This window comes from Plutella xylostella, chromosome 7 (assembly GCF_932276165.1).
Source record: "Plutella xylostella chromosome 7, ilPluXylo3.1, whole genome shotgun sequence".
Classification (NCBI taxonomy): domain Eukaryota; kingdom Metazoa; phylum Arthropoda; class Insecta; order Lepidoptera; family Plutellidae; genus Plutella; species Plutella xylostella.
This window is the reverse complement of record NC_063987.1, coordinates 3,417,906-3,994,621: the sequence shown is the minus strand read 5'-3', so window position 1 is coordinate 3,994,621 and position 576,716 is coordinate 3,417,906. Positions and strand designations below refer to the sequence as shown.

At 38.6% G+C, this 576,716-nt stretch overlaps 31 protein-coding genes, 6 long non-coding RNA genes and 1 other non-coding gene across 69 annotated transcripts; 16 read left to right on the top strand and 22 right to left on the bottom strand.

The window, feature by feature from the left end:
* Window positions 1–35,546: 35,546 nt before the first annotated feature.
* Window positions 35,547–45,226, bottom strand: LOC105389571 (vesicle-associated membrane protein 2). 4 transcript variants are annotated; one of them, XR_005253763.2, is made up of 7 exons: window positions 43,450–43,560; window positions 42,527–42,665; window positions 42,030–42,108; window positions 41,527–41,606; window positions 41,090–41,141; window positions 39,279–39,403; window positions 35,547–38,461 (listed from the first exon to the last, which is right to left on the bottom strand). XR_005253763.2 is itself a non-coding variant. In XM_038107106.2 (7 exons), coding segments are annotated over exons 1-7 (474 nt in total). In that variant the 5' UTR covers window positions 45,085–45,226; the 3' UTR covers window positions 35,547–38,459. The 4 variants fall into 4 exon arrangements, 3 of the variants coding, with proteins under 3 accessions (XP_037963034.1, XP_037963033.2, XP_037963035.2); XM_038107106.2 differs by lacking the exon at window positions 43,450–43,560 and adding an exon at window positions 45,059–45,226 and having other exon boundaries at window positions 39,279–39,374; XM_038107105.2 differs by having other exon boundaries at window positions 39,279–39,374; window positions 43,450–43,562.
* A 9,651-nt stretch (window positions 45,227–54,877) lies between these two features.
* Window positions 54,878–57,661, bottom strand: LOC125488780 (the record flags this gene model as incomplete). Its single annotated transcript, XM_048622257.1, has 3 exons — window positions 54,878–55,391; window positions 56,656–56,791; window positions 57,560–57,661. Coding segments are annotated over 3 exons (306 nt in total), but the record flags the coding sequence as incomplete, so codon positions are not given.
* An 842-nt stretch (window positions 57,662–58,503) lies between these two features.
* Window positions 58,504–59,886, top strand: LOC125488822. The gene is made up of 3 exons (XR_007266517.1): window positions 58,504–58,576; window positions 59,219–59,357; window positions 59,774–59,886. It is a non-coding gene; the product is annotated as an uncharacterized LOC125488822 (long non-coding RNA).
* A 648-nt stretch (window positions 59,887–60,534) lies between these two features.
* On the bottom strand, window positions 60,535–81,336 carry LOC125488743. Its single transcript, XR_007266457.1, has 3 exons — window positions 81,130–81,336; window positions 72,965–72,969; window positions 60,535–60,545 (listed from the first exon to the last, which is right to left on the bottom strand). It is a non-coding gene; the product is annotated as an uncharacterized LOC125488743 (long non-coding RNA).
* Window positions 67,383–90,074, top strand: LOC105387518 (neuronal PAS domain-containing protein 4). The gene is made up of 11 exons (XM_048622104.1): window positions 67,383–67,866; window positions 83,002–83,183; window positions 83,946–84,019; window positions 84,103–84,192; window positions 84,297–84,485; window positions 84,737–84,921; window positions 85,141–85,247; window positions 87,031–87,181; window positions 87,542–87,856; window positions 89,410–89,555; window positions 89,886–90,074. Exons 1-11 carry the CDS (start codon window positions 67,856–67,858, stop codon window positions 90,041–90,043), a joined length of 1,608 nt encoding a protein of 535 aa, XP_048478061.1. The 5' UTR covers window positions 67,383–67,855; the 3' UTR covers window positions 90,044–90,074.
* Window positions 90,075–93,422: 3,348 nt separating this feature from the next.
* Window positions 93,423–94,120, top strand: LOC105389572. Its single transcript, XM_011560706.3, has 2 exons — window positions 93,423–93,593; window positions 93,781–94,120. Exons 1-2 carry the CDS (start codon window positions 93,440–93,442, stop codon window positions 93,969–93,971), a joined length of 345 nt encoding a protein of 114 aa, XP_011559008.2. The 5' UTR covers window positions 93,423–93,439; the 3' UTR covers window positions 93,972–94,120.
* A 4,112-nt stretch (window positions 94,121–98,232) lies between these two features.
* On the bottom strand, window positions 98,233–106,562 carry LOC105389574 (septin-interacting protein 1). 3 transcript variants are annotated; one of them, XM_048622164.1, is made up of 14 exons: window positions 106,404–106,562; window positions 106,109–106,241; window positions 105,597–105,740; window positions 105,094–105,305; window positions 104,646–104,765; window positions 104,311–104,492; window positions 103,566–103,749; window positions 102,985–103,188; window positions 102,224–102,441; window positions 101,582–101,778; window positions 100,678–100,896; window positions 99,930–99,953; window positions 99,314–99,477; window positions 98,233–98,666 (listed from the first exon to the last, which is right to left on the bottom strand). In XM_048622164.1, the coding sequence occupies exons 2-14, from the start codon at window positions 106,215–106,217 to the stop codon at window positions 98,265–98,267; spliced, it is 2,379 nt and encodes a 792-aa protein (XP_048478121.1). In that variant the 5' UTR covers window positions 106,218–106,241; window positions 106,404–106,562; the 3' UTR covers window positions 98,233–98,264. The 3 variants fall into 3 exon arrangements, with proteins under 3 accessions (XP_048478121.1, XP_048478122.1, XP_048478123.1); XM_048622165.1 differs by having other exon boundaries at window positions 106,501–106,523; XM_048622166.1 differs by lacking the exon at window positions 99,930–99,953.
* A 281-nt stretch (window positions 106,563–106,843) lies between these two features.
* On the top strand, window positions 106,844–109,015 carry LOC105389575 (transmembrane protein 169). The gene is made up of 2 exons (XM_011560710.3): window positions 106,844–107,074; window positions 107,239–109,015. The coding sequence occupies exons 1-2, from the start codon at window positions 106,973–106,975 to the stop codon at window positions 108,364–108,366; spliced, it is 1,230 nt and encodes a 409-aa protein (XP_011559012.3). The 5' UTR covers window positions 106,844–106,972; the 3' UTR covers window positions 108,367–109,015.
* Window positions 108,817–109,539, bottom strand: LOC105389577 (mitochondrial import inner membrane translocase subunit Tim16). Its single transcript, XM_011560711.3, has one exon. The coding sequence runs from the start codon at window positions 109,462–109,464 to the stop codon at window positions 109,084–109,086; it is 381 nt and encodes a 126-aa protein (XP_011559013.1). The 5' UTR covers window positions 109,465–109,539; the 3' UTR covers window positions 108,817–109,083.
* Window positions 109,540–109,712: 173 nt separating this feature from the next.
* LOC105389578 (DNA replication licensing factor Mcm2) lies at window positions 109,713–118,624 on the top strand. Its single transcript, XM_048622088.1, has 15 exons — window positions 109,713–109,873; window positions 109,978–110,144; window positions 110,458–110,621; window positions 110,892–111,081; window positions 111,336–111,828; window positions 112,104–112,307; window positions 112,960–113,191; window positions 113,484–113,575; window positions 114,041–114,126; window positions 114,660–114,827; window positions 115,248–115,409; window positions 115,958–116,111; window positions 116,435–116,534; window positions 117,080–117,219; window positions 117,659–118,624. The coding sequence occupies exons 1-15, from the start codon at window positions 109,871–109,873 to the stop codon at window positions 117,944–117,946; spliced, it is 2,643 nt and encodes an 880-aa protein (XP_048478045.1). The 5' UTR covers window positions 109,713–109,870; the 3' UTR covers window positions 117,947–118,624.
* A 683-nt stretch (window positions 118,625–119,307) lies between these two features.
* On the bottom strand, window positions 119,308–120,816 carry LOC105389579 (zinc finger CCHC domain-containing protein 10). Its single transcript, XM_011560713.3, has 3 exons — window positions 120,583–120,816; window positions 120,334–120,501; window positions 119,308–120,135 (listed from the first exon to the last, which is right to left on the bottom strand). The coding sequence occupies exons 1-3, from the start codon at window positions 120,624–120,626 to the stop codon at window positions 119,943–119,945; spliced, it is 405 nt and encodes a 134-aa protein (XP_011559015.1). The 5' UTR covers window positions 120,627–120,816; the 3' UTR covers window positions 119,308–119,942.
* A 157-nt stretch (window positions 120,817–120,973) lies between these two features.
* Window positions 120,974–154,931, top strand: LOC105389580 (eukaryotic translation initiation factor 2-alpha kinase). The gene is given in 17 exon segments (XM_048621985.1): window positions 120,974–121,269; window positions 129,933–130,050; window positions 130,556–130,706; window positions 133,456–133,627; window positions 135,309–135,468; window positions 135,883–136,032; window positions 142,098–142,293; window positions 143,875–144,054; window positions 144,494–144,776; window positions 149,669–149,809; window positions 150,431–150,586; window positions 151,025–151,349; window positions 151,738–151,908; window positions 152,266–152,376; window positions 152,864–152,972; window positions 153,541–153,734; window positions 154,017–154,931. Coding segments are annotated over 17 exon segments (2,901 nt in total). The 5' UTR covers window positions 120,974–121,123; the 3' UTR covers window positions 154,155–154,931.
* LOC125488717 lies at window positions 137,497–138,173 on the top strand. The gene is made up of 2 exons (XR_007266435.1): window positions 137,497–137,697; window positions 138,107–138,173. It is a non-coding gene; the product is annotated as an uncharacterized LOC125488717 (long non-coding RNA).
* Window positions 154,932–156,706: 1,775 nt separating the features above from the next.
* LOC105389581 (nischarin) lies at window positions 156,707–172,462 on the bottom strand. The gene is made up of 4 exons (XM_011560722.3): window positions 171,839–172,462; window positions 171,467–171,713; window positions 171,002–171,120; window positions 156,707–158,265 (listed from the first exon to the last, which is right to left on the bottom strand). Exons 1-4 carry the CDS (start codon window positions 172,277–172,279, stop codon window positions 157,669–157,671), a joined length of 1,404 nt encoding a protein of 467 aa, XP_011559024.3. The 5' UTR covers window positions 172,280–172,462; the 3' UTR covers window positions 156,707–157,668.
* Window positions 172,463–174,436: 1,974 nt separating this feature from the next.
* Window positions 174,437–196,232, bottom strand: LOC105389590 (FHIP family protein GJ17503). 2 transcript variants are annotated; one of them, XM_048622040.1, is made up of 16 exons: window positions 195,953–196,232; window positions 193,577–193,758; window positions 192,370–192,581; window positions 191,701–191,770; window positions 191,223–191,307; window positions 186,564–186,672; window positions 185,861–186,021; window positions 185,327–185,463; window positions 184,833–184,919; window positions 178,315–178,482; window positions 177,755–178,111; window positions 176,973–177,507; window positions 176,491–176,663; window positions 175,959–176,097; window positions 175,241–175,366; window positions 174,437–174,856 (listed from the first exon to the last, which is right to left on the bottom strand). In XM_048622040.1, exons 2-16 carry the CDS (start codon window positions 193,721–193,723, stop codon window positions 174,615–174,617), a joined length of 2,748 nt encoding a protein of 915 aa, XP_048477997.1. In that variant the 5' UTR covers window positions 193,724–193,758; window positions 195,953–196,232; the 3' UTR covers window positions 174,437–174,614. The 2 variants fall into 2 exon arrangements, with proteins under 2 accessions (XP_048477997.1, XP_048477996.1); XM_048622039.1 differs by having other exon boundaries at window positions 178,315–178,503; window positions 195,953–196,231.
* On the top strand, window positions 187,512–188,374 carry LOC125488728. Its single transcript, XR_007266445.1, has 3 exons — window positions 187,512–187,743; window positions 187,855–188,020; window positions 188,200–188,374. It is a non-coding gene; the product is annotated as an uncharacterized LOC125488728 (long non-coding RNA).
* Window positions 196,233–198,189: 1,957 nt separating the features above from the next.
* On the top strand, window positions 198,190–199,176 carry LOC125488798. The gene has a single exon (XM_048622279.1). The coding sequence runs from the start codon at window positions 198,190–198,192 to the stop codon at window positions 199,174–199,176; it is 987 nt and encodes a 328-aa protein (XP_048478236.1).
* Window positions 199,177–204,624: 5,448 nt separating this feature from the next.
* Window positions 204,625–223,482, bottom strand: LOC119690877 (spidroin-2). Its single transcript, XM_038107033.2, has 3 exons — window positions 223,100–223,482; window positions 218,894–218,953; window positions 204,625–206,735 (listed from the first exon to the last, which is right to left on the bottom strand). The coding sequence occupies exons 2-3, from the start codon at window positions 218,916–218,918 to the stop codon at window positions 205,174–205,176; spliced, it is 1,587 nt and encodes a 528-aa protein (XP_037962961.2). The 5' UTR covers window positions 218,919–218,953; window positions 223,100–223,482; the 3' UTR covers window positions 204,625–205,173.
* Window positions 223,483–243,428: 19,946 nt separating this feature from the next.
* LOC105382663 lies at window positions 243,429–245,175 on the top strand. Of its 2 annotated transcripts, none has more exons than XM_011552584.3 (4): window positions 243,429–243,573; window positions 243,774–243,846; window positions 244,133–244,333; window positions 244,902–245,175. In XM_011552584.3, exons 2-4 carry the CDS (start codon window positions 243,801–243,803, stop codon window positions 245,153–245,155), a joined length of 501 nt encoding a protein of 166 aa, XP_011550886.3. In that variant the 5' UTR covers window positions 243,429–243,573; window positions 243,774–243,800; the 3' UTR covers window positions 245,156–245,175. The 2 variants fall into 2 exon arrangements, with proteins under 2 accessions (XP_011550886.3, XP_048478092.1); XM_048622135.1 differs by having other exon boundaries at window positions 243,438–243,630.
* Window positions 245,176–245,317: 142 nt separating this feature from the next.
* Window positions 245,318–327,363, bottom strand: LOC105382662 (tight junction protein ZO-1). Of its 13 annotated transcripts, none has more exons than XM_048622223.1 (29): window positions 327,020–327,359; window positions 315,471–315,525; window positions 292,980–293,115; window positions 273,499–273,674; window positions 272,708–272,895; window positions 272,206–272,475; window positions 271,791–271,946; window positions 271,075–271,147; window positions 270,560–270,710; window positions 269,965–270,097; window positions 269,262–269,405; window positions 268,572–268,747; window positions 267,468–267,636; window positions 266,364–266,580; window positions 265,756–265,936; window positions 263,433–263,657; window positions 262,884–263,034; window positions 262,217–262,329; window positions 257,902–258,036; window positions 256,742–256,833; window positions 256,285–256,395; window positions 255,651–255,773; window positions 254,680–254,812; window positions 254,032–254,133; window positions 252,860–252,977; window positions 252,057–252,132; window positions 250,204–251,025; window positions 248,453–250,167; window positions 245,318–246,858 (listed from the first exon to the last, which is right to left on the bottom strand). In XM_048622223.1, the coding sequence occupies exons 1-29, from the start codon at window positions 327,309–327,311 to the stop codon at window positions 246,635–246,637; spliced, it is 6,657 nt and encodes a 2,218-aa protein (XP_048478180.1). In that variant the 5' UTR covers window positions 327,312–327,359; the 3' UTR covers window positions 245,318–246,634. The 13 variants fall into 13 exon arrangements, 11 of the variants coding, with proteins under 11 accessions (XP_048478180.1, XP_048478179.1, XP_048478178.1 ...); XR_007266490.1 differs by adding an exon at window positions 247,851–247,937 and having other exon boundaries at window positions 246,720–246,858; window positions 248,453–251,025; window positions 327,020–327,363; XR_007266491.1 differs by adding an exon at window positions 247,847–247,937 and having other exon boundaries at window positions 246,722–246,858; window positions 248,453–251,025; window positions 327,020–327,363.
* LOC125488772 lies at window positions 276,574–277,620 on the bottom strand. The gene has a single exon (XM_048622232.1). It carries the CDS (start codon window positions 277,455–277,457, stop codon window positions 276,678–276,680), a length of 780 nt encoding a protein of 259 aa, XP_048478189.1. The 5' UTR covers window positions 277,458–277,620; the 3' UTR covers window positions 276,574–276,677.
* LOC105382640 (PIN2/TERF1-interacting telomerase inhibitor 1) lies at window positions 278,272–279,822 on the bottom strand. The gene is made up of 2 exons (XM_011552557.3): window positions 279,436–279,822; window positions 278,272–279,097 (listed from the first exon to the last, which is right to left on the bottom strand). Exons 1-2 carry the CDS (start codon window positions 279,713–279,715, stop codon window positions 278,301–278,303), a joined length of 1,077 nt encoding a protein of 358 aa, XP_011550859.3. The 5' UTR covers window positions 279,716–279,822; the 3' UTR covers window positions 278,272–278,300.
* On the top strand, window positions 291,244–292,329 carry LOC105382641 (thioredoxin domain-containing protein 12). The gene is made up of 3 exons (XM_038106877.2): window positions 291,244–291,789; window positions 292,001–292,151; window positions 292,241–292,329. The coding sequence occupies exons 1-3, from the start codon at window positions 291,449–291,451 to the stop codon at window positions 292,253–292,255; spliced, it is 507 nt and encodes a 168-aa protein (XP_037962805.1). The 5' UTR covers window positions 291,244–291,448; the 3' UTR covers window positions 292,256–292,329.
* A 2,230-nt stretch (window positions 327,364–329,593) lies between the features above and the next one.
* On the top strand, window positions 329,594–335,455 carry LOC105386788 (another transcription unit protein). The gene is made up of 12 exons (XM_048622190.1): window positions 329,594–329,785; window positions 329,990–330,086; window positions 330,334–330,960; window positions 331,099–331,184; window positions 331,508–331,681; window positions 332,034–332,209; window positions 332,507–332,721; window positions 333,163–333,232; window positions 333,412–333,504; window positions 333,856–334,071; window positions 334,413–334,572; window positions 335,166–335,455. The coding sequence occupies exons 1-12, from the start codon at window positions 329,755–329,757 to the stop codon at window positions 335,351–335,353; spliced, it is 2,133 nt and encodes a 710-aa protein (XP_048478147.1). The 5' UTR covers window positions 329,594–329,754; the 3' UTR covers window positions 335,354–335,455.
* Window positions 335,456–336,205: 750 nt separating this feature from the next.
* Window positions 336,206–339,123, bottom strand: LOC105386779. The gene is made up of 3 exons (XM_038106811.2): window positions 338,471–339,123; window positions 337,059–337,493; window positions 336,206–336,783 (listed from the first exon to the last, which is right to left on the bottom strand). Exons 1-3 carry the CDS (start codon window positions 338,550–338,552, stop codon window positions 336,518–336,520), a joined length of 783 nt encoding a protein of 260 aa, XP_037962739.2. The 5' UTR covers window positions 338,553–339,123; the 3' UTR covers window positions 336,206–336,517.
* Window positions 339,124–339,247: 124 nt separating this feature from the next.
* Window positions 339,248–345,460, bottom strand: LOC105386768 (trypsin, alkaline C). The gene is made up of 5 exons (XM_048622087.1): window positions 345,273–345,460; window positions 344,792–344,978; window positions 344,208–344,466; window positions 339,849–340,004; window positions 339,248–339,443 (listed from the first exon to the last, which is right to left on the bottom strand). The coding sequence occupies exons 1-5, from the start codon at window positions 345,316–345,318 to the stop codon at window positions 339,288–339,290; spliced, it is 804 nt and encodes a 267-aa protein (XP_048478044.1). The 5' UTR covers window positions 345,319–345,460; the 3' UTR covers window positions 339,248–339,287.
* Window positions 345,461–346,340: 880 nt separating this feature from the next.
* LOC105386750 lies at window positions 346,341–354,850 on the bottom strand. The gene is made up of 12 exons (XM_048622142.1): window positions 354,694–354,850; window positions 353,314–353,703; window positions 352,140–352,267; window positions 351,274–351,400; window positions 350,904–351,161; window positions 350,410–350,590; window positions 349,542–349,714; window positions 348,952–349,092; window positions 348,304–348,450; window positions 347,779–347,889; window positions 347,221–347,403; window positions 346,341–346,777 (listed from the first exon to the last, which is right to left on the bottom strand). The coding sequence occupies exons 1-12, from the start codon at window positions 354,737–354,739 to the stop codon at window positions 346,560–346,562; spliced, it is 2,103 nt and encodes a 700-aa protein (XP_048478099.1). The 5' UTR covers window positions 354,740–354,850; the 3' UTR covers window positions 346,341–346,559.
* Window positions 354,851–357,410: 2,560 nt separating this feature from the next.
* On the top strand, window positions 357,411–401,875 carry LOC105386799 (CDC42 small effector protein homolog). The gene is made up of 4 exons (XM_048621983.1): window positions 357,411–357,627; window positions 391,628–392,074; window positions 397,415–397,509; window positions 401,723–401,875. The coding sequence occupies exons 2-4, from the start codon at window positions 391,933–391,935 to the stop codon at window positions 401,729–401,731; spliced, it is 246 nt and encodes an 81-aa protein (XP_048477940.1). The 5' UTR covers window positions 357,411–357,627; window positions 391,628–391,932; the 3' UTR covers window positions 401,732–401,875.
* A 6,903-nt stretch (window positions 401,876–408,778) lies between these two features.
* LOC125488774 lies at window positions 408,779–409,021 on the bottom strand. Its single transcript, XR_007266493.1, has 2 exons — window positions 408,957–409,021; window positions 408,779–408,842 (listed from the first exon to the last, which is right to left on the bottom strand). It is a non-coding gene; the product is annotated as an uncharacterized LOC125488774 (long non-coding RNA).
* A 624-nt stretch (window positions 409,022–409,645) lies between these two features.
* On the top strand, window positions 409,646–410,976 carry LOC105382636 (retinol dehydrogenase 11). Its single transcript, XM_038106914.2, has one exon. It carries the CDS (start codon window positions 409,765–409,767, stop codon window positions 410,698–410,700), a length of 936 nt encoding a protein of 311 aa, XP_037962842.2. The 5' UTR covers window positions 409,646–409,764; the 3' UTR covers window positions 410,701–410,976.
* On the bottom strand, window positions 410,888–426,933 carry LOC105397840 (serine/threonine-protein kinase PRP4 homolog). Of its 2 annotated transcripts, none has more exons than XM_038106912.2 (13): window positions 426,644–426,933; window positions 426,165–426,274; window positions 425,773–425,854; window positions 425,325–425,416; window positions 424,830–424,937; window positions 424,356–424,467; window positions 423,462–424,172; window positions 423,189–423,305; window positions 422,700–422,816; window positions 420,832–420,954; window positions 411,968–412,069; window positions 411,426–411,630; window positions 410,888–411,172 (listed from the first exon to the last, which is right to left on the bottom strand). In XM_038106912.2, the coding sequence occupies exons 1-13, from the start codon at window positions 426,764–426,766 to the stop codon at window positions 411,099–411,101; spliced, it is 2,076 nt and encodes a 691-aa protein (XP_037962840.2). In that variant the 5' UTR covers window positions 426,767–426,933; the 3' UTR covers window positions 410,888–411,098. The 2 variants fall into 2 exon arrangements, with proteins under 2 accessions (XP_037962840.2, XP_037962841.2); XM_038106913.2 differs by having other exon boundaries at window positions 420,844–420,954.
* Window positions 413,317–416,191, top strand: LOC119694801. Of its 2 annotated transcripts, XM_038122031.2 has the most exons (4): window positions 413,333–413,661; window positions 414,002–414,198; window positions 414,425–414,735; window positions 415,863–416,191. In XM_038122031.2, exons 1-4 carry the CDS (start codon window positions 413,531–413,533, stop codon window positions 415,863–415,865), a joined length of 642 nt encoding a protein of 213 aa, XP_037977959.2. In that variant the 5' UTR covers window positions 413,333–413,530; the 3' UTR covers window positions 415,866–416,191. The 2 variants fall into 2 exon arrangements, with proteins under 2 accessions (XP_037977958.2, XP_037977959.2); XM_038122030.2 differs by lacking the exon at window positions 415,863–416,191 and having other exon boundaries at window positions 413,317–413,661; window positions 414,425–415,763.
* Window positions 416,223–418,995, bottom strand: LOC119691085. Its single transcript, XM_038107611.2, has 2 exons — window positions 418,324–418,995; window positions 416,223–417,695 (listed from the first exon to the last, which is right to left on the bottom strand). The coding sequence occupies exons 1-2, from the start codon at window positions 418,534–418,536 to the stop codon at window positions 416,235–416,237; spliced, it is 1,674 nt and encodes a 557-aa protein (XP_037963539.2). The 5' UTR covers window positions 418,537–418,995; the 3' UTR covers window positions 416,223–416,234.
* Window positions 426,934–427,338: 405 nt separating the features above from the next.
* LOC105382660 (trithorax group protein osa) lies at window positions 427,339–496,615 on the bottom strand. 11 transcript variants are annotated; one of them, XM_048622234.1, is made up of 19 exons: window positions 495,420–496,615; window positions 484,369–484,536; window positions 476,608–476,775; window positions 468,930–468,992; window positions 449,210–449,339; window positions 441,291–441,556; window positions 440,733–440,919; window positions 440,181–440,332; window positions 438,981–439,022; window positions 437,704–437,898; window positions 436,021–436,237; window positions 435,403–435,516; window positions 434,529–434,597; window positions 434,121–434,217; window positions 433,529–433,727; window positions 431,939–432,028; window positions 430,434–430,655; window positions 429,775–429,852; window positions 427,339–429,594 (listed from the first exon to the last, which is right to left on the bottom strand). In XM_048622234.1, the coding sequence occupies exons 1-19, from the start codon at window positions 495,966–495,968 to the stop codon at window positions 427,726–427,728; spliced, it is 4,875 nt and encodes a 1,624-aa protein (XP_048478191.1). In that variant the 5' UTR covers window positions 495,969–496,615; the 3' UTR covers window positions 427,339–427,725. The 11 variants fall into 11 exon arrangements, with proteins under 11 accessions (XP_048478191.1, XP_048478193.1, XP_048478192.1 ...); XM_048622236.1 differs by having other exon boundaries at window positions 437,704–437,892; XM_048622235.1 differs by having other exon boundaries at window positions 440,733–440,916.
* Window positions 496,616–498,061: 1,446 nt separating this feature from the next.
* On the bottom strand, window positions 498,062–523,606 carry LOC105382634 (katanin p60 ATPase-containing subunit A-like 1). Its single transcript, XM_048622077.1, has 11 exons — window positions 523,130–523,606; window positions 514,446–514,551; window positions 508,009–508,141; window positions 505,534–505,682; window positions 504,658–504,763; window positions 504,215–504,261; window positions 503,396–503,517; window positions 502,395–502,574; window positions 501,656–501,814; window positions 500,496–500,719; window positions 498,062–500,137 (listed from the first exon to the last, which is right to left on the bottom strand). Exons 1-11 carry the CDS (start codon window positions 523,319–523,321, stop codon window positions 499,939–499,941), a joined length of 1,617 nt encoding a protein of 538 aa, XP_048478034.1. The 5' UTR covers window positions 523,322–523,606; the 3' UTR covers window positions 498,062–499,938.
* A 516-nt stretch (window positions 523,607–524,122) lies between these two features.
* LOC105382633 (39S ribosomal protein L19, mitochondrial) lies at window positions 524,123–528,724 on the top strand. The gene is made up of 6 exons (XM_038106702.2): window positions 524,123–524,317; window positions 524,449–524,700; window positions 525,154–525,296; window positions 525,738–525,917; window positions 527,705–527,859; window positions 528,529–528,724. Exons 1-6 carry the CDS (start codon window positions 524,251–524,253, stop codon window positions 528,659–528,661), a joined length of 930 nt encoding a protein of 309 aa, XP_037962630.1. The 5' UTR covers window positions 524,123–524,250; the 3' UTR covers window positions 528,662–528,724.
* Window positions 528,725–536,115: 7,391 nt separating this feature from the next.
* On the bottom strand, window positions 536,116–536,188 carry Trnav-cac. Its single transcript has one exon. It is a non-coding gene; the product is annotated as a tRNA-Val (tRNA).
* Window positions 536,189–554,080: 17,892 nt separating this feature from the next.
* Window positions 554,081–556,209, bottom strand: LOC125488771. The gene is made up of 2 exons (XR_007266489.1): window positions 555,290–556,209; window positions 554,081–555,040 (listed from the first exon to the last, which is right to left on the bottom strand). It is a non-coding gene; the product is annotated as an uncharacterized LOC125488771 (long non-coding RNA).
* Window positions 556,210–576,716: the final 20,507 nt, after the last annotated feature.

Sequence of the window (576,716 nt, the reverse complement as noted above, 5' to 3'; positions counted from 1 at the left end):
TATGACGTATTCATTAGAGCTATTGTAATTTCGGTTGTCACGAGATTGAGATCTAGTTGCTAAGGGCCGACCGTGTTTGATTTGGTATTTAGATAAATTAGTTTGACAGTGACAAAATGTAAAAACTATTTTTTACAGTTATGGTTATATAGTATGGTAAAGTAATTCTCAATTTCAGAAAACAACCCTCGGTAAAGTTAATCCAGTTAAAAATGCTGAAAAGTTTACAGTATCCAAGGGTAGTGGTTAACATAACTCTGATACAATAAATATTTAGGTTTTATAAGAATATACTATGCCTGTGTTATCATACCATTTGTTTACCGCCTCAAATAATGTTTTAATAAACTTATAACATCCTTCTTTCTGGTTGGTGTTATAAAGATTACTGTAAACTATTCAGACTTCTCAAATGAAACTGCAAAACATGAAATATTGTTTGGGTGAAGCTTTTCTCACTACATGTCTGTACTATGATCTATTTACTATAACATTAGATACATGCTGGTGCCAAAATATTGTGACGTATATGCTGTTAATCATTTCGATAAACAGTCTAGTGTACCTATAGGTTTCTATGTATATGTATATACATATACAGTGAAAAAAAGTATATAGAGTGTTTAAAAAAGTGTATTGGTAGTAAGCCGATAGGGGTGACTCAGAAGGTTACACAGCCTTTGCTCTACGATATTAGTAAATTCGCTAAAAAATATTTGCATTTCCATAAAAAACTTTGTTAATCTTAATCTTTGCTAATGTTAAGTGACTTTGCCTGCTCTAAAGATTGTGATGTTGATGTCTTCGATGCAAGAGTATATAAATTTAAAACGCTAGTTCGAAGCTTAAAACTTGAATAAATACTTGTATAATATAGATTTACTATTATTTAATTTTGTATAAGCATTGCTGCTGTATACTTATAAGCTTGTGTTAGCTTAAGATTTTCATGATATGTAGGTACATACCTAGGTAGTTAATGTAGTTCTTAGTTATATAAATGAATACCTCTTCTCATGTTACGATTAATTGCTGTTTTGTGTACCATATTGTTCAATAAAATAAAATAAAATAAATCACGTGACTTTTTTACTATGACGATTCAATTCGTCTTCTGAAACCGTCGTCGGTAAAAGTAATTATGAGTTCATAAAAAAAAAAACTAAGATTTTAATTTACTAAAGAGGGAGAGAATTACAACCAAACCGAATCTTGACCCTTGAAGCTTATTTATATAGCATTGGAACAAAAAGGGGGTTAAAGGTAGGGTACAAAATGAAGTTTTCACATCAACAGAATTCGAACATCAACTGACCTGGTAAACATGTTGGCGTGTGTGAGTGTGTGACGTCACTGGCGCACTAGTGTCGGCGTGCCCCCGCGCGCCCCGCGCTCTCATCATTGGCGGAACACGCGCCGTCACCGAGCTACGCCTGGAAAAGAAGAAAGTTTGAAAATGGAATCGAATGGTATTGCTGGCTGGTATTGGGGTGTCACTCTTTATGACGAAAAACAAAGTTTGGAGCATTGCTGCACGAGCCACGACTCTATCTCGTTGTATTAAAAACACCGATTGCACGACAGCTCTCGTTCGTTCGTTTTTCGTCAGTACAGAGTAACCCTCGTGGTACTATATTTTTACTCTTAAGGTAAGCGTCCACCTATCTGTATCGTACGCAACGGATGCATCGCATTCGGTATTCTTTGTATAGAAATTCACACAAGTGCGTCCATTTCATCGGCATTGCCGACGCCGTTTCTTCAACCGATATGTACGATATTGATAGGTGGAACTGGTGAGGTTACCTTTATTATGAATTTGTAGCTAGCTGGTTAATCCCGCCACTGATCCAAATGGACATCGTCCAAATGGAGTCAAGGTACATGATGAAAATGGACGAAGTTTCTAACAAGTGAGTATGTATCAATTGACCACTGCAGCCCACTTCATATCAACAGAAAATGTAGAGCGTTTGCCTATATGTATGCAATTCTTTTTATAGTCATAATATATACTTACCTGTAATGTTTTGGTTATTAAGTACCTCTATAACATTCTGTAACATTAATGAATTAATTCCGTACGTCAAATCGAATGATCTTTATAACATCGTAAAAAAACAAGATCCAATGGTTATAAAACGAGCTATTTACATTAACATAGGAATGACATGTTTGTAGATCGAATCACGCATCAGCAGCCAATGGCAACTCGGGACCTTCCTACCGGCAACTGAACGCGATATGGTATGCTAAATATGGCTTGATTATCAGTTAACATTTATGGAATCCGGTAATTCTTGCTATGTATTCGAAAAAACACGTAAAACTCCAATGGGAGGAGTTGAAAAGCTATAAAACAACCGTCTTATCAGACGATAATAAACTCTATAGCATTTGTAATTACGGAAAAGTTCGAAATAGTTTCCATAAGGAAAGTATAATATGTGTACGGTTGTGTTTGTTAGTAACGTGTGGCCTTAAGGTTTAATTTTGCATGGCTAATGCGTTATGTCCAGTTACCATGTTTGGTATGAATTATTGTATGCGCTATGTGAAATCAAGGTTTTTACGATATAGCTCCGGTATGTTAACAAAGTGATACCATTTTTGTACCAACGAATGGTATCGTTTATGCTTGGATTGGTTGCTTGCTTGGTAAAATAACTGTAACTTAGTAGGTACCGGTACCTACTAGGTATTTAACATAAATGCCTAAGTAAGATATTTAAATAAGTATTTATTTATTTATTTATTAATGAAGCATGGAAAACCAACAGCATGGAATTATAAAACTAGGAATAGTTAAATTAATAGTAACAAACATGCCAGTTAAAGGTTTCAAATAATAAGTATTCAAAATAATTATAAATATAATTTGTATAATATTTCAAGGAGTAATTGACTCAATTGATACTTTTCTATACTCATAAATGGATGAAAATGTGAAACCTACTATCTTTTCCCGCAAGATTAACCTCGCCAAAGCCAATGTCTTTTGTGTAAAAATATTTTTCGGAAATGACTTGGCCGTAATTTGCACCATTATAACAGGTAGGGTTTAGTACAAGACTCCTTTATCCAAAGCAGTATAGCACGTAAGTTCGACACTTAATTTCCATTCTTACAAATTCTCACAATGGTGGTATTATCTAAGTCATCGAGTTAGAGAGAACATCTTAGTGTGTCCCCGTCTACGCATTACGTTTATAATACTAGCTACCAGGTTGCTGCCACTACGAAGCAATTATTTTTAATATTTTATTAAATGAAATTGGGAAAAAAACCTATGATAACGCGAATATATATGCATCCGTTTACAAAATTATAACCCTTCCTCGTCATCATCCCGACCCATCACGTCCCCACTGCTGGGGCTCGGGTCTCCTTCCAGGGAAGGGTTTTAGGCCTAGTCCACCACGCTGGCCTAATGCGGCTTGGTGGACCCCGACACAAGCAAGCCCTTATAGCCCTTGCAGTAACCAAACTTTTTCGTTAAGTGTGTAGTCAAGTGACCCATGCGAGTTAGCATCGTCTTCGAAATCGATTCAGTCGTTTATTTTTGGTTCCAACTTCAGTTAGATTATAGTCCAGAGCAACCAATGTGGAAGCGTCCTTACACTATTGTTCAAATACGCGACTTGCCTATAAAAGTCAGACCAGCTTCCATATTGGCATATTGCAGGCCGTACATGGGAAGGACCTAATGACCTACGACATTTCAACCAGTGCGTCTGTCCCCCTCTGACTCGCCAAGTGAGATAAGGACGACGTATTCCTTTAATAGAATATTGGTTGGGCTGTTTTTGTTCGATTTGCTTGAGGTTACGTACTGCCAAGTCCCATAATGTTCCATGGTACTGCGAGTATGGTGCTCTGTATATAGAAGGTATAAGTTCCCATGGCATGTTTTTTGTAGAATGAAGGCATATGGCATATACCAGGCACCCCCAGTGAAACTGTTTGATCCTAAGAGTCGCAGTGTAAGGTAGATAAGCTGAAGAATAATTAATCAAAGTATCTTTTATCGATTCATATTCTTAGCTCACCTATGATTCACCAGCGACTCTGAGGTTCAAAATGTTTTACTGGTGATTATAATAAGTATAGGCAAATACTTATAACCAATGTACAATCGACTGTTTTATGTACAATTATATAGTCATACATAATACAGTCAACCATTATGCCATTATGTATAGCTAATTTCAGAGTACCAATAGCTCTTGATAGGACATCAAGGCCTTTGTATACATTTACAATACGGTGTATGAATTTATGGGGAAACATAGTTTCATTTTATTCCACAAAAATAGCAATGAGTACATATTTTCTTAACCATAAGTAGTACAATTTACCAAAGCAGATCCACTATCATTCATCAAGAGTGTACAGTAAAAATTAATAACCGTATACGAAGACGGTGATTTTGTCATCCGAGTTCATTTTGTATGTCGATTCAAATTATGATAAGGTGTACAGCATTAGTTCTGGCACAGCTTAATGCCTGGTGATTAGGAGGAACCGAGGTCGGAAACACAGTTTGGAGATGGATAAGGTGAATCGTTGTTACTACATTTGATTATTTTATTGTCAGACGTCTAGGTAAGATGACAATAATATGACAGCTTCCGAAAGATGTTAGTTTTATGGAAGACGATAAGTTCCGATCAGTTAAGTTTTTGTACGGCAGGTTTTACGTAGGTGTGATAATTGTATTTAGTTCAGGTTCAACGCTAGCAGAACTAGCGCCGCCACTTGAAAAAAAAAATAACTTCCAAGCGTTTTTCCAAAAGTGCAAAAAGCTTTTTTAGACCTTAGACCCTTTCTCCAAATTCTCAGTACCCAGATTGTGAAGATTAAGTCACAATCGCTAAAAATTACAGTTTTAGGCGGAAACACATGCTGATCCAAGTTTTGCAAAATATTATACAAAAATATGTAAGTTACTAGCTGTTCCCACGAGCGTCGCTTCGCCTTAAAAAGTTTTCCCGTGGGAATTCCGGGATAAAAAGTAGCCTATGTTCTTTCTCAGGGTCTAGACTACTCTAGACCATATGTATACCAAATTTCATTCAAATCCGTTCAGTATTTTTGGCGTAAAAGAGTAACGGACAGACAGACACAGTTACTTTCGCATTTATAGTATTGGTTAGGATTAGGATATAATTTTTTTTAATAACTAAGTATATTACATACAATATACATCCCTATTTCCAAATATTACACCTGCCCCGTGCTACAAAATGATAACGCATCCAATGTAATTCAACCTTTTGTACATCATGGTTGGGATCTATTGTAGTGAGTGATAGTCTCAGAGACATTTGAGGGACATCACCATATGGCCGGATAACGATGACAATTTCCTAATGATTTTAATTTCGTTCCGCATTCATTGTCTAAAAGAGTTCATCCGCTTATTGTATACGGGGTGTTGCAAAATTGGGGTAGTAAGCCGAAAGAGGATGACACAAAGACATTTTGAACAAGTTTTGTTCTGCGAATTTTGTAATTTCGAGAGAAAAAATAATATTTTTCATACTAAGAAGTCCGTTACAAACTAAAGTTTTTATGGAGAATTAAATATTTATTTCTCGATTTTTACCACCTTGTAGAACAAAATTTGATCAAATTCACCCCCTGAGTCACCCCCTTTCGGCTCAATATACCATTTTTACAACACTCTCTATAAATATCCTATACTAACTGAAAACATTAAATCACTAGCTGTTTCCGCGAGTTTCGCTTAGCCTTAAAAAGTTACTTTCACATTTATAATATTAGTAAGGATCAAACCACTCTTTACAAAATTAAAAAACAGGCTAAAATAACAGCCTTTTTCGATATTTACCCCAAACTTTTAACACACAAGTTAGCATCGAGGCGAGACATTATTTATTTTTGTTCGGAGGGTGCTGTTTGGTAAGTAGCGGTCGAATTAACACCACCAATTAGCAGTTACTTACCTAAAGGGCGCAGGTGGTCCGGTATATCAGACCTTTACCTCCTTAAACAATGTTGCATTAAATAGTATTAAGTACAGAACAAAAAATATTCACTGCTTAACTACAAAAAAAAAACAACAACGTATACCTAGTGTTAGTCGGTGAAACGGTCTCTATGTGTTACTAATCCACACCTATAAAGTATATACTATACGAGTAGATAATAAATAAGTCCTGGTAAGTTACTTTACCATTCATTTATATTTTTTTCTATAAACATCAATATTATTATTTATTCAGTGATGATCACATCAGCTGGTAAGACCAGCTAGCAACGAGGTTTCTAATAAGTAATTAAAAAGTATTGATGTCTGAAGAGGCCACTTCTAATTAAAATAATAATGTATTTATCTCGACTTATTACGCAGAAGGAAAAGTCAAAAATGACCTTGGTAACTTTAAATTTTATGTAGGTAGTTTTCTAAACTTTAGATTTAAGTTGAGGAAAGAATACAGTTGTGCTAACATCTTTACCATTTCTTGATCTAAATGTTGAAGTACCTACATTAAAATAAAGTATAGCACATTAAATAGAAATAACAGATAGTCGTGATCATTTCAATTACAGAGAATAGCTTCTGTTGTCGATAGCAGCGTCTCATTGTGATGCATCGGAGAACAGAAATCACATGGATGGAACGTTAAAAGCAAAATAATAAAAAACTATCGGCCGCGTACCTACAGACCGAGATCTCGGTCAAGCGGGAGCAAAATCCTTTTGTTCAACGTCGAATCAGCCATTGCCTCGAATCTAGATTCTGTTTTCGAATTCATTTCTTCCTTTTTCTCTTATCCCTTTTTCTTTATTGTCTCAGTGGCCAGTGAGCCTAAAAAAAAACTCCGGTGGCTTATGGCTCTTCATTGATATGCGTTGTTCGACTTCGAAATTTAAATATTTGCTTCCCTCGCTCTCAACGGGATCCGTCTTGAGTGTTTTGTTTTTAAAAGATCTCTGTGTTGCCATCTTAATATTTATATTTTATGCCAATCCTGTAAAGGGTTATTCAGAAACAAAACGCGGAAAAAAGTATGACTAAGATTTCTGTTGCAGCGCTGGATTCTTTTCGTATTCGCATTTTTTTACTCATAATATTTACTCATGTGATACTTAATATCTATTTTTGTTTCAACTTCAATTAATTACAAACATATTTTTATGTTTCGAAGCTCAATACCAGTTGGCTAGTTACCTCTATTTTGACCTATGCGGAAGAAATCCAATCAATCGAATAAAGAACCGGTTTTCAAAAAAGTTTAGAAAGAAGTGCGAGAGTATTTGGACCGACGAGACTTTAATTTCATTTCACGCAACTGAGGTCAGAGGTTGATAGCCAATATAAAAAAATGGGCAATGAAATAAGCCAAATATTTCCGTTATATCATAATTGAACAGGCGTAGAGAGAATAAGGGTTCATGATTTCCATGTATACTTTCAATGGTTTTGTTTTTTTTTCTCTATGTTATCAACTACTTTCTCGACCAAAACCTAAGAAAAGTTGATTGAGTTTTTTGGCCTGGCCGGGAACTTCACTGATAATTAAACATTCTGTATAAATTATACTCTGATGAACAAAGGAACGAATTCAATACTTGAGTGTAAGATTTAAGAACTTATTTCAAGGCAGCATACGATTAAGTATTACCAATTACATAAAAAAACATGATCTAACTTATTCATAAAAACGCCAAGTTTATCTTAAATCATCTCTATTAATTAAGCTATCATTAAGTTCAATAAAATATAACGTTAATATAGCTACGATTTTTTATCGACTTCGGCATTTAATCGATGTTTATCTAACAAAAATAAAACGAATTCGATTCACACATAAAATCATCGTTTGTACGTAATATTTAATGTTATGTTGCAATGTTAAATCCAAATATTAGTCTGTAATCTGTTATGTTTAATAGTTTTATAGGCAGATGTTGGCAGTGTTGGCACAAGTAGCTAAATATAGAAAAATATAGTGGTATTAGAAAAAGATTTCGAACTAGAAATATCACTAAAACCTAGGGTAACATTATTGTATAGTACCAACATTATACAGTTACATATGTATAAGATGGTGTAAAGGTATGGTGACCAGCCGTAGTATTTGTCAGTTGGTACCTGAAGTTTAACGAATTCTATTAATGTGGTGGGATTGCGACACAAACAAGTATTTAATCATAAATCAGTATTTTTGTACAGTTGATGACCTCCTTCCGGAACCATTGATTTGACATCCGGTCCAAGGCAAATATTTTGTGATAAATTTTATTACTGTACTGTTTGTTCAGTTTGATCAGCTGCTGTCCAACACTCATCGTACTGTAAATTGGGGTTGGATGGTATGGTAGTGGAGACCTCGCCACATATTAGGTAACATCATTAACCATTATCATCATCCTCAGCCCCTTATTGTGACAGCCGAACATACTACTATGCTCTTATTTAATTAGAGTTAACTATAATAGTGGAATATAATATGTAAATTCCGAAGAACCTATGAGCAGACAAGCCTAGGGCTGGGCGCCCTCCGGCCCGCTGGACCGACGAGCTTAGACAGGTAGCCGGCAGTGACAGGATGAGGATGGCAGAGGGCAGAGTGCTGAGTGGCATTGGGTGAGGTCTATGTCTAGCAATGAACGATTATGGTCTGATCATGATGAAATTAGAAATATGAACCAATACTGACCACACCATCGCACAGTCATCGCTGAATTTAGCAAACTAATAGAATCATAAAATACTTCTACATTGATAGAGAGATATTTCAAAGTTTCTAAACCTTTAAATAGTTAATTATCACTGTTTATGTTTGTTAGTATCATAATCATCATCACATAATGAAAAAAACAATTGAATCTATAGTTATTCTATGAATAAACAGTTTATTAATCCATCATTTTAAACGATGGTTCAAGCTGGGACCTTCGATTATAAACGCCAAATAGTGATTATTTATTGTGCACCGGACCAAGGCTAGCAAAAGTCAAATTTATGAAATGGCTAAGCAATAAAATTGGTGCCATTACTATTGTTCAAATTGTCCATAAATGTATAATGTACCTCTGACCATTATATACAAGTATAATTCAGAGTTTACTTATGTGGCATAAATAATGGGATGGGATGTACCTAAACAGTTTAAGTAAGCTCCTATTTATCCATAATCCATCAATTAAATATTCTATATCATTAGGTACGAAGGACGACATTAGAATCGAACACATTTGCTGGGGTATATATATGTAATGTAATATGTAATATGTGAGGACATCTCACACACGGCCATCCGACCCCAAGCTAGGCGGAGCCTGTGTTATAGGTATCGGACATGTAAGCGAGATGATTTGTGTGTTTGTTTCTCTAGCTACGATTCTACATTATTATTTTATGTTTTTGGCGTAGGTTACAAAAGCTTTTATAAAGAAGAGCAACACATATTTCTTGATGACCGTTTAGACCTCATTGTTCGGTTTTAGACTTCTAACAATGGATGATAAATTTTATGAATATTTATATAATATTGCTGATACTTACCACTGTTGTGTAACTATCCAAAATGTGCAAGAACGACTGGTACTTGAAATAAACAATTTACTACCACACTAATGTTAAGGTAAATTCCTTCAGTTCACACCTTTTCAGTAGGTCGGATCACACATGCAAACAGCAGTCAAATTTAACGCTCTTGGAGGTACTCACTAAACGAAATTAAACAGACCTAGAAATTATTTAGCACTTCAGAATATGGGTCATTACAAAACAAAACACTGAACATGTTAATAAAAAACAACCGAAAAATGTCACAACACTGAAAAATGCTGGCTGGCAGCAACTGTCATTCGGAATTCAAAAAAACGTTTACGTCAGATCGACTACGAAGAAGAAGAGCATAAGTTCCATTTTTGATTTCGTCGTGTCGGGGGTCGTGCGCGTGCGTCGCTCGTGCGCGAACAGAGCGTGCTGTGCGCGCGGACAGCGCCGGAACACTGCCTTCGCGCGCTTTTCGCCCGTAGAAGCCTTCGCTAGCTACACGAGGCATTAGAATAAGAGATGTGTGCTCCAGTCGCTGTTCTCACGGTACATCCTTGTGGAAGAGAGGCTCGATAATGGAGGCTTGCGCCGCGTGATCTCATGTGTAGCAGATTCCCAGAATGTGCATTGATTGGCGCTCCTTATTTTTATTACGCAAATTACGCGCTGTTTTGCGTGCGAAAGGTCGGAAGGTGACTATTATTGCGATTTGATGGCTTTATTGATTTCAATACTTTTATGTCGATATTATTGAAAAGTCATATGAAAGTGACAGGGAAACCAAACCAAACATTAAAGTAACCATACCTACAGTTAATAAGTGTTAGGTAAAATAATGTAGTACTAAAATCTGCACAATACATGCTAAACTGTGCCAAAAGTTGTAAGACCTGTACCATAAATAAACTAACTGCTATAATAAATAATTTAACGTATCATGAACATACTCTGCATATTTTTTCTCACGATCAACACTCAATAGGAAACGTTAGTTCGATGACAGAGCTCCTAATAGCTCATCTATGATTGACTGATTCTATGACTCGACTTAAGTTACTTAAACAACTCCAACGTAAACTTAACCTCTCATCTGTCAGACGGTTGAGAAGAGAATGCTTATTTTTATTTTATAATAGGCTTAAAAGGAGAACGCACGGATTAAAATTTGATCCCATTGTTTTTCTTGTTGCTTTAATTAGTGATGGCAGAGTGCTTGAAATTGTATGGAGGTTTTTGATGATTTATTGAATGATTGCGTGTATTTTTGCAATGTTAATTGAAATTAACTTTAGAAAAATGTTAACACCAATCAAATCTTCCAGCGGTACCGATGGCAGTGCACATTATTTAATAAGGCATTCAGTATGACCTACTTAATTATCTAATGAATGTATTAAAAGATGTAGGTATTAGTTCATTCAATAAAAGAATGGAACTCTAATATTGTATTTTGATAAATAAATAAATAAAAATTGTAAAGTTCTCATAGGCAATTCTTTAGTTTATTAAAAATAAGCAATTATAAAAGTAATTTTTTTTAATCAATTTAGGTATATTTAACTCTATTAGAAGACTCATAAAAAGGCAGTAGTAACAAAACAAAATCTTAACTATCACACAATCATGGCTAACAAGAAAAAACGCAGCCATTGTCTGTACCTACAACGTCCTCTGGGAGCAAAAGACATCAACGCGCGTCCTCCAAAAGAAAGTTCCGACAATAACACAACCCCAATACAATAACGTCATCAAACACACAATAACACATTACTCACAACCAGCATGCGAAGAATGCAGCAAATTATACGCGTATATAAGCGTGAAAACAATTACCTTCCTATCGAGAAGGTGAAAATTACTGCCCGATAAAGCCTTGATAATTTTATAGCATTTAGCATTGCATCACTGGCTGTCAACATCACTGACGCTGTGAAAAAAAAACAAAAGCGTAAGTGAGACGACACTATGTACGTTTGTCATTGCGTCTTCAAACTGAATGGTCGTCATGGATCAGCGTGTGCGCCTGCCCACATCGCGGCGGACGGACAAACTATGTCTATCTCCGTCACTCGTATAGAATGCAGAGTGTAAGTGAGGGAGAGATTGTGTTTATAGTTTTTTGGCGGTATTGTTTATTTTTTGTTAAATATAGATCAACGTTGGAATTAATGTGTCAATGAACCCTATAGTTCCGGTAGGCTATTTTTTTTTAATTAGCTTGAACGGAAACGTATTTTGGAACCATTTTTTATTATTTTAAATAACATAGAATACAATTTAAAATTGCCTTGACAAATAATTAGTTGTGTTACATAATGTACCGACCCCAATTTTTATTTATTTATTCATGGTATATGTCACTAAATTTAATTTTTATTTTAAAATAAAATATAAATTAAAATTATTATATTCAGTAACCGGAACAAAAATGTTAATGTTCTTAAATTAATCTTTATTACTCATAATACTATAATTTGTATTATCCATAGTTCTAATGTAAGTACAAACAAACTTTTCGTTCAAACTAAAAAACTTAGTCCAAATAACTAACCATAAAAAGGCTACAAACAGCAAACGGAGCGAGCCAGCTCCACTTCCCCAGTATCAGATCTTAAACGCAGTAAATCTGCGCGCGCGCAGCGGGCTAACAAATTATGCTCAATATCGCGCGATACCGTGATGCGATACATCAACAGCGGCCGTATCGTGAGAATTGCTCCATAGAATTAGTTGCCGTGGAATTTTGTAGGAATCACTAGGTAAGGGCGATCTTGAAGTGAATTTTTGACTTTTTATAGAGTGTAGGTGGTATGTGTTTTGGTTGAAAGTTCAAAATTTTATTGGATGATGAAGAATGTCCATGTGATTAGGTACCTATGAAAAATATACGGGCCTGAAGTCATGGTTTTTACCGTTTTCGTAACAGATTTTTTTTAACTACAATAATATTAAGTACGATCTAGACGACCGAATCGCGTAGTTGTTAGTGACCGCCGACTACTGAGCCGAAGGTCCCGGGTTCGATTCCCGGCTGGGGCAGATATTTGTTTAAACACAGATATTTGTTCCCGGGTCTTGGATGTGCCCGTAAAATGGCAATAGCATCACCCCCTATTACATTGGGACTAACATAACACACTGGCGAAAAGTGGGTGCAGCAATGCATCTCTGCCTACCCCGCAAGGGAGTACATTAGTACAAGGTGTGAGTGTGTGTGTGTGTAATATTAAGTACCTACCATTAAATGAAAATTTACGTTTAAGAAAAAAAAATATAAAGTGTACTTATATGTATAGCACACACACTCACGCCTTGTACTAATGTACTCCCTTGCGGGGTAGGCAGAGGTGCATTGCTGCACCCACTTTTCGCCAGTGTGTTATGTTATACTACATTGTAAAATCCAAAAAAGATTATTCTATATTTCCGTCTCACTAAGAAATAAATTTATATGAAACGTCTTTAACGACATTTAAATAGTTACATGTCTTACGGCCTATGTAAAAGGTGAAAACAAAAAAAACTCTTTAAACTTAAAACTCTGCTTGTCAATGGGAGAAACTGATGAAAAACTTACTATGTGTGTAAACCTAATGTTAGTTTATAAGTATGATAATGTTGGCTGTATGTTTTTTCCCAATAAAGAAAATTAAATACTAATAATAATATTTTATTCTTTTGAATGTCAATATTACGTTCCATTTCTTCATTCACGCCACTCTTTGCCCTGCTTTGCCCTTAATTCCATTCAAAATTCTATCGAAAATACTTCACATAACTTTACGTACCGATTCTTAATCGATACGATCTAAACCAACTGGGCATACAACTGACCACATTAACTGGACCTCTCCTACTCCCTTAAATTATATACTCACCAAGACCTTTGGAGGTTTCCTCAAATTGGTTTGTAGACTACCTTTTAGGTAACAAAAAGGTTGGTCAATTGTGACCAAGTAAAATGGTTAATCAAACTCCCAGAGAACAAAAAACGTAGGAATAAAATTCTTCCGATTCATGTTTCTTAAGCGTAAAAATGTTTAGAATTACACGCCAGTTTTTGTATCGGTGAGTCATTATTATGTCCTTAAATTAAGAGATAAAGCTTAGAAAACAATAACATCGTTGTTCTTTTTTGCTACATTATTGCGTTTGTAAGTTACATTAAGTACAATCGGGAAAATCCATCATTGCCCGATTTCAACACAATATCCCGAGATAACACGCAGGCTGACCACCGGATGATTCCCCGATAATACATACACTCACGGGCAATGAAGAGGTTCCAGTGAGAAAAGCACCTACTTAATTCCTCCTAAACAGAAAACATAACCTTAATTATGGCTTTTGCAATATTGAAATGTAAAATCGAGTAGATCTCATGATGAAAGTTGATCAGTATCTGATGACCTGCATTGACCTGCTTTCTTGAAGTCCACTGATAAAACTCCACCCCGTGTGCCGCCGGGAGCACGTGCACACATCGCCGGCTGTATCTCACTGAGCGCGCACAAAAACGCACAAATAAACGATATTAGGAAACCGATATGCTAGTGATGTCCTCGACAGCTTATCGATGACTCGCTACCTGACTTGCGATGTCTGTTTGACCTGGTTGCGGCAGACAGTAAAACATATGACGCTATATAGGAGCCCGTGCACTAGGCAGCCACTTATTCCCATATATTTAAGTGGCTGTCGCAACCTGATGCGCAGTATGGCTGCCTATTGCGCGAGGGTCTTTAATCTACACAGTTAAATGACCACTACAATACAATACAATGCAATACAATACAATCCTCTTTATTTGCACCAAAAAAACAGACAAACAAATACCAACAGTACAAAAAGATGGCCTTATTGCTTATAGCAATCTCTACCAGACAACCTTTGGATGGAAGAGAGTTATATAAATTAAAAAATAGGATTAGAGGTAGTTGTGGTGCAAGAGTATTATACACTACTTAAACAAAGCAACAAAATAAATACAATATATACAGGGTTATTGGTAAGTAGACCGGATCTTTTCAAGAGGTGATAGAGGAAGGCATTTCCAGTCGATTGAACCCAATAATGCATTATCCTAAACTTAACCATTTTTGAGATATTTAATATTTAAGATTTTTTTATTTTTTGCCAAAATTGTATGCTTAAAAGCGAAAATAAAAAAAACTAGCCACATTTCAATAATTTTTTTGGTTGTTTTGCATAAGTAACACCTTAATAACCTAATTAAAATAATCAAATGTGCACTATTCGACTTAAATAAGACATAATACCTCAAAATAGTTAAACATTTTGAAAAAATATTAAAAACGCAAAAACAAATAAATTAAATTAAAAAAGATTTTCATATGACATTTTTTTGTGCACTTCAGCTTAAAAACATGGTGAACTAATAAGCTTTCAAACAAAATAATTCAATACCAAATCGATTAAGGTATCACCAAGATATGGCCAAAACAACCAGCACAGTCGGACGAAATTCAACAGGAAAACTAACAAAATTAGCCCAATTTAAAGGTAAAAAGTGTAATTGTTTTCAGTCCTGTTAACTTTAGTATGGAAACCCCTGCTCAGTTTTCTCCGCTTTCTCTGGTTGTTTTGGCCATATCTTGGTGATACCTTTATCGATTTGGTAATGAATCATCTTGTTTGAAAGCTTATTAGTTGACCATGTTTTTAAGCTGAAGTGCACAAAAAAATGTCATATGAAAATCTTTTTCAATTTAATTTATTTGTTTTTGCGTTTTGAATATTTTTTCAAAATGTTTAACTATTTTGAGGTAGGTATTATGTCTAATTTAAGTCGAATAATGCAGATTTGATTATTTTAATTAGGTTATTAAGGTGTTACTTATGCAAAACAACCAAAAAAATTATTGAAATGTGGCTAGTTTTTTTTATTTACGGTTTTAAGCATAAAATTTTGGCAAAAAATTAAAAAAACCTTAAATATTAAATATCTTAGAAATGGTTAAGTTTAGGATAATGCATTATTGGGTTCAATCGACTGGAAATGCCTTCCTCTATCACCTCCTGAAAGGATCCGGTCTACTTACCAATAACCCTGTATATATACCCATATAATACTATATACATATACCTACACAGAATCCATAAAAACACCTTAAGTACCAAAGGTCGTCTGAAAACTTTATAAACTCAAGTTGTTAAATTTTACCAATAGTTTTTTATAAATATCGATGATAACCCTGTTTCGGGCACATCACTAGCGGGTCGAATGGCGGTGCATTGCGGCGCGTAGGGGAATCTCGCGTTACGCAAAGGATCCCACTTTCGGTTTCCTGCCTACATTACAATGGATTTCTTAAATCGACGGAAAACAAGTTTCTTCTTAACTCGCACACTGTCATGGGGTTTTTATACTCATAAAAAATACCCTTTGGTTGTAAGATTGTTGATAGTAAACAGCAATGTCATTAAAAGTATGATTCATGATTAGAATCTTAGTTTATGGTCATCGTTGATATCTTAGTTTATAATAGCATCCAGACATAATTATTTATTGATCGTTGGTTAGCTTGAATCTGGTTTTGCACATACATGTAATTATGTATCTTCATAGTCGCAAATCACATAATATGTAGGTAGGTATAAATAAAATAAAATAAATAAATGTTATGAAAATCAGCGATAGCCGCGCCCGCCGCAATCCATACAGTATTGTACGCCGCATATGAATCTGCGCACACGGAATATCTCTCGAGATTCCTGAGATCCTGGTACAATGGGTACGCGCTACACGGTGCATTGTATTGATTCTTTATCGACTGTCAGCGTAGCGGCGAATAAATTATATTACATTATTCTTGTTGTGGCAAAGTTTACCGCAAAATGCGGTTATGTTATTTGTACAATGTTGAAAGGTTGATTAATTGGTTTCTACACCTCTTTTGGATGATATTTTATTGTGATTTTTGATAAATAGTTGTGTAAGCTTTTGGGTTTGGAATTACTCAATTATGTATCTGCCAAGATAACAAGCGTCGTCATTAGTTTTGCCATAAGTTTCAAGTGAAACTCTACCAAGTATTCGAGTGAGAATACTAATAAAGACAACGTAACATCTAATTAAATATAATTTATTCATAGTGATTGTGCCTTGTTGAGGTAAATCAGTTTTAATTAAAGACCAGCAATAGGAAGCATATGAACAATAGACACTTTGATTTATTGAATTGATTAAAAGATAATGATATAAAACGTCGCAACTTATTAGGAATTAATATATCTGTTAATTGTAAGAATTCGCATAAATCTGTTTTAAGACTTGTAATAATGTAGGTCGAGGTTATAGGAATAAGTATACTGACGAGCTATTATAAAGCTCCACCTACCATTGCCGTTCCATATCATGTTACTGGAGCTATTTCATTACTCTCGAGTGTAGCTATATTTATTGATAAGCACTAAAATAATGACTAAATACAGATTCACCCGATGTATGTAAGCACTGTGGTTATAATTACGAATAAGTCGAAAGTAAAAATCAAAAGCACGTAAATATCATCAGACGATTGGTTTAATAAGGTTTAAATTTTGAAATTATGTACCTAAATAGGTAATAATATTATTTTCTAAAGAAAAAATAATGCATTTTTCCATATGAATGAAAAATGCTATTTTTATTTCTCATTTCAGCCCATTCTCAGTAGTAGGTGAGACACACGTTTTTCACCCTGGCCTCAGCTATGCATGTCATTGTTAACATTCTCACCAATAGGTCTTACCTACTTAAGAACATACCTTAAAAATCCTGAAGATCATGTAGACCCCGCGATGTGCGAACCAACATAATTCCATACATTGACGCAGAGCTGATCAGATAAAATTACTGATATTACATCGACGAACCACCTACAAGCTGGGCCCAGGCTAAAGAGAGGGGACATACGAAAACACGATGTAATGGGAGCGATTGTGAAAACACTAATATTTTGTTACAGTCTGTAAAAACTTATGTTTCGAATATGGATATTTACGTAGCCAAGAATGAAGTCGTATTTTAAAAAATAAATAATTTTACGTTTTGACAGTGTGTAATTTAATATGGTGCCTTCAAATCAAAATACCTTGTATGTATTCAATAAAGATTAAAAAGTTACGAACTAACATCTTTCAAAGACCTGTATGTCCCCATCTACTCTAAGCTGAGTTAGAATTAGCGCCAACATGATAGTACGTATTATGGGCCCGCCAACACCACATTTTACCCACAGGGACCTGGCATCACCTTTCTAAGTGATTCCCTCACACTGAGGGAGGTACCACACTCGTATGAACCGAATGCTCTACTACACCTTTCGGCATCGTAGAAATTCACACGTGTGCGTCCACTTCATATACATTGCTGTTTCTCCATACATTTATTATAATCCCATTGGGCCGAACCGTGCGATACCGATAGATGGACCCTTACCATATTGTGCTGATGGGTGCAACTGTGCAATACAATATTGAGTCACTGCCTGTGCTATGAACACAAACCCTTCTAATTTGGACGTTGGTAGGGTGATTTCCTTGACGGTTTTTTTACGCAGTTTCTCTATACTCTTCTAAGTCTAGGTAAATAAGCACTACATTATCTGATTACTTTTTCACTACCTATCTCTTTCACTCAAATGCAAGACAATTCGCACGAGTTGTGCAAGTCCAATAGTAAGTGATTTTGCACTCCTAAAGACAGAGTTTAAATAATATGAAACTGTGATTTTCATAAGATTACATCATTGCATTATATTATTGTGTCTATGACCGTACTTTACATGATTAGGTATACTCGTAGATTATTTTATCCGTCGCTCTTAGGTTTTTTAATACCGTTCAATTTACCGTGTATTTTTTTTATCATTTTACATTTAAGTATACAAAAAAGCTAGTACTACTTACATAAGTTAAAATAAGTTAATCAAAGTATCACTTTCATTCTCTTAATAAAAAAACCCAAGATTTAACCACACTGTCACTCCGTCTTCAGGTCTCAAAAGTGTGCAAAAACGGGCATAAACAACAAATTGTGGGTCCGTCCCGGGCGGGAGTCGAACCCGCTCGTTACCCGCGTAATGAGCAACACTTCATTAGCCACCACACAGTCGCCGGCGCATGCATCTTGTATGAGTTGCTGAGGGCTAGGGCTATTCCATACTGGAGTTATTTTTAATATTTAGTTTTTCTTCCAAAAATACAACTGTTAGTAGTAAATTGGTAGTCTGAAACTGTCAGAAGAAAACTTATTTCTAACCTAAAACACCGGACCTACTTTGCGAAAGGTAACTAAACAGACATTTATTTTTGCGGACATCCTTTTGTTACTTATTGTCAGTTCCTTTTATAGTAATCGCATATATTGAATCTTTCTTTAAAATATGTAAGTTATATGTAATCATAATAAAGAGATTACAAATAATTCCGTAATACTTAACAAAAACTCTCGTGATCTCACCGTTTCTCTGACAGTGATGTCGATTCTGAATCCTAATTTAACTATAACAGTCATACAGTGGAACTATTATAGGTAAGTAATTAGGTTTCGACAGCACTAAAATTAGAATTTGTGCCTTCGGATTCGACATCAGTATCTGAGAATGGCCCGCGCTGCAGTGTGAGCCAGTTAGCCCACACTCGCACTATGTACTGCGCCTGCGCATTGTCCACAACAAATTGATCGAAGCCGCCACAAAGCCGCCGCCGCCTGTCACTTCGTCACCCCGTGCGAAAATGCGTAACTAAACAGCCTACTCCAATCCCACTGCACAACCAACCTTAAACAACCTCCACATAAGCTCCAATTTCATTCACTGACGACTCCAGAGTAGACGGCGGGTGGTTTTACGTCTGCAAGCGGATTTCAGTTGTAATGCACATAGGTAAGGTAGCAATTGCAATGGGGAACTGTGACGGGACCCTGTCACTTGAAATGCTGAAGTTAATTGTAGAGAAAAAGTATGGCTTGGTGAGAGACAGGGCCTGTTGCTTTGGAGTGTCAAGGTTGTTTCTATAGTACATATTATACACATACTTATACCAACCATTCCACCAATATTTTCCTGTTTTGTCTGGTCAGAGCAGTATCGGCTGGATAAAAATGAAAATTTCATAATCCACCTGGGAAAAGGAAATATTGGCGTGTTTTAACTTAAGTTTTACATTTTATCCAAATATGTACTTCAGGAATATATAAAATGGTACCTGTGTTTAAAGTGAATTCACGACCTCCGTATTACTCAGTACTAAAAATACAAGAAAACTTACTAAATAATATCAAAGAAATGATTTACCGCACCTCCGTCCACGGATGCTGGATGCCATTGCAAAACAATAGTAGCAAGACTTACCAATAAAATAAATATACATGGGTACATCCTCCCGATTCACTTTGTTCCAGTATCTTGGAATTCCCCGCATTTTCTATCCCCCTCGATAAAAACAGGAAAGAGAAGGACAGAAAACACGTAAGGTCAAAACTAGAGTGGAGAATCAAGTAGTTTTCAGATTAGTGAAGCTTTATTGTACTGGATAACAAGTTTATGTGGGACCGGCCAGTATTCGAACGCGTGACCTCTGCTGCCGTGCCGGGCTGGTATTGCACAGTAGAGAAGAATATTATTCTTGTGCCATATTTTTTATTTGCGGGCGAAAAATAAGTTTGTTATGCGTGATGTCACAAGGCCCTTATCTAGGGCCTTTACCCTACCTCTGGCAGAATTGAAATACAGTAATGGAGGTCATGCAGTTATTCTGTCTCCAAAAAAGGAGGGGCTATCGTTTTAAACCCGTACCTACATATATTTAATGCACATTAAACATATTATATTATTTATTGTCTTCAGATAAATACATCAAAGCATATCATGTATAAAGATTATTTATACGAGATGTATCCAGCGCGCAACCGCTAGTAATGAATAATACGGGGCTAGATTTACGAAGTGCTAGGCTAAATGCCTAGTCTCGGTATCCAGACCCCTTGTAGGGCTATCTCCAGATACCGCACCGCTCCGCAGACTCAATCTTATCATCTAGTGCTTACTGTTACGGAATGCTAAATAAATAGCCTAGATTTGTATGGAAATATAACTTGCCTATTGGCTATCTGGTACACTAAAATTAAATTCAATTGGAAGCAGGTATTTGCTTTCCCTGTTATATTGTTTTGAATTTATATTTTATAGTTATGTTACCACCCAATGTTTCGATATACTTATAAGTATAGGATAAAACATTACAATAAATAGCCTAGATTTGTATGGACAACCACATATTACCTCTATATCAAGAGCTGCAGCACCCTTTCGGGCACTCCCATTATATGGAGAAAATTGCCAAAAATCCAGGAAAACATTAATACGAGTACTTATGTATTACTAGTACTTGTAGCTGTTGCGGTATTTGTAAATTTTTTCAAGAGATTATTTCCGGATGTTAAACAGAAAGAAAACATGGTATAGCTTTACCGATGTTACAGTGGGTTTATTTGTACGGGTACACAGGTTTTTCCTTCTGCATCAGTTCACGTTTTCTAGTTAAGATTTATATCTTTCATTTAAGCTTAATACACTATGGGATTATCACTTCTTATACTCAGATATCTTACGAATAAGGAAGAAATACATTAATTCTTTAAATTCAATGATATCATTTATTTGTGCGGTTTTCCTTCGATTAAAAATATTTTAATTTATGATCTCTTAAAAGCCGTTAACAACGTTTGCACTTATGCAGGTATTGTTGAGTTAGGTACAGTTTTATATCGTATCAGAAATAGAATCAGTTATTATACGCGTATAGCAGACTAGCTATATATAGGTATATGTGACTAGCTTAATTACCTATATGAAATTCTAACTCGGTAGATGACATTGTGTAGATGCTTTAATTCTGTATAGCTTCTGATTTCCGAAGTACTATACATATAATATATTTTATGTATGTACAACAAAGTTGCAATCGATCGATTAAGTAGACACAAGGACTCAAATAAATAAGAACAACTGAAGAACATTAGCATAAAGGTCAAAAAATCAATTCATAATTTACAATTTTTAATCACGTTTCTTTACTACATTGATCCGTTATTCCATCACGAAGTATCCTTGATAGTCCGCAGTAATGGGTCTAATAGGTCTCCGCGGCTTGTGTTGCATTAATTATTCAAATACGTAGATATCCATCGCAGCATTTAGGCGACCGAATGGCGTAGTGGTTAGTGACCTGACTACTGAGCCGATGGTCCCGGGTTCGATTCCCGGCTGGGGCAGATATTTGTATAAAGACAGATATTTGTACTCGGGTCTTGGGTGTTGATATTTATATTTAGTATCTATCTATCTATGTATTTGTGTAGATATATCAGCTGTCCGACACCCATAACACAGGTTCTGCCTAGCTTGGGGTCGGATGGCCGTGTGTGAGATGTCCCCACATATTTATTATTTATTTATTTATTTAGCTTGTATCGGGGCAGGCATCTATTGTTTGTCGTATTAACGGTCCTTGTGCTATTGGTACGACTTTTCACGTTACAGTGGAAAATTACGTGATTAAAATTAAAAGCTACTTGAGGAAACAGTTTGCATTCAACAACCAACCTACAAAACAGAAATCTGTATAAAATATTGTCAAAGGCTGATAACTACTCAATATCAATCTCTCAATCAAATCACTTTTTAACAGCAGCATTTATTAAATATATTTGATCCTTCAAAATATTTAAGTCGTATTTAAAAAAAAGCTCATCTAAGTACCTATTAAAATTGTAAATTCTAATTCCCACACAGCCTACTAAGGCCCACAAACATGAGTTGAGTTCCACCAGTTATTTGTATTGAACGTTTACAAATTATGACATTGCGCTGAACAAAAGGCAAAGAAATTAACCGACTGTTTAAGCTCAACGTTTTCGGTATCCAACATTAATTATAACACCTCCTTAAGTTTAAATTTATCGCTGTGTTTTGTTGTTCATTACCTGGTTTAAGAGTTGTTCGCTAGTTTTTTTTTGTTGTCCGCTTCGGAGTGGGTTTGAGCCGATCTGTCTAAATTGTTTAGGCTTTTCTAGGGACCTTTTAAAAATATATACTTAAATAGAGTAATATCATTGATCGACCCCAACAGAGGTTGCCCGAGGTGCAACTGTCATCTAAGTAGTTCATTGTTTTCATCTGTGTGGTAACCCTATTTCATCTATGCCTGATTATCGAAACTTGATAGGAGAGTATGTTTACATAGTTACCATCTCATCAGAAATCTAAAAACTGTTAATAAAATGTAAAATAAACTAGTGATTAACTCTACCTCTTCTTCATGCATTTTTTATTCTTATCATGTTTGTGGCAGCCACAAGTGACACAAGTCGAGGGTTTGTGTCCGTGGTAAAAAGGTTGGCCACTGAGCATAGACAAAATAATACTATGTTTACCACTCATATAAGTATAAGCAAATAGTTAGTTCAGATTACGACGGTAAATGATAAAAACTGCTCTACCTTACCCAAGTTGGGTCCAACCCTGCCCTCCAGCGGACCATGGCCCGGGGCCGATACAGGGTGTTTATGTGCATTTAATTTATAGCCCGCGGCGGTGTTTTTATGTTCGCGATCTGCAAAGGCACGGCCTGGATTTATGGACAGACGTTTCAATCTGTGCGATCTCGGCCCGTACTAATATTTTTATAAGCTATAATTTCGGAGATCTACCCGCTAGTCTATGGTTCAAATTTATGGTGGTCGGCGGGTCATCTTTTGTGATTTTCTCTCGCTCGGTTTAGTTTAGTTTGGTGTGCAGTGGATTGTCAGTTTTACCACTTTTACCCAGTTCTTTACGCAAGGCGTTTGTGGGCATTCAGACAAACGGTAACCTAATTGATTCACCCCGGTGACAAACATTAGTTTTTGTGTTTGTCACCCACACAAAGATAATGCCGTGAATAATGTTGTTGTTACGAGTGTTAATAATACATATTTTATTTAAAATAATAATTTGGCCATAATATTTTTCATTAAATTCTGGTGATCCAGCGGCAATGTCGCCAGCATATTGGAAACCCTCCCACGGGGATCAGACCTAAATAGAAGGGCTATTTTATTTATAGTTTGTATAATATATATGTAGTTTAGGTTGTAACATAGTGTATTATTTATTATTAGGCTTAAGTTATTAAATATAGTATTTCATTAAAAAAAATATTCCTTATGAACATATTTTAAAAGATAGGTATCTACATAAATACCTCTAACGAAATTAACCGATACTTATTTATATTCAACCGATGCTTTTTACGCTAAACTCATTTTCTTCAGTAAAGTCAACCAATAAATAGTGAACCGGAACAGTGTACCATAAAGCAACTAGTGGCAGAACCATAAAGTCTACTGTCGCTATGCTTTAGTTACGGGCTTAGTGTGAAAATCTCACCTATTGGATTTACAAACGACATCCAATTTCCATTCTTACGACATAGCAATCCTTACTATTTTTGTCTCAAGTTTGTGAGGGATGCTCTAGTAAATAACTGAGATATAGCACTGTCTGCTTCATAAGCTGCATACTTTTGTACCTTGTCAAACTTACAAACCTATCTATTCATTCAAACATTGATACGGCTTGTAAAGTGTGTTGTTGTTTGAAAAGGTATAGAAGTGAATAGCTACCATAGAACAACGCGGACTCGGGTGTACCCATAGCTAACTTATGGCATATCCTTGTTTAAATCTGAGTCCGTAGGTACTCTAAAATCTGTCTCCATCGTATCGATTACTATCTCTAGCGATTACTAATCGACAATAATTCAGGTGAACAATCTAATCAACTGTTATCGCCGATATAATTGGTGTTCAGTAGAGATGTTAATTAAGCCTTACACCTGGTTACTGTATTGTATTATTAGTCAGGTGATATACAGGGTGACCCCTAAAGAGTAGCCCTACGGAAAGGGGGTGGTCGGTTTATTTTTCGCGATTTTCAAAATTTGTACAACAAAAGTTGTTTAGATTGACCCCCTGAGTTTCCGTTAGTCCACTATTTACACATCCTGTATAGTCCAGATCCAAGAGATTGTGTAAAAGTAAATAAATTTTATTGAAACCTTGTATAGGTACTGATGTACCTATTTTGCCATCAATACAGCCACGATACGGACCTCTGGGCATCAGCATTCTAAATGTAATGTCACTAAACAAAATATTCCCAACTGCATTGGAACTAGACTAATAAAATCAAATTAAGACCAACAAATTAAACCTACTAATACTTAAATTCGCTACGGTGGTATTAATAGACCAGGATTTAGCGAGCTGATACAAATTATTGCAATAACACTACGAAATTGATGTCGACTATCGAATATTATTTGCTTTCAACACTCGTTGATTATTTACTTAAAGACACAACTATACTCTGTCCATTATATTATTGGTTTCTTGACAGTCGAAATCCCATACATATTTGATGACTGCAAAGGAAAACCAGCTTTACTTATCAGACATAAGGAAACGTCTAAAATACAATAACATAGTGGAAGCTCTATAGTAACGGTTTTAAAAAAAAAACGGTATTTTACTATAAGAGTTTACACACATACGTTATGCTCTGTGTATTTAAAAAAAATTTAAGTGAAAACCGACTAGAGTTAGGTGCATAGGTTGGTTATTAGTTATTTTATTAGCTAGGTACGCTAGGTACCTACCACGGAAACCTTTTTTTACCATAATTAAATATTAAAATGCCTTCCACGGAAACCTTTTTTTACCATAATTAAATATTAAAATGCCTTCCAAAAATGTTCCTTATCACGTTTATATAACAACGGTAGGCAATCTAAATGATTGTGTTTAGCGATTGCCTCACTATACCGTGTTCAGTACGAAGCTACCTGTGATTCTGCTGGGAATAACACAGGAATACCTTCTGTTACATCACGGGGGCCTATTCCAACATGAGAGGAAACCTAGTATAGGCGGTATTCTGGTAACAGATAAAGTGTGTGTTAGAAAGCGTATGACACGATATTAAAGTTAAATATAGTGCCACAAACTTATCTGTTCCGGTGACAGCGAACTTAATTGATCCATATCTCATTACTTACTAATGAATTGTATATTTTAAAACATTAGATGTGTTTATTAACACCGCAAGAGCGAAATAACAATACGAGCAAACTTAAAATCTTATAGAATTAAAAAATATTAGAGATTTATTTGAGCTGTCACCGGAACAGATAAGTTTGTGGCACTATAGTTATTGATTCTGAAACTTAAGTTAATCATTTTGACAGCTCAGTATCAATAACAAATGCAAAAAATTAAGATAAAAATAAAATCAAATCGGCAAAGTACGTACACAGAGTATAGAAGTACGAATTCTTACAAAAAGCATGAATTATATGCAAACGTAGAGTATTTAAATGTTGTGCCTAGTAAATTTTAAACATACCGATTCCCAATCCTACAGATTTCCAGTTTAACATATTCCCAGTCATACCAAATTCGTCATGACTATCGCGTTAGGAAAGCATAATTCACCAGAATACGGACTAAGAACATAGGGTAGGCTGTAAAATTTTATTATATTGGGCACTTACGAGGTGATGTACTTAGAGCTGAAACAGGGCACTTAGGCCTAATAGAGAAACCGTTCTTATAAACACTGAATTGATTTTATTACGCGTGTTACGAAATATACTGCTGTTATGCTTTTAAACTGGAATGTTACAGCTTTCTCGGTGTTAGGTATGTGAAAGTGTAAAATTAATTAAATAAATTTAATATGTTTTGGGTACCTTTTGCATAAAAAAAAAACAATTAGATGTCGAGTGAAGAAAGAACAAGGACTCAACAAAATACATATTTTCACCAAGCAGTTCACTTTGTTATACAACACTTCACAAAACAGTGATGCAGGAATATAGTGCGATTATCGATAGCAAGTATTTCCTTGAAAAAGTTGATAAATGCAATACTTACCTAGACATACGTAGTATGTTTTGGAAAATAAATAGGCTAGATTTTTTTTATTGCTAGCTTTTTTATGCATCACACTTTTTGTTTTAAGCAATACCTTTATAAATATATCGGAGACTTACTGGCAAAAAAATAAATAAATTGCCAGTAAGTGACTATATTTAACCCCCTCCTAAAAAGAGGGGTGTTATAAGTTTGACGTTTCTATATTTGTGTATCTGTCTGTGTTTACGTAGCTCCCAAATGGCTGAACTGATTTTCAATTTGTTTTTTTTTGTTCATAGGTAATGAATATTCCCCTGATTGTTTTTAGCGATATTTTATCTAAATCGGTTACGTCGTTAAAAAGTTATCTGACTTTTAGTGTTGAATGTCGAGGGTTTTTTTTTTCTAAAAATACACTATATTAATAATGCACATGCAGATCTAAACACCCGAATCATTGAATCGTAAGAGCCTTAAAAAAACACTTGCATTTTGCACCTTGTTCGAAAGAAATAGGAGTCAATATCATGTGTCACATAATCGAAAACAACCGATCTGTCAATGATTTCTATGCGCATTATCAATTTTGGAGCACTGTAAGGTTATTCAAAGACAAAACTATCGAGATTTGCAGGTGCAAGGTACAACAGAACTGTAGTCGGCAGTAAGTGGGGACACCTACGCACGCGCTGAGCTGTCAGCCATACTAAATTGAAATAGCAAGGATTGTTACGAGAAATAATGTGCTTCATGTTTCAAATTCAAATTCAAATTCAAATGGTTTAATCGACGTAAAATTTTACAATTATTTGTCGATAGTCATCTACCACCATTTCACAAAGGCCCCGTCATTGAGAAGGAAAGAAATGGCGAAAGAAACTCCTCGAGCATCTTTTCAACTTTTTCCTTATAATCTATTACAATTTTTACTTATATCTAGTACCTACAATGTTTGCTTTTTACTTTCTACAAAGAAAAGGAACAAGAAGAATTATTGATACTTACTGCAATAGAAAACACACACAAGACCCGTGAAGCATACCTCTAAGGAAGCATCTACTGTTTATATTTACTCAGTTTTTTATATGTTTAAGTTAAGAATATATCTCTATACTACATCACCCTCCACACTCAAACTCTCTTTCCATTTCCCCACCTTCTCTACACTTCACACCGTTTCAAATTCAATCGAACTTAATTGGGGCTAGTTACACCTGAAACCATAATACTTAGGGCATAGTTTCCTCAAGCTATTAATCTGCGTTCGACAACCTGCCCATTTTAGCTGTCGGCGTCGAACCTGAGACCGGCGCGGCGCAGGACCGTATTACAGGGAAAGTCCGGACACCTTGTTATGCTACAACATAATCTTAGCAATTTGATATTGGCTGGGGGCCACACAAATAACGGGAGGGTTACTCCGGGTTTGCGGATTCGATTTGACGCAACTGCAGTAACAGACGCTCTAAGTCTGTCTATACCGATGGCCTTGTAGTGTCAGAACGACCACTACGATGCCTGACTGTCGACTGCCGACTACGCCCAGTGGACTACTCTGGATTCACGAATGCCAGAAGGGCTAGCACGAGGCGCAATTAAGACGTGACAAAATTTCTCGTTCTCGCTCTTGAGGCTGCGCGATGTGAGTGAGTGCGATGCAAAACTTTTGTCATGTCTTGCACCCCGTGCTAGCCCCTCTGGTATTCGTGAATCCAGAGTCGTCCACTGGGCGTAGTCGGTTGTGTCGTTTGGTCGGGGACAGTGTTGTTGGTGCGGAATGCGTTGTTGATTTTTGAGAGGTCAAAGTTCGTGATGAAGGCTCGGCTAGTTCACGGAATTTCTGGTTTAATTTAAAGGGGAGATTTTGAAGGTAAAACGTATGGTTCTAATAAATGTTACAAGAACACTGTTCGGGATTCGGAATCATTATATTTTTTTAGAAGCACGGATTTTCGTTTATTTCATTTCAATACTTAGCTACTCATTTTCTATGTACATTTTGCGAAATATCCATACCAATAAAATAACATCTGTACCTTTATGATAGGAATTTCTGGCAGCAAATAATTGTACATACGTATACATATCAATATCTATATCTGCCGAATGGTTCATAAATAATGTACAGCAGCTCATTGGTAGAATTAATCCTAATAACAGATGGAACGTGTTGGAGTACTGAATAACGTAGAAATAAAATGTATGTTGTATTTTTCATACAAAAGTGGCTACTCTAACCAATCTGGCTAACTTATAGGCAGGTAATGGAACAATCACGCAGCAGCGTGTTTTGAAAGTATACAAGGCCAGAACGCAGAGGTTGGGACTGCTCGCGTATATTTTCAGATTAAAATGGTACCATGATTTACTTGAAAGTATACAAGGCCATTACGCACTAATCGCGTATATTTTCAAGTAAGTTGGGCCAAAATTATGGCTTGAAAATATACTGCAGCAGTTACCACTGCGTACTAATCGTGTATATTTTCAAGTGCCAAGCGGCAATGCGAGCACTTGAAACTATACGTGATTAGTTACCAGGTAGCCCTTTTGAATTGTTGCTCTCTCTTTCTTTCATGCGAAATAGTAATAAGTCCATTGCTTTCTAAACATTGTATCATCATTCCGCACTTGGCATTGTTTTCGTAACGTGTTTTTTGTTTACATCGTACAGTTACAAAGTAAATTGATTTATATTAAACTGTAGCACTGTTGTAAATAGTAAAAATTATGTCAGAAAAGGGTGTAGAACAATTCATAAAAGACAATTACGGTGAATTCAAAACTTGATGAAAAATATGTCTGTAATAGGTCTATCTATACTTGTATAGTGTAATACCTACCTACTACACTCACAAGCAATGAATAAGTCCAAATAGCAAAAAGTCAACACCAAATGATCCCAATTTTTTAAAACATTTCATTTAGAAGTTTTTGAAATTTACGTTTTTAGTTGGTTATAATATTTTGATGCATTAAGCTAGTCTTTTTCGTTCAGGAGCTATCGTCACTGGAACTTTTTCATTGCTCGTGAGGGTAGTAGGTATTACTCTTAATTCATATAAATAATAAGATATTACTATTCTTACTTGCAACTATGATTGCTATAAATATCAATTTATCAATCAAATGAGAGCTTGTTCATCTTTATTTATTAACGTTCTATAGGTATGACAGGCAGAACAAGTAAATTGTAGTCATGCACATTACCGAAATAGTTAAATAAATCAGAATCAGCATGTAGGTATAAATTATATGCGACAAGTACGCCAATCAAGCAATGTGCGTAATAGCAATGTATATTTTCAAGAACGATTCAGTAAATCCCAACTTGAAAGTATACGCGATTAGTACGCACAAATCGTGTATATTTTCAAGTAAAATAATATATTTTTTCTCTTGAAACTATACAGTGCTAGTACACTATGGGTGCGTTCTGGCCTTGTATAATTTCAAAACACGCCACGCAGCAATCACATAACAATCACAAAACATAGTGATTTCAGACCGGCGATATCTGGTAATAACATTCAGAACAATCGTACGAAATTATTTTAATGTATTTTATATTGTGCGCAATGGAGCTACGAATCTGGGCAGTGGAAGTTTATGTTTGGATGTGGCGTTATATTAACTTTTTTTAACTCTTCTCAGACCTAAGTACTTACTGTTACTCCACGTTTCGCATTTTAAGCAAAACGGCAAAGCAGCATTTATCTTATTTATATCACTAATGGTATGGAATACATCTCTTCCCAAAATATGTACTTATTCCAAACTTTGGTCTGCTTGTTATAATAACACAAAAGAAAAAAGTAAAGTAGAGAGAGACACTTACCTTAAAAGTAAAGATGATAAAATATAAAAATGGTAGAATGAACGCCACAACATTCGATACCAATTCCCACATGGCGGTGCAGTAAGTAATGTAGCGCTGCTACCGAGCCCCCTACGTGCGAGGCTATACTGGGGGGATCACTCTATATTGACGAAAAACTAACAAACGAGAGCTGTCGTGCAATCGGCACGTTTAATACAACGAGATAGAGTTGTGGCTCGCGCAGCAGCGCAGTAGTTTTTCGTCGTATAGAGTGACCCGTCTGGGCCTGCAGCAGCTACGAGGAATGCCAGTAACTGCCAGCAAGGAGGTTCTCATGGCGACGGTAATGCGACCTTATTCTACGGATTGGTACTGGCTAGTTGGAAATAGTGATTAGCAACACGTTTAGAAAAAAAGCACGGTGATTGAATTTGAAAATTATTAATTTACACGGGGACAGAGGGATAAAAATTATAAAATACATCAAGGTGAGTACATAGGTACTACTCCTTAATAATCATAGGTACATAAAATATGGTATACTTACCTATAGATACGTATATGTAATATTACAAGTGCAGTCATTTGTGGGAAGTCTCAGACAAAGAACAGAGAATTCTATAACGAGAAGGTTACAGATGTAACATAACTGAAACTATTCATTTACTATTTATTTTAACTACGTTATTTTTGTGGCTGCCATTTGCATAGCAGTAAATGCCGTACAGGCGTACACTTATCAGATTTTGTTGCACAAAACACTGTCCTACAAAATGGACATTCGATGTACCGAGAAATTGAAAGTTACTCCAGACTTCAGTTCAGTAGGCCCTTAACACCAACATGTAACACGCAATCTATTCACTTTAAATTATCCTATACACCATTTTGTCACCGAGAACTTGCCAGCCAAAAACTGTCCTTCTGCTTTTTGTATAAGAAAGGTAATCCGGTTAGACTAGTCTAGAAGTCAGGGGTCAAAATATAGTGCGAGGTATTATAGTAGTACTGTGAAAACATAACACACCCATATCGTGTAGGAGTTAATTGTGAACATGTCTTTAGAGATAACCTTAAAACTTATCGTTTGTAGGGTAAAGTTGTAGATAAAAGTCAACTTGCGGTTAGCTATCTGTTCAACTTTACTGGTTAATTTAACTCCTCATAATTATTAGAAAATACTTACGAGACTTAAACTTACCTCTTTTTTATTCATTTGTTTCAATGATTCGCTCGACGTTTCAGTTGTGTATTGGGAACTTGTTAGGACCTCTTCTTTCATGCTGCGTTTGTTAGATCTTCAGTCTTATCTGGTCATGGTGTCGCCATCGCTCATCGCGAACAATGAAAAAGTTTCAGTGACATAGCACCAATCAACTCCTAAACTAGTTTATTTTGAAAATAATGCTGTTTGTTTCGCTAATAAATAAAATAATAATAAATAATAAACGGAAAAGGCTACATTAATGACAATTAGTACCTAATACATTCAACAGCGAATAAGAGTATTACCAACTAAAAACTAAAATATAAGTACTTAGGGCGTCTTGCACAACAAAGTTAAATAAAATTAAATAGTTTGTCTCTTGCTCTGACAGTATAATGCCAGAGCAAGAGGTCATAGATTTAATTTTATTTAACTTTGTTGTGCAAGACGCCCTTAGAGTTAAAATTTTAAATGAAATGTTTTTTTTATTGGTATTGGCATTTTGTGGATGGAACTTTTGCATTGCTTACGAGTGTATCAGGTATTTTGCATTCGCAAAAGAAATGAAACATAAAACCTACTTAGGTAAATAAATACTTACCTACAATATTTTTAATCATTACATTTTTCGTAAGCTGATTCGCCATTAAATATTTCCAATCAATCCATCAAATTATCAGCTTGAACTTATGATCTTGAAGCTTCACGCTTGATCCAAGCCCCGAGCTATTAGCAGGAACAGAAATGGCCGTGGCATGAATGAAATGTACTCGGCCAGTAAAAATAAACATACTTATGTGTTCTCAAATACTTGACAGGCCTATTACCGCGGACTGTCAGCGCACAGTGGTGCGGATTGCTGGACTTAGAGAGGTGCACGCAGGTTTCAAATTTATATTTGTAACGCTATGAATGGATTTGTGGCCATTTGGCTATATGATTAACAGTTTATGAATTGTTTTTTTTTATATGAACTTCTTATATCATTTATACACAGGCTAGGTATACATGTATGTCAAACCGCAATTTGGTTTAAACAATACAATGTACCTAATAATAGAAAATCAGTTCTTCTTCATTGCTTATGATAAATAATCTTCTCTAGTATTTGTCAAGCTATTTATACGCTAAAAAAGAACGTCATTATCATGGTATGTCTGATATTGATGTGTTTCACATAAGACAAGTATGTAGTTTAACTAAAATAGTTTTGGTAATTAATCACAGTAAATATGCCTTCACGTCTTCGAGTTGAAACCAGTGTGCGCATCACCTCTCACCTCGCCCCACTGTGCGCCGCGACTCGGCTCAGCTTGACACGCAATTAAATAATGCTCGGAGTGCGAACGCTAAATTCAATATCTCAGGGCGAACTGTTTGGGATCTACGAGTCTTGGATTGGAGGACACACGGGGGTTCGTTATGTCGAAATATACATTTGTTTTTTAGTTAGGACATATCGGTAAGTAAAAGTAATAAAATATACATAATTATATGATCATGACTGTAAGCTCCGAAGGGGTAGTCAGAGGTCACTAGCTTTTCGCTGTACATTACATTACAAGTATTCACATAATAGGTGCATATGCAGGTTTTCTCACGATGTTTTCCTACACTGTAAGAATAATGTTATACTTACATTCCAAAGTACTCATTGGTACATGTCAGCGCCGGGATTCGAACCCGCATCTCTGGCGTGAGAAGCAGGAGATTACCCGACTGAACTACGACCGCTCTCACTGAGCTACCACAACTCTCTACCCCCCGACCCCTAACACTAGCCATCCAGTCATGGTAAAGAATATAATATAAAAAATTGTAAATTGTTCTTCTTCCTCAAGTGCCGTCTACATGCAATTGGCACATGGACTGTTTTTTTTTAAATATTTTTATGCTATTGTAAATATACAGCAAACGCGAGCCCGTGTGTCCCAGCAGTTATTATGATAGGGCGCGCGCGCGGGTCACTCGATCAGCTGAAACCAAACACCTTTTGTATTCTTAGACAGTTCCCACAGGGAACCTAATTGACTGTCTACAGGTCGAAATATCGCATTCGCACTTCGTAGTTTTTGTTTTATTTCCGTTTAATCGGCTCAAGTTTGTTTACTTTTTGTACTGTTTGCACCTAAGTTGTCACAAAGTGTTTTGTTAACCTTTCTCTAGGAAAATTGCACATTAGTGGCCTTATGGATTTATTGGAAAGCCATCACTAATATCTTTAAGTAAACTGCTGAAAATTCAATTTTCATATCCACTAAAGTTGGCCACATTAGGAGGTTCTGAAACCCACGAGTATGTATGATGTACAGTTTATGTGAATGTAGAGAAAGCGGAAGAAGTATGTCAGGATCCTATAAATTTTATGTTAATTAGATTTTATTTTTGTATCGTGTTCAACTCCCAATCACGGTTCGACTTCGGCAGAAGATACGTTTAAGGAGAATGCTCTACAAAGGGTTAATTTAGCATTAAAGCCAAAGCAACAACCAACATTACTTAGCCCAAGTGACATGGCCACATAATTCAAGTCTTTCAAACCATTACTGTAACTCAAAATGGCGGGAAGCTATCAAAGGGAAAGCCAGCGCTCTCACATCATTCTCTATGGCTCGAACTCTATGGCGTGTTATAGGCTATGGTTCATAGCTTATTCTGTGCTGCTAAAATTTGAACTTTCATCCTCTAGCTTTAAACACCAGTATTGCTGGGCCACGCTGTTAATTTCTAGGACGAAAATCAATTTACGAAGATTGTAAGCGTCTTGCAATATTAACACGTTAGCAGTGAGATCGTTGCTAAACATTAAATTATGGCAGTTTGGAGTGCTTAGGTAAGGAAGATAACATATGCGCGAGGCCCTAAGAACGTCTTAATGGGTGCGCCCTATATTCTTACAACTCTTTTTGAAGGTGTTATAAGTAGTTGTGAAAAGTTTATAGTGGTTTTAAGTGAGCTTTTATATTAAGAGGTTAAATGGTGGTCAGGGCAATATGCAAACGGATTATACGTAACGAGTCCAGTTTTTAATATACAATATCAATATGACAAATCGTCTGGGCATGATTCGTGACACTCATATATTTTTAAGGGCTGTAGGTCAAACACGAATTTTCAAAGTTTAGCAGATTAGGTGGTTAGACGATTGTTCATTCACTATGCAAAGAATCACTGGATACGTAAAATGAATAGGTATGTTATGAAACAAAATTCCATTTTAAACATATATTTTTATATCATTTAACACAGTTTTTGATCAGATAGTTAAATATCTACATAATACATAAAGTTTTTAATGAAATTGACATCAAGAGAACAAAGATTTGTGACAACAAATTTATTACATACATATTATTAATTTGAATGAATATTTTTTCATATTTTTTATTTACATTTAAATTTAAAATGTGCCTACCTACAAATATTGTATCTATTTACTAATACGCTAGTATTCTATTCGTTGAATTAATCATAGATATTTATATTTTAATAATTATTGCCAATTTAACCCTTAGGTAATTACAGGTAGGTTTAATGTGGCTACCGCCTTCTAGGCCGAATACTATACAGTATACAGTATACACCTCCTTCCAGTATAACATAGTAGTAATAAAGCAGAAGTACCTATACAGGGTGATGCAAAAAGGGTATACTAAGCAGCATGTGCAGCATAGTATATCTAAGCCCGAAATTGAAATCAGAATTTCAAAATTCGCGAAAAAAAAACATTCTCCATAAGGAAAGGAAAATGTTTTTTTTTAAGAATTTCGAAATTCTAATTTCAGATTCGGGCTTAGATATGCTATGCTGCACATGCTGGTTTTGGCTGTATATCTATACCATACATATCATTATAATATAACCTGTAATATTTACTAGATTTTGGTTTGCTTTAATATATTCCCCGGGAAATTCCAGGATAAAAAGTAACCGATGTCCATTCTATAGTTATAGCAAAATTTTACTGTATAAATCGGTTCAGGGACCCAAGTAATATGAGTCCTAAATAAAATCTCGGGTGTTAAGATTTTAAAATATATACTTTTAATTGATAAGATTGTATGCATCCAATTGAAATACAGAAATAACAATAGGCATTATTCACAACGGGATGATTCAAATTTGTATTTTTACTCTATTTTGATGATTTTATATAGTCAACCAAAAAGTATCTAATATCCACCCCCAGCGTAATAAGATTGATACTAAGAACAAAGACTACTATAGAGACTAAGAATCGACACAAGTTAATGATCATATTACATACAGGTTTACTGACTTTGAATAAATATTCGACAATTTTTTCGGCAATTAAGCAAAATTTACATAAATATAAAATACTTTTTACTAAGTATTATTATATTATATACTGTTTTAAAAGTGGTATAGCAAGCCAATATTAAGCACGAGCACGACTCATGTCGTCGTTTTTTTTCACGAATTACCAATTGTTGTAGAATCCACAGTTGTTCAGAATAGACCCAATCCTTTCAGGTTTACTATACCCTCTTTTACAACCTTTACAGGCTAGTATAATACTTCCATTACTGAAGTAAATAAAATGCGATGTATTGTCAAAGGCACCATATTCATAACTTAACCATAATTTATAGTGAACTAAGGTTGTATACTTGCAACCACCAGTGCAACATCCTGTATATTTACAGAGGTCTCTTGTTAGGTATATATACTTACTGGCAAAATTTTACTTTATTTTGGGGCACATTTTTTGTTATGATGTAAGTAGTAATACAGATTAAAATTATTTTAAATGAAATACTTCATTAATTGGTTTAACACCTAGATAGCGGATTTTATCACTGCTAAATTTGATTTTCTATTCTTTTATCTCGGATATAAATTGACAATTGACTTGAAAATTTAGCACCTGTCTAAGATAAAAGAATATAATTACTTTAATATAATATTATAAAGTGGAAAGTAAATCATATAGTTATTAAGTGCAAATACAGTTAGCTAGTATACAATATATTAGTTATATTTATTTTGATTAAATACACAAAGAAATTAAAGTAAAAAAGACGTAGCGATTTGTCAGTAAGGTACCTACTTATCCTCAAGAAAAATAATGTGCACCGCCTAGTAATATCTACTTCTTCTTATTTTAACAAATCTGTGAAACCTAAATGAAAGTGCTATAAATTTTTAACGTTAGTGCGAAAAAAGTGGTTTATAATGTTTAAAATTATTGTATAACTATCTGTCAATCTGTGGGTTTATATCTAGCATCCAACATCATCGTCATCTACTTTAGATTCAACTAATTTTCTGTCAAAGAAATGTACGTAGGTTTTATTAGTTATCGTATTGCAATTAAAATTAAAAATATATTAAACTTAACCTTTTTATCAATTTTACTATGACTTAACTTATACTTTTACAGCCTGTTTGGTGTCAGATATTATTAAGTAATTATAATATTATATTACCTAAGATTATTGTTCTAGCTGAAAACATGAAATGAAACATAATATAAAGTATTTCTAACCTTATACCATATTTAATTCCCATGTGGAAGTTAAAACGCTATAATAATGTCGAAAATACAATAAATACTACAGGAATATCTCACTCTCAAATATCAATTTTTGAAATACCACACAAGATTACTTTTATAGGCCAAATTTCATGAAAATTTCAGTTAAATTAGAGACATATTTGTGTTAATTTATATATTACTTTCACGCTTATTTAATTAAATAATCCAGATACAATTTAATTTAAAATAGGCAAATTTATCATTATAATATTTCAACAAAAAAAATACTGACACTCAATATTTTATAATTGGCTTAGTAATTTTCCACCGCTTGTCAACACATTAAATATACTTGCGTCAACGACATTGGAAAGGCTAAAACGACTAGTGTATTTTTTTAAAAGTGACTTTATATTAATCCATTAATGTCGGTTAGTCATTTTTGCATTTCCAGTGTCGGTCTCTACCGTTGATACGTACCTACCTACTATGTTATAGCAGGTTAATCTTGCCCATTCCCGGTAGGTCCTTCTACAACCTCATAAAAATCTTACATAGATTTTCCTTAACAGGCGTGAAAAATTACTAGTAAAGTTAATTTTATATAGATACAATAACAATTCAAGGCACGCAAAATAAGAGCAGTTTAGATAATGTTGCTGTTGTTTTAAGAATCTCTCCATACTAGTTATACTGTACAGGTACTCTTTACATTTGAGTCTGACCAGCAAATTATGTGCCCGTTCCCAAAAAATCTTGAGCCTTACACTAGGTACTAGAATACTAAAAGTAACCATTTTGGTTTGTTCCCGAAGGTTTATTTTTTCCTTTAAATAAAATAATCCCTAAATTTCTTCGGCCTATAATTAATTAGAATCCTTTTCCAATCTACCTTTTTTTTCGAATTTGGTGTGTTGCGATCTTACAATATTTGACTTATATGTGGCCTTAAGATTTTAATAACTCCTCTTACAATCGTTATTATTATAGCATTTGATGCTGTTTTGACAGGTTTTATCACAATCTTCCATGCACAACTACAATTCACAATTAATTATCACCTTCACCGCTAATTTGGCATTAATTTATTCATCTTAATCTGCAAAATCTACATTATTTATACCAAAAGCTCGAATAGGTTTTTGGCTATTTTATTGTGCCATGTTACTTCAGACTTAGATTTCCTTGATCTAGACTTACTAGGGCTCACAATCTTCTACTCAGACTTGAAGGAAATATTCACCACTAACTGAATTTCATAAAAAAAAATATAGGTACTTATTCCTATTAACAGCAGCTCACGAAATTTATACATATATAGTATTTTAGTTGAATACAAGTTTTTCTATATTTATAGTCATTTATATTATGCTTATGTTTCTTACTTGAAGTAGAACCCAATAGACGCATCGTATGGAACTTTTACATGTATTTTCCTGTAAAAAATATGTAAATAATTATTTTTATAAAAAAATACGTACTCAGTTATAAATTGTGTAGGGACAGTTCAGAGTAGATTCAGTTCAGTCTTACATTGCAATTTTCTATAGGTATTCGAATAATTTATTTCAAAGGATGTGTACTTGTGTAGGGATGCAACTTTGTAGGTATAGATGTATGTAGTACTTACATGTTTCTTTTGTGTTGTAGTCAACATTATGTAAGAAGGCATTTTGTTTAGAATTTATCATTAAATACTCCTTTAGATATACTGCAAATTGTTTATACGAACCAAGATTTATAGCAAAAATGGAAAGTAATTCACACACTAGGAAAATTTACTATTTTTGTGTGGAAAATTCATGAGTATAATATTTATTTATACGGAAAAAATACTGAATTTTCCCAGGTTAGATATGTATTTATGCAATTTACTTTTAAATACATTGATGTACGTATACTTACCAGTGAAAATATTGTGAAAGTGTAGATGATTGTATATATATAGAAATTATAAGGTTCAATCATAAAATATGCTTTAAACAATTTTAATAAGCATCAATACGAGTTATAATTACCTAAGTGAGTGAAAACTTGTGTACATGTATTAATAGTCTGCCTACAGTAAACCCGCATGTCTCAAAATACTGAAATGTACCTACATGTATGATACTGTAAATGTGTGAATGTAAGTTAAAATCAACTCACCATAACTCCATGAAACAACTACATACATTACCACACCTCATGCGAAGCGACACAAAAGTACGAAGGAAGAAGTATGAAAAACTCTCGCTAGATGGCGTTACTCACAATTAGTTTTAGGAATAATTGCCGCAGTGCTATTGGTGGACACGCCAGCGACACTGCCCGTGACGTCGCCGACAGATGGCGCCCCACGGTAGCGAACTAATTAAACATTGCTTTAATGTTATCACCTGGAAAGGAGCGATAAGCGAGTCTGATGCTGGGAAGCGAGTCAGGGATAAGTTTTAGGGGAAATACCTTTTTTTTTTATTGATTTCCAAGGCATGTTTTGCCTCGGTTAATACTGCAATATTGCTTAGGTACTTGGTACACTATACAGGGTGTTACAAAAGTAGTAAGTATAGTAAATAGAAAGGGGCTGTGTAAAATGAGTTTTGGACAGTTAAGTTTATGCGACATAAGAGGAACCAAACACTATGTAGAACCTAATAAGTAGTATTCTATTCGCGAATGTTCTAGTGTCGAAAAATATAAATGTTTTAGAAGACACCCCCTTTTCCATCAACCTGTATGATAGGTTTTTTTGCAACAACCTGTATGATAGGTTTTTTATTTTTTTTTACAAACACAAAGTCCTTGTGAAAAACTCTATCATTTTTGATGGAAAAACTTATCCGCAACATGAAAACCCAACGCTACGAAAATGATACAGAACTGAAAACAAAGTCATGAATATATTGGCTCTCAGCCAACTTTTCTTTTCCAATACTTCATATTGATATTTACTTTAATACATACCTACATTTTATACATATCTCTTGGTATTCATATCACAGAAGTTAATTAATCATTTACTTAGGATTGTACCTACTAAATATATATGAAATGGTTTCGTAAATCTGCATTAAATCATTTACAATATTATAAGTTTTAGAGATTTCAGTTCTGTTCCATTTTATCACACATAGACAACACAATACAGACAAAAAGTATATTTTACTCCACTAATACAGGATATATATTTTTTCGATTGAAATTAAAGACAGGAAGGATAGATTTTATCTAAAAGCCAATTTACTTTAGAAAGTAACGAACGGTCTCAAACCAAAATTTAAATACCAGATTCGAATTTAAAGCTGGGTTTCTAAATATGGATCGAGACACGTTATTAACTTTGAGCCATACACTACTCTTAAGAAGGTCATGCAGTCTGCAACCTGTAGTGTTTTTGGAAAAGGTTGTTGAGGTCTATTGTGTTTAGTTTTAGTTCGTCATTCAGTTTTTGACCCATAATTAAAGTGGTTTTAGTTTGTCTGGAAAATAATAATGAGCTGACTTGTTTATTTAGTATTAAGTTTTGGACATTGTTAGTTTTGGTTTAGGTAATGGAGTAGTCGTGTCATTAATTGCTCTAAACACATACTTATAACGTTCTATAATGTTTTATAAATGTTCAAACACAATAAGACTGAAATAAAGTATATAGATAGATAGATAGATATTTTCTATTTGTACACAAAAACATGGACAAATATTACAAAAAAAAAACTTAATCTAACACATATGTACAAATGGCGGCCTTATCGCTTAAAGCGATTACTTCCAGGCAACCTTTGGGTGGTGGATATTTTAAAGAAACATAAAAATTCAATTCTTATAGACCTCTTATGGCTTGTTACTTCAAAAAAATCAGTAGGAGTTGGCAAATTGACTCATTTTAATGAATTGACCACAATTTCGACTGGTTGTAAAATAAATGAAACAATTTCTACTACGAAAAAGGATTTGGTACTTTAGTTTAGTCTTAAATAGCTTGAACAAAGAGGTTACAGACACCGATAACACCCTAGATAATAATATAATATATCTAACAGTTAGCTCTAAACTAGGCCAAGCGATTGCTGATTCAAACTTACCGAACAGGAGCCCTATGATGACTATCCCGATCACCCCCATTATTATCATCATCTGAAATATAAAAAATATACTTTTATAGCATCTGACGTCATTGCTCATGCCTCTGCTACTATAAGAAGTCATCATCATCATTCTAGAAGCATCAACTATGATCTTTACGATATAATATATCTGATCTTTATCTTTATTTATGATCTTTACGATATAATATTATTATCAATTAATCGTTTAATAATTATCATTACCATTTACTGCCAGTTTTTATAACTCTATAGCTGTTCACTATCGATGAGCTGACAACCACTTTCATACGATTTCGAATATAATCGAACTTTGTATGAGTCAAAATCGTATGAAAATATCCGATTAGGGTTGAAGGGTACGATTAGGGTATTTCGGCTAGCCAAAAAGTTTTCATGTATATGTTTATGATTACCTTTAAATTCTGCAGCCAGAACTTGTTCTTCAAGCTCTTTGCCTGCTGCTCGAACTGCGAGGCGCCCTGCTGCAGCGCATCTGAAATGCAAAATCATTGGATTGTAGACAACTAAGTCTGTAAGTGATTGTGTATTGTGAATTGTAGACAACCAAGTCAGTAAGTGAGATATTTGGCTGGTAACACACAAACTTTTGTTTTTTCTTGATTGGCTCAACATGTTTTTTCTCGGCGTTACCACTATTTTTTTCTAATTCTGAGATGTGAAGAATGATTGTGGGAGAGAGAAGCGAAGTTCCTTTATGATACGAGGCTCTCTCGAGTGAAACATTTGTACATAATATGACCTTAATTTCAGCTCAGCCATCCTAGTTGCATCTCCACTATTCCCTAAGTATATATTTATGATAAAACATACACTGTGAAAGTAATAAGTAGCTACTTGCAAGTACTTATTCCACATGCAGATTGCTAGAAGAAGGAAATAGTTTAAATAACTGTACCTGCTCTATCGTCTAGTTCTGACAGCTTTTGATCCCTCTCCAACACCTTTTCAACGTTCGTTTTCATTATATCAACCACCTGAAAAATTAAGGCCTTTTAGCTTCTGTTTCAGTGCAATGAGAAGGCTCGGTGACAAAGTTTAGTCTAGCTCTGGTGTTTGTCACCGACAGAAGAAGATTGGGTGATAGATAATCGTTGATCGTAGAGGCTGTAACCATGTCACAGCCTACTGATTCTATCATCTAAACGAAGACCCACCAATCATACGTTTCACATATTAACATGAGATTTCTCACACACGGCCATACGAGCCCAAGCTAGGCAGAGCCTATTTTGGGTATCGGACAGCTCACATATCTACACAGATAGATACATAAACGATACTTATGCATATTAACACCCAAAACCCGAGTACAAATATCTGTCACTAATATCTGCCCCAGCCAGGAACCCGGGACCTTCGACTGTCACTAACCACTACACCACTACAACATACCTCATCGACCTGCGCCTGCGTCTGCTGCAGGCGTCTCTGCGCGGCGATCTGCTGCGGCGTGCGCGGGCCGCCGATGGGCTCCCCGTCTGGCCCAAGCTGCGGCTCCGGCGCCAGCCCGCCCGGCGCGCCCTCTGGTGGTCTGCGGGGGGCGAATAGTCAACTATAAGGGCCTTACTCACACACCTCCAGCAGCTCCTGACAAACTGACTGAGAAATTGTATCGTGCTACACACGCACCGATGGCAGGGACGACTAAGGGGTCAAGGATAGTCTCGCGCCCCTTTTGCCTTGCCGCAGGGCCAGCATGCCTACACAGTACACACATCACAATTAAGGATGCAATTAAGAGTCATCCCCACTCATAAAGCCTAGATTTTCTCGGCTGCAGATGTGTGAGTAGAGCTTTTAAGGCTAACCGTCAAATTTCCGTAAATTTACAACTAGGTTAAAATTTACTTTGAAACACACGAGTTTCGAGTCATCTCGTATTTCAAACGTGAAAGTCGGACATCACAACATACATTTTTAACCAATTTTTTAAAAAGCTCTATCAATGTGGGGTTAGGGTACACATCTAGAGTCGCTTCGATAGTACACAAACATATGGTAAAAGAACAGCGCCAACGTTGTCCCTTTTGGAACTAACAAATTTGCCTTACATTTTGACATTTGACTGATTTGACGACACGCAACGTAAACGGAGGTTCGAAAATCTTGGAATCGCTGCATAGATGCGTGCACGACACGACTCCAATCGGATTTAAATACGAAGAAATGTCATATTTTCCTTTAAAAAAACTTACAGATGTGAAATTTCATACAGTGATGCAATGAGGAGTTTAATTCAAACGATAATAATAAGAGGAAGCCATTTATAGAGCCTCCTTTGCCATTAAAACTAAGAGAGTAACTTAAATAATTACTTTATATCGTCCAAAACAAAGAACTCCGTCGTAAACATATTTGAAACCACTTTTAAACAGATGTACTTATAAAACACGCTATAAGTGAAATCCACTCTAGACACAACTGTGAAATGAGTAAAACACTGAATATTATGTTGAAGCTAATTACTGAAATCGATAATCCTTCAGTGCAGGTGACATTTCACTCTTCTACGTTCTCATATAATTATGCATTATGTATTGAAATTCAACTATGTTTTAATTTAAATCAATATAAACTAGGGATATGGAACCATATATATAGAACAAATTATTCTTTGACAGAGAGGGACAAACGTCCTATAACTTTTCTATGAATAATGGAGAGAACTAGAGACGCTGACTACATCTAGGTCTGTACCCTCCAAGCTCGGCCTGCCTCATAACCAGCTTCCTGCTATTACAAAACCTTTGTATTCTCACCAATCTCATCAGTTTCGAGATATAGTGACGTTCATCAAGGTTGATAAAAGTGCCATACAGTCGGTACAGGAGAGGTAGCATAGCTGTGACAAAAGTTTTGGTCGTTCTCGATCTATGTATACATATATGTATGTATAGGCTGCATGACATGACATTGCCTGATGTAGGCTCCCTATCGTGAACTTTTTTTCGCAACAATTTTTGGATTCAAATTTAATTTAATTTGACACTAATTAAGTACTTCGTAAATGTTACTTCGTGTTGACTTCGCGATAGGCCTCCAGGGAAGGAGAGATCAATTTATTTATCATTTAGATTTAGTCAGATGTTTTTGTAGGTTAAGAGACCCTCCATGGATCGATGTGGGAGCTGGCAGGACGCCAGTTTAGGTTGACCTAACACCATGTGTACCTAAGTGGTGTATTGAGTTCTTCATCAAGCAATGGTTGCCAACTCTTCTCTATGATAGGTAAGTAGGTATGTAATGTAATATGGTCGTATATTTCATAAATAATCGATTTATAAAGAAATACTTATAAATAATTAAAACAAAACCACTATCGCGAAATAAATTCAATTTTAATGATAGCAATTTCTTAAGAAAAAATCAACCTATCTATTTACAAAGCTCTTTCAACTCAAAAAAGACCACTTATAAAAAGAGGTAAAGTGATACTCCCAAAATACATACGTAATGTACTATAATCGCAACCAAACCAAAAACCTGAACCATTTTTCCCAAAGAAACATATTTTTTTCGCAAGTGAACTATTTTTTCGAACTCCCATACCAAGTAGAATTTTGTATGTAAGAGGATAAAAAAGTTCATTTCCGGTTACCTGTGTCCTGAGGAAAGTTTATTAATTTTATATTAGGTCAGAAAGAGGTTTAATTTTACATAAGCATAAAATTTACACCCGGTATAGCATACCGGGTGTAAATACATTTTTAATATGCAGTTACCTGCATTGGAGTGACATGCGCTAAGGAGTGAATCAACAGCCACCCTTTATATTGCTTAAAAATCTGATTAAAACATCAAAACTAACTTATTCCATAATTTAATTATGTTAAAATCCTTTAAAACTACTTTCCTAGCTATTTACCGGCAAGCTGTATTAAATTATACATAAAGAGGAAGAGTAAAGTATAAAAAAATACTTACGCTGGTTCTTCTTTTCCTTTTCCCATTTTCGTAATCTGTTTTGTTACTAAATATCACAGAAATTAATAATAATTTTCAGTACTTCCGCGCGATTTTCAGGTTTTTCAGCTACAGTTCAGGCTGTAAGCGCGCTGCCGCAAAGCTAACTGAGTCGGCCGCAGTAAGCTCGAGAAGAAAAGGCGGTGAGCTTTCAAAAGCTCGCAGTGGTGTGTGACCTGATTATGAAAGATAATAAAATAAGCTTCCAGCGAATATTGCTTTTACAGTGTTTTTTTTTTAATTTTGGAACATAATACTCAGTTCAAAGTTCAGAATATAAAATAATAGATAAGTTATTCATACTGTCTGTGCATAAAATATACACTAAGTACTCGTAATTGAAACTAAAATATACTTTTTTAACGGTAAAAAGTAGCTTAGCTCTATAACTCTCCACTATCCAAACTTTGTTCCTAAATAACATTAAATTTATGCTCAAGAAGTTTTTTTCTCTCTATATTTAGGTAATAATAATATGTAGGGACATCTCACACACGGCCATCCGACCCCAAGCTAGGCAGAACCTGTGTTATGGGTGTCGGACAGCTGATATATCTACACAAATAGGTACATAGATCTATCTATACTATACTAATTATAAATATGAACACCCAAGACCCGAGTACAAATATCTGTCTTTTAACAAATATCTGCCCCAGCCGGGAATCGAACCCGGGACCTTCGGCATAGCAATCAGGGCCACTAACCACTTATTTAGCATATACTTCTCCTAAACATAATATAGAAGGTGGCCTATGCCTGTAATGAAACATCGACTTAAATATTATGCAAAGTATAACCTATTTATACTATTCTAAATATTCCGCAGTATTTTTTCCGCCAGTCACTTTTGCAGTCGCCAGTCCGTAGATTCAGCGCATGCGTATTGGAGGTTGAATATCCTCAATCGATGTCCGTGCGTCAGTAGGAAAGCAGGCCTCGCAGGGTCACGTGGCACTGGAGCCAGGACCTGAAGCCTTCAGGGCATATCCTGGAAGAGGCTGACCAGAGAGGCAACCCTATATTGCTTACAATGCGATATGGGAGCGAATTAAGAGCAAATAGGTGGATGACTGTGGTCATTACTCGCTAGGGTTGCTATTAATTAATGTAATTCATGTATTTATGGAGGAATGGAGGATTAAAAAGCAAAACTCTAAAATATTTTCCTAATCTAGACCAGCCTTACACTAAATTTTATTCATATTATGTACAAAGTGACACCGCACACTATGATGAGAGCTTTCCAGTTACAATTTCACTTTGAATCTCATTAGGAGAAGTTCCCGTCCGTCCACACAGTTCTACTCAGCTAATTTGTCCAAGTGTCTTCAAGTTATGTTTACAAATGTTTCGTAACCGCCTCCCCGGCCGGCCCATAATGCTCTCATGCGTACTGCACTGCAATAAAACAATGCTTAGAGTTATGCTGCGGGTAGGTTAGGTTAGAGACGGATAATACACAGTCCAAAAAATAGATTTCTTTTCTTTTCTTTATTTAGCCAAAAAAGTATTCACAAAAGACAATACACAGTGGGACCTGCACTAGGAAAAACCTGTAACGCGAGCTCCCGTAGATTTTGATTGTACATGGTGTTGCAAAAATACAATAGGTATACCCTATTACTAAGCTGAAAGGGCGCGGGCGTGACCCTGTGTCACCCGTTTTGCAACACCCTGTATTGTTCATTTCACGTAAAATATTCTTCTAAACAAAGAAAACACTAGGGCTAGACTAGGGTTTGTAACCGTACGTATTGAAATGGCGATAGTACGCCGCACGTATTCAAGAAGATACTTACGTAACTTGGGAAGACTTACCCCCTTATTCATAAAAAAGTTACTGGACGGATTAGCTATTGAACTGTTTTGTCACTCTCTGTCAAAGAACAAATTGTTCTCTGTCAGAGAGGGACAGAACAGTTCAATAGTTAATCTGTTCAGTAACTTTTTTATGAATAAGGGGGTTACTTTATTTAAGTATTCTAAAATTTTTCATATTTATTTTTTTACTGCAGGGGTGGCTGTTTACAGTTTTCATACATAAAGTGTCTGCCGCACTAGCCAAGCCTGTGACAAATACATTAAATATAAATTTTATAAGGCCATTAAAATTAGGGCGGTGGTGGGCCCAGAGCAAATCGTTGTGAGCGTCGGCGCTGGAACAAAGAGTACCGCCTAATCAATTGCCCCGAGATCGCCGTATGGATCACGAGCAATGATGGCCTATCTGAGAAAAGGTATTTTTTGATATTGTAATTTGTAATGTTTTTTTTCAGTTTTAACGAATTTATACTGAGTTAATTAATAGTATTATACATGTACTAAGTAATACCCATAAAACATAAAATTCACTATAAATACAAAATATTGTAAATCCGGATAATTCAAATCCTTCAAAGAAGATATTTCGTGAAAAAAATGTTAAATCGAGAGGGTGATAACATTAACTTATTTTTAGTACCAGTCACCTAGCCTTTAGTCATTGGTTCATATAACGTCTTTTTTTTTTAAATCTTTATTAATTTATAAGGGCTTGGTACACAAGTGACCATGTCACCCTCATTATTACACACACTTAATTAAGCTTATCTATTTGAATTAAATCTAGCACTTAAACCAAAGTTGACAATTTTATACAGTATTTTAGCCTTATCAGAGTTTGGTCGTGCTAAAATGCTATTACAGCCACCAGTTACTTGTAAACTATTATCAATATACAATTGTTCTCTTACACTACAATTACGTACACATTCTACAATAATATGGTAAACGTCTTCAATCACACCGCACTCTGTGCAATTAGGAGAGTCAACTTTTTTCATCAGGAATGCGAACTTATTTAACGGTATATGCCCAGATCTTAATCGCAAAGCTGTAACAATATCTCTTCTTGTTAACTCTGATGTATCAAACCATGGTGAGTGAGTAGGGTGTGATTGAATAGTTCGGTACCAAATGCCCAAAGTTTGCGACCGTTCATCGAAATATTCCTTCCACATATCATAACATTTTAATTTAATTTTGGGTAGCAGGTCCGTGTAAATTCATATAACGTCTTATAATTGTAAGTTATTACTCTTCATTTCTCTCGAAAATACAAATGAAAATTACGATTAATAAAAATGCAATATTTCCGCTTACACCTTTATAGCACAGGCGCCCATGCCCAACGCACAGAGATGCCCAATGCGGCATTCATTTATTTTATTAGCAGGATCCTCCGGGCGTCGTAAGTCAATCGGCTAATGCATTTATTTATTTGTACCATATCTTTAATTACGCAATCTTAGATATACAACCTTTAGCTCAGTCAAACGGCCGACTCTGAAGAGATTGATTAAACTTATGCCTGCGACTAGTTAGATTTAGGGAAGGTCTTTAGATTGTAGTAGAAAGTTAAAACTGTTAGATTTGCAAATAATTAAGCAATCGCATTTAGTTTATAAAATATCTTTCAGGGATTAGCCACTCCATAATTTCAATTGAGAAAATTAATACTCTACGTTAAAATTGGTATTATAATGAACATTTTTCATTCTCGATCGGGGGTGCTCGAAAGGAGTCACCTAGGTATACAATACGCCTGACTATTGTTGTTGTCACCGAAATGCTAAGAAAAATAAGAAAAATTCAGGTATAATAATAATAATAAATACGAGTATATGTACTTACCTATAGCACGTGCCACAGCCCCCGAAATCAGTGCTCAGAACAACCACAAACAGAAGTCAGGTGCACATTCCTGGCTGGCCACAATTAGTCCACTTAACCCGGCAACTAGGCGGCGCAAACACAACCCAACTTTGTCCACAACGTTAGCACACCGTTGCTAAGTGCTGGACGATCCTTGTTAACTATTTAGGTTAACAAGGTATGTATGTTGAGGCGGTTGTTGGAATACGGAGCGCGTTAGGTCAACAAGTCAACACCTTCGCTTGTAAGAGCTCCGGGAATAGCGTTTGAAAATTCAAATCTGGAACGCAAAGCTGGTTGGCAGAATTGAGGTGAAAAAATTAAATTCGCGAACCGAAAATACATAATACTACAGGCTTATTTGGACTACTTGATTTACTTAACGTAAACTTTCCTTATACATATGGGTAGGTAGGTAAGAAGTTTATATGGATATTTTTGGGGGTATTTTAAGAAAACTTAAAGTTATAGACTTAAAAACATTTTTTTTGTACAAAAACCTAGTGAATTCGGTATACCTAAGTAAGCATTAAGATACTCAAAAATAGAGAACATAATAAATTCCTCTAATTATTATTATTATTATTATTTAATCCTTTATTGCACAAATATATAAATAAGTGTACAAAGGGTGGACTTAATGCTAAAAGCATTTTCTACCAGTCAACCCACAGGAAGTACAGGAGAAATTATATGACTGGGCACACTTCTCAGGGCACATTGCAAACATAAACAAAATATTTTTATGCTTTCCAAGAAATGCCAGAAGTGAGAAACTATTGTGACAGTTTATGACAAATATTGACAGATTGACAAAATCTGAGCTTAAACGCGGCACCTGTCTGTATCTTTTCTGTCAACATCTAGCTACTGTCACCTGTCGGCTTTCTGTCAAATAATGTCTGAGACAGTTTCGGAGATCAGAAAGACATAACCCGATAATTCGGCTCCATTTTTTCAGATCATATTAACGCTCCACTGATAATGGACGAGTTGGTTGCGCGCGCGACGACGGCAAACACACACACACACACACATGAACACACCTTTTTCTACACTGAAACTATGTATAACCTTCATGCATCATCAGCCCGTAATAGTGTACTGCTTTCCTCGTGCCCCAATGAATGAGTCGCAAATCTTCTAACCGAACTAATACAAAATAGCAGCTACGGGGTAGAAGTGGGAAGTTGTTTGTCGAGACGTCGTGTCGACGCAGTGTCTTTTCATCTACATAGTTCAGGGGGTCTAGTACAGGTTTAATAGTTTGGCAAAAACTATAAAAGTTTACGTTTTCTCGCATACTAAGTGGCGCCTCTTGCGTAAACTATCATGAAACTTTTGACAGATAATGTATGCAGATGACAGGAGAAAACGTAAACTTTTTTTGAGTTTTAAAAATAGCAAATCCTGTACTAGAGCCCCATATTAAATTATTGTTGTATGCCGTCGTAAAATCCACATCGACAATGCGATAATCCTTAAACAAAACACGACGGCCGATATCGAACAAATACACCGTAAAGTGGGGTCCAATCTGACGCACAAATTGACTGCTCGAGATACAAACTGCCTATTGAGATATTGTGCGATGCAAAACGGAATTATGTTACGAGATACTATAATTATGCACACAGTACGGGGTACCTTGGGCAAAGTTACAAATAAAATTGAGCATAGAAACTTTGTTGGTCACGTGACTTTTTTACTATGGAGAATGTTTTTTTCGCAAATGTTAACATTCTGATTTCATTTCTGGGCTTAGATATAACATGCTGCACACGTAGGTTTCGGCTTATTATACCCTTTTTGCAACACTCTCATTCTTAGGTCACACATAAAATACTTAATAATAACAACAAACTATTTCTGCTCTAGCTGTGCTCTATCTAGATCTTCTCTTATGGAGGTATCCTTATATCGTAGTGTTGACACTTAATTTTCTTTACATTTTTCAAAATTGTAAATAGCATAAAGTCTACAGCTACACTCTCATCATCAAGCTCACAAATACTTTACATGCTAACCATACCCAATAGCTTCCAAGCAAGTTAATCATGCTATTAACAAAATAATTAGCTGATGCATCTCCTAGCACCGCATAGTAGTATATCCGCGGCTATCGGCCCGTGGTATTAATTGACTATTGTGTTACGTACTTGAGAAAGGGTTATCTTTATGAAGACGCATACAAGCCGCTGCGGTACTGTGGTTGCATGTATACGATCGAGAAAAAGCTAAGATTTTGCACATATTTGTTGTTTTTTGATAAAGATAAAGATACATTTATTCGATACATAGACAGCACCAACAACAAAAAGAAAAATACAGAGTTAAAGAAAAGATAAACATATACAAAACAACAAGGCCAAAAAAAATTGAACATGAGACAAAGACAAAAATACAGGCAAAATACAATATGATATGTTGTGTTATGATATGATAGATTATTTCAGTTGTTAATTGTTCTACTGTGTTTGGTGATAACCGTCAAAATACACATTTAAATAAAGTCTGACAATCTGAATTCATTTTGATCTATTCAAATTATAGTATGGAATTTAGTTTTGATAAAATATGAACACGGTACATGTACTGTATTTTCAGTAATTAAGTAATGTCCCATTATTTATATGTAGATAAGGCGTTTCTTAGCTACTAAAAGGGCGGAAGTGACTTAAGATATTTCAGTTAGTATGTCAGTAATATATTCAAAATAAAGAACACCTACGGCGCCTAGCCATAGTTTCCCTCCAAGTCTATATCTAGAAAATTTGTTAACTTAGCCACCCATTTAAGATAGAGTCTGTCAAAGTGCCTCAAATAAGCTATAACAAAGCTCGCACTTATCTAATAATGACGGCCAGACTTGAAAATACTGTAAGTATTTCATTTTATTATGAAAGCCAAGTTTGCTTTTTTTGTTTTTATTCAGTTTAACTGGATACGGAATGGCATATTTTCAGAAAAATAAACATATAGGTACACATAATATTTAATCAAATGGGCATTGACAACATTATACAGTACAAGCAAACTTATAAAGGATGTTAGAAGAATACATACGTTTTCATTTATTTAAAGTTTGTTTTCTTGTGAAACCATGTATAGGACGAGAAATATAAATATGTGTTTGTTTAACTACACTGTAAATTATTACACGGATTATGAAGCGTTTACATGCGTCGACTGTTCGCCAGCGACAAATTGATCGCTTTAGCCGTGTGGCGGAAATCCTATGACTTTATTCACCCGTGTAAACGCACCATTACGCACTATTTCAGCAGCGATATCTATTGTCAATGACGTCTAGTCCTAACACGAAGTGCTAAGTTTACACAATCCATACTCGAGTGTGTTCAGTTTAGACAAACTGTACAACGTTTACCTTCACACTGGCTGACGGTCAGGCGGACAATACTTGAAGATTTATACAGGGTGTTAACTTAATTGCGTTGGAGCGGGAAATGGTAGATACAGCTGATGATACTGAACACGATAAGACATTAAAAAACGTATTTTATTTGCTTTAAGCTGACCAACATAAAACAGTTTTATTTAGTACATTTTAAAATTTCATAGTCACCCTATTCAGGTTTAGGTACGTTTGACAGAATGACCATGAACTTGAAAGCCAAGATCAAGGCCAAACAATTCAAAGCCAAGGTCAATAAAAAAGTATGCGTGCATCTGCACCACACTCGTGGAGCCACATCGTCAAGGTACCTACCGAGATTTTGGGTACTCAAAGTACCCAATCATTGTAGACATTTCATTTTACTCCATAAGTATCACTTTATTGATACACAATTATCTTTTATGAATACAGAACATTTTCATTTTATGCTTCATAACATAGGTCACACGTATTCACAGCACAGCACAACATAAAACGAAATGAGGAACAAGGCTTGGTAATCAAAAGATAGAATTAGGTACCTTTTCCCTTTTAGGTAATAATTGTAAAAAATGATTGTAAACAAGTAAACAACCATAGAGAAAAGAACACTACGTTTTAAGAGATGGGAGTACAAGGGAAAAAAAAGAAAAAAAATACTTGTATTACACGCGTACTCACACAAGGTACCAACAAAACAAAAATTATACAAAACTGCCAACATAGCCCCGCTGAAATAGTGATGTGCTTCTTATGGATATTTTTTATCGATACCTAGTAAAAAAAAAGTGCGAGTGTATGTATTACTTTAATTTCAGTCTTAAACAATAAGATTTCAGTGTTACACATTGACACCAACGCAACGTTAAGTCTCGGTTCAACGTTATGTTATGTTCCTATTTGAGCACAAAAATATAATCCATAAAATAAACTCGAGATTTTCCGTTGACGTAAGTGCTATGATATAATGTTGAAATAAAATAAAAGTGGAAAAACATAATTATATTAATTTATTATAAAATAAAGTGTCTGCAGTAAGTCCCACACATGCAATTTTTATTTCAATCATCTAAAAAAAATGCAGTGCTGTTGAGTATGAACTTATCTATAATCGATGGTTGTTTATCTATGGTTCAAAACCTCCCATTGTGTTCTTAAAATGTTGTGGTAGAAAATGATTGCCACAAATTCGTTTAAGTTGATGTAACTTTTCAATAGGCACATAAACCATCATCTTAACCCACTGTTTACATCTGCAAACAACATTTTTATCATTATTATTAAACAATTAAATATTATTTAAGTAACCTGTAATAAAAGTCACTGGTAATTTTTGTATGGAGATCCGAATTTATATTTTCGCTAAATTCTAAAACTAGTAGACCAAAGTTGTTCTGATTAATGAGTTGTGCGAACTAATGATATTTAAATAAAAATATCGATATCGATAAAAAAAACATTCATGCACTATTGTTGGTTGTGCTGACCCTATTTTATTAGACTTTACCTTTATCAATAATATCAAGCAACACTAATAGTTAGGTACCTCCACACAAACACTGCACTTATCCACAGTAATAATAATATATAAATAACTTTTAAATCCTAATTTATTTATGATTTAAAATTATATTTCAAACTAAACGATTGACTTACTGACACTGACAAATGACAAAAGCCAAAGATGTCTAGGATAGCGTACAAAGTACTCTGTGAGCGGTGCTCGCCATTATTTTTCGTACGCGTTCCATACTTTATTTTTTCCAGACTGTCTTTCGCCAGACTGTAAACAACAATGACTGACTGACAGACTAGATCCACAGAGAAGGTAATGACTATCATAAATACTCGATGGTTATGATACGCGAGATTGTTATTATTCTACTGGTATTTAAAGTGAGGCCATACTTATTATGAGGATTTCCGTACTATTCGTCATCAAAGACGTCTCAATCGCAAGTACACAACACAAATCGAGATGAGCGAGTGTAAGTAAACCAATTCGTCATTGAAGTAGACCCTGTTATCATCCTGTTATGCATTGTGGGCTTTTATCTTTAGCTGCATACAGACCGGCCAAACGAACGCCATCGAACGGGTTTTGTTGACCTTCGTTGCTCAATCTGCCCCTGTATTACCTATGTGATAAATGTCCATCGGTGGGCGTTCGTTGGGCGTTCGTTGGGCCGGTCTGTACGCATCTTTAGGTAATACAAGAAAAATAAAACGTTATTCTGAGTAAAAAGGTTTAATTATTGTTCTGAGCTCCTAGAAAGTCATAAATTGTATTCTGTACGATCTATGAAACTTTATGCACATCAGCTGTTTAATTGTTGATTAGTATGTCATTAATCACCATGAATAATTTCAATTTTATTTAATAATTGTTATTACCTACTGTGTAATTAATTACAATCATAGTTACATCAAATAAATTATGAAAAGTGAAGTTGATAACAAATTTACAGTGTGTGTTCTTTTGCAATCGAATGTCTCATTGGTTATGTGTTTGTGTAGGGTGACCATGTTTTTGATTAAGGTAAAACTTTCCACTTTACTTTAGACTTTAAACATAAATATTCGAGATTCTGATGTTTTTTTTTTAGAAACGTGCTTGGTTTGACTAATACTAACCCCCATTTCCCGCTCAAACGCATTCTAGTTAACACCCTGTATATTTACTTTCGCTTACCTACTGAAAAGTTACAAGTATCCTTGTTAACAAGTCTGCCAATTGTTGGGAAATACATTTACGATTAGCTAGGTGATTTTTTTTTCATCTTGCTTCGAAAAGTGCTAAAAATATAGGAGACATAAGTACTTATTATGGCTTAGAAAAATGTGTGCGCTACCAATTGCACGGTGCGTTTTCATTTTAATATGGATTTTTGGCTTGTATTCACTATACTTATTAACAATGTTGCAATGATCCTGAATAATTTCCCTTCGAATTTTATTGATAAGTATAGTTCCTACCTATATCCCAAGTGTGGATTTATGATTATGCATAATCAATCATTTTAGCTATGTTTCAACAAACATCGTGTTAAGCACCTCCCGAATAATTATCAAGTTCTTGCTGTTTTTAACTTATGTCTACATGGATAGTTTTGTTGGTGTTTCAGTACAACTACTAGGGCTTCTTGTCCGGGGACCCCACCGCCTCGTACTGGCACACACGCAGCAACACGTGCCGGTACTCTGAAAGTATTAACAGGTTGAATCCAGTGAAATCAGACACAATAAAAAAAAATAATCGCGCTCTCAGTAGCTTACAGGCCCTGTAGCACGGGGCGCTATTGAGACGTGATAAAAGTTCTCCGTCGCGCTTGCTTTTGAAGTTGCGCGATGTGAGTGAGCGCGATGCAAAACTACTTTTGTCACGTCTTAAGTGCACCCCGTACTAGGCCCTTCAGGTTAAATCAATCTCATTGTCAACCCAATGCAGGTATAAGCATTAGCATTAGCCATTTTCGCGATTTCTTCTCCTCAGTGACTGTTCCTTTGTGAAATGGTGGTAGAGTATCGACAAATAATTGTAAAATTTTATATTTTAGCCTATGTCAACCCACTGCATGTATTGTATACTCTCCTTCTGACATGTCTCCTCCGAAAGTATTGAATACAGACAAAAGTCGAAGGACAAAGTTGTGACTGCCTGAGTGACGCCTTTTTGGCTTACTATCCATACATATTTTGCAATATCCTGTATATTTGTATGACTTCGACATAATTTATAATCTTGAACTATAGCTAGTTCTGCAGCGGAGTCCATGTGCAAACGTACGAGACGGCTTCCTGTTTCCTAGACCGACGACCTTAGATTGGTTGGGCTAGATGAGGAAGGCGTCAAACCAAAAGTAGCAAGGACAGGCTTCATGACAGGAACTCACTGATGGCCCAGGGTGCCCCGGACATATTATAAGGTCCGCTCGCAGCTTCGAGTCAACTATGCACTAGGAACCAGGGGTACCCGAAATCCGGAAGTTAACTTGCCCAGTTAAAGTCTGTTTTTTAATCTCAGATACCAAATTGTCAGATTCTGAACGGTTCATCAACAGTCGATGGTCCCGCCAATAGAACGATACGTCACTTAATCGTGGGACAATCAACTGTTGGTGAACCGTTTAGAATCTGACAATTCAGTATCTGAGATTAAAAAACAGACTTTAGTTGTCAACTGGTCGCGAAGAAGTTAACTCGCCCAGTTAGTTGTCAACTCACGCTTTTTCTCGTCTCGCTAGCTTGCAGAAGTTAACTCGCCCAATTAGTTGTCAACTCACGTTTCTTCTCGTCCCGCTAGCTTGCAGAAGTTAACTCGCCCAGTTAGTTCTCAACTCACGTTTCGTTTCTTCTCGTCCCGCTAGCTTGCAGAAGTTAACTCGCCCAGTTAGTTGTCAACTCACGTTTCTTCTCATCTCGCTAGTTTGCAGAAGTTAACTCGCCCAGTTAGTTGTCAACTCACGTTTCTTCTCGTCGCAGTTGTACTCGTAGAGGTCGCAGTTGTCGATGAACATGCGTGTGATGCCGAGCGAGTCCTGCCCGCACACCGGCACGAAGTCGTGCTGGCACTGCTCCGCTAGCTTGCAGAAGTTTATCGCCTGTTGACGGGAGGAAAATGTTATTTTTAGTAAGCCTAAATTCTTAACCCCAAACCCAGTAACTTTTACCCCTGTGACACCTACCGAGTAGAGTGGCGAGACAGTATCATTGGCCGATCCTCGACCATAGCCAATGGCCGAGTGCTCGGCTGATGATACTGCCTCGGCCACTCCCGGAACTCTGCTCGGTAGGTGTAATCATGGTTTTACTGCCGCTCCAAATGGATGAATCTACTAAAAATGTCTAATAAAAATCTAATAAAAGTGTAAATTTGAAGGGTTTGTCGTTTGATAAATTAGCGTAGGCTCATCGGTGAATGTGACTATTCTATTACAAATTCTCTGTGGGGGTGTACGTACCTGCACCTGGCTCTGGCTCTCTCGAGTGGAACCTTTGTGCATATCCCCAAGGTCTAAACTGCCTTCATAAACTCGGACCATTTCCCACCACGCTGGTCCACTGCGGGTTGGTGTGTTCACATATCTAGATGTGCTTAATCTAGATATGCAGGATTCCTCACGATGTTTTCCTTCACCGTAAGAGCGATGGTATACATTGTACTTAAATTCAAAGAACTCATTGATATGGCAGCGCCGAGATTCGAAACCGCACCTCTGGCGTGCTACCCGACTGAGCTACCACCGCTCGAATGTGACTATGTTATGACAAGGTATTCCGATACCTATTTTACGAGATTCAGCAAATATTGGCCACTTGGTTTTTTTTACTAAGTATATCAACAAAAAAACATTTATATAAGAACTCACCGGTTCTAAAGGAAAGAAATAATCTTCAGATTCCATTTCTATATGAGTTTCAACAGAAGATAACATTACTAAAACTATACCTGCAATAAATATTATTTTTAATATTACAAAATTTTAATCAATTCAAAATACCAATTTATAATTTTTGTTCATGTTACTTACATACTTTCGTTACAATTACTTGTGTAAAATGCGTCATAATTACAGAAGTTGTTACATAAAAATAGCACCTATACGTTAACCATTACTTTTTTATTTAATATTGTAAAAAGATACCTTTGATGTAAACCAACTGATTTTGATGTAACACATAAGGGAGTGAGTGTTACTAGGACAAATATTTGAAATTTGTAAACTCTGCTATGTTTAGGTCTACGCTCACTGACATAGTTTACCTAAACTATGCTTTGCAAGGAAACTACAGTGTAAACAATTATCTATTTAGGTAAAATAACACCAGAGGTTTTCAACCTAAATATAATCCAAAGTGAGAAATAATTCCTCGCATCATATTGCATAATACACTCGCGCAATGATAAAGTAGCACCTATAAAATGCCCACACCAAATAGACCTAATTTTTAGAACATTTTTTGAAAAAAATGTACTCAATATTTATGTTTTATGTTTGGTAATATACTGATGCGGCGTTATATATATGTTCTTAAATATTGCAGATTTTCTCTATTTACTAGTAAAATCCCAAACTTTGGTGGCCACTGGCTTCATAAATCTGTACCAAAATTCTTGGAATTATAGCACTATTATTTCATCTTCCAGAGTCAGTACAGCTCGGTATGCTGTTATTTGCGTTGTGTAAGTCTATCTACTTTAATTATTATTACCAATATTCAGTTTTAAGTTTTTTTGTCTTCTCCATAACGGAAAATCCTTTCAACTTCTACCTTTTGCACACCCTGAAATTAGTATCATCCATTTATTATATCTTGTTCCAGATATTGGGCTTCTAGTGAGTCCTATTACAAGCCATATTCCTGATTTTATAACTACACCATCGGTGAGTACATAACACGTGTATTTTGATATTTCTTGTTGCAAAGCTTTGTAATCGTACATAATAACAGGAGTAAGGGTCTAGACAGACGGAACGCATTCCAACTGCACTCCAACTGCAAATGACAGTTCAGGTGCAGTTTGAATGCAGTTGACACGACTGCAATAGTACTGCAAACCAACTACTAAGTACTAGTTCACACGACTGCACGCCGACTGCAATCGGACTTCGCGTTTGGTTTGCAGTTCTATTGCAGTCGTGTCAACTGCATTCAAACTGCACCTGAACTGCCATTTGCAGTTGGATTGCAGTTAAAATGCGGTCCGTCTGTATAGACCCTAAAGCTACTCCGTTCTGAAAATTTTACGTTTTTCGTGGAAATGAAATGAAATCTCGTATATATTCAACGTAAAATTTTACAATTATCTGTCGATAGTCATAATATAACTCTACCACCATTTCACAAAGGCCCAGGACATGATAATGAGAGTACAGTCAGCCAAAGAGACATGTATCCACTTGCGCTAACACATTTTTTTAGCTCCACTGTCTATTGACATATCCATGGTAGGGTTTGGACACTTTTGGCCGGCGAGACTCGCTCGTTCCTGCTTCTTGCTATGACAGGCATGTTTGTGTCCACAGAGCCGCGTGGAGCAGATGTGCGCGCGCGCCGACACCTGTTTCCACGACACAATCGCCGTGTGCGGCACGATGGCCGGCGAGACGCGGTCGTTCCTCGACGAGTGCGACATGTTCGAGTATTCGTGTGATAACAACTTGTGTATGTGACTGTTATTGAGTAGCAGAAAGGAACTTTAAACTAATGACGACATTAAATCTAATACTGTCCCTTCCCTATACTGTCCAGGCAAGGTTGCAATATATTAGCTTAAAGTTCCTTTGTGCAACTAGTATTAATATGTAGTATTATTTGCTCAATTTTGGCACCCAATCTACGAAAGACAGTTGAAGACTTAGAACCGTGTCCTGAATTTTAAAATTTTAATGGCATTCAACTATTATGAGTTCAACCTACGTACAAAAATAGGATCTAGGAAACTAGGTTATCCAGGTCGTGTTCATGCTAAAGTTTTATTACGTTGAGTTGAGACAACTGACCAATGATCACCTGCCAAATTAAACTGAATCATTTTCTTTCGTTTACCTACTAAGTTGATGTGTGTATTTCTTTTTCAGTTTACACCCACATAGATGATACTGACGACTGTCCGGCACCCAAACCTGGATAAAGAAGTATGATGCAGTTGAATAATGAAGGAATTATTGTGTTTTGGGCAGTTCTTTAATAAATGGCTCATTTTTTCAAAAATTGACCATACCATTCACAAACAATTATTAATTTAATAATACTTGTAAATAGAAGAAAATATTGATTTTGAGGTTTCATGGTATAAAATTAACCAGATTAAATTTTATTATTATACGATATTGTATTTCATTTCAGATTTAAGGTAGATATAATCACGATGGCCCTCAAACAATAAACAAAAAATATACCGAAACCCGCACTGTCGTCGTATCAAGAAAATTTTGTATGAAAATATGCGAAACAATTTCAAAAACGATGCAGACGCAAACTTTTTACGCAAAAAGAATCTTTACTTAAATATGTATTTAAGTATCATTACACTGATGTGCTTCGACTTGACCTGGGTGCGAGGAAGAGGGACAGAAGTACGGAGGTGTGGTAGGAGTGAGCAGGAGGCAAGAGTCGAAGGTTGACCGGTTAACAGGTTGAGCAGACAGAATAAGTATAGCGAATGCGGTAACGTACGCAGAGGATCTGCCGTATCTGGGGCCGACTCTACCGTTGTTTAAAGCTGAGTTAAGTGGCTCTGATTACTGCCGCTTGTAGCTACACTCGCGAGCAATGAAAAAGTTCCAGTGACATAGCACCAAATTACTCCTAAACGGAAAAGGAAGACTAACTTAATAAGTATATTATTATCTGCAATATTATTGTACATTTAATAGCGAAACAGAATTTTCAGAATATTCCCAAAAAATTGGAACCTTTTGGTGTCAGCATTTTGTGTGTGGAAGTTTTTTATTGGTCGCGAGTAGTCGCGACTGTCGCTAGTGTATTTGCAGCTTGAAATTTGTTTTATTATGAATGATAGGTTTCGAATAACATATAACTTTGCAGACTACATTGAATGATTAGCACGATAAGGTGAGTGTGCATGTGCACAGAAAACGGAGTTTCTTCGAATTCTGTTCTATAGTTCTGCAAATTTCAGGCATGAATTTACACAATTATCTTCTCTCAAAATCTCTGTATTTTTACCTTAAATCCCCAATACGCTAAACCACGGTTAGCAGAACTTGCGTCGGTGCAACCGGCCGAGGCACCGGGCCGTGAGAAAGCTACAATTTGAACAAGCCGTAATTAGCGCACGGGGCATTAAATCACGGGCACTGACCGCCGCCCCCGCCCCCGCCCGGCTAGCATCTGCGGCGGCCTCCAAATTTAACTCCTTACGATTCCAGCGTGCCTGGTACTTTTGGTTAAAATTGGGTTAGAATATTTATTTATTCTTTGGTAATACTGAAACATGAACCTATAATTTACTAGTAGATTATGGTGGTCAACAATTTCAACAGAATGGCATTTCCATTGCAGCATCCAAGATCTGTGAATACTTACTTATATTTAAAATCACTAGAGCTGGATTGGATTAGCGTTTGTCATCATGGTGATAGGATTAGCCAGTCAGATTACTTAAATGTGTTGCTGGCTGGGTAGGTTGCATCGGACGTATAGTATAAGGTACACTGGTACAGCTGATACGCTACTCGGGGACGCTTTCCAACCACCCCATGCTTTGTTTATCAAAGACTTGTGTTTAAAAATGGAGATTAATGGTTGGACCGTCGACCGGTATAAAATTAATCTATTTTCTGTGTGTGCAATTGTGATAGATTTTAGACAAATTAATAGCCGATAGAGGTTTCATGCGGATGGACGAGGATAGAGTATTGTCCTTGCGAGAACCCCAAGTCCAACAGAAGACGATTATAAGCTGAAACTAATAAAAATGTAAATATCCATGTACCTACTTGTACTGTATTAAAAAACCTCTCTGAAACTCTTGGATCCATAGCGCACAACCTGCCGGGATGTCAGATGCGATAGCGTCCGGCGAGCAGGTAAACAACGCCATCTGCCGGACACGCCCCGCAACTACACGGGACAGGGCCACCAGAGGAATATTACATTTATTGTAAATTTTCAGTATAAGGGTTTTATGTGTTATGCTTTTACGGATTACGGTATGAAAGTGACAGAATAGTCTTAAATCTATCTCGATTTAATTTGAGGGTTGGTGAAAGTTTTTTCAAATACATAATATGGTTTTGGAACATTTACTTATATATTTTTTCATATGAATTTAAATTGCCTCTAGATTCCAAATGTAAAAACATATTTCTAAAAATTTTGCTTTTAGGTACAGTTATACCTAATTCCGCTAGACTAGACATTAGCATAAATTAATCGGTAAAGTTCAACCTTACCATTAATCCCACTGGTGGAATTATACACTAGAAAAGCAGAAGTCATTAATTTGGATATTTCATCGATAGCTTTTACACCATTCAGATTCGATTTCCGAGGAAACCCCGACCCTTGCATGACTCACCAAATCTCCGCTTTTGAATAAATTACAAATTATTCCCAATCTAATCCCGGTAAACACCCGTAATCTTTCAATTTTCGTCTACGAAAACAAATTGCATGTTTAAAATTACTGAAGTTTCAACCCTATGTTTAAAAACGCATCCTAAGTGATGCCTGCCTTACTTTCCTCGCAACTAACGGCGCCGTTTTAAATTAAACTACAGTTTTTTGTGGGAAACAGTAAAGTATTGGCAGAAAGGAACGCCGCGTCGAACTTACATAGTCTGGCAAGAAATTATACATACAAAATATTGGTAAAAGCTCGGGACAGCTGTCTTATTCTAGATAGTACTGTGGTAAACTGTAAGTAGTACTTGGCATAGAGAGGTTTTATTATTTCTAACTGTGTGGAGCCTAAACGCCGTGATCGATACCTTACGGGTACAAATTAATCACAAGACGACTGACATAATACACCATTGTCATTGTGTATATTAGTATAACAATAAATAAAATTTATAAAATGTACTAATATCGGAAATTCAGGGCCCTAACACAACACCCGAGTCCGCGTTGTTTTATACCTAAGCACACAAAAAATGAAATAGTGAATTTACTGGCAGTCAGTGCACTGTGTTAATCGGTATAAAAATATCTCCGGTTAAAAAGTAAAAGGTTGTGGGGGTGTGTCCGGAGAGATTAAATAATAACTCGGATGACCTCCGCAGAGGGAGAACTTGATCTTTCAACTTTGGTTAACATTGTTATTTTTGTGTCCAGACCCTGAACTCATTTTAACACATTTTGTTCAGGTACCTGAGTCTGGAAAGATGTTTTAGATTTCAATTTAAAAGGAATAACTTCGGTGTATTATTTAGTTAGTAACTGTAAAGTATTTGTTGAATACAATAAAATGAGGCTGGCAATTCAATGGTTAGGGTAATTTTGGATAGAGAAACACATAGCAGTGTATATATAGTTTATACACTTTATTTAGCCAATGTAGCAGGCTATCGGCAGGATCACCGGACATCTCTCACTATTCCCTGAAGATTTTTAAAGCGTAAATTATATTTAAATGATGTGATAATACTCAGCAGAGCACAAAACTACCTGTACCTCCTGAGGGCTGACTGAAAGGGATTTTTTTTTACAGTTTATGTATAATTAAATAGGTAGTTACTTCAGTACAAATAAACACAATAACAGATCAAGAAACCTCAGATCAACAACGAACCGCCAACTTTCCCATCGGGTCCCATCCGGAATCGAACCGGCGACTAATGCCGGGGTTCTCTCTGTCGATTGCCGTCATTTCTCACTTGGTCTGTGGAGCGCTGTCAGCCTGTTCACAGACCACCTGTGCGCCACAATGCGTCGTAAAGATATATTTCCGAAAGCTCAAATGTATTGTGCCGCTAGGCGGAAGTGGGATGTCCTGTGTGAGCTATAATATTGGGCTGTGACAAGCTATGTTAAATATAAATAAGTTTGGACCATTTTCATACTATTTGTAAGTAAGTGTAATTCATGATTTTCATGAGGTATACGTGCAAATTAGGTGAGACTATTTGCTATTAGTAATTCGTAAATATTAAAATATCCATACACCTGTATCCTATTATGCTAATTGAACTAAAGCCTCCTGATAGGAATGATAGAATAACAGACATCGAAGGCTTAGTTGCTTGTGAGTACGGAATCCTAATTAACACAAGTAAATAAATGTTGGTTGGTCTGTTGGTTTCAGCGCATGGTACTGTGTATAATAGTATGTAATGATGTATATATATTAAATAAACAAAGTTAAAAAAATACTTTAAATAATAAGAATTGAATTTGTTAAATTTTTTAAAGAGTACGATACCTAGACATACAGAAAATAGTATTAAACTTATAAGACCCCTCAACTCATAGTTCCCAGTGGAGGTTGCGCCTAAAGCTTTGTGTATTCGGCGGAGCGTGCCACTCATTAGTCGGCTATTGTTTCTTCTTCAAAGCTCAAAGCTCCGGTCTCAATGAGCTTTATTTTACTCGCTCATAATTTAATGTAAGTACTTATTGATTTTATTGAATTGTTCCTGCCTTCGGGTTTTCATTTAAGCTTGCAGTTCGGATGTAGGTACAGTGTAATGCGTGCAAAATAAATTAAAAGGTTATGGTTAATTATTACTAACTAGAAGTTTCATTTCGCCTCATGTAGTAGTTCTGTAGTTGATTGATCGTCTTCGGTAAAAAGCAAATTTAAACTCACAGCATAATCCTCCACCCACCAAGACTGTATCTTGGATGTTATTGCCAAAATCTCCACACCTGGCAGGTGGATTGGAGAAATCTGACAATACAAACAAATAGCAGCCCATGTCGGGCATCGAACCCGGCATCTTCGGCATAGGTAAGTAAATATCCTATGTACCATTTCTTCTTTGTAACAATAGAATCAAAACCATGTCCGAAAACAACAAGATGCTACCAAGAATAGCTTAGATGCAATCTAAACAGCTCTTTAGGGCTAAATTGTCAAAAATCTGTGCTCCCAGAGATGATAACAGCATCTCTGTATCATTCCGACTAGACCTGCCGCAGTGATGGGAGGTTTGATAACAATCGGTACACTCTTAACTCGACAAGAACTTGTTTATTCCGATTAACACAGGAAAGAAATGGCTTTAACTATGCATACATGTTTAAATGTCGAATCTTGAATATTTTGTTATTTTTCTGGGCTATTTGCTTGAAGGTTTAACAAAAACTTAGAATCAATTAAAGTGGGACTTTAAAAACGCTTGATAGTGTCTGGGTGAGGCAGGCCAAGAACAAAGTGATATGTGGGGAGAAGCCTAATGCCAGCAGTGTATGATTACGGACTGCAGATGGTCATTACTATTTGGGTTATACGATCATACGCTCGCTAGTAATAAATAAATGAAGTTACGGCAATTTCAAGGCGTTCTTCCCCGAATCAGAAAAATAATATTTTGTATAAAAAGCCTGTATTTTTATATCTCTATCCATTAAAAAAATCTCTACTTCAGAAACACGTCGAAAGCGTCCAACTTAAAAAAGCGGCAGTGGTAATAATCTGTCGGCTCTTTTGTCTATTGTTTACATTAGGGCGGCGGTGCACGTGAGTGCGGACTCATGCCGGCGCCCTTTGCTGCTGGACCTCCCTGGACTGCCACTCACTGGAACCTGCTGTGTACAGGGTGCTCTAGTACCTGGCAAGTAAGTAAGCTACTGAAAAAAACCTTCCTGAAAGTTATGGATGACAACATGACAGAATGTGGCAAAGGTGGTGTAGTAACCCGAAAGTGGGGTCTGTCTTGCTATTTCTGATCTAATTAATGCTGTTAATAATTTTTGCATCATGTTGTAAAGTAGCTGGGGGGTTCTATGGATATTCATTACCCTGCAGCTGCTTGCAAAAGTATGTGTGTATTTCTATAAATGGTCTTACAGCCATGGCACATAGCTCCACTGAATATCCCAAATACTTACTAAATCACACTAATATTATAAAAGCGAAAGATTATCAGAATGTACCAACCAAATGCGCATTTTTAAATCTTCCCACTTATCACTTTGAAAAGTGTTTCATACAGTGAAATATGTATCACCCTGTATACAGAGGTCAGGGCGCATGCGCGGCGCGTGGCGCAGTTTAGGGCCGCCGCACACGTGACCTGCGCGCTAATGATGACGATACGACGTTATACACTTTTTGGAATTCGTAGTATCGAAGTTAGTCTATTAAAAGAATCATTATACTTATGGACATCATTTCGGATTGTTAAATGAAACCACTGAAAAATTATGAAGCATCATCATTATTACTTATAGCTTATATGTTAAAGTTTATGATTGCCGAGTCTGCTACGTTGCCTAAAGTAATTCTGATTGAAAAGGAACCAAAATAATATTCAATTTTATCAAATTTGCTTTCGTTATTTTGGAACTAAAAACTTGTGGTGTAACCTATGGATGATTGTTTTTTTATAAAATATTACCTATTGAGGTATTTTTCTAAATTATGTAAAACTCACTTAAACATTTCTCCTATTTATTTAATATTAAACTTACTTTAAAATGAAGTTTTTGAAACACATAACTATACTATACATAGTTTTATAAAACAGTATCTTCACATTTTAAACATTTTGCTTGCTCGCGTTGAACTCTTTTGTATGAAAAATAAGAAATGCGATTCAATAATACTTTAGAACCCAAAGTGGTTGGATATGTTGAGGGAATAACCTAGTGTCCACTCTTTTAAAATTATTTTTAAACTAATGATATAGAGAAAAGTGAAAACTTAAATTAGAAAAACTAACGGGATCTTTGCTTCGAGTATAAACTTTCATAAATTTATTCTGATATCATAAAAAATCCTCGTAAAGCACCTCAAAATTGCCAGAAATAAAAATAAGGCAACACGATGTGTACATGTATAATTATCAGCGATCGTGTTCCACGTCCCGCTGATGCTCAGATGGTCAGATTAAGGCTTCGCGTATCCCGGGAGCCCGCTGCAGGCGAAATAAACACCCTTTTTTGAAATATTTATCACAGTCATGCTCAAAAAAATCTATATTTCGCTTTTTATTATGCACTTTTTGGGGTAAAGATAAGGACTGTTAGAGCTAATTGATTACTTTCTTGTGGTATGTTGACAAAGTTACGTTTGCAAGGTTAATTCAGTTAACCATAATAACACCATAGTTAATTATTATGTTGTTTTGAAACATAAATGTAAGCACGCCGTGTGCTTACCTCACATTAAATACTAATTAACATTATCGGAGCTCGGTACACGGCAAAACGTGCGCAAATCGCACACATCCACACTTTATGTGACCGTATCAATAACTGTCATTCCATCCAATCATTTCTAGCAAGCCTCGTTTACGCAAAACCACCATAATTACAATCCCAGCCATTACCTACATCTCTTTCGGACTCATTAATCTCAAGCTACGTCCATTGCAACAAACTCAGTCCGTTTCGTTCCCACACAGAAGCGGAGCACACACAAATCTAGCCGTCTCCCTCCCGCCCACTGCAAACGTCAATCCAAATGAAGCCGTACTGACATTCTTTTTTCATTTCAAATTAAAAGATGGTTCCTTTTTTGAAATGACAAGCCAGAAGTGTTTTAAACGGTTCTGAAATTGGAAGTGTCCCCACCACGGAATGGGACTCGTTAGGGCGCGGGCGCATGTTTTTCGAACAAAAAAAGAAAATAAGGCTGGCGGGAAAGAGAGGCTCGGTGGAAGGCTTTTTATAGTCGTTCCCTCGATGCGCGCGCGCGAGCAAGTGTAGCGCTCCAGGACGAGGTGTCATTTAGCTTCTAAATTCAAATTAGTTTTTTCTTTTCAAGTGCTCGTTCGGAATCGTGTGAGGTTGTATATGTGTTTGTTAATGGCCAGCACGCGCGTTTTACGGTTATTTTTATGGCGGTATTTATGACATTTAGTGTCGGTTCTACGGAAGGGTTGTTTTTCGTATTGAGACATCATTAACGATATTGTCTTCCAGTTGTGTGGTCGTGTTAAAAATATGACTCTACTTTAACCAGATATAATTCAGTGTTGTGATGATTTTTTCTCGTTTGTGATTAGCGATCCCATATTATTGCGAAAATGTTTCTAAGGTAAGTTAACGGAAATATTGTTTGTAGTTTAAAATATCATGAATTACCTACGATATACCTAACGTAAAATAAAATAACGGAGTGTATACTAACAACATTAACGTATTTTCTCTATATTATGAGATAAGATTAACGTATTTTCTGTATATTTTAGATGAACATAGAGAATTTAATTTAGCGGACCACTGGAGGATCCCTATCATAACTTATGCAAATCTACACAATACTTAAAATTTTCCTGTTTTTCTGTAAAGGGTTAAAACATGACATTCTGGTGTCTGTTTATAAGTTTATTCTATTGTTTCACTGAAATAATTAAGTATATCAATATTATAAACCAAAAGAAGGGAACTTGGGATTGACGTTTTGCAAATGCACAAAGAGAACAGGTATAACTTACCATCATCATCTCATGATCAATCATTTTCACATGTTTCTACGAAAAATTCTTAAACAAATTGTGCCAGTAACAGCATTACATTTAAAATAATATTCTAAACTAGCCGCCTCAATATAAATATAAAAAAATCAAATCTTTAGCAGACAAAGTGCAGGCATATTTTCCGTATAAAATAAACCGCGCGACGTCGATAATATATTATTTCCATACTGAATAGGAGTACACACATATTAAGTATTAATTTTCTACGCGCACAAACACGTAGGTACCGAAGGAGGTTATTTATTACCATCAGACGTTTTATTATGCTAGGTCGAGGCGATAATCATATTATAAACAGATATATTTATTAGATAACTAAAGTACTTCTAACCTTGTAGAAGTATACTTACGTCCTTACAGCCAGCTATATATTACGTACATAATCATATATACATATTTTTCATATCTACATTAAGCTTATTTTGCTCACTGAAAACTACAAAAAAAATTAGGAATTATTTAAGAAAAATCATGTAACTAAATAACTTTTGATTTGTTTCTCTTCAATGTAGGCAAAACGGCTCTACATCATTTTTATTAAGTATTTACGAGTATGTAGATTCTACATACTATACAGACTATCGGCGTATTGTATGAGTTTCAATATTTATTATTTATTTATTTATTATTTTTCATGGAGAATCAACAGCATGTTCTTATTTATAATAACTTAAAATAGCTATTTAATGTAATATTAGACAGGCCATTAACAGATTCCCACATATAGAAACAAACTTAAAGTATACAGATAAAAAACTACGCTAGTTACAAACTAACAGCGGCAAGCGCCACTACGCCTAGTTAGAATTAAGTGCCTACTGACTTATTATTATTGGCAACATAATATTAGAAGAAAATAATAAAACAGAAAGCTACAATATTTGTGGCATTTGAATATTAAATACCAAATGCAAGTGTGCCCCCAGATAATTGAATTAAAAATAAATGAAAATATTTTATAAAGTTATTCACTTAACTAACTACCTAAATACTTATATTAGTAGTGTACTATTTTAGTTCAACCGACTCATCAATGAAAAAGTTTTTAATTTTAGAGAGACTACTGCAGAATAGGTCAATTTCCGATTCGGTGAAAATTCTGTTGTACGTGTTGCATGCCCTTACCAAGAAACTATTTTGCCGGTAGTTACAGTTAGCGGAGGGTACATGTAACAGTGGCCTTTTACGAGTCAAGTGATAAGGAACCCTTAATGCTATCTTGGATAATATTTCCGGATTATCAATGATTCCCCTTAGAATTTTTGCAAGAAAGAGTACATCGGAGATATCCCGTCTCACATACAGAGGCAGTAAATGCAGCTTTGTGCATCTCTGCTCGTAAGGTAGACGAGGTAATTTAAATTTAAAACCTAGGAACCGAGTAAATCTCCGCTGTACTCTTTCGAGCCGATCAATATACATATTGTATCTAGGGTTCCAAATTTCGCTCGCATATTCGAGATGACTCCGGACATATGCACAGTAAAGAATTTTGATAGTCTTCATTGATCTGAACGGCTTTGATACCCTAATTAAGAAACCCATGGCCTTGCATGCTTTACCAATAATGTTGTTTATATGGATATCAAATAGTAACTTACTGTCATGCGTTACTCCTAGGTCTTTGGTGTGCAAAACTTGGTTCAATGCCTTATCTTTTAAACTTAGACTAATGTGAAAGTGATGGCGTTTGCGTGTAAAATTAATAAAAAAACATTTATCCACATTTAGGTCTAGTTTGTTAGCACTGCAGTAATCATCCAGCCTATGGAGATCATCTTGAAGGAGCATCGCATCAGGTGCGTCATTCACGACTCTAAACACCTTCATATCATCCGCAAATAAGAGATATTCTGAATTTAGAAAACAGGATTCGATGTCATTGATAAAAATTATGAAGAGTATAGGTCCCAACAGGGAACCTTGCGGCACACCTGATGGGATGCTCATCCAAGATGAAGAGAACCCATTCAGTACGACTGCTTGACTACGGTTCTGAACATAGGAGACAAACCACTTCAATAAGTTACCTCTCACACCTACGTTCCGCAGCTTTTTAATAAGCAATTTGTGATCAATCCTATCAAAGGCCTTGCTGTAGTCAGTGTAGCATGTGACGTAGTACAATGCATTCCATAAATATTTGTAATACTATATCTAAACAACATACGTCACAAGTCACATACCTTCTATTTAATAGATAGCCAAACTAGACCTTATTGACATGTCTACGTCATAGCGCATTCCAGAATCTTCATATAAATATGTTACTATTTTACTGAATAAAGGGAGAGTTTACTACCGTTAGACACGACGCGTTATTCATTTCACTACTCCAAGCGCCCAACATCTCATGGCGACCGCGACAGCCGGCCTGCCTCTTCGCGGCAGTGCCGGTTGCACTCGAACGTAAAAGTACACGCGTTATGTGTCGGAATAAATAAATGAAAATAAAATCCTTTAAAAAAATAATAATTTTGGAGTGCGTGAAAAATAAAAATAAAAGTTAATATAAATAAATAGCATAATTGGATGGCGCCTGGAGTCTGGAGCAGTACAATAAAATGGAGCTGACGGCTGGTGATGGAGCTGGAGACAGACGGAGCAGGGAGACTGGTCTGATGGCTGATGTGAATCAGCGTGATGCATTGACAACGTATGCGAGCAGTGCAGTGATGTCATCGTCAAAGTGTAACGTGATGAGTGCAGTGCGTAAAGTAAAAAAGTGAAGTGAAAACTTGCCATGGGTCATCCTTAATATGACGAAAGTTAAGTAAATAGTTCGTTAATGTAATGTAGGTTTTAGTTTTTTTTTATTCTACTTAAAAGATTTATTAATTGTTTTTTTTTGTAGTCTCACTTATGTTTTTTTTAAAGAAATTTATTGGATCTTTAAAGTATTAATTTTAATAATTAGATATATTTTAGAAACGATTGTTGACGACAACGACGGCAAAAAAATATATTAACAAAAATATTTAATAGCATTTAATAATCACGAGGGGCTTACAAAACCGTAAAAACAGTTTACATTTACACTAATATAGACAAGAAAATATATGTATATTGACTATTTATCAATATTTAAAGAATTATAAATACAAGGATGAAGGCATAACTCAATAAAGAGTGGTGGACTCTCTTTCTGATCATGGTGTGATCGAGCATCCACTGTGTAGAAATGCAGAAATTTTCCACAAAAGTAAAGAAATATTAAATAATAGTGCAAAGGTGCACAACGCGCAATGGACGCGATAAATATAAGCGTAGTATAGTATAGACGTACACGCATAATAAGCATGGTGTATATGATACATGCAAATATAGAAATAAAAAAATACTTAAATAATTACCGCGCCTAGAAATTTCTAGTGATAACAAAAAAATGCAAATATGCTTATTTGCTATCGATTATGACAAAAGCTCAACTCAAGAGAAAAATCTCATAGAGCCAAGGAAAAATACTACTATTGATTCAAGGGTATCTAAATTGTGATTTTAATAATATAGATACCTACTTAAAAATCGAACAATTTACCGGAATTGACATTTATTTTCATGATTAATTATGAAAAATAACATTTTTAAGAGAAAATACGCCATTATTCGCCTTTACCGCAGATTTTTTGTGTGTCAATCTTAATTCCAGATCATGTCTGAAACGAGCTTTCTTCGTGAGGGAATCAGATATATTTTGTTTCACTAAATAAAGGAATAGTGTAGGTATATAACGCAATAAAGAAAATGATGATAAAATAAAGCATGCTTGCAATATGTTTATGTGAAGAGAGGAAAGTACCTCGATAATATAAGTTAAAAGACGTTACAATGAATTATAATAATATAAAAACACAATTACTGACTATAAGTTCAATGATGAAAGATATACGTGGCCGTAGTATATCTACGTGTAGTCATCATAAAAATATAAAATACCTGAGTGAATCATAAATACTGAAGAATATCAATATAACGAAAAAGTTATGACAACCTTTAATGTAATACTGTATTTTTTTTTAATAAGTCGTCAACAATGTGGTTCTAATATTTAATAATAATGTACTTTATTTGGCATAAATACTAGATATCTATCTATCTATGTTTAATTTAAATTATCTGTTTAACTTGGAATTAATTTAATTGTATTCAAAATCATTGTTACAATAAAAACATTTGTTCGCATCATCAATAAATTCCAGCGTATCATATTTCATCTTGCATAGTTGCATCTTGCCTGTTGTAAGTTAAATCAAATCATAATCCATATTTGGAGACGGGAATCTATTCAAAGGTCAAGTGCAGTAGGTACTCTATTATGTGATTAGATAAATGTTACGTTTACCAAAATTAAAAAAAAAATAATTTGTTAATTATAAAAAAATTAACATGTAATCATTTGAAATGACTGTACTTACTAAGTGAACTTACTTTTATTTAACCGAAATGTATCTTTAGAATATTTTATTATGTAATCCAAACCCATGTAATCCTTAACTATTAAATAATTATGTAACCTTTAGTAGTAGTAAGTATGTTGTAATTGCATTTTTTATTGTCTGTGTAATTTTAAAAAATATTTGCAATATTTTTCTCAAAATTAGGGGGGTGGTGTAGCATGTGACGTAGTACAATGCATTCCATAAATATTTGTAATACTATATCTAAACAACATACGTCACAAGTCACATACCTTCTATTTAATAGATAGCCAAACTAGACCTTATTGACATGTCTACGTCATAGCGCATTCCAGAATCTTCATATAAATATGTTACTATTTTACTGAATAAAGGAAAGAAAGAAAGAAAGAAAGAAACATTTATTTGACGCACTGAACAATAAAAACAGAAACAAAAAGAACAAAAGAATACAACAAAAAATATATAAGAAAAAACACAAAATAATACAATATAAACAAACAAGGTTGCTGTCCAGAGCGTCAAAAAGGCACCAGCTCAGCGTGTGCTATGGCCAGAGAGGCCACAGCGCTGGTTTTCAGCTGGCCCTTAGTGTTGTGACCTCAGTCACGAACGCGATGTATATTAACTAGGATGGGTTGTGTTGTGTTGTGTGTATGTGTGTATGTGTGTATGTGTGGAATGTGTGTATATTTGAGTAAGCTAGGTAGGTGTATGTATAAGTAGATATAAGTAAGTAGGTACATTAGGTAAAATATATATATTTATAAATTATAAGTCGCATAATACTAAGTTTATTAATAAACGATAAATAATACAATAGGTACAATATAAATGCATAAAGTTTAAATATAAGTACGTCAGTATAGTAAGTAGGTAGCCGGTCCGGATATCGCGAATACATTATATACCTATATTATGTAGGTGGGTATAGGCCATTATGAAACGGCACCCACAGCCTGCAGCGGCGTAAAATATTTTTTTCAGTATCCGGGCGCGACCCGTTCAGTGCGCCCGCGTCATCCCGCCAGCCGTGCGTAGATAACGGGACGAGGCGGCGCCCGCGCACCCGCGCCCGGATACCGAGCACCCTACGAACAGCTAGCAACAACCAACATTTAACACCAGTGGATACTAGTGATACATGTATATGTATAGTGTTCGTTTCATTTTGTAATGAAGGCAGCGTTGACTAAAAAAGAGAGGTAAGAAAATATGAATTGTTATTTATTACTGTTGCGAAGTCAAAACACAGAAATTGGAAGTAGGTAGATGTATTGACGCCGATGGGTAGAATATAGATGTAATGATAATAGATGGAATGTAGTAGGTGTATACAATAAAAAATAGGTGTAAACAGTATGAACCATAATAATTATAATAAGTAGTACAAATTTATTACATTATATAACAATATTATTTATTAATATAAAAAAAAATAGAATAAATATTTAATGTTATTTCAGGGGAAACTTAAGCAGTAGACCAACCGGAAAAGAAAAAACAGCAAAAGTTATGATGTTGACGTGATGATCTACTGCCTGCAGCCAAGCAGTCTGGAACATCGAGCCTTTGCTATGCGTGAATACCTAAGAAGTAGGTAAAACTTCCTATGGCCCTTTTCGTTGTTCTTCAAGTAGGATCATTCTGTACCGATATTTAAAAGTGGTAATTGATTTCAGGTCACGAAGGGGTGGTCTCAGCGTGTTCCATATGAAGCTGGCTGCATAACGGAACGAGTGGCGAAACAAAGCGGTTTTGTGCTTCGGTGTGACCATAAGATAAGTGGACGCTCTAGTATTAATTGTGTGATAGTCGCGTGACCATGCAAGTTTGTTGAATAGGTACTGGGGTGATTTGTACTTAATTACACCAAACAGAAGCGCAGCTAGGTGCAGCCGCTGTCTGGCGGCTACCTTCAGTAGCCCGCAAGAGTTGAGATAAGGGGTAACATGGGAGCGGGGGGGGATATCCACACAAAATCTAATACAGGCATTTTGTACCCTTTGTAGTAGTTTTTCAGTTTTTCTTAACAGGCATGGGCCATATACAGTGTCAGCGTAATTTAATTTAGAAAGAACAAGCGACTCACATAACTGTATTCGCAGATTAACATTAATGTAACTTCTAATTTTATAAAGTGTCTTGAGTCTGAAGAAGCAGTTTTTGACCATTTCAGTTACATGTTTTTCAAACCGTAAATAATTGTCGAATGTTAGACCTAGGTTACGAGCTTCGGTTACCTGTTCAATATCTACTCCTGCTAGTTTTATATTAGGGTTATTGATATTAGTAATTTGAACTTGTTTCCTTGAGCCAATTACAATATATTTTGACTTGTCAGGATTAAGTTTCAAAAAATTTTTGTTAGACCAAGTTGCAATACGGTCTAAGTCCTGGTTTATAAGATCACAAGTATTGTTAACGTTAGATGGGGATCCCGATAGATATAATTGTAGGTCATCAGCATAGATATGGTATTTGCAATTTACAATTTCGTTGGTGATATCGCTAGCGTAAAGGATAAATAGCAGTGGTCCTAAAGTAGATCCTTGTGGGACTCCTCTGGATACTGGATACTCAGCAGACGCAACTGTATTGCCATCACATTTCCTAAGCTTAACTATTTGTGAGCGTTTATCTAGGTAGCTGTAAAACCATTTGACCGTATTAGCATCAAAACCATAGTATGTCAACTTTGCGATCAGCAGCGGAACATTGATAGTGTCAAAAGCGCGGGAAAAATCCAACAAAGTGAGAATGGTGGACATACCCTTGTCCGCGGAAGCCAGTATATTATCTACCACGTCAATTAGGGCAGAAGAGGTGCTGCGGCCTCGACGAAAACCGGACTGTACATCAGGCAGAATACCATTAACCTCCAGGTAGTGGGACATTTGGTTATACACAGCTTTTTCTAGAATCTTTGACATGCATGATAGCAAACTTATCGGACGTAGGTCTTTGTAATGACTCGGAGTAGGTATTTTGGGTATAGGACTAACCAGTGCAATTTTCCACGGATCCGGAAATGTTGAAGTTTTAATAGAGTAATTAATTATGATATTATTAAAGGGAGAGTTTACTACCGTTAGACACGACGCGTTATTCATTTCACTACTCCAAGCGCCCAACATCTCAACAGCAACTACCTGATTGCCGGAATCCATTTGCTCAGTAATAAAGTTATTAAAAAGTATAAGATTGGAAACTGTAGACCGACCCCGAAGAAAACCATGCTGCGCCGGACTGAAAGAGGTTTTTAGTTGATTGTATAGTTGCCTATATACTATATATATTATTAATAATTCTATAAATATATTTTGATACGTTTATTACAACTTTTAACTAGCTAACGGATTAAATACTGTAATTATGATATTTAAGGACCTCTCCCCACCGCCATAAATTAAAGCTGAATGGATGATCTCACAATTAATAAATGTTCAATGATATCATCATCGAAATGTACCTTTTTACGAAATTACGATGAGATAAAGTATATCTTAAACCAATGATAAATAAAACCTAAATCAAACAAATTTTAGATATAAGTTTAATACATACATACATACATAAGAATACAATATTGGACACGAATTTTTGAAATTAGTAAGTTCCCAAGCGTGAACTTTTTGATTAAGCTTATGATCATCATCATATCAACAATAAATAAATATAAACAGTTCGTGACCGCCACGGTGCAGTATCGGTTGCCCAATTATGATTATTTCAAAACAGCCACAAGTTAAACTAAGAAAAGCGTTCCTATACAATTTTTATCACATCACACAATGTGTATATTTGTTCGCAAAATAATTATAGAAACTTACTTAAAATCAGTTTTTTATAAAATTTGCTATTAATCTCTAAGTGCCCACGGGATAATATTGTAATTAATGTAAAGCGAAGCGAGGCAAGCAAAAAAACTAGTTAAATATAACTATACTAATAGGTACTAATTGGTACTACCCAGTTACATGAGGTACCTACAAAGGTAGGTAATATAAGTACCTAGGTAAAATATTGTTAATTCTGAAAATAAACAATTTTAACCACCATAACAAAGTCATTGTTTCAATAATATTGACGTGGAATGTGATAATTTATACCGCAAATAAATACGTGAAACGTCACAACACAACACAGTGTTGCAAGTAGAAACTTCTGAAAACGTATACTTTTATTTTCATTTCCACGCCTTCTTTGACAAATATGGGACAAAACAACTTACTCACTTTTGGTATTAATAAGATACACGTATACAACAATCACGCTAATCGTATCTTTTAATTAATGTTTTTGTTAATACTTAGTTAAATTTATTTTGAGAACTAGACAAAACCTGGGACGTATACACATACAACAATCACGCTAAACGTATCTTTTAATTAATGTTTTTGTTAATACTTAGTTAAATTTATTTTGAGAACTAGACAAAACCTGGGACGTATACACATACAACAATCACGCTAAACGTATCTTTTTAATTAATGTTTTTGTTAATACTTAGTTAAATTTATTTTGAGAACTAGACAAAACCTGGGACGTATACACATACAACAATCACGCTAAACGTATCTTTTTAATTAATGTTTTTGTTAATACTTAGTTAAATTTATTTTGAGAACTAGACAAAACCTGGGACGTTATCACAATGTCAAAACTAAGTAACTTTTACGAGTGATTAGTGTCGAATTCAATTCATTTTTAATCCGAAAATCGTTGTCAAAATAAGTTGGCTATACGGGGGTATGTTCAGTAGAGTACCTAACATTTTGGTATCTAAAATCTTAACCGACCATTTTATACATACTTTGGTCATTCGATTCCTAGCGCATACTAATCCAAGTCTACACTTTTCTCAAATCGTAGTTCACGTTTATAAGATGAAAAACACGGAATTTCAAATATTTTGTCCCTTACAGTGGAGGCGTGGAACTATTGTCACGGCGAGTTTAGTCAATGGAGCGACTCATTCATCCGAGAGCTATTAGGGAGTTATTTCAGACATTTTCGGTATTTTAATTCGAGTTTAAAGGGAATCAAATCGTAGAGTCGTTTTTTACTTGTAGAGTTGAGTCATTTATAAATGTATTTTTTCTTATGCTAAAAATAATTTATTATTATCAACTAGCTGTCCCGTGAGTTTTTCAGTGGAAATTCCGCGATAAAAAGTAGCCTATGTGTTAATTCAGGGTGTCAGCTAAATCCATGCCATTTTGACGTGAAGAAGTAACAAACATATACACTGACAAAGTTTCGCCTTTACATATATGTAATATTAGTAGGATGGGATAAAAAAAGCTCAAGTACCTACATACTTACGGCGCGCGGCGTGGGCAAAATACTGTATTATTGAATTGTACTAAGTCACCCAATTATAGGCGATTCGGTTCTCTGCCGATCACAAAATTAGTGACAATTTATCTTTGACTATTGAGAATACTCATATTACTTACACTTACAAGATGAAATTTTGTAACGTTAACGTTAACGAAAGATTTAGTACATTGAACTGCTAACGGGAAGCTAACTGATAAAAAATCATCCCACATAATCTAAATATACATGCAGTGGCGTGGGATAGAACTTCAATGTATTAATTTATTGATCTTCGGTAACCCAATAAAACAACAATAACATAAATACACAAGAACAGCGTGATATAACAAATTAATGACGAATGTTGAGCCACCTCATCATCAGTCACTCTTCATTCCCACAATCATAATAAGTAGGTCCGAATAGAAACAAAAAAAAACTTAATCACTTGAAACAAACAAACTGGGTTGCGTCGGGTTCGCCCTGTAAGTTTCACCCATGGTATTTTAATGTAGACTGATTTGTCTATGGGTGCACTGGTGCATTCGTCGATTGCTGTGTAGCCATGATTTGTCAAAAAACAGCTACTTAAGCCCAAGTTTGGTCATACTCGGTTAGATCATAACAAGGGATTAGTTGTTGACTTTTGAAACATCAGTCAAGAATTTAATATGAAGATGACGTATAATTGATATTATAACTAATCCCTTGTCATGGTCTAACCAAGTATCGCGAAATCAGGCCAAAACCGTTTAAAATTATGGTTATTTTAATTGATGTCATTTCATACAGCAGTAATTAATAGTTACAGCCGTAACAAATAAAAATCTAAAAATACTTTTTCCTAAAAAACAAAACACTCCTATGATTTATTTTTATAACTTAGGTCAAAAATCACGATCCACACGGGTTTAACACCGTAGAAAAAATCGGAATGATACAAAAAGGACTCCCAGGTGAGATCAAAGAGGCCGCGCACGCGCAGGCAGGCGAGTATCTACTGCGCAGGGGTAGTTCCGCATTACTCGTACTATTTATATTTGGAGGTAAAGGGTTACTATGTACCTTGTGTGCAATAAAGAATTATCTATCTATCTACGAAGAAATTCTGTTTTGGTTTTAAACTACATGTTTTGAAATGTATTATTAGTTTACACAATATTCTAATCTACACAGTCATTTAGTTGCACTTAGTATTTTCAAGTCGCAGCCAGAGCAGAAAGTTCTAGAGTTAAAAAAGCTAATTCACAGGTGATAACAAATTCTAATTCACTTACCAACCTATCATCACAGATTCAAATTAGTTTTAGTTAAATTTAATATCCACATAATAGACATACGGGGAAACAAATGCAATTTATCTATTCCTGATTTGTCCGGCGACTATGCACTGCGTATGTCATACAAAATCAATATTTCTCATCGGATCTTTCTCACAGCATTAACAATATGCATTCCGCGTAAATACGCGCAACAAAATAAGGTGATAAATAAATCGATGCTTCCGCTGTAAGTGCGCGCGCGTCGTTCTAATACGATCCTGCACCCGCGCAGCCTTTCAGCACCTTTTAAATACTCTACCACTAGATACTAAAGTTGTTAAAAACATACAAACTAATCCTAACTAATATTATAAATGCGAAAGTAACTGTGTCTGTCTGTCTGTCTGTTACTCTTTTACGCCAAAACTACTGAACGAATTTAAATGAAATTTGGTATACATATAGTCTACACCCTAAGAAAGAACATATGCTACTTTTTATCCCGGAATTCCCACGGGAAAACTTTTTAAGGCGAAGCGAAGCTCGCGGGAACTGCTAGAATAGTATACAGAACTTACAAAAAATCGCTGTGATTGACTGAATTGGTGTACCGGCATTTTGTATTCTAACATAGATTTACTCAATGGCCTAAGCGATTTAAGTTAAAGTTATACATATGCTTAAACTTCAATTATTATCATTATTATGATATTAATATCATATATTATGATTTATTAATCATCTATTTATTATTCAATGACTTTGTCACCGAGAAAATGGATGGTGGTAGTCAGGTAGATGTTATTTACACTGACTATAGTAAAGCATTTGATCGTATAGAGTATAGACCATAGTTTATTATTAAAAAAGTTGAGTAGAATAGGTGTTACCGGTGCATTGCTCTCCTGGTTCCAATCTTATGTCACGGGAAGATCTCAAGCAGTTGTTTTAAATGGCTTTACATCCTCGTGGATACACATTCCATCTGGTGTTCCGCAAGGATCTCTTCTGGGGCCCCTTCTATTTATTATATTTATAAATGACATCAATGATTGCTTTCGTAATTCCGAATATCTAATGTTTGCTGATGACATGAAAATTTTCAAAGCTGTAAATAACTCAATTGATGAGGAACTCCTGCAGGATGATCTAGATCGACTTAGTGTGTACTGCCTCAATAATAAACTCGACATCAATGTAGATAAATGTTTTCACATCTCATTCACTCGAAAAGGCAACAAACATATGAGTACGTACATGCTTCAGAATCAGAGCCTTACAAACGTATCAGAAATTAGAGACCTTGGCGTAGTGCATGATAGTAAGCTTCTTTTTGATTCACATATCGATAGCATAATCACAAAAGCTTCTAAGGCCCTCGGTTTCTTAATACGTTCTTCTCGCCCGTTCAATCATTTGTTAGTCGTATATCAAAAAATACTTGTAGCTTTTCACCTATTCGCATTTCGCCGCGATAGCGTTTCTTGTTGTAGCGTATAATATCGGTAGTATATTTTGTTACTAGCATATATTTTGAACAGATTTTTACAGCAGTAGCAAATTTTGATGTAGCATGTATTATCAATAGCTTATTTATTAAGCTGCATATATTTTCAATAGCAACTAATTATTTTTTGTCGCATCTTATTTGGGTCGCATATTGTTGTAGTGTAGTGTATTGGTTATACCACTGGAGTGTAATTTATAGGTAACAAAATAAAGATAATAACGTTCGCCCTGTGACCTCGTTGTTACAGCCGTATACTAGCGGTTATAGTGCTTAAAAGAAATATCACGATATGTAATAACGCATTACAAACAAATATCTATCAAGGTGAAAAGCGACTACAGTGAAGACAGGCAGGAAAGTAAATCTACGATGAATTTTTCAGACAATTGTGAGTAGCGATCAAAAATTATACTACAAGAATAAAAATCTATTCAGAAATTTTGACATCACAGCGAAATGCGAATAGGTGAAAAGCTATAAGGATTTTTTGATTTCGAGGTATACGACTAACAAACGGTTCAAATGCATGAAGACAGTTAAAATATTATACTGCGCCTATGTCCGAAGCCACCTTGAGTATGCTTCCCAGATCTGGAATCACAGTATGATAATTATATCGACAGACTTGAACGTATCCAAAAAAGGTTTATTAGGTATCTCGGCTTTAAATTCAAACTTATTGATTCAAGTTACGAATGTAAATGTATCAAACTTCACTTGCTTCCTCTTAAATTAAGAAGGGATATCAGCGATATAATTTATTTAATTAAAATATTTCGAGGTTACGTTGACTGTCCGGATCTGCTAGGTAAACTTGGTTTAAGAGTTCCGTGGCGAAGAACGCGTAACAGACCGCTTCTTAGTATTCCTCAATGTAACGGCAACTACAGACAAAATTCATTCTTAGTAAGAGCTAGTAATACTTTTAACCAGATGTGTAATAGTAATAGTGTGGACCTCTTTAGCGGCAGCTTATGTTCTATTAGAAAACATATTATAACTAACTTTAGTACGTAATAGATACCAAATAAATAAGTAGCATAAGTATAATCTAAGTAGAATTTATTATTAGGTGAGTATGTGTTGTTATTGTTATATCGTCTCCATATGCGAAAACCTATAATTAGCTTTTCGTCTATTTATGTTTAAATAAGATTAACTTGTTATTAGTATAAAGCTGTTGGTTTTCCATGCAATAAATTAAAATAAATAAATAGAATAAATCTATATAACAATTGTTTAATTTATGCATGACACGTATTCATGGGTATTTCGGAGTCTGCCAATATGCTTCTGCTACTACTTGTCACATACACTAATTAAATTAATTGAGTACTTAAGTATACGATAGGAGCCATTTTCTTCATAAAACTCATATCATATTCACGTTTCCAATACCTACAAAGCTTTCTTACATATCACAGCTCACTTCAGCATATCAAAGAGAAAGCGGCTGTTTAATACAAAATAAAACAACAAAGCCCCCGCCGGCACCTGTCCGGAACCCTATATCCGCGTATTGTCTATGAATAGAAGAATATTCACCACTACTTAATACATTATGGACATTTCTCGGAGGACGGAAAATTGTTTTATAATAGGTCTCCGCGATTAAAAAGGATGTGCTCATATGTATTCATGCGGTGTCCTTTTTATCGGTGCTGCAGAAAGTATCAGTTTGTAATATCTGCATGTAATGTTGGTGTTAGAATTATTTATATATGTACGTTCTTGTTAATAGTAAGTAGTTATCTATTCAGTTCCTACATTTATGTACTTACTTAGATGTATCTTTATTATGAAAATTTATATTGTAACCCCCTTATTCATAAAAAGTTAGTGAACGCTTTAGCTATTGAACTGTTTTGTCCCTTTCCTAAAGAACAAATTGTTCTCTGTTAGAGATTAACAGAACAGTTAAAAAGTTAAAGCGTCCACTAACTTTTTTATGAATAAGGGGGTAAATTTTTAATGGACCCCCTAAAACCTAAGTTTATAGAATACTTCAGTTTTTAACTCTAAATCGAATGTCTTTTAAGGACGAGAGTGAGCCTAATGGATATAAAATAACAGAATGATGAGTATGAAAAGAATACCTTACAAAAGTACTTCAACAACTTATGCAACACATACATGCAACTGTCAAATTAAACATGTTAATTCCCAACTCCCGCGCAGGTTCGAGCCGACAAAGTCGACGAAGGGCGCCAGCAAGATGCGCCGGGACCTCATCAACGCGGAAATCTCCAACCTGCGCGACCTGCTGCCGCTGCCGCCGTCCACCAGACAGAGGCTCTCACAGCTGCAGCTGATGGCACTAGTGTGTGTGTATGTGAGGAAGATGAACTACTTCCAACAGTGTAAGTATTCTTCTTCTTCTTATCGTGTCATTGGCAAAATTAGAGATAGGGTTTGCTACCGTGGTGAGAGTGTCAGTCACCGACTGCCGTGGATGCGCCGGGATCTCATCAACGCAGAGATCTCCAAACTGCGCGACCTGCTGCCACTGCCGCCGTCCACCAGACAGAGGCTGTCGCAGCTGCAGCTGATGGCGCTGGTGTGTGTCTACGTGAGGAAGATGAACTACTTTCAGCAGTGTGAGTATTATATATCTAGTTGGTGATAAAAGTAACAGCTAGAGGAGGTTTGTCACCGTTGAGAGAGGGTACATATTATATTTTATAGGTACCGTAAGTATCGTGCCAGTAGACTTCTCAAAAATGAAGTCTAAGTTGTAAATGTTGCAAAACATAAAAGTGTACCTAAATAAAATGCAAATCCAACATTTCATATCACAAACGACATAAACTTTCAAACTAATTAGTGGACGTTAAAGTAACAACATTCGTGACAGTACCATTCAGACAATCAGCGTCAAATCAACCTTAAACTTTGCTTCCCATGAGGGGACTTTTCACCCGCTCCCATGCTCTAAATGTTTAGCAAAAACGTCACGTAACTCATTATCAGACCACACATCTCCCTTAGGTCGTCTCCCAAACTTCAGCATCACCCCCAGTCACGAAAGGTCTCGTATTAAGACGTTTAAAATGCATTTAGTCCACTATCTTATCTGCTCCAGCTATTATTTCACTCATAACTCTGTCTTTCTTTTGTTTTAGTGTTCAAAAGTCACGATTTGACTTATCAGTATCAAGAACAAGCACCGGCTACACCAAATATCGGATTTTCTAAGGTATTTTTCTTCTATTCTTTTACGAGTGTCTTTTAGTTGCGCTATAAAAGGTAGATAAGTAACGTTACAATGTTTTGTTTCAGGCTATGAACGGATTTATGATGATGATGACGCAGAACGGAAAACTGTTGTATATTTCTGAAAATGCTGCCGAATACTTAGGACATTCAATGGTTTGTAGAAATATATTATATACTTAATACTGACTGAAATAATGTAGTATCAAAATAACTCAACAATAGAAGGATTTCTAAAATAAACTTCGTGTAACTTTCAGGAAGATCTTCTAATTCACGGAGACAGTGTATACGACATAATAGATAGACAAGACCACCAAACAGTTCAACAAGAGCTGAACAGAGGCGCCGACGGCGAAACCGAAAATGTACCAAAGACTAGACACTTCTTCTGTAGAATGAACGTCTCAAGAAATGCTAGAAGACAAATGCGATTTGGAGACCAAAAGGTAATATCAGCTAACAATGATTGTGCACTGCTAGACATACTTAGACATAGTCCCCTGCCAATGAGCACCACAACACTAGTCATTCCATCAGGCTGCGACTCCAGTAGGCATCTTCACAGATTCCTCCATTGGTCCTCTACAGCGTCACCCTGTGGATATGCCTGTTTATGTGTAGTGTGTGTGTGTCTGTATGTAGAGTGTGTGTGTGTTTGTGTGTGTGTGTGTGTGTCTGTATGTAGTGTGTGTTGCAGGTGGTGCTAGTGAGGGGCCACTTCGTGTCGTACCTGCCGCTGTGCTCGCGCAATGAGCCGGTGTTCGTGTGCGCGTGCTGTCCGCTGGCGATGCCGGAGACGCGCGAGTGCGTCGTGCTCGGCGCCACCAACGTCTTCACCACCGTGCACGCCATGGACATGAAGATACTGCACATCGACTCCAAGTAAGACCTTCATTCTTCCGCCCCTTTATCAATTCAGACTTTTATGTCACTCGTATTTTACCAGTAAAAGTAAACTGATGATGCTTGATGGTTTTGTAAACTGATGACGCTTCTTGTTGTGGCAGACATTTTAGAACTTACAGAAAAAATGCCACATCGGTATCCTGTAAATCTTAGAGATGATCTATTTTCATTGTCTAATGCTCTCCCTTCCCCCAGTGGCGAGTGGTACCTCGGCTGGAAGCGGTCCGAGCTGACGGACGTGTCGTGGTACCAGCTGCTGCACTGCGACAGTCTGCGGGAGGCGCAGGCCAAACATAGACTTAGTAAGTTACTTTAAATTTTGAATAAAGAAGCAATAACAAATAATATGGGATAAAACGATTGTGATGGAGTCGAGAGTGTCAGTCATTTAATGCTGGTATAGATTGGCAAGTTGCTTGGCGACCCTCCTTGCGGGGTGACAGACGCGGAGGGGACGAGGTACCCAAGACGACAGCGGGTAGCGGGAGGGGTAGCGGTAAAGGGCAACGCGTGCACTGCATGTCATTGTTACGGCAGTATCGGCCGCGCAGCCGAGGCGGCCACATGTCTTATATAGTCTGTCATAATTTGAGTGCGACCCACATGAGATCATTGATCCTGAGACCATTAGTCTTAGGATGAGTGTTGAGGCCTTTTTAATATTATTATTAGGTATCTATAATTCGTCAACAAAATAACGTTAAAAACAACAAATCGTATAATGTCTCAATATAGGGGCTTCTTGTAGAACAGCGTACCGGATCAGTCATGCTACGCGGCTAAAGGTTGGTACTGCGCAGTCAGATACGAAAAAGTAAACAACAAAGACGAAGAGTCCATATGACAGTGCGTCAGTTGTCAGTTCTTGTAACTAGGAAAGCAACCAAAATTTATGTGATTTAATGAAAGTAATTAATGAGCAAAACACAGAGAAAAATTACAAAATTGATGAAATTTTGAAAGAAAATGGTCATATCGTGCTTCGCCTACCCCCATACCACCTGGAATTAAATCCTGTTGAACTTGTGTGGCGGTACGTGAAGGGCGAGCTCGCAAGAACGTCGATGGACTCTAACTTATATAAAGAGATAAAAGACTTTGAGTTGCTTTTCTCTAATTATTCGCCTGAAAAGTGGAGAAATTGTGACGACCATGTCATAAAAAATTAAGACGAATATTATAAATCTGATAGAGTATTTGACGATGTATTGGACAGGCATGGAAGTAGAAAAAAAGATTTCTTTTTTTCTACTTCCATGTGGACAGGTATGTTATTGTTTATTTATAATTTAATGTAAATTAAACATAAAATATTATAGGTGTACACTGAACTAATATGACTGGCGTAAGTACTCTAGTACATTATACTTCAAAGTAGGTATAATGTTTTTTGGTTTTTGTCTTAGATTTATAATTGAAGTTAATGAAAACGATGATGAAGATGAGGATGACGACGACGATGAACAAGTTCAAACAGAGAGTGAACATGAAAGTGACATGAAAATTGATTTATAAAATAAAACACTTTTACATAAATAAATTCAAATTGGTAGATATTCTGAAGGTAAACATCCAAATTTCAATGCTGTCAAACTATAAATTTTAAGCTAAAGACATTTACGGGAACACTCATAGAATAAAATTTTACTTACGTCAGAAATAGTTACAAGCTATCGCGAGATTAATCCGGGCACACTTTTCTACGTGTGTAGCATGTCGTGCTACCTCGCCCCCGCCACTTCTTTCACCCCGCAAGGAGGGTCGCCAAGTAACTTGCCACATTATAGCCGATTATATTTAAGACGATTTACCTCTTTTCTGATGCGATCCTATAGGTAAAGTCCGACTGTATAATGTCAAATGGGGAGGATAATTATTTGCATCATGATGATTAAATTAGCTACTATAGTAGCAATATTTCTAAAATCGATCCTGTAGATTCATCTATCCTTCGAAATCACACATACTGACAACTATATTTTTTTAAAACCTCACATATACCTACTGACATGACAACTATGAATCTTTAAAACTGAGATACAGCCTATCTTGATCAGCTTTTTAACCCCAACAATCTTCTTCCAGTAACCCAATCAGAGCAGGACAAGTGCTGCATCCTGTTGGCGCGGCTGCAGCGGCGCGGCGGCGGGTTCCTGTGGGCACACATCGTGCTACAAGTGAAGGAGGCCACAGACACGCCACGGCAACTTATTGTTGCTACTAATCAGGTGTTGAGGTAATTGGAAGCGAGAACCTTCAAATATTTCTTCTTCACGGTAGTTTTTGCCCCTCTCTGACAAACAACAAATTGTTCTTTCACAGACTGGGACTAAACAGTTCTACAGCTAAAACGTTTTGTAATTTTTCTATGAATAAGGGGGTAAATCTTCCACGCCTAGTTGCTGTCTATAGGTAGGAATCTCCAGTCAGTCTGTTAGGTCTATTTTCCTGAAAACCCATGCAATATTTGCTTGATACATTAAGTTACATTTTGGATTCTACAGCTACTATAGCCATCTACTTAAACAAACGAATCGTCATCATCGGTAGACAATAAGCAACGTACCATAGCTAACCATTAAAATTTTCCTTACAGTGAAGAAGAAGCCACAATAATGATGTCCAACTCTTGGCTGTACCAATTCTACGGTTACCAGAACCAGCCGTGTGGCATGCTGGACCCCCGCTGCCAGAAGTTCTTCAGAAGAGAACCATGTTACCAAGACCCCTACCAGGAGTCGTATCCCTACGTCGAGAGCGTCCCGGAGGAATACCCTGGCTACATGCAGGGGCCAAGCTATACTGGGCAGAAGGTCGATGAAGGATACATGAATTGTGAAAAGGTGTACTCGGATCGAGGACCAGTGGACTACTCTACGCATTCGCCGCAGTCTACTATTAGTGAAGAAAGGTTAGTTTTCATTTTTCAACCAAATATTTTTGTTTTTTTTTATTGAGGTTCAGCTTAGCTTAGCTAGGTCATAACTAAACAAAGTCACTCGTATTAATACTTTAAATACGTGGAATACTAACTTTAAAATTCAAAGTTCTTATTTTTTTAAATTTAAGTAGGAGGTACTGTTTGGAGTATTCATGGCCTTAGCATTTATAATTAATGCCGCACGCCGAAAATGATTAATCTTTCAAACACCATCTATAGCAAGTAGGTACTTACCAAAATATTGCGACACCATAGTTACCTACCATATTTAAATATTAATAGTAAATGAGTTAAAATTTTGGTAAGTCGCCCGATATATTTATATAAGTACTATGGAAATAAATACGCTATTTATCACATAAATCTTGCACTAAAGATCCAACCTGCAAGCAAAGATCCAAGCAACAAAGTGTAACGTATAGGTACGTGAACGTAAAAAAAGTTTTTATGTTTTCCTTTTGTCTTTCTAATATCGACACCTATTTATCCATCTAACTCTATTTTCTTTAAAATGGACTGAGAAACTATTTATCCATAGGTATCTTAGCCTATACCTACTAAACCTCGGAAGGAAAATACTAAACAACCGAACAACGAATTAAACAAACATAATTATCTCCAGTTTAACCATGGTGAAACTTAAACAAACACGTGTTCACAAGGCCACTTTAGGCCACTCGGGTAATCTGTCAATCTGTCAACGTCACAGGTCGGCAGGCGTCTGCCTGGGGGGTCACTCTATATGACGAAAAACTAAGTTCCGGACACGACTCTATCTCGTTGTATTAAACGTGCCGATTGCACGAAAGCTCACGTTCGTTCGTTTTTGTCAGTATAGAGTAACCCTCCTGCGCCGCAGTCTCATTTGACACCTTTCATTACCATATTTATTAAGTGTTTGGAGCTGGAACCCACCTACTTACAATTAACAATACTTGTACGTTCATCTCGTCACTATAACGAGCTTTTTATGCATCAACTAGCTTTTCTCGCAATATTTTCTTAGAAAAAAGGCTTTTTCCCATGGAAATTCCGGGATCAAAAGAAGCTTATGTTTTAATCTAGGATTTCAGCTTCACGCCATAAACATCAGGTGTGTCGTTTTCCCTTGAAAGAGTATCTAATAACCAACATCCATTATTCTCTCCATCCATACTTACAAAATTTTCACCTTTATAATGTTAGAAAGATTAATTTAATGTATCCAAACTGGTGGCAAATCTATTAAACTCTCCAATCACTGTTAGTTTTGAGCTTTACAGAATACTAACTATTTCCGCAAGCTTCGCTTCGCCTTAAAAATAAAACTGTGGGAATTTTGCAATAAAAAGTAGCCTTTGTTCTTTCTCAGGGTCTACACTATCTGTATACCAAATTTCGTTCAAATCCGTTCAGTAGTTTGGGCGTGAAAGAGTAACAGACAGACATACAGAGTTACTTTCGAATTTATAATATTAGTTTGATATTAGTTAGAATATACATGTATGTAGAGAAGGTACAGTAATCCACCCCGTTGTCCCCAGATCCCCGCACCACTACGAGCCGGCGCCGGAGCTGGTGGTCCACGGCAACATGTTCCTGTACCCGCCACACGCCGCCAAGCGAGACTACTACGACTACCAGCGGTACAACTACGCGACTACCGAGTGCGCGACTACTAGTGTTGACGGTACGGGAATGTTGGCAACTTGAATGTTTTTCAGGATAATTTAGGGAAATTGTGCTACACGCACATTTTCTGAAATTAAAATAACTAAAAAACCGAAAGTGGATTTTATCGCTTCCATGTTAAGTGTCTTATAGTGCCTCCCTATCGACCATCAATCTATATTCTATATACCCTCGTACCTAGTGGATGTCGATGATTTCCCAATTGAAATGAAAACATATTCATGTCCTTTTTCTACCTATTGTTAATTATCAAAACCCTGTAGTATCTGTCGTCTAGCTTTACTACTTTTTACCAATTTAATAACACATAAACTTCTCCGCCCCCCAGGTATGGAATACCCGAGTCCAAAGCGCTCCCGCCCAGCGCTGGAAGGTCCTGAATCCATGGACCGATGGAACCCCAGCCCGCCCTGGTCAGAATCCGCCCAACGGTACTACTACCACATGGCACCCGCGCCGCCTGCTGAAAGAGCTATGGTCACTTAAATATTGGTCTTACGAGTATGATCCAAAAACCAACCCTCAAATTCATAGACCGAATTGCAAAATTACAGGGGGGTTAAAATTTACTTTGAAACACATGATTTTCGAGTCTTTACATCAGTGAAAAAGTTGAAATTCGCATATCACAACGTCTATTTTAAAGTGTAAAAAAGCTCTATGAATTCGGGGTAAAAGTTGTTTGCAATGAAAGCTTAGCTGTCTGAACTAAAGATTTTATGTATAAAGACCATTACTTATGTAATTATGTTAGTCTAGAGTAAATTCATGTACGAGAGTATATAATATAGTAAAGCAATAACTAATAAGTAGAATTTGTAATTAGGTTGTGTTTTCACTACCAGAGTTTCGTAACAATAAGATTATTAGTATTTATAAACTAAACCTATAATTTCATGGTTAATCGATTACTTTCAATAGATGGGCATACAAATTAAAAACATGTTACTACTTGGCTTAACCCAGTATTTTCTAGGTTAAATCCTGTAAACTGTAAAATACCTACCGTAAAATGTTCCTCAAACACTAGCTTAGGTAATTGTTGTTAAACCAGAAATGCATTTAAATTTTGGCACCGACAACGCTCAAATGTATTTGTTCCTTTGTTAATAGGTAGAATCGTACAATTATTTTAATTTTGATAAGTATATGGAACGTATCCTTCCCAAAAAGCATGGCATTCCAAAGGAATAGTTATATAAGAATTTTATTTGTAAGTATTCTTCCATAGTATATTTTTGTATATAGCGTAAAATATCATAAATACTTTAGACATTATGTAAATACTTACACAAGTGTACTTAATTTGTATAAACATTATCCTGAATTAATTAATAAAATATATAAGAAACTTTAATCATGCTTATTATTTATTTAGACGTTAATGAAATAAAACTTCACTACGAGTATACCAAAACACTCAACAACGTTTGTAATTCCATCGCAAGATTGTAGGGAGGCGCTCAACAGATCTGATGATCACTCCAAAACACAAAAACTTAAATCAAATATCTATGATGATTTTTATTACAGTAGAACCTCTAACTCTAAGTACAAAGCAAGAGTCAAACTTGCATATAAACACGAAACAAAGCTTTTCCATTCTTTTGAAGCTCTAAACATGCATTAACCCTAATTAGCAAACCTCTAGATATACTTCATCATCACGACCCATCACGTCCCCACTGCTGGGGCACGGGTCTCCTTCCAAGGAAGGGTTTTTAGGCCTAGTCCATGATATATATACTTAGAGGCAGAAATGATCAGAGCTTTGTTCTTCTTCCAGTAAACATAGCAAGTTGACGATGTGCGTTTTAAAATAGTTTGCCTGTAGATTCTCCTAAGCCCGAAGTCTGCTAAATTTAATTGATGTGAATAGATTTAACACGACGAATTAACCAACTAGCAATAACTGCCAAATATGATATTTTGGTGTTCACATCTATAAAATTTTCCAGACTTCGGGCCCTGGTTCATCTAGGCCACTAAGAACCTTTCAGTATATATATTTTGAGATACATTCTAAATATCCAGTGAATGATAAATGGCGCTAGAACTGTCAATCAAGATGCTTAGGGGCTAGATAAAGTGGTAATCAATTATTTACTATTTCAGTCCAGTCCTAGTGTTCAACTGTTCAGTATGAATTATTGATGTCTAGGATATACGTGATCGCAAAGTCCTGTAGGATTACAATGGGATACACAATGTCGAAACCCCTCTTGCATAAGGATTAAGACTGTAAGCACTAAGTAAGTAAGTGGTCTATGGATGGTTACTACATGTAGGTACCTACTCCTCTAGGAACATAGATAAACAACACACAACCCCGTGAGATAAATACTGAAATCTGTTGGTTCAGCAAAATATTCATCCGAGAAAAGATTGTCTTAAAAGCCTTTGAGGACATCCGTAGTTACGTCAATATGAATAGATAGGGAGGTATGCTCTGAAGTCATAAATTGACAGGAAAAACTGGTAGGACCTATCAAAATAGATATTAATTATTATCATATTTTTTAAAGGTAGATAGATGGTTACAACAAAGCTTAAAACTTAGCTTAGAGCTTAGTTAGTAGAAACACAATAATCGGAATCGAAATCTAATTTCCAAACTTTGCATACACAAGCAGACTTTAAACAAGCAGTCTTAGCTATCCCGTTAATTCCTCGTAAGACCTCTAAGTACAAATTAGTAAACATTAGCGAGTGACTCCTGCATAAACCCATCCATCGCCTCGTTTGAACGCAGCTGACTGATTCGCATTAGAGCTCGTTAGTAGAAAACAAATTAATAAATCAATCCTATTGTAATGGTTTCTGAACGCATCGCCCGTGGGAATATCATCTAGCAAACTGATTCGACCGATATTTTATTTGATAGGTAAGTACTAATAATTAGAAGAGAAATGAAAATTTATTGAGAATTCGTGTAAGTAGCTTTATAATAGGAAAAGTTAAGATGGACTTGGAAAATCCGGCTACTCAGATTTAAACCTCTAACCTGAAACGAAGGTCAGTTCTAATTATAATTAATAAGTTGGACTTCATGTGAGTGTACCGACGACGTATACCTACTATGGTAACTATGATTATGATTATGGTATTCAATAGCATTGTGTCTTTACGTTGCGTCGTCGGTAGGCATATATCATACAAAGTGAATAAAACTTTGAAGAGTTATAGACATATCGATTTCATTCAAAATATAACAAACACATTAAGTACCTAAGTTGTATAAGTAGATGAATGAATCTCTAAATAACAATAGACCGGAATTCGAGTAGAAATATTATATTAAAATGCGGTTAACGACAAAATTGTCGGTGTTCGCGATAAATATTCATACAAAATGCGATACATCCTGGATTCTTACTACAGAGGAACACTGCGGTATCCGCGACCTGTGCGTTTATTATTATATAAGTATACATAATAAAATAATAGTACTCGTAGCTACTTTTTATCTATTTAAATTGGTAAAATATTCGCACTCCTTATAATCTTTCATACAGTTTTATATTTTTTGGGGTTGCCAATCGGGCCTATAAGATTAAAGACGTTAAGAAGCATTGCACATGAGTCTCATATATTTCTTAATTTATTATAAATCTAAAGTACACACATAAGTTTACTACTAAGTACTTTCTCAGTTTACTTAAGCATGGCTTACTAGTCCCTAGCAAATTTATTTTAATCTACTTGGCTTCATAATATTATTGTTAGAGTATCACTATGTAAAACATAAAACACAAAATTAAAATTATTCAAAATTAAAAGTTTAATACTCCATTTAGGTAGGTATATTAAACATTTTAGAAACAGTTTACAGTTTAGCACCTACCTACATAAGTACCTAATCATATTTTTTATAACAACACAATGGAAAGCACATTAAACAGCATTATTACCGCTGCATTCGAGAAACTGAAAGCTGAAGGAAAGAACACAGTGGAAGGACTGCTACAGTGGCTGAAGAGTAAGAAGCTCCTTGCTACAGAGGCCGCTGAAAACCACGCCAGGGAACTACTTTCAGGTAAATAAAACTTATGTTATAGCTAGCTGTTCGAAAAAAGGAAAAGTACACGACATGTATTAGAATTGACCAATACATGAACAATATATGAAATTACCTAGAAAACCCAACGTACCTGAGCGTATCATACCTAACTCCGTCGAAGTGTTAAAATACCTTCTTCTCATAGTTTATTGGCGTTTTTTAGCGGGAGCCACTGAAGGAAAAGTGCAACTAGACCAGTTTAAGCAAGTGGTCCAGAAAACAGCTGAAGAAAGCAAGGTAGGGGCGGAACAGGTCTTGGACATGGTGCGTGACCACGGCAACTCGTTTGTGGGTACCGTCGCTGGAAGCGCCAAGAAGTTGGGTAATCTACTGCTTAAAGATAAAAAAGAATAGCAGTTACAAGTTTTAATTTTGATATGGAGTATGGCATAATAAAGTGAAAATAGTAACCCTACATGCTCAGTCTATATTTCATACTGTTAAATATTATTTTAATTACACAAAATGTACCTACTTAATTCAATTGAAATGCTGAAAAACTTGTACTTGTTTTCATAATCTTTAGTTTCAGATTGTTTAGATAGGTACCTACACAGTAGTCTTACTATTATCAACTTATTTCGTACTTTACGACGATCAAGTTTTGACTGTATTTAGGTAGCACTATCGAAGCAAGTCATCATGCTAAATCGCCAAAAAAGCGTACCTAAACAAACTAAATTATTATAATGAATACGATATCAGTATCAGAAGCAACACCACTGCGTCGGGCCAGGCATACTAATGTTGCTTTAGCGGCAAAAACCTTTAAACGTGTTAATCGAAATGATTTGATATTGAAGACAATCGACAGGGTAGTGCACGATTTCATAGGGATGGGAAAAAATAACTTTTTTGTGGCAAAGATCGAACTAAATTAAAAGTAGGCAGGTCATAAACTAAATCTTATCTCAGTACTGTAACCATGCATGGATTAATAAATATTACTTACTTTCCTCTATCAATCCTAATGTAGCCTCTCATAGCAGATTGTGATGGCAGCTATACAAGGAACATTACCAACCACCTACTCTATCGACATCTACATTTAGGTAGGTAGTCCAAAATGACTTAAGGTCACATTTATACTTTTCCGGAAATGACTTCAACTAGAAAATATGGAGCCATGCCTGTGTAACGCCATGGAAGGATAGACTCACTGGGACCATTTGTTCAGAATTATTTTATTCCGGAATTCTCACGAGAAAACCTTTTAGACAAACTGAACTCACTCGTGAAAGCTAGTCCTAGTTAGGCACCTATCTAACAAACAACAAATATGTATAATAAATTCATCGACATCATGAACCCCTACACATCTCTACCTCACCTCACGATATCCATGTAGCCACGTGTTTACCGCACAAACACGACTCTTCCTTACACCGCGCATTTCATATCGAATTAATTATATGTTTTCTTTGTTTTCCCCTTTTCTAATTCTAATAGTTGGGCGCACGCGCAGGGGGCACGTGGGGACGACGCCGCCCGCATGCCCAATCTTGTTACCGTTTAAAACAAACGAGTGGTCATGACCGATGTTAATAATGACTTCGAAATTATGGAGATTTTAATATCTACTATTTATGCTAAATGACGAAATATATAGTTACTGTAGGTAAGCAGGCCTTCTCAGTCTGAAATCCAGGGAATGGCAATGGGAATGGAAAAGGGAATAGAGACTAGAGACCTAGGTGCTTATATCTATATTATCTAGACTTTTCAACAACGCAGGTCAATAGCGGGTCAGTAGAGAAAAGGAACAAATTGGTCATACAGGAACGATTGAGATACTTACAGTTAAATAATTATCATCTGTTATCATTAAGTAAGTATTTAATTCGTAACATAAATTATTATTTTATGGATACACGTAAGGACTCCTAGTTACTACGGGATGCGCAGGAGTTATCAAACTCAAAATCTTTGAATTTTCCCAAGGCCTGAACTTTTCCACCAACATAGCACCACCTTGCTCTAAAACACCCTGGAATCTATCGTTTGACTTCAGTTTATCTTGAAAAGACTTTTCATTGATATCGGTAATTATATTCTTGTGTGTTTTCTTCTTTGGTTTCTCGTCGCTATCTGAATCGAACTCGTATGACTCTGGTGACCTCAATGATTTCAACATGGGTGCTGCAATATTGTGCTGATTTAGATTGCTATTATGTTGTCTATTTGAAATTTCTGAAAGGAACAAAACTAATAGCAGGTAAGTATACTGAAAGCCATAAAACGACACGTATACAGGAACAAAACTAATAACACGTAACTATACTGAAAGCCATAAAAAGCGAATCTTTTAATTTACCTTCAGGTTCCGCAGCTTGTGGCTGACTAGCCCTTGTCATTTGTACTAATATTATCACTAAAATTGAGTTGAAATTAATGTTTAGCATAGGTACCTACCTACTTATAATTATAACAAATTCTAATAACCTAAGTGCCTACCTAAGCTATGTGAGGCTGCATTCGGAATGCTACGTCACATAGGTATTGTTCTCGGTCATTCCTCAAAGTTTGAAGACAATGCCGAATTGCTGGTGTCATAATTATGGTACAGCCATATGGACACTGGCGGTAGGACTAATACACCTATGTATAGAGTGCTATGGAATCTCTTTCCATATGCTTGGAGTTTCTATAAAAGATAAGTAGTCAAGGCTATTTGCCGGAGAACTAGGGATACCGATAAGTACCTAGGTAGTTTTCTAAATCTGTTGAAGAACCGATCACTATCCGTGGTCAGGTGGCCGGTAGTTGGATGAGGACGGACGAACGATTTTAAGCTGGCAATGAGTGCTTTAACGTAAGACATAAGTATCAAACTTTTTACCGAGGCAAAGCAATCGATGCAACATATTGGAGAATAAAATAGTAAAAAACTATAAACAGTTAAACATGCTTATACGTAGGCAGATATAAATACCTACTATAAATATTATATTTCAATAAATAGCGTAGTGGAAAGAATAAAATATTTAACTAGTTAAATCGATAACATAGAACTGCCGGTAGGTACTATAAAAGTAGCTAAATATATAAGTATTGAATAAAACTTCAGCCCTCCATAGGAATACAAATAATATTGTACATTATAGGTGGGAAAACTTATTGGTATCGATGACATCGGTGACTTTAGTTGTAAGAAAAAAGTTTTTAGGTTTCCCTTTTAGGACGATGTCTGCATCCCCTTATTCTATCAATCGATCCAGGGACTGAGATCTCATTAAGTTCATCCGGGTCATTCTCTAATCCAATGCATTCCTTCATATCACGGATTTGGTAGTCTAAAACCAAAAATAGGATTATTTACTCACTTACATACTGGTACTAGTTATCATTCTGTGCATATAGGCAGTGGTATAATACGTAGGTACATAATCTAGACCTTCATTGAGGTAAGAGGGTAGATAGCCTCTTCCAAGAAGCGCTACAAAATTATTTTCGGTCTTTTACTTAACCAATACGTACCTAACTACTAGCATTCGTCTATGGTATAAAATTATGTCTCTGGAGGATCATAAACAAATCAAACATCCGACACTACGAGGCTTGACGTGGTCTCCAGTACAGATCTCGTCCAATCGGTATTCGGTTCATCGGTAGATATGACCGATCCACGTTACTTCAATATTTTAACGGCTAGGTAGCGTGATAGGATTATGTCCTCTAACAAATGAACAAATTTCTGATGGCCTATGACCTACCTTTATTGTATACACAGTTGAATTCCAGCATATCGCAGGAGTCTAAGAATCGTCGTTTTTTCCCGTCCAAAATGTTGAGGCCGCATACCGCCCTTCCACTATGGTGGCATGCCTTTGATAAATAGCAAACCTGTGAAATCATATTACTTACTTGAATGTGTCTAGTAATCAACTAAAATTCAAGAGATTTGATTATAAGCCGGGTTATTTGAAAATACGTAGGTGCCTAACTATATGGCGATGCAAATTAGTAAACGAACGCATATCTAAGTCTTAGATAAGTCGTTTTACTTACCTGATTAGGATTGAATGGAATGCGTGGAATGACGAAAGACCCAAAGACGTTCTGAAAATTAATTTATGCATAGCTGATTTTTTATTTCATCATATTATTTTACGTCAGTGATAAATTAGCAACTTATATAATTTACGACTTATTATCTTTATTGTTATTCCCTTTATAAGCTACTAGAAGAAAACTATTCGTAATTATGGTATTACCTACACTTACTACAATACATACTTGAGATATTAAAATCAGCGTCGCTACTGAAACACATAATTATTATGTGAATATCACTTCTCATTCTCAGTAAACCACTTCAAGTTCAACAAGCATAAAAGGCCTACATTTACAAATCTTACCAGTGCACACATATTGCGTTAACATATCGACAGAATACAACAAACAAAGAAACACTTTAAAACTATTTTATTGCGCTGTGTTTTACGATACGAATCGTTAAACTAGGTTTAAGGCTTGACTTATCTTGTTACTTGTACATTTATATCGCACTCAAATTCTTCCTATGTATTATGTTGCTTGGAGCTTGAGTAAATAATACACCTAATAATATCTACGATAGTATCTCGATTGATCAGAAACAAATGAAACTACCAAATAATTCATATTCCACCATAACTTATATTCACATCAATCCTCAGCCAACTTCAACAGCCTATCGAGAGAAATAGGCGCAAAAACGCGCCCAGAATCACTCGAATACATGATCACGTTCCGTATGACGTAGCACTGCATCGACGCTCCTATCCTATAGATCGGCCTTCCTTCCCTCAGTTTCCCGGGTAACGGAACGAACGTGATTCCATTTTCAACGCATCGTGTTTCCAGAAGTTCGGAGAAGCTCTTCGTTTGATTGGTGCTGCCAAGAACATCGGCGATTCTAGAAACTTCTTTTGGTTCTGGCATTGTGAAGCGGGGCGGGGGCGGCGCTTCTACCGAGTCGATGTCGGCGCTTCGGTTCATCATGTCCAGGGCTTTCCTAAACGCGTCCCGCACAGCTGGCTCTTTTAGCACCTCTTCCGGGAACATTTTCTGTAAAGAAATATTTTAGTTAGTGTTAGTGCCATTTCCACAGAAATAATTTATAATTATATGACACTAGATGCCCTACTGCGCGTGGCAAAGGACACGCCATATCGGCATCCTGGATAGGTGGAACTAGACCCAACGAACTGCTTTCAACATTATGACAGCTGCCATCGTGATATCCACTTATATGAAACATTCGGCTAGCCGAATACTCCAGAAAGGTACAGGCGTGTTTTCATAACTGACTTAAAGGTGAATATTAGCAGTGGGGTAGGTAGTATGTTCCAGCAAAATACTGCGTCATGCTTGAAACTGTCCTGGCTCTCAACCTAAAACAATCACCTTATGATCGCAGTAGCTTTGCAGTAACCTTAAAATACGAATAGCGCTTCAGCAAGGTCGCGTGCGGCGGGTTGGCAGCTCAGTCTTAAATACCTATAGCTTCTTATGCGGCTTACCGTATACTGCCTAGGGAGGATTTAACCAAAATATGCCATAAAACAATCACCTTAAAATCCGAGTAGCTCTGCAGCAAGGTCACATGCAGCAGGTTGGCATTTAGCTCAGTCTCAAATACCTATAGCTTCTTATGCAGCGTACCGTATACTGCCTAGGGAGGAGTTAACCAAAATATACCCTAAAACAATCACCTTAAAATCCGAGTAGCTCTGCAGCAAGGTCGCATGAGGCGGGTTGGCGTTGAGCCAGGCGGCGAGGGCTGCGAGCCAGCGCGGGAGCAGCGCGCGCGCCGCCACCGCCGCCAGCGTGGGCGCGCCGAGCAGGCTGAGCCATTCCACGCACCAGAGCCAGGCCGCTGGGGGAGGGAAAAATTTGGGTTTATGACATGGTATAATATTTTCTACTATTAGGTGATACTACTTAATTAAGACTAATTGCAACTCACCCAACATTATATTTAACCGTATCAAAATCAAGAGGTTTGATTTGTACCTAATAAATTAAATGAATGATAACATAAAAAGTATCCACTAGTGCTCTACTTCACTACCTACATCTACAGTTTAATAATAACTTGAAGATACCAAAACGAAAATACTTAGTAACAAAATCTATCTAGGTATATATATAAGGTTGCCTGGAAGAAATCGCTTTAAGCGATAAGGCCGCCATTTGTACATATGTGTTAGATTATGTTTTTGTAATTTTGTCCATGTTTTTTAGTACAAATAAAGAATATCTATTCTATTCTATTGTATCTACTCATAAAATGTTTATAATCGTTAATCGAATTTATGGCCAACTTACTTTTGCTGTTATATTTCTTCTTACCTAAGGACATTAGCAGAGAAAGCATGCATTAAAAGCAAAATAACTTTGTAAAATCAGTGAGTATTACATACATTTGCTCCTGAACTATTGCAAATACAGGCCACTTTTGAATGATTCGCTGTCGTATATCATTGTTCCTACATTGCCCAACGACTACTTGACGACCGAATGGCGTAGTGGTTAGTGACCCTGACTACTGAGCCGAAGGTCCCGGGTTCGATTCCCGGCTGGGGCAGATATTTGTTTAAACACAGATATTTGTTCTCGGGTCTTGGGTGTTGATATTTATATTTAGTATCTATCTATCTATGTATTTGTGTAGATATATCAGCTGTCCGACACCCATAACACAGGTTCTACCTAGCTTGGGGTCGGATGGCCGTGTGTGAGATGTCCCCACATATTATTATATTATACCTACTTACAGGTTAGAAAGATACATGGGGTAGAAAAATCGAGCCAGAAATAATACATTAGTATAATAAATATAAATACCCTATAGTCTATTTTCGCACATTTCCGATATTGACAGATTGAGATGGGTCATTATTATGACGCAGTAATAAATTACGTAGACCAAATAGCAACGCAGTAAAAGCAGTTCGGTACTCGTCTGTTAAAAAAAATCTATAGTAGGTACAGGATATCGTGGTTTATTTTCTCTATGGGTACAGGTAGTCAACACAAGGATTGCCGTATTTCAACATTCAACAACAACACTCACTATTCTCCCTCCCGACGAGCTCAACCGGCGCATGTTGCAGGCAATGCTCCAGTTTCGGCACAATATGCTGGTGTAACAGCGCCGTCAGCGCGGGGCCCCAGGCGTCCTTCCACACGGCTAGCAGCGGCTTGGCCGAGGAGTCTGCCGGGTGCCACGCGTTGAGGGCTGTCGCTAGGCGGGACCGGATGAGCGGGTAGACTGCTGTTGATAGGGCTTCGCCTGGAAGATAAAGTGTGTTTTAGAATTATTAGCGCTGTTTAGGCGTTTGAGTTGTAGGTGTTTAGTAGACGTAGATTGCTGGGTTTGCATAACTTTGGAATCCTTTAACGCTGCAGTATCGTATTCTCGTATGTCGTACTTTGAATGACCGAAAAATGGGACACATCCTTCGATCCAGCACAATTAGAGCCATAAAAAAACAAATTGGTTAATAATCTGACTGCTATGCCGAAGGTCCCGGGTTCGATTCCCGGCTGGGGCAGATATTTGTTTAAAGACAAATATTTGTACTCGGGTCTTGGGTGTTGATATTTATATTTAATATGTATCTATCTATGTATTTGTGTAGATATATCAGCTGTCCGATACCCGTAACACAGGCTCTGCCTAGCTTGGGGTCGGATGGCCGTGTGTGAAGATGTCCCCACATATTATTATTATAATCATAAAAGGGCCAGCTAAAACCAGTGCATGGCCTTATCGTCCACAGCACATGCTGATCTGGTGCCTTTTTGACGCTGTGGACAGCAACCTTTTGTACTTATTACTGTCTGTAATTTTGCTGTTGTTTTCTGTATTTTTGTTGTTGCTGTCTGTATCTCACATAAATCTTTATCATTACCAGCGAGGTCGTTTTTCACTGTGCTTAGCGACCGTGCTCTAGTTCGTATAAAGTAACAATTACCGGCCAGGTCGTGCCACGGCAGCACCCAGGCGTGCAGCGGCTGCGTGTCGCGCGTGGGGTCCCACGCCTGCGCGGCGCACAGCACGCGGGGCACGGCCGCGCGCGCCGCCGTCATGCAGAGCAGCCAGGCCGGCGCGGCGGCTGACCAGGCGTCGAGGAGGCGCAGCATGGGTTGCGGGATTCGGGGGTTCCAGATCCTGGAAGGTGGTAAGTTTTTTATTAAAGGTTGCCTGACAGAGATCGGACTTTATCTGATCTTTTAGTACTGACTTGTTAAGTTTATTATTCTTTTTTGGTGTAGGTATAAATAAAGAGGCCCGCTGGCTCGATGACTTTAAGACAGGCAGCCGGGGCTGAATAACTCTCTCGCAGGCTGAAGATGAAGTCAAAGTCAAATGTTTTTATTCATCGTATAAATATAAAATTTTCTGATGAACGTAAATTTTTACTAACTACTCTCCGTTCGGATAAGGGGGGGGCTCTTTCTGTCTTAGGACAAGAACAGAGGCAAGAACCTCCTGATGATAATTTATATGTCTACACTACATGCATACCTACTTATTGATATTAATTATTCTCTATACTTTTGTACACCATGCATTTACACCCACATTCAACATAATTAATTAAAAATGAACTTACTCAGCCGCCCTCTCCACATTGGGCACAAAGTGTTGCCACAGCAGGCTGTTGTACGCGTCAACTGTCAGCAACGACCGCCATTTTAGAAACGTCTCTATGGGCTCTTCCGGTTCCGCTAATGCGTCCCATTTGGCCAATAGGGCGCTGAGTAGGGGTGACACGATGGACCCGGCTATAGTGCCGAGGCCAAACATCTCGTATTCGAGAGGGTAGGTTTCCTGTTGGGAGAGAATATTGGTTATTTTATTACTTATTGGCGATTGCTTATATAAAAAAAGGTTAATATTTTACCAATTAATCTTCAGGTTACAATTATTATTTTTTATCAACCTACGTCCATTTTATTCCTTCTAAACAGCTGGAAGGATCGGTTGCAAATATATCTGACCAACCCTTCCCTTTTTATTACTTCCATTTTTTTTTTTATATAAACATACCTTCAGCTTCTTCAACACAGTCTGCGCGCTCTCCAAACTGACATCACCCCTGTTCAGCCTCTGGGCCCGGTCCAGTATCGCTTGCACAGTATAAGTGACATACCTAATACGGACAGAAAGAAACAGACTGAGCCTAACATACATACCTTCAGCTCCTTCAACACAGTCTGCGCGGTCTCCAAGCTAACATCATCCCTATTCAGCCTCTCCGCCCGGTCCAGTATAGCTTCCACACTGTATACTACATACCTTCAACTCCTTCAACACAGTCTTAGCAGTCTCCAAGCTAAGTCAAGTATCGCTTGCACAGTGCCATTAACATACCTTGAGCTCCTTCAACACAGTCTGCGCGGTCTCCAAGCTAACATCATCCCTATTCAGCCTCTCCGCTCTATCTAAGATCGCCTGCACGGTGTCGACCACGCGGTCATGTTCGCGTATCTTCTTGTCGCACTCGTCGAGGTCTCGCTGTAGCACCACGATCTCGTCTTCTGCCGCGTGCAACTCGCGCGCGTTTTGGATAATGTCCTGTTGGAAATAGGGTGTAAATTTTAGTTTAAGTACCAAATTTATAAGCGATATTATAAGTTTAGAGGAGGTTTACAAATGACTTTGAAACACCTAAGTTTTAACCTACTTCAAAAATTGAAAAGGGTTTCAATTCATCTGTATGTTTTTTTTTTCTTTTGGTCTGCAACCGGGAACTCTGTCGCAATGGTTCTACTCATGTTGTGATCGCATATATTTAGAAAGTACACATAACCACAAAATAACCATAAGATCTTAAAATGGCCCTAAGTGTAACGTAGCTGTTTTGTCATCCTAAAAAAAAAAGTGTTACCAGTAATTCGGCAGATTTTTTATCAGCATCATGTCAAATCATCAGCAGCATCATCACCACAAACCTGTTCACAGCACTGCAGCTGCTGCTCCAGGTTGTGGGTCAGCTCGGGCGCGGCGAAGTGGCGACAGTCCTTCCTCGGCTCGTGCTCGTACAGCGGCACGTTGGCCCGAAGCGCGTGGTAGCCGCTCAGCACTCGCCGTTCTCGCCCTGTCATGTCTATGACTGGGACGCGGCTTAACTCGTTACTGGAATTTTTAGATAGATAGATAGAGTCATCATCACGACCCAAATTGATAGATAGATAGAGTTATCATCACGACCCATTGCGTCCCCACTGCTGGGGTACGGGTCTCCTTCCAATGAAAGAAGGGGTTTGTAGGTCTAGTCTACCACACTGGCCTAGTATGGGTTGGTGGACTGGATAGATAGAGTACTTTATTTGTACACCAAGAAAAAAATAACAATTGCACTCACAAAATGCAAAGGCAAATTGGTATGTTAGAAGTAGGTTAAAAGGGTATATTTAAACAGACAAAAATCTAGTGGAATATAAATAAATAGAATGGTATAAATATCCCTTAAATTCTTTTAGGTTGCAACAAACTGCAAGTACTATACACATAATGGTAAGATATAATTTTTTTTAAATCGATTACTTTTCATGCCGGATTTTCGACGTTCTTTGTGATAATCAAGTAAAACACATGGCAAGACACGCCACTCTCATCTTTTCAACTTTAAGCTTAAAAATAATTATTATCTAACACATTATTACCAGAAGCATAACCGAAATATGACGTTAATACCTTGATATAGAATGCATGGTGGGTTTACCCTCTTGAATGACGTCAGCCGCATCCTTGTAGAAGTATCTGCCTTTATGTGATTTCTTCCAGTTGTGTGATTTCTTTGCATCCTTGTCTTGTTCATCCTTTTCTTGATCTTCTTTCTCTTTCAGTCTCTTCTCTTGTTCCTTTTTCGCTTTTAGCTGTTGGAAATCGAGTGTGATCTTAGTAGGTATAATTTTTTAGAAGTGAGGGATAGATTCCCTGTGTTACTAAACTAAAATTTATGTTTTCACACTTTACACTTCAAGCTTTGCAATTTGATCGAATGGCTGGTACAAATGGCTGGTACTTACAGCTGCTTTTTCAGGTCCATACGCTCCAATGGCTCCTCTTCCTTTCCTCAAAGTGGCCTCGACGGGTGCCGAGATACCTTGCAGGTCTTTGCCAAGACCTTTGCCTGGTTGGTATCCCATCTGGAACAAGTTTAGTTTATAAATTTTCAGGGAAAACAAGGTTCTTCACTTATAAAATCTTCCATAAGATTGGAGGTATTAGATAGATAGAATATTCTTTAACAAAGCTTATACTAACACATAGGTACAAAAATGGCGGTCTTATCGCTAAAAGCTATTTTTGTAGTACCTAATCATGGCATAGCATGAATTAATTAAAAAATATTTTTTCAATAACATATTATTTTTACATTGGCCAACAATACAAATCCACTGGAAAAATCACTGTCCCAAAGAGTTAACTGTAGTTTTAGATTATAAGTAAGAAGTAACTTGAACTAAAACAAACCTGCAACAGCAACTTAGCCCCAATACCCTTGGTATGTTTCTCCCAGTGGCCCACATTGCCGCCAAGGTTGACTTGCCGCATGCCCTGTCCCGCTCTCCTGATGCCTGCCGTCTCCCTCTCCTCAGGCACCAATGGCTGCTCGTCCTCATCTGAACTGTCGGCATACGCTGGCCTTGAGGTTGTGGCTTCTGATGACTCAACGGCCTTTGACTCTGGAATTATTTAACTCTTTGAGTTACAATAGTACTTCATATCACTGGTATGCACCTATGCAATATTGCATTGTTGGCATTCAATATGTTAATGGAAATAAGATTTTTATATGCACAAAGAGCTACCATGTGGCTTAATGGAATTGCAGTTTATATTTTTTCATATGCATGATAACAATTATAAGATACAATGAAACATAATATTCTTTTTGGTCAAATGTGTTTTACTCATACAACACTTGAATTTTTACTACAATGTACTACACTGTAAATGTTATTCAATATAATTACCTTTATTTTCAGCCTTCTTCTTCCCTGCCTGTTGTACCCCACCAGCCACAAAGCCAATAGGGGCCGAGAAGTCTTTGGGTTTACGAGTTCTCTGTCTGATGTTGTCTTCATTGTCTTCCTCATCGCTATCTTTAGCCCACACACCTAGATACAAAATTGTAAATATTATGCATTTGTAAGGCTTGGAGTACTTTTTTTTTACATTTGTACTTTTTTTCATAGTTATAAAGTGGAGTAAGTAACTAGAGAAGTAGAAGGTGTGTTCCTAAGTTTGAGTCATCAGTACCTATAGCCTTCAATATGGTTGACAGTTGGTGGACAATGAACCAGTGCATCCATAAGATAAAGACGATTGTAGTTGTAACTAAGTATTTATATAATAATATGTGGATATCTATTTACACATACATACATTGAGAGACAAACTTGTAAGGCCTATGTCCAGAAGCAGTTAATTATTAGTTGGTGACAATCCTGCTAAGAGCTGCATATTTTTACAGTAAGGTACATACCATAAATTTGATGTTCTTTTTTGTTTTTTCTTCCCCCTCTATGAGTGAAGAATTCATTATCCAGGTCATAATCAGTGATCTCAAACTTCAGTACTTCATCATCAGACATTTTTGAGGCTGGTATCTGTTAGAACTGAAATGGGTATGAAATGGTAGATTAGAAGTATGAAGGAATGCGTAAATAGTAAATAAATACTAACCTATCAATGGAATACATCATAAATATTTTATTAAAAACGAAATCCTTATTTGTTTGGGTTATGTTAGTTATATTTTAGAAATACAAAAAACTTACCTGTATACAGTGAGAAACTAAATATATAATATTAAGTGAATATAATGATAATACAAGATAAGTTAGTCAAAGGATAATTTGGTGATTATTAGCTTACATATAATTTAAATTAAACTAAAAATCTACACACAACAACACAACTCCTCACTCTAATTTATTTGACAGTTATTTTTTAACACCACAGACCAGATATATCAGTGAACCGAGACTGTTATTGTTCTGAGATTAGAGGTAGGTTGTACGGTTGTATGTTCCTTGAAGTTTTGATAAAATTTGTACAGTCTTCTCCGGTACAATACAAGGTCAAAGTTCCCCGTACAGTAGAAATACAAGACCTACAACCACTGACCTCCATACAGCGCTGACGCGCACAACTCAAACAAGTACAGTCTGATAAAATCTGATCTGTGATGTTCGAAAAAAAAACTGTCAAACGAAAAACCAATAAAAATGGTTGTGTTGTTTGTTTTTTGATGTGTTTGTATTTATCTTTTACATTTTACAACAAAATCTCAATAAAAACTTAAGCGAAACATACATTAATTAATTAACTACCATTTCATAGCACCATGGCGAAGGTCGAGCAGCCGTTGTTTGTGTTACCAAAGAAGAGAAATGGAAAAAAGCTAATTAATGTACCAACTCATGTTGATCACATTATTAGCGTTCAGGTCAGAGTCTATCTATTTTATGTACTGAACACTATACTTTACATTCATTGAGTGCAATTGTCTCGCTCATAAAGTTTATATGCTGCATAAGTTCAAGTGGGTTAAGTTCCTAAGTACACATAGATGGACTTACATACTTTATTATAAACTTATTCCTATTTCAGGGAGCTGATACAGATCTCCCTTCAAAATACAAGAATGGTTACTCATCTCCAGTCACCGAACATGTTGTCAATGGCATCATACACTCTACAATGGAAGGACTCAAGTCCAACATGAAAATAAATCTCCCCATCATCACAGATGTCCATGAGGAAGAAACTAATGAGTCCAACATTGATTCAGAGCCAGAAAAGCCACAAAACATCTCTAAAGGTGGATATATACCTTTATCAACTCTCACAAGCAGTCGTGAAATTATTGATCTGTCTCCAATTTATGAGAACTCTTCTGATGCATGCTCCAGCCATGATGACCTCAGGGAACACCATGACTATGACATTCAGAAGAGCTGCAAAGCCCTCAACTCTGACCATGAGTCATCAGCAACTCCAAACAGCATGTCACAAACACAGTCTGAAAACAGCTTTGAAATGGGTAACCTTACTGACAGCCTAAAGGGCAGTGCTAAAAGGAAGAAGAGAGTCAACATTGTCTCTGAGATAACAGAAATGGATAATGCTGATAGCGAAATCACAGCTCTGAGAGTAGCATCTGAAGGTTCTCTTTCCACTGACTGCTCTCTGTCAGATAACAAAGGCTACCTGACCATGACGGGGACCATCAAAAGAGGCAAGAAGAAGGGACAGAATGTTGATGTGAAACTCAACATTTCACGTGAAGAGCTTGAAATGATTGAAGCTGCCATTGTAGCTGAAGAGTACAATAAGATGGATATTTCCAAATGCTCTGCTCATAATGGACCTCATGTGTTTTTGTTCAGTCTGCTGTGCATACCGGTGGTGGCTAGTATGTCTGCTCTATACTCTTTCTACATGGGAACTATGACCTGGTACAACATATTCACTCATGTTACTGAGAATCTCCACTGGATGAAAAAAGCTTTGCTATCACCAATAGTGATTTTGTCATATCCATTTTTGATAACAATATTTACACTTGGAGTAGGTCTGTATGCAGGTGTTGTACAGCTTACCTTCAGTAGCACTAATTGGTGGAAAGAAGTCTGTGATTTTGAAAAGGGTTTTTACGGATGGCTTTGTAATGTGTTGGGAGTTTCTGAATGCAGCCCTTATGAGGTTGTGATTCTGATGGATGTCAAGCCAACTTAATTTGTCAAGTAACTATTTCTAGTATTGATCATCTGGATTCGTCTAAATAATGGCAAAGTAGCTTAAGTTGACTGATTTATTTACGAAACTGTGTGGATTAAGGTTTTTGTGTGTGTGATTGTCTATTTAATCTATTACTATACATTCCAGAATAGCTTGTATTGACCCTTTAGTTAGGCAACTTGCTGAGCCTAAAAATATTTTCTTCCATTTGCTCAATAGCTTCCATTCTTATAAGAAATGTATAGATTTAAGTAATTTGCACTAAACCTAAGCATGACCATGTAATGATGTTAACTTGGAAGTATTGCCCAATGCTTATGTTCAGTGCAAATAGCCATGAGTTGCCATACATAATACTCTTAATATTAAATCTCATTATTTTGATATTTTTACATATCCATAAGACATAAGAAATTATTTTAGGATTAAAATGAAAGAAGTTGCATAAACAATTGATTACATCTCAAGTTTATTGCTATACATTTTTGTAAATCTATAAATTAGCAGCTAAAGTGTTTTTATAGTGTTTTTGCAATGTACGACTATTCATAATCAATATTTATGTACTAAAGACTGATGTATTCTAGTCACTATTGTGGTATGCAATTTATATGCAATGTAATAAAAATATTTTACAAACTCAAAATTGTTTTCTAGCACTATTGGAATAAAACACAACAATTGATAAATTCACCTATAACAAGCCAGATAGTCTCATGGACCTTCCGTCGGAGGGGGTTTCGTCGTTTGTTGACTATTCTTGAGTTCTACTTCTATTCGTTCTTTGGCTCTAACTATTTTAGACTGTAAATAAAAGGAACCACCTTTTGACTTATCATTGGCATTAAATAAATGGTCGTAGTTTGATTTGAGCTTCTCCGGGTCGACTTTGTCTAGGTTCAGTATCTGTAGAGCTTCTTCTAAGGTGAGTCCAGTGGAGGCATTGGCTGCAGCTCTCTTGGTTCCTTGCTGGCCACCTCCAGCGCGCTTGGCTGCCTCCTGGGACGCGGCTATCTCCTGTCTCAAGGCGCGTGCAAAAGCTTTACCCACAACCTGAACGCCCGTCACAATAATTTGTGCTATGTACTTTGCCATTTCAGTTTTTTTACAGTAACTACGAAATAAACAGCAATCATTACGACATATTCGGAGACTAAATGTCAAAAAAGTAGGGTTATGTTGCTCTCATCGATGAGAATAAAAACATAGGCTTTGATAATGTTTTTTCAGCCACGTACCACTTGCCATATTACTTACCTAGTGTAGGTCAGATTTCCTCCAGAATAATAACGTCTGCGAGCTTTTGTTCGAACTTCAGCAGCAGAAACAAAACGCAGAACGCCGAACCAACAAATTTCGCGCGAATTTTGACAGTTGACTAAATAACCTGTTGTTTTTGTAACGGCGTGTTTCTGTTTTGTTTTATTTGTTATTTACCGTGTTATTACAGTATTATAAGTGTTAAGTTTATTGTTAAGCTTTGCCACTATCATAATCAACCATGGTAAGTCGTATTTTCATCTCCCTAACGACTGCAATTCATAATATTTAGACGGCAATTTGAGGCCCTTTGTTTCAAACAAATTCTTGAATGTATGATGTCTTCAGAGCTCGCCAGTGCCGGACACGCCGTCAGACCGCGATGGGGCTCGCTCCCGGATGACTTCCCCTGCGCGTGACTACGAGATGTTTGAGGATGAGGGCGCGATCCTGGGAGACGCGCCCAACGAAGAGGAGGAGGATGGAGAGGAACTGTTCGGTGATAACATGGAAGCGTAAGTACATATGAGTCACATAGTTAAGTATAGGAAGCCCTCTGGCTAGCTGGGGTGACTTGTGAAAGGTGGCTGGTGGAAAGCTATAGATTGCATCCAGTGGCGTGCTTTGAAGGACGCCTTAGCACTTGCCCTTGCGAAGGCCCTCTGTACCAATGGGGTACCGTAGAGGAACAAATATGGCTTGCCATTACATTGGAGTGATTAATAATCTTTAACTTATGTTATGTTAAGTTAATTAAGCCCATGTGAATATAAATTGTTGTGACAAGGTGGAGTATCTTGTGTTCCTACAATTTAATTAATATTCCAGAGACTACCGGCCCATGCCAGCGCTGGACCGGTACGATGCAGAAGACTTGGACGATGGGGACTACGACGCCATGTCCGTCGGTGACCGAGTGGCTGCTGAGCAGGAGCTGCGGAGACGAGACCGCGAGGAGGGACGCAGGAGGGATGACCGCGGGCTGTTGTATGGTGAGAATATATTTTTATTTGTGTTATAGTATGGATGGATCCATACTTACACAGACACAATATATCAAAAATAGTGCATAGGTATTTACAATAGTACAAACACTTGTAACCTAGGCAGTAACAGTAGAACACTTTTTTTCCTGTAATAAAAAAATCAACACCTACTTTATGCTTTTGTAGTTTCCCCTCTTTAGCATTAAGCCTACCTGTACATTATAACTCCTATAAATTGTGTAATAAATAAAAAAATACTCCTTATTTCTCCTGTAGATGACTCCGACGAAGAGAACGCAGACGCGCCGCGCGCCAAGCGCCGCCGCGCCGCGGAGAAGGCCGCAATGGGCACCGACGAACAGGTGGAGGAGGGCATCGAGAGCATCGAGAACCTGGAGGACACCAAGGGGTACTCCACCAAGGAGTGGGTGTCTATGCTGGGGCCGCGGACTGAGATTGCTAACAGGTGGGAAAAGATTAATTGATTAGCCAATTTGCCCTTTGCTATGTTTGTAAATAGAGTTAAGGTTAATGGGTTATTGCAAGAGACTAAAGCCTTTTTTCACTTTATGAGGTGTTTCTGTGATAATGGACCCATGTAAAATCTTTATAATACCACTGAAACTCCTAAGATGTACCTAAGCAAAAACGTTGTGCGTTTTTACGACCTCCAACGGGCGTCATGACCGAAATAACAAACACTCTTTTCCTTTTTTTCAGATTCAAGAACTTCCTCCGAACCTACACCAACAGTAAAGGCCAATATGTCTACAAAGAGCGCATCCGTCGCATGTGCGAGATGAACCAGGCATCCTTCCACGTAGAGTTTGACGTTCTCGCCCGCAGGGAGCAAGTGCTGGCCTACTTCCTCCCCGAAGCACCCTTCCAGATGCTTCAGATCTTCGACGAGGTGGCCAAAGAAATCGTCCTGCAAATATTCCCGAGCTACGAGCGCGTCACAGCCGAAATCCACGTCAGAATCTCAGACCTACCGCTGATTGAAGAGCTGAGAACGTTCAGGAAGCTCCATTTGAATCAGTTGGTGCGAACTGTGGGGGTTATTACGTCGACGACGGGGGTGCTGCCGCAGTTGTCTGTGGTCAAGTATGACTGTAATAGATGCGGGTATATTCTGGGGCCGTTTGTGCAGTCGCAGAACGCTGAGGTCAAGCCAGGCTCGTGTCCCGAGTGTCAGAGCTCTGGGCCGTTTATGGTGAGTGTTTGTTTATTTAAATCACATATTAGAACTATTTCTACATATAAGACACGACAGATAATAATCTGACTGGCTAATCCTTTCACCATAATGACTAACTTTAACCTAGGTCTTCATTTAATGCAAACAAATAACATTACATACATGTGTCCCAATGACTAATCATCCACTATTGAACTTTTGCCAAAACAATTTTTCCTCAACCTTCAACCAACCCTTACCCGTTACCACTCTATATAAACTACACCTATACATTTTATAATCTCCCACAGGTAAACATGGAACAAACAGTATACCGTAACTACCAGAAGGTGACGATCCAGGAGTCCCCGGGGCGCATCCCGGCCGGCCGGATTCCTCGCAGCAAGGACTGCATCCTGCTGGCGGATCTGTGCGACCGCTGCAAGCCTGGGGACGAGGTGGATCTGACGGGGGTGTACACGAATAATTATGATGGCTCGCTTAACACTGAACAGGTAAAATTAAATATCCAGCTAAAGTTTTTACTTTTGCTATATATTTAAAAAGAGGAAGATCATATCATATATACTTCATACCTATCGATCTTGACCCAGTTTTACTAATAAATGATGATGCGGTCACCTCTGCAAGTTGTACATATTTACAATTATTCCGCAAACAATTTTATTTCTACTTTGCACATTCCTTTTGCATTTGCCTTGTTTAAACTTATTCATAAGATGTTTACTTATTTACTAAGATTATTTAATTAGATACTTAAGTTTCTCTATGTAACTTTTTAATCTGAAACACAGGAAAAACTCTGTTATTTCCTAGTTCAGAGCAGTATTTCATTTCTACCTTTAGCATTAAGAGTTGTCCTATTGTTAAAATACTACCTACCTATAGTTATCTGAAAAATATTATTCTATTATTCTATTCTAAATATACATAGTTTTGTCATTTAACTTTACATGTATTTAAAATGTCTAAGGGCAGCCCCTACTGATAAAAGAAGGATTTATAAACAATCAAAATATAATATTACAATACTAGTAGGTACAACAATAGTATACTTATGCTTTGTTATATCTGCACTCACATGTGTGGTACTCACTCGCAAGGTGACATTTTATAACTTACCTTGAAATAATCGATGAATTCCAGGGTTTCCCAGTGTTCGCAACAGTGATCATAGCCAACTACATCGTGGTGAAAGACTGCAAGCACATCGTTGAATCTCTGACCGACGAAGACATCTCGAATATCCTGAAGCTGTCGAAAGACCCTCGCATCGGCGAACGCATCGTTCAGAGCATCGCGCCTTCCATCTTCGGACACGACTATATCAAGAGAGGTTTAGCTCTGGCGTTGTTTGGTGGTGAATCTAAGAATCCAGGTAAATAATCAACATCATTTAAATTCATCAAAACATCATCATCTCCTGAATAGGCCTCTCTCAACACCACAACAATACATAAATTATTAAATTATGGTAAAAAGGAAGCTTGTTATATCATGGGAATATACATTCTGCTGAAAGTGGCTCAGCATGAACTTACCTATTGCTGATTATACCCTTTTTCAAACGACCTATAGGTACAGATTTATAAATAATCCAATACAGATATTTTATACCCAGCACAGTAGATTGTGGTGTTCGACTACATAATTGCTTATGTGTGTTTCAGGTGAGAAGCACAAAGTGAGAGGAGACATCAATGTGCTGATCTGCGGGGACCCCGGAACTGCCAAGTCACAGTTCTTAAAGTACACAGAAAAGGTAATATTAACCATATAAAATGTAAATATTTTAAAAAATATCCTACACTCTTCTTCTTCTTAGCCATTTTCAACCTCAAGGGTAGGCCTCATTCAGTCTATGCCACTCATCTCGATCTTGGGCTATCTCTATCCATTTGCTACCAGATGTTTTCCTTATAAGGTCGGTCAATCGCATTTGTGGTCGTCCACGACGGCGTGTCTCGCCATCCTACACTGCAATCGTTAATTGATTTATATCGTCGTCACTTGCAATAATCTGCTGTCATTACTACCCCAGCTATGTTGTATAGTTAGTTATTGCCTCTTTTCTATTCTGTGAGGGGGCGAAGTTCCTGTACGTGGTCCGAAGCTCCCTCGAGTGGAACTTTTGTACATATCCCCTTAACTTCAGCTCAGCCAGCCTAGCTAGCCTAGCCTACCGCTCTAGTTATTTCCTAGTGTTAAAGTGTTATTTCGCTTGCAGATCGCGCCCCGCGCGGTGTTCACGACGGGGCAGGGCGCTAGCGCCGTCGGTCTCACGGCCTACGTCCGGAAGAACCCCACTACACGGTAAATTATTTATGGTTAACATGCATAAATCCAGCTATGCGGGGTGAAGACTTGCGAATGGTAGCTGGTAATGCTTGGATGCGGAAAGCTAAAATAAAAATAGCATCCTCAGCTTTGGGATAGGCCTACGTCCAGCAGTGAACTGCTATATAGGCTGATCATAACGATACATAAAGAGACAAGAGTTAGACTAGGAGCTTTGAACTCTTGTGTCTCTAAACATTAGGCGCGGTATTCATTGCCAAAAGCCAAATTTTTAAATTTTGTTAAATTAATTAAGTGCCGATAAATCTACCACCATTAGTTATCTAAATAATCCTACGCGAAAGTTAATTGTGGTTGGATAAACTAATTTTGATCGAAGTCTGTATGTAAGGAGCTGACACCCTGGATTAACACATTCATATTTTAATTAATCCACCAACCCGCACTAGGCCAGTGTGTTTATTGGAAGGAGACCCGAGCCCCACCAGTGGCCAGAAGTAATGGGTTGTGATGATGATTTTAATTAACAAATTACGTCTACATTCCAGCGACTGGACCCTCGAAGCGGGTGCGCTAGTCTTAGCCGACCGCGGCGTGTGCCTCATCGACGAGTTCGACAAGATGAACGACCAGGACCGCACGTCCATACACGAGGCCATGGAACAGCAGTCCATCTCTATATCGAAGGCGGGGATTGTGACTTCTTTGCATGCCAGGTTAGTTTCACCGACAGTGGTTATTCAAAGTATACCTTGTCAAACCCACAAACCTTCAATGTTTGAATGAAGAAGCAATCACTTTGTAATACAACCTATGGAAATAACAAGACACATGAGACCATAAAATTGGCTAAAACCGATCTATAGAAGGCGTTATGTAGGATGAAAGCTTGGTCAAATTACACCACGCGCGTTGATCGCTATTCCGCCCTGTCGCTATATTCGCATAGAACAACGCGGACTCGGGTGTTATATTCGCTTCATACCGCCATCTCATTCCATTCGTACTAGTTGTACGCACGGCCGCCATTTTGATCAACCTTCATAAATTCATCACGACCTATCATGTCCCCACTGGTCTTTAGTCTTCCATTGACTGAAGGGCTCATTAAATTAAACGGTAATTAATCATTCCAGATGCTCAGTAATAGCAGCAGCCAACCCCATCGGCGGTCGCTACGACGCCAGCCTCACGTTCTCTGAGAACGTGAACCTGTCCGAGCCCATCCTGTCTCGTTTCGACGTGCTCTGTGTCGTGCGCGACGAGGCTGACCCCATGATGGACGCGCATTTGGCCAAGTATGTATTATTTATTTATTTGCTTCTTTATTGCACGAATATCGAAAATAAATGCACAGATGTGCTAATGTAAATGTATATGCTACAATAGAGATAAGTGTCCATCTCACATAGACGGTCACAGCTCATATAGAAAAGAAAGGTGATCCGTTTTCGCAAGCCCGCGACACAAGAAAAGAAAGGCGAACCGTTTACATTATTACGTTTATATGAGCTGTGACCTTTACATAGATCTTAGTGTGATAAAAAGCTAAATTATTTTATTATTGTTTGTATGTCCTACAAATCGTGTATACATTTGTAATAAACTCCTCTCTGTTACTAGCTATCCAGGATAAAATTAAGGTATTTGTAGATGTAAAATTTATTATAACGTTTCCATTCGTTAAGTTATAACTAGTACAATTACGAATAGTGCCATCTAGCGGCCGAAAAATTAACTACTACCCATCAACATCAGGTTACAAATATTACTAGTACAATAACGAATAGTGCCATCTACCGGCCAATAACCGAACCACTTCACCAACACCCCCAACCACCCGCAGGTTCGTAGTGTCGTCCCACATCCGGCACCACCCCACGCAGACGGGCACGCAGCTGGAAGCACCAACAACACAGGACCCCGAGTTCGTGCTCAGCCAGGACGTGCTGAAGAAGTATATAGTATATTCGCGGGAGAACGTGCGGCCTAAACTGCAGGTATGTAATGAAATCATTATCTACATTCGTAGTAAAAAGGGGAAAAATAATTAAAGATTTGATTGTACAAAATTAATATTATTAAAAAAAAAAAAAGAACCCGACGAATTGAGAACCTCTTCCTTTTTTTGAAGTCGGTTAATAATAATACTACGCTTACAGTAATTATGTAACGCAAGATGAATTAAGAAGATCTACACACACAATGTTTCCAAAAGTAGCACTACTTTTAAATGTAAAATAAAAAAAGAACAGCTTGTACCAAAAAGAACCTTTGCATCCACTGATATAAAAATATCTAAACGAACATTATTTGTTTTCAGAACATGGATCAAGACAAAGTGGCCAAGATGTACAGTCAGCTGCGGCAGGAGTCGCTGGCCACCGGCAGCCTGCCCATCACCGTCAGACATATTGAGTCTGGTGAGTTCACAGATATACCATAATATACCGAAGAACCGATGACCGGTAGGGTTAACAAGTTTTGCACAAAGGCGTCCACGAATAGGCAAGCATAGCGTGGGACGCTCTCCGGTTTGCTGGACCGACTACCTTAGACAAGTAGTGGGTAGTGGCTGGATGATGAAGGCCGAAGACGAAGTGTTGTAACTTATGATGGCTTGACGATGATATGTTTAGTATCGTAGTACTTACACCTTACACTCTATCCACAATAAAGATAACGAGGTTAACCTATAAACTAGTGTAGATATCGCTGCGTAGCTAGGCTGGCTGAATTTAGGAGATATAATACAAAGGTTCCACTCGAGAGCAATACAATACACTTCATTTGCACCAAAAGAGAGAAAATAATACAGAAAACCACTTTACAGTACAAAAATGCGGCTTTATCTCTTAAAGCAATCTTTACCAGACAACCTTTGTATAGAAAAGATAAAATGAACACATTTTTTGAACCACTTAATTTTATCACATATTGCTAACATATTTTCTCCTCTCTCCCCCAGTGATCCGCATGTCCGAAGCCCACGCGCGCATGCACCTGCGTCCCCAAGTGGCCGAGGAGGACGTGAACATGGCCATCCGCACCATGCTCGAGAGCTTCGTCGACACGCAGAAGTACAGCGTCATGCGGGCCATGAGACAGGTCAGTCAATCGCTGTGATAATACCGCCTTTTGCACCCTTATTAACTTGCAACTTGTTAATTTTGTTATTCTGTTTGGTGTACAAATAAAGGGTATTCTATCTATCTATTAATCGAGATCATTGCACGGCACGATTGTGTGGTAATGCCTTAAAATAAGCTGTTGGCCGCCACCATCGTACACTGCCGGATTACAGCAGCCAGCCGGCCGGGTGACAAATAAAAACTATAGTTAGACATAAATATTATAGTAAGAATTTGCATTTGTATGAATTTGGCAAAAAATATACGATAGTACGGGTTTTATTTTAATTTTAATGTTGTTTCCCCACAAAAAGAACATATTTTAATATCAATTCTCTATAACTTCCATCCGCCGACCAATCTAACGCTAAATACCTACTAACTAAAAACTAACATTTACCATTCTCTCTCCCCAGACATTCCAGAAATACCTATCCTACAAGAAGGACCACAGCGAGCTACTATACTACATCCTGCGCCAACTGACCATGGACCAGCTCGCCTACATGCGAGGTATCCACAACCACTCGCAGTCCACCATCGAGGTGTCAGAGCGAGACCTCGTCGAGAGAGCGAGACAGATCAACATCAACGACCTCAAGCCCTTCTACGACAGCCAAATATTCAAGATTAACAACTTTGTCTATGACCAGAAGCGTAAGGTGATCGTTCATACGTTGCCTGATGCGCCCGCTGTCAATTAATTAAATAATTAGTTTAATTATACCGGTCTAGAATCTCGAGGCTATCTACCTATCTATCAATTTTATTGGTGGATTCTCGACTCACGCCCCGCTCATTTTCTCCAGTTATTCATAGTTGTATGACTTTGACACTGTGGGAGCTCTATCATCTTCGTGTACTAAACTGGTAAATAAACGCCATGTGTTTGTGATTTATTTGGTACAAATGTCAGCTCGATGCAAGAGTACCATCAATTTTAATCATGCCAATAATATTTTATACGAAATTGTTATCTTTATCATCACCACAGGAATCCTCAACCCACCTTTTTATATAAATAGGATAAAATACTTACATGTTAAGTTAGCTGTGCCTAGGTTTAAGTTTTAAAAGTACAATCATTGTAATATTTCACTGTTGTGTTTTTTGATATACAATTTACTTGTAGTCGATAATGATTTCAATATTATGTTTTTATTTGCCATTAATTGTAGCTGATTCTGGAAGCAAAAAATAATAATTTAGCACTGGTAAACCATAAAATCCCTTATCACATAAGCGCCTCTCTGATTCTCTGAGTTAAACCAAATTTTCCAGTAAGCTAATGTTAGTTCTGACAGTGCTAAAATTAAATAGTTTGCCTTTGGAATTCTCCCCCCATTATATTTTTATTGTCAATAAACATTTTAACTTTCATAGTTTAGATTTTCATTTAAATTGCTCTCCTTATTTGTTATTCGCTAGCGTCGTCTCTGACTGACTTACACCACGGTGACGAAAACCCTAGACTTGACTAAATACTAATTGAGTTCATTAACAGTTGTAGTCGATTGTCCCACGAATAATCCGCCAATAGAACGATTCATGGCTCAATCGACTGTTGATGAACCGTTCTGAATCTGTCAATTTAGTATCTGAGATTTTAAAAAAGTAGACTTTACCTAGTGTTCGATACGATGAAGCCGGCGTTGTGTGGTTAAGTGATTAATAAAAAAATGACGGTCCTTTTAAGGTAAACAATCTTGGGTCAAAACCTAGACATTTACTACATGTCTTTCTCATCATACCTTGGATACCCCGTGGCGGTGGAGCTCGACAAAACTGAGCGAGCGAGCCTCTTACTTTCTCTCGACCGCCTTCCGTCGCATTCCTTCCGTTGCAGTTTCGAACGCATTATCATTCTAATTACAATTTTTTATGGGTAGGGTGTTAAAACAGTGTTTAGTAGGTAAGCCGAAAGGCGGTTGACTCAGGGGGTCATTCAGAATTAGTTTTGTTCTACGACTTTGAAAATTAGAGAATTCTTTCGGCTTACAATATTCTTGCAACAGCCTGTGTAAAAATGTATGGGTATATTACCATTAAAATGCAAACAAAAGTATAGTTTCATTACGATATTTATTCCACGAAATCATTCAAGTATCATAGTTAAATAACATTTAATTCTACCTTGTTTTATCTGGTTTAAATCTCTTGTTTCCTAGATCATCTACATTACAGGTCTACAATTTTATTTAACTTATTATAATAATAAAATGTACAAGAAACAGGTCAGCTCTACTCCTACAGTTACTAAAATAAAATTATCAATTTACCCTCAAGTTTTTATTCTTTAAAACAACATTTAGGGGGCACATATTTCAATCATTTGTTGGTGAAAAACATAAAGACTAGACCACATCAATCAAATCATAGGTTTCTAAACCCTAAGTACTGCCTATAGGTCCTAAATGTTTTCAAATATTATGTACTATACATTAAAATGACCAGCATTATAAAAACAAACCTATGGACATTACTTTGTACAAGTTCATAAATTAAAAAATCCAAATAGAAAAATACACAAATTAAAATTGAGAACATTTATCTTAGGTGATGCCAAAAACACTATCTACAACTTAAATCCAACTCTACAAAATTTTGTGATACAGGTTTTGAACCGTTAACTTCCATAACTTCCATTTGCCGATTTATAGATAGTGTTGTTAGCACAATACTTACCGTTGTAATTAAAACTTAACAGTCGCTACACGATTCAGACCCACTGTCGGAGCAACTGCTGCTGTCTTCACTGTCGCTGTCGGAGGAGCTGTCACTGCCGGACGATGACTCTGAAGATGATGAACTGGAGCTCGAGGAACAGTCGGAGCAGTCATCTGATTTACGTGGCTTCTTCTTAGCTGACAACTTACACTTCTTGTCGCCTTTGCTGTAAAAATGATAGAACAGTTATAGGATTGGTTTTAGTTTCGCCATGTGGGGTAGAAGTAAAAAGTGTGCAACTGCCAAATTATTTGAAAATATTTGTTTTGAGGGTAGCGAAAAATATTGGAAAATGCTATGAATGATTTGTACTCCTACAGCCTCATGGTTAAATGAGAAAAATTATTGAACTGCTCAAGCTTACCTGCACTGGCCTTGTTCCTTAGCCTTTAGGTTTTTCTTCATGACCTGTGTGCGAGACGGCCTCACAAGAATCTTGCGCTTATTCTTGCACTCATAGCTCCAATGGCCGTACTCCAAGCATTTCTGGCATCGAATACCTTGAGGAAACGCGGCTGCCAACGCTGCCTCCCTGCAAAAAACACACGGTTTGAGAATAAAAGAATAGAATATCATTACAAAAATGCCAATAAAGCACACAAAATAGGCTTACTTCTTCCTCTGAGCTTGATGTCTGTTGTAGGTTCCCAGCGTCATCTTTATTTAGCTAATAAATCTAGAAATGTTTAACGGATTCCGGAATATCTATGTGCTGGGGGTAGTATTAAAATTGGAGGCCCGTTTACAAGAACTCGACTTCTTCAGAATCTCTCGCGAAAGCAAATGATTTCGAAAAATATGCGATGAAAACACAACACGAGCGCGGTGGAGGTACATCTGTCAAATTTAGTGATGTGGCTCTAACATTATCGTAAAAACCGATTTTTCTAACTGTCCATACTTTTCATCTACTTTGCCAGTGTAGGTAGGGCAATTTGTAATAAAAAAAAAACATTTTTGCGTGTAATGAAACGCAAAGACGTATGTTTTTGACATTTGCTACAAAAGTTTTGACAGTTCACAGAAACGTCATTAGAAAGCGCGTCAGAACGAGTTTCTTTTCGGGCTTAGAAATTGTTTTTCTGAGTTTCGTAATACAAATAATTAACTGTATTTCTCTCTGAAATGTCCGGCGATAGTTTACTAATAGTAAAATGTCGGATTGGTATTGGCGGGTCATCGCTTTAAAGGCAGCTTTTCTTCTTACGTTCATAACTTCATATATCAGGGCCGATGATACTGTACAGAAGTTACCTTTTTGTAATCCTCACACCACGAATGATCAGTCGGCCACTAACGAGTAAGTATTTATTTACTTTTGAAAACTACTTTATCAAATCATTGAATTATTGTTTATTATAATTAGTGTGTGTAACTCTTCTTTCTTGGTTAAGTAAAGTTTTAATAGTGTTTTTCCTGAATGATCTTTTTAATCTTTCATGTCTTTTTGAATGTTTACCATCACAATGTGCCTATGAGGAACATAATTGGTTATTGATGTTACTTTATTTATAAATTACTATTACTAAACCATGTATGTAAGATTTGTAAATACATAATAAATAAGCATGGACCTATGTAAACACAAGTTATTTTTAAGTTTGCACTATTGTCAGTGGTGACAATTCGCCTAGTGATTGGTCGGTTGAACTGGGGTGACAGGAAGCTATCCAATCAGATTGCAGCATGTCATTGTGTTTTTTTCTGGGTACATGTTGGATTTAGCTAAATCTAATTATGTATTTGTATGTAATGTAACCTTGAATAATGGTTCAAAATATACATGCTCTAGCTATGCTCCTATAAAATAGGAGGAGTTCACATAGATGCTTCAGACACCTTTTCAATTTAATTAATCAGCATCATCATCTGGTCCTGGGATCCCTAATTTTAATTAATTTAATGAATATTTAATATAATTTGTAGAAATGCTTAGAATACACCTTGTATTACATTTTTCATGGCATCTCTTAGGTTCCTAGAAAACAATATTTACACCTAGCTATCTGAGACTCAGCATCTTTATTGAGGAAATGTGTAGCTTACAATGATTTCAAAAGGAAGGATACGCCCTTCAGAACATTTTACTCAAACCTTCTTCATACAAGCAAAATTACTGCCATCTGTCATAATTTGTTGGAACTATGTCAGAGCCGAGCTACTTATCCTGACGACGCAACCTTGTACGTGCATTCATATTTTACCGTCACCGGACAGTGTAGGTACATAATAATATGAGTGAGTTGCATGCGGACGTCCGTACAAGGTTACATCGTGCGGCCATTGTAGACTTTGGTAGTAAAATAATTATCGCTTTAAAATGTGTTTATTTATTAATTAAGGATGATACGATATTCCATATTCCTTTTTGACCTTCGTACATTGACATATATATTACTGCGTAAGGACAGGCCAAACCACTCAAGAAAATGGCACCCGCGCGTTGGCCCTAAAATGTCTATTTGTGTAAATGTACATGTTGTTAGAGTTAACATCTAGGCATTAGTTTGCATTTACTTAAACGTGCGACCTACTTAGACTTAGCGACAATTGTACCTACATAATCATATTTCAGTGTTCAATATACCGTTCACACATAACGACGTCTTTTCATTATCATACGTCACGCGGCGGTTCGGCACTCACCCTATCAAACTATCAATTATCATTATCAACTATCAACCCCGTTGTTGTGGGCAGCAATCAACCCCAACATCGTTTTGGTCCTTCGAGCCTTCGGAACAGGCGGGATCAGTCGCGAGTGTCGTGAATCTTAGCATTTGTGCTTCGCGAGTGGTTTACCTATTGTTTTGCAAGGATTTATCATTTGGAGACCTGTTGAGTCAGGGAACCATCAAACTATCATCTTCAGCCAGCTTTATCAAGTAAGATCTTTCCTTTTTTTTTGCTTGCTCTCAACTTAAAAAATGGAAGTCAAGATGGAAGACATCCTAGCTACGCAACAGCAAATCATTGATGCTATGGAAAGTCTCTATATCAACTTTAAAAAAGACCCCAAGGATCGTAAATCAAAAACTGATTATTTCAAGCGGAAATTAGATGTGCTTAATAGTTATTGGGGCGAATTTCAAAGTAATCATATTAAATTATGTGGATTTGACGACAAATCGCACGAATATTTCGTCAACAACGTCTTTGAGGCAGTACGCGTTCGTTACGAATATATCATGAATCAAATTAAGGAATCAAAATCATCATTATCAGCACCTTTTATGAAACCACCCGTCCTAAAATTGGGAACGGGAACAGCACAACAGCATGAGCACGTCGATGAGGCGTCAAGGATGCAGCAGCCGGCCTCAGCAGCACCTGGAACTAGTCGGGCGACGGATTCGGTACCTGTTGACAGCATCAACATGGAAGAGTCAGGAGCCGTACCTCGGGACACTTCAACATTGACCCCGGCACCTATCAAATTCAAAGTGAAGACTAGTTCACACGACGCCGATGACGATCCCTCAGAACAAATGCAGTCTGAGAGATGCTCTGAGAAACTTATCAAACAAAATAGCAATTTTCGAGCTTTAAACAGAACATTATCAAACATTAATTTAGACGATTTATCAGAGAGATGGGAATTGGAAGATTGTCTTAAAACGCTGCAAATCAGGTGGCGAGCTATTGATTCTCTTCATTGGGAGTTGGATGGAGAATTGAACGGCCAGAATCTGGAGTATGAAGAAGCATTTTCGGAGTACGAGCAGTGTTACAATGAGATGAAAAGAGCTATCAATAAGAAAATGTGGAGCACGCAGCATCGTGAGAAGTCTACACCAGTTCTGGAGATTCCTCAATTCCACGGAAATTATCACTTATGGACCTCATTCAAAGATCTCTTCATGGAGGCCATACATAACAACTCATCGCTCTCTAATGCGCAGAAGATGCAGTTCCTGAAATCTAAAGTTAAAGGTGAGGCGGAGCGCCTTATACAACACCTCAAAGTAAGCAGCGATAACTACGGAGCGTGCTGGGAAATACTTAACAATAGATATAATAACCGGAAGCTCATCTTCTCAGCTCATATCAATATCATGTTAAATCTACCATCGATGCAAAATCAAGCCTCTATCAACCAGATCAAGCGACTTCATGACGTCACCATCGAGTGCCTGAACGCAGTCAAAAATCTAGGAATCGACACTGCCACTTGGGACCCATTACTAGTCCACATTTTGTCGCAAAAGCTGGATGCGAGTACAAATGAGGCATACATCGATTCTCTCCAAAAACCGTTTGAGTTACCCACCCTTGCGGAATTTTTATCATTTCTGGAAGGCAAATTCAGGAAAATGGAGTCAGCCTCCGGAAAAACTAAGATCGAGGAAAATATCACCCCACAAAAATCTAAAATATCATTTATCAAGCCAAAAAACTTCAACAAAAATTACCAGCAATCATTTACGTCATTGAATAAAAGTAGCGCACGTCCGGTCTACAATAAAAACAACAACTTCGCAAAAAGATGCCCGATTTGCGACACATTCGAACACGCGTTATTTTATTGCCCTCAATTCTTAGAAATGGACAACAAATCAAAATTAAACATCATCAATAAGCATGAGTTATGCAAAAATTGTCTGTATTGTCACTTTGGAAAGCCGTGTATATCAGAAAAACGCTGTCAAAAATGCAATTCAGATCATAACACCATCTTACATGACGCATTTTCGCAAGGCCATCAATATGGCCAAACAGCATCGCGACCGACATCATCGAACATCAAGTTTGAGCCAAATAGGAATAAAAATACTCACGTGTCACTACAACGTGACGTTCCACCCGAAGTACTGTTGGCCACAGCTATGCTAAAAGTTAAATCAGCGGATGGTACATATCACACATTAAGGGCACTTATAGATCAAGGATCACAAACATCATTAATCACAGAAAAGGCAGCGCAGGCATTGAGACTATCGAGAAGCAAATTCCACGGTATCATATCAGGAGTAGGTACTAAGGAAAGTACTTGTAAAGGTATCACCAAAATCTGTTGCTCATCAATGGACAACAATTATCAATTCGAGACCGAGGTTCTTATCATGAAATCTCTTATCAAAAATTTACCCAGTGTCTCATTTAATGAACCAGAATGGTCATTTTTAAACAATATCAAACTTGCTGATCCACAGTTTTATATAAGTCGGCCAGTCGATTTACTGCTCGGCGCTGATATATACTCTATCATTTTGTTGGAAGGAATATGCAAGCAACATGAGAACGTACCTATAGCCCAGCAAACACAGCTGGGTTGGATTTTGTGTGGTCATGTTAAAACATTACAATGCAACGTAACATTATGCGATATTGACGAAATAAAAAGGTTTTGGGAAATAGAAGATATCACCGACAAATCGCAACTATCATCATCAGAAGAACAAGTTATCAATTTTTATCAAAAAACAACCCGGAGATTAGAGGACGGCAGGTATTCAGTGAGGATACCAATGAAGGAAAACTTCGAGGACAAACTCGGGACCTCCAAAAATAAAGCTGTTGCTCAATTCCGTCAATTAGAGCGAAAATTCGGTAAAAATAAACAAATGGAATCTGATTACAAAGCATTCATTCATGAGTACCTATCGCTCGGTCACATGAAACTATCAACATATGACGGCAATATGAAACCTACCTTCTTTTTGCCGCATCATAGTGTCACCCGCGAAGAATCAACAACTACTAAGACTAGAGTAGTATTTAATGGGTCAGCACCTACCTCAACAGGACATAGCCTTAATGACCTTATGGAATGCGGGCCCAATCTTCAACAAGACCTTCAAACGCTTATCATTAAATGGAGGCAATATCAAATCGCGTTCACAGCCGACATAGAAAAAATGTATAGGCAAATCTGGGTGCATGAAGAAGATCAGAACCTTCAAAAGATCATATGGAGAGATTCACCAGAGCATGTACTCCAGGAATATCAACTAAGATCTGTCACCTATGGACTCCGCTCATCACCGTTTCTTGCTATGATGACACTGCGGAGATTAGCGGCAGATGAAAAAGAAATCAACCCAAACAGCATTGCAGCAGATGTCATTGAGTCCTGCTTTTACATGGACGATCTCGTGCATGGCTGTCATACAGCAGAAGAAGCTGAAGAACTGAAAGAAAACCTTATGTCGGTGCTCCAGAGTGGAGGATTTCACCTGCGCAAGTGGAAATCAAATCACTTACCTATATCAACCACATCAGAATCAGAACAAACAGAATTTGACTTTAAGCAAGCAGAAACATCAAAAACTTTAGGGTTAAGTTGGAACCCCATTCAAGACTGTTTCACATTCCAATCAAAAATTGAAATAACATCAGAAGTGGTGACAAAAGCCGTGCATCTCGAATTAGTTTCGGATTTATCAACATCAGCGATGCTTGCAGCCCTAAAACGCCTATCAGCAAAAAGAGGGACACCTGGGCACCTGTACAGCGATTTTGGATCCTGCTTCATTGGCGCTGACCGAAAACTGAAAGAAGAATACGAACAGATCAAAGAAACATTCGGTACAGAGTTCATGAGCGAGATAGCTGATATGAATATCGAATGGCATTTTCAAGGACCATCATGGCCGTCAGCAGGAGGTTTGTGGGAGAGTCAGGTCAAACAACTGAAACATCACCTAAAGAGGGTTGTCGGCGATCAAAAACTGACATTTGAGGAGTACTCCACGTTACTCGCTCAGCTAGAAGCCTGTTTGAACAGTAGGCCCCTGTGCCCAATCACAGAAGACCCGAATGAGCTAGATTGTTTAACACCTTCGCACTTTTTGGCAAGCGGTCCTTCTCTAAACGTGATTGAAACGGAAGAAGATCATAGAAGTAGATGGTATCATACTCAAAAAATATTCAACGACATCTGGAGGCGATGGAGAAATGAATATCTCACGCAGTTATCCATCAAGGGTAAATGGCGTAGCCCTCAACCAAACTTCAAGGTCGGAGATATAGTTATCATAAATGACGCGAATTTGCCGGCTGGGAAGTGGCCAATGGGCCGAATCTTAGAGGTCCATCCGGGAAAGGACGGATACGTGAGGGTGGTAACTATCAAAACGAAAAACGGCATAATAAAACGTCCTATCGTTAAATTATCAATACTGCCTGTAGAGCAAAATTATCAAACTATCAACAACCAAGCAGCAGAAAGCGATGACTCATCAAATGCTCAACGCAACTTGCCTCCCACTGAACAAAACAAAAGGCCAAAAAGAACAATTAAAAAGAAGAAACCATTCAACCTATCATTACTCGTATCAGCATTATTGTTCTTCTTCAGCCTAATATCAAACTCCGAATGTGCCTACAACTATACAACGTTCAAAAACAATCAATCAGTCTATTTTGACAAAATATCAAACGCACAATTAATAAGAGATGAGTGGCGGCTTATCGTTTATTATGACATGAACCCATACCGAGACGGCTTGTCGACAATTACAGAGTACTTATATTACATAAACAAAGTATGTACCAAGATAAGAAGTCAGTCACACTGTGAAGAGATCATGTTACAACTTCGACACGAGTTCGGAGAAATAAAGCACTACGATGGTGTACTATCAAATCAACAGACGGTGAGGCGCCGGCGCAGACGAGGCTTAGTCAACCTCGTGGGAAACGTAGCTAATACCTTATTTGGTGTACTAGACAGCCAGTTTGCAGAAAAATATGAGAATGACATCAAGCAAAATCAAAATCATTTAGCTATGTTGTGGAAAAACCAGACATCGATAGTTGAAGCAGAGTTTAACTTTATCAAAAGATCTGAGGATATTATGGATAAACATCATAAAGCGATCAACAAGAGACTGTTAAATTTAGAACAGAATCAGAATAATATCCAGAAAGACTTGAACAGCATATCATTAATCAATGACTTCACGATGTCTGCTGCAATAACCAGTAATCTAATTTCTCAAATCAAATCTATGCAAAATGACCTACTCGATACCATTACCAACATCTATCATGGGAAAATAAACTTACATCTAATAACACCTGAACAACTACAACACGAGCTCAATATCATATCATCTCATCTTACCAAGGACCTTACACTGCCTGGTGAAGACTCAAACTTAGCGAAAATTTATCATCTATTAAAAACTAGAGCAAAACTATCAAAAAACTATATCATCATTGAAATAACCATACCCTTAGTCACCAGAGACTACTACGAGATTTTAAAAATAATACCAATTCCCCATCAAATACAAAATCATAAAGTCAGCATAGTTCCAGTATCAAATTACATTGCTATCAACCTAAGAAAGGATACGATGATTCGAGTGTCTCAAAATGAATTACAGTTATGTATGGAGAGGGATCAGTCAACAATCATTTGCAACCTAAGGTCTCCAGTATATTCAATCAAAAGTGATGAAGATGTGTGTCAGAAGAAAAATGGGTCAAGTCTATGTAAAACAGCTGTCCAGCTATGCGACAATGAATGGATAGAGCTAAGTCAAATAAATACATACTTTTATTTCTGTTGCGATAAATGCCCGATTAAATTATTATGCCCAGATCAGATTACATCATTACAATTACAATCAGCTGGCATGTTTGCTGTCGGAACCGATTGTGCTATAAAATCAAAATACTTTACATTATATTCACACAATCAGAAATCCAACAAATTAATACTGCACTCCGAAATAGAACTACCAAAAATGGCTGCTATTAATCACATGTTTAATATAACGCTGCCATTAGAGAATATCACCTCAGAATCAATATCAGACCAAGAGCACCAGCAACAATTATCAGAAGTTCAGAGACAACTGGATGACATGAAGCAGAGAGTACCTCTGGTATCAAGCAGTATGAGCAATCATGACATTCATCACTACGTGGCGGTGTACGGGATAGTAGCGACCCTGGCGATCGTCGGCGCGGCGGTGGCGTGGCGGCGAGCGCGCGGCGGCAGGCAGCGCGCCCGGGCGCCGGCGGCCCCGGCAGCCCGCCCAGCGGCCCCCCGCCCGGGCTCTCCGGTCCTGGTGGGCCACTCCAGTGTGTTGTGTAGTGACAACATTCGATTGCAAAATCTCTCTTATAAGTGCAGTGATAGTGGTCATAAAATACCAGTAGTATGTGCGCGTAAAAATAAGTACAATCGATCAATGTGATTGGACAAAATCATTTTCTAAAGATCATTAGATTCTATTTACATTCTGTTAACTTTAGATTCATTCTATTAAATATTATGATTTTTGGAATAACTTCTATTTAAGATATGTATCAATTTTAGATCATTTACTTAGTCATTACCTTATCAGTAGATCATGTATCAATTTTATCATTTCGTTTCAATATCATTTTCTCTCTTCTCTGAGTGGGGAAGATGTTAGAGTTAACATCTAGGCATTAGTTTGCATTTACTTAAACGTGCGACCTACTTAGACTTAGCGACAATTGTACCTACATAATCATATTTCAGTGTTCAATATACCGTTCACACATAACGACGTCTTTTCATTATCATACGTCACGCGGCGGTTCGGCACTCACCCTATCAAACTATCAATTATCATTATCAACTATCAACCCCGTTGTTGTGGGCAGCAATCAACCCCAACACATGTGACGTAGTTCCTACAAATTATGACAGATGGCAGTTATTTTGCTTGTATGAAGAAGGTTTGAGTAAAATGTTCTGAAGGGCGTATCCTTCCTTTTGAAATCATTGCCTTCGTATCATAGTTTTTGTAGCCTTTCACAACAAAAATAGGCATATTTATCACAAGAAACAAAGACTATCTCTCCGTCACAGACAACTGTCGACTGAGGACCGTTGGCCCTAAAATGACTATTTTAGAGCCAACGCGCGGGTGCCATTTTCTTGAGTGGTTTGGCCTGTCCTTACGCAGTAATATATATGTCAATGGTAGCTTACCAAACAAAATTCACTATTTATAATTGTTTTATAATATTTTTCAGCTTAGTGCTAGTGAGCACTCTAGATGGCCGACTCACAGCATTCATTACAAGCAGCGGAGCCAAAGCCTGGGATGTAGAGACACAGCCCCTCCTCTCCTCCAATCTACACCATGTTGAGGTAACACATACACACACACACACACAATTCAGGTTAAACATAAAAGAAATCAAACAGTAAAAAAGGTGCTATAAATAGATATGAATATGAACTTTTTAAATTTATACACAAACACACAATACTTAAACAATCGGATTTAGGACATCCAGAGCTCATCCAAGACTGGAAGGTTATTGTCATAATCTCCACACTTGACTTGGGGGCTGGAGAAATTACACCACAGAAACATTTAATATCCAACACCCAAGAGCAATATGTATACATAATATCTGCAAATATCGGCCCCTGCCAGGGATCTAACCCAGCCCCTCTGCACAACAATAAGAGTCACTATTCAATGCATCATCCACTCTTTAAAAAGTCATAACTTACAATAATTACAGCAACAAAATTACAATCCTCTTTATTTCCACCTAAACAAAAAAAAATACAAAAATAAAAACAGTAAAAATAAGCAGCCTTATTTCTTATAGCATTTCTACCAGACAACTTAACCTCTTTGCAGCTAACTTCAGGAGGTAAATGGGTGCGACTAGTGCCGTCCCTCCGAGGGACCCTGTACAGCCTCAGCGGGGACACTGTGGAGCCGCTGCCCTTCGACGCAGACCAGCTGCTGTCCTCCTCCTTCAAGTACTCCGATGACCTGGTGGTGGCCGGTGAGTTATACAGGGTGTTGGAATGTGGGTATTATGGGCTAAAATGTGTGTGGCAACGCTACTGATATTGAGGACTATAGGCCTATATCACTGCTTAGTATTATGGAAAGAGTATTTGAAGCAGTCGTAAGTCCCACTTTTACACAAATGCTTGACCCTATAATAAATATTAATCAGCATGGCTTCCTCAGAAATAAGTCAACAAATACAAACTTAGCATGTTATATATCAGACCTCCAGGAATACATAGATCAGGGATTGCAAGTTGACGCCATTTACACTGATATAAGTAAAGCCTTCGATCGGGTCAACCATAAAATCCTGCTTAACAAACTCAGCTGTATCGGAGTCCATGGCAAACTATTGAAATGGTTCAATTCATATCTCACAAATAGGAGTCAAAAAGTTGTAGTTGCTGGCTATGAGTCCTCTCCGTTTGCGGCTCCGTCCGGCGTTCCACAGGGTTCAAATCTCGGTCCAAAGCTATTTTTGGTATTTATAAATGACCTTGCTGACACTATTCAAAGCTCCCACTATTCTTTTTTTGCAGATGACCTTAAATTATATAGGCCCATTAGAAGCTCCAGTGATGTAATACTTTTGCAGAAGGATCTTTCACAGGTTTTACAATGGAGTATCGTGAACAAATTACCTCTGAACACAAAAAAATGTAAATATATATCCTTTACAAAAAAAAAAACACCAATTTTAGCTTCTTATGGACTAGACGGAAAAACACTCGATAAAGTTACGGAAATAAAAGACCTGGGGGTTACTATTGACGATCGCTTAACCTTCAATGTCCATACTAATAATATAGTTAAAAAAAGCCTCGCTATGTTAGGTTTCATATGGCGGAATTGCCGTGAGTTCAGAAATGAAAATGCTCTTAAAATAGCTTACTGTGCATTGGTCCGTAGTTCTCTAGAATACTGTTCTACCATTTGGAACCCTCACTATAATTGCCATATAGAAAGACTCGAACGAGTACAAAGACGTTTTCTATACTATCTGAGTGGACATCAAGGCAAACGTCGTGGTCTGGCGCATTACTACGAACGATTACGTTATTTTAATTTACTTTCGCTAGAAGATAGACGCCGAAACGCTGATCAGATGTTCCTCTACAAAATTTTCAACAACAAAGTGATGTGTCCTCTTTTGCTTTCTAAACTTAACATAGTTGTTCCGCGCCGTGGTGCCCGCATTGCAAACTATCGTCCTTTTTATATTCGTGCTGCAAAAACGAATGTTGGTAAATTCTCAATTTTAAACAGAATATGTAGACAGCATAACGAACTTTTTGTAAAAGACCCGCAAAAATTTGATCTGTTTTCATGTCGATTAGAAAAATTCAAAAAAAATCTTTTATTAAGTAATTCATAAAAATTAATGTAAATTTTGTTTTTGTTAAATGTTTAGTTTTAACTTGTATAAATTTGGTATTAAGTTATATGCCGGCTATTAGTGCATAAGTTTTGCTCGATTGTGTTGTAAATGCTGTGTTTTTCTGTAATTGGATGCCCACTGTGGCATGTATTGAAATGTTTTCTTTTTATAAATGTAAAGTGTGTGTCTGTAGAAAAACCTAATAAATAAATAAATAAATAAATAAAATGGCGTCTCAGTTTTGAAAAACTTTTCGCTACAAATTGTTTGGTAGGATAAGAAGTTTATCCCCTTCTTCCATGCTTGAAATGCGCTGTATTATGTTCTCTTGTCAGTATTATGCTTCTGAGAATCCCAGAAAATATATCACAGTAAGTATATAATTATGCCTATTTATAAAAACTTACCATCAACCTAAAGTACATGCTAGTACTCCTTTGCTATTTCAGGATATAACCAAAAACAAAGTAATATAATGTAGTAAATGATCATAACAACAATAATTGTCTAAGCATGTTAACACGATAACGTAACTGATAACGCAAATCCAGTGTTATCCATTTATTTACGGTACTTAATTACAGATAACGTAATGTTGTGAATGAGTCATGACAACAAATCTGTAATTTATTCACTAATGTTATCGTGTCACACACAGCCTCTTTTTGGTGAAAGGATTTCGCGCTCCCGTGGGGCTATGAGTCACTCTTTTGCATGTTAATAAAATAGATCTGTTACCAAATAGCAACCTTGATATTTATCGCGTGCACAAAACACATGCGGTTAAACAGTATGAGTCATGGTCGTTAGCTAGGTAAGGTAGATGAAATGGCTTTGATAAGTTGCAGCTCTGTTTATTTATATAGCCAATGGTTGTAAACCGGTTGCATCAGTTGCATGTCCTGCCCCGATTTTCGATTTGGTCTTTATTTATTTATAAATTTTTCCTAACCTCCAGAACCAATCACTACATCTCAACATTCTCAACTTTAACCCAACGATATTTTATTTAATACGAACTACAGATGTAACTGTAGATGGAGTGTCAGCAAAAGTCTCGATAAATAAACCACTGAGAGATTTGTGACTACTTATATTCATTGGTACAATTGTTGTCATTATGTTGAACTTAAATCGGCTTGACAGTAAACAAAATGTGCACATCTCTTGCTTTGTATGTGCCACACCATCTCGTTCGTATATGTTTGTAATGTTAATCTAAGCCTTAACTCATTAACCCTTCAGGCGGCCGCGAGACATTCTAACAGCTAGAATTATAAATGTGTTCTACCTCAGTTAGTATTATTTCTATGTGTGTGTTTCAAATTAATTAATTTTCATTCTTTCCTTCTTTCTTCAGGCGGTCGCGAGTCCCTCTGGCTCGGTCTAGACGCACATTCCGGCGCAGTAGTCTACTCATGCGGCACCCGCGGCTGCAGCGGCGAGCGCGACTCCGCGGGGCGCCGGCTGCTGGTGCTGAGGAGGCATAGTAGTACTGTGAGGGCGTTGGATCCGAGGACTGGCAGCGAGAAGTTAGTACCTAGATGAGATCTTATCTATAACGCTTTAAAAGCAGGAAATAACAGCTCTCGTCGCATTCAAAGCAATGTGACAAATAAACTAGTCACTATAACCTCAAAAAAACTATCCATCGTCCGGTGTAAAATCGCTTTTAGCTATAAGGCCGCCCATTGCGTTATAAATTGCTATCTTTTTTAGTCAATAAAGTAGTTTTTCTATTCTAAAATACGGACGTCTACCAACGAACCGGAATGGTCATTCAATCGGTACGTTTCAACAACGAGGTAGTCATAGTTAGTGCAGTCGTATCCCGCAATAGCCCTGGTTGGGTCTGGACGCTCACTCGGGCGCTGTAGTCTACTCGTGCGGCACCCGCGGCTGCAGCGGCGAGCGCGACTCCGCGGGGCGCCGGCTGCTGGTGCTGCGGAGGCATAGTAGTACTGTGAGGGCGTTGGATCCGAGGACTGGGAGTGAGAAGTTAGTACCTAGATGAGATCTTACCTCTACCTAACGCTTTAAAACTAGGAAATAATAGCTCCGGTCGCATTCAAAGCAATGTGACAAATAAACTAGTCACTAACCTCAAAAAAACTATCCATCGTCCGGTGTAAAATCGCTTTTAGCTATAAGGCCGCCCATTGCGTTATAAATTGTTATTTGTGTTCTTTTTTAGTTAATAAAGTAGTATTTTATTCTAAAATACGGACGTCTACCAAAGAACCGGAATGGTCATTCAATCGGTACGTTACAACAACGAGGTAGAGTCACAGTTAGTGCAGTCGTATCCCGCAATAGCCCTGGTTGGGTCTGGACGCTCACTCGGGCGCTGTAGTCTATTCATGCGGCACCCGCGGCTGCAGCGGCGAGCGCGACTCCACGGGGCGCCGGCTGCTGGTGCTGAGGAGGCATAGTAGTACTGTGAGAGCCTTGGACCCCAGGACTGGGAGTGAGAAGTTAGTACCACTTTCTTACCTATACCTACACAATATTACCTAATTTTACTTTGGTTTAAATCCGGCGGCGCTTGTACCCGCACGCATTCATACTAAAAAAAGGGCAATGCCCGTTTTTCGCTGTGCTTAGCGACCGTGCTATACTATAGCCCATAGAGCATTGTAAGACCGGCAAAAAACGGTCCGTCATCATCATAGGTGTAAAAAGCGGATGCCTACAAGCGTACTGCGGCTTACTGTATCTTGTCAAAACAAACAAATGACAGTCGTCTTGCAATCGATACGTTTACTACAACGAGAGTCATAGACAGCGCGGTGGTGTATTCATGCGGCACCCGCGGCTGCAGTGGCGAGCGCGACTCCGCGGGGCGCCGGCTGCTGGTGCTGAGGAGGCATAGTAGTACTGTGAGGGCGTTGGATCCGAGGACTGGGAGCGAGAAGTTAGTAACACTTGTTTACGCTTCTCTTATCTATTTTATGTTATACAAGTGATTTAAGGGAAAAGGGTGCGTCAGGAATTCAGGATTAATGATGTTAGCCGAACATAACACAACATGCTCTGCAATAAGCGCCGCAGCAGTCTGCCTTCTGCATGTCACGCAGCATTCCTTCAGAAAAATCTGCTGGCGACGCGACTGGGCAATTTTTAGTAGCTTAAAATTTTCAACACCTTCTTTAATTAATATCTTCATACTCTACAGTCATAAACAAATAACTTAACCCCCTCCTACCCCCACAGATGGAACTTCAGCGTAGGTGAGCACCAGCTAGCCCTCAGCGGCGCGGAGTGTGCGTCGCAGGGCCCGCGCGGCGCCGACTACTCGATAGGAGTGGCGTTACCAGAGGGCGTGGTGGCGCTAACCCAGCCGGACTCCAAGCTACTGCTGTGGCAGAAAAAGGTACCTGCACCTCAAGTTCTTGGCGTAACTACTAGATGTATAGAAACGGGGCTTCGTTTTTCCACCAGTAGCGATGGCGGTATATACGCCCAGTGACGCTCACAATCACACAATTCATATATACGACACACATGCAGTTTTGCCGGCCCGGAATCGGTTACTAACCTTGGTACAGCGTGTCACTTTTGCCAAGAAAGTGACTCGCTTTGTTGGATTGGCAAGTGAGAATGAGACTATTCGTTGCGCATATCTAGAGTTATATTTCATAAGTTGTTAATATCGAACTCCTGAGTAACCCCCTTGCAGCTTACTATATCCCTTTTGCAACAACCTGTTTAAGGAACAGGTCATACGTAACTCGGCGATACTCTTTTATTTTCCACCATTTACATACATAACCTCTCTACCCCACAGCTAGAAGCCCCCATAGCCGGCATGTGGCGCCTCCGCGGCGGCGCGCTACAGAGCATGGACGTGCTGTGGGCCGCCACCAAGACGCTCAGCGCCGACACCTTCATACAGACCACGCCGCCCTCGCTCTACATCGGACTGCACGAGCAGCAGGTCACTATATATATATGTCTATGTATATAATGTACACGATGTGGCGCTACAGAGCATGGACGTGCTGTGGGCCGCCACCAAGACGCTCAGCGCCGACACCTTCATACAGACCACGCCGCCCTCGCTCTACATCGGACTGCACGAGCAGCAGGTCACTATATATATATGTCTATGTATATAATGTACACGATGTGGCGCTACAGAGCATGGACGTGCTGTGGGCCGCCACCAAGACGCTCAGCGCCGACACCTTCATACAGACCACGCCGCCCTCGCTCTACATCGGACTGCACGATCAGCAGGTCACTATATATACTATATATATATAGACATTCATCATCAGCCTATAGCAGTCCACTGCTGGATGTAGGCCTCTCTCAAAGCACGCCACTGGGTTCGATCTATAGCTTTCCGCATCCACCTTTTGCAATTTGTCAACCCATTTAGCTGGAGGACTTCCTACACTACGTTTGTCTAGTCGCGGTCTTCACTCTAGAACACATTTACCCTTTGTATAACGTGCCTCCAGCTATAATCCTCCAAAATTTAAACTCAATAGAAACTATTTCTGATGATGCCAAAAAATAGTCGTGAAATAGTCATAAATAGTCGTGTTTTCCAAAAAAATAGTCGTATCATACTTTCGGAGTTAGAGCTATACTTTATACAGCCTCTGCAGAACAAACGGTAAGGCCTATCGACTTGGTTAAGGTCTCAAAAAATAGTCGTGAAATAGTCGTAATGACATGCCAAATTTCAGAAATAGTCGTCAAAAGATAGCAGAGATATAAAGGTACTTTGCTGCAGCCCTGGTGGAGGATTATAGCTGGAGGTTTTGAAAATATCGAATATCTTTGGAACTACTATGACTATCGGTTTGAATTATGTCTCAAAAAATAGTCGTGAAATAGTCGCTTCTCTTTATTATAATTTTAAGCTTGATAAAAGCTGTTAAATAATGATATCAAATTCTTCATATAAATCAAAGTGGACGAGAATGCCAAAGCGAGCCAGTACACAAAAATAATAGCACCGTAGCATTGAAGTACTCATGTCGAATTAATCTATAAATCATTTATTTCGTCATACTTTGCATCAATAGTATCTAAACTATTCTAAACTAATCTTTGGTATGCATCATACATTTTATTGCTTTTGCTCTTAGCCTTTACCTTACTGTGTACAGAGAAAACGTATGCCTATACACGCACACATTTATCTCTGTTATCTTGACAAACGATAGCGATGACAACTACGGCGATGTAGTATCTAGGTCAGTTATTGTCATCCTTTACTATCCCGTGATCAGACAAATATTGCTATCCCTGTCTCCTTTCTAACCGGCATGCATCGCACGCATAGAACGCGTGAGCGACAGTATAACATCTTGACAAGCTATAGCAAACCGGTATTTATTACGTCCCTTATGTGACAGCCGCCGCGCGCCGCCACCGACCGGTGAAGTTGGGGTTAGTATTTTGCATGTTTTGTTTGATAATTTGTTTACAGTTTAGTGGAAACTATGGTCACGATCGGTGTTATTGTTGGTTGTTAAAATATTGTGAGTGCTCTATACGCAAATGAATATTCAAGATGTTATATTCTAAAAGATATTAGTGGATGCAGATAAGAGTGTTTAGTGAGTGCTATGTTTGAATATTGCAAGTAAGTATCCTTTTTAATACTCAATATCAAAGCAAGCCATCCCATTTTGTTATGCTCAGCTTATTTACTAACATGATTTTTTATAGAAGTAACGTAGCCAAATTATTTTTTAATATCTATGCTTAATATGTATGGGGATTGTTATTCAATTAGCAATTTTACACTATGAGCGAGTAAATTGTGCATACATGCAATCAAGGCATTCATGTACATATCTTAGTAGATACGAAAATATGTGGGTATCATCGATTACCTACATATGGTAGTCCTGGTTAAATGTGGATATTTACCTCTCAATAGCAAAAAAGGCGTTATTGTTTGTATTTCTTAATGAAACTAGGCAAATAAATATAAGTATAAAAAAAAATTATGTGTAACCTACCTATAAGCCTACCCATTATTATTTCAGGTGAAAACACAGCCTATCGATGTAATGCGCCGATAAACTATCATGACTGCATTGATGTAATGCGCTACGAAACTGCAATGGCTCCGAATACATGATAACCAGATAACAAATCCTGGGTAAGAATTTATCACTATTTTCATATGGTATTGTGCTTATGCTAGGCCTATACAGTGTTGTGGTGCTGAAGTTAATAAAGTTATAACAGCCAATTTACTTGTCAAAACTCATTTGTACCAATCAGTTACAAGCGACAAAAACGTGTTTCTGAACTAAATACCTATGTAAGTAATTAACACCCTGTGAAATTTCATACAAGTTTCAAACGCACCGTCCGACCAAACCGGTTTTGGACAAAAGCCAAATTGTTTTCTCAGCTATCTCTTTCGCTCAAAAACAATAGAGGTCGGTTATGGGACATATATATTGAAAAAAGCGAATACACTAATGAACAGTATTTCTACTCTACCCTTTTCGCACAAAAGTTCGCAGTTTCAAGTTATTGTTGCAATAAGTTACTGATAAGAAATTTTACTCCACTGTTTGCTGTGGTCTCCAAATGACAATAAATTACCAAACAAATAGTCTAGGTGAAATAACGTTATTACTACTCGTATCTACCTACTCCTATATCATGTATATATATATGTATATATTATATATTATATATTTTAAATATTATATACATATATATATATATATATATATATATATATATATATATATATATATATATATATATATATGTATATAATATTTAAAAAAAAACAAATATTTTTATTAATAAGACGTTAATTTGCCTTATTTTTTTTTTCAGAGCAGCTTACGTGTGTTCTTCAATAACGTCGCAAGCTACAGTGGCTGTTCATAATTTTTGCAAGTTCTGCACCTACAGGATTCAGTTATCTGGGCATTATAGATACCCTATTATCACCTACGAAGTTATTTAGGTATATTTATTAAAACCATTATACAAGGTGTTGCAAAAAGGGTATACTAAGCCGAAAGCTACATGTTCAGCATTCAGTTTAGATATACATCTAAGCCCGAAACTGAAATCAGAATTTAAATATTCGCGAAAAAAATGTATAATTTTTCATAGAAACTTAGTTGGTCACGTGACTTTTTTACTATGGAGAATAAAAATAATTAAATCCTAATCTACCTAAAGATTGTTTAATGAATAACTTATGTATAAATAAAGGTACTTTCGGCCTGTGATTGTAATTAAATGAGTTATATTTCATTATGACAATAACCGTGATTATACTTACCAAAACCTACTAATGAACAATCTGTGATTACTTTAACTTAAGCTTATTATGATACAGGGCTAGAAAATAATTATTTTTTAATAGTGAAATAACTACATATTTAAGTTCATACCATGTTTTTTTTATTGAACTACGTCAATATTATATTATTACTTAGCAATAAACCAACTGTGATTATTTTAAATTAAACTAAATATGTTTATAGGTAATAGTCAAATAATACTGAGATAATTGTATGAAACCTAATCTACCTAAATATTGTTTAATGAATAACTTAAGTATAAATAAAAGTACTTTCGGCCTGTGATTGTAATTAAATGAGTTACATTTCAAACACCGTATTTTATTCTTATCGCTTGAGTGCTACCCTGTACTGCGTCTTCAATAAAACTAATCCCAATTTCACCGGCGGAGGTGGCGGCCACATCAACGCTAATAAAAAAACAAGAACAGGACAAGGATAGCAATATTTGTCTGATCACGGGATAGTAAAGGATGACAATAACTGACCTAGGAACTACATCGCGGTAGTCGTCATCGCTATCGTTTGTCAAGATAACAGAGATAAATGTGTGCGTGTATAGGCATACGTTTTCTCTGTACACAGTAAGAGCAAAAGCAATAAAATGTCATACCAAAGATTAGTTTAGATACTATTGATGCAAAGTATGACGAAATAAATGATTTATAGATTAATTCGACATGAGTACTTCAATGCTACGGTGCTATTATTTTTGTGTACTGGCTCGCTTTGGCATTCTCGTCCACTTTGATTTGTATGAAGAATTTGATATCATTATTTAACAGCTTTTATCAAGCTTAAAATTATAATAAATAGAAGCGACTATTTCACGACTATTTTTTGAGACATAATTCAAACCGATAGTCATAGTAGTTCCAAAGATATTCGATATTTTCAAAACCTCCAGCTATAATCCTCCACCAGGGCTGCAGCAAAGTACCTTTATATCTCTGCTATCTTTTGACGACTATTTCTGAAATTTGGCATGTCATTACGACTATTTCACGACTATTTTTTGAGACCTTAACCAAGTCGATAGGCCTTACCGTTTGTTCTGCAGAGGCTGGAGGATTATAGCTGGAGACCTCCAGCTATAATCCTCCATAAAGTATAGCTCTAACTCCGAAAGTATGATACGACTATTTTTTTGGAAAACACGACTATTTATGACTATTTCACGACTATTTTTTGGCATCATCAGAAATAGTTTCTATTGAGTTTAAATTTTGGAGGATTATAGCTCGAGGCACGTTTTGTATAGACAAATGTTTTGTAAATCAATTTTTACAGTTATTACACTCGACTGGGGGAGATAGTCTTGAATTGGAGTATCCATTATTAATTTAAGCTACTAAGTTAGGATTTATGAGCTCAAAGTTGATCTTATTTATTTATGGATTTCATCGTATAGTCAGCAGCCGTTGCATGAGAGTAGCTATGTACTTTTGCACCTTGCAACCCAAAAATTGATAGTTTGAAAAGGTATAAATTATAACTGTGTATTTTAGTGTATAACCATGGATAACCTACAGTATTGTGCAAATTAATGTGAACACGAGTGAAAATTTGAAAAAAATACATTTATTGGCTCTAAAATAAAAAAACTGATTTATATTAATACAATTTAAGTTATTTTAATAGAAAATGTGTCCTCCCTGGCTTTTATAACTTCTTCAACACGTTTTGGCATAGAATCGACATGATTTTAACAGTTTTCTGATATTTACTGGTCTAAAAAACTTGTATGGATTACAGCCTCAATCATTTTAGTTTTTCTTGTGCAATCCGTTTTACGAAGTCTAACTTTGACGATGGCCCACTTATTTTCAATGGGATTAAGTGCCGGTGAGTTCTCTGGCCATCCAAAGGCATGATATCTTGTTGTCCTTGAAATATTTAAGCATAATCTTGGACACGCGGAATGGAGGCGAATTTTGTTGATAAACTTATTGACCGTTAGCATCAACTTTTCTTAGTTTGGGGTTGATTTTCTTATATAGGTACCTGATGACTTGTGCCCGTCGAAGAGATGATGGACTCGCTAAAATACAGTGACTTGCAAGAACGGAGATTAGAAGTTGAACTAAGAAAATTTGATGATAACGGTCAATAAGTTTTTCAACAAAATTCGCCTCCATTCCGCGTGTCCAAGATTATGCTTAAATATTTCAAGGACAACAAGATATCATGCATTTGGATGGCCAGAGAACTCACCGGCACTTAATCCCATTGAAAATAAGTGGGCCATCGTCAAAGTTAGACTTCGTAAAACGGATTGCACAAGAAAAACTAAAATGATTGAGGCTGTAATCCATACAAGTTTTTTAGACCAGTAAATATCAGAAAACTGTTAAAATCATATCGATTCTATGCCAAAACGTGTTGAAGAAGTTATAAAAGCCAGGAAGGACACATTTTCTATTAAAATAACTTAAATTGTATTAATATAAATCAGTTTTTTTATTTTAGAGCCAATAAATGTATTTTTTTCAAATTTTCACTCGTGTTCACATTAATTTGCACAATACTGTACTTTTGCAACTAGCGGATCGGTGTGCGAGCCAGTAATCGTGTAATAAAATTGCATGATTCGAGTTTTTATGCAATTTCATTGCCCGATTTTTACCTCACACACCGCTTCACCAGCCCGCTCCGCTCTAGTGGACTTGTAATCTAACAAACCCTTTTAACCCCTCAGCTGTACATCCAAGAAGGCCAGCTCTACGCTCAGAAGCTCGCTTCAACCGCCGTCTCAGCCCCCACCTCCCCCTGGCAGCTGAAGCAGCGGGCGCGGCTGCCTGGCCCCGACACCGCGCTGCAGGCCATGACTGATTCAGATCCTAACACGCTGTCGCTTATAACGCTGTATGGGAACACTGGACAAGGTAAGTGAAGTGTTTAGGTGTCTATATTCACAATGCGTTACTAGATGGAGCCTTCTGTTCAATGGCACTTCGGCTTTAATCGGTATGCCGCTAACTTTAGTTTCCTGATGAATGGGCATTATGGCACCAAATAACCGATCGCTGGGTGAATTAGGAGCGCTGGTTGAATGAAAAACGCTGGTTGTATTAAGAGCGCTGGTTGAATTAAGAACGCTGGTGGAATAAAGAACTCTGGTAGAATTAAGAGCGTTGGGTGACTTAAATCCCAGCAGTATAGAGCTCGTATGTAGCGGCTGCCTCCGCGGGTCTCGTTTCCCCCCCCCCCTCCCGACACCGCGCTGCAGGCCATGACTGACTCTGACCCCAATACGCTGTCGCTTATAACGTTGTATGGGAACACTGGACAAGGTGAGCTTGACACTGCGTTCTCAGATCTCCTATGCTCCATACTTAACAGTTAGCACCAAAGAACCCCTAAACATACTTCACTCCATAGAACGCCCGGTAAGTTAAGAACGCTGGATGAGTTAAGAACGCTGGTTGAATCAAAAACTTTGGTTGAATTAAGAACGCTTATTTAATTAAGCACGCTGGTTGAATTAAGCACGCTGGTTGAATTAAGAACACTGGTTGAATTAAGAGCGCTGGTTGCATTAAGAACGCAGCTTCAGTTAAGAACCGCCACCGCGCTGCAGGCCATGACTGACTCCGACCCCAATACGCTGTCGCTTATAACGCTGTATGGGAATACTGGACAAGGTAAGTGAAGTATTCAGGTGTCTATATTCACACTGCGTTCTTAGATGGAGCCTCCAGCTTACTAACTCGGATACACAGTTTAAAAGGTATGCCGCTAACTTTAGTTTCCTAATGGATGGACACTATGACACTAAAGAGCCTCAATCGTTCTCCCTATAGAACGCTTGGTAAGTTAAGAGCGTTGGTTGAATTACGAAAGCTGGTTGAATTAAGAACACTAGTTGAAATAAGAACGCTGGTAGCATTAAGAAAGCTGGTGGAATAAAGAACGCTGGTTGTATTAAGAACGCTGGTTGCATTAAAAACGCTGGTTGACTTAAAAACGCTAGTAAATTAAGAACGCTAGGTGAGGTTAGATTAGAACGCTAGGTGAACAAAATCGGTGTATCAGTAACTATAGAGCTCGTATGTAGCAAGGGGGGGGGGCGGCAGCGGGAGCAGCCCCCCCGACCCCAATACGCTATCGCTTATAACGCTGTATGGGAATACTGGACAAGGTAAGCTTAAAACCGCGTATTCAATAGGCAACGTAGGAAGCGTGACCATATCCGGTATCTTAGCATATTCGGATGGAGCATTCAGCTCAGCCTATCAGTAGGTACCTATAGGTAGGTTATCTTATTTTACTAAATAAACTTTCCTTCTCGGCTTGCCTACTACCTGAATCCAGCGTCCAATCAAAATGCCCCAAAACCCAAAACTACTTCTTTTTTTGTTTCCTGTACCTCCTGTCTGTTAGAAAATGCTTTAGCCTTAAGCCCAATTTCGTACATTTCAATCCTTTACTTATGCAATAAACAGCTAAATAAAATAAAACAAACAATTCCACAGGCAACGAAGGTTTCTTCCTCTACCAAGACGACACGTGTGACCAAGCCGTCCAGGTCACTGAGGAACTCATCAACGAACAGACGGAGACTCCCACCACGGAGACAGATGATAGAGAGCACCATCACATACACGTGCATGTGTACTCGCTGTGGTTTTGGTGGAAGGAGGTTATACTTATAGGTGTGTGGAGTTGGCTTTTTTTATTAGATTTTTGGTGAGTTCCAGAAAGGAATTCTAAGCTAATGTCGACCTATTATTATTATGTATTGCTGCCTTGGTTTGACAGTATACGGACAGAAAGAGACAGACATAGATTTAATCCTGACATTAGCTTCAAGTTCCTTTCTACATATCAGCGTCTGTTGATTAAGTTATGCTGTAGTTCAGAGTTATGAATAGGTTTAGGTTTCATTTCCAAGAGGGATCATAATATTATGTTTTTGCTCTAAATTATCGTTTCTAAGTTTAATTTGGATATAAAAAGCTGATCACCGAATTTCAGTAAAGTTAAAGAGGTTGAGGCAATTTAAGCCTAATCCCAATGAAGGCTGGTCTGCTCTATTAAATTCGGCTAGTTCATTATTTTTATTCAATTGTAATCTATTCTCTCAATTTTCAGCTGTCAGTTCAGCCCTCCTCATGAACCTGATGATATGGCCTCGATTCTTCGCGCCAAAACACGCTTTACTACCGCCCACGCCCGTACATCATTTATCACGAGTAGTCCAAGTGCATTACGAACAAACCCCAACCCCTCCCAGCCCGGAATATTCAGGGAGATACGAGAATGACTTTACGCCGCTCAGGTGCCTTGGCAAAGGAGGATTCGGAGTGGTGTTTGAGGCCCGGAATAAGATCGATCACAGATCGTATGCGGTTAAAAGGATCACGCTGCCGAGAAGGTTAGTTACTGTCTCTTATTTGGTGAATAACCCGGATTGGTAGAAATGCTTCTATCAGATCATCAATTATCCTTTTGGAGGTTAGGTGTCAACAAGTAAACACTATACATATTTAGCTCCCAATATAAATAAATAAAACTTACGGAAATAAAGCTGTACTTCATGGTCTATTAGAGTCAGTGACACCATTATACCTGCCAGCTAATATATTCACTCCAAGAACTTGCACAATATATTGTTTGGATTACACATAACCTCAAAATGGAATCCATAACAAAGTCACTTGAGGACATGAAGGAGATGTTCGGCAGTAGCATGGCCAGCTTCCAGGAGCAGCTCAACTCGAAGTCCCCAAGCCCCCCGACCACCACTGGGCTTGCAGCAGAGTTTAGCACATTCCGGGCTTTCATTATGTCTGCCCTGGGAACTCTGCAGCAACAGGTAGAATTTCTGGCACGAGGCATGGATGCTATTGAGATGAGGAGCCGTCGCAAAATGTTGCTGGTGCATGGAGTTCCAGAGAGCAAGGATGAGAACACCACAGCAGCTACCATCAAAGAGCTTGCCGGCCACTTCGCAGACCCAGAGCTTTGCAGAGAGGTAGATGTGAGGCATTGTCACAGGCTAGGGCGCAGTGTGGGTGAGAAGCCAAGACCTGTCATACTGAAGCTGAAGGAGGCCTCACTACGGGACAGGATTTGGTTTTCAAAAACCAAACTGAAGGGCTCTGGAGTGACTCTGTCTGAGTTTCTGACCAAGCCGCGTCACGACACTTTTATGGCGGCTAGACAACGGGTCGGTGTGTCGCGATGCTGGACGAGGGATGGGTGCGTGTTCGTGCTCAGCCCGGATGGTAAGCGGCACCGAGCAGTCACTGTCGCCGAGCTGGATGCTGTGTGTCCGCCGACACTGCTCGCAGGATCATCGTCGGTCGCCAGTACGTTGCCGGGGGCTGCTAAAAAAGGTAGCGAGAAAGCCCCATCAACCAAAGCCCGTCCGAAACGAGCCACGATCCAAAAGTCTGCGTGATCTTCGGTCATAGTATCATGATAGGTAGTTAAAATTCTTATTGCTGCTTTTATTTTATATTAATTATTTTCTTTTTCTACCTGAACTTAAAATTTTTAATGTTTTGATTTTAGTTCCAACGTCAAATTTTAGCTGTCATGTGTCATGTGCGTACCTTTGACATTTGCTTTCACAGATTAATTAAAATGTTTTGAATCTGTGTTTTAAAACTTCGAATAATAATTATTTTGTTAATCTGTGATTAGTAACGGGCAGCTGGCGGGTGTATGTATGACTTACGAATAGTTTGTTGTACAGTTATTGTACCCCAATAGGTATTAGTTTATTTATTATTATTTATATTTATATCATATTATTATTATTTTAATATAGTTATATCATTCATATAACGATAACTAGGTACTTAACTATAATGTCTGTATTAGATGGAAGCATAGATGGTGAAAATTACCTCTCCTGTACGTCTGAGGATGAGCTGAACAGCACTGACAGTAGTTTTCTTAGTATCCCATCCCTCTCAGACACCCTCATCACTAACTTCTCTGATGTTCCAAAAAATTTCAATGTTGTCCATCTCAACGCCCAAAGCATTCCGGCCCACTACTCTGATATGCTGGCAACGTTTTCTGACAACAAAAATCTTCATGCGATTTTAGTATCAGAATCCTGGTTGAAGCCATGTCTCCCAACTACTTCATACTCCCTTCCAGGTTTTAGACTTATTCGGAACGATAGAACTGGTATTGGAGGGGGAGGAGTGGCTATTTACCTTCGTGCTCACATTCCTTTCACTGTCATTAGTATGTCCGCTCAACCCCCTCCACTAAATTCCGCTGAACATTTGTTTATTGAGGTAACTCTTTCGCAACAAAAAGTCTTCCTTGGAGTCTATTATTGTCCCACTCTCCGTTTTAATTACTTTCCTTCATTTGAGAAACTCCTCGAAGACTTTACTTCCGTTTACTCCCATATCGTTTTAATGGGCGATTTTAACACCTGTCTCATCAAAAAAGATTCCCGTTCTTCTTCTCTACAGTCAATTTTAAACGCAAGCAACTTAAATATCCTTCCCCTTAATGCTACGCATCACCTCCCTAACTGTACTCCTTCTCTGCTCGATCTTACAATAGTCTCATCAAGTAATCATGTTGCAAAATTTGGCCAATGCAGTGCTGATGCCTTTTCACATCATGACTTGCTTCATCTCTCATATAAAATTCGCCCCCCTAAAGCTAAGCCGAGAATACTTCTGCAGCGATGTTTTGGTAGCATGGATGTAGAAAAGCTTCGGTCTGATGCTGAAAATTTAGATTGGGGATCTATCTTGAGCGCCAACACAGTTGACAATAAGGTAGAGCTTCTCAACTCCTTTTTGGAAGACCTGTATGACAGACATGCTCCAGTCAGAGCTGTTAAAATGAAACACTTGCCGGCTCCTTGGCTTACCGATGATATAAAAGCTTTAATGCACCGAAAAGCATCATCGAAGTGTCGGTACAAGTGCAATCCTACAGAGCGCAATAAAGACAAATATTTGTTGGCAAGGAATCGCTGCAACAAGGCGTGTAGGGACGCCCAACGACGCCATATTCACGAATCGGTAGAAAATGGAGATCCTGTTAAAGTCTGGAAATTTCTAAAAACCTTAGGAATTGGAAAATCTCAGCACAGCTCGTTACCCAGAGATATTAACAAAGACTCCTTAAATCAACACTTTTCCTCATCTTCGGCCCTCAGTGGCTCCACTAAATCTGACACACTTGCTCGTCTCTCATCTTTGCCAACTCCTAATTATTCCCCTTTTGTTTTTAGCCAATTCAGTGAATGTGATGTTAAGAAGAACATAGTATCCATTACCTCGAATGCAGTTGGAAGCGACGGTGTTAGTCGAAATATGATCATCCCCATTATTGATGTCGTCACTCCTATCATAACTCACATCTTTAACTTCTCCATTGATGCAGAAACCTTTCCCATTATATGGAAAGACGCACAAATTACCCCTATTCCCAAAAAGTCCAACCCCTCCTCATTCTCAGACTACCGTCCCATCTCAATTCTATCTTTCCTTTCTAAGGTGTTTGAGCGCCTGGTGCATCATCAATTAAATTCCTTTCTTTCCCAAAACAATATCCTGAATCCCTTCCAATCCGGCTTTCGCTCTGGTCACAGCACCGTTACTGCATTAATTAAGATAAACGACGACATCCGTTGGGGCATGGAAAAAGGTGATCTTACTGTGTTAACACTGCTTGACTTCAGTAACGCCTTCAACACCGTTGACTTTGATATACTGCTAGGAATACTGAGTTCTCTTAACATATCTCCTGCAGCTGTTGGCTGGTTTCATAGTTACTTGCGTGGTCGCCGGCAGAGGATACGCATTGAAGATTCGTTTTCAACTTGGTGCAGCACCAATGCCGGTGTCCCGCAAGGTGGCGTCTTATCTCCTCTTCTCTTCGCCTTATTCATAAACGGCATATCTCAAACTATTTCATGTTCCTACCACTTGTACGCAGATGACCTTCAAATATATTGTCAATCGCCTCCACAGAAGCTACATAACGCCATATCAATGGTGAACTCTGACCTCGACAAAATCTCTGACTGGAGCAGGTGTCATGGGCTTACGGTCAACCCTAAAAAGACTCAAGTGATACTGGTTGGCAGCTCGAGACTGAAATCCAAAATCGACTGGCTTCAACTACCCCCGATTTCTTTTGACGGTGTTAATATCCCTTTTGCCGATAAGGTGAAGAATTTGGGTATTCTCATCGACACCAACCTAACCTGGGTGCCACAGATCTGTGAAGTCAGTCGGAAGATTTTTGCATCCTCAGCCAGTCTGAGAAGACTGCGTAACTTCCTACCTACCGCTACTAAAATCTCGCTTGCACAAACTCTTTTACTTCCCATTCTCGACTACGCCGACGCCTGCTATTCAGATATCACCGAGGAGCAACTGAATAAACTTGAGCGCCTTCAAAATCTCTGCATACGGTTCATATTTGGTTTACGCAAATATGACCACATATCCGAATATCGCAATAAACTCAAGTGGCTCCCAATTCGCCTTCGCCGGAATGTTCATATTCTCTCTTTACTCTACTCTGTGCTGTTCAATCCCTCAACTCCAACGTACCTCAAAGAGCGTTTCATTTTTAAAAACCATCCCGACAACAGACCAATGAGATCCTCACAAATGCGTTTATTAGATTTCCCATCGCATACTACTGAGTTTTACAGTAACTCATTTACTGTGACAGCTATAAGACTGTGGAATGCATTACCTGTAAATATCCGTTTCGCGAAGACAGCTATAAGTTTCAAAAAACAGGTAAAAGAACATTATCTTTCCTCCATCTTGCAATAGTACCTACCTATATTATATAAATCTATATAACTTTGATTACATTATGTATGTATGTATTTAAGTATTTATTATTAAACATGAATGTTTACTACACTTTGTACACCTTCCTCATTTATAGTTTAAGTCTCTCCTCCACCCAAAGGTTGCCTGGAAGAGATCGCTTTTAGCGATAAGGCCGCCTATTGCGTTATATTGTAAATTGTTATTTATGTAAATTATTTTTAAGTCAATAAAGTAGTATTCTATTCTATTCTATTCTATCCTCAGCCCGTACTGCCCGCTCTTCACATAGGCTTCTGCCAACGTCATAACACTCTGTCCTCAGTCTTCCTCAACTAGCAAATACTCAGACAGGTACCCGTAGCCTTTTCTGTAGGTCGTCGGTCCAACAAGCATATTTACAGCGCTACCGACACATTTTTACTATACCCTACCCTAGCTGTATTACAAATACATAAGTTACATTAACTATATGTATATTACATTTCAGGGAATCAAAACGCGAGCGCGTCCTACGCGAAGTTCGCGCTCTAGCCAAGTTAGAGCACGAGCACATAGTGAGATACTTCAACGCGTGGCTGGAGGAGCCGCCCGCGCACTGGCAGGAGACGCGGGACGCGCTGTGGATGAGGTAACTACATATACAGGGTGATTTTCATAAATGTATGAAGAAATCGACGGCTGACTGGTGTAGTGGTTAGTGACCCTGACTGCTATGCCGAAGGTCCCGGGTTCGATTCCCGGCTGGGGCAGATATTTCTTTAAAGACAGATATTTGTACTCGGGTCCTGGGTGTTGATATTTATATTTAATACGTATCTATCTATGTATTTGTGTAGATATAACAGCTGTCCGATACCCATAACACAGGCTCTGCCTAGCTTGGTGTCGAATGGCCGTGTGTGACATGTTCCCACATTATTTATTTACTGTTTTTGTACTGTTTTTATTTTTAAGCTTTTTTTATTTTTTTCTGTTTTGGTGCAAATAAAGAAGATTGTATTGCATTATATTTATTTTTAAAAAAGGCGTCGGCAACGCCTATGAAGTGGACTTGTGTGAATTTCTATACAAAGAATACTGAATGCGATGTGTACGTTGCGTACGATGCCGAAAGTTGGACGCTTACCTTAACCATTCCGCTCTCGCCTCACCCCTTACCTGAAATGGACCAACCATTCTTTCAATGGCCGGCTACTTTTTATATCAAAATTCCCACTACCAAACCTAAACTACAACATTTTTTTCCCAGGGAACTGGAAGGCGTCTCCTCAGGCCTATCAGACTGTGAGCCCTTAGTGAAGACATCTCCGCGGGAGTCTCCTGCCAGAGGAGATAGCGTCGTGCTCAACCTCCACAGAGATGTGGACTACGAGGGGCAGCTGTCGGAGCCTTCGAAGAGATTGAGGTGAGACTCGTTTATATTTTATTTTATTAGGGAAGACAAACAGCCATACATTGTACTTACAAATAAGTTAAGTTAACATTTTATACGATATAATGACAGGTTTTCCAAATTTATTTACCGTTAATAAAAGTGTGAAAGGACGCTTAGTCCTTAAAATTAAATATTGACTCCTGACACCCCAAGCACCATATATTGATATCATAATTATCTGTTTTGCCTTTTTAAAAAGCTACTTCAAATTACAAGGCTTCAAATTAATCAACATAGAGCCTATGCGCCTTACCACTGTCTGATGCGATACTGCTTAGTTATATCTATCTATAAAGTGACATGTCTTGTATGAATTTGAGACAAAAGCATTCGGCTTTACAATATACCTACTCTATTTCGCCACCCTATAGTATGTTTTTATAAGTAACACTTATATTTTCTCCCCAGATCACTTAGCTGCAACGACTCTCTAAGCATAGTGTTTGACGAAAACGCGTCAAAAGACCCAGACATCACCACCAAGAGCCCTCTGAAAAGCTCTTTCGACGTCATAAGTGATCTCTCAATGCCTTCAAATCTATCTAAAAACCTCGCTTCTGGCGATAACGACGATTCCTTCATAGTATTTGCTAACAGTGAAGATCTGAATCATAATTCGAAGGGTTTGTCAGAAGCTCGAGCTAACACTTCAGTCAATAAGCCGTTGGAAAGAGTGAAGGAATGCAATGAGTTCACTAAGATTGAAGCCAGCAGTATTGAAAAGAAGAAAAAGGTAACGTTTTAAATTCAATGATGTAATAGTGCAACTTTGCTTCATGTTTGTTAGACATAACATAAAATCGGTTTTACTTCATGTACAACCCTTGCGGGGCGTAGGCAGAGGTTCATTACTGCACGCCTTTGCTAGTCTCGTGTTAGTTAAATGAAAACATTATATTAATCCCAAAATGGCGATACGACTCGCATCTAATTACTCCTTATTTATCTTAGCAATATGTATAACACATGTAAAAGTCCCCATATTACTCTTTAAATAAAGAAAAAGAAAGGATAGAAATTTAACGATAGTTACGTTAACGTTAGTTCGGATACGAAGCATTTTATACCTACGTCCACTACTCCAACCCCAAACTAACATCCATCTCTTTCCCCCGCAGAAGAAAGGGCACACGCGTCACTGGTCCCTAGACATGTGTGTGAAGAGTACAACCGACGACGTCAGAGTTCCGTCCAGTAAGATGTATCTGTACATACAGATGCAGCTGTGTAGGAGGGACAGTCTGCATGATTGGCTGAGGAATAATAGGACCTATAGCTCTAGGGAGGGGAAAGTAAGTAGATAATATTATTTAAGTGATTTCGATTTGATAAATAGCAACCATGACTTAAGTTACCCGGAAGGGCAGTAGTTACTGTTTCACGGAAACCAACACCGTAAATAGATAAGACAAAATCTTTCCCGTCACGCTTTGACAGTATAGCAACAAAAGAGTTAAAGTCGCCATTAGTAAAATTTTCCTTTGTGCCACTCAGAATCAATCACTGTTGTGCCTATGTCATTTTTGATGGACTATGTTCCATATCTTCCAAAATTAACCTAAGATGTCTTAACCTAGCAGGATAGAATTTTTATTTCTGCTTTTCAATTTACCGAACTGGCACACTAAACAACATCCTGTATGTTTCAGATAAAGACGCTGTTCAGTCAGATAGTCTCAGCCGTGGAGTACGTGCACCTGGCCGGCCTCATCCACAGAGACCTCAAGCCGAGCAATATCTTCTTCGCTCCTGATGGAAAGGTAAAGTAAAATATAAGTTAGTAGCTTTTGCCGCGGTCACTCCATTTTGGCTTACCATACCACTTTTGCAACACCCTATACCACTTTACTATAACTACGTATATACTATACAGGTTTATATAGTACGAATTTAACGCCTTCGTACGCCAAAATGGAGTGGCTCAGGGGTTCGTTCTAAAAAACTTTTTTACTTTTGGATAATTACACTAAAACATACAACTGTAAATTGTCCAATGCAGGCCATAATCCCCACGCTCCTGTAGGTTAGGTATATTATCAGACATCAACACAAATATTGAACACCGAAGACCAGAATCGGTCTGTATGGACGTGTCCTGGGGACGACCATACAGACAGAGTATTTGTTATCTAGTTTGAAACTGCCTAGCTGAAGCGTGCAGCCGGTGGGGACACGGCTAGTCAGAGTCAACTAACTACATCATTATATTATTCCCACACTATCTAACTAGTGTTTCTACCACTTCAGGTGAAGGTGGGTGACTTCGGGCTGGTGACGGCCATGGCGGACAGCTCGCAGGACGGCGACGGGCCGCCGGACGCGCTTGACGTGCACCAGAGACATACTTACAGAGTCGGTGAGTTATATTAGATATATATTGTATACGCGCCCGTAAATAAATGATGCAATAGCTTGATCATTACTATATCGTCAGCCATCCATAGCCCTCTATTCTACAGATGCATTTATAAAATTGTAGCCATTATTTTTATGGTGATTAATTTGATTATTCACTGTGTACATGTATGTATAAAACATGAGAATTCATGATAGTTATTTAACGAGAAAGCACAGTAAGTTTACAGTATAAAACTTAGAAATATACCATTTTCCAGAAAGCTCACGAAAATGGTCGCAGCGATGAGGCACACTGAGTTTCAGCTTCTGTCTACTTCTGAAATATAAAAGCTTTGCTCTTGACGGAATGTTCTGACCCCTTAGCATGAATTTTCATCGTGAACGTGACGTGAAATTACTCGATGAATTTTGTATGAAAATTTTAGTTCTGCTACCGATAGCCAGGGGCGCTGTTCATATTTTCATACAAAATTACTCGATGAATTCTACTTCACGTTCACAATGAAAATTCATGCTAAGTGGTCTGATGTATCAGCAAATAAACAATTGTCCCCTTCACTCCGCAGGCACGCACCTCTACATGTCTCCGGAACAACTCCGCGGCCGCCGCTACAGCTACAAAGTGGACATCTACTCACTAGGACTAGTCCTGTTCGAGTTACTCCAGCCATTTGGAACAGAGGCCGAGCGAGTGAGGAGTTTATTGGCGATACGGGAGGGTGGATGGCCGCAAGGGTTCTCAAGGAATTTTAGCAATGAGGTAAGTTCGAAATCTCTATGCGGTTTATGATGAATGGCCTCGCTTCGCTCGGCTAAAATAGCGGTATAGGTAGGTTAGCCTATGGCCTCTTATTAAAAAAGTTGACACTGGTAAAACAAGGGTTTAGCGCTGTCAATTACAGTGTCAAAACGTCTGTGACGTAATCGCTGAGCCGGAAATAGGATCCGCTACAGCTACAAAGTAGACATTTCAACATTTTAAAAAACTCATTTTGGTCGTACACTAATGAATGCTAGATTAATATTAATGTTTTAATTCCAGATGGAAGTGCTAAAGCTGATGCTGAGCGAGGACCCTATGCGGCGGCCCACGGCGGCGGGCGTGCGGGCGCGCGCGCCGCTGTTCGAGCACACCGACGAGCGCTGGCACTTCACACTGCCCACACTCGTCAACGCGTAGGCAATCTGAGCACACTCGTCAACTAGAGTGAATTATATACTTGCAATGGTAAACGCCTTAATTTAACACTCATAGTGAATGAGTTACAATGATAATTACCTAGAGTAAAACGTTTATCTAACAGTCACGTTTATTTTCTTATTTAAACTATATTAGGCTGCGTTCCCAGTAGGTAAACTCTTTACTTACTAGACGCTGTTAGCAATCTGAGCACTCTCGTCAACTAGAGTCAGCTAGTTACAATGGTATATGCCTAGAGTTGATACTCACGTTTATTTTTCTTGTGTCAAATATGTTAGGCTGCAGTCCCAGTAGGCAAAGTAAATAGCATAGAGTCAGCTCAAAACTAGAAAAACGCCTGTAACTCAGCCGACGTCAAACAGTTTGCATATTGGGACCGCAGCCTTATATGCAAGAAAGTGTTATGTAAATGGAAAGAAATAAACACATTAGGCAGATAGTGGGTAGTGGCTGGATGGGGAAGGCCGAGGACCGAGTGTTCCAGACTCGTGAAGGTTTTTGAAAGTTCTATGAGCAGCAGTGAAAGACTAAGGGCTGATGGCTAAGGAGTTTTTTTTAACAAAATATCATCATTATTAATAGTACATTGATTTAACAAACATAAGTAAAAGACAACAAACAGCTAGTAATTTTAATAGGTAGGTATCTAATTATTAATTAATATAAACTGGTTTACTTGCGTGCCTTAAATAATTATATTTTTATGTATCACTTTAAATACATTATGGTAAGATTGATTTCACTTGACTGCAGCGAATATTGATAATTAGGAGTTATTCATAATGTTTTCCCATGGAACGAGTATTTCATGTATTCTTAATGCATTTCTTTTTACTATATACCTATATCTACTTAAGATTTTAAAATCTAATTTTCGAGATAAAATAATACGATTTTTGTGGTTGAATAACCAGTGTAACTGTTTTGTGCCAGTTTCAATACTCTATCTATCGATAGCTGACAGTTACTATCATACGTTTTTGTCACATAAAAAAATCTCACATTCTGTCACTATCGTATGAAAGTAACTGTCAGCTATCGATAGATAGAGTTACTGAAACTGGCAGTAGGTTAATATAGTCTTCTACCTTTTACTTGTTGCAAAGTTAGTTTTAGATGGGAAAGTATTTTAGATTCGTCTCTTCGTAGATGGCGGTGAAAATTAACGTGTATTCACATTTAGGCTATGGAAACTTTCTATGTTAAAACTTAAAAAGTCACTTGTTACTGTAACAATTCTTAATGTTGTTAAGATTAGGTATGAGTTAAAATAAAACGATTGACGTTTTGTTATATAATTGAGACTGGGAAATGGTATCGTGCTGAGGTAAATGTAAGGATTATTAAATGTATAGAATTTGATGTTAAATAAGTGAATAAGTATTAATGATTATGTGTTACTACGAAAACATCATATTTCATCATCTACTATTTTCATATCTTTTAGTTTTAGTTCTAATGATGTTACATAATAATATTCTATTCATTATTTAGCATTAATATCTGTATGAAATAAAGTGTGCTTCGTATTTTACGAAATAAAAATAAGCATAGGTTACGGTTTACTAGTTAAAGTATTGTAAATATTTATGAATATTTTAGTCAAAACCAAATAAACGATTTAAAAATTAAACTTATTGTTTATAATTTAATAGATGATAAATTACCTGCGAGAGCGGAGCGCGAGTTTTCCTGTTGAAGTTCCGGGATAAAAAAAACCTATGCGTTAACCCACACCAGGCTAACCGCTTCTTACCTACGTAATGTCATCACAATCAATTAGGTTCTGGTCTACATTACATTACACTACATTAGGTTCTGCTCTACATTACATTACACTACATTAGTTCTGCTCTACATTAGATATATTCTACTCCAAATAAGTTAGGTTCTACTCTACATTAGTTATAAGCAGCTCTTCGTTAGTTTTATGTTGCTCTACATTACTTAGATGCTATCCACATACACAGATTAGGTTTAGGTTTAAGATACTTTATTTCTCATAAAAACATTCACTCAAAATGAGAACTTAGATAACCTAACTAATAATCGTCAGACCAATCAGCATCTAACCAATGTAGGGCAGAACATAATTAATGTAGAGCAGAACCAAACTGATGCAGAGCAGAACCTAACTGATGTAGAGCAGAACCTAACTGATGTAGAGCAGAACCTAACTAATGTAGAGCAGAACCTAACTGATGTAGAGCAGAACCAAACTGATGCAGAGCAGAACCTAACTGATGTAGAGCAGAACCTAACTGATGTAGAGCAGAACCTAACTAATGTAGAGCAGAACCTAACTGAATCTAAACTCATAAATAATGGAGTTGGAATTATTGGCAGTCTTCTCTTTTTTTGTCTGTGTTACAAACAAAGTTTCGCCCTTATAGTATTAATAGGATGAACGGAGTGTTGCGGCATCAGTGATGACTGTGATGAGATAATAGATTATGTAAATCGAAACAGGTTGTACATGTTATAAGGCTTCCGTTCAGGGTAAAGTCTATAACAAGTAAAAAGTATACATAGATGATTTATACTTTATGTTTATTGACAACAAATTAACTTATTTAACATGGAAAATAAAATATAGTTATAGGTAATTAGGTATATGTTAGATTTAATCACATTCATAATACTTTTTAATCATAAATACTTGTCATAACTGATAAGATAAATTATCATAATTATAATGACCAATAATTTTAATCTTAGAACAAAGGATGTTCTAAATTATGAGTTGTATGACCAATAGATGTTTCTGCAACATCCTATAGGAATGTGAACAACTAGTATGCCTATGAAGGTTTAAACCCACATTTAAAATGGTTTCAATACAAACATTGGTCATTTATTATTATTACATAGCTTAAAATATTACTACGTTATGAAAATAGGATTTTTAGTACCGCAGTAATATTTAATTCATGGTAATACAATATACTTACTTAAATTACAATTCACTATTACAATTCAAGCTCTTAAAATATAGTTATAATATCACATAGAGGTTAGACACAAATAGACTCATAATATACAGAAAATGTGATAGTCACATGCGAATATCACCATCAACTCAACCATAACATTTTATGTTACTCAGGAATAAGGCATATTCAAATTATACCATTTATGTAATAATGATGATACAAAACTTAATTACTTACAATGTTTAGGACAAATAATTTGTCTCTTTCGATTGTTAAGAAGTTCAACAGGTTCACCTGAGGGGTCCATATTTGCATCATTTCCGGGTATCAGATCTCCATATTCCGCCTCGGCGTATCATGATTAGTTTGATGAAAAATTTGAATACTTGCGACCAAACTAAATATACGCCGAGGCTGCGGTACGGGGAAATAATACAAATGTGGACTCAAGTTTACTTCATACATAAATAACAATAGTTTTCGAGCAAATAAAAGAAAGCTTCAGGTCGTTCGTACTCCTCTCACTGGTCAGGAAGGTAACATCAGCCACACGCCAATCATCAACTTTTATCGCGATTGAAGCTATGACTCGTGTTATTGTTCTGAAGAAAACTGGGGGTCTTACCTTCCTTCATCACCCTCAACGCTTGCAGCACTCTGGCCGTGTCCAGCTCCTTCCCAGACGCCTTCTCATTATCCAGGCACAACTCCGACATCCTGGCATTAAACTGCTCTAGAACCTTCACTCTATAGTCTATGGACGAGGCCACAGGGTTGGCGGTCAACCATAGATATTCCAAACAAGGCAGTTTGCAAATATGCTGCACTTCTTCAACATCTTCTATGACATTGCAGCTGAGATCTAGGCTTTCTAGAGAGTAGAGTCTGGAGAATCCTTGTAAAGAAGATACACCGTTTTGTGACAAGTCTATCTTGACAATGTTGCCTATTTTGGAATGCCAGCTGTCGCAAAGTGTGAACTTGTTCATTGAGAGATTGAGATTACGGAGCTCATGCAGGGAGGAGATGTCGCATAGTTCTGTTAGTTTGTTGGAAGATAGGCTGAGGTGCTGCAGTTTTGGTACGAGTTTGATCGCCCAGTCCACATGCTCTATGTTGTTGCTGGCAAAATTGATGACTGAGAGCTTGTTCCATTTCTGTTAACAAATAAATAAAGATTTGTATTAGAAATTCTACACATCAATTTTATTTAGCATCTAAATGGATGTTAAGTCAAACTGAATATGTTGAATGTAATTTTCATAAGTAAAAGTATGTAAATTGACTTCTGACAATATTCCCTCGTCTGACACTTGTTATGTTAATGAAATAACATAGAACAACGCGGACTCGGGTGTACCCTCGGGAAGCGCCATAGCGATCTTTCTTGATACAAAAAAGTCTGCCAATTTTTGCGGGGGGAAATTTTACCGTTTACCATGATTATGTCTCATGGGACATATCATTATGAGTTTTAATTCCCAGCAATAAGGGTTACGTGAAGTGACATTTAATAATGAACACAGTGTCTTCATTTTTCTTGCCAATGGATGTAACAATTATCGATAAGTGTTATCGATGAATTCGAAAACATGGGTTAGAAATACTAATTTCAAATTAATTAGGTATAGTTAAATTTAATTAGGAATGATTAATAAACGAATTCACCCGCTTTTCGCTGTACATTTATACTCACGTGATAGGTCGCGAGCCGTATCGCCGTTTTTGAATGAGTACAATACACTGAAGTTGTCGAGTAAGTGGGCAACCCGACGGTCAGATGCTTTCAAGCCGCCCCTTCGGGCGGCCTCTGACTAGGCTTAACGACTGCTGCCGTAGCAGCAACCGGGACCCACGGCTTAACGTCCCGTCCGAAGCACGGAAGCGTCCAGAAAAGAACCATTTGAAATCGGTAACTCATGCTGTACCTACCAATGGCTGACCGTGTCAGTTGTTGCTTAACCTCAGTGATCAGTTACGATTACTGAAGCCAATTCGACTACGGACTCTTCCCAACTATGACCTTTATTGTCGATTAATACATATCTACATACTGGTACATCACTATTGCATTTTTTTCACATTGGTTGCTAGGAAACAGCTAATAACAATAAACCATGACCAAATCTGTGATCAATCATCATCGTCGAAAATTTTCGAGCAACTCGCCGAAAGTTTTAGACATACCCGCAATAATTACAATATTGACGCTGCGTTCCAATTTTAACTATTGGGGTGGTCAGGACCCGAGTTGCGTTGAAAGTGTATTCTGTGTGCTTGTCACGACTTCAGAGTAATAACGCATACTTAGTACGTTAGTTGATTTTGGAACGCAGAGTTTTGTTTTGTAAACAAATAATAACAACTTCAATGATGTAACGGCAGATCACCTAACTCTCCGCGACGTGCAATTGCGAATAACATTGCGAGCTGTGTTCATTTGTGTGCTTGTGCGTGTGCGTGGATGGAGGACGTAAAACCAGGCGCCAAGGATGCGCCTACCATAGACTTGTCGGAGCTCGCCGAAGCCATGCCGCAGCAGCAGCAGCTTCAGTTCGAGGGGACATGGCAGACCGTTGCGCCTAGGAAAGTCGGCAACAAAAAACATCGCGCCAATAAGCGCGCTAACAGAAACCGTCGCAAGAGGGAATCGACTGTGGGGACGACTGGTGCAGTGGCCGGTTCGGGTGTCAGTGTAGCCTCAGCGCACGCGTTACCCAGTGCCGCCTCAGTGCCGGCCGCCTCCACAGTCGAGGCCCCCAAGGACAAGGGGAGTAGCGCTGCGATTACGCGCGCGGCACCCACTGTCTCGGCGACCACCACCGTCCCGGCGACCACCACCGTCCCGGCGACCACCACCAACACCGCTGGACCTCGACGCCCCACTCCCAGGGGTAGCAGGGGTAAAAGGAGCAGCTATGCTGCCACCGTCGCGGCGCCGGCCGGTGGGCTTCAGTCCACTGGTGAGCGCAGGCCTGCTGATGCCGAACTAACCTCGGCTAAGCGGGTCCGCCCTGACGAGACAATCTCTCCGAGGGGTGGCGCCAAGCGCGCAAAAGTTGCTCCTGCAGCAGGTCAGGCCCCAACCTACGCCAATGTCGCGCGGACACACCTGCATGTCGCCCTCGTCACCGTGCCGGCGCGCAGCCTCACCGAGGACCAGGCCAACGACCTGAAGGTGGCCGTGCAGAAGATCATAATTCAGCAGCTGGACGTCCCGCTGACTGAAACACCCTTCTGCCCTCTCTTCAAGGGAAAACCACACCTCAGCCACGGGGCCTTGAAGATGTGGTGTGAAGACGACGAGACCCTCGCGTGGCTGAAGAAAACGGTCGAGGTGATGCCATCGCCTGTGCCTAACACCAAGCTCGCGGTCATCGGGCAGTCGGAGCTAGTGCCCAAGGTGAGAGCTGGACTGCTGGTTCCTGACACCTGCACTGACGAGCCGCTGAGCATCCAAAGAACCCTGATCAGGCAAAACAGGATGTACAACGTGGGGGACTGGACCCTGTACGACCGCCAGGTCCACAATGGCAAGGACTCCTTCCTCAACCTCGGCATCCCCAGATCGGAGGTGCCAAGAATCATGGAGCTCGGACGGCAGATGACGTTTGCAGTGGGCAACATCTACATCCGGTTCTTCAACAACGGCGTTCTGGGCAGCCAGCCTCCCGAAGAAAGTGAGGACCCGCTACCAACAGCACCGCTGTGCACCTCCAGCCCCACGTCTGTGAGTGCTGCACCAGTCGAGGCACCAACGACCCTGCCGAGCACCTCCACCGAGACGATGCCTGCTGCGACCCCCGCGGCTCTATCGTCCTGGATCGACGGTGGCGGTCATGACGAAGAGTCGGATGCTGATGCGGAGTCGGTGGACAGTGATGTTCTCCGCTCGCCTCAGTAACCTCTCCGTCATTCAAACCAACCTCCAGCACAAGCAGATTGCGGCGGCTACCCTACGCAGGCAGCTGGAGGTCAACACCGGGACCATCGCCCTGATCCAGGAGCCGTGGATCAGGGGAAGCCGTATCTGCGGTCTCAGCAACATTGGGGGTAAGTTGTTTTTAAACACCTCTATTCTTAACCCACGCACGTGTATTTACATGCCCCGTTCTGTGGACGCGGTACAACTCACCCAGTTCTGCACGAAAGATTTAACAGCTGTGTTAGTTCAGAACTTGGTGGGTAACTGTAGTTCAATTGTACTAGCGTCCGCCTACATGCCTGGCGATGGAGATCCTCCACCCGGTGAGTTGGCGGACCTGGTGCATCACTGCGAGTCCAACTCCCTAGAGCTGATCATCGCTGCGGATACCAACGCGCACCATCCGCTCTGGGGCAGTGAAACTCCCAACAGAAGGGGTGAAAACCTGGTAACTTACTTATTTTCAACAAACCTTAACATTCTTAATATAGGCTCTGAACCGACGTTCGTTTCATCGCGTTACCAAACAATTGTTGACGTCACTTTTGCTACTACTGGCGTCACTGACCTAATTTCGGACTGGCATGTATCAAACGAACCATCCTGTGCCGATCATAGAAGAATATGTTTTAAACTTCAAGCGAAACCACCGCAAGTCAAACCGCGTCGTAACCCGCGGAAGACTGACCGAACTAAATACGTTCAAGCACTAACACAAAACTTCCAAACTATAAACTTTAAAGACATGTCGCAATCCACCGCGGCTATAGAAACCAATGTTTTGTCACTAACAACATGTATAACAACATCTTATGAACAAGCATGTCCACTTACGTCTCCGCCTACTCGGCCCAGAACCTCCCACTGGTGGGGACCGGAGCTTGAGAGACTGAGACGTAAGATTAGGAAGCTGTTTAATAGGGCAAAAAACACTAGACACTATGCTGACTGGGAGCTATATAAAGAAGCTCAAAAACATTACAAAAAACGAATAAGAATCCGCCAAGGAGACTCATGGCGTCGATTCTGCGAAAACATTGAATCCAACAACGAAGCAGCTAGAGTCCGAAAAATCTTAGACTGCGGTCAAAATAAAAACCTTGGCTGCCTAAAAAAAGCCGATAAAACCTATACTAACAACGATAAAGAAACGTGCCAAGTACTCCTTGAAACGCATTTCCCAGACTGCCGCCTCGTTGGTGATCTGACCTGGGATAATAGCGAGCACTCGAACCCGTCAATATCTGATTGGATAACCGCCCAAGAATTAGTAACCGTTGAAAAAATTGAATGGGCCATAAACAGCTTTCTACCTTTTAAATCAGCTGGTTTGGATGGTATATTCCCCGCGCTCCTAGTGTGGGGACAACAGGTTATCGTGCAAAGCTTAGCGAATATTTTTAAGGCTTGCTTAGCACATAACTACATTCCTAAACAGTGGAGAGAGGTGAAAGCAACCTTTATTCCTAAATCAGGAAAAAGTGACTACACGGATCCAAAGTCCTACAGACCTATTAGTTTAACGTCGTTTCTACTAAAGACCCTAGAAAGACTTTGTGACAGACACATACGAGATAATAATCTCAAACAAAAACCATTACATAACAGCCAACATGCCTATACCGCTGGCAAATCGACCGAAACAGCACTCCATAGCGTAGTGAACAAAATTGAATGTGCGCTAACAAACAAAGAATCAACACTAGGTGCCTTTATAGACATAGAAGGGGCCTTTGATAAAACAAACTTCGATAGTATCAACATTGCCTTAACCAAATATAATGTTAATCCTACTCTACGGGGTTGGATAAATAATATGTTAAAGTTAAGAGCAGTACAACTCAACCTAAACGGGACAACCAGATGCATTGTAGCTAAAGGCTGCCCTCAAGGCGGGGTCCTTTCACCTCTACTGTGGAATCTGGTAGTTGACGACCTCCTTAGACGACTCAACAGCAGCGGCTTCTATACAGTCGGCTATGCAGATGACCTCACCATCCTCATTAGTGGGAAATTCGAGAACCTTCATTGTAGCGTTATTATTATTAAATTCTTTATTGCACAAAGTAAATTGGTACAAAGGCGAACTTAATGCTAGCAGCATTTTCTACCAGTTAACCTTTGGTGATGTTGAAAAAGTGATTGGTAGTGCTTAAGGCTTTGAGGAAAGAAGATGGTTTATATTGAGTACTTAACCGAAATATTAATATCTTAATATATATCTATCTATACAATATAAATATACACATGATACCTAAATAAATACATTACATACATACATAAATACATACATAAAATTACTATCATCATCATCATCACACAGATAGGGATCAGTTAGGCAGAATGTTCTGCTCTTGGAGGTAGTGGAGACGAACTTTAGATTTAAAAAGATCTATAGACTTAGTTTGTCTTATATCCAGTGGTAACTTGTTCCACAAGCGAACCGCTGTCACAGTGAAAGAATCAGAATACCCTGCCGCATTATGCTCTGGGGTACGAAAGAGAAGATTGCGACTTGACCGTTGAGGACGGTCAGAAAAGTCGAAGAACGTGAAGCGTTCTGTTAGGTAGGATGGGGCACAAGCATTGTAGACTATACTATGAACGAGAGATAGAATATGAGCATTCCTTCGGTGACGGATATTGAGCCACTTGAGTTTGTTACGAAAATCAGAGACATGATCATACTTACGCAGGCCAAAAATATAGCGAATGCATAAGTTGAGCAGACGGTCGAGTTTATCAAGTAGCTCTTCGGTGAGATCAGGATAGCACACATCTGCATAATCAATAATTGGGAGCAACAATGAGTTGACTAGCGTAACTTTGGTCGAGTACGGCAGGAAGTTCTGAAGGCGTTTAAGTCCATGCATGGATGCATAGATCTTACGGCTGACCTCAGAAACCTGCAGCTCCCAAGACAAATTGCTCTGTATGTGGAGACCAAGATTTTTTACATTGTCACAGTATGACAAGCTAATTCCATCGAACACAACGGGTGGTAACGGTCCAAGTCTGGCCAGGTGAAACCTGCTGCCCACAAACATAACTTGCGTCTTTGAGGGATTAACAAGAAGACCATAATGAGCAGTCCAAGTTTTGACTGCTTCAAGATCGGCACTCATCTTGTTAATTGCCTCTAGGACGTCATCGGGACCACATGAAACATACAACTGAAGGTCATCAGCGTACAGGTGGTAGGAGCTATACTTAAGGACGGATACAAGGGTGTTGATGAATACGGAAAATAGGATAGGGGAAAGGACACCACCCTGCGGAACGCCGGCTGTAACATCACACCAATCCGATTCAACGTTATCCGTACGGATGCGTTGTCGGCGATCACACAGATATGAAGTGAACCACTCGGCTACTAAACCAGATATATTGAGAGACCGGAGTATGGACAAGAGGATGTCATGATCCACGCAGTTGAACGCGTTGCTAAAATCAAGCAGTGTCAGGAGAGTTAATTGGCGATCGTCCACGGCCTTACGAAAGTCATCTGTTATTTTTATTAGGGCAGAGCAGGTACTATGGGATGGACGAAATCCCGACTGATAAGGATTTAGGAGATTATTACATGAGAGGAAATTTGAGAACTGTCGCATCACCACACGTTCAAGGACCTTAGAAAGAAATGGTAGAATGGATATAGGCCGGTAATGCTTGAACTCAACAGGATCTGAAATTTTGGGAACGGGAACCATGAAGGCATATTTCCAAAGGAGAGGAAACGTGCCTGAGGATAAGGAAAAGTTAATGATGTAGGTAATAGGAGATAGGATGGATTGGAGAATGGGGAGCAGCATATCACGACCAATGCCGTCATTACCTACCGCCTTGCTTGGGATGGAGAGAATAATCTTTTTTATATCTGATTCAGTAGCCGGTGAGAAGTAGAATGCACTTGATGCTGCTACAGGGAGAGCTTGAATGCGATTTATCGTCAGAGCTTTGGTGCAAGGATCAAGGGTATGGGGAGGGGATGAGAAATGGCGATTAAGGCCTTCCTTGTCGACAGACAGGGGTACGTCACTCCTGCACTTACCGAAACCCAAAGAATGGAGAAATTGCCAAAGGTTTTTTGACGAACAATTTTCGACACACGAGTGTATATGACGACGCTTAGCATTGCGTATCATCGTATTGCATCGGTTACGTGCACGTTTGAAGTGGTTCCAGTTAGTCTCCGATGGATCTTTTTTATGTTTGCGTCGCAGTGCATCTCGATGTGCCATCTGTCTGCGTATCTCAGCTGTCAGCCAAGGGGCTGGGGGCCGCTTCATGCGGACTGGATGGAGAGGCGCATGACGATCGAGTAGGTCGGTGACGAGGCTATTAAAGCACTTGACCATATCATCGATACTATCCATGCCCTCTATTTGTGACCAGTCCGTGTTAGCTGCGTCTTTAGCCAATTTTTCCTGGTCCATTCTCGCAAAGCTACGCTGAAATATAATTTTAGGTTTGGGTTTGGGGACTTTAAGTTTATATGAAGCAAAGATCAGGTCATGGTGAGAAAATCCAGAGGCAGTAAACTGACCGTGGGATGCAATCCGTTCCTTGTTTGATGTGATTATGTGATCTATGAGGGTATGGGAGTCATTGACATGGTGAGTGGGATCTAATTTAGGGATGTGGAGATTGAGAGAAGTAGTCAATGAGAGGAGCTTACGGGAACGGACATTATGTTGCAGAAGGCAGGTGTTAAAATCACCCATCAGCACCGCATGTTCGTATTCTGGCAGATGTGTGTCCAGCAATTGTTCAAGCGCGTCAAAGTAGTCGGAGTTGGGAGGAGCATACACAACACCCAACATAAACTTCACCGTATTGAAGTCAAGTTCAAGAAGAATAAACTCCATGCCTTTGTTGTACTTAGGGGGAGAGGTAGCTAATATTCGGTACTTAATATCGGCACGAAGATATATGGCGACCCCACCACAACCCTTCTCAAGTCGGTCGTTTCTGATGAGAATGTACCCAGGCAAAGAGAAAGAAGTTGTTGGTAGTGAGGGCTTGAGGAACGATTCGGACACTAGACACGCATGAATGCAATTGCTGGTAAATGTTGAAAGAAGTTCAGAATAATGTGAAGGAATGCTTTGAGCGTTAATGTGACAGAGATTCAGATTCTTGGGGAATGGTGAGAAAGCGTTGTGTAGCAGATCACTTAGATGAACACAATCATCACTAGATACATCTGAGAGCGAGTCTAACGAGTAAAACAAGTCAGAATTTATCGACAGATCCATAAATTACAACACCTATCTAAATCTTTTGACGGTATGATGATAATAGTATAGATAATAAATAAAATAAATATTCAATATAATATATACCTAACTAATAAGAAAATAGATATGAACCAATAATACAATCTAATGGTTAAATACACTAATTTCGTTCTCTATTAATCAATTAAAATTCCAATCAATTTATCTACATCCACTGCCGGCCCACTGTAAAAAATAAATAAATAGAAAAGTAAATTTACAAAATGGTTACACAGCTGATTATACCAATAGTTATCACTCAGAACATAAATTACAGAGAACGGAACGTTACATGACCAGAGCAATATTAATATTTTGTGAAATGGCAACATTATAACAATATGTCAAAGTCAAAGTCACAATTTCTGTCAGCTGTCAAGCGGAAATCGATTTCAATCAGTGTTGCCATTAGCGTACATTTTACACATTTGACGTACTATTTTAGCCTCCCATGTGTAATGTGTATATAATTGGTCCATGTAATGTACCATTTAAACTTAACTTCCAATATCATGATTATCATGTGTAAAATCTTTGTTTATGGACTATTTTACGTATTTTTTTTGGAATCGCAGCAAAAAAATTATTAACCACAATTAGTTACGATTTTGATTTTCTTGTATGATTATTTTCTCAACCAATATGATTATTACATGATTACAATGAGTATAAGTATATCATACATAAAACTGCGGGGTACCTACTCTGAAGGATTTAGGACATTGTAACACTTTTTAAAATGCTATAATAAATATAGGTACGTTTCTCACGACTAAAATCTATTAAAATATAGTACTTCTGCTGACGAGCAGGTGCGAAAGAGCTGGAAAAGCTAAATTGAGTGATTTTAGTAAAAAAAACAGCTCATGTACGGTTTTAACCCTAAATGTACGTTTTCAGCGCTGGATATGTGCGTTTTGAGAACTCCGTTGCGGCAACACTGATTTCAATTCAACAGATAATTTCAAATGTGGGTAAGGTGAGCCTAATGTCGGAAAAAAGTACAGTATTACACAAATCTAATTAGCCAAACGAAAATGAAGTGATAGGCGATAGAAAACATTAGATTTAACAATGTGAATAGGGACTAGAGTGCTGTGGCAAAGATTAACAATGAAATCACTGATGAGTGATACTTGTTTGCTACTGTACTTATTACTACAAAAGTTGCAATGAATTGGGCCAATGATTCTGCACTGAGTACTGGGAAACAAATATGGTAAGTAGTCTAAAGGCAATACCTAAGAATACCCTAGGTTATTTCAGGCATTTTTACTTAACCAATTTGTTCTTTTTTGCAGCCCGGTCCAGAGCAGGCCGAGATGCCATGTCTACTGGGGCCTGCGTGGGCGCCGGTATCGCATCGAGGTCCTGCCTGGAGTTGATGCGGATCTTGTTGCCACCGTCCGGGGGCTTGACAAAGACATTGCCATCCTGCGTCCAGCAGTTCTTCATCCCGAACCGGCGGCGAGCTTCCAGAAACATATCTCGCCTTCTAGCAGTCAAGAACTCACAGATGGAAACGGGTGTGGCTTTCAGAGACTTCTTCTTGCCCCACACTTGTGCCCTGGTTGCTGCATCTCTGAACCTAACCAGAATGGGACGTGGTCGGTCAGTCTTAGAGGCCGTTGAAGCAGAGTTCAGCCGGAAGCATTTTTTTATGTCACTTGCTGTGAAGTCACTAAGGCCAAGTTTCTGCACACACATTGATGATACCACCTTGGAGACGTCTTCATCAGTGGACTCACAGACACCACGGAATAGCAGGAACTTGCGACGCCCCTGGTTGTCCAGGTCATCCGACACCTGGGTGACCGCAGCTATCTGTGTCTTCAGGAGGTTGAGTGTCTGCAGTATGCACTCCTTGAAGGTCCTGAAGTCAGCTGCCAGCTGTTCCAAGGTTGGTGTAGAGGTGTTGGCGGCTGCTAAGCGAGCATCAAAGGTGGCTAGACCCTGGCTCAACTTGGCTTCCAGCTTGTTGATGGCAGCCACGGGGTCAGGTGAAGACAGTGTGGGCTTGCTGCTGGTCCTTTTCTTCATCTTGTGTGTGTTTGGTGAAGTGGTGGCAGTGGATGATTTGTGCTATTTTTAAACTAGCTCATATATGCAGATTTCTTATGTACTTGGGTACACGTACAAGTAAGTATACTGTTAATTGTTATTTATGTGATAAATATGTAAATAAACAATTTAAAATAAATAATTTAATTAGCAAAACAAATACACATGTGTATTGCTTGACTACCCTCGAGAGAAAAAATGCAGGCCGCAATGAAAATTGTCGAGCAATGGTGCAGGGAGTATCGACTAAAAGTCAATCCCAGTAAAACAGAATTAGTCCTATTCACTAACAAGAGAAAACTCAATAACATGAGCTTGCCTACATTATTTGGTACTCAACTAACACTTTCAACTGAAGTGAAATATCTTGGCATAACGCTAGATAACAAGTTGAACTGGAATAAACATCTCGATAACAAAATAAAACAGGCTACGATCGCTTTCTGGCAGTGTAAGCGAATGTTAGGAAAAACCTGGGGCCTTAAACCAAAATTAACATTATGGCTGTACAAAGCTGTCATACGACCTACCATAACTTACGGTTCTGTAGTCTGGTGGCCCAGAACAGAACTTAGCTCAGTAAAAAACAAGCTGCAAAAGCTACAAAGGCTTGCATGTGTAGCCATCACAGGATGCATGAAATCAACACCCACGGCCGCACTCGAGGTACTTCTCGACCTTCCACCATTACATCTCGTGGTGAAACAGGAAGCAGCTGCCGCCGGTTTTAGACTAAGAGCAGCCGGCCTCTGGGCAAATAACTCAACAGCGTCACACACATCCATTATGTTGGAAGCCATAAAACATCAACCAATGATGGCAGCCACTGGTGATCGAATACCGCTTATCCATATATTTAATAGGCACTACAACATTCAATTGCATGAAGAACCAAGAGATCAGTCCAGTATATATGAACTGAGAATATACACTGATGGATCCAAAAAAACGTCAGGTACGGGTGCTGGTGTCCACTCGGATGACCTAAACATTCATTTTTCACTGGCACTAGGCAAATACAACACAATCTTTCAGGCTGAATGTGTTGCTATTACACGGGCCGCTAACGCAGTCAAATCTAGAAAGGTTACGAATCAACGTATTCGTATCCTATCTGATAGTGCTGCAGTTCTGCTAGCTTTGTCTAGCAAAACTATAACTTCGGGGCTAGTACTAGAGTGTCACTCAGCTCTAGAATCGCTTGCCTCACAAAACAATACCATAACCCTCCAGTGGATAAAAGGGCACAGCGGGTCGCTGGGGAACGACGCTGCTGATGAACTTGCACGAAAGGGATCTGACACTGCACCAATAGGCCCAGAGCCGATAGTACCGATCCCTTTCAACCAAATTCGCTCTTGGTTGCGTTCCCGAACGACAGAATGCCACACCAATCTCTGGAGTAACAGTGCCGAGTGCAAACAAACAAAAGCTTTTGTACCACTAATTAATACTAAACTAACACGCAAATTATTATGCTTGGACAGAGCAAACTTACGTGTCGTGATAAGTACCATAACAGGCCACTGCCGGTTAAATAAACACCTATATCGCATGAAAATCTCCACCACTCCTCTTTGCAGAAGTTGCATGGAGGAAGATGAAACAGCTTCCCATGTCTTGTTACATTGCAAAGGCGTGGAGACACTACGATCAAAAATCCTCGGATCTCCGGGGTCCCTCCGGGAAGTCATGAGCAACCTAGGTCGTCTACTGGCTTTCTGGCGTGAGCTTGGGTGGCTCAATAGCTAGTCACCCCATAGGTATTTCACGCATAATGGCCCACCTTGGAGGCTAAATGCGGAAAATCAGCTCGCCATGATAGATAGATAGATAGATCTGTGATCAAATCCGGAATCCGGATATTCTATGAATTGAAGCTGTCATTTTAGTATGTAAACAAATCATTTTCTATGAAACGAACGCTTTGCCAACTAGATTGAGTCTAGTGAAAATTGAGACTGCAACTAGTTTTTATAAATCGGTGGGCCTTTCTGGCCTACCACCCCGCCAGAGGGGAACGTCTGCCTATTTCGTCTCCAGACCATTCATACTCAATGTGAAATAACCATATAGGCGTGCAGATTATCTATTTATAAGTTAGAATTGATATTGTTAATGAATACGCCACAAATTGACCCACTTAGTACGGCTGGTTTACGATAAACGCGGCACGAGCAGACGCGAGGTCAGCGTCATGATAACAAAACGATGACATGTTATACAATATGCAACCTTTGCCCTACTAGGTCATATTTTTTTATATTGCATGTATAATTTTTTCATCCGATTTGTATGATGAGACAAAAAGTCTGAAAAGATTTTTCTCACACCAATAAAATTAAAACATGTCTTTTCAGCCAATAAGCAATCATAGTTGACTACTGGACATATTCTGCCACAGACTAACACAGAACAGGATCCATACTGAAGGTTTCAGTATCCACCCTTACCTACCTATTGATTGGTTTGTTGCACCACCTCTACACTACATTTGAAACAGTATTGTAGAAATGATAAATAATTATTTAGTGACTATCTGGATTTATCCACTGAGCGTTGTTTTACTGTGCATCTTTTAAAAGTTTTCCCAAAGAAATTTCAGGTTTGAAAGTAGCATAAACTCACCACAGTATCAGCAATGCTGGAAGGGTCCTTGTGCACGATGTCTACCAGAAGGAACTCGTTCAATGACACCACACCAGCTATCAGCACCGACAGGCTCCTCAAGGTATCTCGGAGACCACCTGAAATATTTAAAAAGGTGTAAGTCTATTTCTGTATCCTGTTTGGTTTTGGTAGGTTAATCAAACAGCCTCTACTAAATTTTCATTAGTTATTCAAAAGAATGAGTAATACATGAATATACATATTGATGACTCAGGTCTCAAGCTTATACATTTACACAGAAAGTACAGATTAATAAGTTTTAATACATAGCAGTCTCTGCCTTTATTTAACTGCACAAGAACTGTGAACCTAGTACCTGTTATGCCTTCTAAGACCTTAATTAAAAATATTTAATATTATATAATATTTTTAAACTGTTTTTGAATTTACAATGTATTTTAATTATTAATTTATCATACATACCAACACTCTGAATGCATCCCATAGGCACTCCAAGTACAGTCAACTCTTGTAGACTCTTGAAAGGCACCAGATCGAAATGCAAGTTATTAGGCACCACATCGCTGGTGCCGAGCTTCTCGTAGCTGCCCTCAATGTTGAGGGAGTGCAGCTGGCAGCAGAAGTCCAGGATGTGGCTGAAGTCATACATCTTGTCAGGTTTTTCCGTTGGCGGACACGCCATTTTTAGCCTCTCGCTTATTGCGTGTAGCTGAAATTTATGGAGTTTCATTAATCATGAAGTGACGAAAATACATAAACATGTTAATATGATTCTTATTAGATAAAATTATGGTAAAGCTATAGTCATAAACCTTCAATAAACTAGAAACATACCTCTAAAGGAGTAAATGTGTAAGGCTTCTTAGTTTGCAGTAGCTTGTCTCCTTCCAAAAACAACTTCTTAGCAAGCTCTTGCAGTAGAAAAAATATGTCATACAGATGGAAGTCCAGAAAATGCGCAAACTCATACGGCATCGCCAGTCGTAAATAGTTGAAGACATTTTTGAGGTATTCATTGAGTGCCTCTCGCCTCTGCTCTACAAACTTTGGTGTTTTGTTTCTGATAACTTTCTTGGGGGGAAGCAGGTCTTTAGCCACGCCATGGTCGGCCACCAGCTTCTCGTGTAGTTCCACAAAGTCACTGTAGCGATGCAACACGCTCCAGCTAACAGAACCAACTTTTACTGTTATTTTGTAAAAAGTTACACTGTCTTTTGTGGATGTATCTTCAATGTTTACACTGCTGTCTTCCCTGTGATTCACAAATGACGACATTTTTGGAAAGTAGAGAAGCACTAGTTACGTAAGATTATTTCAAGCGGATAGTTTGGGTGCATTGAAATTGGAAATAATAACAAATTTCCGCGTATTACATGATGATGAGCATGGGAAAAAAACTAAAAGCAAGCTGAAAAAATATTGTTTTGACGTTTTTCATTGACACAACTAGTGATGTTTTTGAATCGGTATTTGGTACCGGTAATGCTACGATAGTTCCTTTTCAAGGTTACTAGACTTACAATGGGCCAGTATATAGGACAGTGGCTAAAGCAGAGCTAAAACAAAGTTTACTCTGCTGCTCACAATATTTTTTCAAGCTGAAATCTTAACAAAAATAAGCTGCAAACAGCTTTACAATAATAATCACTGAATTCATAGATACTGAAGCCATACCAAAACTCATCCTGTCTCACTCGCTTCATCCTATTCGCATCGCATCTCCATTTATATGGCGATCACCATTTTAATAGTGTTTCTTTATCTGCTCGCGTTATGGTTACATTCTAAGTATTTATGTTCCTTGTTACAATCTTTGCATAGCATTGGATAGTTATATAGGCCATATACGTCGGTGATCCAAATAGCATTATACGTTTTAATACTTGCACAAGTCTTGAGGCTAGTTTTAATCACGCTGATGTGGCTCGTGTGTGGCCGGTATTAGGGACGGCTGTTAAATATGCATAAAACGAAGAAAAACTCGGAAACATTGTTGTAAAATTATTTAATTTTGATTATTTTCCAAAGACTAATAAATATCATGTCCAAAATCATTTGTGCACACACACAAACATTAATTAACACAGCGTTCATCAGACTGGTTATTCACATACAGTTTTACGTGGTGAAAGACTAAACATTAAATATACATAGTACATACACGCTGAATCATATGTATACTGGTAATCCCAGCGATCAAGCCGCAGATTGTCAAAGTTTAGATTTTTTAAATTTATTTGGCCACAAATGCGTCGGTAAAATTAATTGTTCAGCATACATATATTTCAAGAGAAGTTAAATGGAACTGACAAATTAAATCGGCGGTTGCGGCGATCAGTATATCAGAAAATACCTATTTGAAATAAGGTGAATTTAAAAAAGGGTACAATCAACTTCGCAAGTAGCTATGCACTTTTGTACCTGTTCAAACTCATAACTTGCCTATTCGTTAGTTCAATCATTTAAGGTTTGTTAGTTTTAAAGGCACATGTGAATTGTGAAGCTACTTGCTGACTTTTAGGGCTGGCGGTAAGGAAAATGGCTGAGTATGATTGTGTACCCATTGAATGAAATATCAAATATAACTACCACGGACGGTTCACACTTTGTTAACAATACTCCGAGGCAGGACTTGAAGTGAGCTCGCTTTGTGCGAAACAGGCAATACAGTCGCCATTATACCTAATCTAGGTACTAAGCAACACATTCAAACAAAACATAAAATCGTCATACGACACAAAAAATAAATTCAATAAAATAGTATCATAATCAAAAACAAGCAATAAGAATTTTAATAAAATATAAAACTAAGGGTGTCTTGCACAACAAAGTTAAACAAAATTAAATCTATGACCTCTTGCTCTGACATTATACTGTCAGAGCAAGAGACAAACTATTTAATTTTATTTAACTTTGTTGTGCAAGACGCCCTAAGAATCAAAATGTTAAAAAGATAAAATATAGCTAGTGAAACAAAAGCGGCGTTAACTAGTGTCAATAGTAATAGTGAATTGCATGCAATTTTTATGTTGGTTGAAAAATAAATCAGATCTTCTGTTGATCGCTACAACGCGACTTTTACGCCGCCAATGCTTCCAGCTATTTATAGGAAGAACAAATTATAAAAATATAAGTAGGTATAATTGAAGTGACTGTTAATTTTAACTTGTTAAAATAGAATAAATAATCCGATCTTTTTGAACATTTTCATCACAGTTCAAAATTACTTTAAATTACGTTCATGGCAATTTTACTAACACTAAGAATTTATTGCAACTAGATTTAAGGTAGGTACATACTTAAGTTTAAGTAAATTATCAACATCTGAATGTCTTCCAAAGCATTAAGAATTAGTCACAAACTTCACATTACGACTACAACTTAGCTATCTACATTTAAAAATATCTATTCAGTAATTTAATTAAAAACATATTGATCATTCAATAAATTGTTCATTAGTAAAAAATATACATAAATAATTTTCTCTACATGTTAGTCTTTTTAAAATCCATATTTACACGTATCACACCGGTGTGTCTATCGAATCGTTGGCGATGAGAAAGGTGACTTTTTTCTTTTTAAATCTGTTGCCCGGGGCAGTGGCTTTCAGTCATAATGCCACAGACCTGACATAGGCGGAGTCTTCAAAGTTGTCTGTGGTCAGTCTGAGGGCGTGTTCTTCGGCCAAGGCAGCGAGTTCTTTCAGCCACTCGTCTAAGACTACTGCGTTGAGGATGGTGCGTAGTGTGATGGACTGGTTCCAGTACTCTTCCTGCATGAAGTCTGGTCTTCTCTGTGGACTGGCGGCGTGCGGGGCCGCGTGGCTACTCTGTGGACTGCTGGACGGTGATGCTGAAATTAATCAAACTTTATTATCTTTTACTATACTAGTGAATATCTGCCTATACGTTTTTACGGGTAAATACTAGATAAATATTACTATTCCTCTTAGATTTTTGGCTATATCAGTCGACCGTAGACTGGCTTCATAGAGGTTGATAGCATTTCATATATGCTTGCGTTCCGGGCGCGAGTAGTGACAAACCGTACGAGTCTCCCGGTAGAGAGGTAGACTGGCAAGTTAGTCGGTCACTTATCACATAGTGGAGGTAGTCTCTCCGAAGGAGCGAGGGTGATCTCTCATTTTTCTTTTATAAATAAAACATGCGCAAATATCCGCATATATCATTTATAGCGTATTGTAAATCAACCAAATTCAACATAATGCATACGTACAAGTGGACAGTCGTCGTCCGAACATGTTGGACAGGCTGTCGGACAGGCTGCGGCGCTTGCCCTCCCCGCGCCGCGGCGGGGGCTCGTCGCGCGCGCGGGGGGACTCCGCAGGGTGTGGGGAGGGGGCTGGAAGGAAATTAGGGTAAATAAATAAAAGATTGGTAGATGAAAAGTTGTTCTAACGGGCTGAGTTTATTCACACGAACAGGTTTGGTTTGGGCTGAATTTAGTTCCACAAACTCTTGTCTACAATACTTATCACGTAATTCAATAATGACAGAAAGCAAATGAAATCATTAACATCTCTAGCCGTATCACACACATATGTACGTATATAAACAAACCAGCTATATATATATTATAATTTATAGTCCTCCAAATCCGAGGGGACCCTCCATAATTGCCATAAATTTACCTCGTCTTATCGCAAAGGAAAGGTATCATACATAATTCATAACCATTGAACGGGTGGAGATGCTGAAACACAACGCATTCACATCTACCGTCGAATTACAGCCACACGCACACGTCAAACTTATAGCATCCTAAATTTCCCTCCCTTACTTAACAAACTTAACTTCTCTCCTCAGCTTATCGTACTATAGGTAGGCACTCTCTCTACAACACCAGAGGTTAAGGTGCAAGAGATTGCACATTCGCCTATGCACTCTGTAATTTATGTGCAATAATTAATTATTTATTTAATATAGTAACAAACCTTCATCGGCAGCGTGTCTGGATCTCACCAGCGCCATCTCTCGCTGCACGAGGAACAGCCGCGCGCGGTCCACTAGCGGTCGCGCGTTCGACAGCGAAGCGGTCAACTCGTCCACTTCTTGCTTTAGTTTAGACACGATCTGTGGGTGGGTAAAGTTTAGGTGGTTAGGTGGGGATGATGATAGGTGAATTCGTTTTGGAAAGTTTCATATTAAGAATGCAAAAGGATTTGGTTATAAATGCAACCGAAGGCCTCAGAGTTCTTGCCGAATGGTGGATGGATGAGAAGACCGAGGACAGTGTTGTGACGCTTTGGAGAGACTTATGTCCAGCAGTAAGCGATTTCTTGCTGAATTAATGCTTCGCATACTTCGTTTTGACAAATATGATATAGTTTTTCCTACAGTTCGTCGAAATTTATAAACACTATACTATTATATCCTCTTATACGTTGTCCCACAACCTACAGCTAAACTATAATTGCCATGTAAGTGTGATCACATAGCGTGAAAGTAAAACCAGTCTCCACTAACCTGAAACAGCGATGGCACATTGGGCGGCACAGCGCCGGTGGTCATCAGTGACGTCACCAGCGGCGTCGGCAGACACAGCAGCTTGGACAGCACACACGTCACTCGCAGGTTCTGTGTCAAGTCGGATTCTAGGAGTAGGGCGGCTTTGCGCAGGAGGTTGGCTAGCAGTGGGCCTGAAATAGGGAATTTATAGTTATTAAATCTTAAAAACGGCTGAAGTGGCGGTGGGTGGGCCTAGGTATATGCCAAAGAATGGATGATGGTGGGTTAGCGAATGGTGACCACGGTCATCACCGACAGATAAGCAAGGTAAGGTGGGGGTGCCTTCGGCTGGACTGAAGACTAGATAAGACAGCTGGTAGTGGAGAGATGAGGAAGGCCGAAGTCCCAGTGTTGTGGAATTCTTTGGCAGTGGAGAATTACGGGCTGATGATAATCCTAGTAAGTATTTAAAATGTATAAATAAGTAGGTAGATACTTACCGACTATGGATTCAGCGCTGGCCCGCCAACTCCTCATAGGGACATCTCCATCAAAATGGCGTCCCCCATTCTCCACTTTCCTAATAGTTTTAGCGAACAGATCCTCAGAAAACCCACTGTCTTCATCATCTAGCCTACACTTGAGGCTATCATCCCCACTGCTGCCAAAAGAGGTCAGACTATCGAGTTCTTTGTTCAAATCTGCGTTCGATTTTAGCATCTCGATTAGAAGCGCTGGCTCGATATCTTCGACCAAAGAGGTTAAGCTATGCGGTTCTTTTTCCGACGTATCGCTTGTTTTGAGGGTTTCGTATCCACTGGTGCAGATGGAAATGAGGCTGTCTGGCTCTCTCGCGCTGCTGTGCGGTATGTCTATCTCTTTCGTTTCCTTGTTGTTGTTCGCTTCTCGTTTCGGTTGCGTGATTTGGTCGTATTTGGAGGTCCAGTTCTGGCACGCGATGCATCGGGACACGATCTCGAACCTCGCGTCGCAGAGATACGCGTGGTAGTTGCCGATTAGCGACTCGTTGGGATTCTGGAAGTTAATAATATCGTCAGTTAACAATAGCGAATACTCGCTATGCTAGCTAGTATACACTAAGCTATATAAACAGTTACTTAGATAAATTGTAAAGTTTTACCATTTATTCAATATAACTTCACTAACTAGTAACACACATACCAAAAGATACGAGTATTACATCATTCATACAGTTTTACAAACAAATTATTAGTTAATTTAAAAGTCATAACGCCATCTATTGGTCAATCAGTTAACTCACCCCATAGTTAAACTTGACTTCTTTCACCAAGTTATCCATCGCGATTCCTTCACTCACTCCGTTCATGTACCGTCTGCCGTCATCATGTCTTGGAAACTCCAGCACTCTTCTCCCACTCATTTCCAATTCTTCGACGAATTTCCTCGTCTTTTCCAAAGGTCTAGTGCATATATTTGGAGCTAAAGACAGGTAGGCAAAAGCGGTTTCTCTGTATATTTCTGGCTCGGATATTCTGTTTCTTAGGGACGGGGCAAGATGGTGACCGTTCAGAAGGTACTTGAAGATCAGTTCCAGCATCACGTCTTCGGAGTTCAGGTCTATAAGGGTCTCCATTAGTGATAGAGCGATGAGTGAAAGCTGAAAAACAATATTATTTAAGGCACATCAATTCTCGAGTCACATTTTAGATGGTATTGGCGATTATATAAATCGTTGGTTTACCGCCATCTGGCGTCAAAATAAGAGACAAATCCTTTGAATCAATCAATTATAGTAATATGTAATTACCTATGTCCTTAATAAAGAAATAGAGAAAGAGATACAAAAAGATAGTCATTTACCTGCGATTCCCCGTCCAATCTCGTCATCAGTACATGTAGTAATCCGACTCCATCGTACTCGTATTTGAGTAGAAACTCAAGAACCGTCCTTAACAGCCCTCTAGCGGTGACGGAGCGAACTATCAGCTCGAGATAGCCCGTGGCCGCGGTCTGCTCTGGCGCGCCACTCTGCAACGCCATCGGTCGAGTCTACGCAATGTTCTGTGTTAGTACTGGGTTGAAACACGAGGTGGCGCTAGTAGGATAGATCCGGAACTTTTGGCTATAAAACTTTTTATCAGCATAAAGTATTAAAAAAAATATGTGCAGTACATTATTTCTTATGTAGAATTTGTGGCCAGTATTAATTACACAATTAATGAAACCAAAATAATATCCAGATCTATCCATAAAAAAAAGAAATTGCGGTCGGATGATGGTTTTGTGTTAGTTAATCCTTATGAGTCAATACGGTGCAAAATTAGATGATATTGCATTGAATACTAAAAAGCTAAATAAATGGAAGCTAAACCAATAATTACTTTAGCTTTACTGATCAAAGACGTATGACATAAGATGACACCTACTATAGTAATGATTTTATTATATGGGATCACTATGATATTATTATGTATAATCAGATTAAGTATTTCATTATTTTCATTAGTGAAATTGATCATGATCATGCTAAATATAATAGATTTACAACTTACTCTGTAGCCTTATGTAAAAAAGACGTTTTTAAAAAAAGAAATCTGTTGGAAATTTAACTTTAACATAAACAAAGAAGTTTCATAGAATTCATAAATTCTTAATTAATGGGATCTTGGAGTGTAATAAATAAGATAAGTACCTAAGTACATATTACATATATTGTTTTACACAAACATAATACTGCAAGAAAACAACACAAAACAACAAGCAAAAGAAATCAGAATTGCACAAAAGTGAAATGGAATGATACTCAAAACTATTAAAAAAAACAGTAGGTAGGTATAACAATAAATTCAGTTTTGTGCAATAATCAGCAGAAACACCCCACACAATGACCATAGACACGATAGTTTATAAAGTTATTACTTAATATTTAGACAATGTTAAACAATGTCTGCATACAAGTAATTTGAGAACCGCTCTCTGAGATTAGTTTCCATATAGACTTTACATCCAAGTTTTAACTAATCAACTCAGAGTGAGTTGATTAGTTACTGTGTCTATGGTCACGCGGTAACCATCATTCGAGCGCGTGTCCAAGCCATCAAACCGTGTGTGCCTCGTGCCATGAACCCAGCCAACAGCGATGCCTGATGCGCCAACGTTTGCCCAACATTTAGCTTAAGGAGTATTCGGGGGGATTGAAACGTTTGTCCAACATTTAGACTTGGTTGGAAGAACTTATGTCCAGGTATGTAGGAATTTTGAGATAAATAGATGTTTTCATTCAAATAATTGGAAAATGAATAGGGCTGTTTTTAATAGATATACGATAGGACTGTCTTTAAAATTATTATGTTTGAGTTAGTTGAAGTACTTAGGTATGTAGTATTATTATGGATTGAAAATTCATACAGTTTTTTTACTGAATGAGAATACAAGTCATTTTATGAAATTGGTTAAGGCAATAGTTTATTGTTGAAGTATGCATAATGTACTTCTTGTACATAGTTTAGGACTATAGGTGATACTCTCGGTGCAAACACATAGATACATGAATGGTTAATGAAGTTAATATTCTAGCAGCCCACTTTTGTATGGAGGTGTGATCCCACTAAGCTGAAATAAATGTGGTGGTTAATTAATGAATTCAAACACGTTTGCTGAGCTTCCATGAAAACTTAATTTAATCATTGCCGTGAATTGTAATAAAGGTTAAAAAAAACTTTTGGTATTTTTAATAATCTGGGTATTTTATATCACAGTCGGAATAAAGAAAGTAGAAGTGAAATGTGAATGCAATGCATACAGGTTTGAGTATTTTGCATATTTGCAAGTTGTTGGCGCAGGTATCTACTCAATGAGAACTAGGTTGGAGATCCGTTTTACAAGAAATATATTGACTTTATCAAAGTTTCAAATCAAAGAAATTATTGTTATGTTGATCGAATGGCTTGCAGTCTCAGAATGGCGGCGCGTAGTCTGCGTCTGCGCCTGCGAGGGTGCGGGGCGCGGGGGGGCGCCGTCACTCGTCTAGTGATGGGGCGCACACGTAGTGTTGTGCTTCAACAAGCTGGGCCCCTTGGAGCTGGAGTATCCTGGTCCAACGTCATGGGTAGAGGGCAGAGCCGGTTGTAAGCCCGTCTCAAGGTCCCCGAAGTGGAGAGGACGTCTGCCACGCGGTTGATGCCGTCGGTGCCAGGGTAGACGGCTGTGATGCGACCGAGCAGCCATCTGTTGGGTGGGAGCCGGTCATCTTTGATGAGGACCATCTGCCCAAGCTGTAGTTGACCTCGATTGGTGTGCCACTTGCTGCGAATCTGTAATGCTGAAATATACTCCTTATAATAGCGATTCCAGAAGTGTGCTTTCAATGCTTGGACTCGTTTGTATCGAGAGAGTGTGTTGATTGGAGCGTTGTCGACCTGAGGTGCAGGTAGCATTGTGAGCGTTCGTCCAATCAGAAAATGTGCAGGAGTGAGAGCTACTAGATCAGATGGATCAGATGAAATAGGGGTTATGGGTCTGGAATTAAGAATTGCCTCTATTTGAACCAAGACAGTGTACATTTCTTCATAATCTAGGTGAGTCATTGATAAAACTCGTTTTAGGTGATGTTTGACTGACTTCACTGACGCTTCTGCTAACCCATTGAAGTGCGGACTGTATGGTGGAGAGAATTTGAATTCAATTTGAATCTTAGCTGCTTCATTAATTATGTTATTGGAATTTTGTTTCAAAAATTTAGGTAATTCATTAAAGGTACCAATAAAACATTTAGCATTATCGGATGTTATGGAGGCTGGCTTGCCCCTGCGGCAAATTAGACGATTAAGCATGGCCATGTAGCCCTGGGAAGTTAAGTCGGTGACGAGCACTATGTGCACAGCTCGTACTGCCATACATACAAAAATGGCTATGTATGCTTTTTTCAGCTGACTGCCACGACCCTTTTTGTTCGCTATCAGGATTGGTCCCGCATAATCGACTGCTGTGTTTGCGAATGGATAGTCAGCTTGTAGCCTCTGCTTTGGGAGGTTACCCATGATGGGTTGGTAAGTTTTACCTGAAAATCTAAGACAAGTTATGCAAGTATGAGTTACTTTTCTAGTTAAATTACGCCCATTGATAATCCAAAACTTATGGCGTAATGTTGCCAATAATAGTTGTGGCCCTGGATGTAAAAGTATTTTGTGATAGTGTTGGGCTAAAAGTTTAGTGATGTGATGTGATGCATGTAGTAAGATGGGGTGTTTTGTGTCGTAGGCGTAGTTCGTGTTCGACAGTCTCCCTCCAACTCTGATTATACCTGCATCATCAACAAAGGGATTAAGACTTAAAAGTTTATCTTTAGACGGCAATGGTTTTTTGTTAATTAAAATGGATTTTTGTTTACAAAACATATCACTCTGCACTATTTTACATAAAACCTGCATAGCGTCTTCAAGTTCTGATGCTGTAATTAGACCTACTATTTTGTTATTAAGATTGAAACAGTTATGTTTAAAACGTTTAATTTGTACTATTACACGTTGTAATAAACAAATATTAGAAAAGTTAAGTGCTAAATTATTTTCATGAGGTTCAGTAGTAGATAAATGACACTGAAACTTAATCTCTGGCAATTCCTCACTATTTGTGTTTTGCGGTTGAGTAGGCAACTGCATATCTGCTTGGTGTAGGAAGTGCGGACCTCCCCACCACAAAAGTGATGATTTAAGTTTTGCTGCATTTAAACCCCTTGACCCTATATCGGCAGGGTTCATATCTGTGGGAACATAATTCCATGACTGAGGGTTTGAATTTTTGGTGATTTCATTTATTCTGTTGAGTACAAATAGTTTTAGTTTTAGCTTACATGTTTTTATCCAGCTCAGCACGATAGTTGAGTCACTGCCTACACCAAGCAGATATGCAGTTGCCTACTCAACCGCAAAACACAAATAGTGAGGAATTGCCAGAGATTAAGTTTCAGTGTCATTTATCTACTACTGAACCTCATGAAAATAATTTAGCACTTAACTTTTCTAATATTTGTTTATTACAACGTGTAATAGTACAAATTAAACGTTTTAAACATAACTGTTTCAATCTTAATAACAAAATAGTAGGTCTAATTACAGCATCAGAACTTGAAGACGCTATGCAGGTTTTATGTAAAATAGTGCAGAGTGATATGTTTTGTAAACAAAAATCCATTTTAATTAACAAAAAACCATTGCCGTCTAAAGATAAACTTTTAAGTCTTAATCCCTTTGTTGATGATGCAGGTATAATCAGAGTTGGAGGGAGACTGTCGAACACGAACTACGCCTACGACACAAAACACCCCATCTTACTACATGCATCACATCACATCACTAAACTTTTAGCCCAACACTATCACAAAATACTTTTACATCCAGGGCCACAACTATTATTGGCAACATTACGCCATAAGTTTTGGATTATCAATGGGCGTAATTTAACTAGAAAAGTAACTCATACTTGCATAACTTGTCTTAGATTTTCAGGTAAAACTTACCAACCCATCATGGGTAACCTCCCAAAGCAGAGGCTACAAGCTGACTATCCATTCGCAAACACAGCAGTCGATTATGCGGGACCAATCCTGATAGCGAACAAAAAGGGTCGTGGCAGTCAGCTGAAAAAAGCATACATAGCCATTTTTGTATGTATGGCAGTACGAGCTGTGCACATAGAGCTCGTCACCGACTTAACTTCCCAGGGCTACATGGCCATGCTTAATCGTCTAATTTGCCGCAGGGGCAAGCCAGCCTCCATAACATCCGATAATGCTAAATGTTTTATTGGTACCTTTAATGAATTACCTAAATTTTTGAAACAAAATTCCAATAACATAATTAATGAAGCAGCTAAGATTCAAATTGAATTCAAATTCTCTCCACCATACAGTCCGCACTTCAATGGGTTAGCAGAAGCGTCAGTGAAGTCAGTCAAACATCACCTAAAACGAGTTTTATCAATGACTCACCTAGATTATGAAGAAATGTACACTGTCTTGGTTCAAATAGAGGCAATTCTTAATTCCAGACCCATAACCCCTATTTCATCTGATCCATCTGATCTAGTAGCTCTCACTCCTGCACATTTTCTGATTGGACGAACGCTCACAATGCTACCTGCACCTCAGGTCGACAACGCTCCAATCAACACACTCTCTCGATACAAACGAGTCCAAGCATTGAAAGCACACTTCTGGAATCGCTATTATAAGGAGTATATTTCAGCATTACAGATTCGCAGCAAGTGGCACACCAATCGAGGTCAACTACAGCTTGGGCAGATGGTCCTCATCAAAGATGACCGGCTCCCACCCAACAGATGGCTGCTCGGTCGCATCACAGCCGTCTACCCTGGCACCGACGGCATCAACCGCGTGGCAGACGTCCTCTCCACTTCGGGGACCTTGAGACGGGCTTACAACCGGCTCTGCCCTCTACCCATGACGTTGGACCAGGATACTCCAGCTCCAAGGGGCCCAGCTTGTTGAAGCACAACACTACGTGTGCGCCCCATCACTAGACGAGTGACGGCGCCCCCCCGCGCCCCGCACCCTCGCAGGCGCAGACGCAGACTACGCGCCGCCATTCTGAGACTGCAAGCCATTCGATCAACATAACAATAATTTCTTTGATTTGAAACTTTGATAAAGTCAATATATTTCTTGTAAAACGGATCTCCAACCTAGTTCTCATTGAGTAGATACCTGCGCCAACAAGTTTCTTTTGATAATATTTATAAGTTGGTGATTAAGTTTCCATAAAAGTTCAGCGTCACAAAAACATACGATTATTTTGCAAAGTTTGAAGTAATATTAGTGAGTGTGACTATTTGCGTTGTTAGTATTACTGTTATTGGAGAAAAGTTCAATTTTTATTACTTATAATAAAATTTCAATCACACCATAGTAAAGCGGCAGTAACTTTTATATATTCACTACAATGAATGTCGAAAATTTTGACATAATATTGTGATACATCAACCGATAGGGTAGAGTAGTTATACCAATATATCTCTTACTATCAATATACGATTTACTATACTACCAATACACAGTATTATAGTAAATCTAAAGTTGATAGTGCGCTGTCAAAACAAAGTTTCAGAAAAAGATAACTGTTGTTTATTTGATAGCACTAATTTTGTTACTTCTGAATATGCTCGATTTCCTTAGGCGTAATACATGTCAATACCAATAGCCAAGACAAGCATCATCAAATTCAAACCCACTGGCTTTTTTTAATATATTTTATAATAAGCATAAATATCCCATCCAATAATGACTATGAATTTAGGGCAATAGGCCCGTACCCAAAATGAGTGACTTCAAAATCCACTACAGTATGTCAAGTGTGAATTACCTGAAGAAGCGCTGGTCCCATGACTGGCACTAGGAACCCTTGGTACAGCAAGTCTAGAAGGTGTTTCGTTATGGACGGATGCGCCACCTAGCGGAGGTAAAAGTTTTGTTAAGTCTTTCTCTTGTGTAACGTTTACAGGTGAACTAATAATATTTATGAAAATGGCAGCCGTTTCATAACACGAAGTGGGATAGAGATGGCATGGGTCTATCCGTAATTTTCATTTTCTTTATCGACAAGGACTGTAGTAGAATCAATTCATACACATTTGGCAAATACGACCAATTTAAGACTGATTGTAGGTGCAGTAATTTTCTAACTGTCTTAGACTCTGCAAAGTTCTATACATAAAATATTTTGTTTATAAACACTTCATTAATTCTCAACATAACTAAACTATATGCAAAATACAGTAAATGGACAACTGACTATTTTCCAAAATCTATTTTTTCTCGCCAACCTTTAGTTCTAAATTCCACACACAGATGGCGTACCTGAGCGACGGCGTTGCAGAACTCTAGCGAGTCTATGAACAGCGCGAGCTTGTGCATTGTGTTGACGTGGTCCGGCGTCAGACGGACGCAGTCGCGGGGCAGTGCGCGGGGCAGTAGAGAGTACAGTCCGCTTAGACCTGGCGAGAAGAGGCGGTGGGGTTGTATGAACATGTTTAAACTAATATCTTAGTTTGTTAATACTCGACGGCCGGGATTCCGAGACCTCTCTGGTACTTTTTGGCTTTTGGCAATTTGGCTTCCGGCTAAAGTTATGCTTTTTTACACAGTAAGTAAGTAAGTAATTAAACTATATTGGTGTGCAACCTGGCAAGAAAGAGTAGTAAATAATAGGAGGGCCACTTTTACGTGGTCATAGTTCATAGCCAGTCAACTAGATATCCCATAGGAATGAGTAGTACAGCAGGTCCAAAAAAAAATTTGCTTTTCTACAATAACTTGCCAGGCTGTTGGTACCTATATTGGTGTATGTAATGACCTATGATTATTATTCCAAGTTCCAAAAACTATCCCAACCTGTGGCGAGCACCGGGCACGTGTTGCTGGCCAGCATGTACTCGGCTAGTTGCGCGCTGAGGGCGGACATCTTGGCGCACAGTAGAAGGGCGTCCCGCGCCGCCGCCCCGGTTCTGCCCTCGCGGTGCACGCTCGATAGGAGGAGGCGGACTATTATGAACCTGGGGAGGGATTAGTGTTAATAAAAATCATATACTTAATGGTGGATGGATGGATGGATGGATATTTGTAACTCTTTCACTAAGGGCTGATTTTACAATAGAGTCAGATAAATGTTATCTGGCGAATAAAATTGTTGCTGTCAATGTCTAATCCAAATACGCGACAGCATCAGAATTATTCCCGAGATAACTTTTATCTCGATATTGAAAAATCTGCCCTAAAACGGCTGAACTCATGTTTATGAAATTTGCCATATAAGTAGCCTGGAATTCTAATTCCAAGCAAAGCAAAGCACTCTAAACTTTTTTGTAGATAACAAAAAACGTACTTAACTGTAATGTTGAGTGCTGCTATAGGTATCAAATAAATCATTTTTATAAGCATAAAGCCCGTCTTTTTTACTAGTTTATCATATTTTATGGTGCAACCAGTGGTCTTCTTTATGTCTTGAAAATCATTTAGTCCATCTAGAACCTTGTGTATACGTTATAAGTATATTTATCAAATAAAGTATCAATAAATAGTGCAATTAGGTACTCACTCGGCCTGCGAGCCGTGCTGCGAGTGCGTGGTGAGGAAGAACAGGTCGATGAACTTCATGTTCTGCATCAGCGCCACGCACAGCTGGTTCAGCACCGACACCAGTTGCGCTGGAATACAATACAATGGACAACATTTCATTTTCTTTACCCTATATTTTTATTAGCTATTGGGAAAGTTTATTAAAAATTAGAGGACCCGTATTTTTTTTATTTTGTATATACATTAATTTTTGCATGTTATTTTTAACTTTAAAGTTAATTATTTTGAAACCGGAAGTGACGTCACATATTAGGCTCAATTTAAATTTTTGTCTTTTGACTTAGTCTCGAAAAAAAACATAAATGACACTGACAAGTGACATTTAAACTTTGTTTACATGTCAACCAACAAATGGGTCATTTTCAAATGACATTGATATTTCTGATGACACAAAGTACTTATCATGTAAAAAAAATAAGCAGAAGCATTTTTCAGAAGCATTTTTTCAGCTGTGTAGGCGGTGGCATGCTCTGGGAAATATTATATATAGGTCATCTCTTAATACGTACTAACCTTTTTATATAACCTTTTTATAAAAATAGTCAGAAAGTGTCAGAACAGAATTTATGAAAATGACCCAAATAAACAACAACATCACGATAAAACGTCAACGTCAATCAAAAATGAAAGTGACAGTTACTTTGTTTTTAAATCTATAGGCTTTGATCATCAAAATGCATCGCACCTGGGGCGCGATTCACATCTCAACCGAAATATTTGTAAAGCGATACGAACGAGTTACGAGATGAAATCCGCAATGTTTAAAAACGCGATTCATAGCACACATACTTTGATCTCGTTTTCATATAGCTAGTTCGTATTTGGATGGCTTGAGTGAAATGAATGAAACTATATTTTTTTTAATTGCCATGCAAAAATTATAAATACTACCACTAATTTTTTTAAATAATTTTGTTCCTACAATATATTTTGTTGGAATTAGTGTCGATAGCAAGTATCAAGAAACAGCTTTTTAATTCAACGTTGAAGAAATTCATAACCTGTGGCACTTTTGACAGCCGCCATGTTTTCTCCATAAAAACATTGATTTTCTTTGCTCATTTTCGTGTCAACGTAGTTTTTTTGGAAAATAAGAAGAAAGGAAGTTTAACTTACTTAGAGAAATACGACTGAGACATGTAAGTATCAATGTATTAACCTATTTTTTTTGAAATATAAATGTTACCGGTTGTAGTCAAGAAGGTATTGTAATTTACGATGTATCCAATTTCTGTTTTGAATTGTTTTAGAAACACAAGCAGCAGCCGATGTGCTTGAGTAACAGAAGGAGCAACTGCGTTGTGAGAGGGCCACGGCTTCAGCCCTCACAATGATAGCTGATTAGCTGAAGTAATGAACAGACAGGCTGCAGTCAATGAGAGGCTTCTTAAGGAGGGGTTCCTCATATGGAAAAAGGTAGGTTATTCCTAAATGTTTGGCTAAATAATAGAATAGAATTTAACTTCATTGTTACCCCAATAATGTCTTAGGAAAACTGGTGTTGAATATTTATGTTACAGCGTAGTTTTGTTTAGTATCTGTCTGTAATTTTTTAGAATAATATCATACTGAACTTTTCATTTTGTCTTTTCTAGGCTAATGAAAGGAACAATCAAGACCAGACTTAAAGTAAAATAATACGTATACATAATTTATATCGGAATAAGTACAAAATATTTTTGTAGGTATATGTTTTAACTATAAATTGAAAATCCACAGATTTTAGCGGCGACGCAGTTGCGCGACCAGTGAAGCTCTGGCTCCGCGACCGGCGTGAAGCGCGCGGTCCGCGCGGCGCTGCTGCGGCTGCTGCGCGGGAGGATCCCGTCCCTGCGCATGCGCCTGGCCTTCAATGACCTCACGCCTCTCTTCTTCCTCTTCTTCATGCGTCAATTCAAACAGAGGAGCACCTGTGATTACTGATTACCTAAGTTCCTATATACAATAATAGTTTAATAATTGTTAACAAAATATTGTATATATAAGTATTAATAATTACTTAAATGCTTTTAGCCTTTTGTACCAGCCAACCTATAGGAGAGAATATGAGAAAAATAATAAGACTTTAATCTTTGATTGCCATTATCTGTAGCTTTATTAAGTGGTAAAGGGACCTAATTACTACCTATATTTTTTTAGTATTTGTGATAATTCATAGAATTTATTAGTTCTATCAATAAATAAAATATACATGCATTACAATGTGTTTAATTCATTAACTTACAATAGGGAATATGCAAGTGGTTCAAATAAAGGTCAAATATTATTTATAATAAACTTTGTTGTTTCATAACTACGACTACATCATTATTTTTGATTATAATTTATTTTTGAGCAAGTAAATGAAGTTGAAAAGTACAAAAAAACTTCGGTAAATTCTAACTTCCGAGAAACGTCACCCATTTTCTTAGGGCGGATGTGACGTCATAATTCTTTATATATCAATCTCAGAATAATAACTTCTTTGCGTTTGCGTATAGTTAAATAAATGTCAAGTGTAAACAAAGAAATGGTAATGTCACCGAGGATTTGTGATGCTCGTTGTTATCAGATACGATGGATCACATAAAAATTCTTCCAATAGATCCTAGCCTCCTATAACCTCTCCACTTCTTGTTTGATATGCTTGTTTGTTTGCAAAGTTTAGGACTTTTTATATTTTTTGTTGGTAGTGTATGGGCTGCCACTAGTTGTTTTATTGTAATGAGGCGTAAACAGCCATTCGCCAGTCAACGAGCCACTAAAATATGCTCCATATTGCAACACAATAAAATTAAATTTGTATTGTAAGTATTATGACATGAACATGACACAAGTTGCTCTTTCTACTTTTAGGTTATAATGGCAGTCGTTAGTATATTTCAAAAATTGTTATTTTTTTCTAAATTAAGTTATGGAAGTTTTCTCGTAATCAGAAGAACTGGACACATTAAATTTATTACGCAGTATGAACGAGTAAACTGTGGCCAGCTGCGGAAAAGGACAGCAAAGACTATTGAAAAGTCGAGAGCCGTGTGCCCAAATATTAGGGAATATGTATATATTTTTTATACTATTATTCCATAGTTTAGATAAGGGGGTTTAGACCTTTGAGATATGCACAATGGTTCCATTCAAGAGAGTCAGGTGCAGGTTCTTACACCCCCACAGATAATAGAATAGAATGACCCACTAACCCTAGTCTCTCTTACTGAGAACCAAAGTTACAGTAAGTACTTACATACAATACAAATATTACTTTATATTCATATTGCCATAATAGCGTAATATTGTGTACAAAGGTCCTCTGGTTTGCGCGCTCCCATTTCAAAAGAGCTACTAGCAGCTATTTACGAGCTCCCATTACAAAACAGCCACTGGTCACACTTTATTACCATTACAAAACAGCCACTGATCACACTTTATACACTTCCTTTTTCGTTTGTTACCATGACAACATTGGTTTGTTGAAAATATAAAAGTACTCTGTGATTACTTGATTAGGTAAAAAATCTATGCCGACTGACGGGACTCATTATTCTGAGCCGTGGAATTAAAAGATTATGACGTCACACCAGTCCGCCATCCTGACGGGAATTTCAAAGTGGTCGTGATGGTTGTAATTTTTTAACTTTCTTTAAAATACCTTAAATTACTTATTTTGGCGTTGAATTTTTTTTTACTATAATAAAGTGATGTAAAACTATCCAATAAAAGTATAAAAAAAAATTACGCATATTCCCTATTTGCACACTGAGGGAATGTGTATGCTTTCGGTTAAAATATTCTTCCTCATTCTGCGAGGGCCTCAGGCCAAAACCCACACCAATCAAATAAATATCACTAATACAAGCTTACTATAAAGGAAAATTACGAATTCGGTAAAAAGATGGAAACGTATCTCGTAGGGACGGCTGTCCGGCTGAAAAATGGCTTGAAGATCTTGGAGAGATGCGTACAAGGTCAATTTCACTTTTAGCAGTATTTTCTGAAAACGATCTAACAATTTCACCCTTTTCTTCGAAAGTTTAAAATCGCTAAAACGTCAAAATATGACAGATAAGCGATATCAAAAAGTTCAACAAAAATGACATGAATCGCGTCATTCTCCATTCCGTTCATTCATTTTGCGATCTCGAAACGATCTTACTATGTAGCTTGTTTTTAGTGCCATGTGAATCGCAATTTCATAGCTCGTTCGTAAAAATCTGAAAACGAGATGAAAACGAAGTTGTTTTTTGTGACACGAATCACCCTCCTGATGCATGACGTCATCAGCACTTTTTTACTATTTTATGAATTTCTCGAAAATGATACATCCAAAAAATACATAAACATTTTTTTTGTGGCCTTTAGAGCTAAATCTCGAAATGGTTTTCGATTTATAGCAGCTTTAGTTTTTTGAAATGTTGTCCATTACATTACTGTCAGCAAAAGAGACAAAAATAAGAAAAAATAAAGATAAATTATAGCGCAAACACTTTCATATTAAATTAGATTAAATTTAATTACTTCCATGTTAAAAATAGATTATAATGGGCGAGTTGAGGGCGACTGGAAGACTTACTATAGCGGAAAATACATGAAAAATTAGGAATAGCTATGCCCTGTTAAAGTAGTGTAGTATTGTAGTACTCACCTTCAACATTGGGTGGTGGCAGTTCATTCCTGAACCCGCTGAGCAGCTTCAGTAATGGCCTCAAGAATGGTTCTGCTGCTATCACCTGTAAACATATAAGTGTTTTTGTAAATAACTGAGTCAAAATTATGAAATGGTATAGCATCTATCAAATCAATACTTTTACATCCGTGTTCATAGAAATTACAGAGAGTTTGTAAGTTGGCAAGACTCACAGTAATTTTGATTCAAAATTCAAAGTACAAACATTGCATAAACCCTTTGTGATTTCTATGTACTTATTATAAGATTCATATTTTTGTTTCTATGCAACTATGATGCTGTGTCCAAGACGCCTGCGGCACTAGTATTATTTAAAGACTAAATACTAGTATTTAGTTAAAAAACGACTAAACGGCTGGACCGATTTAGTAACGTTCAAGTACTGGTATTTTGGTTTGTTATGTTCAGTATAATTTTTCAATGGTTTGTTGTTTACCTGAGTGCTATAATGGCTGACGAGGCTGCCATATATCTTCAATTGTTCTAGTCGGACGGCATTTTCGTATCTGAAATAAGAATAAATCTGTTTCATTCAACATTCTATATGTATTTCGTTTTGTTTCATTGAATTTCTTTGGCATCATTTATTCAATATGATATTGATAATTTTGTTATTAGATAACGCAATATAAATTAATCACAATAATTCTATCTGGCTCTTGAGTAAAATGCTTCATTATTATTTTATCTTATCAATTTCACCGAGCGATGACTAAATAAATAGGTTCATTGATTCATTATAAAGAAAAGTCTACTATTATTCTACATAGTAGAAATGATTTATTCATCATTGCTTAAATTATAGGGACATAAAATTCATTTTATATCCTAAGGGAATTTAGATCCCTACTATCGCACAAATATCTTGATACTGTATTATATCATGGACCACCTACAATGTCGGAAGATTGTGCAGGTACCTGCATCTGGACATATTTAATAATGGATATTTTGTGTAATTATATCCTCAATGTCAAAACTCCCTGTATGCAGTTTTCCTCACGATGTTTTCCTTCAACGCAAGTGCGATACAATGTACTTAAATCCCACCATCACTCATGATTATCAAACGTTTAAAACAAATGAATTCACAACCCATACTCACTTCCCCGTAACCACAGCCCACTCATACAGCTGGTGCAGCACATTCTCGCTCAGCAGGAACTCGAGGCAGCTGTCGCCCCCCTCCGCCGCCGCCTCCCTCACCCCCCGCGCCCCCTCCCCCGCCTCCCGCGCCCGCGCCTCCAGCACCAGCAGCGTGGACAGCTGTTCCAGGTGATTCACCACGGCGAGCACGTCATCGTGCAAGTTGTGGGGCTGGAATAGTGCCGTAAGTAACGGTGTTAAGATTTGGGAGTAAGAGAGGGAACTTGTGGTAAATGCAGTGTCAGTGGCATTTACGTCACAATAAAGAAACGGTATTTTAGATTATTCATACGAGTATAGTAGACCCAGTAGTGGTCGCTGTGGAGAGGCCTAATTGGTATAGGAAGATTATAGTAGCCGTGGTTTTCACAAAAAAAATGCCTACTTATCAGAATTTTCGGTTGTAGCTGTTGACAGTCCTACGGATATTTGCTGAAGTTTAATATAGTAATTTTCAGCATAAGGAACTTGATCGATGAGATCGATCTATAAAATATTATATGTTAGCCTAGATTTTATAGTCTGTACAGGCATACTTCTATACTTCTACCTATAGAGTTTTATTAATTCATTTCCAAGTAAAATAATTTAATTGGCTGTCTGATATCCATTATAATGAATGCTTTGATTATTGGTCGAAGAATGAATGATGGCATCATTAGTAAATTGCGGATCGATATGTCATACTTTGTCGGATTGCGGTAGAGAATATCGATTTCATTAGGGTCCGGTTACACTGTTGCATAAACCCTTATATGCGACGCGAGAGATATACATATTTATTAAAGTAATTATGTCATCAAGTTACACACTCACGGCGAAATGTATTGATTAATCATTTCTCAATATTCATGAGCTGATTATTTATTTCTTGTTATAATACTAAATGTAAACAATGACAGAATACAGTTAATCAAATTACAATGGACTACACCATTTCTAAACATAACAGTTTTCCTCCGGGCTTTTGCTATCATACCTGCAAGCCAAGGTATGTAGGGATAGAGTTCGCAATTCATATCATGTACATCTTCTATTCTATTCTGAGTTAAGTATGTCATTAATTCCAGCACCTGGCTCTCTTGAACCTTGCTCTACCTTCCTTCCAAAACAGTCCATCATCCATCTCACTCCAACCACCCACAAAGACAGGGACAGCAACTCACGTGAGACTTCAGTATGATATCGTGCGCCTGCTGCCAGTGCTTGCAGAAGGAGCTGTAGCATGCCTGAGGCTCGTAGTCACTACGCGGGTCGAGTGAGCGGGACAGCTGCCGTGCGAAGGACAGGGACGTCGTGCGGAGCCAGCTCATTGTCAGGATGGTTATTTTACGTCATCGGGTAGTCTCTGAAAAAAGGATTCGAAATTTAAAATATGTTTAGTCATAGTAATTTATCTTTTTCATGTGATACATAAAATTCCACCAACCCGCACTATGCCAGCATGGTGGACTAATCCTAAAACCCTTCCTTCATTGGAAGGAGACCCGTGCCCCAGCAGTGGGTCTGTGATGGGTTGTCTTATTTGCAATACAGTTCGAAAACCATAAACACTCTTTTGCATAGGTAAAGGAAAAAAAAATGGTAACAGTTTAGTCTTCATGTAAAATTTCTTGTACAAAACCAGTGGAGCACAGTGTATTGGAATAAATTACCATACTTTGCCCATGAATATATGACATTATTGTATTTCTATGAAATATATTTAGTGAATGAGTCAGAACATATTTTTTTAATTATCATTCAGAATATTCAGAACATTATAATTATAGGAATATACAAAGTGAGTATTATGTATAGGTTTTAGTAGTATGTAACTGTGGTGATAACAAGTTAAAATAGGTCAATTATTGTTTACACTTGTAAGTTGTATTGAGGTCAGTGTTACAGCAATATAATGCAGGAATATTTATGCAAGTATCCAATAACTTAAATTATAAATAAACTATAAAGGCAGTTATCTTTCATTTCAAAAAGAAAGGAATGTTTTCTTTGAGTAAATTTTTCTATGTACTTTATTAAGAGTAATTCCCCTTCTGGTGGTATTTCAAAATTCTACCATGTACGGTGGCCTGCGCTTAAAAGTATACAGGCGGAGTTTTTAAAATAGATCCCTGATGATGAAGGGACCAGCTACATCTGTTATAAATCCGGGGACGTGTTGTGTGTGATGTGTGTAGAAGTGGTGTTTATGTGGATGTGCTTGAGCAGCATGTGAGCTTGAGATCGCTATTTTAAAAACTCTGCCTGTATACTTTTAGGCGCAGGCCACCGTACCTGCCGATGAAGTAAAAATATTTAATTAACCTGACCACCTGAAAAAGTAGTATTTGCAAACAATCCAACAAACAAACCACTATACATTTATAATTTACATGTTTATCACTAACACAGTACAATACAATCATGTGTGATAATAGATCACAGTGACATAATTATTCTTTACAGTTGATGCAAGAGGAAACCAACAAATTCCCCGGTGAATAGGAAATATTTGTCTTCAACATTGCTCTATAAACCACACCACAACTGAATTAATTAATGTGATAAAAACTATACACAATTCTTCACTTTCACTATCATTGGATTACTATCAGCAACTCATAATCAATGTCAATCATAGCTCTTATTGAAAAGGGCAGAAGAACCAAAATGCAAAGAGTTCAATGAAAGTAGAAGTAACAATGGGATAGATGGAAATGTGAGAAAATATTTCAACTTATGGTTTCTAATTTATCTGAGACTAAAATGACTATTGTTATGGCATGAAGTCATCATGATTAACTTTTATAATATCTGGCACAGTAAAGAATTTCAAGAAATATGTGTACTGTGTAGGTTTATTCAAAAGTGTAAAAGTATCATCTAATCAGACTACTCAAAAATGAATACAAACTATTAAACCACATGGTTTTATCATACATATTTATGTGAGCATGTTTCCTTCCTAAACATACATGTATTATACATTACATACAATAGTCATTATCATATTTCCTACTCACACACAGGTAAAATTATTTACTTAACCACTTCACTCATTTGATACTAGGTACATGTTTGTCAAAGATCAATGTTACATGAATGGGTAAGTATGTAATAATAGTACACAAATATGTCAGGTCATCCTGCCAGGAGCATTGGAGGCCTCTGTCCAGCATGGGCTTTGCTTTATTATGTGTAAGCTTAAGTACTTAATACCTACAGGATTGGGATTGATATAAACAACAATATTGAATGAATCATTAGGATGGATCATTTTGCCTTTACTGTTCGCCTAAGAACTGATTATCATTCTGATGGATTCAGGACTAACCTTGCAATAATTATTGATTGAAATATTAAAAAATGTGAAATAAGAGGTTAGAGGAACTGGTATTACCAATATTTATTAGATTGAACCTTGACATTATGAATACATAATATGTTGTTGATCATGCTACACTAAGACTTGTTCGTCATACTACGTAATACAACCACTTGAGGAACAAATACAAGCATATGGCGCAGGGGTCTAATAAAAAGAATAAAAGGAAACTTACGAGAAGGACTCAAAATAGATGCAGCTTCACACAAAATAAACCAAAACTTTGGGTCAGTCCATGGTACGCAGCAGTTTATAACACATTGTTACTAAACTGTTCGAGATTAATCTCTGAAATAGTTATGTTTATTTACATTTTCAGGTACGGAATTAAATCAGAAGTTAACTTTCATAATAGCTATTTGTTAGATTTTAATGAAACACAAAAATAACTCGAGTGGTGTACTCAGCAGACATGACAAATTGACTCGTAAATTGTGATTGACACTGACACTGACAGTTGGCAGCGCAAGTGACAACGACAACTGTCACAATCATAGACAATACGAAAAAAAACTTGAACGCTTTTTCTAGTGTTGCCAGTTTATTACTTACTCTTATCTTGGAATAAGGCCGTAGCTACGTTCATTCACTGTTGCTTTGGGCACGGCGCGGTCACGGAGAGGTCCCGGAGACACGGTGTAGCAGTGAATCATCCTTTAAAAGACCTATATCTATATAGTAATTGTAGAAGTAATAAAACTAACTAGGTACATACTACATACCGCACGCATAGCTTCACACTGGGCCATCAGCATGATGGCATTTTGTGTTCAAGGTAGGAAGTTACTAAATAAAGTTCTGTTTGTCGGCCTATTCAAATCTATGTGGCTGCTGGACATACTTACTTACTTATGAACCTACCTATTTCCTACACCTCCTTCTTAATGGTTTTAGACTAGTCCCAACTCCCAAACTCCTTTAATGTAAGTCGGTTGGGTCTGAGGTCTGAGAGTCTTCCCTATGGCAACCTTTCGGGAACATCATCTCATCCGAAATTTATCCAGGTCGGAAATGAAAAAGGTGGTTTTTCGATTTAATCAGTGTGGTAACTAATTACCAGTGAGGTTACTAACTTATCTAAGAGTAGTAAACTATTTTAGAATACATATAATCATTCTTAATTTATTTTATACATTATACGTCCCACAATGGTTGGACGTATAATGTATAAAATAAATAATAATAATAAAATAATAAATAGGGTAAATCGTGGTATAACTGGCATGTGTCAGTAACTGGCACTGTGACTATAAAACTAAATATATTAAGCTTTTGGATATAGTAAGACCATCTTTGATGTGTTTACAGCAATCTCCAATTATTCATTGATATTATAGTTTAATTTTACGCCGCTACGTGTGTATTTTCCGGCGCTGGAAATTATCTCAGTCAAAGCGGCGAAGATCGCCAAAAAAATGCACGTGCGTTAAGTTTTTCTTAAGGAGACACCAAAATTTGTATGGCCTGTTTTCGCGAAAATAAATAAGTTTTTGATAGTCTGACAATAACAAGGAAGTAGGGGAAGGTCTAAACAATATCATAATAGCCCGATTCACTGTGATTTTAGTTGCTTTCTAGTTATATTTGAGGGTGCTAGTTACTGAAATGTAATTTATATCTTCTTTTAGTAACTGGCACCCCCCTGCCAGTTACTAATATTTTGGGTTTTGTGATTTTAGGCTATTTTATACCTTCTATCGACAGAAAATACGTGTGTATTTTCCGGCGCTGGAAATTATCTCAGTCAAAGCGGCGAAGATCGCCAAAAAAATGCACGTGCGTTAAGTTTTTCTTAAGGAGACACCAAAATTTGTATGGCCTGTTTTCGCGAAAATAAATAAGTTTTTGATAGTCTGACAATAACAAGGAAGTAGGGGAAGGTCTAAACAATATCATAATAGCCCGATTCACTGTGATTTTAGTTGCTTTCTAGTTATATTTGAGGGTGCTAGTTACTGTTTGTTCACTTCGAGCGCGCACTGCGTTAAGACTGTTTTTGTTTGCTCCGTATTATTATTTCTAAAACATCGGTATAATCGATCAACTTGTTTATTATTTCAATGTTAAGTTGTGCCTAATGGTGTAATAGTCTGGATTGCAGTGTTTTTACAGTGATTTCCTAAGTGATCTGTTCCTAAATAGCGAAAACATTTACAAAAAGTGTCGTTAACCTCATTTCACGTATTTCGCGGTCAAGGCCATTCACTGCAAGGTGCCAGTTGGGATCGCCCATCTCTCTCGCACGGGTACTCGCCTGCTCGCACTCACCACACATCAATCTGCATAGCAACATACGTGGACGGCCAGAAATTGATAAGGATGGAATGTGCGGCATGCAATGGCAAAATCGGCGCATCGGAACTACTTAGATGCATCTCCTGTACAGCATGTCTCCACTACCAATGCGTGGGTATGACACAAGCGTATTACCAGGCCAACCTACCTAACCTTCGCCGCCTGTGGCAGTGTCCCCAGTGCAGCGAGAAAATAAATACGAAGAAGCGCGGCGATAACACGCCCGTGCGCCGTGTCCACAACCTGCCGGGCGCGAGCGCCGCCGGTGCCAACATGGACATGTCGTGCGACGAGCTGTCCGCCCCGGAAGAGCCCACTCCCCCCAAAAGTGCTACTGACACTGAGACTCTTCGTAGCAGCTTCGAAGCATTTCAAGAAAGTGTGTTGCGCAAGTTAGATGTCTGGTTCTCCAAGCATGATTTGAAGATTACCAAAATGTTGGAAGAGTTTGAGGAAGTTAAAAGCGCTATGTCCTTCATGAGCGGTCAATACGACGATTTACACAAAAAAACCGATGAAATGTGTAAGAAGGTGAGCGTCATGGAACACAAACTCGAACAGGTTGAGCAACAAAACTCCCGCATCTCCCAGCTAGAGCGAAAACTGGACGATATGGAGCAACAGGCACGACAAAATAATGTCGAGATAAGTAACCTCCCGGAAAAGCGAGGAGAAAATCTACTGTCTATCGTCAAGACATTAGGTGACAACATTAATCATCCGCTGGCTCCCCAGGATGTTGTCTCGGTACATAGAGTTCCACAAGCGAACCCAACAAGTACCCAGCCGAAGAATGTTATTGTCAAGCTGGCTACCCGAGAGCTGAAGGACAACTTTGTCTCCGCCGCTCGAAAAGTCAAGGGAAAACTTACATCTGAGAGTCTGAACATACCTGGTTTGCAGCAGAAGGTGTATGTCAACGAGCACTTGACGTTGAAAAATAAATCAATTTTTCGTAAAGCACGAGAAACTGCAAAGACCAACGGATACCGCTTTGTGTGGGTCAAGCACGGCACCGTGCTCGTGCGCGCTGCTGAAACAACCCCCGTGCTCGCTGTCCGCTGTGAGGAGGATCTCACTAAACTCAAACCCCGTATCGCTTAGTTTATTGTGCCTTTCTGTCTATCTATATTTAGTATGTATGCATAACTCACAACTGCTGCACCGATTCCATATATGTCCTATACACTGGTTCATTAATATACACTTATTGCATTTAATAATTATTGTTTTGAGTGCCTTTGCTTTCTCCGATCAGCTACTCAATTTCAATGTGACTTTCAAATACAAAACAAATATTACAAAAATTGCCTATGCTTACACTACACTAATAAGTTATCTCCAAAAAACTATCAGATATGAACTAATAACTAAGAAGTTTGCCTGTGCTCTCAAATATCAAATATATTTGTATGTGTGTATCTATGCTTACTTTAAACAACTACCAAACTTGCATGAACTTATCAAGCCTAAATATCGCTTAAAGCAATTACCACTGAAAACTATTATTGTGTTTTTTATCTTTGTAATTACTGTATTTAAAAAATATACACAAGTTCACATGATAATCTATTATTTAGCTAAGGAATCACTTGTTTACGTTAGGGTGAGTACCAATGGATGAAACCATTTCTATTTACTATCAAAACTGTCAAGGTCTAAGAACCAAATTAAACACACTGTACATCAATATTTTGTCTGAATGCTACGATATAATTGTCTTAACAGAGACATGGTTAATACCGACCATAACGGATAATTTACTCACTGACAGTAGGTACATGGTGTTCCGGTGTGATAGGGACCGCTCGGCTACAGGCAAGAAGGACGGCGGCGGGGTGCTGGTGGCGGTGCGGCGCGGCCTGCAGGCGGCGCGCTGTCCGCTGCGGCCGCCCGCAGCAGCTGACCCGCTGCCCCCTAACATCGACCACGTAACTATTGAACTTCCCTCCAATAAACAAAACAAGCGACACGTTCTCTGTGCAATTTACATTCCGCCTAAACAAGTCTATGACACTTATAACATATTATTTGAACATTTTAAGAACACCCTTATGTCGTCCGACATAGATCTATTTTACATTGTAGGAGATTTTAACTTGCCCACGATCAACTGGGAACTGGATGGACTGCATTCAGTGAAACCTTTTCTGACTAAAGACAGTGGTATCATAGATCGACTCTTCTTGAATTTTGTATCCTTTATGAACATATTGCAACACAATTACTTAAAAAACATCAATGAACGTACACTGGACTTGTTCTGCAGTAACTGTAACATAAAGTCGTGTGAGCCCCCGCTCGGCGCGCTCGTGCCGCCGGACGCGCAGCACCCGCCCCTCCGCCTGCTGGTCCCCATCAACTTGTGCAGCAAGCCCATGGCAAGTCACTCAGCCCCCCGATATAGGTTTCTCGAAGCTAATTTTGCGACAATCAATAATGACCTTAGTTCCATAGATTGGTGCAAAGTGTTAAGTGACTCACCTGTAGATATAGCCGTAAACACTTTTTATGAACATTTGTACAAAATAATAAAAGAGCGTATACCTTGTCGGCCGGTCAAATCAAGCGAATTCCCCATTTGGTTCTCCCGTCCACTTATTCATCTATTTAAAAATAAAAATAAGGCGTGGATAAAGTGGAAGACATATAATAATCCGTCAGACTATGAAACGTTTTCATTGTATCGTACCCGTTTTAAAAAAATGTGTAAGACTTGTTTTGATAAATATATAGATTCTGTAGAAGATGGGTTGCAAAATGATATTAGATTGTTTTGGTCTTATGTAAAAAGTCGCAAAGGCAAATGTGGTGTCCCTGACACAGTAACTTTTCTAGACAAAAGCACCGATAAGCCTGAGGAGGTATGTGATTTTTTCTTGCAATATTTCTGTTCGGTATACGAAAAGAGTAACACAGTCAGACACAATTGCGATATGACCTTTCCGCTCGATAATTCAAGTAATGATATTATTTCTGATTTGACTTTTTCCAAAGACAAAATTATTAAAGCCCTTAAATCCCTTGATGTGACCAAGTCTTCTGGCCCTGACGGTATTCCACCATTTTTCCTTAAGCATACTGCAGAGGTCATCTCTGATCCGTTGACTATTCTATACAACAGGTGTATTCACGAAGGGACCCTACCTCAAATTTGGAAAACTGCTAACGTAGTACCAGTATATAAAAATGGCAGCAAACATAATGTGGAAAACTACCGTCCTATTTCATTGCTGTCCACCTTGTCAAAGGTACTCGAAAGGCTTGTTCACGACGCCATTTATCCTACTTTGCATCCTATCATAATACCTGAGCAACATGGTTTTGTTAAAAAAAGGTCAACTATAAGCAATCTTATTGTGTATACTAACTTTTTGTTTGAAAGTATGGATAACCGAGTTCAAGTAGACGCAGTGTACACAGACTTCTGCAAGGCTTTTGACAAGGTGGACCATGTTTTGCTTATGCGTAAGATTGCCTATAACGGTATACGAGGCAATTTACTGCGCTGGTTTAAGTCCTATGTCACCAACAGAACACAGAAGGTGGTTATAAATGGTTTCACTTCTTCCTCCGCTATCACCGTCTCATCTGGAGTGCCCCAGGGGTCCATTTTGGGTCCACTACTCTTCATTTTGTTCATAAATGATATCCACAAATGTTTTCAACATTGCAGCTACCTTTTATACGCTGACGACCTCAAATTGTACCGTAGGGTTTATACAGATCAGGACTCACTATTGATTCAACAAGATCTTGACCGTTTGTCTACTTATTGTACTGAAAATAGATTACAGCTTAGCATACCTAAATGTAAAACTATAACCTTTACAAAGAAGAAAAATATAGTAAAATATACCTACAGCTTACTTAACATTCCACTTGAAAAGGTTTCAGATATAAAGGATCTCGGCATAATTTTGGACACTAAGCTTAACTTGGATGCACACATAAACAATATTATTAATAAAGCCTTCCAGCTATACGGTTTTGTAATGCGCACATGCAATAACTTTAAACGCTCAACTACATACCTAAGTTTATTTAAATCCTTAATTAGGTCTCAATTAGAATATGCCACGCCCATCTGGAACCCCTACTATGATAAGTACAGTGAATGTATTGAATCGGTGCAGCGTAAGTTCATTCGTTCTGTAAATTATAGATGTCATAATTCCAGAATTTCATACCACAACTCGCTTATTAAGTACTCTTTACTTTCCTTGAAAGATCGACGACTTCTTTTGGACTGTATGCTTCTCTACAACGTAACGCACAATAAATTTGATTGTACTTACATCACAAACAATATATACTATAGAATACCCAGTACTTCCCAGCGCATCAGAGACAAATATCCTCATCAATTGTTTGTGACCAACCTATGCAGAACAAATGCAGGCAAGAGAGCTCCATTGTATAGACTAGTGCACTCCTACAACGAGGATTTCCTCGATGTTGACATATTTAATCTGTCTCCTGGTAGATACAAGTTGGCAATATTAAACATTATTTCTAACAAGTAGCCTGCATTTTCATTTAGACGTATGGGATAAACAGTGGTTTAGCTTATATGTTTGAAAGAGGATGTAGGATGCACCTACCTAATAATAAATTAGTCAACAGTGTTTATGAAACAACCTTGATGTATTCTTTTATGTTGTTGTTGTAGCAAAAACAGTATCTTAAGTATTTCATTGTGTATGATTTAACTGTGGAAAGCGGTGCTGGTTGTACAATTACCTAATTTTATTTGATCTTTGTTATTTAAGTGCTATATATTGTACAATTGTTTGCTTTTCCCAATAAAATAAAATAAAATAAAATAAAATAAAATAAAATAAAATACGATTTAAAGTGCACTGTAAAAACCCCCAGTGTCTAGGCAGCTTTGTTTCAATAACTGGCACGGGGCTGCCAGTTACTAATCTGCATACATTTTTTTTACGTACCAATAACTGGCACTTACTGTTGCGGTAAACATTTCTTTCATGTTTCTTTTCAGAAAAATGACTAAAATCAAGGCAATCTACAGTAGTCTGTAATTGTCCACTGCTGGACCTCTCACCAGCAGTGACACTGCACTCTGTTCTCGACCTTCCTCATCCAGCCACTACCGGTCAGCTTTATAAGGTCGTTGGTCCAGCTGGCCCGAAGGTATCCGCCGCTACCCTTGCCTGTTCGTGGTCTCCACTCTAGAGCGCGTTTGCCCCACTGGTCATCGGTTCTTCGGCAGCTATGGCCGGCCTAATGCCACTTGAGCATACAGAATTTAAGAGCTATATCGGTTACTCAAGTTCTCTTACGGATTACCTTATTTCTGATATGGTCCTTCAAAGAACCAAGAAACTTTCCAATGCCCGCTGATCGATTTTGAATCGGTGGACCAGTCCAACCGTCACTGTCCACGTCTATGATCCATACGTCATCACCAGTAAGACGCATTGACTGAAGACCTTTGCCTTCAGGCATTTTTATGTGAAAATTTGTCAAATCTTCCCCTTGCAGTCCAATCCAGTAATATTTTGTTTTATGCACCTTATAGCTTCGTTTTCGAAGTTCCTTCTGCCTAGTCGAATAGACTGTCCAAGGTAGACATAATATACTGTTGCTGCATTAAGGCTGCTATGCATGTTACAACGAGGGAATTCCAGAACTGCCCAGGTCTAAATGGAATCTAAGGCTTTCTTATAGTCGCAACACGGTTCGTGATGACCTTATGAAACAGCTTGAAAACATGACTTATAAACAAAATTGATTAAAGAGCTTCTGAAGCTGTTCGAGGATAGTAATAGCTTTCAGAAGAGCTGTACTAATTCTGTCTTTACCCAGAGCATGTGAAGCTGAAAGCCGTAGAAACCTTCAATTTCTGCATGAAATTTGAGCTTACAGGCAACTATACTACCGTCAGCAGTCTTCAACTTAGCCAGGTCACTTCTCCCAAGCTGCTGAATGAATACATCAAGGTCCACAAGCATTTGCTTTCTCCATTTCCGTTTCCAAATCCAAGGGTTTCTCGATTTGTTGCATTCATATGGACCCACGATTCGTCGCACACTTGTACTGTCATTTTGTCGTAGAAGTCGACCATTACAACGGTGATTTTGAGACTTACCGGTACAGAACCTAGACAGGTAATTGTACATTACCTAATATCAAATATATTATTGATTTTAGAGTACTTATTGACCTAATTGCATGATTTTTTAAAAGGTGCCAGTTACTGAAACATCATGTGACAGTTACTAATTTTTACTGCCAGTTACTAGGTTTTTTGGGGGTAGTGGATATAAACTTCATTAAAATCGAATATTAATCATATATCTTTACCATTTATGCCTATAATTGTTCGTCATCTTATTGCCAGTAATTCAAGCCTACCAGTGCTTAAATCAGGCCAATACTTTATTTTTAATATATTTTTTTGTGTTGCTAGTCGCTTAAACTGCCAGTTACTAGTACTTTTACCCTAATAATAATATAATAGGTACTTATACCTATATCCTACTCATTACAAGAGGTCCACCTATAAAATGAAAAAGTCAATTTTTGCTCATAATTTTTATATATTGAGATAAGAATCGTAAATATTTACAGTTATAAAATATAGGCAATATGTATTAATCATCACAAAGTACAATTAGGTAAGTCGTAACGTATTGGTAACTTTCTTTTCAAAATCACATTTTATGTAAGTACTACTTATCAACAATATTTAGTTATACCTACTTAGTTATAAGTAGGTTTCTTTATAATACTGGATGTGGAAACAATTATTTTTGTTGCAATGTTTACAATTTTAGTAAAATAAGATTAACAATTCCGTTATTTCAAACTTAACATAATAATTCAATCTTACATAAGTATACGATATTGCAGAACTTAATAGTTTTAGTAAAATTACCTACTAACTAAAATACACAATAGGTATACATTGGCAGCACCAACATTTTTCGTTTGACATCGTCATGCTTACTGGCTCTAGCTCTCCTCTAATAACAATTTGGCAAGTATTCTCTTACAACAGATTTGTACTTTTAACATTTAGCTACGATTTAAACTAACGGTAAAATAGTCTCATGAATACGGGGGTTCGATTGGTCAATTTCTGGGTGGCAGGTACTCTCGGGTGGGTTGTTGGGGCTGGTTGCCGTCAGCACCCGGTCTGCCTCCCGGGCCAGAGGGGAAGCTAGGGCCACTCGGCCTGCCAGAGGGGTAACCCTGCTGGGACGCAGATGAACCCTGAGATTGTCCACTCGGGTAGCCAGCTGGTGATGACCCTGGTTTGCTTCCACTGCCAGGGTATGAGGAAGGCCCTGAGCTACCTGGGTAGTTCGATGTAGACCCTTGAGATCCTGTGCTCCCAGGGTATCCAGCCGATGGTCGTTGAGGGCCAGAAGGTGCGGGGTAGTTAGCGGAAGGTCCTTGGGGTCCCGAGGCTCCAGGGTAGTTTGCCGATGGTCCTTGGGGTCCGGTGGCGCCAGGGTAGTTAGCAGAGGGGCCTTGAGGTCCTGATGCTCCAGGATAGTTAGCAGAAGGGCCTTGTGGTCCGGTGGCTCCAGGGTAGTTGGCAGAGGGGCCTTGGGGTCCAGAGGCTCCTGGGTAGTTAGCAGATGGTCCTTGAGGCCCAGCAGCTCCAGGGTAGTTCGCTGAGGGTCCCTGCGGGTAGGCGTTGCCTCCTCCTACACCAGGATAACTTCCCTGAGAAGCACCGGTTATACTGTAATCATACAGGTTGGCGTTGAGCTCGTATAGACTGGGGGCGGTGTTGCAATCGAACTGGTTCCACCAGACGCAGACGAAGACTTGCTGAGAGAAGATGGTCCCGTTGGGGCAGAGGAAGTCGTAAGTCCTGTTGTTGGCGCACACGTGGAACACCTGGCAGCGAGCTTCGACATCGGCGTAGTAGCCGGGGTAGGCCTGAGCGTCACATCTAAAGGAGGTCTGAGGGATCTCCGTAAGGATGGGGTAGTCGCGGTCTGGCTCGCCGGGGATCGCCGAGTAGTCTCCACCCTCGTAGGCACCGGTGTCACTCTGTCCGCCTGAGCCAGCGCCTGTCGACCCAGAGCCAGAATCTGACTGACCAGGGTAGTTCTGCCCTTGTTGTCCAAAACCTCCAGAACCTTGCTGACCGCCGAAAGAACCCGCTCCTTGCTGTCCTTGGAATGCACCAGCTGAGGTCTGCTGTCCAGGGTATCCACTTTGCCCCTGTTGCTGGAAGCCACCGCCGGCCTGTTGTCCGTAGCCAGATGAGGCGGTGTTAGATCCGCTAGGGCCTTGTGGGTATCCACCAGTAGTGGGACTGCTGGAACCACTAGAGCCTTGTCCAGGGTATCCTCCGGTTGAACCGCTTTGGCCAGGGAACGACGGTTTAGTCTGTTGGTTTGAACCAGGATATCCTTGGTTAGGTCCTGAGGGGTATCCGGTCCCCGTTGATGGTCCGGACGGGTATCCGGGTGTGGATGGAGAGCCTGAGCTGGGGTAGCCGTCATTCTGGGGTCCGCTGGGGTAAGAGGGGGAGGTCGGCGGGGCGGGGTAGCCGGAGGGCCCGGAGGGGGCGCCGGGTCTGGCCGGAGAGGTCCCCTGCTGGTTCCCCTGTGTGAACGGCTTCCCGGGTACCTTGTAGTCGTAACCGCTTTGGGCGACTGCTACTGCCAGTAGTGCTGAAAATAAAGATAAAGTTTACTTAGTTACGTATTTTACTTACAATGTTTTATTTTGAATAAGTAGAACAGATACTTAAAACTTGTACCTAAGGAATGAATGTACCTAGGTGGACCTTTGGAGACAGTAGGTAAGTAGATTGATATATAAATGACCTTTAAGTCAATAAAACCTATACAACACAAATTCAATGATATCGTGGTCTAAAACTCTAATAAAATATTACAATAGCAGTAATTAAATGGCCTTTTACATTATTGTTCTGTATTTCTATGGAATAAAAAAAGAGTAGGTAGGTAACAAGCAAAATTTATTCCGCAAACTTATGCTAGTAGGTACCTAGTTAACTACGTACAAACATAACTTCCCAAGTTATGTTGTCTGTGTCACATGACATGAGTAACTTTGATATTGATCTTACATTGTTCACATTCAATGCAGGGTTCATTAACTTTTTACGCTTGTCTTTTCTATCCTCAACGGCACAATCAAGTACAGCATTGAGCCAGCTGTGTTATATGACTGTGGTTTAAACTCATATTGTTATAGGAAATTGGTCTTAATTGTGTATTGAAGAATGGATCCTGTCATCCTGAGGTGAAAGTTCACTGATGTTATTGAGCTTTTTAAAAAAGCTTTCTAAAACATCATCATGTTATTATCTGTATCATAAGTCGTCACAAATTATATTATTAGAAACTGTAGCAGATATGTAAGTAAGTATAGTTAGGTAGGTATATATATAATAAAAAATGTCCAAAACCATTATATCTCGATATACGTCCAATACATTATTTATAATTAAGTACCTATTATTATGATGAATTCATTTTTAAGCACTAGTTTAGGTACTCTATTCTTACGATACAAACTTAACAGTAAGGCATGGTAAAATGGTATTCGAACTTTAACCCAAGTTGTTACATTAGTAGCCAGGTATAAAGAAGTACGTAAGTAACCTCCAGGCCACACATACCTACCTCGTGTACGGTACGGGTAATAACTTTACTACGAAGCCACAGCAGATTTGTGGTTTTGTCGTTAAATCAAGAAGGAACCAGTAAGTATACATTTTCAGGACATTTTTAATCTAAATACCATCAAGTAGTAAGATACTTATAATATTTATTATTTTTAACCATGGTGCAAATCTAGAAAAGTAGACCAATGATATATATATATATATATATATATATATATATATATATATAACCGACAAAATGAGCACTCAAAATTCAACATCAATCACAAATTACTAAAAAAGCATGGGTGAGCCAAGGCCTACGCAGAAATCGTAGCAAATCGCGCTAAGTGCAGGAAATCATTACAAGATACGATCACAGGTTTCGTGGATGATCAATCTTAACAATGATTGTGTGTAGCTTCTTCTTATTGGGCAACCGTGTACGTAAATTAGGGTTTAAGAGGTTACTACTGCTGTAATGTGATGAAATTAGAGGCCCACAAACACGACAGGCATTTTTTTGTCTTGCGCATTCAAATTAAATCACAGTGTCACTAATAATGAAGTAACTATATTATTAATAATTAAGTTTACAGGTGAGATAAATGATAAAGTGCGGTGGGAAAAAACACAGGAAAATGGTAATCTATTTCATTTGGCATCGAACTAAGTGCCTAAAAGAAAATCACAATTCTTTCGTCTGTTTTTTTTTTACAAATATGGAAAATTCGCAATTGTTTTTCTCTTAGTTCGTTACGTTACTTTTAGAGCTAAAATTGTTTGTTGTTTAGAGCTAGGTTGTGGCCACATTTGAGCTTATAGCACTCTAACAACGCATTCGCAAACTCGCAAAGTAAAGCAAGCAGGCTAACTACAACTTAATCGTAATTATGGACTACGAAGATCTCACGAGTCTAATTTGTTAACTAAGCATCTTATTACGATTTCCCAGAAGACTTAACTTGGGGGGCATACACTGGCCTGGCTTTAAATAAAAACAAAATTATGGTGATATGCACTTCAGGAGCGAATTCGATACATTGGCTAGAATGATTGAATATATCCTCATTGCTTCATAGAATACCTACTCTTCGTAGATTTATATCACAAATTTCCATGCGAAACCACCGAGTATTAAAACTTCGATTGCGCGGTGCGATGGAAAGAAACTACTGAATCGGGTTGAGCCTCTCAAATCTTAGGGTTAGCTCTACGCTGAGTACTAACTACTGTTTGCATGTTGATTTTTGTAATGTCTAGGTATAGTTGTTTCACCGCAACTGGGCTGTGGTTTTGACTAATTTAATAAGATATTTGTACATGAGACTTAACGAGTTTAGGTGCAACGGGTAGGTACATAGATACTCTACAAGTGGCAGAGTGTGGATGGATTTAAATTGACAATATTTTTATTAAGTATCTTAATACCGACAATACTTTATGTGATGACATGATCATATTAACATGGCATGGATATTGTTGAATGGAGAAATGGCTAGCTCAGGTTAGTGCTTTGTGTTGGTAAAGTTGCTGGATGCATACAGTTCTTCGTACTTCGTACGTGTACAAGTAAAGTACATAAGAATTTACCTACGTCAGAGACATAATAATATCACGGGTATGGGTAAAAAATCAAACCGTTGACACACGTTATTAGCAGTTTTGTAAGTATTTTTTCCTTTTTATCCCACGGCACGCGTCTTAGTTCTGGAGATTCAGAAACACAGATAGCATTGAATTTTGCCTCAAAAGTAAGTCCGGACAGTAAGGTTCACACAATAAGGACAGAATGTTATGAAATGAGGTATCTTTGCCAACATTACGGTGCCCATCTTATACATTTTTGCTAATGGCGCCGTGTAGGTACTTGCTTGACCTTTAACATTTGAGATTAAGTTGTTACAATTCGTTCTCATTGTGACATCGGAGATAAGTGGCAGTGACCTCTACAGATTGTGTATCTAAATTTGATGATTTTAAGGTTTCTTGGGCACAATGTTGTGGTTTAATGAAAAAAACCACTCAGCGTTTTATTGGGTGTAGAGGCAGAGAAAGAGGGTTCGACTGACATAATATCATCTGTTCCTGGCATATACGACCTAGAGCTTCTGATCTGACACTAATCTACCTGACCATCCTTTTACCATGGTGACAAAACCTTGTCTAGCTTTCTTATTTGTCACCGACACTATAAAAATGTTACCTAGATTTTATTTCTATGTAGCTCAAGAGCCTCGGCTATTAAAGTACTCGTAATAACCCTAAATAATTCAATACCTCTAAAATTGCAAGATCGCAGTCAGATCTTAGTTATTAGACCAAAGTATCTTAGCACATCGTTGCAACCCGCGATTATTAGGTCCAAAATCGTTTATAACCAATGAATGAGTTCAGTCCTAAAGGGTGTAATCTGTACCGATGCTTGAACTGTATCCTATATTTGTGAGGGTTTCGCAACAATGAATTAAGGACTTTAAGAGTGTTGGGATGTTTCGTAAAGAGTTGGTGTTGATGATGGTAGCAATTTGGACCGTTGCCTCACGTTTAAGTGTCCGATATGACCCGCGCTGTGAGAATAAAGTAAACCGATTCAATTAAATAGATTGACCTCGGTTGGTTTTTTTACAAATTTGTTTGTAATAGGCCAGTCAGTAAATAAAATATAAAAATATAGGTTTCAGATGCATACATACAACGTTTATGTATTTATAGTTATAAATATTCTACCTAAACATAAAATATAAAAATTATGAGAGATAATACGTACACGTCGTACACCCAACTTAAAAAAATATTGATTGATTGATGTTTTAATCAGTATTTAAATGATAAAAAGCTTTTAGTGTGCAATTATCCAATTATAAGCGTAACACTGCCATTGTTTATAAATTATTATCGAGATATCCGCAGAGATTAGGCTAAACAATACAAGTTTCATAAATATAAAAAGGCAGGATATTAATACTCGTCCCTTGTCCAATTAATTATTTAGGCTTATTGTTTTTTTTTTTGTAATATACTTATTTTGCATAGCCATTGTCTCATAACGGATACCCACACTATTATGTATACTATACTGTATAACTTCACGTTTATTATAAACGTTCCTATAGCGAGACCTTCATTTTCTTGGAAAAGATATCTCCAAACTACCTACTCAGCGTGGAATTAAAGGAGAGAATTTCTACATCTTGGTGGTAACCTAGTTCAAAGTGCATTGTTACAAACTACTGGTACAGAGACAATTCATGTTAAACTACATACCTACATAGCTTCATTGACTTATATATTACTAGCGTAAGGACAGGCCCAACCGCTCTAGAAAATGACACCCTCGCGTTGGCCCTAAAACCTCATAAATCTGTCATAATTTGTATGAATTTAGGGCCAGCGCGCGGGTACCATTTGCTTTTGACAAAACGTTCTGACGGGCGTATCCTTCCTTTTGAAATCATTGCATAGCTTAAGTAGGTATCTTCAGTAAATTGTAATTAAGTTACTCTTTCTTAAGTAGTATGAAACTGTAATGTTAAAGTAGTATGCAGTAAGAACTTCCTTAAGAGTCAAGAAATATGTTTATAATTATGTAATTCCTGCTCTTTGAAATAGATCTGCCGCAGCGCTGAGGACATCTTCACACACTTAAATCTTTTACAAATAGTCTTTAATGCAACGGAAAAGGGGATCGAAACCACTAATATATAAAGCTAAACTCTACAACGAATTATAAATAGCTTTTATTCACAACTAAATACGAGTTAAACAATTTCCCCTTTATAATAAACTGGCCGCGGAACATACGGAGGGGAAAGCGACAATAAAATAAACTCCATAGGGTTGAAAATCGAAGTAGCACTAGGTTATGTTCCAAACGTCTTCCTAGTTCTATTGTCTAATTTCGTGACGGATTCGCACGAGTGGGTCCCACGTGGCGGGAAATTAAATTTAAATTTAGAATAAGGAATCCTAATGTGGTTCACGATGCTACAGATGATCTAACCCGGATAATTCTTATTACTATTGCAGGAAAGCTGATAGTAGGCCGTGCATTCTTGAGCTTTTGTTTCTGGTCACGAAAATGGATTACGTCTAGGTGTTATTCTGTCACGCTTGGCGTTTATCGGGAAAGTGGAGCATCTAACTACCTAACCCAAAGGTTAATGTTATCTCATCTCTCTTTGATCTACATAGTTTTCCATTAATCTACTATCATCGAAAGTCGTTGGAAATTTTACTGTAAGACTAAAAAATATGACTCGTAAAACGGCCCGAAGTGAAATAAAAATATGTGTTCATACATTAGACACCAACGCGTAGCGAAAGTGCAATAATGTCAATATTTGCAAAATATTTAATATAAACCTCAGTATTTAGTATATGCCTATGTAAGTTTTTTTATTTGGTTTATCATTCCAATAATTTACTGTCTTTCAAAAATTTTATCAATATATGTAGAAATAGATTTTAGTTTTAGCTACCCTGCAAATGAAGACCTAATATAAAATTATGATAATATACGTACATATCCATAAGTCATTTGAAGAGTTTGGGCCTAAAGAGGTATATTATGTTAGGTATTTATTTATACTTCTTTAGGCCCCTTTGAGTCACTTCACTGAGGGTACATCTTATACTTAAGCCATTTATCGTAGACTATATTTTAATAGTAAGGTATGTCATCATCATAGACTGTATAGATCAATACTAAACGCTATCGCTGCAGTTAGCACAATACATGGAATATTACCCTACGTGTTAAGAATGTTGTGAAACTATAGAAGATGCACATGCACAAGCCTTTCCGCCATTATTTGCCTCAAATTGTAGCTAAATTGGTCACGGTATTTATGTAGCACGATTAGTTTGGAAGCGTGGATACATGGGTTTAATACCTTTATGGATTTTAAGAGCCCTTTTTCCAGTAATGTATTGAGCAGTACACAGAGATATGTCAAGCCGACTGCTGTATATGAGTTGTTTCAGAAGGTTTGGCCATCAAATAATTAAGTTTCGAATAAACAGGTAAATGGTGTTTAATTGAAAGAACAATCAAATCAATGTAACGACATATTATAGATTTGACTGATAACCTTTACGTATATCTCATACTATCTTATGCATTCGTTTATTTATGATTTTACGCGTAGGCACGTCGCGTCGTGCAGCAAAATTATGAAGCGACCATTACATTTTCCACTTTCATTGATTGTCATAGGTTTGGATAATACATACCTACTTATGATCCTACGGTACTTATGAATAAAAGAAAATACCGCTTTGTACAAATCTGAGCTTACATTTCCTCACGGCTGCTTTGAGCAATGACGTGCTTACGAGCACTCGAGGCACTCCATGTTTGTTTAACATCTGCACAGAATGCATTCCGGTGTAATGGACGATGCAGAACATCTCATTTACATGTCACAATCACGAGCTGCATCGCGGTGCTTATAAATCAATATTCCTAAGAAAGATGCCAGAAACTTTCCGTGTGGAAAGGTGCATGTGAGTTAATGTGCTGCTATTAGGTACAACCGCACTGTAATTTTACAAGCTAAGGTCAACTGGCCTGTGTACATTCAACAATGATACAAATTGAATAAGGGCAAGGAATTTTGTAAAAATTATCCCAATTTGACCATCAATCTAAGATTACCTACTTTGCAATTAGGCTCAATAAGAACTTGGCCTTTGCCCTGATCACAGATTCACAGACTAGAAATGATCTGTGATTAGATTGACATTTGAGCAGTCAATTGTTTCTAGATCTCATCGATTTAACCCCGGATTTGAGATTAAATTTGAAAGTTTTAGTTAGTTTAGTTTAGGTACCTACTTATTTCATGTATAACTCTAGGTATCATAGGTAGGTATTTCAATGTTACTAATTTTGATAGTCTTGATACTACTTACTTATTTCAAAATAAGTAAACCCAACAAACAAACTTCATCCATATTATCATTATTTTACGTTATCTATTGATGTTTTATTACATTCAATGGGATTTTTTATACATAATCATCAGGATTAAGGTGGAAGACACGACAGTTAGCTATTATTGATAATTATAATGACTTATCTGGTTTTTAGGTAGGTATTAATTAAACACCTCTTCAAGCTCTATGTTATTGATTAGGGATCTCAGAACCTAATGATGATTAATTTAACAAAACATCCAAAATGACTGTAAGAAAATTAAATGCTATTAAAACAAATAAATAAATATGTGGGGACATCTCACACACGGCCTTCCGACCCCAAGCTAGGCAGAACCTGTGTTATGGGTGTCGGACAGCTGATATATCTACACAAATACATAGATAGATAGATACTAAATATAAATATCAACACCCACGACCCGAGAACAAATATCTGTGTTTAAACAAATATCTGCCCCAGCCGGGAATCGAACCCGGGACCTTCGGCTCCGTAGTCAGGGTCACTAACCACTACGCCATTCGGTCGTCATTATATCATTATATCTCTCATTATTTAAATCCGCTTTTCTGGACTGAAATAATTCATTACAGGAAAATTAATCGACCGAATGGCGTAGTGGTTAGTGACCCTGACTGCTGAGCCGAAGGTCCCGGGTTCGATTCCCGGCTGGGGCAGATATTTGTTTAAACACAGATATTTGTTCTCGGGTCTTGGCTGTTGATATTTATAATTAGTATCTATCTATCTATATATTTGTGTAAATATATCAGCTGTCCGACACCCATAACACAGGTTCGGCCTAGCTTGGGGTTGGATGGCCGTGTGTGAGATGTCCCCACATATTAAAAAAAATAAAAAAAAATAAAAAATATTAAAATTAAAAAAATCGCAATGTCAATATGTTATATAAAAATGCCGTCAATTCACCCAAATTTATTTGCGTTTTATTTTTAATTAAATCTCAAAATCTCGGTATTTTAAAAGTAAACTTACACATCATTCATTGTAAATATATTGCCATCATTCATTGTAAAGCAATTAACTTTAGTTTAACTTTTAAAGTTTCGTGAAAGGCATATATATCATCTATTTTATAGAAAAAGTTCCGATTCATTAAACACGATTGTCCTCGTTTTAACTTAGAGTAAGTAATAAATAAAAAAATCTCATTTTTTTTAATAACTGTAATTTTAAAGCGCCTGTGGGTGATACAGGATGGAATTTTATTAGATGACAAACCAAGACCGATTAATATATATAAGACAATCCCTTCGTTATATTACATGTGTCATAAAGTTAATTTATTAGTTTCATATTAACATAAATTTAACTATTTACAGTTTCTGATATTTAATTTAATCTATTCATGTTTATATATACCAAAACCTGTCTTTAACGAATAAAAGTATGTCAGGCTTTCATAGAAAATAATCAACCTGTACAAATGGCCGTTCACAAATAATTCACATCATAAATACTACTCTTTATTAGTTTTATTATACTCTAAGGTAGTTATATAAATTGTTTCGTTTTAAGCCAAAAGTATATATTTCTGAGACGTACAGACGTAAACGGGCTAGTAACGAGCAACGTATGAAAAGCGCATATAAAAGCACGACCTCAAATTGCAAAATAATAATGATTCAGCACATGGTCTTCGCATTTAAACATTTAAAGTACAATTTTCATCAACCTTCAGTTGGATAATTCCGTAGTTTATGAAACGAACGTGAGACTCATTTTGTGAGCGTCTCGTCACGTTTTTATCAAACTTTAATCCCAGTTATAGCATACCTAATAAGGTTTAATTTAAATTAGAAAGACTAAATATGTGTACGGATATAAGAGGTAGATCTTTATGGAATTGTCTGTGAAAATAAAGATACCTACAACACGTGGGACTAAAAAGATAGTTTCGTAAAAAACGAACTTGCGCTACGCGTTGAACTCTAATGTATGGAATAAATATTACTACGCAATTTAGTCTATACGTAGGCTCAAAGGGGACTTATAAGTATGATATTCTCGCGAATGTCGTTATTTTTATGGATAAATTTAAATCAAAGTACTGTAATAAATTAAATGTGTTATTAGAAGAGCTCGTAGGTACAATAATAATTATATTATTACGTTCGCATGACACTGAGCCATTTATTGATACTATAAAAATATCTTCACTGCATATATTTTAACCTGCGTGTTAGCAAAAATGCTAATTTACTGTCATGGTATAGTGCAAGAGACCCCAAATATACAATCTTAATAATTTAGCTCTTATCACCTAAGAATTAAGAGCTTTAAAAAGACAAATAGTGAATCGAAGTGAGGCTGCCAATGTCTCTCGCACGGAATCAATGAACCATTCTCAATGACTCTGTCCTGATTGATCACTGGTTTTTGTCTTTATCAACCTCATTAGCATAGTTTATCAAATAATTGTGCATTAATTGTAGTGTATAACACGGATTATAGCTATAAACTCATAGTTAACTTGCTACTCTGCCACCTTATGCCGCTTTTTGTATTTTTATGTCATAAGTTAGTAAAATAGTATATTTACGTTTTCTACAAAAGAAGGTCAATTAAATTATTTAGGCCAAGCAATATACAGCAATGCACTTTAACCCTCCTTGTATGCAACTACACTTATGTCGTCCAAGTATTTGTAGAACTAGGTCACCTCGTTTGTAACCTATTACCTAAATTAACGAGCCAACTAACAGAGCCCAGCATCTAGCCCACAATCCTCTGAACCTACAACAAAGAGTGTTGCAGATTACATCGCGGTTCCCAGCACTGTTCCCATCCTGACGTAACCACATTTGCATCGAACTAGAGGAGCTGATGCCGCTGGGTGATGTGTGCAAGATTATTTGAACAACTAAAAATAACTTTATGATTATCGGCACCAATTGTTATAACCAATTCGTAATCCTTTTTAGTTAATTATTTAGCTAGCTAGTGATAAATAGGTAATCATTATGGTTCTAGGTAGGTTTATGCCATGTTTAAACAAGTTAAATAAAAGCATCAAATGTTTATTGAACATGCTAATTGTTTCAGAATTTGGTAAGTATTTTTCAGAACCTTAGGTTTTGAAAAATTAAGTTGTGTAGCAAATAACGCTTTTATTGTAACCGAACCCTGAAATATACGGTAAATCTTTCAATGATTACATTTTATTTTACTTCTCAAATATTTGATTTGGTAGTGGGCTACATAAAAAAATAGTAACATATAATTGATTGCGGCTAGCCTACACTATTACATCAACTGCTTAAAACAACCCAAGAAAGAATTATACAATCCCTTCTATCAAGATTAATAATGACAGATGGATCTCCACACTTTACTTAGTGCTTGTCAAATGGTTGTTAATCAAAAATGGTTGGTAATAGTAACATCGTTGGTAACAGCTCACTTGTGAAAAAGAGTAATAGCATCTGACCCCAAGGTCTTGAAACTGTGTGAAAATTGGGAAAATGTATGCATTTTAAATTACTTGTTTAATAATAGTGAATGGATATTTTATCTGAACCTATGCAATACATGCTTTTATTGATTCTCAACAGTTGACCTGGTAAGTCTATGGTTTATATTTTCGGTATTACCAAAATATAATGTTAAACTAGCAGTTTAACGGAATTTGGTCAAGGTATGCCAAATAATGAGCTTACTTTTGTTGCTAATACTGCAAATAATAGGTACCTTTAAGTATTCTTTAAAATGGATGTAGAATTGGAAATTCGCAAGATGTAATTGATATTGTAATGTTAGAAAATGAATAAAACAAAGCTTGGAGTGATAACATTTAAAAGCCCCTATTAATATACATACCAGAAAATTAATCAAAATTTCTATGTTTGTCTGATGAAGACCTTCTCAGAGGTCACCACGGATTGGTTGCTGACATGACCTGGTGACCTGGAGTCATCAGCTGTCATTAGTCTCATGTAATGTTTTCCGCCGAAGGCATAATTATTTCATACTGAATATTGATTTAACGTTGAAATGGGGGAAGTGTTATTGAATTGAAAACATAAGTAGGTATACTAAAATTTGGAATTGATATATGAAATAACGTGAAATGCTAGGTCATCATCAGATAGTTCCACCCACATCGATAACTAACTTATTTACTTTTGCATGAATAATTGACTTTTACGTAAGCAAAAAAAACTAATTTACTTGTGTCGTATGAAACTACTGTAATAGAATCTGTCCCTATACCGATGTAACGTCTAGTACACTTTATTCTGTAACCTAGACTACTGTCAAAGCACTACGCGATTAGAATGTACATTTAATTATGCTCTTTTGACCGGCACGTATAGCTCATGAAATCTAATCATAGCATTACACACACTTATATAAGATATAAGAGTAATTAAAATGAATTTTAGATGAAGTTTTTGATGTACGAGTATTAAATGACGTACAGGTTGATCACATTAGGCGAGGTCACTCAAACACGTAAAACGTCCTGTCTATTGCAAAAATGTCAGTCACTGCAAAATTTAGGTTCTTCTTCTTTAACGTGAGATCAGCGTAGACTGCCCATGGTGCGCTGGATGTATGGTCATAGATTTACCCCGATATCTAGGTATAAAACTCATACATACCAATATTATTTCCCTCGCATAACTTACCATTGGGATACTCGTATATTGTTCGGTATAAAATCAGTAGGTATGTAATGTTTTCCTTCAGACTCAGACACTGAAGATCTAAAGCTTCATAGCTAAGATTTCAATTAACTCAAGTTTACGCAGTAGGTATGAGATTGAGCGTTATGGGTCGAGTTACTTAGTGACCTTTCGAATTAAACTGTTGAGAGATAATTTTTATGTTTGAGTGATGAGAGAAAGGAAACGTTAAAGTGACGATGACGACAGATGAGATAAAATTTTAGGATTAGTGGTTCATATTTTAAGTTTTAACTTCTATCTGACTTACAATTTACGAATTTTGAAAGAGTTTTAATAAAGTTAACATTTAGTAAAAGTTTTTACTAATAAATGTAGTAATATAAAAATTAAAACGTCTTTAATTAACTTTTTTGCAAAAAATATATAAAAAAACAAGCAAGTACATTTATGCAAAAAAAAAAATACTTTGGATCCGATTGTATATCGTTGGCAATATTCTGTATATTTAAATGATGTAATTTTTTTACATTACTCGAATCGGTCGTTGTTGATTGCTGATGAGTGATGATGATGTGAGCTAAGATTCAGGTAAAAGGTACTTACTGCAAAACGTTATCAAACGTAGCATGGTGTTGGTGCTGCTTGCTGTTCCTTAAACTAAATCTGGAACAAGTAAATAAGATGTTGTTATTAGTAGGCTTAGGAGTTCACCTAAAGAACTACCATTTATGTGTATAAAAACTATAGGGCATAATTTACTCCGAAGAGTAAAGTTCGACTTTTAAATTAAGTAGCTAGAAACAGAATAATACCTAGATAGTCAATATACCTATGTATCTAATTTTATACATATATATTATATTTTAAAGACTGAGTTAAATCCAAAATCCCATGGGAAACTAGCTCATGAAGTCTGACAGACATGCGTAGCCGCAAGCAAATTTAGTCTTACTTTTACTTTATAGTTACATAATTATATTTTGCTAAATAATTATTGAAAGGTTTAATGCAAATTTTCTAATCATTATGTTGAAGTCACTGAGTACATGAATGGTCACCCGAGTCCGCATTGTTCTATTAGAAGGTTTGGGATGAACTTATAATCCTCTTTCAGTTCAAATTTTCACTTTGGTCTGAAACCACTTTCTAGAGACATTCATTGTAGGTAACCATCAAAAACACAATAGACGACGATGCTGTAGAGACAACAAATTGAAGGAGCTCTAGCCAGTCACAGAGGGTCACTCTATATGACGAAAAACTAAGTTTCAGAGAGCTGCTGCGCGAGCCACGACTCTATCTCGTGGTTTTAAACGTGCCGATTTCACGACTGCCCTGGTTCGTTAGTTTTTTTTTTTTTTTTTTTTCACACACGGCCATCCGACCCCAAGCTAGGCAGAACCTGTGTTATGGGTGTCGGACAGCTGATATATCTACACAAATACATAGATAGATAGATACTAAATATAAATTTCAACACCCAAGACCCGAGTACAAATATTTGTCTTTAAACAAATATGTGCCCCAGCCGGGAATCGAACCCGGGACCTTCGGCATAGCAGTCAGGGCCAGGACCACTACGCCATTCGACCGTCGTTAGTTTTTCGTCAGGATAGAGTAACCCTCCAGGGCTTATGCTGTAAGGCCTGTAAGTGATGGCAATACAGGATTAACATGACAAAAAGTTTGCAAATAAGTACTAAGCCGGTAATATTCACGATGTATTGTCTGTACCTACTGTAAGGAATGCCACTGCTGGAAAGTTTTCGTATATTTTACATAAGTTTATACCATATAGTACCTATAAGAGACTGCATGGACGGCTATATACCTCTATATTGGACGCAGGCAGCTTAGGAATACTTTATAAATACACTAATATACTTTAGGCCAGGTTTAAAATATCACAGATGGCAGATGGGTCGTGGTTTAAATCACCCGCTATACGGCTTCCAATCTATAGATTTAGATTCGATTACGATTTTAATAAAGGACCGAGACTTCTCGAAACATCAATAGTATCTTCTCAGAGGACGACATCGAGTTTTGCGGATTCGAACAATACCATGTTATGTAATAGCATTATTTCTCTCTGCTATTCCATAATTATCTTCTATAAGTACGTGTCTTAGCCTACATTATTGCCAATAAGCAGGTTTTTGTGTTAGACCATAGACCATAGAACAGTGCGTGACGGTAATATTAACTTCGTCTGAATAGAGTCGCGTCATTCCACAGGACTGTCCTTTAGATTTTGCATGAAAACGTAGATAATATAAATATTAAATTTACTTAATGTTTTAGCATATCAGTTTAAAGGTGAAACTTACAGTTTATAATAAAATAGTAGGAGAGTGTTTTGATTATAACTTGCAAAAACGAGATTCTGCACTTACGAAGTATTTAGTCTCGGAATGGGTAAACAAGGACTAGGACTATCGAGCCTTTTATTTATGTACACCTCTATGTATTGACGTGCTCGCCAGTAGTTCACTGATAAAATTAAAACCTGTAAGTTTATCTGTATAAAGTACTTACTTATTGAGTGGATAAAACTTTAGTAAATAAAACAGTGGTTCAACTCCTTAACTCAAGGATGGAGGGAGAGAAATGATGATCAGAAGTGGGATAGATACCGTCCGGTCTACTAGTCCTACGACCTTTCACAGGTAGCCTGAAGTGGTTGGATGAGGAAGGCCGGAGAGTATTGTGGCAAATCTTGGGAGAGGACTATGACCAGTGGACGATTACGGGCTGATGATGATGAAAAATCTAACTTTATACGTTCGTGTTACTTTACTCTTTACGTTGTGTCTCAACAAGGTATAACTCGGCATAATGTATTGTCGTTAGTTCTTGCACCGCCCTATACCCGCTACGACGTCTATGTTTTTTTACGTAGCATAAGCTTTTATAGAATATTTTCTCCCTAATAGAAGTTAATATGTAGGTACTAATATAAAATGTTATAAGATATCGGGAAATATCCCACTCTACCCTGTATTTGTACTGTTGCTACTTATAACATTTTTATATGTAAAAATGTTTACCGAATCCATGATGATATCGAATAAAAGTATACGTATAACATACGGTATAAAAATGAAGGCCTCGAAAATACGATCCAGCAAATTACGCTAAGGACTCGCAATTTACAAGACAATTATCTTGTTAAAAGTGGTGCAGCCTAAGTTTTCGCAACGCGTTGCTGCGGCGTCTTCCAATGAGAAGATTGTTGTCGCCGCCGGCCTGTCCTAACAAGGGGTTAGATCTATAATTGAATTTCACGACACTTTACAGAAACTGGCGCTTCAATTGATTCTCTAGCATTGCTCCATATTTAATTACCTAAGTACAGTCTGGGCTAAGAAACCTGACTCTCAGGTAACGTTTTCTCTCGAGATGGGCAGATTTGATTTCTCCTGACTGTACGATGTACGTGCTCAGTGCTCAAGACTTTATCCCTAATCTTTTTCTATATAGCGTGGAATTTGGTCTACATAGTTTCAACTTTTCAAACTACCCAACGAAAAAGATGCAGTGATAGGTAATAGCGTCAAATTAGTGCTAAACGGCAAAGACTACGCGTCGCGGTCTGCAATATTTTAATACATTTAACAACGCATCAGATTATTACCAACTAGAAACGTAATATTTAATAATTACCTAAATATTTCGATCAATTTATAAATTTTACCTTCTTAAAAATGGGTCATTTGGTATCGATATTTTGTAAGTGGCACTTTTTGTACTTCTTATTTTAAGTTTTATTTTGTATTGTTTCTATTTTTATTGGTGCAAATAAAGAGGATTGTATATTGTATTTTCATTTATGATTTATTTTTATTTATAAGATAGACATATTTCTGTCTAGTAAAATTCAGACAACTCCTTAAATATGTTTTTCTATCTGAAAGACTGTTCCAATCCAACGTACATCGTACAGTCTTAATCAAGTGTATGAGGTAGATAGCTGTATGCAATAAGTTTTAGGTCCGTTTTTGAAGATCTCAAAAATTCTAAGCTCCTGGAATGAAATAAAATACTCATCCTCCAAACTAAAAACATAAACCTTTTGCATAGAAACTTTGTTGGTCACGTGACTTTTTTACTATGGATTTTTTTTATCGCGAATTTCATATACTTGTTGACTAAAATTTGTCTTAATGACCCCCTGAGTTACCCCCTTAGGGCTTTGCATTATACCCCTTTTGCCATACCCTGTATATGTATTTTTGAATAATCAAAGCATACTTATAATTTATTGGATAAATCCAACATTTTTGCTAGTTGCCCATGAATCATTATATTGAAAATCAGTTTTTTCTCGATAGAATATTGTATGGGAGATCGAAAAGACAGAAATTCAATTTAACCATTATGATGATTTAACGTGTTTGAGAGGCAATTTTGGTTCTACAAGATTAGGCAAGTTATACCCTCCGTGATTTACCAGCATCCTCAGGGACACATTTATTTATTAATAACTAGATCATGAAATTTATAAGAACCTACTTCACCATATTTTATTAATTAATTTGGTACCTATCCATGGGGTACTTGCAGATTAATACCCATTCTTTCATGCCCTATGTAAAATAATCCCGATACAGCCCTACGTACGATATGCGTAGTAAACAGAAAATTATGATTTTATCACCAAATAAATCTTCACTTTATAATTTTAGAAACTATTCATATTATATTATGTACTTATAATCACAAACATATTCAAATTTGGAATTTTTCGAATTTAGTTAACCACTCGTAACATTTCCCGCGTGTTTTCAAATATGGAAATCCACTCACCGTGTACGTACGGAGCACTAGCGCGTCGGCGCGAACTGTCCAGAGAACAAATGAACGCAGCTATTTATGTATACTCTATGGTCTCAGCCTGCGAAGGGATGCGTTCAAAATTAAGACTTTCTGCAGAACAAGTAGGTCAGATATAACCTTAGCTGATCTTTATGAATCTAATCAGTGCTTTTCTAAGTATTGGACGATTCGCTCGTGACTTTGCACTTTGTAAGGATTAGGCGCGTCTCTAAGAGCTTTTTGCGATTTTTGTTTGCGTATACCTGATTACATAGCTCTATCTTATCTGCTGAGTAACTCAATTTAAAATATTTATACTTTCATTTCCGATGCCATTTATGAATAAAAATGCTCCATTGAAGATTTTTGGACCGACGTAAAAAAACGGAGAAGGTTACTGTGACTTGAATGAATATTTTTTCTTCAATGTTATTATATGTATCAACTTCTCTGTTAAATGTGTGAAACCTATTAAGGAAATAATATTTGATTTGTTTAATCTCCTGAGGTAGTCGAGAAAGTCAAGATTTCATGATGGAGATGGCCATATGAACTCAGTACTTTAAGCATGTGCCACTCCTGGACATAAGCCTCTCGCTACTTGTGTAAGGTCGACGGTCCAGCGGGCCGGAGGGCGTCCCAAGCTACGCTTGTTTGTTCGAGATCTCCACTCGAGAACTCTTTTATTCAATGGGTCATCGGTTCTTCGGCATATACTATACAGCCTGGCCACTATCCCTACAGATTTCTATACATCTTAAGAAAGTAAAGTAAAGTAAAGTAATTCTTTATTTCCATACCAAATTACACTAAGTACATACAAAGTTAAATACACAACAAACTGGTATAGAAAAAGGTATTCAGCTCAGCTTTACATGCTGCAGCAAAATATTTTTTACTGAGCGCTGATATTCTGCTGAACCCTAACTAGAAACTAATATTTAGCGTAAACTAAAATTCTAAAATTACGTAAGTATACAATATAAAAGTTCACACTCTTATTTAACAATGATATTACGACACGAATACATATTAATACACAATAGTAGATATATATATTCAAAAATAATAAGTAATTAAAATAAAAACTATATAGGTATTCATGTTATAATAATATTCTAAGGGGTTGGAACATCATATTAGGATAATAAGCCTTTAAGGCGATAATTTTTGTAAATCTAAAAGGTATTTTTTTAATTTTAAACTAAACGTTGCTTTACTTTTGCATTCTCTAATAGGTGGAGGTAAATCATTCCATATTTTGGACGCCCTATAGCAAAAACTCGCTTTATAACCAGCTGATTGATGTTTGGGAATGATGAGGAGATGCGCGGATGCCCTTGTATCATATTTATTTACTGCAGAAGACCACTTCAGTTTATCATACAGATACTCGGGTTGTTTATTCTTTATTATACCAAACAACATAACAGCAAAATGCAATTCGCGGCGAGCCGCCATTTTGAGTTGTTTAGCGTCGTTGAGAAAAGGTGTAATATGCGTACGAGGGGGGACGTTATAACAAAACCGTGTACACGCGTTTTGTACACGTTGTATGAGTCGTTCTGATCTAGCCAACAGACAGCCCCCGAACACAGCGTCACCATAATTTAACTTAGAAAGAATCAAAGCCTCACACAAATGCACTCTTACCTCCACACTGATATATCTTCTTATTTTGTAAAGGAGCTTCAGTCTATAAAAACAATTTCTAACGATATTAATCACATGCTTTTCAAATTTCAAGGATCCATCCATTTCCATACCAAGATTTTTTGCTTCACTAACCCTCTCTATCTCCGTATTTTCAATCATTATTTTTGGATTTTGTATTAATGTTTTAGAAATTTGCATATCAGTGCCGAGTAGGATATACTTAGTTTTATCTGAGTTTAACACCAAACCAGATCTTCTTGACCATTCAGCTATGGCATTCAGGTCGGTATTAATTGTGTTTGCCGCTGAAATACTGTCTTCAGGCCTGAATGCAAAATAGACCTGTAAGTCATCTGCGTAAATGTGATAGCTGCATTTTTTTATTACTTGGGTGATATTAGCTGTGTATAAAATAAACAAAAGTGGACCAAGTATAGAGCCTTGAGGTACACCCCTAGTCAAGAGTTTAGGCTCTGAATGGATATGTGATCCATCGATCTTGCGTATTTTAACTAACTGCTTTCGGTTGCATAAGTAACTATCAAACCATTTCACTGCAGAACGGTCGACTCCATAAAAGGTTAACTTGGATAATAGTAGGGGTATGTTAATACAGTCAAATGCCCGTGAGTAATCCAATAAAACCAGCGCAGTACACATACCTTTGTCTCGCGCTGCTACAACATTATCAACTACGTCGGCCAGAGCGGTACATGTACTCAAACCCTTTCTGAAACCGGACTGTACAGATGGAAGAGCCTTTATGTTTTCCAAAAAAGACGAGAGCTGGGAATGGACTATCTTCTCCAGTACTTTTGATAGAATGGGTAAAATGCTTATGGCCCTAAGATCTTTAATTTGCATGGGATGCGGTATTTTTGGCAGTGGACCAACCATAGCCACTTTCCAACTCTCCGGAAAAACACCAGTTTCCAAAGATCTATTAATAATAGTGGTTATAACCTTAAGTGTTCTTGGGATCGTGAGGAGAACCATATCTACTGTAAGACCATCCACTCCTTGAGCCTTAGTGTCAATACTTAATAAAATCTTTTCAACCATCTCTTCGCCTACTGTACGTAATGAAAAAGTTGAAGTGCTGAATCGGTGAAGTTCATAAAAAGTGAGATCAGACAGACTTACAACACCATCTCCAGGGACATTCAAAAAGTGTGTATTAATAGCTTCCGCATCATTAAAATGATCGGGTAACTCTTCACATCTTTTTTTATACTCGACTGTATGTTTTATAGTTTTCCACATTGATTTGGGGTCTTTGAAACGAGTGTTTACGTGATGTTCATAATATGCACACTTTTCTTTTATTAAACTGTGCTCTACCAAATGCTTTAGGGATTTATAATATTCTTTATGTTGTTTCAATTTGGTCGTACGGAATTTTTGATGTGCCTCGTCCCTTAATCTCATCATAATTAAAACTGTGTCAGTAAGCCATGGTAATTTTCTTTGTTTAACAAGATTTTTTTTTATGGGCGCATGTGTGTCAAATAGTTGGATAATATGGTGGTTGAACAACTTTACCATATCATCCACCGAATACAACTTTAAAACGTTCTCCCATGGGATGCTTACTAAGTGGTTATTAAAATCATCCATATTTATTCTTACAAGGTTACGTGACATCATACATAAAGGTTTGCGTTTTTCAGTTCGTAAATCTAGAACTACACCAATAAAGGCATGTTTGCTCAATTCTTTGGTCAACTTAACCGTTACTTCACGCGTTCTAGCGTTAGTAATTACTACATCAATTAGTGTTTCAGTGTTATCATTATAAAAGTGCGTGGGAACATTGATTATTTGCTTTAACTGTGAGTAAAAGAGGAAATTATTTAATTTGATAGAGCTAACATCAGTAACATCTAAGAGATTTATATTAAAATCACCCAATATAACAATGTTGTCAAATCGACTAAAAGACGCGACCGAATCTGTGAGACTATCAATGAACTCATCAACATTTACCCATTCAGGACGGTATGCAGTACCTATAGCTAACCGGGTGCCCTGCATATTTAATGAAATCCACATTTGTTCAATTTTAGAAGGGGGGTGAGCCGTAACACGTGCTTTCACACCCTTCTTTATATAAAATCCAACACCACCACCGCGATTTCGACCACCCAAACCCGGCGGGCGAGGCACGTGACGTAGAGTGTAGCCGGGACAGACAGGAGCCTTTGCCTCCTCCCCCGCGCGCAGCCATGTCTCGTTAATAGCCACTACGTCCGCCGCCTCTCGCAGCATCACCGAATGAAATTCATCATGTCCAGTACCTAAAGAGCCTACGTTGATCAAACCAATCTTCATAAACTTATGATTGCCTTTTGATAGTAGAACAACAAATGTTCATGCTTGCTTTTCGATAGTAAATGAGCGGAATACACCTGGTGAAATACGTAAGCTTGCAAATATATTTTAGAACCTTCAGATAATCTACATCTACAGTGATTATGTTTGTTGATAACATAAATATATACCTACATAAATTCATACAGTATAACATGATCAATATAATATATATATGTATTTCTTGTATATGTATTTCTTTTCTTTAAGTCTGTATTTTTCTTTTTGTTGTTGTTGCTGTCTATGTGTCGAATAAATGTTTCTTTATCTTTATCTTTATCTTATATATAATATAATATATAATAATACTTATTATCATAACTACTACGTACAGAAAATTACAATTAATCTTTACCATGTGCACCAACTGGGTTTGTGTTAAAAACACGGACAATGTCAACTTCTGACCTAACACGGTGACACTCTTTACCCTCTTCGCGTCGCACCAATATCTTTCCGCCCTTGGTCCAGAAATACTTCCATCCAGTTTTCTTGCCATTTTCGCGTGCTGAGTTAAAAAGTTGGCGATTAGTCCTTGTCAACCGCTCATTCACGAAGAAGCGACGGGCAGGGCCGGCGATACCACAGTCCTCAGTGGTTGCGCCGCGTCGGACACGGCCCTCTGTCACTAATTGGTCGCGCAGTGTCCGCCGCGCGAGGCGCACAGCAATGGGGCGTGCGCTGGGGCTCCTGCGATCTCCTTCCACTAGGCCACCGAGCCGTGGCGGTCCAACACGCTCAACGTGGACTACATCGCGATCATCCAACTGCACTCCCAGCTTTTTTGATACTAGAGACACGATGTGGCGTACACTTTCTCCTTTCACTTCCGGTATTCCAGAAATCTCCAAATCATTTAGGAGCAGTTCCTGCTCACGATCGTTGATGTCCAGCTTAAGCTGTGTGACAGTCTTAGACAGTGACTCGTTTTCATGCTTCAACTGAACAGTTGTTTCAGAGAAAGTTGCTACGCTGTTTTCTACTACTGTGATGCGCTCGTCTAGGGCACTTACACAGTTTGTTAGCTTATTGAGCTTGCTATTTACGTCCGATCTGAGCGCTTCAATAGAATGCTGTAGCTTGTTGAATTTGTCCTCTATAAGCTTCAATAGGCTATCACCGTCTATATTAATAATAGACGATAGCGTCGATTCCTCTGCTTGGTTTATGACAACTCGCGGACTGCTTAATTTTGCCGGCTTGCAACCTTCACATTTCCACTTTGGTTTATTCATGGGAAGCATTTTTCTGAACGAAATTTCATCTAGTCCAGCACACAAGAAGTGCAATATTGTTGAGCAAACAGCGCATTTTAATCGCTCCTCGGGCTTTACGTTGAGTTTGCACTTGGCGCAATCCATGGAAATGTTTGTAATTTTATGTTATTATAATATAAATGAGTAATATATACTTTATCATATACTTTCTGCGTGTTTAAAGCCAGGTAATGTTCGAAAAAAAAAATATAAAAAGAAAAAATATATATCTTGACCTGGGGTGGATTCGAACTTGTGTCTTCTGTTTCTGGGCTGAATCACTATACGGATCGGGCCATTCGACTCATACAATTTTGTGCGAAAAATTTGATATGTATCTCAATATTGTTAGAATTAGCTCACACTTCTTGTAATTATATGCGGTCCTGGTACTTCGCCCTCTCGGGTGCAATGTGTGTCACAAACAAAAAGTGTACTTTGCACTCACCGATCAGTGATGTCAAGGAGATCTCTTTATAGTTTCTACAGTCCTGGTAGTCTGGCTGCTCAGATTACTATCCCGGCTGCTCCCGTTGGCGGTTGAGGGGTCCCGAGGGATAATACTTCTTCTCACTCTAATTTCAAGATGGCTGAAGTGTCTTATGGAGAAGTACACAAGATAATACGGGACAGACTGATTTTTAATTAAAATAAATATTTTTGAAAGTTTTACTATATTTTTGGAAGAACTGGCACACGTCTTGCTCTGTTTAGACACTTGGACGAAAAAAAAAATTAAAGGTACATGTCTAAATAAGCACCTAGGTCTGTTCTGAGTTATTCTCTTCAAAAACCACCCACTATGAAAACTAAATCTATAAAGGCGTATATTAAGTCTATTGAGAGAATCGTAAGTATCGGACCAAACGGATTTTCATAAATGTATGGAGAAACGTCGTCGGCAATGCCGATGAAGTGGACGCACTTTCAGTGAATTTCTATCCAAATAATACTGCGATGCATCGGACGCGTAAGATGCCGAAAGGTGGACTTTTACCTTAAAATATATGAACGTAAGTACATTTTTTGAGAACGAGTCAAAGTCGACTGCAGACACAATGTGAAGAATAATTATGTCGCATAACCGCGCATGCACCAAAATCATCTAAGACCTAGTTACTCACTTGAGTAAATTTACCGAAGTATGAACTTGAATACCTCAGCTATTGCAAGCGCTGCATTATAATACTCAAGTTCTGCTTATAACTCGATTCATATGTACGGTGGCCTGCGCCTAAAAGTATACAAGCGGAGTTTTTAAAATAGCGATCTCAAGCTCACATGCTGCTCAAGCACATCCACATATAAACACCACTGCTACACGTATCACACACAACACGTCCCCGGATTTATAACTTATAACAGATGTAGCTGGTCCCTTAATCATCAGGGATCGCTATTTTAAAAACTCCGCCTGTATACTTTTAGGCGCAGGCTACCGTACATATACATAAATGTTACCTACGCATGTTTTACTGCCCTTCATAAATCAGGGGTTAAACATCGCCCATACATATATCTAATTTAAAAGCTTATTTTTTTCTCCTTGCTGCGCGTTGAAGCTGGCTACACGGAGTTATAGCCAAGCAGTGGAATTCAGATCTTCAGGCACGACTAGCTTCCAACGGCTAGCTTTAGAAACCTTAACCGTTGGAATTAATTACGGTTAATAGGTATAACATAATATTTACTGGGCAGGTAGGTTACATTGTTATTAAAATAACGTAATTCAGCACTTAATACCGAATAACAACGTTACGTACAGAGGTGCATCTACCCCATAAATACCTCCCACAGAATCGTAAAAACGAAGAACATTCTGGAGCTTAACATCATTTTCTCTGTGGCAAAGTCGTGAGAGATACATTTGGCGCATGCAGGTACTAGGTGCCCTAAGTCTAGGCAGGTCTAAGCTTAATCCCAGAAGCTGATCCGTCACAACTCGCGGCACGTTTCTGAGGCAACGGCCCATCGGTCTAGTTTATTGCTAGCTCTCTATCTGTAGCTCTGACGCAATAGAGCTCAACTTTGCCCTAAAAGCTAAAAGAAGCGAACGTTTAGCGTGCGTGAGGCTGAGACTGCGATGAGTGTCGACTTCGGAATTTAATGATATACTTAATAAATTAATTTGTTTTTTTTACTATGGAGGTTGTATTTTTTATAGCAATATTTAAGACGACCGAATGGCGTAATGGTTAGTGACCTGACTACTGAGCCGATGGTCCCGGGTTCGATTCCCGGCTGGGGCAGATATTTGTTTAAACACAGATATTTGTTCTCGGGTCTTGGATGTGCCCGTAAAATGGCAATAGGCTCGCCCCCTATTACATTGGGACTAACATAACACTCTGGCGAAAAGTGGGTGCAGCAATGCACCTCTGCCTACCCCACAAGGGAGTACATTAGTACAAGGCGTGAGTGCGTGTTTTATTTAAGATAACCTTCATATATTTCATATATGTAATATTATAATATTCAACTCTGATATCTGGAACATCGTCATTATCTTCTATATATCGCATCGGAGACAGAGTAATTCAGGTAAGCAATCGATGATGTTGAGATAAATAAATAGGGACCGAAATTGTCAAGGGAAATTAGACAAAAAATATTATAAATTTTGTATTTAGATCTCTAAAGTCGTAGAACAAAAATTATGGACGTCCTACTAAATTTATTTCGCAGTACCGCCCGCACCCGCCACCGCGTACTTTCTTTGTTCGAAGTTCAAAGTCTTACCCCCTTATTCATAGAGAAAATACAGAACGTTTTAACTAATAAACTGTTTTGTCCCTCTCTGTCAAAGAATAAATTGTTCTTTGTCGGAGAGGGACAAAACAGTTTATTAGTTAAAACGTCTTGTAACTTTTCTATGAATAAGGGGGGTAGTGTTTCTTCGTTTTTGATCTCATAACACTTTATGAGAACGGAGGGCATCCCACAATTTGTTTAACCTCCAATTATTGACCAACGAAAAGTATTTGATCGCAATTCACGCTTTTAAAGTATAATTATTTTAGATACTCCAGTAAGTGTTATTATTAATAGTAAGTAACATGAATTACATGAATAATAGCGTAGTTATTATGTGTTTGTAAATGATTGTTTCATAGGTTAGAATTAAGTAGCTCGTTTAGTTCATCAATTAAAAATAAAAATAAAATACTTTGAACTTATCACTTACTAGCTGTTCCCGCGAGCTTCACTTCGCCTTAAAAAGTTTTCCCATGGGAATTCCGGGATAAAAAGTACCCTATGTTCTTTCTCAGGGTCTAGTCCATCTGTATACCAAATTTCATTCAAATCCGTTCAGTAGTTTTGGCGTGAAAGATTAACAGACAGACACAGTTACTTTCGCATTTATAATATTAATAAGTTAGGATTTGTCTTATCTATGCATCTACATGTACTTGTACTTATTTAAATATTTATAGCTTTCAAAATTGGTTAGATATGTGGCTAAGCTAGCAAAATATGTGTACTAGACAAATTAAAAGGACACTAGAGATGATAATCGTGTAAGGTCCGTGTTACAAATGCAAAAATCTATAAAATATATTTTTTCCTTTGCTTTTACCCCAAGACCTTCGTCTTGCCTTTATACTGTTTCCCGGGGGAATTTCAGGACAAAATTAGTTAATTTCATCCAGGGACAATGTAAGTAGGTCGATATCATTTGAAATCGGTTCAGTAAACAGTATGTTTTTATTGTTTATAATAATATCTAAAAATCACTCGCATGAATACCAAACAATGCAAGATGTACCTTGGTGGGAATGTATTTAAAACCTTATTTACTACCTTAACGGGCCATTATATTATGGTATGGAGTTATGGACCAATATAGGCACAGGTAGACTTTTCGTAGGTGTACTACCGAAAGGAGGTCAATAGTACATATCAATCTGATTAACTTTTCATATGATGACCTTAGGAAACTCACGAAAAGTGATTCTCCTTCATGCAACTTTTTAATATTAGTAGGTAGGTTTTTTCCGCGATACGTTCGTCACGAATAACTGGTTAATTAATATTTATGTCAAATACAGGGTGTACTTAAAATTCTTGATCAAACGTAATGACAGTATAGGATCCGTAGTCTGCTAAAAGTGAGCATCCACCTACCGGTACTATGTATCGTACAAACAGATTTTCATGTGAAAATTTGTTCTTATACAAAGATTACTGAATGCGATGCGTCCATTGCGTACGATGCTGAAATTAACTTAAATGAGACCATTCGTCAAAGAACTAAGGCACTGCACCCGTCAACGTACTAAGTAAATGTAAGTCTGGAAACCACGAATGTAAATTTAACATGAGACGCCCTGTAGGTAGCCCGGTCATTGGTGGATGAGGAAGGCCGAGGACAGAGTGTTGTAGCACTCATCGGGAGGGCCAACAGTGCACGACTGATGTTGGCTGATAATGATGATACAGAGCAGGGAAATCTATTGTTACTTACTTTTAATAACCATTATTTTTATTAAAATACACTAATCAACTCAGGGTTTGTCATCGTATTGATACTTAGGATTGGACAGTCAGATTAGCGTCATCCATACCCACCTAAGATACATAAATTATTTTGTTATTGAAAGTTCAAACCGATCAAAGATGAAACAGCCAGATTCCTGACAAGATACAATAATGTGGAGTAAACTGTTATTCATTCCACCACTGTTATTATAAGTGAAGCAACATCATCGTCTACTTATCACTGGACAATAGACTGCTCTATGGTTTCTCATGGCCCTAAATTGTATGGCGAGGTATAGAAAGACTTATGCCTCTTAGTTTGCTAATACAGAAGCATCAATTATGTTGTACCATTAATATTAATGGGTTTCATCTGCGTGGCTATTAGATTTCAGCTTTAACATGTCTTGAGCTACACTTGTTGTTGCAGACATTTACCTAATAAATCTAATAATGAATCGGGTGGGTAAGTAGTTAGGTATACACTTACTAAAACATATTATACTCCCCATACCTACCTAAATTTAATGTGCGATATGTGTGACCAAAAAAACACAGTTTGTATAAGCAGAGTTATAATTAAGAACCAAGATTATAAGAAGACGACCGAATGGCGTAGTGGTTAGTGACCCTGACTACTGAGCCGATGGTCCCGGGTTCGATTCCCGGCTGGGGCAGGTATTTGTTTAATCACAGATATTTGTTCTCGGGTCTTGGATGTGCCCGTAAAATGGCAATAGGCCCGCCCCCTATTACATTGGGACTAACATAACACTCTGGCGAAAAGTGGGTGCAGCAATGCACCTCTGCCTACCCCGCAAGGGAGTACATTAGTACAAGGCGTGAGTGCGTGTTTTTTTTTTTTTTTTTTTTTTTTATTATAAGAAGCTAAAAAGTAACCCTTTTCGATTTTGAATAAATTATTGTTCTAGATTACCTATCATTAATGATTTAAAAAAAAATACTGAATACCTAGACTAATTATTTTGTTAATATTATAACTTATTAGTAATTTTATTACCTACATTATTATTAAGTCATTAGTTTCTTACACAGATTGGCACTCGTTAAAAATATTCAATATCGTGGGATAGTATCGGTAAAAAGTTACAGCTATTGTGAGTATAAAACTAAAATATGTACCTACATTCAATCAAATTATTGTTTGATTGTCATGTAGTTTTAATATCATAATCATAGTTTACGTTGTCAATGAAAAGCTCCCGAAAATATAACCACATGTGACATGTTTTACAAACTTTTACTTCACAGTACCCATAACCTCGGTAGTATTAAACTTTACTTGGGCGGTCGAAAACCCAAGTTTATTTGCGAGATTTAATGGTAGATTGTGTAGTAAATATTTACGAGCTTTAAATTATTTTTACCTGCCCTTAAGTTTATAGGGATATACTATAATAATGTATAGGTATTTCATACATACGGAACCACAATATCCCACACAGCAGAGGTAGCTATTACTTTTAAGTGACCTTTAGCGTGTTTAATTAGGTACCGTAACATGCAAAATAATGTCGAAATTTGTAATTAGATGGGAACGTGTCATGTTAGTCCAGTTATTAGTTTACTAAGAATATTATGATTGAATACATGTAGCCGTGCATAGTGTATTAAAAGTTATTAAAGAAGTGAAGTGTTAGTAAGAAAAAGCTTCACAATTTAACCTTTACACTTTAAAGCTAGTCAAGTGTTCTCAGACCAGTAATTAAATTTGATTTAGTAAGTATAATTAGGAAGTGTAAGTATACAAGGTATCCATAAGAAATTATGTCAGTGGTCTCATGATGAACCAAATAAGTGACTTTTTTCCTCTTAGAGATTAAGTAATATATTTATAGATATTATAAACATGGAAAAAACGTATATCGCACCAATAAAAGACGCAAATGATTGATATAGGTATCTGCCAAAAAATCAACATAATATGTTGGGGGTTGCGATAGGCTATTGTGACTGTAGGTACGTAAACTTTACTTATAGGACAGGCAACCTTAGTATCTATAAGTAATCATAGTATCTATAAAAATAAATATACTTAATAGTAAGGTCCCATACTTTAAGCGCACATTATCATGTTGTCAGCCATCATTCAATATCTTTTGTCCAAATATCAATATTACTTACCCACCTATACTTATCATGAATTATGCCGTTATTAAAGTTTCAGAATCTGGTATTGATTCGTTGTCAGTAAGCTATTGTATTACAACCACTACTTAGATATTTAAAAGGGTTCTAAGGTCTTATGGTCTTTGATCCTTAAATAATATAAATTGAGTGGAGTGATTTAAGTACCTTGATATACCTAAGTAGTTTCTGCGCCATACAGGTAAATTAAGCTTGCAGCTTAATACATACTAAAAAGAAATTTAAAAACTGTTTACAAATGTAAAGTTTTCACTTCACAATCACCTTGGCTGGCAATCAAACCTAGACCATTTGGTGATCTATTTGATTTAATCAAGTACTTTACCTATCTGTGCACCGTTTGATATACGAACACCGTACGTTTTAAAGCTTTAAATGTTTTATATTGGTGTGCAAATAAGTGTAAAATTTTAGTGCCCAGTAAAAACCTCACTTTGAGGATCTTATCCAATTACACAATGATACATTGAAACACAGACACAGTCACTCTGGCCATCTCTACCCTCAGGCTACTACTGCTCTAGACCAGATCCTATAATTTAGGTTCGGTGCCTGCATTACTCGCAAACTGAATCATATGCTGTCACTCATCATCAAATACGCCCTTTGAACGCCACGTTACGTCATTGGGAACTCATTTCGTAAGTATCTTTTGAATGTAGATTCAAGAGTTCTATATCTGTAGAGAATTAATTCTATTTTTTTTGCCTAGATAAGTACTTATATGATTCAGCGGTACGGCTCACGACCTATCACGTGTGTACAAATTTACTACGACTATATCCTAGAGCCTATGATATATAATATGTAGGTATAAGTAAACAACAACCTGTGTAGCCGTAACATATTGTAGGTATTAGGTATATTATCATCTGCCAATCTATCGATCATCTATAATAATGCATTGAAATCACAGCTAACCATACACCGTCACCCATTCATATCCGCCCTTCAACTTACATCAGGCCTAGATAATTTGAAATTAGTCGTACTTTCAAAATGACGCATACTTGCGATGAAAATAGACCAGCCTATAGGTTGCGCTGGCCTAATGTGCCTTTTAGCCTTTAATAACTATTATAATAATCTTTTATTGCGAAAATGCATGCATTATTAACATTATCGATGCGAGGCGATAATTCGCAACGTCATGTATGTATAATAATTGGAATTGCAATACAAGCTGTTGCAAATGTACCTAATAATAAGCCGATAAGGGATGACTCGGTTAGTAGGCACTTCAATAATTGTACATACATACGTACTTTATAATTATGTACGGTGGCCTGCGCCTAAAAGTATACAGGCGGAGTTTTTAAAATAGCGATCTCAAGCTCACATGCTGCTCAAGCACAACCACATAAACACCACTGCTACACACATCACACACAACACGTCCCCAGATTTATAACATATGTAGCTGGTCCCTTCATCTTCAGGGATCGCTATTTTAAAAACTCCGCCTGTATACTTTTAGGCGCAGGCCACCGTACGTAGGTTTTAAAATCATTACAAGCTCATCCAGGTAAAGAAAAACTAAAAGTGTGCCTCCTACATTTATTAGTACTTATAAAGTATTTACGTTTATGGTTAGCATAAACATCTTAGTAGCACTTAATAAAACACCAACTTTACCAACATAATTATACAAATCACGCACATAGCCGCTGCGTGTGAAGCTACAGTGGAAGACACATCGGTATTAGGTACAACAGGAGATAATGAATCTTGCAAAGGGTTCTGTTTTAGTATGTAAGTTCGGAAACCTACGGAATTTGCTACTCTATGAGGTTCAACCCACGTTCTATTATGGAAGCGCGCCGCACCACGGCCCCTGAGGGGTCACTCTCTAAATTGACGAACGAACGAAAATGGACACTCAAACATCTAAGGTAGAGTCTGAGCGCCAAGTACGGCTCTATCTCACATTGTATTATGCCGATTGCGACTTCTTTTTTATTGCGACTGGCTAATCTTTTCACCGGTGAGAAATCCTACACTCACTCCTATTGTAGGTTACCGACACGCTAAGAAAAAGAAAGATTAATAATGTCTGGATGTAGGTACTGAACATTTTGAATATTATTTACTAATATAACCCCTTGGATCCAGCACTGTACCTAAACATAAGCATTTAGGTATTCTTATGATTATTAATTGTAATAGTTTATTTAATTTGAGGACATCTAATGAAGTCAACCATGTCAGTCAAACCCTCGAGCTAACTATGCAACTATGTTCTTGTGAAATTATTAGGTATTTATGTAATTTGCTAATAATGTGTTTAACTATAACTATTATGTATATCGCAGTGTAAAATCCGCCTTGGGTTTAATTTGCATAAAAAAAAAAAAAAATATATTATGAGGTAGTCCTATCGTGGGAGTGGTAGATAGGAAACACAAAACTCAGGGAATACAAAGCACTGTATTTAAAGGTTCTTCAGACACGTAAATAGCAGTTGAGGTAGTCTTTTGCGTATAACTAATAATTCGCGAAGGGGATGCAAGCGAGCGTGATCCAACCGGGAATATGGTTTGGCGCCGACTGACTGCGCGGGCTTCCCTGGCCGGTGGCGCGAGCGCGGGGTGCGCGCGGGTGAAGGGGAGGACGCGGGACGCGGTCTGCGCAGTAAAACGGCGCGGCGGCGTGGGACGCTAACCGTTTTCGGCGCGCGATTTGTTTTCGCGGGAAAACGGTTAGCAGTCTTGTTACATCCTCCCCCTCTAGTCCGAACTAAGCGCCCTCGCGTTCGGAGTAGCATGGTGACAGCCCTGGTCCTCCCCCTAAACTGTTCGTCGTCCTCGAGAACACTGATGGTCGGACGGTGGGGTGGTCTGCGCAGGGGTTCTGCGCGCACGGGGGTACTGCGCGCCGCGCGCTGCGTGCTGGTAGAAGGCACCGGGCGGGCCAGCTCTGCCTGACGAGGCGGGCGGCCGGGCTCCGTGTGCTCCCAGAAGGCACCGGGCGGGCCAGCTCTGCCTGACGAGGCGGGCGGCCGGGCTCCGTGTGCTCCCAGAAGGCACCGGGCGGGCCAGCTCTGCCTGACGAGGCGGGCGGCCGGGCTCCGTGTGCTCCCAGAGGGCACCGGGCGGGCCAGCTCTGCCTGACGAGGCGGGCGGCCGGGCTCCGTGTGCTCCCAGAAGGCACCGGGCGGGCCAGCTCTGCCTGACGAGGCGGGCGGCCGGGCTCCGTGTGCTCCCAGAAGGCACCGGGCGGGCCAGCTCTGCCTGACGAGGCGGGCGGCCGGGCTCCGTGTGCTCCCAGAGGGCACCGGGCGGGCCAGCTCTGCCTGACGAGGCGGGCGGCCGGGCTCCGTGTGCTGGTAGGGGAGGCGGCGGGAGCGCGCGCCGCGGGCACGCTGGGCGCGCCGGGGCGGGTCATCACCGTCCTCTCCATGAAGACAGAGAGCTGCGCCGCCGTTACGCAGGCGAACGCGTCGAGTATAGCGGCGGAAGCGGCGGAATATGCGCGCCGCGGGGGCTGCACGCCGCTTACTCGTATGGCGCGTCGTGCGTGGCGGGCGCGTCGTGCGTGGCAGGGGAGGCGGCGGGAGCGCGCGCCGCGGGCACACTGGGCGCGCCGGGGCGGGTCATCACCATCCTCTGCATAAAGACGCGGTTGGTCTTGGCGGCCTTGGCGACGGTGTCCAGCAGCACGCAGGCGAACGCGTCGAGTGTAGCGGCGGAAGCGGCGGAGTTTGCGCGCCGCGGGGGGGCTGCGCGCCGCGTACTCGTTTAGCGCGTCGTGCGTGGCGGGCGCATCAGGCGCGGCGGGGGAGGCGACGGGAGCGCGCGCCGCGGGCACGCTGGGCGCGCCGGGGCGGGTCATCACCTTCCTCTCGCCGGTGCAGCTGCGGTTGTCATCGTCGTCAAGGCCGGTAGTCGTAGGACGCGTAGGGCGGGCCAGCCAAGTCAGCCGAGGCAGGGCGGCCGCGCGCAGCATCCTCGTAGGACGCGTAGGGCGGGCCAGCCGAGACAGCCGAGGCAGGGCGGCCGCACGCAGCGTGCTCGTGCGACGCGCCGGGCGTGGCGGGGGGGGCGCGTACCGCAGGGGACCCGCGTGCCGCGTTCTGCTCGTGCGCGTGGGGCGCGCCGGGCGCGGCGGGGAGGTCGCTCGCTGCGGTAGGGACAACCGCCACGTGCTCGGCGGGCGCGCCGCCGCCTGGGCGGGGCATTACCGTGGTCTCGCCGGCGGTGCCGCTGCTGTCGTCTTCGTCGAGGTCACGACGCTTCGCTCTTCCTTTTCCGCTGGCATATTGTTTCTTGCAATAACAGTTCGCACTCACAATTACAGTTTCGTGTCTCCACTAGTTGGGCGCCACTGTGAGGTCACTATTCGGTTCTACCTTTTTTGGCATAAGATTTATTTGCCTAATCTCGTATTGCATAGTAACGTTTGGTCAAAGTCTCGTTACGCCGAAAATCGTATGGCATAAATCTCGTTTAGTAAAAAGTTATTTCGCATAACATTGTTTAGCCTAATAATGGTATGGCCAAATCTTGAATAGCCTAATAATGCTATTGCATAGGTTTATACAAAGTAATAATATTCGTTTGGCTTTAACTTTGACGGAGCGTCTCCCTACATAGCGCAAACTGGTGCCTTGTATTGTTTCCGTTGTTTGGAAAACGCTCCGCTCCGCTTCGCTGCGCTCCGCTTTGGTTTTGATGAACATGTGCACCTAACACGCTCCTCCTCGCTTTGCTCGTCGTCGCACCTATTTTTAGGTTTCGATCTCATGGGGTTTGTAATAATTATATTGGTCGTTAACTTTCGATTTTTTGATCATACAATATCGTGATTTTCGGGATGTAGGAGAAAAATACCACAATTTGTACATTTACTACGTACTTAATATATTATTTATTAAGATAACATTACGAGAAACAAGATTATACATAGGTATAGACGAACATAAATTTGAGCAAACGAAACTTAGGTGTTTAAAGATTGTGCCTAAAGAGATTTAGACGAAACGAGCCTTATGCCACATAAGTCTTGGCAAAGTGATGGTTCGGCCAAAAAAGTTTAGACCATACGAGTTATGCGAAATGAGTTTTGGTCAATAAAGATTATGCGAGATGAGCGGAACCCCACTATTCACTATTATAATAGGTAAATTAGGTAAGCGTGGTAATCTTGCGTAAAAACTGTTTCCGAAGCGGCACAAGAGCGAGCGTGAAGTAGCCGGGAATATGGTTTGGCGCCGACTCACCTCACTCGATTTGTTTTCGCGGGAAAACGGTTAGCAGTCTTGTTACAATATTTATTTCTGAATATGTTTACAGTATTCTTAAAGTAGGCACTAGAGCGTAAGTACATGTTAGTTGTATATCTGGGGTCAGTGGTGTCCTAAATAGGTTTTTTTAAAACCTGTAGTAAGGACTACCGGTAAAGTAGGTACAAAAAACTATTACATTTCCAATTTACTTTACTACTTTAACTTAGTTTAACAAAAAATAAAAAGTTAAACAAATCAGAATTTTAGTTAAAAGATAAGTATTTATTAAAAAAAAAAAAAAATGCAGTAATGCGCATTTGAGTAGATGTGTGTGTGTGCGTGTGTGTGTGTGTGCGTGTGTGTGTGTGTGTGTGTGTGTGTGTGTGTGTGTATTTGTGAGAGTATGATTTACAGCTAAATTCGATATACATAATTAATATAATTTATAAATTACAGTTCAATAAAGTTATCAATGAAACTTTCCGTTTCATCATAATTTAATTTTAGGAGTAGATTAGTTACAATATGTTTAGTTTCTATGCTATTCAGGTTATAGACAGTTTTATATTTATTCACTTTGTTATAAAGATAGGGTCCGAGGTAAAGAAAGAATCTTTTAGTGAATGTAAAGTTAGGAGTGGGAAGTGTACAGATTCGGTCTTTACGTCGTGTGTTAGAAATAGTGTGTGGTGTTCTGGTGTGTTGAATAAGAGTAGTGTTAAGAATAAAAAGTTGTCTAACAGAAAGTACCTTACATAATTGATACAGTTGAAATGTAGGGAAAAGGAAAGGTCGAAAAGTAGCAACTTTTAAAATAGCACGTTGAGCTATTTCAAGAGGCTTAATATACGTTTTGCAGGCACCACCCCAAATTGTTATACAATATGAGATTATTGACTGACACATCGCATAGTAGACGGTCCGGATGATATGTGGATTAGTAATGTGTCTTAAAGTTTTAAAAAAATGGATCAATTTCCTAACTCTTGATGTAAGGTGGTCGATGTGGGCTTTGAAGTTAAGATATTTATCTAATATTATGCCGAGGTATTTTATTGTATCAGTCGAGGCAATAACAGGACATATACATTCAGTGTTCAGAGATACTGTTTGAGTTTGAGATGAACAAGTGTGAGCTTTAATAGAAATAGGAATTGTTGGTTGAGAATTTGAACGCAAAGAAAAGGTAATAAGTTTAGTTTTGGAAGTGTTCAGTGTTAGTGAGTGTGAGAGAAGCCAATTGTATACATAATTAAAACCTATTTGAGTAATACTTTGGAGTTCTGTCCATGAATTAGCTGAGAAGGTGATAGCAGTATCGTCGGCATATGAGGTTATAAAGCCATTTTGTAATTCAAGATTGCAGAGATCATTAATAAAGACAAGAAAGAGTGTAGGGCCTAAGATACTTCCTTGAGGTACTCCATAGGAGATAGATTGTTCGGTGCTAAGATGGTCATTTATTTTAACTATTTGGGATCGATCAGTAAGATAACTTTGGAAAAGATTAAGTTGTGTTCCTCTGACGCCTAGAGATTGAAGTTTGAGTAAAAGGGTGGGGATGGGTACCGTATCAAATGCTTTGGCAAGGTCTAAGATTATGGTAAGAGTCTTTTTACGGTTGTTGAGGTTTGAACTAATTCGTTTATTAAAGCCAGTGTAGCATCAGTAGTGGATCTATGTTTTCGAAATCCGTATTGTTGTTTAGATAATAAGTTGTTTGATTCCAGATAATTTACTAATCTATTGTTGAGAATTCGTTCTAAAATTTTGGACATGGCTGTGAGTACTGCAATTGGTCTGTAGTTAGTAACTGCTTTCGGATCACCACCCTTGAAAATAGGATGAATGATTGCCTTTTTGAAAGAATTGGGAAAAACACCAGTGTGGAAGCATAGATTAAATATGTGGCATAAAATAGGCGTCAGAGTTTTACTATATCTTTTTAGGATGGTGGCTGAGATACAATCCCAGCCTGTAGCAGCGTTATGTCTGATAGATTTAATGGCGGATTCAACTTCGTCATTATCTGTGTCTAGAAGGGCGAAAGAAGAAGTAGTGGCAGCGGTTGATTGGATACTGTTAGATATAGCGGAGGGGGATTGAATTTTTTCAGCAAGTTCTTTACCAATATTGGCAAAGAAACTGTTAACACCGTTACATGATTGTATTGCTGTTAAAGAAGAAGATAGTAGATGAGTAGGTGAATGTTGTTCTTTGGTGGAGTTAGTGCATTTTTTTATTGTTTCCCATAAAAGTTTACTATTTTTACCCGCTTTTTTAATTTCAAATGCATCATGTTGCCTTTTTACCTTTTTTAAGATTTTTTTTCAAAAGTTTCTGTATCTGGTATAGGTGACTTTTAGTATTTCATCATCTGGAGACTGTTTTAGTTTTTTGTGCAAGTGATCTCTATTTCGCATGCATTTTAGCAGCCCTGGAGTGATCCACGGTTTCAGTATTCTATTTCTCTTAGGTAGGATTTTTACGGTTGTGTTTTTTTCAATAATATTAGTGAGATTTACTATAAGGCAATTTGTAGCATTTTCGGGATCTGAATTTTTTAAAATTGGTTGCAAGTCAAGGTTTTTTATGTCTAGGTCTAATGCTTCGTAGTCAATTTTTTGAATTTTCCTAATTGCATTGTGACGAGATGTTTTTGTTTCAAGGCAAATCATTGTTGAGGTATGATCAGTGATAGTAGAAGGAAAGATGAAAGTTTCAGAAGAACATTTAGTCCTGAGAAGAGTGTGGTCTAGACAACTATTGTTTCTTGTTGGTAATTGGTGGGCTGGAAGGAAGCCATGAAATGCAATGCTGTTAAGGTATTCATGCGAGCGGGTGTCGAGTGAGGAAGGTGTTATGTCTATATTAATATCACCTGTTACTATGACTGTTTTCGATGATGAAAGAGAGGATAGTATAGAATTGAATGAATTCAAAAACGTATTAATGTTGTTATTACTTAGGTACTACATCCAAATGCAAATTAAACCCAAGGCGGATTTTGTCCATAGTTGGAGTGTCTGTGCCATAATGGTGCCATAGGATAGCAAGTCCTTAGAAGAAACATTTTTTAAGCATGAATGCTCGAAAGCATAAAGCATAGAACCTTCATAGAACTAACTGAAGTGTCCAGTCCAGAATAAGTGCCATTGTTGTTTACATAGACTAGAATATTATAACTGGATTGTTTACTTTGAGTTATTGTTATTGCTTATATTATAATTAAAATCAAAATTAGTATTTACATAAATACAATAAACAATTACTTCAAGAAAGTTTATCTTCAAGCCCTCTTTCGATCGTAGGTAGGTCAGATCGTAGGATATTTTCCATTATCCGGCCACGTTCCCTTGTTGAATCAGGTACCTAACTATGATCCCGAGCGACGATCTTGGCCCCACCTTCTGTTGCAAACATTTAAATTATTTAAAAAAAAATGTCTTTCTAAACTCTGATTAGTATTTATTTGGAGTAATTTCGTCATAACTTTGAAAAACCTTTTCAGGCCAAGTAGCGATTGAAGAACTTTAATATGATTTTAGGATACGTTATCGCAATCAGTACCATATTTGGAATCGGTAAGGGAAACTCACATACGAGTAGTATATTAATTTAATAGGACTTACCACCTACATTCATATAACATATAACGTATGCCGATAACATAGGAGAGGGACGGGCGGCTAATACAGCCTTTATGGGGCAAGTAGCAACCACAGAGAAAAAAATCACTACGTATCTAAGTAGTAATAAGATCCCCATTTGATAATGTGGCTAACACGGCAGGCATGGTTAACTGTACAACTACTACCTACTGGTTAATCATTGCTGACCATCTGATCCTAAAAAATAAGATTTTTTTAGGACTTGCAAGAAGTCGCTTGCGTGCATGCTATGTCAACAATTTCGTGGGCCCGGACGACCCTCAGTACTACCGACCACACTTCCCCGTGTGGTGCTCAAGACAAAACAATATACATCAACTATATTTTTCAAAAGATATAGAACACGAGGTGTTCGGTGATATTAACGAGGATGCGTACGTGTGCGCCAAAATAGAATGGAGTAAGTAAACATAAAAGCTACATTTAGTTGAATTTCAATTGACTACATACATGTATGACTTCATACACGTACGGTGAAAGATTCCTAAAAGTATACAGGTGGAGTTTTTAAAATAGCGATCCCTGATGATGAAGGGACCAGCTTCATCTGTTATAAATCCGGGGACGTGTGTGTGATGTGTGTAGCAGTGGTGTTTATGTGGATGTATCATGTGAGCTTGAGATCGCTATTTTAATAACTCCGCCTGTATACTTTTAGGCGCAGGCCACCGTACGTACATTTACAGTACATACGTGTATGACTTCATACACACAGTGTCACGGGCCTGGTCATCTGGAGCCATCCCCATAAACACCTACATCCAGCTCACCCTTGGCAGCAGTCACCGAAAGACGATAGGCTGTCCTTTCACCACGGTGTCGAATCCTAGTCCAGCGTTTGTGTTTCAAAAGATCAGCTATCTTTTAGTTGTTGTTGGAATCTGACAAACTTCCATAATATGGCCGGTCGATATTCTAACTAAACGCTTATCATACCTTACCTTACTTATTCCAAATTAAATTCTCAGTTTGGCAAAGGCACGAGCATGCGGTGAAGGTGGCGCGAGGTTGCGCGTTGGAAAGTGAGATGAGAGACGAGTGCAAACACATTCTTGCCTGGAAGCATATACATGGCTACGGTTACATCAATGGCTGCCACACGTGCAATCGCAACTGGTGCAACACGTCCGCTCGCACCGGCGGCTCAACGACAAAGGAACTGCTACTGCTGCTAATTTATCAAAATTTATGCCTGTTTCTGTTGAAAACATTTTTGCTATAAAATATATTTTTGTTTATATGTATAAGTATTTTTATTTAGTTCATTTAGTTTTAATTATTTAATTGACATCACCTTTATTTTATAAATAAAAAATAACGTAAGTAGGTATGTATATATAAGGTTTCTACATATAAATTTGTGCTACAAAATTAAAAAGATAACTTTTTTTCATTAAAAAGATTTATTGCCCAGTCAAAGGTAAAATGACTATAAACTAGATACAATTCTTAACATACATAAGCTTATATTCTTTATAGTAGTGATGATAAGGCATGGTGTGGTTGGAAGAATAACAACTATAGGTATATACATACCTTATATACTTACGGCTATAATATTAAACCAATCTAATGAGAAGGTGTTTGTGTTATAAACTATGTACTAGGTATTACACAAAAAGCTGGATTAACCGGATAACCGGTGTTTAAGATGGTAGTTTACACGTTTATGCACGTGTAAAATACCATATGTTGCTAAACATATTATTTTGTTTAACTTCTGTCTTTTTTGTGGTAAGACCGTAAGAATTTAATTAAAATGATTCTTCATTTTCGTCCTCATTAGCCTTTAATCAATCGGCCACTGCTTGAAATAGGCCATTCATAGGATACTTACATAAATTACATAAATACCTGTAAATGCATATAGTCAATTACATTTTTAAAACTTGAAGGTGTAAAAATTATATTGAATATAAAAAATTAAATCTAAGGATAGAATCCAAGGTCAGAGTTAAACTTATGTGTTAATAATATCAACCTTATGATGTATGTATTTATGATTGTATTTATATCATCATAACAATAAAACTTAAAATTATGTTTAGACTAAAAATTATATTATGGTAAAAGGCGACGATTCTTTTAATTAAGTATAATAGGGAGTACCTAAATATGTATAATATAATCACGAATTTTCATGTTATTGATTATAATATTTATCTATAAGTACATAATTTAAATATGTAGGTATTACATTCGAATTCAAGTCATTTATTAAAATAATCTTTCTAGTTGTTTTATACACAAAAAATCCCATTTAACAAGTCTCATAGAAATTATTTTTGATATTCAATAAAGTTGAAAACTAATACCTAAAACGTTTTACAGGATAATATATTTCTTATGAGGTGGGATATATTTTTAAAGGTATAAATGAACCATTTTAAAAAACCACTCATACAATGACATTTTATAAAATTTGGAATCCAAAACAAGATATATTTTAAGTTATGTCTAATAACATGACACAAATGTATAAGGCACGAGTGGGACAATTTTTTTTAAGATAAGTACGTTAAACACAACTTATGGGTCACAAACGAAATTATTTCATGTAGCTACACGTACACTTTGTAGAAATACAATATTTAATTTCAAACGAAATACACATGTAATTTTTTTTTTTTTTATAAACTCATGATGTAATTTTAAAATACAATAATGTAATTTAACTTTCATATTTGTAGGGTTGCGTGATTTAGAAGTGATCAACTTTGACAGCGACAGTGTTGAGCGTAGTGGTGGCGGGGAGCAGGATCTGGTCCCAGTCGGTGCTGAGATGGGCCTCGGTGTCAGTGGCCTTTATAGTGAGCCCTAGGGATGGGACTGCGTTGGCGCAGTGCGGCAGCCTGAGCGTGACCGGTCTGAGGAACACCAGGCCTTGGGGCCCGCACATCACTAAGGGAGAGAGCATTGCTTCACCTGCCAGGGAAATTATGTTGATTAGTTTCTAATTTTGGTGCGGGAATGAGCTAAGAATTTGTTTGGTTTTTTTTAATTTGATTATTTCTCATTTGATAACTTCATTCAATATGTATATACTTGATACAATTTAGAATTTACTTACAAAATATTCGTGATTCAGGTATAATTTATCAATCATCATTTAAATTAGTAGGTGAGTACTTAAATAGTTCTTTCATGTAGAAACTATCAATAAGTAATATTATTTTTATACTCACAGCTTTTGGAAAAGAAAAGTATTCATAGCTCATTCATATTGGATTATTAACATTTTAGAGTGCAATATTAACAGTGGAAGATGTTGAAAGGGTTTATAAGTATTTTAAATGAAAGGAGTGTTTGAAAATGCACACACAAACACATATCGCAACACACTGCAATATTAAATAGAAGCAAGCACAATATAAGAACATAAATACTTAAGTACACATAAATATGATATAAATAATAATTATTAGTACCAATATTAATAATCAGTGGACCTTATAATAATATAAGGCAAGAGTATGAAAATATGAAGTAAAGTAATTATATGTTTGTGATGTTTCGTACTGGCATTTGTATGAGAACACGAAAAGAATGGAACAAACTAGGTAAACTAGTTTTAGATAAAGGACTCTTAGTAATTTGACTGTGCCTATAGAGATAGGTAGCTAGCAGGAACAAGTACGGAAGCATGTCACAGTACAAAAGACAAAAATATGTCCTACTGCAAGGTCATAAAACAACTCTGGTGAAATCATTAATTAAAATCACGTTCCTACCATGCGCAATGGCAGGTCGCATTTTATATTTTAAGTTTAAATTTTGTATGTTGTGATTCTAAGAAATTATTTAATTCATACTATGGTTTCAAAATTGTATTAAGACCTTGAGATAGGATATCATCAAATCGTAATGCCCAACTATGTACAGTGCACAAGAATAGTCCAATGTTTGTTCCAACCTACATAGTTGGATGCACGTAGCATAGTCGCTGCCTTCGCCGCTCCTGCACTTCCTGAATCTCTAAGTACGAGTGGGTTCCGTAGAAGTAGCTGTGTAAACATAGTCATGGTTTACATGGATGATATGTTAGTCTTATGTCTTTATACAATGTGTGGTGAGGTGAGATTGTGCAGTTTATTTACACGTGAAATGTGAAGTTGATTATGAATTATGATAAATGGTGCAGTGAAATAAGAGTTTAATGTGCTGCCTTACGTTTATGCAGAGTGATGTATTTGCTTTGATGTGGGATGTGGAGTAATGGAATAAGTACTTTTATAAATATAATATGTTTTAGTGATACATATAGGTAAGTTAAGATAATAATAATGTTTTGGTTAATTTTAGATTAAAGATATAATACGCATGCGTTATAAAAATCCATGCAACATTCCGACTAATCTACATAGTTTCAACCGTCTAATGCCAATCAATTTCACACAATACTGCACAAAGGGCTTATAACTCTTTATAATATATTCATATCATATTAATATAACCCATTAGTATGTGCAGACTACGGCGCTACAGTGTTATAGCGTGCTTCGTTAAAACAAGCATTTACCGTTGTCCATATCGATGGGGGGCCCGCCCACTCGCTGGCTCAGCCTCGGGTCAGACACAGTAAAGTAAATCTTTTGCTTAATGCCGGGGGCAATCGCTTTGGGCGGAATTATCAAGGAAACTCCCCACTGCCTGTCTTCCAAAACCCCTCCTTCACTGTCGAATATTCCCCACGTCGTGTGAGGACTATCGGGCTCTACCGGTTTGCTCTCAGCTTCAGAAGTCTCAGTGACAGCTGATGCTTCTATGACGGTGTTTTGATTGTTGACGATTGTGGTGTCGTTTTGGTTAGCTGACACATTGTCGGAGGTGTCTTGGCTGTTATCCTCACTGCGTTCGGCTATATCTTCGCAGAACTTAACGGATCGGTTTGGTTTCACCGCTTTATTTTCAAGTTCTTGCGACGCGTAAGGAGTGCTTTGAGGTTTGTTCTCGAAATTCATGCTGCACTCTGACGCATAGTGCGTCTCCATTGAGGTAGTAGATTCGTAAGGTATCGGTGAAGTTGTGGCCTTAAGTGCATTAGAAATATGGTCCCCTTTACCATGCAATCTTGGAGCATAAATTGGCTCACCTTTCAACACGCTACTTTCTAGCTTTAACGATTTTTCTTTTTCTGAATCAGTTTGGGATTCTGTCAAGCGCAATTGGGAGAAATCTATTTCTTGGAATGTCTCATTTTCAGATTTAGCTTCATCTTCAGACTTGGGCTGGTATATAGGATCTCTTCTAGATAAGTGGTTAGCGTCACTGAGCTCGTACGGGCTACTTCTGGCACTATTATCCTGTGTACTAGGAGTGGCCTCCTTAGCCTCTTGGGTGGACTCATAAATAACGCTTTCCTTTAACTCTCTCTTAGACACATAGAGAGGTTCTCTTATTTTTTGTGAGTCACTATCATTAGCCTCTTTTCTAGTTTGATATATCATCTCCTTTTTAGCCTGATTTCTTTGTTTGATTATTTCTAACTTTTCTTCTAGCCTCACTCCGTAAGTTGATTCTCTACTAGCAAGAAGAGCTGCTTTCTGCGACAGAATCTCTTGTTTCGATACATAAGTGCACTCAGCTGATGCTGGCCTTACATTTTCCATGGACTGAGGCCCGTCGCAACAATGACTATCAGAACAACTAGACTTAACCTCGGATCTTGTGGCGTACGGTGATTCCGTTTGCCGCGTGCGAGCTGCCATCTCTGATCTAGACGAGTTTGGCGGCTCACTCATGCATTTACTCATGGGGGAAGATCTTCCCGGGAAATTTACTGGTGTCTGCAACCGTCGGTCTGACGACACACCGTACTGGTTTTCAGACCAAGAATTTGACGGGGGTTCGTAAGTCCTTTTCCCGTACAGAGGTTCTTTTGAAAATGAGCCTTCCATTCTTTGTTTCAACATTTCCTCTTTCGTGTTGTACGGCGATTCTGAAAATCTTTGCCTCAGCATGTCTTCTTTAGTCGAGTAAGGACTTTCCGTTACCATTCTCTGTCGCAACATTTGTTCCTTGCTAGAATATGGCGATTCGCTGTACTCAGAATTTTTTGACAATTCTTGCTTAGTTGCATAGGGGCTTTCAGTTAAGAATTCGCTTCTAGTAGCATAAGGATTTTCTCTCATACATTCTGCTCTAGTAGCATATGGATTCTCACGCGTACATTCCGCTCTGGTAGCATAAGGACTCTCTCGCGTACATTCTGCTCTTGTTGCATAAGGGTTCTCTCTCATACATTCTGCTCTTGTTGCATAAGGGTTCTCCCTCATACATTCTGCTCTGGTAGCATATGGGGGGTCCATTATAGGCATCGCTATAGTCTGACCGTATGGATTTTCGAAGCTTTGGTTGTTTACTTCGGAATGAGTTGCGTAAGGATTTTCAGTTGAAGTGTCATAGAGGGACGATGTGTAAGTCCTTCTTGGCTTCGGTATGGGGTCGTACACGATATGGTCTTTACTTTGGTAAACAGGCTCGGGAGGTAGAGGTTGCGTGGGGTAAAAAGGTTCGTGCTTCATTTGCTGTTGTCTTTGGTAGATCGGGTCTATTTTGGTAATCATATTAAAGTTGGTTTGACCGTAAATGCCTTTCTTGTTATATTCGATCATAGAGTTCTGTCTGCGGAGGAGGGGGGTAACTTTAGGTTCAGTTTCTATTTCGCACATGGAGTTTTGTCGTCGGAGACCTTTCATTACGGGTTTCGCGTCGTAATCCCTGACGGTACAGATGGCTCCGCTTCTGTCGTCACAGAACGAGCTCTGCCGCTTGAGGATGGGTCTGAGGACCGGTTTCTCACAGGAGGAGTTGCTGCGGTGCAACATCTGGTTCCTAATGTGGGTGTTTCTCATGTGCACGTCCCCTAAATCCGACTTCTCCCTTCGGAGCATCGGCATGTGTTGGATGACTGGTCTCTGTTGCAAGTCGCTTTCGCATAGAGACTTTTGCCGCGAGACCTTCGATTTAGATTTCGATCGGAATAGGTCGAGTACTGCGTTTTTAATGAACGACGGCTTTTTGGATAGTTTCTTTTTAGTTTTGGGAGAGAATGTCTCGTCGCGCTCCACGCTCGAGTTCATGGCGTCGGCACTGCGGAACCCACAACCAACCCTCGTTACTCAACTAGTTTATAAGGACATCTCAGATAAAACAATTTAAACCAGTAATAAGTTTATTGGATGTGACATTGTCATTTTGGATTCAACTAATGTATAATTTACAGAATATGATTGTATGAGATGAAATTGAATCATCTAAAATGTCCAGATGAAGTGGCTACTTTAAAAAGTGAATTTTGTGATTCTGTAAAAGGCATATTGAAATAAAAGTCAAATGTGAAATGGTCATGAATGATAGTAAATATGATGAACATTTTGTATGATGTAATAATAAACATATGAGGTTTATTTATGGGAAAACTGAAATTTAGCAAGTAAACTTTGGATTAAAAGAGGAAATAAGATCAGAAAAGTGAAAAGAGAAAGAGATGCAAGACAAATTATTTCAATATGCTTTTGTTTTTGCACTAAAATGCAGACACGCACTGCCAATCATTTCGTATCAAACAAGTCTAAATACAGCTAAGATATTATTACATTGTTATGTCAAATATTACAATTTACACAACGCCCCGATAAAGATAATATGTTACATAATATGTATATGTTTACAACCACATACGCAACCAAGTCTAATAAAGTTTTCGATTGGACCAACACAACCGCACTGAAAAACTTCCAATCTATAAGGCGCTTTCGCTATTTCTTTAGACTAAAACAATTTCTTTGAAAAATTTAGTTCAATATTATGTAACTTTCTGTTTGGGGACTAGTGGCTATAAATATTCTCAAAGATAGGCAGGTTTGTCTCAATCGAAAACGCTAAATAAATATGTAGTGTGGCCCAAGACATTTGTTAGTCGATTGTGAAGCGATGAGTGTTTGCATGTTAGAGCAAATTGTACAAGGGCTGGCTTTACAACAATGGGACAACGAATTTCTGAACGAATTTATCACACATGCACTTTTAGATTTTCAGTTTTTAATAAAAATTTTTGCTGACAAGGGTTTTTTTATCAAAACATTTTGGTCATAATGGTGGATTTATTAAGGATGCCTTACCTTAAATTATGCATATGCTGCGGTTTTCTGTACAGCTCAAAGGCTGATCCCCTCTGCTCTCTGCTGCCGGCCAAATCTGAAAGTAACATACTTACAGATCAATTTGTGACTTAATTGATAATTTTTATGGCCATAGACGCCATTGAAGTTAATTCAGGGCAGTCTTTTAAAGTTGTCTTAATTTTTTTTCCATCTATTAAATATGTAGTAAAAAAAAATATTACTTTAATACGTAGCAGATTGATTTGATTCCCTATACAAAAGAGTTCAACGCATAGCGAAAGCGCAGTGTGTTTTATTTGATAATAAACTTTTGTGAACACAGTCTTTTGTCATTTGTTTCATCTTTGTGAGACATGCTGCAATCTTTATGTATTATGATGCACACTAGTCAACAAACGATTATCTGGCCAATCCTTTCGCAAACCCTCTTTCCTTTGACAAACCTGAAGGTGCGGCTTGATTGAGTGCGCCACGCAAAGTGTAAACGGGCGCTTGACGCCGCTCGTCAAAGTTTACGCGATCAATCAATAATTGTTGGTTATACAAGCCGCGCCGTGTATACGGGCAGGCTGATTGCCACGGACAGCTTGGCTCGGCTGGCGCTAGCATGCGTCGTTGAACCGCACCTTAAGATATACACTCACGAGGCTCATTGCGAGGTTATATTTGTAATTGACTCGCGACTTGACTTTTTATAGTCTAGCCAAGCATTTCGTCATGGATCGAACTTGAAGTTCAAGTTCGCTCTCAAGTGTGGCCGTAGTATAAGAAGAAGAAGAAGAAGCATGCAGTATAGTTACCGATGAGATGCGGGTTGTGCGGCAGGTGTATGGCGCGGTGGTGCGGCGGCGGGCCGGAGTAGGGCGGCGACTGGGGACCGCCCGGCGGGGCGCCGTACATGTTGGGCTGTTGTTGCTGCTGTGGAAGGAAATGGTAGTTTAGTTTGTGTAAGGCTCCCTACGCACGGGTAGCGCCTAGATTCTAGCGACTCAAAGAATGAAAGAAAATTCATTTATTCCTAACACACACAGAAACAACACATACATTTACAAGAAAAGGTTAAAAAGTAAAAAATATAAATATAAATGAGCATGAATGTTGGTTTTCGGTGCCGAAATGGGAATAATTAGCGAGTAGCTTAGTAAAACAAACGTTCTCAAAACTTTACGATCGGCCGCATTGAGCGCTTAGCGACTGGATAGTCGCTTAGCGTGTATCAATGGGGCCGTTCACGAAGATTCTAGAACGTTTGCTTTACTGAGCTACCTACTCGCTTGGTGAATCGCTACGCGCTAGGCGCTAAGTGAGCCACAGAACGGCATCATAATAATCGACACAGTTCTTAAAATCTGCAAGCTGAACTGTTCACCACACTAGTCTCGGTCTCGTTTCGAGAATTCTTTTACCCAACTGCTTCACATTTATGTTCTTTAGTTAAAACAACCGGCCCACTGCCACTTCAGTTTGTAAATTTTGAGTTAGCAGTGAGTATGTTTATTACGGAGATTTGTTTTGCTTGTTTAAATTGTCGGCAGCGACGGCAAAAATGTTGTTATGGAAAAACAAAAGAAAACAGCTCCACGATTGGCATATTTGGGCATCAGAGAAGTGAGAAGATATATTGGTAAGATTTATGTAAATATTGTTAGTATTTTATGTAGCTATAGTATTTATGGTTTATTTAGATATACATATTATCAATAGGTTATTCTACTTAGCCATAAGGCCGCCTATTGATCATTGTTATGTTTTGTTATTGAGGTTAACCAATAAAATTATAGATAGATAGATACATAATTCTTTATTTCACACACACAGAAATTACAATAGAATATGCACAACATAGACGATACAAATGGCGGCCTTATTACTAAGAGTAATTTCTTCCAGACTACCTCGGTAATATTCTATTCTATTCTATTCTACATTATACTGAGAAGGCTATTATGGATTATTGGATTGGATTAATTACCTGTTGTGGATGGTAGTTGTGCGGCGGCGGCTGGTACCCGTAGGGTGGGTACATGCCATTACTGGGCTGGCGGCCTGGAGACTGCGCTGACGCCTCCACTGACTGTTGAATGAAGACATGTGTTAGTAGAGTTGTTTGTTAGGTCTATACTGTTCTGAACATGATTGCTATTCCTATAGTATTTTATACTTAACAGCGTTTGACAGCCTGTAAGGATAAAGGAACTAAAGTGGATGACTCCATGACATTTTAAAGGGCGATCTAGGCAATTAACCCAGGCATGGTCATTCGAGCCGGATAAATATATAGCTCTTGCTAGCTACTCACTCCATTCCTATGATGGTGGCTATCTTATCTAACTAAGCCTTTTCATGACGGTCCTCCCAGCCGGATAATAATTGTCAAGTAATTAAGGTCACTCACTCCATTCCTATGATGATGAGGCGCGTCGGGCGCGCGGTAGTGCTTGGGCTTGGGCGGCGACACCGGCTTGTAGGCGGCGGGCGGCTTGAGTAGACGGACCAGACAACCAATCAGCGTGGCAGTAAGGGAACTAAGCCTTTTATGGTCCTTCGAGCCGGATAATACCAAGTAATTAAGGTACTCACTCCATCTAGCCGGATAATATCAAGTAATTAAGCTACTCACTCCATTCCTATGATGATGGGGTGCGTCGGGCGCGCGATAGTGCTTGGGCTTGGGCGGTGGCACCGGCTTGTAGGCGGCCGGCGGCGCCGCGCGGCTCGCGTAGTCCGCTTGCGACGCCGAGTTTGTGCGGGTGCTGGGAGGATAAAGTAAATACTGTATAACAATTGATTTCTCAAGTTGATTGTATGTGAGTATTTGATCATATAAAGGCACACAGAATACATTGGTCCGGTCACTAATGGGAGAGGATCGACGTCAGCGATTGCGTCACGATGGCGTGATATCGTGCTATGAGGCGACCGATTTGCGAGTCCCTGCACAGGACCAAGGAAAATTGCGAGTAATCAGAGGCCAAGCATACAACATTTGGGTCGGAGTAATAATGACCACCTATTATTTCCCCTCTTGTAGCTTACAATCATCTGCAAAGCGCGCTACTGGATGCGATCTATAGCCTACCGCATCCAATCCCCTCAAAAATAAGCGACTTTCACCCCTTGGGTAACAACAAAGTACTTTTGCAACACTCTGTACATACCTATACTTGGCGTGGTCGGTGGGGTGCTGCGCGGGCAGCGAGGGCCCTCGCTGGTGGTTCGGTGCGTGAGGACTGGCGCCGTTGGTCATCAGTAGCTATAGTGTATACCGGATTAACGGATAAAATCGGCCATGGACCTTTGTGCCTACCACAGAAACAAACTCAACTAGCTGACAGCGTGGCTGTAACGCAGCACTTAGGCAGCAACCACATAGCAGTGACAGAAATGCATGGTAAACGATATAAAATTTGTCGTTTACTTTTGACGCTAATATAATATTAGGAGGTCAATTACCGTTTTATCCGTTGATCCGGCGCTACGCTCAGGCGCCAAACCCCGACTCGGGGACTAAATAAGCGACTTTCACCCCTTGGGTAACAACAAAGTATTTTTGCAACATCCTGTATATATACTGTAACACCCTGTACATACCTATACTTGGCGTGGTCGGTGGGGTGCTGCGCGGGCAGTGAGGGCCCGCGTTGATGGTTGGGTGCGTGAGGGCTGGCGCCGTTGGTCGCGGGCCGCGGGTTCGAACGCACGTAGTCTGACGATCTGTGGGTGAGATGGTAGTGTTACTGACAGTTTCTATATCTCTATCTATCCATAACTGGTAGTTACTTTCATACGATTTTGACATAATCCAAAGTAACAATCTGTCAAAATCGTATGAAAGTAACTACCAGTTATAGATAGATAGAGTTATAGAAACTGGCCGTTAATGGGGGTTAGTTTTGCCAATATGGTTTTGTAGTTTGGGATAGGAAAGTTTTAGGATTCCGTAAGTATTAAGTAGATGGTTCACATCGTTATAATAATATACGGAAGTGTGTGATAGGCAAGAAAGGTCTATCTCTTATTTTGTCACTTTCTACAATGCCTCTGAATCTTCCCGCTTTATATAGCCATTTAGACAGGGTGGAATTTTCACAATAGACTGTAAGATGAAAATGTTTGCGTTGTGGCTAGACACTTATCTCTATTGCTGACTGTACTGCCGGCACATGGCGCCTGGTTCCTACAGTGAGTACATTACCTGTACTCGGGTACACAGTGAGTACATTACCTGTACTGCGGGTCGTGCACGCGCGTGTACTCGAGCGAGTGCGCGGCGTGCTCGGCGGGGGACTGCCGGCACATCGCGTTGGGGTTCGGCGGCGGGGGCGGCTCGAATTTACTGTAGATAAGAAAATGATCAAGAATAGCAGCATACGCAATAAACATATAATATTATACGAGTATCTATACAAGAGACATAATTGTAAAGTCTATTATTCAAGATTGTAACTGCAGATACTGTGATGGTTAGGAGCGCTTATTGAATATGTTGAATAATGGCCACCGGACTCATATTATCTTGCGATTCATGTAACGGCCGCCATTTTCGTTTTATTTCTTTATCTACGCTAACAAGCGTAGAGATAAACCAGACTTATAGTCGCTCAGCTCAGCTCTGACAACTTTTCTAAAAGGCCGCATTAACTACGTTACGTATTATAAGAATAATAAACAGATAAACTTACCCGGGAGTAGCCTTGAGATCATCAGGCGCGTTGGGCCCGAGCCGCGCCGCGCCCGGCTCCGGGTAGTTGTAGGACGTGCCGTCGTACGAGTGCTGGAAATAATAAAAAAAACATATAACTACGAGGTACATAAAATGACTATTGATATTTACGGATATTATTATACTCTAGTATATTCTAGTGCCGCGATTACGAGTAGTGTTCCGCCCATTATTAATCAACACACATTTAGATCGTGACTCGGTTAGTGTTGTGTTCCCATGGGGTTTTATGATAGGCCCTCAGGGGTTCTGCGAGACGGTTTCGGCAAGGTCAACGCCAGGATTCCGGCAAAAACATACGAACAAAAAAGCGGAACCCTTAGGGAGAAATATTAACCGCTGCAATAACGTGCGTCGCCAGTTTTTGCAATATTCCATTCGCCCCCGCACCCTGGTTCCTCCACAAATGAGCAGAAAAACATTGGGCACCCATGTTCCTCACCTCAAGTTTTATAAGTTAGGTGACCCCTCTTTGCTTTTTCATGTCTGTTTTTATCACCTGAGCCATTCTTCACTTAAAGCCTCAGTAAACAAGTACAGGTACACATATTATACTTACAGAGTTGTTCATCATCTTGTATCGGTCCTCGCCGCCCTCCTTGGGGGCGCCAAACAGACGCTCTTAGGGGCGCCAAAAAGACGCTCTTGGGGGCGACAAACAGACGCTCTTGGGGCGCCAAACAGACGCCGCCCTCCTTGGGGGCGCTAAATAGACGCTCTTGTGCGTTGGGGCGGGCCGTCACAAGTAAAGGTATACTTACAGAGTTATTCATCATCTTGTGCTGGTCGAGCGAGGCCTGCGGCGGCGCCATGCTGACGGGGCGCGGGGCGGGGAGCTCCTCGCCGCCCTCCTTGGGGGCGCCAAACAGACGCTCTTGGGGGCGACAAACAGACGCTCATTCGCGCTGGGGCGGATCGTCACAAGTAAAGGTATACTTACAGAGATGTTCATCATCTTGTGCCGGTCTAGAGAGCCCTGCGGGGGCGCCATGCTGACGGGGCGCGGCGCGGGGGGCTCCTCGCCGCCCTCTTTGGGGGCGCCAAACAGACGCTCTTGGGGGCGCCAAACAGACGCTTTTGCGCGCTGGGGCGGGCCGTCACAAGTAAAGGTATACTTACAGAGTTGTTCATCATCTTGTGCCGGTCTAGAGAGCCCTGCGGCGCCGCCATGCTGACGGGGCGCGGGGCGGGGGGCTCCTCGCCGCCCTCCTTAGGGGCGCCAAACAGACGCTCTTGCGCGCTGGGGCGGGCCGTCTGTAAGGAATATTGGTGTTAGTCGTAGGGTACGATAAATCGATGAGTTTTTTTTTACTTTATTTCTGTCCAGATAGGATTGGAGTTTAAACCGTTGTCGGTTAAAAATAGCCTTTTTCGAGTGAGTTTACCTATTTACACTGCAAATGCCTAGGTACATTCATATACCACAACTGTATAAAGTGGTCGATGTTGAAAATAGGAATCCTAGTAGTGGGGACCATTGCTTGTCACTCGAGAACGATTTTACGGCAAAATTATATCGGTTCTTCAGCAGATAAGACCCAATCCGTGCAATTTCGATAATATAAATATCCATAGGTATCTCACACGTAGGTTTTGCTGAAGTGGTGGCCAAGCAATTTTAATTTTAAAAAGTTGTAGAACATAATATTTATTTATTTAGTTAAGTTGTTGAGTGTTTTTGGTCAAAAAACTCACTGTTTTTCTGCACCCTTTTTTAAACACCCCATAATATACAGGGTGTTAACTAGAATGCGTTTGAGCGGGAAATGGGGGTTAGTATTAGTCTAACCAAGCACGTTTCTAAGAAAAATAACATCAGAATCTCGAATATTTATGTTTAAAGTCTAAAGTAAAGTGGAAAGTTTTACCTTAATCAAAAACATGGTCACCCTACACAAACACATAACCAATGAGACATTCGATTGCAAAAGAACACACACTGTAAATTTGTTATCAACTTCACTTTTCATAATTTATTTGATGTAACTATGATTGTAATTAATTACACAGTAGGTAATAACAATTATTAAATAAAATTGAAATTATTCATGGTGATTAATGACATACTAATCAACAATTATAGTGTGACAAACTTATCTGTTCCGGTGAGAGCGAACTAAATTGATCCATATCTCATTACTTACTAATGAATTGTATATTGTAAATGATTACATGGGTTTATTAACACCGCAAGAGCGAATTAACAATACGAGCAAACTTAAAATCTTATAGAATTAAGAAATATTAGTCATTTATGTGAGCTGTCACCGGAACAGATAAGTTTGTGGCACTGTAAACAGCTGATGTGCATAAAGTTTCATAGATCGTACAGAATATAATTTATGACTTTCTAGGAGCTCAGAACAATAATTAAACCTTTTTACTCAGAATAAGGTAAGCGTTTAGTATTCACGTATTCACCCTTGATACTCACCACGTTTTATTTTTCTTTTATTACCTAAAGATGCGTACAGACCGGCCCAACGAACGCCCACCGATGGACATTTATCATACATAATACAGGGGCAGATTGAGCAACGAAGGTCAACAAAACCCGTTCGTTGGCGTTCGTTTGGCCGGTCTGCACGCAGCTTAAGATAAAAGACCACAATGCATAACAGGATGATAACAGGGTCTACTTCAATGACGAATTGGTTTACTTACAGTGAAACTATAAAGTCCTGAAATTAATGTTTGAGGAACTAAAATTTTCAGGTGCCTGGCACCATTAGAAAAGAAACATAAAAGTCATAACAATTGTTTATGTCAATAGGCGGTTGGCTGTTTTTTTGAATTTTCTTATTAATATAAGGATAATCTAGATAAAAGCAACAATTTACGCTTGGTTGCAATTAAGAAGATGAACAAAAATATTCGTAGTCAAGCTAGAGAAGCTATTTATCGAGTTTTTATACAATGTTTAGCGGAACATCAAGCTGGACACATTTTGTCGAATTTGGAGGATGTTTACGCCCTTACAGCGTCTATGACGGGTATGTAGCACTGTACAAATTGTAATAACTCATTGTTTATTAGTACCAACGCTTCATTTATCGATAAACCTAAGTTTAGAGCCCAAGTCGAACATTGTTTACATACCACTGATTGTAGGTTTCATCTGGTTTCAGTTGAGTCAAACCTTAACATTTTGATACTTGAAGATATATTTTTTGTTTACTTACTATATTCTAATTTTTAATTCCGCGGAATTCTGACATTTCATTAGTGATACCACTAAAAAAGCTCTTAACCGAAAAAAGGTAAAATTTGGATCCATTTAAGGGCAATATTTTTTGAAATGTTTTCATAGAAAAACATAAATCTAAATATTTACTTGCTCAAGTGAAGTAGGTAATACAAAAATAACAAATATTTCAATACTAGCTGTTGCCACGAGCTTCGCTTCAACTTAATTAGTTTTCCCGTGGGAATTCCGCGATAAAAAGGCTACTTTTTATCGCGGAATTCTCTGGATTAACACATAAGCTATTATGTGTTAATCCAGGGTGTCAGCTAAATCCAATCCAAATTTCATTAAAATCGGTTCAGTTGTTTTGATGTGAAGAAGTAACAAAGGTACACACATACATACATACACACATACTCACAAACTTTCGCATTTATAATATTAAGTAAAATCACGACTCACGACCATTGTATCGAATTAATTTTAATTACTTTATTTTATTATTTAGCATGGCATCACTTGCTACTAAACTCAGGGATAACAAACCTTTTTAATCGATTTCAAATAAAAGGTTCTCAATTCAGTAAGTACATAATATGTTCGGTAGGTATATATATCTCGGAAACGATTGATCCGATTGTTACTATTCTTTTTAGAGTTCCGTACCTGAAAAGGGAAAAAGGATCCCTTATTGTTGTCCGTCTGTCTGTCACCACCCTTTTTCTCAGAAACGGTTAAAGATATGAAGCTAATATTTCATATAGATGTACATAATGACGACCGAATGGCGTAGTGGTTAGTGACCCTGACTACTGAGCCGAAGGTCCCGGGTTCGATTCCCGGCTGGGGCAGATATTTGTTTAAACACAGATATTTGTTCCCAGGTCTAGGATGTGCCCGTAAAATGGCAATAGGCCCGCCCCCTATTACATTGGGACTAACAGAACACTCTGGCGAAAAGTGGGTGCAACAATGCACGTCTGCCTACCCCGCAAGGGAGTACATTAGTACAAGGCGTGAGTGTGTGTTAATAATTAATAATGATGAAATTAAAAGGAAAAATATCTCAGGTAAGTAGACTTGTACGGAACCTTCAGTGCGTGAGTCCAACTGGCACTTGGCCGGTTTCTTATCGTTGACCTTTCGCGTTGTGATAGTTTGTTGATTTTTATAAACGTTATGGAGCCACAACCTGGCCCTTCCCAGGAAGCGGCCCCATCTAACAGAGCACAAGTGTCAGACTTTCTCTCTCCCAGAAAGAAGCGTCCTCGTGGTTCTTATGCGCCTAACGTAAAGACCATCATTCTAAATATTTAAAAATATAATATAGAAAATTGTCCGGATACAACTGATGTTCAGACTCGTATTGAAAAAAGTACCCAGCCAAAAAAGGTTTGTGATCTCTGACATGTCAAAAATGGATAACTGTCAGAATTCCGTGAGATAAAAGATTAGAGATTAAATTCACATTGTGTGAATTTAGGGGGCATTGTGTAACTCAAAAAGATTTTTTTATTTTATTTTATAGTTATATCGGACCAGCGTGCCAAAGAGGGCAAAATATGGAATATTTCTAACTCCTGGAAGAAACTGAACTGGCCGTCCAAAAAGAGAAATTGATGTCTTTACTCTGTGTGCCCTTCGTCAATAGATCCAGTTTTTTTATACAGTTGTAATAACGTTATCTAAATAAATATTTATTGGTTTCACTATTAGCCTTCATATTAACACCTTCTAGCTTGTATAAGAGCTTTTTTGTGGATGGTAAGTTGTTTTTATAATACATAAATAGGTAGGAAGTTAACAGGCAAAATTTCAAGTATCAAAGTCAGTTATGTTTCGCTATATAGGGTTGCTACATGAAAGATAGCAGTGCCCTCATTTAATTTCAGGACTTTATAGTTTCACTGTACACTCGCTCATCTCGATTTGTGTTGTGTACTTGCGATTGAGACGTCTTTGATGACGAATAGTACGGAAATCCTCATAATAAGTATGGCCTCACTTTGAATACCAGTAGAATAATAACAATCTCGCGTATCATAACCATCGAGTATTTATGATAGTCATTACCTTCTCTGTGGATCTAGTCTGTCAGTCAGTCATTGTTGTTTACTTGTTTACAATCATTTTTTACAACTATTACCTAAAAGGGATTTCTATCTTTTGATTACCAAGCCTTGTTCCTCATCTCGTTTTATGTTGTGCTGTGCTGTGAATACGTGTGACCTATGTTATGCAACTCACCTGCGCATTATGTCTGAGCGCGTGCGGCGGGCGCGCGGGCGGCGGCGCGGGCAGCAGCACGCCGCCGGCCGGCCGGGTCACCGCGCCCGCGCTGCGCGGCGGCAGCTCTGGAACTTCAACGTGTGGAGTTACGCTACTGTTGTGGTGGGTTACTGTGCTTTCTTTTTATAATACATATAATATATTACCATAATCTTTAGTTGCACCAAAAAAATAAAAATACAAAAATAAAACTTAAAAATAAAAACAGTACAAAAAGGCGGCCTTTTTGCTTATATCAATCTGACAAACAATAATATAATGGGAAAGGAAAGCAAAAAAATATTCCAATATCAGTAATGAGCAAATAACATTTAACGATGCGCTCATACAAAATAGATAAGTATACCAAGTATAAAGTGATGATGGCTAGATTGATTGATAAACAGCTCCGACAACACCCACTTTGGATGTTGCGAAATTAATCCTTTCAGATTTTATACCATTTAGCTTTAAATAATCACAGTCATTACAATATCTTCAACATCATGTAACTATAAGCTTATTTTATATAAGTGACCACTATATCCCATTCCACGGGGAAAGACATCTGATACAAACAAAAACTACCCTTATTCGAATGTAATAATGTCTTTCCCCGTGGAATGGGATATAGGCAAGCGTGTACCTGTGCCATACAGCGGGCTCTGCGGCGGCGAGGTCATGGGGCTGCGCTGGTAGGCCGCCTCTGGACCGATGTTCTGAGCACTCTGGCTGTTCTGCTTCAGGCCCGTGCCGTTGGTGGCCGCGAACCCGTACTTGCTGTCGCCGTAGCTTTGCTGTAGAGGTTAGTTTGGAGAGGGTTTAGTGTGAGTTTTGTGGGCAATAGGTAGGAGACGTTGGTTAGGAATCATCGGTCAAAGGTTTTAGTGTAATGTTTATAGTCTAGAACTAGTGAAAGGTTATGTAAATGTTGTAAATCAAAAGGTCACAAAGACAAAAACAAAAGCGACACTAAAGCATTGACAAACAGATAATTTGTAGACATAGGAATCACCAGAGATTATGGTTATGAAATAATATAAAAAGACCTTAAGACCCTAAAGTTATTGACTTATATGTAATCTGTGGCTAAATAATTAAAAGGTCACCCTTGTCAAATATGGCCTATTCTACAGACTTTACTATAGAACAAGTTACCCTAACATCAATGAAATATGAAACAAACAGAACAAACCGTATAAGGCGGCGGCACCGCGTCCCCCATATGATTCAACTCGTCATCGCGGTCCATATTGTCTTGAGTCGTGGCTATGGACGGGTCCGAAGAACTCTTGACAAGTCTGGGCGCCGGCGGAGGACTTAGATCCAGGTCACTCTCAGGACTGGACGCGTAGGACAACCTGTTCTCGGTACTCGAAGACATCGAGAACAAAAAGTCATCGGACAAGGGCTCCGGACGCTGTTGACGGCCATTTTGAATTCCCGCCATTTTGTTGTTGTAGCAGCCATTTTGTTGTCGGGGTGGGTATGGAATGGGGTGAGACACACATGAATGATTGCAGTCAACACGTTACAAAAATCAAACGGTTTTTTAGCGGTTCGGTGATTAATGGGACAAACACGGTTGCACAAATTTAAAACTTTGAGTTTTCTGTGATATTTATGTGGGTAGGTATGTCAATATTTTAGATATTTATTAAGTTAGTTAGTGATTTAAGCTTAAATTTGTGCAAACCATAAGTGGTATTTTACACTGGTACAATGGTTGATAAAATAATAAAATCACACTTTGCCACAAGGGTGATAAATAAACAACAATCAAAAGCATTCAAGCAACAACATGCAGCCAATATACAAATATAGTAAATAAAGTAAAAATAATACTAAACTACCGAGTTAATTGTGCTTTTAATACTCCCTACAAATAATGGTAACTAGGAAAGACTAGCATACTTTAATTAATTTAAACAAAGCCCAAATGATGTTCAGAAACCGGTTTCTGAAGACCGGAATTAACGTCTCTTTCCGCCTCATTTTTAGCATCATCGGTTAGTTTTTCATCCAACTTGAGACTGGGCATGGATAGATTTCTACTTCTGCTCAAAGACCTTTCAGATACTGTTGGCAGAGTCTGCACGTCTCTGAATCTACCCGGGTCGACCGATGGGCGCTCGTTGCATCTACAGTTCGGAATCCTACAAATTTGCCTCAAAGGTTTATCTTTAAACAAGGCAGACTTAAGCGCAATGTCTTTCTGAACTCGTGCTTTCCAATCCGAAGTCTCTGATACCTTTTCGACATCGTTTTCTTTGGGGAAGAAAGCCGAGGCCGGCCTAAACTGATCCGTCATCGGGACAACCGACGACGGTCTTTGCAGTTTCTGAACTGGTGACTTGGAAGAAGTTTCCAGAACGCTGTAAGGTCTAAACGACATTGGCTGATACGGGGCTTTGTTGAATATCTGCGACAGTTCCGGACTGGCGTTAATTCTGGCTGTTAGTTTAGGACTTATCTTCCTGTTAAGCATATTCTGGTTTCTGTCGAACGGGTTGTTTAAGTATCGGTTATTCATAAACTGGTTAGTGAATGCGTAGTTATTAATGTTATTGTTCGAGCTAGGGGTTAGAGTTTCAGCGTAGTAATACGGGACATTGTTTCTGTTAGTGTCGAAAGCTTGTTCATTGCGTCTAGTAGTGTTAGGTGCGTGCGAGCGTGATAGAATGGTTCTAGGGTTCTGTGGGTAGGTGTTGATGGGGTAAGAGATGGGGTAGAATGCGGGGTAAGGGGAGGGGGGTATGGGGAAGTAAATGTCCGACACCATTTCAACGTGCTACACCGCCAGCCAGACAGAAAGAAACGAATAGGTTAATTATACATAGATTTTTTGTTTTATGGTAAGGCAAGATTTTCGTAAAAGGGTATTTGTATAGTGAAACGATTACTCAGTCTGTCTTTACATTGTATAGTACCGATTTGCGAAAACCTTCCCAAATGTAATTAACAATTACGTATGCATTTTCGTACGATTTCAGTATCCAATTAAAGCAAACATCAATGCACCAAGAATACCCATACCAAAAGCATACATCGTAAAGCATTTACCAGAAACATATTTCAAACATTAACATCCCGTCACCACAACACAACAGTCATATACCTAAAAGAATATTAAAATTCATTGATATGCTTCCCATTTGGGCTATTTTTACCCAATATATTCCAGCCTATCCACTGTTGAGCAAAGGTGCTTCCTAATCAATAAACCAAATTGTCATACCAACATAAAGTCGAGGTACAATAGAAAATAAGATAGATAGGTAAATAAAACAGTCAGTAAATGGGCACTTATGATAGTTAATCGATATTTCAATAAGACAGTAAGGCAGCATTTGCAAGTACACATTTATGTCGATTCTGAAGGCAAAAAAACTAAATTTAGAGCTGTAAAAACCTTAATTTATTTGCCTAGCAAAATGTTTGACAGCGTTCAAATTAGAGTTTGTCTTCAAAATCGTCAAAATTAATTCCCTCATATTCCTTCACCAAACACAACGCACCTTAGTCTCCGAAACCCACAGCTGTTGCTGCTGCGTCCTCTGTATCAGCTCGGTGAGCTTGTTGAACCAGGTGCCCTGGTTGGCCTCGCTGAGCGTGATGGTGTGAGTGAAGACATGCCCCCACACACGCTCCATGTGCTGGCTCTGTTCTAGAAGCTTCTTGGAGGATTTGTGGGCCGATCTGAGGGGGAGAGGTGTGGTTAGGGAGTGAAGTTTTAGTGGCTTTGATAGTAGGTAAGGTTTATAATAGTTGGTAGGATAACACTTCGTTGTCCTTCTTTCACTCCTAAGCGACCACGTTATAAGGCTTAGATATGACACAAAGATATAATGGACCTTGGTGAGTAGGTACTGTAGGTTCTTTTTAATTAAGTATACATAGGTACATAGGTAAGTACCCGAATCCTCACGGGAACTCATCTTCATCTTAGCGTGTCAGTGACAAACACCAGATCCGAGAGAGGAAACCAACGCCAGCGTTTGTTACCATGATTAAAGGATTAGCTCTCTGAATTTGACAGACGAAGTGCATTGCAATTGCAAATTACAGTTGAAATGCATTCCGTCTGTCTAGACTAGACCCTAAATGTAATAAAACCAAAACTCACTTCGGCAACCCAGCCCTCAGCTGCTTAATAATCTGCTTGTTATCGGCCTTCAAGAATATGACTATCGGGTAGAACTGTGCGTAGTTCAGGCGATCCACGGCGTTCGGTGTTATATCTAGAAGGGCGTGTTTCCCTCGCTCCATGATGCTCCGGATTGAAGACAGGCGGATGATTGAAGTCGACTTGTTCTTGCTGTCTTCTAGGGTGTTGTCTTTTTCTGCAATTTTAAGGTTAGGTTGGTGAGGAAAGGTTATATTTGTACATGGTTAATTTAAAACTTAGTATTTTATCCTACAGAGGTGAAGTTCGGTGAAATATGGAAAGCCTCTGAAACTATAAGGCATTGTTATCATTTTCAGATGGCATGTTCCCTTAGCATGAGCTAGAGCTAGAGCTTTAGTCGGATGTATACATACCTACTTATAGGATGGTAAATAATTTATTTTCAAACATGTTTATAAGTATACTACTAATAAAATCATAATGTGGCTTTGCAGATCAATGTAGTCTACGTTGTCCGCTTTCGCTGTTCCGCCGGTATAAAACAACGCGGACTGATCTGCTGCACCAAAACGGTGAGCTGCTAACGAAGCTAGGCAGCTGATGCGGCGTTGCCGCTCCTACTCACGTGGCTCGGCGAAGTTGTTGCCGCTCTGCAGCAGGCTCTCCCGGGCTATGTCCGCGACGGCATTATGACAGCTGCTAGATACGAAGCTAAGCTGCGACGTTGCCGCTCCTACTCACGTGGCTCGGCGAAGTTGTTGCCGCTCTGCAGCAGGCTCTCCCGGGCTATGTCCGCGACGGCGCCCAGCACTATGACAGCTACTAGATACAAAGCTATGCGACGTTGCCGCTCCTACTCACGTGGCTCAGCGAAGTTGTTGCCGCTCTGCAGCAGGCTCTCCCTGGCTATATCCGCGACGGCGCCCAACACTATGACAGCTGCTAGATACAAAGCTGCTGATGCGACGTTGCCGCTCCTACTCACGTGGCTCGGCGAAGTTCTTGCCGCAGCACTATGACAGCTGCTAGATACGAAGCTAAGCTTTATGCGACGTTGCCGCTCACGTACACTACACTCACTCCACACTACACTACACTCACGTGGCTCGGCGAAGTTGTTGCCGCTCTGCAGCAGGCTCTCCCGGGCTATATCCGCCACGGCGCCCAGCACGATCACGGGGCGCACGAAGCCCGGCTGCCGGAGGGAGACTCGCTCGTAGGCGGGGAACTTGCTGATGCTGTCCGACAGGACCACCTCGTCCCAGTGCTCCTGGAAGGGGGATGGTTTGTAAGTATAATAGTTTATGTAGATACGACAGGCAGTCCATAGTTTGCAGAAATATGTCTACCGTAGCCAGACAATTAAACAGTGACGGTTGGACAACACTAAAGAAAAAGCCGTGCTCAGGGTTTTACTGAAGGTTCGCATCAGATTTAATGATTCAGAGTTAGAGAAGTTTAGCGAAATCCCTTTTAAAATCTACAAGCTCAAGTGGTAGTGGACAAGCTATATCGTGAGTCCAATAACAGACAATCGGGCCGTTTCTTCCATCCCGGTCACCGGCAGTGGCAACAGAGTGTTGGGGGGCACCCAACAACCTACAATAAAAAAACCATATTTACATACCTTCCCCAAACTCTTAGTCCTTCTATGGGTAGACCGTCGTCTCCTGAAGAAGTTGTGTTTGCTGTCGCCGCTGCCTGATAGCTCCTTCTTGGTCGCGTTAACTGCGTGGGAGAGGCCTAAGTATATCTAGCAGTAGACTATTCAAACCCGCTCTATATCTTCACATACCTTCCCCAAACTCTTGGTCCTTCTATGAGTAGATTGTCGTCTCGTCTTGAAGAAGGTGTGTTTGCTATCGCCGCTGCCTGACAACTCCTTTTCTGCTCTACATATGTATATTTTCACATACCTTCCCCAAACTCTTAGTCCTTCTATGGGTAGACCGTCGTCTCCTGAAGAAGTTGTGTTTGCTGTCGCCGCTGCCTGATAGCTCCTTCTTGGTCGCGTTAACTGCGTGGGAGAGGCCTAAGTATATCTAGCAGTAGACTATTCAAACCCGCTCTATATCTTCACATACCTTCCCCAAACTCTTGGTCCTTCTATGAGTAGATTGTCGTCTCGTCTTGAAGAAGGTGTGTTTGCTATCGCCGCTGCCTGACAACTCCTTTTCTGCTCTACATATGTATATTTTCACATACCTTCCCCAAACTCTTGGTCCTTCTATGCGTAGACCGTCGTCTCCTGAAGAAGTTGTGTTTGCTGTCACCGCTGCCTGATAGCTCCTTCTTGGTCGCGTTGAACTGCGCCGTGGCCAGCTCTTCCGCGCGCGCCTTGTTCGGGATCGTGCCTTTTTGGACCTCTTGGTTGTTGCGGCCTGGAATAAAATATTGAGTATTTATTGTTCAGTGTATTTATTGTTCAGTTTATACACTATCGACTGTTGTCACATAATAACATGGCGTATTATATGTAGTGTCCGTCGGTTTTAAATTAGGGAAATGCAATGCTTGCCACTATGATATATAATATCTATAGGAATGCAAGATGCAACAAACGTGCTTTGCTTTTTGTTCAATCAGATAGCATCCAGTGCATCTTAGGTTTGGCACAGATGACTAAATATTTAGGTAAATCGGTACTATGTTTGTAGGTACGTTAGCTTAGGTAAGAAATAAGAATTACATACTTAGTAATTTTGTATCGTACCAAGTGTGCAGCGTACGTAGCAGCGCTACATTTAGACAATCCTGAGGGCCTTATGTCCTTATGATTCTCTGAAACAGTCACAAAAAGGGTACTTCTTCTACCTCTCTATCTCAACCCCTATTTCCCTCTACCCCTGACTTTCCTACTCTTTCTCTCTTTCTTTCCCTCTCTCTCTCACTCACCGATCCTATAAACCTGCCAGGCGCCCACAGTGCCATTGTGCAGCGTGTCCACCACGTGGAACACGTCTCCGGAGCGGAACGACATCTCGCCGCCCTCCGCCTCCGCGCAGTGGAAGTGGGCCTTTATGTGGAACGAGTCGCCCGCTGGAAGGAAACGAAAGAAAGCATTAGGTACAAGATTTAACATATATCTGTAAGTATAATCTGTATAGGTAATATACCCGTTGGCTCGGGTTATTTTACCATGGGTAGGGTGATAGAATATCAGAGATTCATCACAATGTGTCATCAAATATAGAATGCAATCATGCTCGATTCTCGGACGGTTGGTCTTTATGAATCGCAAAAGCAGAGACTAGAGGGTTGTTGCCATAATCTCCACGCTTGATAGGTGGAACCCTCCGCATATTAGACAGGGATACTAACCACTACACAATTGGGATATCGTATAATACGATTACGCGACAACATTAATGACCAACTTTCCCCCATAAATGTATTGAGGAAGTCATTTTATAATAGGCTGCTAAGAAAGTGAATCTGTGCCTGTAGTTTTACTTTGTTATACGTCGAGCGGCGCCTCTGTGTGTTTTGAGTTTGCCATGCATTTTCTACAGTCATACTTACTGAGCAATAAATAATCTAAAAAGAAATCTGTATCTTTACATAATTTTAACAGTATATGTTCACATTATGTACTCACGCGTCTGTCCGCTAGCGACCGCATTATATTCCTCGGGTGAGTGCTGCACGATCAGGTCGATGCGCTCCTGCAGGCTCAGCAGAAACAGCACCGCCTCTTCACGAGTCACGCCCTTCATCTCCATCTCGTTCACCTGGGGGTAGGGGGGTTGGGGTTAGGATATGGCATGTGCGAATGATAATACTTTAATAGGGACACTTAAAAAATGGGTTAACAGTGCAGGCCAAAAATGTGATTTGTAATTAAAAGCCTAGGTATATTACCTATGATCTTTGGACCGGATTACGTTGCATCTTTTTCGACGTAGTCGTAGACGACCAGTCTATGTCGATAAAGGTGTTGTTCAGCCGGGACATGTCCATTGTCCAGTTCGCATACTTTTCTACACCTGTTAATCCTCCTATTTCGCCTCTAAAAAGGTCTATTCTTGCTTCGCGCCTTGGACCGCTCGCTAGCGCGCGTCTTCATAGTGCCATAGGGTTTACATGGATATCAGCCGTGGACCGCGGACGACACTGGTAGGTTACCTTTACCTTCAGTCGCCTGATGATGCCGTCTAGGTATGTAATCCGTCCAAATTAAATAGGTAATATACCTTGAGTATCTTGTCTGCGGGCTGCAGCCCCTGCAGCGCGGCCGGGCTGGCGGGCTGCACGCCCGACACGAACACGCCCGAGCGGTTGCCGCCGCACAGCCGCAGCCCCACGGAGCCCTCTTTTTGGAAGCTGATGAGGCGCGGCTCGCTTCTGTAAGGGGTGAGAAAAAATATATTTGTGTTTCGCTTTCTAAATGATGACCATTTGCTGAAGTCAGCCAGAAGGGACTCTTTCAGCTTTACCTAACCTGTGAGGGAGGCCCTATAGGCGCACAGGAAAAAAAGTTTTGTTATAAAGTGCCTGTTTAACTAGGTATTTATTTTAGTCGGCAGAATATAATATTTGTTATTGAAAATAACACAGGCAAGTGTTTAATTATTAGTAGGTAACTAATAAAAAGAGCGGCAAAGGACCGAAAAGATGGCGAACACAAAATGCACTATTACCCAATAGGTAGTGGGTTATTGGGTGATGATGATGATAATAATGAATCAAATATAACATAATTACTTACGGTGGTTTACTTCTAGGATTCGTCATCTGCCCTTCCTCTTCATAAAGTTGTCTTCTGCTGCTGTAGTAATCAGCTGAAAATGTAGGGAAAAAGCAATGAGTAAAATAAAATCTAGACAAGCAGACAACCATTACAATAGATTAAAATACTTACAACAGGTACCTACCTAACATTTAGTTTAGAATATAGGTACAATAAAATTAATTAACGTTATACCTAAAAAGAAATTGTCGACTTTTTAAAGTTTTAAGCTAGTGATGTACCAACGTAATCTTTGATCGAAATATATTTATCGATTTCATAATCGAAATTTACAACGTTTATGAGCCAAAATCAATTCATAATTATTGATTAATTAATAATTGTTTATGTTAATTTTAGTTACTGGGCATTAAATAGATTAGTTTTCTATGTACTAGACCTTAGACGATACTTAGATTGATATTTATTACAAATGATTATTATTTAAATAACTAAAATTAACATCAACAATTATTATTAAGGAGACAATAAAACCATTTTTATGATTATAAAAATATTTCGATTGAAGTTTCGTACATTAGCTAGTTACCTCAGAGTACATTTTTACATTGTTATTTTGAAACAATATTTATTAGGTAATTTTTATCAAAACTAGTGACTCCGTATACTAGTAATAACTAACCTATTGTGTGAACTACTTACAATAATAATTATAAGAATTGTTAAAAAAATACCTTCATTCCTAGGTGGTGGTGGGCGCGGAGGCTGCTCGGCTTCCATCGCCATGGGCCCCCTCCCCCGCCCCTCGGGCCCCGCGCCGCCCCGCACCGGTGCCGCCACATACAAATTCTGACCGCTACTCGAGTACGCCGGCGAAATAGGATCCGCACCTGTGTAAATGTTAACTGTACAGTTTGTTGCCTCATTGTAACTTAAGTAGGTTACGAGTAACGAGTGTAAAGCTGTGTTGAAGCTTCGCGAATATCGAGTTACTGGGGATCTATTACCGTGTTATTTGTTCATAGATAGGTGCTATGTGTTACATTGTGAAGATGGCCCAAATTAAATGTGGCATATGCAAATGGATTTTGTTGTGTGCATAATGTTCTACAATGTAATGAAAACAATGATAGTTAAGAAAATACTTACCTAAGCTATTATAATTATTTTGAAAGTTTCCATTTGTTACAGTTTCCTCCCGAATCAATTCTCTAGTGACTACTAAGTTTAAGCGATCCTTGCAGGATTCGACGAGTTTTTTGGCCTCCTTTAACGTCATTGCATCGCTGACTGGTGTATTGTTTATTTTGGTAACGACATCTCCCTCGCACAGCCCTTGGCCAGCCTGGTTCAGCTGCTCCCTCGCCCTCAGGGTCAGTTCTTTCACGTACAGCTTACATCCTAAGACTATTCCGAAATCTGGAACAAAGTGTTCTCAATTAGGTCTGCATATTTGTATTTATTTTAAAAGGTCGTTAAGGTAGTACAAATGATAGTATGGGGTAGGTTTTTGATTATGAGCAGGAGACTGAAATGAACTGATAGGTACACTAGGTGTCCGTAATAAAATCTGTAACAATTAAGTAAAGCAAAGCCCGACTAATGATGGGCTATAAATATGCTTTGTCAAAAGTAATCCAACAAAACCAACCTTCCTTCTTCCCGTTCCTAGTGAGTGCTAGTTTGATAGTCGTAGGCGCGGTGGGCGGCGGCGCCGGCGCTCGCCTCCTCACCACCAGCGTGACCGTGGCCCCCGAGTCCCGGAGCACCTGCACTGCCCGCGCGTACTCTACATTCTCCAGGGGCACCCCATTCACAGAGACAATGCGGTCGTTTACTCTACAATTGAGGAAAAAAGTGAGAATTAGTTAAGCTTTTATCCTGTCTATGGTGAAAAGGCAGTCATGTACAAATACAAACTGTGTCATTTTCTAAATATGCATTTCCTCGTTGTAAACAATACACTTAGAAGAAGTATAGGAATCCTTTAAAATGTAATTAGGTGCTGATGTAATTCCATATAATACTAGTAGCAGACGAATTATGTAATCAAATGGTTATTATATGCTGGCATTCACACACCACAAAGAATTTTAATTTTAATGTTGTAAATGAGACCATTAGGTAAATATTTTTCTTAGCGTATCATGAAAGATACTCATAAGATGCCAATTAAAACAGTATAAAGCAGTCCATTTCTTATAATTAACGATCAAGGTACCAAATAACCAGAAAATGGCATTACGAGAATCAAGCATTGAAGTGTTAGTTTGAATGTCACCAATAATTTCCTTCAAATGACAAAAACTGTTGGTTGGTTGTGTGCTTGTGTGCTTTGTTAGCTTGGGATTGGGAAACATAATCTTGAATGTAAAGTAGTTGCAAGTTTATCAAATTAAGTTTTTTTAATGTGACAAAAATAAAGCATATTTTTATGCTCACTGAAGTTTCTCCTCAGCTGGGCCGCCGCGCAGCACATCGGAGACGGCTATGGAGGGGTCTCCGCTGGCGAAGTGTGGGTTGTCGCGGCCCCCCGACACGGCGATCCCGAAGCCGTAGCCCGGCACCCGGTTCAGCCGCACCCGATGCGTCTCCCAGCCGGGGCTGCGTTCTGCTGTCTGTTGACCAAAGATAAATCAAATGTTAGCGGTTTTCTACAGAGACATCGAGGCTCATGACTTGTGTGAAGTTTTGTGATGATTTACTCTGTACATATATTATCTAAATGAGGACCTAGACTTTTACTTATCGATCTCAAATATCGTAGAATGAGGATTTCATCATAATTTTTTGTAAGTACCTAAAGTGAACCATAAAGTTACGGCGGTAAATGTGAGTAAGTATCCCAACAACTGAAAGTGGAATGAAGTTACATAATTATGTATTTATTCTATAAGTACTTTTTGTAAGTACTTTCACAGTTAGTTTCAGTAAGTATATATTATGAGCTCTGTATGAATCCATTTGCATAAAATATCTGATATCTGCTGCCACTTCCACACTCACACTACCCACTGCGATGCCACACCCATCATAAATGTTTGCGTAAATTGCGAAACGTAGGATAGGTAGGATGTTTATAATTAAGGATCTACCGACTTTATCTATGAGAAATTGAGCATATACCCACTCAAGCTCATAGTGTTTCTATGTTAAGTATGTAATGTATCTAATACAATTAGAATGAATTGTCTGACGATAATTTAATTTGCTAAAGTTATTAATGAGCTTCTGTTACATAAACATTAATTTAGGTACGTAGATACAGTGGGTTAGTGCATCATTTCATAAGAGGCAGCTATAGAAGAGGTTCTTATGAATGCAAATGGTAGTTTACTACCACCCACGCTAAACATAATTCGAAGTTTATGCAACAGTTAAAATATAGAAACCGATCACCAACCAAAATATATGTAAGTAGGATCAAACATGTTGCAAATACATTTCAAAACAGTAGCTTCAATTTCAAGTTCTTAGGTATTAGTAAATTCCATTCTAGGTATAGAATTGAAGTGCATTGGGGTTAGGTACCCAGGTAATCTACTTAGTGTGTCAGTGACAAATACTAAAACTGAACTAGGGTTATGAAAGGTTATCCAGACAGATCAGTTTTATTGTAGCCAGGATTAAGCTATTGTAGATAGGTACTAGTTAAGGTAATGAAGCTACACCAGTTATTCGTCTTAGGTAGGTACACAAATGAAATAAGTATGTTTCGAATTATGTCATAAACAACTCAACAGTACAACAGATTGGATAACAAAAGCAACATTTGCATCTAGAAAGAATATTTTCATATTTATGCCGTAAGATTTCATTTAATAACTTAGGTATTTTTATTGTTAACAGACTGTAAGTAAACCCAGGCCATTTTTAATAATATTACAGTAAGTACTTACATAATAATAGGTAGTTAATTATAATCACTGTAAGTTCTTTGATTCATTTAAGTAAGCTAACAAATAAATATAAATATATAAAATCAAAATAAATATATCAGAATACCTAGATGAAAATGAATGCATTCACATTATTTTACTATCAGGGTAGGAACCTAACTTACCTTCCTACTAGATTTACATACCTACTGACGTTAACACTTAAAACTAAACATTGACTCCAAAAAAACCAACCTGTAATTTTTCAAATCCGAAGTTATCCAATTTCATACTATCACAATTTGTTATTCCAGTTTCATACGATAAATACTACGTACGATACACTTGGCATCGAATTTCGTACAAGAAAGGCACTAAATTATCGATAAATCGTAACTACACACAAATTTTAAGATTAGCACATCACTAAAGCACAAGCTTTTTTACTTTTTTAAAATATTTTTGCATGCAAGAGTTTGTTTTCAAACAGACAAATAATGAGACTGGTGCCGTATTTTTCGTAGTATTTTAAACTGTTACAAAGTAACGGGCCGAGTCACCCACGTGCGGTGCGTCTCAACTGGAAAGCAGCCTCTCGGCATATGAAATGAACATCGTTTGTTTTAGAACTTCACAAGCCCGGAAATCGGATAGTTAGATACCGTAGTAGGGCACCTCAAAAAAGTATTCATACGAAACTACAAATTTAGAAATAAGTACCTATCGAACTACCTAGAGTTGGTAGACTTGGTAGTATGTGCATAATATAGGTAAATTACCGTTAGGTACGATTAGGTGGGGTGGTTCACATTAAGTAAAGAACGTAGGGCCAAGGTTACTTGCCTACCTAAGACCATTCCAATATATTGATCAAACAAATTGGTAGTCTTGTCTTCACCCTTCGACACCCGACGGGACATGCCAATCTTACCTACTTATAGGTACCTTCATACCTATAGTACCTTCATACCTATAGTTAAGTACTTCGCTCTATTACATTTTTTACTGTGAGACGTATTAGGTCTAAGCAAAATTATCTTCTGTCTTTCATTTATTAACTAGTTAACTATATTGCCACCTGCTGATTTCCATGAACCGGTCCTATCAGAATAGAAGCATGGTATGTGGTCGCATCGTTATTCTGTCAGCAAAACACATGCTTGGCAACACTCTATTTGCATACAAACGCTTCAATCAGGCGCTTTTAGAGCTGTATATTTAAGGTTGTATTTTGAACATCTACAAGTAAAGTGGTAAGTCCACATTCTGACACAATGGGCATTCTATGCGAGTTTGACGTGCATATCATTATTATGGACGGCAAATCGATCATCAATTTATTTTAAGTGCTATAGGTACTTACTTATACGCCTACTGCTAAAAATATAAAGATTATACAAATCCAGCTCCTGTGACAGTTATATTTTAACAGCACAACTTTTTCGGTGTCCTATCTTTTAGCTTATTAAGTACCTATTGAGAAAAAAAAGAAGCTTAAAAAGAGAAGTTAAAAAACTTACCACACTTTTCGCATTTGATGTCAAGTCATATCTTTTTTAACAATATCTACAATCTCTGAAGTGCTACACTACAATTTAATTGATTTTAACCTATTGGGATCAAAATGAAAGCAATATAATAGAAATATAATAATGTAATTTAATATCATGCACACTTAAATATAACATTAACAGTTACTTATTAATTTAGGTATACATAACACTTATATGTAAATTTATAGGGCTATTTATAATACTCATATCCAGTGAGAGATGATAGGTTAGTGCCATTGAATTGTAAATGCTCATTAGGATCTTTTTTCAATTCTTCAATTAAAATTTGTTTGTTGAATCGCAGTTCCGTCATGTATTCTTCTTTGAGTGATTTCATTTTCCAAATTAATTGGTCCCGGTATGCCTTGTCGAGTTGCGGGCTTTTTAGTAAATCTCGTACAGAATTAATGTCTTCAGGCAGGGTAGCATCAGGGGTGTACTCTACTTGTACATTACTCAATTGGTTTGCAGGTTTGAGATGGCAGATGTGTATCGGAGAAGGGTTTTCAATGTTCATTTGATTCCCGCTATCATCAAATACTATCTTTTTACTCAATTTACATTTACATTTCATATTCTCGGCATTTTCAGATGTATTAACACATTGCTTAGTGTTTAATTCTAACAGATGTCCATACTTTGATTCAATCTTATCCACTATAGCTTTGCACTGTTCATAAACACGTCTTAGCTCTTCTAAATCACTTTTACTGATGGTATCTTGATTATTTTGGGCGGGAGATGTCTGTAAGTCTTCGGATTTTGATATTTTGGAAATTTTCCTTTTCCGTTTCTTACTCGGGCTGGAAGAAATATTTTCTTGGGGAGTAACAACGTCCGCTTCCATATTTTCTATAGGTGGGAATTCAGAAACATAATCCGTTACCACATATTCCTTGTTTGAAGATTGTTGAGGTTTGTTGACTTTAAGTTCAGGCTTGATTCTGCTTTCGGCAACGTGGACGACCATATTCTAGTGAGTTATCTAAGCGTTAATATAAATTATTCTCACTTCATTTGCAAGAAATTAGATTAATTAAACAGTATTATTTAGGAAAAGTTAAAATCCCACGCGCGGACACAACCTCTTTTCGTCTTTTGACGTTTCGTCTTTGACAGTTCTAGTGATGTGCTCCAAACTTCAAACATGGCAGCCGATCCAAGCGCATCGATAATATACTCAATATACTATACAAGTATACATTTTAAATTAAACTTTATTATTACATACATTTATTATTCATTGATTTTGATGGATGCCTTATTATTCTTAAACTTATTCTGCTTAAACTTACGTATACGTTAAATAAAATTATAATGAATACCATTAAAGTTTGCACGAGTGTAACTAGTATTTAGACTAATACATTATAAAGAGTAATAACTAATAAAGTAATAAATTCGAATCATATGTATCGATTATTATTTTTCGAGTAAATAACATTGATTGAGTGAATTTTAGAACATACGGTACATCACTAGTGATAGGAACATGGCGGCCATCGCGCATGCGTCATTTTGTTACGTTCCATTCTACGCATACTTTCATGGCATCTTAGGAATAATGTTTCTTTTTGTATGAAAGATTTAAATTTTTATTTAGTCCAAGAGCAAAAATTTAACTGTTTTACATGGACGGCGTGACACACTCTCGTGCAGGCCAACTGTACCACTGGGGTATTTTAGGACAACACCACCACATACAACATTAAATTAAGTTAAACTGTATTATTTTGTATTATAAAAATATGGGTTATTGTTATGTAAGTAAATAAAATAGTTACTGAATAGTTTATACACATTATATTTACTTTTAAACATGTTTCTTTTTCTTTTTTTTCTTATGTATATGGTCACTTTCAACAAGCTGTGGCTGTTCTTGCGTGTCCTCTTCATTGCTATGTTTTCGTTTCTTTTTACATTTCTTAGATTCAGGTACAATATTCTCAACACTCTCAGGAGCGATTGGGGCCTCCAGTTTATGTTTCTTTGACTTTTTGCTTTTTTTGCTGGAACCCTGCTGTGGTTCATCGGATACATGTTCTGATTCAGCTTGAGAAGTATCTTCTGGTTGTTCTGATGATTGATCTCTTTTAGATGACTTTTTCTTCTTCTTTTTGATGTTATGTTCACTTTGTGAAACGTCTAGGGCAGTCTCAGATTGCTCTGGCTTACTGGTTTCTGTATTGTAAAATGAAAATGATTGGAACCCCAGGCCTTGTGGAACTTCTTCATTATCATCATCAGCTGTGCCTGAAAAACCTTTAAAGGAATAATCTGCATCATCATTGTCACAATCATTATCAGTCCTTTGTTGTAGAAAACTGCTTTTAGACTTTAATGAGGCAAGTTTATTCTTAAAGTAGTCCTCCATGCTTCCCTTTTCAGTAAACTTCTGCTCTGTGATTTTAACATCTTCTTTTTCAATGTTCTCTACAGGAGTTTCTTCTTTAAATGTTTTCTTGCCAAAAATATTAGCCAAATCCTTTTCACTGTAGCGGGACAGGTCCTTTCCTCGTGTGAACTTATGATAATGTACTCTCGCTTTGCTCTTTTTTGATTTGTCTTCCAAAGAAATTCCACTGTGGAGTTTTTCTTCAGTGCTTGTATCTGAAATATTCAAAATAACTGTAAATATGCATTTTAAATGTCAACACTTAAGAATATAAGGTAAATCTTGGGTCTTGGATGAGCCTCAACAGTGGCAATAGGCTTACCCTATAATATATTGATACCAACACAATACCGGTGAAGTGAATGTAGCAATTATACTTCTAATTCTATACCCTGCATTAGTCACTTTGATATTAAGTATTTTAACAGCCTTAGATGTCTATGAATCATCAAATTATTTTAAGATTAGTTGCTCATTATAAAAAAAAATTATATGGTACCTACTTACACAAAAAAAAAACAATGTAATACTAGAAAATACACAGTTGACTTACCATTAGATAGGTTTGCTAGTAAGGCATTGAAATCGTCTTCATGTTTGGTCCACTGGTCATTTTTGTCCTCAAACCCAAGGCCTCTATCGTCGTTCTTGTATCTGGCCACAACATGCTCCACAATTCCGTTTTCTTTAGCACCTAACCCCTTGCCGCTGCTCCAACCCATCTTTTCCAACATTTTCTGCCCAAACTTGGTAGAATCATTGCTCCACTCATTGTTTTTTGCCCGTAAATTAATAACTCTTTGTTTTCGACGAGGTCCAGCTAACATAGACATAGTTAAATAGAATTTAAACAAAAATATCTCGTAAAAAGTTAAATCACAACGTGCTCAAGTTCATCGAATCAACAAATGTCAAAATATTCAAAATGGCCGCCGACTCCCGCTCTCGGGCGTGTTCCACGCGCACTGAATTGCAGTATTTCAATGAACGAAACGCGATCCAATGCTTGCCGTGTCGTGTCTATAGAAAAGCGAGATGTAAGCTATTTTTATTAAAGTGAAAAAGGGACACAATCGTTCGTAGCGCTAGTACTCGAGAGGATGATAAAATAAAATTATGATGTTGGTAGTTTCAGGTATTATGGTAACTGGAACACAGCACTAGTGTTCCTTATCACAACGTTGGATCCACCGTTTTATCTTCGAGTGTATTAACTTTTTTCGCCTTTAAAACTTTCTGAATATTATAGTAGGTTGGTCTGAGTAGTAGGTATTCACGATCATGGTACCTATCATAGACTATGGTACCTATAGATGGATTTAGGGGGTTTAGGTAAACAAAGTTAAATTCCGGTCTTTTATAACGAATAACTAAACATTAACGTATATTTATTGCAACAAACCTTCCATGTGATTGTGATGGAAGCTACATACTTATGCATATTAATATTAGTCATGAGCTCCAGTCAGTGATAGGTATGTCAGCCACCTCCAACCTCTAGGTCTCCAGCCCATCCTGTCTGAACCCTGGTGATAGCGGTACTCTGGCGGGGTGCAGTGGAAGCTATTCGGAATGTATTTGCTACATACGATTTTAAACTTAGTTACGAAGTTATGCGTAACAAGCAATGTCCTTATACACTCTACATAGACTTCACAAAATGTACCGCCTATCTTTCCATTCCAAGTTACTTTTTTCCTATTATTTGATAGGTATTATTTGATTAGAATACTATTTTGGCTTGCCCCGATCCTTCTATATTATACCTACCTATCTAGACTAAACAATTAAGCCAGGTGCTTACAGATTGGAGCAACCGGTTTATAGGAAAGTAAAAGTACAACGAATGAACGAAGTTCCATGTTTCGCTGGATAAACGTAATTTTGGTATCATTAAAAAACTACGGCTACACCTTTTATACTTATCACTCAAACTTAGCAATAAAAAAAAGTAAGCTTATAGGTAGGTGCATGATAGCATAGTACTTTTTTTCTATGATGATAGTGCGCCAGGCGAGGCGGTGTGAAGTAGAGTTTAGGTAGGTTTAGCACTGGTTTAGCATTAAGCATAGGTTACCTACCAACTAAAACAATACCTAGTATACCTACCGAATACAGGATAACTACCTACGTACCTAATAACAATAACATACCAATGCACTTAGTCATAATTAGCCAAGCCCTATGCTTTTCCTTTTGCGGCTAAAAGAAACTTAGAGAAACATATCAAACTAGTCACGAGCACGGTAAATGCATAGGTATACATGTTGTATACACAGACGGGGTGCGTTGGTCAGAGAACCGTCATTAGGAATGAAAGTTGAAGAGAAACAGCTGGTAATAGCGTAGAAAACAGGTGTTAGTACCTATGTAAGTACCTACTACCTAGTCTACCTACGTAGGTAAGGCACCGAGACTACACGAAACAAAATTAAAATATATAAGTAATAATATACATATAAGAGTTTTTTGAAACTTATAAAGTTTATATTCATTGTATTTAGCTTGGTGCCTATATCCTAACTATCCTAACTAATATTATAAATGCGAAAGTAACTGTGTCTGTCTGTCTGTCTGTTACTCTTTCACGCCAAAACTACTGAACGGATTTGAATGAAATTTGGTATACATACGGTCTAGACCCTGGGAAAGAACATAGGCTACTTTTTATCCCGGAATTCCCAAGGGAAAACTTTTTAAGGCGAAGCGAAGCGCGCGGGTACCAAATTTCATTCAAATCCGTTCAGTAGTTTTGGCGTGAAAGAGTAACAGACAGACAGACAGACTCAGTTACTTTCGCATTTATAATATTAGTAAGGATAGTAAGGATAACAACGATGTTCTATGCCTACTGTACTAACTCTACTAAACTTGCTGTCGTCCTTTTGTGGAATCTATTTTCAGAATTAGACGGGATGTTCACTAGACGCACTAATTTAAGGACTAAGTTGAACTAAGTTCCTAGGTAAATAAAACCTTCTTAGCTAATATTAACAACATTCGTCACCAAATTTCGATGTAGGTGCCTAAACATCATTTTATCGGTAAGTAGGTATCGTGCTATTTTCTTTGGTTTCAATGCCTGAATTATGGTCATGGATGAACGCACGACAGGCTATATGATCCTCGGCTTTTCTTACAAAGCTAATCATTGAAAAACGATTTTCCAAAAATCTGAAGTAAGTAACAATAAGAATAACAGGCAATTTTCCAAAAAAAACTCTCTAAAGAAGAAAGTCAGGATTCAAAATATTTGTCCCATTCAAACAATTTTGATGCTACATAGCTAATAATATTATGTATATACTTATGTATAGTCACTGAAATATTATATTATTCAGAATGACGTCAGGCACGGCTTTCTTGAATAATACCTTGATTTCTAGGTTTATAAGGCTTGGCACAATAATTAATGGGCCAAACGATTTCTAGAATATAAATCTATTACGGGCATAATGGATAGAAATGGAGTCGCTGTATTGTGAAATTACTTTATTGGTATTCAACTGTTTCTTTAAAAGTTAAAAAGATGTAACTCATTATTATCACACCGTTTCTTATAAGTACATAAAATTACTGTCAAAGCTAACCCTAAAAAAATTCACGACTGTATGGCAACAATCATAATAAGTAATCATTGTAATTTCTAGATTTCTAAACTGATGTGGTACACTCTTCTTCATTAATTTAGGGCTATTAGCTATTAGTCAAAGAACATTATCTCCCATCTTTGCAAGTTGCCAAGTTATACAATGTATAGGGTTGTATGACTCTACCTAGGAAACATACACTTGCGTCTATCATCCCGTAAAGTATGTTTTTTAATATCAGATAGTAAATTAACAGAATTCTGTTCATCAACAGTCGACTGTTATTTTTTTCTATCCAGGAAGAGATGAACATGGAAATATTGTCTAAACCCAAAGAATAGGTACTTAATTCAATAGATTTAGTGCCAATTTATCCATTCTCGGTTAGAGCATAACCAGGGAGTAGTGGTTAACTTTTGACACATCATCTGTCATGAATTTTATATGTAGATTAATTTATAAATCAATCCCTGTCGGTTAGATAACCGACAATGGAGAAATTGGCACTTAATGTCAATTTATTTTTAAAACAATAAGGAATAAGGAAAAGGGCATTTCTTACATGCACTGACTATCACATTACCAAACCGGTATAACTAGTGCGAGCGGAAACGAATAAAAACAAGTATAGTATGAATGTATGCAAAATAATTGGCATCAGCCTCAGCAAACATGCCTAAGATATAGGCACCCTAAGATTTCGAAGACGGGGAAACGTCAGGCTATTGCGATGACTCATGTAATCCTTGTGAAACTTTGGATATTTTTTACGAAACATGAATAACGCTGGCAGGTAAGACCGGAGATATTCGAAAAAACAAAACTGTGACCTTCATATTGATATTCAAGCCAAGTTAATCATCCAAGGAGTCCAAGGACATAAAAAGGGCAGATGATAAAATAACAAACAGAGCTAACGGTGCCCAAGGAACGAAGGAGGCTGAACGCTTGGGGCATGAAAAATGAACTAAAAGTCTGCTAAAAGTCTAATTATTCGCAAGTCTCGGCCACTTGGTAGTCGACAGCTGCGAATTGGCGCAAAACGGGTTTTTGGCGGGAACGTGACGTCACTGACATGTGCCATCCTCCGATTTTGGGTCCGCTCATTGCGAAAACACACCAAGTTTTTGCAAGGTTTCGTTTGTGGTCCTCTCGATTTTACGGTCTCTTATTGTAGTCTTCGCCTTTGTTGTATTTGTTATCTATGCCGGCACGGCAGGTGCATTGTGGATTGGGTAGGTTTTTGATTGAATTTGCTATTCATTATAGCTGATGGTTTTCAAGGTCTAACAGGTAACTTACTTACTTTCTTTCTATGAATAGGCACCTACCTAGGTTGTAACTTAGATGAGCTCTACTATCATATAATAATGAAGTGTTAAGTATAATAAAAATATGTAAGATTTTATTGTAAATTTAAATACCTCTTTAACTAACTGTTATAAGACTGGAAAGCTGCTCCAATAAACATGATAGTTCTGAAGTTGGCAGTGATTAGACTTTTGTACTTTGTCAAAATAACCAACTGTAAATAATTGAAAGAGTTAATAGGTCTGTGCTTTGTAAGTTTGGCAAGGTACAAAAGTTTAATCGTTGCCAACTACAGAAATATCAAGATGTGTAAACCGAACTGTAGCTGGTTACTTACCTACCTACTGATAGGTACTTCTAGGGTGTACCTACCTACATTATTTAAAACTTCCTAACACCAGCGCAACCACAACACCACCATATTTTGTGTAGTTGTATGGGTATACTATGGACCTAATAGAACAATTTTGAAAAATCAAAGGTTATTTCCGGAAAGCTACATAGATCGCATCCAGTGGCGTGCTTTGGGAAAGGCCTACGTCCAGCAGGGGACTGCTAAACTGCTATAGACTGATGATGATATTTACGTTATTTATTTACAAATAAGTGTCAGACCTAATAAGTATCCATTACATAATTATAAACCATTATTTATCCAGGTTTATACCCATACAAACATTAGCTATAGGTACACATCGTTTGATGAACAGCGCTCTCTTCTTAAGAAATTAGAATCATCAGGCTACCAGGAAGAATCTACAAGGTAGCACTTATAGTTCATCGAACACTAGCTTTTTAAAACTGGTACTTAATAACGATTCATAATAAAGGCAAGGTACTGTATACCCTGTACTTAACTGTTGAGATGTTTATAAAATTAGGGTCATTTACACCGGCTATCCCAGCATACCAAAGCACAAACGTGTTTGGCATTCAGTCACCGATACCGCTTCAGAGAATTGATTCTAAACATGTTACCTGAGAGTCGGTCCGGGCATGGTTCAGATTGTTGGACACCAGGCCGTAGTCTGAAGCAGTCGGGTCCATTTCTGCAAACTCATCATCCAGGATCACCATTGAGTCAGAAACACACAGCACATCTCAGTCAACACCTTCACTATCACAAATCCTTGCTAACGCAGACGATATTTACAATAATATCACTTTTATCACAGGTGACTGAAGACTGGGGAAAACAAAACACTATCTACACACACTGAAGTATTGAGCAAATACACTGCACACGCATGACCCTTTCAAGTAAGGCTTCACTGGCTTATTTCGAATAAACTAGTTACACCACCTTGCATCCAATCGATATAACCGCAGAGTAAGTGCGTTTATGAACCACAAAATTTCCCATAAACTCCGGTGACCGTTGGGACAACTTAATCGCGAGACCCACGTCTGCCGGCACTAAGGACGCCGCGGCGAAAAGTTTGAACCGCGCGTGATTTCTGGGCGCTTTCAAAACCAAATAGTCATATAAGCTATCAATCTTTGCATACCAGTGTGGTGGGTGAGACGGAGAAGCCGGGGCGGCGGGGTTCGCCGTGCGCGAGAGAGGGACAACGGTCAGAGCAGGTACTCTGCCGCCAAGTGAGCGAACAGTATCTACAGGTTTTGCTCTCCCACTACAAGGAGGCACGGAGCGGACTCGAGGCCCGAGCTTGAAAGTTGTAGTAAAAAAACATAACAAGCTGCATTATGGTCGCCGAGTCACCGGTCTGCAGTCGCCACTAGTCTAGACCGGACTAGCAAGTCTAGCCGGACATTTTTTGCATGGCGAAAATTCTGTTCGACTTTAATAGCACTCGATCAACCTGCATCCTGATTGGCTACCATGCAAGCTATGCGCAGACGCATGCTTGAGAAACTTGTCAAAAATACTTATATTATTGAATTCAGTTAGGTGCCGACGACTGACTATGTTACAAAACACCAGTGCGAATTCAATAAAAAGTGAATGGAAATCGGCCATTAAAATAATAACTTAAACTTTTAACGATTAAGTAAAAGTTTTAATCGAAACGAATGAGAAGACGGTTGATGTCTTTGGAATAAAAACAAAACTATTGGAAAAGCTATGATGGATCCGATTGATAGATATTCAACCGGTCCTAATGCATCTCTGGTGAAGGCCGCGAGAATTTTAACCTCTATGGGACGGGACACTCCTGCGCAGGGACGCACGCACACATCGACACTCGCTCACATACACACACACTACATTGTGGCCAAGTACCCTGCATTCTAAGGCACAATCCGGGATTATTCCTACCTGTCTATACAGCTAACAGAAAAGCTTTTTTTTTTCAATATAAATATTATAAATACGTACAGTTAATATTGGGTGCTGTTGTTGGTATATGTAGTTGGTACTGTATATAAGCATTATGAAATATGCCTACCTTCATAACTACATAGGCATCTGATTGCATTATTTCACTGACCATAATTTGTTCCTAAAATTTATTTTTACAGATTATCTAACAGGTAACCGTAGCGTGGGACTCCCTCTAACCCTCCACTGCTATAGGTTAGTGGATGTAAGCAAAGGACTAGTGTAATGGCGCTCCTTGGAAGAACCCTTATGCCCAGCAGTAGAAGATTGTTTGCTGAGTAATTTTCCTCAGCAGCCCTCGAAGCTTTGAAGTCAGATATTATGTAGGACACAGTCATACTTAAAATTGTGACAAAGCATGTACGATTGATAATGTACAGAACTGTTGAAGTAGAAAACATTGCGCTACTTGTAGAGGTACATAGGTATAACACTTTACTGAACTCATTTTCCCGAAGAATGTTTAGAAATAAGTTGTCGAGACAAGAAAAACCGTCCATCGTAGTGATTAATGCTGATTTTACTCACGATACTGAGTTATTGCAATTTGAAGAGTAACGAACTAATGTTCATCTAACATTACGATAAAATAATTCATGAGAAAAATGGTGGCTCTTAATGATGATTTCTATTGCTTAGGTGTCATTTGTTGGCTTCTCAGACCAACCACTGCCAACCACAGTTGGCTTATGTTTCTCTATAGTTTTTCTATTAGGCTGTGTTTTGACCTTTGTTATGTCAAAGTAAAACTCACTTTCAAACAGAACCCAAACAAACCAAAAATGTAATGAGCAGAAAACAGGAGTTCATTTTCTTTGTAACTGTATCAGCAGTGCTAACATGTATCGCTACCGTTTTGGAAAACCATTACGGTAATGGAACAAAGCGCCGATAATCATGGTTAGTTAGCATTCAATCATAAAAGGCTTAGGTTATTTAATTGTACTATGCAATGATCTTTGTAGTTATTATCATAGACTTGTCTATTAAATTGGTTGATATATTATAATTCAATGTGTTAAATAATTTATTTACTTTCCAGAATAAAAACTTAGTACCTACGCTTTTGACAAGAAGAAATCAAAATAAATGAGGAATGAAAACTGTCGCACTAACTCCAAAATATATTTACTCAATAACTAGGCAAAAACTGTGTTATCCGAAATGTCTGGACTCAAACCTACCCGCCTGTGGCATTTGACCAGCCAAAAAAGATTCAACAGCCTCATAAAAGACCGAGAAAGCCTCGGACATCCGCATAATCAAAGAGATAAGAAGGATCAATTCCAACTTTTAGCAATTGTCTTCGGATCAGCCTTAGCGTTTATCTACACATATAGAACCCTAGGTTTACCAACAACGGTTGATATAGTGGGAACAGAGCCAGGAGCTGCTAACGATACTACTGACAATATTGACAAGATTGATCATTGCCATCCTGAACGATAGTCAATAGTCCATGGTTCTGTAATTCTTAATAAAAATGATCTTAATTACATAATTTATGTATTTTTTATAAAAACTGCAGAAGGCAACATGTCTACTTAGAAATATTATGTTGCCTTCTTTACGCCTTATTTCGATGTCTACATCATTTCAACAGCACCACAGATTAAAAAGTAGGAAATATTCCAACAAAACTACTTGTCAAATTTCATTGTTTATGTTTACACACTGTTTACATTATTTCAAAACGGTACAGCATTTTTTTTACAAATAATTTAATAGTTTTGCCGTTAAGCTAAAGCTATAATATATAGAAGTTGATGTTCAACAGTTGTCCTTCCTTATAAGCACAAACACACGTAAATAACACATGAGCACGAAATAAACCATTAAGATACTTTTATATGTTCCTGTGGAAGATAATAAGATAATGGACAAAATTGAGCAGCTGAAGCTATTGTTCATAACAACATCGATGGCAGCTGGCCTCGCATATTCGTATGGACTATTCGATAAACCTGAACACCGTGGCAAACCTCATCAAACAAATGCTGGTCTATCTCGTAATCATGCTGATGAAGAACCAAAAGACCAAGTGAGAACACAACAGAATCATTTGAAAAACTCCACGGTAACCATGAACCTCATAAAATTTTAGGTTGAGTAAGTTAAATTAAAGCTATGGATGTAGCAGATTCCTTTTATATGTTAAAGTGGAGCCAAAGTATCTCAGTGATTCCAGCAAAGATAGCGAATCGGTCACACATGGACATTCAAGCTCGATTTGTTCCAAGCAAGCAGTATGCCACGCAGCAGAGAATGCTACTTTATACCGCGAATTTAATATTTCATTTCACGCTCTATCAAAGATTAACACTTTGTGAGTCGTGTGTGTCTAATCTAAACAGATCAGGCTATCCGGTGTATTGATTGGACATATTGCACACTTTCTAGCGCAAGAATGTCAGGATTTACATAATACATTGATATAATTACGGGGAATTCTGAAAATTTACACCAATCATGAATTATCCTGTAAATTAAGTACACCTCTATTCTATTCTATTTTCTGTGGGAGTGTAAATACTTGCACCTGGCTCTCCCGAATGGAACCTTTGAACATATCCCCTAGGTTAAACTGCTGCCTTCCTAAACTTGGACCATTTCCCACCACGCTGCTGGTCCAATGCGGCTTGGTTAGATTGATGTGCTAAATCTAGATATGCAGGTTTCCTCACCATGTTTTCTTTCACCGTAAGAGTGATGGTATATGGTACTTAAATTCAAAGAACTCATTGGTACATGTCAGCGCCGCCGCCGGGATTCGAACCCGATTCTCTGGCGTGAGAAGCGGGCGCTCACCCTACTGAGCTACCACCGCTCCAAGTACACTGCATGGGTTTCACGGGAAAAGACATCTGAAAGAACCCTTATTACATTTTAATAAGGGTAGTTTTTGTTTGTATCAGTTCTCCGTGGAATAGAATGATTTGAGTTGTGACACATAATAATTATTACGAGATTCAAAAGAAACAGAATTTTATTAATCTACATTATTTGAAGGTTACAACCAAAGTTGAACATTTATGAGGTCCTGACTCCTGATGAAATTACGTCATAATCGGACTTAACGTAAACTTTCAGTAAATTCGCAGGAATGGATGACCGAATAATAACTGTTTCAGGTTTTGTATTATTGTTATCTCACACGTGCCAGCCTGGCCTGGATATTTGATATTTCAATAAAATTGATAAGAGAACCGCCCATTCATGATTATGATTTACGATAAAACAAGTTTAGGTCTTGTTACATTTATTAAATCCGAATAATATAGTCCGGTTTTGTCTAGAGGCCTAGAGCCTAGCAAATCTATGACAAGTGTCAAACACATGACATGAACACAAGAAATTTATGTTTTTATCAATTTTATTCATGAACTTTATAATTAAACGAAATGAGAAGAAGGAAATTAATTTACGATGTTCTGTTCTTCACGGCATCATTCTACATAACGTATAAAGTAGTGACTTATATGATCAGCAGTAAACGTAATTGATTTGATTTATTTATTAGGTATGCTCGTGAACTACAGTGGCCAACTTCCCAAGGCATCGAATCCCGGCTGGGACAGACGATTCAAATAAAAATATTAATTTCACTTGTTGCTAGTTAGGAAGTTCAAAGTCTATGTAATGTATAATTAAATAATATAAGTACTTATTTTAAAACCTATCATGTGCATGATCGACAGCCCTGTTTATGATGTATGTAAATACAAGAAATACAACCATATCAATTAGTTAGACTAACCCGTTTTCGCCTTTTTCTTCCAGGATAAGTGTTGAGGGTGGACGGCGGAGGCGGTATGTGGTAGAAGTACGGAGGTGAATACAGGATGTCCTCGATGGTAGCGATGGGGGTCGCCCGAGAAGGCACCACGGACCGCACTGTCCCATAGATGCTCCTGTTACGCCCTTTCTTCGAATAAGTATTCATTGTTCACCACATAGGCTCAAAAAAAATTATCCAAGCCACTAAACTCACTGCACAGTTTAAAAAAAAATAAGAACGCGCGAAATGAGACGGTTCCGTTTATAACTATTCAGCACTTTTCACACAATCTTGTATAATTTACAAATTGAGAGTAGAAATTATTTTTATTAAAAAAATAAGCTACTGATTCTCTTGTATTTATTTAAATGTTACAAAGAGGTATTTCTAGTAGATAAATATTGTGATCAATATTTAAATCTCTAGATCCCTCGTGTTTGATTGGTTTTTGTTTGACTACGTCCGAATGGTCGACGGTGATGTTACTGTGTGAGATGCGTTACGCGTATGACTGATGCAGAGATGAATCCACGCACACAGTTTTAATTAGCATAGTTTTATCTGTCGGTGATTTTTTCCAATAGGGTATGTGAAGCGAGACGAGGCGATGCATCGGCGCAGCTATTCGAAAATGAGGGAAAACACGCATAGACGCATGTAGCACGCGCCGATACACATCACTAACTTTAAAAAGTTTTGTCGCTCTATTATGTTGACATTTACGGTCATCGTAACAGGGCATAACTCACGAGAACATGTATCCAAATGTACCACTAGGTACCCTATATGGCTGGTGATGTCATTGTGGTAATTGGAGATAGATTCCAGCCAGAAACAATAAACTCACATACAAAATATTATGTTGATATTTTTTTTTAATCCGTGTATGATTATAAATTTCGCATTTCCACCTACGGTACACCAAAACATCCATGAATCCAGATTAGCAGTACGGTACGGTATGTGAAGAAATGCCGGTATAGAATACAAAAGCTATCAGCCCAACTACCTACTAACGACATCTGTGAATACCAAGTTGAAATACTGCACCAGCAGCGTTTGAGCATGTTCACCACTCGACTGTAGAATTGTAGATCGACGCGCGTGGTTGTGGCCCACAACTTGTGGGACTTGTGGGTTAGCGGTTGGAGGCCGTCTGTACTGAGTGCTTTCGACTGTAGTTAATAGATGGCGCTGTAGCTGTAAACATTTTTTAGTAAAGTGATAATAATATTTTATTTCAATAGAACTTTCCTGAAACGAAATTGATCATCCTCAAAAATGTCTATGATCTAGTAGCATTTATCTTGTCAGTGTCATCTAGAGTAAAGTCAACTCAAGTCACACAACAAACAACAAACAAATCATCAAAAGTCACATAATGCCGAATTTTTGGTCAGCATTCCTCAACAACAACATTCCTCTCGAAAAATAAATCGAGATGCAATCCATATAACATGTTAATAAGCTTCTAACTTTTCACCAACCACCCATAGCGTGCAATACCCTACAAAGTCTAACAACCAAACGTTTCCCAAAAAAGATGTCAGCGGGAAGTTTTGCCAGAATCTGTTTTGCATTGGTTTTCGACAAGGTGAAGTGTTTGGCTCCGACTGCTACCGGCAAAGACAATGGATTTGGCAACAACTACATATGGGCTGGATCCCTGGAGTCTGGAGTACAGATGGCTGCGAACCACAAGATGCCAGCCATGATCATTATCTACAAGCCGCTGTGTCCGGCTTGCAAGAACCTGAAGCCAAAAATCGCCGGCTCACAGGAGATACAGACGTTGAGCAAACATTTCGTGATGATCAATCTTGAAGAAGGAGCAGAGGCACCCAAAACTCCTAGTTATGCTCCTGATGGAAACTACGTACCTAGGTGAGATTTGTAGAACCATACTGAACCGTTGTAATCATGATAAGATAAGAATTCATAATAAACGGCTGAAAATATGTATACTGATGAGTCCTGTGGTGTGGATCCTGCTATTGATTTTTATTGATCGTGTCAATCAGATCACGAGAAATTGGATAATAGGCAATTCAGGATGATCCAGGAAGTTATTACATCAAATTTATTTACTTTTCAGAATCCTGTTTCTTTCACCAGAAGGATTAATAGATCAGGACATTTATAATGAAAACGGTAGCAATCAACACAAATATTTCTACAGCAGACCGGAACAAATTGCACAATCCATGAAAAAGGCCCTTGAAAAATATAAGAACGAGCGGTTCGATGTATGAACAACTGTATTTTCTACCAGGTTATACTGTAAGGAATTCTTGAATTGACGTACCTATCTAAAGTCTGTATTTTCGTTTTGTAGAACCAGAAATCATAGTATTCGTTGGATAAGAGCTGGATCGGAAAAGCACTTTCAAAATAAAAACAGTACCTACTTCAGTTTTTAAAATACTTTCAGACTTTTATTTTACATGTAAGTATCAGTACTTACATTAAAGTTGAAAACGGACAGTGTTATCAATAAAGGCTGAAAAATATCAAATACCCAACGTAACGCATAACTAACTTTTGAAAAGCTAGACCTATTATGATGAAACATAGGTATGATACTGAGCGCGTATCTGATTATGCACTGTGCACTTTACACATTTCCACCTTTTCTATTCTCTGTGGGGTTGTAGGTACCTGCACCAGGCGCTCTCGAATTGGAACCATTGTGCATATCCCCAAGGTCTAAACTGCCTTCCTAAGCCTGGACCATTTCCCAGCACGCTGGTCCACTGCGGGTTGATGGGTTCACATATTTTATCTAGATGTGCTAAATCTAGATATGCAGGTTCATATTTTATCTAGATGGCATATTTTATCTAGATGTGCTAAATCTAGATATCCTTACGATGTTTTCCTAGTAAGAGCGATGGTATACATTGTACTTAAATTCAAAGAACTCATTGATACATGTCAGCGCCGGGATTCGAAACCGCATCTACCGCGTGAGAAGCGGGCGCTTACCCGACAGAGCTACCACCGCTCTCCCTTATAACATCACATTTTTCGGTCGGACGTTGAAACATGATTCTGTCGCTGTCGATTAAACTTACGTGTTCGACGACGGGCTCGACGTACATCTCGACGGTGTTGTTGAGCGGCGGCAGCGGCGACGCAGCGGCCGACGAGCGACGCGACATGCTGCTGCACGAGCATTGCGACACGGAGCGACGCGACCGGGGAGACTCTCTGTGGAGGAAGAGGGTGGTTGAGATCGGAATAATTACTTTTGTTAGCTAGGAGGACGAAGGAGGCCGCAGCGTGTGAGTTTGTGGCCCAAGGAGGATAGTTGAGCTCGGAATAATTACTGGCGTTAGCGAGGAGGACGAAGGAGGCCACAATGTAAAAGTTTGTGGCCAAAAGAGGATGGTAGAGCTCGGAATAATGAGTTGTGTGAGGAGGACGAAGGAGGCCGCGATGTGTGAGTATGTTGCCCAAGGAGGTTGAGCTCGGAATAATTACTAGTGTAACGCGAGGAAGATGAAGGAGGCCGCGATTTGTGATTATGTGGCCCAAGGAGAATGGTCAATGAGCTCGGAATAATGACTTGTGTATTTCGAGGGGGACATTTGTGCATTTTGAAATATATTCGTCGGAAGGAAGTATTTTTCTATGGCATTGCACTCTCTCTTCTGATGACATTTAGGGCGTAATACACGTAAACACGTATTATTGAAATTGAGGAAATTACTTTCAACTGGTTTTATTTACTGAGAAAATAAACAAATATAATATTATATGAAATATGATCATTTTGTTATAAAAATTAAAAATGAATGTGAAAAACTAACAAAAACATTAAAATTACAGAAATAAAATATAAAAACTTTCAAGGTACGATTATTCTAAATTGGACAGTAAATCAAGACTAGCGCTTCCGTTATTCATATTCTGCAAAAAAATACCTTTTCAACGACGTATCACTCATTTCTATTGGTTTGGTGCTGGTCCCAGCTTCCATATATTGGTGCCCATCATCATTTGATCTAGATAATTATAGACCATCTAGATCAAATTTAGCGGTAACGGTACGGTTCCTACGTAGTAGGCAAGGAGTAAGGACGTAGTTACTTAACTCAACGTACGTAACCACAAAAAAGGCAATTAGGTCTTTAAGTACCTTTTTCTTCTCCGACACACGTGTTGCGTCGTCCGGTCGCACTTGCATCGCACTGGCACGAAATATCCCAGCTGAGGCAAAGGGGATGGCTCCAAGGAGTCGCTGGAATCACTCCACTCCGGCTGGCTGAATGGGCCGATGTCCAAAACCGATGGCATTGCGCGGGAAAAAAAAACTATCGCGTTCTTTTTTTTGTTCGAAATCGAAAACTTTTTTACCCTTTCAGCTAGTATAGTGCCACAATCTTATCTGTTCCGGTGGCGACGTCGCTGTCATGGAATCCAGTGATGCCATCGATTAAATTTTGCCTATTTCTGGTTTAAACGACAATGCATTTCTGCCATTACCTATTGTTATAATTTTAAACCAGAAATAGGCAAAATTTAATACATTCATACGTATAGATAAATCAAAATATAGGGTCGATAGTAAATGAAAGTGGATATAATATATCATCAAACGACATTTGTTGTATGGAAAATTTGTCCACGGCGAACAGAAATAAAATTAGTTCTGATTATGTTCTGCTTCTGATATAGGAGATTAAATCTAGATTACAATGGTATAGGTAATATATGTGGGTCGTGAGAATCGTTAGATAGATAGACATAAAAAAACTATTAATTAATTATTATTTTTGAACACTTTATTTTACATTTTCTAAAGTAACAAGAAACAAAAGCATACAATTAAAAGAAATTCAGACAGTGTGCAAAGGCTAATTCATCATCATCATCATCATCTCGACCCATCACGTCCCCACTGCTGGGGCACGGGTCTCCTTCCAAAGGCTAATTGCTAAAAAGCAATTTCTTTCAGCCAACTCTTGATAAGTTGGGAAAACAATGACTTGTCATAAATCATCATTATTTCGTCTAAAATCGCTGCAGGTGCGCGAAATTCTTCTTGGTATACTGCCTAAGATTTAAAGTATCATGTCACGTCCTCACACCTGTAATCAAAGAAAAATAAAGATTACATACTTTTCATCACGAGTACCACGACCCATCCCGTCCCCACTGCTGGGGCACGGGCCTCTCGGGAAAATATTTCATAAAATTACATGGAGTATATATGGGTAAAATTATTCGTCATATTTGGCAACACTAACCTGTAGCCGCTGCAACTCGTTCTTCCAATTTTTCAAACGGAATTAAAGGCGCCTGAATACGTTATTCTTCCTGCATAAAAGCCAATATATATAGTACTACTTTTCTTGCATCACATTACAGCGTTTTTGGCAGTATTTCACCCAGAAAATCACAAAACAAATTAAATAACGTAGCGTCAGCTTATTCGCAGAAATTGACAACTCAAATAACGCACAGAGTATGAAATGACGTTTGACAATGACGTCTCGTTGTTGCACATTTTGACCACCGGAACAGATAAGATTGTGGCACTATAATTTGTTGACACTGTGATTTTTTGTCGATTTTGATTTAATTAACTATGATTGATTGATCGTGGATTATGCTCCTATATGAACAGTGTATCTAATCTATTATTTTTGTCTTCTAAGTTTTTACAAGTTATAGTAAATGTCGTTATTAAATAGATAAAACGTTGTTTTTGTAACACACCATTATAATGATAAGTTAAACTTATTCGTTTTTGTAATAAACACCATCAACAATTTAACACGTCCTACATGATAGCAGAAATTGTAACGTCTTGCAGTTTTCGTTGATGTTTGTAAATTTACCTCAATTAGAAAGCGGCATGTAAACAAATCGTGATATGTTATCATATCAAATATCTTCTATCTGCTAGGAACCCGCAGCTATTGGTGGCACCTAAATGGCAATTAGTATCGGTTCTACCAAAATCAAAAACATCCAAGTATAGTTATAAACCAATTTTCTTCTACGGAACCTTATAAAATATATTTATCCGTTTCGGTATCAGTACTACTACTTATAACAACTACTTAGAGGTACTTTATTCATGACAAATCCTCACCAGCTTATCAATCCAACGACAAACTTGCGCTCCAAAAGGTTTCCTTGTATTAAAACCAACAACCTACTACTACCTACCTAAAAATGTGAAGGAATGTTTGTTCCCTCAGGATTTCTAGTTCCCTTTTTGTTCAATGGAACCGTGACTCATAAAGGGAAGGGCCGACGACGATACGCTAACGTCATTAGGTAGAACATTCACTTTGACTAGTTTCTATTGTTGTTTTACAAGCTTAACAACTAGTTAATTACTAAATATCATTAAGAAACCACGATAACCCTCTTTATAAAAAAGTTTACCTAAGTAATTAAAATGAAGTTAGTAAGTACTTCCGTAATAATCTTAAATATCACAATAAGTATTTAAATAGGAAATGGGTAACCCTTTGCTTTCTGGTCCAACTGGTTTCGGATAAACCTACTGTAGTGTGTAAGTAAGACTATATCAACTATATTATAATACCTACATGTAACCTTTACTAACACATATGTATACTCTCTCATACTTTTATACAATATACGTTTAGTTCAGCATCAACCGTTCGTCTTTCAACTCGCCTCCGACCTACCTCCTTACATGGCGACCCTCGCCATTCGAGACGGGCCTAATGCGGTCGGCTAGTAAAAATTGTTGAAGCATTAAAAATATAGTGTCTTCGTGGTATACTATCGTACATTGTGTTGTGTAAATTATATAAATGGGGAACACTGCAACTACAATGAGGCCTCCCGTAGAGGACCTAAATCGTCAAGATATCCTCACTCAAATAGGATATTCAAACAAGATAATCCAGCACAATGAAAATTTGATGGGTCACGTTGCGAAGACCAACGATTACTTGTACTGGCTGATGTTCGTGCTAGCAGTTCTGGGAGCATTTTTTCTGGCAAAGTACGTGAACGACTGCATCAACGGGAAGATCGAGCGCCGCGCGCGTGCTCACGCGCTCCAGACGAGGAGGTTGGGCCAAGCAGAAGCGGTTTGAGTGTTAAAGTTCAGTGTTACGAAAATAAATAATAATTGTGAACATAATAATATGGGCAATATAGTGATTGAAAGTTGAAAGTGATTAAACAGGAAGATTTTTTAAGGACTGTCAGATTGCGTATGTAAGTTAATTATTATACATTTAATTACGAAGGTATTACCCACCCCCATAATTATTCATCATACTTATTAATTCTTAATAATATGTAACCAGTTAGTTAATTAATACTTGTATTGGAAAATCTTATTTAATGGCATGTAACTTGAACAGAGTATATGATAAACTAAAAGATATTCGTACATATTTAATAAAGATAGGGGCAAAGCGAAGGCATGGTTCTATTTTAACGAAAAAATTAGAGGAAGCCAATATTTTGTTATCGGAATATAATACTTTAATTGACGATTTTAGCGAGGAGTGCAAGTTAGGTCAGATAAGTAAGGAGGAATTGTGTTTAATTACAAATATTTCAACGAAGTTTGAGTCTTTATTTGAGGACGTTAAGAGTTTATGTTGTGAAACTGCAATTATGGAGACTTTTAATTTAAAAACCGCTTTGACCTTATTACCCATAATGACAGATCAGGAGAATAATACGAAACAATTGATTGATGGAATTGATTATTACAACACTATTTTGTCAAAACAAGAATGTAAAACTAATTTGATACAATTTGTGCTTAAAAGTCGACTATCGCAAACGGCTAAACTTAAGATGGAGTCAAATTACACAAGTGTGTCAGCTTTGTTACTGGATATGAAAAGTCTATTATTACCGAAAAAATCAGCAACGGCAATACAGTGTAAACTCCAGAATATTAGGCAAAACGAACTATCTGTTAGTGAATACGGAAAGGAAATTACAGAACTTTTTGCGGATCTCACGGTTTCTCAAGCTGACGGAAATTCAGATCACTATGCCATATTACGGCCGTTGAACGAAAAGATGGCAATTAAACGATTTTCCGACGGTTTGAGGAACCGACGGTTAAGCACAATAATTGCTGCACGTAATTTCAGCTCACTTCAGGATGCGATACAAGCAGCTCAAGATGAAGAAGTGTCATCTTCTGGAGATATCATGGGTATGAGTAATAATAACCCACCTTCTAGGAATTACAGAGGACGCGTATTTACAAACCAGAGAGGGTACAACCGTGGGCAACCGCCGCAGCGCGGGTACATGGGCCCGCCGCGCGGACACCCGGGCCAGCAGCGCGGCCCAGGGCGCGGCCGCGGGGGCTACCAGCAGCACCGGGGAGGTGCCTACTACCAGCAGCGCTATCCAGGTAATAACTCTAATTATTTTGGCAGGCCATGGAACTATGACAATGGGAATCATGTCAATATGATGAGTGACGACTCTCATAACACACCGGAGGAACAGCGTGAGCAATCATCGGAAACAATTCAGTTTTTTCGAGAATAATGAAGTAATATTTTCTTGTAGCAGTACCCTATTTACGAACCTCGCCCTAAATGGAAAAGATTATGCATGGCTAATTGATACGGGTGCGTCATTATCGGCTATAAAATGTAAACATTTATTGGAACATAACATCGAGTTTATTAAGGAACGGTCTTGCATAAATGGTATCGGCGGCACAATACAGGCTATTGGATATGTTTTTATTCAACTAGAAATAAATGGACATTGTTTTCAACATAAGTTCTTCGTATTTGACACCATACCATGTGTCACAGCAGGAATATTAGGTAGCGACTTTTTAGAGAAGTACAGATCAATTTTAGATTACAACACCAATACGTTAACCTTAATTGGAACGGATAACATAAACATCACTATGCCGGTGTTAAGAGTTAGTCATGACTTTCATGATTATAATTATTTAATCCCAGCGCGATCGGAATCTGTTTATTTTATCAAGACAAGTATGTCTGAGGATTGTATGGTGTGTACCCAACAGATATGCGATGGAATTTATATAGCAGGTTCAATAGTTAGGCCAACTAATGGAAAAATACCCATTCAAGTTTTAAATACAACGGAAACAGAACTATCTCTACATTCATTAGAGCCAGAAATACACAAGCTAAGTGATTATTACATATTTCAATTTGGTAGCAGTGGAAATAATGCAGATAGAGTAAAAAAATTACTGCCGCAAATTAAATTAGGACATCTAAACCAAGAAGAGCAGAGAGCTATAGAAAATATATGTGCGAAATTTGCTGACATATTTCATTTGTCGGGGGATAAATTGACCGCAACGGATATTTGTCAACAATCAATTCAATTAAAACCTAACGTAGAACCGGCATTTAGTAAACCATATAGATTACCCCAAGCCCATAAGGCTGAAATCAACAGGCAAATCACTGAAATGTTAAAAGACGGAATAATTGAACCATCTCAAAGTGAGTGGTCAAGTCCGATATTACTAGTGCCGAAGAAAAATGTTAGTGATTGTAAAATTAAATGGCGACTAGTTATTGATTATAGGAAAGTTAACGAAAGAATAAAAGATGACAAATTCCCCTTACCCAACATCTCGGAAATTTTTGACTCTCTTTCGGGTGCAATTTACTACTCACATCTAGACTTATTTTCTGGGTATTATCAGATGGAACTCTCCGAAGAAAGTAGGAAATATACAGCTTTTTGTACGCCACAGTGTCAAGTCACGAAACCAAATGTAAATTCAATAAATGAAGAAAATAATGCCAATACTTGTTCAGGGCAATATCAGATGAAAAGAATGCCAATGGGGTTAAAAACCAGCCCTAATGCATTTTCGCGCATGATAAATATTGCAATGTCAGGCCTAGCATTTGACAAATGTTTTGTCTATTTAGATGACCTCATAGTTTTTGGCCGAAGTTTGGATGACCATAATAAAAATTTATTTGATGTATTTAGTCGATTGAGAAAAGTTAACCTAAAATTAAACCCACAAAAATGCGATTTTCTAAAAAGAGAAATTTTATATCTTGGACATGTTATTACTGCAGATGGAATTTTACCAGACCCAAGTAAAATTAAAGTTATGGCTGAATATCCCATTCCCAAAAATTTAGACGAAGTAAAAAGATTCGTAGCTTTTAGTAATTATTACAGAAAATTCATATCAAATTTCGCAGAAATAGCCTACCCTCTTAATAAATTATGTCGAAAAGATCAACCTTTTATATGGGACACTCAATGCCAAAATTCATTTGAGAAACTTCGGAACGCACTATTGTCTCCACCTGTACTACAGTACCCTGATTTTTCAGACGCTAATGAGTTTCAATTACAAACAGATGCTTCTGGCTATGCCATAGCTGGAGTATTGTCAAACAAAAATGGTAGGCCAGTAGCGTACACAAGCAGAGGACTTAATAAAGCTGAAACAAATTATCCGACAATAGAAAAGGAATTGCTCGCGATAGTTTGGTCCATCAAGTATTTTAGACCATATCTTTTAGGCAAACATTTTAAAGTAATTACGGATCATAAACCACTTGTTTATTTGTTTAGTATGAAAGACCCTAGCAGTAGGCTAACTAAATTTCGTTTGCAGTTGGAAGAATATAATTTCACCGTAGAATATGTAAAAGGCAAGGACAATGCACCAGCAGATGCACTATCCCGTATAAGATTGACTTCAAATGAGCTGAAAGAGATGAATGAAAGCGTGATGAATGTAATGACTAGAGCACAAGCGAGAAAACTTACTATAAATAATGACGAAAATACTACTCATTACGTCCCTTCGGACTATACTGTTTCTACAGACCAACCAAGAGTAATAGGAATTAATAATAAACCGAAGGAGTCTGTAGAATTGAGTTTTATAAATGAAGAGAAACTAAATAAATTAATAAAAGACAATTTAATTACGGAAAGAAGTTATCAAAATATATTAATGTATGTACCGTCAAAGAAAGTAATTTATATAAACCCATGTTCGCATTCACAATTCACGCGAGCCGTATTTGTGAAGGAACTTGAGGAATTTTGTAAAAAATGTTCTGTTCAAGCAATATATTGTATAAAGAATAAAGAAAGTAGTATATTTATAGAAACATTGGCTAAAGAAATAAAGAAAACAAGTGAGTGGAATGGTCCACGATTATTCGTTCTGCAAGGAATTCAAAGGATTGACGATAAAGACGACCAGCGGGTTATTTTGAACGACTTCCACTTATTACCAACCAGTGGGCACGCAGGTATAAGGCGGATGTTTAATAAAATTAGGAAATACTATTATTGGCCTGGATTAGAACGCGACATAAATAACTTTGTAAGTCGTTGTGATAAGTGTCAGAGACAAAAACATTCCACTTACGTTAAAGAACCAATGACAATCACAACTACCGCGCACACCGCAATGGAAAAAATATTTTTAGATGTAGTAGGACCGCTAGATCAGGATCATAAAGGGTATAGATACATTTTAACTATGCAATGCGAATTATCAAAATTTGTTCAGGCAGTTCCACTTTTGACAAAAAGTACTTCTGAGGTAGCACAGGCTTTTGTTAACAGCTTCATATTATCTTACGGAATACCAACAGAAATCGCAACAGACAGAGGAACGGAATTCCTCTCTTCTACGATGGCTGAGGTATGTACACTTTTAAACATAACTAAGCTACAGTCAACAGCATATCACCACCAATCAATTGGCGCTTTGGAGAACTCACATAAAAATTTAGGAGCATATTTAAGAATACAAACTGACAATCACCCCGAGTCGTGGAGTAATTGGTTGCCGTTCTGGTGTTTTTCGTACAACACTTCTGTTCATACAGAAACAAAGTTTACACCTTTTGAGCTTGTTTATGGAAAAAAATGTATTTTACCTAGTAATTTGTCAAATGGTACAATAGATCCATTATATACTTGTGACGACTACCCTAAAGAACTAAAATATAGGCTTCAGATTTCACAGAAAGAAGCTCGTGATAACCTTATATTTAGTAAAACTGTAAGGAAAAATGTATACGATAAAAATAGTAAGTCTGTAGTTTATAAGCCAAATGATTTAATAGTAATTAAGAAAGAAAATTGTAGCAAATTTGATAGCCCATGGACGGAACCATATACTGTAATCAGAGATTTATCGCCCAATGTAGAGTTAATAAAGGATGGTAAAATATCAATAGTACATAAGAATAGGACTAAACTATATAAAAGTTAATAATTATATTTTAATCAGGGATATTACTTGTCTAAAGATTTTAATTAATAATATTCATAACATGTGTACTACAATATATAAACATAAATGTATGTGTAATAAAAAAAAAAAAGAACACATAATATAAAGTTCTTTTTTTTTCCCCTTCCGTGGGAGGTGTAGTGTGTAAGTAAGACTATATCAACTATATTATAATACCTACATGTAACCTTTACTAACACATATGTATACTCTCTCATACTTTTATACAATATACGTTTAGTTCAGCATCAACCGTTCGTCTTTCAACTCGCCTCCGACCTACCTCCTTACACTACTATTTCATAAAAAAATTAGACCATTAATACAAATTTTAGTTTGATAGTAGATAGTGTAGATACTGATAAGATAAATAGGTACGTAAATAATCTTATAATGCCATAATTTACTTAATATCTGGTATTCGCTTAGATTGAGTTTAATGACCTTAAATTATCGATTATTAATATTGATAATATATGGTCACTACAAGATAGTGTTTGGCTGTTGGGTTAAGACAGAATAAACCACTGGATATAACGTGGATCTCACAACTTTTTAAGGTTGAATTGCGGGACTTGTCTTATTTTACAAGTTATGTTTTTTAAGGCATATAGGTACTTTTACATCTAGTTAAATATTTATCCTATGTTTAACTTGACGCATCGTAAGCTTGAGACTATTGGTTTACGGCAATTAGTATGCAAGACCAATGAAGAACCCACTTGGCTAAGCTGCGCCTGGCCATGGTAACTCACAGTTTGAATCACAAAGTAAAGCCTACGTATAATACCAACTTACTATGTTCATAGAATTACATACTTACTAATTAAGTATTGGCTGAGACATTGGTACTTAACTGTTTATGAATATTACTTCAACTATGTAGGTATTTTTTATCGAAATTTCATTAATGGAGAAGAGAACGGGATTCTCCATTATATTTATGATAATAAGCGCATATAATAATTATGACAGTGTTATGTATAATAATTATAAGCATATCGTAGGAGGATTTGATAATTACTTACTCCAGTTTTCGCGAAAATCCTAGAGATATTGCGTCTCCTTCCTTTAGCGCAAACTGATAAAATGAGCTAAGATAAAATGGAGCATTTCTCACCATTGACTAATTCGTAGTTTTGAAATCTTTGCAATAAATATTTTGTGGAGAAAACGATTTATCACATTATCCTACGACATAAATATGTATGCATAGAAAGGCTATCTTCAGATATCATACCCTGTGTATATTTTCGTGTGTGGTCTTAAGAAAAAAACTCTTCCCTTAACATCGCGTAGGTGTGCCCTTTCACACACGGTAAAGAATGTTAAGTGCTTTAAGAATTTCTTTAGAATTCTTCTATTATTTACGGATAGCAATCAAGAAATCATTATGCGTATGAAATCCTTTATTATACGGTTAAAGAAACTAAGGTTCATAATAAGAATAAGTCAGAGTTCTTTAATGAGGTTTGTGAATATAGGTAGTATATACCTACCAACCTATTTATGGACAATAAGTACGCCAATTTTAAGGTTTTTCTTAAATTTTGCCGAAGATCACAAAAAATGAGAGATAATATCAACATCACACAACGGTAGTCAGTGTTTTAGCAAATTGAATTCTTAAAGATAAGCCAGTAAAATAAATGTTTTAATGAAACCGAGTGTTACTCAATGATTCGTGAGCGTGAGTCATAGAACATTGACTTCGCCGTGACTTGTCTCGGCAATCTTGGCAGCCTGTGAGAAGTTGTTTGACAAACGCTTGTGTTGGCTACCTAAAAGACTACCACTACCTACTTGCTAGAGGTGGTTAAATCGTTTGTTTACTACCTCTACGTCTACACTACATTTCATGCTGTACTTAGACTACCTACCATAAGTTTAGTTTTCCGGCATGAATACAGTCATAATACAGGTACCTAGTAATTAATTATAGTTAGATACCTACTAGGCCTAAACTCTTCCTTCATTGGAAGGAGACCCGTGCCCCAGCAGTGGGGACGTAATGGGTCGTGATGATGAGATACCTACCTACATGAAAAACATTGATATTCCGTTATAAATATTAGTCAACATAATAATATAAACAGCGTGCTTCCAGCTATCTAGTGTGAAGCCAACTTCTCTCGAAAAAAAATCGTAAGACAAAATTTCCCATCCATATCATGGCAATCCCCAAATATGTATAGCTCAAAATAAACTGGTCGCCCTCGCCTAATGCGACAAAAAAGCCTCAGTCACGCGGCGACGCAAAAAATGAAATGACCCATCCAGTGGCGGATTAAGAGCATCGGGGGCCCTAAGCACAAAGCCTGTGTAGGCCTCTAATTTAGAACAATTTGTTCCTTGACAAAGAGTGACAAAACAGTTCAATTGCTAAAACGTCCTATAACATTTCTATAAAAAAGGATGTAAAACATTTTTTTAAAAATTTGCTTGCCTTAAAGACCTACGACACGCGCAAGTATCACCACAGTTACAACTGCGCAGGCACGCCGAGCTATCACAGGGCACAGTTAAGTACGCGCAAGACGTCCCTCCAGCTATAATCCCCCAAAATTGAAACTCAATAGAATGATGAATTTGATATATTATTATTGTTTAAGAGCTTTTGTCAAGCTTAAAATTATAATAAATAGGAGCGTCTATTTCACGACTATCTTTTGAGACATAATTCAAACCGATATTCATAGTATTACCTAGGTCCTTACATATTGCCTCATTTACATTCAGCCCCTGCCGCTGCCCCTCACGCTGCCGGCAATAATTCCCTAAATACTCCTGTGGCAGGATTGAGAGGAGTGTGTGTTTACATACTGCCCTACCACTCACTTCACTTTCAAGTGTCGGCAATGGCAGACGTCGAAATAATTACAGCGGCCGCGCTGTCTCTTTATGCAATACATAAGTTATGTTCGATGTTTAAAAAGATATCGAATACAAAAAATAATTTTCGTCGTAGACGATGGTGGATGATATCTATCCATCGAAATAGAACTTTATAAGTACTACTAACTAACTAATTATCAACCAACCTACTTAACTATTTTTTTAATGCATATACCTACTAATTCTACCAGTAAGTATGAGTTGTTTATCATGCCCTTCTCCTCCAGGCGCTCGGCGAGTACTGAGCGTCGGAGCTGAATGTAAACACGCACTGCCGCTCGCGCTGCCGGTCCTTTGACTTCCGCACAAAAAACCGCCATTTAGGGGAGTGCAGGGCAGCGCGAGTGGCAATGTCAGCGGCATGAGAAGTATCGCGTTTACACACTGCCCTGCCCATTTCCCTGCCCCATTCCCTGCCCACTTCCCTGCTCACTTCGGCTGAATGTAAACGAGGTATATGAAATTGGCGTTTTGTCGTACTGGCCACTTTGATCTCAAATATTACCTTTATGGTTAGGAATTCCAAATTCAAATTCATACAGCTATTTACTCATGCATTTGTGTTTCAAACCCCCTAATTCATTTGTTTTTTTCTTTGTGTCACTCTGTTTACAAAATGGAAAACTTGAAATATCGAGTTATTTACGAGTATGAGTTCCACCGTGGCCCCAGTGCTGCAGAAACGGCTCGAATGATTAATGATGTGTATGGTGACGGTGTCGCAAAAGAAAACACAGTGCGTTTTTGGTTCCAACGTTTTCGTTCTGGAAATTTCGACCTGCAGAACAAGCCTCGTGGACGGCCGGAGACCAAAGTTGATAATGAAGAATTGAAGGCTATTGTGGAAGCGGATCCATCGCAAACCACGTCCGAGTTAGCTGCAGGCTCCGGTGTTAGTGATAAAACTATTCTAATCCACTTGAAGCAAATTGGGAAGGTGAAAAAGCTTGAAAGGTGGGTACCTCATGAATTGAGTGAAGCAAACCGACAAACGCGCGTCGACTGCTGCGTTACGTTACTCAACCGGCACAATAATGAAGGAATTTTAAATCGAATCATTACCTGTGATGAAAAGTGGATCCTCTACGATAATCGGAAGCGCTCATCGCAATGGCTGAACCCTGGCGAACCAGCCAAATCCTGCCCTAAACGAAAATTGACTAAAAAAAAGTTGCTTGTAAGTGTTTGGTGGACTAGTGCCGGTGTCGTTCACTACAGCTTTCTTAAATCTGGCCAGACGATTACGGCAGATATCTATTGTCAGCAACTGCAAACCATGATGGAAAAGCTAGCTGCTAAACAACCGAGGCTGGTCAATCGCTCTAGGCCACTGCTGCTTCAGGACATCGCTAGACCACACACTGCACAACAGACGGCTACCAAATTAGAGGAGCTTCAATTAGAATGTCTTAGACATCCACCGTACTCTCCGGACCTTGCTCCAACAGATTACCATTTTTTTCGCAATTTGGATAACTACTTGCAAGGAAAAAAAATCAACTCCGATGGGGCAGTCCAAACCGCCTTCAAAGATTTTATTGATTCCCGCCCGAATGGTTTTTTTAGTAAAGGGATCAATGAACTACCTATGAGATGGCAAAAGTGCATACAAAGCAATGGTACATAGGTACTTTGATTAATTTAATATATTTCATTTAAAAAAAAAACGACTTTATGTTCCTCCTATAGAAAACGCCAATTTCATATGTAAGGACCTAATAGTTTCAAATATATTGGATATTTTCAAAACCTCCAGCTATAATCCTCTACCAGCCCCTGTATTATGTAACTTTTTGGGCGTTACCAACCGGTGATAATTGGTATCAACTTAGAGACTTATTAACCGAAAACACAACCAATCTTAATGATAAAAATATGCAAGAAGCCTAATAATATATTTTTGAAATCGGATTAGTCAGTAAAAAGTTATTAATTAATAATGCTCTAAGTTGACAGCCATTTTATAACAATCAACCTCACACGGAGTTACATAATACGGGGGCAGGGCTGCAGCAAAAGTACCTTTATATCTCTGTTATCTTTTGACGACTATTTCTGAAATTTGGCATGTCATTACGACTATTTCACGACTATTTTTTGAGACCTTAACCAAGTCGATAGGCCTTACCGTTTGTTCTAGAGAGACAGAGAGACATAAAGTATAGCTCTAACTCCGAAAGTATGATACGACTATTTTTTTGGCAAACACGACTGTTTACGACTATTTTTGGCATCATCAATTCTATATCAAAAATAGTTTATATTGAATTTAAATTTTGGAGGATTATAGAGAGGGACTTCGCGCAAGCCTCATTTTTGTCAAAATAGTCGGCGTGGAAACTGGAAACAATGTTTCCCAATGGGGAATCATTTCTTCTACTGGTATATTTTCAATGTTTGCAACAACTAGAATTTTTTCACTAAAAAAAGTCTAGTTACCTACCTGCCCCCGTATTATGTAACTCCGAGTGGGGTTGGTTGGTATAAAATGGCTGACAATTTAGAGCATTATTAATTAATAACTTTTTACTGACTTATCTGATTTCACAAACGTTTATGTTGAATGTAAGGATATATTGGTAGGCTTCTTGCATATTTCTTTCACTAAGATTTTTGGTGTTTTCGGTTAATAAGTCTCTAAGTTGATATCAATTATCACCGGTTGCTAACTCTCAAAAAGTTACAAAATACGGGGGCTGCTATTCCGAAAAATAAAACCGTACACAATTGAAGTTTATAAAAAAAATGCTGTAAAATTGAAAAAATCATTCACATGTTAAACTACTCAAGGGTCTAAGAGAAGACTAATGAATGGCAAAATTATTAAAATTTCGAACGCCTTGGCGCGGTATAGGTACAGTTTTACCCATTCGCACAGTATTCCATGTACAGTACAAGCCGGCCTGCGCGGGCAAAACTATGGTGATACTTTCGCGTGTGGCGAGGCCCTTTAATCAGAGAAAACTCATTACATCGAACATATTGTGGATGAATAAAATGTAGGTATAGAATGAAACAGCAGCAGAGGATGGGGGCCCCTGGAGGCCCGGGGCCCCAAGCACGTGCTTGTCGTGCTTATACGTTAATCCGCCACTGGACCCATCACAACCACGGCTCCGGACCAATACACACACAACATGTGTCCCTAGGCACAGAATAATAACTAGTACAGTGCTCCAAAATTGATAATGCGCATAGAAATCTTTGACAGATCGGTTGTTTTCGATTATGTGACACATGATATTGACTCCTATTTATTTCGGACAAGGTGCAAAATGCAAGTGTTTTTTTTAAGGCTCTTACGATTTAATGATCCATGTGTGAATATCTGCATGTGCATTATTAATTTTTGACAAGTGTACCAGCCCTAGGGTAGATTGACGAAATACGAATAAGATGGTGTGTCACAAAATACAAAAAGTGTCCGCACTGTTATTTACTGTCTAACCGTTTTAAGCATAGAACAACGCGGACTCGGGAGTACCCGTTTTAAGTTCAATATAATGACAAACATTAATTTAAAAAAATTACTAAATTTCAAAAGCTCAGTCGTAGTAGTTGGGTTTCACTTGTAGAGACAATACAATACAATATAACTTTATTGAACAAAACACACAACATACATTAAATAACAAAAGGAGTAAGCACAATAGGCGGCCTTATCGCTATACGTTTTTTTTGCACTGACACTCCATCTAGAACGTATTAAAATATTGTTTATACCTAAACACAAGAGGACACACTCTAACGGTAAAAAATAGGATGGAAGGAGAACGCGCTGTTAATTAGTAAGGATCTTTATTTTTATATTAGGGGTAAACTGTAATTAGTTCATTAAAATTTACATGTTGCTTCAGACGCGTCATGTTAAATGAATTTTAAACTAAAGCTTTCTGTAGGTCTATCTTTTCCGGGGATTTATTTTATGGGACTTTATGGTGGAATTAATAATTATCATTTCATCAGTTTGTTAGTACCTAAGTATAGCAAAAATGTATCAGAGTAAGTTCTTGAAGTAGCTACGGTTCCAATGGCGAATAGTATTACCAGTCTATTTATCCCGATAAATAACATCGTCAAACAATAAAAAGTTAGGATCAAGTGATCATTTGGCTGTAAGTATGTGTATGCCTATAGTTTGAAGCCTACTAAGTATTCAGTTTAGAATATGATAAATATCTATAATACACATCATCATCGTCATCATCATCATAACACTGGATAACGGATAGTAGGTACTTTCAATAATAATACCTTCCTACTGATAGTACTAAGTCGATGATGAACAAATGATAAATGATCTATTTATTTTCTTGCTCTATGCACTTCCGCTAATGATCCAGCTAGTGATGTCCCGTGGGAATCAGAGCCACTGAACCGGTCACTGATAAGAACTGTTTGATGTTACTAATGGGTGTCTCAGTCAATACGGCATGGCGAGAAGATTTAATCAGCTGTATCGGTTCCCGATTTAATTAGGTTAAGAGGAACTCTTCTCAAAATATTTTATCAAACTACAGTCCATCTATAAACTAACGAAAACGGACATTATGGATCCTAACGTAACTAATTGTTTATTTTTATTTAAAATTCATTGCAAAATCGCACTCTTCATTTTTTATGACTTTTAGACTGTAGTCTGTACTATAATTACTATGAAATTCATTAAATACTCTATTTGAAAACAATACCACCGATATACAGAATGATATGTGAGAAAGCAGTACGCCGAGAAACAATGATCAAAGTCGCTTCCATTTCTCAGTTCCCAAGTCAGCAGTTTATTTTTATTGACAGATTTATTGTTATCGTTCTGTCGGCTCCTAGCTGCTAGTTTAACTATTTAATACCCCGACAGTGTGGGGAAAGGAAAGACAAATACTCAACTTAATTCCGTTATACTCGCATGGATTGACATGTGAGATATTTTCTCTTACCAGATACAGGGTGTTACATAAGTTACATAGTAAGCCGAATAGGGGTGTCTCAGCGCGTCATCCCAAACGTTTTTTTTTAATGAAAGTAAGATAGATAAATAAAAATATACAAAACATAACCCTCGCAGTCAGGTGGAAATATCAGTTATTCGAGCGTAACTGTTCAGCCATAAAGTTACGGACTAATATAGTTTTAATGATTTCAGTCTGGCGGTCTGTTCAGACGCGAATAAAATATGAAAGTTTAATTTTACTCTCAGGAAGTGACCGAAATATCTCGAGTGTTTGTGTTCTAGTATTTAAGATGTTTGAATGTGCGTGCGTCCAAATTTAGGCCCTTTCTCTACTGATTCATATACATAATTATATATATCGGAAAGCTAGTATGCTTCACCACTTCATCCGAAGCTTATCTGTTTATTAGAACTAAGTAGGTATTGCGTGTCTTAAAGGGATCGGTAATAAACGTTTGCCCGAAAGAAAGTTGTAAAAAATTTCAATCAGTTAAAATTGTTCATTTTTTCTTGTGCTTTATGAATAAAATATTAATAATAAAACATCTTTATGAATAAATGTTTGGCTCGAGTCCGTCTACGAAATAGCTCTATGGGCTATGGGCCCCGGCTTTATGAAGCTGAAGCTTCCAACGTTATTACTTACCACTAATAATTACTTTACACCCTGTATGTTACAGTGTACATATACAAAGATAGACATATAGGCCTCTCATAGAGTCAGTTTTCTCTACTGCAATACATGCATCCGGCGACATCCCAATTACCATATGAAACAAATAGATATGTGAGTCAACATTGCTATTGCAGCGCATGCCTAGTACACAACACCAATTTACTCCAGAGAGTATGTCGCAAGTCGCACTATATCACAGTATACTGGAGAAAATATTTCAAATACATACGAAGGTACTTGCAAATCCCTAGTCTTTCTTTACTGGCTTTACTCACCGAGCACTAGGTACCTAGTCATAAAATCAAAACAGCAGAACGGAGGGCGTCCCACACGTCCGCGCTACATTTACGTGTTATTGGTCTTCATTCTTCACAAGAACTTGTCTGACCCATCAGTTCACAGACACGCAACGTGACTTATGGTTAAAGTTGACCACTCATAAAAAAATCGTCTCTTAGCTTTTTTCTCCAGATCATAACCAGGGATAGGTTGATCAATTATACGTCATCTCCATATAAAATTCTTGACAGATGTGTCAAAAGGCTCAAAAGTCAACCACTAATACCTGGTTATGCTCTAACCGACTATGGAGAAGTTGTCACTAAGTATCTCTATCAAAGGCAGACAAAGCTTTTCGTGCTGCCAACAACGTTTTAAACGAATTGAGCGAATAAAGGGCCTAACCCACTGTGGCAATTAGCCCCATTATCATTACAGTGTACCTAAGTAATGTTCATCCTACTTAATTCTAACACAGAATAATTAATGCTATATTGTTATAGACTGCCGGAGCCGTTCCTAAATTAACGATTGCACTAGACAACACCTAATGTAAAATAAGTATAGGTGTTATAAGGTTGGTCCTTTTTGTATCTAATCGTGCCGTGAAGACGTGAATTCATAATTCTCTGGATTCCAATGAGTCTTTTTTAGTACTTTTTTGGTGATTTAATTAATAATGTGATTTCACTCGAGTTTAATCCATAACTAGCGAAGATATAGATAAACATATGTACATAAAAACATACAGACAATATTGAGAACCTCCTCTTTATTTCGAATTCGGTTAAAAAGGGTGGTTATGACTTATGACAAACGCGAGTATGTAGGTACTTACTACCTAGTATATTTTAGATATAGTTAGGTATAGCATATAATAACTTCAAAAGCATATCTAGGCTAGGCCGAGACTGCGACCTTTTAATAGCGAAGTCATGTACCTAAATCTAAGTCTAGAGATCTAGTTTAATCTAAGGATAGTCTGTCGTAGTTATCCGAGCTATAAGATTAATTGGCGCAAACCTACTGTCCTCATTTAAACTTCATTTATAAGTACCTAAATGTTGGTAGCGTAATATACTTATTGTGGTTGTTGTATTGTACTTATTATGTTTTACAGAGTTCGGTTTCGACACAGTTCATTGCATGCATGGGCACATTTACGTCCATGAGTTCATGATCATGACATAAAAATCAACGGTTTCATCCTCGTTGTGACTATTTCTGCTTTTTAACTTTTAAACTTTACCTACCTGGCCGCGGGCTAACTTTTTAGTACCTACTTATTTATTTATTTATTTGTAAGGAGCTATATTATGTTTTTAAGTGTTTGAAAAACGTGTCGCACTCGTCCACTTTTAGACATAATCCCACTTTAGCACTTTGACAGCCACTCTTTACACTTTCACTGTTGACGAAACACAATTTTGTTTTGCAAACCACCAAAATGATTTTAAAACTTATTTTGTACAGCAAAAAATATCACTGGTCGAAAATAAGGGCAAGAGACATACTTAAAAAAATAAAGTCGTGTTCTATTTATTTAAATTTCGAATGTTGAAGTTCTAAATTTGTAAGCGTCGGGTCGACGCCGCGGCGCTCCTCCTCGACTGAAGCCGGGTCGGCCGGTTGCCAACGAACTCTCACTGAAAAGGTATATTTGTATGGATACGACGATTATCCTCAATAATTGCCAGATTAACCGATATATTTTATCTTTAAGAGGAGCTTTTCCGATGCGCAGTTTATTTTTAAGGTTAGTAGTTATTATGACGAATCATGATCATAAAAGTGGGTGTATGTTGACATCATTTTGCATTTGCAATGCGAATTACAATAAAATGGTGATATATATGCATATAACCATCAGCATACAACAATTATCTAACTTATTTGAGCTTTTTATGTCCATGTAATATGTGCGAAATATGCAAAATTATATATTTCCCTACCTTAGGTACTTACTCGAGAAAAACTATGTGATGATGATGAGTTAAATGACATACATTATGATCACGATTTAAAAGTAGAGCAATCTCATTATAAAGCCCATAAAGCTCGAATTTATGGTAATTTCCTAAATAACAATATAATTATGTATTGTTATGTAGATGGCTACATGGTCAATGGACATCTTATTGCGTAAGATTATGGTTTTTATTGCATTTTCCTTGAGAACTAATGACACGATGTGCAGTAGGTTATAATTTAATAACATTGTGATAATAACGTATATTCATGAATGAATACATTTACTATTTTTATTTAAATGGCAACATGTAAATAAACCTATCGATTAGGTATAAGTCTTGGTCTTTTGAGGTGAAAAAACTGTGCTAGCTTCCTGTGTAGGTGTGTGTCTTATATGTAGGTAAGTATATACATAGGTATGTACCTATACGAGGGAACAGAACAGTATCACTATATTTCAGAAGTAAAATCACGGAAGTGAGTAGGGCAGTGTTTATAATTTGTAACTAGGTATATGAATCAGAGTTCATATGCAGCTCTAAAGACACAACATAGACTATTTATATGCAGATGCGTTACAAAGAAACTAACGAATTAAGTAAGTACCGAGTCATTTGTACTTACTTACATAATATGAATGGAATGGTGGAAATATTTTTTTAAATCGCACACAATAACAAAATCTTCACTTAGTTTTATTTTATTTAGCTTAGCTTTAATTTATTCAAGTCTATGATTACAATCTTATAAAAGGTCACAACAGTACAGGATTTAATTTTTCTAGTGAAAATGCTAACGGCGGCTTCTATGCCTCCTCACCGAAACCATAGAAAGTATTCAGTCTGCATCCAACTGTTCCAAGTCCGTATCAATCAGCGAATACCTCTTCTAACACGTCTACGTTTAGTCTACACTACTGAATATCTACTCTGAATCTCTAGGATCACTCTAGCTTAACGAAAACGATTTGTCAGAATACTGCTGAGCTTACCATATCGAAGGCATGCCAGCTTTCCGAGAAGAAAGAGTGACCCTCCGCTGCAACCTTACAATTTGGATTCGTGGCGCATCGACGGCGACGTCAGTATTTGGGAAAAGCATACAATTCTGTAACTGTACGGTCGAAATGGAGGATGTACGGGTAGTCTTTATGGGTATTATCATAAATTTTGTCTATGATGTTATGTACTGTAGGCATGGAAGTAATAAGTACTGTTGTACATAAGTATTGAGAACTTATTACTTCCATGACTGTAGGTCCATCTATAACATAATTATCTATAAAGTCATTAAAACCGAAATATATTGAAGCCTTTGTTTTATCGATGTATTAGTTGTATTACCACAGAATAATAACTAGTGGTATTAGGTGCTATCTTTCATAAAAAAAGATAGGTAGGTACTCAATCGTACCTAACAGAATTGGTGCAGATTCGCTTAGCTCTCTAGATTATCTGGCCTATTTTCGTGACCTGGGTCGAGGCAGCTCTCAGAATATTAAACTTTTTTATTTAATAAGTGCGGGAATTTATTGGGGTGTATGATTTTAGTGCGCGATTCGGCATTACTTGTGCTTAGCGGTGGCTGGCCGTGCCAATCTACGAGATGAAAAATAGAGATCTAGCATATTTGTACTCTGCATAAAAGATACAGTGAGTAAAATCTTTATATTTAATTATTATGAATACTCTAACTCCTCATTCAGAAAACGGACATCAAAACGCTCTTTCATATTTAACTTTGTAATTACCTCATCATCAGCCTACATCACGAGTCTACTGCTGGACGTACAGGACTCACTCAAGTAGCACACAAAAACACTCTGTCCTCAGCACTCCTCATCCAGCCGCACAGGCTACCTGCGAGAAGGGCTAGCACGGGGCGCAATTAAGACGTGACAAAACTTTTGTCTCAAGAGCGAGCGCGACGGAGAACTTTTGTCGCATCTTAAATGCGCCCCGTGCTAGCCCGTGCTAGGTCATAGGTCCAGCGGGCTGGAGCGCGCTTCACGCTACGTTTTCCTGTTCGTGGTCTCTTTTCGAGAACAGTAACTAACTATACATATTTAAGTGTGTTGTGTATACCTATGTAATTACCTAGGTGCCTGTATAATTTAACCAAAACCTTTGTCAACAATGCAAATAAACAGTGCCAAAGATTTGAATCAGATACAATACGAGAGAAAACAATGGGCCAGGCCACAGGCCATGACAGTAGCATTATACAATCGCCAGACCTTGCCAAGTTTCCGTTTATTTGTCAATGTTAGTTGTGCTAAATGTTATTGTTAATTAAATTGTAGTTTAATTTATTCCGTAATCTACAGGTACAATGTGGTTTAAATAGTCATCACGCCATCATCTAAATTATTTTCCTTTGATTCCTCTGATATTGGATAAACAGACAACAGATACGTAAATCAAACTATCCAGATTGTAGCCACTAGGACGAATGCTTGAAGTCCTATTAATTACTTAGTCATCGATAAAGGCCCTATTTACCTACACCAATGCAATAGTGAAATTGTGACGAACCTGTTAATATTGTGACTCATAACCATGGTTTCCTTGGCTGTTTCTGCACTGTAACCTGAAACAATTCAAAATATATTAAATTTGGTAAATTCGTAAGTAAGTATTATATGTACAGGTAGGTGTGTTTGGAAATTTATAGCTATGACTACTTGCACGAGTGTATGTTGCATAATCAAGATACTCGTATGATGTATTATTTAGAGTAGAGTACCGTATAATATGTATCCTACAGAACTAGAAATATTAATAACTCCTCAAAGAATATAACATTTTGGCATAAGTAGGTAACATAATCAGATCAGACTCTTTCGCTGTCACCGCTGTGCGCCTATGGAATAATCTTCCCGAGAACATTAGGAAAGCTCCTTCCCGCAATGTCTTCAAGCGACTAACCCGTGCTCATTATCTCAGCAAGTTAGATAAGTAGCATTTTCTTGTACCTTATTTCATTGAATATTATTTTGTATGTATTATTTATTTATTGAATTTATAGTATTATTAGTAATTTATAGTATGTGTATTTTATGTATATCTATTAAGTTAATTATCAAGTGACTTTATTTTGTTTTTGCTTTTTCAATTTAGTAACTACTTTTTTTTTGTTGCACCTTTCTACTAGTTTTTCTGTACCTCCTGTAGGTTGGCTGGTAGAAAATGCTCTTAGCATTAAGTCCACCTTTTGTACACTTATATTTCATATTTGTGCAATAAAGTATCAAATAATAATAATAATAATAATGGCCCGTGTGCATCATCAATCACCGGTTCTTATAGAAGAAACCGAGCTGACATAATTCAGAAACCAAAATAATAATAATAATCAATTAAATACCTAAGCCGTAAGCCATCAGCCAAGTTACCTGCTACAACTACACATCTATCTCTGTCTTTAAAAAACATTTTAATGCTTAGCACTTAATTTTAGAACGAAGAGTGTGAAATTATTACGAATTTCGTGCGTAAAACTGTCACGTTTAAGTATATTGAAAATCAGACATCTTTCCTAAAAGAAGCCTCTTGCTGTAGAACTAAGAATAAAAGGAGTAATTCAGGTCCTAACCTTGAACCGTCAGATAGATAGACCAATGTCACGCTTGTAAAACTTTTGTAAAGTAGTTACCACGTAAATGCCTAGTTAGGTAGTATCTAGTATGATCGCGTGATGAATTTTAACTAAAATCCTATCCATATCTTTAAGAATCCTCAGTAGATCTACTTCCCGATTCTCTTCGCGTTCATATGTAACTAATGCAAATTACGTATAATAATGACGGGCATGAAATAAACACGCACAACATATTTGTACGTAAGATAATATAACGTAAGTCATCAATATTGTACCGTAAATAATGTTTACATTAGCAAGGTAAGTATGTAATTTGCTGGAGCAATGCTCTGAGTTCGTTCTGCATGAGATCAAGATTGCCGTGTGCAGATGAAATTGGAAGGCAATATACAGGCTGTACTGTAACATTTAGAACGGTTAGTACCGGAAAGTCTGAAAATATCCTACGTGCCTAGAAGATTCTTCTATGGATCGACCCGGTATTTTGTAAAAACTAGGTCCACTACGCATTTTCATAGCGATAGCACTATTTCGTACTTCATTCTCGCTCATGAATCGAGTAATAAGTAACTAGATTGAGCATCGAAACTAATATCAAAAAGACTAAAAGCATTCTTCAGTGCCATACCTATTCGAAGTATCTGACTGAACATACCCTAACTCAAGTGGTCTGAATCTGTCGAAGCACGCACTATAAATAAACCTGAGAATGCGTATCCTGCGGTGTCTAGGTAAGTGCACTTCGTAATAACCCTCCTTTTTTCGTGTCGGTCGCGTAAAGCATGCGGGATATCCGTGACGCAAGGCTCTGTGATGTGATGACGGACATTCCTCTTGAAAGAAGGAGGAATGTGAGTAAGAAGTTGACCAATCACCAGTTGGAAGTTAGAAGCTTGCACGTGTTAAGTTTGAAAAGATTTGCGTTGATTACTTAGGGGCTGTTTTACAATGTCTGGGTAATTGCTACCTGTGGACATGCTGCTGTCGCTCTCTGTAATTATGTTTTAGACAGTGAAACAGGTCCTTAGCATTTTGCGTAGAAATGGTTGATTTCGCTAACAGAAATAACGCAATTAGTGAACTCCACTTCCTTAACTGCAGTTATACATTGTAGTCTTTGCTTAACTGAGCCAAAGACCACAGAAGCTAACTTTCTAAGCCGCAAATAGTAAATTTAATGAGGTGAAGAAATGTAGGCCTTTCAGGCAATTTAGGTAGAGGTAGTTTGTAGTTGCGAAGGCTCGGTTTGAAAAACGACCGAATACGTCAGATTAATACAGAGGTAATAATATAGTTCTACTTCTTAATTCTGATTTGTTATAAGTTATTGAAGTAGCAGTACCCCATCCTAAGGAATGAAACTGCATGTATAAACACATTATAAAAATAACATATACGTAAGAAAGTTATAATATAACCCAACTTAAATCCTCGATGTGGTAAACAGTCGGTAGCATCACTCAAACCAAGTGAGCTAGTTATCAATCAGTTAAGTTCCTACTTCCGACACATAACATAGCGGTATTTGACCCTTGATCAATCGCTTCCTGACAAACATTTAACTGAACTTCTGATGCTATCTATAGATATTACAGACGGTATACGAATACCTGGGTTTTTATATAGATATATACAAGTTATGAGCTTTTGGGAGTCTTGGAAGGAAAGCGTGACCTAAAATAAGTAACGAAGGTGTTTTGGCTTGCTTGTTTGCCAATGAAGAGGACTCTGCAGTATATCTATCTGCTCATGATCTGCTCAAAGACACATGTCATGTTGATCATCACACCTTCCATATTCCAAAAGTCATCCTGCTCTGGAAGTAAATAGCATGGTTCTATCTAACACTTTGTATGTTTGTAGTTTGTACAAGTTGCTACCGTGAGATACGACTTGGTAAAGTGCATTGCCCTTCAGAGGTGTTTCTGTATAAAAAGTCTGGCAAGATAACAACCGACGTCGTTATTCTGGGAATGGAAAAGAAAACTCGTAAGGTTTATGAAGTGATACGAGTAGGATAACAATCGTTAGTTGCCAGAATAGGTATCGGGAAGTGATAATAAGCGGAGTGATGCTAATGGTCTTCAGTGTTAGAAGTTCTTATTACTCGGCTATTATTTACTAGTTCTATCTAATTGGATTTCATTTCTTTTCAAACCGCAATTGTTTTGCTACATAATTTGCTTACACATACACTACTGCTTCAGCCTACATTTCAGAAAATTAAGTATGGTACCTAGTCTAGGTAAGGTCGATTGTAAGTAGGTACTAAATTCAAGAAGGGTTATTCTCCAGAGTAGACTACAGCACTCTCTGCACATCGTCACTCATCAGAATACAGTTTCTATGTACGCCGTGTTCCAGGTTACTAAACTCAAGATCCTTTGATCAGCTTCCCCCATGGTAGTTGAGCACCTAATCCTAGAACCTAGCTAATACGACCCCATTCAACTGTAATAAAGACAAAAGTGTCCGTGTTTACAATGGGATGGAGTGTCAAAGCGACACAGGAAGAAACGCGGTAGCCATCGGCATCGGGCTAGCGTATCAAGTGACATGGGGTTGCCAGGTACAATACGGGATGCATGATACATATAATAGCTGATACCCTGGATTATTACGTAGGCTACGTTTCATCTCATATTCAAATACACAATACAAATATGTACCTACATATTATTGAAGAACTTTGGTTTACCATTAATAAATAGGTACGTAAGTATTAGTAGTACCTAAGTAATTAAAATGTTACGTCAGGATCTTTAGACACAAAACCCTGAGAACAGAGAACAAACAATTGCACATGTTTGTAATAAAAGCTACAAAAACCATATCAGCTTGTTCAATGCTGAAAACACCATGTTTACTGCGCCATATCAGAGTGACAAAAAACTAGGTGCTGTAAGTACTTTTTGAGTAAAGTATTATAATTCATTTAATTTTTTTTCAGTTTTACTTTTTAGACCTTAAAATACTTAATGAATACTGAAAAATATTGCCCTAAAGTCGAATGATACTATGATACGAAGTTTGAGGTAATTTTGATTCAGGTTTAATTTTCAAAAACGATCACAGTAAGTATATAAGTATATAATAATTAGGTATATCTATTTAATTTTTAATTAAAATATTTAGCCTTTATTAATTTTCATACATCATTCGTTTCCAATTTCCCTACACTTCTGGCAACACTGCTCGCAGTCGCAGTCGGTAACTCGATACCTTCTCGATACGATACTATAAAGCTGCACGTATCGTAGGAAGAATTTATAAAACTATATTTCTTGAAAATATTTGGTATATTGCAGACACATTATTAGACAAATGGTGCTTTTTTATCTAGGAACCAGTATGCGCTATAGGGAGATTTATATAGGTAAGTATAAATTAAATTAATTGAGTGTTTTAACAATGGCCAAGGTTCGGTAGGAAAAAATATCGTAGTGTTATTTTTTGCTTTAGAACTCAAAATAGTTACGTCTATTTCCAGAAACTACGCAGAAGAAAAACATTATAATTCCTTCGTTAGTTATAGACTTACTTATTATGCTCGTTATTACATACACAATTGCTTCATTTGATCAGATTTAAATAGGGAATATGCGTAATTTTTTTTTATACTTTTATTGGATAGTTTTACATCACTTTATTATAGTAAAAAAAAATTCAACGCCAAAATAAGTAATTTAAGGTATTTTAAAGAAAGTAAAAAAATTACAACCATCACGACCACTTTGAAATTCCCGTCAGGATGGCGGGCTGTCGTGACGTCATAATCGTTTAATTTCACGGCTCAGAATAATGAGTCCCGTCAGTCGGCATAGATTTTTTACCTAATCAAGTAATCACAGAGTACTTTTGTATTTTCAACAAACCAATGTTGTCATGGTAACAAACGAAAAAGGAAGTGTATAAAGTGTGATCAGTGGCTGTTTTGTAATGGGAGCTCGTAAATAGCTGCTAGTAGCTCTTTTGAAATGGGAGCGCGCAAACCAGAGGACCTTTGTACACAATATTACGCTATTATGGAAATATGAATATAAAGTAATATTTGTATTGTATGTAAGTACTTACTGTAACTTTGGTTCTCAGTAATAGAGACTAGGGTTAGTGGGTCATTCTATTCTATTATCTGTGGGGGTGTAAGAACCTGCACCTGGCTCTCTTGAATGGAACCATTGTGCATATCTCAAAGGTCTAAACCCCCTTATCTAAACTATCGAATAAGAGTATAAAAATATATGCATATTCCCTAATATTTGGGCACACGGCTCTCGACTTTTCAATAGTCTTTGCTGTCCTTTTCCGCAGCTGGCCACAGTTTACTCGTTCATACTCCGTAATAAATTTAATGTGTCCAGTTCTTCTGATTACGAGAATTCTTCCATAACTTAATTTAGAAAAAAATAACAACTTTTGAAATATACTAACGACTGCCATTATAACCTAAAAGTGGAAAGAGCAACTTGTGTCATGTTCATGTCATAATACTTACAATACAAATTTAATTTTATTGTGTTGCAATATGGAGCATATTTGAGTGGCTCGTTGACTAGCGAATGGCTGTTTACGCCTCATTACAATAGAACAACTAGTGGCAGCCCATACACTACCAACAAAAAATATAAAAAGTCCTACACTTTGCAAACAAACAAGCATATCAAACAAGAAGTGGAGAGGTTATAGGAGGCTAGGATCTACTCGTATTGGAAGAATTTTTATGTGATCCATCGTATCTGATCACAACGAGCATCACAAATACTCGGTGACATTAACATTTCTTTGTTTACACTTGACATTTATTTAACTATACGCAAACGCAAAGAAGTTATTATTCTGAGATTGATATATAAAGAATTATGACGTCACATCCGCCCTAAGAAAATGGGTGACGTTTCTCGGAAGTTAGAATTTACCGAAGTTTTTTTGTACTTTTCAACTTCATTTACTTGCTCAAAAATAAATTATAATCAAAAATAATGATGGAGTCGTAGTTATGAAACAACAAAGTTTATTATAAATAATATTTGACCTTTATTTGAACCACTTGCATATTCCCTATTGTAGGCGGAAATAATGGTCTCACAGACATTAAAAAAATAGAGTGGTGTGGCGGGTAAGTACACCAAATTATCAGAGGAATCAACAAACGAGTTCTTTACTGTACATAAATCATATTAAAATGTATTTGAAAATGGTCTGCCAAGCTCTGTCCCTTTACTTCCGGTATAATTCTTCCGTCGACTTTAAAGCAAGTGTGCCTAGACTATAAGCCATTGTAGTCTTAGCTAGTCTTCTCCCCAGTTCCCATCACTCGGTCCCACGCACTCGTGATTCTCGTGACAACATCACCTATGCTGTTGACATAGTGCATTCCTCAAACCATACCACTACAGTTGGGTGATGTGGGGTTTATTACACTTTCTGGTAGGTATAGGATGTGTTTTCGATTGTTGCTTGATAAAGTTAATAGTTAATACAACACTAAATTAAAATATGCAAAATCATAGAGTCGTGATTGGCGCAGCCATGTTTCGAAACTTCGTAAACTTGCATAATTCGTAAACTTCGTCAAGCAAAAGTGATCCTACAGATCATTTACTCCTCTACCCCTCATTACACTTATGCTGTAACTCTCAGTGCTCGACCAGTAGATTAAATAGATTTATCACTTCGAGGTATCACTTCTCCCTATCCTATTTTAATGTTCGTCTTGCCTCGTTATAGACAATACACACTTTTGTGTCCATCGTATTTAGCTTTACGTCGTGGAAAATATGTAGGTAGGTAATGTATGTAATTATGCACATTTACGTGAAAATACCTAGATTTTGTTATAAAATCAATCAGCTAATAAATTACTTATCTACACATGTATAAGGCCTAAATCATATTACTGGCATGGCACCCAAGTGACCCAAGCAATTTAAAAAATCATAACATCACGGTCAGGGTTCGATAAGTATGGTAAAGTCAGCAATTATAAATTTCTTTGAAAATTATAATAAGTCTGTGCAAAATGACACAGTTCTTTATTTTCATTATACCATGAATGGACTGTACTGTAAGTACCTAGTTGATATCACAATAGCATCATTCGAACTACTGGTGTATTATAAGATGAGACGGTATGTGGATTCGCTAATACAATTAGAGTATGACGAATGATGCGCTGACCTCTTAATTATTGTGTTATTTGCAAGATTAGAGGTCAAACATTTTGAGCTGTTCTAGCAACCTCCCAACTTTAATAATAAATATGTAGTTTTATCTTTCGTTTGCACCTCACTACGTGTCATTCAGTTTCAGACGCTAACTCGACTGGAATGAGCTAATGAGCAACGTTCCGCCGTCCACCTATCAAATCTAATTATTAAATGTTCTAACCTAATTAATTTCTTTCTATTGACTATAAATAATATAGGCTGCCATCTACGAATAACATTAAAATATGTAACTACAATTTAATAATTACCTATAAAATAAGAAAGAAGCTCATTTGACTCCTCAAATACCGTCGTTGAGTCAGCGATACATTATCAGCTGATGTAAATTTCTTTGGCCGTCGTCCGTGAGAACTGCTATCGTGTTACACAGACTAACGTAACATTCATGCCCTTTGTTATTAGATATTAGTCGACCAACACAGACCACCCATGATTCTCGCTCATCTCTCGCGTACAAAAAATAGATGTTAGCTATCTATATTTACGGGTGGGTTGTAATTTTATTCATTACGTCGTTGTTTTTCTCAATAACACCTTAAACGGTGCCAATGCCCAATAAATTGGTCAACACGACAGTATTTTATCACCATAATCACCAAGCAACGGGTGAGGTAGTTAGAAGCATGGGTAGTTAGAAACATGGGTCTACATTATACTTTTATGTACATGTTGGATAAAGAAGGCGTCATGTCATTAGCATGATATGATAAATATCTTAAATAAGCTTGATGAGACACGGGAGGGAAATAAAATAGATATCTACCGTAAATACAATGTTTAAGAATGTTTCCTTTTCGAGAAGTTTGCCATCAGTCCTCGATTTTCCATCGATCATTTCATAATTATTTACAAAAGTAGTTTCTTCCCTTAGTACTTATTTATCTTCTTCGTGAATAAAGACCAGTGGCACCCGATTCTCGTTAAAACACGATTCGCCCGATTGACTGACCAAAATCGATATTAATCAAGCATTCATTTCAATTTAGTACCGGCCGGGCATCGAACCCATAACCCGACGACGTTAGCATCTTTTACGGTGGAACGTTTTCAACACCACGCCTTGAAATTTTACTCCTGCGGGAAGTTGGAATTGAAAAGACATCATTTTTCTAATCAAGTCAGTTGACGTACAACTAAAATTGAACCTACCTACTGAGTACTGACTTTATAATAAATTATATAAGTTGTGTTTTGTATAAGTAACATAAATATAGCACTGAGATGAAAATTAGGACAGCGGAGAGAAATATGAATGTAAAAAGTAGCCGAGTTCTTATAATTAAGTAAGTATACTTAGTGAATAATAAACAGATTTATTACCTACGAAAACAACTATTATTTCAGTTAAATGAGCATTTTACTTCTAATAAGTTGTACTTACTTACTTTACCACATTTTTAATTTTAATATTATGTAAGTACTACTTAATTATAAACTAACATCCATTAATCTAATCAGAGCAAGGGCTGAAAGGTCAAGCAACCCAACCCAAGGGTAGGGTCATTCCGTACACTTACGGAAACCAGACACCACAGGTCTGTCTCACAGTACTCTACATTCTACGACAGAGGTCAAACAACTTGGCTGACAAAAGCGTGGTCATGGAGTGTGACGCGCCGTGTGAAACTATCCTGGGAACTTAAATAGATGGAGCATTTACTTTAAGAGCTATAGTTAAAGAGGATGTATTGTTTTTTCTTGGCTAAATACCTACTTGCGTTCCTACCTAGGCAAGTATCTAGGTACGCAAGAAGCGGTAGTTGCTCATGGGACATGGAGACAGTATAGCGCAGAAGAGATGCGGGTAGTATCTCGAAGCAGCTTTTGAAATTTACTAAAGTACCTACTTTTGTCTATACTTAACAAATTATCTGTTTGCTAAAAGTATTTCAATTTAATTCCTTCTTAATTTATGGCATCATGAACCGGCAGTAGGGAAATGAAATACGTATACTTATAGGAAATATAAATATAGCATAGAAGAAGAGTGAAGTTAATAAAATTATCCATATACCTAATTAATGAGATTTACCAACCATGCCTGATCGCCTATGAACGCAAATATTTATTATGTCTATGGGGTGAAAGAGAAGCAAACCGCTAACAAAATATAAATAAGTTTTTTTTTCTTTCCTTCTGAATACAGCTGGCGAAAACAGCTGGTATTGTAAATTTACTCTTAAGGATAGCAGGTGTACAAATGGCATATGCGTTTTAGCAAGGAGCACTACATATTTACATCTGCTTCGTCTATATCTTGATAAATTAATTTGGACGACATCCTTCGAATTTGACATTACCATGTTTGGTCTAGCTGCTGTAATTTAAAAGTGTTCTCGCATTTTGATAAACACATTGCACACGAACTTTTACAGTGGCCAATAGGCACTCATTATCAGGATGCTGAACTTAATCCTAAAATGGGCATCATCACTTCTCATGTACTTACCTACCTACCTACACGTAGTATAGTACGAGAGTATATGTGGTACTTAAATGGTTAGGGCAGGTGAAAGAGGTATTGTGAGTTGTCCATCAAATTATTTGAAGATATCTGTCTACCTACGTTACATAAATAGGTCTCTATAATTATAATTATGTATAAATAATGAAGTAAATACCTAGTATTCTTAGTTACCTCTAGGTCCTCAGTTTTCTATCAAGTTCGTGTATTGCTAATTTGCTATCGTGTTAGCTCGAAGTAGGTACCTATCTATGTACATTCTGGCCTACACTACCTACGTAGGTAGGTAGAATGCACTACCTAGTGCCACGTGTCAAACTAAGGCATAAAAATTAACCCTCGTTTCATTCGAAATATAGTGCAATATCCATTAGTTCATGAATCATGACTTAACTTAGGGAGTGCCAGCCAGCAATGTAGGAAAACCATACATTTGACGACCGAATGGCGTAGTGGTTAGTGACCCTGACTACTGAGCCGAAGGTCCTGGGTTCGATTCCCGGCTGGGGCAGATATTTGTTTAAAGACAGATATTTGTACTCGGGTCTTGGGTGTTGATATTTCTATTCAGTATCTATCTATCTATGTATTTGTGTAGATATATCAGCTGTCCGACACCCATAACACAGGTTCTGCCTAGCTTGGGGTCGGATGGCCGTGTGTGAGATGTCCCCACATATTTATTTTATATTTTTATTATTTATACACAAAAGAGGTAAGTACCTACAGTAGCCATTACTTGTCTAAGAGAGTACTAGATACTCGTAGCAGGGTAGGTTGGTACAGGTACACCTAGAATTTTGCATAAGTAGGTAATACGTACCTACCTAAAAACCTACCTAGGTGCGTTAATTGCGTCGGCAAATTGTCTAGGTATGAATGAACTACCTACATTATGTAGCTCAATGACCTCTTGAACTTCCAAACATAGGTCAAAGAAACGAAACACTCAACTATAATATCCTAAGTAAGTGCCTATTGTCGTTAAGCCTAGTCAGAGGCCTTCGGGCGGCTTGAAAACATCTGACAGTCGGGTTGCCCACTTACCCGACAACTCTCTCAGCACAAGCTTGCTTGTGTTGGGGTCCACCAACCCGCACTTAGCCAGCGTGGTGGACTTGGCCTAAACCCTTCGTTCATTGGAAGGAGACCCGTGCCCCAGCAGCGGGGACGTGATGGGTCGTGATGATGAAGTGCCTATTAGTGAATGCAATGCCATCAGAACCGCATATCTGATGATCAAAGATTCCTATCATATTGAAAATGATCCTCTGGCTAATCTACATTATACCTAACTATAGTATCGAACCATCATGAGGGTTCCAGGCATTTTATTTACGAGTGTAAATTCCAGGAACTTCATAATATCAATGACAATTGAATCCCGCTGAGGTCAACATTGGGGCTACCTACCCGCATAGATTTTATGAGCCATTCAAATTATTGTCTCAGTTAAGTGGCCCCCTTTCTTCTCATGATGGTCGTTGTGCAATTTTTCAATCAAATTCGTTGGATGATTTGATTAGGTTATACCGACCAGCTCCTACCTAGGTATCCTAACCTAAATGCTATGGGTATAGGTGATTGGAGCCGTTGGTGCCAAAGGACGAAGGTCTATAAAATTTAGGTTGTCCCTGGCAGGTACCTATCTAGGGGATCTAATTTCCTATACTCCTACGAGTACGAAGACTAGGAAACTTGGAGTGGAACTATTTAGTAAGTAGGTACATATGTATATAGTTTGGCGGGTAGTTAGAGGCGGTGAGTTCAAATGTATTTTTTATTAGCTTACCATTAGTCAACAATCTATGCCTATCGTTGATGAGTTCCTTCGTCAACTTCGAACATTCCTTCTCCAAAACTGTGCACAATTCACTCAACTTCACACCGCTTTGTTTACTAACAACTTCTATGAAAATATTACACTTCTCGGCGTCCACTGCACTGGTTATAAGCTCATGATCACTCACATTGAATATGCCCTTTTTCACTAGGACGTCTAGGATATTTGTGTCAGTAAGTTCGCGAAGTAGCGTAGTTTTGTGTCTGAGCAGCCCGGCACACACGTCCGCGACCACGGCCATCGTTCAACTGAAGAAAAAAAGCTTTGAATCAACTCCATTGAGTAGAGGGACCATGGAACAGAACAGATGCAAGCTTGTCGCTATGTTCACTTTACTCGCGCAATGTGAACGTGCTAGTCCAAGAAGTACAAGTCACATAAGTCATAGGACCCACAAACATTGAATATACACCTTTAATGTAAGGAAAATTAGGTCGTTTTCACAACAAAACAAGAACAGCGTCTGGGAATGGGAATTAAGTTACAGTGCCACTCGAAATTCGACTGTAACTCTATCGTCGGGTATAAAATAATCGCTTGCATAAGTTCTAAGATCGAGGAGGGTTTGACAGACCGCCTTTGTGAGAAACAGAGCCATGCTTTGCTTTGTTGAGGTGACTGTTTCTTTGTGAGCCGGGGGGAGCCGGCCGGCACACCGTCACGTAATCACAAGTTCAAGGCCCAAGGCTAGAGATGATGAGAAATAATAAAATAAGAAACGTTTTTGTTTTTACCTAGGTTGGTCATTAGAGGATGAGCATGTTAGCTGTGTGTAGGTGGTAGAGTAGATGAACTTAGGAGCTTGTGTGGTAGTGGTAGGTAGGTAGTTAAACCTACTGTACCTATTAATCTTTCTATCATAGTCTTTGATAAACAATGAACGAATTTTTGTAGCTTAGAGTAATATGTTTCGTAGTTACTGTTTATCAAAGCCCAAGGTGATAAAGGTGATATTCCTTTACGCATCTTACCTCTATAATAAAACATGTTATGTTAGGGTCTAGAACTCTAGACTACTCTAGACTACTCTAGCTAGACAGACGGACCGCATTTCAACTGCAATCCAACTGCAAATTGCAGTTCAGGTGCAAACTGTAAACCAAACGCGAAGTCCGATTGCAGTTCAATTGCAGTCGGCGTGCAGTCGTGTGAACTGAACTACTGCGTTTGGTTTGCAGTCCTATTGCAGTTGAAATGCGGTCCGTCTGTCTAGACCCTTATGGTTCAGTTGGGTTTTACGCCGCACAATGTAGGGACTATCTCCCTTGATGTGGCCTATTGGCTGGCGCGGCGGTGCCATGCCAGCTCAATCTTTTTGGCTCGGGCGTGTAGTCTGCGTGTGGTAGGTAAATAAAATATGATTTTGAAGTGCCGCCCGTAAGTGCAGGAAGTCACCACAGCCACGGCATTGCCACCGTGATCAGCATTCGCTAGAGAGGCCTGTGAGTCCTGTGACCGTGATTCGTGAGCTAGTACCCCGATGCAAAGCGTTTACGGTTCCGACTACTGAGTGAGCGGGGCAGCATAAAGTGTTTATTAACTACTTATTTGAGTTGCACGTTGAAACTATAGAAAATTTCATGCAAAAAGATACTGAACGGATGGAGATTAACGATGCCTTTCAGATAAGTCTAAAGCTGCGTACAGACCGGGCCATCGAACGCCCAACGAACGCCAACCGGTTATGCCAACGATGGATATTTATCATACATAATAGGGCAGATTGCAGCAACGAAGGTCAACGAAACCCGTTCGTTGGCGTTCGTTGGGCCGGTCTTAAGCTGCGTACACACCGGGCCAACGAACGGCCAACGAAGGATATTTATCGTTCGCTAGCGTTGGCCTCCGCATGCTCGTTGGTGTTCGTTAATACGTCCAAATACAATTAGTGCTCGAACGAACATTCGTTGGCACTTGATTCCGGATCTTTTCTCTTTCACTCGCAATTTAATCATGGACGACGACAACATCATTATAATTGAAAACAAATCGTCGTTACTCCATTCTGTGTTTTTTTGCATGATCTTAATGGCAGGAAATATCCAAGTAATTATCAAATTGGACGTCTACACGCTACGCTCTCTTGCTTCAACTGAGCGTTCGTTCGTTGGCCTTCGGCGACCGTCCAAACAGAGTTTGTTCAAATAGCTCGATTTCTTTGATGTTGCCGCCACGCGTCGGATCGCTGGCACAGGCCAACGAGCGATCGTTGGCATTCGCTAAGCCGTCCAGATTGAACCAACGAAGGCCAACGAAACCCGTTCGTTGGCCTTCGTTGGCCCGGTGTGTACGCAGCTTTACGCCGCATACGGCTTAAGGTACGGTACGACACGACTGGCCGACATACAGCTGCGTACAGACCGGCCCAACGAATCATAATCCCGTTGTTAAATAGTACTCTTTGCAACGAATGCCCAACGATGGATATGTATCATCAAGCTGCGTATAGACCGGCGAGAACAACGACTAGGTACTCAGAATAATTATACGTGACGTCCGACCACAGACGCAGACGTGAGGTGACAGTGACAGAAGTGAAATTTGCGTACGGCGTCAAACGAAACAACAGCTAACCTATAAATTTTATGAAATTGTTTGTGTTTGGTGTTTGAACATTTTTATGAAGAAGACGAAAGCTTTGTAAACCTTCATCCAGTGGAACTGTTGTTCATATTCCATTAAAAATGGCTCCGTTATCCAAGAACACTTTGGAAGGTAACAAAATTAGCCATTATTTTTCACTTGTTATTTGTGTCTTTTATAACTTGTTTACTCTATAAATAAGTAATTTTCTCACATTTCGATCATTTTTTATCATCTAGAATGCCTTACCGAAGGCTTGTACACATCAAAATTTGTATAATCTGGACCATTGAACATAAGTCCTTTCTTTTTACAACAAGTTATTTTTTCACACAGACACGGACTCGGGGTCTGATTCAGACAGTGCCTCCAGCGCCCGCAGCGGCAGCAAGAGCCCGTCGCCTGCCCCCGGTAAAGAAGGAAGCCGCTCCAGGTTAGTTCTATTGAAACTATGTTTTGTTATTCATATTTAATTTGCTAACATACATGTTGTTCATACCAAGATTTTATGCTCAGACTTGATTCTGAAACATTAATTGGTAAAGTCGATAATACTAGTTTACTAAATAGAATTCTTAATCATCAAATTATTCAAGGACATAAATCCATATGTACCTAAGTATGTGCATCTATCATTGTTTCTAAATATTTTTTTACTAAGGCATTAAACTTCGTTTTAGGTCTCCATCTGGGAGCCCCGCAAGATCTGCCAGTGGATCTCCAAAATCCAACCATTCAGGACGCTCCAAGAAGTCCTCAAATGCATCCAATGCCTCCCGCAGCAAGTCCAATTCACCAGCTGGGTCAAACAGATCCCGCTCCGGTTCAGCACATAGTAACAAATCAGACTCATCTGCTAAATCTCATGCTTCTGGGAGCCCTAAGGAAAGAACATCAAAGTCTAGATCAAGGAGTGGATCCCGGTCTGGATCAGCTGCCAGTGCCAAGTCCCGGTCCAAATCAAAATCAGCCAGCCCAAAATCAGCAGCACACAGCCCTAAATCTCGTTCACAGAGCCCAAAATCTAGGTCACAAAGCCCTAAGTCCAGGTCGCAGACTCCTAAAGCAGCATCCAAAAGTAGATCTCGCTCAAAGTCAGGCAGTGCAAGTCCAAAAAGCAGAAAGTCTAGGTCAAAGTCAGCCAGTGGGAGCCCTAAGAGCAGGAAGTCTAGATCTAGATCTGGCAGTGCATCTTCAAGATCTAAAAGTCCAGTGGCCAGGCCAGATGTGCAGGACAGTAGGTCCAATTCACCAAACCTGATGATTGATGATGAACAAGCCAATGAAAAGGCTAAGAGCAGATCCAGGTATGTAATATTCATACTTACCTATTGGGTAGCCCATTTAGATTTTTCATTGTCAGTATGAAAATCTATCATCTTGAAACCATTTTATGTGCCAGTTTATTTTCTTGTACCTAATACATTGTTTTTATTATGTTTCAGATCTGGTTCCAGAAAGTCTAGGTCGAAGTCTAAATCTAAGAGCCGCTCACGATCAAGATCAAAAAGCTCTGAAACAGAAGCTAAAGGTGAATATGATATATTTGAATCATAATTATAATTTCAATTTCAATACAAAAACATAAAATAACATGATAAATTTATTAAATTCACCTAGCTGGAACTGCTGTTTACCTGAATGTTTAGGGTGTTGCCTTGATAGACTCTCAGAGACTATTCTATTTAGGTTAGACTATACTATTTATACAGGGTGTTAAAATGAATGCGAATGCGAATATATCATTGCAACCTTTCTTTTCAATTAAATTTTCAATGGTCTGCATATAAGTAACTTTACCTAACACAAAATCAACTTGGCCATAAACATAATAACCCTAACCCATTCTTCCAGGAGACAAGAAGAAGCGAGCAGTGCTATCAGACTCTGAGAGCGACGCGGAGGCCACCGGAGCCTCCAAGCGGAAGAAGGGCTCCGAGAGTGGGTCTGACGCGGACAAGCCTCGCAAGAAGGCCATGAAGATTGTGGATACTGATGATGAGGATGGGGAGAAACCTGATGACACTGGTAAGGCATCATTATTTGGTCTATTTGTAGTAGAATCAGTTTGTTTTCAATGTTATTATCAGCCATTAGAACAGAAATTTAATTTAAATTGTAATAATTGTAACATATTAGGTATTATGAAAATGACATTCATTTTTTACTGACATTAAAAATACAAAATACAAAATCAAGATTACTCCAGAGCTTACTCGCCATACATCAACTTATTCTCGGAATAGCCTTATTTTTCAATGGTGAAAAGTAATACATCCCCAAATTTTCATGCCCAAAATTATTTAGCTTCCCAGAAAGTCCAAGTCATAAACTAACTACGCTGTGGATCTCATTAACCAAATCCCCCATACCCTCACAGTGACAGCGGACGCTCTGTTCGGCGACGCGTCAGACATCAGCACAGAGGACGAGGGCGGGTCCGACAAGGCGTCCCCGCGGCGGTCGCGCTCGCGGTCTCGCTCTCGCTCTCGCAGCGGGCAGCGGTCAGACGAGGATAGAAGATCTGGTGATGAGGGGAGAGGCAGTGGGGATGAGGTGAGTGAGATGTAGGACGAGGGTCGTAGCGGTAGATCTGGTGATGAGGCTAGGGGTAGTGGGGATGAGGTGAGAATGTTATAGGGCGGAGGTTGTACTTGACACTATCACCTTTGCAACTTTCACCTTATGCAAGAATAAGGCTGGTAAGCATGCAACCTGAATATGTGAATGTAACCCAGAGTCGGGTAATGACCATCATGTTGCTCGCCTGTAGCAGCAATACCAACCTCACAAATAATATAATATAACCTCTAATGGACAGTAGCCACTTTTAACACCCATTTACCCCTACAGGCCAACAAACAGAAGCCCGAGGAAGAAGAAGAAGTAGAAATACCGGAGACCCGCATCGACGTGGACATGCCCAAGATCTGGACGGAGCTGGGCAAGGAGCTACACTTCGTCAAGTTGCCCAACTTCCTGTCGGTGGAGACCCGGCCTTATGATGCGAATACTTATGAGGATGAGATCGATGAGGAGGAGACGCTGGATGAGGAGGGAAGGGCCAGGTGAGATTTATTAATATAATAAATATATAAAAGAATAGAATATTAATTTATTGGTCACCACAAATAGTAAAACATACAAAAAATACTTATAAACTAGGAGCAATACTTAAGAAATACCGCTAAACCGTGGCCTTATCGCTAAGAGCGATCTCTTATAGGCAATCTAGATATGACAACCGAATAGTATACTCTAACTAAAGTCTAACATAAATGGGTATAGGTGTCAGTTTCCCAACTGGAGCAGATGTATGTTGTGGTTGACGGAAGCTGTGGTGTACTCTATCAGTCTGCAGACTCTTCTGCTACCTACATACCTCCACAGATTCAGATCCGCCCCATCCTCGTACCAATAAACTGTATTACTCACAATCGTTTGTACGCAAAAATTTAGTCTTTAAAAAAATCAGTTGGTTTATGTATTTTTGTCTCCTCTGTCCACAGACTGAAGCTGAAGGTGGAGAATACGATACGATGGCGTACGGCTTTTGAAAAAGATGGCACCGCTATCAAGGTATATATTAACATAAATAATGCTGACATAATAAAACCTTTACAATTATACCTAATATGAAAATGTTGGATGGACGCCTCAAAGACGTTTATTTATTCTAGATATCATATTTCTCTTACTCCTATTTTGCCATTCACCTACAAGAATGGTAATAAATACCTTTTGTTTTCTATTCGCAGGAGTCGAACGCGCGCATGGTGAAGTGGTCGGACGGCAGCATGTCGCTGCACCTCGGCGCTGAGATATTCGACGTCTACAAGCAACCGCTACACGTGAGTATCATTACCGTAATAAAAAGCTTTTAAAATACGGTTATTATTGTCCTCTTTTGAGGTTAACAAGTTTTATATAGTTTTATTTACCACGCGTTTAGAGTCTGTGGTGAAACTGGTGAAGTAACTGCAGTGATGAACTAATACCATAGGGTAATAGTTCATTCGGCCACAAAAGAATCTGCGCGTATTACGACAAAGATAACCAACCACTTTATGTAAAAAAAAACTTATTGTCGATTGTATGCCCTGAAGTCGTCGATCTAGAGCAAAGTTAGACATAGGTAAGGTATTCTTTCCGTCAAATATTATCAAAGCAAACCCTAACCCTTACCTTTCTCCACCCCACAGGGCGACCACAACCATCTCTTCGTCCGCCAAGGCACGGGTCTCCAAGGCCAGGCGGTCTTCAGAACCAAGCTCTCCTTCCGACCGCACTCGACCGAGTCCTTCACTCACCGCAAGATGACCCTGTCGCTAGCCGACCGGTCCACCAAGACGTCGGCTATTAAGATACTGTCGCAAGTGGGCGCTGACCCTGATGCGGATAGGAAGTATCAACTTAAGGTAATATTTCTTATCTAAGCAACGAGTATGTCTTATGGTTATGCTATCCCCATTCAAATTTGTCTAACTGCATTTCTTCATAATTGTCATAATAGATCCGTTCAACTCGTTCTTTATTTAGTTATAATAACAAACACATTTAAATTTTAATCTACCACTCCTATCTATCTTGTAACCCACTCTTATTTCAGAAAGAGATTTTAATCTACCACTCTTATGTATCTTACAACCCCCTCTACTTCGAGAAAGAGAGTTTAATCTACGGCTCTTATTGTTACATTTATCAATAAATGATTGAAATTGAAAATTGAAATATCTCACAACCCCCTCTCCATTTCCAGAAAGAGGAGATGGAGCTCCGCATGGCGATGCGGTCCCGCGGCACTGCGCGCGTGAAGCGTGCGAGGGGCGCGGGGCGCGGGGCGGCGCGGGACGACAGCGATGATGAGGGAGGCGTGTCGCTGCAGGCTATTAAGAACAAATACAAGCATGGACAGAAAGGTACGTACTTTGAATATATGGTTGTAAGCTTCATGAGCGCTTCATTTTATTGGTTCGCATTATTTTTTTCGGTGACTATTCGTCTACTACGGCATTGCCACGCTGCGATAACTCTCTTATCATTCGTACGGGCAGAAAGGTAACTAAATGATCTATATGTAAGGTTGAGAGGCGGGTGGGTGAAGCGGGCGAGGGGCGCGGGGCGCGGGGCGGCGCGGGACGACAGTGATGATGAGGGAGGGGTGTCGCTGCAGGCTATTAAGAACAAATACAAGCATGGGCAGAAAGGTATTTTAGTGGCATAGATGAGTAGCATTGATAGTCGGGTGGGTGAAGCGCGTGCGGCATGCAGAGAGGTAATCTTATTATTGGTTAGAAGGCATTTTCAGGTTCTTTTGGAGGTGCAATGTGAGACTCTAGGTGTATCATGACAAACACAAACGAAAAAGATCTGTCTTATCACAACACTTTGCCTTTATCATCCGACCGACTTACTGTATACATATGATGGGTCGTAATCAAATCGGCCCAAACCATCGCAATATTAATTTGTTATCAATTTATAACAACTAACAACCCCCAACCCCTTACAGCCACAGCGGGCGCGGCGATCTACTCATCCGAATCGGACGCATCGGACGTGGAGACGGGCCGCTCGCGCAAGCTGGACCGCGCGAAGGCTCTCAAGGACTCCGACGATGAGGGCAGCGACGCCGCGCCGGCCGGCGACACGCACAGCCAGAGTGGTAGTGGCAGTGGGAGTGGCAGTGAACAGGACTAGATTACGAGTGGTTAGTTGTTGTTGTTTTGTAGATAGATGTTAGGCCGCATCCACGATGCCAGCGGGCGGAGATGGGGCATTCACTAGCACTAGTAGGTATTACTAAGGCCCGGGTCTCGCGTAGACATAATGAGCATCGTGACGCGGCCTACGGCGTGACGCCGGACGCGATCTACGGCGTAAATAGGAGACCCGGGCCTTACTCTATGACAGAGAACAAGCAACGTACAAATCGATAGCGTCGTGGACGCGGCCTTAATGTTGAAAAATAGCGGAAAATAGATTTCCCTTCATGAACGGAGGTTTACCGGATTATACATATGAAACAAAAATAAAACTCGTGGTAACTAATGCGTGGTAATAACTATCTATGCTGAATAGACTTACGGCTACTTAGGCTACGTTTCTGAAAAGTGAATTCATCAATGGAACTACCTAATGGTTTTTTTTTACGAATGCAAACATAATTTTGTATGGTTCAATGACTTGTTATTTTATTACAAAGTCGAATGTGTTATTTTTCTTCTATTGTATAGTCTTGCCGCCGTCTTTGACATGAAAACATGAATAGAATATACAGATATACCATTAGATAAAATTCATACTTTAACAATAACACTTTAAATGCAGACTAAGTTGCAATGAATTTAAGAAATAGTACACGATTATAATTATAGTTTAAGATCTGGAATTTGGACTTGTCCGTTTCAAATAAAATAAAAACATACAGACTGTGAAAGTAAAAAGTAGGTTACTTTGTAAATTATTTTGAGATAAACGTGATGTTTATGTAAAATGTATACAGTAATAAAACCTAGGTTTGTATTTTAGTAATAATTAATTAAATAAGAGTGTAAATATTTAAGTATTGAACTGATAATAAAATTGGAACTACTTACAAAAAACAAGTTTTAATCTAGTTAGCATAGCTTAATTAGGTCTATAACATAAAATAATATATATTTTTAACGCACGTTTAATTAAAGAGTTTGACACCGCTTATCATATACCTACGTCCTACGTGTGTCTAGCTTTTGTGGTAAGGCCATCCATGCATAAGTAAAAGTGACTGCAAAATAGTTCCATAAATCTTCGCTAGATGGTGGTAGCAAAGAATTTGCACTATTTATCATCATAAATCATAATTTACATTAGCTTTTATGTTCAACCTGAAACATCCAAGTATACACTGGTCGCATACTCTATATCACCAGATGCCTTGATCTCCCAAAGCCCTATATCTTCTTTGGTAACACTCTTCACTACATAGCCACAAAGGTTCAATCTATTTTGGTCTCGTTCGTAATATCTATCAGCTGTTTTGGATAATAGCTGGCATGTCTCAAGGTTCGGAAGGGAGTACGGGAAGCTTAGGTGAAAGTCATCTCCCGTTTGAAGAGTTATAAACTGTGGCTGGGAAGGGATTCTTTCTGCAAAAAAAAGGTTATTTATTGTAAAGTTGCAGTTGTTATTGATACACTTCTGCACCTTGTCAAAGTAACAAGCAAAGTTTTAATGAATACTGGAGGCATTTTGTGAGTGTAAAAGTTGTCTATGTACTTATTTACTTTCCCAGTACCAGTAGATAGCGCTACTGTTGTGCAAAATAAGCTATAATACGATTGTTTAATTCACATAATATACCCCTATAGGGGTTTCCTCACCATCAACCAGTTATTTGCTATAATATCTGTGTGTGACTCACCTATGATAATTATGGAAATCGTTTGATATTCTTCAACCAACTCATTTCGCTCATTTCTGTAGTACTTTGATATAATCCAGTTGCCGTGGTCTTGTGCTCGTAACGGTCCTATATTAATTGTCTGTTTATCTTCAGTAAGATTCTGTGATTTTTCCCTTTCCAAAGCATCTTCATCATTATAAGAATCTATCACGTCTATTTGTATGTTTTCATTATTATATTCATCGGTTAATTCGTTTGTAAATACGCTATTTTCATTATTGCAATAATAATTATAGATTTTATCATCTAGTTTGATATTCTCACCGCTTGGCGTATTCATGTAATATTCATAATTTAGATTTATGTTTTTAAGTGCATTTGGTACACAAATTTGAACGATATTTCCCAGTGAACACTCGATTAAGTGGTTTCTCTTGCCTATTTTAATTGCACCTGTAAATATTATATGAATAATTAATTATATGATTCTTTCAGTCATTAATTCATTCTTGTTATATCTGTCGAAGAACCGATTACCGAGATTAATACTGTTCCAGCCATAGATTTTTAGAAAAATAAATGCACTTCAGTTCGCTATTGTATTTATAATTTGAACTTTCATAGAAGAGATTAAGATATAAGAAGTATTATAAAGGATAGGTTCGACATCTAAACAATTTTGGCCTATTATAAGAGGAGGTGACGAATGAAAGACAATAGTTATTCAAAATACATCGTGCGTTACAAATATCCATACATCTTGAATTAACCTTGATGAATACGACAAATTTTATGGTAATTTTACTGAAGGCGAAATTAAAACGCATTACTTACTTCAAATATCTTTAACAAATTTACAACCATTCATTACTATACAAACATACTATAAAATATAGTATTACGCCAGTCACACATCCACATATGTATGGTATCTATACATATATAAAACAGCTGTTCATATTATAAATACAGACTATAGACAAATCATGCATAATACCTATCGTATCACATAAATATTTCTATATCATAATGTACTAACTTTCAATAACTTCGCCTGTTAATTATTCAGGGATTATCCGCTTTTATCACTATCTATCAAATCGATCATAAATAAGTATTTCACTAGTGTATCGGTAATCTGCAGATATCATTATTTTACATGGACATACTAGATACCTATACTTTACGTAGTTATGTCTATGTTTCATACATTAAAGACCAAATATCCTTATTCTATTCTCGTAATATTTTATATCATATTGATCATTACAACTATCAATAATTACGTAGGTACATATTTATTATGCAATAAAAAAAACACTACAATCTAATCATTCCATTTATAGGGCCAGACATATAGCAAACATTATTTTTAAGTCACGAAAAAATACTTATCTGGTAATACAAAAGTAGTTAGTGTTTGTACTTACTGTGAATGTCGTGAGCCGCACTATCAGTCGAGCATTTAATTACACACATACTGAAAACCAATAAATGCCGATACGTTAGCATGTTTCCTTTCAGTTGTGAAGACTGATGATGTTCGCAGCCATTGAAGGAACTCCGTATAATAATTGTCAAGCACGTAGGTACTTAGGATAAAGACGCGTGTTTTCAGACTGACCAAAATTTTATATTGTTGACGGTAAATCGTATTCGATTGGTTATGGTTATTTACTTTGAGTTCTGTTACTTGTATGAGATATGAAAAGATTGAGAAGGTATGTTCTTGTCTCCGAATTTATTGAACAGAAAAACAGTTTACTTGATTTTTATTACATATTTTCCAGGAATAATATCTAGTAATTACAGTAGCCTTACAGGCATTTCGGTGTTGCGCACTGTGTCTTAGTCAGTAAACTGAGCGTTGAAGTGGACAACTATCTACAAAATACAAATCTACATCTATCTAATCTATCATTTGAAGTGATCTGAAGCGATATATTTACGTTTTGATTCTTGAATCGTACCTATAATAATAAGTAATATTTACCAACGTATTGGTTGAATTTAGTTTGTATCTCAAAACGACTTAATAGGCTTCACAAGTAGGACCTAAAATTAAAAAAAAACTCTCTGCTGTGTAAATCGGTCCCTCACGCTAATTCCATCATTAAGAACATACATTTAGTTACGCCTATAAGTATATATTGCTTATAATACGCATAAAAATATCTTAGGCAGTGATCTGAAATTAAACCACCAAATCCTTAAGCAAACCAAATAATTTATTAACCCTAACCCTCCTCACAGCTGCGTCCTGACCTCCTGTATGATCCACGACGTGTACGCGGAGACCCGCGTGTTGATGCCGGGGTAGCGGCCCTCGGCGCACTCGCCCGCCGTCTGGGAGTAGACCCCCACCACCACGCCGTTGTGGAGGAGCGGGGAGCCGGTGTCGCCCTGGGGAGAATTGTGGTTTAGTCCATCTGGAGCTTGGGGTACAATATATGCTTTGATAAAAGTTTATCGCACTCACCTTATGGCCTATGACTTTAAGGGTGGGCAGAAAGGTAGCTGTGACAATACTTTTGTACTACAGCTCATGCTCATGCTAGGTAATTCATAAGTAGTTTCCCGGTGGCCTGTGAATCCAACATCCACTACAACTACCTACCTAGATCAGTGAAAATGCAATAATCGCATGATTATTGCTGATAGGTAAGGTATTGATATACGCCCGTGTGAGAAGAAACGGCGTACCTCAATAGGTAATACCTATACTACCTATTGAAAACGTCGTGTTGGTGCTCGCGGTCTTGTCGTCTATGATGCCATAGCTAAGAATCCCTGCTTTCGGGCTCTCACCTCACACTGAGCCTTGACGCCGACATCGAGCCAGCCGGCACAGACCATGTTGTCGGTGACAGTGAACCCTCGTGCCGCGTACCGCTGCCGGCACAGCTGCCGGTCCACTGCCCAGAACTGTACGGAGCGGAGCGCTATGGAGGAGTCTCCACCTTCCTGTCAAGGTAAGGGGTTTTAGAGAGGAAGAACATATCGACGGTGGAAAGGCAAAATGTATTATCCGCCACTTTTGGCGAATATGAGTTATATATACCGTTGGAATCGCCTGATTTTTCTCTTTCGAATGGTGCGGGTCTCGTTTCGATCTGAGCACTTTTTGGCGCTTAAGACAACGGTGATTTTGGAAATCTTAATACTTTTTTCTTGTATTAAGAGCCACTTTTTTAGTCATTTGTATGTTCAAACATACTTGATCAAAACTAAAGTTATATAAAACATTGTACCCTCACTAAAACAGTAAAACATTGTGACTTAATTCATTTTGAACTAATGTGAATTTGTATCATTAGTTACTTAAGCGACCTACCTGATTGCGTAATTGATATAAAACAAAATGCCTTCTGGTCAAAAATAACATAAAATCACTTAACACATTTTACAATTTTGTAATTTGAAGCCATACTGGCACTTGAACCATTTTACCAGTCAGCCTTACTCGCGGCGTTTGGCGGTTAATACAACTTTACCTAAATCTGTTTAGTGGTACAATTGGCACTTAAGCAGCTTTTTGCGATTTGTAGATAATTGATATAAGTGATATAAAACAATTCAAAAGAATCGCAATGAAGCGGTCTATGGTGTTTAAGCTGTTATATCCAGAAGGATATTGTGTGAAAACGCCAATAATATAAATAGGACCGGTTGGAAAGGTGTCGCTTCAGCACCCCGCCGGGACGTTCATTGGGAGAGGACGTGCGTCTATGCGACAGTTGGCGCCGCGTGCGCAGCGTAATTACGTAGGTACAAACTCAGATTCGTTCGCCAGTATAAAACTGTAAATATTTTTTGATTATATCACCGATAACTACATTAAATTATGATATCTATTATATTACTCTTTACACAGGTTCTAAATAATAGTGTTGCTATAATTAATATTTATTGAGTTATAAATATGCACTTGGATCCTTTCGCCTAAATTGCTGTTTCTATGCAAGTAGGGAATTTTAACGTTTCTCTAAAAGGATCCAACCAAATATTTATTTTTTATAAAATATTTTTTCTATGACAATATGGTTCTTAATGTAAAATATTTGTATTGTATTAACATGACATTACTTTTTATACAAAATAATAATTATATATCATAAATAAACTTATAAATAATTTATATCGAAATCTAGTCAGAAACAGGATTTCTTATCTATATAAAAATCTAACCGAAAATGTGTTCCCAAGCGCAAATCTCTGGATCAACTTAACCGATTTTGATAATTGTTAGGTAATTATACGAAATAGAAGACCAGTGACCACGAGTACCACGACCTGTTTGTATCCCATAATTTTCAGAATAAAGTATTTCAACGAAAAGCAAACCTTATAGGAAAAAGTTGGACATGAATTAAATTAACTTTTCTCTAACTTCACTTCATCATCCTCCATCGCTGAAGAGTGCAATATCTGGTATATTCCATCTATCCTGCTTTTTATGCCACCGTAGGAAATCCATCGTTCCCTGGTACTTTGCCACTCTTCAGCGATCGTATGGTCCGTATCAATTCGTCTTATTCGGGGGTTGGATATTTAAATTTCTGTCAAGATGCAGGATAGTCATAAATCTCATCACGAACCATTACGTCCCCACTCCTGGGGCACGGGTCTCCTTCCAATGAAGGAATGGTTGAGGCCTAGTCTACCACGTTGGCCTAGCGCGGGTTATTGGGCCCCAACACAAGCAATCTTGTGCTGAGAGAGTTTTCGGGTAAGTGGGCTACCCAACTGTCAGACTTTTTAAGCCACCCGAAGGCCTCTGACTAGCCTGTAAGACCTGCCGATTTTATTAATCATAATGATTACGATTATGCATCAAGATACAAGATGCTCCTGGTATATTTGCATCTGCATCCAACTCCCCAGGTGGTGGTTAGGATCATTAAAAACTTCGGCAATGTGGCCATACCATCTTGAAAGTCAATCTTTCATAGTAACAAGTAGATATCCTGGGTTTTGTTGCAATGTTCTTCAAGATGCTTTGTATAGATCCTTCATGTTTCCTATGGCAGCCGATGAGACCATCGCTGGATATAGGGTTACCCCTAGCAGCGTTTGTCCTTTTATAAATTTCGTTTGATATTAAGTTCACAAAGAAAATACTCGTACGCAAGTGCTTCTTTAGAATGGTCGTCTAGTTCGACGTTAAGTCTTCCTTGATGGTTGATCATATCCCATGTTTCTTTAGACATCCATTCATTCTTTAAGTGTTCCTTGTGCCTTATTATTTCTTCGCAAATTTTTAACAACACGTCTTTGATGCCAGTTGTTGCCGATCTGGATACTAAGTTTTCTTCTAACTTGTGGGTCCTGCAGCTTATTTACACAACACCTTTGGCAGATCTTGTGGCCTGCTCCTAAACTCCCGCTATCTTCAAGCACATTTTTCCATTGACTAAGTGGTGATCACTATTGACATCAGCAACCCTCTTATTCCTAACATCCAGAAGTGTCTCCATTTTCGACTAATCGTCGGTCGATTTGGTTCTCGGTCCGGCTGTCGGGTGAGACCCAACTCACATTGTGATAGTCCTTTGGGGTTACCACCACTAAAACTTAGCCATTAACAATCCTAAAGCATCGTCGCTTGCTTATCAAATCTAGCGTATCTTGTATGAATCTGACAGATAGTTTAAAGCGAGCGACGCTGCTTATGGATTGATAATTGCTTATGTGTCTTGCCCACACTAACATACGGTGCCGATACATGGACGCTGACCAAGGAAACTGTGCACCGAATCAGAGTTGCACAGAGAGCTATGGAGCGATCCATGTTAAGAATTTCGCTTACAGACCGTATTCCCAGCGTGGTAAATCACCAAAAGACAAAAGTCTTCGACGTCGGTATGCAGGTCACGGAACTGAAATGGGAGTCGGCAGGAAACTTGGCTCGAAGGCAGGACGGAAGGTGGACAAAGGCGGTGACAGAATGGTGGCATAGAGACGGACGAAGAAATGTCGGTTGGATTATGATTATTAATTAATGAATAAGTAAACCTGCTGATCACTTGGATCTCAATCTCAAAGTGATTTCGCGGTGAACAATATGTTAATAAAGTTTATAATAAAATAATGCTTCGAGAAAAGGTACGGCCATGCCGCTTCTTTGCTCGACTTGGTGAGATATTATGAATTTTTTGTTTTCAATCTAGCTGGCCCGCAGGTACCGCTTCTTACCCTACCCTACCCTATCCTACCCTACCCTACCCTACCCTACCCTACCCTACCCTACCCTACCCTACCCTACCCTACCCTACCCTTCTTACCTTTTATACCTTCCCTGGACTTCCACAAATGTTTCTAGACCAAAATCGGTTCAACCGTTCTCGAGTTCTGAGGTCCAATTATAAGTTCATTTATTCTTTAAGTCATTCATCTTAGATATAAATTGCCTTAGTCTGGCGGTTAATTTATTCTTATGGAATGTTTAAAGTAACATAAATTATTATAAAACATTATCCTGGTGTGATGGTTAAATCTCCTTGGTGTTTAAATTGTTTTTACTTGTATTTAATTAAAATGTTAATGTCGTTTAAGCCAATTTTACCAGACTGAGATTTCAGATGCCTATGTCTTATGTCCCTTATTTCAGTAAATAGAATATGTACATTCATTTTATATACAGAATAACATAGAAAACTATTTCAATTTAACGTATTTTAATTTTCAAAGCCATAGCTAGAATAATTACAGAGATATGATTTTTTTTCGAAAATTTCAAACTTTAAATCGCTCTGGTGAACATTTTATGTCATGGCGCTTAAACCATTTTGCCTTTCCACCGTCGATATGTAGTCAGATACGCAGAGTGATATAACAGCCCTATACAAACATTGACATAAACGGACAATTTCAAGATGATATTACAAGAGTTTTAACTTGTAATTCGAGCAATCTACATAAATAGTGTTTTACATGACAAGAAAGATAATTATATGACAGGGGTTCAGCGAGCATGGAATACTACTTCTAGCCTAGGGCAAGATTCGGGTTTTATATGAATCCATCCTATTACTAGATATGAATATTCTTTAGGGTAGGGTAGGGATCATCATCATCATCATCGTTATCAGCCCGTATCTGCCCACTGCTGGGTATAAGCCTCTAGTGGTAGGGATGATAATGGTCAAATAAACAAACTCTACTCACGGAAAGCAAGCCCCAACCAATAGCATCAATAGGTTGCTGATTCTCCAGATCAGGATACGCGCCGCCAGCGATATTCACAGCGGAGACACTCGGGCCCAGAGCCAGAGGGAACGTGAGACGCAACACGGCGATATCGCCGTCTCCCTCTCTCCAGTTGTAGGAGGGGTGGCGGGAAATGAGACGAATGAGGTGTGTCACTCCGCCAGAGTTTGCGTATACGGAGCCTACTCTAGCTCGCGACCAGTGGATCGGGTGCTCTCTGCAGGAAGACAAATAAATGTTATTTACTTTTGCAAGTGTGGTGATGACCCTTGACAGATAGGTAGGTAGCCGGTAGTGGGTGAATGAGGGGCCGAGGATATTGTATTATGGTGCTCCAAGATTGTCTCCAGCATGGTTATGTTATTAGCGCACGATGATGATTTTTTTTGGTTGGATAAGGCCACTGGCAATTTAGAAAGCTAGCCGGTGCCTTGCTGGATTAGAACGACCGAGAACATATTTTGCATGAGGGCCTCTATCCAGCATCTAACGATGACGAGTTGACGATAACGATAAAGAACAAACCTCTACGACTAACTTACACTCCTTCGGTGTGGAAACAAGAGGCGGCAGTCAGGATAGCTGAGTCAGTGAGGATGGACCCGCCACACGCCTGCTGGTAGGAGCCAGCCCCAGCGTTGGTGATCAGGGCAGCGGCGAATGGATATGCGTTGATGGGTGCCGAGGTGCCTCCTGATATCCGCTGATAGGATCTTGAGAGGAGGGATGCTGTAAGAGTATTGGAGATTAGGGTTTTTATTAGGTATACATACATAAATATAGTGGACATTTCGACGTGGGCTGGGGAGTTAAAAAGCTAAAGCTACTCTTTCTAAAAAATCCTGCAAAGCTCAAGACTTGTGGAACAATGACCTACAACCCCACCGCCCTTATTCTCTCAAACGGGTAAATAGATCATTTTACCTCTGATAACCATTCCATGTTCAATAAATAGCAATGTAACGCTATGTAACATGACAATTCCATTCAGCATCACAAAATCACTTGTTCAAAAATACTTACCATTAGTTAAAGTGACCAAAAATACGCTTAAAATTATCGCCTTCATTTTCAAATGTCCGAATAGTTACAGCAAACTTTAAATAAACAGATTACACTTATAGAACACCACGAAAACACGGCATATTTGGCTTATAATAATTTAATACTGGATTAATCGCAATCGCTATATTATATCTTGTTTATTTTATAACATAAATTATCAAATTGCTACTTATCTGATAGCTGATGTTGCGTCCCTTCGTACTAGTCTTGACTTATTTGGACTGGATTAATAAATTGATACCTATAACTCGTGCATGGTAAGCTAATCAGAGACATTGTTTTAATCAGACTTTTACTGCCAGTTTCATTATTTTATCTACCGATGACTTACTTTCATACTATTTTGAGACATTCAAAGTTACAGCCTGTCAAAATCGTATGAAAGGAACTGCCAGTGATCGGTAGATAGAGTTATTGAAACTGGCAGTTAATTAGACTTATAAAGGGTGTAGCGTTGCATAAAGGGTATACGAAGCAAAAACCTACGTGTGCACCATGTTATATCTAAGCCCAAAAATTAAATCAGAATGTCAAAATTCGCGAAAAAATGAACCATAGAAACTTTGTTGTTACGTGAATTTTTACTATGGAGAATGATATAATTTTTTCGCAAATTTTGACCTTTTTTGCAACAGTGTTAGTCTGTAGAGGCGTTGGGTCGTTACATTATTTTTTACCACACTTGGTATTATTTGTCATTCCACTCCTTCAAGAAACAGGCCGCTGGATCCAATGAAAACTTGCTTTTTTGTACTTAAGCCAAGAAATATGTCCCACCTTAAAGGACGTCCTACATTCCTAGTCACGATGTCCACTGTCCACTTCATAAGTGATGGAGTAAACGTATTTTGGAGTGGCATATTGGGACTTCGTGGAATAGTCACCTACTTATTATAAAGTCAGTATCTCGGTTAACAATAGACATCGTGATGCACTACATAATACACTTTGCGTGTGGAACAAATTCGCAGCTATTCTACAAGTAGTGGTGGCGGATTCTTTCAGAAAGGACACAAACAAAGTAGGTAGGTATTCATACAAATATTTATTAGTAGATAGTTAGGTAGGCAGATATACATAGTTGTTTAATTAAATGCAATTATATTATCACTATAGTTACAACAATATCAACAAGGCCTCACAATTTTATGGACATTTATTTTTTAAATATAAATTTTCGTTTCTTGCCTGTCCCGATATTATTTAAGAAGTTAACTTAAATAATAGCAGCAGTTTATAAACTTTCTACTCCAGCGGTACTTTGGTGACCTCCTTGGAATCAGCGACCACCGGCGTGGTGTTATAGCTGGTGGGTCTACGGAAGCTGGACCGGATGCTCGAGGCACGCCTGGCGGTCCACTCGCGGCCGCGACGGTTGGACAGCAGTAGGACCATCACCACAGCGGGAAGGACCGCCAAGATTAGTAACCATAAGAGTGAGGATAAGCCGTTTCGGTTGTAGACTGAAAGGAATGTTGAGATTAGGTACTTATAAGGTTTCTGGCAAAGGTTGAGAATAGTGGTCTGAGTGGTCTCTGGTCTTGGTCTGTGAAGGAGAGATTTGATATTTTTTGCACGCAGAAGAAACTTTATAGATACGTGCGGGTTGAGGCACGGGTGTTATGTGATGTGTCAAAACTTCGCGACGCCATTGGTGCGTGCTACATGCAGCTCTACCGCTATTCGGCAAAACTGACAAAATTTCTCGTCGCGGTCGCTCTTGAGGCTGCGCGATGTGAGTGAGCGCGATGGACAACTTTTGTCACGTCTTAAATGCGCCCCGTGCTCACCGTTCAGATTTTATCATAATTTTATAAAAGCAAAATGCGCATGTATCATATAATATCTACCTCGCGGCATGATCCTACTAAATAAAAAGGCGTAACACAAAAATAACAAAACTTACAAATCTCAGGCATCAGCAGAGACATCTGCGTGGTGCCGCTGATCTCCCTCCCGTCCTTGCTTGCGACCACGGTCCAGGGGTGGTGTTCCAAGATGGTGGGCCGTGCGATGACGATGGAGCAGAAGCCGGAGCTCAACTTGCTCTCGGATGTGTAGCGGTCGGGTGTACTGTCGGAGGTGAAGCCTGGGGAAAGGGGTTTGGTAGCTTAGTTAATTAGGTAATTTTTACGGGTTCTATGGATAGCGGAATTGGTCGATAAAATTTGTTTGCTTTGAGCAGAGTCATAATGGGTGAATTTGTTTATTCGTAACGTAACTAATCATTCGTCATCCTGGAGTTAGTTACCAATTTTCATGGCGATTTCAGATGTAGTGTGGCAACATAAGTAATAAACGGTCATTCGCACATCAACCGTCTTACTTATGGCTCGCATCCTTACATAGCGATCCTGCCAGGATATCATAATTATAGGGTTCAAAAATTCGAAATCGATCTTACTTCACAATTAAAATAAAATTGAGTAGGTAGAGCAGTAATAGGTACTTATAAGATATTTACCAAGTCCATCAATCCGGACAAATCTGCAGTAGTCGAGGTCGGACTTGCCCGTGTCTCCCCGCACGACCAGTCTTCCCAATGTGTCCGTGAACTGGCTCACTGCCATCTTTGCTGCAGAACAAATTAAAACACGTTTATTGTATTTGTTTTATGGCTACATAAATAAAGTGTATAAGTAAGTACCCCTCCCTAAGTACTTACATTTCAAACATATTCTTCGTTAACTTTCCTGTTAATCCTGGATACCAGGAAAATTCTATTCAATTTCATAAAAATGCCTTCAGTAGTTTGTATTAGACAAGCTTCCTCCCATCTATACCTACATCCTTACAATTTTAAACAGCAATTTTTTTAACTTTTTTTTTATAATTTTAACCTATACGCTTCGTAGTTGGTGATAATTAAATTTGATGAACTGTAAAATATATTGTCATTAACCGCTTTTGCCGTTTAGGAGCAATTTGGTGCTACTTGCACTTTTTCATTGCTCGAGAGTGTATAACTAACTTCACTAGCATCACATACGTCGAACATGAACCCTGAGGCTGGCGGTCTGCTCCCGGCTCTGGTCCACGAGGCCGGCGTGGCAGCTCCACGCGCCGTCGTCCAACAGCGACACTCGCTCCAGACGCATCGAACACTCGCCTGCGTCGAATCCGGGAGAGGAAGTTTCTGGAAGGTGTATGGATAAAAGATGGTTAAGTGCTATTTTGCATTTTTATTGTAGGTTGAAATCAGGACCTAACAATAGTCATTGCTGGACGCAGCTCTTTTTAAGCTTTGGGTGATTCTATAAAAATCATTGTTGCCTCATGGACACGCGCTCCAGACGCATCGAACACTCGCCTGCGTCGAAGCCGGGTAAGGAAGTTTCTGGAAGGTGTATGGATAAGATGGTTAGGTTTGTTAGGTGCCTATGTTTACCTATGCATTTTTATTTCGTATAAATTTTATTAGCATCAGGATCTCATCATCCATTTCTGGACACCCTTTTCGAGGAGCGCAAAAACAACGCGTAAAAAACATCGAAGCCTCACTGTTGAACCGAATATTTAATACAAGACTTTTTCATATATTTTGAGTTTACGGTGATTTGTAACAAGGTTCTGTTCTCGTTCTTCCTCATGCAATCACTAAATGTATGTGATCATTGTAATAATTATTCTTACTTACCAGGGTTGACTGAGAAGACAGATCCGTTGCCGGCTCTGAAGTAGCAGTACTTGATGGAAGCTTGCACGCTGCAGCTCATTGTGACTGCATCATCCTCTCTGAACAGCACTTTAGACAGGTCTGCTGCTGTTAGAGTCGGCTCTGAAATAAACAATAATTTTAATTACAATAAGTGTTCTGGGTCTGGGTAAGGGAACTATGTTAAAAAAAATGGAATTAGCATGAAGAGGGCGTGAAACTTGGCAGTTTTGGGAAAAACGTTTTCAAACGGAAGTTATGTTTTTTTTTTCAATTTGCGGCGCTAGTTTGCTTTGTAAGTGGCACAGTATGGTCAACAAAATAGTAAAATAAATGAAGAGAAGTTAGAAATTATCCATGACCATCAATCGAGCGTGCTGCGTCCGTTTGCCTGTTTGCGGGGTCTCATCCCATGTATACGTCTCAGCCTGTCAAATAAAAAAATGGGGCTGGGGGCTTGTATTATGGATAGATAGATTCATTTATCATAACAAAGCTTTTTAAAATCGTAGGTAGGTACTATGCTATTTTCCCAATCATGAACCGACTTTACCAAACCAGGTTTTTCTTACCAGTGACAACAGAAGCGGCAATCACGGGGTTCATCAGGGCCCACGGACACAGCACCTTCAAGAAGCCGTAGTGCGTGGCTTCGTCAGTCTCGATGCCGCACCGCCACAGGCCCAGGTCTGAGTTGGCGGTGGAGGTGAGCTCCAGGCCGCAGCTCTGAACTCCTGAGGTGGAGCTGTGGAGGAAGGAAGATAGAGGGTTAGCTGGTTGGTCGTGCAGAATAGCGATTACGGGTAGTGTCAGCTCAAGTCGATAGCGTAATTCGATAGTAATTTGTATAACATTTTGATCAGCGCCCTGTCGGTAAGGTAAGAAAGTAATAAAACGCATAAAAATTCTAGTGACTTTTCTATTGAATTACTATCGACTTGAGTCGATAGTACTCGTGATCATACCGGTCGACAACACTTTTTTGTGGGGTAGGTTATTTTTACTTTGACAAGATGTCAGTCGTCATCAGTCTTCGTGTGTGGTTCTGCCAAGGTTCTGCCCTTGTAATTCGGAGCGGTTGTAATTATCGGATTGAAAAGGCTTGGTAGCTGATTAATAGTGAATTTGTGAAATATCTGTTAAATATTAATTAGCAGCTACCATTAGCCATTATGTTTGTTTTCTATATTATAAACGACAAAGTGAATTTTGTGAGTGAACATGAAGATTCCTTTGGATTTCATCTTCCTAGAGGGCCCCTACGCTGAGCCCTGGACCTTCGATTTGCCTACGTGAGTAAAACCTACCATATTATTCTAACAACTGATATGTCGTCATTCTCACTCAACGCGGGACGAAAAAAGTCACTGTCGTCATCCAGAAGTCTTCAACTTTCTAACCATCGAGCCTTTATACAATTCTTTCCTTCAAAAACCTCACCTTTGAGCATCTCCATAGTACTTGTACCGCCCCTCCCCCACCCCCGGACTGGCTATGAGCACCTCCCCCGAGGGGTTCTGGAACTTGCAGAGCCTCACCGGGTGTTGGGTGGCCACGGAGCAGGACAGGTAGACCGACGGCTTGTTCACACTCACTGACGTCACCACTTGCGGCTTGGGTTCTGGAGTGCGTTGAAATGTGGTGTTAGATGTTTGTCAATAGCATTGTGAACTAAGTAAAGATTAATGTAAAGATTGGTAACAAGATACAGAAAGTCATCAGCCATCAAAATGTTAATAAGTACTTATCTACATCTACAATGTAAAGAATTAAATATGATTGATATCACGGTACAAAGAAGTCATCATCAGACATCAACTTGTTAAGATGTACTTACTGATAGATTTGGCTTTTTCGTCTACAAGGAGAATACGCGAAGCTATGTTCGGCATTCTGTCTTTGTGATGTTACAAAAGAATCCAAACAAATCTTACCATGATCCACAACGCTGACTACCAACGGGAACTCGGTAAGATGAACCTTCCCAGGCAGCGCCACCATCATCGACCACGACCCGTCGTGGTCCTTTGTGATCTTGTCCAGGACCAATCTGCATCGCCCGAAGTTCTGGGACACGGTGGAACCGCTCGGGTCTACTAAAGTGCAGTACACAGCTTCTTCTGGCCCAACTTCTTCGTTTACTGACGTTTTGTCCGTAAACTCGACGTTGTACTGCTCACCAGGTATTATAGCTGTAATTGGGAAAAAATATTAAAAGCGTTCAGTGGGAAGACGTAAAAGTTTCCTCGACTCGTTCATATACTTAAAAACAATCGAATCCTATTATAAAACTCCAAGACTTACAAGTAACATTCAGCTCGAAGGTAGCCTTGTAAAAGATGCGATCTTCGTACGTAATTTCCCAGATGCCTGCATCTTGGTGCTGCACAGCGGGGATGGTGAAGCCGCAGTCCTGGCTGGTACTTGTCACCTGAAAGTCAAAGTCAGTCATCGTATAAATATAAAATTTTCTAATGAACAACAATTTTTTACTAACTCTGTGTTCGAAAAAAGGGCTCTTTGTCTTTGGAGAAGCACGGAGGCATAAAACTCCTGAGCCATCTTTTCAAAATAAGACCTAACCATTGACTTCATCATCATCATCACGACCCATTATGTCCCCACTGCTGGGGCACGGGTCTCCTTCCAATGAAGGGAGGGTTTTAGGCCTAGTCCACCACGCTGACCAAGTGCGGGTCGGTGGACCTCAACACAAGCAAGCTTGTGCTGAGAGAGTTGTCTGGTAAGTGGGCAACCCGACTGTCAGATGTTTTCAAGCCGCCCGAAGGCCTCTGACAAGGCTTAACGACTGCTGCCGAAGCAGCAACCGGGACCCACGGCTTAACGTGCCGTCCGAAGCACGGAAGCGTCCAGAAAAGCACCACTTGAAATTGGTCACCCATCCAATGGCTGACCGTGTCAGTTGTTGCTTTACCCCAGCGATCAGTTACGATCACTGAGGCCCGCTCGACTACGGACGCTTCCATTGACTTGTATTATATTAACTTATTAACTACTAGCGTATGGAAAAGCCCAACTGCTCATGAAAATGGCACCATACGAGTATATATCTGTTTGAATTTGGGGCCAAAATTCCTTTGGCAAAATGTTCTGACGGGCGCATTTATATCCTTCCTTTTGAAAGCATTCCTTAAAACTAGTTGGTATACCTGGCGGGCCGGGTTGGGGCTCTGGACCTGGCAGATGGATCCCTCAGGCATGGGAATCTCCAGCTGTAATTGCAGCTCGTTGCCCTCAGCCACGACAGCGTCGTGGTACGGGTATGTCCGGACCGTCTCTGTAATAGGGGAGGAGGTTGTTTATAGTTTGCATTCGTGATTCATCGCTTTGCTTTTATGAAAATCTACTTTTGAATTCTCACGCAGCTATTGATGTTTTCAATTTATTTCATGATTTGCAACGAATATAAATGATTTATTTCTTTCTAAGTTGACGTTCATAATCATTTGAAACTATGTTTAGATCATTTACGAAAATATAAACTTTACGTATCTATCTCTCGATTATATTACATTTCTGTTTTATATTTGGAACAACCTACACATAATCAGGTTTTCATCGCAAAGCATCCAGAGATATATTTTTCAGGGGATATGTGGCGTTTGGTTGGTTGCTGGCCGATAGTTACACAAAATGATTCTATTACGTCTAGGTAAAACGACCTTGCTAATTATGGTGGTTTATGGGTCTAGGTTGTCTATTTCCGGATTAAATCAACTTAATTTTACTTAATTGGTGTAATCAATTTGGTAATCTTAATTCCAAATATTTGAAGCTTATCTGTATACGTGACTTGATACGCTCGAGTTATTGATTGATAATAATATTATATTGTATACATTGTTTGTTGCGGTATTTATCATTGTTTCTATGTCAATAAGACTTAGATTATTAGTGGAAGAATAGATTCATCGAGAATCAGGCATTCAACTTATCTTTTTTTATAATAAGACTAAACCAAGACTAGGCAGTCAATTCTAACACTGATAAATGGATATGAAAACAGTACTCACTTAACAACACATATATAATATTGTGGGGACATCTCACACACGGCCATCCGACCACAAACTAGGCAGAGCCTGTAATATGGGTAGGTATCGGACAGCTGATATATCTACACAAATACATAAATAGATACATATTATACACTTAGAAACTCCCAAGACCTGAGTACAAAATATCTGTGTTTAAACAAAAAACTGCACCAGCCGGGAATCGAACCCGGGACCTTCGGCATAGTAGTCTGGGTCACTAACCGCTACACCATTCAGTCGTCATAGATACATATTATATACATAGAAACCTTACCTTCTTACGTACCTTCAACATGCAGCGTGAAGTTCAGCCTCCTCTCTTCAGCGCTCCATCCATGTAGAGCCTCAGTGGCCACCATCTCCCAATCCCCTGCGTAGTCCGCCGACAACACAGTGATCTTCACTCCACAGGAGATCTTAGCGCCACCATCCTCAACGACCTGTATTCCTGGTAGCTGTCGGCCTTGCTTCGAATCCTGCTGCTGGTAGGGTTCCGTCGTATAGGAATCTTCGTCATCGGGTGACAAGTCGATCTGGTCACCGAGGGGGGTTTTAAGGGAGCAGGCGATGTTCTCACGGAACCCTGCGAGGTTGATCACGACGGTCACATCTTGGTGGAGGCTGGTCTTGAACGTCTGGGGGTCTAGATATTGAAACGGCGTCGACGCTTGCGATCCTGGAAATGGGTAGAAATATATTTATTTAACTAACTCTTTATTGCACAAATTGAGGATTTAAAAGGTAAAATACGTGAGCTTTAATGCTAAAATCATTTTCTCTCTCAGCTCAGAAGGGCTAGTACGCGGCGCATTTAAGACGTGACAAGAGTTTTGCATCGCGCTCACTCACATCGCGCAGCCTCAAGAGCGAGCGCGACGGAGAACTCTTGTCACGTCTTAATAGCGCCCTGTGCTACATGGCCAGAATTACAGCTGGAGGGACATTTGGAAACTTGTTTTCAACAATGACTGTTTTGGTGGTGGATCGGAGTTTAAGCTATTTTATGTAGGTAGGTAGTATTTAAGGTAGTTCATGTAAGGTATTATCTCGGAAGCTGATAGCTTATTAGGTAATTAATTAAGTAACTACTGAACTAAATTGGTTCCCATATTATTATTAAGTACTTATGAAAATTATCATAGGTTTATACAGACCATGGCCACGATTACTATTATCTATGTATTAGCACATAGATACCTTTAGTTTATTTACTTCTATGGAACATACCGAACTATGTAATGAAATGAAGTCAATTCGGCGCCAAGAAAATACCGATCAAATCCTAAAATCCGTTGTTGAAAGATCCACTTTCTCTCATTTTCAGTAGCTAATATAAATATGTATTTTTTTCATTCTAAAATAAAATCTAAACCTTAACTGCAACAGAATAATACACAATTAATGAACGGTACACAATTTATTTAGGTACAGAGTAGGTATAGTGGCACTCTATATCTTATGTCCAGCAATAGATGATTTTAGCATAATGATGACGATAAGTAGGTATTTGATGGTGATTTTTGATCTGCTATATTATTACAATTTGTATCAGCAAAATAACACCAACATAAACACAGTCTCCAACAAACCAACTTATAGGTTGGTTTACACAAGCCCTACAACACAACAAAGCACGCAACACTGAACGTAAATAAATAAAAATAACCTGTAAGAATGGCCACGAGAGCCACAGTGGCTACCAACGACCGCATGGTGGCGGCTCTAGAGAGAACTGTCAGGCACCCGACAATACCATACAGGTGGAGCTGATAAATAGTATAATAGATAACAGGATAACCCAAATTATCAGTGTCTTCAGTGTCAACGGACTTTCTAAGTAACAGCTGAGGAGACATTAGCTTTTGCTATCTGCAATAACTGCATGTATAAAATCTGCAGCCGTGTGACATCCCTGCATCTCTCCTCATACTATCATTTCTATTACTCTCTGTTAGACATGAAAAGCTTTTAAATTCAAATTGAAAGTTTTGGTAAAATATAATCACCATCATCAGCCTATACTGCTATACGTAGGCTTCTCGCAAAGCACGCCACTGGATGCAATCGTTACTTCAGCTTTCCGCATCCAATCATATCCAGCCACTTTTCGCAAGTCGTCAATCCATCTAGCAGGAGGGCGTTCCACACTACGTTTGCCCCATCGGTCATCGGTAAAATATAATAATTCATTTATTTATTCATGGTGCCTATGAATGCCCAGCATGATGCCATAAATGTATCTTTGCCAAGCTCATTTAGAAAGGCACTGCGTTGCTTTTTACTGCTATTGTGTAGTCTAGATACTTTACTGAAACTACTGTTCTAATTGAATAAAAAAAACGCATAAGTACTTTAAAATATAGGTTGGACTAGATTTGTTATAGATACGTAGGGTAGGTGGTAGAAAAAGTATTAAAATATCTTTTTTATGTAAGTGGATATAATATTCCAGTCAATTTAGATCGATCTAGAAATAATGAAAATAAAAACAAGGTTGTATTTGTCAATTTGGAATAGTTTTATAATTATGTTAATAATGAAATTATGCAAAGCGCTAAGCAATAACTAGCTACTGTATTACATAAGCAAATAGGTTAGGTAATATGTGAGGGGATGATACTGGGTATATACGTATTGCCATCATTATAACATATCCAACCATTCTTTGAAGATTTATCACAGCATACTACTTATGTATATAGATACAGATTTTAGGTTTAGCAGCCTCAAAATGAAAACATTCTACACAACTTTCTTTTTAACCGACTTCAAAAAAAGGAGGAGGTTCTCAATTCGTCGGGATATATATATATTTTTTATATTTTTAATGTATGTTCACCGATTACTCCGCCGTTTATGGACCGATTTTGAAAATTCTTTTTTTGATGTATTGGGTTGAGCTCCCAGGTGGTCCCTTTTTTTTCAGAATTTTGTTTCACCACCAAGGGTGGGTAAAGGGGTAAAAACAGGGTATGAATTTCCATTTTGGGTACCTATTAACCGATTCTAATGAAATTTAGAATCTTTTTTGAAGTTGGTGCCATATTTCTTCAGATTCCTCTGTCTCCGCACCAACATAAGAAAAGAACAGTTCCTGCTATTATTAATTATTTCTTACTTTTTAGTTATTTTTGAAGTAGGTTTTTTTTTAAATTATGCCAGTTACTACAGACTACCCACCAAGGTAAAATTCAATTCAATATTTTTTATTGACTTCCAGGAATTCAATAATATTTATTGACTTATAATTTTCTATTGGTTTTCGCCATTTAGGGTAAGTATACCATATAAGTACCCGAGTCCGCGTTGTTCTATGGGTTTTCGCATTTTACTTTAAATAGTTAGGTTGTTTAAAGCATTCTGAATTGTGGAATCCATCCTCATTGTGCCCAATTACCTATGGGATAAAAACTAAAGTAGGTTTCTTCTCTCACACGCTAGGTACAACACATACTTACGGCTATTAACCTATTGTGTTTTCAACATAACTCTCCATTCCGTGTATTTTAATTTTGTGTATTGTAGATAAAAATAAACAATACTTTAATTAGTTCCTTTAAAATCATTTATAAGTACACTAACATGGGTTGGTTGGCAAGGACAGGTTATACTGAACTCAGTACGCTACACTTATCCATGTTGAAAGCGGCCAGCCCACCCTCAGCGCTGCACAGATGAATGCTTATTGTCTTGTTGATACTCATTACTTCAACCAACCAGAAACTGCCGCCAGGTGCCAGGGCGATTGCGTGCTCATCGAGGTGCACCCCTTACGCTCGTTGGCTTCTGCTAGCTTGGAAACACTATAAAAAGAACACCCTAACTAAGCTTTTACTAATACGTGCCAATAGTAGTGGTTTTAATTACCTTGGGCGCAGATAGGTGAGACTCCCAACGGTGTCTGACACTTATCTACTACGGTTACATAGCTTAATAAGACGTAAACTTATCATGTCTTGCACTATATGTATGTTTTTATTTGAATCTGATCGAATGCTCTCCAGCAAGTTATAAATCACTCGCTTAATTACCAAGAAAATTATAAGAAAGCAGGAGTACCTCAAGGTTGGGTTCTAGTACCGCTTTTTTAATTCAATAAAGCTGGAAGCCGCAACATTGTTATTACGTGGCACCCGCGGTTCAACGCAGTGCAACTAATGTCCTTTCGCCTTTTCTCTCCGCTTAAAAGAAATGTGTGTAAACGGCCATGGCATACACAATTCACAAGTGGAACAAAAGTCAAGCAATAAAAGTTGGTCTCATATAAACGCACTCTGATGCTTAAGACTGGTAAGCTAGAGATGACATTTGTGTGTACCATGAGGTGGCGTAAGATGTTTTTTGTTCCTCAAAGAGGCAGCTGGTGAGACGTCTGGCGCCAACTTCGCGTCAGTCCACGAGCCGCCGGCGAGGGGACCGCACGCTCCTCGTCACCGAAGCTTATCAAAAACTAAATAAAACATCCAAACCCCTAACCGTCGAAAACAAACGGAGTTACAAAACAAAGTGTGTTTGTTTACATTCAACACTAAAGTGTGAATTCAATGGAAACCAAACTTTAAGTGAACCAAGTTTTGACAAGGATTTCGTATATTTACACGTAAGTTGTTATCTATACTTATTGATTTTCCAACCGGTCTCCCCCTTCTTTTGAATAACTTTCGGGTACTTTGCATTGCGATCTTAGCTGATAGATTGGCACCTTGCTAATGAGAGCATTTAACTAAATTTAATTTTGTCGTTTGGTGGGAAAGCAGAGTTCCGTTACGCGTCTCGCCTTGAACTCGTCTGACTTGATTTAAAATTACCCATTCTTAATTCGCCATTTCTTGACATACATGTGAAAGACGACCGGCAACAGCATGCGAGATCAATTTTCTATTTATAATATGAATATGTATGAATCACAGTCGTAAACGTGCAGTAGTAAATATGCTCTCGGTTTATATGAGTATGTTTGCGCCACTTAATACGCCAAGCAATTAACTTTTGTTACTAGAGGAAAACGTAATTTATCCTCCTTCCTCATAGCTAGATGCTTCTTCTTTTACAGCTGGAGCAGTTATAACTTTAGTGAAATTTTGTAAGTTTCGATTTGAGTTATAACGAGAACCATGAGGTTCAAGCTCACAAATTGCAAATCAGTCTGAATGACTAATAGCTTTTCGTCACGAACAGACAAAAACTTCTCTCCATAGACAACGAGTGTGGTTGCCAAAATTCATGTTACGGATTCAATAGAGAGGTCAATTATTACGGTAAACTAGCGTATAGCAAATGCTAAATGTAGTAAGTGAGTGCAAATCGAGTCAACCTGAATTGCTTTGTGTTTCTTCTTCAAGAGTTTTCAATACGATGTCTTTAAATTCTGCTATTTGTACATCGCGCCACACTAGGGTTTTTTTTAAAAGTTCATCAACCGATGTTTAGATTTTTCGCGTATGGTATGAGTCACTGTCTTTGTCCATTATAAGTTCTTCTCTTTGAAATACTTGTTTTTAATATTGGATATTAGTTATTTTATTACTCATTGCTAACTACGTACGGTCTAGTTCATATGTATGAACAACATCGTAGGAACCACAATAATTTTTGGTCATTTATTTTATTTACCTTCGCCTTGCCTTTAAGTAGTAATCTACATAATTAATGTTCTTTAAGTCGAAAAATTCACTGTGAATTATTCATAATGTTTGTTTATTCAACTTGCATTTCAACAAGACTCGCGGTGGAGTTCAAAACCCTTTAACTATCTATTAACTGATTCAAATTGAAATTGAAATTCCAACTTTCCCACGACAAGATTTACATTTTATCTATTGACTTCGGGAACAAATTGACCATTCGAAGAGACTATTGAGTAACGTGACAGTCTGCAGCTAGTTTCCAAACACTATGAGCTAACATGGCCAAACGTGTTAGTTCAAAACTTAGGTCTAGTTTCACAATGCCAGCCCCACATTATATAACCTTTGAAGAGAATCTTCAATTCGATTCGACACAGCAAATAGAACAAGTCTCGAGTCCACATAATACAGTCATGCCACGTAAAACATAGCTGAATCTATTCTAGTCGAGGACAATGGTACTGTCTACTTAGGGACATATAACGCGAGCATCGTGTTCTATACTTTATGGGGTGGATTTGCTATTGTATACTGGACTTTACTGCTTGGTGATAAGGGGAAAGTGTGTCATTGAGCATGTGTAAACAAACGAGGATTTCGCTCAAACACTTGGGTGAGTCATGCACGCGTAGTGTCCGGTGACTGCGGAGAAATAAGAAATCAACAGAGATGCAAGCTCGCAGTTTCTTTGACGTCTGTACACTGTACAGTGTTCTTAGATAGTGTACATAGAGTTAGGAATAACAAAATTCATGAAATTGTGCTGGGATAAAGATTGAGTTTGATGAATTGTAACATTTCGGAAGCAATGGTTAATAACTGTTTTAACGTTTACTGACCATAGCCTGATTGCTTTTTTCTGATTGAGATATGTACAGTTTAGACTTCGATAACGTTTAGGTTGTTTCAAGAATCTTGTGTTCTTCAAAAGGATCATTTCTAAAAGCATCATCAGAAATAAGTAGGTACATTACTTACTTAGCTACTGAAATGTCTACGATAACAATTCATTTGTGAAAACTTAAAAAGTACACGTAAGCCTTCGATGTGTCCCGAACAGTTCGATCCTTTTCCAAGAGTTTCGACGGATGCGAACATCCGTTTCAATGTTTTAAGACTGCAGACAAATAAATAAACCAAAGTTATTTTCTTTAATTGTGGACCACAGGTACCGTGAACAGGTTTGAAGGCTTGTTTAAAGAAAAACTTAATCAATAAAATAACTTGACTACAGTTGCTAGAGAGAGAACGCCATATACAGATGAAATGAACTCCATATGAAACTGGACACTTTCTAAAAGTAATAGTGCCACTAAACCAGAATACCCAAATATCAAACTAATACCGATATCAAATCAATTTAAAAGTAACACTAATAAGGTTTGATAGACCACCTATCTAGTTAATGATCTTAATTTTTGGAGGATGCGTTACAGAGACGACTATTAGGTATGTTTTTGTTTTAAAACGCAAAAAAACTACGCGATTAATTATAAAGAAAATCCATGTGACTTATATACATTTTAAAAGTGACATGGACTTTCTAAATCCGTTTTCATAATATTGTAAGGGTTGCCATGGCAACTAGTCTGGGCAAAGCTATTTTAGTCTAGTTCGTGGCACAAATATGCTTTGATCTTGCAACACACGAGCATTCTTGGTTAATTCCTGTCTAGCCAACCGGCCCTTCTAGCAATAACGATGCGATCTGCGATGGTACTTTTTTGGATGGAATATCTACATGAATAATTCATTTTATATTTTAAAAATACTTACATAAAATCATAATAGTTACCTATGTCATGTTAGAATAATCCAGAATATGGAATAGGAAATATGTTTTAATTTTTCTACATAACTAATACTTTTATGAAAGTTTTTCAGTACATATCTTTTAAACTGGTCAGCTAATACTTTTACTAATGCATTTAATAGGAATAAACTGGAGCGTTCTATTTGATCGCTGGTTGCTGTTTCGACATGCAATGTAATGTGGAATGTATTTTTAAATCACCGTAGTGTTTAACTAGGACCTAGTTAGTTCGGTAGGTACTATACTTTGGGGCCGTCCATTAATCACGTGAGGTCGTTTTTCTCATTTTTTGACCCCCCCTCCCCCCTGGTGATATTTGGTGAGGTTTGGGACCACCCCCCCCTCCCCCTCCCTGGATCACGTGTATTTTTTTGGAAGTCTACGTAAAGGCTATTTTTGACTAGAAAAAATATAGGCCATACTACAAATCTTACTACATGTCTTAACTATCTAAGTTATATAACTTAACTTAGTTAAGACGTATATGTTTTTGGTTTAAGTTATTATTTTCTGTCTAAATTTATTTTTAATATGTAACTGTTGGTTTTCCATAAATAAATAATAAATAAATAAAATAAATAAATCGTTAAAATTTTGCGCCGTTCAACATTTCGGTTCAGAAATACCTAGCGCTTTTTGACAAAAAATTAATACACGTGATGTCTGACGATACCCCCCCCCCCCTCCCCCCTCGTGATGTTTCGTGAGGTTTTCCGTACCCCCTCCCCCCCCACCCTTTGAGCCTCACGTGATTAATGGACAACCCCTTTGTCAATAGGCTGAGATGTTTATTACTCCTGCTTAGTACCAGTATATTTCATTAGGTACATTACTCGTATAATCACAAATCACTATGAGACAAAAATACCACAGCTGTAGAATTTTCATACTGTATCGACTGAAACAATGGCTGTGCACATGTAGCTTATAAGGTAACGGGTCCATATTCCGAGGTAAATAACAACATTTGAAAGTAAGTAAGAAAAATAAGCATTTGTAACCATCAATATTGATGTGAAATATTGTCTTCTGTAAGAATATACGTTAAATTTTATATTTCTTAACACAGATTCATTGATAACACATTAATTATACTTAAAAAAATATAATTTATTACACATGTCGATTTGCCCTAATGCCGAGGTAGGATTATGGTTTCTTCCATATACCGAGGTAGCCTGTTCCATATTCCGAGTTAGTCCTGTCAGTGGCTCCATGAGTGTGGCCATGAACATAAGGAAATTACAATCGAAAATATCGATATACTTTTTTAACCTTAAAGTACTCCAAATAAATTTAATTATTCTAAATAGTAGTTGAAAATAATGAAAAGAATTAAATACTCTCCATTTATATTGGTTTTCGTGATAATTTCTATTATTTATGTAACATTTTCATAATTAATTATTGCAACTGGTAACATTGGCTAGAAAAAATATTCATAATGCTTCTATGATGTTGGAGTTGCTGGCTTAACGTCGGGCCGCCGCTACGCCGCTCCGAGCCTACGCTTTCAACCTACTTGCGTTACGCCGCTCCTCGCTTATGAAGTACTTTCGTTATGCCGCGCGTAACATTTTCAAGTTAAGGGGATGCCCTCCTATAAACATTTAATTTTTTTTACTAATATTAGATAGGGTAAACAGTGGTGAAATTGGCCACCCCCAATAACTGGCCACACAGCTTTTCATTCGCCTAAAATAAGAAATACGATGACAGCACGCCATCTGTTACAGCTTGACACTAACCACTAGTAAGTTGTCGTTCATTTTAGTTCACACTCACTCCGCTTGAAGGATTGGTCTTCAAAATACCCGCAATTTTCTGACAGTCGGCGACAGTGCATCTGTTAAAATGGTTGTGCGCTAAGAAAACGTTAAGCGAAGACATTATTTCGAGAGGCGATATTTTTTGTCCCCAGCTTCTGTGAGTGACTTTAAATAGTGACAACGATAGATTTTGAGGTAAGCAATTATAATTTGTACTGATTTAATCCTTGATTTGATTTTTTATTGCATTTTTCGACTTGGCCAGTTACTGGTTCCTGTTTTATAGTATTTTTAGTAACTGGCCCCCCTATGCCAGTTACCCCAATTTGCTACTTGCAAATAAATTAACTTAAAATACAGCTTATTACCTTGGATTTAAATAGCATTTTCTGTGGTAAAAATTTTGTAAAAATCGTTCAATATTTAGTAGTAACTGGCATAGGTATTCTAGTGGCCAGTTACTACATGGCCAGTTACTGCAAAATATTTTATGTTTCAGGATATATGCTAAAATCTCTTCAGGATAATGGTAGCCCAGCCGACAAACAGCCTTCATCCTTCAGCCTCTTTCATTTGGACTGTATCCTCGTCAATATCCGTAGTGGTTAGCAGCGATTTGAATCGGCTCTGTTATTCTCTTTGGAAGCTGGAGTTGCCATGCCAACTTCAATTTGGTGCAGCGTGGGACGAAGGGCCTGCTTCATCAGTCTTCTCTCCAGCTTGAAGTTGATATTCAGAGTGCCTCCAAGAAGTCGGTGATCACTCCCAGTTTAAAATGTATAAATCATATTGTGTAAATCACTGAGGCATCTCTGGATATGTGCCGCTTGTCAGTCATAATGAAGTCGATTTCATTTTTCGTCCTACACCATCGGGGCTTGACCATGTTCACTTCCTTCGGGGATGTTTCTCATAGAAAGAATTCATCAAGTACAGCCCATTCTGGTCTGTCTCATTCGAGGAAGTCAACAAGAATTTGCCCTCTCCGATTTCTGCTACTAAAGCCATGGGGTCCTACCCTCAATTCTTTGCATTCTTGTACTCCCACTTTGGCGTTGAAGTCCCCCATCACAATGGTGTATTGGGTCTTAGCAGTACACTTGATAGCCCTAGAGATATCTTCGTAACTATACTGCTTCGACTTCTGAGTCAGAGTGTGTCGAGGTTGGTGCATATACCTGTACGACCTTCAAGGAATCCCTCTCGGTTAGTTTAAGTACAAGGTACGCTACCCGATTCGACACACTACTGATCTCCACTAACTTGTTGACAAGGATCTTGTTGACAAGAAATCCTACGCCACCTTGGGACAGTTGGTTACCCTCCCGATGGTAGAGCATGTGGCCAGACTTCAGGGTCATCGTGTCCCTCTCTAAGGATTTCCGATAGCCCTATTCTATTATATTCTATGTGGGGGTGTCAGTGCCTGCCCCTGGCTCTCTCGAATGGAACCTTTGTGCATAACCCCAAGGTCTAAACTGTCTTTCTTAGCTTGGACCATTTCCCTCCATGCTGGCATTCCACTGCGGGTTGGTGGGTTCACATATCTAGATGTGCAAAATCTAGACATGCAGGTTTCCTCACGATGTTTTCCTTCACCGTAAGAGTGATGGTATATATTGTACTTAAGTTAAAAGAACTAATTGGTACATGTCAGCACCGGGATTCGAATCCGCATCTCTGGCGTGAGAAGCGGGCGCTTACCCGACTGAGCTACCACCGCTCTCCGATAGCCCTAAGATGTCCTTATTTTTTTGCCCAGCTCTACCTCGTGTTACATCATCTTCTCGTCCTCTTTCAGTGTCCGTGCGTTGTATGTAGCAAGTTGTATTTTATACAATCTTAAAATTAGTTCAAGAAGAAGCTAAGATTATATAAGGATTTGACTTAATATAAACTTGAAATAATTCAATATGATTGTTAATAAAGATTTGTGATGATTTATAGATAAGAAACTTATTTTTTGTCATAATAATATGTGAATTGTGACGTTGTTACACTAATTACATTGAAGGAGTATTGAATTGTAGAAGTAGGTATTTTTGTTTTTATATTAAATTTTGTTAGAAAATCCTTCCTTCATTGGAAGGAAACCCGTGCCCCAGCAGGTGGGGACGTGATGATGATGATGAACTGTTTATTTGTTAAGAAATATTAGATATTTCTCATTATTAAGTGTTAACACATTAACTACGTCATAACACATTAATTGTAATAGGTTTTTATAATGTTTGCAGTAGTTATAAGGTTAAAACTTGTCATTTTAGTTAATTATATTAGGTGGCCAGTTACTACAAAATAAGAGGGCCAGTTACTAAAATTTATGGCCAGTTACTACACAAAAGTGATACTTTTCATTTAAATAAAGATATTTAAATAAATAGTTCTTATTGATTATTAAATTGATCAAAAAAACAATCAACAGGATCTAGTGAATCATTAGATATATAAATCACCTAAATCGGATCATGCATTTAGATGGAGCACACACGTAAAGTGGCCAAGGTGCTTAAGTGGCCAGTTACTACCCCTTTTACCCTACATAGATAGATAGAATATTCTTCGTTTGTACACACACACATGAAACATAACTTAACATAGGGTTCCGCTCATCTCGCATAATCTTTATTGACCAAAACTCATTTCGCATAACTCGTATGGTCTAAACTTTTTTGGCTGAACCATCACTTTGCCAAGACTTATGTGGCATAAGGCTCGTTTCGTCTAAAACTCTTTAGGCACAATCTTTGAACACCTAAGTTTCGTTTGCTCAAATTTATGTTCGTCTATACCTATGTATAATCTTGTTTCTCCTAATGTTATCTTAATAAATAATATATTAAGTATGTAGTAAATGTACAAATTGTGGTATTTTTCTCCTACATCCCGAAAATCACGATATTGTATGATCAAAAAATCGAAAGTTAACGACCATTATAATTATTACAAACCCCATGAGATCGAAACCTAAAAATAGGTGCGACGACGAGCAAAGCGAGGAGGAGCGTGTTAGGTGCACATGTTCATCAAAACCAAAGCGGAGCGAAGCGAAGCGGAGCGGAGCGTTTTCCAAACAGCGGAAACAATACAAGGCACCAGTTTGCGCTATGTAGGGAGACGCTCCGTCAAAGTTAAAGCCAAACGAATATTATTACTTTGTATAAATCTATGCCATAGCATTATTAGGCTATTCAAGATTTGGCCATACCATTATTAGGCTAAACAATGTTATGCGAAATAACTTTTTACTAAACGAGATTTATGCCATACGATTTTCGGCGTAACGAGACTTTGACGAAACGTTACTATGCAATATGTACAAAACTGTCAGTCTTATCGCTTAAAGTGATTTTTCAAGAAAACTATAGGGATGAAAGATATTTATGATCAAAGAAGTGTACTAAATAGTCAATAAATAAATGATGCAGGTATACATGACATAATAATATATACTGATATGATTTAGTATAGCTACAATTTTGAAATGTACTTCAATATTGTAACTTTTTCATTACTTGTATGTATTTAAAAAAATCACGTATATACTATGCATATAATGCACAAGTTCATAGATATTTACAGGTAGATTTAAATTTCCAATTGTCTATCAGTATTTTTCACAAAAATGTACCTCTGCCCTCATACAAAAACATACCTAAAACAACTCCCCCTAAACAACTCCCAAAACACCTTACGATTGCTGAGATATTTACAGATTTAAATTTACAAATTAATTGTCTACCAGTATATTTCACAAAAATATACCTCTGACCTCATACAAAAACATACCAAAAACAACTCCCCCTAAACAACTCCCCAAAACACCTTACGATTGCCGAGATATTTACAGATTTAAATTTCCAAATTAAAATGTCTACCAGTATATTTCACAAAAATATACCTCTGACCTCATACAAAAACATACCAAAAACAACTCCCCCTAAACAACTCCCCAAAACACCTTACGATTGCCGAGATATTTACAGATTTAAAGGAGAACGGCAGTGGGCGTACCGCCTTTTTTTTGGAGCGTTTCAGAACCATGTTTTCACTATTTATTAATACAGTGTAGATAAGGTATTTTCAGTAATTACAATATTTTTAGAAGTCGGGGGAAAAGAGAAAAATATAAACGAATAATATTTAAATCTAAGGAAAATGGAACGTAAAAACAAACATATAGAGAACGGAACGTAACAACTGTGATGCCAGCCCTCGGAATATTACCAGCAAATCCGAGCAACAAAGTAATCGAATAGAAATATCGATACAATCTTAAATACAAAAGATATTTTATTTATCAATAAATTACATGTTCTGGTACTATTTGTGCCAAAACTAGTACATTTGGTTTATAAAATATCATTATATTTAAGTCTTGAAGACTTTTATCCATAGTAAACCATTTTCTTTTTATTCGATTCACTATAATCGATATTTTTTGAATATTTAAATCTAATAACACTGAATCTTGCTTGTCAATCTTGTCATAGTATAGTAGTTGTTATTTCATTTTCCATTACCTAACCTAATTATTTAATATTTTGAATACCGCTGAAACTGCTGAAGATATAGAACAACGGGGAGTGAGAAGAAGTGTGACAAAGGGGAGAACCAGACCCGGTTCCTGTTCCACCTCCCCGGCAGGCTCCCGTCCCACTTCTTCATCAGGAACCTGCAGAAGCAACAGAACAAGAACACGCAAAATCCTGACAATATTTTCTATGAACCATATGATAAATACCTAAGTCAAATATGAGAAGAGCAACTGCGTTCTGCAGTTCGAATGCCGGCGCTGACAAGTACCAATGTGTTCTTTGAATTTAATTAAAATGTATACCATCACACTTACAGTGAAGGAAACCTGCATACCTATCTAGATTTAGCACATCTAGAGAGCCAGGTGCAGGTACTTACACCCCAACAGAGAATAGAGTAGGTAATAGGAACATAAAATTCCTAAAGTTGATTCCAGGCAAATTATGTTATATAAATAAAACAATAATCTTTTAAACAGTATATTTTATTTCATTACATTACTCGCCAAATGCATACCCATATAGTAGAACCTTTACATATAGCATTTCGAAATGGCATAGCAGATCCCTGTTGCGGAATGGCAATTTAAAACTTCAGAAGTTGGATAAGTATAACATTATTCCATGATGAAAGTAGTAGCCTGATCTAGTCGATAATACTAATAAAATCATTATATTTATTATGTACGTTGCACGTCCCGTATTTATTTAAACGTAAACATATAACTTGATATACCTAACATATTATAATCAAATTATTATTCACGTTGTTCGTCTTGTGTTGTTCAAGTGTTGACATGGTGTTGACGTTTAGTTGTTGACATGACACATTTTTTTATCATTTCAATTTTTCTGCTCTGGTTTGTCAATTTTTATCATTATACTGAGATCCAACCTAGACATTTATGACGTAAATCACAGAGTACTTGGCATAAACATTACTTCACTTGACGTTCCATTTTCCCTGTATTAATGTTTACGTTCCATTACGACTACTTTTTAAACATTATTTTTCTTCATTTTTCTCATTTCGCCCAGCTTCTAAAAATCTAGTAATTTATTTATTTGTGTACCTATACCGTGACTCTCTAAACATGGTACTTTCATTACGGAACCCGTCATTTTCATAGGGGTACCAAACGTCCTTAGAACTCTGCCATTGTCCTTTCCAAATTAATTGTCTACCAGTATATTTCACAAAAATATACCTCTGACCTCATACAAAAACATACCAAAAACAACTCCCCCTAAACAACTCCCCAAAACACCTTACGATTGCCGAGATATTTACAGATTTAAATTTCCAAATTAAAATGTCTACCAGTATTTTTCACAAAAATATACCTCTGCCCTCATACAAAAACATATCTAAAACAACTCCCCCTAAACAACTCCCCAAAGCACCTAACGATTGCCGAGATATTTACAGATTTAAATTTCCAAATCTTAAATTGTCTACCAGTATTTTTCACAAAAATATACCTCTGCCCTCATACAAAAACATACCTAAAACATATTTACAAACCTACAAACTATTTCACAAAAATAGCAGAGGTATGCTCTCATACAAAAATATACCTAAAACAACTCCCCAAAACACCTTACACTTTTTTTTATATTTAAAGATTTTTCCCAAAATAGTTGTCTATGAAAAAATGCAGTAGATAGAGCAATACAACATAGGTATATGAAATGTACCTACTTACATATATCTATACCTAACCTATATAGGTACTATATAAATCATATTATACTATATGTATTACTTACTTGCCATTGAGACCACTGGGGTTTGGGGGGAACAGGGGAGGCAGTTCGTCAGGGAGATTGGGCGACGCTTGAGGAGCCGCGGTTTTGACTACCGCTCTGGGGCGTACCTGGCACAGAGGATCTCCCTTGCCGTGCAGCGCGGCAACGCAGCTAGCGTTATGGGGACTTTTGGGTCGGGTGCGTCCTGGGGTGGTTTATTTAGCTAAGTAAGTTGTGTTTTGTTTGTTTGTTTGTTTTATTTTTATTTTTTTTTGTATTTTATTTCTGACGAAGCTAGGGTGGATTTTACGTTTAACGTTTGATAAATTTTGTATTTTATTTAATAAATGATTTTTTTTTTGTATCTAATACAATAGATATATTAAACATAATGTATAATACTACGTATATAATATAATACAATATTTACCTACTAATACATAGTAAGTTAAAGTCAAAACATACAGTTTAAACCTTTAATACAATGTTAGGAATTAAATATTTCGACATAGCATGCCCTTAAGTGAATAAAATTGCGGAGCGGCGTAGTGAAAGTCCTCTGTAGGCGGGAGCGGCGTGCCGAAAGTAGCTTGTAGGCGTGGAGCGGCGTAGCGACGGCCCGACGTTAAGCCACTAAGCCGTTCTATGGACTTTTCCAAGCGATTAAAAAAAAAATAGAGTAGAGATGGGGTAAATTGATAAAATAGTGACAGTAATCGAATATAATCGATTATTGAACTCGAATGATTTAAACATTTTTTACTATAGTTTTTATCTAAGTAAGGTTTAAAAAATTTCCACGATATTTTATGTTCTTACTTAAATGTTTAAAAGTTGATGATACGTAATAAAAGTAGATGTGTAAGGGATGAGGAAAAGTATCGAATACTTACAAAAGCCAAATACCTTATCAGTACTAATTTCCGATGAGTACCTAATGTATTTACCATAAACGAATATGATTATAATAAAAGTATCTACCCAGGAATCGATCCAGCATCGATTATTTTTTCATTCAAGCCAGGCGCGGATCCAGACCTCAAAATAGGTGATGGGCAAGTCTAAAAAGGTGGTTTTGCCTCGCCTTGAAGTACTACCTAATAGCTGTTTTTTTATTAAGTGTTTAGATTTTTATGTATGATAATAATTTTTTTTATGACTTCAGTTTTTGAAAATTTTGACAGACAAAAGTCTATGACAACGTAAAAAACTAGACTAGATTCGCATTTAAATGATGCTGATTTTATCTCGGTAGGCAAAATAGTTTTTTAGATAGTTAGGTACCTGCCGCTGTTTAAAAGAAAGGCTTTTTTTGACAAACAGTGTTTGAAATTTCCTCAATTTTGTCCCTAATACAGAAGGCAAAAGTTAATAAGTTTGGATGGATGTATGGTAATCTTTTACGAGAAAACGGATGTAACTTTTCTGCATCCTGAACTTAAATTCAAGCTACTTTTATTGCGGAATTCCCAAGCCAAAGAGGAATCTTTTTCCGCAAACGGAGTGGGTTTATGGCTCAAATTATGGAAGATAAAAAAATTCGGCCAAGAGCGTGTCGGACACGCACATAAAAGGGTTCCGTAGCCATAATATGGGCCGACCGATTGACACAAAAAAAATCCATACATTACCATTTAGTTTGGGCAACTGCACGTCATAAGTTGGTAGAGTTGTATAAAAATAACTATGTATGATACAGAGTCAGCTATAGTTTTGGTTGAAAGTACTTGCTTGGAGGTATACAGAACATTTTTTTCAGAATTATATTAAGAGTAGAGTATAGCACTTGCTCGTCCATACAAAAAGAGAAAACGTTTTACTACCCCTAAATATTATCCAATCTCCATGATTTTTTAATATGTTATTGACACAAGGAATAACTAGGTTTATAGGTTTTCCTTTTTTCAAAATTTTCTATAGATTAAAACTTATAGGCACCTCAAATAAAGTTTTTTTTGTGATTGCGACTTTGTTGAATTAAGCCGTTTGTGGATCAATAACAACGTTTTTTTTAAAAAAAAGCGAAACCTATAAACCTAGAATATATTAAGCTGAAGCGATTGACACTAAAATCAAAGAGATTGGTTGATATTTAGTTAGTGTAAAACGTTTTCTCCCAAAACCAGAATTTCATCAAGAAAAGTACCTATTGTCAGTCCCGAGCTGCAGTGCTCTCTATCGCACGATTGAGGGTCGGGGGGGGGAAGCAAAGCACACGTACGATAGGGATGTCCATAGTGAAGTCGATAGTAGAGATGGGATCCCGCCTGCGTTATCGATATCTATAGATATACAGGATGTCCCATGTTAAATTGCACATCCGAATCATAGTGACACAACTCGTCATTCTAAACATCTTTTGTTTTAAGACTTTTGATTGTTTGCGAATTTTATTTTTGCTAATTCATATAAACTTTGTTGGCTATGAGATTTTTCACTATAGACATTGACAGTAGTTTTTTTTTACGAATTTACAAAAGTCGTAAAACAAAAGTTGTTTAGTTAGAATAACAAATTAAGTCACTATAATTTGGATGTGCACTTTAATTTGGGACACCCTGTATATAAAAAGATGTGAATAGGAAAAGTTTAAAGTACTGGTAGGTTTTCAAGCAAAAAAATGACTAGTGACTATATTAACTAGTGTTATATTTAATCCTCACTCAACATGGATTAGGTTACTTAGGAAATTTTATTTACTTACATCTAAACTAACATAGTTACTTACATAAAAATATAATACTTACTTACTTACTTACTATAAATTGACTTGAGGCCACAAAAGCGAATAATAAAATGTATTCTATGATATAATTACTTAGGTAAGTATACTACGACATCATCAGCCAATAATCCTCCACTGCTGGACATAGGCCTCTCCCAAGGAGCGCCACAACACTCGGTACTCGGCCTTCCTCATCCAACCACTACCCGCCACCCGCCTTGACCCGCCGCCGTCAGTCCAGCGGGCAGGAGGGCGTCCCACGCTGCGTTTGCCTGTTCGTGGTCTCCACTCGAGAACTCGTCTACCCCAACGGTTATCGGTTCTTCGGCAGATATGACCAGCCCACTGCCACTTCAGCTTGCATATTTTGATGTCGGTAACCTCAGTCCTCTGACGGATAACCTCATTTCTGATACGATCCATCAGAGAAACCCCAAGCATAGCTCTCTCCATAGCACGCTGAGCGACTTTAAATCGGTGGACCAGTCCTACCGTCAGTGTCCACGTCTCTGCACCATACGTCATCACTGGCAGGACGCACTGGTTGAAGACTTTTGTCTTCAGGCTCTGAGGAATGGCCGAGGAGAATATGTGACGAAGTTTCCGGAATGCAGCCCAACCCAGTTGGATGCGCCTTGCAGCCTCCTTGTCGAAGTTGCTTCTGCCTAGCCGAATAGTCTGCCCGGTAGACATATTCTTGCACAACTTCGATTGTTGCCTCACCAACGGTGACCGGCTCCGGTTTGATGTGAGCATTGTACATGACTTTCGTCTTGTCCAAGTTCATACCGAGGCCTACACGTCGGGAAGCAGCATTTAGGCCACTTAGCATCCAGCTGAGTTCCTGCAGAGATTCTGCCATAATAACGATGTCGTCCGCGAAGCGGAGGTGTGACATGTACTCGCCATCTATACATATGCCATGTCCTTTCCAGTCCAACGTCTTAAAGACATCCAGTGAATTGGTGAACAGTTTCGGAGATATCACATCCCACTGTATCACCCACGTTTCAGTTGGATAGGACTTGTCTTGTGGTCCTGTACTTGGACAGTCATAGTAGCGGCATTGTACAGACATCTCAACACCTCGATATAGCGCCAATCGATTTGGCATCTCTGCAAGGATTCCAAAACTGCCCAGGTCTCGATGGAGTCGAAGGCTATTTCATAGTCCACAAAGGCCAGACACAGAGGCTGATTATACTCTTCGGTCTTCTGTATAATCTGCCTTACTGTGTGGATGTGGTCTATTGTACTAAAGCCTTTTCGAAACCAAGCCTGCTCTGGGGGCTGAAACTCGTCTAACTTTTGGGCAAGACGGTTCGTGATAGCCCTTGAGAACAGCTTGTATACATGGCTTAAAAGCGAGATCGGTCTCTATAGAAAGAACTATTTCTTCAGAAGGGTTTTGTCACCCTTCTTAAAGAACAATACCACGACGCTCTCAGACCATGCCTCCGGTGTAATGCCATTGTGAAGAACCGAATTGAAGAGCCTCTGGAGCTGTTCGAGGATTGCAATACCTCCAGCTTTCAGAAGCTCTGTAGTAATTCCGTCTTCACCCGGAGCCTTGTTGTTTTTAAGCTGCTCAAGGGCTATCCTAATCTCGCCTATGTCGACGTCAGGGATGTCGTAAGTATAGTGGCGTATTAGTGGCGCTCTGGAATCGGTGAGCTGAGCCACAGACTTCTGCGCGTGTGAAGCATAAAGTTGTCCGTAAAAACCTTCGATTTCGGTAAGAACCTCCGGCTTAGAGGCAACGATATTACCATCTGCAGACCTCAACTTCGTCAAGTGGCATCTCCCAAGTTTCTGAACGAAGACTTTTGACCCCCGATTTTGCTCAATTGCTGCTTCTATGGCGCGTGTGTTGGAGCGACGGAGATCTCTTCGAATCAGCTTCGTATACGCTTGTTGAGTACCCGTAGTTCTGACGAAGTGACCTGCCGACGGAAATTCGCGTCTCTGCCTCATAAGCTCGAGTGTCTCGCTTGAAAGTTTAGACTCCTTGCTTTTGCTTCTCATGCTAAAAGAAATAAATACTAAGACAACTCAACATCTATAAACAGCCCCGAAACTTTGTTAGTAGGTACTTATAAACTTATATTTTTACAAAACTATCATAATGTTTTTTAGATTCACTGCATATATAGATCTAAATAACCTTACATACAAAATGATAGTCCAAGTACCTACCGGCAAAAGGTCTATTTTCCAATCATCAAAAATCCATTTTATGTACTTACCTACTAACTCGTTACTAGGTTGGTAATTACCTACATAATAAAATACTTACTCACATGAAATTATCACTAAGTACTTATACTTCTTTCTATTTATCTTCAATAATTTCAAGTTTCGCTCACAAGGTCACAAGTCACAACTCACAATCACAACACAGAAATAATAATATGAAGGTAAGACGAAGACACTCCGTGTTTGGTCGCAATTTCTCGCCAACCGGCGCGGCGGCGGTGCGGTAGCGCGGCGGCGGTGGCGGCGCGGCATCGGCAGCATCCATCGATGTGTGCGTGACGCTACTTGCATGTGTGTGTGCGGTGCCCGGCGCGGGCGAGTGCACGAGCGACAGCAATACTTTTCCTAAATACCTATTTCGCTAGGATCGCGAAGCTATACTCTCCTCTTAATAGTATTTCAAAACGGGGGGGGGGGGGGCTCTATTTATAACTTTGTATTAATATATCTCGAGACTGGGGGGGTTAGATCCACAAGGCTTTTTTTGACAAACAGTGTTTGAAATTTCCTCAATTTTGTCCCTAATACAGAAGGCAAAAGTTAATAAGTTTGGATGGATGTACCTATGGTAATCTTTTACGAGAAAACGGATGTAACTTTTCTGCATCCTGAACTTAAATTCAAGCTACTTTTATTGCGGAATTCCCAAGCCAAAGAGGAATCTTTTTCCGCAAACGGAGTGGGTTTATGGCTCAAATTATGGAAGATAAAAAAATTCGGCCAAGAGCGTGTCGGACACGCACATAAAAGGGCTCCGTAGCCATAAGATGGGCCGACCGATTGACACAAAAAAAATCCATACATTACCATTTAGTTTGGGCAACTGCACGTCATAAGTTGGTAGAGTTGTATAAAAATAACTATGTATGATACAGAGTCAGCTATAGTTTTGGTTGAAAGTACTTGCTTGGAGGTATACAGAACATTTTTTTCAGAATTATATTAATAGTATTTCAAAACGGGGGGGGGGGGGGGCTCTATTTATAACTTTGTATTAATATATCTCGAGACTGGGGGGGTTAGATCCACATGGTAACACGGCAATTTTTGTTGTATTTAAAGATACCCTTTTAACGCACGATGGGATATTTCGATTTTCTTTTCGAATTAACTTTTCGCTGTATGGGAGGGGGGGGGGGGGGTAAAAATATAATTTTTCGATAATTTAAAAACAATTTTGGGATTATTATTACCTATATATCTCTCCACAAATTCGTGGCAATTGGTGCAGAAAAGGCGGAGAAGGAGCCAGAACGGGCAGAGGGACAGACATGACGAAACAAGGGTTACTATTAGATTACGGAACCCTAAAACCGGCCAAGTGCGAGTTGGACTCGCGCACTGAGGGGTTCCGCACTAGTCTACTTACCTGAGATAGTTTTCCTTTTAATTTCGTCATAACTATGTACCGTGAATTTTAACATATTATTTGGGCCAACCATTTAGCCAGCAGGGGGGACACATGAGTGTAACAAAAAAGAGCACTTTGTAGTTTAATATTTCATATACCAATCACTGAATCAAAAAATGGTTTGATCATGCCTAAATATTTTTGAAAGACCTATTCAACGATATCCCACACTATCGAAACACCGGGGAAAAAATGACATCCCCACTTTACGTGCAAGTACGCCTAAAAATTTATTTTATTAAATTTCTATATCTCTGCAAAATCACCTGTATACCTTTACCCGTTTCTGTGAAAGGGGGTGGTGACAGACAGACAGACAGACGGACGGACAAAAAGGGATCATAATAGGTATACTTAATGGTTCCTTTTTTACTTTTGAGTATACGGAACCCTAAAACTAAGAAATGTGTCTGTTTTGCCAAAAAAAGCTTAAAAATAACTGAACTATTGATTTATCGAGATCAAAATAGTCTCGTTGTACCTATACGTAAAAGGGACTGACCGTTAGCCGTAACACAGACTCTTGGCATGATAGAAAATTTTATGGTTTTTGAATTCTTTAACAACTATCGGGAGGGCTTTCCAGGTGGGAAAAAATTTACATAACATAACCCGAAATCATCTCATCATTACTATAAAAAGCCATACCTACCTACACAGTGATAAAATAACTAAATTATATTTTTAAAATCCCGTGGCTTGATATGGCAAGTCATTTAGGTGATGGGCATGCCCATCTTGCCCATATGGGTGGATCCGCGCCTGATTCAAGCATAGGTCGGAAGCAAGGAACATTGCACTAGGTACATCTCTATGGCGCATGCGCGCTGGACTGGAGGCGCGCCGGCGCCATGTTCAATTTTCCGCCGAAAAGTTTGCCGCTATTCTTTGAAAGTATTTTTGTTAAGTCTTTACATTAGAAAACAAACATCTTTTATTAAATTATTATGTTTGTATTTGCAATATGCAATTGGAAAATCGATAAGGTAAGCTTGTGTGCGAATTATTTTAGGAAATTACGTAAAATGGAAATATTTTTATGTTTTTATCAGTAATTTGGCATCAGTTTAGTTACTAACCTAGGTTTTTGTTCTAGCGTTTTCGTTTCTAAACTCACTAAGTTTTGTGAAAATGGGTACCAACTTATAAGGATAAGCTTAATTCTGTCAACTATCCATACAATTTACCTACTTACTTTATTTTTCAGTGACAACAACAAGAAAATGAAAAAATCAACCAGACCCCTAAACCAAACATGAAATGCAGTATACAGGATATTCATTTATCTGGGAATTCTGGGATAACAATATTACAATGGCCATCAGACCACGAAGTAGAAGGATAATGGAAATAAAATACAGAAATGAAATTAGGCAATTGTGTATATAAGTGTTATAAAAACTCAACCGTCGTGAGTGTTATTTTATTCACCCAAATAAAGTTTTACGTCTACAAATTTCTTTCTTTCTTCTTTTATAAAGAGTAATAAGTAGGTAGTATCTAGTAGTAGTTTCGTAAAGTCAGGCATATCTATCCACACCCCTTTTATATTTAGGAAGAAAGTCGCTAATTCATCTTGATTTTATGGTTTGATGACGGCATCGGATGACACTGCGAAGGTGTGATGTAGTCATATTCCGATTTCCGAGGTACCTACCTATGTAAAATGTCATACTCCATATTAGGGGTTCAGCAAGTATTTTAATAATCCATATTTCGAGTTATCAAATTATCGATTTAGAAACAACATAGATATGTTACTCAAATCATACATAAAATATTGGTAAAAATATGTATCACTTACGTTAATAGGGATAAAATAACACTGTTTTTTATCATTTCAAATATACATACTAAGTTAAGGTTTTCTAGGTAACCATGTTTTTTGCGTCAACAATTATCGTGTCATATTAAGATTCCTAGAGGATATTTTGTACCGCCGAATTAGGTTATAAGATTGTCACGTTCATCATTATTATTATGTAATCAAGCATATACTTCAAATGTTATTATTTGTAAAGTTATAAGCTAAAAATCATGACATAGTATTTTTCCTTATACCGAGGGTACCTCGGAGTATAAAAATCAGGCCCTTATACCGAGGTATTTTGTTTTTGAGTTTAAAGGGGTTAAATTAGTTTAAAAAGAGTTAAAATTTAAATTTAATGTAAGTATAAGAATATAATAAACTAAATATAAACTATTTACAAAGTTGAACGTCGTATAAATATTAAAAAACACAATTATTAAATATGGCTGGCCTTACGTAAGCCGGGTCGCGTTTGTATGAAAAACATGGCGGCGTCGCCCTCACGGCACATTACATGAGTTTTTAGTAATTTTAGGCAATTTTAAACATATTTACTACATCAAGTAGTTTCAGTTAAAGATAATGAACGATTAAATGTAATTTTAGAGTATCCAAACCTATTAAAATAAGTAATAATCATGAAAATAAATATAACTCGAAATAAGGACGCCATTTTGAATACCGCGATATATGGACCCGTTACCTTAGATAATATGACATACTGTATTGTAATGTCTAGCTACGAAGCTCGACGTGGGCTATCTTGAGTTTGTTATACTTATACCTAGATAGAGCATCATTATAAAATACTAACGCCTTTTACTATACTCTATTCCTGACTCCATTTGGAGGTAGTGGTGCGTTGATTTGATGGTGCTGGGATAAATATTAAATTATTAATATTATCCAAATATTTCTTCTGGATGTCCTAGTTTTACTACAAGAGCCACGACTCTATTTTCTCGTTGCATTTAGTTAAATTAACTAGTGCGATAACTGACAGTCGTTCAAGAGTATCTTCCGATCCCCGATTGGTTTGGTAATGATCGATTATCGATCCGCGGTGATGTACGACCTAGTCATAGTCAGTGAGCTACACGATGGTCTTAAGACTATTATTGGCAAACTGAGTAACTGGATAGCATTATATTTATAGTGTATATAGGTACATAGAAATGGTTCTTAGCAGCATGCTATAGCTACCAATTTCACACGCTTTTCTATCAAATTTTTATAGCATTAGCAGGTATAAATACATATGTAGTTTAACCTATCTAGTAAACAATATGCTTCATTAATTTCATTATGTTCAGATGAGCGGTCTAAAAACTGTAAATAGGTAACTACCCAAACTATTTGTAGCAAGCTTCGTGAGAGATATGAGAAAAGCTTACTCACAATAGTTTAAAGAGAGTAAGAAAATACCTTTAATTATTTATATTTTTTATTCTTCTTTGGCGGAGTCACCAGTGTACCACGAATCACGATTCATCTATCTCGTTTGTTTTTTGTCAAGCTACTTAGATACCTCTAACGTTAGGATATTTATGTATAATCTCATACTCATATTGTTAAAAGTTGGCCTTGTACGCAAATTATAATTTCATTTGATGCACACATGAATTAATTAATAATGTTGCCATTATGTATGTAGATATTCTGGGAACCAGATTTCACAAAATTTAAATAAGTATCTGCACGGTCTCATTTCATTTTTAAGATGTTAGGCTTTCATATTAATTCATACTTTTATAGTATCTCACTGTAAGTTCAAGTTTAATGTTTAATTGAATATTTATTATCCGGATCTGTTATCTTTAATTTAACAGTAAAATAAATAAGTACTTGGTATAAAGGTCGAACTACAAAATATACTTATGTACTTGCATTATTTATATTTACCCTATGTGCCTGTGGCTCTATGTACCTATAAATTCTACGTTTTTAAATATGGGTAAGTATTCTTTTGAACTCAACGGATGTTATCAATTGAGGCAATGGCGCTTATACAATTCACGTAATACCTATTAAATTTAATCCAATAAGAATAAGAGGTGTTATGGAGAATTGAGAAATAAATTCGAATCGATTACTGATTAATTTATATTTTCTTTATTTCCATTGTAGGTTAATTTGTGTCATTAATACGCTAAATTGACTGCCTCTGTGGTCTAGTGGTAGAAGCTTCGCTTCATGACCCAGAGGTCCTGGGTTCGATTCCCGGGTGGGACCATCAATTTGTGTTTCTAAATTGTGGTTCTAAGTTTGGTTAGGACATAGAAGGCTGATCACCTGTTGTCCGAAACAGTGAAACGATCCATGCTGTCGGATGGGCATGTAAAGCAGTCGGTCTTGCGCCTAGCTCTCTCCAGTCGTGTCGGTCAATCCGTCCCATTGGGTTATGAGAGTGATGGAACAGAGAGTGCTCCTGTGTACTGCGCACACACTTGGGCACTATAATCTACTCCTGCGTAGATGGCTAATCTCAATTGAGATTGGCCGCCGTAGCCGAAATTCGGCTAGGAGGACATTAATACGCTAATGATACAATACTCTCACTAGCTCAAACTATTAACTTTTGTTTTTATTCCAGCAGTGAGCGACTTTTTAGAAAAAGTCTTTCTCGAATGTTTTTTCATTGTAATAAAAATAGCTGAATCGTAGCATCGAATTTCTTTTCACTCATTTACTGTCGTCTTCGGTCGTATTGAAGTGACAAGTTACTATTTTCTAGAGTTTTAGTTAGAAAGTTGTAATGTAGAGTCTCGTAAAACTGAGTGATGTTCCAAATCAGTTTAGGAGGCAGTTGATATGCAAGACGGAAATATTTTAAAGCTTTTATTTCTTAATTAATTTCATTGTTATAACTACTTATTCAGCATTACGGTTGTATTTTAGGAAGCGTGATTTAGAATGCACCGTAAAGATAAAAAGCACAAAAAAAGCTTTATTATTTCAATAAAGTATTGAAGTAAATATGGGGTGGGGACTAAAATGGACAAATCAAAGCAAAAATATTAAAAGCGTTTTGTGGGCAAAGATGAAACAAATATGAATTATCGAAAAAGGGGCAAATCCAAACCAATTCTATTGTTATTGATAAAGAGGACAAACGCAGAAAGGGGTAAGTAACGTGTTAACACGATTATTTTACACAAACCTAAAAACCAGCAACATACTAAACACTAAACACTGACCATATCAACACACTCGCAAGTATGAAATGCCAAGTACACGCTGACTAATGCCGAGAGATATGCGGGCAGATACCGGCGGCGCCAGACGTCTGGGCGGGGGCTGCATATATCTGGGAGTACGGGGAACCAAAGTTTTATTACTCCCACATTTAGGTAACAGCGCCAGTTTAAAATAAGGAAGTTAGAGTCAGCTATAAAAAAAACTGGGTTAAAGCTGGGTAAAGATGATGCAAATCAGACGTAGGTTTAAATTCACATTCAACATTAACAAATTATGGCATTCGGTTTTGCCGATAATTTCTGCCAGACTGCCAGTAGTGTCAGTATAGTGTTCAGGACTAGATATCCTATGTAGAGATAGGAATTTTAAAGATAGATATTATAATTATGTATATTCAGTACTGCCATGCCAATGTAAAAATAGTAATAGTAGTAGGTAGTCAATCTTATTAAAAGGCGACATGAATACGTATTCATAGGCATTTTACTAACTGATTTATCATCTACCAACCATTATTTCCTTATGATCATAACAAGCCTAGCATAATTTTTACAAACATAATTTCTACAAAAAGTTACATATTAATTCCGACGACAGAGCATCGGTCGGGCAGTCAACTAGGATTATCATTTTATTCATTGATTCAACGGCTCACTTCACATTTTCATTGATTATACAGGATGATATTTTGTCAGTGAACTTCGCGTTATACTCTGTCCATTATATTATTGGTTTTTAGACATTCGAAATCCCATATTTGACGACTGCAAAGGAAAACCAACTTTACTTACCAGACATAAGGAAACGTCAAAAATACAATAAAATAGTGGAAGCTCTATAGCTGGTGTGTGTACCGTAATATTTAGGTCATTTTCATTATGCGGGTACCTACCTAACTCTTAAATCTCGAAAAAAGTTTGTTTCATACACATTAATTGAGTTGGTATTTAGCTTTAGTATGGAGCTGGAGTTCACTGACAAAACTTCACCCTCCATTAATATATGAGCTGTATTTAATAACGCCAGAAATGTAATAGCGAATTAACGGTTTTATAATGCGAGAATAATTCTGTGATATATTCTTGGTATGCTATTATTATTGTGTTGTGTTCACTGTCACTTTTAATGTAATGCAGATGTTGTAGTCACACTTACCACATCTACATTCTTAATCATCACATCAGTATTTGTTAGTATCATGCCAAAATATTTTTGCTCTGAAATTCTAATAATTAATTATTATTGTATACATAAATCAAAGTAATTTCAGGCATATTTACTTTAGCAGTTGTTTTAAGAGCGAATGAGGGGCGAGTGAGGATGTTTCCTGTCAAATTAATAATTCGAATAAGTCCTGGCTTAGTGAGTAATGCTCACAGGTTGACAGTTTTGTCGTAAATCGGTGAATCACCCTGTATGTACCGTTTCGCAGCAAACAAAGAAAGTTGCTTACACAAATGTGTTTTTGATTTTCCATAACATGCTGATTTTCGTCCGGTAGAGCTAGGTATAAACAGTACACACTGGCAAGTGGCAGAATAAAACTAACTATGACCTGCATGCACTAACTTATAATTATTCTAGGTCTCACTAAATTAGAACAGTAAGCTGAACAGGGTTGTCTAACGTGAACAAATATATTTATCTGTAAGTATACGTACCTTCTTTAGTCTGGACTTAGTTTTTTTTTACTTGAAGTCCCTTCGAAAAACCATTTCGCGGAGGTGAAGAAGAGGTGAGATCGTAAAAAACATCTCTATATAGGTACTTAACTATAATTACTTAATTTATGAAGCAATAGTAACAATCAACAGATGGCGCTACTGAGCCCACGATAACATCAGCTCCGTGTTTATTATTGTTTTAAAAATACTAAATGCCCTAAAATCATTATAGAAACCAAGTGAATACGCAGAATAAATGTCTATTGTAGACAATAACTGTAAATAATTGTGAAAACTTATTAAATAGTAAAAGAAAAATATGTGTTTACAAAAAAATATTATTGTGATGGAATATACATCCATTTATAAGTGATCAGTGAATAGTGATAAACAAATAATAAGTGAAACTTAAAGATCAATTGTCGAAACTAAGTGATCATCAAGTGATAAACTATTTAAAAGTTAAAATACAATTTGTGTGAAATCGAAGTAAACAAGTCCAAAGTCCACAAACGACTTTTTTCACACTCACATACTGTTACCTATTTTCACCGTTACAATCATCTGCCTCGGTGGTCTAAGCGTATAAGCGCTTGGTCCACAACTCTGAGGTCGTAAGATCAAATCCCGCTGGCCTCCTGGTGTCTCTTTTTTGTTTTTTTCTTCAATCGCTTGATTAGATATCAACTTCAAGTCGTTAAATCTGAACTCTAACCATGAACTTTTTGGATACAATTACACTGAGGAGACGACGGCGCTCTCGGACAGTAAGTGATGACACTATGGAAAACATTGAAGATTCTAAATTATCACTGGATGGCACTACTAACAGCATGCCATTAATATCTGATGATGATGAAGATGATAAAATTAAAACCCTAAAAGAAAAAATAGAACAAATTTCTATGGAACTGAGAACTGCCCATGAGGAAATATCTTCATTAAATCTAGAAAATGCCGAGTTAAAAATTACAATAGAAAAGCTAAAGAATGATAATGAAATAATGAAGAAGGTAACAAACAGCCTAAAGAATGACATTGCTACTCCGAAGAGAAAAAAGGGCAATAAAACAATTAATATTTCAGGAGGACCGATTGACAACCCCAATAGCACAAAGAAAGAATCATCTATAGCGAAAAAAAAACAAAAGTTGAATACACCTTCACCAACGTTAAGAAATAAGCCATCTAGTATACCAAACCCAGATAAAGTTAATGCGCAGACCCAAACAAATTTTTCAAGACCGAATACGAATAATTCTGTAACTAAAACGACTGTTCACAAGAACCGACGTAACAATGTGGTAATTACAAGCTCAAACACACGTAACGCGTTGTTAGACCAAGCTGAGAAATCCTTAGGACACGGTGAATCTAAGCTGTGTCATTTTAAATACATAAATGGAGGAATCAAGGAGCAGCTTTCAGGTCTACTTGAAAAAACTAAAGACCTTACTCTTAATGACTACTACATCATGATAATAGGAGAGAAGGATTTTGAATCATCGAGAAACTATTTCGAATTGGTTACATTTATTCGAGGTGAACTACAAAAAGTTCACAATACAAACATAATTATATGCCTACCGACCTTTCGATGTAATGAATTTAGCACTATGTACAATTGGCGCGTCGAAACATTCAATAATTTGCTGTACATGGACAATTTATCTTATGAATACGCATACATACTAGATAGTAACTTAAATTTGAGCTTCGACAGCAATAATTTTAGTGGACAAAGCGGATTTCTCAATGATAAGGGATTGACCATTGTATTTAGAGACTTGTCAGTTCTTATGCAACATATACAAGCATATAATGCTAAAAGTCTAGGAATAAAGGATAAATTTGAGTCTGAGTCAACTTCAGAAAATAGTAATGAATCAAATCTTTTTCGTGTATAACTCTATTAATATATTGCACCAAAACATAAATGGCCTAATATCAAAATCGGATGCATTGTCGGTCCACATTGATGAAATGTTGGAAAAAGACATAAATTTAGACGTGATATGCGTTACGGAGCATAATATGACTAGTCATTCTTTGCCGTCTTTAAATTTACCAAATTATACAGTGGCTGCAAGTTTTTGTAGACAAAATAGTCACGGTGGAGCATGTATTATGGTTTCAAAAATGCACAAATACAGAGAATTGCCTGAAGTTCAGAGTTTTAATGTCCCCAATATTATTGAATGCTGTGGCATTCATCTGACAGAGCACAATATTAGTCTGATTTGTGTATACAGACCCCCTAAATATACTTCAAGAATTTTTGACATCTTTTTCAAGAAATTTAACGACCTTTTGTCATTATTATGCAAAAATCAAAACAAAATAATTATTTGTGGAGATCTAAACATAGATCGTCTAAATAAAACGAAAACGAGCATGGACTTTGAACAACTTTTGTATAGTTTCAACCTTAAACTTTCACTAAATGTACCGACCCGTTTAATTAGTGGTACATGTCTTGATAATTTTATTCAGAACATTAGAGGTTGCAAAGCAAAAGTAATTGAACTAGCACTGTCAGACCATACAGCCCAATTATTAAATTGTCCTGTGAAAAAAACTTGCAGTATAGATAGTTGGTACATTGAAAAACAGGAATATACTCAAGAAAACCTAGATAAATTTAAGTATTCGTTATCAAAACTTAGTTTCCAAGAAATTTACGATACAAGTGATCCTAATCAGGCGTTTAAAATATTTCATGAAAACTTTAAGCTTTTCTATGATTTATGTTTCCCAGTAAAGAGGATAAAAGTACACTCAAAGCATCGTCCAAAATGGTTAACAAAGGGTATAAAAATATGTACAAGAAGAAAACGCGAAAAATTGTGGAAATACAGGATGTTTCCAAATGAAGATAACAAAAACGATTATAAAACATACTCAAATAGACTCAAAAGGGTAATTAAACAAACACAACGGGCTCAAAATGAATACAACATTATAAATTCAGAAAACAAATCAAAGGAAACATGGAGAATTATTAATAAATGTAAAGTACAACATCCAACCGAAGAAATAAAGAAAATTAAGGTGTCAGACCAGTTTATTCAGAATCCATTAGACATAGCAGAAGCTTTTAATAATTTCTATATTGACGAAGTACATACAGTTAGCGAACGAAACCTTAAAACTACGGAATCATGTACAAAAAATATACCCAACCGGGAAAAGTCCGTTTTTCTCAGCAACACGGAACCCCGCGATATCTATAAAATAATCATGAATCTAAAGAATACCAACAGTACTGGTTATGACAAAATCTGCACTAAAGTCATTAAGTATGTTGCTACAATAATAAGTCCAGTTTTGTCCTATATTATAAATTTATGCATTGAACATGGCATTTTTCCGACAGATTTAAAAATATCAATTGTTAAACCATTGTTTAAAAAAGTTGACCGAGAACAAATGGGATATTACAGGCCTGTAGCGTTGATACCCATTTTTTCAAAAATATTCGAAAAGGTCATATATAAATGCATTTATAGCTACTTTGAAAAACATGACCTATTTGCATCTGAACAAGCTGGCTTTCGAAAAAATAAAAATATTAATTTGACAATTTATAATTTTCTTATGACAGTTACAAACAAACTTGACAAAAAGCAATTAGTAACTGCTTTATATATGGACTTGACAAAAGCGTTTGATTACGTTGATCATGACATATTATCGAGGAAACTCTTTTCATACGGAGTTAGAGGAAATGTTCTAGATTTAATAAAATCATATCTTTATAATAGAAAGCAACAAACAAAAATTACTAGACTTAACAAAACAAATAAGACAGTTACAGAATATGCATCGACTCTTAGAACTGTCAAATATGGTGTCCCGCAAGGAAGTGTTCTAGGGCCACTTCTCTTCCTTATTTATATCAATGATTTTCCCAAGGCTATCGGTTATCCTGTAGTTCTGTTTGCTGATGACAGTACAGTCGTGTACACGGGTAATAATTCAAAAGACATTGAAAATAACATAAATAATAATTTAGTTGATATAATTAATTGGCTGACATTGAATAATTTAATCTTAAATATAGACAAATCTAATATAATGACATTTAAAAATAATTATACTAATAAATCTAATGATCTAAATATTACACATAATGGGAAATCACTGACGTCTATAAGTAGTACTAAATTCTTAGGACTTCAGATAGACTCCCACCTAACATGGAAAGACCAAATTGAAATAGTTTGTACAAAGTTAAATAGATTTTCTTACGCACTATACATTCTATCTAAAGTAGTTAGACAGGCTACAGTATTGACTGCATATTACGCTTACGTAGCATCCACTCTTCGATATGGTCTTATATTTTGGGGCAATTCAACAGATAAGGAAAGAGTATCTATAGCACAGAAAAGATGTATCCGTGCTATATGTAGGCTAAAAAGAAGAGATAGTTGCAAACCCTATTTCAATAAGCTGTCAATTCTCACATTACCGTCGTTGTACATCTTGGAAATTTCCTTATTTGTAAAAAACAATCTTAATCTTTTTAATACATATAGAAGTGAAAGATACAAATATAAGGTCAGTGCATTTTCGAGAGCAACAGCGCTCTTCGATAAAAGTGTATACGGGATGGCTACTAGAATTTTTAATAATATCCCCAAAGAAATAAGAGAGACTGATGATGTAGATTTGTTTAAACATAAACTAAATAAACTTCTAGTAGCCAAAACATACTATAGTATAGATGATTTTTTTAATGACAAATTTTAATGTAAATACCTACTGACATGCATGTTTATTATTTACTAATATATATATTTTTTAATTTAGGTATATCTTTGACATTTACAATTTTATTCTCAGACATGCATGATTTCACACTAATAATATGTTTGCACGCCCTACAAGGGTAGAATGTAGCAGGTCTTCTCTGTTTTTCTGTAACATCTTTGTGTACCTACGTTCATGCAAATAAATGATTTTGAATTTTGAATTTTGAATCATAGGTAACCTGAATATTTCTGTAAACGCCAGTAATGAGCGTCCCACATCCTACTTGCTCGACAGATATCATTAAGAAGTACATAAATTAACAAGATTTTCTACTCATTACGGCCAAAGCGCCTGCTTTGCTACCGGGCATGCAATGCTACACTTTCTTATCAGCAGAACAGTGTGCTGTGTTGTATTGTTTTTACCAAATTAGAGTAGACTTGACTTTAGTCTAGACGAAATCGGGGCTTAATTACTGAACTGATAAGCACAACGGCGTTCATTCAAAAACGGCGACACGGCTCGCGACGTCGCGACCTATCACGTGAGTACAAATGTACAACGAAAAGCGGGTGACTCGCTTTCGAGTCACCTCTGACTACACCTTCGGGGATTACAGTTGTGAGCATAAATGTTTGTATCTATGATAATTTTGCACACTGCAAAAATTACACATAACTACATGTCTTTTGTTTAAACGCATAAGTTTTACTTTAAAATATTAAGCTAATAATAGTACAATAAAATTATATAAAATAGTTACCTTATAATTAATTTTAGATATCACCTACTACTATTCCAATGTGAAAAGGGTTTTATGTAAAAATAAACTGAAGACCAACGCGCAGTCACTGAAATACCTACCGCGTCGAAAACACATTACGTTTTAAAAGAAGTATAGTCTCCTCTGATATCATCGATTCAGCATTTAGGTATATTATTTAATCAAAATATTTAGGTACACATTTTCATCATTAACAATTGTTCTGAAAATGAATAACTTTAATCGAACTACTTATGTCCAGTATTGGACGATTACGGGATGATGATAATGATAAAGTAAACATTTCATAGCGCAAACATCCTACACACAGATTTTTTTCGTTATAGGTTAAAAACAATACCAGAGTTTGACTCAATGCAACAAAACTTCTAAAGTACATACCTAAGTACTTACGGACTATTTTGTCAACACCCATCTTTAAGAAGGAGATCTTGGGTGTCTGAAAATAAACTGATGAACTCCGTTTACGGATGAACGATCGAGCTACAGGACAGGAGAGTGGAAAAAAAGTAATAAGTACTCAGATTTACAAAAACACAAGTCATGTTTGTTTTAAATGAAATTTATGAAGCAGCGTTAAATTAGAATCATAAATTATAAATGTTTTCATAAAAGAAAGTAGTACTTATCTGAAGATATACTTTCTAACACATATATACTTATTTATATTTATTACTTAAATTTGAAGTAGATAAAGTCAAGTAAAAATTAAACGAAAAGCTCAAGAAACTGATTGGTTTTTATAAATTATACATATTATCTACTTATCCAGTTCGTACCTAAGAATCTTGTAAACTGTTAGTTCTAAGATTTCGGGGGTTAATGTTTAGCAAACAAACAAGTGAAAAGTAAAAATCGGGTCGACCGTCGACCAAACAGATCGTGACGGTCGCTCGATTAGTTTCGCGAAATCGATCGACTTCCTGCGACATTCGATTAGTTATATACTGCAAATACATAATAATATACTTACCTCTATAATAGTAGAGGTCTTAACTTACCTTAATTTATAATTTAATAAATTTTCCATAGTTGACAGTTTGACACTAACGAGCACATTACGAGGAACAAAAATCATGCACCTGATTTATATATAAGTAAGTTATTAAAAATGTGATACAGAAATTGGCAATACTTATATACATTTCTTGCCGGGAAAACGAGTTTTAGCCGAGATAAATAACCAGTTCATAAAGAATGTGTGCCAAAAGTTCGTTAAATTGGGGTCAAAAAGCCACTGGCTTGCGAAGGCGAAGACACACTACATACGGAAATATTGCAGATTCAGTTAAAAATGCGTCTTTTATCGTTAACAAGAGCCGTCGCGTCGATAAGCACTCGTCCGCTCATTCGAAAGGCCGTGGGTTCAAATCCTGGCATATATGTACGAAAGTATTATTTTCAATACATGAATTTAAGTATTAAAAACCCGCGAACCACGACATAGTAACAGAGGAATGGAGTTTTGACTAACTCGAATAAAACCTTTTTGCCTCTGAAATTATAGTATTAAGAGATGGGTTGCAAATTAAGTTACAAGCCCTAGGTACTTAAAATCTAATGTCATATATCAGATCAAACATTTACTTGTCTAAGATCAAACATCAATAGCTCAAAAACCTTCACCCGACAATCTATGTGACCTTCGAATCGTTGGTGTAGGTACGAGTAGATAATACGAGGTAACTACTTAAGGGAGGTGTGCGTATGATTGATCAGTTGATCACTCTGATCACGGATGACAAAGTGATCATTGATCACTACACATGACGTGACACTCCATGTCTAGCCCATGTGGGGTACATCTACCACACATGGGACGAACTGATGACTTTGGATAAGCTTATCTCTTTCAAAAAGAGTTTAAGCTATCAGCTATCACTTTAAATAAGAGTTTAAGCTATCATTTTAAGTGTTATTTACGAAAGGGGATTCAAATGCCTTTTTTGTCTGTTAGAAAGTCGATATTTTTGTTGAGCACTTCAAAAGTATTACTTACTTACTTACTTATAGTCCTGTTACTCCCCTGTGGAGCTTAGGGCTACAGACATTCTTCGCCACGCTTCCCTATCTTGAGCCGCCTCCTTCACTTGGGCCCACGATAGACCTGCCCTCTTCATTTCCGCCTCCACGGACCTTCTCCAGCTCTGTACGGGTCTACCTGGTCTCCTTCTTCCACCAGGCTGCCACTCGAAAGCAACTTGAGCATGGTTACAGTCGTGTCTTCTCATTGTATGGCCGATCCATCTCCAGCGCCTCATTGCGATTTCTTTCCTCAATGTGGTTTGGTTGCATTTTTTCCATAGGTCCACATTAGAGATCGTGTCCGGCCAGTATATGCGGAGAATCGAACGGAGGCACCTGTTGACGGTAACTTGGAGCTTGTGATGTAGCAGCTTTGTAGTCCTCCAAGTTTCACAGCCATATAGAAGGACCGACTTTACATTGCTTTCGAATATAGACAGCTTTAGACGAAGGGGCATTATGTGCGACTTCCAGACTGGGGCAAGCTGGTATTAAGGTTCTATAATACCTACTTATTTTTCATCTCGGCTATATTTTTGTTATGTTACTGCATAACTCTACTCATCTTCACCTTGGCTGGGCTAGACTTGGTCGTCCAAACATAGTATAGGTTTCCTATACATAAGGTGATTTTCCACCGGCGAGAAGAACGGAGAGAGAGAGAGTCAGATTTGAAAAATTCCCATACAAATGTCAATTTAACTCTCTTCGCCTCGAGGCTTCGTACATTACTATTTAGGCCCGGGTCTCCTATTTACGCCGTAGGTCGCGTCCAGCGTCACGCCGTAGGCCGCGTCACGATGCTCACTACGTCTACGCGCCAAAACGTCGGCGTGTGAGGGCGACCGCATCAGTACATTTCTATAGTGAGCATCGTGACGCGGCCTACGGCATGACGCTGGACGCGAACTACGGCGTAAATACGAGACCCAGGCCTTAGTGACCTTGTTAGTTGACGTTGCCACGATAAGAAGATCCTAAATCATTCCAAAATATGCGACTAAAGATTTTAAAATTCCTTTTTTTCATTTAAATAGTATACGTAATTTACTTTCCTATCTTTGGTATCATACATAATGTAACACCTAGTGTTCTCTCGAACTGTCTAGATTGTACCAACATTATTATCGACCATTTACAACAGGTAGGTACTTAGGCGGTAGGTATTAACTTGATTATCTCATCACGAGTGACATCTCCTAGTTTAAGCGATACGATAACGGTAATGTTGACAATAGTATCTAATCTTGAGTTACCTGCCTTTACTTCATCATGTTCTTACCACATCTTTTTGGATGAAGATTGTAGCATATTAGGAGATTTATCGATAAGTGTTTTAAATTCTCTGTTGTAAATTCCACTTATTCTTCTCTTAGAAATGTGAATATTATGTAGGTTTATGTTAGGTTGTTAGGTTTATTTATAACTGAACATTTTACTGAATTTCCCGTAGATCTATTTTCAAACTTATACCTGACGTCCGGCTATTTACGTGGAAACGTTTTATGAGTTTTTTAACGTTTCGGTAATGTCCTAAAACCGAGCTAAATCACAACATTTGAAAGTCAGAAATAGTGCATAATATGTATGTAGGTACCTAAGAATTTATCGCATGCATCAATATTTCTGTAATAATAGATTAATATTATTCTCAATTTAATTTAACACACTTGTTATTAAACTTCTTATATTTTAATCTGCCTGATCTGGACAACATAGAGATTAGTAAGAGACAGACAACCAACAGAAAATGCTAATGTACCTACAAGGACCAGAGTCAGCGAAAGCACATAATTTACCCGGTGAAAGTAAACAGATACACAACCAAAGCCTACGGTTTGTTTTGTGTTGCTAAGGCCACTGTGTCTTATACAAAATCTACTTATCACTATATACCTACATACTTATACCTAAAATACTTACATAACTACATGTTTTAGTGTTAACCTTACCATGATCTTTCTTACCACATAAACTAGGCTTGCGTAAATCAGGTGTATAATGCGGGTATAAATGTCAAAAACCCCATGCATTTTATTTTTTCTCGTATTGCGAGGCCCATATACAAATTATAGTATACGACAGGACAGGGTAACGGTCTACCTCATAACAATCTGCAGTGGCTTTATGGCAGCATGCGGCGAAGTTATATGATGCAGATGCTGCACAAGACCCATAAATAGCTGCATACTCGTATGTATAGGTACCGTTCGAACATTGAAACTGTCGTTTATCCTCATTAAAGAGTTATCAACAGAAAGTGACAGGCGGCCGTTACCAACAAACAAACATCCATTTATATGTTTACCATTTATTGTTACCTATTCACCTAATGATAATGACCCTGTCGTTTTAAGTGATTTATTAAACGTGTTGCTTACTATCTCTATACTTTTAACCCAAGAAACCCAATAATGTAAATAAACATTTTCGACAGTTCACAGAACTAATCAGTAATTTGTTTCTCTTTCAGATGGTATCGGAGGAATCATGCCATCGCTGTTATCGCTCGTAAGATCAGAACGAGCCTGTGGCGTCATTCGAAGATATCTTTGACAGAATACAGAGATATAAGTATCTCAGTACTAGTTCGACTTGACAAGCAGTGGTGAACGAGGCTCCAAGGATCCGGACCGAAGCGGGACTCGGCTTCCAAATTCGAAATTTAAAATTTCGAACCGCCGATTGGTCGGATCCGTCGAGGTTGGTGCCGCGTTGTGACCGCCGGCGCCACTTGGAAGACTCGGGTGTGAAGTGGACAGTAGTGAGTGCAGTGACATGGCGAGTACGGGCGGAGAGATCTGGCTGCAGTGGTTCGCGTGCTGCTACCAGCCCGCGGCGCAGGCGCAGCGCACGAGGCGGAGAATAGACCGCTCCATGATAGGGGCTCCCACTAATTTCCAACACACAGGACACATAGGTGAGCATTTTATATTTTCTTTTAATTCTTAAACACTTTTACGTCCTTGTTCCCCTCGATGTGATAAATGAATATGATCAAAATTGAGGTAGGTATTAAATAAAGCGTTAAAATGCATATTGTAAAAACTATCGTTTTATTTAATAATTTAATATCGCCGACTGTATACAATACGATAGTGTTCAAAACTCTCTCACATTGTACTCCAGTTCCAACACGAGTAATTGAACCTTGGAACACCTCATGGGAACTATCTTAATCATAACAATATTAAAGTTTACTATCAAGGTGACTGCCTACTGCGTGTGTAATGTCAACCGTTGCGGGAAATTTAAAATTTCCGCTCTCTATTTTTATTACAGGAAAGTAAATATAAAGATGGGTTTAATTTTGAACAAGTTAAATTAAATTTCTAATAATACTATTTATCATTGATTTACTTCCGTTCTACATTCACCCAAAGTTTTAAACTCCATTAATATTAATATTATAATATTTTATGGTACGTTTCACTACCACTACTCCGAACTCTTAGAGCAAAGAAAGTAAGCAAAGTTATACACTGAAACGAATGCGTGCAATGTGCATGTAAGTTAGATTCTCACAGCATCTTCTTTTCTGTTAAAACTGAAAAATCAATGAGGTAAAAACATAGTAGGTTATCAAACTGTGCATATTATGTCACTCTGGGTTTACGTGTACCCCAGCGATTTTATACATCTAACACCACAACACGATATATGTATTCATGCATCTCACACCACACACTCATCTTATCGCACCCGCGTCCACAGATCATCGACACTATCTTTACTCGATAAACCATACCTCTTGATCCTATCTACTCGAGCTTGTCTTGACCTTCCCGCCATTTCGACAGGTGAACGACCGGAACCGGCGGTCCGCCATTTGCATTTCTGAATTTGGATACAAAAGGAGTAGCTACATACTAGGTAGTTATATGATATATTTCATAATAAGTAATGCCCGCGGGGTATGTTTGAGTCATACAGCTCATCAATAATACGCCATGTTTTCGTGAAGTTATAGGTACGCTAACATAGCGTGGGGCGTGGGACGTCCTTCGGCTTCCTAGGCTCATGCTGTTGATAGCAGTCAGATGAGGAAGTCTGAGGACAGAGTTTAGGGTGCTGGTGTTTCTTGGTTTCGTTCACGTCTAGTGTTGTATGATCACTACATAGTATAAAACAAAGTCGCTTTTTGTATAATTGTCTGTACCATGTATGTATTGTGTGTATTATCCCGGAATTCTGACAGTAACCTTTTACGCGCGTGAGCTGGCAGGAAAAGCTAGTCTAGTGGCTGATAAAAATGAAATAAAACTACTTACAAAAAAAGTTACAAGTAGGTTCTATAAATACCTACGAGTACTTACATATTTCCACTAGATTAAATTGTCAAAGAGAAGAAGCCTTTAACTAACTAATGAAGCTACCAGGAAATCATAAATTACATGACGATGTAGGTACCCTATCCGGCGGCGGCCGCGGCGCGAAGGGTCTCCTAAGAAAAGAATTCAACGCGCAGCCTCATTATTCAAGTGCAAAAGCCAAAATTATTAGCTCTACCGATAAAAAAATATAGTTCATCACTCATGCTCTGAGAGTATGTGTAATTTTCCTGAATAGAGACATATAAATAGCGCTTTTTATGACCGGTGAAAATTGCTTTTGTGCATCTAAGTAAAATTCGATGAACGATGATGAATTTTTTGGGATGTATGTAATAGCATAAGTTGTTTTCCTTGAATAAAGATTTATTCTATATTCTAGTCTATTCTATTCTATTTAAGTAAAAGCCTCAAAAACCTGATAATATTTACTTTTTAATAAAGGTGAAGGAATCGTTTCTTTTGGAAAGCACAGTGTTTAACTCAGGTGAACCCCTTATTTAGTCCCTCGGCCCATTGGCGGCTTTCACCCCTTGGGTAACAAAAATTAAAATCAATTTATCTCGGCCCAGACAGATTATTTAAATCAGATATTTACATAGACGATCAGATCATTTATATTTGATCAAACCACACTTACGCAATAGCAAAGACAAAAGATAAATAGCATAATTCGAAGAACTGTCAATAAACATTATTATGAGGCGTGCTCCACGGTTTTGTTCGCTGCGCCCGCGCACAATGAACAATTGATGTGATAAATATTGTTTGGTATTGATTCACAGGCACAGGCTAGGAATGGGAAGGTCTTCTAACTGCAGTTTCTTGTTTGGTGATATTGTTTTGTTTTTAGATTGTAAAATATTGATTCACAGATTCACTGAATAACAATGCTATGCAATGATAGCTTTTACTATTAACAATTTTACTTCATGAGAGCGCTTTGTACGGGTTCCTTATGGATTATACTGGTTTATTTATGTAGGTACTTATAGTATAAATTTATAGAATTTTGGAGAGTTTTTCTCACCCATATTGTTTCTGTTCTTATCATACTCATTCTTGGTAGGTACCTAATTATATTTTTCTTGGCAATGTTCATACCATGCACACACACATACACATACGCATACATAGATATGAAACGGTTACCCTCCTTACTATGCCACTCACACTCGCGTCTTCCATTTCGGTTGACTTTGAGTGGAGAGTTGGAGACCCTTATCTGGGAGTTTATAAAGACGTTTTTATAACAACGTAATTGAATGTGAGATATGTGACGTCCATCGTCCATGTAGCTTATATTACAGGTAGGAAGGTATCTATATATGCTATGAGTTATTCTGCATTTTAAATTAAATAAATAAAATAAAAGTATAAAATAATTTCATAAAATCTTAATCAAGTGACAAGATTCGAGTTAATTTATTTTTCACCACTTCAATGTCAAGTTTACTTAGAACTATCTACTTAAATTCTACGTAATTCCAGACCATTTTAGTACCATATTCTACTCAATAACAACGTAGGTATGTTTATTCAATAAAAAAAAACACCCGAGTAGTGAATAAACTTGAGAGCAATGTCAGCAAATGTTATAACTTTTAATGGAGTCATCCTCGTCTTGCGAAATATAACACATGGCGTTATTGTCATACGCCGGATGTGATGATGATGACAATACCGTTAATCTGAGACAGTTTATTAGCACTAAAATTATTGTGTAATAATTATTCGGTTTATGTGATGTAAGCCGCTGAGGCAAGCGAAACTTAAATGCAGTTTAAGAAACATAACACTTTTTTAAAATAATGATTTTTTTTCCTCTAAGAAAAGTGAACAGGAAAATGTTATGAGGTTTGCCTCCAATGCCCGATTTATCTTTACACCCTTCATTATTGTTAGTGACATGCATTGTTTGTAAGTAGTCAGTTAAAATGCATGAATAAACACCAGAAACTTTCAAATTCAACTGAGATAAATCGAACTAATCAATCAGTTAATGCCACCATCGGTTTTCCGTGTGCAGCTACGGCTGAGCCTGAGTTATTAGATCGGATGTAATAATATCTAGATGGATATAATAATGTCTAAGGAGATAGTTATCGTCTCACTCACGCCACGTCCGTTGCGTTGCGTGAGAGGCAGAACTAACTAGCGAACACTAAACTTTCGTTTCTTTACCTATTTATCGATCACGCATTCTCTCTACAAAACTACAAAACATTTTTTGGAAAGAAAAGATATTTACCTAGGTACCTACTTATCAATGTACATAATATATCTGGATAGCTTTATATTTACTAATCAAAATAGGTCTTTATTATCATCATCTAACATAGTGTGTTTGTGTACCTACCTATGTCTTATGTGTAGGCAAAAAAAGAAACGTATTTTATAATCGTGTCGTCATCAAACAAAGTAAGCACTTGGTTCTGAGGTCAAGCCGTTTACCGCTGATGATGAGATAGCTCGACCTTTCTACGTGAACATTAGTGGTTGCAATGAGCTCCTTCTCATGATGATTAAGGATTAAGTATAATAAGAGGGCCTATCGGCCCATCGCGAAGTCAAAACGAATCCGAAAATCGATTTCAAAAGAAGTTCGCGATAGGGGCCCAGTTTTGAGTGACAGTGAGCCGTCGAGACTGGGCCACTTTAGAAGTAATTTTCTTCATTTCTCATTGCTCATTTTATTATTTATGTTGAAAACGTATGGTGTAAGTTTTCTTAAAACAAAATAGTAGGTAGGTATGTGTAGTATGTATACATATTTCGCTTCTATTATATTAATGACTGCAATTAAGTTCCAATCACGAGTATGAATGTACAGCCAGCTAGAGTTTTTGAAACTGCCATATCATTAAGCTTACCCAGAACTTTAACGCAAATATCCTACATGTATTTTTACTTAGTCAAACTCACTATCCTTGAAAAGAACTTGAGTCACGCCGCAAAATACAACAGTTACAGCGACCCGAAATAATCACGAATCTGCATGGTGAGGTCAAATGTTTGTACCGAGCCACGAGAGACACGACCATCACAAAATGTGACTCGACTGTACTGTATAGGATACCTATTGATCAAGTCCGACTCACGTAAATTGACCAATGGCCCTGTGTCATTTTTCTTTTTTATTATTTTTATTATGTACCTACGTATGTATCTAAGCTATAATCGGCTTGTTTCTTTCAGTCAACATCAGATAGGTACACTAAATGTGAAGTGGCGACAACGGAAACATTAATTACTTAATTATTTTAATCTAAGTAGCTGTTATTCACAATAATATTGTGTCGGCATTTATGGTTAAGTTGCGTGAATCGCAGTACACGCTGGTCCGCAGCACTACTTACATTACTCAGCACTTTTGGCCACAACAAAAGTTGATTTGGTCGACCACCACTTACCCTAATTAGCAATCAATTTCTATATTAGCCAAATTAATGTGGCACGAAACGGCCATGGCCGTCTGACAATGCGGGATAATCGATTTTTTGGTTCTTTGTTACCAACTCTGCAATCTAATAAGTTGGTTATTCATTTTTTTTTATTCTAGGTTTTATTTATTCGATTTCGGAGGCAGATTAGCTAATAAGTAGGCAACTAGGTATTGAAGTCACGCCTTAGTCTAAGTACGAGAGCTCCTACTACCATAGTTTTTAATCTTGTCCAAATATTTTTAGATACTTCAGTTAGGGTACTGGGATACTGACGAAAAACGAACGAACGAAAACTGTCGTGCAATCGGCACGTTGTAATCACTAAAACTTCGTGTTTTTCGTCATATAGAGTAAACCCCCCCCCCCCTGTACCTATAGCCACAACATTTACTTACCTCCTTATTTAACATGACTGTGTGTATAATTTTCGGTTAAATAATATTTTTTCTGTAAAACTCAACGCCATTAATTTCCCGTTTCCAGGCTCCACGGACATGGAGATGCCGTCGTCGCTGCTGCACTCCATCCAGAACCAGATGCAGAGCAAGGGAGGGTACGAGATGGCTTATGGAGTCAAGGTTAATAGTATATTATTTACTTCAATAGGTACATATAGATAGTATATACTGATAAACTCTAAAACTCACTCATTTATTTCTAATATTATGCCCTTTGTATGATAAGAATAAGGTGGCTTTTAATTCCTATTGTGGTGTAATTATGGTTTCAAACGGTGTTCATAACGAGTTCTACAGTTTATACATAAAATACATAGTGTGTCATGCTTTGATTGTCTATTACAGTGATTTACTCCAGTTATTCTCACTAATTACTAATGGCTAGCCTAAACATTTATCATCAGAATGTTCGGGGACTACGGACTAAAACTGAGGTCTTTATTCACAATGTATTGCTTAATGACTATGACGTGATTACTATAAGCGAATCATGGCTTCTTAGCAGTATCGCAGATTCTGAGTTATTCGATAGTAGGTATACTGTATATCGGCGGGACCGTGATTACGTAGCTACTAGGCAATCCCTGGGAGGTGGAGTGGCGATAGCAGTCAAGCGTAGTCTTCGCTCATCATGCAGCTATGCGTGGCAGTCTTCGGCCGAGGATATCTGGGTGACAATTTCTTATAAAGACTTAGTGAGGAAACGTATTCTCAAATTACATATTTGTACTATCTACCTTTGTAGTGAAAATCTAGGTCATAGTTTTTCCAGGCAATTATATAACTTTACAAATCAACTGACTAATTTGTTTTCTACTCATAGTGATGACTTATTCCTGGTGTTAGGTGACTTCAACATGAGCGATATTACTTGGTTATCATCGGCAAATGATTTTCTAATACCGTCAGGATTATCTGGTGACCATGTTTATAATTTTATTGATACTCTCAGTTTATGTAATCTAAACCAGTACAATAATATCCTCAATAACTTTGGGCGCCTGCTGGACCTGGTACTGTCCAACATAAATGTCTCAGTTAAAGAATGCTTAGACCCGCTAGTGCCCGAAGATCCACACCACAAAGCCTTGCTTATTGACATAGCATTATCTACTACCACTCCTCTCCCAATAAACCCGCATACTTTATACTCATACTCTCGTGCCGACTATACTAACATTAAGAAAAGTGTTCGCGAAATTAATTGGCATGACAAACTGTCATCTCACGATCTTAATACTGCAGTGGATTTATTTTACAGTACGCTATACTCAATCAGAGATAAATATGTCCCCACCCGCCGGGCCGGTAATGAGTCGTACCCACCATGGTTCAACTCAGCACTTGTGAAAATACTCAAGGAAAAGCATAAATATTATAAAAAATTTAAAACTTACGGTAATATATCAGATGAGCTCTCATTCAAAACTCTAAGAGATAGGGCGAAAAAAGTCGAAAACGAATGCTATGCCAACTACATAAGGTCGATCGAATCAGCCATAGTTCAAAACCCAAAAGCGTTCTGGTCGTACGTCAAGTCTAAGCGAGAAGGTAGCTCTGTCCCCTCTAGCGTCTCGTATGCAGGTGTCACTAGTGATACTGGTCCGGGTATATCCGAGCTATTTTCCTCTTATTTTCACTCGACGTTCATTCAAAATAATACTTCCAATAACAACCCTTATCCTAGTAACATATTATCTGTATGCGATATATCATCTATCGAAGTAAGAACTGGTGAAATCGAAAGGTTTCTGAAGTCGTTAGATTTATCGAAATCTGCGGGACCTGATGAGTTGCCAGCTGTATTTCTTTCCAACTGTGCCTCTGAATTAACTGTTCCAATTGCAATCCTCTTCAGTAGGTCACTAACTGAAGGTGTTGTCCCGTTGCGTTGGAAACTGGCATTCATTTCTCCAATTCATAAAAAAGGTTCTAAGGATCAGGTAGGTAATTATAGACCGATTTCGAAACTCTGCCTTATAGCAAAGGTGCTGGAGCGGATAGTCTTTAACCAACTTTATAACAGACTAAAATCAGCGTTCAGCCCTGCCCAGCATGGCTTTCTTAAAGGACAATCCACTGTATCTAATCTTGTTATTTTTAATGATTTTATTACTGAGGAGATGGATTCGAATAACAACCAGGTTGCTACAATCTACACAGATTACAGCAAGGCCTTTGATCGGATTGACCATTACCTGCTTCTCCAAAAACTACATATCATCGGCGTGAGGGGTCATCTTTTAGACTGGTTTCGCTCCTACTTGAATAATCGCAAACAAGCTGTTGTTCTTAATGGATTTACATCTTCCTGGAGGAGTATTCCATCAGGTGTCCCTCAAGGATCTCTACTAGGACCTCTATTATTTATCATTTTCATTAACGACATCGACACGTGCTTTATAAATTCTAACTATCTGTTATTCGCTGATGACATGAAAATATTTAGAAAGGTAAACAATTCTTTCGATGAAGCGCTTCTCCAGGACGATCTTCGAAGGCTTGACCAGTATTGTACAAATAATAGTCTAGACCTCAATGTTGACAAGTGCTATTTTATTGTGTTTACTCGCAAACGCAAACCATTCATGTGCTCCTTCAAAATTAAAAATCAATCACTTAATCAGGTTTATAGCACTAAAGATCTTGGAGTTACTCATGATTCAAAATTATTATTCGATTCGCATATTGACAACATTGTGGGCAAAGCTAGTAGGGCTATGGGTTTCATTATGCGTGTGTCAAAACCTTTCAAGTCAATGAAGACCTTAAAAATACTATATTGTTCATATGTCCGTAGTCACCTAGAATACGCTAGTCAAATATGGAATCCGAAATACGAAACCTATATAAACAGATTGGAGAGAGTACAAAAAAAGTTTACTCGGTTTCTTGGTTTTAAGTTCAAACTACCCAAAATGTGCTATCAAACAAGATGCAGCAACATGCACTTCTTATCTCTTCAAAATCGCAGAGAGATTGCCGACGTACTATTTCTAGCCAAATTAGTGAAGGGTAATATCGACTGTCCGGCATTGCTGTCCAAAGTAGGACTAAGAGTACCCCCTCGACTGACCCGTTTGAAACCGTTATTAAATGTACCCACCTCAAAAACCAACTACAGACAAAACTCATTCCTGATCAGAGCTTGTAGAACTTTTAACAAACACTTTACTGGTTCTGACATAGATCTTTTTTGCAACAGTTTGTCCTCAATGAAACATCATCTCATAAATGTGTGCTGTTAGTTTAAATTAATAAGACCCTTTGTTTTGTTATGTGATTGTAGGTAGGTACCTATTTGGGTTTTTATTTAATTGTCACGGATTTTTGTTTGCTCCTACTTACAGTCATTACTTTTGTGTTATATGCGGGAACCTGTTAATGGCATCTAGTTGTTATATGTTCATAAGTAATATTTAGTTATTAACAAAATGCTGTTGGTTCTCCACGAAAATGTAAAAATAAAATAAAAAAATAAAAATAAATAAAGCAAAGACAGCTAGGTACCCGGTTTTCGCTGTACATTTATTGTACTCATGTGATGAGTCGCGGTAAATTTGTAGGTTCTCACCTGACTGATAGCCGGATCGGCGTTGTTGAATGAGTACAATGTACTTAGCGTACACATCTTTATATTCCTTTGGGGTACAGTTAACTCTTGCTGGTTGTACCAGTTTACTTATAAGAGTTAACTGGAGAGTCTGGACTGGAGCATGGTACTTAGATAATTACTTCTCTAACGAGAATGTCTGGAGACTATCTTCCATGAAGTCTAAGTTTTTTAGAAATCACTATTTATTTGGGACTTGATTTACTGAGAGAACAAATTCTTATGTTGTGCCATCATTATCAGAATTAGTCAATAAAGTGTCGCCTGCATGGTAGAAATAGCTAAAGCCGTCCAGCTATAGAATTTCTGTTTAACGACAGTAATTGGTAGAGGTACAGTATTAAGGAGTCTACACACCAAACCCGCCGACACAGCCCGGCGGCTTGGTGTCGGCGACCCAAACCCGCCAACCCGCCAACATGTGTCATGGGGCTGTGTCGGTGAGTGTCGGCGGCAAGAAATCAGTACAACTTTTTTAGTACTTGCACGCGCGGGTACGAGTCGCCGACATGATTCTTGAAACAAAGTCGCCGACACCAAGCCGCCGGGCTGTGTCGGCGGGTCGGCGGGTTGGGTGTGTAGAGTCCTTAAGACAGATAAATCTGACCCCTCGGAGAAGCATTGTTACTAAGAGAGGGGGGTCAGGTTTCTCTGCACATGACCGTACTCACCCAAGCGATGATGAAATGATTTTAATGTTTTGTTTTCTTTTTATTGCAGGTGTATTGAAGAAGCTAAAGAGGACTCTAGTGACTTGTGTTGTGTTAACAATAAGAAAACCTATTTATTGATACCACGTGACTACTCGACCAAGCAGAATTGTTCGCGCCCGAGTTTACCTTATTATGGCGCAAAGGTATTGATTGTCAACAATTATTATATGGAGATGCTGGAGGTGTTGGAGCATCCCCATGCAAAGGGAGGATCCTCCGACCAGGCCGGGTGGTGTGGCCTGGTGGGCAGCTGCCCAACGGTTAGCGTTGGGGATTTCTATATATTGCAGAGTAGGTGAGAAACTTCGAATGCGCGATGTAGGATTTTCATAGTAATTTGCGTAGTTCCCATACATCTTCTCTGTATTGCGTTCCGAGCGCCATCTGTTGATCTTCGTCTGAACTAGTGGCTAGGAGTCCGCCACATCACTCCCCCACCGAGACCGGAGGGCGATAGTCTTCAGTGCAGCCGAGAGTCTTGATTGCCAGCCAGTGCCGCGTAGTCCGCAGTGAGTCGGGACTGTGAGTGCGGTGAGGAGTCCCCAGTGAGTCGGGGTGATGCTGCAGTGGCGATGTCCACGGTGAGTCGGGATGAGCCTGCAGTGGAGCATGCTGGCAGAGTGCTGCGTCGACCAGGAGAGGATGGCTCTGCTTGCTGACCGGCCGAAGTGCAGTGGTGCTGTGCCAAGTTGCTGGTGTGGGTCGAGGGTGTGACCAGGCCTGCGCGTTCGCTGCATGCTGGTGGTCATGATGCCCTTTGAGACCGGATGCTGGCTGGTTGGCTCCAGGGGCTGCTTGCTGAGAGTTCTGCTGCACGGCTGTTGAGATGAGGAGAGAAAGTCGATGGAAGATGGCGTGGAGGCTGCTCTGCGGGTCTTCAGAAGGCTGCGCTGATGTTCTTCACGGGGTCACCAGTATGGAGATGCTGGAGGTGTTGGAGCATCCCCATGCAAAGGGAGGATCCTCCGACCAGGCCGGGTGGTGTGGCCTGGTGGGCAGCTGCCCAACGGTTAGCGTTGGGGATTTCTATATATTGCAGAGTAGGTGAGAAACTTCGAATGCGCGATGTAGGATTTTCATAGTAATTTGCGTAGTTCCCATACATCTTCTCTGTATTGCGTTCCGAGCGCCATCTGTTGATCTTCGTCTGAACTAGTGGCTAGGAGTCCGCCACAATTAAGTTAGGTATTTCATAAGTTCCTTTCATGTAAATACATACTCTTGTCGTGTCGGGTGTGTTGTCTATATGTTATGTTATGTACCTACTTAGGTTTAAATGACTACCTTCAACATAGGTATACTCATATATTTTATAATTTTTTAGATATATATGTATTTTATATACAAAACCCTGTTGAGTTAAATCACTTATTTCTCACTATAATTTTCAAATACAGGGTGTTAGAAAATTGTATTGTAAACCTTGAACCCCTTGCACATGCCTACGACTGTAATACAATTTATTTTTGTAAAAAATGATTCAATCGCAAAAATTGCAAGATATTACAACTAGAAAATAAGTGTTTTGACAAAAAAGGTTAGCTTTATTATTGATTGGATTTTTTATGGTACAGAAATTTTTATTTCATATAAAATTCATAAATATTGTCAATTAATCTTTTTTTCATGCATGGCTATTTGTTTAAATATTACTTTTGTGATTTCTTTATTGAATGTTTGAATTTTTATATATTCAGAGTAACTACAATAGGCACATCATTATAAATATTATAGCTACTCCTCAATTTATAAATTATACATAATATGCACAATTATTTTTTAAAAATCGTTTAAAAATAGGTAGGTACCTATATTATCTATAAATGTCTTTATAATAAACTTATCATATTCATTTTTATATGCATTTAAACGATAAAACATGAATGAAATTAAAAGATAAATTACGAATCATTTTATTATGGTTAGCGATTTTAATAAATAGGTACTGAAAAGCATTTTTATAAATTAATCACAAGTGTACTAGATATTTCCTATGTGCAATTACTGTATAGACATATAGATATATTCATCCAACATCATTTTTTTTTCTCTATGTAAACCATAGAAATGAGAGGGTAGGATACATTTCAATCTACTTATTGTTATACTGAGCAATGTGAAAGGTAGGATAAATTCTAATTCTGGACTCAAAAATATTTAAAATATTGGATGGATTTTTATAACTCTTTAATGTATTGGAGTATTTTATATTTTCAATAATTTAGCCTACTATCCAGTCAAAAAACATAATAAATATCAAAAATATTTAGCAGCAGAAATCCAGGGGCCCTATCGCGAAGTCAAAACGAAGTTATATTTACGATTTATTAGTGTCAAAATTAATACATAGGTACTTAAGTACTTACATATTATTATGTTATTGACTGTGTAGCAGGTTACCTAGTTTTGTGTTTTGCAGTGGCGGATTTACCTATAGGCCAAAAAGGCCAGTGCCTAGGGCGGCAGATTTAAAGGGGCGGCAAATTTAGCATTTTTTATTTTACAGATTTTTTAAATATAAATTTACGTGTACACAATCTACATATAAATAAACGCACTGTCATATAATCAGTATGTACCTATATTCTTTGAATTTAGTGGCAACTGTGGCTGCTGAATCATGCTCAGAAGGGCTAGTACGGGGCGCATTTAAGTCGTGACAAAAGTTCTACGTCGTCGCGCTCGCTCTTGAGGCGGCGCGATGTGAGTGAGCGCGATGCATAACTTATGTCACGTCTTAAACTAGCCAAGATTGACGCTTTTTCATGCAGCTACAGGATTTTTTTGTAAACTCGACACAACGCTGGCTTAAATAAATGAGTGAAATCGGGAAAGGCAAAACCCGAAATACAGTGAATTTGAGACGATGGTCAGCCAGAAAAGAAGCATGTAACTAATAGTTAAAGAGATTCTTGGCATGCATATTCTTTGAAATCAATAAAATATGATATTACTGAAAAGCCTGTAACGCGACAAGAAGCGGCGGGAATACTTTCGAATTTGGAGAAACTGGAAACGGCTGTAATGGTAGTTATGTGGATAATGTGGAATTTTGTCATATGTAATAAGTACATCAGTGATATTTTTGGACCAAACAGTCACTTGAGTCTACCAAGAATTCGCAGTTTGAGGCTTAATATTTCGCAAACCAGTCACTGAATAAAAAAATGGTTTGATAAGACCTTTGATATTTTTGAAAGACCTGTACAATACCTTACACCAACGAAAAAAATCATCCCCATTTTACATGTATGTGTCATTTTTTTTTCATTAATTTATTTTACCAGTTTGTCGATGCCGTACATTTGTACAAGGTGGATCAAAAGAAGTCATCCTATCTTGATTGGCTCTAATTTTTTTCTAAATGAAAAACTTCGATTCTGTTTTTTAACTATGTTTATTTGAACATTTAAAATTTTATTGTTAAAGTCTAGAAGATTATATTGGCCAAATGGGCGCCGTCACAGTTGATTGCCCTACGAGCTCCTTTTATGGCATTTCTCATCAATTCAGCGAGACCTTCGGGCGAGAGATTCTCGCACTCGTGTCGAATGTTGTCCTTAAGGGCTTCCAGAGACACTGGCTTATTCACATTAACACGGGTCTTGAAAAAACACCCACAAAAACTGTCTGAAACGGTTAAATCGGGCGATATTGCAGGGAAAAATGACATATAAAACGAAAAAAAAAGGCGACCCGAAAACTGAATAACTATACAAAATTATTTGGCGTTCTTGGGAAGTGTGCCTTCCATGGCTTGTCAACTTGTATTCTGCATTTGTCTAGTCCACCAATATCAAAACAAATTTGAAATTGGCGGCCATTTGTACAAATGAGAGCAATTTCCAATAGGGTGATTACTTTTGGCCCACCTTGTATATCTTTGCGAAATGTCAGCTTTGATATTTTTACCCGTTTCTGAGAAAAAGACAGCTGGACAACAAAGTGATCCTATAAGGGTTTCTTTTTTCCTTTTGAGATACGGAACCTTAAATAAGATTTGATGAAACATTTGAAGTTGGTGACAGATAGACATAGAAATATCCACATCATTAAGTTCACAATCATACTAATAACGGGATTAAACTAACAAATTGAATTTCAGAAGTCAGTAGGGGCGGCAAAAATTGAATGGCCTACGGGCGGCAAATTTGTAAATCCGCCACTGGTGTTTTGTATTTGTCTGTGTCGTACAATCGTTGGTCTTCTTGCACGATTCACTTCGAGCAAACGAATGACTGAATCGGAAATTAAATAGAGACTGAATCTTGTGAACTATATTCATATGCTAATCCAGGACTGTGTAGACATAGTAGAAAATAGACACATATTAGGCATTATAACACAAACTTGACTGTCCCATACAATTTTACTGACGTTCACGTTAAATATATTAGTAAAAATACCCTTTTTAAGCATAGCATTACAGAAGATATCAATGTAACCATCACTTAAAAACTAAAATGTGAACTCGTCCTTTTTTTAATAAAAAGACAAATATCACATATTTCTAAATGTAAAAAATCTGTTAGTAATTAAGTATTTTGTAATATACTTATACATAAAAAATACTATAAACTTCTGTTTTTTTAATAACTATTAACTAATATACCTATCTACCTTTAACGTCGTAAATTAAGCTGAGCGAGCAAGCTTAGGGCTATGATAGGAACCTTCCTACTGTACCCTGTACATAACTGTGAGATGATAGTCCTAGGTCCTAGATGCAGTATAATCATTGACATCAAAATAAACAAAAAAAATAGAATGCTCAGGAGCGTAGGTATTTATTTGCTCTCAGGTTCAGAGTTTAGTTGGTCGTGTAATAGTGGTCGAAGTGTAATAGGTAGGAATTTCACACCTTGATTAATGCCTGAATTAACTAACTATATATTATAGTAGACGTACATTGCCGGGTTCTAAAGTTGAAAAATGATACCTTATCATATTATAAAACAAGCCCAATAAAGTGTATTTTTGCAGAACATGCTGCATGAGTGGTTGTCGTTGCTTATAGAATTTTCATCATTTAGCAAATGTACACGAACACCCTGTCATCATCACGACCCATCACGTCCCCACTGCTGGAGCACCGGTCTCCTTCCAATGAAGGAAGGGTTTAGGCCTAGTCCACCACGCTGCCGCTGGCGTAGTGCGGGTTGGTGTGTGTGTGTGCACTGAGGGACCACATGTTTTTTTGTAGGTTTGGTAACTAAAACATTAGGGCGGATTCGGCCAACGTCGAGTAACTGTTTACTCACGAGTAAAGTACCAGTTACTCGCGAGTAAGCAGATTTTGCATTCTACCAAACCTGAAACCAAGATAACTAGCTTATCCCAAGAATAAAATGTTATACCGCCAAAATTGACCGTGTAACGAGCTTATCCGAGAGTAATTTTGTAATGGCGGCAGCACATCAGCTGATTAGAAAACCGTCATAATGACATATAAACACATCTGTCAAAACATAAACAAAAGTACGTTAAAAGGCAAAGTCTCAGAATAACAACAGCGAATAAAATATTAAAACATAAACAATTTCATACTTTTATAATCCATTCAAACTAAGTTGGCATGTCATTTCTATTGCATGCTTTGAAACGCAGCTATTTTTATTTTAGTTGCATTACAGTTTCGTTCCTCGTTCATTCAATTTAATCATGGTATAACTTGGTAGAATGCAAATGTACTTATCCTAGATATTTACTCGCGTATAATTTATTTCCGGTATAGTTATTCTCGTGTAACGTGATGTTTGGACGAATCCACCCTTAGTAAAAGTTGTAACTTAATTTGTAAAACGAATGCTGGAATTTGTAAAGAATTTATTCAAAAGTTATTCGACATTATTATGGTCCCTCAGAACAAAAAAACATCTGTCTGTTAGTTGAGGATAAAAAAAAAAGATACAGGCGAATTGAGAACCTCCTCCTTTTTTCGAAGTCGGTTATAAAACATGGCTAAAAGAATGCAATGCAATGAGTATATGAAACATATATGTATAAGTATTAGATCTTCTACCATCCAGTACAGCTATATTTTGCCAAATTATAGACGGCTCCAAACTTTAATCATAACAGATATACCATCTAGCCTGCGTTCTTTGGCTATCAGTGTAGTTAAATCCGTGGCAATCTCCATCACCACATCCTTACTGAGGCGAAATGTCTTCACAAACTCCGAGTCCGGCAAACTCAGGAAAGGATCGACATTCCGCCTCATGAAGGCGCGATTTCGACGCCGTTCCTTCAACTCCCGACGACCTCTATCCACTCTGTCTGCTAATAATAGCATTTCCCACCGCAAATTGAAATGAATATTCCAATACATGTTGACAACATCTGAATAAAACGTGTATCGTATCTGCTCAATGGCCTCACAAAGGTGATTTTTGACAGATAAACCATAATGAAGCCATTGACGGAAACGTTAATAATAGTGGACTACGCAAATTGTCACCCGAGAGACGATATCGGTGTGGCACTTGTCAGTGGACTAGCGTTTTGTTCAATGTAATATGAGTATAGTGCCACAATCTTATCTGTTCCGGTGACGGATCGCTGTGATCGCGAATCCAGTGATGCCATCGATTAAATTTTGCCGTGTTTTAAACGACAATGCATTTCTGCTATTGTTATAATTAGGTACATTCATAAGTATAGATAAATCAAAATATAGGGTCAATAGTAAATGAAAGAGGATATAATATATCAAACGACATTCGTTGTATAAAAAATTTGTCCACGGCGAACAGAAACAAAATTAGGTCTGATTATGTTCTGATATAAGACATTTAAATCTAGATTTTACAATGATATAGGTAATATCTATGGAACGTGGGAATAACGAGATAGATAGACTTAAAAAAAACTATTAAGTACTTAATTATTTATTTAGGTACTTTATTTTCTAAAGTAACAAGAATCAAGAGCATAAAATTAAAAGAAATTCAGACAGTGTACAAAGGCTTATTGCTAAAAATCCATTTCTTCCAGCCAACCCTTGATACTCGTAGGGGAAGAAGAAGATGTCATAAATCATCATTATTTCGTCTAAAATCGCTGCAGGTGCGAGAAATTCTTCTTGGTATACTGCCTAAGGTATAGGTACGCAGCTTCACTCACACCTGTAATCAAAGAAAAATAAAGATTATATACTTTACCGGTCTCTCGGGAAAATATTAATAAAATTACATGTCAGTATATGGGTAAAATTATTCGTCATATTTGGCAACACTAACCTGTAGCCGCTGCAACTCGTTCTTCCAATTTTTCAAACGGAATTAAAGGCGCCTGAATACGTTATTCTTCCTGCATAAAAGCCAATATATCTAGTATTACTTTTCTTGCATCACTTTTCAGCGCTTTTGGCATTATTTCACCCAGAAAATCACAAAACAAATTAAATAACATAGCGTCACCCTCTTCGCAGAAATTGACAACTCAAATAACGCACAGAGTATGAAATGAAGTTTGACAATGACGTCTCGTTAGTACACATTTTGACCACCGGAACAGATAAGATTGTGGCACTATAGCTTCATGGTGGCTTCCATCCAACTTCCATCGAGCTGACACTATGGTCTTAAAAAATACAAGACTGCCAAATGTGTCATTTTTCGCTGTCGACATGCTGTCGACATACAATCGACATCCAATTTTACTCTAATGCGTTTAGTAGACTTGGGGCCCAGAAGTGAAGTCACCCATCCAATGGCTGACCGTGCCACGTGTTGCTTTACCTCAGTGATCAGTTACGATCCACCCCCTGTGCAACCAACAATGCTTTTATTTACAAACGCCCAAACGCCTCCACCCTTTCGCGTCGATAACAGAGTACCAGTCTGACTGACACAGTTCGTACAGAACAGAATTTGTAACAGAGGTAGACGTCACAGTGACACTGACACGAAAATATTGAGATGGAAATGATGACTATCGTAAACAAAACAATTTGAACTTTGGACAAAACTTTATCTTTTCTTTCACAGCATTTTCAAAGTTTTCTTTACTCCTCACTAGTCCTCACACGCACCTCACATTGCAACAATGTGGTTTTGGTTTATTTCCTTAGCATTATTTGCTTGGCTTGCTAAATATTACTATAAATTCACCCACGGTATTTGTAAAAGCAACGCTCGACTGACTAATAAAGTGGCTATAGTAACTGGAGCCAACTCCGGCATTGGATATGAAACCGCGAAAGACTTGGCCAACAGAGGAGCTAAAGTTATTTTAGCATGTCGCGATCAAACAAAGGGATTAGCAGCGATAGATGCTATCATAAAGGAAACTGGAAACAAGGAGGTATATTTTCAACCATTGGATTTATCATCTTTAGCCTCAGTTCGGAACTTTGCCAAAGCGATCGAGGCTCAGGAAACCAGGCTGGATATTCTCGTCAACAATGCTGGAACAGGAAAGTTGGACAACTCTCTAACAGAGGATAAACTCCCCATAGAAATGCAAGTGAATCATTTTGGTCCGTTCTTGCTGACGGTCCTGCTGCTGCCTCTGCTCAAGTCCTCTGGCTCCAGCCGTATTGTTAATGTGTCATCTGTAATGCACTACTTTGGGAACATAGACTTGGACAAAATTCATTTGCCAGCTAAAAATGCTTTTAATCACTCAAGGGTATATGCCAACAGTAAACTGGCTAATATACTGTTTACCAAGGAGCTTCATCAAAGGCTGTCCGGGTCCCGAGTGACCGTGAACTGCCTGCACCCCGGCGCCGTCAACACAGAGATATTCCGGAATCAACCACGCTTTGTGAGAAGTATTTTTAGGTTTTTCTTCAAAACCCCCTGGGAAGGGGCTCAGACCAGCATCTACCTGGCAGTCTCTGAAGAAGTGGAAGGAGTCAGTGGCAAGTACTTTGTGGACTGCGAAGAAGCAACAGTGTCATCAAAAGCGAGGAATTCACTTTTAGCCACCCGGCTGTGGGAGAGGACTGAAACTCTTGTGTGTAGATATATGGAGTAAGATATTGTGTTTAAGAATAGTGAAGTTTTGGTTATGTTATAAAGCCTTATTTATAATATTTATGCATTCCATTGTAAAAGTATTTTATGTGCCATATTGCACAAATGTAACAAGTATCTACTAATTGCCATAAATGGCTGTTGTAAATTACCATTAGTATGCTAAGATAAACTTAAACCAAATTGAGTAAACTTTAAAATAAACTTTATTTAGTCACAAATACACAGTAAATTAGCTATAAAAAATATTATTAATAATAAACATTTCTTACATACATACAGAAAGAGTTTCATCTTATCATCTCACAATCAATTTAACTTATTGTTATTGTAGATTGTTAAACTATGATTTAACTTGCACAGATGTGAAATAGTTGAAAGTTGCACTAAGTTTTCTTGTTATCTCTTCCTGGGTTTATGTTCAGATCGAGCTGCTGATGTCTTTGATGGTTTATCCTTATATCTTGACTCATCTGTAAAGAAATCATTTGTTTTTAAATATGTTATTATTATTAGGAGAAGGTAATAATAGGAAATTGTGACTTGTTAATTATTCCTTTCTTTATTATACTGTACTTTTCAGGGTGTCATGTAGGGTACAATGACCTTAGCTTATTCTGTTATACTCTCAGTTTGTCCTTATACCACTCTCTGTGCAATCAGCGAACTACTTTTCACCTAGGTAACAAACCTTGTCTAATCCAAGCTAAGTGCTTCTATTCATACCTCTGTCCTTACGGCGCTCCCTGGGCCGTGACCTTGATCGTCTCCTCCTATCTCGCGAGTGCCCTGAACCTCGCGACTCCTGCGAGCCCTGGCGGCGGCGGCGCGGGCGTCCCTCGCCCCACCAGTGCCAGGGCGGGGGCGGCGGCGCCGACGCGCGCCCCCGTAGAGGTGATCCGCCCATCGCGTAGTGGTGCAGCTGTGGTTGCTGGGGACAAAGGGGCTGGATTGAGGTTTGCGGTTATAGTAGAGTGTTATGCGCGTAAACCATATAAAACAATACACTGACTCTTGACCTCATCAGAAAGTAATCATTGACTGCTGGACAAGCACCATCATCCTCTGTTGTCCACCATCCTCATTCATCTACCGACTGACCAATCTGATGGTCGGTGCAGCCAGCTGCAGGACGTGGTCTACTTGAGACTTAATGGAAATTCCTTTGCCAAGTGAAGGTCACCAATACCAGTCTTTTTGCCAAGACATGGGATAACAACATACGTCTGGTCTTCGTCTATTTATAAAGTAATCCATAGAGCACATACCGGTGGCGGGTAGGGCGGCGGCACACGGTAGGGCTGCGGCTCTCCCTCGGCGCAGGGGGCCGCGGGCGCCGCCAGCCGCGTCGGGGGCTCCGGGGTCTCCAACTGGAAATGTGGAGGGCTACTTTATACATGGCTATAGGGAATATGCATAATTTTTTTTAATACTTTTATTGGATAGCTTTACATCACTTTATTATAATAAAAAAAAATTCAACGCCAAAATAAGTAATTTAAGGTGTTTTAAAGAAAGTTATAAAATTACAACCATCACGACCACTTTGAAATTCCCGTCAGGATGGCGGGATGCTGTGACGTCATAATCTTTTAATTTCACGGCTCAGAATAATGAGTCCCGTCAGTCGGCATAGATTTTTACCTAATCAAGTAATCACAGAGTACTTTTGTATTTTCAACAAATCAATGTCGTCATGGTAACAAACGAAAAAGGAAGTGTATAAAGTGTGATCAGTGGCTGTTTTATAATGGTAATAAAGTGTGACCAGTGGCTGTTTTAGCGCGCAAACCAGAGGACCTTTGTACACAATATTACGCTATTATGGCAATATGAATATAAAGTAATATTTGTATTGTATGTTACTGTAGCGTATTCTTACTGTAACTTTGGTTCTCAGTAAGAGAGACTAGGGTTAGTGGGTCATTCTATTCTATTATCTGTGGGGGTGTAAGAACCTGCACCTGGCTCTCTTGAATGGAACCATTGTGCATATCTCAAAGGTCTAAACCCCCTTCCTAAGCTTGGACCATTTCCCACCACGCTGGTCCACTGCGGATTGGTGGGTTTACATATCTAAATGTGCTTAATCTAAATATTGAGGTTTCCTCACGATGTTTTCTTTCACATGCTATATGATTATCCCCGAATTTAATTCTACAAAAATAACAACGTATAACATACATATTATCTTTCATTTATAATAAAAACTACTATAACTAATCAGTGTAGTCATTAAGTATATCTCTATTTACAGGATGGTTGTGGTTTTCCATCTTTTCTATAATTTTCAGTTTCGAGCCATCATTGTTCAAAACCAACTTTAACATCATGGGGCAGTTATCCCTATACGTCGACGTATGCCTCTGTCTTTCCACTTAAAAGCCCGGCCTCCCTTTTTACATGCATACGTCATACTTACTGTAGTAATTCAGTTCTTATTTACAAGAGAATATGCAGGTGATTCAAATGAAGGTCAAATATTATTTATAATAAACTTTGTTATTTCATAACTACGCCTGCATCATTATTTTTATGTAAATTCTAACTTCAGAGAAACGTCACCCATTTTCTTAGGGCGGATGTGACGTCAAAATTCTTTATATATCAATCTCAGAATAATAACTTCTTTGCGTTTATGGCGGAAATTAAATAAATGTCAAGTGTAAACAAAGAAATGTTAATGTCACCGAGTGTTTCTGATGCTCGTTGTGATCACGTTCATCACGTTGCGCGTTCGTTGTGATGTGATTCAGTCAGCTCTGTTCATTTCTGTTGTATTGTGAAAATTACATTTGTTTTCTAAGTAGTTAAAACACTAATTTAAGAAAATGACTGAAAGAGGTTTTGTGAAGGCGCAGTCAGACAATTTGCCAAAAGTTCATGTTTTCATGATGTCCACATATTTAACATCAAATCCTAATTTCACGTCTGTTGAAATCAAAGGAGTGAAAGCTTTACGGTAATTACGTATTACATAATATATAATGTTTATTTTAACTTGCACACAATTTCTGGTATAATTTTAAATATTTAAGCAACATAACCTAAAACTAATAAAATAACTTATCTACCGAAAAAGAAATCAACATTGTTTGAAAACTTAAGAATTACCTATTTAATGTTGTCTGGTCAAAATTGCTTAAAACAAGGCCGCCTTTTTGTACCTACTATATTTAATAATAAGTTAATGTATATTTTTTCCTTTTGGTGCAAATTAAAGAGCATGAACCTATTGCATTCTATTTTAATATCCTGAGCACAATGAAATGAGATTCATTTTCGTTATATATTTTTTATAGATCACAGAGAGAATCATATGGTGATTCCGCAGTCGGATATGTTCAAGTTAAACGAGAGGGGAACATATGTACAGTGAAAGCTCGGATTACACCTGAACATAATGTTCGACAGAAGTGTTATGCTGTAACCCTTTCTTGTAATGAGGCAGAAGAAACTATCTTGTCAGTTGAATGCGAAGATTGTGCAGCACATAAAGGTGAGACATTCCTGAACTGTCTTCTTGTCACCCATACCACAAAGTCTAAAGACAAAAGTCTTTAATCAGTGCAGTCCAGTGGCGTTCCTTGGGAGAGAGCTATGGCCAGCAGGGGACTGCGATTAGCTCATGACGTACCAGCATGATGGGGAAATGTCCAAGCTTTGGATATAGGGAGTTAAGATCTTCAATGGGTTCTACCATTGTTTTTTGTTTTATTTTTCAGGAGGCTGTAAGCATGCCCTTGCCTTCTTAGCATGGCTGCATAGGCGTAGTGAAGACCCACCGTCCACTAGTGTTGATTGCTACTGGAAAAAATCAAAGTTGTCTTCAGTTGGAACAAGTTTAAAATTTATTAAAGCAAAAGACATTTGCAATGCACCCAAGAAGCCAAAACTTGTGTCAACAGAGACTTCACAAGAAAGTTTTTTAACTGTTGTTATTAAAGACAGTAAGGAAGTTGGTGATACAGATAACCAACTCATGAAATATTTTAAGGAGCCAAGCAATTGTGAAAAAATGTCCATCCATCGTTTGGTAAGTAGTGTACCAAAGAGACCAGAAAATGCACAAGAGTTCATTGAGTTTTGCAAGCTATCAATGGATATTAAAGCATGCGAAGATGCTGCAATTACAACTGTAGCACAAAGCAACTGTTCTTTATGGCATGAGCTCAGGTACGCAAGAATAACAGCCTCCAAAGCATATGAGGCTGCACATTGCAAAACATTGCATGGATCTTTGATGGAAGCCATAATGGGAGCCTCAAAATTAAAGGATACCGATGCCATGAAAAGAGGAAGATTGTTGGAGAATGAAGTGATTAGGGCAGTGGAAAATATTAAGAAAATTAAGATTTATAAATGTGGGATATTATTGAATCCGTTATGTCCTATCATGGGAGCATCACCTGATGGTGAAAATGATCTTTATAGCATAGAAATTAAATGCCCATCTAGTGAAAAATCTATCAGTAACTATTTAGGAAAGAATAATGAAATAACAGGAAAATGCATGGCACAAGTGCAGATACAGATGCATTTCTCAAAAAAGGCGAAAGCACTTTTCTGTGTAGCTCATTATGATTTCGAAAAATCTAAAAATGTCACCATAGTTGAAATAGACTATGACAAACAATATTGTGAAAATGTTATAGAAAAATGTACTAGGTTTTGGTGTGATGCCATTTTTCCTCTTTTATTTAAATAAGTATAGTTTATTTAATCTTGTAATGTGCAAAAAAATCCTTCGTCTCCATCGAAAATAATATGAACTTTATCTTGTGTCAATAAAGACGGAAATTGCATGAAACAAGTACCTGTCACGGGAGACCGTTGTAACTCATCATATAAATATAAACTTTATGTCTATATAGTTAAAGACGGAAATTGCAATGTTATTTAACCAGTGCCAGAAAACACTGCTTTGAAAACAGAGCTGCGAGCACAGGATTCGATACTATTTTCGAATCTACACGAAAGGTCACTTTTACCAAACGCTAAAATTATTAAAACTACTAAAAATCAAATTTTAAATACATTTTGTACTAAATGACAGACGTATGACAGGCTACTAAATACGTTTAGCGTTTGGTGAAATTTCACCTAAAATATGGAAAAAACAAATGTCACTTTTGGAACTAACTTTGCCTTACATTTTGACAGTGACAGTTGACGATACGCAACGTTAACGGAGGTTCTAAACATGTGCTCGCTGCACAGGTGTTCGACACGGAGACACGAGACGAGACTCGTCATCGAAAAATACATAGACGACCCACTCCTACGTTGGACTGAAACGGACATGGCATTATTTATAAATGGTCAGTGCAGAGACGTGGACACTGACGGTAGGACTTGTCCACCGATTTAAAGTCGCTCAGCGTGCTATGGAGAGAGCTATGCTTGGGGTTTCTCTGATGGATTTTATATATTTAAGGTATACAGCTTGGGTACAAAATGCCCATACCTTGTAATTACTACAGGGAAACTGGACCTTATGTTAATATAAATAAAACAAAAATAAAATTCATAAATCTATTTTTTTATTAAAACATCCTGCATGTTAATTAGACCACAAGCTACTATTATAACTTCATCTATGATAGATAATAAGTTATGGTCAACACAAGCATGAGGTAGCAGCATGGCAAATTCTCTTAATCTATTTATAACACGTTCTACATGAATCCTTAGTGCTGCTATTCTCTTTGACTGCTTTACATCTTCTTTTGAACTAGGAGTAGACTTGTACACGGAAGGGGGTCTTATAAGAGTACAATCCTTTTTTCCTAGCAAATAAGATAGGTCTTTGAAGCCTCTGTCTGCCATAACTGCTGTTTTAGAAGGTAAACACTCAAGATAACCACAATCTTCAACAATCATGACATCTGTTGCCCTGCCACTGTATCCATTTGATATAAAATTTACTAACCCGTCAGGTGTACAAGAAATTAAATATTTCAGAGTATTACATTTTTTATATTGGGACCAAGTCAGTGATTGGTGGACTGCATTAGATGGCTTTTCAATCTGAATTTCCAGGCAATCAATGATAGACACGACATTGGAATACCTGGCTCTGAACGGTATAGGCAAATTATTAAAAATGTCTACAGGTGCTGGCCATACTATTAAATCTTTCATTTTCCCAGCCAATAGAAGTACACTTTTTGAAAAAATTCTACTGATTGTACTCTGTGTATATCCAAATTGTAGTGCTAATATACTGAAAGACTCATTTAGCTTTATTTTCTTTAGTGTGATTAAAATATCTATTGTATGGAGTGGGATGTTTTCGCTAAGTAATTTTATTAAATAGTAACATCTTTTTGGTAAACCTATCAACATTTTGGGCTCGTTTTCAATAGCTGTCAACATGCAACTGCGCATTTGATTTTTAAATTGAGATTCTCTCTCAGAATCATCCTCAATCCAGCTTGTTTCTGAACCTGTATCATCTGGTTCAAAAGATGAAAAAGATAGCTGTGAAGGTTGATCCGAGGATTTTGATGCTACATCAGTATTATCTTCAAATAATTTTATTTTAATTCCTGGTGGCTGAGCTATTTTTAAAGGAGATGTTGACGTCATTTTTGATGGAATAGAAATAGGAGATACCCCTGCATTTTTTGTTTTTGCACACAAATTGACATTGACACTTTTACTCCTTTTATATATTTTACTATTTACTTGAATGGCCTTGTTAATGTGCAGGTTGTTCTCTTTTTCAATGTGTATGTGAGATGAAGACAAACTGGTAGCTGCTTCTAAATTACTTTCAGACGATGAGACACTTTGTTCAGCAGGAAGTGCACATGGAGCACCTTCTATTATTTCTAAATATTTTCTCTTTAAGAAATCTTTTCTCACTGGTGGTAGCTGCAACTGATTATCCTTTTCACATTCAAATTTGTGAGGAAGAACTCCTTTCTTTAATCGTAATGTAGATTTTTCAATCTCTTGCAAATTCATCATTTTATACTCCATATCTTCCACCTGAAAGCAAACATAATAAATTTAAATTGTAAAATGAACTAGAAACAAAATGTTTGTGTTAACCAAAATGTGTTGATGTGGTATTCTATTCTCTGTGGGGGTGTAAGTACCTGCACCTGGCTCTCTCGAGTGGAACCTTTGTGCATATCCCGAAGGTCTAAACTGCCTTTCCATTTCCCACCACGCTGGTCCACTGCGGGTTGGTGGGTTCACATATCTAGATGTGCTAAGTCTAGATATGCAGGTTTCCTCACGATGTTTTCCTTCACCGTAAGAGCGATGGTATAAATTGTACTTAAATTCAAAGAACTCATTGGTACATGTCAGCGCCGGGATTCGAACCCGCATCTCTTGAGTGAGAAGCGAGCGGGCGCTCACCCGACTGAGCTACCACCTCTCTCCGATGTGGTATATTATAGATTATATGTGCGTGCTGGCGATCGGGGCGTGCGCTTAGAGGGCGCGTGTCGTCTGAACGCAGCCTTAGGCTATAGGTACTGATTCGAAAAGTATGAACTATTGGTCAGAGTGTCATGTTTCGTAATTTTGATATTCAATAAGTTAAAACGTAGAGGGAGTATGTATGGGAGGTTTCTCTGTCTGAAGTCTGAATGACTTAAATACTTACGTTAAAGTGATCTTCACAACAATAAAAAGAAGTTGATGGAGATACCATGTCTCTGTTCATAATTTTACACCACTTTCTCTTTTGATCGGCATCTCTCGGTCCACAAAAAAATACTTTGTCGGGTGCACTTCTTGTTGTATTTCTGCAACTTGGCACAATGCAGTACTTGTAGGGCTCTTTTTTGGATTTTTCCATATAAGTAGGAAGTTCCATGTTGTACAACCTTGTAAATGGCAGCACAGCTTGATTGAGAGCACAGACGGTACATATACGATGGAGAGCACATAAAAAATATTCCAATAGCCTCCTATAACCTCTCAACTTGTTCTATGCTTGTTTTTTTGCAAGGAATTTTTATATGTTTTGTTGGTTTTGTTTGTTTGTTGCCATGACAACATTGGTTTGTTGAAAATACAAAAGTACTCTGTGATGTTATTTGATCAGGTAAAAAATCTATGCCCATGAACCGTAAAACTGAGCGTAGGCGCGACTGGCGGGACTCATTATTCTGAGCCGTGGAACTCGAAGGTTATGACGTCACTCTCAGCCCATAGTGTCAGGTCATTTTAAAGTGGTCGTGATGGTTGTAAATTTTTAACTTTCTTTAAATACCTTAAATTACTTTTTTTGGCGTTGATTTTTTTTTACTAAGTATTATAAAGTGATGTAAAACTATCGAATAAGAGTATACAAAATATATGCATATTCCCTAATATTTGGGCACACGGCTCTCGACTTTTCAATAGTCTTTGCTGTCCTTTTCCGCAGCTGGCCACAGTTTACTCGTTCATAGTTCATACTGCGTAATAAATTTAATGTGTCCAGTTCTTCTGATTACGAGAATTCTTCCATAACTTAATTTAGAAAAAAATAACAACTTTTGAAATATACGAACGACTGCCATTATAACCTAAAAGTAGAAAGAGCAACTTGTGTCATGTTCATGTCATAATACTTAGATACAATACAAATTTAACTTTATTGTGTTGCAATATGGAGCATATTTGAGCTCGTTGACTAGCGAATGGCTGTTTACGCCTCATTACAAAAGAACAACTAGTGGCAGCCCATACACTACCAACAAAAAATATAAAAAGTCCTAAACTTTGCAAACAAACAAGCATATCAAACAAGAAGTGGAGAGGTTATAGGAGGCTAGGATCTATTGGAAGAATTTTTATGTGATCCATCGTATCTGATCACAACAAGCATCACAAACACTCGGTGACATTAACATTTCTTTGTTTACACTTGACATTTATTTAACTTCCGCCGTAAACGCAAAGAAGTTATTATTCTGAGATTGATATATACAGAAATTTGACGTCACATCCGCCCTAAGAAAATGGGTGACGTTTCTCTGAAGTTAGAATTTACCGAAGTTTTTTTGTACTTTCCAACTTCATTTACTTGCTCAAAAATAAATTATAATCAAAAATATTGATGGAGGCGTAGTTATGAGATAACAAAGTTTATTATAAATAATATTTGACCTTTATTTGAACCTATTGCATATTCCCTATTGCGGGATAAGGCATAGGAATGATTGCGGAACATCCGCATTGTGGAAATGATTTCCTGATGGTGGATCAATAGACAAACATGTCAATTGAAGATTTGGATGCTCCATCTAAAGCTGCGTACAGACCGGCCAAACGAACGCCAACGAACGGGTTTCGTTGACCTTCGTTGTTGCAATCAGCCCTGTATTATGTATGATACATATCCATCGTTGGGCCGGTCTGTACGCAGCTTAAAAATAAGATACCTATCGCGTCATTAATTTCCCTATAGTACTAACTTATAGACGTGTTAATTTTACGGAAACTCTTTCATCATCATTGTGTTGCAAAATGGTTAATGATAATTTATAAAAATAAGATTAACAGTACCGATTGATAATCTCTATATAATTATTAACCTACCTAATAGATTTGTGCAAAAATAAAAGTGATGATGACAACGAAGTACGAATTATTCGTAGGATGATGAGTCAATAAAAAACTGTCAATGGAGTCTCCATTTCCGTTTTTCTAAACTAGGTAGATTTTGTAACCGATAATTTAGCCGTTACCGAACAAAAGTCCATCCCATTCGACCTTACACCACTTTTGCACCACCTTGTACATGTATCGGCTACTCACCTTCACCTGGGCTAGGTATTATAGTAGCACGGGGCGCATTTAAGAGGAGAGTATAGCACTTGCTCGTCCATACAAAAAGAGAAAACGTTTTACTACCTCTAAATATTATCCCGAAACTAGAATTTCATTATGAAACGTACCTATTGTCAGTCGCGTGCTGCAGTGCATCTCTATCGCACCCGTTCCCGGGGCATGAGAGCGCAAGTGATAACAAATCTTTTCCTAAATACCTATTTCGCTAGAATCGCGAAGGTATAAGACGTGACATAAGTTTTGCATCGCGCTCACTCAGATCGTACAGCCTCAAGAGCGAGCGCGACGGAGAACTTTTGTCACGTCTTAAATGCGCCCCGGGCTAGCCCACCTGGCGACTCACCTTCTGCTTGAGCTTGTTGAAGTCGCTGCTCATGTCCCGGTACCGCTGCAGACACTCCTGCCACATCGCCGCCATCTCCGCCATCTCTTGACGCTGCTTGTTGATCTCCTCCTGTGGAGGTTGCGAATACGGGAGGTACAGTCAGCTAGATATAGACATGAATTAATGTAGATTTTATAGCCTTTTTTCATAATCGCGTTTTAGGTAAGTAAGTAACAATAGTAGTAAGTTATAGGTAAGACGCAAATAGCCACTCGGGTTGAATCTGATTGATAACTAGTTAGGTACGTACAAGTAGTGGCTAGCTATATTGTATTTTAAGAAGAATCTTCGTGAGATTGCTAATAACTATATCGTCCAACCATCGTGGGTCGTAGGATCTTACACCGGTAGCCGGCATTCTTGGATGATGTAGGCTGATACGTCAGAGTGTACAACGCTCTGTTAGTGGAGGATGGTTAATGATATTACCGTGGCCCTCAGTTATTGTCGGTCGCGTTAGACCAGCGTGTTCGTAAGCCTGTATTTCGTACCCTAGACGTCATAATGCGTAGCATACAGACAGCTGGACGGAACTAAATCTATGTGAACCAAACCAACATATTATGATCAACATTTTGACACGCGCAATACGTTCACTTGGTGAATCTATAGTCCAGTCAATAAATGACTCAAAATGAGGTGTAGAGTGCGTGAGCAGGTAACTAAGCGATTCTTTCAGAAACTTGTTCAGGTGGCTTAGGTTGTTAATATACCAAAAGTCCTGACTCCTAGGTGATGAGCGGGGGGAAGGAGGGGGGGATAGAGGTACGAATTTTTGGTTTTTAGCTTATATCTCGAAAACGGTGCATTGGAGAGAAATATTTTCAACTAATGAAATGGAGCTCTTAAAATTACCTAAAACTTTTATATCATATGTTTTTTTCTCATTCCTAACCGTTTTCGAGCTATACCCTCGGAAAAAGTTGAAATTTACAAGAAAAATTTATTCATGTCAAAACATTCATAAACATTGCTTCATATTGTCTAAATCTGTTCATAAATGAAAAAAATGAATGGGAAAGAAGTTGTAGATTTTTAAATTCCCTTTTAGAATATATATAAATATGCTGGTTAATGTCCAACCCACCTAAAGTTACAGAGCTATTTTACTTACCCTTAAGCTTACTAACTCGGTAAGTTATCTCAGTGAATTTAGCAAAATGCAAGTTTAAAGTAGCTGTTACTTTAGGTGGGTTGGCCATTGACCAGCATATGCATATATATTCTAAAAGGGAATTAAAAAATCTACAACTTCTTTCCTCTTCATTTTATTCGTTTATGAATAGGTTTATACAATATGATGCAATGTTTATGAATGTTTTGACATAAATGATTTTTTCTAGTAAATTTCAACTTTTTCTGAGGGTACCTAATAGCTCGAAAACGGTTAGGCATTAGACAAAAACATATGATATAAAAGTTTTAGATAATTTTAAGAGCTCCATTTCATTAGATGAAAATATTTCTCTCCGATGCACCGTTTTCGAGATATAAGCTAAAAACCTAAAATTCGTACCTTTATCCCCCCCTCCTTCCCCCCGCTCATCACCTAGGAGTCAGGACTTTTGGTATGTTAACAACCTAAGGCCCCTGAACAAGTTTCTGAAGGAATCGCTTAGTTACCTGCTCACGCACTCTACACCTCATTGCTTGACTGGACTACTAGTGTCATGTACAGGGTGTTGCAAAATGTTTTTTTTACGAATTTTGAAATTCTGATTTCATTTTCGGATTTATATATACCATGCTGCACATGTAGGTTTCGGCTTAGTATACCCTTATTGCAACCACCTGTATATGTCTGTGGTTCCTACCTTGAGCCTGGTGTCGGTGTCGCCCACGTCGCGCGCCACGGTCTCGTAGCGGCGCATGCACTCGCGCCACAGCCGCAGCTGCGACGCCGCCGAGTCGCGCGCCTGCTCCGCCGTCGCCTGCAACCATAGAGAGTAATGATACCTATTTCCATGTGAAGGCCTACCACGGCGTAATACACGCCATACATCGCGCGGCTTCAAGAGCGAGTGCGACGAAAAACCTTTGTCACGTGACGTGCGCCTTGCGGCCTGGGCCTTCTGGAACGGTTAAGTGCAGCGTTTAGACGCCAACCCTATGGGTCCCTATGAACTAATTTAGCTATTCTAATTAAGTACCTACTAGGTTTCAATTTTATCATCTGTATTATTTAGTAGCTACTTATAGGTAACTGCCTGCCTACTTACACATGGCCCAACCCAAGTATAGCACACTTGATAAGTACCTACATGAATATAAATGACTTACATTATAAAATATGAATGACTTACATTAGCAGTCTTCAGGTTTTGGTCCTGCGGCTTCGAGACTCCCTTGAAGCACTTCATCAGCTCCTTCCATAGCTTCATCATTTTGTCCATCGACTCCCTTTGTTCCGCTATTTCTTGCTGAAATAATAACAAAATATAGGAATAACTAGTACCTAAGCATAGCAATGTGAAAAACTAGTGAAACTATTTCTGTGGTCTAGTGTGGTCTTTTTCCGTATTTTTAGCAGGTTCGCTTACTTTTACAATTCATAAACATTATTAACTACAACATACCTTGACAAACTTGAGATAATTGCTCCGATCGCTGACCGTGCTCGCCCCATCAGCCACACTTCCCGAATCCCTCTCCCGCTCCGAGAGCCTCTCCCTGTAGTCGTCATCACGGGAGGCCACGGACATCCTGTCCAAGTGATGGTCCACATTCCTCTTACCACGACCCTTGTCTTCCCTCCGACGGTCTTCGTAAAACCGCTCGCGATCTTCAAACTTTTTCCCACCCCGCTCGTCAAACCTCCGATGCCGGCATTCGTAGTTCTTATCATCGCTTCTAAACGTTCTCCTAACATTGTCCCCTTCGTAACGCTCTCTGTGAATATCGAAGCTCCTACTCGTTTTCTGTTCACACTGCCGCTTCTTATCCTCTTCATAGTGACGATGCTCTCTGTCGTAGTCCCTGTAGCAGTATTCAGGGCTGTGTCTGCCTCTGGTGGACAGGTTATTGACTTCTATTCGACTTCTCCGTGGATCTAGAATTGGGTATTCGTCGCGTCTTCTCATGTCTTGCTTGCTGGGATGCCTAGAGGGGTCTTTATACCGCTCCGGTTGGGTTCTGTCGGGTCGTTGGTGGATGGTCATGTGGCTGCGAACGCGGGACGCTGGGGACTCCTCTCTCGAGTGTGCTGGACTACGCAGTTTAGTCGGTCGCTGGTCTATTTCGTTTTCTACTAAGCACTGAAGCGATTTGTTACTGATTTGTCGTGGTAGCTGGAATTTTTAAACGAGATATTTTAGTAGCTTGATTAGCGTAAGCATTGCAATATTTGGCAGACATCCAATCCTTTTTTCTTTTTCTTATAAGTATTTGCTGTTTCCTAATTCGGGAAGGTAGTCAGTAAATCAATAACTAAGTAATATCATATTAAAAAGAAGCATAGTAACTAATTTTACCTGTTTATCAGCGTTACGACCATTGTCGTTAAATTGCGCGCATAATTTTGCAAATGTCTCTACAATCGTTTCTGTGATCTGATTTACTGGAGGAGGCGATTCTTTTCTTGACCTGAAATGTGTAAAAGTTCCTGAAATCGAAGGACTAGCCAGAGTGTTCTAGAGTAATATCATATACCTACTCCTGACTGAACTCTTATCACTAAGAACGATACCCCTTACTGGGCCTTCCTCATCATTGGATGCTCATCAGCTATTGTAAAGTACCAACAGAGTGTCCCGTAGTAAATAGTGACTGTTAACAAAAATTGTTCAAATTTACCCCCTTTCTGTTGGATTCTCCACTATTTACTGGATTCCATGTAGGAGCACCTCTACGTATATGTAGAGGTGCTCCTATATTCATATAGTTACTACTAGTTTCACTATCCTCACGTCATACACTAGGCAATACGTAATCAAGCATCTATTTACTTATGGTCAAGCATCGACGCGTCGTCCCGGTGGCGGTGCTTGTGGTGGTGCTTGCGGCGCGCATCACGCTCGGGGCTCGCCACCTCCTCGTGACGCTTGCCGTGACGTCTGGTGACGAACAGTTCAGAAGAAGTCATTTCAGAGGGCAGGGTAGGTTTGTCTTAACCGCTCGAGCAGTGAAACTTAACGGGAAATTGTACGCGCGTAGCTAGTGCAGAGCATGAACATGACTCAGACTCGCTACTCTATTAACTAGTTATGAAAAGAGCAGTGGTTACGTGGAGAGGAGCTGGAAGGAGGAGTTGTAAAGCTTAGTATTTACCTATATTTTGTTATTGTTTTTGTAGTAGCTAATATTGATTTCGATGAGAGATAGCTTCAGATATTGACTCACGCGGTGTATAGCTACCTAGAGCTAGTCTATTCATTGTACAAGAAAGAATAACAACTTGGTTTTCAGTTTATAAAAGGCTATAGCCGTGTGCGTTTACTTACTTTTTCTTATCCCTTTTTATTGCGTCTTCCAGAAAGGCATAAACGATAGAATCCTCATCGAACCGCGCCACCTCTGTAGCTGCGTCTTCCCGCTTAAATAAATAATTAGCGTCAAAGTTGGTTAAGTAATCCATATAACTAGGTTCCTTACCTAAACCTACTTTTTTAAATATAAGTCCATCATGATGACATGTTAGATTAGTCCCTAATAGGTATTTTGATAAGATCGTACTGGATAAGATGACTAAGTTAATTATTATATTGTCATTGTGTCATAGCAAAATAGATTTTAAACCGTTTTCATTCATTAGCAGTAGTAGTCACGTAAGCATTAAATTCTAAGAAAAGCACCTTCCTACCTATCTCGATCTATAGATATAACTAGGATATCTATAGATATCCTCGAGGAGAACTTTAACTTATTTCAAACCTTTCAAGTAAGATTTACCTTCCTATTGTCAGCATTGGGAGAGATGGATCGTGGGGTAGACACGCGCCCTCCTTTTAGCGCAAGTGACATGCCTTGCCTTCTGCAATAATGTTATTTATTATTATAAACTAAACTTAGGTATATACCCGTAACTACTAAAGATTGCACTGTATTGTTAGAGCGGTACTTATATCTACTAACTTTAATGCTATTTATGGACCTCCACTATTCTTATTTCAATTATTGGTACAGAGGGCAAATAAACATCCCTCTCAATATCATTGCTACTCTTCTTTGCCTCAAACTGTAGGCACCTACCTTTAGTTAATTAAACAGTTATCTTATCAATGATCTCCAAATTAACCAACTAAACATATTTCTAGTTTTACGAGTCATCATGACGGACACACCTGTGACTGCCGAGGTCCGAAGTGATGTCGTCAAGCTGCAGCGCCGACATGTCTTGTAGACTGGGCATGCCTGAAGCCGGCCGGCTGCGCGGTTGCAGGGCTGGACCACCCTTTGGTGAGAGAATACTCATTACATTGATAGCTTTTGGTTGTCTGGCAGAGATCGCTTTTAGTGATAAGACTGCCTTTTGTACCCTAATTTATTTACAACTTATTTTAATTTTTTTGGTGTACAAATAAAGTAAACTATCTATGTATCTCTAGACACGGAGTACTTTTGTACGGAGCATAGTTTATCTTCCTTTTTCACCGTATACGGATTTACTACTTCTACTATGCGGCGAATCACATTCATGAAGTGAGTCGGTCACAAAACCATTTTCAATCTGTTGTTGTTTTTATCAATACCTCACTAAAAGATTAATACCTAATTAGTTCTATTCTTCTCCTCTCAATAAATACAACTTGAATGTACTTACGCTGGTAGATCCATCAGTGACAGGAGAGTGCTCTTCCACTCTATCACGCCGTTTATGGGACTTCTGTCGTGTCGCGTCAAACACTTTGAACAGTTTCTTATTATCACCCGATTGACAAGCCATCGGCACGTTTTATAAGAAATTTCGTAAATTCAACATTATTATCCAGTATTAACTAATTGATAGCTGTTTTTTACGATATCACAAATAGAAAATTTATATAAAAATATTGCCAAAAAAACACAATATTGATGATAGATGTCAATCCAAATGAGAATTTTGAAAAAAAGAATAATTTTTGGATGCCAAATGCCAGCTTTTTAAGAGCATAGAGAAAGTTAGGTTCCCCTAACTGTACTACGAACAGGCAAGTTATCGTGGGACGCCCTCCAGGCTGCTGGACCGACGACCTTGGAAAGGTAGCCGGTAGTGATGATGATCCGACCTAGTTAGGATCCGATAATGGATGGTAATTACCATTATGTTATAGGTTAGCCTACAGGGCATTATATGAGCACTTAAGATATGCCCTATTAAACATACTGCTCAAATTTAAATTCTAGAGACAAGTGGTAAGGTGCTCCTTTATCAATGATTCTATTAGATTTTAACTATACTAATTTCCTAGATACCTAAAATACTCTAAGTAATGTAATCACTAAATGCCAATTCATATAAAATAAATAAAAACCAGATTCAATTTCAATATATTATAGATTATTGTAATAATTCACATTAAACTTAATTAATCTTATAGCCCACATAAGCTCCTCACACTACTTCGTTTGTCTTCTTATAGATAAAGGTACTCGGTATAAAAATCTCCATCATAAAACCAATAAACAGATTCAAGTCCCATTTTATTATAAAAATCAAAATTACGAGTTATAATACATCTTTTGTCAATCGAACAATAGAAATCGATCATCAATTATAGCACATCGACACCATTCTCGTAAATAAATCATCGTGGACATAAATAACAAAACTGATGTACAGACTAACACTTGAGACACGCTATGAACTGTCTGCGCTATCACATACTATGTACACGTACCGAGCGGTAGCGTCCTGTCACTGTACTAGTGCGCGGGCGGCGCGGGCGCGGGGGCGGGCGCGGGCGGCGCGGGGGCGGGCGCCGGGGCGGGCGGCGAGGGCGGGCGCGAGCACTGGTACAGCACGTCGGCCAGCTCGTGCGCCACCTTCTGGTCCAGGATCTGGCTCATGACAAGCGACAGCAGGCGGCGCTCGTGGCGGCGCAGCAGCGGGCGGTTGGCGGGGTGGCGGGCCAGGCGCGCCAGCGTGGCGGCCGCGCGCCGCAGCATGTCCAGCGACGTGCCCATGGCGTCCGGGTTGTCGCGCAGCGCGCCCACGCCGTGCTGGTTGGCCACGCCCAGCGCCGCCTGCTCCGCGCGCTCGATGAAGGCCACCAGCTGGCTCACGGCGGGCGCGTGCAGCGCCACCTCGCGCGCCGCCGCCGAGCCCGCGCCCGCCACGTAGTGCAGCAGGTTCACGGCGAACTCGCGCACCACGGGCCGCTCGGGGCGGCACAGGTCGCGCGCCAGCCCCGCGCACAGCGCCGACACGCGCTCGCGCGGCGGCGTGGCCAGCACCAGGTCCACGTTGGCGTCCGTCACGCACAGCTTGCACAGCGCCTCGAGCGCGAGCCGGCGCGGCGACAGCGGGGACGAGGCGGGCGCGGCGGGCGGCGCGTCCCCCGCCACGGCGGCGCCGCACACGGCCCAGTGCAGCAGCCCGTCCAGCAGCGGGCGCGCCACCTGCTCGGGCTGCGCGCTGAGCTCCACGCCGCCCGCCACGTTGGCGCACGCCACCAGCGCGTCCTCGCGCAGCTGCTGCAGCGTGTCCCACCACCACTCGGCCTCGCCGTGCAGCGAGGAGCAGCAGCGCTCGTCGGGCGCGCGCTCGTAGGCGCGGGCGCGCGCGGCGCGGGGCGCGTGCTCGTGGTGCAGCAGCAGCAGGCGCCCCGCCAGCGCCAGGAAGGCGGGCGAGCGCGCGAACTCCGCCTCGTTGCCGGGCACGAAGGTGAGCGAGCGCACGATGTTGGACAGCGCGAGGCAGCGCCGCGCCAGCGCCTCGTGCGCCTCGGACAGCAGGTTGAGCGAGGGCTCGTCGCGCGTGTAGCACTCGTCCTCGTAGTCCGCCAGGCGGCGGCGCCGCAGCACGCCGGCCGGGTCGCGCACGTCCAGCCGCGCGCGCTCCAGTTCCATGGGCTGCGGGGAGAGGTCGTCGGTGTCGGGCGCGGGCGCGGCGGCGGGCGCGGGGGCGCGGGGCGCGGGCGGGGAGGCGGCGCGCGGCGCGGGGGCGCGGCCGCCCGGCAGCAGGCGCGCGAAGGGCGGTTCGGGCGGCGCCACGTGGTCCGGGGCCAGCAGCGGCGCGGCGGCGGCGCCCGGCGGCTGCCACGGCTCCAGCAGCTCGTCCTCGGGCCGCTCCTCGGGCTCGGAGTCGTCGTCGGCGAACAGGCGGTCGTCGCGGAAGGTGACCGGGTAGCGGCGGCGCGACTCGAGCGTGTAGTTGTCGCCGGAGAGCAGCTCGCAGCGGTCGCTGGGGTCGGGCGGCGGCGGCGGCGCGGGCGGCGCGCGGGGCGGGGGCGGCGGCGGCGCGGCGGCGGGCGTGTCGAACACGTCGGCCACGCTGCGGTGGAAGTGCTCCAGCAGCAGGTCCAGCAGGCCGGGCAGGTGCTGCAGGCCGAAGTAGGCGACGCAAGCGTCGTCGAACAGCAGGATGTTGAGCACGTCGAGCGCCCAGGCGGTCTCGGCGCGCAGGCCGGACTTGAGCGCCATCATGAGGCGCCAGGCGTCCACGGGCGCCACGTCGGCGCGCGCCAGGCGGCGGCGCTTGTCCGCGCCGGGCGCCGCCGCCTCCACGCACTCCGCCGGGAACGTCAGCTCGCGCTTCAGCCCGCCGCTCGTCGTGCCGCCCGTCGCTCCTCCCTGCAAGGAAGGTAATGTCACGCAATCAGTATCTTTGTGATAAAATTAAATTTTCAGTTGTTAGTATTTAGTTAATAATAAATCCTCATAATGCCATAGATAGCGTCGATTGAATTTTCTTATAAATGTTTTAAGGATTGTTTTTGAATATTTTTATTGAAGTGTATAAATTGCACTTACAGGTGAGGGAGCGGCGTTGGGAGGGTAGGGTTCGGCCACGGGCCGCGGCCCCGGTGCTCCGCCCCAGCCGGGCTGACCCTGGAAATGGTAACACAACACTATATTAGTACCGTTCAATAGAGGAAAGAAAAGTCTTGGTACAGAAGTGATCATACTAAGCTAGCAAATACAGGTATCAGGAAAGGTGATTGTAGACATTTTATGGAGTGCTCTTTGTCTAAGAGGCTACTTTTTATGCCCTCTCTATCCACGAGAATATAACTACACGTGAATTTAGCATTTTAGAATTTACATGGCGAAATTTTATTTATGTCGTTGTCAGGTCAACAATTTTAGCATTGGCCCCACAGTGAAAGTTGCCCAGTATGCCGGGCACACTGAACTAGCAACGGGAACGTTCCACCCACCCTGTATCGTGTATCTATTATTATTTATTTATTTATATTCTGGCAACAAACCGTCATTTACAATAAATTTTACATATAGATAGTGGTATTATTATAGACCTATAGTGCCGACAATAACCACAAATAATTGATTAACTTATAGCTAGTTGAAGTTGGGTTAGGTAGGTAACTACAGTCCATTAGCAGCCAGAGTACGTACACTCGAAAGCAGCTAATATCATCTATTATTATTATAGCAATGTGAATCCTTACCGGCTGCGGCGGATGTCCCTGGTAGGGCGGCCAGGGCTGCGGCGGCGCGCCGGGCGGGCGCCACGGCTGCGGCGCGCGGTACTGCCCGCCCCACTGGCCCGGGAACTGCGCTCGAGACGGCGGGTACGCGCCCTCCTTGCCGGCGAAGTCCGGGTGCCGCCGCGGCGCCGCGCCCACTGTCGCCGCCGCCGCGCCCGCGCCCAGAGGCTTGTTCGCGCCGTACTGTTGTTGGAAGAGAGGTTAGGTGATTGCGTGTTGGGGTGGGGCTGATTGAATGCGCGGTTGGTGTTTTTGTTGTGCGGATTGTTGGATGCACACGGGATTGCTATGATTTTAGAAAATACTATTTAAACCCTGAGGAGGCAATCCCGTGTGTGTGATTAAAACCATAATTATGTTAAAACACCTTTACAGAGGCTATTTGATCGGCGATGAACATAAGCAGTAGCCGTTCAAATAGCCTCTGAAACTTTAAAAGTCGTGATCTGTTGCGACATTCAGTCAGCCGATACATAGATAAATTGAAGAAGCAACAAAGAGTTGTTACGTTTCCGTGAACCCACAATGTATAAAATATGATAATATATCGATCGACCACACGGAGGAATGTTTTGTTGCATTCAAAATTCTGCCGTGCAGCCGACCGCAAATATAAAACAAGCTAGAACTCCATAAAACTTAATACTAAGCTAACATGAGTTGCGTGATACATGCAGATGGATTTAGTGACCGATACAAAGCCACCACCACACACTCTAAACCTTCACTTCCACGTTTAGGTATTTTTGTTGTTAAATTTTGAAAATGAAGAAGGTTTTGGCTCAGTGTTGTTAGACCGGCAGGGCTGCCGACCGTATCGCCGATTGCACCGAAAGCCAAAAATAAAAGTTATGTAAAAAGTATAATTAAAGGTGAGAGCTTAAAATTTTGACAAGCTTAGTGGGATTATTTGTTTTGAAATAAATAGTAAATGAAGCCAAAACCACGGATGAGTTTGTTTGCCGATCGTGACGCCGGTGCGGTGGATGATCGTAGTGGACAAGTAGTAAACCGACTGCCAATTAGATTACTCGGCGCGGGGCTTCGCGCGGCGCCCGAACTGTATTGGGATTACACTAAACTTTTTTTTTCACTAAAGATTTACCTTTGTTATGGTTTTAAATAAATTTAGTATAAACAACATTGAGCGTACATACATAATATGATATTTATTACATAATAATAATAGAAGTTAGGTCGTAATAACAATTCTGAATCAGTATTCACCATCATTTTTCACTACATCATACTTGAATCTGTGTATGCACTTTCCAATTGAAATGTTCTATGTATGTATATTTTTTTTGTATTAAAGTGTATAAATAAAGCATAAATATGAAATAAAGATTCATCAGTAAACATAAATAATACAGGTAAATCTCTAGTGAAACACAACGGGCCCCGCGCTACGCCCCGCCCCATGGGAAGCCAGTGGAGAGTGCGCGGTACAAACGGGGGTTCCGTACGTGTTGGTAGCTTTTCGCATTGCCGGGCGGGAGCGGCGCCACCAGCTGGCGCGCAAGTTGCGAGTTCATTAGGTTACCCGCCGCGCCGCCCTACACAACACACAGCCGAGGTCACTTACAGAGCTCACGGAGGAATTGACATTTAATCGATCATTTCTGGACTTGTACCCTTTGGTTTACATTGTGACATCTATGTATGGGTTGAGTACTATACTTCGGTTATTACAAACGTGCGAACCACTTTAGCAAACCTCTCGCTCACAACTGAAACTGGCAGTAAAATACACAAACTAAAGCATAGGGTAGTTACTCATTAAATGTCAATTCGCTGGAAAGGGGACAATTTTGAAAAATACTGATTACTGCTGGCTCGGATTAGTTGCAGTTACATTTAGTATTTTATAAATAAATATGCAACAATAATCTAGGCCAGTTTTTGAATCAGTCATAGTAATTTATTTGCGGAATATAATTCCGGTTATTTACGCTTTTAATGCCAATCAAACAAGGATCGAATCCTTAACCTATCACATTCTTATTTCGGGGTTTCATAACTTGGCTGTGAACTAGGCGACAGTCGAAAGCATATATTCGAATATAGGTATAAGAACTAATGCTTTATTACTTATATATTTATTGGCATGCCAGTCATGCTGTATTCAGGCTGCTATAATAGACATTACATTCAATAGGGTATACAGCGGTTTTGATAGAAACAATACAAGTTATCATTCACAAGAATACTACTATTCTACCGAAAGGACTAGACATGACATTCACTTTTATTTAACAGTCATTGGACAGAACAAGATAACTTTATAACTGGATTAAATATTGTTACCCCATACATTGAATACTGTGACAATGATAGTGTAGCTTGTAACATATTCATTAGCTTTATAATCAGATTATATTTGATAATAGAAATAATCATTTAGCCGCAAACATAGCGTTAAACCATCACTATAATTATGGCTATATTGTTGAATATGTCATGCAACCTACACTATCAGATGCCAATAATCTTATTGATTTTAAAGCCGAAAACCGACAAATAAGTAGCATCAAATAAAAATCTATGAACAGTTCAATGAAATAAATCTACCAATTTGCCGGTTATATGGACGTTACCAAACTCTACTGCGGCGTTACCACACTCACTGCTGGCTACCACAGCTGAGATTGGCTCATCCTACGCAAATACTATACTAGCAGTTCGATTAACAAGAGTACATTCATTCATTCAGATGTGCTAGCTCTTGCTAACCCAACATGAGAGTCTAGCTAGAGGAAGATTTTACACCGATCGAGAACTAAAAAATAACGCGAATTTGTGAATGCCGCATTACCCACAGCGCCACACAAATCGGTGTAAAATCTGTAACTTCATTCCAAATAGCAATAGACAAAAGGTCAAATTAAGGCACCTTGACCAATAGTTGCATTATGAATAGAGATAACACCTCCACTAGAGTATCAGCATTCGTTTATATCACACCGGAGTTCGACCTTTCGTCTACCGCTATTTGTAACAAACTCTACCTCTCCTTCACATAGACAACGCTATCCTACAAAACCAACCCCACTGACCTCAATAGGCGGCTGATGGTTGATCGGCGGCTGGTGGTTGGGGTGCAGCGGCGGCGCGGGCGCGCGGTAGTACTCGGGGTAGGGCTGCGCGGGCGGCGGCGTGCCGGCGGGGGGCGGGGCTCCGGCCCGGTACGCGCCGCCGTAGCCCGCGCCGTACCGGTATTCCGCTGAGCCGGGGCTGCCGGACTGCGCGTAGCCCCTGGAGAAAACGGATAAGGCATATTAGCATAGTACTAGATTCGCAAGAACCAGGTGCTCTTAATCTGCAAGAGGTGTCAGTGGCAGGCCATTATGGCGAGGAACTGATGACTGGAAGGGTAAAGGAGTTCTCGAGTGAAGCAAGAGAACAAGCAAGCTTATAGTTGGACGCCCTGAAGGAAATCAGAAAACTCTTTGGACTAAACAGGGTGGCTAGAAGAGTTTCTGGCACGATGACATGATTTCAGATGTCATAAATTCATAATCTACCCCCGCGAGCCATAGAAAAGTTCCAGTGACATAAATAACACGATGGAAGGTGGAATTTTGTCATTGCTCGCGAATGTATTTAAGATGGCAAATTAAATTGATATTATGTATTTGAGTCTCTTACCTGTCGCCTTCAGGACCGTACGGTCCAGGAGGATACACTGGCCTGTTCTGAGGGTATGGCGATCCGTATTCATAGCCGTAACCGCCTTGCTGGTAACCTGCAAACAACACGCATTACACTTGAGACCGATGCCGCTGCGACAGCGCAGAGAAGGCCACAACACTAGGTTATCATGCGGGGTTAAGCGAGTGTGACGCATGCGGCGTACGATCTAGAATGTAGCAAATGAATGACAGCAAAGATAAACGAAGCCCACAAACGAATGCAAAAGAAAACGGGCTTGCAGGCTCCAGCACGCTTTACAATCGACCAATGAGGCTCGAGCGTTTTAGTGGTTAGCCAATGGCTTGCTGGGGCCTGCGCACCGATGCGGTTTCGTGATTGGTGGATGGCCGGTGAGGGTAGTACCTGGGGGTCGGCGAGGCGGCTCGTCGAAGGGGTTCGAAGCGGCTAGATTGTCGCCGCCCGGCCCGCCGCCTATAACCACAGTTTTATATACCAAAACCGTTTTGCTCATTCAGCAATCTTTAGTTGCTTCTCAAACTGAGCTGTTTAAAACTGATGAGCAACGGTGTTGATGATTGTTAGGTTTTACTTGTCACAGATGAGAGAGAAACATGAAAAACTTGTGGTGGACATATCATTCGATTAGTAAAGCAAAAAATGAAATTCACATTTTGTTAGATGTACAAAATTAGTTGAAAATGTGGAAAGGAAATTAGGTAATCATGTCGCCGAAATAAATAGAATAAGCACCGCACACATTCCGTTGTGTTTTGTGTCGACTCGACTAGCAAAATTCGATGGACTATGGACTATTGCAGATCATGTACAGCATTAGATCACACTGGTGCAGTTAGTTTGAATGGTGTTAGCTATTATGAGAAAATGCTATTGTTCATCTATGGCTATACACCCGTACAGTAAAGCTTCATGTTTTTACAATTATTCACGTGTTCTGTACCATAACTTTCTCAAAATATACTCAACCATTGAGATAGTTACATTACAGATACATATTTACATTAAATTTGCCTTTTTTGTTAAACTTGACGATGCCGTAATTATGAAACAAATTTCCGAGAGAAAATTCTGTTGACACCTTAATAATTTACTTTTTAGACTTTCCTTTTTTTTCTGGTTTGACCAATATAAAGTCACTTCTTTAAACAAGAGAGCTATGCTGTGTCTCTTATAACAAAAACAACATGGCGTGTCTAGCGTCAACAGAACTTCCCTCGTCTCTATCTGAACCGTCCGGCCAGCGTATCCTGACCCTCACCTTGGCTCTGGTTGGGCTGCGGCGGGTAGCCCTGGTACTGGGCGCTGTAGCCGTCCATGGGTGCGCCCGGCGCCGGCTGCCCGCCGGGAAACGACTCTGGAGGGTTTGATGTGCCTGGAAACGAATAGAGAACGGTATGAGTGAACTGATAAGATTAAAATTTGGTCGTAAACTAGAAGACTTTATTTAGGCATCGGTGCGAAAGGTGTCTTAGCATACCTATTGTTATATACCTACTAAGCCGAAGCATTACCCCCTGCCCTGAGTCTAGCATACCCATGTGCAGCAGAAGACCTAATAAAATAGGCATTTAAAATTAACACTCGTTCATATCTGCCGAAGAACCTTTTGCATCCTTATAACCTTTGGCGCCGACGATTCCTTAAGTGATGACCATCCACAGACAAACGTAGCATGAGACCCCCCTTTAGTCTGCAGTAGGTAGGTATTCCGGTTGCGGTTGAATGATGATGACTAATGACATGCCTTCGCGCGCTTTGAGAAAAAACCCATATCCAGCAGTGGACGATTATATAATAATTTACGACCATATCTTCCGTTGTTTTGGAGGACCCTATAAACCTATATCCACCAGTGAACGACTATATCAAAACTCACCCGCACTAGTAGTATTATTAGTCTTGCCGCCCTTCTTCTTCGTACTTGCTTCCACCTGGTTAATAATCGGCTGAGGGTCGATGCCGCCGCGGTCGAAGTGGCACTCGTAGGCTAGCAGGTTCTTCGTGTAGTGCTTGCGGAGAGTGTAGGCGGCTGACGATGATGCGCCGATGCCGAGCAGGCCCGCTATGTCTTTCCACGTCTTGTTCTTTGTCACCTGGGGGGTGCGGATGGTGGTTATAGTTAGTTGGTTGATATAAAAAGTCGTCAAGATAGATGGTATAGTTAGTAAATATGTTATGACAAGTGATTCATGTTGAAGTTAGTTATTTAGTTTTGCCCTTTTTCAACGGTTTTTAAAAGATAATTCCGTACAAGGTATGTCAGAAATTGTATGTTGATGAGCATAATCCTAGAAAGATTGGGGAGTTATGAAATTTTAATTATACCCGTGCCAGTACTGAAGCTTACACTATTATTTCATATAATTTAACCACATTATCAACTCGAATAGCTCACTAAAAATCCCAAGTTATTGTTAAAAACCCAACTAGTAGGCAACCAAATAGGTTAACCTCGCAAATCGCAACCAACACACGCATCCAAACCACACAATAGTGAGTCGAAGTCGAGCGTCGCCGCGAAACGCGATAACTCAACATTGTTCACGAATAGAAACACTAGAAATCTTTACCATATCGCGGCGATTACACTTAGGCCATACAGTACACACGACTTTACTACTAGCCGGTCTGCCTCACTCTGCATACATTGCGGCCGCAGCGAACGGACCAATGATAAAAATTTATTAGCCATAGTTAGGCCGCACAAGTTTATGATCGAGCTAAAGCATAAAGCTGACCGTATACTGCAGCTATATTCCACACTTGAGTTTTCGCTCGTACATCGGCGTTTAAACTATATAATACGATTATTAATTACGGTGCCCTATGATGGTGCCGTTAAATGGACAACTAATCCTCTTTTACATAAGGTAGCGAGTTAGTGAACTGAAGCGCAAAGAAATCCTGTTGAATACCTAATTAGGTTTCACGAGACTAAATGGAGACGAGAGTTGTAAAAGTTACTTTAAGTTACGCAACAAAAGGTAGACATGAGGCCCTGTAGGTTTGTATGGCTATTCGTTAAGTTTTGCATCTCGTTCTAAAGACCTCTCGCTACACACGTATTAGCAGTTTTCCAATCAGTAATAAAGTTGAATGGATCGAAAAGCTTTTAGTAGTAAATGTAAGTCTTGAATGGCTTGCTAAAGACGGCTTTTCATGTGTTGATTGCGCTTTAAACGAGTAACAGAGAGTTGTAAATTCGAGCTAATAATGACTGCAACAAATCGTTACAGGTTACAAAACAACGTCAGTTACATTGCGATTCCCCGAGTGTGCGATAATGATAACAAAATGATAAGATGAAGTTTGCGGATGATGAGTGTGATTGTGATAAAAACATACAGACAAATACGATCAAACATACCAAAACAAAACAGTAACAAAATACGTTTAAATAATAACCAAATAAAAAGCTTGCATAAAGAATATCTAACCTAAAACATAATCATCAATAAAATCACAACTTGAGAGCACTTATCGCAAACGTAACTGCGACAAGGTCCCAAAGTCCACCAAAACATCATCATCTAACACCCATGTAATACCCCAAACTCACCTCAACAAATCCTCCTCTCTCGCGCACCAGCAGATACAGGCGGTAGAGGTCGAGCGGCTGCTTGGAGATGGTGGGGCAGGCGCCGATGGGCGTCCGTCGCTCCTCCATGAAAGCGAACAGTCGCTCCAGCCAGCTGCGCCGCTCCGGCGACTCGTCCATCTCGAACAGCTTGCCCAACGAGTCCGATTTCTGAGCCAACACACGCGAATTCATCACACAATAACGCATCCGCCCCGCGTACCGATGACGGCTTAAATAAGGTTGCCGCTTCTAATTACTTGGATCTTTGGTACATACTTTGCACACGTGTTCGTCAGTTTTCAGTGCAAAAAAACTCGCACATATGATCGGGCTAGCGAATGTTGTTACAGGGCAACCTTATTTAGTAGGATGATGTATGTATTGTATGGTTATTTTGTACAGATGGATATAGTGCAATCTCTAAAAGATTGTGTTCAAAAAGAGCATTCACATTACTTGTTTAGCAAGCTAGTATTCTAAATAGGATTAAATATTTGGCTCTAAACTATCTATTTCATATTGTTTATTATTATTATTATACATGTGTCTAAATAGCTAGTTACTATTACAAATTACGTATGTAGATAGATATGTTTATTAATTACAGATACGCTTCGTAGTTATTGTTTACGGCTACCATAAAATGGGATAAATATAGTAAAATAACAGATTGTGTTTAAATAGGAATAGGTAAGTAGGAAAATATTAGTAAATAAAAATATTAACAATAAGAACTACAATAATTGGAAAGCATAATCCAGCACCAGTAGGATGATAGCGAAATTAAGTACTCTTTATAATTTACTGTCGATATTTTACCTGCACAAAGCTAAAGCCGGTATAATTATGTCGAGTTTTTTTATCGATTTCCACATCCGAGCTTATTTCATGCATACCGGACCATTTACCGATATTCAAGCTATTTTGTACGATTCCGTTCGCATATATTAAAAATTTGGAAATATAATACATGAAGCTGCCAAATTACTGCTCTCAATCAACAAATATCTGGTCGAAATATATTTTATGAGTTTCGCTGGCTTATTTTCATAGACGGGCGCTAAAGGTACTGTAATGACTGTTGTACCAACTATAATTTGATAGATATATGAGTAAGTAAATACAATTCCGCTCAGATAATCGCATCAGTGCAGCAACTTGCCAGTTTCACGTATAAATTTACTGTAATATCATATCATGCATTCAAGCTCGTGGCTATTACTGTTGACATGCTTATTGAGCATCAAGATAGAAACCTTTGATCTGTAGGACTCCGGCGGTATGTGACTGTTAAACACCTGAAACGTACGACAAAATGCAATGCTTTCCTCTCTCGCTCTTACACATACTGGGTAACAAAGAAGCAAACTTAAAAAGTAGGAAGTGTGACGGTAACTGCTCTATTGTATTGTTTTACGAAGGCTGAGATAGACTGGGGGTAGGGAGTGCTGGGTAACATAAGACTCGGGTTAGAAATGTACATTCGAAATCACTTATTATTAACTGTACACAGCCCTGTTAGATGTGGTAGTTACAAGTTTAATCACATTGTTATTAGGGTATTGTTATTAACAAGTGTTTAATACCAAAGTTGTGTCTTGTAGACGCAAGGATCAGTAGTCAGTACATATTGCTTGCCAAAACTCTTTAAAATACTGAAGCACCGTGATCCCTTTATAAACACAGCCCAAAATACATACACTTTCGTTTATAATCATGTTTAGTTACAGGCATTATAAACGCAAGTAAGTAAGTATATATTCACAAATAAATAATATCCACAACAAAGTCAATATGAATCTAAACCCAAATACACGAAGACAACACAAATGGAGGTGATTTCGTTATACACTTGATTGAGAACCAGGAATCGAACCTGCACCTATGCTTGACTAGTGCTGGTATTGTTGTATTTCATCAGCACATCCCGAATCCATATAATTATAATAAGAATCAACATCAATGTTGAAAACATAGCTCGATGGCTGTGACTGCCATACCCTTTCTATTTGAAATACTCCCTGAATCGAAAATCCATCATCGCTTATCATGTCTGTATACCAAATTTCAATAATCATAGAATATTGTGTTCAATTAATAATGCTAACAAACGATGTTATTTTCGTCAAAAAACCAGCCTTTTTGAGGACCATCTATTAGACAAACTTTATTATCCCCTCTTCCCTGTTACCCGAAATCTAAACATCAAACATTACACTTACATCCTATACTATACACCCCCTACAGCCTGTCACAGTCATCGAGCCTCAACTCTGCAAATTGCTAATGCGCCTGGCTGCTATTCGTTTACTTATCTCGCGAAGTCAACACTAGGACCGCTATCACTTGTATCGACGTCATTTTACCACCAACATGACAAGGCAGCAGCACCAGCGTATTACCAACTCGCTTCCTTTCCCCACCCGTACGTTTCCCTCCCAGAAGCCGACACTTACGGGACTAGAGGGCGGTCGTGGCCAGGCGCTAGGCGACGCGTCGTAGTCGTCGTGCGAGTGCGACCCGCCGCCCGGCGACGGCGACGGCGCGGCGCTGCCCGGACCGTAGTCCTTGCGCGCTTTTGGAGTGCCGCAGGATTCCTCGCCTGATGCTGTGGATTGGGGGTGCTGTTAGTTGGGTTGTTGGGGTTGGGTTTGATGAGGGAATTGACGCTTCACATTTCTGGGTCACCACAGGCTTGCTGTGTCAACTTTAGTTCATGAATCATTTCACCAGGTAAATACATAACAATAATAGCTTATAATGTCTCAAATATCTTTTTACATAGGACATGAAATGTCATCATCATCATCTGCCAACAATCTGGACAATGCTGGACATAAGGCTTTCTCAAGGAGTGCCACAGCACTGTTCTCGGTCAATCCACTACCGGCAACATGTCAATCCATGTCGGTCTTGAGAACTCGTCTATTCCAACGGGCTGATATAACCGATCCTCTGGCCTCATCAGCTGCCAATTTTACAAAAGTATTCAGCACAGGTATACTAACCAGCGGAAGCATTACTGAGCGTGCTCTGCTGGCTGCCCTCATCCAGCGGGGCTCCATCCGGGCCAGTAGTCACGAGCTGGGTGGCGGGCGCGGCCGGGCCGTTGTCGTGTGAGTCAGGCCCGGGCGCCGTGGGCGGGGGCATACCGCCGTCCGACCCGGGCGGGCCCATGTGCCGCCCGCCTTGCTGCTGGAAGGTAGATAGTTGTGGTGTTAGTTATTTATGAAAAGGTATAATAGTTGCACTAGATCACTGCATACTAGAAACTACATAAATAGGCTACACCAGATTTAGATATATTATTACAACATTCATGTCAGTAGTTAAGTATTTATCAAAACTCCATTTTTATTATTACTTAATTATTATTATTATTTTCTAAATTATAATACATCTGCTGTGGCCCGGTATGGGCTCTGCAGCTCTACATAGCTTGTGGTGTGCCTTTCTAGTTATTTATTCAAAGGCTTGCCGCCATTGTCGATTTGACTACTAATCCTGTTTATAAATAGGCTATTACATACGTATACTTTAGGCTTTTAACGGCCCTCACAACTAACCTTATTAACCGGTGGATAGTGCTGCGGCGGCGGCGGCGGCCGGTAGCCGGGGTACGGGTACGGGTGGTGGTTGCGCGGCGGGTACCCGTACGGCGGCTGCGGCGGGTAGTGCGGCGGCTTGTACCCATGGTGCGGGTAGGCCTGCGCCGCCAGCGCGCCGGGCGGCGGCGCGGGGGCCGGCCCGCCCGCGCGCGGCGCTCCGTCCGACTGCGACGACGACGGCCGCGGCGGCATCGGGGCGCTCTGCGTGCCTGGAATGCCGTACGCTAATGTGTATTTTAGTCTAGTTGGGAGCAAGGGAGGTTAGCATTGAATAAAAGGGGACTAGGTATACGAAACAATTTTTTGATAATTTATAATACGGGTTCCGCTCATCTCGCATAATCTTTATTGACCAAAACTCATTTCGCATAACTCGTATGGTCTAAACTTTTTTGGCCGAACCATCACTTTGCCAAGACTTATGTGGCATAAGGCTCGTTTCGTCTAAAACTCTTTAGGCACAATCTTTAAACACCTAAGTTTCGTTTGCTCAAATTTATGTTCGTCTATATACCTACGTATAATCTTGTTTCTCGTAATTTTATCTTAATAAATAATATATTAAGTACGTAGTAAATGTACAAATTGAGGTATTTTTCTCCTACATCCCGAAAATCACGATATTGTATGATCAAAAAATCGAAAGTTAACGACCAACATAATTATTACAAACCCCATGAGATCGAAACCTAAAAATAGGTGCGACGACGAGCAAAGGGAAGAGGAGCGTGTTAGGTGCACATGTTCATCAAAACCAAAGCGGAGCGGAGCGGAACGTTTTCCAAACAGCGGAAACAATACAAAGCACCAGTTTGCGCTATGTAGGGAGACGCTCCGTCAAAGTTAAAGCCAAACGAATATTATTACTTTGTACAAACCTAATAAACCTATGCCATAGCATTATTAGGCTATTCAAGATTTGGCCATACCATTATTAGGCTAAACAATGTTATGCGAAATAACTTTTTACTAAACGAGATTTATGCCATACGATTTTCGGCGTAACGAGACTTTGACCAAACGTTACTATGCAATACGAGATTAGGCAAATAAATCTTATGCCAAAAAAGGTAGAACCTTATAATACAGAAGCAGTGATAGAAATGTATACGAGTAGTAGGTGGTATGGAGTCAAGGTGCGATTCAAGTGGAGGACCGGATACCTAGACTGTACTGTTGACAACTACAGTCAGTCGTCATTAATCATCATAATAAAATACAATAACAGCGAGACATTTCAACAACAGCGCCATTGTAAACAGCACACAAACACTCAAAGAGACGGGACGCTACAAACTGTTCAGTGCCATCAACAAAGTTAGGCACTGTAGCTTTGTAGATATAGCTCTGTGTACAAGTGCCGAAAGTTGTGTACGAAAGTGCAAGCTCCCCCGTATCAGTGAGTGGCGGCGGCGGTGCGGCGCATCGATCACAGCACCGCCTGATGCACTATTCGTATAACACAATTAACGAAGGCCGCCTAAGCTCGCCTCCATTAATCGGGCGCCGGCGGGAGACGCATCAATACACTTTCGTTTTCAGAACGCACGTGAGTCGCATGCACCGCTAGTTTGCGAATTCTCTGTGCACTTTATCCGTATATGCGCATACAACATGCACGCAACACATTGACCGAGGCCGAGATACGGCCCGCAGTGATTTGCGACGACGAAAGTGGTGTTGCAGCTTTATGTGGGCCGCTCGGACCCGCTGTTACACGGGCATTATGTGAGAGTTGCGTCAAGCTCGGCGCGTCTAGCGCACCCTTAGCTATAACGACGTATTTGCCGTGGCAACAGCGCTTGAAACATAACAAAATAGTAATTGAAAAGATCGCCGTAAAGCGAGCGTGTAACAGGGTCGTCTCGGCTTTATAATCTCATCATTGGGCCATTATCGGCGCATACGTCGCGATCAGACGGCCGGCAGACGGCAGGGCGCCGGCACTGAATCATAGATAACCGTGTGCCATACACATTATACACCCACCTACATATCTTTCTATCTATTTGTTTACGACGACCTTTAATGAGTGCCGCCTCGGTAATGGGGTCGAGACAGTCGAGCGACCGCTCTCGCCGGGGGCACTCGTCAAAATAACTACCTGACTGATACACTTGTATTTTTGTATCGGTGTTTTTCTTTTGAACGGTTTCGGTACCTTTCTCAAGAGCGTAGCCCTGCACTGTGAAAGTGCGGTTCAATTATGCAACAAGGTTGAATTTGATTTTGTAATAAAATATAAAAAGCAAGGCATTTACTGCCTACATGTAAAGCTAGGTAGGTACTATACCTAAGGACAACAGGGCGAGTAGGTATTAACGCACAAGAAGATAGATACACAACATTATGCAAAACGCATACCTATAATACATAATGCCACTTAATCCACCTAATATATCTGCATGACAAGTAGATAGTAATCACGTAGATGCATATATCACAGGTTTGGGCGACGACCACAATCGCGAGTTATGTGCTGACAACCACGCGGCAAGGCGACGGGGTGGCATTCCAGGCATTGAACCGCGCTCCCCCGCACTGACCACACCCACGCTATGCAGTCTTAAATTGACCACAAATTACTCCCAATGTCCACTCGGCAAACGATTTCCACTAATTCTGCGCCAACCTGCGATTCGTGATTTCTAAATGAGTAAATCCAAGTTGTGATTTAGATAATGGATATTAAGTCACAGGAAGACACCGAAAAACCAGGAGTATTAGAAACGAAATGAGAAGATTACCGATAAACCTGATTTGGAGAACAGGAATGCGTTATTTATATAAAACCAAATTAACAAAAAAAACATACTCAAAGTCTAAATGCCACTTGTGCCTTGTAAAAGTAAATAATATTGATGGGAAATAGACGGCTTATTGATAACTTGAGCCGTATGTATGACGCTGACGACTGCGCAGCGCCAATAGAAACAGGCTTATCCACTTATCGTGCTTGGCAACATGCAAATCAATGGCGGCTTTCAATTTGATTTCAAATACCAAGTCATTACTCGTGCGGCGTTACGTAATAGCTTCGACAGATTACATTTATCGTTCAACTAGCTAATCAGGGTTAATGTGCCTATCATTTGGATACGCGATAACAGCTGTTACCTTAAGATGAATAATAACAAGGCGCTGACTCGTCTCGAGATGGATTTGTTTATCGAGATGGCTGGCGTTAAAAGGAACGAGACAGAAACAATTGCGTTAACAAGAGTGGCCTAGTTGATGGTACGTGTCGTCACGACAAGACGGTCGTGTTTGGCGACCCATTTAGCCGATCGTCAGCACTCCGCCGTCCTAATGGCTAAACCATACTCGGTGTTGGAAACACGACGAGACTGTGCCTAAGTGAAAAACCATTAGACTCAACAGAATCTTTTAACAAGTGGTGTTCTTGTTCTATGCAGATTATGTAAATATTTTGGTTGGAATAATAAGAGCGTCAACCGTATATGATACGTTGATAATGCAATAGCTACTTTAGCTACTTTTTAAAGTGAATTTCAAGATCTGCAACGGATGTGGTTCACCTAGACAGCATATGAGTTGAGTACCAGGGGTAACCAGATACCGTGCAGTTTCTTATGGAATTAATGTTCAATAAAAATAAAAATACAATGATTATGGCGGCATCACAACAAACCTCACATTGCTACAGCAATAGAGAATAAGATTACTAGAGAAGAGACTGAGTATCGATGTCCTTTACTGCCAGACAATTGTAAAGTCAAGTCCAGTTATAATTGCGTAAAGGGTGGTCCCACGGATTAGTGAATGTGTAAATGCGGGGTCGGGGAAAGAATAACCGCACCATTAGCGGTGGGGGCAGACGGGAACGGGGTGAAAGGACTGTCGAACCCTCCCGTGACCTTGACTCACAGATTTATTACTTTTCCGGACTCATCTGAATACAATTATACGGTGGGCAGACAAGTTGAGGCAACAGGTCTGAGGAAACCGCATTGCCTTTGACAGATTCAATTGATATATAAAAGATTGTATATTCAGTAGTCCATAGATGTTGCCACTGTTTTTCTTCACACTGTAAGATACATTATGAATGTATAGAAGACAATTTTAATTGTAATCGTGACCATATTCCTTTGTGAAAGGTTTGTACGGCAGTCAAAGAACACATATTTATAGTATTGAATCAATCATCACAGTTATTTAGGCCAACACTGTCATAACGTAGGCGCAATTTTATCAGAAAAGCAATGTAGCAAAACAAAATTGTCGCGCAAACAACCACCGTTTATTCTTTGTATTGACAATATCGAGAACTAAAGCGAATGTCATAAATAATAATAACGGCCTCATCGATCCGACACTAAAAAAACATTTCAAACTCTACGGCTCTTTTACGTGAAAACGATCAAAACAAACATTACCTCGGGATGCCGGCAAAAAGCGTTTTGTTTCTTTTCTCCATCGTTTTTTTATTTAGTTAGTGGAGGTCGTCGCCCCCGTCAAGGACGTGTCGGCACGTGGTCGTCACTCACACAGAGGCAACTGCGTGTGACGATAATGTACGCCTGTCCGAAAGGGGCACAATAATTGCAGGTATTATTATGTATGAGATAATAATCGGATTGAATAATGAGCTGCCGAAAATGGAGAGCAATTTACGTTTTCAAACTCGGGCGCTACTATTGTGGCGACGAGTCGAGGAAGCCCCGCTGCACACACGACAGGTGATCACACTCACGACAAACACGGCCATTTTACACAATACCGACAGGTGTACAGTACACTGTACCTGTATCATTTGAATTGCATAATTCAGTTTTGCATGTTGTAAAATTATCATTGATACAGCTTCTTTATAATAAACAAACATCATAGGCTTCCTCTGAAAGAGATCACTTTAAGCGATGAGGCCGCCTAAATATTATTTATCTTCGCAAATAATATAAGTATTTCTTGTCCGGTGTTTTTGCTTGGAGACACGGCGGGCGCGCGTGATCCCGCTCCCTGACTCAGACCTTATCTAAGTTGATGGCATTCCTCCGCGCCGCCGATACACGGCAACGACTGCGAAACGCTTTTACAGCCCGCATACATTCAACCAACCAACACGCACACCGAAAACAACCGTATTCCAACTGCTCACGGTCTAAAATACAGACGAATCCGAGGTGACAAACAAACTTCAAGCCCGATGAAAAATAAACTTTATTGGGCGAAAAATTTAAGTCGTTTTCGAAAGTCACGTTGCATGCGGGTTTCGAACAATACGCAATCCTGCTGCGCTGGCCCGACTCGGCGATTGCGGTATAGCTGCGGCTTCACCGTGCTCGGATAACGTCCAAACTTAGCAATTGAAACCATCAGAAACGAGACTAGTGGATTCGATAAAAAATAATGATGCCGAGCAGCGGTACCGGGAACCAAAAGCCGATTAATAACATAAAACTTGATCAGGATATTTTATCTCCACATTATACAATGATTCATCGACATTCAACTTTTATATTCGCCGATTCGCGTCCACGCCCTGTGTCTTTTTCCTCAAGCGAGCGGACTATAATTTTCTAAGTCGCGACTGCTCAATAGCGCTTTGTATTTACGGAGAGGCTGGCAGGCGGACGAGCCGAGCGGTTGACGTCATGCCGTTGTGTAGCCTGCGCCGGGCCGAGCTATTGGAAAGGACAGGCTTCAAGGTCTGCGCGTATCGCTCGGTCCATGGTCAGAGGCGATCACATTCTTGGAGCTCGCGCAGCAGTGGACGTGGACGCGAGAGAGATAGCGGCTGGCGCAGTGAGCGGGCTCTCGGGCCGCGGAACCGGTATTCGGGCGCGGCGCGGTCGCTCGCCACTCACGCAGCCCCGATATTTTGAGAAAGCCACGTTCTCCAGCCGCAGTGCGATGGCTAGCAACACAAAGCCACAGTTTCGCCGCTACTGGACGCGGCATTAGCATCAACATGGCCATTTAAGACAACATAGATTCTGCTTGAAGTGCAGCATTTCAGTAGCGCTCAAGAATTACACTTGACTTGTATCAAATCAATTTGGAATTCAATTCAAGAAATAATGGTCCAATAGTCTCAAATTTTTTATAAAGGAGGGTTAACAGAATTCGTATTATACATTTTTGTGCGTGACATTAAACAATGGTAAAATTACGGCTTCAAGTTTTCATTCACACCATGTGTTTTCATTTGTACAGGGCAACAAACATTCAATTATGTATTACGTGAGGCAATAATTATGATACAATACAATAATGCAATGGTAGCGTCGTCGATGATAAGAAAGGCGTGAGTCATTAACAGTCAACAATGCACTTAGAGAAGAGTGTCCACGGGCGTCTTATTGTGTTCGCACAACAAAAGATACGGTGACAATCTGTGTCAGTGGGAATTAGGATCAGTGCCCCTCGGCTGAACTTGTCAAGGACACTGGTTCAGGAAGGCCGCCGCGGAGATGTTCGCATAATTGTGCAGACGTCGGACACATAAGGCGGGCGAGGACGCATCGGGACCCCGAGGGTGGAAAGTCCTGTTTTGCGTGTTCGCCTCGACGCCGGCGGGGGTTAAGTTTTTCACGAGGCCTTATGTACCGCGACCACCCCCGGGCCCGTACATAAGGTGGGCGGGTGAGGGTGGTTCGCGCCCGCAAAAGGGGCAAAATACGGCGTACTGTGGGCGCCCGCTCTATGTGGGTCAATGTCGGGAAAGCCCGTGTCTGCCGGTGACGGAGTATGCACAACGAATCTGATCAACATGGCCGCGAACAAATAAAGGAGAGGTTAAAATCCGCCGACTCTAAAACAATCCTTATGGCAAGCTGTTAAGGTCCGGTTTGTTCGGCGCAATCGCAGAAGGTGTGCAATGATGACGCGAGATGAGTTGCACACAGAAAGCAATATTTCATTGTGGCTGCCACGCAGTTAGATACATGCGTTATTTGTATGTGTATCCATTCGATTGTATGTATTGTGAGTCTATTGTAAAAGCAAATATTGAACATATACCGTGATTTATGCTCCTGAATAATCTATGATGGTAAGAATGTTGCTCATCTTATTTATACTAAGAAATAAGTATTGGTGCTTTGCTATGTTTGAGACTAACAATGTATTCTCATCACTATTCTCACCAAATATATTTTGTACATAGGGTTGAATACCTCAGAGACAAACAACTGCTATCATATCAATCAACCAGTTCCGGACTCTACATCCGTTCCTCTTCTTTCAGTTATCTTGTATTAGATGTAGTTATCAGTTGAATGTATTTGAATCAAGCCAGTAGTGTTTAAGACACAAGGATGATGATCCCATGTCTCATTTCCCACTTCCAGTTCCATCACTATCCTATCATTACATAATAGGACAATAGATATTAATGTACAGAATCTTTCACATGCCCATGCCAACTGCATAGGCCATCTCTTAAAATAAACTGAATATCTTGAATCTCACTTTGCACACACAGTGTGACCAACTCCCACAGAGCCAAACCTAACCTTACAAATCCTAATTTAAGCGACACACATCCGAGACTTTCGGGTATGTTATATGCAGGGCTGGCTGCAGGGTCTAAAGTCATACAACAGTAGTTGTTCAGAATGGTCCCCGAGTCATCCCCTTTAACCATACCACTATAGCAACACCATGCATATCCACCAAGAAACAACTTTAACTCTGTATCTCGTGCTCGCCATCGACACACTAATAAGAATAACTTTCCGTACAAGCAGTGCTGGAGAGTCACTCTATATGACGAAGAACTAAGTTCGCGAGCCACGACTCTATCTCGTATTAAACGTGCCGATTGCACGACAGCTCTCCTTCGTTCGCTTATCTTCAGTATAGAGTAACCCTCCTGCTGTAGTCTCCTCTCCATCACTAACACCACTCACCGACAGCCGGTGACATGGACCGCGAGCCGCTGGAGCCGGTGGGACTGGGCGTGGGCCTCAGGTGCGGCGTGGACGAGCGCCCGGCGCCGCCGCTGCCTCCAGAGTCATTGCTGTTCTGCCCGGTCAGATCCTGCAACAATACATACGGAATATGTTTATAATAAATGAATTTAGAATAAATGTTATGAATAAATCATAGGCTAGAGGACATCAGCAAGGTTGGGGGGACAAGAGCGGTAGTGAAAGGAGGGACATACACAATAGAGGGCGATGATGCTGAAATGCCAAATCGAAAGATGTTCACCACTTCCATGTTTGTAACAGACATGCTAAGAATGTTAAAAGACGATGTGTTTACTTCAACATTTTTTTAAGTCACATAACATTATTGTGAATCAACAAGAAAGCAAGGATCATTCATCGACAATCCACTGATTAATCTAAGCGTTACTATAAGATTAACCTTAATTAAATGCCTGTTACTCAAAAAATACGCAGTACTTAGCGTTAGCGGTGCAATGTCAATACCCAATACCATATTGTTAAATATGTCTTCTTTCGTTATTTCGGTAGCCTTATTATGGAATTGCTTATTTTAACTCACTGTACTATTTATAGTTTTACTCAAAGCAATATCTGGGACAGATGGGTTAAACGTTAAAGTTTACCATCTGATAGACGCGTATAAACCTGCATACATTTACGTTTCAAAAAACATATGATTTTATGACCAAGTTATTAACATCAGCTGTCGCAGAGATCAATCACTTTTTCAGAGATAAACTGTTATGTCATGGGTTCGTCTTGAGTCCCTGAGAAATTTAGAATAAAAGCGAACCTTTTACGAGTTGACCATCATTATTATTATTATTAGTCCCTAACCTACAATGATAAACAGCTGATAACTGGAGATTGTTATTGTATTGCTGCTATTATGAATAAAGGGAACCCCCTTATCATGAAATTCTAGTAATATATCAGATAATACTAGTAAAATTATCATAAACATATACTGGTGAATGTGTTTTCTTTTTATAAACTGTCTAAGGTATAACAGGAAACTTAAAGAAGAATGGGCTAAAGGAAAATAGATTATGAAGAAGAAAGAGAAGAACTGAAGTCAAAATGCATTTATCCAGAAACCCAAATTTCCCAATCAAGTTTGCAGAAAAACTGTATACAATTCTAAATACCTTTTATTTAAGCCATGATAAGATAATAAACAACAGCGATTGAAATTCAAAGAAGCACGAACACTTGCGGTTATCATTATCAAACAAAAACGCAAGGTTTTAAAAAGAACAACAAAAAACGCCAATCCAAGTTGTATCGCATTATCTCACACAAACAAAACAATATTCATGATCATTAAATTCTGCCAACCCAGATCGGTAAATATGACCAATTGTGTAACAAGCAAGACCGAAATCAAGAGCACGATATACAACGATAAAATAATGTAAACCATGCACACATAGATATAACATTACGTACCGTTTCAAAGGAGGGAGCCGACGGACGACGCTCGTAAATCAATCGTTAGTCTCTCGATTATCAGTACAACGGTACCCCGGTTGGTCTAAAGTCGAGTTTATAGTGTACAAGAGGAAATCGTCAAGTGGGCGCGTAAATGTGAAGCTTTCCAATGTTAAAACCCGAGTTGCCGAGCCCGGCTATGCGGCGCGCTTCCAACGAAACGAACAAACGAAGCAAGCGAGGCAGCGGCTCACGACCCCCCCGCGCTGTCGAGGTTACTTCGCCGGCGAGAGGCTCCGCGCGGCGTCGGCCGGGCGAGCGCGGGGCGGGGGCGGGGCGCGGGCGGAGCGGGGCGCGGCGCGCGGGGCGAGCGGGGCGGAGGGACGGGGGGCGAGCGATAACCGCGGTGATGTTTTTGCTGTGCTCCGTCCGGCTCGCTCGCTCGGCGCAGCGGCGCGTTCTTCATTTCGTATCGAGTCCATTATCTCTAGCTCTGTCTCTGTCGCACTCGTGGCGAGCTCGACGCGCCTCGCCGCACCCGGCCGCTGTTTTATTGCCGACCGACGATTTTAACGTGAGCTCGCAACGTCCGCCAGAGCACAAAGTTTTTATGGAAATTTCATTCGAATGCGCCTCGCTCGTTCGCTTGGGAACGTCAATATAGAAGTACGATAACGAACGGACAAGTCAATTAATTATTGTTGTTGGATACTGTCGGTTCGCTATGGGTGGTTCTATTCCGCATGAATACTTATAGTACTCAAATAAACTATGAGTCCTGACTCCCTAGCGGCACATACCTAGGTACATATTGAATTAGCATTTTCGAATTAGATTTTATGAACAACGACGAATTAAATACACTTTCGGGTACGAAATACTTATAGTTTAACCAAATTGACGACCCTGACGTAATGAAGCTAAGTGTAACTAAGAATAACTAAGTTAAATAAATAAATTACGTTAGGGCAACTCTACATTCTGAAAGAAACTGAAATAATAATGTTCTTAGCTTGCCAGCGACAAACACTACAGCTTGGGTAGCGGATGTTACTGTGATGAAAGGATTAGCCAGTCAGATTAGTAGTCAGTGGCTGATTGCGCAGGACGTAGGTATACAACTAAAAGACACATTTGATAGGTCAGTCGGGGTGCCGAAAGCAGTAGCAGTGGCAACAAATAAAACTGCAAATTAGCTAATTTGAAATTTGGCGCCCAACAAATTGCATCACTGGCGCCCAACAAGGTATTCAATTGGCGCCCAACCGTCTCATAAAAACACACACTATATTCCCAAACTGTCCAAAGATCCGTCAGCTGTGCGTTAGGACAACAAAAACGATAACAGTCGAGATCCGGCGACCGACTGCACTTGGCCCAAATCCCGACGCAAATAAACATCGAGTCGTTCCTGTGGTGTGCGTCTAAAATGTGCTGATAGACTCGGCGCAGTCTACAATGCACAGAGCTATATGTGCACGGCTAGTGTTTATGCGGAGATTGCACTGGGAATGGGGATACGATGATCATGAAACTCGCCATTGAGCAGAGAAAGCCTCACGTGGGCCTGTTGTGTAACTACTAACTATGTATATTTGCATCTATATTGTATTCGTTTACGGTGGAAGTTAAGTGTTATTTGATAATAGTAATTACTTAACCAGTTTTATTTGATAACTTTACTTCCTCGTTTTTATGTGAATGAGTGTTGATGTGTTTTGTATGTATAATTGTATTTAAAGGTCGCAGCGTATCGCTATTCTAGAATGATTAAATTATGGAGGTATCCGCTTTTCTCAGGGTTTTTCCCTTCAGGATATGAAAAATTCATTACATTCATACAAAGATCTATTTATTTCGAAGCACAACATTTTTGGAGCTATGCTTTAGAACATGTAAAAACCTATGTTTTACACGTTTACCTCTGCAGGAATTGGTATCCGAATAGTAAAAAGACAATATTGGACTTCCTCAAAACAAAAAATACAGCTAATCGAAAGGCACCTTTTCAGAACCCCAGCTGAAATCCTGTAACCAATCCCTTTATACATTTCTGTGAAAACACTTCACGCGACACGTAAACAGATACGAATCGAAATGAGACAGGAGCGTCATTCGAGCGATGCCGAGATTAATCGCCCTAAATGTGTTTCAAGATCGCGGCGAGTTCATCGACCGCCGTGTGAAAATGTTGCCTCGTAAATAAATAATTCACAAGGCTAGTGTTCTCCGAGGCACGTGCCGACGAGCACGTGTACGTAAACATTTACATTACATAACGAGCCGGCTCGTCATCGGCCACCACGCGCTATTGAGAGCGAAATGACGATTGCATCTTCAGAATTGCCGTCCTACACTCACCCGACCCGCAGCAACTACGCACGCATCTGTAATGCAATTTTAACTTACAACGTTGATCAGACTCCTATAGGAATAATAAAACAGACTACCCCCACGATCTGTCTTGCTATAGGTACCAATAGTATCTATACAACTCAAGATTCTATCGATGAATATTTATCATCCCTACTACACAAATACAAAAATCAAGGCAGAGGGATACAAATTTGACGAGACCAAAGCACGCAAAGTAACAAATTGAAGAACAACTTTGGTACTCAAAACGAAAACAGAGACTGTCGAAATTCGTGAGGCCGACAAGAGCGGCTTGATTGAGCGAGTGTCGGGGAAATGAAAGCAAAACACGGCACGGCTCGAGGGCGTCCCGTGATGTGATCGGGATTACCTCTGGATATATAGAGCAGCTAGGTGCTCTATGTACTGTGATTGTGTGGCTTGCCTATATACCCCTGCCACGTGGTCGGGGGACAAGCGGTCGCCACCCACACCCTTCGCCTGCCTCCCGTATTCCTTCACTCACTCACGTTAAAACTTATTCACAAACGTAACCCCACGCATCCCACAACATACGATACATATACAAAGAGTATTATAACAATGTGTGGGATTCTTTGAAAATAAATCAAGAACACAAAAGTCTTTTGAGGTGCTAAAATGAAATTAGCTTAATTTTAACATAAAAAAATATCCAAGATTATAAATTAATATAATACAATTGACTTACGCTGACGGTTGATAAATTATAGAGACAATTATTAACATTACTTCAAACCAATAACACATTTGATACGTATTGCTTTGCCCTTTGATTGCATCAAAGTATCAATTAATTACAAACGTCGATTAATCCTCTACCCCCTTAACCGGGCCAAGACAGTCGACGACGAAGATGGCACAGACAGATGCCACAGTAGAAGATACGCAAGATGTATACGTAGTACATCTGTATAGATGTATTGGTGTACCTATGTTTGTGTAAAATAGACGGTTCCGCGCGAAGGCAAGTGGTACACTTTATTGAATGTCTTTATAGGCCACCTGTTACTCGGGTCGGTGTCGGAGGAACAGCTGATCGAGCTCGAGCGGATTATTATTATTGTTGTCGGATGCCGGTGCCGGTATTCATTTGTGATTTTGACGAGGGGGCTGCGGGACGGGAGGGGCCCTTGGACACTGATAAACTTTCACTAACCAACTTCACTACTTTGGATGAAGTCTACAGTCACTTCTTGTTCATGGCTCAGTTCTGTTACTTAAAAATATATCAAGGTTGCGTGTTTAAGTTCAATTTATAAAACGAAATTATTAAGCCTTTCCAGCTCAGACCTTAAAACGATCCAGCTAGTCGTCGATGGCAGCACACAGTGTATTCATGTTTAATGGCCATGGTCTCGATATTCACCTTCTTGTAAATTCAATATGTTAATCAATCAACACATCATCTTCTCTTTACCCATGTTTCTCAATTATCTAAACCAACGCTTAGGATATAGTGCATAAATGATACATTGATTCTATTGGTTTGCAACTTTTGCATCAACTTTGTAATCGTCGCCAGCGGCAGTTTACATTCATACTGAGTCATTACAGCAATTCCAATTCAGTTTCAACCTCCCTGCCATCTTTTACGCAACAAAATAGATTGAGACTGGAAAGACATATCAAACAAAATACTAATGTTTTTTGTTATATTTTCATTTCGTTTATTTATTGCTTAAGATAGCCAGAAAAAAACAATTTAGGGTAAATGAGAGTTATTAGTACCAGTAACCAGCAGACTCATTTGTACAATACCAAATTTGTTACACCCCCATTTCAAAAATGTATGAAACCCTTGAAATGAAAACATTTTTATACCAATGTATTCCTTTAAAATCTTATTGGAAGAATAAAAATTTAATTTGCCCACTCGTATACCATTTTTTTAAACCCACCGTCTATGTGCCGTCATTTCAAACTGTTGAAAAACAGCAATCAATCACACAACGATGGCGTGGTCGGGTGAGGCTGGCGAAATTATGGTTTACGAGCAGTGAGTCGTACTGTAATCACCGGCCTCGGCTGCTATATTGCAGCAGGTTTTTACCAAATGATATGTTCGTTTCTTGCCGGCTGAGGAGACGCCAGGCGAATGGTGGAGGTTCATTATCTGGGATGAGTACGTGAGGACAAATGCACATTTTGAACGGTAGTGTTCAAATTGCTCAACATTCGATCTGGTTTCGGGGTTTTATCAAATAGGAGTATTGAGAAAACGGCATGGTTTACATAGATATTATATAGGTGGAAATGTGAATTGAAATTATATTTAGAATTGGATGCAACCGTATATAAAATAATAAAACATATGGTAGCATAATATAAAATCAAAGAAGGGCAAAGGTGTGTATAGTACTGTAAGTTACTTGGACGACATAATAATTTGAAGACAAAGCTATATAATCAGGTTGTAGACTGATGTACTGAAAGCAATTAAATACATAGCAGTACTATATTATGTGAATCAGTATGGTAATTAAACCGAACAAAACAAATGTAACGAAAAAGAAAAAAACATCACGAGGTAACAATATGAATGTCCAATTAAGCGGATCTCGCACACGTCATCGAAAGGTGTTTCCCGAAGAACGCGCACACACATGGATAATCAGCTGACTGCTCCGATTTTAACCCACACCACTAAGCCGACTGTTAGAGAACATAAATAATGACGGCCCACCTACCTAGCTATATGTAATACACATCATATAATTTGTATGCGCGACCAGCAGAGGTGGAATGTGCGATACGCCGTCGTTTCAGTAATGCTTTTTACGACAAGATGAATAAAAGCGATGGTTGTTCGCTTTGTGACTGGCGGTTAGGACATTGTTCAGTTTGATGGATACTGTGAGAGATCGCATTAAATAATCACAAATGTGTATAAACAAAGGTGAAGGATGTCTAAATGTAAATGCAAAGGTTGCCAAGTAAGATCACTGCATATTTTAAAATATGGAAAAGTCTGTATTTGCGATTAAGGGGACTGTTTTACATGAACTTATTACTACTAAAATCTTAATTTCTCAACATAGATACAATTTAAAGAATGTTCTTAGGAACTCTTGAACTGTGTAAATTGAAACAAAATTTCTAGATAATATTTAATTTTAAAAATATGTATTGATTGTAATATCTTATCCTATAAACTCAATAGTCTTCTTATGGCACATCAGAGAAGAAACAAAATTGATGTAGAGCAAACCAAGCGCCGCGCAAATACGCCTAGAACTTTGCCGTCGGCAAACGCTATCTCCCCGTTCAGGCATTTTGAAATTTCAGACGCTGGTTCCATCATGCTTACTGCAGCAATTTATGATGGCAATATTTAAGAAGTTGTTGAAATGGATATTAGAATAAAATATTTGTAGTTTTATAAAGTTATATTTAACTTGTACATATGGACATATTCATGTGACCTTATTTCAGAAAGTACTAACTTGCAAGTTAAAGCACTACCTCTAACGAACTTGGAGCAGTTGCCGGTCATATGATAATAAAAACAAACATCTAGCAGCCACAAAATAGAACTGAGTATTGAGCCAACTCACACATAGAAGGCAGGCGGTCGGATGTCACGCAAACATGGACCGTATAAACAGTGTCGACTGGCTCACTCACACATCGACAAGAGATAAGAATCGTCCCATTTTACATTGAGTCATGCATTCGCTGTGATACTTACTGTGCTCGTTGGCAGCCTTATGATGACGGCCGTCGTGGTGCCTTCTTAATTCTGATCTAGGATGCAAAGTATGCCAACTGGCGACATACACACTCACTCACACACCGACACAAACACTGACTAAGTAAAACCGACGTTAAAGTTCCCCCTTCGCGATTTATTTCGTGTACCCAAACGAACGGTACAAAGTGCGAGGGATAAGGCGGTACACGGTGGTAGTGGAGGCGAGCAGGGAGCGAGAGAATCGGTTGGAATACGTTCGATTGCGCTAGCAGTGCGCGCGTTTCAGTTGGCGCACGGCGACTGGCGCAGGCGAGCGAGGCGTGCGGTGCGGCGAAGCGGGCGGACGAGCGATTTCACCGGGCTGATATTGCGACGGCACGGCGCTGCGGCGCCCGACCGACACACATGTAGCTATAGCTGACTACAGAGCGAGGCGAGGGCACGCCAGCGAGCGGGGGGTCGCCGCTAGCTCCACTGCACGCAGCCAACTGACGAGCCGAGAGAACTAACTTGTTTATTCCACAAATACATGCTTTCATGGTTCATCAGTGAAATAAAATATCTCTCACGCTCACGGATAACAAACATCATTGGGCAATAAAATATTAGGTCCATAAAAATATCGATAGATAAAAGCTTTTGTTCTTGCCATCAGCCAGCTGTTTATTATGCAAACAAATGGAAGAGCCGATTATCGAAATGACTCTACACAAAAATAAGCAACACCCAGCGAATGCTAAGCCAGTACACAAACAATAGATTTATGTTGATAAAAAGTTTACGCTCACATCGAAACTACATTATACGGCTTGTAGAGGTACAGAATAAAAGTAGTATTTAATATTAATGTTTTACAAAAAAAAACCTCAAGTTACAAACTTACAACGATAATTAGATGGCAAATTTCAATCATTATAGGTTGTAAAAATGTTTTGATAACTGATACCGACATTGAGGCGGAGAGTGGAATAGGAGCGGACGCTAATTACCTGCGTAATGAGACATTATTGATCGTATTGGTGAGAGCTGACACGGCTGTACATAGCCAGCTACATGTCATTGCAATCGCAAACAATGCCGGCCGGCTGGGGATGCAGGTCAATATGTATCAGGTCAGCATATGCGCACTGAGACCAACACAACACTAATTAATCCATGTCTGTGTATGCATAATGCATATCCAGATTGATATATCGTTCGCATGTAACTGATATGCGGAACAAATAGGCTTGCAGGTTCGTTTTGTCAGCAGGTTTAACTAATTATAGCATTTTTACAATGTTAAATAATTCATTTTTCAATATCAATAGATACATAGACACCTAAAAAGGTGAAAAATCTAAAATTACAAAAAGTTTATCTAATATTCATGACGGAAAGGCAAGAAAAGGTCATCATGAATAGCTCTACGTTGTTACAAACGTACTTATGCTCACCAAGATAATTAAAAGAAGATTAATTGAAAGATAATAGAGATAAAGTATGGCGCCCGTGAGGCTGCGAACAATAGACGCCCATCGGTCTGCGCCGGAGCATGTTAAAACCAAATTTAATCCGCACAAACGACTGACATAGAAACCACCTGCTAGCCTGACTGAAAGGTGTAATAGAATTGGCAAAAAGCAGTAGCAAAAGCAAAATGTTTACTAAATTAATTAACAAAACTCCAACTTTAGTGGGAGAGCTTTCCGGCAAATTGTATTCAAAGCATTTGGAAATGCCAAGTTTAATTCTCTACGGAGTTTAGAAAATATGCAGAAATGCCGAGGCCGTATCCCAAGAGCGGATTTATCGGAACAGAAACCAGTTCTGTTTTGCTGGAGCGTGGTGCTGGCAGCGAGGGGCCGACGCAGTAAAATAAAAAGAAATATATATTTTAGTGGGTTAGCGAGCTTGTTTACGATCGGATTCTTCGGGACCGATTATGCCGCCATTAGTTACATAAGCGGTGGGGTCTGCCGATAATTAGACAATTTGTCATGTTGCTGATACCGTCATTGCAATATTGACTTTAATTATGATTTTTTGATACCTATAACAATAGGCAACGATTTGTATTCTGCACTACGTTTCTATGTTCATTGAGTAATCATAAATTGCCAATGTCTTGTGTTATTCCATGTTTAATTCTGGTTACAACTCCAAGTGGTGCTCGCAGCGCCATCTGTTGGCCGCGGCGCGGGGCTCGGGCCGGATGCTCGACCAGTTTCGATGTTGATACTAGCACCTGCACAGCAACTGTCATTTCTACAGTTGCCAACTAAATTGCCACACCGTTTTATTTAAGCAGCTTAAAATTGTACTTTTGCTTCGACCATGTTTTTCAGAAGCCTTAGAAAATACAGAAATAAATTGTACTTAGTAAAAAAGTATTGAATTTGAAATAGCCGACTTTGGAGTTTTCTTTTTCCAACACAATATTCAATATCTCCATACATATTCTAAAATTAAAGACATGCACAAAAACAGATCACATTACACAACCGAACCTTCAAAAACAAGTTCCACGCATATAAGGAAGGCGGGATGTGATGTATAGAGCGGGCTCTGCAAATTTGCATTGACGGTTATCTTATGCGGCTGTTTCATCATCGAAAGTCATGTTTACGGAAACTTCGTGAGGCGCATCCGAGCGTCCTTGTGCCGAGACAATACGGTGCTCATTATGCAACCAGACGCAACCACACCGCGTCAATGGCATCTCTTGATCTCGACCCTGCAGCCGCTTCCCACTTCTCGCTGACTGACCCACATTACTCATTCGACGGACGCAATTACAATGCCCGGACGTTTCAGATTAGACGATCGGAATGTACACGCCGGCGAATTAAAATCCGATTGTGCCGTATCGCGGTTAGATTGCGATAAGTCAAACGCGACTGTAGCACAGCCGGCACCGCATGCGATCGTAGAACGTGTTCAATGGATAAGTGGGACCGGTAAATATGGTGAATAGCTATTACTGCGTATCCTGGCATTATTAATAGCATCTACCTAGGTAGCTATAGACAAGATCCTTTTAGATTGGATTAGGACTACGATAAGGGAAGTCTCTGGCGAACGTTACTATTGACGCAACAGCTACAAGTACAAACGGGGAAAACGGATGCAGATAAGTTTATGAGATACACGAAGCAGAAACAATAAAACAACATATCGAAATTCTCACGCTGATAAGGATGAGTACAATTAGACGACTAAACTCCTCGGCAAAGACCTTGAGCGTCATTAACAAAACATTAAAGATAAGCGGTCAAAATAGCGCATTAGATCTGTAAACACGACAGGTTTATTTATAGCAGTGCGAAGTGTCGAAACATTCGAGTGAACTTTTCTTTCATGTCGGGAAAAATGGGTGTGTGTGCGTGTCCCGTGCCGATGTAGGCCACTGCCAAGGCCGAATGTTTAATATAAAGTCTGGCGGTGGGACATTAAAATGGTCGGCCCCCTCCCGAACCCCCTTACCCGTGGGCTGGCGGCGGCGGTCGCAATCGTTGCACTCTTTATTTATTATCTCCAGGCATCCCTCAACTCGCCGTCTTTAATGCTCTATTCTCTAGCTATAAGTATACATTGTCGGAGAACCATCAAGTACAATGTAGTTATCGGAGCGTACCGCAACTGGAGTAGTGTGAGGGGCCGGCGGGAACAGCTGACGCGATAAAATTACCGTCTCCCTGACCTATCGAACGAGTGACGACACTCGCAATAAATGACCACTCTTAATAGACGTGGGTGTGTTCAACGAGTAGTTTCAAGCTGAAATCAGCGCTGATAAGGATCACGAGGTTTCCAAGATTCAAATGTCAACTTGGAAGTTGAGAACAAAACGAACTTTTCTCGTGAGTAACCCAATGCCACCCGTTCAAGGTCAATGAATGGAACATTTATTAATGAATAGGGTGCCCTTTGCCGACTGATGTAAGAGCCAATTGACTTGAAGCTAACACAATACAGGCCGAGTAAATGCTATTTCAGTCGACTTGCCGTCAAACAAGGCGCCTTTGGGTGAGCTATAAAGCTTCGAGATGTGTAAGTAAGTATGTAGCTATGGTACTTTGTATTGTGTAGAACAAGTTGTACACAAATTCCGCGATCTCGGTCGATACGTCGCAGCGTGGTTCCGAGAAACTTACAACTCTCACTTTCGTGCAAGAAACGCGCGGTTACCAAGAGGCACGTGGCACTACTGCAACATAAAACAAAAACTACGTACTAACTACCTATATACAAAACCCTATAGCTAAATCTGCGATCCTTGACATTAACCAAGTGCGGCGCATGAAAACTAGAGAATGGAATAGACATGTGTGCTATTTATTTGTTATAAATGCTCGTATTCGGTTCTGACGCACCACAAATGCGTGTAAAAAGCTTGTTAATAATTAAATCGTCTGGCATAATATTGGGGTTTCCCCATTGGATTAGAGCCAACCGGAAGGGGTCATCTGTATACAAACTCAGAATATTAAACGCATTGCTTAGAACTGTCAGGTTATAAATTGCGATAGGTTCGTTGGTTTTCCATAAATTATATTAAATGACTTCTGAATTCAATTTGGGACACCAATAATTCCGAATGAGGGGATCATGTGTAGCTTAGTTTTGAATTAATAATAACTGTCCCTTCTTTCCATAGCGACATACGAGTAGTATCGACCCTGACAAAAGGAAAAGTACCATCTACTAGAGTCTCGCGTGCAAACTCTTTGTTATTCAGCGACAGACAACCGTACTTTTTGGAAGAAAAGAAGCCACAGGGGGCAATTCAAAGTTAGAACCCCGAGACAACTTTGCCAACGAGGTCGTCAATTTAAAGTATGAAGTGAGGGTGGGGTATGCATGAGTCGTTTGGTGTCTCGGTCACGACTCAGGCGGCGGCGGCGAGGCGTGCTCGCTCATCGCAATCAGATGACATCATTGCTGGCCACCACCGCCACATCCTCGCAGTCAGCGCAACGGCGAGCTAAGGAATCACCGGTGCATACAGCTAACGTCCAGAATTCATAAGCAGACGCGGCTAACATTACTTGCACCGAGCACTGCTTGCCGCATAACAGTACAAATGTTTTCAAACACTAGTTACACATGCATAGAACTTGAATGAAAATATGTCACAACGTGTATGTAGGTGTAGCGGGATCACGGTAGCAAAACGTCGCAAACGAGTCTGTGATTGATGGTTGCGGTGACTGGAGCTTTACGTCATAGAGCACTGTGGGTCGGGAGGTCAATGCCATCGGGATAACCTCACACAACTACAAACAGGCATCAACTATATATTTCAACGTCGACTCCCTCTTTCCGTCGCCGGGAAGCACTATTTCTCAGTAAAGAGGCTTTGGAGACAATTCATCTCTAGCTAAATGGACTTAACTGTAATTGAAATTCTGAAAAAGGCTTTATTTACGAGATGTTTAGCTTTCGGCGGAATAACGAAGTTTTCTTGGGTAGCGCTGACGTCAAACAAGTTTCAAGAAAACGATAAACATAATATTATGTATGTTTTAAAACTAAATAATCCGTGAGGGTGGTCGAAAGTTACATTACTCGGACCACCCAGTTTGGATTAGTTTGTTTGACCCCGTTCTCAAATATACGTGGGGTTGGGCCGCTGTAGTACCATAAAACGGTATGATCGCTTTTACGACGAATACTCAAACACACCTTCGCGAGCTATGTATTGTAAAATAATAACGATGTCGTGATAGACTCTGATAAGAGGGTAAACGATGTTTATAGATACAGACCGAAAATATCAGTTTAAGATTTATTAGCAATAATTCGTACCGGAACATGGGCCATTCCAGGTACTATAAAATGGCTATACTATAATGCGGAACTCTTCTAATGAGCCATAAAAAGAGGGGGTTTTACGACTACCGCCGGTCGCCGGCTGCCCCAAGTTTGTAATCAGCAGAACCGGCTTTAAATTTCTAAGGTACCATACATAACTCCAATGGAGTATGTACGTTTAGCTATTGGAATAACAATAAACACCTGGGTAATAAAGGTGAAGGCCCATTCGAAAGCAGTTAAATCGGTCACCTTCAACAACAGAAGGATACTGTGGACTTTTCCCCTTACTGAATTATGCAGAATGCCGCAGAGTAGAATATGGATCGTTTAGTCCATGATTATTCTATCATAAGGAATCTGTTTATAGCTTTCTGTAGCTTGACCCTATTTGATCTTAAATACCCTTACAACAAAAGGTTGTGGATTGCTTGAAAAAAAAAACTTCTTAGTCTTAGTATAATATAAGCTTCGTAACTTCTGTTCGTGTTTGTGTACAAATTATTGAAAACCCAAGATGAAGAAGACAGCAACATTTGAAATACCAATTTTGTCAACAAGATCATAACAGAAATTGTGTCGCAAAAATAAATAATTTTATCAGTTTATTTCGGAAAAAATGTTCGGATGATGCACTAACACAAATAATGGTACAATTTGATCTCTCGGAAGTCGGCACACGAATAAAAGCGTCGTGCGGCCAACGATATCAGATTGGTATAGAGTTTTACAGAGGTGTACAATTTGGTTTAGTGCGTATATCAAGAAGCAGTTGGAGTTGTTACGGGCCGGGTCCGGTTTTACGGCCTCGTTACCGGCGATCTGGCGTTTTTACAACGTGATTAAATCGCCCGTCCGTCCGCCTGTCGCGGCCCTATCTCCGACCCACCAACCCCGTAATTGGACTAAATCTTTTTATTGAGCCTCTGCTAGAACCGCTGTTTAACATTTTAAAAATAATATGCGCCGAATGTTAGTAGTTTATGCAGGATGAGCAGCGTAATTTGGACCCGTCCGACAGAAATGTCTGATGTCAGTCCAACATTTTAATGATATGAAGCATCATGATGAATTTCGGTTTCAAAAATAAATGAAGTGCCTCTATCTGTTCTGACAGTCGCGTAAAATTTTAAAATACATCGTTGCGAGTGTTCAACCACATTTTGTTCGCGAGCGGCCTCGCGCCGCATTATCGAAATCGGACCGCAATAATTACATTCGAACCGAATGCGGCCGCTCCATTTGTCCGAACGACTAAATAAAATATACGTCCGGCTTTAATTTTTACCGTACCTAATGAAATGGCCGACCCAGTAAATATGGTTTTGCAAAATTAATTATTGAAATTATACACGTTTGTGAACACAATTTTAAGTTTTCATTTGTAGTGCTGATTGAATATCAGATAATAATATGTTTATTAAAATTATTCATTTTATAATCATAATTCGGGACGCGGCTGCATACATTTCGCGGAATGAACGTCGGTAACAGTGGCAGCGCTTGTATCACGAAAAGTGTACGTGAAACAAACGAGGTGGGGAAAGGGAGTCTAAACGGAAAAGCATTTGAAACAAGAGTTGAGAACAAAAACAAACAGCGGAGCCTACGCGAATTTTGGCGCTCGAGGGCGGAGCGCGGAGCCGGATTATATAGCGCTCTCGGCTTATTCAATTAAAAACGGAACGTACTCTTGCGCGTGTTCTGACGATTCGTAATTTTATAGGGAGAGCGCGCTCCCATTCGGCAAATGAGATTTGTGTCCGCCGTACTCCGTCTGCACGAAGCAGGCGCAGCGCTCCCGTAGCGCCGCCGCCCGATCTCCCATTACGAGACTTTGAATAATTTCCTCGTCTTTTGGGCTTCGCGGAGACTGACGAAAAAGTACTGCGTGATCGCAGATGACATCGTTAGACCCCAAGAACGTACTCATTGTAGAAAGAAATTGGAGTGGTTCAATCCAAAAAGTACAAGTCTCTATCTTTCCATACATAAACGTAGCGTTTACGTAGTCACCCCTATATTTGTGTCAGCCCTAAAACTTTGTTATAAGACGGTGAGGCTCGAGTTTCTGCATGAGGAAAGTTGTTTTCGCGAAGAGGCGACGCGACGCCCGCGGAGGAGGCACAGCGAATGTCATTCGATAAAGTTATTTCGTTTGATGTAGGACTTCTCCCACCGGAGATGGATCAGCGGGAGAGCTATGTCAGCTTAAAAAGATAAGGGTCCTTTTTGAGATATCGGAAATAACGTTTCATTATTTTTATACCGGCTCCTTATCTTAGGCTCTCTTTGCAATATGCTTTATTAACGGGTGTGTATTGCTACGTATAAAAACGAAATGTCTATTAAATGTATTATTTGATGCGTTTTTATACCTTCTCTCTTGAGGAGTCTGGCAACCGAAGCATGTGCGTTCTGACATCAGACTCTGAGACATCACAAGTGCACCTCATTTGCGCTTCCATCGCCACAATTAGTCGCGGCATTCGTTGCACTTCCCCGCTGCAGCGCAACATAAATCCGTTTTAAGAGAACGCTAGTAATTTCCCTCTGAAAATGTTCGCAATGGAATATAAATTTGTTCTGTTTTTGCAGGAACGCACGTCGGCGGCGGGCTGATTACGGCGCGCTGTTGCCGTCATTCATTTTAGTCGACGGCGCCCGCTCAATCTCGTTTATTATGAACGTGCGGCCGCCGCGCCAGCGCCATCTCTTTTATAAATTTAAATATCTCACCCCGTGCGATACTTTTATATCGAGGCATTTGTCTTTTTGCGAGTCCGCGTGATTGCACATGCTCGACGTCGCTGCATGTTTAATTTTTCGTGGTAAACACGGAAAGCGGAATTTTTATTGACATAGGTATCGGGTGTCGGTGTTTCTTGAAAAATTTCGGATTTCCCCTCAGAACTAATGGTGCAAGGAAGTTTATAGAGCCGCACCAAGGGTGACTTGCTATAGAAATATACCATTATACTCAAACTTGAATAAATAAATATCAAGAGAACCCTCGTCGTCTCCCTGTTACTTGAGTACTTAGCCTTTGTTGTACTGATCAATAGACATTATAAATTATAAGTCTTATAAAATTAATTAAATTCTTCAATATTTCTAAATCATTAATTTAAAACAATGCACACATGCTAAATACTTATTAAAATCGCACATTTTGCGCACACACCTTATTCCTGAAATATACAACAACACTGTCTTGCTTAGACCAAACTCCCTTCGCTCCAGCGTCGAAATTATGCAGAAATAATATTAACACAGATTCCGAGGGGGGCTTTCCAGGGCCGCACTCGACGTTGGTGTAGCGAACAATTCTCTAATCAAGGGGGGCCTTTTTGGTTGCAATGCTGCGGGCCCGCGCCCCGTGCGTTCATTACAAAAAGCGTCGCATAGCGGCCCGGTTTAATAATGCAACGGGCGAGTCCATTCTCAACGCCGAATTTAGGGGCGACTTGGATAAATTAATGCCACATGAATACAGTTCGGACTGCCTGTATGACTCATTATAGTCAAGTTATGGAAGTTGGAAAGGAAAGGACAGCAATTCCAACCCCTTGAATATTTGAATTTTGGGTAAGCTACCTACGAATATATTCTAAACATTTAGCACGGGATCTGATTGATAAATCTACGTCCAAAGTAAGGTTTTATTCATGGGAAACTTGCCGTGTATTTAATGAACGCGACCCATGACGTAACGGGGTGCACCCAGTCTCATTTGGATCCCCCTGGCAGGACAATGCTAACGGTATCAATCAACATCAAACGGGACCCGCTTTCAAAACTTTAGGGCTACTACTGTGCTTTTATGCATCTGGCCTCTTTACATTTAATTACGTTATTTCTTTACATTATTAAAAGTTGTGGCGTCAACATTTTTACCGAGTTGGTAGTTTATTACTTATTTTTTTTATATTCTAAAAGGACTTTTAGTGCAAGAAATACGAGCCGAAGTAAAAATGGTCGATAAAAATCTTTCACACAGAAATAAAATCCACAAAATCCCTCGAGGCATGCGTTTCTACGCCTCCGCAATACTTTTTATCTGGAATCTTATTAGCAGCATTGATCGGATCGTTACTGACATCTCGAAGCAATCTGAACCTCCCCGATGGCTTGCACTAAGCTCAGATTATACACTGCCATGGAAATGTTTATTTTTTACTAAATTATGTAGAAATTGGCAAAAGTGATATTGAAACAGGTAATTGGGTGAGTCAGCTGGTCATACTGGTCAACTTTTGGTCTATGAATTTTAAAATGTGTCTTATATTATGTTTATACATTAAATCAAGTGTAATAGGTATACTTAATTATTACTCATTACCTCCATGAACTATTATATTATTATGTTTATATATCTATGAGTGACAACCCTATTCCGGGGTATGCAATACTTTTTATCGCAAAGGGTCCGTTGCAGGCTCGCTGCAATGTTCAGTGCGCCCCACATTTGTGCCGCGGGCTGTGTACTATGCGCTCATCCAATTTCATGTCATGCATTTGATGGAGACCCTCGTCAAAACGCTACGTCCTCATCACGATTAACAGTGATCAAAGAATCCAAACAGTCGAACACATGCGACCATCTAAAAAGCTTAGCTTTCATGCTGTATTCAAAATATTTATAAAATAGATTCTATTCAATTTCCTGGTATTATTAAACGCGATTATGTCAAGAAAACAATACTGAATTAAAGGAGTAACAAGCCGTCGCTTGTGCGAGGTAAGTCGCAGAGTTTAGCAAACAATCAAGAGTCGAGACAGCGCTCCAACTGCGCCTTACATGGAGTGTCATGCGCCAGAAATAGAGGGTCTGGTGCGGCCGCGCTGGGGGCCACATGTGCGCTAATGAAGACACCACGTTTATGATCATAACCGCCTTATTTATAAATCCGCTTCAGATACGCCCCGAGAATATGCTCGCTGCGACGGCGAAAATGGGCGAACGCTATTAAATTTCCGCCTAAATTATAAAATGGATATCAGCGTTGCTTAGCGATTCAAGGGCTGTAAGTGCTTCAGCTGAGGACTACAAACAATGGACGTTTAGGGGGAGTGATGGAAACATTGATCATACCCAATAACTGTCGTTGCAAGGCAATATTCGCCATTTAACGCCAATCTGGAATGATTTATTGAAACATCTACGGGATTATTTCGGTCACGACTGATACATCTCGTGTAATTCAGAAAAGTATTGCAACGTTTGAGTAGGTAGTTGTCGGCTTCAGTGGCGTGACTGATAGCAGTCAGTCGGAATCGGATTGCGTACTATTATTGTTATACAAAGCCAAGTTTAATATAATCAGCCATGTGCGATATTGAGTCATGAATTATTTCAAGCTCATTCATGATTCCTATATTATATTTACTTCAGCACGCAACGTATCAAGACTATTTCATAATAATTTTGTCTACATCTTTATCTCTAAGTTTCTTGTTCGTAAAGTATTTAAATTGTATGAGTAGTGATGTAAGTAAGTGAATGTATATATTTTCCGTGTCATAAACACGTGTACGATGGTGGCGAGCTGGTAGGAACACTGTTTGCCCATTAGCGAGGCTGGTCGGAGGCGCTATTATAAAATCATTAAGCTATAGCCGCGACCCGCGGGGCTAGTCAGAGGGGAGCCTCGATACTCAACTTAATGTATCAGGAAAATTCATCACTCGATACAAAAGTGACAGTACAAGGAAATTGAAGCATAATATTGGAAGGAAGTTTTCAAGGCAAACAGCCTGATCGTTCAACGATTTTGTGGAAAACGGAAATCACTGTTTTTAGAGTACAGATGACACCAAATAGTACAATAACAGTTACTGTTAAAGATAATAGGCCCACTAATAATTCAAGAAGCCTATGCGTTTCAAAACTAGACTATGATTATTTTTATTTATTCGTCTTTATTAGTGCGACGTATATTTCATTTATAGTGGGATCCACTGTACAAATGTCTCTAAGTTTACGGAAACATAACTTCGAAGAAACAATCTTCTTGTGTGCCTAAATATAGGTTTAGTCGTTGATAGCGGCCGAGCTACACTAATGCTAAAAGGGAACAGTGTCGACGACGTTATTTTGCCATTAGCCCACGAGCACGCTAATGCACCGTCTTCATTACACACAACACTTACAAGACAGCCGAGGCTGCATTATTTTCATAACTTTCAAAACTACTCGGTTTGAATATAGACTGGGCTTTTCTTGATTGGTTTTTAATAACACTGAATGATCAGAGGCGGAGTCACATTGAATTTCAGATAGTTTTTCCCAGTGTTTTTTTTTTCTAAAAGTGTTAAAACAATAAATTGATTAGTTAGATGTAGGTAATTATTACTTACATTGTCAGGATCATGTGCGTTTGGCGTAGAAGGCTGCGGCGGCCGAGGTGGGGGAGGGTAGCCCTGGGGACGTAATAAACACATCGTTAATCACAAACGTCTTTAATGAAACAATATTACTTACAGCATTTATAAATGCGCTCAGTGAGAATACATAAGCCGATTTCTGAACGTACAAAGAGTTGGCAACCAAAAACCACTGGTAAACATTTCCAAACTAACAAACTTTGTATTTGAAAACATACATCCAAGTTTGGAGTCCGTCAGCTATCGGTCGCATCTCCTCGCATTCCATTCAATAACGGCCGGGCAACGAAAACAACTCGCCTCTGTAAATCATTACACTTCGGGCCATTATCAACTTTATCCACTGAACATACAGTCGCTACTTCATATCATAAGCATGAGCTGTCCGACTTCCATATCGCACGTGTATTATTTTTGCTAACGTCATATGTTTCGTCGGATGCAAAGGAATTGGGGCTTTAAGTCGTCGGTCTGGAGTGGTTTTTCTTGTGGTGCGCGGGCGGTGGTTGCGCCACACTGGCGTCGCCGGTGATGTCATAGTGCTCCGATGTCAAATGGTGCAGTTTATCGGCGAAGTACTGGAATGGCAGACCGGCTCGGCCCGCGCCTGTGGGCGATTAATTGAAACTGACTCGTCGAGCCGAGCCGAGCTCAACCAAACCATTCCAGTGCTCACTGTGTAGCTACTTTGTCATTGGGGTTTGTCATTTTAGTTTAGACTCGCTCGAGGGGTCCCCAACAAGATACATTGTTGAGTCGGATACTGTATAGGTATTTTTCTGGGAATGAGGTCGATGTTGTAAAGTGTCAGCGGCGAACAAATTTAATGCCTTTAGGATAGTATAAAGCAGTTCTAATGTAAATCTAACCCATTCCAGACAGTATTAATTTATTTGCAGAAAAACAAGGTTGCCGCAGAAATATTATGTAAATTGTTTTACACAGAACGCGTCGCAATAAAAACAACAGTTGCAAGCTTGCAAGTTAACTACAGTAAGAAAATGCCAACAAAGTTACTGTCTGTTGCAAAAGGCCATTGTGAATTTACTCCGCTGTAGTCGGAATTAAATCGCAATTTTGAACAGGAGGCAAAAAGTTCACCAACTTACTTTAAAGCAAACTATTGTGAGCCGGACAAAGCAACACTTGTCTATTGAATGAAAGTCAGGTCAAAAGAAAAATACATCCGAATGATGCTTTTGAAATTTGCGAGGGCAATCGGGGTCCCGTTTCCTACTACAAGTGAAACTTAATAATAAAAAGGAAAAGTTTGGATTCACTTGTACGATCACAAAAACTCTGCGACCCAACTTTACAACTAAGATGTACAAACTGAAGTTAGATGAAAAAATCTAACATTCAGACGGCAAAACTTTTAAAGGAACCTAAGGGAAACGCTGACGAAGTAAGAACGAATATGAAAATATTACCTCCACCCTGCCTTTATGTGTCGTATATGAACTGGGAATCTTTTTACCTTTCTCTTTTTATTGGAACTATCGAAGAATTTTCTTTTGTATTTCAGCCCCACATTCGAGTGAACACATTATGTGAGAATGCCGTGAACACTAAGTACAGAAGAAACCCTTCTGAATGCGTCGCCGGAACATAAAGTATTAGATGTGAAAACGCTCCAGCATCAATGGAATTCCATGCCAACAAGCATGCAACGGGGAATCTATACAAATATCTTATCAAAGAGCTTCTTAGAGAGCGTATTCCACGTATGACGTGCTCGTAATGTACGTTCGGGACGGTAGTAGCTAGTGACAGAAACTAGCGAACCAAACTCGCCTCTGTAGCGGGCACAAACCAGCTGAGCTAAATTAACTTTACATAAACCACCTACTATTTATAGCGTGTTTATTTGTCCTTGGCTTTAAGACCAGTCTCGGTCGCGATTATGATCCGATTACCTACTTATTATGTCAATTACTTAACCGTATAATTTGTTGTTGTTGTTCGCATTACACTACAGAAATAGATTTAGTTAGAAAGTTGTATACGCAATCTCGCCTTTAACTAGGAGGAAAACTTGTACGATATTATTTGCAGTACAGTCGGGCGTTATGTTCGCATTTTTACAGGTCATGAAGGAGAAATAAAATAAAAACAAGTATCGGAGAACCTCCCGTATCACTGAATTACACAATAGCTAGACGGTACATAACAATGTTAACCTCTCGCTGCAAAGAGTTCCAACAGCACTTTGTACGGTGTGTTCTTTAATTTTGTTTCAATCGAGTCCGCCGGCACTAATAAATTACAACGCAAAACTGTGGACTTTGAAAGCAGCAGTATAAATGAGAGTGTTCTCTGACGGCATCCGGCGGTGGCCCCACTCGAGCAGCCGGCACAGCCCTGGCCGCAGTAAATCGTGCCTTCGCTCGTGTATAGACCTTTTGACGTCCGCTCCGCACTTTCAGAGTAGGGTTGCCACTTACTTTCGCAATAAACAACATTATGCTCCATAAAGAAAAAGTTTCCGAATGGTTTTCCCCTTTTCTGTGACAGGCATGCGAGGCGAAATCATATTTAAAATGTGATACGGCAAGTGCAGACGCGTACAGGGCAGAACAATAGAGACATCCGGGAGCGCGTTTCTCTTGTGTTACAATTCAATTGCATTATTTTGCAAGGATTGCAAAGGGGGTTGGAGGTGTAATTTGCGCGGAGTGACAGCCCTGCCGCTGCTACTGCTGCGGGAGAGAATGCACGCCCGCCGTCAGCGCTTTAGGGGTTTCCAGCGGCAGCGGCCCGGTGGCGGTGGCGCAGTAAAGTACTGGGAATCCGGAGTATTTTGCAGTTTGTTATGAGAGCGCAGCGCCCCGGTTCGCCCCGCCGATAACTCGCTATTTATATTTATACGATGAACAACACATACACTGCCAGTAGCTTAGTATCGTTACGACGAACAGGCGGTTCCGCGAAATGCTTTATTTATTTTAAAAGCCTTTTAACTTTATTTTCAGCTCAATAACATTCTGGCACATATAAATCAATTTGTAAAAATAACTTGTTAAAGAGTGATTGATAACAGTATAATAATTCACAGTAAAATTATAATGAAATACTCCGTCCTTATAAGACAAAGATCAACTAACAATCGTCCAAATGTTTGAGTAAGCGCTGGAGGCGAGGCGGGCCCAGCAGAGCCGGGCAATTAATCGCAGGTCCTTTGACAATATATTTCCTTGACAATAAAATATACTGTGTTATCTGTTTTTTACTGCAGGCTCGGAGCTAGTGACGGTCAGAGCTGTCGCGCGCAACCGGCGGCCCCGAGAATATTAAACCCGGCTCTATTCCGACGGCGAAACTATCTTTTATGTCCCCAATATATCCCACCCACTCGACTACGGGTGAAGGATTATTGTTTGTTATGTAAGCACAGCAGACGCCACTGCATCCGCGGTCAATGCCACCAATCTACCTAATTGAGTTGCCGACACCTTCGCCCGAATCGGAGCTTCATTAATTAATTCGGCCGTCCGTGTTTTATTGAAAAAGTCAAATAGAGCGTTTTGATAACGAACGTAGCGGAGTAAAATATAATTAGTGATTCCTCATTAGAGTGCGGGCGGTTGGCCCCTCTGGACGTTCGTGCGTCTGCTGGCTTATGGTTATTAATAACGCCCCCCTCCGCCCCCCGCGCCACCCCTCGCTCGCCGTCGCTCGTCTGACATTTTAATTCCGGAGCCGCGGCCGACTAGCGCCTCCTATCGACTACACGGTTTTATCGACACACCAAACTTCTCTATTTGCATTGAATACAAAGCGTCGTATTTACCTGACCCGAATCACTCGACGAAGGCCTGTTGATGAGGGTATTGTTTCTAAGCTGACTGCGACGCTATCAATATTCATATTGGAATATTTTTTTACATAATGGGATAGCATAAGTTGAAAAAGTCGCAAAGCTATATTCAAATTGCTTTACTGCATGTTCTATTATTAGTGAGTTTCTGTATGCTTTTAAATCACACTCACAACGTTGTAATCTAGACGGTCTTATCGTAGCAGCAAGTTTCTTGTTATCTCTCAATGAAGATAAAATAAGTTATACATCAATATAAAATATGTTTGTCTGATGAAACATAGTTCTTCTTAGAAACTCTCCATCACCTCATATCAGAATATTACAGAAATACATTCAAAGGCGTGAAATATAAGTCTTTCAATTCCAAGTATCGAGTACGTTGGTAGGTGGCACATCACTAACTACAATGGCGGTCGGTCGTGCTCAGGTCGAGCGCAACATGGCTGCCTGGTAGGCGGCGCGCGGGAGCGAGACGGCGCTAGCGCGCTAGTGCTGTCCCGCCCGCACCTGCACGCTACGCCCGCATCGATCTCCGCTCGCTGTACTCGCCCCCAGCACCAGAAAGGCGGAACTAACAAAATTACGAAGCGCTTTCGAGCCGCTAATCATAAAATAAGATACGACGTTTCATTTCGTGTGGACGACTCTCGAGCGATCACGATGCCGGAATGGCCCTCGACTCTCGAAATTCTCCACTGACAACGACGAGTATTAACCGCATGTAGGGATTTATGAAGCGTTCTCTTTATGTGTAAAGACAGTCGGAGTTTAGATTTATATCGCAGAATAAACTTTCATAGTTCGTTACAAACTGCACCTCAACTCGAGGCGAGGCTTTAGCGGGACGTAGAATTTTTAATTACGGCGGTAACTTTGGAGTTAAGGCCGGTGGAAGGTATATCAGGGGCGGAATGGGGTGAGGCTCGCCTAGTGGGACCGGTGGAGTTCACGTTGGCATGAATAGTTGTCGTAGTGGAGGAGCCGGGCGCTCAAGGGGCGCGTGCAAATCGACGTGGCAGAAGACGCTCCCTCGCGCCGGAGGGTTGGCCCGTTTTGCACCGTCGGCTACGTGATAGCTGACTGACGTTTAATTTTTGCACCCGCGCTCCTCAAGGCGAAAACGTGTTCCTTATAAACGATGGAAGCCGTTGGGCCCGGCGTGGAATCCTTTCAAATTGCCTTGGGAATACCAAATACATAGACATCACGTTGAATTCTCTGAAAGTTGTTTTGCGTCCCGAGCTGTTAGACTCGGGTAGTCGCCTAGGCTATCTATGCCGACAGATCGCATAAGGTATTCAGGAGCTTTCTGTCTGAAATTGCAGTGGATAATACGGTGTGCAGCGGAGCCGGCCACGTGCCGGCTATAGAACAAGACGGTCCATAGAAATATGTAAATTGAGCGAGAAGCGGCGTGCCAAAACCGCCCGGCGATCACGTCCTCCCGAATGCCGATCTCCGCAGTATGACGAAACGATCGTCCGCGACATTGCAGTCACGCGTGACAAGACGCCGGCTAATTGTACCTGTTGTTGTCATACTAAATTAGTTCGGCATAGTTGCTGGGTACGCCTAAAATATCAAACTTTCGAACCACGGTATACAAAGGCAAAGTTTGTTTCCACGCAGATAGCAATTTAGATTATGCTTGTGCCAACGTTACCTGCAAGCAGTTTATTTTTACTGGACTTTTTTCGTAGTAAAATGGGTAGATATTAAAACCGGGCCTGGGTACCGTTAGAGCACAATATTCGTATCGACCGTCATAGTCATAAGTTTTCGTCAGGACAACGATCGCATAGGATTTTAGGACGTTCGGCATGGCCCAATAACCATAGGCGATATTGCTCTACGTAGCATTGGTCCCGCCTCGGGAATAAAGGCAATGGATATAACAGACTATAATTAGATATTATCTTTAGCTCCTTTAGTACGGGTCTGCACGGACTCGAGCCAGTGACAAAGCTTGATAGAAATAACATACATTCTTTTTAAATTAGTCGCAAGAGGGAGAATTATTATTAGTTTAAAATTATAAGAGCATATCCAGAACATTTGTTGAATAATACCCTGCTGCGAGGAAATTGAGAGAAAACTAATTTAAAATCTTGCGTGTACATAGTACTAATATAATAATGTTTCCATTTACAAGAGGCTATTAAAGTAACAAGCGCTATAGCAAGCGTGTTTCCTCAAAGAACGAAAACAACAACAAAGAGAGTTCGCCGAATAAAAGTTTATTTAAAAGCAAAAGTTGTTCATTAGCATATAACGTTAGACGGTTTATTGAAATAGTAATGGTTGTGGGGGTAATTTTTAAAAATTGCTAGCTACGAGGGTTCCGTACACTCCGTAACGGTTTAATGTGGTGCGATAACAGTAAAGTTCATAGCCAAAGTTCCATCCACCTTGCGCGGGCCTGGGCGCTTCCCGACCTATCAAATGCGATGGATTTCGTTACTTTTCCTCCGCAAACTTTATACGCCTTCGCTACGTAATGGAGGATAAACATAAACAATGCCAAGATGTAACTCAGAAGCAACAAGATAAAATATGTAATCGAAATCTTATTAAAGACACTTAATTTATAGAAAGAACCAACCTCCGATTTCGACTAGATTACGTTTTTAAAAATAGCTTAAACTTAATCTTTGACTTTACATTTCGGACTAATCATTATGGTGGGCGTTATCCCATTAATGGCCACCATAACTCATGGCTGTTCGTTGTTTTTTTTTTAAATCTGATCAGAATCTATGATATGAACGTATGATCCGTTTAGAGGTGCGGTCGGGACTATATATTTTGTGCAAAACTGGTTCAATTTCGTTAAGGCTGAAGCGAGATGCCTATCGCGACTAACTCGCGTAAAGTTAGAATCGAGAGGAGCATAAATAGGGTTAATGAGGCTTTGTGATTTATAATTACCATAATATATCTATCACGTGAGTGTATATACGCACAGGAAAAGTGGGTGACACGCTTGCGAGCCACCTCTGACTACCCTTTCGGGGTAATTACACTCGTGTACGTTATGTATTCGCTATTTTAAAAACTCCGCCTGTATACCTTTAGGCGCAGGCCACCGTACAATGATTACTATTTTTCATCTTATAATGAATTCACTCACTCAGTGTTTTCAACGGTTTTTGGTTTATAATGATAGGTAATAAATGCCTTGACACTATATTTTCGTCTATTTTCAAAACATTTGCACATTTTGTAACATTTCCTTACGTTCAAGAAATCACAGACTAAGCATTCGGGCCAACTTTGTACGGAATAGGAAAATAAATCGAGCAAAATTCCAGCAGCGGAGTCGGAGCGCTGCCGGCGTCTACGGGCGATAAACGATATTCAAACATGACACCGTCTCACACAAATGTGCGCAATTCTTTGCTTTTTATCTTTAAATTATTTCAATCAATCTTTTAGTTTAGGGATTTCTTCGTAGCTTTTGTGTTAATATTATGTTTTTGGTAAGTCTAAAGTTAAAGCTATCATATCACCAGCAGGCAATAATCTTCTTGGTTGGACATTATATGTATTATAACTCTCGAAAGGGCCACACTGCTATGCTAGTACTAAATACTTCAGCAAGCAGGTCAGCCAGGTATGTCCGTAGATGTTAGCTCACACATGCACTGGCCGTGTCTATTAAGTACCCTATACTCAAGGGTGCACGAAAGGAGCCCCGTGTTCCTTATATACGTTCAGCGCACCCTAGCCAGTTAGATATACGCTAATCTCGCTGGCATATCCTTTCACCATGTTGACAACCCTAGTCTACCTCTTGCATTCATCACCGACGTGCTAATTAGACCCTCTTACCTGATGAGGCGGCGGCCCATGCTGGTTGGGGTGCGGGTGTCCGGGGTGCGGCGGGTGCTGCGAGTCCTGGTTGGGTGACAGCGCTCCGGGCGCGCTCTGCGCGGGCCCCGGGCTGGGCGCGCCGGCCGGGTGCGGCGACGGCTGCGGAGAGCCGCCTCGCTCATAGCCCTGCAAGTGATGGATAGAGTTAAGACGGTGATATTGGGTGTTACAAATAAATTTATATTATGGTTTGAATAGGGCTCTTCGTTGTCTTCGTCAAGAAGATTAGGAATACCTACACTACACAGCTTCGTAGTGTTAAGCTCAACTATTAGTCCAATGTCCATACTATTTAATAGTGCGTACCGGCCACTCTACATAATTATATTTTTAAAAATTAGGTTAGAGTAAACAGTAACAGTACCTACTGGCTGACTCAGAAAGTGATTACTAAGTGCTTAAGTCACTGGAATACTAGACTTGTTTGATATATTCCAGATCATAGACCGACGCCGACGCATGTTCACTACTTGAGATACGCCACACCCCAGGATAGCAATAAATCAGAACTTCGGAAGTCACCAGGAGTCTGGGACAATTCGTTGCTGCTAGTAAATCGGATTTTAAGATTCCAAATGGAATAACAACGTCGCATAATGAAGAAAATGAGAATATTACGCAAATAAGAATATAATTAAGGCTTGAGACATAATGAGACAGGCAATAGCCGCCGGCCGTATACAAATTACCGGCTGTAGATATAAAATACACAGCCATCATTTCCGTCAATCTCTTCGAAATTGGGGTAGAGAACCAGACAACGTATAATTATATTGTTAGTTTATTTTTAGCGAATTTGTCAACAAACAATGGAAACAGAGCACTTAATCAATCATCGAATCAGACTGTTGCCCTTGGCCGTGAAACGGGGCACGCCCTCTCTTAAATTGTTTTTTTTATTGTACTCCGGTCCCGATTCCCGAGTTTTATAACACTGCGTCGACAGGCTAATGGAACAGTTTTCACAGCTCTGCGATTGCGATCCGAGTTCTGAACTGACATAACATGCTCATATTTTATGTTTTGTTTCATATTGTTATGTGACTATTTCATATCTCTGTATTCATAAAAGTTACTGTATTTGTGTAGGTGATTTTTCCCTCAATGTGCCAATGTACAAAAGGGAAATCTAACCTGAATGTAACGAAAGGCATAGCGGTTGTCCGCTGTTTGTCCACTGACTTGATTATCGGTAAACACTAACACAACACCAAAGCACACCAAAGACAAATACGAAATGTTTCAGCGTTTATGAAACAAATAGTATTTACTAGGTAGTCTAACAGCAGGTAAGCTCCAAGCCTTTGCCAAGGTTTCCTTCGCCGCATGATTTTATTATGCAGTGGGGCTGTAATTTTCCCCTTTATGCACGTATGAAACGGCATAGGTAATACGAGGAATTTCGTTATCAAAGAAGGAGTAATTTTGAGCTATTAGAAGACCCCGGTAGCGCAGCAGACATGCATTTGTGTGTTCAGTATTTAGTAGAGTAGTGGTAGCAATATCTGATACTGTTATTATTATTATTAAATTGCACAAAGTAAATTGGTACAAAGGCGAACTTAATGCTAGCAGCATTTTCTACCAGTTATATGCTAATTCACTACTGTTATAATATGTTATTCGGATTATTTTCTATTCATACATGATATTTGCTATACAAAATTTGTCGTAAATATTATGTAATAGAAATTCTGGTTCAAAGACAAGTTTCCATTGAAAGGGTAATGAAAACATTAACAACGCAACAAAACGAGTTATTCCAATCGTTAGATAAGCGCAGTCTAGGCGAGCAGCCTGAAAATAGTGCAGTAACATTTCTCCAAACCAGCTCGAGACAAGGTTGCGAAAACAAACGAACCAAAGTTATAGCTAACTGAATGGATCCGGCCGCTCCAGTTACAACAGCACGGCTCAGTGCACGCACACAGGCACAAACATTGTGAATAGTAAAACAATAATCTGGCACGTGCAACATAAGGTCGACGGCCATGATCGGCCTTGACCGTACATCCATTATACACTCCCGTTTACTTGCGAACGAGTGCATCGTAACGCAACTATACGTGTGCACTTTAATGTGTAGGGGGCTGGAGTAGGCGCCCGCGTGGGGGGAGGCACTACACTAAATCGCGTCAATCAATCGCGATTCACTTTTGGGACGGGGAAACTAACTTAACTGAAATTGGCACGCTACATCCCATTTCCCGGAAATAGGATGACTATTGGAGATCTGATGTCACATCCATTTTCAACTGTCCGGGTTTGGTGTTTATTTTTGCGTTTCGGAGGTTTCTATACATAACAAGTAATAAAGATAGAAATATTAACTCACATTACTTTTATTTATGATATTCAATAGGATTAGTTTTTAATGAACCATGCGTAACTCATGCTCGCGAATCAAGTCCGGAAACGTCAGAAAACGCTCAGTCCATAGACAAGACATGTCATAGACAACTTTCTTCTATTCTGTGTTATTCCTCGAGATAAGAGTGCGGCCACAAAGCTGTTGTGAATAATTCCTTCTAACACAAGATATATGCTGAATCCTGCAAATGTGTGACGCGTCACACATCGCACTTAGAAAAGGAGGAGGGGTTTGATAGGTGGCAGACACAACGAGAGCGGGTGACGTTGCGTCCTCGACACAAATCAGTGCATTCAGACTGCGGTTGCATCAATCGCACGATGCTTTCACTCCGGCCAGTTTCCTCGTCACGTTTCAAGGCTGCAGATAAAGCCGACCGATATTTACTAGAGCAGGTCAAGAGGAGTCATTCACTTTTCATGATCCCCCACCGACTGGCGATAATTGAATAATGCGATACGTCATCAGTTCACGACCTCCGAGTTACGTTGCTGTTCTTGATAATGGAACAATAATAATAGCCTCAATTATGACGAACCTTTGATCGTGTACCGCCACCGATAGTACTATTCGTGATCGGTCGATTTCACGAATGGACTAATGGAAAGCGTCGCTGGAAATTAAAATTGTTCCGAAAGAGCAAATTTAAATCAGCTTAAGAGTGGGTCGAGCGAGAGTAATTGGGATAGCAGACGAAGGGGATACCTTTAGCTACTTAATTGGATATGCATCGCGCTCCATTTAGCAGCAAAGCCGAAACCTATCCGATACCAGCAGTATGGGTAATGCTGACTCACTGAGTAATACAGAAAAAAGATGAATATCTAGAATAAACCATCTATCAGCTAGTAAGCAGCTAAGCAACAGCCTGTAACAGGTATGTATTTGAATGTGTGTATGTATTATAACAACTTATTATTATTAAACTGTATAACACAAGAAGTAGAATGGGATAAGTTGATGTACAAGTCCGAAGTTTGATCTTGAATATCTGAGAGCAAAATGTTTTCGACAAGGAATACTATTTTAACAATCTGTGTCACTAGAATAAGTTTCGAATGGGGGTGGGGGTGTCAGGGGGAGAGCACCCTAAACAAAACAAAGAATTCGGATAACTTTCACTGAATAATAATTTCAAGGGAAAAGTTTTCTTCGAGGAATAAACACAGGAAACCGAGACTAATGCTCGGCAGTAGAGTTCAGCCGATCCAGACGAGCCATCCGAGCTAGTCGCCGACCAATCCATCAAAGGAGGGTGGTGGGGGCGGAGAGGGTACGAACCCCCATACCCACATAAATATTGCGGGTAGGTGAGTACAAACCCTTTGACCGAGTTCTGTTTACTTTCGTTTTCGCTCAGCTGACGGGGCCGCCACCCCGCCTCTACGCCTCCACTATTATTATGATAATTAGAGAGCTATCAACATAATATTTACGACTCACGGCCTAAACTGTTCACCGGCTGACCGCTACTACGAGCGCCGGTCGCCGGTCGCAAGTGCGTGGATCGATGTGCGGACACGATACATCGACACATCGTTAGCTCTGCACTGATGAGCTCATTACGCCCTGTGTCCATTGGAGTTGTTGACTGAGGATGCTCATTTGTTGGGTTGGGAGAGGTTGTTTAGAGGTAGGTCGGCCGGGGCGGGCGTCTAGTGAAGTAGTCGGCGACTTCAAGGTTGCAGCGGGTACGGACGCGGTAGACGGGGCGCAGACGTGCATTATTAGGCGGGTGCCGGCACCCGTGGGCGGGGGCGGGCGGGGTGGCGCGTACGTCATCACCTGAGGCGCGCCCTTGAAAGCGTCGCATTCATTGCACCCGGATGCGGGTTGTATCTCTAAACCCCTGCCTCAACTATATCCTAAACATTGCGCAAGACGCCGCACTTCGCGATTTGCACCACGTGACCAAGTCTGCATGTATAACTAGGTAGTAGATAGATTTATAGAGAACGAAATGAATGTATACATTGACAGTACATGTGAACGGTTTGTGTAGCTACTGCTGTTGATTCTCTAAAATCGAAAAGATCATGATGAAGCATCACCATCAGCCTGAAGTCATCCAAATCAAAGCGACGGTACCTGGACCAAGACAAAGACGAAGAAACTAAAAAAAAATACTGATTGAACTGGGCAGGATCTGCGGCTTTACTGATATGTTAGAATAGACCTTTAATTTGACGTATTTTTAGGGTTCCGTAGTCTACTAGGAACCCTTATAGTTTCGTCATATCTATTTATTTATTTATTTCTGTTCGTCCTGGCTCGTTCTCCGCCGTTTCTGCACCGATTGCCAGGCAATTTTAAATATTATATTTTACTTAATATTTTTTACGGAACCCTTTCATGTGCGTGTTCAATACGCTCTTGGCCGTTTTTAATGTTTAGGATAAAAAATATCTTATTTTCTAAATTGTAATGTCATATTATTATAACATTGATGTCGATTCTGAAGGCAGAAATACTAAATTTAGAGCTGTCAAAACCTTAATTTCTTTGTTTAAAATTCGACCCTATGATTGTTTCCGTAAATGTCATTTTATGCTAGCAAATTTTTTAGTTTGACAGCGTTAAAATTAGAATTTCTGCCTTCAGAATCGACATCATTATGGTTATTTTTTTAATAGATTATTATAACTCTCGTATACCTCTTATAAGCATGGTTAAACAACCTAAGCCCCATACTCCCTACAACTCCTTTGAGTCTTGACTTTGCCAACACTACTTAGAAGTTTTAATTTATAGCTTCAAAAACCCTCGTAGTTTATGGCTACATTTTAGTGACGACTTCGCAAACTAAATTGGTATTATGAATTTGCGAGGAAACAATATCGGCTCATCAATACAGGTCTATTTATTCAACAGAAATTATAAACGAGGTAAGGGGAAAACTTTGAATTCCCCACAGTGGAAAATTTCCAATCTATCCACAACACACATTTTAAAATAAAATACTTAAATGTTCACGTGAACCTACATTCGATTGTGTGGTGAATTTCGATGGATATTCCATGCATTCAAAAACAGTAAGTGGACTGGCGGTGATGGTTTACAAAATCTGTGGTTCACCTCAGCGCAGGATAGCTTTGGCGTGCGGTTTCAAAACGGCCTTGTTCCTGACGAAACGTTTCCAAACAGCGATTTCTACACGAGCTGGCTCCGAGAGCTCTGCTCCTCGGCGTACCTCCGTTGCATAACGAGCTTACGTCAGCTAGCGCGCGAAGCTGCTTACGTCACTCAAGCGTGTCTTCGCCCCCCGAGCCAACTTAGAGCCTACGCCTAAGACGTTTAGAGCCGTGTTCGCTTGGGCGACACCTAAGTGATATAGAAGGTTATGTTCGCTTGAGTGGATGAGGCTCCGACTCGGCGCGCCGTCGGCTCAACAATTCTGAGAAACGTTCGGCTCTCTAGTTTCGGACTTCAATATGAAGCTTGTAATATAATAACTCGCATGAATTTGAGCATCGTCAGAACATAGACACCGCCTCTATTGCCGTAATTATAGTGCACGGTGTTTAGAAGATTTGTTGTTGTCTGCTATCTGCTTTTTCGCTGTCAGTATTAGGGTAATGACATGTAAATTATGCGGTTCAATCACGTTTAATTTGATATGCATCACGTTATGGTTTCTCCCGCAACCACAAACTTGATTGATTACAGATTAGTTCTGCTATACATATCTAATACTCTATATCTATATCAAAGCTCAGGCATAATGAGATTTCGGATATAAACAGTATATCCGCGCGTGGCATTCTGGTAGCAGCATCATTCACAAACTTGCCGCCGGCATCTGGTAATTGGAGTGGAAGGGTGGCATGAATAGCAGTTTTTACCGTTTTTTTGGGAACGCATTGTTTACAACGGGACTCGGCCGTGTTTTTTAGTCCCGCGGTGACTCATTGTCCGGCGCTCGACTGTACAAGTGCTGGCATTAACGGGACCGCCACTTCCTGTCAACTAAGTGTCCTGAGAATTTTATATAACTGCTTGCTCAAGTTGTTGGCAATATGTACAACTTCCTTTACTAATTATAGTGCCGGAAAAATCTGCCATTTATTACGTCGGGCTAAAATTTATTAGCCCAAATTAATATATTTGCCAACAATATTAAGACGAACAAATAACACTTGCTCCCCGGACGTATTAAATAGTAAATGACACAAGTAAAATGTAATGTACACTCATAACATGTCCATAAAACATACCCAGACACCGCATTTCGCTCGTCAATATGCTAATATTGATTATTATTGACACGATATACAAAGGTTAAAAAAGCCGTTACTACTACTAAATGTAAATTGTCGCATAAACAGTGGGGTGATTCGTGTTAAACGCTCATTAATGTAACTTAATAGAGGAATTTGCAACGGAGGGTGTTTGTTGTTGCCTATTGATAATAAATCATGGTATCGTGCTGAGAATCGTGATCGATGGGTGTTCCGAAAACAAACATCTTCGACTTGAATCACTACCGGGAGGCAAATAATGACAAGGATTCGAACCATTTTGTGGATGGATAATTTGATAGCATAAAACGATATAACTATGGACTCAAGAATAGTTTTAAAAGATAAACTAAAAGTTTTGTTTGTATGTTACATAAAAATTCTTAGAGGTATTAGGTGTAATGTTATTCCTTTAGAATAATTTATTATACTTGATCCTATTTGACCATAAATATCCTTACACCCTTTGGGCCAGGCCACAACACTGCGTTGCGACGTCGCATCGCAAAAATCTGCGACTGTTTTGGAAGTTTTCCCGTACAATTGCTTGATTTATTGTCGCAGATTTTTGCGATGCGACGTCGCAACGCAGTGTTGTGGCCTGGCCCTTTGTGGTTGCATTGAAAACATCGCTTTAAGCGATAAGACCGCCATTTGTACCTATGTGTTAGATTTAGAATATAAGCTAGGTAAAACACAGGCACACAACCAACACATATCTTATCTATGTATCCGTGTAGATTTATCAGCTATCCGATACCCATACCCGGCTCTGCCTATCTTGGGGTCGGATGGTCATGTTCGAGATGGCCCCACCCCACATAATTACTTATTATTATTTTGATTCTGATTTTTTTTCAGCTCAGATATTTAAACAAATAACCGGTAATATGAACCACACGGGCCTAAGCCAAGTGTGATTCATAGGGTATTTGTTGGGTTGGTTTGCAAACTTTATTATGCACTATTCGGCAAGTATTGAGCACTGTAGCTTTTTGGAGGGATTTGTATGTGTAGGATGGGAGATCGAGCGTTTTTAATGACTTTTCTAATTGCATTACTCCTGTCGTGGGAAGCACTATAGGGACTATGGTAGCTGTCTTATCTTACCTGGTGCGAAGAGAACGGCGGTCTGTTGTTGGGCGCGCCCGGCGGCCCCGGCGGCGGGTACCGCTGCGGGTACGAGCCCGGTGGCCCGTAGCCCGCCGGCGGCTGCTGCGGCCCCGGCGGACCGCCGTACGGGGGCCCTCCGTAGCCCGGCGCCGCGCCGCGGGGTGGCTGCAATGAGGAACATGGTTATAAAGGGATGAAGGTTTAAGAGAGCTGATATGTGTAGGAGTTATATGGATAAAGTGTTGCGGTAGCCGATGAGCGTAGGGAAGATGTGGGTTAGACTGATTACTAGATAATGGTGAGACATAGATCGCGATACGCTCAACTTGTGATGCTCATGTTTGACTAACAACACCAGTCTTCTGTGAGTGGATTCTGGGGTCGGTATACTGTAAAGATTTGGTTTCTATCCCATTTCAAATACAACACTCGAAATTCAAAATTCATTTTCAAAAAATAGATATAAAACTGATGTTATGTAAATTTCATGTTTATGTATCGTTTATATTGTAATATCATTCTATGGATATGCAGCAAAAGCATAAACAACCTTTTTCATTTTAGTTTCGGTAACATAACATAGAGGTAAGTATAAATTCATAACGTCCCAAATAATTTGCTGTACCAACAAAGTCGCCCGCTTCAGTTTTCAGCTTTCATTTCGCTCCATGATGAAAATTCAATTATTCGTACGAAGCCGGGTGGGAGCGGGCGAGGCGCTTTGTTCGCGCTCCACCGCATCAAATATTTTACCGTCTCAAAACTACGGATTCCGAGGATCCCGCATCGTCAGACCGTCAGACGAGAGGAGACGGGAATTGTGTCCACAATTAGAGTTACATTTTTACGAACATCGGGGTGTTTTATGGCAAATTCAATGATTTATGGGGGCGGCGTGGTGCGGGGTGCGTCGTGCAGGGTGTGGGGCGCGAGGGGGTGTGCGGGGCGCGCGGGGCGCCGGCACGCCATTGGTCGACGCGGCATCGATCGCGCGACGAGCGCCGCGCGGCCCGCCCGTGCCAGCCAGCCTCCACCTACGTTAATAAGTAATCATCCGGCCCCGCACGGCGCCTCCAAGAGTTTACCGGCGAGAGCTGGAGCCGCCGACATCAACGAGCCTCTTCAGCGAACCACGAACAAAGAACTACCGCACGACATCCCTATTGATTTATGCTACTTTTCACAGAAACCGTATCCTATTCATATTTCAGCTATCATTATCGTACACAAATATTACTACACAAATAAATGAAGCAAACAATACTTATGATATGATAACAAAACAAATACCTAAAACAACAAGAGCCGGAATAAACCATAACAATAAACGATATTTTATGTATTTACAGTTGGGAAGAACATAACCATCGAAGCCGTTGTCGTAGTGACCCAATGCCTCACAACGACGAGGGCTCTTCAAAGACTCATAAAAGCTCATTTAAAGATATGAAAGGGAGAGTTTTCTTGTTGGGACCCGACATCGGCGCGAGCGGGGCCCGGCTATAGGTAGATGTGTAGATGTACAGAGTACAGACTGTGCAGAATAGGTCTACGCATATTAGCGAGCGAAACCGCGGCAAACGTTTCACCAAACAGCTGAATAATAAACGCAAACTAAACCACAAAGTCTAGCATTCAAAACTTCTGCGGCTACAAAATAAAAGTTACTCGAGTATAAAACTATAACTTAAATTAAAAAAGGCACTAAAATTATGTCTACGGTTATTTTTAAGAACTTTCAAGCATTCGGTACGAAGGTGCGGTAATAAAGTTAGGACGTAAAATGTTAATAAAAACCTTGATTGAAGTACTTTAACATATATATTTTTTACGCGCGATACGTTACATTTAATATCAGACTGCCAACGTTTTAATGGCAAATCAAAAATTAAGACGATCATTAAAAACTAGCGTTAATTAGGAAGGCACTTAATACCCTTGAACGTACAACAAAAAACATACTTGAAGGATATAGTTAGGTGCATTACAATGTTAAATATGAAGCCGGTTTGCATATACAGCACATTTAAACGAAAAAGAGACTATAACGTTAAAGTCTATGGAGGTTGGTACCTAGCTAGATTTTCCCTCATCCGATAGGTTGGCTTTGCCTCAAAACATTATCAGAATGATAGGAAAGGACGATGCTGTTAATGATCTCGTTTCTATTGATATGGTCGAAATAGGAGTGATGATCCCGTCAACGATGTGCTGTCGTTGAAATCAAATGTGCGCAAACAACTTTAAATTGAGCTAGAGCCTAATCATCGAAGGCGTCGTGATGATGATCGGTCATGAGATGTTTCAATCTAAGATCGTTTAAACATTTTCAGTTATGAGCTTCGACTGAAAAAGTATGACTTGTGTATTACACATGTGTTGTGATTGGTGGTATATAAAGCATTCAGAAAATATTTTTTTTGTAACTTAAATATATCTGGAAAACCTACTGAATGCCATTCGTTTACTATTCATATATGTATATTTAAGTTTCAGAACTGCCACATTATCAAGGATAATTTCTGTTAAACAGTACCCACACTACCAAAACCCGTGCTCTCACCAAGTTATCATGCATGCAACTAAACGCATATTTTACGAGTGTGTGCAATGCGGGAAATGCAATAGGTAGCCAGTGCAAGTGGGGGCTTGGAATCTGACCGGATTCCGGAGCAGGCACGTCACCTACCCACTCGCATAGTTATTATGTCATTACCATTACCAACGACCTAAACATAAGTATGCCGTGTTTATATTTAGCACCGGTAGCCAGTCGCGGGTGCGATAGTTGTGACTTGTGATGTATGCGTGTGCCGGATAGCTAGCTAGGTAGATGCTAGTCTAGTTACGTTTCTTTGCAAGGTAGGTCAAATAGATAGATAGATAGATAGAATACTCTTAATTTGCACACAGACAAAGAATCATAGGAATTACAAATTGCAACTTAATTAGGGTACAAAAGGCGGTCTTATCACTAAAAGTGATCTCTGCCAGACAACCTTTGGATGGAGGGAATCAGAGATAAGATTGGGTGTAGTGTACATGTTAAAAGGAAATGACGTACGAATGATGATGCGTACACTGACTAGAGTAATTTTAAATATTGTACATGAATCTAGGCTAATTTTGTAATTTATATTTTATTAATCGGCCAAATTATGGTCACTACGTACATCGACCGTAACAGGAAAGCTAAATATATCAACCGCACAATACATTGTACGCATCTATTTAAAAACAATTATCAAATCATTTAAGACAGATGTTAATGACCTGTGGTGTGTGACTAATAAGAGGTAAATATGTATAACATCGGAATTCGTACAAACAACGGTAGCGGTGCGGCCATGTGAGCCGGCGGATACGGGCAAACATTACATAACTTTGATTGTGTTTGTGTAAAAAGTTGGGGATTCCCTCCACTACAAACGCATCTCACACCGACACACCACTATGTAAATGTGTGCGTGTACCTTCCTTTACATAAAATGCCGGCGGGCTATCCCTTTGCGTATCTACACAAAAAAAGTTGAACCATGTATTGTTGAGAGAAAAAGAGAAAATGAATGAGATTGACTGGTTATTATTATTATTACCTCATCGGGCTCCTGCATGGGACGATAAAAGGTCCGCTGACCGGTTTACTTTTTATGCGTGTTCGAGTTTTAACAATGGGAACGTAAAGCGTATTCAGAGTCACCTGTCTTAGCTATCTGTGACACGTGCCATACACCCGCCGAGAAAACCGCTATAGTACATACAACCTATATGTGACACTCAAACTAACTTGGTAGTGTAACGCCAATGAACGTTACCTGGCCAAAAAGCTATGGCTTTACGTTATATTGATTGCCAGGATAGGTCAATGATCAAATCGCTGCACCGACGCGAAAATAGCTGCTTTCGAAACTTCTTACAAATAAGGCCGTCTTTACCAGACCGGAACGTAATCTGCCCCATTTCACAAATCCGACAAATGGTAATGACCCCGTTAAAAAACCTCAAAACGTCCTACACAAATCAGTCTTTCTTTCGGGCACGGATGAATCGTCAGTGGAGCATGCTATTGCTAACTCAAACGCGTAACACATTCTGTGACGTCACGCAGTGTTTGATGGAAGATCTTTTATGTCTATTTTAATTTGTAATGGAACTCCCAATAGAAAGAGCATTACGTCGTATTATGCGGTTGATTATAGTTGAGTATTACGACAGGTTATTTCGGTTAACTTCGTCACGAGTGAAGTGAATGTCAAGCTTGGCCCGCGATGTCTAGGTGTTCTAGGCTAGGCAACAGGTGGCCTGCACTTTGATTAAAACATTCAAAACATAATTATTCCATTAGGACCTTGATCAAATCATGAATGAAATTACGCCTAAGTAGAGCTACGATATCCTCCTATGTACATTCTTATAAAATAATTACTTATTACAAACAAAAATAAGTCTCTTCATATAATCGTACCCATAGATATAAATATATTTTAGATATATGTACCTACACACAAATACACTGCTATACTACAAGTGTTACTGACCTAGTAATACGACCCCTTTCTACACTCTCTTTAAATAAAGAGCTCCCTTCGTAAACATAATATGTATGTGTACTTGTGTACCCATCTACTACTACTCACATTCTCTCCCAAGTACCTACATAGGAGCCGCGGTCGTGACCTTTCATTCTAGTTATACTACAGTTACTTCAAGATGTAGGTGTATAGACGTCTCCCCTTTTACACTGTTCCTGATTTAAAAGACGAGATTTTGGATACGGCATCACTCCCAACCTGATTCTGCTGAATAAGTTTGTCGATTTTTTTAATTTGTGCACTCCTATATTAGAGCAAATTGTATGGAAATAATGTTTTAATAAGAAAACTTGTTGCCACTATAAATAAGCGAATTCCAGGAATCAGATTAATTTAAAGTTATAAAGCTTTAACAACTAACTAGATGCCGCCTCCATACAGCAGCTCATTCTCATTGTTTCATGGCAAAACTTCAACCTTCTTTCAACAGATTATAGATCTATATAAAAGTCATTAACCTTTCTGTACAAGGCAACTCGAGGTCCTTGACAATGGCCTCTTTTACATGCATAACATCGATATTAAAGATTACGTCACAGTATGTTTACATCACATCAGTGTATGATGCGATTGTTTCGAGCTGTATGAGTAATTGAATCTGCCGTGTTTATAAGTACACTGTACAATGCACACATTACTTAATTTAATTACATACAGTTATTATTATTGATTGCTATCTTTGTGCTTAGTGCTCTTCTCGGTTATGTCCATCATCAAAATACAGTTTCACTGAATAACGCTTGTAATGTATTGTGTTGTGTACCAACACACTTCATATTTCGCAGATTAGCGGAAGCGTCACTTACGTAATGCGGTAATAATGATAATGCTTGACCTACACCGTCCTCCCTTGTTTATTAATCCGTTTTGATATCACAACCGACGAAGGGAGCAGGCAATTACGTGACGTCAGGCAGTTTAACGACCCCATTACAACATATTGTATGAATGAATGCAGCCCGCGTGACGTGTGACGTTTCACTCGAGGCAATGCAAGGTGCACGCTGGCTTAGCTTTTGTTTCTCTTTGGCGTAAATTTGCATGGATTCGCGACTCTACTGTGTATAATAAACATGAACTCTGCCTATTCCTGCATGAGCCAAAAGAGCGAAATAAAAGAATGTAGCTGCTAGGAAGTTCTTTGGTAGCAGGCAGGCACTGAACAGAAGAAATGCACTTGTCTCTCATGTAATCATTTTACACAATAAGCGAAAACAACATTGGCAGTTGCCAAGTGAAATTTAAACGGGTCACATTAATCGGTCATTGACCGAAGCGACAAGTAGACTGGACGCCGACCATACTATGCCACAACAGCTAAACAATTATCGGCCGGCAAAATTGAGAGACGACTCGGATCGATTGTACACTTTAGGAGCACGGGATAAACGCCCTACGTTGTCGCTCCATTCATCTCGTTTTCATGTACCACAATTCCGTTACGACACGAAAGTGAGAGTGGAATTTACTGGGGATGTACTAGACAGTCGGTACACAGTAAAGCCTAAATTGTGGAAAATTGCCCTCGGCTAGGCTACTGTTAGTGATTATCATCATCACGGCTTTTGAGAAAGAAAATAGGCTTTTCAGATGCAAATATTGTACAATTTGCAATCTAAATGCAGACAATATTACACTGTATGATAGTTGGTAATGCAAAATATTGTCAGAACTTTACTATTTCGGCGTTTGTTGTGGTGGCATGGCAACTGGGGAAAGCCTCTCCATGAATGTCGTAGCTCCTTCGCCCAAAAGAATGTCAAGTCAGCGATTGATCTGCGAATAAGTGTAGATAGAAACAACTCACACATAGCTAACTAAATCTAAATATAGCTGGCTCCGATATCAGCGGCTCGCCCTTGAACCAGTCGCACGGAAACATTTTATTATTATTACATTGCTGACGGCGGGCGCGAGTACGTCGGGTCGACGACCCCGCAACCACGTGTCTCCTTATCGACAACTATCTAACACGATTGTGAGTAAACGACAGGCCGAGATAAATTACTAATTCCATAGTTCCCCGACCGAACCTTTGATAACACTGATTATGTGCTGACGTTATGGTTTCAGTGATAACGAACATTCAACACTGTTATAGGTTCGCACTTGAATTCAAACGCAAGTACGATTCTGTTGGTGGTCGCTTCTCAATTCAATCAACAGCTGATTGCGCGCCTTCTTGCCTTGTCGATGAGGCTAAAAAAAAGATTGCAGCAGCATAAAGCATCCCAAAGACCCACCACGTCGTGGGAAGTGGGCCATCGTTACGTAACCGGTATTTGTTCGTCGGTCGGCCTACACCAGCACATCCTTTACAAATGCGTACGACCTTGAATGTGAACTCGAAAGTATAAACACGGCACGTGCTCAATGCATTGTTTTATGAATGACAGCTGTATCAACTCATTTCCGATTCCGAGAGCTTTATTTTTGTCCTTAGTGATGTGATGATGGGTGGCAAGCGGAGGACTTTTTGTATGCATGATCTGTAGACCAATCTGGTAGACCCAGATCTTTTGTTATATGGATGCCATCCTAGGACATATTGGATTTAATCAAAATGTGCGTGCATGTTAGCGCCCCATTTGATTGAAATGTTGGAGTGGTCGTCAGTGGCAGCCTTAAGTCTAAGCCATATTTATCCATTATAAATTGAAACTAGCAAAAATCAGAACAGATCCTTAATGTCCTATAGTAGAGAAGCAGAAAGTTATCCGATGAATGGACACACCATTACACTACAACTTTAGTGAATCCAGTCGATTGATATACATAGAATAAATACTCTTTAAACTAAATAATTCCCAAAATGTCCAACAAAATTAAACAATAACGGAATGGGCAGAACAATGTTGAAGCGAAAATGGAATGACAGCTCAATAAGTGTACTTTCCATCTAAAGCAAACAATAAAGTATTATCTTCCAAAAACAACCATTCGAAAACCTTTGTGTAGCAACGTGAAATTTGTAAAAGAAAAGTCCTTTAAATTTAACGTCGAGCCAGATAGATACACGTGTCACACGTCAAGGCACCAGCTCCATTCACGTTACTTCTGTCAAACACACACTCCACAGCAGCGGGTCCTACATAATGTATGTATACTGTAGTGGGGGGTACATTGCCAAAACGTCCCTGGCGCCCCGGTTTTCGGTTCCTTTTAGCCCGTTTCGGAGTTGTGTGGGGGCGACGCACAAATCTCCGCCTCGAAGCGAGTAATATTTGCCTACACATCAAACTTTCACTATCGCGGCTCGCTTTCGTTTTTATAGCTAGGTAAATACATAGCGGTGTATTTTGTTATTCCTCGGAGGTGTCGGTTTTTTCCTCTCCACCGGCCGACATGGTAGGATGGTGATGATTGCGGCGACACAGCTGATGCTTTTTGTTTTTGTCCAGCAATGGCTCTGGTGGCGTGAAATGTTTTGTTCGTGCATTCTTGTTGTTTATTTAGTCGGTTTTATCTAACTACACGTTTTTCATTCACACCATTCTCGAGTAGGTATTAATTAATTAGCCCATTGGAGAATTCCCTTTTAAGGAAATAATTTTCAGCATTTAACCCTAATTAGGAAGAATCACTGAAATAACTTTAACCATCATAACTTGAAATGGGTTCTACCTTTTTTGGCATAAGATTTATTTGCCTAATCTCGTATTGCATAGTAACGTTTGGTCAAAGTCTCGTTACGCCGAAAATCGTATGGCATAAATCTCGTTTAGTAAAAAGTTATTTCGCATAACATTGTTTAGCCTAATAATGGTATGGCCAAATCTTGAATAGCCTAATAATGCTATGGCATAGGTTTATTAGGTTTATACAAACTAATAATATTCGTTTGGCTTTAACTTTGACGGAGCGTCTCCCTACATAGCGCAAACTGGTGCCTTGTATTGTTTCCGCTGTTTGGAAAACGCTCCGCTCCGCTTCGCTGCGCTCCGCTTTGGTTTTGATGAACATGTGCACCTAACACGCTCCTCCTCGCTTTGCTCGTCGTCGCACCTATTTTTAGGTTTCGATCTCATGGGGTTTGTAATAATTATATTGGTCGTTAACTTTCGATTTTTTGATCATACAATATCGTGATTTTCGGGATGTAGGAGAAAAATACCACAATATGTACATTTACTACATACTTAATATATTATTTATTAAGATAACATTAGGAGAAACTAGATTATTCATAGGTATAGACGGACATAAATTTGAGCAAACGAAACTTAGGTGTTTAAAGATTGTGCCTAAAGAGTTTTAGACGAAACGAGCCTTATGCCACATAAGTCTTGGCAAAGTGATGGTTCGGCCAAAAAAGTTTAGACCATACGAGTTATGCGAAATGAGTTTTGGTCAATAAAGATTATGCAAGATGAGCGGAACCCCTTGAAATGAGCTCTATGACAGCTTCATACATTTTATCTGTAACTTGTTGGCTTCCAAGGGAAAATGAACTTTATTCACCAGGCATAAGCATCTATCAATCAAATGTCATGGGACTCTTGCTATATTTTACAAAGTGAAGGTAGTGAATTTTTGAATGAACATAGCTTTGAAATGATGAAATAGAAACTGTTTCTGTTTGTGTGCAATAAAGAGTATTTTATCTTATCTTATAGCTTTGTTTTTAAATCATGTTTTTTCAATTACAAAGTTATAAAAATTGCAAATGAGAATGGCCAAATCTGACCCGCTTTGCAGCCACTAACCAAACCTATTTTTATTCAATGATAAAAGTGTTCTAAATAAGGGAAAAATATTTTTAATAATCTAAACCACATTAAAAAAAAAAACTTAGTATGAGGGAAACAACTAGTCAGTACAAAGACTTGATCTTTCAGCACCTATATCTTAATTCTCCCATGCCTCATATATATATAATAAAATTTAAACCAGGATATACTGTAGTCATGGGCTACACATCAGTAGGTATATGTTTCATCAATGGCTGCTCTGGCGGGTCATGGCGCCATAGAGAAATGGCCATTCTCCTTGGACTGTAAAAATGTTGAAAACAATTTTACAGTAAAATTTTCAGAATTTAGAAAGGGAGGGAAACATTTTGTCCCTACATCATTAGAACTAACACCCAATTATTTTGGTTATACTTGGTTATAAATAAGCATTAAACCCTCATGCAATAAAGAATTAATGCATGGATTATTGCATGTTATATTATATTTAATTCAAATACCTACAATGTTTTAATATATATATATATATATCAAAATCACGCTGATTTTTTTTTCCCATTTAACAATTGATAATTAGTGTGCATCTATATTGAAAGATTGGTATGGAAGCAATATTTCTTTCCCAATTAACATATTATTATTAAATTCTTTATTGCACATAAATCAATTTGTACATAGGCGAAGTTAATGCTAAAAGCATTCTCTTCCAAAATAACAACCAATTATTTAAAAAAACAAGCACAATGCATTTTTTTGCCATATAATCTGTTAGTTTCAGAAGGGCTATTACGGGGCGCATTTATGAGAAAAGTTTTGCATCGCCATCACTCACATTGCGCCTCCTCAACAGTGAACTTTTCTCACATTTATTCCACTCCCTGTGTTACAGGGCCTGTCTTAGAAATTAAGGTCTAAAGTCTCTACTTAGTCTCCCACCATTGAACTAACTGGAACATTTCATGGTTAGAATTTAAACCCTCATCCTCTGTTGTGAGAAGCGGGTCTGTAACTTAATTCTGTATGGGGGTGCACCATAACTTGACTGTAATGGAAACTTTGTGCAAATTTGATATCAAACTGATAATGTATATTTAAAAAAAAAACACTTTTAAAAATTACTGTTGATGAAAGTTTAGTTTAATTACTTTAAAAATATATTTTAAGTGCTTAGTAAGACATCCATGTAATGCAGCCAGGCATCATAGCAATCACCTATCAGAAGGCAATGGTATGCCTTTCATCTGTGATGTTTGTTTGTGAATGTCACTAGTTCAGAAAGGTTCAATAACTAATAGTGACAAACACGTGTACACCTCTGGTGTTTGTCACCAAATAATAATATGTGGAGATTGATTCAGATTGACCCGCTGAATCACCCCTTTTCCATTGGTCACTATGTATGGGACACCCTGTACATTATAAAGATAGTAAGGTTACAGTGGTGGTAGCTGAATGGGTAACACAGTAATTACCCGACTATGGCAAAGCAAAAAGGAGGGTTATACCAACGTGGACCAGTGTGGCAAGGAAACGGTCCAAGCTGAGGTATGGACTTCAGATGATAAACCGAAGAGGGTAATATAATATGCACACACCCAATCCATTGTTGATGTGTCATTTTGAATCACAAAAAAATCTCTTTTATGATTTTTGAGATGTTAAAAACAGTTCATCTTTACAAAATAATGTGAAACATTAACCATCATCATGTTGTTAAAAATAAGGAACATAAAATGGTCACTAACAAAAAAGATAAAATACTCACAGTTGAATTTCTGTAGGGATTTCCTTGAGGATTGTAGGGCGGCATATGCCTTTGCGGCGGCCACCCGGGCGCCGGGCCGTAGCCGGCCGGGGGCTGCTCGTATGCGTTGGGATAACGCTGTGGTGGCGCTCCGCCAGACTGGAGCAGGGAATTGAGCGTCGGCGTGGGGCCCGGCGCCTGCGACACCTGCTGCCCCGGGAAGAACCGCTGCTGGGGAGGCGGCGGCCTCGGTTTACCGGGAAACCCAGGCCGGGGAGCGTAATAAGGATCTGCGCCTTCTTGGTAACGGTATTGCCCATATTGGTCCGGCGGCGGCCGCTCTCCGCCCCGGTCGTGGCCCGGCGCCTCGCCGCCGTCCCGGGGCGGCCCCGGGTCCGCAGACATCGGCGATTTTGTCTTTGTGTTCACGACGCCATCGGGCGGAACGCGCCCGACGGACTTGTCGGTGCCGTTCTGTAATAATGCATTCCTAGATTCTATGTGCTGATCTGGTGGATTCTGCTCCACATTAGCTTCAGTCCGCTGAGACTCAGCCTGCGTTGCAGCCATGTTTGGCTGAAGGCGGGCTGTCTCTGCCTACTTGGTTAGCGGTAGACCGGTTCGCTTACGTTACATCGAAATCGGGCGTCGGATTTATAAACCGCGACGCGGACACTTCCATCACGAATTTGCCGAGACACTTCACTAGAATCAGTAACATGAAACGGACGAAGAATCGTTCACCGACGCACACACATCGATCACATATCTACTCCATTGCCGTAAACGAGGTTAGGGAAAAGGTTACTATCTAGCAGAAGCTTTTGTCACCATATACCATAACTTTTGATATCACATTCACGTTTTTGGGACACTGATTTGAATCACTTGCAATAATACACATTCCTAATGCACAAACCGAGACAATTACTCTAGAACGAACAATAGAATCACGAAACTTCCAAAATTATTGGCGTCCGCCATTAAAACAGACCCGAGTGACGCTTCTACCTAAGTTCACACCGGTTACAAAAAATAATACCAGTTGAATTTTGATACCATACGCGACAGCATTTTATTTAGGCAACTATATATAGTTCTATATAATGTAGAGTCTTAACAAAAATTGTTATTAATTTAAACAAAGCCAAATTCTAAAATATTAACATGTTTACATTCAGCCATGCCATTGCGACCACGTAGTTTTGCAGGCGTACCAACTTAAAGCGTTTGTGAAAGTGTCGCTGGCGCCAAACTAACCGCAGACAACTTCAGTCAAATTCATTGAAAAATAAAAACAAAACTATTTATTTCAGTTTTTAAAATGCTTTGATTTCAATATTTTATGATTTTTTTATAATTCTGTAAAAGCTATATCAGTGTAAAATAATAAAAATTAATAAAAAAGGGAATTATATTAAAAATTAAAAATCTTTTTTAGTCTTGTCTATGATTTTTGTTGCCAACATAACGATAATTAAATCATAGACTATTGTTCCCGCCATATTTTATTATTTTATAAGTTAGTGTTCTTCTTCAGTCCTAAAATAATAACGCCCGATTATATCTGCGGTTCCCAATTATAGTTCCGTGGAACAAAGGGGTTCCGTGAGAGACCAAAAAGGGTTTCGTTGTGTAAAGTATTAGCAAACCTTAGGCTTAGTTATCCCGTTTTTTTTTTCGGATAAAAAATAACATTATATGGCAACAGTTTCAATATTTGGACATATTATTCAATACTGGCAACAACTTACCAGAAAAAAAGTTAATTTAGGGTTACCATGTTACAAAAGGTAAATTCTACTATCTCTTTATTCCCCAGAATAATAACAGTTTCTCGCCTCGTTCAAGACGATGCGACGACGAAATGTTTCCGTTTCACAGCACACCCTGCTTGGATGTGCCTTAAGCCGCGTACACACCGGGCCAACGAACGCCAACGAACGTTTTTCGTTGGCCTTCGTTTCTGCAATCTGCCCTGTATTGTGTATGTTAATATCCATCGTTGGGATAACCGTTGGCGTTCGTTGGGCGTTCGTTGGCCCGGTGTGTACGCAGCTTTAAAGTTACCTTTTTGATGTTATCCACAATAAAATTTCTGCCAACCTGCATTTTTGTAGTCCATTCTTGCACAAGAAATGTGACCACCACCCAGACCCGTATGTTAAGCCGAACGTCCACCACTGCCCGCTAAAGTTTAGCGGGCACGTGCATTGTGCAAGTAAATGTGTTCTGAGTGAATGTGCGTCCACCGCAAAGTACACACACGTATGAAAAACTGGCCCAACTATGCGAGCTTAGCTAAACTAACTTAGTTTAGCCGGCGGTGGACGTTCGGCTTTAGCATTAGTAGGTACTTAAATAAAGTTTACGTGGTTCATAGTTCCCATCTTGTTCATTCTCACTGAGTCATACTAACGCTAGTTACTATTCTGTCGTAAATCGTACTACATGTTTCGAAGCAGCATTGAGCATACAGAGTGTAGTACGAGCTTTTACACCATTTGAGTAGTAGCGAGTAAACGCGATTTTTATAAGGCGCGAAAGTTGACACCTAGCGGTACTCGCACAGCTCGGTAAAAAAAAACCTACAAAACTACCTACTGGATCACCCTCAACTCCCAACAGATGTTCAAGGAGTGCATTGTAATAAAACAAAAAAAACTATTTCATATGGATTTATTCATTATTTTGCTTTTATCTTTATTGGGGTGTTAAACATTGCAAAAATATTGTCATTTATACTAATTTATACCAATTTTAATTAAAATATATATCTATTATTTTATACAGACCAATTACGTTTTTGAAATAAAAAGATAAGATTAGATACATCCTTCATTGTTTTGTTTTCATTACCAACGATTATTCATAACTTTCAACAATTATGAATTCATCAATTTTGTAGGGCGGATTTTTAAATAGTCGGATAAAAGTTAAGAGATGCCACACGAGTGTTGTGTGTGTCACGTCACCGACCGGACGAATTTTAACATTCTGATTTAATTTTCGGGCTTAGACATAACAAGCTGCACAGGTAGGTTTCGGCTTAGTATACCCGTTTTGCAACACCTATAAATAAATCTTACTAGTGCGGGCCGCCACTCAGCCCGCTGACATCGTGGACGCGGCCTAGGCTGCCTGTCCACCCTAGCCGAGCCGTGTGCGGAGCGCAAATTGTATTAGCGAAGTTTTTGCGACACCGCTCCGATCCCTCGCTCCGCACTGGTGTACAGCCAGCCTTAGAGCTACGTCGGCTGGCCTGAGCGTTGATGCTCCATCCTTCTACATAATTATAATCTGAACGACATGCCAGACGATACGCTACGTCGTCGTCTGTCTCTTCAACGGATCACGTGGCACGTTGTTCACATTTTGTTTATATGTATTAATCGGACCATTGAAAAATCAGCCCTCAGTGAACACAAAAATCTGAATTTCAATATTTATGACAAGCTAAATTACAAGCTCAGGCATACAATTCAGGCGACATGATCTATAAATTGATAATTCATACAAAGAATTGGAAAGGTATTAGTTATTTATCAGAATAGACTTTCTAGAATTAATTGAGCTACAAAATATACAGTTACAAAATGCAAAATTATGATTTACTTAAACTTTATTGCAGATTTTCAGTTTCATTAAAAAAATACAAAACAAGTTTAGTATAAAGTTTAAATTAGTTATGGCATAAAATTAATTTTCATCTATTAATAAATCTCACATAATTATTATCTAAGTAATTTGTTTTATTAAGTACAATCAAGAAAGGGTCAGATCTCTTTCTGTTTAGAAGACAGGGAGGCATTCTCATTTAAAACATTTCTATTAGTTTAGTGGAAGTGTCTAGATTTAAAGAATTAACTGTTTTCTCTCGGTTACCTACAAATATTGTTTTTTTTTTATGATCTCCATATTTTACAGATATATTGGTGCTGGTAGCAATGATATGCCATGTCGAATATCTTTCTGTAAGAATACATTTAAGTCAAATATCAATTTAAGTAGGAATTAAATGAATTTTTTATCACGACTAATATTTTTTAGAGTCTATCTCAATAATACTGAAATTTTCTTCACTAAAATGTTAAGGCGTATTCACGGGTTAATTTACACAAAATTTACAGTATTATTTCTAAATTATGCGGTGGCATGAGAGTGGTACAACCAAATACATTGCAACAAATCCATGTAAGTTCTACTATAACCTTACGATTGTTAAGTTTCTGAGCAAAATTCGCAATCGTAAGATCTTTGTATCGCCTCTACTATAGCCGTGCCTATAACGCACAACTATTTCCCTCCTCACATCACAGCATTCTGAACCTGACTCCTCTTCTTCTATACAACCAGATTCAGACTATTGCAACAACAAGATTCTAGCGGGGCAATTCTCGACCACTCACCTTTAAAATCACCCAGTAACGCAATAAAAACGTCAATTTTGCACCAAATTCTTACACTATGACTCGAAAGGCGCGCGGTAGAGAATCTTAATCCATCGCGTGTACAGTCCTCACTATGAAGTCTACATCAATCAGGACGACCCAAACTCCTGCATCCACGTGAGGTATTTCTGTATGTCGCCCTTGGACACAGACTTGTTGCATTTTGACAGTGCTTCGACGAAGTCCTGCTTAGTGACTGGTAGGTCCAGCTCTTCCTTGGCTAGTTGTTTGATCTGCTCGGGCTTGAGACCGGCTATTTTGCGGCGCATCGACATCATTGACGCGTCTCTGGGGAAGAGATTGTGAGGGGTTAGTGGTTGTTAAGTTGAAAAAGAGTATGTGGTGGTAGACGGACATTGTAGTTTGAATTTACACACGCAATAATTATGGAATGTATTATTAGTATTATAAGATGTGGGATGGACGAAAGGAGCCTCCTAGAGTGACGTATGGTACGTGGTTTATAAGGACAGATACAATCTATGTTTTGTATTATTTACAAAAATTCCACTGTATCATGGCTATTTGCATCACCCATAATTAGCTTTCACTTGTCCCACTGTTGAACATAGGTCTGACATTCTACTTGGCATGATAATCATATTAAAATAACTTCCTACTAAAAACACAAATCCTCTCAACCAACCTGCAAACATTAGTAATATCAGCTCCAGAGTAACCCTCTAACTTCTTCGCTATGAACTTGATATCCACGCCGTCATCTATCTTGACTTCCTTCAGGTTAATGTGTAGTAGCGCCTCCCGGCCCTCTTGTGTGGGTAGTGGGATGTAGATGCGCTTCTCTAGCCGTCTTCTAAGGGCCTCGTCGATGTCCCACGGGAAATTCGTTGCGGCTAGCACCATTACTACCTGTGAATGTGATAATTTTCTGAGTTAACCGAGTAATATTACATATAATCGCGAGTTTTTGCGAGGTTGGTTGCTCTTTCACTTAAAAACTATTGAACGGATTTTAATTTAACACATAGTCAAGTTTGTATCACGCAATTCCCATGGGAAAACTTTATAAGGCGAAGCAAAGTAAAGCGGGCAACAGCTAGTAGTAATTTTTTATGCTGTATTAAGATTTACCCGCTCGTGGTGGAAGCACTTTTATAATGTGTTATTAAACGCAACTCGATCTGAAAGGTGAGCTTGATCGCGCATCTTCGTGGAGTTTTGCATCATTAGGCCGCCATACCGTCACCATTACGTATCTAAGCAGTTAATATTGAAATAACCAACTGACTCGGCGACGGTGTGGCTACGTTGCTACATTAGAAGCGTGGCCACGGCCGAAAGTTCTAGATACTTTGGCGGCCTGGCGACGTTGCTTTACTTACAGTAAGCAAAAGACCAAAGAGCATTATCAGACCTACCTTCTGAGGTTCCTCATCACTGGAGCTGAGCCCGTCAGCAAAAGAGATATAAAAGCTACCCTAGCGGCATTATTGACGGTCGAATGGCGTAGTGGTTAGTGGCCTTGACTGCTATGCCGAAGGTCCCGGGTTCGATTCCCGGCTGGGGCAGATATTTGTTTAAAGACAGATATTTGTACTCGGGTCTTGGGTGTTGATATTTATATTTGATATGTATCTATCTATGTATTTGTGTACGTATATCAGCTGTCCGATACCCATAACACAGGCTCTGCCTAGCTTGGGGTCGGATGGCCGTGTGTGAGATGTCCCCACATATTTATTTACATATTTATTATAGTTATACCTTCTGAGGTTCCTCATCGCTGGAGCTGAGCCCGTCAGCAAAAGGCATATGAAGGCTACCCTACCCAATCTAAAGTTATACCTTCTGAGGTTCCTCATCGCTGGAGCTCAAGCCGTCCATCTGCACCAGCAGCTCGCTCTTCACGCGGCGCGACGCCTCGTGCTCGCTCTCGGAGCCTCTTCGTGAGCAGAGGGAGTCGATCTCGTCGATGAATATCGTGCTGGGGGCGTAGAAGCGTGCCTGGAATGAGAGGTATACAAAATTAATTGAGTAAAAATTGTAAATGCAAAGTTGGTGTTGCATAGCTATAACGATGTCACGTAGCAACGTAGCAAGATAGATAGATAGAGTACTCTTTAGTTGTACACCAAGAAATAATTAACAATTTTACATAGACAAGATACAACGATAATCACACAAGATAAGACACAGGCCACCACACTGCACTCTGTCCGAAATTACTTAATACCTTAATAGTTATTACGCAACCTATGGCAGGTTAGGGAATCTAACCCGTAGTTCACCCCCTCGATGTGCCGTTTAGACGTGGCTTTTGAACTTGAGGGCAGTTCCCGCGCATAAAAAACCATGGTCTACTACTCTAAGAAGACCCTCAGCATTACTCAGCAACCGCCATTATGTCTAATCGTCTTAGATAGCAGTTTATCGGAAGTTTAATAGATCCCTTTTTATACATCTCGGTATTTACATTTCTTTCAGTTTTATCACCCTTTTGATACAAGCAATCTATTTTTCTACCACCAACAGGATTTTTACCTTTTCTTGGTCCTCCGACCCGGACTTGCAACCTATTACTTACCATTTCGAACAGCAGCCTCACGAGCTTCTCGCTCTCGCCGCGGTACTTGCTGGTGAGCGTGGAGGAGGACACGTTGAAGAACGTGGTGCCGCACTCCGTCGCCACCGCCTTGGCCAGCATGGTCTTGCCGGTGCCGGGCGGGCCCACCATCAGGACGCCTTTCCAGGGGCGGCGGATGCCCTGCGGGTTAATTGATGAGGTTAGAGGAGTCATTACGGCCGTCAAAACTTAGGGGGCCGTCCATTAATCACGTGAGGTCGTTTTTCTCATTTTTTTACCCCCCCCCTCCCCCTGGTGATATTTGGTGAGGTTTGGGACCAACCCCCCCTCCCCCCCCCCTGGATCACGTGTATTTTTTTGGAAGTCTATGTAAATGCAATTTTTGACTAGAAAAAAATATAGGTCATACTACAAATCGTTAAAATTTTTGCGCCGTCCAAAATATCGGTTCAGAAATACCTAATTTTTGACAAAAAATTAATACACGTGATGTCTAACGAGAACCCCCCCCTCCCCCCTCGTGATGTTTCGTGAGGTTTTCAGTACCCCCTCCCCCCCCCCCCTTTGAGCCTCACGTGATTAATGGACGGCCCCTAGACACGTGTCGATAGCACGTGCTAAACGCTGTCAGTTGGCTGTAAAATTTTGATTTATACACCCACTAAACAAGGTTTGCCTTTTCGGTTTATAACATAGTAAATTTATTATCATTTCCTCTTTTTAGCACGTCTTGAGGAAACCTGCACATCTACATTATATATGTGTGTGTGTACCCTAAGTGCATTGTATTCATTCAAAAACGGCGATACGGATCGCGACCTATCACGAGAGTACAAATGTACAGCGATAAGCGAGTAACCCACTTGCGAGTCACCTCTGGCTACTCCTTCGGGGATTACAGTCGTGAGCATATTTATTATGTATGTCACCGACACGCTAACAAGAGCAACCCAACCCTGGTCAATTATTTATTTCGTCATCCCCCGTGAACCGTGGTGTACCTTAAAAAAGTCTGGCATCCACATGGGCAGCACCACCGCCTCCTCGAGCAGGCGCTTCGCCTCGGCCAGGTCCGCGATGTCGTCCCACCGGATGTTCGGGTTCTTTTGTACTATGTCCCGCTCTGGAATACACGGAAGAGATGAGTTTAGTAATGTCTTAAATATGACAAGTTATTTTAATGGTTGTGTTATACCATCCATGAATATTTATTGTAATTTTCATTTTATTTGTAATGCATTGAATATGTAAGCTAGGAAAATAGTGGAAATCCAGCGTGTTGGTTTAAATCTGCGCGATAAATAAGCAACATATTTAAGTGTTAGTTGTAGAGCCATAACTTTAAAGTAAGAACTGTAATAATATATTATTAACAAATTAAATAAATAATAAGCAACATATTTAAGTGTTAGTTGTAGAGCCATAACTTTAAAGTAAGAACTGTAATAATATATTATTAACAAATTAAATAAATAAAAGCATACATTGAATTGAAGCTGATTCTGATGAAACTCAAGTTACAATTACAAGTGTATCATTTGATGGTCTTCAAATAAATAAATAAACCTTGAATACTATCAGGTCTCCTCTCAACGCATAAAAAAACAAATAGGCCCATCCGTGAGAAATCTATGTTTTCACAAGTAGATACGTATACCGTATACCTATGCTCTTCTTTTCCGTTCCCAGATAAATAACAATCATTTACAATTTATTTATTCACCTTGCAGCTTGAAAGACAAGCTGAACAAGACAAATAACAACATACATTGACTAGTAAATAGCAAATGGCGCGCTTTAAATGGTAAATAACCACTCACCGAGCATGTCAACTAAGTCGCCGTCTGCGTGGCTAGCCGGCTCGAATCTGTAAATAGCCGGAATACATTATGAACAACTAATATTGTACATAAACTTGGGCTAAGATAAGCTTAGGTGTTACTGATTTGTATGAACAAAAACGTAATAATAATGCGCAAAAGAGGTCTTGATACGCTTTTAATAAAAAATTACACGAAATATTTTTTTTATGTTAAATGCATGAAGAATTAGTTTTGCAGCATCGTATAACGTATTTCTTAATTTAAAATTGCAAAGCTTATAAATAACAGCTGCTGATCTAGACTTTAGACTAAACAAATAAACAGTCAATTATCGATAGCATCCTGAGAAAAATTTCGTCCAAACTGTTCATGTACTAGATCTATAGATATACCCTAGTCCAGCTATACGTTATCTTACCGACACCGGATTGTTTACGTACCTGGGTTCTTCTTTATGTTTCTCTTCGTCTGTGTCCCCGTTGTTGTTATCTCTGTCTTGCTTGTCCTTGCTTGGTTCTTTATTGTGGCCACTGTCTTTGGTTTTAGCTGTAACGTAGCAAACAGGTTTTATTAGACGACCAATCGACCATACATGGAGATGAGGGAAATACAAGATTTAATAAATTTAAAAGGCGTTTTATGATTGATTGGGTCACCAGGCTTTTTCAAAATATGTTCTAAGTTTATAGTGGTTCCGTAACTAAAAATGCATAAACAAATACAGATTTTCCCAAATTTATTATTTCTATGAGAGGCGCCTATATCCAGCAGTGACTGCGGACGATTATTGGATGAGCTATTATTCATTATGATGACAATGGCGGGCTGGACGCTCGATGTATGCGTTTTACTCATATGACAATATTCACAAATGTAAACGAACGAAAGGGTGAATCATATTTTTTCTGATTATAACTGATGAGATGATTCAGTCCTTCCATACATCGTTACGGATATTACACCCACGCCCGCGCCTTAACTCTTCACTTTAAAAGAGAGTGCTGAACTTTTTATTCTGCGAAATTCGATTTTATGTTTGGCATAATATCCTAATCAATGTCGGTAGGAGGATTAAAATTCGCGGAATCATAAATGCATCATTCGTTAGTTCACCGGTGTAAAAAGCCAACACAAGGAGCATCTTCCTCAATTTTACAATGTCAAAAAAACTGCGGCTTCTTCTTATGTTCGTGACAACCAAGCTGGTCAAGGGTTTGTCACCATAATAAATGGACTAGCCAGTCAGATAAACTTTCAGTCGCGGTTGAGGGTACGCCGCCTATGAAATGTTATTTGACAATGACAAATCAACATACCACTATGCGCCTTATTCGCGGCTATTTTAGGGTTCCGTACGTCGGAGGTCTTCCGCTGCGAGGTGGTGGGGTTCCGTGTGTTGGGCGCCGGCTTCTTCGTGTCTCTGGCGCGGGGGTTCGCGCGCGCTGACTTGATCGATGTTGGGCCTCTGGAATGTTGATGTGGTGATTTAGTGTTTGGATGTATGTAAAAAAAAAAGAAAAAAAATATATTGCTCAAAAACATGGTATGGGCGTTGGAGGTTATGTAAGACTGTATTGAATTTATTGTTCAATGCATCATCTTCGGTATATTATGCAGGTATATTTTGCGATATCTACGCTACTTAATAAGGGCCAGTGTATGTGCAAATAGAAACTTCTTCGTTTAGAGTAGAAGTTATGTAGGTGCCTAAATACCTTAAATAAAATATAGTTTTTTTACCTTAATTTAATTTTAATTATCTAAAACTAAAACTACTTTACACTAATTACTTTCCGATGACAGCGCCGCTACCGTAACAAAAGGCCGCTAATGCGCTAATGGACGAAACTTGCACGTTGTGCTTGATAGGAAATTAACCATTAAAGTTTGTATCGCCTTAATTACTTAACGCATTATTACATTATTAGGTGTTGATCACTGTTTGGGCCTATTGGAGGTGTCATAATCACAGCAAATAAACCTGCCATCATAATACACATATGTATTATGTTGTATAATGGACCCTACATACATACATACATATACTCACGCCTGTCTCCCAGAGGGGTAGGCAGAGACTATGGATCTCCACGTGCCACGATCCTGACATACTTCTTTCGCTTCCTCAACATTCATTAGTCTCTTCATACACGCACGTCGGTTTCGGAAACTCCTAATTTGGCTCTTCTTGAGTATGTCGCCTATCTGGTCGACATACTTTCGCCTAGGACGTCCTCTACCGACACAACCATTCATCTCTGCACAGTAAATTTCTTTCGTCAGTCTTCTTTCATCCATCCTTTCAATGTGACCAAACCATCTCAACATTCCTTTTTCAATATAATGGACCCAACGACATAAAAACAGCAGTTGTACAAAAATACGGTAAATTTCTGGAAGAAATCTCTTTGGCCAATAATACCGCCATTTGTACTTATATGTAAGTATCATGATCAGCCAATAATCATCAATTTCTGTATTGCCTTCCTCATCCAACCACTACCGGCTACCCGCCTACGGTCGTCAGTCCAGCGGGCATGCAGGAGTGCGTATGTTAGTATAAGTATACAAATATCTAGATAGAACAAAAGTTTAGTGGATAACTTACAAGTTATAATGTATTTAGTAATAAAGTGTGAAATAAATAAGAGCAAGTTACATCACACTAGAAGTAGACTCTGCATAACGTCGGAAGATGCAGTTCCTCACAGCCTGCCTCGCATACTAATCAGTTTTGTGCATTGTGCGGTTCACGGCTGGACATAGGACTCGTGCAAGGCAATAACTATAGCTACTATAGGTACTTATTATACATATTATTGTAAGTTGGTACTTTCTTGTATCATAGAGATCACGTCTTCTGCTGCATTGTCTTTGGTCTTCAAACAATTTTTGATACTTTATTATTTATTACATTACCAACCTACACATTTTTCTGGAGCTTAGATGCCAAAGGCAGAAACAAATGTGCTCAAAACTCATAGTATGTAACTTTGGTAAATATCTCTTTAGACCTAACAATTTAGGACGTGCGGCCAGTAGTGATTTCTTGTAACCGAGCTGAGTGTAATACCACACGGTGATACCTGTAACGATCAACCGATAGCCTGTCTATATCTAAAGATGATGATAATACCGACCCTAGCAGGATGGTGTTGATTCATAATTTGTCGGTGGTACGGTAGCTAATCCCTGATTTTTTTTTAATTTATTTTTTAAGGATTTTATTATCACTCCACAGACTTTATGTCCGTGCCTTTTTGAGAGATCAATATATTGTGAGAGTTTGGTTGTTTTTTGTCTTCATCTTTTAACTACTCACTACTCAATGTGGAAGCTTATAATATATATATTTTATCTTTTATATATATATATATATATATTTTTTTTTTTTTTGCACTCCTGGAGGAAAATCTACACAGCTAATCCCTGATGGAACACAGTGGTACTAACTTGTGGTTGTGGTCGACGCTGGTGGGGCGGGCCACGCGTGGTTAGTTGATTGCTAATCTTAGACAGTTGCTTATTAAATTTGTCGGTGGTACGGTAGCTGGTCCCTAATGGAACATAGTAATAATACTAACTTTTGGTCGACGCTAGCATTTGTTTCAGCTAGCTACGGTAGCATGCAGGTCCCTAGTGGAACATGGTGGTACTAACTTGTGGTTGTGGTCGACACTGGTGGGCGCGTTCCAAGCGTGGTCTGTTGATTGCTAATCTTAGACAGTTATTAATTTGTCGGTGATGCTATGGTAGCTATATAATCCCTAATAGAACACGGTGGCACTAACTTGTGGTTGTGGTCGACGCTGGTGGGCGCGGGCCACGCGTGGTCGCGGTCCGGCGGCGGCGGCCAGATGTCCGGGTCCAGCTCGTGCGGCGCCGGGCCCCACATCTGGTCCCTGGTTGGGTAGTCGTCGAAGTCTGTGGAAGGATGATAGTAGTGTTATACATGGAAGTGAGCGCGCTATAAGGATGTTACCAGACCAATTGATCAATTCGTCGATCTATGGTGGAATTAAGATGTCAAAGCCCTCGATCGATAGTTTTTACATCAATTAAAGCTACATCACCATCTACATATACAACATTATTTTTGTATCTTGTATATTTAACTAGTTTATTCTATTTACCAACTTCGATCGATGTTGGGTAGTCGTCGAAGTCTGCGGACGGATAATAGCAGCGTTAAAGTGATAAATTAGGAGTATGCAGAGCTGACCGCCAACCTCCAGTCGTGGAGAGGCACAAGAGGCACAAGTATAAGTGAGCAATGGGTGCGTACCTGCTGTCAGGATATCAGGGAGAGGGCTCAGTATTGACGATTTAGCTTCAGATATGACTCAGATCGTATGTTAACGGATCATTGATGTCAATCCGGAATAGTGCGTGTGATACATATACATGAGCTAGCTATCGCTTGAGCAAATAAATAAAACATTGCTTTGGATCTTTACTAATTCAATAATGAAATTAAAATAAAATGAGATAAACACATCACCTCGTTAGTGGTTACTTATAAGACATGGGTCAGATTATGAAACGAGCTGCTCAATTCAACAATGAAGTGAGAATAGGGCTAATAATCATTTTAACTTAATTAAAAGTAAAGCCACTGCTAATTATCCAAGTTTTTCTAATCTTATTTCCCGTGGATAAACACAACTTTCTCACGAAGTTAAAGTATCTCAGTTAAACCAATTTTAATTAGTCGCCGCTAGACCAGTTAGGCATCACTTAAGTAAGTGATTCTAAGGGCAACAACTTGATGCCTAGACTGCCTAGGTTGCTACGGTTTCTATAACGGTTCTAGATTATCCTGTTTTCAGTTCTTGGAAACATTTTCTCTGGTGACTAACCTTCAAGATAGTGCTGTTGATTGCAATAGGCAATTAATTCTAGGCGAGCGAAATTACTTACTTCCGTTAATAATAGGGAGTAGTTTGCCAACTTACGGGATTTATTTAAATAAACGATAGGTATATTATAAAATAATATGTTAAGTAACATTTCGTTTATGTTTTCAAGAAATTCCGCCCTTGAGTAAAAAAATGCCATGAGCATAATTCCTACATAATAATATCAAGTAAGTATTATATTACCTACATGAATATAATTAAAGGTACTTAAGTAGTTACATGTTACGTGAAGGCCATCAGGTTGTAAAAAGTAATTTCTTGCACCTTGCGTCGTTGTGCGACTTACAAGAGGCTTACTTCGTCGTGACATCCTTTAGGTCTGAATATTATCGTATGATTTATTTTATACAAAGGTTGAGCCTAGTGTGGAAGCCTATTTCTATTCATTTGTCTCTCACACCCTATCCACCTTATTAATAGAAAAGTTATAGGACGTTTTTAGCTATTGAACTGTTTTGTCCCACTCTGTCAAAAAACTAAGTAGGTAATTCCGAAAGGCTTATTTTTTTTTTAATCTAATTTTTAAGTATAAGTAGAAGTAGCCTTTATAATGAACCTTTGACCAATAATAATAATACTAAAACCAAATATCGTAACTCCTACACTAAACTTTATAAGGAGACATTCCATCTATAGAATTCGGTCAAAACGACAAACAAGCACTTGTTAACACCCAATGTATATTGAAACGTTATGTTATTATGTACATATTTACTACAGCCTGTTATTATATAACCCACGCTGTTTCAAGGCATATTCTTCGCAGGTGTAAAGTTGAGTAGCAGGTGACTGTGAAATTCACACTTGACTGTGATCATATTTTACTTTCTGAGGGCACACACAGAAAACACCAGGGCTTATGTCCTCGGTTAATATCCCGCGAGGTATTTATGGCAAATTGCTATATAATGACGTTTATCTACGTCGATAAAGGAACCGTGCAGCGGGGGCAGGTCCTTACCGTACTTAATGTTTCTTCATGCAAATAGTGTATAATGTCGCATTAGTATTTATTAAATATCTATCTATACCTATGATTTCGAAGGTGAATGATACAATGAAACATTATCGTCAGGAAAGATTTAGTAAGAGATTAGTTATTGGGCATTGTGTTAGCTCTTAATAAGTTTATTATCAAGACCATTTGGTAGAATTACTATTTTGCTGGATACAATAGGCAATGACTAATTCATCGACTGGTGGACTATAGATACGGTCTATGACTTAAATATTGCCTAGATTGTAATAAATATCCTACCAGTCTTTTAACTTTATACGCTTTTGTTTTGTAACGACCGGGAAATGAACCGGGGACATAGGACTATCAGTAAGTTATGTGTATTAATTTTGTGATACTCACCAGTATATTTAATATTACAAAAAAACGTTTTGCTTATCGGAAATGAAAGTTGCGTCAGGCCTACCGCCTATCGTATTCCATCAATACGAACGTCACGAGAGCTCTTATTACAAAGGCCATAAAGATGAAAGGTGAATGACAAGGTTGATAGTGGGGCCAATCATGTGTGCAGTTTTGTTTCCTCATACAAAACACGAGTGTATTGACATTGCATTTACAATAAGAATACTTTATTGAAGTTATCGCAAATTTCTAGAATAATTTACTCTTTACAAATAGGTCCACCATCCATCTATCTACACTGCTGTGTATATTAGAGCAAGAGTTGGCCTGTTCAATAAAGATTTCTTTGTCCAACCCTTAACTTTTGCAAGTCATAGCCCATTAAATACCTAAGCTATACTAACAATGGATTTGTTTTATTTCGACATGGTACAAAAGTGTGTAAGTACCTACATGTTAAGTGAATGCACATGACTGTACTTGTACGTTTATTTTGCGCCGTCTACTCTATGACAAGTTGTCGAATGGTATAAGCTGAATGTTTCAGCTCCTCAAACCCAAATCATAAACAAAAATGCCCATAATCCTAGTCAGTGTTATTATTATCTCTGCCCCCTCACATCCTTGCGTTCCACAACAGAATCTATAAATGTAACATAAACATTTACAATTAAATAACACATCCTGCCTTAAAAGCCGATCAGAATGGTCGCCGCAAGGTCGATTGATCACAGACTATTACGATATTGACGTCAGAATGCATAATCGAGCCTATTTTGGTGTATAAACCAAAGATTCTCAAATGTTTACCTCTATTGTAATTTGTACCCCGCAAAAATACACAAAAGTTGGATGCCTAGGTTGTTGCAATAGTGGTATACCAAGCCGAAAGGGAATTTGGAAAGGCATGGGTTAAGATCAACACAGAACCCGAAAATTTGGCATATTATAATCATAATTTCCGCTAAGGGCACCGCATTTCAGAGTATTGAGAAGTCTTACCGCACCACAGTTTGATAAGCCCAACTGTCAGAGCTAGCCGGGGGTGGTGCGGTGCCAAGCTCGCATTGTGGCACATTTTGGTCACAAACTTTATTGTCAAGGTGCGGCGTAAGTCACAGGAAGTTGTTTGTAGGTCGTCGTCCTGGTTACATTTACATACAAGTTAATGAGTTTGTAATGGCATTCGGTCGGGTGCATCGGCCGTTTTGATTGAAACCGTTTGACTGGAAAGCATTATGCTATACTGCATAATACGATTAAGTTGCTGTTGAGAGTATACGGCTAGTTATGGTAAATGAGAATCTAAATCAGCAGCCCATACCCCATACCGCACCGATAGGTAAGAGTCGAATATTTATTTATTCCCTGAGCTCTATTTTATGAAGGTGCTGTAAAGGCTTGAAATTATGAATGAAAATGTATAACATCATTTTGTCAGAAGGCATTTGGTTTGGCATTTGGATGTATGAAATATTTTGCACACATTAAATTTGAATAAAATAAAACTTAATAGAATAAAAACTCGTCGTAGCAACGCATAAAAAATACAATATTGCACGAGCACGCGAGCAAAATGTAATTTGGCAGACACGGCAATTAAATATTTCAATCGAAGTTCAAGGCCCGAGTCGTAAGACTTCGTTGCCTAAACGGGGGCTTCCATTCAGCGGTCGTATTCTACTACGAGGGCTACACCGAAAAGATCGGGAATAGAATACTTAGGAATAAATTAGAGTGAAACCTTTTTGGTGTATCAAATGTAGTGTTTTTTCAAACATAATTCCATTTTCGAATTTTAAAAAAAGTAAAAAATAAAAGAGTATTGACCATTTGAATTTGACAAGTCGGTGTAAAAAATGGAGCTTACGCGGGAACATTTCCGTGCAATAATTTTTCACAACTTTCGTCGAGGTTTTTCTCAAGAACAATGTCTCGCCGAGCTTGTTTCTATTTATAAACTTGAAGCACCAAGTAAAACGACTATATATCGTTGGTATTCTGAGTTTCGCCGTGGACGTTCCTCTCTTACCACAGTCCCTTCTACTGGTCGGCCAAAAACAGCGGTAATACAAGATAACATCGATGCTGTACGCCAGTTAATAAAAGAAGATAGACATGTGACATACGAGCAGATTCGGGCTTCTCTCAGCATTGGTATGACAGCCATTCAAACCATTTTACATGAAGAACTGGGTGTCAAGAAGTTAGTTTCGCGCTGGGTGCCCCACCGTTTGACCGAGGAACAAAAGTCGGCTCGTGTTAATTGGTGTCGATCTGCTCTGCAACGGTTCAATGGAGGCAGTTCAAATGCTGTCTACAATATCGTCTCTGGTGATGAATCGTGGATTTATTCATATGAGCCCGAAAGAAAACATCAATCGGCAGTTTGGGTCTTCGAAGGTGAGGTCAAGCCAACAAAAGTTATTCGCTCACGCAGCGTGTCGAAAAAAATGGTCGCTTCGTTTGTATCGAAAACTGGCCATGTGGCTACGATTCCATTACAAGAACAAAGGACGGTTACTGCTGATTGGTACACAACAGTTTGTTTGCCGGAAGTCGTAAGAGAACTTCGTAAAACTAACCCGAATCGTCGTATAATCCTTCACCACGATAATGCAAGCTCTCATACCGCTCGCAAAACAAGAACGTTTTTAAATATGGAAAACGTGGAGTTGATGGACCATCCTCCGTATAGCCCTGATCTGAGCCCCAATGATTATTTTACATTCCCAAGAATTAAAGATATGCTACGTGGTCAACGGTTTAGCGGCCCAGAAGAGGCGGTCGAAGCTTACAAATCAGCTGTTTTGACAGTATCCACTTCAGACTGGAATTACTGTTTCAATGATTGGTTTAATCGAATGAAAAAGTGCATTGAATGTCACGGAGACTACTTTGAAAAACAATAAAAGTAAATAATATTATGATATCTTTGTACTTTTTTCTATTCCCGATCATTTCGGTATCGCCCTCGTAACTGAAGCTACAGCGTGCTAGACTTACAGGCATATTAGCCGACCAACTGATAACGGCAAAGTTAGATGAGAACTTCAGTGAAGATGCTATCAAGCAACCCTCAAACAACTAATCTTCAATATACGCAGACGTCCTATGTCATCAACTCATCACCCATCAACCCATCACGTCCCCACTGCTGGGGCACGGGTCCCCCTTCCAATGAAGGAAGCGTTTTAGGCGTAGTCCACCACGCCGGCCCTGTGCGGATTGGAGAAGCAGTAACTCCATTCATAGTCAATCTTTTTCAGTGTTAGTGTTGGTAATCTCTCTTTCCTAACTATATCTGAAATTTTATTACCGGACTCAGCAGGCCAGGGTGCCAAGGTAAATCGGACTAATCACCGAAGTAAATACAATTAAGTAGAAATCGTTGTTTCGCACTGAAAGTACGGATTCTAAGGCGATTACGTTGCCAGTGTTTCCTTACGTAAGTTTTCTATAATAATGTATTCAACAATACGATTCGTATCTTGCAGGCATGCACCAGAAAGTTTGATGTGAAGGAGTGATTGCGATAATAATATGATTATGATACAGAAAACATCATATTAGCGATTTTACCAGTAGTACAGTCAACATAAGCTATAATATCAATGCCAACGAGTAGTGATGACTGATAAAGGTGATAGAAGAACTGTCACATTTAGGGTCAAACTGTTTGCGGTGGCGGTAGAAAAGTTCGGTTGTGAACAATTTTTCAGAGGACTGCTGAAATTTCGTACCAACTAACGCAACTGCAAATTCGTAGTTTATTACTCTGCGGGAAAACTCGCAACTCAACTCTTCATCATCTAAACAGACCACCAGCGGGTCTAATCTAACGGTTTTATTCACACTGAAACCCTAACCTCTTGTGTCGCTAAACATCCAGATTAGGGCCTCAAATATCCGTCCAAGGCAAAACCCTTATCAAGTACGGACTCACTTGCAGACACGGGCGTGATGTGCTTGTCGCCCTCGTGCTGGAACACCTGCAGCGCCGCCACCGTCGCCTTCAGCTGCTCGTATTCGCGCGCCATTTGCTTCTGGACCTGGGGAGAGGAGGAGGGTTTAGTCAATCTGTAGCTGGACCTGTTTTATTATTAAAGTGAAGGGACAAAACACAAAGTGTACTGGTACGAAACTTACGGACTGAGCGACGGCGGCAGGGCGACGCGACGGCGATATAATGAAATGCAATAAAAACATAGCGTTGAGTACGAAACGTCATCGCTCCGCCCGTCGCAAGTTTCGTACCCTTATACAAAAAACTGTGGGGGAACTTCACTCACGGGCAATGAAATAGTTCCACTTTAAATATCTCGAGCAACAGCGTCGATGTTTGTCAAGCGAGCGACGCAGCTTATGGATTGTTAACAGCTAATATGTATGTGGTGGTACGGTAGCTGGACGACCGTTTTTTAACATGGTGAAAAAACATGAAAGTAAAAAAGGGTTGACTTAATGCTACATATATAACCGTTTGATGTTATTTATTCGAGTAATCCGCGGAGGCTTAGCTTTGACGATACAGAGAAAAACGCTGAGAGATATGATAGAATCTGATCGCGAGAAAAATCAACAATCCAGTAGATATAGCAGTAAATGACCTAATAAAAGAAAGCGTTTACGGCCAGCCGTAGTAACTAGATTGTACAACGTCAATCAAGATATCGATTGCGGCGGCAAATCCGAGATCTTGTCCGCTTCGGAAGTGAAAGGCTCATGAATATAATAAATCACCGAATCTGGTTACGTCAAATAAACGTGTAAATAAATTTTAAATGCTCTCTCTCCATTTATGGCAGGTTATCTGCAACGTCAAGCCCTGGAGGCAGCTTTCTAGGGCCATGTAGGAAGATCAGAGGCTACATACAACCAAGGTTTTAGCTACTTTAGGATAGATAGTCGCGACTACTCGACTTCTGCTCAATAGCCGATGAGCGGGAACGTAAGGATGGATAAGTTCCACTTAAAAAATATCGACACCAAATGACCAATTTTTCAGAACATTTAATTTAGAATTTGGTCGAAATTTTTACTTTTTTAGTTGGTAATATTCAGATACGATATTAAATGTATAAATATTGCATGATTATAGGGCGTAATTTGGTGCTATTGACACTGGAGCTTTTTCATTGCTCGTGAGTGTAGTCGCAATACTCGAGTTTTGCTCAACAGGCAGTGGGCGGGAGGGTAATGTGGTTTCTTTGGTGTCGCAAGGTACGTAAATCTAATCTGTATTCTAATAGGTTCAGCTAAAGCCTACGCGAAGCCGAAATGAAGAAACGCGACTTTTAGGTTGCAAAGTTGGTAGGGGCGTTTAAAATGTTAGTTTAAAAGTTTTTATGGAGAATCGAGTTTGATTTAACATTAGCCCTTATTAGTATGACATATTTGTGTATTTACACATTCTAGGTTTCGTGTCACAAAATGATACTTAAAATTGAAGATTTTTAGAATAAATTAAAAAATATAGCTTAGTAGGTATAAGACACATTTCTACAGTTTATGGAACAATATTAAATAAACTCCATCATATCTGGGGTTAGTCTTTTAATAAATAAATAAATTCTTTATATTCACAGAAGACAATACCTACACCGTGGGACCTGCACTAGGAAAAACCTGTAACGCGGGCTCCCGGTTCAATTTAACTATTACAGATTTGACAGTTTGTGATACTTTACTGTCCTGATTTATACACAAACCAATAAGAAATACCAATCTTTAATACACCAGAACTGCCGATAACTTCCTGGAACGAGAAATAAAACAGTAGGTAATAGGTTAGACTAGACGACCGCAATTCTAAAGGTGAATGCAAAACCTTTCTCAAATAAGTCGTGGGCACAGAGTAATGTACCTACAACCGACATCAATCACAAGAGACCCCTTCGCGTGACTGCAGTCGGTAAAATACGACCGAAACATCGGTAATGACGCTGCATACGGTAAATCTTATGTTTGTCTTACTAACTGTAAGTTACGAATCTACAACGTACCTAAATACTAGTGATGTAACGAATGTGTGTTTTTAGACATTCGCGAATGCGAATGCGAATGCGAATATCTGAAATCGACATTCGCGAATGCGAATGCGAATATTCAGTTTGTGTTCAAATTTGGCGTTATTTGTATGGTTTGGTGGTAGCCTCGTACTGAACGAGGTACGTTCCGGTCTAGGCGCATTCCGAATCAGACTAAACAATACTAGACGCAATTTTTTTAAACGTTATTTAGCTCCGTAACACTTACGACACATTGCGACTGTGTGCAGTTTCTGAGGACGATTTACACCAAACATTTAAACGTATTTAAATGTATGGCTGTCTTGCTCTGACACTATACTGTCAAAATACGCTTTTTGTTTGTTTATTTACACTCACCGGCAATGAAAATGATCCATTAAGAAAAACACCAAATTACTCCTAAGCGCAAAAAAAATACTTAATGACGACTTCTGCAATTTTTAAGTTAATTTAACGACGAATCAGAATATTACCAACTAAAAACGTTAATATTTTATTAAAATTCTCTATTAAATGTTGAAAAAAATAGGGGCTATTTGGTGTCTGTATTTTTTAAGTAGAACTATTTCTTTGCACATGAGTGTATGTTTAGGTCTTATGAAACTACAAGGTGGACCAATAGAAGTCATCCGATGTTGTTTGGCTCTCATTTCTTTATGAAAAACTTGGATTCTGTTTTTTGATTATGTTTATTTGAACCTTTATTGGTAAAGTCTAGAAGATGATATCGGAAAAATGGGCGCCGTCACAATTGATTGCCATACGGGCTCCTTTTATGGCATTTCTCATCACTCCAGCGAGAACTTCGGCCGAGTGATTCTCGCACTCGCCTTAAGGGCTTCCAGAGACACGGAATTATTCACATAAACACGGGTCTTCAAAAAAAAACCCCTCAAAACCGTCACCAACGGCAAAATCGGGCGATTTTGCAGGGAAAAATTACAGATAAAACGAAAAAAAAAGCGTCCCGAAAACTGAATAAGTATACACAATTATTCCGCGATCTTAGGGAGTATATCACTCCATGGCCTCTGAACTTGTATTCTGTATTTGTCTAGTCCACCAATATCAAAACAAATTTGAAATTGGCGTCCATTTGTATAAATGAGAGCAACTTCCAATAGGGTGATTACTTTTGGCCCACCTTGTATTATTAACTATTTCTAAAGTTTCATTGCCCAAAAAAATAATTAAGTAAATAAATACCAAATGATAAAGGTAATGAGATTAAGAGGGTAACTTGTAATAAAAGGTTATAGACGAATGGATTTTGATTTTGTTAACCTACCATTATTTTAAAATATTTTTTTCTAATAAGTACCTACCTACCTACTGATATTCGCAAAACATTCGCACAAAATTTTGCGAATGCGAATGCGAATGCGAATATCCAAAAATGTGCGAATATTCGCGAATGCGAATGCGAATGCGAATATTCGTTACATCACTACTAAATACGAGGTGAATCCTCGGTTTTATAGGTTTAAGTTCAAAACGATTTAAGATTACTATACGTAGTATTTTAATGACTGAAAGATACGTTTTTACAAACTTTAGCCTTTTAGCTAAGCTACTCTGGTATATGACCGCTGCGCGAGTGTATTACAACAAGCCGTTTACAAGCCACGTTTGAAGGGAAATCGTTAGTAGAATATCTTGATCGTGTAGGACCTATGACACAGTAGCTTATCAAGAGATCGCATGTCATCCATTTTCTTCCTTGAGTGACGACAAACATATGAAAGTGAAACCCTGATTTCACATAACGATTACCACACAATAATCTCAAAGACAATACAAATATGATATACATACACATACACTTCCCACACGATACCTATTTGCTATAAGTTGAGCAATCTGGTAGAAATTCCGCAAATTTCCTAAAAGTTTTTGCTATAGGAAATATGGGAACGATCAAACCAACTTACGTAAATAATTAGCAAAATATATAAAATAAGCAGCAAAGATCACCTTACTGGCTCTAGATGAGGTGCATTTTTGAAGATGAAATGAACGGATACACAAAGGAATTCAGGTAGAGGAACACTGACGACTATTCTGATTCTTCCGCCGCACGACTCTATTTTGAAATAGGTATAATACATTCTTATATTGAATAGACAAGACTTTAAAGAAAACTATTTTGGGCCTTCCGTTGAAGGCTGGCCCTTTCAAGTGGTTACCACAACGTTTTTAACATCCGTCATCATTTCATATACTTATCCGATATTCAAAACGTATCGACAATCAAGAAACAATAGTAGAAATTTGATCAGTTTAACAAATTTTCATAGGTTATCTACAATTGGACCTGCAAACACGGTTGCACCCGTTTCGGGACTACTTGACCAACATTACGCGTATCATACTAAAAAGTCACACACAGATATATACACGTCTAACGTATAACAACCCTAGCCCTCAGAAGAGTTGGGTAAATGATTAAATAAATACCTACAGTCCTACATGTGTTTGCAGCTTGCGTGATATTGAATTCTTAAATAATAATTACATCTGCATAAGTACAGAAATAATAATTAATCATCTGCATAAATAAGTAATAAAGACATACAGTAACATCAGAAAAAAAAACTGTGTGTATTGAGCAAACTTAGCAGACCGAAATATGAGATAAAACGTATCTATAGACCTGAAGGCTTTTCACGATTAGCATTAGGAATATTAAATATTATCTTATCAGGAACTGTGAATTAGAATACCCACATAAAGTAGGTTTATGCCAAGGGTAAGTACTAACTCTCTATGTACCTTTACTAAACTAGTAAGTTTCTTATAAACTTGAACAATATAACCTTGATTTTTGATATTTTTATGAAAAAGATTGCTAAAAAAAGTCTTAAAAGTAATACATTTGTTAGGAGAAATGATTAATTTAAGTTAATGCAATCGGAAGTCCTAATTAGAATAAAAGCTAATAAATAATGTAGCGGACTCATTTCAAGAACAGCTAAAAACATGATTCTGTGAAAAAGTCATCATAGGCTTATCGAGGTTTTTTTGACGATAATGATGAGATTCAGCGATCAGCCTACGATGAATTTCTCCAGAATCACCTTACTGAAATTGAATAGCACATTCCGAGTCCGCACAATGGCATGACCTACACAACGCCACAGTAAGTCCCACTTAACAAACAATGGCGGTAATATAACACTCAACACATCGGACACATTTATACGGACTCGCACACTTTATAAGACATCAATTCAAGAGAACGATAGACGGTTCATCGCCCTTATTCGCGCCGTCGAAACTTCAGCGGACCGGCGTAAATGGTTGGGCATATAAGTCGATACTTTTACTATGTCGAATATCGATAGTTGGTAAAGATAACAATAACAATAGTCTTCTCTCCAACCGTCCAAAGGTTGTCTGGAAGAGATCGCTCTTATACTCTTGTTACACTTACCGAGTAGAGTGGCGAGACAGTATCCTACGCTGATAATCGGCCAATGAACGTGCTCACCCAAGAATACTCTCGGCCACTTTACTTGGTAGGTGTAATCAGGGTTTTAGCGATAAGACCGCCACTTCATACGGAAGTTAAAAACCAAAATAAACTTATTCAAAGATATACCCAATCAATAAAGTAACTAAAACAATAGATAGGTGGGTGGGTAATGTGAGTATAATAATACACATATTAATAGTATCGATATCGAGAAACCAGCACGACGCACATCACTAGAAAGTTAACAACACATGTCATTACGTTATACAAAACAACTGTGAAGAGTACAATGCGACAATAGAACACTTGGCGCTAATCCAGTAGGGTTTAGAATAGGTGACCTAAACTCCTTCCTACTTATACATACTGATATTTGAGATGCCCGGACGAAAGTGATACTTGCTTCGTTGCTTGTAGTTACAGGGGGGCTACTTTTGCTTAGTTGACAATATATGAAGTTTAGGTAACTACGAGATAGGGTAGTAGGCCCCGTCGCGGTGCTGTTAAATATAGTGAAGCTGAAGTAACCCTCCCGGCTAGAATAGAACAAGATAACTAGTAGAAACAAAATCGTGACAAAATAAACAGTGAAGGGACGTTGATAACTATGGCGCTCGCTGGCATAAAAACTATGTATGGCAACATCTACGTAATAGTCGGTTGTACAAGATAAATCTGTATTGAATTTAAAAAAAACATAATCGGAACTTTTCTGCTCATGCTATAGATTTTTAAGATTTTTAAAAAATTGAAATGGCAATGGTGCGGCCACCTTACAGTGTTCGTGACAAAGAGGTAGAAACTTTTATAAAAAACACTGTCTTGACCTAGTTATACCCGTAAAAATGTCACTGGATTTATTCACCAGAATGAGAACCAGTAATATTATAGCAATTCTACTCAGTAACTATAAAAAACATAACTGCTGCAGAGTCACGACTCTTACAACCAATTTAGGGCTATTATCTCTCGTAATTTAAAAAGCGATAGAGATGCAGTTTTATAATGGAAAGATAATTGATTTGTAGGTATGAGTGTGTGTACCGTTTGCCTCTCGTATGTTAAGCGTAAGTATGAGGAAACAAAACATAGTCACCCTGTAATACTAATACCAATTTGCATACTACCGCTAACTAGTCAGTAAACCACTGGAGCATCGCTTTTTGTCTATAGTGAGGTAGTAATTATTTTGTTACACTTTTACTGCCCCTCCTTGATAGATAAACGACTGAGAACAGTGTAAAGACACAGTAGTAACGTCACTGAGTACCTGCATAGAGATTACACAGATTTAATGATTGTGATAAAAAATGCACAACATTCGTAATTATCATCGAATTATTATTATTTTATTTCACAAATTAAAATATTATGTTTTATGCGGGAAAATATGTGAGTTCTGGCATGTGTAATAGTTTATATTATAGTAACCATAATTATGGACTTTGCATACGGGCGCAGGATGAATGAAACTAACTGACAAGGCTATCAAAGTGCTAGAAGTACCGCTTCTATGTAACATTTCACTGTGCCTTCTTACGAGCTGCATGTATCTGACAATCGACATGCAATAAACATTCTTCCTTCATTATTTTTCAATTTATTGGCATGTTAATAAAGCATCTACATCATGGGGGCCGATCAGGTGTAACTAATTGAGAAGAAATTGGTGATTTACTGCAGTCGCTAATCACATTATGGAGTAGTAAGAATATAATATACAGGGTCTCACCATAAAAACTTAAACAAATAAAGAAAGACAATATATGCTATACGCTGTCAGTTGGATGTCAAACACCTTACAAATGTGTCAAATTTTGATTTAAATAGTTGATAGTAACACCACCTGGGTCTACCATTATGTTGTGCCACACTATGTTCAAAATGAATATATTTGATCTAGCTTTGAACAGAACAAGGCCAGCCATATCTGTTGAATAAATCAGGATCTATGACTACCTGTCATCAGGTGGGTTCAGTTGTGAAAAATCATGTTAAAAGCTATGAAAACATGGCCAATGGCTGACGCTGTTTATGGATTGTTAATTGATAATATGTTGATGGTGGTACGGTAGCAGGAAGGAAAATATGTGACTTCTAATATTCACTGTAAAGCTCACTATCTCACTCAGAATAACAATAGCATAAAAACATGCCCTAAGAACAGAATTATCTTGTAGTCTAGCAAAGCATCATTATATTATGTTATTGTTTTGGATATTTACGAGGCTAGTTTGATGCATTACTAATATTGTAATTTTATTGCTTATAAATGATTAGGTATGTTGTTGTTGACTTTTTCTCATGACTAATTTTTAGCAAAAGCATGTTATGAGTCAGCTGAAGTAGATTATAACAATGCCTTGATTATGTTATTGACAAAATGTATATATCTTGCATGCTTGTGACTATATAATGAGTACATTGGATTTCTTCTTGTCGAATTTTAAAAAATAATTTAAGGTTTTTACAGCTATAAAATAAGAGTTTGTAACTTCAGAATCGACATCAACAATTGAAATAAATAAATAAAATGATCTGTATGGCAAAATGGTGATCTACTGAAGAAATAGCATTCTTTGTAACATCACTTTCAGAACTCCATGGTGTTGATGGACCAGCATGACTGAATAATTCTGGACTTCAGTAACATTATCAGAAAGATACACATTGGGATGGCTCAAAGAGACCTCTGAGTATTGACTCAAAGATGACAAATCAAATTGATCAAGACAAATTTAAAAATTGTATGATTTTGTAAGTAAGTATTTAAATAAATAGTATAAAATAATACACATTTTATTATTTCATTGTTTCTTGAATCTAAGGAATTGACAATCAGCTGAAGCTGTAAGACAATAAAAAGAATTGTCACAAATAACTCACCAGATATTGAATTTCAAATGAAAATAAACAAACCAGATATTAATGAAGCACTACAAAATCAATACCAAATTAATGTTAATATTGCAAAGTGGCCTTCCAATATCCACAGAGGCGAAACTAATTAACACGTCTTATCTTAAAAGGTAATGTCACCATTTTCAAGGTAAACCACATGGTGTATCAGGGTTTTTTACTTTTCGATGTTCGTTTTGTAAAAAATATTGAAGGTAGACTCACCAACTGCCACTTGGACTTGCGTGTAGGGTCTGCGATGGTGATCAGCAGTCTGTGGATCATCTGTACGGTTCCCTCGTAGTAAACCAGCGCTGACTCGTAGTTACCCATCAGAGCCATTTCCCGAGCCAACTTGGTGTTCTCACAAATTTCCCCAACAGAAACTGCCATTATGGTCATTCCTGCAGCGTACATGCGACCGTTCTTCCACCGAAATATTACAGTTTATGTGAAATCTCCCAGGGGAAAATCGTGCGACATTCACTGTTATCAGTTTTACACATTTTAAACCCGTTACCACTTAACTATCATCGTTTCAGTTTATTGTTTGGATTGAAATGTACGCAGAATAACTAATATAAAACACTATTTATCTCATAGCTGTGTAAATTTTAGATAAAGTACAAACATATTTTTTAGGACAAAACAAAAATTTTGTTCATCACGACGACGTTCACAACACAAATGTCAGAAATAAATTGGAACTGCCAACCACACGAAGTTGAGCCAATCACAGGTTAGCACATTTTTATTCTTTAGGTTGGCTAAAATGTCATATTTTTTAACTATAGTTATTATTATTCCGAGATTTCATTGTATATTCTAAAGTTAAAATAAAAAGGAAATACGCTTTATTTCAAGGATTCTTACCTTCCAGACAACCACACATAAACAGTAGTCAGAAAAGAAAATGGGTACGTAGGTACTGTGAAACAACTAAAGAAACAAGATATATTTTTTGGCATTACTAACTATCACAGACATGAGTTATCTTGACTCTTGACCCTCGTGGTTGGTGGGATTAGTGTGCAACGTGTGGTGGTGCAATATCTTCTCGTTGTGGTATAAGCGGTGCGCTGTTATAAATTAAATGTTGGTGTTTCTACTGTCTCAAAAAAGTTGCACAGATTATTTCATGTCTATGTTCTCCGCTGATACCAGTCTGTGAAATCTTGGTGAAATCTGCCACCGTCAAATTTGACTGATGACAGATTTGATTTTGAAATCTTCCTCTTTCTTGCTCTTGTTCTGTCCGGGTTTTCTGTTGAATTTAGTTTTATTTATCGTGATAGAAGCCCTATTTTATAAAGTTTCTCAGTGAAACTCATTAAATACACCTTCAAATGGCTTTAGCCGTGAGAAAGACCGGTGCTGACATCTTTTCTGTTACAAGATGGTTTCTTCGGAGAGGTTAGTTTTCAAAATAACAAACAATACATAAATTTTTGGTATTAAATTATTTGTTTCCTGATTAAATATATGTACCTTCACCAACAAAGACGATAGCATAAAGTTTTATATTTAAAAACTTCCATTTACAGAGTGCCGTCTGATGTCGACGCTGCCTGAAAAAGCTGAAGCCCCAGAAGCAGAATCAGTTCCATCTGAACCACAGCAGCAGCGTGTGGGCCGCAGACCGCGGATGTCCAACCCCGCTGTGGAGTTCAGACATGCTTACCCCGAGTTCCTGCCCGACCCCAACCCCAAGTGGCGTAACTCTCTGCGGGAGAAGCTGGAGAGAGCTGACATGCTGAAGAGGAGGAGCCAGATTGATGTACCTGAGTTTTATGTTGGTAAGTTTGTCTCTACATTAGAATAGAATAGAATATTTCTTTATTGAACATCACATAAACCAGACATAAGGCTCTTAAGAGTTTATGTCTTATTTGCATGAAATAGATTAAAACAATTAGAATTAATAGTATCTGGTAGGTTCTGCCTTTACTTGAACTTATTGTATTATCAAGAGGTGTGTTAGTGCCTGCAACTCACTTAAATAAAATCTAGATTCAATTTTGGGGTGATAAAAATTTTGTAAAATGTAACTGAAAGTTAAACTGTAGCATTCATTTTGTTAAATTTTAAGTTAAGTGGCAATAGCCATGGCCATGTTGCGTTACTAAAATAATGCTATCTAATTGTAAGTTTTGTAGTAAGGATTATGTAATATACACAATACACATGCAGTTCAAGTAAAAAAATATTTTCTTCACAAAGATTTTAATCACCAAACATTATATTTTCAGGTTCAATTCTCGGTGTGACAATATCAGACCCCCACGCTCAGGGTAAAACCAACCGGTTTGTGGGCATCTGCATTGAGCGCAAGGGATGCGGCCTGCGTGCCGAGTTCACACTGAGAAATGTGGTGGATCATCAGGGAGTTGAGGTAATTAATACTATTTTTATTATGTGATACATAGTAGTAAAATAAATATAGAAATGTGTACTTGTTTGGTTATCTGTCCTCTGAGTAGAGAGTTACCCAGGTAGATACTGAATCTTTCTTTTGTTACTTAAAAAGGCTACTAATATTTATAAATAAAACAAAGGGGAGAGACACCTCTACAATAACCAGGGTTACTATGTGTTCAATTTACTATAATCATATAAAAAAAAGTACTCATCATGTTGAGTCTTTTAGATGAGTGTTTTTTAACTATGTGTGGCACAATTTGTATGATTACATTAGTGAATTATCAAAATATGTAGTTTCAGCCATCCAAATCTATAAGCTGATTTCTGTAACTTTATTTATACAGGATTAAAATACTAAATTATTAAATTATAAATATAATGTATACTAAAATAAAACAAATATTAATTGCAGATCCGTTATGAGCTGTACGACCCGACAATCCAGAAGATCCAGGTTCTAAGACTAGAGAAGAGGCTGGACGAGAAGCTGTTCTACTTGCGGGACGCTCTGCCGGAGTACAGCACCTTCTCATTCGACATGGACCCGGAGATCCTGCCCGAAGGCACTCCAGTACCTATTAATCCTGTTCAGGTTTGTACTCTGCTAAGGAACATTTATTAATAATATTAGCAGGATATGTGTATGTAACGCAAAGTTAATGGCATTACTGATTGTCTCCTTACTTTAAGATATTGGACACAATGTAACCAATCAGTCTGTTGTTTTTGTTGTTGTTCCTATGGCACCCCAGAGGTGCAGAGGGTCTCCACTAACGTCCGCCACTTCTGCCTATCTTCGGCTGTACTTTTGGCCTCGCTCCAGCTTAGTCCACTACTACTACTTAGTCGACTACTATCAGTCTGTTACTCTTTTACAAATAAAGATCTTACCATATTACACAAAAATCATGAAATTCTGTATACAGGAGGATTAAACCCTGTACTACTAACACATAGTACCTACCTACTTTTTATTCCTATTACATTCTATTCTCTGTGGCCGTGTATGTACCTGCACCTGGCTCTCTCGTATGGAACCTTTGTGCATATCCCCTAGGTCTAAAGGTGCAAGAGCTAACAAAGTTTAAGTCAAATGTTTTTATTCATCGTAGTATGGAGGAGCGAAGGTGTTGCCACTCCTCCATTGAAAAGGGAGGATCCTCCGACCAAGCTGGGCGGTTTAGCTTGGTGGGCAACTGCCCGACGGTTACATGTCGGGATTCTGTATATATACTGAGTAGCTGTAATTCTTAGATACCGCGATGTAGGATTTGGTATTTTGCTATCACTCTTCCACGCCATCTGTTATGATATCTCTTTGCTGGATCTATATCTTGACTTCTATGCTTGCGCGTATTCATTATAGATGTCGCCACATCACTCCCCCCCGAGACCGTAGGTCGATATTCTTCAGTGCTTCTGATACGTCTTGTTCACCAGGCCAGATTGCCGCTAGTCCGCCTTTCAGGACTATCTGCGGTCTTCATTCGCCGTAACCCCACTTTCGTCTTCAACCGGGAGAGTTGACGCTCGATCGTACCGGCTTGAAGAGTAGTGCATGGTTAGGCGCGTGGCGATGTCCCCAATCCAGCTCCAACCGGGAGAGTTGACGCTCGATCGTACCGGCTTGAAGTGGACTGCAAGGATCGCTCTGCTACGACTGTTCCGGTGCGTTGCCCCAATGCTTCTTCGACCAGGATAGGTGGACCCTGGACTGACGCTGCTACGGCTGGCCGAAGTGCACTGCAAGGTCGCTGCAGTCTGTCTGCTCGAGGGTGTGACCAGGCTCGCGCATTTCCGCTGCAAGCTGGTGGTCACGGTGCCCATGGAATCTGCAAGCTGGTTGACTCGGGTGGCTGCTGAAGGATGCTGTGGGGGTGATGGTACTGCTGGACTTCATCTTGTAGCTGCTGGAAGGTCTGCTGATCGTCTGTGAGGTCATCGACATGGTGGAAGATGTTCTGCTGCTGCTGTTCTGCATGGTCATCATCAGGTCGGGTTCAGGTTGTAGGGGTCACCAATATGGAGGAGCGAAGGTGTTGCCACTCCTCCATTGAAAAGGGAGGATCCTCCGACCAAGCTGGGCGGTTTAGCTTGGTGGGCAACTGCCCGACGGTTACATGTCGGGATTCTGTATATATACTGAGTAGCTGTAATTCTTAGATACCGCGATGTAGGATTTGGTATTTTGCTTTCACTCTTCCATGCCATCTGTTGGTCGTCCTTGATATCTCTTTGCTGGATCTATATCTTGACTTCTATGCTTGCGCGTATTCATTATAGATGTCGCCACAGTAGGTATAAATATAAAATTTTCATATGAACGTAAATCTTGGATAAGGGGCTCTTTCTGTAACAGTATGTAATTTTCATTTCCAGGTGAAGCTAAAGCCGCGTCCGTGGCTGGAGCGCTGGGAGCGGCAGGAGCTGCAGGGGGTCTCCAACATCGAGGAGCACCTGAAGGAGAAGGACAGGAAGCGCCGCGAGCTGCGCAAGACACCCTGGGAGGAGTTCGACCTCATGAAGCAGTATAGGTGGGTTTTATATGCTGAAAATTGTAAAGTGGGTGATTATACTGGCAATGAAAATTAAAGAAAGAAAAAAAGATTTATTTGTCTCACTGAAACAGAGTAATAAAAACAGAAATAGAAACAAAAACAAAATGCTTACAGAAAATAATACAATACAAAACAAGAAACAAACAAAGGTTGCAGTGGTTGATATAAAAATATTGGGGAAGTAGGGTGCCTTATCCGTTAAGAGTTTGCACAAGTGCTTTCCTGGATTTCTGCATTTTTATTGCTGGCATAAACCCTGCTGAATACTAAATGAATAGTGTTGGTGCAGAATGCAGTTAATTTTGACCAAAGGTTCCCAGCTATAGCATAATAATATACTTAAATAATTGTGTAAATACATTACTTATTTCTTCTTGAGTCCTGTGTATAACATAGACATGCTTCAGAATATTGTGAATTCGAACTCTAGTCAATATTAATTCGATAGGCTATGCGGTTCACTGGAGTATGTATGCGTTGTAATAGTTTCTTATGTTACCGACAGGGGCGCTGATTAAGATGTCATACAAATCGCTATCGAAAGCGCACATCTTACAAATAAAAACCCATTTTATTATCATGTATTATCAGTCCACTGTACTTTCCTTTCGAAAACACTTTTACTGATCAACTTATAAATTTCAGAAAAACTATCCCTGAGGAAGACCAAAGCGAGATCTGGGGCGAGGTTTACAACAAGCTACACCAGTTGCAGATGAACAGAAAGAAGATGTCCAGAAAACGCACGTTCACCACGCCGAAGACGCAACTTGGTTAAGATATCAGTTATTGTGTAGATTTGTAGATAAAGTTATTAATAAAATTATTGTGTTATTTAGAAGGTTTTGTTTAGAATTACCCTATGAGAATGTAAACCCAGTAAGGGTAGGTGTAAGTGGAAGGTGGAACGCATGAGCTTTGTACAAGTATGTACAATAAAACTATAAAGTCATGAACTATGAAGACTGTATTTAATCGATCTATTATATTTATTAAAGGACTTTATAGTTCGACTGTTTGATTGTAGTAAGCAATCTATTACAGTGCCATTCTCATCTATGCATGGCGCACCGCACCCTGCCCCGCCCTCTCTACTAAGGAATGATATAGAAATAACTAATCCAAGTATGAACAATGGTTATCAAATGATAAATCGCATACGATGCGCATACGTGCCACAAACTTATCTGTTCCGGTGACAGCGTACATAAATGTCTAATATTTCTTTATACTATAAGATTTTAAGTTTGCTAGTATTGTTAATTCGCTCTTGCGGTGTTAATAAACCAATATAATCTTTTACGTAATATACAATTCATTAGTAAGAAATGAGATATGAATCAATTTAGTTAGCTCTCACCGGAACAGATAAGTTTGGCGCACTGTACCTACTTAAAAAATAAGTAAGTTTTAATCCAAAAACATGTCTATTTCTACCATAAAGGTCATATTTTTCTTTCTGGCAACACTGACAAATGCGTTTAATTTCTGCTTAAGGCAGTCACTTTCGGCGTTGGATTTGGTAACAATGCAATAACAAAACGCAAGTTTGACGTTTTGGTTTGCACGCCATCCTCAACAGGTGGCGTTACTAGTATTTGCAATAACAACAAACTGTGGGCCAGCGCGGGGGGAAGAATGCAGTGCAGGGTGCGGGGGAGGTGGAGCAGAAAACTTGACTGCGGTGCATTTGATGCAATTTTTATTCAAACGCAGCCAAATCAAGTGATATTACAGTGATTTTTGAATGAAAATAAGTGCGAAAGACTTTAGCAAAACTTTTCATTAAACTTTCACAGTGATTTTGTGTTGTTTTTGTGAGAATCTTGTACTTGAGTGCATTGTTGGTGTCGTAGTGTCCAAGTTGCAATCACCTGTCGCCGGGTAAGTTGAAGTTGACCTATGTTTACTTATTTTTTGCATGAAATCTTACAAGCCTTACTCTTTGTATGAAAACTAACTTTTTCATTCATGTTGCGGAACTTTTCGTTTGTTTACACGTGTCCAGTACAGTGAATTCTTTGCGCGACACACGTTGTATACAAAAGTTGCGTGTCGCAAACCCAAGCAAGCCTTGCAACTGCATTTCGTTCAGACCTTGGTTTATTGATTATGCGTCACTGCTTGCTGGTTGTAATGTTTCGTCTGTAGAGCTTCCGGTGGCGTGTTTATTGTTAGATTATCTCCTTGTTTATAGGTACATGCTGTAAGGAATCTAATTTGAATTCGGCTCAAGTAGAAAACAGGTGGTAATCAAGATCCTCACTTGATCTGCAGTTGCCGAATTGCTTAAAGAATATGTGTATGAAGATGGCCAAGTAGTTCCTTTTATAATTATCTATTGATCAGTAGAATCATTTATATAAAAGAAAGATAATCCTAATTTTATTTATCTTAACATACAACTAACAGCTGTTCTACAAGAATTAAATTCTTTGATACAATGGTAATCTTAAATTTACTAATATGCTGTAAATCATAAAAAAATGTATGTTATTTAGTTCACATTTGACTACTATTTGGTAGTGGGGATGGAGTGGTGTTGTGTATGCTGATGACTTGTACATGCAAGTCTCTTCTAACTACCCCCAAAGGGGTAGTTAGAAGAGACTTGCATGTAAGCCACTTTGCTGTACATTTGTACTCATGTGATAGGTCATATGCCATATCACTGTTTTTGATTGAGTACAATCCATGTATGATACTCATCTAGCATCTCGCAATGTTTTCCATCTTCATAAGAGTATATTAGTTACATAATAGTACTTAAATTCCTTATTTCTAAACAATTCATTGGTACATGGCAGGATCAAATCCCTATGCCTCATGAATGAGAGCTGAGATGTATGCTAAATGATGTAAATTAATAAAAGTATACTAGGGCAGCCGGAGTCAGCGGGTGATTCTCAAAAAATGGCTCCAAAAGCATAATTTCTTTGGCGCATTTTTTTTTTCATGTTGTTTGAATATTATACCCCACATATTGTAGAGGCTTTAGACCTCTTTAATTATCTCTTATTGGCCCTGAAATCTATCGAGCCGATTCAAAGTTACAGCGATTTTAAACAATTTTGGGCCAATGAAATTAGATTGGCACCAATGAAATTAGAAAACACACCAAAGAAATTATAAAAGGTCCCAAAGAAGTTAGTTTTAAGAACAAAGAAATTAGAAATTATTTTAAAGAAATTAGTTTTATACGTAGATTGCAAATAATACACAACAAAACTAAAAATCACGCATATCTTTATTTGTTTTTAACATAATTACCTGATCACGTAAGGGTGCAAGGGTTCTAAACATCCGAATGAACCAATTGCCAACCTCACCTGCCCGTGGTGCACTCTGCTAAATAACAGACGAGGCTCTGGCGACCGGATGATGGCGGTATAACCATCCAAAAACAGCTACTCTAAATCCCATAGGCCGGCGATGGGCAGCAGCGTCACCGGTATAAAAAAGTGTAAAGAGGAAGAGGACACGATGACCCTGGAGTCCGGCCACATGTTCTACCATCAGGAGGGCGACCAACTGTCGCAAGGTGGCGTAGGATTCCTCGTCAACAAGACCCTTGTCAACAACGTAGTGGAGATCAGCAGTATGTCAAATCGGGTAGCGTACCTAGTACTTAAACTAACCGAGAGGTATTCCTTGAAGGTCGTACAGTTATATGCACCAACCTTGGCACACTCTGACACAGAAGTCGAAGCAGTATACGAGGATATCTCTAGGGCATCACGTGTACTGCTAGGACCCAATACACCGTTGTGATAGGGGACTTCAACGCCAAAGTGGGAGTACAAGAATGCGAGGAATCGAGGGTAGGACATCATGGCTTTGGTAGCAGAAACTAGAGAGAGCAAATGCTTGTAGACTTCCTCGAAAGGGAGGGGCTTTCTTTCTGATGAATTCTTTCTTTGAGAATCGGCCCCAGAGGAAGTGGACATGGGAAAGCCCCGATGGTAGGACGAAAAAGGAAAAAGTCTTCATTATGACTGACAAGCTGCACATTTTCAGATATGTCCCAGTGATCAATAGGTTTAAAACTGGGAGTGATCACCGACTTCTCCGAGGCACTCTGAATATCAACTTCAAGCTGGAGAGAAGATATCTGGTGAAGTCGACCCTTCGTCCCACACTGCACCAAATTGGAGCTGTCAACACCAGCTTCTAGAGAGGACTACAGTTCTTCAGAAGGGTGACCAAACCCTTCAGAAGGGTGACAAAACCCTTCTGAAGAACTATAGACCGATCTCGCTTTTAAGCCATGTATACAAGCTGTTCTCAAGGGTTATCACGAATGGTCTTGCCCAAAAGTTAGACGAGTTTCAGCACCCGGAGCAGGCTGGGTTTCAAAAAGGCTTTAGTACAATAGACCACATCCACACAGTAAGGTAGATTATACAGAAGACCGAAGAGTATAATCAGCCTCTGTATCTAGCCTTTGTGGACTATGAAAAAGCCTTCGACTACATCGAGACCTAAGCAGTTTTGGAATCCTTGCAGAGATGCCAAATCGACTGGCGCTATATCGAGGTGTTGAGGTGTCTGTACAATACCGATACTATGACTGTCCAAGTACAGGACCACAAGACAAGACCTATCCAACTGAAACGTGGAGTGAGACAGGGGGATGTGATATCTCCGAAACTGTTCACCAATTCATTGGATGTCTTTAAGACGTTGGACTGGAAAGGACATGGCATATATATAAATGGCGAGTACATGTCACACCTCCGCTTCGCGGACGACATCGTTATTATGGCAGAATCTCTGCAGGAACTTAGCTGGATGCTAAGTGGCCTAAATGCTGCTTCCCGACGTGTAGGCCTCGGTATGAACTTGAACAAGACGAAAGTCATGTACAATGCTCACATGAAACCGGAGCCGGTCGTCGTTGGTGAGGCAACAATCGAAGTTGTGCATGAATATGTCTACCTCGGGCAGACTATTCGGCTAGGCAGAAGCAACTTGGACAAGGAGGCTGCAAGCTAGTACAATAGACGTGGACACTGACGGTAGGACTGGTCCACCGATTTAAAGTCGCTCAGCGTGCTATGGCTCTCCATAGAAACCCCAAGCATAACTCTCTAGTTATGCTTGGGGTTTCTCTGATGGATCGTATAAGAAATGAGGTTATCCGTCAGAGGACTAAGGTTACCAACATAGCTGTCAACATATGCAACCAGAAGTGGCAGTGGGCTGGTCATATCTGCCGAAGAACCGATAACCGTTGGGGTAGACGAGTTCTCGAGTGAAGACCACGAACAGGCAACCGCAGCGTGGAACGCCCTCCTGCCCGCTGGACTGACGACCTTAGGCGGGTAGCCGGTAGTAGTTGGATGAGGAAGGCCGAGAAACGAGTGTTGTGGCGCTCGTTGGGAGAGGCCTATGTCCAGTGGATGATTATTGGCTGATGATGATGTTGAGAGAATTAACCATAATAGACATTGAATGCATAAAGTTAGCGTTATTAATGGTGTTTCATACTCAATACTAATTTCTTTGTATCAAAACTAATTTCGTTGGCGCAGAATGCCAAAGAAATCCAAAGAAATTATTGCCAACGAAATTAGAAATCATCACTTAAAATTTATTTTTACAGAAAGCTGATGTACAATTGGAACCTCTTATTGACACGTGCATACTGTTTGAATAGACATACGTGGACAAAAATATGTATGCAACAAAAACAAATAATAGCATGAAAGTAACAATCGAAGAAATTAGGCTCTTACCTGACCAAAACCCGTTATGACGCAAAAAAAAATTTTTTTCTTCATACTCCGTAAACTTTCGCTCCTCTGCTCCTGGTCGAAGATAGTGGGGGACTGAAGGGTGAGGGACGAATGGTGATTATGTCCGGTGATCGTTTAAACGCAGAGTAGGAAGACGGTATCGTTACGCCAAAGAAGTTAGTTTTTTTTCTCGGACAAAATTGAATGCGTTATATTTTTGAAAACTAAACCTAAGAGTGAATAGAAACCTAATTTACAATTACCATAAGTATCTGTTATAATGATAATATATAAATCATAAGCTTATTTTACTTTAAAAAGTGAGGTTTTCTTGACCTAAAAATAAAATCAAGTGAAGGACGCGCCAAAGAACTTATGATATTGAGTTTTAAAAAATCATTGTCGCTTTCTTTATAAATTTATGCATTACATTACTAATGTATAAAAACGGTCACAAGATACATTATTTAAAAAAAAATACATCCTGGTATAAAACTATCAATTTTATGGATTTTATGGCTTGGACATACCTAAATCGCGTCATTTGAGAATCACCCCAGCACATATGGTAGAACTGGGATGTGTGGACTAAACATGGGGGGCCTTTGCCAAGCAATGGCATAAGTACTGTAATTACTAAATTTTAAAGAAGTGGAGACTCACTGTCATTGACCCTAAACTAGGCAGATCCTGTAATATGGGCTTCAAACAGCTGATTATCTACACAGATACATCTATAGATAGATAGACATATATATTTCAGGTCAAGCAGCAGTTTAATGTTGATGTTTGATATTACATAGCATTGGTTAATCTTACAAGTTTTGAATTTATAAAATTAATCTACAAAGTATTGTAGGGCAGTGTGAGTACTGCCAGATAAGAGTCACTGCTAGGATGGAGCCTATTCTTATGCTGGCCACACATAAACCTACTTGAACTGAAGACTTTTACAAGTATGAGCGTGTGTGAGACAGAACTTGCACAATTTTCACGACATTCTGTCACACACACACTCCGGTATGTACTTGCACTTGAAGTCTTCAGCTTCTCTTTAAATATACAGGTACGAGTGTGGCCGAAATTTATACTTATCGTGCGCGGTAGTGCAATGAGGCCTATTAAAGTGCAATGCACTTTATTTGCACAAAAAAAGTTGGCTTTATTGCTTATTGAATCTCTACCAGACAACCGATGAATAAATGAATAGGTGCTTATAATATTTTTATTATATCGTCGTTTTATATTGCTAAACTAATTAAATGGACCAACATTCCGTATATCTAGGCTGAGACATCCGGAAAACGAAATGAAAACGTTCCAGAATGCGTTCTGTAAACAGTTTCCCATATCCATCGTTATCACGGGACTTACGAAAGCGGAAGACTCTAATAAAGATGCCTCCACAGGTGAAGATTGTGGGGCCACGCAACGGTCTGATGTGACAGGATAAGCACCCATAAATCCAGAGATCATACGTGTCAAAGTCGTATGGGATTTGAAAGCGTTTGATTTGTTGCTACACTTTATCGTTATAAAGCCCGCATGGATACGTTAACGTAGAAGCGCTTTTAGACCAAATAGAATAAGTATACAATATATCGTATACCTACCTATACCAACTAGATAATTATGTATAATGGACGAATGGATGAATAATTATGGACGACAATGCTATAAGCGGTTATCAGTTATCGGTTATCATTATAAGGTAAAGTATAGATCAAAATTTTAATTTTCCCGCTTTTGATGCCAATTTTGGCAATTCCTGAGATTATTATTTACCAAAATCGAGTTTTTCGCATCTCCGTCAACAACGCTAAACCAGCTATCGTTATGAGTCTTACTCAGAATTTACATCGATCGCGATCTGACGATGTGACGGCGTGATATACATAAAAAGGATCTACTGCCACTTAGACATCAGCTGACTGCCGATGTAAGTCCAGCGGCATCGGCATTTAGAAGAAGCATAAAAGTATAAGCTAAATTTACCAAGGGTCGGCGACCTTCCTGACGCGCTGGTCAATTTAGAAAATGGCTGAATCCGTGCAGTACCAGTCACAAGACAGGCCAAAGGCGGTTTGTATGCAATTGCGCCACTTTCTAACTTTAATTACCCACCTTTTCCAGCTCTTGTTTTACCCCTGCACATTGTCAACGTGGTTCCGTGTCATTATCGCGATTTAGAAATGTTTAAATGCCGTTTCCTCTTACCCCGACCCATAAATGGACGCGGGAATAAATGACTAATCTATGTGCGGAAGTGTCGATGTCGTTAGTGTTTATTAATCTTAGAATTAGCCTTATTCCCTGTGTGACGTCAATACTAAACAGCCTACTCCCCGAAGTCCCCGTTCATAAAGAGCCATTTAATTTTGGAATGCGATGAACAAACTGGGACAATCACATAATGGGAATGAATATTTAAAATATTATGTAAGTCAAAATCGTTAAAAAGTAAGTCCTGAATAAAATAAAAAAAGAATCATCCTGTTTCCGCCCGGGATCGAACCGGGGGCCTTGTGCGTGTGAAGCACACGTGATAACCACTACACTACGGAAACGTTGAATGTCTCTGCGAAATAGTGAGTCAGTAGCGAGATTGAGGCGGGATAGTGACTCTGAATTCTGTGATAACGATAGCCCGCGGGTGATCGCAACGATTAGATAATAATTATAATAACGATATTAATGTCATGATCAATAATTTATTGCGAAAAAAAAAATGTATACCTACGAAACTTGGAGCCTGTTTCAAAAAGGTAATTTGTAGAATAAAAATGATCCTGCACTCTTTGAAACTATGTTGTAGGCAGTATCATTTATGTAAAGACTTTGTGAAAGACGCACTTACCATTATAACTATGTAATTATGTACCTGTTTAAACCAAGCGCAGCCCTTGTACATACCTACCTGCATCGATATTTCTTCACACAACTTTTTAACACTAATGTGCACGAATTAAATAAATAATAACTTGTACGATCACAAGGCGCGCTCCTCAAACAAAAGAGCATCATTCTCATTGATTTGCTGAGTCATGCGTGCATGAAACAGATGATAGTGAAAGACAACACGTCTTACATATTCTATGCATCTATTCTTCTGTATCGTAAAGTGATATAATTTCAGAAAATATTTTTTTTATCATTTGTAGGTGAAAGCTGCTGTACTGTTTAGGCTATGGTTTTTATTAGAGATGCCACGAATATTCGGCAACTATTCGGTATTCGGCCTATTCGGCCAGTTTTTTCAGTATTCGGTATTCGGCCGAATAGTGCGTACTATTCGGGCCGAATACCGAATAGTAAATCATGTAAAAATGACTTGTTATTTTAATCAAAATTGTGTATTTATTTCCAAATCACAACATTTTAGTACTTAAAATTAATCAGTAGTAAGTTGTGCTGGATAAATCGAGCATTTCAGCATTTTTTGGTAGCCCACGATAGCGCTTTTCATTGTTACAATCCTCAGAAAATAACCTCTCACTATAAACGCTACTTCCAGGTGAAGAAATATAAGTTTTTGCAAATTTCAAAAGGTTCGGGTATTGTTTTTTTGTTTGCTGACCACCACTTGTAAGGATCGGCCATCCGATCTAGGCGAACTATTATCAAATTAAAAAATCAACTCGTTTGCCACAGCATTCTGCCTCCTTATAATAAGCATTTCTCATATAATCTGTATCTGTAGCGACTTCTTCAAAGCAGTTTCAGGAACAAAAAAAACAGGTTGTAGCGCCGAATATTCGGCGGCCGAATATTCGGCGCTTCGGCCGGCAGCGTCGCCGAATATTCGGTATTCGGTATTCGGCCAATTCACTATTCGTGGCAACACTAGTTTTTATTATGAAATATTGAGACCTGAAAAATTTCTGCCTCGCAACAGCGACCTTCAGCCCCTCAACGAATCAGCCAGCGTCATGTTTGACAGGAAAATATGTCAATTCCTCGTGTTAAAATATAACTTAGCAGTGCAGCGATTACAGAATTCGATACTATTTTCGAATCTACACAAACATATGATAATGAATGAATTGGGGATATTTTAATTTACTAACTAAAGTTAAATTTACTCGTTGATATTTTGGTAGATGGTGGAAGCGTCGTGCTAGATATTTTTGGATACGCACTAGTTTAATTATTAATCCTTTTCAAAATATAACAGATATTAAGCACACTGTTCATGCAATAAAGAATTTGAGGTTTTTTGTTGTTGACTAAAGGTAAATTCATTGAATGATATTCTGCTGGATACTGTGCTATTTGGATAAATACATGGTAAAATAAAAGCAATAGGTATGTGATGAAAAAAATATGCATTAATCACCACGTTTTTCTTAGTTACTAGAGTAAGTAAACTAACTTCGAAAGTAACCACCACTCTCGTTCAGGAAATTGAGATACATTTCAAAATTAGCATTTGGAAGGATGATAATGAATGCCTTCTGTCAGGTGCCTCTAGCTAGATGGTAAACTACGGTGGTGTGGATAGTTGGTATTTCCGAAGCAGCTTCAGCCGGTCTCTAGATCGGGATTGGAATTCTCTCACCAGATTCTCGCGACGATTGTTGCTTTAGGTTTGGGGTATGACGGTGGCGGCTGGCGAACTTCTATCACTTATACACCTCACTCATACACTAGAACCGCACACTTTATTTAAATGACTATACTGGTACAAGGCAAGAGATTAGGTAATGTTATACTCTAGTATACACATTCCAAAACTTTATCAATAAATAAGAGATCACTTAATAACTTATAAAGACTCAAGAGCTTTCGTACAACGGTTACTTATTAACAAAAGGCAACGCGAAACAAAGGATTTTTATGCGCAAGGGCCAGCGGCCAACACGTGTTGGGGCCCAGGAGCGCCCGGTGGACCCGACCGTCCCGCTTGCCTGACACAATGCAACTCTCTGTAAAAATATGTTTGATTAATAAATAATAATAAAAAAAAAAAAGAACAACAAAATGTAAGACAAATTTCTCAAATTTGTCAGTTCCAAAAGTGACATTTGTTTTTTCCATATTTGTGTAGATACGAAAATAGTATCGAATCCTGTGATCGCTGCACAGACTTGCAGCCCAGCAGTGACGATGCGACACGCCGCCTGATACAAATGCAACATCATGCCGTCGGCCACCAATTTGCACCTTTACTAACCACTCCTTCCGACCGTTAAGTTTTCCCAAAGGGTTAACTAATTTTGGGAACCTGTAGGTAGATTGTAGTGTAGGTTTATTAACACCTCGGTCAAGAATACCTTAATTGATTTGTAGGCGGATAGTAACGGGATAGTTAAGGTAATGACTGCGGTGATAATAAAAGCGGCACTGTGGTATTATTCTGTTACTATGGTCGGATTCGTATTTATTAAATATTGATAGGTTTTATAGAGTCATAGAACTCACAGATAAATGTATTTGTACTTCGAGGCTAAACGATTATAGGCGTTGGCAGAGCGTGTGGGATAGGTAAGGGAATCAAAATTTTACGCGTCTAAATGTATGTATTGCATCTATAAGATCTATTTTTAAATAAATAGACAACAGGATTTACTGCGCCAATTTGAATTTAAAGTATTGTATTGTATCATACATTGATTGTTTTGTTTAGAATGTAATGTAATGCTTTTATGGAGGTTAAGAGTAGTAGTATAACGTTATATTTTTCTTGAGTGTCCCATTAATCGGCATAATTACTAATTTTTGTTAATGAATTTCCCTCATTATGAACTGTGTAGCCCTTCGCATGTTGTTAGGCCGTAAATATTTTTGACGTTTAGGGTGAATTAATATCTCTATGCGTTCCTTTATTTTTGTAGGGGCTTTTTAGGGGATCATTGCCCTTTTTAATAACTCCGTTTCCTTTCACTTTATTTCTGGGTTGTGCACGAGTTTTATGTCAATTAATAAAATAAGTATCCCTTACTGTGGTGAAATTATCAAGTTATGTTGTATTATTGCCCATTGTTCTGTTGTTGCTCTGATTTGTTCATTTTATTCTCAATCTTGCATGCTGAGAGAGTTCATAAGGGCTCGTTACTTTTGTCAGGTGTACCATTTTTGGTAGTACAATAGTCAAATTTTCATAGCACGCCATCGTCAGTGTATTGACGCATACCGCCTTTTTAGGAAAAGGCATTTGTAAATGGTGCCTTACTTTCCCGACTACAAACAACGTCCAACTATCCAAGAACTTTCGTTTAATCCTTTGCAAATAATAATTATATGCTAACCCATGTTTCGTTATAAATTCCAAAGGTTTTCTTAAAATGGTCACTCTAAACGTAATCCGATTATTTTTGACTTCAATTGTTTCGTAACACCATTGTTGCTTCTGTCTTTAGGATCGTTGGCTTGCGAAATGTCAAAGTGATTTTGCATGTGAATTATAGTGCCACAATCTTATCTGTTCCGGTGGTCAAAATGTGCAACTAACGAGACGTCATTGTCAAATGTCATTTCATATTCTGTGCGTTATTTGAGTTGTCAATTTCTGCGAAGAGACTGACGTTACGTTATTTAATTTGTTTTGTGATTTTCGGCGTGAAAATAATGCCAAAAGCGCTAAAAAGTGATGCAAGAAAAGTAATACTAGATATATTGGCTTTTATGCAGGAAGAATAACGTATTCAGGCGCCTTTAATTCCGTTTGAAAAATTGGAAGAACGAGTTGCAGCGGCTACAGGTTAGTGTTGCCAAATATGACGAATAATTTTACCCGTATACTCACATGTAATTTTATTAATATTTTCACCCCATCCCGTGCCCCAGCAGTGGGAACGGGATGGGTCATAATGAAAAGTATATAATCTTTATTTTTCTTTGATTACAGGTGACATGTCACTTAAAATCTTAAGCAGTATATACCAAGAAGAATTTCGCCTGCAGCGATTTTAGACGAAATAATGATGATTAATGACATGTGGCTACGACAGTTTTATATTTATTATTTTTAAGTCTGCAATTATAATCATCAATACAATTTAAATCTAGGATGACATGACATGTTCTCCCAACCTACTATCAAGGGTTGGCTGGAAAAAAATGCTTTTTGGCAATTATCCTTTGTACATTGTCTGAATTTCTTTTAATTTTATGCTCTTATTTCTTGTTACTTTAGAAAATGTAAAATATAGTGTTCATAAATAAATAATAATTAATAGTTTTTTTAAGTCTGTCTATCTCGGTATTTCCACGACCCACAGATCTGATATTACCTAGACCATTGTAATCTAGATTTAATCTCCTATATAAGAACATAATTAGAGCTTATTTTATTTATGTTTGCCGTGTACAAATGTCGTTTGATATATCCTCTTTCATTTACTATCGTCCCAATATTTTGATTTATCTATACTTATGAATGTACCTAATTATAAAATAGGCAATAGCAGAAATGCATTGTCGTTTAAACCACAAATAGGCAAAATTTAATCGATGGCATCACTGGATTCGATCACAGCGATGCCGTCACCGGAACAGATAAGATTGTGGCACTATACAGATACTGATACTAACGTCATCAAAAGCATCATCTGTCATTCAAAAGCATGACAACACAAAACATAATGAAATTTTTAATGAGCATAAGCACTATTCATCAATGTTTATGAGGCCAACTGATCCTTGTGATGTGTTAGAAATAATTTCAAAATTAAAAAATACTAATAGCACAGGTAATGACGAAATTAGTACAAAAATTATTAAATATGTAAAAGACTTAATATCTCCTGTGCTGAGTCATATTATAAATATGTGTATCGAAAAAGGCAAATTCCCAGACACATTAAAATTAACAGTCATTAAACCTATGTTTAAAAAAGTTGATAAAGAAAACATGGAATATTATAGGCCTGTTGCACTAATTCCAGTGTTTTCCAAGATTTTTGAACGATATATTTATAATAGTCTATATGAATACTTACAAGCTAATAATATATTGGTGGAGGAGCAAAAAGGTTTCAGGAAAGGTCGAACCATAGATATGGCAGTATTTGAATTTATATCTAGAGTGATCACCTGCATGGATAAAGGTCAACCAGTCTCAGCTCTTTTCATGGACATGAAAAAAGCATTCGATTTTGTTGACCACAATATTCTTTTAAACAAGCTAGAGAGATATGGAGTTCGAGGGACTGTTCTAAATTTAATAAGATCATATTTGAATAATCGGTCACAAGTTACACAAATAGGGAGGATATGTCCTAAGTGCAGTACTGAAACAGTATATACTTCAGGTCCACGTCAAACCAAATTTGGAGTTCCACAGGGCAGCGTGCTAGGACCATTGCTGTTCCTAGTATATATTAATGATCTTCCAAAAGTAGTTAATCACCCCATGGTCCTCTTTGCTGATGATAGTACGGCATTATTTATGGAAAAAGATAAAACTACACAAGTAGCAGAAATAAATGCATCATTGGAAATAATAATTGAATGGATGACATCAAACAACTTAATCATAAACTTGACAAAAACTAATTTCATGAATTTTAGACAGAGGGTTAATCCTGATAAATTTGATATACATTATCGAGACACTATTATTGACGAAACACAAGTGACCAAGTTCCTAGGATTGTATGTTGACAATAAGTTGAATTGGAAAGCACAGATTGACATTATTTGTAAAAAACTGAACAAATTTTCTTATGCATTACATATTTTATCAAAGATTGCGAATGAAGGAACGGTCGTCATAGCCTACTTTGGATATGTATATTCCACTCTAAGGTATGGCATAATATTCTGGGGTAATTCTACTGACATAGGACATGTTTTTAAATCGCAAAAAAAGTGCATTCGCGCTATAAAAAAATTAAAACCGACTGATAGTTGTAAACAGCACTTTATTGAATTAAAAATTCTTACATTGCCGTGTCTGTACATTTACGAGATAGCTTCCTATTTGAAATCCAACAGACATCTCTTTAACACTTTCAGAAGTCGAAGATGCAAAAACAAAGTAGCTTCAAATCCACATAAGTCGGCTTTGTACAACAAAAGCGTCTTAGGAATGGCTCCAAAAATATTTAATAGTTTGCCATCTCAAATAAGAGATATAGACAACGTCGTGCATTTTAGGTACGAATTGAAAAAGATGTTACTTGCAAAGGCATATTACACTGTACATGAGTTCTTTACAGACCAAAACCAGATATATTAAGGGCACATCCGAACGAATAGCTAAATATGTACTTAATCATGAGTCAGGCACGATTATCATTGATTAATTTATACTTATTCTTTGACACGATTAATAACAATTTTGACTTATATATAATTTTTTGTTTTAATGTCTGTACAATTTGATAATTTATGTAATTTGACTTTCTGTATGATATCATAGCATGACATAGCATGACATTTAAATATTTTATATAATCAATTTATAACTAATATTATTTGTACACCTTTACGGTAGACCATAGCAGTAGATTTAAAAATGACTTTGTAAACACCTGTCTGAAACCTATGTGTCACAAATAAATGATTTTGAAGTTTGAAGTTTGAACGTTTTCGCAATCACATCACACACAGTACTTGATGATGTTTTGAAGCTGTTAGAATTCGGGTGAACGACCTCATTTGAAATAGCAACAATAACACCGGGATCATGATAAAGCGGAGCGTTCAAAATGCCGCAAACGCCAACATGCAAGCCATTATGTTACATCTTGTGCGGAATCTCTCGTCGCTTGCATAACTCCTCGTAACGCCTCTCGGATCTCCGTGAATTCCTGATGCTGTTAAATCGCAGCGTTTGACGTCGGCGAGCCACAGACGAGGACCAGCCCATGTAGTCTATCCCGATGCCACACTTCGATGTCGCACGTCGCACTCGCAATCTGACATCGCTCACGACTCCAGCTTTCTACTCAACCCATGCCTTTAAAGGCCTGGACTATTCCGGGCCATGTTCCGATGACGTCTACAGATTGAGCCGCGATGTCACCGGGAATTTTAAGTGACTTTATATTGCCTATTACGCGCTGTGAAAACGCCTTTCCAACTTCACTGCTCTCGCCCTTGATGCGGACGTAGCGGATGATCGATAAACGACTCTTTCATTGCGAATTTACCGGCATGGTCGTGCGAATCTGCGCACGTGGAGCGTGGTTTGACCCATTCGTCACAAGCTGTGGTTGATTCCGTGACGACTTTCGCTTGTAGCTCATGCCTTCGGAACGATTAGGCATTATCCCTTATTGTTATTTCAACGTCTCATACGTATGTTGTATGGCATGATTGGACATTTATGCCACCCACATTTAACTTGATATGCCCTGTGCCGGACAGGCCATTATCAATGGTTGTTATTTCTTGGATTTATGCAATTCTAACAACCAAACATTCGACTTTCGCCGTCAATGCGCTGTCCCCGCCAGCCCTGAACTTGCTTTCTTCTGTCAATCTTCCGATACCAGGCATTCGGTCGCATGCTACTTCAAATGTTTCAAGATGTAAATAATGGTTGAAATTTTCAACGACAAATCCCTTATCCATATTAATGTTTATTTTAAGCAAATGTAAACAATCGTGAACGTAAGGGAGGGCTCCCGCAGAGATCTCTCAGGTCGCGTAGAACGTAGCTAAATATTCAATAGATTGAAACCGATTTATTCTGACCTCTGGTTTCTGGCTCATATCATAACATCAGAGGGCAATGTCAGTGTGGCATTAAAGGTCTTGTGAGCCTGGTTTGTGAGAAAGAAACATCAGATCACAATCGTGGGAACAGCAATTTGTCATTTAAATGCGCTAACTGACTTGATGAATTAAAATGCTTTTTACTGAGATTGAGTTGGTATCTGCGGTTGGTATGTTTATGCACGTCAACTCGGAAACTTGTTTCTTTGTATGTACTCGTGCGTATTATACTAAGGTACTGTTTCATCTATTGGCTAATTTTCATGATAAAAATCTTATATTTACTTACCTACTGCATTTATTTTTCGGCACGATATTTATTATGTTACCAACATAAATGTAATTCTTAAATATGTAAGTTTTATGACTACAAAGGAAAGTGAATGGCCGAAAATCTAAAGTGTTATCCAGGTAACGACCACTATTGGAATAATGTTATAGCTTCCCCAGATTTTTTATACCAATTAGTTTTTTTTTAATCTTTTAATTACTCTGCGTTTGATGACAGCAAGAAATAATCAAGGTTGCGGCCAAGCTTATTATAAATACTTTTTTTATTGATATATTATGATTATGTGCGAATATAGATTAATACATCATAAAAAATACTAACATAGAAAATATACCATCAATTAGTTTGTGTCAATGTATTATAAAAGAAATAAATGTACATATTATATCTATGTATACTATTCTGTGTTCTGAGAACCATCCACAACGCAAGTGTAAACATCCGAATCCTCATTATTAAACCAATTTTGAGATGATTTTATGTTTTTCTTTTTTGGTGCCTACAGACCGGCGGCATATTAATACGGAGATCCCATCACCGAGGGTCCTTTTGTAAACCGGTGTGGCTTCCTTCGGATCATTATTTCACCTTTAATCAAATCATAGGTTAGAACCGAACCGAACGGTCTTTACCTATTATACCTCTTTTCTAACCTCCGATAAATCGTGAAGATAGGAAGATAGTATGAGAAATGTAAAAGGTTTAATGACAAATATAAGACAGAAAGACGTTAGTCAAAGGTAAAATTACTAATAAATCCACCAATACCACCAATTACCAATATTGGTAATTCGGAGATATTCACACACACGGTAGAAAAAAAGATTTAATAACAAATACTACTTTACTTGTTAGGTAGGTAGGTACTATACTATGAGCATTTCGTTCTCGTTGCTCTATCATCACAATTTACTAAATCAAAAAGACAGACAGCTGCTACTGCTGATAAAAAACATTGGGTAGTTGCTTTTAACGCATTCTGTTTTCAACTTTTACAGAGTTGGACAATGATTCTTACAATACTATGTAGTCTGTAAAACTAGAAATCTGTAAGAAATTATTGTATAAATGGTATGATAAATTATGTTCTGTCATTGAAATACAATTTCGGCAAGTCAACAATCGGTAACATTTTCTGAAAACACAAAAGAATTTTCAAACCGTGAACTCATTACATGTTTGGACAGTTGCCGCCATTTTATTTTTCAGCTATGAAACTGATTGTTTCAGAATTGTTTGAAGTGAGTTCCACTTCGTACCGAAAATTTATGTTCAGCGTAAACGTTAGAAAGTTATAACAGTTGTTCAAACAAAAATTTTCTTCAACAATGCGTTTTTTTTGCGAAATATACCTACATGTATATGTGTCATATTTATTGTAGCGCTAACGTCTTTGATTATTGAGAAATTATTCAGGAGAAACTCTTAAAAAGAAGAAAGTCTGTATTAGAAGATTTTTTTTAATTCCCAAAATTATATTTGCATTTGTATTTAAAGCATTGGTTTCCACAACTATATACCTACCTGGCAATGTTTTCTCCTTTCTACCTTCACCTGGATGGTCAAAATTTTCCCCTGCATTATAATATGCTTCTGAATAGTATTGAGTTACTGTACACAATTTATTAGCCAAGACGATAAATATCTCCTTAGACAAAGACTTTCAATATCACTTGACGTCGACGAAGAGGCTTTGTTCTGTCTCTTTAGCCGCGGAAAGTCTCATAAAACGGTAGTTCTAATGTTTTAATAAAAGTTTTACCAGTATGCAACAACCTTTACAATATACGTGCGTTTGAACAAAAATCCACCTTATTTCTATAGGTCCAGAGACTAAGGAATATTACTGCTAGGTATAGACGTACTGCTTTATCTACTTACGGTGGCATTGTTTTTGCAACGCTCGTTTGATAAACTCGCTGTTTTCACTTTATCGATGTTTACAATTTCATTTGTGTCATCTAGGGTTTCTAACTTTAATTTCGTATTCGTTTATATTATACATAATAATCAATTCAGACAACAAACATGCCTATAATAAAATAAAGTAAAGTATAGTATTGTTCGACCCTTCTACCATCAATATAACATAACATTTTTCGCCATGTTGCCAGTATCAGTAAGGCCTGGGTCTCCTATTTTCGCTGTAGGTCGCGTCCAGCGTCGCGCCGTGGGCCGCGTCACGATGCTCAGTATAGAAATGTACTGATGCGGTCTCCCTCACACGCCGAACGTTGGCGCGTAGACGTATGAGCATCGTGACGCGGCCTACGGCGTGACGCTGGACGCAACCTACGACGAGAAATAGGAGACCCCGGCCTAAATCTGTGGACCGATGACTGATATAAAAATTTTAACGATTTTGCCAACTTTAACATATTATTATGTATAAAAATTTATAGGTACTGACAATGAGTAGTGTTGCCCAAATGCAAGAACAAGACGAGACTTAGCCAGTCTTGGTCTTGCGCCAATACACCTGGTCTTGGTCTTGGTCTTGGTCTTGCGCCAATACACCTGGTCTTGGTCTTGGTCTTGGTCTTGCGCTCCCAGTCTTGGTCTTGGTCTTGGTCTTGCAGCAAGAGTCTTGCAAGTCTTGCAATTACCTATTAGTCTATTACTATTTATTAAAGTTTACTTTTTGATTTTAATAGATATTTTTTTATTCGCTATGTTTATGGTATTAGTCGTAATGCGCATAGGTCCAGTTTTTCATTTTCTTTGATACAGTTTTTTGCATCTCGTAGAATTCCTAAGCGTACTTACCTATACACCGAACTGTTACACCTAACTACTCAGTGAAATAGCGCTCTGCAAGACGCAAGAGTCTTGCAGGCTATGTCTTGTTCTTGCTCAAGTCTTGCACGGTGAGTCTTGGTCTTGGTCTTGCTAAAAATACGCGGTCTTGTTCTTGGTCTTGGTCTTGCAAAAATGCAAGAACAAGACCAAGACTGCAAGACCAAGACTGAATTTGGGCAACACTAACAATGAGTTTGTACATTGACAGGATCACGGATAAGTAATTTTATAACGAAAACCACCACATTTTCTGCACTATTTCCCCACAGTTATGAATTCTTAAAGTAGGTACAAGGTATTACAGCTTAATTAGGATCAGAATTTAGGTTCCATTGTAATACAATGAACACATTAAGATGCCACAGCAGATTGCGAGTGCAGTTACAAGCCACACTATGCATATGCTTAGCCCAACCTAACAGTTATGTGACGTTTTGATGGTAATTTTGACATTCTTGCATTTTATTTAGATGCGGATTCCATTTTGTTTTATTTTTATTTTGCCGCAAGTTTTTTTAAGTGACATATTTTGTTTACAATATAGAACAACCTTATAATTCAACAAATACATCAAATTAATCAAATCGATAGATATTGACAAATACCTATATTATTATTTACAATAAGGGGGACCTAGATTTCGTCATAAGCCTCAGCCAACATTTGTTTACTGCCTGGCGTCGGCCTCTCCCAAGAAGCGCCACAAACCACAATACTCCGTCATCGGGCTATAAAACCCAATACTTCATACCCTGTATCTTCATCTTCCAAAGCTTATAGACCAGTCGAACGTGGGTTCGCGATGCTTATTGCTTAACGTGTATTAAGTGTGGAAAGTACACTGCCATTGGGGTCTTATTAAAGGTTATGGTCAATAGAGTGTACAGTTATCTCGAACGCCCGACCCGCACTGGCCACGTTATTTTCACAGTATTTTCGCTGATAGTTCAACTCGATTACACATTATAAGATATTAGATCACCTTTCAGATAACATGAGCATTTTATGAACGCCGTATTTCATGGAATGGCATCTAAGTTTTACGATATGGCGTCCCGCTAGCCTTAGAAGTGTTTACAGCGAAATTTATCGACTGATCGTCTTACAGGTCAGGCGTGGAAAAAAACAACCCATACTACCCATATAATAGACATATTTCATATAGCCTGTATTCATGTCAAGTACAGTTCTAGCAATAGTAGTAATAAGTATATAATAAAATAAGTATATAATAATCTAATAGTTAGGGTAAGCATAGTTTTCTGGAAGTTAGAGGAATAGTTAGAGGCGTAGTTGACCGGCTAAATTGTAACTGAGTATGTACCAAGTGCCAAAAAACCCAGGATTGCATTCAGGTACAAGTAGATGGCCTGATAAAAAGGTCAAATTGGAACTACAGGTGTTGTGTGTAGGGTGGTGTCCGGTGTTCCACCTACATTGTAACATGGCATTTCCACAAAAGCTTCAATCGCTGACCGACAGCCGAAGGCCTAGTCCATCTGACCGCAAATGATATGGAGAACAAAAGCCGCACATTAGAGACAGGTCTTGGGACTGCAAGTGCTTCGGTATGCGTGTAAAGAGGGGTTTTATGAAAAACGTTTAACCTCCTTGAAATTGGCCTGATGAAGTGGCAATCTTTGTACACAGGTAGGTTTAGTCTAGGTCTGACTGAAATGCCTTTGGTTGAATCTTTATTGAAGCGATCGTATTATAACGTGTTTAGGTCCTTTTGTCTAATTTTGATTAGCAACACACACACGCACTCACGCCTTGTACTAATGTACTCCCTTGCGGGGTAGGCAGAGGTGCATTGCTGCACCCACTTTTCGCCAGAGCGTTTTGTTAGTCCCAATGTAATAGGGGGCGGGCCTATTGCCATTTTACGGGCACATACAAGACCCGAGAACAAATATCTGTGTTTAAACAAATATCTGCCCCAGCCTGGAATCGAACCCGGGACCATCGGCTCAGTAGTCAGGGTCACTAACCACTACGCCATTCGGTCGTCTAATTTTGATTAGGTACTTGTAAAACGCCAAGAAAGCTAATACGTATGCTACTAAAACCAACGAATTGTTCCATCTAATCTGCAAACGCAATGTACACTCCTAGTTGTAGGTACCTTATGTACTTGTAATACAACGTCTGGCCTCGAGGAGGGTCGCTGCAGAAACGGAGGCGATCGTGCCCTGCGATTGGAGATTCGACACGCACTTCCCAGCCGTATGAGGCCAAAGGCCCTAAGAGGCCGATAAACGGTGTTTGCCAGCAACAATAATCTGTATGGACTGTGGCCTGTGCCCTAATAAGTCTGCACAAATCCGCCGCCACAAGAGTGAATGGACGCCTCACTTCTGATTCTTATCAATACCGTTTTGATTTATTCATGGCTGAACCATTTCGGTACACAGATTTGGTAAAGGGCAGCCTAGTTCATGACGAAATGGGTTTATTGCTGCATCGCGGCGCAGCGACATTAAACATATTTCAATTTTAAGTTCAGAACTGCTATGCCGGTATGCGTAGAGCGTGACCAGGGGCGGTTTGGTTCAATATTTGTATTTCCTAATAGTGTCCCGTATCTGTATCGGATTATCTGGTCGATGAAGGAGCGGAGCCGCGTGACGATCGAGCGTTTAGTCGATCGCTTCAAGATGGTTCACTTCGATAGCATTGTGAGATACCTGGTATTCTGAATAATGGCTCCTATACAACCGTTGTGACTGTGGCTTACTTGGCTAATTAACTGTAGATTATCGCCTGTTAGCGCCCAAGTGTGAATCTAGAATGGTCTGCGTGGGAAATGGGAGCGGCCGATAGGTCAGAATTTAGACCAATTGTGAGACAAACGGCTGTACCCATTGCGGCCGCCGCACGCACGATCGGACTGTGTGAATTTCTCTTTAAACTCATAAATTGCACAATTGCAGGCAGTTTTACGGTGTAGCGGACTCTAAATTAATATGGGAATGTCTTCTGACCGCAATCTATTAAGTTCCATTGGTTTTGCAGCTGTTAGATTTAAATTTACTGTGTTGTCACTTTGTCACCACGTCGTCGCAGCGCTGATGGCTATCATTCACATAATTTAGTTTCTGTTAAGTTTTACTTAGCATAATTTTCTTGCACCTCGGTTGTCTCGTATAAAATACTTCTAGCATTAATTCCACCTTTTGAACATTTACGAGTGTGGCGACATCTATAATGAATACGCGCAAGCATAGAAGTCAAGATATAGATCCAGCAAAGAGATATCAAGGACGACCAACAGATGGCATGGAAGAGTGAAAGCAAAAATACCAAATCCTACATCGCGGTATCTAAGAATTACAGCTACTCAGTATATATACAGAATCCCGACATGTAACCGTCGGGCAGTTGCCCACCAAGCTAAACCGCCCAGCTTGGTCGGAGGATCCTCCCTTTTCAATGGAGGAGTGGCAACACCTTCGCTCCTCCATACGAGTATGTTTATATTTGTGAAATAAGGAATCAAATAAATAGGTAAATAATTGTTACCTGATATTGTTACTCAACGTTTGTATCGTAAATCTTAGTCTTTCATTCAACTGAGTCAACAGACCCGGTATAATTAGAGCTTTTCTCATGAGGTGTCCGGTATCAGTCGGTTGCGAAATCCTAACTATAATATTATAAATGCGAAAGTAACTGTGTCTGTCTGTCTGTCTGTCTGTCTGTCTGTCTGTCTGTCTGTTACTCTTTCACGCCAAAACTACTGAACGGATTTGAATGAAATTTGGTATACATACGGTTTAGACCCTGGGAAAGAACATAGGCTACCTTTAATCCCGGAATTCCCACGGGAAAACTTTTTAAGGCGAAGCGAAGCGCGCGGGAACAGCTAGTACTTACTAAAGGCTAGCGTTGATTTAAGAGCACTGTTTGAACTTTGATATATAAAAGTTATCAGTCTGGCCCTTCGTTCGGAAAGTTTCTACAATAATATTTTGCTCCTTTTCCTACCCAAAACAGTGGGAACAAACCAGAGTAGAGCGTTTCCATAACAAACAAAAAAAAACGTAGTGAGTATCCTCACAGGATATTTTTAAGGACACGTCATCTCTCAACAAGCTCTAAGAAGAAAATAACATCAGGCAAATTAATAAAACTGTTAGAAGGATCTCCTAAAATATACTGCTTGCTTTGGAACTTAGCCAATGCAACGACTGCATGCTCGCATAGCCCGTGATCCTTATTTGTAGCTATAACTATCCCTTTCTGCCTCATAGAGCTTATCGTAAGGATGCAGGTTTAGGATACACGAGTTGTGCGTTGGAGTGGTGTTGATGAAATGCAAGAACTGTCGGCTTCGGTCATCTCTGAGAGGACGCGTACGGTGGCCTCCACTAAACTTAGTGTTATGTTTTGTTTTTATTGCATTCTCCCTGTAAATACTTGTTCTATTGGTAGTTTACTCTGTGTGTTTATAGTTTTGTATTTTGATTTCAGGTTGATAAGTGGCGCGGAGGAATGGCGTAGATTCTCGGCTAATAGGTAAGTGTTTAAATATTTCTTTCAGGTGCAGTGGAGTCGTTTATTCTTAATTTAAATATGTGAAAAATTCCCTTCTTCTAGAGAAAGGTTTTAAGTCCAGCTACGACTGCTATGCACACTAGGTTATAGGATATAGACTTAAGACCTATACCTTCTCCTAAATTACTTGTTACCAATCGACCGTTTCAACCATGGTCGGATAGCCTGCGATCGTCATTATTGATTGGTTGTGATTCAAATGAACGCCATGGCGGGCTGAACTCATTATACGCTTCGCAGATCAGTAGGAAACCGTTAAAGCGTTTGTTTACACAATTAAAGGATTGGATTTCTCAACGGGGTGTGGAATTACAAAAATAATTGACTGCCTTAAAATACAGACGAGGGATGAGATTGACACGATAAAAAATTATAGGTATGTTGTTTTTTCTTTGTATGCAATAAAGTGTTTAATATGTTATAATAATAACCAACCAGAAACATCCAAATTAAACAACATAAACAATTTAGTATTAGTATGAGTGTACGAAAACATTTCTAATAGCGATGCAAACCTTCTTACGTATCTAAGTAACCTATACCGCCTTTCCTCGCCCATTTCTCAACTACACCAAAAGGCTCTTAGGCTGGCGGAGCAAACATCGCCTTGTGATCCGAGGATCACCGGTTCACGGCTGGCTCCGGGTAAATAATTACATTACAACCACTACGAGATGTTATTAGGTAAGCACTGGATGCTGCCACGTCGGAAGTCTTGAAATGTCTACGATTGTGATTGTTGGCTGGGAATTCTGGACTTCCTTCTTTTGTAAATAGCTTAAGTTTACCTTTATTTCATTTGTATTATGTACACTCGCTAGCATGAATGAAAAAGTTCCACTTACAGAATACCGCCACCAAATATTGCTCATTTAAAAAAAAATAAGCGCGCCTTCTGCAATAGTGAAGTACATTTGGCAGGGCATTAGAATTTATAATCAACTAAAAACTTTATTTATTTATATTTATTTATTTGTCACTGGAGCTTTTACATTGCTCGTCAGCTTATTTTACGAGGAACTACGTAGAGAAACATTTGGTCTACCCTATTCCTCCGGCCTTAAAAATTAGCCACCACGTAGGCATAGCCTTTCAGTTCAGACTAAACATGGAAGTTGTCAAATTCCTAAGACAATCTCGGTCGTCTATTTTCTTACGCGTGCCGAGCAGTCAGTCCTTAATTGGAACTGGGGTCGATGAACTCCAGCTAGCTCCGCAAGGCCGCCTGTATTGTCTCCTTGACAACGGATCATTTTCAACGTTTCGGTGTGTTATTTTAATTGTCTATTTAACTCTTTATTTTTTCTGCTCACACTGAAAAAAATTAACAGCTATAAATAAACAAGCCGCTGCTATTTACAACCGAGTAACTTGCTTCGGAGGGAGCCTGCAAAGTTTGTTGCTAAAATTATACAAGTCAACTTTGTTAACGTATGTTGGTAATGTTAACCCAGTAAGTTGCTCAAAAATACGTATACAAGATTGGTTTCTTCTAATCTATTCTCTTAGTAAACTTAACAAACCTATTTTCTATAGTAAATCGAGCTACTTTGTTAAAAATACTCAAGCTTCTTAGTATTACAAATCAATTCAATCTGTAACTGCAACAACTAACTTGGTTGAAGAAATGAACACAACTGTCGCCACAACCAACGGGCTTTGTTGTGTTTAGTAAAGTAATTTAGAAGGCTCAAATATGTCGCTTCGTAGAACTAGACAAGAAGCTTGATAATGATAATCAATTTATTGGGTAGGGACAGCTAATCTACTTGGTTATTTCTACTCAATTCATATTGGTATACGTAGCCAAGTTACTGGGTACTTCCAATCTAATACACTATGTTCTTTCTAGTCAATTAAGATTGGTATATTTAGCCAAGTTACTTTGTATTCTTAGGCGGGTTTACTGGGTAACCATAGCTAAAATACTTTGTTGCAAGTACCATTTTAAACGACACATATCTATTATGCTATATATTTTCAGTATAAGCTGAACTATGACTTTACGTAAAGCCATTATACAAGGTCAGCTCATACTGAAAATATGTAGTTAGATATGTGGTCGTTTAAAATGGTACTTGCAACAAAGTATTTTAGCTATGGTTTCCCAGTAAACCCGCCTAAGAAAAAAAATGAAAGAAAATTATGTACATACGAAATTAGCTTTATTCAGTACACCATACAGTCATTTCAGGTAACAAACTACTCTGTTATAAGAATTAATCTTAAAACTAGTACACAATATCAAGAAACTGTGTTTGTTGATACATTGTTTACATAAAAAAACAAATGACAGTTATTGTAATGTTAGCAAGTTACTTTACATAAATTTATACTTTTAGTTGATTAGCCAGAACATAAGATAATAAATATAGAATAAGCTAAGATAATAGGTATGTAATGACCTAACTTTTATACAACCCAATAATACCGTCATATAAACTTTTAAATAGATCTAAATCAAACATAATTCACATTCATCATCGGGAAAATGATCATAAATGCTACACTCTAAACAGTTTTTACACCAAAAAAAATTAAAGTGCAATAAATTCTTTACATATTGTTCGTTTTCTATTATAAAATGTTCTGGTTGAGCTTCATTACAAACCGTCAAAAAATCACACCCAAAACACTTACTAGACAAAATAAAATGTGTCTTAACCCAAGGCCATTTTAAGTATTTCAGTAATTGGAAATGATTTTTAGTTAAAAAATTGTCAATATCTATGATCATCGATATCTTTGATGCGTAGGTCATATCAGGAATATATCGTACCTAATGTAATTTACACATTAAAGTAATATTAGACAATATTTTGCTTGATGAGAAGTAACTTAAGAATACAATTTAAACATCCATGCATCAATGGATTCACCGACAATAATTATAAAAGGTGACAGTGAGCCCATATTATAGAAATTTTGTTAGCTTACTTGTTACCATAGTACAGATATCGGAGTAACTTCTGACATGAAGAATAATACTGGCCGTGGTCTCTGCTTTTGAAGGACGTCAAATCTTTTTTGCTGCGTTCTTCAGCCTTAAGGGTGGTGGACGGTGGTATGAACAGCAAACATGCTATGTTTGATGTCTCCTCTGAACCTGAAATATAGATTATTAGCTATTATTTAGTTTATACCCCTTGTATATTGGTTATCACATAGGTATCATTTAAACTATAGATACTGCCTATGATGCTTAACAAAATTCCGTAAAAAACATAGGTAAGAATGAGAAAACATAGGTATTAGAATTTTTATACGAGTCGGGTAGGGTAGGGGTAGAATAGATAGACGTATTCAAAAGTACTTAAACTAAAGCAGACAAAAAATAAAAATAAACTGAACTCACCAGGACATATCCTTTCGGTTTTTAAGAGCAGCATATTCATTGAAGTATTGAGCTGTGGATAACTCTTTTGAAGCAATTATCCTTGTCTCTGTGGTCTCTTCACACCTTTGTTCTACAGCTGTCCAAGGCCTAAGCGTAATTGTGAAGCCTTAACAGTTTGTCTTCTTCATCTTTCTTATTAGTCCGTCTGGTAAACGAAAGCTTGGAGATAGAGGTGAAGACCTCCGCCTCGGGAGGAGCTTCAACAGACACGTCCGTCACGCGACTATGATTTGGGAGAAATGGCCGAAATCTCAGGCTATGTAGCCGATTCCTTGTTTATTTTTTATCAAGTTACTCGGATATAAATAGTATTCGCCCACTCAATTGTTAATTAATGAGCTGTGCTTATTTACCAATATATAGGTGGCACGGTTACATGCATCATAGTGAGTTATTTAATTTTAACTACGTTGATGTCTAAAATTAAATAAATTACTTCTTATCATTAAATAATAATGTAAGCTTGTCTATTTTTAACCAAACTCGTAACTGAAAATTTTAGCCAACTATGATTATATCCAAAATTAAATAACTTACTTATTATGAAACAATAATGTAAGCTTGTCTATTTTTAACCAAGCTCGGTGTAAACTATAGCCAACTATGATTATGACTAAAATTAAATAACTTACTTACTATGTAATAAATATGTAACTTGTTTAGTTTCAACCGAATATGGTTTTGGTAATTTTTAGTCGAGTTGGTAATTTAGAAATAGACGAGTACTTTGTTAATAATAGCCAAGAATATTTAGCAATACTTGCTTGTACAATATTAGCTAAGCTTAATTGCATAATTTAAATATGTCTTGATTGAATGCAGCTGAATAATTTTTTACCAAGCTAAATTGGTACTTTGCTAAAAATTATTTTTTTCAGTGCAGAATATGTTTTAAACGTGGCATTATTATACAATGATAAAGGTTAACTCACAAAATGGCAGACACCAAATTATTTAAATATTTAATTTAAAGTTTGAACTCATATTTTCTATTTTGTTCTAACAGATAGATCACTTATCAGTTTTTCGGCAAATACGACCGTCAATTTGCCGATTCAGCTGGTTGATTTTAACAGCTAGGGCCAGCTCATTTGTAGTACGCTCTCTTAGGATATTTAACCCATAGGAGAATGTCGTAATTCTATCGAAAACTTGTTACATTCATTCATACTCAAGAACTAGTTATTCATATCGTGCTCTCCTCACGTAGGTTTGTATGTGACTCACCATTCGGGATATGTGCCTATGTGCGTGGTCCATCAGTGGTATAAATGTAGGCTGCCATTGCTTTGCTTGCTGCAGTTTTATTGCCAGCGGGCTCACTCTATATTACGAAAAACTAAGTTTTGTGGCGCTGCTGCGTGAGCCACGACTCTATGTCAGCAGCTCTCATTCGTCCCTTTTTCGTCAGTATAGAGCAACCCCCCAGGCTTCTGCAGTAAACACTGCCCTGTTTATTACGAGCCATTTGATTTTCATTTTACAACTTTGATTAGATTGCTGTTAACTTTATTAGATTTTGGTTTTTATTCCTGTGTGCTAGATTTCATTTAATTTATAGATTACTTTGGATTTCGTTGATCCTTTTTTGAATCCATAGTCTTTAGTCTAAGTACCTAGCATTTGGCAGTAACATGGATCAATTAAAGTGTACAGTAAGTGGGCTGTATTTAGATTGATTCAACCCAGCACGTGTAGGTATACTCGTAATTTAATCAGTACAAATAGTGGTTAAAGCCTTTTCAATCTCTGGCCTAGTTTCTTAATACAATTACGGAGCACTCATTTGTATGGTTGGCTTAACATTAAGCTGGTATTAAAATGTAAAATGACTCCCTTCCGTTGCTGTAGCTGCCTCGTTAGTCAGCTACCTATAAAGTCTAGTTTAATTAGTATAATTTCTGTCAAGGAAGTCACGGATGAAAATCTTCGTGAAAATTCGGGCATTAATCTTGGTCGCGTCATTAGAAATGAGTGATGGAACATGATTTATGAATGGAATGGAATAGAGGGAACATAGTGGCTTTTTCTGTACAATTTTCCACACATGATATTCGTAATTATTATTATTATATAGGTAGGTGCTATGCCATGAAAGTACCAACTGCTATTAGATTAAAAAGTTACAACGATTGCTCATTTATATAATAATATTGACTAAAAACGCTCTTTAAACATTCTGGAGACGTACACACAAAACGATTCATTATCAAGTGACACGAGAATAAACACTCAAACTAGAACGAATTAGTTTTTTAAAAGCCCAGCTTCCTACATAGAGTTGAACAAAAATAAACGGATTGAATATAATATGAATGGAAAGGGCTTCCGATCAGTAGGTGTTCTTTGGACAAGTATTCTGGCATTCCTGGCAAAGCCAAAGCGATTTCCAAGATTATGATGATGCTTTCAAACGTCACTTATGCCGAAAAAAATATATGTTATGGTCACTTTGTTATCAGATAACTTTATTTTCTGCACTAACGACTAATAGTCGGTTAGAGCATAACCAGTGAGTAGTGGTTGACTTTTGACACATCTGTCATGAATTTTATATGGAGATGACGTTTAATTTATAAATCAATCCCTGTCGGTTAGATAACCGACTATGGAGAAACTGGCACTAAATATAACTTAAAACATTTAGCATTCGTACATACGCGTATAACCAAGTATACCCTACTAACTTCACATCATGAGATGATATGAAAGGTGGACAGACCCGAAAAGCAATCGCAGAGGAGTAGTTTTCTTTCCTAGAATAGTAATTCAATTCTGATGTAATTCCCGGTCATTGGAAGCACGTGTGTGCGGGGGTGTAAGTGATGCCACCATTCAAGTTAAATGAGCCGGTAACTGTGCCGATTGTGGTGATTTTTGGACAAACCACACGAGACAAAGAGATAGAGCGTTACGGTGAAAGGATTAAACGTGATGGATGTGGGAATTTGGTGCAAGATGAAGAGACTTCACTGCATGTTATGTACTGAAGGCCTAGCACGGGGTGCAAGACGCGCACGTCAAGATGTGATAAAAGATTTCCGTTACAGTCGCTCTCTAAGCCGCGTGATGTGAGTGAGCGCGACGCAGAACTTTTGTCAAGTATTGGCGTGCGCGTTGTGCGACCCATGCTAGGTCTTCCGCACTGGTAAGAGATTAGCTCAGTGACTAATATCCCTAACAGCATTCCTTGATTAACAACCAAGCAGCAACATAAATAGGATGGAATGCGTTGAAAACACGAGCATTAAATACGCATTAGTTCCATCTCAAGGAGCAATAGGGACCTGCAAATGAGGCGTGCTGTCTCCACATAGCCATAGACAAGACAAACCGAAGTGGAAGACCACTTGTAGAGTATTTATTTAGATGATATAATACATAATATATAGAAACCCTTCCTTCATTGGAAGGAGACCTAAGCCCCAGCAGTGGGGACGTGATGGGTCGTGAATGTCGTGATGATGATGATGACATATAAAAAAGGGTGTTTTACTATTATACCTACGATATACTGTTATTCTAACCTATAAATTACTCTCAAGGAGGATAATTTTCCCTTTTCGCCCACTGATTCTTTCTACACTACGAAATAACTTACGGTCAGCTGGAAACAGTCAGACTAATGATGTTTGTCTACCGTAGAAAGCTTGACGGATCAGTGAAATATAGCACCCAGGACTGTGGAAATAAGAATTATATTTCTGCTGTCCGAGTCGGTGGCATAAATGCATCTCTTTGAAGTGCAATTTACCCAGTAGAGGGATCAGATTAGTCTCGCCTCCATACAACTGCTAGCCGGCAGAGATGACCTAACTTTGATCTTCGACCGTGTCTCAACGAGATTGTCCGTTAACTAGTCGTTTTTGCCGTGTAACATCTGGCTGATGATTACCGTAACGTCAGCTACCTCCATTCTTCCTGTATAAATATTTAATTTGATACCGTCGTCGTCGTCATCATCGGTTACAGATAATTGATCTGATTATAATGTCTAAATAATTATTCAGACATATTAATGGGATAGAATTTAATAGTCCCATCCCAGTTTATATTAGCTCTAACTATTACACAAAAATTACCTGTGCAAATTCAGGGATAGTATAGCATTTATACCTATTGCCAAAAGCATGCTATCTAATCCATACATACCCTTTACTCATCTTTGCACCTTAATTATATCAGTATATCACCTCATAACATATAAACATCTTCCTAATTTAATAACTCATTCGTAATTCATCTTTTGTTTTCCGTTAAGCAGATTATAGTTACAACATTCGAGTCTGGCGTATGTCATGCATATTCATACTCCGGTGCCGCTCCAGTGGCTTCTACGCTGCAGTTCACGCTTAGTCGTCCGTCTAACTGCTTTGTCTGTGTTCATTGGCATTAAGGCATTTTGCTGCTGTTGACCCACTGGAAGCTTATTAGTAACAAGCCACACCTCTGGTTACTGTCATTGGATATGTTCATCAGATCATGTTAGACGAGGAAAGAGTTTTGCTTTATTCCTTTTAACAGCCTGAACTTCAGTGTCTCTAATACCTCGGTAGAACTTTACTTTGGTCTCGCAAATGGGATCAATAGCACCTTTTCCATGCACGTTCAGTTCTGTTCGAACTGAACGGCAATATCCTTCAGAATAAAAACGTATTGCATTACTCATGAACCTGTCACTAGTGCTACGTCCGAGAGCTTCTCAAGTGGCAATAAAAAGGCCAAGCCAGGAAACGTTGATAGAAAGAGCTCTGCAGCAAAAACTCCAATGTTTAGTTCTCCTTATCTGGGATCGCGCGACGCGAGAGCTATTTTGTTCGACGACAAATTGACGGCTACCGCTGAATGTGGAAAAAGGTGAATTTTCTCGCATTCGCAAGATTTTATTACTCAGTACGTTCTCATACATTACATACATAGTTATCTAAGCTATTAGTGATTTATTTCCGACTTAAAGACGTATTGCCTAGCAAATAGATGAAAACTCAGCTGTAAACACTGTTAATATTAGCTATGTTTTTATCTATTTAGTAGGCTATAGACACGTCTTTATGCCAGAAATAATTTACTGGAGGTATGAGCTAAATAGCTACCGAGTTATTAAACGCACCCACATTATATCCGCTTATCCGTACCTTAAGCGTCGAATTTATACCTCCCATAACTGTCGTTATCTAAAATATCGCCGGCTTCACGTATAATATTTCAAGTAATTCTATTATGCAGTGGAAATTATCACATGCGTTGTGCAGATTAATGAATGGGATACGCGGAGAGGCCGGGGCCGGTTCTGACAACATTCCGAAGGTTCTGTTGTATCGCTGAAGGCGCTACACGCCGGGGTGTGGGATAAAATGGAGCTGGTTGAGTAAGGTTAGGTACTTAAGTGATTATGGTAAGTATTTGATGCTAGAGTTGTATTGTTGGATAGTTGGTTTCGAGCGCACGCCCTATGACGTGTATAGAAATTATGTTTAAATGACCGTATTTTATACATATTTATAGTTTATTTAAATTTTATTCCGGACAGGACTTCACTTTTTATCATAATATTCATTACTTTATTCCTTCGATGTTACAATGAATATTCATTCGTGTCCAAATGTACTGAGAATGTACTTATATCAGATATCGCCTTATCGCCCGCAAAATTCCATTAAAATGTTCTTCTCGCTGTACAGCAATAGTAATCTCCACGGCCACGCAGGGCCATTAATATAGATAGCGCATAGTTTAATTTGCACCGACAATTATTACCGCAAGATGGAGTCACTATTTAATTAAGGGATCCATTAGAAAATACCTGAAGGCGTTAAAGGAAAATCGCTTCACAGAACAAGTTATGGACCAAGTTGAGTTCAAAGACGCACAGAATTAATTCTCGATGCTTACAAATGGCGGCTTGACAATCTAACATTATCAAGTGTTCCTGCTTTCTCCTGAGCAAACTCAAATGATTATTACAAGTTTATTAAAGCACCTTTATAAGTTTTCAGTGAAACTACGAATGCGACCATCAATAATGGAATAGGAGATCTAAATATGCATTAAGAAGATGCTGAGTCGGAGATTAGCCGTCTCGTGGTAAATGACAAATGGCGTTCAAAACCAATACGCGAGGCAACAATTACTATTGTTGGACCCAGGGGCATATCATGAGCTCCATTCAACATCTGCGCTTGACTTGATACAGATCACACAGAGTTTCGCCGGTGAAAGCTGAAAGCCACCGGGACAGTTGACAGAAAGCAAACGTTACGGTAGACAAAGGGGCCGGTAGACTATCTCTGTGTATGGGAGATGTATGGCTTTTGGTCTCGACCGGGAAGTGGTGATAGCTGGATGCGGCATTAAGATGATGGAATCAAAGCATTCAACTTTACTTGTCAAGGACTGAACTAACGGTCAGGTTATAATATTGCACATTCATATTGATTAATAAGTGTTGGAATTTCGGGAATATTTTTTATAGCACTTGGCTCAGATTGGCAGTAGTAGACCTGAGTATAATTTTGTTGTCAATTCGTATTCGTATTGTAAACTTACCTAAGAAAGTATATTTATCTATTTAAGCGCTTAATAGTTTATTGTATACATGTTAACATGACACAACATAAAATTAAAAGTACAGGCGACAGCCTGTCCACAACTTAACTTTATTACATCTTGGTAATATAGATACTGTCTTCATTCATCGTATTGTTTGGAAGCAGCTTACAGGATTTGTGAGATCGTTTTGATTCGTAAGATCAGCGCCCCAGCTTGACTTTAATACCCTCAGCTAAAGCTGTATTTCCATATACTCTCTCCGTAATGTAAAATAATTCTGACATAAATGTCTCTGCAATTCATGAATAAACATGACATGCCTTGGACAAAAATACCACATCGATTCTTATCGTAAGGTATTTTGTCTCATGCAGCGTCGCATCGGTTTGCATTAATTTACTCGAAGCAACATTATGTATTATTACGTCCATTTGCATAGTAGAAAAAATTACCTCAGTACCAGTTGAAGGTGCGGACCACCTCACCCGTCCGGCTCCAAGACCGCCCCTTGGGGCGACCAATCATCACTAATGACGATAGCTGAACCGGCGCTAATGAATGATATTTTCCCGGAGAGCACATTCATCTTTCATATATAGAATATAGAATAGGTCGTTGCCCAAGAATCTCAACGCAAAGTTCATAAATACTAGCCTTTCTTCTTGGTTCCCCCGAATGAAAACAAACACGTACTTAAATCATAGGATTTGCCTTTCTCCCTAACAGATTATCCCACTTACAGTTTATGACCTGGACGCCTAATAATGCTGACCATTCCCAATATAGTTTACGCGATGGTGTGGGCCGATATAAAGTTAGCAGGTAGTAAGTACGCAGATAATTCACATGCATTGCGTTTCAATATCACTTTCCTGCGTGCGTCGCCCACGCCCGTTGTCTCTGGAGACTTATTAGCCCTTAAAGTTGGCACCAGGCTTGCACCCAACCATTTGTCTTATGTGAACACTTTCACAATAGCATTCGGTCTATGTGATGAATCTTAAATGAGCGTTCTAACGACTGAGAAAGTCCTATCTTATTAGCGACCTCGTAAATTTCATTTATAACTTCGCACTTGGAGGTGTGAACATTGTTAAATAATGGTCGTCGGCTTTACGATTTTGATCACCACTTTCGTAGGTATACTTTATTTGAAATACATAGTACTGTACTCTGTACATCAAGTGCAGTGTCTGCACTTGATGTACAGAGTTAACCAGAAATGAGATAAGAATATGGCAATAAGAGCCGCCCACCAGGGCTGTATATTATCTACCTACCACAAAACATATTAGTATGAAACGTGAACTAGTATTGTTCACTTTATGTTAACAGTAGCAAAAAAATATTTCTAACACCTGAATTTATTTTTGACGAAACTTTAAACCAAGTAATGCACCTTACCCAAGTCTCCAGGAAGCAAGCGCATCTACTAACAGTCGCGACACCCGCAGACCATAGGGCCTCTCTATATGATGAACTAAGTTTCAAAGCGTTGCTGTGCGAGCCCTGACTCTATCTCGTATTAAACGTGCCGATTGCACGACAGCTCTCGTTCGTTCGTTTTTCGTCAGTATAGAGTAACCCTCCAGCGCTGCGACGCCGCGCCGCCACCGCGTAGGCGTCGCTCTTAGGCCTGGGTCTCCTATTTACGCCGTAGGTCGCGTCCAGCGTCGCTCCGTGGGCCGCGTCACGATGCTCACTATAGAAATGTACTGATGCGGTCTCCCTCACACGCCGACGTTGGCGCGTAGACGTAGTGAGCATCGTGACGCGGCCTACGGCGCGTAATAGGAGACCCCGGGCCTTAAGCCTCGATTACGTCGCGCGTGCGATACCTTCGCTTTCTGCATTCTTTCAGCGACAGATGAGGGACGCTCCAAATAAATAGCACTTTCCATTTCTACGGCCCTGTAGCGATTCAAAGGAACTAGATATCTCACCAACCCGTTATAGAGTTTTGTTGCAATTCGAATGCTTGTTGAATAGTTGTTTATACAATGTTAGATTTCCTTGTAGCCCGCTTGTTTGGGTTTGTATCGGTATCGGTTGCGTTTTAATGTTCCATTCGAAATCTCTCTACTAAATCTAGTTATCTAACATTCTATCGGTTCAACAAAATAGTTTATCTTTCATATCTCTCTATTGATTCAGAGTTTTGCAGTCTACGGGTGGACATGGGCCATATCTTTCATATAAGACATAACGATAATTAGTTTCTGTGCAGTGAGTAGTCCGTCGAGCACGTGGGAGAAAAACGACAAAGCATACCTCCATCGGACATTCATCTTGACGGTATTTGAGAAAGCGATTGTCTAATAGCAGATCACGACTCAGACGATATGTGGCTTTCCCATAAAATTGCGATGAAGACAGATATGACAGCCAGCGTTTTAGGGATAAACGCTTGTGTGGAAAGGAAAGCTAATTATTTCCCAGCAATAAAGATGTATTGCGAGATAATTCTAGCCGACTTAATTGTTTCGATGGTGATCAAATTGATCAGAATTGTCGCATTTGCATTTGAATGAGTCTCGTAGGCTTGGCGTGGGGTACCAGGAACTCAGTATAACATAAGAAAATCCAGTTCTCCCTTTTGTATTTGGTTGTGGGTGTTGTTCTGGATCATTCACTTTTTGCGACCAGTGACTTCATAACCGTTTTTTTTCTCATAATGTTTTATGAGGTCATGTTTTTACTATTGCTCCGCTATATTTGGCGTAAAGGCACTTGGACATGACAGAAATGTTTATTTTATCATATATGGTAAATAACCGTTTCGGTGTTGTGAAATAACCCTTGATTTCGTAAACGTAAGAGAAGTGCATTCGGTTTTACAAAACGATAGTATGTTTTATGTAGGGCGGTGCCCAAAGCGCTTCGTACTTCCGTTAGCTTCCCTATATGGTTTTGAAGCTCAATTAGTGGCTGCAGATTAGACATCGGTTCGCTCGTGTTGGAACCGATTGAATTGTAAAATGATATGTCATCATCTTGTCAGCGGTTTTTATCTCATCTGTGTATGTCTTGATCAAGTTCCGTGTAGATTTTTTCTATTTGTGTATTGACGAGCACTCTTTATAACAAAGTATTTTCTAATGGTGTTGAGTTGTTAGTTGAACTTTTTACCATAATCATTTCCTTTTCTTCGGTGTTTACTTTCTTAGGATGTTGAAATAAATGTTCTTGAATAATGTGAGTGTGTTCGTTAGTGCTCAAATAATTCACAGATATGACCCGGTGGGCAGGAAGGTGCTGTTATTTCGCGATCAGATCACCGGGTCAGCAGTGTGGCCGCACATCTCGAGGTGTCCTGTTTCGCAGATGATAACTGTAATGTATGTGCCGAATGCACCGACCGGTCCTCACAATTAAGTTGCAGTAAAACGCTGCGAAATTGCCTGTCGTATCAATAATAAAGGACGGCTATGTGGGTTAAAAGTTACTTTTACGCCAATGCGTATAGGAATAATGCGAGAGCATTAATACCTAAAAACAGATTGTTTGATAACAAGACAGGTACTTCGTTTGTACTGTTTTATTTTCTTGATTACGGTGAAGCACTAATGGTTGTGATACTTGTGCAACAGAAAAGTTGGTCTTGAGATTTACAGTCATAATAATAATATGCTTTACCTTAAAGTGGAATATGTTTTAAGAGGGTACACTACATTATTCCGAATTACTTTTTTACGAATATGAAAATAACGATTTTTAAAATTTCGAATTTCATAGTTCCGAATAATTCACAATCCCGAATTTTAAGTTTCCGAATAACGAAAATCACGAATAGTTTATAAACGAAATTTCAAACAACACATTTATTAAAATGACGAAGGTCAATTTTCCGAATATTATTATTTCGATGTTTCAAAAGTACGATTTTTTATTATATCGAATTGTTAAAATTACGAATCCCGAAGTTTTAATATTCCGAAAATACAAAATCCCGAATGTTTCTTAGTTAACAAGAAATGGTTATATGAATAATGCAGCATAATGCGTATAAAAACAATAATTTTTAAGCTATATTATGTGAAACGCTCCGCTCCGCTCCGCTCCGCTTCGCTGCGCTCCGCTTTGTTTTTCGATATCTATGTGCACCTAACACGCTCCTCCTCGCTTTGCTCGTCGTCGCACCTATCTTTAGGTTTAGGTCCTAAGGTTTTTAAGTTTAAACACCACAAAAATCCTAGCAATTGTTTTGCTCTATATTTGAAACGCTCCGCTCCGCTTCGCTGCGCTCCGCTTTGTTTTTCGATATCTATGTGCACCTAACACGCTCCTCCTCGCTTTGCTCGTCGTCGCACCTATCTTTTGGTTTTGGTTCTAAAGTTTTAAAAACGTTTATGTTTTTTGTCAAAATCACGAATTATCATATTTCCGATCGGGATTTGACTTTTTCGTGATTATAATAAATCGGTATTTTATTTTTCGTACATTAAAGTAATCGTATTTTTTAACATTCGTATATTTAACAATCGTAATAACAATATTCGTGATTATAACATTCGAAATTATAATTTTCGTGAATATTATAATTCGGTATTTAAAAAAATCGGTATTGCAATATTTCGTAAATTACATATTCGGGGTTATCAAATTCGGAAAAAAGTTTTTCGGAATATTTGGGTGTTCCCGTTTTAAGAACTACCTTAACAACGTATTTTGTATAAAAGTTGCTTATTATTTTACATACATTAGTTTCATAATTCAAGAGAGCGTTAATTGTTTTTCTGCAGCTTTTCAGCTTATATTTAGAAACAATCGTAAAAATAACAATGTCTATTTTTAGCCGCTTCGGCCATAACAGCAAATGCGTCCAGCGTGTGTCACATAACTCGCCGGGTAAAGATGCGATATATCCTTTTAAAGAAAGTGGATGGTATTAAAATGACCACCGCCAATGACTAATGGCGGCGCGTGCAGGCACTCGCGTCACCTGCGCAGACGCAGCGTACGCTTTATACAGGGTGTTGGGAAACGTGCGTTAAAAACAATATTGTTATCGTAGAATCTGAGTACACCTTGTAATTTTGAACAGCTTCTGTTTTGGATGTTAGAGAGCAACATTTTTTTTTGTCAAATATTTAGCAGTTGTTACCTGGTAATTAGCAACATTTAATCAAAACACCCGACTATGTAAAAGCTAGTTAAAATTATTATCATCAATAATGATGAATTTTGAAATCACCATCACATATTTTCGACTTAGTTATTTGGATAAAGAATTAGTTTTTACGACACCCTGTAGATGGACCCGCGTCGGAGGCTGCGCGCGCGCATCTTGTGACATTTTATCATCCGCAGCATCTGTCAATTGCTAAGTTGTTTGTGTTAATAATATAAAACATTTTATAGGAGTGCGGATAGCGTTTTTGCTAATTGTGAAGTTGGCAGCTTTACATTGCAGATGATAATGACTAAGTGTGCATCGTTATTTAATTTTTCAATTTTTGTCCACTGACACAATAGTAGTTTTAGTATTAATGTTACTTTCAATTTGTATATTATCTTGTGTTATTTTACTTTCCTATGTGATATGTTGACGCTATTACGCTATAAGTAGAATTACTGTTACAAATGATTTAATTCACTGAGCATGACTTCTCGAGTGTCAGTGTCACATTCAACATTATCTAATTTTGTTTACGTGTGATATTCTAACCGTCTATGTAATAAAATCGAAATGAAATTATATCGAAGCGATTCATTGCACTGATTTGTGATGTTCGCGCAGTGTGTGTCAATTTGTCACTTTCGTTTTTCGCATCATGTCAGTTTCGCTATCAGAAAGAAATTGACAGCTCACTTTATTGGAAAGTTTTGTGCAGTTTTGTTATTTGCTCTCTCACTTTTCCTGAGTTCTTCCAATTCGTTATGTATATTATTATGTTCGTCTCCAGTTCTACTTTTGCATATGGCTATGCGCGAAATGTTAGGGCAACGATTTTGGGATTCAAATTATATTGAATTTGACAATAATTACTTCGCGATACTTTGCGATGGGCCTCTGTTATGTACCTATATGATTTGATAACTCGAGTTTCCGGAAACCCGAATAATTAGACAGCGGTGACTATTTTCAACCAAAAGAAGACGACAAGAAAAGCGAGGAGGAGCATGTTAGGTGCACATGTTCGTCAAAACAAAGCGTTCCCTCGTCTAATTATCCATGTGTATGCAATATCCCTAGTATTTACGCGAAAAATCTATTATCAAATCATGCTTATTTATTTATTTATTTATGCTAAGACAACTTGCAGCTTTTTGTTATTTTCTTCTAGTTCCACGTGTCGGTTGATTTATGGTTATTTTTGAAGTTTATTTCATCCCTACTTTGTGTCAGCTAATTAACACCATTCTAGAAGTCATCACTGTGGCCATCACACTCACTCCGTCAGGTTTCTGTGAAGGTTATTTTTGTAGGAGGAATGAGGGAGCTATGTTTGAAAGAGTTTTGCTTTTGTTTATTTACAGTTCACTTAGTATTAGGGATTGTTTCACAAGTAGCGCTCATGTTTCGGGATGTCTTTATGCTGTGTAATTGATTTAATATCTTAAATAATAGTAATATTATAGCATATTTAATTTTAATGTTGTTCTATCTGCCAATGCCATAGAACAACGGGCACTTGGGTGTACTCAATGGTCAAGACGAGTGTAACATCAAATATGTGACGTTGCTAAGCATGATTTATTGAGACCTGCCGGAACCAATGAATGTTATGGAGTTTTAAATAACATTACGTCGAACCCTTAAATATCATCGCGTGAAGATGATTAACCGAAACTTAATCGAATTCGTTTAAGTACACAACATCTCTATACCACTTTCCAATAAACAAATTATTTTCATCAAAATCAAACGTCAATCAGCCAGTGAAGACGTTTTTGTATGACTGGTTTGGTGCCGGGCTGCCGCTTCATTTAAACATGGGATCCAATTTCTTCTGGAAAGCTTTGAATTATACTGTTTACTTCTGAACTAAATGATTCGAAATCCGTATAGATGTAGCAGAGTAGCAGCATAGGTGCCTAGTAGAGATTTTAAAATAATTTCAAGTATGTAATTCAATTATTATTTAAATATTGTATTACTTACCCATTATAAAGATCTAGCAGCGGGCGGTATAAGAAAAGTAAGTCAAATCAGATGAAATAAATTATATTTATAGACGCATTCTTCACCCTGTATCAAAAATTAATGCTAAACGCTGTCAGTTGCCTGTCAAACGCATTATAAATGTGTCAAAATTTGATTTAACCAATAATTAAACCAGGTTGTATTCTTTTGATAGTAACAGAGAACAATTCTATTTAACGTATAGGTTTTAGGTTTTAGACATTTATTTCCCATAAGAATACAAAATACATATTCACTTAAAATGAGAAAAACATGTTATATAACTATAATATGTACGTACAATATACCCTCACCACTATTTAAAAACTAGTCTAAAAATTACTTAGGTATATAAAAGTAAATCTTAGGTTTCATAATTACTTTAGCACAATTTTAAATAGGTACTTAATTTTTATAGGGTGACGTGTTCCAATACAAATGCTTTAAGGCCTTTCTTAAACAATTTCAGTTTATGCTCCGTTCTGATATTGTTAGGTAGTTTGTTGAACAACTGTGCTCCTTCAAACAATATATTTTTTTTACCGTAGTCTGTGCGCGGTGTTGTAAGCTGTAGGTGATTTTTAGTTCTAGTTTGATATCTATGCTCCCGAGTTTTAAAGGTTATGTTGGAATGGATTAATTTATTTTTAATTTTAAATACCAGTATACAGGTCATATATGTATATAATTGTTTAATGTGCATAATTTTAGTTTGCTTATAGATGGTTTGTGATGGTGTTAAGAAATCATATGAAAATAGTACCTTTATTAATTTATTCTGTGCTATTTGTATCTGCTTAATGTGCGTTTTGGCGGCAGAGCCCCAAACTTCTATGAGGTATTCAATTTGAGGTTTGACAAGACTATTGTAGATAGTGTATCGAACACTGCGAGGTAGACAGCCTGTTATGCCCCTAAGCATGCCGGTAAGTGCTCTGATTTTGGACCTGATTCGTTCTATATGAGCTTGCCATGTAAGTCTTGGATCTAACACTAGGCCTAGGTATTTTTCCTGGGTAGATTTGCTCAATATATCGCCATCGATGGTTAATGGTTCATGATTCGGTATAATTTTGTTTTTGGCTGTGAATACCATGTAACAAGTTTTTGATGTGTTTATGGTTAGAAGGTTGTATTTGAACCAAGTTGACAGTTTATCAAGATCTTCTTGAGCTTCTGAAATTATATCATTCATTTTATTACCAAAATAAAATAGACATGTGTCGTCCGCATATAAAGTAATCTTACCACGTAATCCTATATCACATATATTATTAACATAAATCAGAAAGAGTATTGGTCCTAATATTGATCCTTGCGGGACGCCACATGTTATTTTATGAGAGCTGCTTTGAGTGTCATTAATTTTAACGGTTTGATATCTGTTAGTTAGGTATGATTCAAAGATTTTGTGTGCTTGACCAGTTATACCTATTTCATTTAGTTTATTTAGTAAAAGCTTGTGACTCACTGTGTCAAATGCTTTTCTCAAATCAATGAATATACCAAGAACTATGTTTTTCCTATCGATGCTGGATCTAATATCTGTTACTAAATCTACGGTTGCTGATAACGTATTGGATTGTGGTCGAAAACCGTACTGACGATCATTAAGTATGTTATTTTGTGTCATATGATGTTCTAAGCGAGTATGTATTACTTTCTCAAAAACTTTAGATGGCACCGGTAAAACTGAAACTGGTCTATAGTCTCCGGGTATTGATTTATTTCCGGATTTAAACACAGGAGAAACTTTAGCCACTTTCATGTCGTCTGGGAACTCTCCATCAATCATGCATTTATTTAGACTATAAGCAAGTTTCTCCGCTATAATATCCTTTATGCACTTGTAACTCTTGGTACTTATACCATCTACGCCGGTACTGGTATTAGAATCTAATTTAGACTAGTGATAATTTTACTTATTTCATCTGGTGTGCATGGTGTAAAGTCTGACGTATGACTATGTTTAGCGGATTGCTAAGATAAGAAGGAAAAGCTTCTGTTTAACTTCGGGGTATCTGATACCGATCGAAGTCATAATAAATGTTAACGAACCTGTGGTTCATCAAAGGGCCGTGTCTTAACATTTACGTGCTTCACTTTGTATACAGAAATCAATAAAAACCTGAGTCAAACGAATCGGAAATTTATCGTGGCGCCACTGAAGCGACTGTGATCTATTTGAATGTATTAAGTTATGGTTGTCTATTCGGATCCATCCGCATTCTTATTCCAACTATTTCTAATTATACGGACTACTCTAGTTTATGGATTTAGTTATGAAGTTCCATATCAAACGCGATCGGCTTATTGCTTCCTGTTCACTCCGATCTGTTTTGTGGTTTGACATCAATTGGAACTTTTATGTCTGACACGTACTCTAGAGATGTCTTTTATGCGTTTCCTACCATCAGTGCGGTTCTAAAATCTCCAAGTCTTATTTTATTTGTCGAACGCGATCTATAAATGGCTCCACTACCTTAAGTGGAGACGGAGGCGGGCTCGTAATATGTTATTGAGCCTCATAATGGGTAAGTGTTCTTTGCCGAAGCTTTTATTAACTGTTAATTGGTAACAGCTAGCACGAGACAACGCTGACAACTCCGTATCGTGACGCTTACTTCTAATTGGTCCGGTCTCGAACCTTTCACGGTTCACGAAGTCATCGATTGGTTCGGGTGTATTCGTATCATTTTAATTGGTCCGAGTCGTTCTAATAATCGTGATGGCCAGTCGGGCTGTGTCGGCTCTGTGCATTATGGCCGGGTATTGGCTATTAATCTTCTTCGATTTGCCCGATAGTATCCCCTGGTAGGTGGAAAGCGGCTAACTGGCATGTAGAGAGCAACCCCGGGGCTGATGTGGTGATAAGAGCGGATAAGTCTTATTAAACGCCTTGAACCTGACCAATAAAGAGCGAGCGAGCAATTCGAATGTTCGAGATCTCTCCATACGAAATGGTGAAGATATATTCGTGTTCGAATGGATGTTTTATTACAGAAGAATATTTTTTTATTAATGTATTTAGTCATATAGAGTCCATAAACCCTAAAACTTGTACTCTAATAAGTTGGAATAAAATTTACATGTACCTATCTATGTAATTCGAAAGCAGGTCATCAAAAGACTAGTTAAAACTTGAAGCATTCAATCTAATTTATCTTGTTAATAACTTCCGCAATATTTTCTATTCTTATTGTCATGTGATAAATTGTTATTTATTGATCATAAAGACCAATCGGATCATTTATTAAATTATTGTTATTGATTGTTATGACCTGTATCATGAAATGATTTACATACATATATCTATTACCATTACACTTTTACTTTTATAATTTAAATTAGTCAGTTAAAGTAAGGCTAAAGATCTTGCGTAGAGTGACATTTTGCGACGTATTCAATATTAGTGTAATCAATTTCACACCCTCGCCCGTCGTGAGATCCTTTGTAAAAATTATGCAACTCTCGATTTTGCTAACTTTGATTAATTAACGTATATTGTCTCCCAAAAAAGGCATTGCAATGGTGACGCAACTTTAATGCGGGTTTTTTCATATTATACATTTGTTGAGATTCCATATATGCATAAGAATGTTGACATTACTATAATTTTATGAAAAAAAGAACATACCTAATACTAAATGAAAATGCCAAAGCACCCGACATAAATTCATCGATTTGCTAAAGTATCGCTTCAATATCCACGGTGAGAACTGACACAAATTATTCACCTATATTTGTGGCGCTAGTTCGATTAGCGAGTACTCAGTTTAATTTATGAGTTATAAATTCAAGTTAATCGAACTTTGTAACGAAGTAAACGAATCTGTCTTGGCGGCAAGGCAATCTACTAGTTTCTAATGTTTTCGCACAAATTAGGATAGACTATTTGTGACAGCTGCGCAGTTACTGTAACTGTTTTTCCCTCCATATGTTTCTTAATATCTTTATTGACAATTCATTACATTATAATCGGTGGGAACATGATCCGATCGAAATTACTGTTATTTTGATACTCAACACTCAAATCACAATTTGACACCTCTGTCGAAATGACTGAAGCAAATTCAAGCTATTGCTATTGTGTCATCATGTGTAACAATTCTGATGCATTCGGCCATCTTATCATTACCTATGTATGCTTCTTCGAAACGCAAAGCTGAGGGGCCTATTAACAACGGTTAGGTTTCTGTTAAGTCGGTGTCATGACAAGTTACTAGTTATGTTAATAATAATGACACAATCATCGACGGAGGACGCAGTGTCAAACACTGATATTTGAATGAAGCTCATACATGAATCGCAAACATTAAACACAAGGCTGAATGAATGGATATGAATGATGCATTAAAATACGATCATAGACTTATGGCCCATGATTTTTTATGCAGGACAAAGCAGTAGGTTTATCATCGTAATCAAATATGTGTATATAAAAAAAAATAATTATGACATGTATTGTGTTACTTAAAATGTATTTTATTAATAAAACAATAGTTATTCGTTATGGTATTACAACAATATAAATATACTTACTACGAAAGCTATTTTCGTATAATGTCGTGTTTAAAAAATTAGAACAAATAGCAAGTGCGTTATGGAAAAGAAAGTCAGATTTTATCTCAAGCAAGTAAGAGGTTTACACAAAAATGCCTTTACTAGGTTAATGTTGTCTAATCGTGCAAAAAAACTATGGCTCCCATTGATAAAATCATCGTAATTGTAGGCTTTTGGTGGTATTTTTTTATTCAATTGAGAAAGTAAAAGCCTAGTAAATGTTGTTGCTGGTTATTAGAGCAATGGCATTTGGGAATGTTCTTCTGTTTCGATCGACATCATTTGCCAAACCTCTCTTTTTGCCTCTCCATAGTCGGATCCTACCTACGTATTTGTATAAATTCTAAGCTAGTTTTTTTAATTATAGGTAGGTATATGTAGAGTATTTGTAGAACCTTTGAGTCCGTATGTCCGTAAGTAGACTCTAACAACTGGAATTTGGAATATAACCACCTGAAGTTGCACATCAATCCAATGCGGTAACAACTGACATCTAAATCTTATCACCATGTAAACACCATCCACAAAGTAGGTCACAGCACTAGGAAAGGTTTATTGCAGTCGTCGTGCAAAAGTGCAACCTTAATAACGATGTTTACTCTTCCCCCTATCAGGGTATTCTTGAAGTTACCGGCAGTGTAATGATATGTTTTACGGGCATTTTGTTAAGTAACTTTACAGGTGGCTTAGTTTGTCTGCAGCTTTGGATGATGGGTATAAATAGAATGGTATCAAGCGAAATGTAACCGCAAGTGTTTCTAAGTTTAAGATGGCCATGATTAAATTGCACGAAAGCGCGTTAATTTGATTTATGTCTTCGTTATCAGCTTTATTTCTTAAAAATGATTACCTTACAGTTAAATACCCACTGGAGCAGTTATGGAAATAAAACTATAAAATTATGTGCCTCCAAATTTCACAAGTCTCTTTTAGCTTTTGATCGTCCCTGTGCGTTATGTCCGTAAGAACCTTCATGTAGTATCAGGAAGAAATAAGCAGCGTCGAAGATGAAGTTGTTGACACGCCTAACACTATTACGAATAGAAACCTCATGTTCTACATGTTCATAGACTTACTCCATGTCTTCTAATAGAGATGCCTCATTACCCTTCCCCGAACTCGTTTAGAACTCTCAAGTTTCACGCTAAAAGTGCTAAGTCGCTGTAAAGCGATCGTAAAGCCCCATATTGGATCACGACTCGAATCTTCCGACTCCTATCCCCGTGTGTTAGGGGCTAGAGTTGCTCGAACATCATGTGTGGTCGACTGTACGTGGTCACGATTCCCATTTCTCTTCCTTTTAAGGGCTAAATGTTATAATTTGTTCCCGAATGCGTGGTGTTGTTCTGTTGCAGTGTTAAACTGCACTTCCTTGTTACTTCCATGTCTAATTTAGATTTTTATTCACGCTAAGCAAATTTTAATTTATACATTACAGAAACAGATTGATATAAATTTATGTGTGTGGATCTTAATGTAGAGTCCAGAAACTTTTTGCTATACAAACATTTATTTAGGTTAGTATATGTATACTTTATAGTTATGTAACAGTAACAACATCTAATCGTATTTTTACTGCTATGGTCACGACAGCGTCTTGCTCTTTGTCTTTTTGAAAAACACTGCATTATATAACAAAGTCCTCTTCAGACCTACCAGTCCCGTCGTATGGTCTAATAGGTTACAGTAACGAGAGCCTTGAACCCTGCGCCTGCGCAGGCAGTTCACATGAACGCGGACAAAGCCTTCTGCAAACTACTCTTGGATGTGGTTGGTCTTTGTGGGGTTTAGAATAGAAAACTTTGTATTTTGCACCATTAAAGAAGATATTACAAAAATACACCTTATATATAAATTAGAAAAAGGCGGCCTTATTGCTTAAAGCAATCTCTACCAGACAATCTTTTGATGGAAGAGACAATTTCAACTTATTTCTGTGACATAAGTATGGCAGAGCCGTGTATAAAATGCATCAAAATTACCTACGTATTGTATTTTTGTCACGTAGTTACATGTAAGTAGGTTATTCCAATTTGAAATTAGATTACTTTCTTTTTCCCACAAAATATAGGCCGTATACGATTTATTGGTAATGAAAAGTTCATTAAGATTCGGTTAATGTGAAATGGCTTCCGGTCTTAAGATGTGTGGATCCAACCCAATATGCTTAAGTTTTACAGTTTTTTTTTGTCATATACGCATTAATGAACATTTCTCACGTTGCTTTTAAATATATTTTCACGTTAATTAGATCAACTGCCCATCCTGAAGGACTTAACACCTATGGGACTTCCTAAAAACCACAAAACTTCTAGAGTTGTCTTGTTTCCTTCGTATTCCAATATAATTGAGAATATGTTAATATCTTCTAACGAAGGTGTTACCTTCAAGACACATTGCTACATATTTCAGTATACTCAGCCAATGCAAAACGAAAAAGTGGAAGCTATAAAGTATACATTTTTACTCTTAGGAACGTAATTCTTCTATAATAACAACCATATTATCGTAGAAAAACACGTTTTCGATTCGCATGAGTACTGATAATAATGTATTCCATACTTAAGTTATTTTTACATCGAAAACTACTCCATACTTACATTTAGCGATGCAGCTTTTCTGGTCTTCCATTATGTCCCGGTTCCCTATTATTTGGAGGATAATTTATTATTAAAGTAATGCATATTTTGCCATTAAATAATGTTCCAAGTGTTGTTATTAATTATTTTGCCGTAGGACTGTGCACAATTTCATCTATTGGCATATTTATAAGGCGAACCTTTCGAATACACCATATTTGTCCATGAGAATTAACAATGGCGGGGTCCAGCCAGATCGATAAAATACTGAAGTCATTGAATTAAGGAATGCGCTGGTTCTAATTTATTTAGTCCCTGATATTTCTAGATCCGCTTTCAGCAGAATTTATGCTATCGTTAAATGTAGCTGACTCTAATTGCTATAGTAACGACAAAATGTAAGGAGGAGAAGGTTAATAGTAAATGTAATTTCTTTATTTACGACTTTTCCGATTTCATTTCAGCCCAAGCTTTTACTGATAAATCTTTTCCATTAAGCGATATCTTTTATTATCAGTGACGGGTGGCAATGGCAATATCAACGAATCCATATCAGTCGACGCCAATG

Excerpts from the sequence above, each read along its gene's own strand:
- LOC105382636 (XM_038106914.2), top strand. The coding sequence starts at position 409,765 with ATGTGGTTTTGGTTTATTTCCTTAGCATTATTTGCTTGGCTTGCTAAA.
- LOC105386750 (XM_048622142.1), bottom strand. The coding sequence starts at position 354,739 with ATGCGGTCGTTGGTAGCCACTGTGGCTCTCGTGGCCATTCTTACAG. Across the intron at positions 350,591-350,903 it reads AGTCAGCGTTGTGGATCATG|AACCCAAGCCGCAAGTGGTG; the intron begins GTAAGATTTGTT and ends AACGCACTCCAG. Across the intron at positions 348,451-348,951 it reads TGTCTTCTCAGTCAACCCTG|AAACTTCCTCTCCCGGATTC; the intron begins GTAAGTAAGAAT and ends TACACCTTCCAG.
- LOC105389571 (XM_038107105.2), bottom strand. The coding sequence starts at position 43,487 with ATGTTTACGACGGAGTTCTTTGTTTTGGACGATATAAA. Across the intron at positions 41,142-41,526 it reads TCTGGCTGCAGAATTTAAAG|ATGATGATAATAATGGGGGT; the intron begins GTAATCATAAAC and ends TTTATATTTCAG. Across the intron at positions 39,375-41,089 it reads CATCATAGGGCTCCTGTTCG|TTCGCTACCGTGGGGCGCCA; the intron begins GTAAGTTTGAAT and ends ATGTTTAATTAG.
- LOC125488798 (XM_048622279.1), top strand. The coding sequence starts at position 198,190 with ATGACACAAGCGTATTACCAGGCCAACCTACCTAACCTTCGCCGCCTG.
- LOC119691085 (XM_038107611.2), bottom strand. The coding sequence starts at position 418,536 with ATGGAACTTCCTACTTATATGGAAAAATCCAAAAAAGAGCCCTACAAG. Across the intron at positions 417,696-418,323 it reads GTTGTGAAGATCACTTTAAC|GTGGAAGATATGGAGTATAA; the intron begins GTAAGTATTTAA and ends GTTTGCTTTCAG.
- LOC105389578 (XM_048622088.1), top strand. Across the intron at positions 111,829-112,103 it reads AGAGCTCTGGGCCGTTTATG|GTAAACATGGAACAAACAGT; the intron begins GTGAGTGTTTGT and ends AATCTCCCACAG. Across the intron at positions 113,576-114,040 it reads TCTTAAAGTACACAGAAAAG|ATCGCGCCCCGCGCGGTGTT; the intron begins GTAATATTAACC and ends TTTCGCTTGCAG.
- LOC105386788 (XM_048622190.1), top strand. The coding sequence starts at position 329,755 with ATGGCTCCGTTATCCAAGAACACTTTGGAAG. Across the intron at positions 332,210-332,506 it reads GGAGAGGCAGTGGGGATGAG|GCCAACAAACAGAAGCCCGA; the intron begins GTGAGTGAGATG and ends TTACCCCTACAG. Across the intron at positions 333,233-333,411 it reads AAGATGGCACCGCTATCAAG|GAGTCGAACGCGCGCATGGT; the intron begins GTATATATTAAC and ends TTCTATTCGCAG.
- LOC119694801 (XM_038122030.2), top strand. The coding sequence starts at position 413,531 with ATGACTGAAAGAGGTTTTGTGAAGGCGCAGTCAGACAATTTGCCAAAA. Across the intron at positions 413,662-414,001 it reads AAAGGAGTGAAAGCTTTACG|ATCACAGAGAGAATCATATG; the intron begins GTAATTACGTAT and ends TATTTTTTATAG. Across the intron at positions 414,199-414,424 it reads AGATTGTGCAGCACATAAAG|GAGGCTGTAAGCATGCCCTT; the intron begins GTGAGACATTCC and ends TTTATTTTTCAG.
- LOC105386768 (XM_048622087.1), bottom strand. The coding sequence starts at position 345,318 with ATGAAGGCGATAATTTTAAGCGTATTTTTGGTCACTTTAACTAATG. Across the intron at positions 344,979-345,272 it reads TTTGGTCACTTTAACTAATG|CATCCCTCCTCTCAAGATCC; the intron begins GTAAGTATTTTT and ends ATACTCTTACAG. Across the intron at positions 344,467-344,791 it reads TGTTTCCACACCGAAGGAGT|AGAGCACCCGATCCACTGGT; the intron begins GTAAGTTAGTCG and ends GTCTTCCTGCAG.
- LOC105389574 (XM_048622164.1), bottom strand. The coding sequence starts at position 106,217 with ATGTCTGATGATGAAGTACTGAAGTTTGAGATCACTGATTATGACCTG. Across the intron at positions 103,189-103,565 it reads AGCTGCAGTGCTGTGAACAG|GACATTATCCAAAACGCGCG; the intron begins GTTTGTGGTGAT and ends TATTTCCAACAG. Across the intron at positions 99,954-100,677 it reads GCTCGTCGGGAGGGAGAATA|GTAAGAAGAAATATAACAGC; the intron begins GTGAGTGTTGTT and ends TAATGTCCTTAG.
- LOC105382633 (XM_038106702.2), top strand. The coding sequence starts at position 524,251 with ATGGCTTTAGCCGTGAGAAAGACCGGTGCTGACATCTTTTCTGTTACA. Across the intron at positions 524,701-525,153 it reads TGTACCTGAGTTTTATGTTG|GTTCAATTCTCGGTGTGACA; the intron begins GTAAGTTTGTCT and ends TTATATTTTCAG. Across the intron at positions 525,297-525,737 it reads TGGATCATCAGGGAGTTGAG|ATCCGTTATGAGCTGTACGA; the intron begins GTAATTAATACT and ends TATTAATTGCAG.
- LOC105386799 (XM_048621983.1), top strand. The coding sequence starts at position 391,933 with ATGGCGAGTACGGGCGGAGAGATCTGGCTGCAGTGGTTCGCGTGCTGC. Across the intron at positions 392,075-397,414 it reads CCAACACACAGGACACATAG|GCTCCACGGACATGGAGATG; the intron begins GTGAGCATTTTA and ends TCCCGTTTCCAG.
- LOC105387518 (XM_048622104.1), top strand. Across the intron at positions 83,184-83,945 it reads GATGAACTACTTCCAACAGT|TGTTCAAAAGTCACGATTTG; the intron begins GTAAGTATTCTT and ends CTTTTGTTTTAG. Across the intron at positions 89,556-89,885 it reads CGCGACTACTAGTGTTGACG|GTATGGAATACCCGAGTCCA; the intron begins GTACGGGAATGT and ends TCCGCCCCCCAG.
- LOC105382641 (XM_038106877.2), top strand. The coding sequence starts at position 291,449 with ATGTCAGCGGGAAGTTTTGCCAGAATCTGTTTTGCATTGGTTTTCGAC. Across the intron at positions 291,790-292,000 it reads GATGGAAACTACGTACCTAG|AATCCTGTTTCTTTCACCAG; the intron begins GTGAGATTTGTA and ends TTTACTTTTCAG.
- LOC105382640 (XM_011552557.3), bottom strand. The coding sequence starts at position 279,715 with ATGTCTATGTTAGCTGGACCTCGTCGAAAACAAAGAGTTATTAATTTA. Across the intron at positions 279,098-279,435 it reads ACTAGCAAACCTATCTAATG|ATACAAGCACTGAAGAAAAA; the intron begins GTAAGTCAACTG and ends TGAATATTTCAG.
- LOC105389575 (XM_011560710.3), top strand. The coding sequence starts at position 106,973 with ATGGCGAAGGTCGAGCAGCCGTTGTTTGTGTTACCAAAGAAGAGAAAT. Across the intron at positions 107,075-107,238 it reads ATCACATTATTAGCGTTCAG|GGAGCTGATACAGATCTCCC; the intron begins GTCAGAGTCTAT and ends TTCCTATTTCAG.
- LOC105386779 (XM_038106811.2), bottom strand. The coding sequence starts at position 338,552 with ATGCTAACGTATCGGCATTTATTGGTTTTCAGTATGTGTGTAATTAAA. Across the intron at positions 337,494-338,470 it reads TGCGGCTCACGACATTCACA|GTGCAATTAAAATAGGCAAG; the intron begins GTAAGTACAAAC and ends TAATATTTACAG. Across the intron at positions 336,784-337,058 it reads GATTTCCATAATTATCATAG|AAAGAATCCCTTCCCAGCCA; the intron begins GTGAGTCACACA and ends TTTTTTTTGCAG.
- LOC125488772 (XM_048622232.1), bottom strand. The coding sequence starts at position 277,457 with ATGGTCGTCCACGTTGCCGAAAGCAGAATCAAGCCTGAACTTAAAGTC.
- LOC105382662 (XM_048622221.1), bottom strand. The coding sequence starts at position 327,311 with ATGGCCGTGGTCGCGGACGTGTGTGCCGGGCTGCTCAGACACAAAACT. Across the intron at positions 256,396-256,741 it reads GATCTCAAGGCTACTCCCGG|TAAATTCGAGCCGCCCCCGC; the intron begins GTAAGTTTATCT and ends TCTTATCTACAG. Across the intron at positions 252,133-252,859 it reads GCACAACCCGCATCTCATCG|ATTTGGCCGGCAGCAGAGAG; the intron begins GTAACTATACTG and ends TGTTACTTTCAG.
- LOC105389581 (XM_011560722.3), bottom strand. The coding sequence starts at position 172,279 with ATGTCGTCATTTGTGAATCACAGGGAAGACAGCAGTGTAAACATTGAA. Across the intron at positions 171,714-171,838 it reads ACACATTTACTCCTTTAGAG|CTACACGCAATAAGCGAGAG; the intron begins GTATGTTTCTAG and ends CATAAATTTCAG. Across the intron at positions 171,121-171,466 it reads GGGATGCATTCAGAGTGTTG|GTGGTCTCCGAGATACCTTG; the intron begins GTATGTATGATA and ends TAAATATTTCAG.
- LOC119690877 (XM_038107033.2), bottom strand. The coding sequence starts at position 218,918 with ATGCTACGTTTGATAACGTTTTGCA. Across the intron at positions 206,736-218,893 it reads ACGTTTGATAACGTTTTGCA|CACTACTGGCAGTAGCAGTC; the intron begins GTAAGTACCTTT and ends CTTTATTTTCAG.
- LOC105382634 (XM_048622077.1), bottom strand. The coding sequence starts at position 523,321 with ATGTACGCTGCAGGAATGACCATAATGGCAGTTTCTGTTGGGGAAATT. Across the intron at positions 514,552-523,129 it reads GCAAGTCCAAGTGGCAGTTG|GTCCAGAAGCAAATGGCGCG; the intron begins GTGAGTCTACCT and ends TCCTCTCCCCAG. Across the intron at positions 503,518-504,214 it reads CGACTTAGTTGACATGCTCG|AGCGGGACATAGTACAAAAG; the intron begins GTGAGTGGTTAT and ends CGTGTATTCCAG.
- LOC105389590 (XM_048622039.1), bottom strand. The coding sequence starts at position 193,723 with ATGAGCTGGCTCCGCACGACGTCCCTGTCCTTCGCACGGCAGCTGTCC. Across the intron at positions 192,582-193,576 it reads ATATCATACTGAAGTCTCAC|CCCCACAACTTGCACGATGA; the intron begins GTGAGTTGCTGT and ends GCACTATTCCAG. Across the intron at positions 178,112-178,314 it reads GATTGGACGGGGAATCGCAG|CTTTCACTCATCGCTCTATC; the intron begins GTAAATGACTAT and ends ATTGTTTTTCAG.
- LOC105389572 (XM_011560706.3), top strand. The coding sequence starts at position 93,440 with ATGGAAAGCACATTAAACAGCATTATTACCGCTGCATTCGAGAAACTG. Across the intron at positions 93,594-93,780 it reads CGCCAGGGAACTACTTTCAG|CGGGAGCCACTGAAGGAAAA; the intron begins GTAAATAAAACT and ends GGCGTTTTTTAG.
- LOC105397840 (XM_038106912.2), bottom strand. The coding sequence starts at position 426,766 with ATGGCTTGTCAATCGGGTGATAATAAGAAACTGTTCAAAGTGTTTGAC. Across the intron at positions 425,417-425,772 it reads CCAATGCTGACAATAGGAAG|CGGGAAGACGCAGCTACAGA; the intron begins GTAAATCTTACT and ends TATTTATTTAAG. Across the intron at positions 411,631-411,967 it reads CGCCGCCCTACCCGCCACCG|CAACCACAGCTGCACCACTA; the intron begins GTATGTGCTCTA and ends CTTTGTCCCCAG.
- LOC105382663 (XM_011552584.3), top strand. The coding sequence starts at position 243,801 with ATGATTTTAGGATACGTTATCGCAATCAGTACCATATTTGGAATCG. Across the intron at positions 243,847-244,132 it reads CAGTACCATATTTGGAATCG|GACTTGCAAGAAGTCGCTTG; the intron begins GTAAGGGAAACT and ends AGATTTTTTTAG. Across the intron at positions 244,334-244,901 it reads GTGCGCCAAAATAGAATGGA|TTTGGCAAAGGCACGAGCAT; the intron begins GTAAGTAAACAT and ends TTAAATTCTCAG.
- LOC105389577 (XM_011560711.3), bottom strand. The coding sequence starts at position 109,464 with ATGGCAAAGTACATAGCACAAATTATTGTGACGGGCGTTCAGGTTGTG.
- LOC105382660 (XM_048622234.1), bottom strand. The coding sequence starts at position 495,968 with ATGGCTGCAACGCAGGCTGAGTCTCAGCGGACTGAAGCTAATGTGGAG. Across the intron at positions 434,598-435,402 it reads GCAGCCCAACCAGAGCCAAG|GCGGCGGGCCGGGCGGCGAC; the intron begins GTGAGGGTCAGG and ends CTGTGGTTATAG. Across the intron at positions 432,029-433,528 it reads ACCATCAGCCGCCTATTGAG|GGCGGCGCGGCGGGTAACCT; the intron begins GTCAGTGGGGTT and ends TGTGTTGTGTAG.
- LOC105389579 (XM_011560713.3), bottom strand. The coding sequence starts at position 120,626 with ATGACGCTGGGAACCTACAACAGACATCAAGCTCAGAGGAAGAA. Across the intron at positions 120,502-120,582 it reads CATCAAGCTCAGAGGAAGAA|GGAGGCAGCGTTGGCAGCCG; the intron begins GTAAGCCTATTT and ends TGTTTTTTGCAG. Across the intron at positions 120,136-120,333 it reads AAGGAACAAGGCCAGTGCAG|CAAAGGCGACAAGAAGTGTA; the intron begins GTAAGCTTGAGC and ends TCATTTTTACAG.